General features: G+C 43.5%; 3 protein-coding genes across 6 annotated transcripts; 1 reads left to right on the top strand and 2 right to left on the bottom strand.

Annotated features, from left to right (window-relative positions):
* Positions 1-33629: 33629 nt before the first annotated feature.
* Positions 33630-38695, bottom strand: SOWAHC (sosondowah ankyrin repeat domain family member C). The gene has a single exon (XM_090021499.1). It carries the CDS (start codon positions 38564-38566, stop codon positions 37451-37453), a length of 1116 nt encoding a protein of 371 aa, XP_089877625.1. The 5' UTR covers positions 38567-38695; the 3' UTR covers positions 33630-37450.
* Positions 38696-39238: 543 nt separating this feature from the next.
* Positions 39239-95356, top strand: SEPTIN10 (septin 10). Of its 2 annotated transcripts, XM_090021478.1 has the most exons (10): positions 39240-39429; positions 60998-61115; positions 63139-63334; positions 65232-65418; positions 72501-72662; positions 73696-73792; positions 74367-74535; positions 83799-83931; positions 91636-91826; positions 94044-95356. In XM_090021478.1, the coding sequence occupies exons 1-10, from the start codon at positions 39400-39402 to the stop codon at positions 94057-94059; spliced, it is 1299 nt and encodes a 432-aa protein (XP_089877604.1). In that variant the 5' UTR covers positions 39240-39399; the 3' UTR covers positions 94060-95356. The 2 variants fall into 2 exon arrangements, with proteins under 2 accessions (XP_089877611.1, XP_089877604.1); XM_090021485.1 differs by lacking the exon at positions 94044-95356 and having other exon boundaries at positions 39239-39429; positions 91636-91830.
* A 37788-nt stretch (positions 95357-133144) lies between these two features.
* SH3RF3 (SH3 domain containing ring finger 3) lies at positions 133145-515072 on the bottom strand. 3 transcript variants are annotated; one of them, XM_090021443.1, is made up of 11 exons: positions 514504-515072; positions 436935-437030; positions 264921-265196; positions 249512-249607; positions 222992-223345; positions 204801-204901; positions 197698-197868; positions 193848-194098; positions 183961-184292; positions 152404-152741; positions 133145-136377 (listed from the first exon to the last, which is right to left on the bottom strand). In XM_090021443.1, the coding sequence occupies exons 1-11, from the start codon at positions 514930-514932 to the stop codon at positions 136209-136211; spliced, it is 2613 nt and encodes an 870-aa protein (XP_089877569.1). In that variant the 5' UTR covers positions 514933-515072; the 3' UTR covers positions 133145-136208. The 3 variants fall into 3 exon arrangements, with proteins under 3 accessions (XP_089877569.1, XP_089877579.1, XP_089877590.1); XM_090021453.1 differs by lacking the exon at positions 436935-437030; XM_090021464.1 differs by lacking the exons at positions 133145-136377; positions 152404-152741 and adding an exon at positions 152769-153669.
* Positions 515073-576716: the final 61644 nt, after the last annotated feature.

The raw sequence follows: 576716 nt of genomic DNA, 5'->3' as shown, positions 1-576716 counted from the left end.
CAGGTTGGTCAGGCATGACCTGCCATTGGTGAATCCATGCTGGCTGTTCTTAATCACCTTCTTCTTCTCCAAGTGCTTAGAAATGGATTCCTTTGGTAGGACCTGATCCATGATTTTTTCAGGGACAGAGGTGAGACTGATTGATTTGTAGTTTCCTGGATCCTCTTTTTTTCCTTTCTTAAATATGGGCACTATGTTGCCCTTTTCCTATTATCTGGGACCTCTCCTGATCATCTTGAGTGTTCAGAGATGATGGAAAATGGCTCTGCAATCTCATCAGCCAACTCCCTCAGCAACCTCAGGTGCATCCTGTTCAGCCCCATTTTTGCCACAGTTGGCTGCTCACCTCCTCCCCAAGCTGTGCTGCCTGGTGCAGCAGTCTGGGAGCTGACCTTGTCTGTGAAGACTGAGGTGAAAAAGGCATTGAGTACTTTAGCCTTTTCTGCATCCTCTGTCACAAGGTTGCCTCCCCATTTAGCAAGGGACCCTCACTTTCCCTAATCCTCCTCTTGCTACTGACATACTTGAAGAACCAGTCCTGGGAATTAACTAGTTAATTAACTAGTTAAAAAGTTACAGAAATGGCTAACTTTTAACTTTAACTAGTTACGTTTTTCATAAATTTTTTCTCATGACTGGTAGAAACTCTTCTTTTTACCCTTTACATCCCTTGCTAGCTGCAACTCCAGTTGTGCTTTGGCCTTCTTGAATGCATACCTGCATGCCTGAGCAATGCTCTTATACTCCTCCCTATTTATTTGTCTAAGTTTCCACTTCTTATAAGCTTCCTTTTTGTGATTTAGTTTACTGAAGAGTTCCCTGCTAAGCCAAGCTGGTCTTCTGCCATACTTGCTAGTCTTCCTGAACATTGGCATGGTTTATTTCTGCACTCTCAGTAAGACTTCTTTAAAGTACAACCAGGTCTCCTGGACTCCTCTCCCCCTCAGACTGGCTTCCCTGGGAATCCTGCCTGTTAGTTCCTGGAGTGAGTCAAAGTCTGTTTTTCTGAAGTTCAGGGTCCTTACTCTGCTGCTCTCCATCCTTCCTTTCCTCAGGATCCTGAACTCAATCATCTTGTGGTTGCTGCTACCCAAGTTGTCATCCACTATTACATTTCCCATCAATTCTTCCCTGTTTATCAGCAGCAGGTCAAGAAGAGCACGGCCCCTAGTTGGCTGCTCCAGCACTTGCACCAGGAAGCTGTCCCCAACGCTCTCCAGAAACTTCCTGGATTGCCTGTGCACTGCTGCATTGCCCTTCCAGCAGATGTCAGGATAATTGAAGTCTCCCATGAGAACCAGGGTTTGTGATCATGAAACTTTTGCTAGCTGTTTGAAGAAGGCCTCATCTACCACTTCCTCCAGTCTGGTGGTCTATAGCAGACACGCACCACAACATCAACCTCGTTGCTCTCCCCTCTAACCTTAACTCTGAGTCTTTCAACAGGCCTAGTTCCAGTTTCATGCTGGAGCTCTGAGCAATCATATGGATCTTTTACATAAAGTACAACTCCTCCTCCTCTTCTCCCCTGCCTGTCCTTCCTGAACAGGTTGTACCCATCCATGACAGTGTTCCAGTCATGTGAGCTATCCCACCAAGTCTCTGTTCTTCCAGTCATGACATAGTGCCAGGACTGTACAAGGATTTCCAGTTCTTCCTGATTGTTTCCCAGGCTCCATGTGTTTGTGTACAGGCACCTAAGCTGTACACAATTGCCCTGATTTCTCAGGAAGTATGAGAGCACCTTCTGTGTTGCCCCCTCCTGCTTGCTCTTCCTTCAGATCTGGCTTCCCAGCTTACCTCAGGGCTTTGGTCTCCATCCCCCAGTGAACATGTTTTAAAGCCCTCCTCACTGGATTAGTGAGCCAGTCTATGAAGATGCACTTCCCTCTCTTTGTCAGGTGGATCTCATCTCTTTTCAGCAATCCTTCTTCTTGGAACATTAACCCATGTTCAAAGAAGCCAAATTACTGCTGGCGACACCACCTGCGCAGCCAGGTATTGATCTGCCGGATGCACCTGCTCCTGCCCAGGCCCTTCCCTTGATCAGAAGGATTGAAGAGAACACAACATGAGCCCCAACCCTTCACCCTTGCACCTAGAGCCCTGTAGGCTCTTTTAATCTGCTAAGGGTCTCCCTAGCAGTATCACTGGTGATATCACATGGATGAGCAGCATGGTGTAGTCAAAGGGCCAAATGAGTCTTATTAATCCCTCCGTGACATCTCGGATCTGGGGTCCAATGAAGCAGCAGACTTCCCAAGACAACAGGTCAAGTTGGCAGATGGTGGTAGAAGGGAGTCTCCAACCACTAGCACCCATTGCTTCTTCGTGGTGGCAGCTGTCTCAATACTTCCCACCTTGGTGAGGCCTCGCCTGTCCTCCTCCACCAGTGGAACAAATATGTTAGGAAGAAAGAAGGATGAAATACCTCCCAGGAGATGGTTGATGCTCTGTAAGTGGGGCTTATTGGGCATTTTCACATGTACTCTGGGGTGTGGTGGGGGGCACCTTAGTTAGAGCAATGTTCAGGAGCCATTCTAATTAAAGCACCCACAGCATCATGTGTATTCAGCATCCTGTGCTTCAAAATGGTGCTCATCATTCAACAAGCTCTAGTTAAAGCGCTCCCACCGGCATTTTGAGGCATGGGGATGCTGAATACATATGATGCCAAGGCTGTTCAGCAGGTTCAGTTGAGTCTATTGTGATGTGTTCTAATTAAAACACATTGGAGTAAGCCTTGGGCACATTAAGAGCTACAAATTGCAATTTGTCCCATAGCATACAAAGAACTGGCCTCCCCACCTGTTTGAATCATTGGCAAGCAATTCAGAACTCATCGGAGGTCTGCTGAGAGGGTGTATGACAGACTATTTTTTCTTTGATTCTTATTGCATATAATTTGGTAGCTCTGACCATCTGTCTACTTTGTTTAGTTTCTTTTTAAGTTTGTAGCATATGTGTTTGGTTTTCAAAATTAAATCCAGATGTAAAATGCTTTCAAATAACAATCCCTTTTTTCTTCCTTTTTGTTCCACTTCAGATATTTAAAGGTGATGGGTACTGACAGCACTTGTGCTTTGTTTTTCTCTGGTTTTCCCACAACCTCTCTCTTTCTTACAGCCAAGAGCACTTCAGAATATCTAAGCCAGTGAAATTAGACTCACAAAGGGCCTGATTCCTTATTGCCTTGCCACTTGTATAGATGAGAACCTGTGCAAAGTGTGCATGAAACTCCTAAATTGGAATGTGACATTTTATATCCACTTGGCCCAGATGTCAATGACTGCGCAAGATGCAAAGAGCTGAAGAGCCATCTCCTGCAAAAGTCCTGAGATGCAGGACCCTACTATTTTCAGGAATATCAGAATTTGCAAATTTCAGCTTTTACCCTGGAAGGTTGCTAAGTATTTCAAAAGTATATATAAGTAGAAGTCACTTCATTTATCATTCATTGACTGCAGGTACCTTTGGCGTGGAACTAGGTGAGTGTTTAAATCAAAGACTACTAAGAGCTCAGTAAAGAGGAAGAGAAGACTATTGTCTTTGGTTGTGGTACCAGCTGGAGTTTATATTGTTTGTCTGAAGTAAATTTGATTCAGAAAATATTAACACAGAACTTGAAGTCAATACTGAGCCTATTAACACCAAGCAAGTATCTTTGTGAAGTACTGATTCAGAGAAGTGCAACCTACTGATTCAGTAACATCAACTATTTTCTTTCATTACTTAGTCTAGAGAAGAGAAGGCTGAGGGAGATTGGATAACAATTTTTAAATACCTGAAAGGTGATTGTAGAGAGGATGGAGATGGGCTTTTTTCTGTGGCTGTTGGGGACAGGAGTAGGAGCAAAGGCCTCAAGATGCAGCGAGGGAAATTTAGGCTGGAGATTAGGAGGAATTTTTGGACTATAAAAGTGGTCAGGCACTGGAACAGATTATCTAGAGAAGTTGTGGAAACTGTCTCCATGCTTGGAAACTTTCAAAAGCAGGTTAGACAGACACTTGGCTGGAATGATTTAGTTAGGGATGATCCTACCAGGGGCAGGAGGCTGGACCCCTGAGATCCCTTCCAGCCCTATTTTCCTGTGATCCTTGTTAATAATTGCCATAGGAGCACTCCACTACCACCATTATAAGCACTAACATTTTGGATAATTGCATTAGAACATGCCTGCAAAGCTCCCAGTGCTCCATTTATCTTCCCTCTTAAGTCATTTAAAGATGAAAGGAAACGTCAGCATTCATCTAAAAATGTTTCTATGCTGGGCCTGAAAATGTAACTGAAGCAAACTAACATTGAGAGGTGACAAGGGCTCATGAATATTTCCTGAAAAAAATCAAAGATGCTTGCTGTGTCCCTATACTCATCCTAGTTTAGCTTTTGGATGCAGGGAAACAAGCCAGTTCATATCTGCACTGGAGGCAGGCACTGTGGGTTACCTGCCAGCTACCTGCCTTATGTCACCTCTGCCTTGCCCTCCCCATTACTGGTTGGCTGACTTCCTGCAGACATCACAGGAGAAGTGGATCTTCAGGATGTGAAAAGGAGGTTGGGAACCTTCTCACTTTGTTCAAAGAGAGTGCTCCTCCAGCAACCATACAATGAAACAGACAGTGGCATGGAGGAAAGGGCAATGGTGGTTGCTGGGGAAAAAGACACCTGTAGGAAATTTGGCCGGGGAGGCTGTTGTCACTTACAAAGTGGGCATGATAAAAAAAATGAGAGTAAGGAAGAAGGGGTTTACGAAGAACCAACATGCGTGTTCCTTTTTAATAATGTTGTAATCAGGGTAATCATATTGCAAATTTTGGGGGGGAGAAACAGCTGGAAAAGTGCCGTTCAGTCACACTGGAATACAAACTGTTTTTGAAAGAAATTAAGCTTTTAGAAGGAGAGTGCCAGCTTAGAGATATTCGCTACCCATTCATATCCAGCATCACTAGGTAGGGGCCAAAGGGTTGTGGTATCTGCAGGGCTGTATAAAAGGATTTTTCTGGCAGTTCTCTTCCCAGGGGTCTAGAACCCCAAAACTGACACCATCATATTACAGATTACTTGAGATCACCAACTGTGTAGACTCTTAGCAAAGGCCTGTCAAGGCTGTTGGGTACAACAGAACTAAAAGGTTGCATTGCTGCCTGTGCTGTATTTGCTCTATAAACAAACCAAAGGTTATGTCCCAGAGCCATCAGACTTAGACATTTATAAGAACTATATTCACTAAATTTGTATTTGCAAAACTCCATCTTATCTAAATCCACAATGAATGTGAGTGATGGTTTTGAATACATAGAATTCTTCTCTCAAGTATTTTTTGGGTCACAAACATTCAGGGCATTCATGAATATTTTGCACTTCACAAACACTTCAGGGCAAAAGTGCAGAAACCAGAAGAGTTTATTCTTTTTACCATATACATACATACATACATATATATATATATATATATATATATATATAGAGAGAGAGAGAGAGAGAGAGAGAGAGAGAGAGAGAGTATATATATATAGTGGTGCTTCATTTTAATCACAGAAAAAAAGTAGATTTGGGGTTACTTTTTTAAATCTGAAAATTGGGGATTTTTTTTTTTAATTAGAGAAAACCAGGATCCCTGATTATAACAAAACTTTCCAAGTGTAGCATGCTTGGGACCATGTTGCCTTCTATACCTGCTGCATGCCTACCTATAAGCCATCTCTCCTTTTGAGATCTTCTTACCAATAGAAAATTCCACTCTGTGAGTTGGCTTCTGATCACATTCTTTCAAGCCCTGACTGAATTTAAATTTCGTTTTGGTGCATTAGCTCTGCAGCCTGGTCCTTCACAGAAGTGCAAGTGGAGGTTGTAGCTGTTTCATGACTAACTGTCCTTTCATTTAGGCTAGATGGCTGTGCAGATCACTTACAGAGGCCTATTTCCTTCTGACTGGCTGCACTGCTTCACTTGTTCTCAGTTTTCAACTTCTTTTTCAGTTTGGAACTCCATTTTTTTCAAGTTCTTTCTCATTGACTACTTCTGACACCATGTAGTGGTCACTGGGTTCAATGAAAACAGTCAGGCATGAATGAGAAGAACTAAACGAGTATTATTGTGGAGCAGTAGGCAACCTTCTTCAGTCTTTTATCTTCTCCAGCTGGTTACTACCTATTTTAGGGACCATCTTCCAATTCCCAAGTCTTCTAAGTTAGAGAGTTTTTTCTAAATTATAACTATCTATATAGTTATTATCACTATAACTATCTATATAACTATCTATAACTAATCTATAACAGTACCTGCATTCCATAAGAGGATCCATAGGCAGAAGCAGACAGCACTGGCAGAGAGGAGGAATAGGCTGGTCTCCAAGCCTCCTCTGGTGAGTCTCCAAGGAAACTCCAAGAGAACTTCAGAAGCGTTCTCCTTACAAGGCTCCTATGGAAGAATGATATTCCATGTACACTCCACAAGATACAGACTACATCATCCTGAGCCACTGGAAGGGAATGAACACACCTTTAGTTCATCTGAAAGCATCTGAAAAAATAGCTTGTTCCTTACAAAAGCTTATGTCTCTCTGGACCAGTTAGTTTTTAAGGTCTTACTCTACCCTGAATTCTTCATTAAATTATAACCCATTAATTTTCTCCATATACTGGCATGAGGAAACTAATGACCTAGGAAGGTCATTTCAATATTTTAATATTTTTTGATTTTCAGAGATGCCATCCAATTCTCATTCAGGTCAATGGAGGCTGTGGGTGCTCAGTACCTCTGAAAATCAGTGTATTAATGCCTTGATGAAAAGGCTGTTTTTTTCCTTGGAACTTGGGAATGCACAATTGAAACAACTAATCTCTGCTTTCTCTCCTTGTTCTTCTACAGTAAAATTGCTAAGGGCCTATTTTGCCATTTTCATATGTTGTCATATTTTGGAAGGTACTCATCTCTCCTTTTGCTTCCCAGATGTGACCTTTAGGAAATGTTTATAATTAGATTCATTTAGTTGCTTTTTTCTCTGGGCAGTCTCCAAAGTATACAGATAGCTGTAATATTGCTGCTCCCTCCCCCATCCTGCACTGTGGTTCCTTCCATTTATTGCCTCTTTATTTCTTTCCTTCATCCATGTCTGAATGCTGGAAACCACCAGGTTCAGCAGTTATTTAAGCTTGGAGTAGCTGGTCAGGGGTCATCAAAGTATATTGAAGCTATCCTTCTGGACATAGGATAATAAGTGATAATGCCTTATCATTATTATAATAGTGCCTCTCTGCGAAGATTCTTAATGTGCTTTGAAGAGTAAAAGAAGTCTAGCAGGACCCCTGTACAAAGCATTATAATCTTCGTTTTTCAGATGAGTAAACTGAGACTGAGAATATAGACACATAAAACAATTTAATGTGGGCTAAAATGGGTTAGGGCTTTACTGTGTTTTAGCTGCTATGTGGTCATTCCTAGTACACCTTGCCCTGCAGTAAGCAGAAGCCAAACTACAGTTGCCTTGTCATCAGTATAAAAGGGTAGCTTCTAAAGCAGTCAGATTATACTATTGCAAGTCCCTGTGTGGATGCCTAACCTCGTACACAACGGGCTGTCTTCAAGTTTGTTCAAGTCATTTTGGGGGGTGGAGGTAAGTTAAATGGAAAAAAGGCACACCTGTTCTAGAGCAGAGACTCCTATGGAGATTTATATTAGTTTAACTAGAATGGTATGATAACTAGCAACTTTCCCATGTAGGCAAGCCCTAATTCTTGTTCTCAGAATGTGTTGTCTCCACCATGGGGTATTGCCTTCTTTGCTACCCACCTCCAAACATGGCCTCTAGAGGTGGAAAGAAAGAAAGGGAAGGTTTGAGGGTCTGGGTCTACATACCTGCCCTTTTAGGAATAGAGGGCCTGAAGTACTTTGAGTGCCAAGCATGACCTTTGAGTGCCAAGCATGGCTTGGAAAGGCTGTGTAGCCAGGCATGTGATTTACAGTGCGGCTTTTTAAAGGCAATTCATTTGGAATAAGTGTTACTCTTAGTAAGCTCCTCTTTTTTCCTCCTTCATCTGAATGTATAGCACTACTACTGTTTCCATGTCAACCGCCTGGTGTCAAGCACATGATCTTTGCTTCATTGAAAGGGCAAGATGATAGAGAAGCAGGCCTGAGAGGGCTGAAAGCCTTACTAAAATACAAACGTTTTCTAATGCAGGCAGAGGAGTACAGGATACAAAGGGTACACAGCATCTTTTTTTGCATAAATGTTGCTGTAATTTTGAGTCAGGACAAAAGCTGCTATTTAAACAGAACAGAAAATGCATTAGTTATCAAATCTAACAGGCTTATGCTCCTTCTGAATGCTCATTCATGCTAGGCTACAAACCAACTAAAGCCATAGACCATTATAATTGGTCTGAGGGAGGAGGACTTTTCTATGCCCACACAGGCTTGTTAAGTGGGAGGGGTGTCAAAAACTGCAGTCTTACCTTGAAATGGGGAAGTTCTAGATACCTTAGGAAGGCTGGTCCTTCAAAGTAGTGGAGAGGATTTAGCCACATAAAGGGGACTTTACCACATACCTTCTGTTAAAATTAATAGTTAAATCCATATGTACAACTTTGAAAACTGCAACCCAAGCTAACACAAAGTCATTTCTAGGGCAGTGCTGGCTCAAATGCCCTGACTGCATTTAAATTCAGATTTAATTAACAATGAATGAGAGAAATAAAAAAAAAATCCCTTACACACAGATTTGCTTATAAATAAACTTTCCAACATTATTTCTCTTTGAAAATATTTTGTTACTCTTTAATCCTGTCTTCCCAATCTAGCAGAGGTAGAACAGAAAAACCTTGATAAATTAATGAATGGAGCTCTGATCTGAACATAGGTATGGAGAAAGTGGTGAGCTGGACGCCCATTGTACTAGCAGGAGCTGTACATTGGATGGTTTCCAGTGATCTGAAGCACGGCTTTTCCAAATCCATCACCTACTTCTTTTTTTCTTTGAAAAGAGGAAGTTGGCAATGTGGCAGGCCAGTAGCGTTGAGCCGCCCACCTCCCTGCGCCCGCCCACCTTCCAGGCTCCGAATGCCTCCCTAGGGGCGCCTTACGTCCGGCCGACCCCCTTCCTGCAGCACACTTGCTAGCCAGGGGGTAACATTGCCGCCACCACCCTGAGAAGGGACTGCCTCGGCCCTGTGTCCTCAGGGAAACGCAGGCCTAATAGTCCGATGGGTACTTGACCCAGTACAGGCACTTGGGGCACTTCCCCAAGTCAGGGGGCAAAAAGTAAAGTCTCCCTTAGTCTGCAGACCTAAGGGGTCTCTTAGGCATAATTTAGACCCACCCCTCAATAAGTCTCCCACACTAGTCAAAAAGGAGAACTTTATTGATTACAAGGGGTAGGGTAAACTAGGGTACAGGATTGAGCAATATCTTAGAAATCCTAAAGAGCAAACAGTCTGGCTGAGGTAGCCTTTTGATCATGCATCTGTGTTACTGCCAGCTAAATATCTAATCAGATTGAGTAGCTTACTCACAAGCATCTTCCAGAGGCTGGTTGAGTTTCCCCTCTGGAGTCTTGGGGTGAGAGAGAGAGCTAGGTCCAGATGGTAAGGCTTCTCTGTCTCCCCTGCTTTGCTGCTGCTTCACCTCATGGCAGAAGAGAGATAACCTCCTTCCCCACCCTAACCTATATAGCCCCTGTGACCCCATTCACCTGGTCCAGTGGAGGTCAGCCCCAGTTGGCTGTCAGCCAACTAATTTGAAATACATCACCTGTTACCAGGCAGATTCCAGCTCCCCAGGTAGATGCCCCTCACCCAGGTGGCTGATGCCAGTCATGTAGGCAGAGGGAGCATGTTTCCCCGCTCCCTCAGGACTGCAGCCAGCTCAGGTTACCTAAAGAGACAGGCTGAGGTGTGAATCCTCTGTGCTGGGCCCATCTTGATCACATTGTCGCAGGGCACAGATTTTGAGGAGAAACCAAGGTGGCTTTCTGCCACAGGCAATATTTGCATTATTTCTTTTTCATAACCCACAACCCAGTAAGTTAACCACTTCCTCAAAATGAGTACTTCCTCCTCCCTAACCACTATTTAGCTCCTATCTTGTGCTTAAATGATTGACAGATATAAGAAGAGAGATTCTTGGAGGAGAGTCAGAGAGTTTCTGTTTCCCTTTTTGACAATTTGGGAATGGGCACAACATTTGGGATTGAAAAACACACGGGTATAGTTTCATCCTCAGTTACCTGTGTCTGTACTTATGTTCCTTTTTAAAATTTTTTGCCTTGGTGAAAGGCTGTACAGTTTTCAAGGGAAACTAAAATAGAGTTACCATATTTCCAGATTCAAAAAAAGAGGATACCTGTGGGGGGAGGAGGAGAAGAGGGGGAGGGGGTATATGATTGCTGGGGAGGGGTGATGATATGCCTGTGGCCTGCCTCTGCCCTTCACTTCTAAGCCACAGGCTCCCCCTCCCCCGCCCCGCCCTGCTGCTGCATCTCACTCCTAGCCCTCATTCTTGACCGGCAGCTCCCTGTTGCCCAGTTCTGCCAATACCCTTCACTCCCAACCCGCAGCCCCCTACCTCCCCCAGCCCTGCTGCCCACACAGCTCCCACAAACACTGTCTCTGTGTCTCTGTCTCTTTTACTTGCAAGCAGCTGCCAGGGCCTGTGTGCAGAGCATGTGATTCCCCCAATAGCCAATCACATCCCCCACTGCCTTCAGCCCCAAGTAGCCAAGCTGCAAGGGCCTGGGAAAAGCAGTGGCAAAGGAAAAACCCGGAGATGTGCTTGTATTTTAAAAACCTGTCTAGACAGGAGGACAGGGGGCTGAAAAAGAGGATGTCCAGGAAAACCCGGATGTATGGTAACCCGAGCTAATATGCAACTGAAATGTACCGAATATATTAGCGGACAAAGATGATATGATGGACTTTCCATGAGTTGTTACCACACAGGAAAGATCTGGGAGTTATTATCAACAGTTTGCTAAAAACATCAGCTCAGTACTCAGTAACCATAGAAAAGACAAACAAAATGTTAGGGATGATTCAGAAGGGAATTGTAAACACAATGGAAAGTAGTGTTATGCCCCTTTATAAATCCATAGTATGTCCACACATTGAATAATGCACCCAGTTCTGGTTCCTTCACCTCAAAGGCTGCGTTCCTGTGAGTGGGAATGTGCATTTCCCCAGGGACAAGTAGCAGTAGCACATCTTGTACCACTGCTACTTGTCCCTGGGCCTATACTCCAGTGCCCCTTGGTGGGGTAGGGAAGGTTGGGGCCAACAACTGTGCTGACCTCAGCAGTCTCACCTGGGGTCCTGGGGGCCTTGGGGAGCTGCAGCTGCAGCACTCCTGCTGCAGGGAGCCTGGCTCTGGCTGGTTGGGCTCCAGTTTTGGGTAGCATGCATTGCTGCCATGTGTGCTGCCCCACTTCTTTTGGCATAGGTTTTTTTTACCCTGGGATCTCCCAGGGCCAAGAACATCCCCCCTGCAGCATGGGGAATGCCTGTATGTGTGGTCTGTGGCACCGCAGACATGTCTACAGCACCACATACCGCACTCTGTGCTCATCTGGACTGGCCAAAAAGGAAATAGAAGAACTAGAGAAGATACAGAGAAGAGCAACAAGGATGATTAGCGGTATGGAGGGGCTTCCATACAACGAGAGATGAAACAGGCTAGGCCTATTTAGTTTAGAAAGGAGGCACTTGAAGGGGGACATGCGAATCAACAGAGTCAAGTTCTTCTTATATAATAGAAGACTGCTTTTGTGGAGTCATTCAAATGGAGTCATATCAAATCTTAATCTGTAAATTAGAAAGCAATACATCCAGGTAGGTAAGTGGTAACGAGCTTAGGTATTTGGGAGAAGAGCTGAGGGCTAAGTCTCTTTATGGATGCCTACTTAGGTACCTCTATCCAACATTTTTAGGCACTATTGACATTCCCGAAACCTAAGCTACTGCCTGACCTTTAAGAGACCTAACATCACTGTGGCTGCTTGCAGACACTAATAAAATGAAAAATGTGCTTTACCAGAAGAAGAAGCATGTTACTTAGACCGGACTCCATAGTGTCTGTATAGATTGGGCGCTTCAGCAGGGCTTTTTGGCACTTTTATCTAAACTGATTCAATCAGCTATTTGATAAAAGTGCCATAAAAACCCCATGGAAGTGCCTGATCTATAGAGACATTGGGCAAGTCAGGTCCAAATAACACACTGCTTCTTCTGGGCATGTGCTGGGCTCAGCACAGGAGCACAGAGAATTTAAAGTGCTGTTTTTGGCGGGGGATTTTTGAACATCTGCAAGTAGCCTATGTGCCTAAGTTTTCAGCAATGTGTATGTGCAAAACTGTATTAAGTTTTGAGGTTGTCAGAATACTTGGAGTCATAGCTGACACGAAGCCCTTTCTGGCCCCTGCCCCAGCACTCTTATAGAATAACTAGCCAATTGCTCATCAAGAATGGCACCCCCGTTCCATATTCGCCATCTGCAGGGAGCAGCAGGGAGGACAAGGCCATGGCGCCCCAACCCCGTTCCCCCCTGCACTGCCGCCACCACCTCCAAGGAGCAAGGGGGGCCCGGTCCATCTGCTTTGTTCCACTGCCTCCAGGGAGCAGGGCAGGGGGGCAAGGCCAGAACACCTGGCCTCACCCCCCCACCCGTTCCGTCTCCTGTGTCCCCACCATTATGGTGGTGCTCTGCCACGCTGTCACCTCCTGTCCAAACACTGTATTTGAATTCTGATCAGTTGTTTCAATCAGCCAATCAGAGTGTGAATAAACCATTATGGACAGACAGACAGACAGACTACGGCTTTTAGAATATTAGAATAGGTAGCATTACCAAATTTGGCTAAGATACATTTTGTCCTAGCAAAACAGTTCTTTGATTTATGACAGACCTTGGGTCCTAGGTTCACACAGAGCTGACTGGTCATGTGGTTTTAGCACACCTTAGTTGCCACAGCTACACTGAAGTCACATCTAGCCCAGTCTAATTTATCAGATCGCAGTATAAGAACTTACAAATGATGAAATACTTTCCAAATGTTATTTTTCTTATGGGTAAGTGCTACAGATCTGTTGTGATACTATGGATAAAGGGGATGTGGTCCTTCCATGCTGTGAAAAAGATTGAAAACTTGTCTTAACAGGAGCAGTTTGTTGAATGGAAGATTGAGCTCATGGTAAATTCACCAGGTTGGAATGTAAAAGATCGTCCTGTCCTTGCCATGTATTTTTTTAATGAAATTAGGCCAGTTGTTTAAGCTACCTATGCCTTAGTTTCCATTTCCCTATCCATAAAATGAGGGTATCAAGACTTCCTGATTTCTCTAAGGCTAGGGAAAGAAGTTACACATAAACCAGTTTAAGTGATCAGAAACTGGTTTAAACCTGTAACGGAACAGAAGTTCAGTGCACATAGACCAGGTTCAACATGTCTAAAACTGGTTTAAAAAAAACCTGGTTGAATGTATCAGACTTAACTCCCTGAGGTCAAACTGGTTTAAGGAACTTCGGTCCCAGACCCATTCCTGGTTTAAGTTAAACCAGAGTCCCCCAGAACCCCAGCATGCTCTGTAGCCCTGGTCTAGGCTGTACTCTCTGCTCCAGCCCCTAGCCAGGGCAGAGGTATGTTCAGATGCTTGCCCAGCATGGCCCCTTAAGGCAAACGGTGCAGAGAAGGGGCTTATTCCCCCCTCCCTCTCCCCTGCCACCAGCGGACTTCAGCTAGAGTCTGCCAGCTCTGCAGCTTTCCCCCATGCAGGCTGGACACTCCCTGACAGCAGCTGCTGTGCCCTGGCCAGGCAGACCCTGACTGTGGTCCCCTGGGGGGAGAGGAGAGGGAGTGGGGAATATAGTCCCTCCCTGTCTCCTTCACCTCAGGGGTCCATGCCGGGGCTGTGTCTGTCCATGCCTGACAAGGATCCTGACAGGGGCAGCAGCCCACAGGTGTCCTGGGGATGACAAGCCTCTTCCCAGTGTGGAGGCTTAGAGGGGGCTGTGCTGCGGGCAAGAGTCGGGGGGGGCAGAGCTGCTACAGTCTGCGTGTGGCAGGCAGTGGTGGTGGGGCTGGAAGGTGTGGCTATGGGGGTTAAAGTGAATTTTGGGGTGTCCATAGCCCCCCAAGCTCCTCCCAGCACCACTGCCGCTTAGCCCCCATAGCCACCCCTCCTAGCCCTGCTGCTGCTGCTATTTGCTTCAACTCAGTCCTGCAGCCCCAGCCCCAGCCCCAGGTGGATGGTGGGACTGGGCTGGGCTGCTGCGGCAGAGCCCTTCCCAACTGATTGCAACTCAGGCTTGGACCATGGGAGCTGTGTGCCTGCTTTGCTCCCAGCTGCCCACACCCAGGCAGGGTCAGGCTGTCAGGGAGCCCTTGCAGTGCAGGGCTCTCCCTCTTGTTTTCCTCCCCCACTGTGAGGTGGGGGAGGGCCTCTGCAGTGCTGCCTCAATGGCTTCATGACAGCCTAACCAAGCCAGGCCTGGTTGCAGGGAGCTGGGAGCAATCCGGGTGCACAGCTCCTGTGGCTTCAGCCTGAGCCGTGCCCAGGTGGGAAGGGCCCTGCTCCTTTGGTTCGGCCCCACCATCCATCCACTTTGCCCAGGGCTGGGGCTGGCACTGGGGAAGAGCCGGATCGTTCTATGGGCACTGCTGAGGGCAGGTGCAGAGGGGTTGGCCACTTCCCAGCTGGCTTCAGCTCTGGCCAGGGCTGTGGGAACTGTGCACCCGGATTGCTCCTGGATCCCTGTGCCCAGGCCAGGCTGAGCTATCAGGGAGCTGCTGTCGCAGCACCGCACAGCCTCCCCCCAGCTTCACAGCCAGGGAGCTGGTGGAAGGGGAGAGCCCTGCCTGCTGCAGTGGCTCCCTGACAGCCTGGCCAAGCCTGGGTGTGGGGTGTTGGAAGCAAACCAGAATGGGCTGCAGGGGCAGGGCCCTTCCCAGATGGAGGTGGGGCTTGGGCTGGGGCTGTGGGACCTGTATGCCTGGTTTATACCTGGCTTCCTGGGCCTAGGCTGGACCAGCCTGTCAGGAAGCCACTGCAGCAGGCAAGCGCCCTCCCCCTCCCCCTCCACCACTGCAGGGTGGGAGGGGGTGTCTGTGTTATGCTGCCTCAGTGTCCCAGCCAGGCTGTCACAGAGGGCTCTCCCCTTCTTCCTCCCCTGCTGCAGGGCCGGGGTGGGGAGGGACTCTGTGCAGGGCTGCCTCAGGGCTAGAGGGGTATAATGCTGGGTCTCACTGTGGAGTGGGTGGGAAGGAAAAAACTGTGCTCCCAGCTTCCCACACCGAGACTCTCCTCCCCCTCCCCCTGCCCCCACCATGAGCCATGGTCTGCTTTGGCTGCTCAGTGCTAGCCGGGGTCTGGGGTCTGGCCACACTCCCTTTCCCCCTGTCCAAAAAGCCTGGCAAGGGCTGCATCCATCCAGGCACACCCTGGCTGGGGTCTTTGCAGGCCAGGGTTGAGGTTTAAACCCCTCAGCAATCATACTCAGACCTGCTGGGGCCTGGGCACACACCCCCAGCTCAGCTTCCCTGGGCCACTGTCGAAGGGAAGGGAGGGCTCACTCTAGCACCCTCTAGCTCAGGGGTGGGCAGTTATTTCAGGCATAGGGCCACTTACTGAGTTTTGGCAAGCCATCGAGGACTGCTTGACAGGCAGCCAGGGGCAGACAAATATTCATTTTCTAAATTTTTTAGGGGTCTCGCGAGCTGGATAGAATGGCCTGGTGGGCTGCATCTGGCCCGCAGGCCACATTTTGCCCACCCCTGCCCTAGTTTCTAGCCTGAGCCACTGCAGGCATGTGCCTGCATTTCCAGAATCAAAAGTGAATGTCTATTCACTTGCAAATTGGTTCAGTCTATGCAGGCTAGACTAACTTGGAAAGATCGAATCAGTTCAGGCTTGGGCTTTTTGAACAGCTATACTTAGCAAGACAAATAAACAAAACCCATTTGCAGAAACACATGGAGCACTTTACAGATATTTTAGACTCTAAAAACAGGTATTGTCTTTGTCATTCTGCCAAAATTGCCTTTACATGTTTTTCAAGATCCAAATCTTACTGTAGATAAAAGGTGGAGATGTAGATGTATATCAGGAGAAAAGTTCACTGGTTGTGGTCCTGAAGCTGACACAAGAAAGCTAGAAAGAGAGGAGGCTAGGGAAGCAGCGTGACCACGTAGGCAAGTTCCCCCCGGCTGGGGGGGTACCATGAGCTGTGAGGTGGTGTGACTGCTGACTTGCTGGAGCGATGGAGGTAGTGGAGCAGGACGAAGAGGCTCAGTTGCTGGAGGAGGCGGCGCGGAAGCAAGCCTTGATTCTTGAAGAGTATGGATCGGCAAGTGTTTCGTCTAAGATGCTGTTGGCTTCGACAATGAAGAGCGTTTCTGGTGAGCATCCTGGCGGCATGGCATCAGAGGTGGCTGGGGACTGGTCCACGGTGGGCCGAAGAGGCAAGGTGGTGTCTTCGGAGAGGAAGAGTGGTAATGTTGCTGGGCAAGAAGGTTCTAGAGAGGAGGCAGTCCCGCTGCCGGAAGGGAGGTGGAGCTCTGCAGAGAGCAGTAAATCTGCCCGGAAGGGCCCGGAACCTTCCTATTGTTTGTGGGAAGAAGGAGACCCCCGAAGAACGCTGAAGCTGCGGGTGAAGGCCACTTTGACCCCAGAAGGGGTCAAAGGAGAAACAACTATGCTGAGAGCAGACTTTATGACCAGGGTGCTTTTTGAAGAGTTGCATGTGAACCCAAAAGATTTAAGTTGCGTGGTGGCTTTTGATAATTTCCGCCACTGGAATATCACCTTTTGGAGGCGAGAGGCGTACACGGCCTTCTGGGCCCAGTACGCGGAAGTAGCAGACAAGGAGGACTTACGGGGTCTGCATTTTGAAGCAGGCCAGAAGGCATGGGAGAGAGTTTTATATTTTAAAATGTATACAGATGACCTAGAGTATGCAGATGTCAGAAGGTGGCTGGAGGGGTGGGTCGAAAAGATCCTTGATATTCAGCGGGTCCTGGATCAGTGGCAAATCTGGACCGGGGCATGGAGAGCCAGAGTCATCCTGGACGAAGACCCCAGACACCCCGGCACGGTGAGACACCTGCCCTCTGTCGTGTCCATAGGGCCCTACCATGGATATGTGACTTATCATGGCCAGCCGAAACTGTGTAGCAGGTGCGGCTTGGCGGGACACCTGGCGGCCTTCTGTAGCCTGACAGTTTGCTATAGGTGTGGCGGCAGGGGGCACCGGGCACAAGCCTGTAAAGAGGAACTGAAATGTACTGTTTGTGGAGGTGAGGGGCACTTGCAGCGCCAGTGCCCCCTGTCCTACGCGAACAAAGCCCGAGAGTCACATGCAGCAGAGGAGAGGGATAAAGAAAAACCAGAGGAGGCGGAGTCCACCAACCTGGATGTAGACACCTTCCTAGTGGAGGAAACACCGGAAGCGGAGCAGAGACACGACGTGATCGAGGTGGCTGACCAGCTTTTGGAGTCGGGAGGAGAGGAACACATGGAGGAGGAGCAGAGTGAGGCAGCGGGAGAAGGGGCACACGAATCGGACTCGGCAACCATGGACTTGGACCTGTCTGGGGAGAAGGGGAAAGAACCCTCCCCTGTAAAAAGAAAGAAGAAGCGGAGGGTTAAACCTATGAAAAAGAGAATAGAGGAGGAAAGGGGAACGGTCCAGGAGACAGAAGGGACTGCACAGGAAAGAGACAAGGGGAAGAGCGGGGAGCTGCTGGTGGAGGGACGAGAGGTTGAGGAGTCTGGGAGAGCGGACGTTTGTGGCTATCTCAGCCCGACTGCGATCAAACATCTGGCTAGGGCCACAGGGATGCGGAAAGTGGGGGAAGACAGCTCAGATCCCAGTAGCGGAACGGATTTTTAACGAAGTAGGCTTTTGTCTGGAAAATAGCCATGATGGCGTTGACTATAGCATCCTTAAATGTAAGAAGTGTATATGGGAGACAGAGATGGGAGTCAATGTATACCACCTTACAAGGTCTGGACGCGCAGGTGTTGGGTCTACAGGAGTGCGGGATCCCCTGGGGGAGAAATTATGGCTATCTGGAGAAGTGCTGGGAGGTAGGACCGTCGTGGGGGGGGGCTCAAACGAGAATCGAGCGGCAATGTGTTTAATAGTGCCTGTTTTCTTTTTTTTTTCCCCTCTGATAAAATGGATAAGGGGCTCCAAGAGTGGGTGAGGGAACTTGGAATTATATAAGAAGCAAGTTAAATGATTTCTAAATGGGGTTTTCAGTAAGTCACAAGTGGTATTGTTTCTTCTGTGAATGTTAGGAAATTTTGTGAAAGTGAGTTTGTATTAACTTTGTGAAACCTCAGGTGGGTTTCGTTTCTTTGTTGTTTTTCTTAATGTGTTTGATAGTGTCAGTTTTTGTAATAAAAGGTTTTTAAAATTAAAAAAAAAAAAAAAAGGCTACAGCTAATCAGGAAACAAGTGGGTGTTGCATGCATAAATACAACTACTTGTGAGAGAATCTGCAACCAGAAAATACTAGGTGTATCATCACCATCTTCCTAGAGGACAGAAAATAGCCTTGTGTAAAAAAAAAAAAAAAAAAAAAAAAGCTATGGAGTTGCTGGGTGATTAAAGAAGGAATTATTCAGACAAAAGAAGGGATAGCTGCCTTGTGCTAGGTACAGAATTTAGCCAGTCTATGAAAACAGACCTTTTACCACAAACTCTAGTTAGGGTTAACCAGGACATTAATAGTATTCATTGTTTCATGAATAGCCATATTCATAGTCACAGTATGGGGAAAAAACAAGGATGCTTATAGCCAATACAGAGAATTATTATTCATGGGAGCCAAGGGGCTGTGATCATTTGAAATACGTTATACAAAAAAACTAAAATGATCAAATATTATAATCCCACACAAATGCTATATTTAAGGTTGTATCTTTGAATAAATTCCTGATTAGCTGTAGCTTGCCCTCTTTCTGATAATTTGGCAGGACAAATTGTTTTTTATTAGTTAAAGTACATGATCGGGAATCAGGAAATATGAGTTTTATTTCCTGATCAGCCTAAGCCTTTTTGTGTTAATGTGGACACATTTAGCTCCCTGGTGCCTTAGTTTCCTCTGAGCATGCACTGGATATAATCATTTTCAGTGCTGTTATGATGTAGATTGGAGGCAAAGTTTTACTAATTTCCAATAATATACCAACGTGTCAATATAGCAATATAGCGATGGTAATAATTAATATTTGTAAAATATTTTGAGGTCTTAAATCATGGGCGACTGGTGCCACCTTAGTCAGGGGGAGCACGTGCCCCCTCAGTGACCAGTCAGTGACAAGGGGATGGGGTGGGGAAACCCACAGCCAATCTTGCTGACTGTGGAGGGGGTCCCCCACGGCCGATCACACTGACTGGGAAGCGGCTGCAGCACTCCCAGAAGCCTGTCACTGGGCGCGCCAGTGCTGTCAAGGGTGCACATGCACCTCCATGCACCCACTACGCATCACCACTGTGTCAGATGGAGGGTTCTGTGGAAGGACAAGGCATTCAACTGTTACAATGGAACAGTAACTAAGCTGCACATTTTATTATTCACCCAGCCAAAATGGCTTTTATTCTCATGTCTCTAAAATCCACACACACTGCTCTGTTGGGCATCACATCCTTCCTAGTATAGAAAGAAACGTTACTTCATGCAACTGAAACTGAACTTCAGTTGTCAAAATATTAATTTTAAAAGAGCCACAGCCACCCCATTATTAAAACAAAAAATTATCTGGCACCTTCCCTACATGTTAAAGGTGAGAGAGGATTAAACCTATGACCAGCATTAGTCACATTGCTTAATGCAGTATGGAGGAGCCCAGGTATGCTCCTTGTCTAAAAACTTACAGAGAAGAAATAAATGAAATTATACATTATTTTCATTCTGGGGCAGCTTTCTCAGACTGTTACTCAGCCATCCAGTGGCAGAGGCCATATTAAAATCAATAGTAAAACATCTCCCCCTTCATAATTTAGAAATACCGTACTGGGATTTTCATATGATTTTTTTTGTTTCCTTGCTTTTTTTTTTTTAACTGAAGGTTGCAACTAATAGATGTGGCATTTATACACATACTTTTTTTGTCCCATGACATGCCGGCGATCCGCCACTTTGGAGCAGGCTTGATTAATCGAGTCCGCTCTGCATGCGAGCTGAGGCAAACTGTGCTGCACCATGTGCAGTTATATAAGTGGTGTAATATGCATCAGCATGCAGAAAATGGTTTTGAAAAAATTCTTTTGAAAATGGTTTTGAAAATTCTTTTGAACTAAAGCACCTCCAATGTGTTTTAGTTCAAAAGTGTACTGCCACCATTTTCTCAGCACTGACCCTCATTTTGCCACTTATATAACTGTAAGCATTGCAGCGCTGGACGCTTTTGAAAGCGCCCGGCACTGTGGCACTTGCATGTGTAAAAATGTAGAGATGTGGGCTGGGATCTTTCTGATTTTTTAATGGAAAAAATAAGGTGCCAAATATTTAACCCAGATTTTTTTTCTTGCAAATGTTTTATAAGGATCAGCATGCTAGGCACAAAGTTTTAGGGTTTGCTATAGCATCCACCGGTTTTGGGGATGTAACTGCCTGGACTAGGACTAGAAGGAATGCTTTTATCTAAAACTAGCCAATTGCCCATTGCCTCACCGTCCCTTCTGTCCACCTTGGCCACCACCCCGTGCTGCTGCTGCCTGCAGGGAGCAGGCCTGGGGGGGTGCGGTGAAGCCAGTGGTGCTTGCCTCGCCCCCCGCTCTGGCCACTCGCTCACCGCTGTCATCACAGCACTCCACCGCCTCCTGTCCAGAATGTGCTTGGAACACTCTGATTGGTGGTTTCAGACAACCAACCGGAGTGTGAATAAAGCATTATGGAGAGACAGACAAAGGCTTTTATAATATTACAATATGTTTTAGCTCTCACGTTCCAAAGCCTGTTGTAGACAAGTGAGTGTAGATGTTAATACATACTGACTGGTCAAATAAAGTCAATGATCTTCTAAACTTTAAGTCAGCCAGTTCAGCATGTACTTAAGTACATACTGCTTTGTTGATACGAGACTTGTTGAATATAATAGTTAAAAGGTTTTTACCTTGTAATTAAAACTACACTATCTGTCTTTGTAAGGCCTGCACTTTTAACACAGACACTTTTGGCCTGTCTATAATTAAAACTTGTTCTTCACAGCTGGGCCTCAAGCTATTTCTGTGGCAGGACTAACAGAGAAGGAGTGTAATATACATGAACAAACTGCCTGAAGCAACAGAAAAGAGTGAGGTAGCAAATAAAGAATGGGGAAAACCTAACTAAAATATTCTGTGCTTGCAAATAAGGTATCACAACTCAGATTGCAAGGACTCTGGGGATGGTGATTATGTCTCCTCCTGTCATCATACAGTACCTGGCAGTACAGGGTTCCAATTCTGATTTGAACAGATAAGTGCAACCAGAATTTTAGTAGTAGGACTAACAACCACAGCAAAAACAGGCTTAAACAGTAGTACCAAGTAACTTCCGCTCCTAGTTTATCTGGTTGTGCTTTATTAGTGTATGTGAGGACAAAGTTCTTTGTATTCTAACAAGTCCTCCAGGGGAAAGCAGAAAAAGCTTTCATAAAAATTGAAGAAGCCAAAAGGGCACAAATCCATTTTTTCCCTTTCTGTGGCTCACAGGTAAAACTCCTATACAAAAGTTCATTTGAGGAAATCCAATTTCTGTCTCTAAAGCCCAATCACTTTCCTGTCACGTAGTGTAATCAGTAGGTTAATATATTCATTATTAAAAACTTCTCTGAATAGACATGTTATAAAAATATCTGAGAGTAAAACTGGAGGGTGTAGTTAGGTCACTGTGGCAATCCAACAGTGTGGGTTAAGAAGGGTTTGCATTTGAACAATGGGAAACGATTGAGTAATTAACAAGATAATGATGCATATCTTCCTTCTGCTTTGTCATTGCACACACCTGCATTTTTAGAAATGTTTTACATTTTTTCCTATCCCTCATCAATTCAGTTTGAAAGGTGTGCCAGGACACACAATTTTGAAATGTTTAATTGTGTGTAGTCAGAGCCTCTTATTTTTGCATGATTTGAGGCCAGCATTTTCTGATGTTACGGCTAAAGTTATACTATTTATTTAGGGACCAAAATAGCCTGATTTTCAGAGGGGCTTAAGATGTGCCTGTAACTCAATTTGAATTCTAGTTTAACTCCAACTAAGGTACCTTGATTTGAAAATGTTCGCTTAAGTATGTCTAGTAGCAGAAGGAATTAACAAATTATTAAACATCAATCACCACTGTATATCACTTCCACAGGTAAATATTGTTCTTAAATAAAGTACAATTGACCCTAATGTAGATTATGTTGTGGATTATAATAATTCTCTAGATTACCATTTGTTTTCTAAAAGAAAAGAGTAAGTAGCTGCACTTTCTGTTAAAACCTTGGGACAGATCTAGCCCTATTGATGTAACTTGGATTTATACTAGGGTTGAATGGACTTTCTGGCTGTAAAGATTAACATTGTTGTTACTGCGGTGAGAAGAAAAATGATTAGGCCTATGTTTTTCTACAATCTATATACTTTTTCTTTTAAGCCCTCTGTTATTAAATTGGGAAGCCCAAGTATAGCATAACCACCTTTTTTGCATTCTCTATATAAATAGTTCAGATCTAATGTATGAGCAGTGAGAATTTGGGGTGGGGTGAACAGGCAGAAATGGTGCCCAGGTCTCAGAATTTTCTAAATGTTTTGAGGAAGGATTTACAGGAAGAGGGGGAGATTGGTTGTCATATCAGAAAAATGAAAATTAGTCCAAATACTAAGATGTGGTAAAAATTAGATAGTATATTCTTGATAACTATGAAATTTGTGGTGGAAAGTAGGGGTGTATTTGATTTAGATTCAGCCTGAATTGGGGACAGTGGTTTGATTTGTTGATTCAGATCAGTGTCCCCCCACGCAAATTGGCTGAATCCAAATCTGAAGATTTGATACTGATTTAGAGAATCAGTGATTTGGCTGTAGATACAACTTAAAATGTTTTTTCTGCATACCTTGAGGTACCAGGCATGGCTTGTGAATGCTGTGATGGTGGGGCAGATGGAGCATCCCACAGGAGTGCAGGGGACCCCCACGCACGCTCAGCGATGAACCCGAAAGTGGACCAGAAGTACTTCCAATCCACTTCTGGGTGTGCTGCTGAGCATGCTGGGAGGGGGTCCCCTGGCTCGGTGATTAGCTGTGGGGGGGACCCCAGGTGCAACACCAGTCACCAAGTGGGGGGGAGGGGTGCCCCCAGCACACTCCCTGGTGGACCTGGGAGTGGACTGGAAGTTCTTCTAGTCCACTTCTGGGTCTGCTGTTGAGAGCGCTGGGGAGCCCCCTGCACTACTGTGGGACACTCCATTTGCCCCACCATCGCAGCATTCATGAGCTGGCTCCTTGAGGTATGTAGAAAAAGCATTTAAAGCTGTGTCTATGTCTGAATCTCCGAATCTTTCCAAATCGATTTGGAGAGTTCTGATTCGATTCAGAGAGATTAAAGGGTTTCCTGATTCGATTCAGATTTGGAGATTTGGCCACTGAATCAGGACAAATCTGCTGAATTGAATCAGGGCCCGAAGTTTTGCATAGCCCTAGTGGAAAGCTAAGTCTTCTTTTCTTTATCACTATTTTGGTAGAACAATACGGATCGATGACAGGTAGGACTGCAACTTGGAAAAGCTCAGAGAAACTAATCTTGTGAACAAGCTTCTTTCTTGAACAAAAATAACTTTCAAAGCTCAGGTGCCTTGGGAAATCACAAAGAAAAAAAGCAGCTGACAAAAACAGCTGTGTATTGATTGACATTTTCTACCGTTTTGCATCGAAGTAAATGCTTTACGTGTAGGAAAACATACAAGGTTGCAATCATGTTGTTGAGTGTGGTTAATTGGTTCTGCTAGTATAATACCCATGTTTGGAGGAACAGGATGATTATATCATGTCAAACTCAGAAAATAACGCAACCCACCCAACAGGACAGATAATGAATTTGATTAATTCCCTCAAAATAAAAAAGTCTTCTCTGAATAGGGATGTCACAGCAAATTACCTTTATTTCACAGAAATCTTCAAGACATTGGCCCAAGATATGATTTGGAAGTTTAGCTTTTCTATATGAACCTTGTCTAAGGGGTTCATTGTATATGATGTAACCAGTACCCTACTGTGGAAATCTGTATAGGCCGGCAGTATTCTCGTTCTTCCTGTTCTCAAGGTTTAGAAACAGAACACCTAGTACATGGTCAGATTTTCATTAACTTTTTTATGAAGGTGTCTTAATATGAGGAATACTTTCCCTTGAGCTGCATGGCCCTGTTCATATTTGTATGAGTTGGAATCTTGCATTTCTTGAAAAAAACTGCCCCCCAAAAGAAACTATAGCACATCCGTGGAGAAATCCATTTGATGGCCAAAGCAGTGTACATCCTTCTGTGTGCATCTATACATATTATTAGTGTGAAGAAATAAACTCTGGAGCAGTTTGCACCAGAGTCAGCTGCTCCTGGGTGCAGTGCCTGCATGTATGCCCAGGACTGCAGTACCTTGAGCGCGGGCCAGGGTGGACCAGCCCTGGCTGGCAGGGGATCTGGGGGTCAGCCCCAGGCTCCAGGTGGCAGCGTCGAGCAGCAGAGGGGCTGGCTGATGTATGAGGGTACTAGGCAGTAGCTAGGTGGTAGGCTGTCTTTGCACTTTAGCACCTTTGTGCTCCAGCCAGCCTCTGTCACTGTGTACATGTGCATTTCAGCAGAGTAAGTTACTCCACCGTAAGATGGTACAGTCCCACCCTATGGCAAAGCTAATTAATTTACTGCACCCTATGACTGGGCTCCAGGATCCTCTACAAGAGGCTGCAGCCAGCAGGAGAGGCTCCCCAGCTCCAGCAAGGATCTGAGCAGCAACCTGAGAGGTTCCCAGCTCTGCTTCCAGCTCCTGCAATCAGAGGCCAGACAGCTGACCTGAGGCTGGTGCTCTGGAAAGGTCAAGACCCCTAGCAGGCTGGAGCAGTACTGGTAGCTGTGTAGTAGGGTTTCTACCTACCATGTGGGAGATCTGAGTTCAAGTTAAGTTCCAGCTGGGGTGATTGGGGGTGAGTGAGCTAAGAAGAAGCAAATTTTGTTGCAGTAGAAAGGGGCCATTGTGTTTTCCCCCCTTTCTCCCTCTCCAGGTACCTAGGTCTTATATTTCCTTTGCCATTTGCCATTTTGTATTTTGTGCCTTTTTATAGTTCACCAACCAGTATTGTTTGCTCTGCTGTTTGTGTTTTATATTTTGTTAACCCTGTCTTTTATCAGTGATTGTAAGCATTTAACCTTTGTTGAATCCTGTCCCCTTGGGGCATTGTAGTGTCCACTATACCGTCTGATTTATGCCTGTTATGCTCCCAGTATTGTTCCCTCATTAAAAGGTATATGATTAAGTCCCCATTGGTGGTCTGGCTTACTCTATAGGGGGAGGAGAGTCCCTACACCTCCCACAGCACTTGTGCACCTGCTTTGATCCCTTCATTTGGAGTACTGTCCAGGTTACAGCCCTAAGACTGGTGTGCATGTAGACTGTGATGCTTTACTGTAGAGCTAATTAATCAACTACAGTAAAGTGCACATGTAGATGCACCTTATGGGTGCCTCCCGATGAGTGTGCATGTGCAGGGGTGCATGTTTCCCATGGGACAAATAGCACTGGCACTTATTCGTCCCCTACCCAATACGGGTCACTTAGCTGCGTTCAGTGCAAGTTTGCACCGCTGCTATTTGTCACCAGGCATGCCCCTGCACGCGTGTTCCGGTGCACAACAAAATGATCTGGTTGGAAGAGGGGAGGTTTCTGGGGGCCTCCCAGGACAGCAAAGGTGCCAAGCTGGCCACTTGAAGTTTAGCCAGCAGCCAGATCCTGGCTCTGGCTGGCCAGGGTCTGATTTCTGGCAGTGCATGCTATATATGCTATACTGCTTCTTTTTTTTTTTACACTGGGATCTCCCAGTGTCCAAAAAACCCCACTGTGCTGCAAACTAGCAGCACAGCAAACAGATGCACATGTGCCACGTGCAGTTAGCAGTGCCTCAAATAGGTTTGAGACACTGCAAACTGCACACGAGTGGTCTTTGGGATGGGTCCTTTGCATATTATCCAAAGTGTGCTACCTCTTGAAAAAAAATAGTTGCCTGGTTTTGTCATAAAGGGAGTTCAAGTTCTGCAGGCATTGGATTTTAATTAGGAATTCTGTTAGTCTTTTTCTGGATCGACAGGTTAAATTATTAATTCTTTTTCTAAAAATAGGCACTAATATTTCCTCTATCAGACAAGTGTATGAAGGAAAGCTTGGTTTCATGAATGGCAGTGACCTTGGTTGACCTTTATTGGCACAATGGAAAAAGGCTGCTGCATCAGAGATGCATTCACTACTGTTAAGAGGGAAAGTCTGGAGTTTTATATTTTTTAATATAAAAAATTATATTAAATTTAAATTCCGCTTCACCTACCCATATACATAGAAAGATAAACTGCTATATTGTCCCTCTTACATCTGAAAGGCTGATGAAAGCTGATAAACTGTTTCCTGAGAACAGTCTTGAGGTAATGAATGGTGTTGCAAGAGTTAAATGTCTTCCAGAGCCCAATATTAAACTTTTTTGCTGGTTATTTGACATTTATAGTCCCATATTTTCCTAGTGAACATAAGGAGCATGGGTTTGTTTTCAAAATATGACTAAACCTTAGATTTTGTGGCCTTAAACACCTGTGTTTGTAGTTCTACTCCCTGTTTGTTCAATGCAGGTGGATCTTGCCTTCTGATAACAGGGCTCTGGTTATCTCAGAGACAAAAAACTTTGTTGAAGAGCGGTTAAATTGCTTCTGGAACATGCTGGACTTTAAAAACACCGCCCCCCCCAATGAAATGCCATATTAAAACAGAAAGGTACCCTGCATGGCACCCAGGTAGCTATAAGGGATTTATTAAACATGCTTGCCTATACATGTGCTCAGAGGTGAGGGGAGGGGCATTTTGTTTCTGGGCAGCTGCTCTAATTAAAATGCTTAGCCATCATGTACATTAAGCCTTTGCATCTTTAAAAATGGCCATGGGATGGTTTATCTAAACTGTATTCAACGAAATTTAGAGAAAATGCCCCAAGATGATTTTATAACACGTGGGGGCTTAATATATATGACACTGCAGTGATGCTGGAGAGTTCTAATTAGAACGCCGAGGACCACATGTATGGGCAATGGCAACGTGTAGAGGGTGTACAGGGGTGCATGTGCACCCCCTGAGAGCATTGGTGCACCCCCTGACAGGCCGTGCTCCCCACTTAGGTGATGGGGGGGGGGCAGGCAGGAGCACTGGTGCCCCCCCGACAGTGCTGGATAAGGCACCGCGGCCACTTCCAGGAACACCGGAGCCGCTTCTGGGAGTGCTGCGGCCACTTCCTGGTCAGCACTATAAGCCGCGGGGGGACCACCCTGGTCAGCAAGATTGGCCACAGGGGACCCCCCCGCCTCCAATTGTCGAGTCACTGGGGGGTATGTGACCCCCCTTAAGGTGGCACCAGTTGCCCACATACATAGGCAGCCATTATGTCTACTTTCAGGTATATCCTAGCCAAGAACATACCCTTCTTACATGTAACTTTGACTGTGGAAGTTTGGTGGTCATAAAATATAGAAGTGACCATACTGATATTGATTTAGTTTAAGAAAAGACAGAACTTTTATAATACTTCACTGTGGCAGCCATTCACTCCAACAGTTTCTAATCCTGACCAAGGCTAAAATTAATTCAGCTCAAATTTATTTACTAGCAAGACATCTGGTATCACACATAGGGATAAGAATAATCTAAAAATTCCAATTTGGTCTAGATCATCTCTTTTACAAGTACAGGAAGCCTTAATAAACTCATACAAATTAAGGTGAAATGTGGAACTGTTTCTGCTTCCATTGACTTTTTCACCATCTTCCAAGGGAAACACTTTGAGATGCTGCCACTTCTAAAGCTTACAATACACAATTTTCAAATTTGCTTAGTCACAGCTAAGGCACTTGAACTATAATGCAGTTGGTCAATTCATGACAGATAGGGGCATTTCAGTGGAAAGAAAAAATGCATTGGGGTGGTAGTGAAGTCATGTGTTCCATGGCAACATATCAGGACCTAGATTTGTGGTGTTTTAAGTACTGTATTTACTCAAATATAAAACAAGGGTCTGTCACATATGATTAGTGTGGTGCCCCTCTTCATGAGGTGGAGCTGGACCAGGTTGTCCTGTGCATCATCTGCATATACATTTTTCGAGGGTCCCAAGACTTGCGACAAGACCACCCAGTTCCCATCAGGAGTTGGGGCTGATTAGCACATGGATCCTTTGTTGGGAGGAGGTGGGGTGGGGAACTGGTATCTGGAGTACACACACATACTTAGCAGTACTGAGCTGTGGGGTCACCTAGGTTTGAAATGCTGTTGATTCTGCTGGGGCCCAGCCCAATGAGCTATATGGTAAGTTATGATCCTTTGAGCTTAGGACTAATATCATGCACAGTCTGCACTATATATAAGTGGGCACATCTCCATGAGACACTTAATAATACACACTAGCCTAATAACACTGTGCAGTAGCGTGCTGGGCAGCAAGCATCACTAAAAAATCATGTGCCAGTGCTACTGTGCAGTAACTGTAGTTACTGTGCATTTAGTTAGTACTTCATTAAGCAAGTACTAAACTAAATGCTCAGTAATTACTGCACATTAATGAACATGTAAATGTGCCCAGCAGGTACAAATGTACTACTTAAGTGTTTTATAGAATCATAGAAAATTAGAGTTGGAAGGGACCTCAGGGGGTCATCTAGTCTAACCTCCTGCTCAAAGCAGGACCAGCCCCAACTAGATCACCCACCCAAGGCTTTGTCTAGCTGGGTCTTAAAAACCTCCAAGGCTGGAGATTCCACCACCTCTCTGGATAACCTGTTTCAGTGTTTTACTGTCCTCCTAGTGAGAAAAAAAATCCTAATATCTAACCTAAACTTCCTTTGCTGCAACTTGAGACCATTGCACCTTGTTCGGTCATCTGCCACCACTGAGAACAGTCTAGCGCCATTATCTTTTTGAACCCCCCTTCAAGTAGTTGGAGGCTGCTATTAAACACGCCCCCCCCTCAGTCTTTTCTTCTTTAGACTAAATAATAAGCCCACTTCCCTCGCCCTATTCTCAGAAGTCACATGTCCCAGCCCCCTAACCATTTTCATTGCCCTCTGCTAGGCTCTTTTCAATTTGTCCATATCCTTTGTGTAGTGGGGGCCCCAAAACTGGACACAGTCCTCTACATGTGGCCTCACCAGTGCTGAATAGAGGGGAATAATCACTTCCTTCCATCTGCTAGCAATTCTCCTACTAATGCAGCCCAGTATGCTATTAGCCTTCTCAACAAGGGCACACTGTTGGCTCATATTCAGCTTATTGTCCACTGTAACCCCCAGGGCCTTTTCTACAGGTTCTGCTGCCCAGCCAGCCAGTCCCCGGCCTGTACTGGTGCATGGGATTGTTCCAACCTAAGTGCAGGACTTTGCACTTGTCCTTATTGTATCTCATGAAATTTCTTTTGTCCTTATCCTCCAATTGGTCTAGATCACTCTGAATCCTAGCCCTACCCTCCATCATATCTACTACTCCCTCCAGCTTGGTGTCACCTGCAAATTTGCTGAGGATGCATTCTATGTCATTTTTCAGGTCATTGATGAAGATATTGAACAAAACCGGCCCCAGGACTGACCCCTGGGACACTCCACTTGATACCAGCTGCCAACTAGACATCAAGCCACTAACTATTACTCTCAGAGCCTGATGATCCAGTGTTTATGGAGTACCTGTGCCAAAGCTTGCAGCAGTTTAAAAAAAAGATAAGATGCATTCACTTAATCAATTCTGGATGAACTAAGTCTATGAGTTTCCATAGTAATTTGCCTATATGCATATTACTAGAGGCATGTTTCATTCAAAGTCAGTGTTTTCAAATTTGCCTTTGCTTCCATGTGCTTGGAGAGAGCAAGGTCTGACAGTAAGGAAAGAGGGAAGAAGGCACAGGGGGAATAAGTTGTGGGGACAAAGTTTAAGGAGGCCACCTGACAGCCCCCAGATTTATTTTCCCTGCTATAGGAGTGGAAGGGGGACAAATTCAAGGACAACCTTTAATAATTAGATTCTATACCTGGAACATTATAACAAATATATAAAATTTCTGTACATAGAATCTAATTATTGGTGGGGCAGGACTTTATATCTAAAGTCATCTTATATTTGAGTAAATCTGGTATTCATGAAAAGCTGATATAATAGATTGGATGACAAATATGAATTGGGGCATATCTTCAAGTTATATGCACGAATGTTTCATAGGTAAGTAGGGTAGTGAGAACAGGTTTTGTATCATGTGACCCATTTGCCTTCCTTATGCAAGACAGTGATGTGAAGAGGAAGGTGGTGACTTGCTGACATCAACCCCAACCTCCAGAGACCTCCTCATGGCAATAGGGAAGGAAGCAGGAGAATGGGGGAGAGTGGGAAGGTAGCACTCACATATTTCTTCCTCCTCTTCCCCAAGCCAGTCTTGTGGGGACTTTTGTGTGCCCCCACTCACTATCTTACAGCCATACTTGTGACCCTGTGAGACAAGTCCTGGTTCAGAAACTATTGGAATCAATTGTTGTTGTGCTCCTAAGCATGTGGAAGGAAGAGAGGGTATTGGCTATGCTAACAGCAGTGAGTCTTAACTTCAGCTGGGAAACGGAGGACAGAATCTTGCTGGAGTAAATCTAGCAGTGAGGTCCTTAAGAGAAAAATGCCTCTCTTCCTTTCTAATGCTAATATTGCATAGGGGTTCAACCGAATGTGCATATGCACAAGATTACAGTTTTCAGACATTAACTGCTTTACAAATAGGGTTTGGTAGGCATGCTACAGTTTGGTTTTCGTACATTAAGTAGAATAGCCATAGGCATTAACTGTTGGTTTTTGTTGGCAGATTGGCTGGCTTACTGTTGTTGCACAGTGATATATACACCCTCAGGAAGGTAAAGGTAAACATATTGAAATTATTAAATACATTAAACTATTTAATTTAAAATAATGACATTGCTGAAGGCAGGTGAGTATCATGCATCCCAGAAATCTAGGGGAAAAATAAGGGAAAGTCACCCCTAAACCTTCTCTACAAATATGTCTATATTACAGTGCGCTAGCTCAGGTATCCATGATCTAGCTAGCTCAGGTATCCACAGTCTAAATAGCAGCACAGAGCTCAGGGGAACTGGCTACAAGAATATTTTATGCAGTTTTTCAGGCAGGTTTTACTGCCTGAGTTAGTAATTTAAAGCTAGCTAAGACATGTCAACACTGCATTACCTATTAGGTAAAATTTCCCTGCCACTGTTGACAGGTGCTGGCAATGAATTCAGCTCTACTAGTGCCAAAAAGTGGCTTACTGCAAGCACTGGCAAGTACCAAAGTGTTTGGCACCCATTTTAGAAGCTGTGATCAACAAGGTATATTACTTGGGGCAGCAAATGCTCTAAGGGTAGAGCAAAACCTCTCAAGAGTGAGGAAAAATAAACTAGGACAGACTGCCACAGGCACTTGAAAATTTTCTAAACTTTGTTGCCAGTTATCCTGCAGATGCCCTCCCCACCACTTCAATTTTTTTTTTTTCAGGAAAACTGTTTACTATTACAAGAGTGCTTAATAGCATATTTCAAGAAACTTGTTTTTAGCTGATGTTGGGGATGGTTTTGTTTCTTCCAACTAGTACTAACATAGGTAGGTTTCCTGCCCAACTGCATTTTTCAAACTACCTGGGGTGGGAAAGGGGAAGTCACCCAGATCTAGTTTGTATAAATCGAGTTAGGAAATGTTTTTAAGTCTTCAGCAAAGAGAAATATTGCATGGGCTCCAGTTCAGAGCTCCCTGTTTCTCTAAGCCTTATTTTAAACACATTAAAATGTGCAAGGAGATTATCCTGCCACACACCAATGTAGAAGAGTAAATTAGTTGTTTATTACTTACTCAAGACAGTACAGACTGTACTGAAGAGATGCTGGAAAGTCAAATGACTAATAAAGTTCAGTTCAAAATTACTTGCATCCATTTGCCCTGTATTTGATTATTTCGCTTGCCTTGAAGTGGCAAGAACAAAAGATGAACAACTTAAAAGGTCATCCATCTAAAATATTCTGTCATCTGTAACGTTTACAAAATTAAACCACTGGCTTGCAACAGTACTCAGTTCTGAGCATATCAAAAATTGGTTCTCTTCTACAAGAGGAGGTTGTTAAGCTATGTTAGCATGAAGTTAGTTTCCACTGGACATATAGGATTTAAGTCAGAGAAAAAGTTTAGTAGACCAAATACTGTGCAACAAAGATACCTCCTGAGGTTTATCCTTGCCTTCTCAAACTGATCTGGTGGGAGTATCCTGACTGATAAATCTACTCAATATTTTTTACAAAAGCAAAAATAAAAACCAAGATGCTGTCAAGGCATCCTACAGATTTTTTTTCTTGAACCCAACTCTGACTATCATCATTATATCTATAATAAAGTATAATGACATTAATTATTTCAAGATATAAACACAATAAAAACCCACAGTTAATATACACACACTTTCAGACCGTCACCTATTATAGGGAAATAGAATCCTCAGTTCATCTGATGGGGAAATTGTTTAACCCATTTAATCGGCAGGTAAGTGGAAAACATCTGCATGCATTTAACTTATGTGTGGTCACAAACTCTCAGTTGTCCTGCACTTACAGGCAGGAATACCACTTGAGATGTCTACTATTGAAATAGCTGAAATATCTATTCTGAAGGGGAGGCTGATTGGCAGGGCCAGATTTGTACATAACAATAACTGCAGAGGGGTAAAAAGTTACACCATCCAGCAAAAGCTTCCCATCAAGACGCAAGAACACCTGTGCTGTGGCCCCAGATCTACCATACCTTTTTTTCAGTATTGCAACACAGTCCTTGGCATCTCAAGCTACCCAACAAATGTTAAGAGTCTATTAACAAGGTCCAGCCAGAGAGAACCACTTTACCTCTCAGCTGCTCAAGTAGTCTTCATCCTTTATGAGCATCTGGGAAAAAACAGGAAGACGGACAGGACTGTTGGCTAATCAGTGGTCTCACCTCCAACAGAACCATTTTGAAAAACAGAAGAACAAGAAAAGATAAATAGTGGGGCACTTCAGCATTGATCCTATCACTGGAGTGAATGGGACATGGGGCAGTTCTCAGCAGTGCAATAGATGTACACACTAATTCTGCTATGGGGAGAGTGCATTCCCCTACCAAAAGAAAGGTCAGTATTTTGACACACTAAAATCCTGCAGCCTCATATTAACAAAACATACTTCCCTTTCAAGGAAGGTGCTATATAGGGTTGAAAAACAAGTACTGGTTGTTACTTAGGTTAATCACAAATTAAAAGAGGCCTGTAGGATTTTCTTTTTTAATGTTAATCCTTCCAAATACAGAAGTTTTAGCTGCCTAAATACAGGAGGTTCAGGGCAAGACATGTTTCATTTAGGTCTAATCTCTAAGATTACAAGAACAGTTCTCTCTGGCACAGATAACTTCAAAGCTATTTTGAATAACTTTAAAGCACACTGTTCAAGGGTACTTAAGTGCCAGAGAAAAATGTTACTGTCTTATAAAGAAAAAAACAGATTGTCCTTTTCCCAAACATTACACCCCATCAGTCATCTCAGCTCTTAGAAAAACAAAGTAGCGCTATTTGGTAGGCAAATAGGAAAACACCAACCTAACACACAGGACATAAGTTAAAGGAATAAAATGACCATGAATTGTTTTATTTCATTAAAACTAAACTTCGCACAGTTTTGCTCATTAATTCCTCCATTGAGATAAGACATCCATAAAAAAGTTGTAATAATAAAAACTGACAGGCATCCAGGCCTATTTCAGGCATCAGATACAATAAAAGTTATCAAATGTTGAAGTTACAGTCTTGTTGCATCACACACTATCATAGAAAGTGGGGGAAAAAACCCAATAAACATTTAATAATGTTAACTGTATTATTTTAGACACTTCTAAGTGTTCCAGTTTTTGTACCACACAATTTGTTTTGGTTCAAATTCACATCTTTCTAGGAAACGTGTCAGATATAACATGAGTTAGAAGTATGAGTACAGTATAAATCTCCCAAACAGTTTTAAGAGATTACCCATCCCCATAGCAAAGCTTATGTTTTTGCTTATAAAAAAAAGTGAGTGGAATGTGAAAGGTCAATGGGTGAAATAAAAATGCTTTAGTCCCATAGAACAAGCAAAACAATTGTGACTGGCTAGCCACTGCAAATGCTTCAAAGAACTACAGTAGAACTTTGCTCGTTCTGCACTTTGTGCCACTTCAGCCCACATCTGAAAAAAAACAAAGACACAAAAAACAAAACCCAACCCAAAACCCCCAAACTTTCCAGTGCTAATATGAGGTCCCATTGTTATACTTCGGTGCTTTTTCTGGATAGAGATCCTTACCAATATACTATAGTTTCAATCTGAGATTTCAAACCATGAATTATATGTATGCAAAGATTTAATAATTCTCAAATTTAGTTCCCTCAGTTACTAGATAGTTTCTACTAGATTAGAAGTTCTTGCAAAATACATTTTGTAGTACAACTTGTGCTACAGTCCAACAGATCAAAATATTCTCTTGGAACTCCTGCATCTGTTTTATTAGTTTTGTGCAATTTTCAGATTAATACTTCCCTCAACAGTATATAAAGATCCTTTAATCATAATAATGAACTCTGTGTATTCAACAATAGCTAGTACCATGGAAAGAATTGCACTCGAGAGCTCCTGTTGGAAGCTTCCATCATAATAAGCCGCACGCCTTTTACAGAAATGTAAAGATATTTATTTTCTACACTGCAGAATGTTTACAGAGCATCTAGCTTGAAGTGCATTCTTACGAAATATATTTAGGCATCTGGTGCAACAAGTGATCTTTTATCCATTTGAGGAATCCAATTGTTGTTGCACTAAATTAAAGGTTGGCAGAAAGGGGGCTGAAGGGAGATTGCTGGATCTACCCCATATATACATAAAAAAGAAGGTGCTTTTTAGGGCTGAATATAACCACACGTGTAGTGTACAACCAAAAAAGTGAAGGCACATGTAATTTGTATTATACCTTACAAATTATAAAATGTAGCTGAACATCTGCATAATTTCTAGTCTTTCTGCACAAAAATAATGACTAGCACCTGATTGTGTGTCTTATACACTACTGAACTTCTTACCTAGTTTTGTTTTCAGAATTTACTAAAGATATAGGTCTGCACTCAATACTGTGAATAAGAATATGATTTATAGGCTCAAGCACAGGGTGCAGAAATTGCAAACTGATCTGGGGAAAAAGTCAAACTGAGGAGTCCCCACCTTGTCACAGCTTCTGTTTGTTGATTGTAAAGACTGAACCCTCACCACCAAAACACTTAAAGCTGTCAACACAAACCAATATGCAGAACACTCAGAAGCAATTTGCTTGATTATGTTTTGAGTGCTTATGGCATGTACGTAACTACTGTCTCAGACTGGGATTTGCATCTCTAAAGCCACATACATTTCATAAGACGTCTGACAAACATGCTCATATAATTCTGTGGAAGTGTTGAGACATGCTTTGATGAGTGCTACATATTAACTGGTAACATTTTAACATCCAGACACAGATAAGATTCTATGACCAGAAACACCCACCATCCAAGACCAGCCTAATAGCCATTTCTTTAACATTAAATGTATTTCAACATGTTCGTTTCCTAGCTTTTTCAGGAATTAATTGTTTAAGCAGCAGAGAGGCCAATATTCAAGTTTCCAGAAAATGTCAAGGATAGATTTGGAATACACTAGTCTTTGGGGTTAAGAACATTGTTTTGAAGAGCAATTCCAAAATTATATACATAAAAAAGGGATTTTAAATCTCAAACTAGAGATTTGATTTTAAAGCACATTTTTTTAGTCACATCCTTAGAAATAAAAGGGTTAGGAATGTGAATACCATCCCCACCTACATAAAATTAGAAATGCTTTTTCATTAAGCAGCTTTTACTGAGTACACCAAAACAAAACAGAGACACATACGATCTAATTCCAGTCGATCACTCTGCCATAGTTTTAAAAGCATTTCTGCACACATTGAACTGGAGTAATTGAAATACGTCACAACACAATTACTAATGAAAACGTAAGTGTGCTACTGCATTTCAGAAATGTAGCATTTTTATGCAGATTTCATATGACAGCACATATCTAATACAAGGTGACTTTACTGTACGAGTTGTGCATAAGACTATTTTAGATGAGTTCAAATGGTGTTACACAGGAATGGTATTAACAGGAATCAACCAAACATCAATAAACTTATATGGTGCTAGATCTACTATTTGAGGGTTCACAGTGAATAAAATAAAATGACCTTATTTGATGTATAAAATTTAAAAAGAGTCCTGTCACTCCTATTATTCTCTATTAGCAGTCCAGCTGAGAACAAGTTCAGCAGTACCTCAGACAGCCGTGACTTCTCTACATTCTTAACTTCAGCAGCTGTTAGGAATCCCATGGGCTTCTGCATTTTAAATGACTTGATTTCAAGTGGGACTACTCTGAGTGCATAAAATTAAGATAGACTTGAGCAGTTTCGCTACATTTCTCCTCTCTGGTACCTTACTCTACACTTTCCAGGTGGTATTATTCTTCAGGGGGCTGGGAGTGGGCAAGGACTCTGAAAATACATGAACATATTTAAGGAGCCCATAAATAGTCAGCTGTGCATGAAGACGGCACATCTTCACAGTGCCATGTCTAGTACCATTGATGTGTAGCCATTAGGTGTGGAAGCTGAATGTTTAAATCTTTTCCTCCCCTCTCTCTCTCTCTCTCACACACACACACACACACACACATGTAAACAGCAGAAGTCCCATCACCTTGGTTTCTAGACCTAGAAGCCTGGCTTCTGAAGGAGTGGTCTGCAGATCCCAAACTCACTTCCAGACCCGCTGCCCTTGGATTAGGGCTGCTGGAACGTGACTCTTAGGCAGGGAATGCGACTCTTAAGCATGGTTGACCAAGGCAGCCGCTTTCCTGGCAGTTGCCACACTTTGAGGGCTCTGCGCAATGTTTACACTTCTTCAGACACTGAAGCGTACCAAGTGATTTGGCAACCCCATCCCGAGGGAAGCTCAAGATGCCTAGGTGCCCATCCCCTTGTCCTCAGTGCTATGGTCCCAGCAGGGCTCAAGAGCAGGGATTTGGGCTGTTCCTGGCCTTGACTTTGATGCCACCCGCCTCCTTGCCTTATCCAAAAACGTTGGATTTGGGTCTGAGTTTGAAGGATGTTTTCAGGGGCTTCTCATCCTGTTCCTCCTCATCGGGCTCCCCCCGGAAGGAGGGGGTGGTGTGGATGATCTGTGTCCGGAACCGGATTTTGTTTAGCCGGGGTTTCATCCGGCTGCTGTTGGAGCTTTTCCTGCTGATGCCCTTGCCCAGGGCAGCTGTAACCTCACCTGCCTCAGTCTCCTCTACTGAGCCCTGATGGTGGTGGTGGTGGTGATGGTGGTGGGAGAGCTTGTAGGCCATGAGGTTGGTGGGCAGCACCTTGGAGAGCCTCCAGCGCCCGCTCCCGTTGGGAGCCGTGCCCTCGTCCTCCTCCTCCTGCAGCGCCCCCACCAGGCTTCTCATCTCCTCAGGGGTGCCACGGTCCAGGTACTGCGCGGCCTTGCGCCCACCGTAGTCCCGCACGTCTACATCGGCGTCGCAGGCGCCCACCAGCAGCTTGACCACCTCGAGGTGGCCGTGCATGGCAGCCAGGTGCAGCGCTGTGTAGCCGCCGCCCCCGCTGCGAGCATTCACGTCCACGGCCAGCCCCTGCTTGCGGGCGAAGGCCACTAGGTGGGCCAGCAGCTCCTGGCGCCCGTGTTTGGCTGCCCAGTGCAGGCACGTGAATCCGGTCACGAAGTCCCGCTTGGCCAGCAGCCCCGGCTCGCAGCTCAGCAGCCCCTCCAGGCTCTCCCAGCGGCCCTCGGCCGCTGCCAGCATCCACGCGTGCTCCAGCGGGTCCAGCGCCACGGCGCCCCCCGCGCCACCGCCCTCCTCGGCCGCCGAGCTGCCTGACGCCAGCGACGCGCTGTCCGAGTCCCCGCCGCCCCGCCGCAGCTGCGGGGAGCTGCCCAGGCGCGCCTTGCGGCCGCAGCGCGGGGTGCTCGCGGGCCGGGGCGAGCCCCCCTCAGCCGCCCGCGGCGGAGCGCCCTCCGGCTCCGGCGGCCGGGCGCGGGGCGGGCTGAGGTGCTGCAGCAGCTCGGCCTGCCGCGCCCGACCGCCCCGCACCGCCGCCGCCGCCGCTGCTGCTGCTGCCAGCCTCCCTGCTGCCGCCGCGCTCAGCTCCGCCGCCGCCGGCGCGGCCGGCCCCGCCATCACTTCAGCCGCGCCGCAGACCCATCGCCGCTTCCCAGCGCCACGGCCCCGCCTCGCTTCGCCCCGCCCCCCGGGCTGGGGGGGGGGCAGGGGACAAGAGCATCCCGCCCCCCACCGTGTGACGCGGCCGTTTAACGGGCAAAAGACAGGGGGAACAGAGGGGTCGAGCCCCGCCCCGCCCCGCCCCGCCCATTTGGGCAAGAGCCTCCCGTTGGACTGGCCCCGCCCACTCGCGCTAGGCCCCGCCCCTCCAACCGGCCCCGCCCCTTTCCCCTTCAATCCCAGCTGTGGCCCCGCCTCTTTCCTTTTAATCCCAACCGTGGCCCAGCCCTCCGCACCCGTCCCGCCCTTTCTCCCACCAAACCGTGCAGTGGCCACGTCCCTTCCCAGTTTCCCTGTCAGTGTGATAAGTTTTTACTGATTTTTTACGTGTGATATTTGTGAAGTTTCTATGTTGAGATGTAAATTTTTGGTACTTTAATAAAAAAAAAATTAAAAAATCCCTTCCAGCCGGGCCCGTCCCTGCACCCTCAAATCCCCTGTCCCCCGCCCCTCCTATCCGGCCCCGCCCCTTTCCCTTCAATTCTTGCCGTGGCACCGCCCCTCCCACTAGGCTCCGCCCCCTTCCCCGTCAGTCTCCGACGTGGCCCCGCCCCTTCTCTCTATTATCTGCGCCGTGGTCCGGTGCCTTCCAGACGGCCCCGCCCCTTCCCCCTCACTCCTTGCCGTGGCTCCGCCTCATCTCTTGCGGCTGTCGCGCCCGCGCTGCCGGTTACATTCCAACAGTCGGTGCTGGCCGCACTACCGGCCCCGCCCGCCCCCGCCGCCACCTCATGGCTTCCCATGACGGGGCGCGGCAGCCGGTGAGTCCGCGGCCCTGGCTCTGCCTCCGCCGGGCCGGGCCGTGTGAGCGGGGCTGAGCAGGGGCGATTGGGGACGGGACAGGACGGGACGGGCCCTGCGCCGGGAGCCTCGGGGGGCGCACGGGGGAGTTTTCATGCGGCGCCGGATCGGGGCGGGGAGCGGAAAACAGAGCAGCAGGTCGGGCGGGGGGTGGGGATTGGAGTGGCCCTCTGTGGGGGTGGGCTGGGTGTCTGTCCAAAAGGTTGATCTCTGCTGGACTAGAGAATCCTCGGGGTGGGTGTGGGGGGAGCAGAAAGCAGAGCAGCAGGTAGGGGAGGAGAAGAGGGTCTGAGCAGCATTCCAGGAGGGTGGGGAACAGTAACCAGAGCAGTAGAGCAGGTGGGAGGGAGTTGGAGTTATGCTCTAGGAGGGCCTAGGGTTGCGGGAAGCGGAGCAGCAGGTTGGGAAGGGGGTGGGGCTGGCACTCTGGCAGAGCAGAAAACAGAGCAGCAGGTTGGGAAGGGTGCCCAGAGTGCCCCTTGGGGAGGGTATGGGGGAAGCAGAAAGCAGGGTAGCAGGTCAGGCAGGCAAAGGGGCTTGAAGTGGCACTCCCAGTGAGTGTGGAGGAACAGAAAGCAGAGCAGCAAATGGCACCGGCTGGACAGGCCCTTGGGGAGTCACGGAGGGAGCAGAGCAGCAGGCTGGGCAAGGGAAGGAGATCTGAGTGGTGCTCGGGGAGGCTGAGGGGGTGCAGCATGTTGGGAAGGGGACTGGAGTGGCGGTTTGGGAGGAGCACAAAGCAGAGCAGCAGATTGGGTGGTGCTTGGGGAGGGCACAGGGTGAATGTGTGCCATGCCTGCCGGAAACGGTCAGCCCCTGCTGGACTCCGCCCTTGAGGGTCTTCCCACCCCCGAGATCCTCTGCTTGTTCTTCCTGGACTCTTCACTTATGGCTGCTGACTCATTTGTCCAAGCAGTCGTTACGCCGTCCTGTTCAGGGCGAGATGGTTATGAAAGTTGGTTACAGTTGGCGATTAAACCAGAGACGTTTCAGTCGTTTTCTGAGAACTGTTGCTTGGAGAGGCATCTCATTATGGAAAACAGCCCTCACATAGCTCAGGAGACGAGTCGTGCAGCATGGCTTTCAAATTGCGTGTAGCAGTGCTCTAATGGATCTAGACAGGGATTGGCATATGTTTGAATTTAAAAAAACACTGAAAATGAGCAAACTTGTCAAGTTAGATCATTTATAGATACTCTGTGAATAGAAAAGAGGTCTCAGGCTGTAATGCCATGCAAGAAAATGACCCACAGAACAGCATGGCCCCTGTTCGTTTCAGTAGCTATCAGTGGATGACTGCCTCTTTGCAACTGGAGGAAAACCTTGCTGTACATAAATGCAAACCGTGTCAACTTTCCTCCTCTTGCTGGTCAAAAACTCAGATTCAAGCCAAAAAATTGGCCCACATTCACTTTTTCTAATGTTTTAATTTGATTAGCTCATTGCATTGCAGCAAGTGTGCTGCCTCATCCCATCCCCATTCATTGTTTTAGTAGCAAAGAAGGGACAGAAGAGTGGTCCACTGAGCCAGAAATTAGGAATTGTCTTGTCTTATGTGGGAGTTTTTCCCTGTGTAGATGGATGCAGCCCGCTTAGCCATTTTATCTGGCCCACAGATCTGGTGGGGGGTTCACCGTTGTGGTGGCAAGGAGAAATCCTGGCAGTGACACTGTGGGAAGGACTGGTGCCTGCAGCTGTGGTAGCGGTGGTGCAGGCTGTGTTAGAAGCAGGTCCATGCTTGGAGCTATGCTCTGCTAAAGCATCCCCACCTGCTCATAAATGTTAGACCTAGTTGCTCTTTCTTTTTTTCTGTCAAAGGGGCATTCTGATGAAGGATGTTTGGCTCTGGGTGATTTGTCCCTAGATGCCTTTATGGTTGAGGAGATGGGACCCACCTTTTTGACAGGTGTACCACAAATTAGCCTTGCACCTTTCTGAGTGCCACTCTTGTCCCTTTTCCCTGTCTAGTGTGTTGTCTGCTTTCAGCTTTCTGCCCTATCTGCTGCTGTGCTGCCTGCCCACTCCCTCATGTACCTTGTACCACATACAAGGGCTGCTTGTGCCACTTGTACATGTGCCCAGGCTCCCCTTGTGTTAGAACAGACTGAGGTGTTACTGGAGCCCTGGAGTTTTGCATCATCTTCTCAAACCAGAGTGCTGAGCACAACTTGGGTATCTTCAGGCTTTAATTAATCTTGGGATATCATGTATTGTACATTATTGTACAGTTTTAGCTTGTGATCCATGTAGAATTGCAGAGAAGTAATGTAAATGAGAGAAGAAATGCCAGGATTTGGGGCTTTTCTGTAAATAAAGAACAAGTTGTGAGAGTAAGTTTGAGATACATGTGCCACAAAATATTTTTGCAGATAATCTGTAGTGAGAGGAAATGGAAAAGATTCAGTACCAGCAAAAGTGAAATGTGAGTGGGATTTAATAATCCTTAATAAGCCAATAGAGATTTGGAGAGGGGAGAGAATCCTAGGCAGAGCAGCACAAGTCGAAGAGGAACATAAATAACAATGGAGAGTTGTAGGGAGGGGATCAATGTATAAATAGGATAAGTGGATGTAAGATCAGAAGGGGTCAGGAGGAATATACATGGATAATGTTAAAAAACAGGAAAGCAGTTTCAGAGTGGATTTGTAGGTGCTGGGGAGTGGAACCAAAATGTAATTTCCCAGATTAATAAATATTATTGAAACACTTCTTACCTTATTTGTTGTAAGGGGCTTTCTGTCAATCATTACACAAAATACATATAAAATCTCTAGTGGAATATGGTGCAGACCTGAAGGTATTGTATATGTTACTTGATGCAAGGTAAGAATAGAATTGTAAGGCTTTGTGATGCAGGTGTGCAGCATGCTGTACTTATGCTTGAAGAAAAAGGAACAGGATGATGATTTCAGCAAGATTTGTTGGATTTGTTTAGAATGGAAACTTGTCTTCTGTGCTGTCCAGTTTTAGTGGGAGAGGCTGTTTAGAAATTCCTGTCCTAGGATTAGTATGGTCTATTATAGTTACCATATTATTTTTAATTCTAGATTTTGGCTTAAGTGTAAGTATAACAGTTTAGGTACATTTACTTCCATCCTTTTTTGCACATACTTTCATAATACAGCAGTTAGATAATCTTAAGAAAGGCATTGATGTTTAATATGGAAGCTACCAAAGAAGAATTTCAGAGAAGTCATGTGCCTGACACTTTTTGGAAAGAGTTGAGCCAGTAATGCTGCTTTTCTAGATTTTGTCAGGCTGAACCTAAGTGCATTGTCTCATGCTTTTGGAGTGCCACCTTTTTTGTCCTGTGGTAAACCCCAGGTATTAATAATCTTAAGACTCAAGAAACACATGCTGGTACCTCCACAACTGCTACTGAGTTGGTCAGATCCTTCAGAGTCCTTATTTGAATGTGTTTTTATGTGGGGCCTAATTGAGATGAACATGGGAGTGTGTGTGTGGTGTGTGTGTTTAGAATCTTTCAGCTAGTAATGTTGATTGGAATGTATTTATGTAATATATGCCAGATGAGGGCATTAAAGTGTGGAGAAGTCTAATCCAACCCTCAGTTTCCTTTAACCCACTCATGGTAGTGAGACAGTTAGAGGTTCTGCTTCTTATCCTTAGCAGAGTTTACTTTAATTCAGTGCTTTTCAACATTTTTCATTTGAAAATTTTTGAGTGAAGGTACAGAGTCTTTTGAATTGTAATTATGGGTATTCACGTACTTTTGATTGATCATAGCCATCTTTTGTGGATCCCTTTAGACTAGGGGCTGGCAAAGTCCAGGCTGCAGGTTAGATCTGTTCGGCAGCGGATTCCATTTTCCAGCAGCCCCTGCCCACATGGCTGGGGCCAGTCTTTATGGAGACCCCAGCTGTTGCCATGGAGATCAGCCCTGGCCTGTTGGCAGGGCATGTGGCAAGGTAGGGCAGGGGGCTGCTCTGGAGCTGCTTGGACCTTGTGGTGGGGGCAGCTTGGTCCAGTGCCAGGGAGGAGCTGCAGTCTGCAGCCTGCGCACTCTAGGAAGGGGTGTGCAGGCAGTGCTTTGCGGGTCTGCCCTGGCTCAGGACTGTGCTGTCCCCGATGCAAGGAGCCGGGGAGGAGCCATGATCTCTAGCCTGCATACTCTGGGAAGGGGCGTGCAGTCAGCGGATTGTGGCTCTGCCATGGCCCTGGACCAAGCTGCCCCTGCCACAAGATCCCAGCGGCTCTGGAACAGCCATCTGCCCTGCCTTGCCCTGCCTCTGTGGGAACCCCAGCCAAGCACAAATGTGGCTGGGGTCACCGTGGAGACCAGCCCTAGCCATGCAGGCTGTTGCTGCTGGGAAATGGGGTCTGGCTACCAGCCGGGTGTGCCATTTTGTCCACCCTCCCTTAAACATAGCCTGTAGACCCCCAGGGATCCATGGACCACAAGCTGAAAACCACTGCTCTAATTACAAATTAGGACACACTTATACTTCAGTGTAGACAAGAGATACTGAAGATGACCAGGGTACTAGAGCCAGTCTAGCTGCAGCAGTCTGGAGCTCCAGACAGGCTAATGTATTCTGCTTTTGCAAATTTATTCTGCTTTTGCTAAACTGGATCAGGAACTTGAGCTAATTCACTTGAGCTCTGATATCTTTCCAGTGTAAACATACCTTTAGAAAGGGTAAATTTCTGGTACACAAATGTACCCTTCCCTTCACAGCTGGGACTATATGGCAAAGCTGCCACCACTGCTTCCCTTGTTCACCTCAAGGACTTCACCATAGGCTCTTGCACCAATTACCAGATCCTGGGGAGCTCCTGTGAGTCCCCACCAGGTCTTACCTAGCAGTTCCCATCCCTTCTGGGGAACTCTCACATGTATCCAGATACATGGAAAGAGGGGAAATAGGAAGGGTATTAGTCTTAGTTGCATGCTCAGTCTCCTGTCAGCTCCATTTGGGGCACACCAGTCAAAGGGAAGCTTGACCTAATATGTTTAAAGGTCCACAAGACTCTGTGACACTCCTTTTTAAAAATTTCTCCTTTTTAATTTTATTATACAGTATAACCTTATAAATCTGGTGTGCTTGGGACCAAGCACTTGCTTGAAATTTGAAAATGCCAGATTTTTTAAACCAGCACGGTGGCCAGTCCCAGAGGTGGGGGAGGGGATAGCAGCAGCCAGTTCCAGAGCAGCCGCACATGGAGTGGTGGCACAGAATGGTGAATGGTGGTGGCAGCTGCCGTGTGCAAGCTTCTGCCTCCATGTCTGGGAGGGCGTGGGAGAGTGGCGGCTGGTCCCAGTGTGGCGGGAGGAAGTGGCAGATTTTTGATAATTCCAGATTTTTGGTATCTGGATTTATGAGGTTATACTGTATAATATCACCTACCACCTTAATAAAAAACTTATCTGAATGTGTCCCTCTGTACTTCTGTGTTTTTACCAGTACCAAAATAGTGGATTCAAAGTCTTCAGCTTTCAAATTACGCCCATTCTTTGCTAGTTTAATTTCTTCCATTGGAAATTCCATTTCTGCTTTGTCTTGGGGAAAAAGCATTGCTAGACCATTCAACAGGAAAAGGAAGTCCAGGGATGCTGATCTGGAGGTACACCCTCTCAAGTTATTTATAAGAGGAATTTCAGAACCCCTGGAAAAAAGATCAACTTCCAATATAGGTCTGACTTCTAATAAGTCTCTGGTAACCATTGGCTCTACCAAACTGAACACAGCACCCAAAGGTTTTCTGATTTAAAAAAGTAATTCTTGGCACTATCAAATAAAGGCCTGGTACAAACTGGCAATGAAGACTGATATGTGCTGCCTTCTTGATGAGCCAAGGAAGGTCCTCTGGGAAAGTCTTGGTTCATGGCACTGTTCCCTTTCTTCCTGTTCCTCAGTGAACAGGGCACTCAACTTGCAACAGGGTCAAGTGATGCTGACTTAGAAAAGGAAGCATAAGACATATTTGGCAGTCATGCCTTTTAAAATATCTGCAGTTAGCAAGCACTAGTGTAAACTTCACTACTGGTATTGATATTCACACCAATATTGACAATGGCACCGTGGAAAAAAAGCAAGCTGGGTTGGTGCCAGCTAATTCTATGAGGAGGAGATGACTGTATTCCCAGTACTGCCATCACATACCAATGCCATGTACAGAGATACTCATGGTATTTGAGATCTTTTGGTACCAAAGTCATTTCAAAGAGCAGCACCAACTTTCAATGTTGATTATTCTGCATTTGCGTCACTAGAATTTACATATTTTCTCAGTTCTTTATGTGACCTTTCCCATTTCAGATTATTCAGTACAGCTGAAAGACTTTCTTTGTAAATAAGATGCTCTCATTTTAGAGCCTTATTTTATCAACTTCAAGCATGGCAATGGCCTGATCAACCATCTAAATCAACCAATATCATATCCCCCCTTGGTCCCACGGGGTGCCCAAGAAACTTCTATCCAGAACCCCTTCTTAGCATTCAAGGAAGTATCAAGTGTCAAGCATATTTTGCTACCTTCATTTCTGTAGATAAGAAGGAATATTCGCTGCTGACAGAAGAGGTAATAGGAGCCAGCTTTTTAAAGGGATTTCAGCATCTAACAATGCATGTACTGTTGTTTACAGGTGAGCACCTACCATTGAAATGAATGGGGAATAGGTATATTGGCAAAATTGAAAATCCTACTCTGTCCTTTTTAACATCTTTTTGGTGTCTAAATATCTTTAAAAATCTGGCCCTACAACTTGTTCAGTAACATTCTTCATCTCCAAGGGGTTCTCGTTCCTGGCTTCACAAGGATGTTATCATTTCCTCTACCAGCCCCCAGTGACTTCTGAGCATTTTGAGAGCTGCTAGTCCACATTGTTGAGACTTCTGAAGTAGTCTTCAGTGACGTTACTGTCTGATATATTGATTTCCTCCGTTTCTCCTTAAATACTTTTCCATATCAAGCAAGGACATCTTAGATCTAGCCAAGACATGTGTTAGATGGCAACTGCAGTGCTATCCAAGGTTAACAGAACAGAAATGTATATATCGGGTACCTCAAAGGATTTGTAGAGTGCTTATCAGGATCTGGGGGAACGTCTGTTTGCCAGAGCGCCCCAAGGGATGACGAGGTCAAATGGTCACAAACTCTTCCATGACCGTTTCAGGCTGGATATAAGAACTGGACTTCTTTACTGTCCAAGCCACCATGGCTTGGAATAGACTGCCCCTGGAGGTGGTTCAAGCACCTACTTTGAATGCCTTCAAGAGACATTTAGATGTTTATCTCGCTGGGATCCTATGATCCCTGCTGACTTGCTGCCCCTGGGGCATGTGGCTGGACTCGGTGATCTTCCGGGGTCCCTTCCAGCCCTAGTGTCTATGAAATCTATGTATGTCCACAATAAGACCAAGTGAGAAAGACCAGACCAGACCAGACCAGACCAGATTAGAAAGACGAGACTAAGTGTGTGGACACATGAACGCTTGGACCACTTTTAAAAGGGGAACATTTCAAAATTGCAGTAACTAGTATGTTCTAATCGTTGTGTGAATGAACTAAGAATGATTTAAATGCAGCAAGCCCCCTCCAACTTTAACCTTGGCTGAAGGAGTGCTAAAGTCACAGCATGAAGTTTCTGTGAATGATTTTTTGTAAACAGATGACCTGGCTGCAAGGTCAGTTGCAAAATTAGATAGGCCAGTGTTAGTCATTGTATGGTTAGTCCAAATGCTTCACTCCCTACTTACTAGACGTGTTCCTGTTTTTCACTTGTCTAGACCAGCACATGGGTGAAGAAGGAGGAATAGTTACTAACCTTTTATAGCTGTGATTCTGTAATATATTATCATTCATGTGGGTCCACTATTCATCCTCACTTGTTGGCAGTCTTTGATGTCTGAGAATTTTGAACTGGGAGCTACCTTCTTTAGTTCTTCCAAAAATAATTTCTCTTTGTAGTCTTGAGCAGGTGAGGACATGTATAGTGCAGTTATAGTCCACAAATGCTGCTGTTCTAAAGGTTCCAATTTTTCTTGTAAGGAGAGAATGCACATTGAGGGGGGCATCACCAAGACTAATAACAACTTAAAGAAACATGCTTGCTATTAGTTAAGGAGTAATTGGTCCTGCATTGTGGTAATTATTGACTTGTACTACCTTACTGCCTAGGGGTTCCACTTTGATTAAGGTCTTATTACATTGGGCACTATAAAGATGTTTTTAGAAATTTCCCTCACACTGAAAAGTTTCCTGTCTGATTAGATAAAATAGACAAAGGGTGGCAGTGGAAATGGGCATTAAGAGATGAAGTTACCTGGCAGGTCATCTGTGGCACTGTGAGGGGGGAAGGAAGACATGCAAAGAAGGTAGGTTGACACAGTTGCACCTCTCTTTGTTTGTGTTGCATGTTAGCATTTGGTGCAGAAATCTGTCTGGAACCCCAGTTTCCCTGTGGCTTCTAAATGCTCTGCTGCTGCTGCCTGTCCCCTCCTTTCTTCAGCCTCTGAATTCAGTAGGGTGTAAGACAGTGGAACGGTGAACAGTAGCAGCTTTTACTGCCTGGGCTCTGGAGCTGCGTGACAGCGGAAACTCTGGGGAGACTCTGCCCTGATGAGCTGGTGATTATGGAGCTCACTGCTCACACAGAGCTCCAGCACCGACCAGGCAGTGAGCACAAAGCTCGCTGCACATTTGTGGCACAGCCAAAGTGGGGATGCTGCACCTCCATTGCCTTGTTCCTGAATCCTGTACCATGATGCTTGGTCTATAATACAGGTTTTATGATCTTTAGGCTAGTGCCGTATTGGCTGGACAGTGGTCTCTGTCTTGCTGATAAACTGTTTTAACAAAATTTGTCAATTTAATTACTGAATTTTCTTTGAGCAGTCTCATTATCACTTTTCTTGTTTTGTTATGCTGTTTCCCTTCCATGGCTTCATTCTGCTTCCCTTCCACTTTTTCTGTAATGTATAATATCTTTTGCTTCAGTTGTTTTGAAGCGTTTCTCTTACTTTTTTCCCTCAATTTATTCTTTAACTCCTTTTCTGTATTTTTGGTTTCTTCGTTCTTTGCTCCAAAATCTCTCTCTCTCAACCTTTAAAGAGCTATTTGTTTGGGACTTCTTTCCTATTTAACTCTCAATGGCAACATGACCATCTAGTGGAGTTGAATGCAGCTTTGAATATTAAAAATACCATGTCTTTATATTCAACCTCCATCTGACAAATGGATCTGTAGCCACTGTGGGAAGGCTTGCCACTTGCACATCAGGCTCTTCACCCACACTACTGCCAAGCACCACTGACTGACTGGCTTTATCGCACCTTCTTTCTGTCAAGATGTTGGGTGGCTAATGTCCTGGCATTGACGTCAACTGCTGAAGGAGAAGTGGATAATTCCTAAGTCCTATGCTTGGAGATTAAAAGTTTATCTTTAAAAAATGTCTGCATGCATGCGTTAGGGTTGCAAAGTCATCAAGTCTTGCTATAGAATGCTCCAGATTTGTCCAGTTTTAGTCTAAAATGTGTAAAATTTAACAGTTAAACTCCTAATACAATTTTTTAAATTTTAATTTTAAAATGTCATTATTCGTTTAAGTAAAGGTTTTTCCTTACTTAACATAAAATAATAAGGCTTCTATTAGTAAGCCAATAATGAGTTGATTAACTAAACTTTCCAGAAATCCAAAGATGGTTCAGTGAAACTTAGTACTCATCCTGTCTTTGAAAATGCACTTTCAAAACATTCAGCACTGGACACTGTTTTGATGAGACCATTAATTCTGGGAAGGATATGACAAACAAAGGAAGTATTTAAAGATTTAGAATTCAGCTAACGTTCAGATTACAAAGCCTTGAGTTATTCATTGGTAAATTTGGATATGATATAGTCAGCTGGCACAATTTTGCTGCTCCACCCATGAGAGGAATAACGGGTGCCCATTTGAAAAGAACAAGCTAAAGTAACAAATAACTTAATTGCTTTTAACATAATTTACACTTAACTCAAAATTGCCAAGTTCTATTTTAACAATAACTTTGTGATTTGGTCATAGCTGTTATTTGGGAGTATATTATGAATTTAAGAATAATATTGTAGATTAATGCGGGGGTGTTAAATATGAGGTCCATGGAACTGTATCCTCTAGCTCCCGGTGCTGCCAGAGTGACCCAGGGGCAGCTTGTAGTTTGTTGCATGCAGCACCTGTTCCAGCTTGTGTCCCAAAGGTGATGCCACATGCAGTATGTGGCAATCCAGGGTCAGGCTGCATGTGGTGGCAGCTCTAGCTCCGGCTCCAGCTCTGGGGCTGTATAACGCAACCCAGTGACAGCTCTGGCTCTGGGGCTGTTATGTTATGTTGATGTTGAAGTAGATGTTATTTACTTAAAGTTTAAGAAGGCCTTTGACACAGTGTTGCACAAAATTCTTATAAGCAAACTAAACAGTTACAATATAGATCATTACACAGTCTGGTGGGTGGAACATTGGCTTATGGGATGTACCCAGAGAGTGGTGGTAGATGCATCGGTTTCTACCTGGAGAAATGTGGGCAGTGGAGTCCCCAAGGTTCTGTCCTGGGGCTGATACTGTTTAATACCTTCATTAGTGACTTGGACGAGGGAGTAGAAAGCACCCTGTCCAAGTTTGCTGATGACACCAAATTATGGGGAGAGGTAAACAAACTAGAGGGCAGGGACCTAATCCAGGCAGATTTGGACAGGCTGGGGAAGTGGGCGGAACAGAATAGGATGCAGTTTAACAAAGATAAGTGTTATGTGTTGCAACTGGGGAGGAAGAATCATCAACACTCCTATATAAGTAGCACAACTGCGGAAAGGGATCTCAAAGTCATAGTTGACTCTGAAATGAACATGAGTCACCAGCGTGATGCGGTAATAAGTAAAGCTAACCACACTCTTTCTTGCATAAGTAGGTGCATCACAAACAGATCTAGGGAGGTGATAATTCCCCTCTGTGTGGCATTGGTCAGGCCGCAGCTAGAGTACTGCATCCAGTTTTGGGTGCTGCACTTCAGGAGGGATGTAGATAACCTGGAAAGGGTTCAGAGGAGGGCTACCCATCTGGTAAATGGCCTATAGAAAAAATCCTATGAAGATCGATTGAGGGACCTGAACCTCTTCAGCCTCTGCAAGAGAAGAAGGCTGAGAGGTGATTTTATAGCTGTCTCCAAACTCACTGGAGGGACAGCAGGAAATAGGGGATATGATATTTACCAGGGCGCCCATTGGGGTAACTAGAAACAATGACCATAAACTGAAGGACATAAATTCAGACTGGATAGCAGGAAAAAAATTCTTGGGTCCTGGGATCGGTTCTATTCAATATCTTCATTAGTGACTTGGATGAGGGAGTAGAAAGGACCCTGTCCAAGTTTGCTGACAACACCAAACTATGCGGGGAGGTAAACACACTAGATAGCAGGGAGAAAATCCAGAGGCCTACAGAAAAAAATGTCGGCCGGTTGGGAGACCTGAACCTCTTCAGCCTCCATAAGAGGAGGCCGAGAGGTGATCTCATGGCCACCTACAAACTCATTGAGGGGGCCAGCAAGAAATAGGGGATACAGTGTTCACCAGGGCACCTGTCGGGATAACTAGAAATAATGGCCACAAACTGGAAGAGAGCAAATTCAGATTGGACATCAGGAAAAAATTCTTTACAGTGAGAGTTGCCAAAATGTGGAATAAGCTTCCAAGGGAGGTGGTGCTGTCCCCTTCCTTAGAGGTATGTAAAAGGAGATTGGACAGACACCTGGCTGGCGTCATCTGATCTCAGCACCCTTTCTTGCCCAGGATCGGGGGTTGAACTCAATGATCTAATACAAGGGTGGGCAATTATTTTGGGCAGAGGGCTGCTTACTGGGCAAGCCATTGAGGGCTGTGTGACAGGCAGCCCAGGGCAGATAAATATTAATTTTCTAAATTTTGTAGGGGCCCTGCGGGCCGGATAGAATGGCCTGATGGGCCACATCCAGCCCCTGGGCCTCATTTTGCCCACCCCTGATCTAATAGGTCCCTTCCGACCCTAAAATCTATGAAATCTATGGGGTTGTACAGAGCATCCCTGGAGTGGCTGGAACAGGACTGAGCTGCACATGGCACCTAGTCTGGCCGCTCCAGGAAACAAACTGAAATGCAGGGCTGGTCTGTGGGTCTGGTTTGTCTCGCAAACTGATCCTGCACAATTCCTTTGGACCCTGCTGGCTGCTCCTGCACTGAAGCTGCCTCATGCCCCAGCCAGCCCCTCTGCAACACGTTAAGCCAGGTTGGAGCAGCTCCAGGCTGGCCCTCGGCCCCCCTGCCAGCTGGGGCTGCTCCAATCCTGTTCAACGTGCTGTGGTCCCTGGGAGCAGTAAGCTCTGGCATGATGTGTCCCAGAGTTTATTGCTGCACATTAATTGCACGTGTAGGCACTTCTGCTTTCTCATAAAAATTGAGTACTTGGCTGCCAGAGTGCTGAGGGAATTAGCAGAGGTCATTGTGGGACCCCTGGCACAGCTTTATAAGCACTCCTGGTGCTCTGGTGAGGTGCTGGAGGGTTAGAAAAGGACCAGTGTGGTCCCCATTTTCAAAAAAGGGAGGAATGAGGACCCAGGAAACTACAGGCCCATTAGTCTTACCTGGGTCCTGGGGAAGCTCTTTTGAGAAAATTATCCAGAAGTACATCTGTGAGGGACCAGCAGGGGAGATCACGCTTAGGGGCAGCCAACATGGGTTCATTTGAGGCAGGTCCTGTCAGACCAAGCTGGTGGCCTTCTGTGACCAAGTCACAAAATTCTTGGACGCGGGTATCAATGGTAGGAATAGCCTTTCTGGACTTTAGGAAGGCCTTCAACACTGTCTCTCACCCCATTCTCATTAAAAAACTGTGGGACTGTGGTGCCAACACCTCCACAGTCAAATGGGTCGCCAACTGGCTGGAGGGCCGCACCCAGAGAGCGGTGGTGGATGGGTTTTTTTCGACCTGGAGGGATGTGAGCAGTGGGGTCCACCAGGGCTTGGTCCTCGGGCCCGCACTGTTCAACATCTTCATCAGCAACTTGGACGAGAGGGTGAAAAGCACCTTGTTCAAATTGGCGGATGATACTAAAATGTGGGAAGAAGTGGGCCACTGGAGGAGAGGGACAGGCTGCAACTAGATCTAGACAGATTGCAGGGGTGGGTGGATAAGAACAGGATGGGATTCAATACTGATGAGTGCAAGGTACTTGGGGAGGAAGAACCAGCAGCATACCTACAGGCTGGGGATCTCCCTTCTAGTCAGCACAGAGGCAGAAAAGGATCTTGGTGTCATTGATTCCAAAATGAACATGGGCCGCCAATGTGGGGACGTGGTCAGGAAGGCTAACCGCATCTAGTCATGCATTCACAGATGCGTCGTAAACAGGTCCAAGGAGATGATCCTTCCCCCTCTATATGACACTGGTCAGGCTGCAGTTGGAGTACTGTGTCCAGTTCTGGGTGCCGCACTCCAGGCGGGATGTGGTCCAGAGGATGGCCACTCGCATGATCGGGGGCAGCAAGGCAGGCCCTACGAGTGGAGGCTACAGGACCTTAACCTGTTCAGCCTCCACAAGAGAAGGCTGAGAGGGGATCTGGTGGCCGTCTACAAACTGGCCAAGGGGGACCAGCAGGCTATGGGAGAGTCCCTGTTTCCCCAAGCACTACCGGGAGTAACGAGCAATAACGGCCATAGGTTGACAGAGGGTAGATTCAGGCTAGGTGTCAGGAGGCGCTACTTCACTGTCAGGGCGGCTAGGATCTGGAACCAATTTCCAAGTGTAGTAGTGCTCACTCCTACCCCGGGGGTCTTCAAAAGGAGGCTAGATAATCACCTACCCAGGGTTGTTTGACCCCAGCATTCTTTCCTGCCAAGGCAGGGGGTCAGACTTGATGATCTGCTCAGGTCCCTTCCGACCCTACCTACCTACCTGCCACAGTATAGAAATATCCTAGTCTTGATTCAAGTGACAGGAATAAACTACATATCTTGGGAAGTTGCTCAAACTGCTTAAAATTTGTATCTCAGTTCTCATCTTAATTTATGAGGTTTCATCTTCTAGATATTGGTGCTTGGTATGCCTTTTTCTGCTAAATGAAAGGTTACTACTACCAGAAAACTTCTGATGAAGGTTAAGTAGATTGAGTTGCTTTAGTCTCTTGCTATAAGGCATATTTCCAGAGTTTGAATCATGCTTGTAACTTTTCACTGAATGGTTTCCAAGTCCTTAGGATTCTTTTACACATGTGGACACTAGAACTGGACACAGTATTTGCTGTGGATTTTCTCATGATATACACCAGTGGGGGCCAATCTTTTTTGGAAGGAGTGCCACAAATTAGCTTTGCTACCTCCCTGAGTTGCACTCAAAACTCCTTCCCCTGGCCGATCTGCTACTTTGCTTTCTGCTTCCTGCTTTATCTGTCAGTGTACTGCCTGTCCCCTCTGCATGTCATGCTGTCTGCCGTGTGCCATGTCACTTGTGATATGTGTGCCACAGGTTAACCACCAGTGATGTACACAATGGCAATACCAGTCTTCTCTGTTTTATTTCCATTTTCATACCTCCAAGGATTGCATTTTTGCTTTCTTAGGGATCTAGTCCACATTACATTTATGGCAAAATTTATGGTGTAAATCCTGTTGTAAGACAGTGGTGCCACATGGACGCCCAATTTAAGGTGCTATAAAATGACAAACCAGACATAAAGAAGTTCCATATATAATGAGGGGATATTGAAAGTTCCTGGCAGAGGGGTGCAGGGTTTAAACCCCTTGATGGGGGTAGGGGCTTCCGCTTCAGGAGCCTTTGATCCCCTGTGTCAGGCAGCCTTGGAGGGGCTGCCAGCAGTTGCATTATTAGGATAGGCCCCCAGTCTCAACCATCATGTATCTTGCTATGCACTTCTGGTTTGGCAGGATGTGTGATTGTTGAGATTTGGGATCAGATCCAGTAAGTGATAATTTTAACAGGTGCCAGGGGCCTTAGTACCTCATTATGTGAGACCACATTTAGTTGGTTTTCCATTGTGGTGCTTAATTCTTTGTCTGTTAGCCCCTTGGCAGGCATTAAAACAATGGTGTGACTGGGATCGGTGTATTTTTATGCCCCATACCAAACATGATCCCTCCTGCCAGGCCAGATTTTCTGGGCTGAGGCGTAAAATTCCTTTGATTCAAATAATGCCACTGTAGTGCTGTCCCCAGACCAATCCTGTAGATGGGCAGTGGTAGGTTCCAGACCTGGGACTATCTGGGTGTATCTACACATGCAATTAATGCATAGCAAGAAACTCTGGAGCTTATTGCTACAGAGTTTGTTGCTCCCAGGTGCATTGTTTAAATGTGCACCCAGGACATGCACATTGAGCCGGTTTGGAGCAGCCTTGGCTGGCAGGGGGCTCTGGGGGCCAGCCTGCCAGCCCAAGGCTACTCTGATGTGGCTCAACCTGATGTGGAGGGGCTGGCTGAGGCATGAGGGTACTTCAGTCTGGAGCTAGCTGACAGGCAGCCCCCACACTGAAGCACCTTTGTGCCCCATCCAGCCCCATCAGTGTCTACATATGCACTGCTGCAGAGTAAAATACTTCACAGCAGGATAGTACCTGTCCTGCTGTGGAGTTAATTAGTTTACTCCAGCCTAATAAGGGTGGATTACTTTGCAATAAACATCTCATGTAGACACACCCTCTGAGTACTTACACAGGAGCAAGGCTGGAGGAGACCTAAAGAGATCATCTAGTTTAGTTGAGGATCAAATGTGTGACCGTGATGTTATCAGCACACACACTAACCAACTGAGCTAGACTGGTCTCATAATCAGCTTATTAATGTGTTAATTGTGGCATAGTTATAACATGCAGAGAGGGTCCCAGGGGCCTCAGAAAGTAGAAGAAAGGATAACATTGCATCTGAAATGCCAGAGTAGAACTTGGAGGACCCAATTTCATTTCCTGGCTCTTCCAGTTCTTCCCTTCAAGTTTATAGATATCAAGTGATCCCTCTGTGCTATAATGCATATTTTGTAAAATGAAGATGCTGATGAAAAGCTTACCCATGAGTACAACTACTTTAATGAAATCTATCCATGTGTTAGTTGGATAACCTATCATGTAAGTTGCTCAAACTTTCATATTTTGATTCAGACATGAATTTCAAGGTACACCAATAGAGAATTTTTGGGCTGATACAGATGGCTGAATTTTAATGAGCCATATAGGCTAATACTGATTTGATTCTGATATGCAGCCAGGCAGCATGGAGAGTGGCGTCCATCTGGTAAGTCTGTTGTGAAGGCGGGGGGGGGGCAGATCAAGGCCCCCATGGTGAGGGAGGAGGCAGCAGGGCTGGAGCAGGCACTGCACAGCTGAGGCAGAGTGGGGGACAGAGCCACAAGCAGCTCATCTAGGCAGGGGGGTGGCTCCTGCCGCTGCATGTACCCTGGGAGGACATGGCGGAGCGAGGGCAATCTGCCACTGTGGGCTGGGGTCAGGGTGGTGCCAGGCTTTTCCTGGTGGGGGGGGGCTGGGCTGGGGCTGCACATGGTGAGTGGCAGTGGTGCTGGGAAGGGGTGATGGGGGGGTGTGGTAGTCCCCCCCAAAATTCACCATAGACCCCCAAACTTCTCTCCCAGCATCCCTGCTTCCCTCCGCAAGCACAGCCCTGTCGCAGCCCCCCACTGGGAAGAGCCTGGCACTGCCCTGGCCCCAACCCACAGTGGCAGGCTGCCCTTGCCCCATGCAGATATGGGGGCACCCCCCCCATGCCCTCCCAGGGTGTGTCCAGCAGCAGGAGCCGCCCCCCTCCCTATACCCCCTGGATGAGCCGCTTGCAGCTTCGTTCCATGCCCTGCTCTAGTTATGCAGTGCCTGCCCCTTCCCCTCCCCCACTCCCTTCCTCACTGCAGGGGCCTTGATCTGCCCCACTCTTTCCTTCCCTGCTCCCTTCCCTCACAACAAACTTACCGCGCTGCTGGGCTGTGCTCCTGGCTGCTTGAGTTCTGTGCTGCAGCTGCATGCATGCATGGGGCATTTATTGGCAACATTATCGGTCACATAGGCCAAAAAAAGCCCATTGCTGGTGCAGTCAATTTTCCTTTATGTCCATGCTAATCCAGTATGGGACCAATGTATCGGTGCACCTCTAGTTGTACTTTTTGTGGATTTATAAATATTATAGAAACTCTCATCTTACTTTTATTCACGAGTTTTATGAGCTGAAAGATTAGAAAATGTATTAAGTTGCTTTTACCTATTAGTGACATCCTTCGGTTTGCTTCTTGTTTTAAGAACTCACATAAATCTTGGAAATCTTGAAAATTGTTATAAATATCTCTGGCAGAGGTTGAGTGATGCAGTTTCCTGATCAAAACAGTCACAAGTAGCCTCTTTGGCAGAGCGTCAAGAACACAAAGAAATGAACCAAGTTGGCCTTTTGATATGGACTTCAGCCATAATCAGGATTTTGTGTGTAGAAAAATATGTTTATATTTAGGAACTTAAGCATAATGAGGCTTCCTGTTACTGCATATATTTACTATTTCTCATTGACACTATCTGTTTCACAGTGATTTTGTTTTTGTCTAATTTTCAGTGTTACAGAAACAATATAACACTGGAAGAAAAAGTTATATTGTATTTACTAACAAACTTGGAAGCTAAATTTATAGTTTGGATTTTTTAAGTGGTAGGTTCCAGTCAACAGCTATGAACATTAACCCTCTCTTTTTACATGGGGCATGCACTGTAAATAGAGCTGTATCGGCAATATATATCACATTGCTTTGCTAATGGGTTTTAATCCTGACATGGATAGATTGTCTCTCTAACAGTTACTTGATCGTTTACTGACTGTTTAACCTGCTGTTACAGTTCAGTGATAGAATCTTTGTCTTTTACATGGGAAACTTGGGTTCGATTCCTGGATGCATGCATAAAACTACAGCCATCAGGGCACTGAATGTCTGGACTCAGTCTGGCCTTTGGATGCTGTCTCAATGGTCTAAAGGAGGATAGAAACTCTGGGCAGCCTCCATGCCTTCCTACTCCTGCCTGGGTGTATGTGTGCGTGGTTACCTCATGAATACCCCATGATCTGTAAGGACTGATGGTTACCTACTACTGCTTGTCTGTCAGTTATTGGCCTCTGCAGAGACTGCCGGAAGGATGTCAGTTGATGTAATTTGTCATAACATGTTTTCACAGACAATTATACATTGAAGTGTACCAATATATTGGTCCATATTACATCAACACTGATAAAAGGAAATTTTTAAAATCATTTTGGCAATTGGCTTTTTTTGGCTGGTAATGTTACTGATAAATGACGCGTACGTGCACACAGCTGCAGCATACACGTGGCCAGGAATGCAGCCCAGCAGCTTGGAGAGCAATGTCCAGCCAGTAAGTCTATGGGGGGAAAGGGATGTGGGGGGGAGCAGATAGAGGCCCCCATGTTAAGGGAGTGATTGGGGCCAGGCAGGCACTGGCACTGCCCAGCTGGGGCAGTGAATGTGACCCCACCGGGAGCAGGGGGTGCCATGAGAAGCTTGTCCAGGAGGCTTGGGGGGTGGGGAGGGTATGCGGCTCCCTGCCACTATGCGCAGCCCCAGGTGAGGCATGGGGGGCATGTGCCTCCCTGGATTTGTGCGCGGGGCAAAGGTGGGCTACCTGCTGTGGGCTGAGGGCTAGGGGCTGTGCCAGCCTCTTCCCAGCAGTGGGGGCTGGGTGCATTTGGGGCAGGCGGGGACAGGGTGGGTGGCAGCAGCGGTGCTGGGAGAGGTGGCTACCCCAAAATTCCCCGTAGCTCCCTGTAGCCTCTCTGTAGCTACCCCTCCCAGTGCCACCACCACCCACCCCAAGGGCAGCCCTGGCCCAGCCCCTTGCCAGGAAGAGGCCAGCATAGCTCCTGGCCCTGAGCCTGCCCTTGTCCTGTGCACAAATTTGGGAGGGGCACATGCCCCCCACATCTCCCCTGGGGGCTGCCCTGCCTGGGCAGTGTCTGTTCTCTCCCTCACTGTGGGGGCCTCAATTTGCATCCCCCATGCCCCTTCCTTTCCCCATGCCCTTTCCCCCCACAGACTTACTGGCAGGGAGCTGCTCTACAAGCTGCTGGGCTGCATATCGGGTATCGGATCGGTATCAGCTGATATGTTTGGTTAATAATTGGCCATCGCTATTGGCCAAAATTTTTTTTTATCGGTGCACCCCTAGTTATATACTGAGATTCCTACCATCTTTCACATGGGACAACAGACAGCCTTGTAGGGCTAAGGCAGATGTTACCATCTGTTGTGCCATGTCTGATATTTTTCACAAATTCATGCCCTTTTGTCACATTAAAAAATGGCTGATCTGCCCCCAAAATGGCAAAAAAGTTACTGTTTCAAATAGCAGCAGCTGTGTTGCAGGAAGCTTTGCTTTTACTACTGTGACATGTTTAATGACTGGAAAGGTCTCTCCACTCCCCACTACCCTATAGGCAATGGAAGGCTGGGGCTTGTGGGAGCTTAGGCCCCCCAAACTAATTACAGCAGCAGCACCAGGGTGCTACTTTTGTGTTCATCATGGCCAGCGCCCCATGTGTAGTCAGTTCCATGAACCTAAGGAAGAAGAGGCTAACCGTGCATGTGTCACACTGCACAGAACATGATGAGAATTGTAGTTCTCATGCTGAAACATGCACTCAGCCCCCACAAATAATATTTTCTCCATCTGTGTATGCCTGCAGTGTTCTGGTCTCCCTTCTGCTCTGTTCAAGTAAGAGGGTGGGATGGAAGGAGAGCAGCTGGCTTGTCCTGTCATGGAGCCTTGCAGGGACTGGTTTGCAGGCAGCCCCCTCTGCTGTTGCTGCCAGTCACCGATAGTGGCAGGGGCCGATCAAGTGGTCTCTACCACCTTATCAGTTCACTGGGAATTTTAAAGGGCTTTGGTGCTTGACTGCCAGCTTTATTTTGTATCTTGCTGTTCCTTCTGCTTTGTTGTGGCCTTCCCCTTTAAAGGTTAAATCAGTTGCGGCCATCCTTTATTCACAGGCTTCCATTTCGATTAGCCTGGTATTGGGAGTGCAAAACTTGCAGCCTTCTGGCTGGATCCGGTTGTGGAAGGGCTAGGAATTTGGGGGTAGGGAGGGCTATGGCTGCATTAACCCCTGCAGTTCCCTGAGCCAACAGAGCACCACTGCTGCCACTTGTCCTGCCTCTGGAGATGGGACTGAGCCCAACTGGGCAAGGAGCCATGCAGTCAGAATCTGGCCTGAGGGCGAGTGGGGTGCAAATTAGTGGTAAACCAATGGAGATTTTTGGGGCCAATAGCCGATTTTTAAGGAAGCATATTGGTCAATACTGATCTGATTTCCAGTGCAGCTACATGCAGCTGGTATATCTGTTGTGGTGGAAAGGGACGGGGCAGGGAAGCGGTGTGGGGGGGGCAGATCAAGGCCTCTGGTGAGGGATGGAGTGGGGCTGTGGCAGGGCGCAGAACAGAGCTACAGCTCATTGCAGGGCTATGGGAGGGAGTTCCTGTTGCTGGGCACACCCCAGGAGGACATGGTGGGGTGCATGTGCCCCCCCAGATCTGCATGGGGCAGGGAGGCTGCTGTGGGGTGGTGCTGGACTCTTTCCGGTGGGGGCTGGGCTGGGCTGGGTATGGGGTGGGTGGCGGTGGTGCTAGGAGGGGTGCTATGGGGGAGGCTACAGCCATCCCAAAGTTTGCCATAATCCCCCCTCCCAGCGCTACCCCGACCTAAACCCCCATTCCTCCCCCATGTGCTTGGAAGAGCCTGGCGCAGCCCCAGCCCACAGCTGCAGCCCACTCTCCTCCCCCCATGCAGATCTGGGGGTATCCTCCTCCCCATGCCCTCCCGAGGTGTGCACAGCAGCAGGAGCCCTGCCCTGTGCCCCCTGGATGACCTGCGGCTCTGTACTGCACCCTGCCGCAATACCTGCCCCAGCCCCTGCCCTACTTCCTCACTGCGGGGAATGTTGATTTGCGCCCCCTCCCTTCTACCACAACAGACTTACCAGCTGCACCCAGCTCTCCAAGCTGCCGGGCCGTGCTCCTTGCCGCCTGTGTGCTGTGCTGCTGCTGCGCACATGCACGGGCATTTATTGGCCAAACTATTGGCCCCATGAGGCTGATTTCTGATGCAACCAATTTTCTTTATATCAGTGCTGATCTGATATTCGACAGATATATCAGTGCACATCTAGTGCAAATAAGCTGATACTCCTGCCACAGTGTGTTTGCTGCTTATGTCCCGATTGTGCAAAGAATGTGCTTGGCTTTAAGCATGTGAGTGGTTCTGTTCACTTAAGAGATTTTGTTGGTAGGTTATCTGGCTACACTAACATTTAATAAATGGATTGACACTTTTTATTCTTGTTCAACTCTAGATTTTGCCAACTGTTAATGCTTCCTTGAACTGTTTTCCACTTCTAAAGGACAAGTTGTAGTTTGCTAACAGTTCTATTTGATTACCACAGCCAATTATTTTGCAACATATTTTCTTAAATTTATCAAAATTGTTTTTCTGTAGCTAAAGGAGAGCTGTCGATCTTTATCTTTGACTGGCCATGTTGGTTTTGATAGTTCACCAGATCAACTGGTTAACAAATCCATCAACCAAGGCTTCTGCTTCAACATTCTTTGTATTGGTAAGTAATATACATTTATTTTTACTATTCATAGAAGTAATCATTAAGGTTTTAACCATATGCTATCTCCTGGTACTGAGGGAGTATTTTATTTTAATTTTAATTAGCCTCTATTAGAAAGTGACTGCAATATTAATCCAAATAAAGTCCTAAGGCTTTTTCTACTTTAGGATTAATAATTAATTAATCATAATTCCTCCTTCTCTTTACACAATCATGCTTGAGTTGTTTTTGCATAATGTGTTGTGCTGTCAAAGGTAGCATGAGAAATTATGGTGAGAAGGTCTTAAGCATTGATTCAGAGGTGGCTTTGAAAATTCTTTAAAATTTGAGCCCTTTGTCTGTGGCAGTTATTCTCAACCAAGGTATCACAGCACCCTGAGGTGCTTTGAGATCCTTTCAAGGGTACTGCAGAAAACCAGATAATGTTAGTACTGTTAAAGGTGCAAACATAATTGACAAGGGCAACCCAGAGATGTCAAACAGGAATCCATAGAGTCAAAAACATTCTGACCTGTTGTGGTCTTTCTGGGTTCTTTGCAACAGAAGAATAGCTGTATTATTTTTCGGTAGTCAAAACAGGTGAAAACTAGGTGTTGGTGTTTTCTGAGGGGTGTCTTGAGCCTAAAAAAGGTTAAGAGTTTTACCTCTGTAGGCCACAAGATACTGTCACCTTTGACAACAGGAGATCTTGAAACAATCTTACACATATTTGTTTGCTGTTTTAATGCATTATCTTTGCAGAACAGCACTTTGAATTCTGTGTCTGCACAGCCAGACATGCAGCTTTTTAAGGTAATGATGTCCTGTAAACAGGGCTTGTATCTTCCTTAAGGCTAATATTGCACTGACCAAGATTATTAGATAATCTATCCCATCCCTTAATTGTCCCTTATTTTCTGCCTGTTTTAGCTGGTATAGTGGTAGATTATACTTTCTCCCTCCCTGCATGGAACAGTTGACTTAAAAATGTGTGTAAAAATAATGAAATAGGATAGTTGTGGTTTAACAATGACTTAAGTTTTTTTTTTATGGTTAAGTACTCACCCATTTTTTTTTTTTTATCCTGTACTTTGCTGACTTTGTGTAGTTATGTCCTAAACTGCCCTATCAGACCTACATAGAAATTTTACTTTGCCAAACAACCTTTTTCTTTGTCTGTAAGACTGAAATCTGTTTTTGGGAACTCAAGATGCTGATGTGAGACAGGAAAGGAACTTCTGTATCACTCTAGTTTTTTTTGTCCTTGGAAGTATTAATTAGCATAAGTCATACAGATTCTTTATTGTCTTTGAGTGGTCGTTTCATTTGAGCTCTACTTGTCCAGAAATTGAAGGGAATGTTTTAGAGCAGGCCTGTCTAGCTTATTTGGGGGGGTGGGATGGATGACCCACCTGTGGCATTGAGGCAAGAGACAGCTGTGTTAACCCCCTGTGCTGATCACAGTACCACTGCTTGTCCTATCTCTGAAAGTTAGAGATCTCAACCTGGAAATTTAGCAGTGGAATGACCAGCACCGATGGGGTTAATGCTGGTGCTGCTCATTCTGCCCCAATGCACCCCCAATGGGGATCTCTACCTGGAAATTCTATGGCGGGCGAGTGGTTTTAAGCCCTGGGTTCTAGCCCTATCGAGACAAAGCCTCTAGCAGGTGCAGAGGTTAACATCACTACTGCTTGCCCCGTCACGGAAGTTCTGGCTTTGCATGATCTGATTTAAACATTTGCAGGCTGTATGTGGCTCATGAGCTGCCATTTGGACAGCCCTGCTCTAGATGGTGGTAGATGGTACTGCCTAGAATGGTACTAAGAGGCACTGGTAGTTGTTCTTTGTACAAAATACATTTGTTGGTGCTTCAAAGAATCAAAAATAGGAATTCAGACATGGATGTTCAGAGAACCGGACTTACTTATAACTTTTCTTTAACTTCCTTTAGGGGAGTAATAGCTAGAAAAATATTTATGCTTTGTACCAATATACGCAAATGAACACTTTTCCTTTTATTTCTCTCTCTCAATTTTAGGGGAGACCGGAATTGGAAAATCAACCTTGATAGATACTTTGTTTAACACTCATTTTGATGACCGTGTAGCCAATCATTTTCAACCGAATGTAAGACTTAAAGCTCAAACCTATGATCTCCATGAAAGCAATGTTCGGTTGAAATTAACCATTGTGAATACAGTGGGATTTGGTGATCAGATTAACAAAGAAGATAGGTGAGTTTGTCTTTTTTGATAAGAGTTTGATGATTAAAAAATGGTTTTGGTATAAACTGCAAGGTAACTTTCCAGCTTAGACATGTGTGCCATATTTTTTATTAAACTATGTATATATTTCAGGTATTTGTTTAATACACTTTTTTTTCTACACAACTGGTGGCATATGTTTCCTTTTTGCTAAGGAAGTCATTTGAGAAATCAACTTTAACTCTGCCCCTTGGGTGCATCCGAACAAGTGTGCATATGCAGTTTGTGCATCACAGACCATATGTGCTAGACATACAGGCATTTGCCATGCCGCTAATTTGCAGCATTACAGGTTTTTTTTGACACTGGGAGAGCCCAGTGTCAAAAAAACCCATGGCAGAAAAAAGCTGGGTGGCGCATGTGGTGGCAACATGTGCTGCCCAAAGCCAGAGTCTGGCTGGCTAGAGCCATACTGCAGCTGCCAGCTAGGCTCCTCATGCCTGGATCACCACCTTTGGAGCCCAAAAACCCCAGGAAAGGCTGCTGGGACAAGGGCAGGTGGCTGACCCCAGCCTCCCCTATTCCACTTGGGGCAACTTGCCATGCACCAGAGCGCACATGCAGTGGTGTTTCCTGGGGACAAGTAGCAGCAGCACAACGATATGCTGCTGCTGTTTGTCCCAGGGGAAACACACGTGTACACATGTCTGAATGTGCTCATGTTCATGACTTTTATAATATAGTCTTTCACAAACTATATCAATAAAATATAGTAATTAATTTCTGTTTTTTGGGGGGAATTTTTTAAATACTCATACAGATACCAAATTATACCACCACATACGGGGCCTAATTTTATGCCAAACCTAATCAGTGTGGTCATTATTTCACTCTGCTTGAGTTTAAAGGCTAAGGTGGTGGCATGTTACAAAACATAGTGGGTATTTTAACAGTTTTCAGGGAGCAGGGTGCAGTAGGAACCTGTTTAGGCACCTAATACTTGGAGTAGGATCTGGCCCCTAGTGTACAAACTTAATTTTTCTTACAATTTAATTTGCATTGTAGATTCCAACAAAAACAACCTTATCTGGATTTTTAAATTGCTGAATACTTAGTTTGAGATCCTAGTTAGAAGATACAGTATTAAAAAGATAGCACTTTGGTTTTGATCTTTTCCATCAGTTTGGTTTGTTTAACTTTCATAACTATTGAACTGATTTTCATCAAATTTTGTCTTTCACCTTCAATCTAAATAATAATTTATTTAAGAACTAAGTTGCATTAGCCATGTGGAGCGCAGCAGCCACCCTCCACGCCTCCAGCTGAGAGGCCCCAGAAGTTCCATCCTTCCCCAGAGATTGACAGAGATGGCCATCTGTCAATATCTGGGGAGGGGTGGGACTTCTGGGGCCCCTTGGCCAATCAGAGGTTGACACCAATCTCAGAGGATCTCCTCCCTGTGCTTTAGGACACCAGGGCTTCCTGCTGTTTTTCTGTTTGCAGATCTCTCTTTTCCTGCCTTGCTGGCTTTTTTTTGCATGTTTTCATGTGTCTTTCACAGGGGACATGCCAATTTCACGGTTTCCATTGAAATCATGCCATTTCAATTTTGGTAGATTGCTACTGATGTACCCTACCTTTTATCACCAGTGGCAGTTAGAAAAACTGTTACCTTTACTGTGCTATGAGTAGTTTTTCATAAACTGTGATTTGGTAACTTTTATCCCTACATTTAATGTTTTGTTCTAATACATGACTACTTTAGCCTTCCATGTGTCATTCATATTTAAATATATATACAGAACGATTTCATGTGAATTCACAATAGCATGTAAAACCAATATAATGTGAATTCCTTTTCAGTTCAACTGTGCCTAAGAAAAACTAATCTTTAGTTGCTATGATTTCATTTTTATTTTTTTTTCAGCTACCAGCCCATAGTGGATTACATAGATGCACAATTTGAGGCCTACCTCCAGGAAGAACTGAAAATTAAACGCTCCTTGTACAGCTATCATGATACTCGTATCCATGTCTGCCTCTATTTTATTTCACCAACAGGCCATTCCCTTAAGACTCTTGATTTGTTAACTATGAAGAATCTTGACAGCAAGGTAACATTTTTTTAAAATAGATTTTTATAGCCTCTTGCTTTGTGCTTGCTTTGTCTGGTGTTTCTATAATACCAAGGGCTTTTAAAACAAAGTCCAGTAAAGAGAGGATCTTAGGTTCCTATTTTTGCTGCCCAAACTTTTTATATATTTTGTATTAGACTGTCATTGATTAAAAAATAAATAAATAAGATCTTGGCAGCAGGGATTAGAACCCACGATTTTCCCACTCCCAAGGGTGTGCCTTTGTTACTGTGCCATGGGATTATACATGTGTTTGCTTCTAGGATACGAATCCTTCCCTTTTGCTACCTGGTAGCCTTTAGTCTGCTGGCCTTTATAGGAGAAGTCAGTCCCTGAGGAACTCCTCAGCCAATGCTCCAAAGAAAGTTCAGTCTTAAAATAAACAAATAAGCAAAACAGCATCCCTTTGTCCTGTTCTGGACACTGGAGGGGAGCCCCCTTTCCTCTGGTCCCAGCACAGCAGCCTGGCTCCTCACAACAGTTTTCTGTAGAGTTTGCTTCCTCCTCCTCTTACTTTGTCTTCTGGGAGCATTTAAAATTCCCAGTAGAACATTCCCTCTTTGTGCAAATGACTCACAGCTGAGCTGTCTTAACAGACCTGACTGTTCTTCCTTAAAGAGATGCCCAGGTTCAATAGGAGGGGGTGGTGTCATAGAATCATAGAAATTTAGGGTTGGAAGGGACCTCAGGAGGTCATCTAGTCCAACCCCATTCTCAAGGCAGGACCATCCCCAACTAGATCATCCCACCAAAAGTTTTGTCTAGCCAGGTCTTAAAAACTTCCAAGGATGGAGATTCTACAACCTCTCTGGATAACCTGTTCCAGTGTTTTAATACCCTCCTAGTAGGAAAATTCTTCCTAATATCTAACCTAAACTACTGTTGCTGCTTCTTCTGTTGTCTGCCACCACTGAGAACAGTCTAGCTTCATCCTCTTTTGAACCCCACTTCAGGGAGTTGAAGGTTGCTATTAAATTCTGTCTCAGTCTCTTCTTCTCTAGACTAAATAAGCCCATCCAAGTGTCTGTTCAAGTTATTTTAGAGTTGGGTGTTCAGGATACTCTTGTGAGAAGTGGGGAGATACAGGTCTTAAGATACTCTTGTGAGAAGAAGGAAATATGGATCCAAATCCCTTCAAGACAAGGAGAGTTTAGTACCAGGTTTCTTGCTTCTTGGGCAAGTGTTCTAACTACCAACCTGGTGGCCTTTTATGATCAGATCACCAGATCATTAGATGCAGGGGTAGCAGTGGATATAATCTTCCTGGACTTCCGGAAGGCTTTTGACACTGTCTCTCACCCTGTTCTCATTAAGAAACTGGGGGGCTGTGGTGTAGACACCCACACAGTCAAATGGGTCGCCAACTGGCTGGTGGGCCGCACCCAGAGGGTGGTAGTAGATGGGTCCTTCTCAACCTGGAAGGACGTGGGCAGTGGGGTCCCCCAGGGCTCGGTCCTCGGGCCAGTGCTGTTCAACATCTTCATCAGCGATTTGGATGAGGGGGTAAAAAGCACCCTGTTCAAATTTGCTGATAACACTAAGATGTGGGGGGACGTGGGTACACTGGAAGGATGCAACAGGCTACAATCAGACCTAGACAGGTTACAAGGGTGGGCGGATGAGAATAGGATGGGTTTCAACACAGACAAGTGCAAGGTGATGCACCTCGGGAGGAACAACTGGCACCATACCTACAGGTGAGGAAACTCCCCTCTTGTCAGCACGGAGGCGGAAAGGGATCTGGGGGTCATCATTGACTGAACATGGGCCGGCAGTGTGGAGAGGCAGTAAGGAAGGCCAACCGCACCTTGGCATGCATCCACAGGTGCATCTCGAGCAGGTCCAAGGAGGTGATCATCCCCCTCTATGCGGCACTGGTCAGGCCACAGCTGGAGTACTGCGCCCAGTTCTGGGCGCCACACTTCAAGAGGGATGTCGACAGCATGGAGAGGGTCCAGAGGAGGGCCACTCATATGATCAGGGGACAGCAGGGCAGGCCCTATGAGGAGAGGCTGTGGGACCTGAACCTGTTCAGCCTCCAAAAGAGAAGGCTGAGGGGGGATCTTGTGGCCTGTTAGAAACTAGTCAGGGGGGATCAGCAGGCATTGGGCGAGTCACTGTTTCCCCAAGCACCGCCAGGAGTGACCAGGAATAACGATCACAAGCTGGCAGAGGGTAGGTTTAGGTTAGATATCAGGAGGCGCTACTTCACAGTCAGGGCGGCTAGGGTCTGGAACCAGCGTCCAAGAGAAGTGGTGCAGGCTCCTACCCTGGGGGTGTTTAAGAGGAGGTTAGATGAACATCTTGCTGGGGTCATTTGACCCCAGTATTCTTTCCTGCCATGGCAGGGGGTCAGACTAGATGATCTGCTCAGGTCCCTTCTGACCCTAGAAACTATGAAACTATGAAACTACTTGACTAGTGTTGTTCCACCTGTCTGGCCCTGTGGGCTCTTCTATGTGTGTATGACATTTATGTTGAAACAGAATGTTACCTGAAGTTCATTCTTGTACTTCCGTGGCAAGTGGAAGGCAGCCGGCTCCATCATATGGGGCTTCCCATGGTGGCACTACGGGGAGCCCCATGCAGTAGGGGTGGGCTGTGCTGCTTGCTGCCATGTGCAGCTGTGGCCAGAGCCATGTGCTGCTGAGTGGCAACGCCTTCATGGGCCACAAGTGCCCCAAGGGTTCCTGCCTGCCGCTGTTGCTGCCGCGAGTCATGGGGGAAATGTGTGGAGGGGGCCATACCTCACAAACCTCACACAGGCACACCCTGCCCCCACAACCCCCCCCCTACACACACACCCCTTCGTAACTCCCCCCACACACCCTCATCTCCAACCCCCCCCCCACATAATATACAAGAGTAAGACTTTTTTTATTTTCGACCTATTATGCAATCACCCCTTTATATACTGTGGGAACTTTTTGTTGTAATAAAATTAAAATGTGTTATAGTAGGTATTTGACTTTTAGTGTATTTTTTTTTTTTTTAGTAGATAGTAAGCCCCTCCCCCCCCCCCAAAGGAGTTCTTCTGGTGGGGGTGGGAGGACGACACTTCTAGTGGCAAAGGCCAGGGGTTAGAGGCAGGATTTCTGACCTCAAGATGGTGTCCAGGGGCGTGGGGCATCTGTCAAGGGGCAGGGCTACCCTTGTGACCCTCTAGCTCACCAAAACTCATTATAACTTGAAATAATTGCCCACTCCTGCTTTATAGCATTAATAGCATGTGTGGATTTGCCCAGTGTGCAATTAAAATGTGGAACTCAGTGCCACCAGATGTTGTGGAAGCTGACAGTTTAGCTAGATTCATAAAGGGATTTGGATACATTTTTAGAGGAGAGGGGCATCAGTAGCTATTGAGCATGAGAGTTAGGAATATAGCCTCTGAATTAGGGGTTCCTAGACCTAAGGGGCACTTTTACATATGCTCCGAGAGTGGGGCAGGAGCAGCACTTTAATCAGAGCAGGGACCACTGAGTTAAGGTTGTACTCTGAAGGTTTTCCTTTGTTAGAAATTCTCATTTTTGAACATGCAGTGAGGTCTACAGAAGCCCACCAGAAGCATACAGCCACTTCTGTTTTTAAAAAATCATGACTTCTCTCCCTTTTTAAAAAAAAATGTATTTTGTTTTTCAACTTTAAGGAGCTTGTCAGTCTTTATAGGCTCCTTTTTAAAATAATAGTTATCAGTTAAAGGTCACAATAATATAGTTAAAATGTGGGTTGGTTTGTAAGCAAATAACGTTCTGTAGATCTAACCCTGTGTGAGCCTTTAAATGTTCTTGTGTAACCCCTGCACTGCCACATTTCTAGATGCCCAGAATAATACTTTTAAAGTGTCCTTTTGTCAATTCTTATTTGTATCTACAATTCAGTTATTTTTGGTTAACTATACAAAGGTTCATAATTTCAAATAAGAGATTTCATAAATCCCTCATATAGTTCTTATAATATTTGCCTTAATAAATTAAGGCAAATATAATCACATGCTTTTAAATGCATAATGTTGGGAGTATTTTATCATTAGACTTATGCAAAGCATATTTTAACTGGATGGATTTGTTTAACTATTATTACTATTTGTGCTGCTTGCTTTTGTGTCGACCTCATCTCCTTCCTTTGAGCTTTTTTCTTCTATTTATTGTACAAGCAGTTCCTTGCTAATTAAAATGAATACTTGGAAAACTTTCAGATCTCAGGCTTATTAACCGAGACAAGCTGTCCAAAGTGGGAGTGAAAATTAATTTACTATAAATTTAATAATACTGCCTACATGTATGCTTAAGACTGTATAATGGAAACACTGAATCACTGTACTTTAGCCAAATTGATTTAAGCTGTGAATTTCTAGCAGCTGCGTTACATTGGCCTGATTTCTAGATCTAAAAAACCTATTATCAAAAGCTCTAGTGTTGTATCTAAATTAGCAGATTAACTCCTCAATAACTTAGCTGCAGAGAACATACCTAGCAGCCTCTAAGCCTTTGTTTTCTGTTCTATGTTTGGGTAGCAATTAGATTTTTTTGGGGGGAGGGGGTGTATTTGCTTGATATGAATGGAAAGTTTTGGTTTTTTTTTAAAACATTGTGGTGCTTCTAAAGTGGCATTTTGCTTTACAATATGATATTTGCACTAGAGACTGGAGCAGAGGTAGAACATAAAAAAGGAAGGGGAAAAAGAAATAGATTATTTCTGAAATGAACAAATGTTGATTGAATGCAGCAAGTCTGACAAGATAGTTGCTTCTTTCTCCTGCCCATAGTTCCAGGGAAAAGGAATTAATTTATCTAAAACATGTCTCCTCTAATACTCTAGAGTCCGAGGTATCAGCATAGGCAATATTATAAGGTGAAGTGGTTACTATTTGGTTTTAAATGCTTTCTTTTCTGTCTCTTGTTTTTGTTTAGTGTTTGGGGTTTTTTGTGTATAACAGGGATTTACTTTCTACTGCTGTTTCAAAAGAATTAATGGAGTGTCTGTTTGCTTTCCGTGTTCATGATGGATAAAATTCGTAAAATTCTCAATCATGTGTAGAATGATAGAAAATTTTGTATCGTTTGTGCATCTGAAAATAATTTGGATAGTGAAATAAATATTTTCTTATTCTCACATACAAAGCATGTCACAATAGTTATTGGAAGGCTATTTTTAAAGCACACTGAGAATGCTAATCAGGTTATGATAGAAAATAGTTCCAATCTTTTTTTGGTAAGCAGTGTAGTACAGTGCACATATCTTGCAATAGGTATAACCTTGACTTTTATGTTTGTTTGTATGTAGAGGTGGTTTTATGCAATGCTTTGAAGAGTCAGATTTTTTTACTTTGCTTTTCCATGCCAGCAGAACGTTTCTGACAGGGTGCTTCCTGTAGTTTTCCTGTCGACTGAAAACCAAAAGAGATTTGAGTTTTAACTGTTCCTCTGCTGTCAGTAAATGTCTGGGAAAGTTTTCCTTTATATGCTAATGCAGATCCACTAGGACAAATAAAAACGAAGCTTGAAAACTTACCACAAGTTAAAAATTAACTAGCAGAAAAGAAATGTACCATTCACAATTTTCTAACACAATTCCCCATAAACAGCAGTATTATGGCACAAGATTTATTTATTTTTTTGCTTTTTATTAACCTAGGAAAAGGCACAGTCATGCATGCACACATGTTAAAAAGAACATTTGTCACTAAGGTTACAGAATCAAGCACTACAAAGTTTTTGATAATGCCAGAATTTACTCACTCCACCTTGTGCTTATTTATCACGATAGTCTTTAATTGTATGATCATCTACTTGCAAGGCCCTGCTTCATTCAGTGCCAAGGCCAGACCAATTCTTGGGCTGAAAAAGGGCTTATTATTGTTTGCAAACTGCTGAGGCACTGTGGTAAGAAGTTTCAAAGAGAAATACATGAGGAAAATAATAATTTCTGAATAGTGTGACATAAATAGGGCCTGAGATGATACACTGCGGGGACAGGGCCTGAGACAATACACTGAACAATGTGGAGAAAACTAGTACAGGTGAGTGTCTGCTCATTGGCCTAGCTTTTCTTATTCTGTTCACTAGACACTTTTACATGTGCTCCAAGGTTGGGGAGGGAGGTGGCACTTTCATTAAAACCACTGCAGCATCTTGTGATCCCCGCACTTCAAAATGGTGGCAGGGGCATTTGAGCTAAAGCTCATTGAATGGGTCAAGTGCTTGACAAATGTAATTTCTGCCTGTGCCCTATGCAATGGCCTCCTTGCCCTATTAGTACCTTAGGACACTGGTTGCCTTATGGGCCATCTGTGGTATCCTTCTACCCCTGTAGCCATGCCTGTTTCTCACAGATGTTGCTTTAAGTTTCGCTGGGTCCTCTTGCCCCTCTGTCTCGCACATGCACACGCACACACGCATACGTGTGTACGTGTCACTGCTGTTCATCTTATGGACCCTTGGTGACTGGCTTGTTTGTTACCCACCAGGAAAGAAAGTTGCACCTTTCTTCTGCATACTGTTGTGTTATGAGATTCTAAGTATTGTTATTATTTAAGAATAAAAATATTTGCATTGGTTTTTTGGCTTTTGTATGCAATTTGATACAAAAGCTGGAAGCTAACTAATTAAGGCTACACGCAGAATGTTAAAGTAGGTCAGGGCTGTACAAGTTCTGAATAGCTGGGACACACACACACGTTGCACTGCTGCATCATGCAGCCAAGCGGCCCCTTTCCCATTGTTGTGCATTTCTTGCACCTCCTCCCCCTCACATGGCATCATATGGCACACACCTCCTGAATGTCCCATGGGCCATACTGCCCCTCCCTACACCCAGGGCTGGGGATGGGAAGCAGAAGCTAGAGAAGGGCGGAGGAGTCCAGAGACCCCAGTGGCAGCTGTAGAAAAGTGATGAGAGAAGTGGTACCCAGACTGGGTGCTCAGGGACTGTGAGGTAACCCATGGAGACCACATGCAGGCTGTGGGCCATCAGTTTGACACCTGGAAGGTCATGAGTGAACATTTTGTTGTCTGAGGTTGACATAAGCTTTACATATGTCATGTTATTTCTGTTGTTAATAGGTGAACATTATACCGGTCATAGGCAAAGCGGACACTATTTCTAAAACTGAGCTGCAGAAGTTTAAGATCAAACTCATGAGTGAATTGGTTAGTAATGGAGTCCAGATATACCAGTTTCCAACAGATGATGAAACCATTTCTAAAATTAATGCCACCATGAATGTAAGTATCCAGCATGCATTTGGGGCAAAAAAGCTGGTAAATCATTATTCTAGTATTAGTGTCACTCCACTACTTCTCCTCTTCTCCTGCATGCCCATGTCAAGACAATGTGGTTTTGTATTTATAACAAGTTCAGTATTTACATCTCTTCTTTTGTTAGCAGCTCAAAGAAATGCATAGAGAGACACTTATCTATTGGCTCTTTTTCTCATTTCTGTTCTCCCTGTCTATCCATTGTTAGTAGCATTCATCACTTTAAGCTAAGTTTGAACAATAGCTAGGATTTATTATTTTGAGGGGCATCTCTATGACATGTTCTGAATGCCTGAGCCATACATTCCTAAGCACTTTGATGGGAATGCAGCCCCTGCTAATCACTTTGCTTGCTCTTCTCACTTGTGCCAGGAAGTCAGAGTGCAGTAGTGTCTGCCCCACTGTTCTGTAGTGGATCTGACAACATTAATATTTCTGTAAGTTTGCTAGTTTTGTGTTCTAATCATCATTTTAGCAGTTAGCAGCTTCAGTTTTAGATGAACCAGTCAATGTACAGGCAGCGTTTCCTACCTTGTGGCTGAGATCATGGCATGAGCCAAGACCTTTGGCTTCAAACCCCAGTCTTCCTCTGACTGCCTCACGAGTGTCACTAGTGAATGCTTGCTCTGCTCTGAGGAAGACTGTTTCCCACATAGTTGCTACCTGTGTTGGCTGTATTCGATATAATTTAATATATGAGGGCTAGCCACCTCATACTCTGCTTGTATTGGTTCAAGCAATTGACCTTTGACCAGCGGGACTTTTGACACGTGTCTAACCCTTCACTGAAGCTTCAGAATCCATTAATGCACAACAGCCTGGGGCTGGACTAGCTATTGATCTTTTAAAATGGATTCTTAATATGACACTTATTTGTCACTTATAATTTGTCTGCTTTTCCCCAAATCTTGTTTTTTTTCCATTTATTTCTCAGGCGCTTCTTACCCACATTTGTGTAAGAGTAATAGGAGATAGGACTGAATTGCTGTAATTCTTACAGGGGCACTTACCATTTGCTGTTGTGGGGAGTCTGGAGGAGGTAAAAGTTGGAAACAAAATGGTGAAAGCTCGCCAGTACCCATGGGGCATCGTGCAAGGTAAATCTGAATTTTAGAGTGTTTTTAAGAGACTATTTAATGTTTTCAATATAAACCCCACAGAAATGGCAGCAACATTGTTCTGTTACTGAATGGGCAGATACTAGCCGGTGTTGTCGTACTGGGATTAAGTTAGCTATTAATTTAAAAAAAAAAGTCATTGTTTGATTCTGGGAGGGTCATGGCATCACCTGCTTAAGTCCATATCTGTGAGACCCGAAGGATGATGAGCATGTATTAAATCAGATCCTGTTCGAGTTAAGTACATTTAATATTGTAGGAATGCTTCTTGTGTCTCAAATGTTAAGAGCAGAGAAAAGTAATTTAATTTTCTTGGACTTGAGTAGGGAGTTGTGGAAAATAATTTTGGAACCTACTTGCTAGCATTAATGTTTGGATTATGTGTTGCAAATCACGAGGCAGCATATTAAACAATAATAGAAACATGGTTGCTTTCTTTCTGTCCTCCCCATCCAAAATGATCAGCCAATTAAATAAAAGAAACCCAAAGAAATACTTTTCAACACTGCAGCTATTTGTGTGTGGTGAATGTGACTATTGTTTATCTAATTAGTGGAAAATGAGCACCACTGTGATTTTGTCAAGCTTCGTGAGATGCTTATTTGTACAAATATGGAAGATCTTCGAGAACAAACTCACACACGGCATTATGAGCTGTACAGGCGCTGCAAACTGGAAGAGATGGGTTTCAGGGACACTGGTCCTGAGAACAAACCAGTCAGGTAAGAGAGTGAATCCAGTTGTTTGACATAATGGAAACGGTCTTTTGTTCTTTTCTGTTCTGGTTTGGGGGCATGCTCTGCAACACACCAAATGTGGAAAAGCTGCATCTTTCCTTGGTTGGAATAGGATCTTGTTCCTGAGAGAAATGCATACTTATTGTTCTTCTAGTGGTGGCAAAGTCTCAGATAACTTTGAGGTAGGATAGGATCTGGGCGTGTGTGTGTGTGTGTGTGTGTGTGTATGTATGTATGTGTGTGTATATATATATATATATATATATATATATATATAATTTTACCTTTACATTTAGGAGAGCACAGGTTAATTATACTTCTAAAAATCACTGAGGCTTTGTTCCTAATGTAAGGATCTTGACTTTTTTCTTGAAAAATATTTGCAATCTTTATTTTTCTTATGCCCATGTTATTCGCTTAACTTTTCTTGTGTGTCTAATTTCTATTTGGACATCACTTTTCACATGTTTATTGTTCTGCTGTTTTCTGTCTCCTGTTACCACTGTCTAATAGAGACTAATAGTATGGTTGGATTCCAGAGTCTGAAAGCACTGAAATGCTTGCTTCAGTCCTATAAAATCACTAGTACCACTTTCATCTGACCTACCATCCTTAACCTCAAACACTAGAAATTTGTTTGTCACAGAATATATTCCAATAGACTTGAAAATTCTGAGGCCTGACTATGGGTGGGAAAAATTTACAAGAAAAAGCCAGTTTACTAAAGGGTCCTCCTTTTAGTTTGTTTAAAAATATTTGGAATCCTTCTGGTTCCTATTTTTATTATCTTGTTTTCCTGACAGTCTAGCCTTTATTTCCTTTTTCAGCCTCCCTGTTGCCCTTTACCTATTTAAAAAAAAAAAAAAAAAAAAAAAAAAAGATCATTACACACGTAATGATTTTTGCATTAGAACTCTTTCAGAAATAAGCTGGTGCTTCGTGACTTCCCCCGCCCCTGGCTGTAATTAGTCAAAGTCTGTTAAGGGAAATTTATGAAATGCCAAGTTACTGTTGCGTAGAAGTGGTGGGTGATGCTGGCCTCAGCTATATATTGATACAGTAAATAGCCTTGATTTTTTAAAATAACTATTAATGCTCTGACTTTATCTTTTTTTAAAGACAAAAATCATATCGTCTTTACGTAGTCACTATAGAAATTGAAAATATGTGACTTTTAGTAACTTTTTAAAGAATATATTTGTAGTTGTTTACATTCTCAACTTTTATCTACAAGCAGGGAAGTTACAAAGTTTCAGCAGCTGATGAGTTCGAGAGTGGTAATGTTTTAGAATAATAACTTTTTATTGAATGAGTAGCTGTTTTTAATATTATATTGATGAATGAGGGCTGATGAGTAGAGCCACATAGAATAGCAATCCTCAAATGGCCTATAGACCTTCAGAAAACTTATCTAGGTACCGGTAGTGATGTATTTAACGTGAAAAGACTTGACTTCTGAACTGCCTTGAGAGAGACCTGAGTGTAAATGGGCACACAGATTAATATATATGGGTAATCGTAAATCACCCCTGAAATGGCCTCGTGCAAATAGCAGAGAGCAGGATTGCAGAGCAAGTTTTGGGCCCTTTCAGAGTCACATGGTTACTGTGGAGGAGGTTTTCAGATCACAGGTTTGGAATTAGGTGCCTGAAGTCTACCTAAGTCTAGTTTTGAAAATGTAAGCCCTTTTCTAGGAGTGGAAGAGGTTTTTTTTTAAAATGTATGTAGACTTTACTGAGTATCCTACAGTGGGCCCTAGCATGACATCTGATCAATAAAAGCAGATTCTGTGACACAATGGATACCCTCAAACTGCCAGCCAATTTCTAGTTAAAGTCAGGCTGGTTAGTTATTCAATCAAAAGGTACCCAATGTTGCCCACATTGATGGCACTTGTAGCAGGAGAGAAAAAACAGGAAATAATACTGCTCATCTGTATCAAGGCACAGTAGAACCTTGTTCCAGGCATGCATGTCCTACAAATTGAAGAAGACGCTGGTAGTAAAAATCTATTTTGGAGGAAAATAGATTTTGTGATGGCAATATTTTATTAAAAGCACCAATTGAGCAGGTTGCTGTAATTCATTCTTTAAAGGCTATGTTGCAGTGTGCTCACTACCCATAACTTACTACTCCTGGGTAGTTGTTGGATGCGCTGCACTTGATTGATTACAGTTAGAAGCAAGCAGAAAAATAGAGGCTTTCTAAATATGAAAATATGTTTCAAGTACTTGATACAGACACGTTGGTAGTTTTCTAAACTTTTAAACTGCAGTTTGCGGCGCTTTTTTGATTATTTGTCGTTTCAAGTAGCTAACATCTTTGTCTATTTTGTCTTTTTTTCTCTCTCCTGTCCCCTTTCCACTCCAGACTGATAGCTGATTGGTTGGTCCTGTAGCTACAGAATCAAATTCTGATCACAATTACTTTTTACCACAGGTGGCATTTCCTATGTCCTCTGAAAGGTTAGATCAGGCATGGTCAGCATTCAACCCAAGTGACATGGTCAATCAGTGTGTTTGGCATGCAGCAGTTTGGGAAGGGGCAGAGGATTGGAGTGACAGTCAGGGAGGAGGTCAGAGTCAGGTTGATGCTGGTTTCAGGGTTTGGTCCTGCAGGAGCTGGGGGTAGGTACCACTGAATTTGGTGTTGCTTCATCTCAGTGGCAACAGGCTTTGGTGGCACTGGGCAGTGGCATTGGCTGATTTATTAATGTAGCACTATCTCTCATTTCTGACTTGTGGCACACTTGTCAGAAAGGTTGGCCACCACTAAGTTTCTTATTTCTGTGTGCTGCACATTTCTTTTCAAACTGGTGTGATATTTAGTATTCATCATTACCATCTATAATGCAATTTAGAGATAAGGCCCTGTATGTTAAGTTTATCTTATTGTATGCCTAATGTAAGTCATTTGATTCCTCCTTCCATATAGACTTTCCTTCGTAAGGTCTATGTATGAGATTTACTGGATGGATTTCCTAATTTATCAGGGATTTAAATGTAGTTGGTTAAACTTTAGGTAGGATTATTTAAAGGTCTAGTCACTTCTTAAAATGCAATTATAGAAAGTGTCTGGAATGTAGTTCCAAATCAAAGTGAGTTATATTTCATCAAGCAGTTTTGCAGAGGACCTTGGATTAGAGGATTGCTATAGTTACTGAAAAGAAAAAGGCTATTTAATTATGACTACAACAACACTCCAACCATGTTTAGTTATGGGACATTGGTACCTTTTTAGCATCCTCTCCTATTTTCTGTTGGTCTTTTGTTGTTAGAGCCTTTGCTTTCTATCAGCATTCTCTCCTATTATCTGCTAGAATCATGTGTTGCATCGTAATTTAAGTAGGAACATCTTGGAGTAAATAATCTCTTTTCATGTTGTCTATGAGCACCTTGCACACTTTTGGACATAAGAATAAGGGAAGTCAGGTATGTCATAAACAGTGGACACTTACTAATATAGTTATTCACTGTAGAAAGCTTATGACCATATATGCACTTGTTGAATAGATTTGTAATTATTAATTAGAATAAGAAGAGGTACAAGGTAGTGTAGTTAATACATTTCTTAGTGCACTGATAAAGCTTTGTGCTTCAGAGTATAAACCAATTTCTAAGGGGTTAAAGCGGGGGTGGGGGAGGCAGGCTTTCTCACAGATGTCTATGCTGGACTTCTTATACATCTTACCTGTGAGCACCTGATGGTGCTCACTGCTTTTGTTAGCAGCTCAAGGAAACACAGAGACGCTTATTTACTAGAATCGTGTTGCATCTTAATTTAAGTGGGAACCTAGATTTGCACATACTGAAGTAGCTTGAGATGAGTTTTGATTTAGTACTGAAATTCCTGTTTCCTGTCTTTGCTATAAAGATCCCATGCATATAGATATAAAGAACACCCCCCCCCCCCAAATTCACAACCATCATAGTTGACAGGATATTAAACCCCTCCTTAAGAAGACATTTACACCAAGGATGTCTCCTGCTTATGCCTTTATTTGGTGAAATGCCTTGGTGAGTAGACAGGCCTTCTATGTCTTGAAAGTCAGTAAATAGCAGTTTAGGGGAACAAGTGCAGAGTAGGGAGTGTGAATTGGAGAACTCCACTGAAAATGCTGCTGCCAGTCTCAAGAATATATTGTATTTATTTGAATACCACATGCACCTTTCCCCACAAAATTAGCATTTCCAAATTAGAGTGCATGCCCTAGCAGGGAAGTTGATTTTCTGCTCAGAATAGTAGCATGGAGATGCTGTAAGATGGTTGGTGCTTTTCATTCTCTTTCCTCCAGTGGCCCCATAGAGGGAGGGGCAGATGTGGTAGGAGAGAGCACAGGGGTGGAGGCATATAGTGGTATGGTCTCATTTCACTTTGACTCCTGCTGTACCTGAAATGTGAAGCCAACTGCCCAGCAGCAGCAGTGGCATTTTTGTTCAGCCAGTGCTGGAGGAGTCAATTAACATCATGGGTTATTATAACCTTCCTGATTTACTTCTAATTCCTCCTTACCCTACAGGTGGTAAAGATCCTCTCTCTTTTTATGGTCTTGGTGTTCCACTAAACTGGCTATCATTTCTTCAGCAATTTTGCTGTCTGTTAGCTGTTAGATACTCCCAGTCTCTCTCCTTTTATTTCACAGCCCTGCAGAATGTTTTTAGTTCTTTTCAAAATCCTAGATCTGCCCATGGAGTGCACTTTTTAGCATCAGCTATAGTTTGAGCTTTTAGCTGAGCAGCCAAGGCTTTTGACAGTTCAGCTATGAAAGGGTTAAAAATGTAGCTTCTGCCTAAGCAGGAAAGAGACTGAGTGAATGGAAGAGTAGGTTCTGTCTCTACCGGTGACCATAACTTTGGAAACATCCTTTTTTCCCTTCCTTCTGCCTTCCCAAAAACAAGTTGCAAGTCTTAAATGGGGTTGTGTGATACACTAGAAAATATGGTAAATCTTGACTATTGTGCTTTAGTTGATATTGGCTTGTGATGTTAAAAAGGCATTAAAGTTTGACTGCCCAATGCAGGATTTTTGCAGTGGACTATACCTGTAGGCATAAGTTCTTTGTACCCCTTTCTTGTAGACTTTCATTTATAAGTGGAGTAACCCAAACCATGAAACATCTAGTGTTCTACTGACAGTTAGAATTCAGTTCATTTAAGATCTTTGAATGTGAGCAGAACAAGATTAATTTGCACCTTTGGTTTTTAGGGTCGCACTACTAAAGTATTACACAGATAGGAAAAAGTCTGTATCTCACAGCCAGGCTACTGTAGAAAGGTAGGTGGTAGTGCTACCCTGAGGTATGTAGTAGATCAGTAATGTATTAAGTTATTTACCTTAGTGGTAGGTAAATACGGTGGTCACAAAGAAGGGAAAGTCTTACAGAAAGATAACAAAGATGTTAGAAGGCAGCCAGGCCCTGAGGACAGCAGGCCTTAGGGGAGGAGTGGTGACTTCCAGCTGCCAGCATGATAGGATCGTGCAGTTGCAGTGGTAGCTGATACAGGCAGTCCTCGAACTTACAACACAATTGGTTCCTGAAAGCTGCATCTGAAGACAAAACATTGCAACTTGGAACCGATTTTCCCATAGGAACCAATGTTATAAATGGGGGATTGGTTCCTGAACCAAAACCCAATACGCTATTTTCACCAAAAATAACTCAGAATTTCGTACTCAATCAATTATAAATGAGTAATATAGCTACCATAATGTATTTCTATTGTAAATAGCAATCATATTGATTTGGAAGGGCTTCTTTGAGGTGACTTTGCTGGACTTTTTGAAGGGCTCTTGGCTGCACTTTTTTTGAAGGGCTCTTGGCTGAAATCTTCTCAGGAGTCTTGGCTCCAGGTTTTTCTGGAGTCTTGTCTGCTTTCTTAAAGAAAGTGTCCGAGGAAGTTTGGACAGATGTTCTCCAGGGAGATGTGCAATGCAGCAAACTTGTTCACTGGTGGCATCAGATCAGATCAAGCATTGTAAAGTTGAAACTGACATCAGAAAGTTGAAAAAGGGCATCAATTTACAAACGTTGTAAGTGCGAAACGTTGTAACTCGAAACGTTGTAAGTTGAGGACTGCCTGTATTTTTCTCACCTCCCCCCAAATTAGCGTCTGTGGTAGCTGCCTCAATCGCCCCACCCTGTTTATGCTACTGAGTTATAACGTCCGTGCACTTTTTTTCCATTTAAAACCTGGAATGTATTATGTAAAGCATAGCACAGCCAGTCTTATGTAAACTTTGAGAATCCTTTTACTATGTACAGTTTTATGAGGGTAAAGATGGATGTAACAGTTGTATCCGTATCAAAGATTACTGATAAAAATTGTTATGATGCAGCTGTTACATTTGCATGATTCTGTAGTGATGCAAGCCCTAGTAAACCGTTCCAACTTTAATCTTGCTTCAGTCAGGGTCGAAACTAGGGCAGTTTAGCTCATATAACCGCAAGCTCATGCAGAAAGAGCAATTCCTGGTGTAAGAGCTGATACATACTCCTAAGCAACACCAGCTCCTCCTTTTTTAAAGTATGTATGTTCATACTCTGAGGAGTGAGTTAGCTTAAACTTAAACTCTAAGGAAATACAGTTCACTTGTACTCATTAATTGTGCTGTGGATGTTCAAACACAGGAGGGAAAAAGATTGAAGTCAGTATATTTATATTTATTTTTATTTTTGTCATTCTGAAAGATGATTGTCACACATGCTAATACAACTATTTGGGTTCAATGTGGTGAGCATGGATTACAGTAGTAAGAAAGATGCATCGGCCTAGGCTTTAGCACGTGTTACCACCCATAGCATGTACCAACAGTTCCTGGAGAGCTTTGTATTCTGGTTGCTAGCTCGTGATACAGCCTGAGTTACTGTTAGGGTGGCCATCATAGAGGACATTTCTGCTACTCTGTCCTCTAGTCGTATGAAATCTGATGCCTTTATGTCCTCTATTTTCTCTTAAAGAGAAAAATAGAGGACATAAAGGTGTCTAGTTTCATATCAATAGAGGACAGGACAACCAGACTGTCTTCTATGGTGGCCACCCTAGTTACTGTACTTGTTTTTTAACAGTACAGCTACTGCAAGCTGGATTAAAGTAGCTGCAGGTATGCTGGCATATATGCTCTGATTCCATTTTCATTTTGCTATAAAGACTACTTTTTAGGCTTGAACTAAACTAGTTCCCCAGCTAAAGAGCTAGGGGGTTGTTTCCAAGACCTTTTAAAATGTTACATAAAATGTTGCAGTGCAATAGTCGTGAGGCAGGAAAAGTGACATTGCTATATGTACTATTGTGTATAGCATATATGCAATTCCTATATGCATATTTGACATTGCATATAATGTACTATTGAAATTTTAGGCCTAAACGCACATTTTCAAAAGGGAATGGTGCTCTCCGTATTGAGTTGTAGGGTAAGCCAAGATGAATCAGCCTTTTGGAATTTGGAAACTTCCTGTCATTGTCATCAAACTAGCAGGAGGCATTTTGGCTTACTGTAGCATCTAAATCAGCAATTTAGATTCTTAGTTCCCTTGTTTTAGAGTGTTTTTCTGTTTTTTTTTTTTTTGGTTTTTTGGGGGTTTTTTTTTTCCCCACTGAAAGTTAATATATGAGTGGTAACAGCTGAAATGGAATTTAAATCCATTAATATATAAAGGGAGGCCACAAGAATTTAATAAATACGAATCTGATGTAGCATTTGAGCTGTCTTGGAGCAAGCCATATACTTCATTGTTGAGAGCAAAGGCAAGAGGTCAGGGGAAGAGGATAAGAATATAAAAATAGACTGATGGAGCACATATGGAACATCCAAACAAAAGTCATAATCTTCAAGATTTTGGCAATCCTGTTATTAAACTATTTGCCATTATTATGTTCTGTAGGAAATGAAACAGATTCTCAGTTTGTGTAAACCACTGTAGCTTTACTGAACCTACCTCATCTGAGGATCTGACCATAAACTAATTTTTTATGGAATTTTATCTTAAAAAAGAGTGTACCAGTAATTTTTTGAGGAAGATCATATTAACCTAGACTTTACAATGCACTTTTCAAAAAAGTTATACTTTTCTAAAAATGGGAACGGTCATATGTATTTAAGAATAAATCAATACTTGTTTTAATAGTCTCATCTTTATTCTGTGTCCATAGATTTATACAGCCAAAACTATTTTTCTCTTTAAGTTTCAGATATTAGTGCTTGACTTTGTTAGCTGCAGTAAAAAAGCTAAAAAATTTAAAAAGTACATTACCTATATTTTTGTCAGGTATATTCATACATATCAAGAAATGAGCGTATGCAGATATCAGAGTATTTGTAAAACCAGATTTCTCATATATCCACCTGATTGTGGCAAACTTTATTACTTTTTAAATCACATTAGAAATCTTGTGTTGTTTGCTTTCCAGACAGACTTTCTTACTTTGTAACTTTCTTAGAAAGATACCTCTTTCATGAAAGTTTACTAAGTCTAAAACAGAGGTTCTCAACCTTTTTTTGGCATCCAGGTACCCCACCACTGCAGTTTTGAATGCGGTGGCACCCCTGGGTGAGAATCCTTGTTGGTGCTGCCTAAGCTTACCTGAGTGCTTCTCAGCCAGGTTCTAGGAGGACTGTAGGTGAGGACAGACCAGAAAGAGCTGCACAGCATGAGGCAGTTTTGCTTAAAGCCTTAATGCCGGGGCAGCATGCTGGGCACCTAGCCACTGCCACTGTGGCACCTTATTTGGGAACTACTAGTCCAGAACCTTTTTGTACAAGGTAAAATCTGAATTTAGCATTTCAGAGACACTGATTTTGGGGGGGTGTTTTTTGTGGGTTTTTTTAAGATCAGGCTCTCCAAGTATGAGAACTTTTTTGTTTCTCCAAAGGTTGGATAGCTTGCTACCTCTGTTTCTGTAAACTATAAATCATGCAAATTGGAGTCGAAATATACCAACTTCATCGTTTCTAAAGCATTGATGACCTAAATTGTTGCATTTTGAGATCAAATCATACTGGCTAAGAAGTATTCTATGTGTGTATTAAACTGACTCGTACATTTATTTTAATTAAAATCAAGAAGGGTGTACTGGCTATGCCTCTTGTCCAGCGACAATTATTCATTTTATATGAGAAGTTTTTGAGAATTAAAGATTTGAGCCCAGTACAACTTATTGAAGTAATGTGCCAGATGAGATTTGAGTGTTTCACTTATTTCCGTATTATATAAACCATATGGTAGACTGTTTATATTCTCTGGACTTCAGTGTACAGGAGACCTATGAAGCAAAGAGGCATGAGTTCTTTGGTGAATTACAGCGGAAGGAGGAAGAGATGCGACAGACATTTGTGCAGAGAGTCAAGGAGAAAGAAGCAATACTGAAAGAAGCTGAACGTGATGTATGTATGCCTCTGTTTTTCTGTTTAATTTGATGGTGCTTGAAATTTTTTGCAAAATTGCAACAGTGTTGGTATTCTGTAATAAATTTTAATTTAACATTTAAATTGCATTTACATTGAGGGGCCATGACTAGAATGGCTCCTTTGTACTAGATGTTGTACCAACAATGTATAAATGTATAACAGTTCCTGCCCCAGAGCATTTGCAGTCTGAAGGGCTGTCTGTCTGGGTGAAACAAATAAATGGGCTGGGATAAAGGGCGATGAAGATGGGGTAATGGGTGTAATAGTCTGTGCAGTTTTCAGCTCTTGTGTAACATGATCCCTGCTCACCATGCCCTACTGGATATCAAGTTGTAGTTTTCTATATGAATTGTAGCAGGGGTAATTTTTGAGCAGAGAGCAGAAAGAAAGATAAGATGGTAACTGTAGGTATTGACCCACAGAAACGTTTGAAATCAGCAGTATTTTAAGACAGTACTTTAAAGATAGGTAACAGGCACGACCACCCTATTGAACCTCAGAAAAAGTAGGTGACAAAATCATATTTTGCCAATCCTGCTTGATGGTAGCCAAAATTCAGTGACAGTGCGACTGAAGAATACTTTATTCCCCAAAGAAACCAGCTCCTTGGTATCTTTGTTCATAATGGGTACATCTACACGAGATGCTTACTGCACAGTTCACTAATTAACTATGCAGTAAACAGCTCTGTGTCTACATGTGCCGTACCTATTAGGGCGTACAAAACTATTAAACTCCAAAGCAACTTGTAAGTAAAAGTACTACCCTGCTCCAGAGGGGGGTTTTTTGTGTACAGCAGCACATGTGTAGATGCTGAGCCAGCTGACTGGACCACCAGGGTGCTTCTGTGAATGGGCTGTCTGCAGGCTAGTGTGCCAGAGGGCTAGTGTAGGGAAAAAATGCAAAAGTACTTGTTGTAGAAGTGCATTATTTGATGTTGGCATCACTGGCAGAGTGAAGGTAGGAGTCAAACTTGAAGTAGAATAATGAGGATACAGCAAAACTGTAGAAGACTTGGAAAGTCGAGATAAATAATTTTTATTGGTAGTCGAGGGCGATGCATAGGGGTTGCATGCAGGTGCATGTGCACCCCCTGCAAAAAGGCGCTGCCGACAGTGCCGGCGCTGCCTTTTTTGCATGAGTGGGCAGTCACTGCTTGCCACCCCACTGCTGACACCACCAGTAATATTTGCAGGTGGTTCCCCTGCTGCCAACGGTGTCGGTGGTGTTTGTGGGTGCTCCATGCTTATCGCCACCGGGCTCCTACTGCCACACTCCCACCACTGCCGGTGCAACTGTGCCCTGCCCAGCCACTGGGGGCACACGCCATTCATGTTGGTAGTGGAAGAGGAAAGACAATAGAAGGAAAATTAAACTATTTTTTGCTGTATTATTTATAAAGCCCTCATTTCGGTAGGATGTAGATATCACTTAAACAATTAAAGATAATTACAACGTGGTGGAAGAAATCCATAGACTGTTTGTTCTTTAGCCCAAATTGATGCTATATACAATGATAAGAACTTGTTAGTACTTGTGACAGCCAATAAGAAATTGTACTGTCTTGGAGTGTCTAGCTCCACATTGGGTGTGTCTACACATGCAGAGGTTATTGCTTTGCAGGTTAATGCTCCCAGGAAGCTCCCAGGCACGCTGTTTACATATGCGGCCAGACAGCAGCACATTGAGCCAGGTCAAAGCAGCTCTGGTTGGCAGGGGACCCCGGGTGTCAGCCTGCTAGCCCAGGGTGGCTCCAACCCAAGTCAGTGTGCTGTGGAGGGGCTGGCTGAGGCACACGGGTGCTTCTGTGCAGGGCTAGCCTGCAGGCAGCCCCCGCACTGAAGTATCCTTCTGCCCCAGCCAGCTGGCTCAGCATCTACACTTGTGCTGCTGTGCATAAAAAACTCCAGAGCAGAATAGTATTTGTATTTACAACTATTTACTTGTGTTTACAAGTACCACCCTGCCCCAGAGTTTAATCGTTTTGTATGCCCTAATAAGTTATAGGGGCACACATGGAGACAGATGCTTACTGCACAGTTAATTAGTCAACTGTGCAGTAAACATCTCATGTAGACGTGCCCATTATAAATAAAGATATCAAGGAGCTGGTTTCTTTGGGGGATAGAGTATTCTTTGATCTCATTATTACTGAGTTTTGTCTGCCATCAATCAGGATTGGCAAAATATGATTTTTGTCATCTACTTTTTTGAGGTTTACTATAGTGGTCCTGCCAGTTAACTGTCTTTAAAGTACTGTCTTAAAATTGCTTCTCATTTCAAACTCGGTTAATGCTGTTAACTTTCTACAATTTTTTTTTTTTCCATGTGCCTCAGTCATATTTGGGAGGGGATGCATGCGTTGTTTGTTACAGTTTTATAGTTTCAGTATCAAGAGGATGTTTAACTAGGGTCAGAATTTCTAAACAGGATAGAACCTTTAATTTTTATAGCTATGAAGATAATATGTATAGTTAGTTCATTTCCTGAGTAGGAATAAACTATGCCAATATGAACACTCTCGTATTGAAGAAACAGTTTTGTGTCCAAAGGCAGCACTCGCAGATTGTATCCAGTGTCAAATATAGTTGTCTGTGTTTACTTTTTGGAAAAGATGGCTACCTAGTCAGAGGAAATGCTCAACCTTCTTTAAGGGTTGCCTTCTAATTGTAGAGGAGCAGCTGGTTGGTTTGGCCTGGATTGCTAAAGGATTTTGGCTTTTATGCAGTTGTCAGTGAGACCAAGCATTTCATACTCTTCACAGAAGCGATCAAGTGTGCCCTGGAGCTCTGTAGTTGAGTGAGCACACATGACAGTCATCAGCATATTGAAGATCAGAAATGGAGGTGTTGGTTATATTGGACCACAGTACAGATGGCAAAGAGTTGGTGCATCTTTGCCTGACTAGTGCTAATATTGAAGGGGTTCTTTTCCCAGCTGTTGCTTAGGATGATTGCTGCCATGCCAACATGAAGAACTCCAATAATGGTAACAAATTTTGGCATGCATCCAAGTCCTATCAGGCCCTTCCATAAGGCCTCAGTAGATTGAAGCAAAGGCCTTAGTCAGGACAACAAAGGCCAAATAAAGATCTTGGTGTTGCTTGAGGCACTTTTCTCCTGTAGCTGTCTGGCAACAAAGATCGTGTCTATTGTAAATCTGAGTGGTCATAAACCCCATTAGACACAATCTCTTCAGTGAGGAAAATGAGTCTATCAGGGAGAATATGGGAGAGGATCTTCCTAGCTATGGGCAGGAGTGCAATACCATGGTATCTGCTGCAATCAGTCTCCTTTTTTGAATATGGTATTCATTCTGGCATCTCTTGAACAACTGGGAATTTGTTCGTGTTCTCAGATATTCGTAGTAACAACATGCAGTTGGTAAGAGAGTTTTTTTCCACCTTGCTTATCAATTTTAGCTGGTATTCCATCAGAACCACTTGCTTTATTGTTTCTTATCTGCTTAATGGCTTTCAGGACCTCTTGATAAGTTGGTGGATCTTCAAGGTAGTCCTTATGGGGTATTGTGGAATGGCATTGATGGTATTGTCTTCAACATTCAAATCTTGATTCAGGAGCTCTTGAAAGTGTTCTTTCTACTGGGTGTTTATGGTGAAACTGTCTCTGAAGAGTGTTGTTCCATTGTTGGAGCTCAGAAGGATGGCTGTAGGATTTCCTAGAGGGAGGTGCAGGAGCTGCATCCTGCATTTCAAGGATGACTACTGCCCCTGCTCCCAGGCTCCTCCACCTCCACTGGTGAGGTCAGACTGCACTGTGGAGCCTTTGGAGACTTTAAGTCTCTAAAGCAGCTAGATATCCTTCCTCCCTTTTTTTTTGTGCTCAGAGGCATGCCTTCTCCCCACTTCACCCCCTTTCCCTGCCTGCTGCAGCAGCAGGTTGAGAGAGGGGGAAGGGCAAGGGGAGTGCGGGGGACGTGTCTCTGAGCACAGAAGGGAAGGGAGTGGGATTTTCACCTGCTTCAGAAACGTAAAGTCCTTAGAAGCTCCCATACCATGGTCCAGCCCAAAAGCGGGGTGAACCTGCATGATGGCCCCCCCTCTGGATCTTCCCCTGGATGGCTCCTTTTGTGCTTGGCCTATAAATGGCTTTGGTTGCACTGAAGGAACGATGCATGTCACAGCTATTGGCAGACTTTTGAATCTCTGTTGCTTTATCCTCCCACCACTTGTTCTTTCACTTTTCAACTTCTGGGTATCAGCTTTAACGTGTCTTGCTCCTTTTTGGATTTGATGTCATTCTGTTAAGCTTTGAAGGCTCTCCTTTTCCTGTCAGTGAGAGCTTGAATTTCTCTATTGTTCTCATTGATCCAGTCCTGATGATTCTTTATGGACAAGCCTAGAGATTCTTCTTATACCTCATGGGTGCTTGCTTGAGGCATCATCTCTCAGTGATGTCAAGATCACCAGGGAGGTTGCCAAGTTTCTCACTGAGGCACTGCTGGAGACCATCGCTTTTTTTTAGCAGGGTCTTTCAAGCACTTCTCTTTGGTTGCTTCTTTAGTTTGTCATTTTGGGGCAATATGAGTGGACATGATGGAATGTATCAAATGATGATCCAACCAGCAGTTATCTACACTGGACATAGCTTTGGTTATACAGACATTATGACAGTCGTGGGCACGCACTGATATGGTAAGTCAGGAGTCGTAAGGAGTTCATATTGATGAGATCATGTTCCAGCCATTTGCTCAGGAGAAAAACTCCACTTGAATTGACTTTACCCACCCCTGCCTTTCCAAGTGTTCTTTTGCATAGCTCTGAGTCCGTGCCCACTCTGGTATTGAAATCACTAAGAAGAATTATCTTTCCTTGTTTTGGGACAGATGACAGGACTTGGTCAAGTTTAGAATAGGAAAACCCCATTAAGGTAATGATTTTCACTTCTGTGCCATTCCGTTCAGATTGACACGATTGGTATAATTCCTTCTTCATTTTTAACACAGATTAAGTTCTGTAGAAAAATGTTTTGTCATAAAGCTGTTTACAAAAAGAAAATAAAAACTGGGTGAGTTAAGCCATTCCTCAAATGCATCCTCCAACATGCATCTCTGATCAAATGCATATAGAGCATATCAGGGCCTGGACAGACAACAAGTTCATAGAGGTATAGCTTACATTGACAATGCATCAGGAGGGCATGGTGAGGCATGTTACCCCACAGATTTCTGCACCAACAACAGGGCGCAGGGCATGGGGCTGCAATGGATCCAATGCCTGGCAGCAATGGGGGCAGTGGCGGTGCGGACCTGTGCGCTTCCTATTGGCAGCACTCATATGTTGCCTGTGATATCTTTTATATCAGTTTTGTGCACTGGCATAAGTTACACTATACTGTATATAAATGTAGACAAGAAGTCATATGGGGGTATTAGCACATAGTGGGCACTATTAGAATGTCTCACTGCTAGGTAGAAGAAGAGCAGGTAACAGTCAATCTGCCTTAAGCCTAAATCTCTTCCAGCATAAACATAAAACAAAATGCTAACATAATTATAAATTTTCCTGGTGTAATTTAATCCCTGACTTTTCTTGGATAATTCTGCCCTGGATTCAAGCAAGCTACCCTGGTCTTTGTCTCTACATTATTTGTCCGTTTATTGTTTATATTGTTTATAAAGTTGTAAATGTCTTGTGTTTAAGCTCTTATGTTCTTAACTATCTAGAAGGCTTATGTTCTTAAATATAAAGGCATTCTTTTTATATAAACACTATTTAAGAAGATTTTGATGCATTTGTTCTTATGATTTCATGAAGCAATATATTTCTTTAAACAGTTAAACAATATCAGAATCTGTAATGATAACATAATGCAATTTTTTTGACTAGCTGAATGAGTTGTAGCAGTGTTGGAGTGATGTTATATCTGTGATGGTCCAGGAATATGTGGGTGGTAAGGAATTTGGAGGCTGTATCTTGTATTGGACCAACTCATGGTGCTCTGGTGTGGTGCCAGAGGACTGGAAGAGGGCCAACGTGGTTCCCATCTTCAAAAAAGGGAGGAAGGAGGACCTGGGAAACTATAGGCCAGTTAGTCTTACCTCGATCCTGGGTAAGTTTTTTTTGAGAGAATTATCCTGGCACATGTTCACAAGGTGCCAGCAGGGGAAATTTATGCTTAGGGGCAACCAACACAGGTTCATTAGAGGCAGGTCCTGTCAGACCAACCTGGTGGCCTTCTATGACCAGGTCACCAAATCCTTAGATGCAGGGGTAGCAGTGGACATAGCCTTTCTGGACTTTAGGAAGGCCTTCAACACTGTCTCTCACCCCGTTCTCATTAAAAAACTGGGGGACTGTGGTGTCAACACCTACACAGTCAGATGGGTTGCTAATTGGCTGGAGGGCTGCACCCAGAGAGTGGTAGTGGATGGGTCATTTTCGACCTGGAGGGATGTGGGCAGTGGGGTTCCCCAGGGCTCGGTCCTCGGGCCCGCACTGTTCAACATCTTCATCAGTGATTTGGATGAGGGGGTAAAAAGCACCCTGTTCAAATTTGCTGGTGACACCAAGATGTGGGGGGGATGTAGGCACACTAGACGGGAAGACTAGGCTGCAATTGGACCTAGACAGGCTACAGGGGTGGGCAGATGAGAACAGGATGGGTTTCAACACTGACAAGTGCAAGGTGATGCACCTGGGGAGGAAGAACCAGTACCATACCTACAGGCTGGGGAACTCCCTTCTCGTCAGTGCAGGGGCAGAAAAGGATCTTGGAGTCATCATAGATGCCAAGGTAAACATGGGCCAGCAGTGTGGGGATGCGGTCAGGAAGGCCAACTGCACCTTGTCAGGCATCCATAGATGCATCTCAAGCAGGTCCAGCGAGGTGATCCTCCCCCTCTATGCGACACTGGTCAGGCCGCAGCTGGAGTATTGCTTCCAGTTCTGGGCACCACACTGCAAGCAGGATGTGGACAACATGGAGAGGGTCCAGAGGAGGGCCACTCACATGATCAGGGGGCAGCAGGGCAGGCCCTACAAGGAGAGGCTAAGGGACCTGAACCTATTCAGCCTCCACAAGAGAAGGCTGAGGAGGGATCTAGTGGCCTGTTACAAACTAGTCAGAGGGGACCAGCAGGCACTGGGGGAGTCCCTGTTCCCCCGAGCTCTCCCAGGAGTGACTAGAAATAATGGTCACAAGCTGGCAGAGGGTAGATTCAGATTAGATATCAGGAGGCGCTACTTCACTGTCAGGGCGGCTAGGATCTGGAGCCAACTTCCAAGAGAAGTGGTGCAGGCTCCTACCCTGGGGGTCTTTAAGAGGAGGCTGGATGAACACCTTGTTGGGGTCGTTTGACCCCAGTACTTTTTCCTGCCATGGCAGGGGGTCAGACTCGATGATCTGCTCAGGTCCCTTCCAACCCTACTAACTATGAAACTATGAAACTGCATGGTTGGGATAGACTTAGACAACATTTCAAATGCAATGCATTCTTCATCAGGTCTGAGGAAAAAGAATGCCCTCCAAGACCTGAAGAAGAATGTACTGCAGTTAAAAACTTGTCTGTTGTAACCATGAAGTCCAGTAAGAAATACCACCCACAAAAATCCTTGCCTCTGAGTGAGTTATACTTAGATTGTTAGGAATGTTTCCTTATGGCAAGGCTACCACCTTGTGTCACTAGTCAGAAGTGCAATTTTTGTTCCCTGTTTAACAGCTGCAGGCTAAATTTGAACATCTTAAACGGCTTCATCAAGAAGAGAGGATGAAACTAGAGGAAAAAAGAAAGCTTCTGGAAGATGAAATGATTGTGTTCAGTAAAAGGAAAGCTGCCACTGAATTACTCCAAGCACAGGCTTTTGCATCCACACCTACAGTTAGTTTGAAAAAAGACAAGGACCGGAAAAAGTAAGTACTCCTTTTAGCAGTCTAGAGTACCAATAGAAAAAATTCTTCACATTTTAAAACAGTTACTTAGAAATAGATATCAGTCATATTTAAAAAAAAAACTGTATAAATGTGATCTCTTATATGATAAGAAGATAAAAGTGTGAAAATACCATTATTTTTAGTTATTGGCTTAAGTAACTTAGTATTGGCTGATTTAGAAGCTGCTGTATGTTCTGAGAATTCTTTTTTTCAATAAGGGATCCAGGTTTTCGGCTTGAAATCCTGTGCTTTGATGTCAAAAATCAAGAAACTGATCAGGAGCAGAGAGAGAGAGAGAAGTTAGAAAGGGAGAGATTCACACACAGGGAATTCCAGAAATAGCATTTGGATGCAGTTCTCAGGTTTTATGAGTTTAGGGTATGTGTTCGTTCTTAAAAGTTGTAGAAAATACAGAATTGATCTGCAGAGCTATTGTTTTCTTGCATTTCTTTTTTTATTCATTGTCTTATCGCTGAGTTTTGTGCTATTTTCTAACGAACGAATCCAATGTGGATCTTTGCCAGTACCCAATAGTCTAACCACCTCTGGGTTGATGGTTCTAATTCATTTATAGTTCTGTGATATCTTCTCTTTGCTGAGGAGCCAGATGCTGCATCATAACCAGGGATCCTGGTTGTCTCTGATTAACCCAAAAATTGCAGATTTTTATTTTTTTTTTTAAAGGTAACCCAAAATCCACATTTTTTCCTTGATCAAAATGAAACACCACTTTGTGTGTGTGTGTGTGTGTGTTTGTGTGTATACACAGTGCTTATCAGGGATGCGCGCGCACACACACACACACACACACACACACACACACACACACACACACAGAGAGTGGTGTTTCATTTTGATTACGGAAAAATGTGGATTTTGGGTTATTTTTTTTTAACCTGAAAATTGGGGATATCTTTTATCAGAGAAAAAACAGGATCCCTGATCATAACTGTTGTCAAGTCTGCTTACAAATCCCAAACTTTAGGACTTTGTAACTTGTCTATGCAATTGTACTATAAACTGAACATTCCCTAGAACAGTGGTCACCAACCAGTGGATCTCAATCCACTGGTAGATCTTGGAGCTTCTTGGAATTGATCTGAGGCTGGGGTGGACAGCTGAGTTCCTGCGTGCAGGCACACATGCCCCCCAGACCAGCAGGTCAGTCCGTTGGGGAGGGAAGGGGCGGGGGCTCAATTGAGGCCCCCGTGGTGAGGGACAGTGCCATAGAGGCAGGAGCAGGCGTAAGTTGAGTGGGGTCCTGGGTGGGTGGGACTTACCTGCTGGGGAAGGGTGCCCCCAAATAATTTTTTCTGTCTGCCTTCATCTGCCCCCTCTGCCCCACCTTCCCTCCCTGCAGACTTACCTGCTGTGCTGGGGAGGGGGGGAGCAGGGAGGCATGGCACATGGTAGATCTTGGGTTGCTTTTAAATGCCAAAGGTGATCTTCTACTTGAAAAGGTTGAAGACCACTGCCTAGAATATGCCTTTTTGGAACTTGCAGCACTCTCCGTGATCCTCCACAAAGCTAGAAAAAAATGGAATTCTAGAGGTACTTTGAAAAAGCAGAACTCCAAAGTACTGTTGCAAAACTAATGTGTTTACAGAAATAAAACTGATCCACAGAAAATACACTTTAATTGTGGAGGTGACAAAAACAGCCAATGCTGTCATATAATTAATATTGTTTATAAAATATAATTTTGATGTAGTGGATTATAACTTAACTGTAATTAAGTATGCTTTATTGGTTTGTGTCAGCTTCACTGAAATGGAAAACATTTTTGATCTGATGCACAGATACTAGCCAAGAAAAGGTAGAGGTTATTCAGGCACACATGTCAAACAGGAGTGGATGGAGTTGTTGGTTGTAACCGTGTTCGTCTAAGGACATAAGCAGACAAGGTTCTTTGGGTAGATGTGATATCTTTTATTAGACCAACTAAACAGGATTGGGCTTGACTTCTATGTGTACAGTGATATTCTGCTTCTATTTTGCTGACATGTATTGCTTCTGGTAAACTACATGGCTATTGTATTTTTTCCTTTATTTTTTCTGTAAGAACCACAGAAGATGCAAAAAACAGGGGTGCCTGAATTGTACTGCTTTGAACAATTCTAGTGTTTATACTGTCTGTATATTTACTTTATTCATCTGAAGAGATTTAATAACATGCTTTTTGTTTCTCTTTTTCAGTTCCAGTTTTATGTAATACCGATGATTGCGACAAGCAGATTTAAAAAATGATATATAAGGAAGCTCTGATTTCCTGTACTTTTATTTCTTTGCTATTTTTCTTACAAAATTTTTTGGAAAGTGAACCTTGATTCTGTAAGTTACAAGGGAAAAGTATTTTAAATATATGGTCAGTATGTATACAGTACTGCAGTTACTGTTACATTAATATATCTCAATGGGCATTTCTATTAAGCAGTTGCCTTGATATGCACTTAAATTACATACCTGTATGACCAAATTACTTTCATTTAAGTGCATTGTACCAAAAATATATCCATGCTATGAACAGTTTTCATTCATAATATGAATGCTGTAGTACAGAAGTATATTCACCGAATGTATCTTTTATGACCTTACCAAAGAATTAGTTATTTTGATATGGTATGTTAATTTACTGAATACCATTTAATGTAACTTCTAAAGTGTTTTAACTAACCACTTGTCTTAATAGTTTGCTGACAAAGATTTATTTGTTTTTTAGAAACACTGTCCTAATTTTATGATATGTCCTGTATCATGGTTTTCTTCAGAGCTGAATTGTCCATGATAATATTTTTATCTGATATTACTCATTCACTGCCAAATCGTTTTAAAAGATATGGCCTACACTTCCACTTGAATTAACTTTTATAGTCTTCTGCCTTTTTTATATATCCTCTGTGGTGTAGGAATTGGATATTTTTTAAATGGGTGGGACTGTTAATAACACACACGAGCAATTTTATGAGCATGAATCGTCCTGTTTACTTCAATGAGACTTACTGGCATAAAACTGAACTCATTTATACTTCCTTCTAGGACTGGGGCCTACTACTTACTTTTCTACTTTATTACATAAGCTATTTAGTTCCTTCAGAATAGGTTAAAGAATAATTTTTAAAACAAACTTCAGAAAGTAACTGTTATGCCATACAACTACAGTTCATAACTAAACTTCCCTTCAACAAGGAAAGCCTCTTTCAGTTAAACTGGTTTTAAATGGTTCCTGTGGTTTTTATAGTCTGGGATAAGCACTTAACAGTATTTTATAGTTCTCCAAAGATGTTTTTACATGGTTATTTTTAAACAAAATATTAATACTTAACTTGACATATAAAACACATTGTATTTTCAGAAATGTATCTATACTGATTTAGATTGCATTTTTTCTTGTATATGTCCAAGGGAGAGCACTTCACAATACTCTTAAACAAATGTAATGCAGTTGTTTACTTTTCTAAACATTTGGCAAAGAAACCACTTTGTTAAGAAAAATAAAATATTAAATCTTCTGTATTGGCTGGCTGGTTGGTATTCTGATGCTGTACTTGTACTCGGGGCATTCCTACTATATTCACATTGAATCAGTGATGCATGTAAAGATAAGGAAGGGAAGGGAAGAAAATAATAGAAAGGAGCATAAGATTGACTTGCAATGCCCATGCTGGCCAGGAAAGAGTTAACAAGCTACCATGGGCACCAATGATACTGCCACAGGAGACCCTGAGTGAATCAAAAGTGACTACAGGGCTCTGGGTGCAAGTGTGAAGGGTCTGGGGCTCAGGTCATGTTTTCTTGGATCCTTCCAGTCAAGGGAAACGGCCAAGGCAGGAGCAAGTACGTCCTGCAGATCAATACCTGGCTGCGCAGGTGGTGTCGCCAGCAGAGATTTGGCTTTTTTGAACGTGGGTTAAGGTTCCAAGAAGAAGGATTGTTGGGAAGAGATGGGATCCAGCTGATGGAGGGAGAGGAGTATCTTCGCAGACAAGCTTGCTAACCTAGTGAGGAGGGCTTTAGTTCATCAGGGGATGGAGACCAAAGCCCTGGGGTAAACGGGAAGTGGGAGACCTAAAGGAAAAGCAAGCTGGAGGGGGCAACAGGGGAGGTGTTCTCATACTTCTTGCAAAATCAGGTCAATCGACTCGTTACCCCACGTACCTGTACATAGATGCACAGAGCCTGGGAAACAAGCAGGAAGAATTGGAAGTCCTTGCACTGTCATGAAATGTGATGCGATTGGATAAACAGACGTGGTGGGAGAGCTGACATGACTGGAGTACTGTCATGGATGGGTACAACCTGTTCAGGAAGGACAGGCAAGAAAGAAGAGGAGGAGCTGCCCTTTATGTAAAAGAGCCATATGATTGCTTAGAGCTCCAGGATGAAACTGGAGATAGGCCTGTTGAAAGTTTCAGGGTTAAGGTTAGAGGGGAGAGCAACAAAGGTGATGTTGTGGTGGGTGTGTGATATAGACCACTAGACAAGGAGGAAGTGATGGATGAGGCTTTATTTAAGCAGCTAGTGGAAGTTTCCCTGATCACACTTCCTGGTTCTCATGGGAAACTTCAGTCACCCTGACATCTCGTGGAAATAGTGCACAGACCATCTGAGAACTTCTTGGAGTGTGTTGGGACCAACTTCCTGGTGCAAGCGCTGGAGCGGCCAACTAGGGGCTGTGCTATTCTTGACCTGCTGCTCACAAACAGGGAAGAATTGGTGGGGAATACAGTAGTGGATGGCAACTTGGGCAGTAGTGACCACGGGATGACTGAGTTCAGGATCCTGAGGAAAGGAAGGATGGAGAGCAGCAGAATAAGGACCCCGGACTTTAGAAAAACAGTCCTTGACTCACTTGGGGAACTGATTGGCAGGATCCCCTGGGAAGCCAGTTTTGAGGAGGAGAGGAGTCCAGGAGAGCTGGTTGTACTTTAAAGAAGTCTTACTTAGAGTGCAGAAATAAACCATGCCAATGTTCAGGAAGACTAGCAAGTATGGCAGAAGACCAGCTTGGCTTAGCAGGGAACTCTTCAGTAAACTAAATCACAAAAAGGAAACTTATAAGAAGTGGAAACTTGTCCTTTTGGTCCTTTTTCTTTTCTTTTCTCTTCTTTTAAAATCATCTAAAATCCTATCATGTTGATCCAGCTAGTCTGCCCTCAGTCCCATTATGATAGAGTGTAGGCAAACATTGAACTAGGAGCCAAGAAGGTAGGCATTTTTAATCCGTCATCTGTGATAGATTCCTTTTGAAATCTGATATAGCTCACTTGTGGCAGAGAAATTATTTTTTCCCCATATATAAAAGCACGTAATCCTTATGTCACAGGGAAGCTGTGAAGATCTGTGGCAGTTAAGTGCTTCAGAAATGTAAATCATTAATTTTCACAATCTATCTTTAGTATAAGTGAGGCTTAAACACAGAATAGAGACATAAAGTGAACAAGTACAGTGAGAGAGTCCAAATTTCTGCGTTGATTAGTGATATTCAGCAGTGACAGAACACTGAAATCATCCTTCTATTTTGAAAGACCTCCAAATAAATGTTTTGCTCACTTAAACCCAGAATATCTTCTGCCTGTTCAATAGAAGGCTTTCCAGAAAGGTACAAATTTAGCATAATGTTTCATAGTAAGACAAAGTTCTTTGGATAAATCCGATATCTTTTATTAGATCAACTCAAATAGTTGGGAAAATTCTTTTTTGCAAGCTTTTGGGTACAAATACCCTTCGTCCTATCCTTTGTACCCGAAAGCTTGCAAAAAAAGAGTTTTTCCAACTATTTGAGTTGGTCTAATAAAAGATATCAGATTTATCCAAAAAACCTTGTCTGCCTGTGTTGTTAGACCAACAAAGCTACAACCTTATACCCTTGAAACATAGTGTTTCATGGCACTTAGAAAAAGAAATGTATTGTCCTTTGCGTAGGGTGCTTCTGTGTGTCAAGTGGGAGTTTCAGGACCCTTCTGGAAATGTATTTATCAGGGCTGTACAAATGCCTCTTTTTTGCATCAAGCTATTACACTTCAAACTGTTTAAATATTTACAGTGACACCTTTTTCATCCTTTCTTCGTGCGTAAGGGGCACTTTACAACATTTGAATCTTAAACACTTTCACTGTACCCATAGAGAACCTAAGTGTTGCATCCATGGCATGCACTAGATTCATATTGCACCTTGTTAAATATAGACTTTCAGATGCAAGAGGCTCACCAGACCAGCAGCCTCAGCATATATAGGTTGGGGTACAATGGTAGAATTCTAAGGAATAATGGAAGGGATCCTATAGGAAGTGCGAGTTTGAAGCTCGACTGGTCTCGTGCCAGAGGTTTCCCCCAGCTGACCCAGCTATTAATAGATACCTGGTCATTCAAGCTGAGGAGTCCAAAGTAATCAGATGTGATTCTAGACACATTACTCCCTTGTAGGCATTTGGCAGTAGAATCTGGTATAGCCTGATGAGCTGTTAGGCTTGGGAGGACATTTAACTTTTATTTGACTTCCTGAAGAATTCAGATAATATAAACAAATATTCAAAATCAGGATGGAGGGTGGATAAAGAGAAGCCCCAACCCAAGTACTTGTGTATTGCCTGCCAAAGAATTACACTGTCTAATGGACTGTTCTGTCACTGAGCATGTCCACATGGCTTTGAACTGTTTCAGAACTACATTGCAGTTCACTTGTGAATGCTGAAAATGCACCAGTAACCTCAAATATATGTATTCTTTGTGGGTATGAAAAACAGTTTAAGGGCTTTAGAATGTCTCTTGAAGCAGAGGTGTTTCTGTATGTGGTCTGACTGAATACTACTCATAGAAAGGTAACATTTTTGTAGGGAGCTGCTCTGTATCAGGAATGGAATCAGACAGTCCCCTGAGGATGGGTAGTGGCTTGGAAGAAGGATTTCTGAAGGGCCCATGGAGTGGGCTAAAAAGAAATCTGTCTTTTGGCCAACTCCTATGCTGGCCTTTCATGGGGCTGTTATCTGGGCCCACCAGTTGGTATTTTTCTCTCAGACTACAGTGGTTATCTTCCTACCTAAGCTCTGTCCCTGAAGGCATTGGCCTGATGGGGAAGGGACTGAGCTAACAGAAAAATAATTTGCCTCTTGGCCAACAAGGAGCACATTAGAAAGAATGAGAGGTGGTGAAAAATCCTCAAATGAGTAGTGCCCTCTTAATAGGGCGGCAGTTACAGAATGGTTAAGAAACTTTTAAAATGAGCTAATTTTTCTGTATTGTTTTTCAGCTATAGTTATCTAAATGCTTTACAAAGGAGTTCAGTTCAGGGATCCTGGTTTTCTCCGATTTAAAAGAAATAAATCCCCAATTTTTGGTTTAAAAAAAAAAAAAAAAAAGTAACCCCAAATCCACATTTTTCCATGATTGAAATGAAACATTGCTCTGTCTGTTAGCAGTGGCGATTCATAGGGGGTGCACTGGGGTGCACATGCACCCCCTGAGAGTGCCGGTGCACCCCCTGGCTGATCATGCTGACCGATCAATGCAGCCACTCCTGGAAGTGGCTGCAGCAATCGGCTGTGGGGGTCCCCCTGGGCAGTGAGATCGACCGCGGGGGACCCCTGCCCCGGTCAGTGGGACCAGTCACAGCAGAGCAAGTTCCACTCCCCGACCCCCTCCCCCTTGACTAAGGTGGCACCAGTCACCCATGTCTATTAGTGTTTCATTTAAATTGCAGAAAAATGTGGATTTGGGATTACATTTTTTAACTGAAAATTGGGGATTTTTTAAAATCGGGGAAAACCAGGATTCCTGATTATTATCTTCAGTTTACATATGGGGGAATTGAGGTTCAGAGATGGGAAGTAACTTTGGCCAGTCACCCAAAAGGCCAGTGGCATAACTTGCAATAGAGCCCACTTCTGAGAAGCACCAGTGTTCTTTCCATCAGGCTGTACATCTTATAGTCATGCCTCAGGTAGAGAGAGCTTCTTAACGCTTAAAATGAGGCGTGATTCTTGTAATAACCAAATTGCTTAATACAGGTTTCCCTCAATTTATGTGATACATGCGTTCCTGGAAAACTGTGAATAATTCACATAAAGGGAACCCAGTTTATAATGTAAGAAATTCCCAGGGCCCCAACTCACCCCAACTCCTGCTGCAGCAGACCCAGGAGCAACCGACCCCACCTGCCTGCACCACGGTACAGCACAGCCCAGGAGCTGGGGTGATTGGGAGGTTTGGGGTACAGTGCAGCCCAGCAGCTGTAGGCAGCTGGCATCGCCTGCTCCCAGTGCACCTGCAGCAGGGGCTGGGGTGAGTGGGGGCCCTGGCAGCCCTTTCCCTTCCCCCCACAGACTTACCTGCTTGACAGGATGGGGAGGGGGGGTGCCTATGCCAATTGTGTAAGAGTGAATTTACCTCACATATAACAAATTTTGGGCATAAAAAGGGTCATTGCATAAGAGCAAATTTGCATATACAGAACCCACATCAATCGAGGGAAACCTGTACTACATTTCATAAGCACTGCCATCAGTGAACACTGAATTATAGCATTGCTCTTGGTAACTTTTTTTTGTTTTCCACCATTGTTCTTTCTTGTTGGTTGGGGTGGAGGCAAGTACAAACAACAGTTTTGCTTGGGTGTGGATATGTGTTTGCTTGCATCTATAATGGTGTCTGTGTTGCCAGTTACTGGAGTTTATTACAGGTTTCGCAATATTTGGTTTTTTTCAAGTCTCGGCTATTGGAGATGTGTGTTTTATGTGAAAACCTCATCACTAATATTTGTGAGGTGGTTAGTCCTCTTGGTTATGGAGAGAAGCCTGAAAGTATGCCTTAAATGCATCCAAAATACTCCAAAATTACAAGGAAAGTAAAAAGAATCCCAAATTCATTATTTTATGGAGATATCATGATTTTAAGTGAACCTTCTGATTTTGGGGCCCTGCCAATTTAGGACTGACAAGCTAATGGTAGAGAAAAAATCCATTTGAATATTATAGGAATAAAGCACCCATCAAACCATGATAAAATACTGTAATATCTCACATACTAACCTCCTTGCCTCCCCAAAAATAAAACATTCCTAGTTTTTGGAAGACAGAATATATTTAAATGGTTTTTTTCTAGAATTGTAGCTAACTGTTACAAGAGTAATTCCTTGGGGAAACAATGTCCAGGAAGCGTGGCATCCCAAGAGACAATCTGGGTGAGGCAGCAGGAACTTTGGTGTCACAAGACAGCAACAAGGCTAGGCCACAGACCTTTGCAAGGGCAGTAGTAAGATAATTGCTTAGGGTGCATACAGACATTCAAGAAGTTAGACTGAGTTAAAAATGGCCTCCTAATCTCACTTAGTTTGCCCATGTGCGGACCATACACTTAGGTCCCTAGTTAGGTCGATCTATATGCTGAACTGTAAGGATGTTCTCTGAAGGTTAGATTAGTTTAAAAAATGGCTGGCCCATTATAACTTTTATTTCACCCGAGAGGTGCAATAAGTTAGATTGGGCACGGGTAGACGGATCTAACCAAATATCTATACGTGTTCGGAGTGCAGCTCCGGGGCTCAGAAAGCGCAGCTGTGCTGCAGTCCTGGGGCTGCACTTTCCCTACCCTTCCTCCACCAGGCTATTTTGAGCCCCTCTGAGACCTCCTCCTACCTCCAAATGAATAAGCTCCCCTGTGAACCAGATACCCACTCCCCCCGAGCCTGCTAAATTGCCCCCAGTCATGTAAACCATCCCGCTACTGGTTTTATCAGCATTTGCCAGTGCTGATCAAAGTTGGGCTGGGGGCGAGGCAGGCAGGATCAGGAGGGAGGGTTGCTCTGCAGGGGCAGGTTGTTCATCTGTGGGTTGGGGGAGGGTGGGGGCTGAAAATAGCCCCCGCTTAGGGGGTAGTGACCCCCCTCTGATCCTGTCAAACCCCACCCCACAGCCACCACCCTCACCCCCACTTGTTTGCAGGCCCAGAAAGAAATGGTAGCCATCTTGGGAGCCATGAGTCAAAACATCTGCTTGCTCTGTTTTCCCTTGCTTCTATACCAGCAAAGAATGTAACAACTTCCCTGCTTAAGATTATACACCTCCATTTTGGAAGGCTCATTTTTTTGTGGGGAAAGCCACGTGTATATGAGTAAATACAATAATTTAGTATTGTAACCCAAAAATCCCCGTTAAGTACACATTCTTTGAGATGAATATTGCTGTGACTTAAAGGATACAAGATTTGTGATGTAGATCATTTTCTATTTGGGGATGGGATCCAGTGTTAACATCTAACATAGCTCTGAATATCATTTTTACACTGATAAATATTTTTTCAGTAGAGCCTTGCAGTAGCTCCTTGATAGTGCAGGCTTTACCCACTTCCATCCAGAAGTAGTATCGCCTATTGCTGGTTTTGGCTTTTCAAAGTTACTTTTGAAAAGCCAAAGTTACTGCTTGTCCGGCAGTTCTAAGTCCCTTCATTTCTGAGGCTCAGCAAGCAGGGCATCCTCTTTTTGTGAAGGGGATTTCTGCATGCCTGGCTGAAGTTCACCTCTCTGTGATTCTTCATGTTTTTCTTGTACCTGGCATGACGCCATCTCTCTTCCTCTTACAAAAGCTATTGTTCCAGTTTCCTGTTTTCTGTGGATAAAGCTTCTCATGGACTCTATATAGAGAGGACTGAGAGAGGTCTAGTGAGCTATCATGTCTCTTGAGTTGACTCCGCACCCTCCTGGTTCTTTCCTAGTTTCCCCCACTGTATATGAATTTCATTACGGAAGGGAGCAGCCGTCATGAATCTTTGGCTATCCTTTTGTAGCTTTTCATCCCAGAACTATAATTAAAAATCAAAAGGCCTTTGGGATAAAACCTGTCCAGCTACCATCTTATTGGTAGGCTTTTCTTTGTCAAAGTCTGGGTAAAATTGAAATGTGCGTGCATGTGCACACGTGTGTGTGTATATGTGGATGTGTGTGTGTATGCATATACATATACATAGATAATGAAACCCAGGGACTGTAGAAGTAATTGTTTACCAGTGTAATTAGCAGATCAGATGTAACTCTTACTGAGAAGTGCTGGAGTAAACAGCATATTTTTTCAAGGTGCTAGAATTAAATCATTTAAAACATGCGAGTGAGGAGGAAACCATGCTTTAAGCAAGAGGTTGTTTAACAAATGACACATTATGCAGGGGTGGGCAATCTACATGGTCCATGATGCCACTGGTGTTCTGGCAGTCCTTCCTACTGCTGACCTGTTTTGCACCTGTGCTGAGTCGTTCCAGCCTGCAGCTAAAAAACATTGCCAACTGTCTGCATTGTTGTTCCTCTAGCTATGCCAGCAGAGTCCCCTAGCGGAGATGCAGAGCATGCTGGGAGAATTGGTTTTCTGCAGGTATTGTTACACCACCTTGCAAAGCATCACAACACAAGCAAGCAGAAGCTGCCTTCTGTCAGCAGAGTTGTCCTCTCACCTGCGGCTTTCCTGGCAGATGTTAGCTAGAGGTGTTTGGTTTTTTTTCTTAGGTGGGTGGCATAGCCAGCATATTTGTCACCCAAGCTAAGTTGATCTTAACTTCTCCTGGTGGTAGCACTGAGCTATCTCCACTGTCATCTGGAATGGAAACATGATACCATTGCCAGTTGTTGACCTTGTTGAGGCACCTCATCAATCACCACTTGAATCATTCTTCTTCTGGTTTGACTTTCAATCACTTCATTACTCTGATTGCAGCATAGTTTGATGCCACTGTTGCCCAGCTTTTAGGTGCAGATTCCTATGAATCTTTCACAGGACCTAGATTCTCTGGTTGGAAAAGGTTTGAGATAATGTTGAGAGGTTTCAAGCTTGTGTTCCACAAATGAGTTGACATTGAGCTAAAGAATACAAAGAATGTTGATGACACTTAAGTTTTCAGTACTTTCCAAAGAAAAAAAAAAAACGGGAGATCTTAAAAAAAAGTACTAAGTAGTACACATTATCTTTTCAGAAAAGGACTTCAATGTCATTACATAGGTCAAGCTGAAATTATAGCTGTCGGTGGAATAGTTGACTGCAACTTTAGGTATAAGTTTCCCTTGCCAACCACTGTTGTTAGGTTTCTGAAAGTTCCTGTGGTTGGCAAAACCACGGTTGGCAAGACAAAAGGCTTATGGGAAAAATGGCAGGTGGCGAGCTGATGCACGGCCACGGGGATTACTCAAAACTGTATACCGTGGTAACTAAAATGGTGTATAGAATATTAAGCATGGATTCTCAAAACTGCTTGGCGAGGGAAAGCTGTAACTGCTTTTCAGGAAGAACATGATCCCAGTATTTCAATGTAACTGAAAGAGAGACAGGACCCAATCACAAGTACAGTAGTTCAAAATGAGTTAATGGATACTGTAGCTCTTAACATTGTGAAGGATATTTCTTGAGAATTTCTGGAAAATGGTATGCAGTTACAGCAACAATAAGAGCAAGTGGTTTGATGTCTACAGTATATGATTAATGTCATGAATGTACATAATGAGTTTGATGGGTTCTGCAAAATGTATGTGGCAGCAGATCAGTAACATATTTAGCAGTAAATAACGATATTACCTCTTAACCTGAGAGGAGATATCTGTCAAAGACAGTGCTACAATGATGTTACTAATATGGGTATAGCAGCAAGACTGCAAATGAAACAAATACAAACTACTTCTCCACGTTCCTTGCAATGCTTAGACTTTTCCATGCCAAGGTGTTGTTAAAATATTATTCTAAGAGATACTCTTGAAACTGTTTACAAAAAAGTCACCCCAAATGAGATGCTGTATTTCAGGACATAAAATCAGAAGTGTTGTGTATATTACTAAATGTCCTGGTTGTCCATCCAACAAGACAGACTTACCATGCAGAAGCAGTGGCTTCCATTTCTGACAACTACTTTGAACGTGTGCAATTTGGGAGGTGCAGAGGATGCAAAAGAAGATCCTAAGCTGAGAGTTTAAGTTGACATGGTAACTAAATTTAACCTTTTCTTTGGTCCTGAATGGGATTGAAAATTTTAAAAATGTGGAAAACAGCAAGGGTTGGATGCTTTGGCAACAAAAAGCCAACCATTTTATGTAAATGAGACATAAGCAGGGATCCTGGTTTTCCATGACACAAAAAAATCCCCAATTTTCAATTAAAAGTAACCCCAAATCCACATTTTTCTTTGATTGAAATGAAACACACACACACACAAGGAACAGTATTTCATTTCAATCACAGAAAAATGTGGATTTAGGGTTACTTTTTTTAAGCAAAAATTAGGATTTTAAATCAGAGAAAACCAGGATCCCTGCACATAAGTCATCTGAGTTCATCTAACAGATGAAAGCTAAATCTTATATACTGGGAACAAATCCATGTGAACTGTTTAAAGCTGGCAATAGAAGTGTCTGAGCTTCTGGAAAAGGGACAAGTTTTCACAAAAATGTGAGGAAGGACAAGTGAAACCATCTACCCAAACTGAGCAAAGACATTTTTATAAGAGCATTATTTCGGTTTTATTCATGTTATAATGTCAGTGTTCAACCACAGTTTGAACAGAGAGGCTACAAAATTACTCAAAGTAATAGTGAATAATGCACAAATTCAGAACGGACTTTATGCATATAGATACCAACCTTTATCAACTAATTACTCAACTTCAACACTTGCAAGCCAATTGATTATTTAAAACAGTTATTTAAAAAAAATGTTCGCAACTTGTTGTGTGGAGGATTACAAAAATGTAAAATAAACAGTGACACTTGCCTTCATGATGTCCAAAAATTGAGTGACTGGTTTAACTAAAAGGAGTAAGATTGTATTGGTAATTTATAGGGGCCTTTGCAAGTGGCCCTTTACAGTGGAGAAGTGTATATTGTCATGGATAAATTCCAGATGTTTACTTCTTGTTTGACATGCTTTTGCTTTGACGTTCCTTCCCTTTACATCTCGAAAAAAAATTTTTTAAGTTTAAAATCAGTGCATTGCCAGCAGAGGATGCTCAATAACCATCCTAGAAAGTCTAGTGCTTGCGTATCACAGTATATACCAGCTATTATGTAATTGTAAGAAAGAAAAGAAAAACAACTTGCATTCAATTTAGACAGTAAAAGCTCTTACAAACAAAAAGCAAAGGGCTGCTACAATTTTAGTTTAATTAGAAGTAATTGGAAGAGCAAAACCTTCAGGCAATGTTAACTTCCAGGAAGACATAGACTGCATGAATGATTCAGTGGCATGTGATATAAAAGGATGGATCCTTATCAGGAGGTTGTAATTCTGAACAGTTAAGTACTATCCAGAGGATGGCGAGTAGCTAAAAATAGAAAAATCACAGTTTGTGTAGTTTTATTCATAGCTGACTTATGTTCCATTGTGGAGCGGCATGTAGCTGCTCCACAGGAAAAGCTTGAGTTTTGATCTTCAAAAATTGAGATTTATATGGATAAACTTTTTTATGAAAGATATATAAGTGTTGATCAATTCTAAATATCTAATATTTTTCTGTCAAGCCCTACTGATAAAATGGTGTATCGGAGGGATTTCAAGAAAGTTCATGTTTTGGACCATCTTAACTGTGCCTATTCATATTTTGAAAGTTTGTTTCTTTTAAGCCTTTTTGTGAATGCCCTCTGTTCTTCTAAGTAAATGTTCTTGTGATAAATTTTAAACTTGACAGTATGTATTCTTGAAATCCAAAAGAATGATTTTGGTAATAAATTTAGTGGCTCACAATAAAAATATATTTTTAACAAAAACACAGACCTAATGTAGCTGCTCTCCTCCATTTATCATAGAAGATGGAGAAGGAAAAGACATGTTGGCCCTATCTAGCATCTTGCAAGGAATATTCCTTGCATAGTATTCTCTAATGAGTTTTTTTCAAGTAGAGATTGTTCTTTCCTGCCTATTCATTCACTGTAAAGATAGGAGTAGATGTACAACTCCTTAACACCCCCTGACATTTTTCACAGGTTCTCTTGGTGGGAGGGAGTATGTGACCCTTTACAGAATGAAGGAAACATAGGATGTCCCACTACAACAAATCCTAGAAACAAACAAGGGAGGGGGTTGGAAATCCACCCAAGTCATTAGGATGAAAGATTGCTGTTATCCCCTATTTCCCAACTGCCATGGGTGGCAGCCAGCCATCATGGATGGGTCTAGAATTTTTCAAAGTGGTGTGTGGGAAAGACCGCACCGCACCATCATATTAGCAGCTGGGGACCCGTCCCCAAAAAGGTCTGACCCCCCCCCTTCTCTCCCCTTGGTGCTCAGCAGCACCCCTATCCTCCCCTCCCCAATCCTCCCATTCCCAGGTTGCCAACCCAAGAATTTTTTAATGTGTTTTTTTGGGGGGGGGGTTGTTTTGTTCTTACTAGCAGTCTGCAAACATATGTTTTATGTAATACCTAACCCTTCTACCAGGCCCTGGGTGGCAGTAACAAGGGCCAGGGGCAAATTTAGGGGTCTAACACCAACCAGAGTGAAAAAAAAATGTAGATTGTCAGTAAGAGAACATTTCTTGAGTTGGCAACTGCTTGACTGCAGCAGTGGTTTTACACTATGCTGCCCCTACCCCAGGGTTCACACCCTGCTATCACCCCTGACTGCAACCTGCCCTCCCCAGCTTTACCCCTGCTTGGCCCATGCTCTTTATCCTCATGCAGATCTGCCTTGACACCCTTCTCTTCCCCCTCCTCCCCCTTCCCAGCCCCACAGCTGTCCTGGCCATACCCTGTCTGTTCTGCCCAGGGCCATGTGGCCTTGCCTACCTGTGAGGTGAGCAGTGCTCCAGGCAGGTGTTAGGATGCAACAGCAGATGGCTGGGCAGGTGGAAGAGGCTATGGAGGCTACTTGGGCCACAAAGCCTTGACAGAGAGTGGTGCACTCCCATTCAGACATCAGGTGGCACTGCTCTGGTTGCATCAAGCCTCTTTCCAATAATGGAGCTTTAGTCAAGCTTACAGTCGCTTAGTGTTTCCTTATAGATTGGTCCTTTTTTTTTTTTACACACTTTATGTACAGGTGTTTTTAGTCTTATGAATTTGCTGTAAATTTATGGACTGTTGGCAACCTTCCCTATTCCCTCCTCCCCTTCTCCGGCTTGGTTTGCCCTGAGTTTTACTTCTGGGTGTAGGAATGGGGGACTAGCCCGCTGCCACCACTGTCCCTGGCCAAGCCTGGTACCCAGTGCAGCTGTTCTTGCAGCCACAGCCCCTGGTCCAGAGGGGAAACCCAGGTAAGGAGGGTTGGAGCAGGAACCTGCCTGCTGCTGCTGAATTCGGCACCCTACACACCCACTCCCAGCAGCCTTGGCTGGAGCTTCCCTTGCCACCAAGTACAGTGGTGGCAGGTAGGTCCCCCATTCCTCACCTGCTTCCTACCTGGTCCCACTCAGATGTTCTCTGGGAGCTTGGGGCTCCAGCTGTGCCTTGCAGTCCACAGGGGACCGGGGTATCTGGTTCTGGGAAACAGAAGCACCCATCACGTAAGCTACACTGTGGGGGTTGGGGGGAGTGGGTATGACTGCACAATGCACTCCCTGCATGTACCCCTGGCTCCTGTTGTCTGGTCCTATCGCAATACCTCAACATTATCCACAGAGGGGAGTAGTTGATTGAGCTCTTTTCCCTAACTCTGGCAGATATCTGTTGAGAAATCTGGGAGCTAAGCAAGAGACAGCTCCATGGACAATATCCCTTCTCTTCCCTATCTTTGCGCTCTTCCTTGTGAGCTTACAGAGTCGCATTGGAGGGGCAGTCTGGATTGGCATCTGCCTGGGGTCATCTGACCCCAGCACTGTTTCCTGCCTAGGCAGGGGTCGGATTCGATGATCTGTTGAGGTCTCTTCTGACCCTAGCATCTATGAATCTATGAATGAGTCTCCAGGACAAATGGGTAACTACTCACATGAATAGGGATGAATATACAATATAGTATTCCCACTCATTGTTAAATGCAGGGGATTGTTACATGCTCTATGACTTAGAATTGGGTCCCAATTCTAAGTTATGGAGCACCCTAAGTTTTCCTCAATAAAGCATTTCCCAGAGCACTGTGTGAATAACTGACATGGGTTTTAGCAGTGAAACGCCTTTTAAAAAATCATTTTCAGCTAGAACTGATTTCCCCCCCCCCAATTTTTCTTGCCCAAATTAAAAAAAGAAAAAAGAACCAAGTATTTCATACTCAGGCACTGGTAAGAAAAGCAAAGGAAACAAAGACCGAGAACTGAAGGTGTGGTGCTGTTGGACACCTTTCCTCAAAACTTCAGTAATTAGAGCACTCACTCTGGATGTGCGAGACCTAAGTTCAGGTCCCCTTTGCCTGAAAGGATTTGATCACAGCACGCTTGTCCTGACCACTAGAGTAGAGAGTTTACTCTTTCTTAATGAGTATTTTTGTATTTTTCACAACAATGTCAACAGGAAAGGTCTGATAGCAAACTATGCTCCCTCCTAGAAGGCCCTAAAGCCTGGTGTTTTAGGACACTGTCCTGAGAAATAGGAAATGTGAATTCAAACCTTGTCAGGTAGAGAATGGAATTGTACTTAATTTTCCAGGATGCTGGATAAATCTCCTAGCTTCTGAACTGCTTGGTAAAAAGGCTTGGCACAACAGTTTGGGGATCTAATTTGTGAAGTTTTAAGATAAAACAGCAAATGTTAACAAATAGGGAGAGTGGTGGGGGAAAAAAATCTTTCCAGGTCTGATTCCACCACCTAATAGTTTAACTTGTTTAGCTTAAATTGTCCCTTTATGTTTGTTGTCCCAGCGTCTCTACTTGTACCATATGGAGCCATAACACTTCTTCCTTGGTGTTTCCATCCTTCAAAAATGTGTACAGAAAGTAAAGTTTCCTGAGCCAGATGTCACTAGGCTGTGGGTTGCCAATGGTTTTCTATACATGCAAAGCTGATCAACTGAAGTCTTCCATTGCCAACAAGCAGTATTTATTAGTTTTTCAAGTAGATGAAGTGAGAATTACCTGCTATACTGTGAATGCCTTTTTAAACAATTTAAAGCATTTACATTAAATACAAATCTCAGATCTTTGTCCTATGAACTCCCCCACAGCACTGTTGAAAACATACATTTCCCTTCACATATAGAGAGAATCTCTCTCCCTCCCTCATACACACAATCTCTTCCCTCCCTTCCCCTCCAACATCTTGTCCATAAGGCCACTGTAAGCTAGAACTTAAAAAAAAAAAAACACCCTTTTTTCAGGACTTTCTCTTATTGCATTGTTTGTCTTTCTGTTTCTCAAAACAGGAGATTTTTAAGTGCATGTCCCTCAGCGCACTACAGAGAGGACTACGGAACTGTGTTTGACTTTTGCTCCATGTTGTGATGACTCTAGACAGCTAAGAATTTCACTAGCTTATTTTTTTTATTTGGTCATCTCATTGCCAGCTTCTCTTTAGTTTGTTGCCTGATGGCTCATTTTGTTTATTACTTCTTGAATAGCTCCCTCATTTTAGATTATTTTTCACAGATGTGCTGGTTTACTTCTTTCCCAGGTTGAATCTCCTTGTAATTGCATGCCCCTTATGTATATGTAAGCTTTCCAGATCTCTTTGTATTCTTTCTCTGTCCTCACTTATTCTTGTAATGCATCCCAGTTCCATATTGTCTCCAAGCGTAATGTGCTATAGGCCCCCTTTTCTAAAGGAACAATAAACAGCTTGGCCTAACACCAAACAGGACATCTGCCAGGCCACACTTGCTTAATTCAGCTATATTATTCCTTACTGCTCTTGCATATGTTTAGAGCTTATGTGTGTGGGGAGCTGATTCTAATAGAGCTGTTAGTACAGAGAAGAGCTTTTAACAATGGATTTATATTTAAAGGCTATGTACTAGCAGTGTGTTTCTGGGGAGGTCTGGTTGTGCAACCTCAGAGATGACTCACAGTCAATAGGATTCTACACAGAATTCCTATTTCGACTAGACTCTTAGTTAAATGGGTGAAAAATTAGCTCTAATTTTCCTAATTTTAAGAGAGGTGGTTTTTATTGCCTAGATAATTAATAAAAATCTCACATGGACTAGGTCCAATCTCTATATAATCCTCTGGGAGCACAGGTATAAAATATATATATATTTTTATCTGCACCTTCATGAAGTCAGCAAAGCTATGTGGAGTTTGGTTGGCAGAATATTTGGCTGACTACTGCAGCACCACAGAAATGGAACAGTTCAACTTTACAACCCTGTACCCAAGATATAATCTCAGTATTTATGTTGAGAAAGATGGGTACATTTTTGCCAGAGATGATCTCTGTACAGTGTGTTTGTGCAGCACCTGGTACAGTGAGGCTTTGGCCTGTGATTCAGGGTTCCTAGGCACTCCCATAGTATACAGTATATCAGTTATGGTCTCTTTGGTTTAATATGCAAATTCACAGTTAAGCTCTTACAGATGACTTTAACCTGTGTGCCTGTATCACTGCCTACAGAACAAACATTTACCAAGAGTCAATTATACACTCAAATGTTAGAGAGTCAATAGACTCTGAAGTCACTTGGCATTTTTGGCATCTCTTATCCTGCATATAAGATCCTGGTCTCCAGAGAGGTCTGCTTGTAATTACATCTCGGGACTCCTCATAGTGCATAGCATTAAACATCCTTATATGTTTGCAAGATTGTGGCCTCAGTTAGTCTGACTCTATGTCAATACAATAAATGCTGCCTGTCTGCTTTAAGATGGTATGCATCTGCCAGAGGATGAACCACATGGGTCAGTGGTTTAGGACAGTTATCTGAAAGTGTATGAGTTTCTGATACGCTTCCAGGAAGAGGAAGGGAGAAGTGGATGAGATGCTAGGATGATGGGACCTTTGGACAAGTTGCTTAGTGTCTCTGTACCTTGGTGTCTATCTGTAAAGTAGGGTTAAGAATAGTTCCCAACTTCAAAGGGGTATCAAAATTGATACAAATTAACAATTTTGAAGTGCTCAGATACATTTTCAATGGGGGGGTTTAAAGACATCTCAGATATAGAGGTAAGTACAATAGATGTTTTGCTGCTTTGTACATTTTAGGATTGACATATAACATTGACTACCTTATTTGGGCCATGAATCTCATAAGGTTGGCACAAAAATAGCATAGAGGCCAGTAGTATAGGCGTGTGGGCAATTGCCTATATACTTCCATCCCCTAACAACTATGAAACTATGAGGACGCATCTATACCTGAGTAACTTGACTCCAGGGACAAACTTAGTAAATAAAGCCCTTTCCCAATACTCCTGCATTCAGAGTGTTTTTTCACAGTATCTTCTTCAAATGTGTAAAGTGTGATGAGTCCCAATAGTGAAGGAAAAGAATTAGTTCAGTGTAACCTTGACTGCGTATTTACATAAGGATTGTATATTTTAAACAGCCCAGCTGCTCTGGTGTTGTTTGAGAGTTAATGGTTCAGGGATTCGGCAAAACTGTAAAAGTCTGTCAGGCAGGGAATGAGTCTCAAGCTGTGGTGTCTGCTCATCTTGGGCAGGAGGAGGGAGGAAATGATGGGGGATCTTTTGAAGCAGGGACCAGCTGGAGAGTGGAGACTGCAGTGGTTTTAGGCTCCCCCTTAGTCCTACTGTCCTCTGGAGCTTATGTGGATCAGCACTGGAACAGCCTGGGGAGAGGGAGTGGACAACCCATCCTCACATTAGCAGGGTTACAGAGTTTCAGTTCACCTGTCTGAGATTTCCTCTTGTGCCCTCCAAGCTACAAAGCTTGATTTTCCCCCCCACCTCACCTTTCAGTATTTGCAGGAGAGTGAAAAACACCCTAGAACTTGGGATAGGTTGCTGGATCCAGTGTCGGTTTGCAAGGGGCAGATGTTCTATATTTGTACATGGATAGTGCTGGGATGACACTATTTAACCCTCTAAGTTGGAAGGTAGGTGGATCACGACCTGCACACATAATGAAATACATATGCTCTCAATATACTTATTAAATACTGTATGCAGAAATGACTCCCACATCCACCAAAGTAGTGAAAGGTACCACATGGTCTTTTTCGGCCAAGTGGTTTTAGAGCTATGTATATTCTAGACAAATGTTAGAAAAGTGTCCCAAAGGGAGAGCCATCATAACATTTCTAGAAGAGTCAAAACTGGGATAATTTTAATTAGGGTTTATAGCTAGCTTCCCATTATAGACTGTAGAGGGATTAGTGTCTTTAGTGATAGAGCATCACAAAATATGTTTCCACTAGCTAACACACATCACCAAGATTTTGTTATTAATTCAGTATGTCCTTTAAAAAAACAGCCTTCTGGTAGAGACAATTCCTGAGCTGTTTGCAAGTCCCAGCCTATTTTTCAGAATAGTTCACCAAACACTATTACTATATTTCAGCTGGCTTGTTTCTCTCTCCTTTTGTGTGTAACTTACATTTTCCCCCTCGATTATCTGTCCTGTCTTCTGCTCCCTTGGTAATTGGTGTCTTGGCTCTAATAGCTGTGGCACTATCCAGCTGGAGTGACAAGCTGTGCTGTTAGCAGAAGTCTCCCTAGCAGAACCCCGCTGATGCAGACTATTACTTAAACAGTAGGTGCCAGCTCTGTAGTTGATCTAATTCCCTCTTCATGTTTTACCTCCCACTACCATCACTACTGAGGCCTTAATGAAACTGTACTGAAATACAGCAGAGAGCAAGCATGCAGGTACAGATACAAAGAAATAGGATGTAACTTCAAAAATATCCTGTTTGGTCTTGTAGGAGCTGAGCAAAGCAGAAAAATGATGTGCTGAGTCTTTTGGAGAAGGTCAGTTATAGGAGATATGACTTCCAGTTATACTACAATCTTGAAGCTGATTACAAAAGCACCTATTCTCTCAGCCACGAAAGTGCTGAACTTAGTGGTCCCATCAGTGGTCTACAAGTGACTGAAGTCACTGTTCCACAAAACCCATTTTGATTACTGCAAGAGGATTTTTACAGTGAATCATTCAGAATGTATCATCTGTAGTGTATTGTATCATTGTATCAACTCAATACAAAAATGAAGTATTTATTGCAAGTAACACTTGTAAAGTAGTGAAAAAGTTACAGGAAAAACATCTTGATTTTCCCCAGTTTGTGCTGTGTTTGACAACATTTTACTTGGTCATTTTCACTTTTGTCTTCCATAATCCTTTAGGCTCTGATTCATGGGCAAAGATTATAGTGGGGCTATTTCTGTACTTAAAGTTTAGCATGTGTGAAAGTCTTTGTAGTTTATGGGCTCTCATCAGGTTCTCCCTTACAAATGACAACAAGGGAGCAGTTGTTTTTTAAAATATTTTTTAAGAAAAGGTGCATTATATTATTTAATGGATAAATAATAAGTCTGAAACTAGTCTTTTCTGAGATTATTCCATTTTCTTTTTTGGAAGGTATGTGATGCTACCAATATCATTTTGATGAAGACAAATCAATAATATGCCAGGTTAATATCTGAAAATCACTGGAAAAATAAGTTACATTTATTAGGATATAATGGATATTTAAGTGAGACATTTAAGATGCGAGTTCAGGATAACATATTGGATTTGCCATAATTGCTTCTCCGCCTCTTGTAGGCTCAGATCAAGTTATGGAGCTGGCAAGGTGCCCACTTTCACTTTAGTGTACCATTGTTTGGTGTCCTCAGAGCAAAAAAACAGTAACCACAGAGGGGAGAGATGTATTTATATTTTTAATCCATGCCTATACCTCTTAGAGCCAAATGAAAACCTGTTAAAAGGGCTGACGTCATCCACAAAACCTGTCTAAAGGGAAAAAGGGATATTTTTACCTCCAATGAAGGATTATTGGCATTACTGCTTTGAACATCAGAAAGTGACAGCACTTGCGTTCAAGTTACAGAGTGGTGACCACTGAGCCCGGTGAGATCGAGCTAGTTACAAAGATCTTTCCCTTAGAACAGTGGTTTAAAATTTTATTTTAGGGTGCGCTCTGTTCAGTTCAAGGTAGACTCCAACTGTAACAAAAGGCTTTACTGCAAAGTTTCTTCCTGCATGATGACAGAATGACTCATGGTGCGAAAACAGAAAGAAAAATCTAATCTGTATCAAGCCATAATGAAGCTAAATTTTGCCCTAAGTGCATTCAGTTTTTCTGCTGCCTTCATCTTATGCCAGAGGCTTTATTGTTAATTGAAAATGATAGCTCCCTGGGTAGCTGGAAGTCACATAGCAACCTTTTATTGCTAAATGTGTGATGTGCCTACTATATCTCTCATGTTGCCTGGAGAAATGCAGCAGATTTTATTGATATGAGGGACAGACCATCATTGGATTTCCATCTCCCCCATGCTTGCATTCTTACTTTGGTTTGTTTTTACTTTTATTAACATCTGGGATCTTGGCTAAAGGAGTTCAACAGAAATTAGTGAAGAATTCAGGAAAGAAAATGCCCTCAGTATCTGATTTACAGGAAACAAATGTTTTAGTAAATGAGAGAGTGAAAGAGAGAATTTTCTGAATAAATAGGAGTGTAAAAATGTTGAAGAACAGAAATTCTTCTGCCCTCGGAAAGGTTAATTTAGTCTATCAAATGGGAGAGATTAATGAACATGCAAAGCCTAATATATTTTCGAAACCAAGTCAGCTTTAGAAAGTGAGATTAGACTAATGACAAAATAAATCATTGTATAAGTGTTTAGCTATGGTGTTTTATGACTAATGAACTGTAAGGTGGGTGTCCTTTGTTGAGGCTTGGACATGACACAGAAATGCTTGGCCAACTTCCTTGTCTCTTGAATTATCTGACAGCATCACGTCTCTCTAGCACAACACTGTCAGCAATGGGAGAAAGCACAAGTTCGGAGAGTCTTAAACTCCAGACTCTTCAAGTGTGGGAGCCATGGGTCTTGCGTATGTTCAAATCATTAATATGTTCTACCATGTTGTGCTGAAAACAGTGAAATGGAAGGGATAAAATAATGGCTATACAGCTGTATGCTTTCATTTTATTTTCTGTTTGGGGAACTTACGTGAACTGTCTCCAATCCCAGTGCAGAATGGCTGCTCTTAGTGCAAAGAGAGAATTGTAAGCCATGAGGGGAGTGTTTTTAAAAACTACTAGGGCTCCTATACATGTGTGCAGAGCCGGCTCTGACACGCTGGAAATCCAGTGCATTGGAGCAGACTCGACTAATCAAGTCTGCTGGAGCTGGACCGTTAATGTGCTCTGGCAGCCTTCAGTCATGCTGCGTGTCTCCGTGCTGAAAAAATGGCAGCAGGGTGTTTTGAAAGAAAACATATTTAATGAGCTTCAGTTCAAAGCACCCCACCACCATCTTTTCAGTGCAGGGATGTCTGGCGACGCTGATGCATAACACGAGGGCACTTTTAATTAGTGTGGCTTGCTAATTAAAGTGCCCGGTGCTGTCTCTCACAACCCGTAAAAATGCTTGTACGTGTTTAATTTAGTCACCTTCTCCAAAACAAATTTTTATAAGGTTTCTCTTAAGCAGATTCTTGCACACTTCCTTTAGTATCTGTCCAATATACTATGTGTAGATACAAGGTTCTTGGGAGACCCAATGAGAGGTGTAATAATCACTGGACTCGTTCACCTGGACACTGCAAATCCCTTCTTCTTTCTACATGGTTGCCATGTTCTTGCAGAATGTAAGCTTTTATTTGAAAAATAAATAAGGTTTTTACACTTTGCATATGAAAGACACAACCTCTGCCTTGTAAACCAGTAGAGGCTGCCTTGTTAACGCAGTGTGGTGGAAACTCCAAACAGCAGCAGCAAAGATATGAGTTAGGCACCTCCCCATCTTAATGCAATGTTACCTTCAAAACCTTCATGGCCTTGTGGGGCTCAGAAGCACTCTTGCCAGTCAATAATTTCTATGGGAACTGAAGACAATTTAAACTTAATTCACAAGGGAGCTAAGGCTATGTCTATACAATTATTTAGGGTTGACCCTGAGAGTCATCCTCAACTAGTTCAAGCCACATGAATTGCTTCTCCCTGTCTATATCTTACTGTCTTTTCTCATGTAGCACATAGCCTCTCCATGAAATAACCATTTCTACTGGGAAAGGAGGTTGGGGGGAGGGTGCCTTGCAAAATGGCTGTGAGCTTCTCTCTGAACCAGCAAGCTGAAAAGGTTAACACTGGACTCTGCTCCTTCTGCTTTCAAGCTGAGAGAAAAGATGGGATCCATTTTCCAACACAGTATCTTCATGGTTCTATTCTGGCAAAGCAGTTTCCTGATTTAAGACCCTGATTTTGAAGGGTTCATTTTTGGGAAAAGATGTGTGTGGTATGTAAGTAAATATAGCAGCTACACACCATGTGCAGAAGGAAAGAGAGGTGGAAAGTGAACTGATTTCTGGAAGAGCTCCATCCAAGGAATAGGAAGGGCTTCCCGAAAAGGAGTCTTCCTAAGGACTTCTCTGCCCATGACCTCTCTTGTACTGCTTTGCTCTACTTATAGGCAGTAGAGTCTGGAGGTATGGGATAGGAGGATTGGAAGTCAGGTATAAGACGTTGTGGAATTGCTGTTCTTTTTCCTATGTTTGTGGCCCAGGCGTAGGTATGTTCTGAGTGGGGAGAAGACACCTAGGAGGGAGACTCATCTTTAGTCTCTGAAGATCAACAGAGCTTCTGGGTTTGGGATGAATTGTCACAAGGGCTAACCTAAGAGAGCCACTGAGATCCTCCTAACCCAGGGGTGGGCAATTTATTTTGGGTGGAGGACTGCTTACCCAGTTTTGGAAGGCTGTTGAAGGCCCCATGGATAGCACCGCCCCTTGACAGGTGCCCTGCCCCCTGGTTGCCATCTTGGGACCAATGTCTCAATGTTTTGGGACCAACGTCCCAGGACCAGCACCGGTGGGGCCCAAAGCGGGACACAGACTGGCTGGGGTCTGTGGAGCTGGGCTGAGCTGCTCCAGCAGGGAGAGGGGGGAGCTGGCCCAGCTCCATTGAGCCCCTGCTGGCTGGGACCCCACAGTCTTGCCACCCCGGTCTGGGTCCTGCCGGCAGTGGCCCCAGGACACCAGTGTGGGCCCTGTGTTCCCGCTGGCTTCCGCACCTGCTCATTTCCAGTGCTCCCCAGCTCTGTGGTACAGGCAGGGGGCAGCGCACAGCCCCAACCCCCTGCTCGCTGCCAGGGAAGAAGCTTGTACTGAGCGCAGGGAAATGCAGCCCCTCACCTGCCCCATGGCTGGCACTCCCTCCTGCAGGCACTTGCAGCCTACACCAGGCTGTCTGGAGCAGGCACAGGCAGCCCCACATGGGCTGTGAGTGGCTGCATCACGGGGCACTGGCCACAGGACGAGCAAGGGGCTGCTTTTCCCTGCACTCTGCACCAGCTTGTAACTTGGCCCTGCTGCCAGTCTGGGCCCTGCGCTGGCTCTGGGCTTGCGACAGTAGCTGTGGTCTCCCCTCTTGCCATGCCAGGCAGTGTTGGCTGCTGCTGCCCGCCTGCAGCTTGCACGCTGGGCAGCCCAGAAGCGGTGGTGGCAGACACTGCCCTGTGAGGCAAGCGGGGGGGCTGCAGCTGCTGTTGCCATGTGCAGTCCCGATGGGCAAGCGCAGAGCTGGCACGGGGCCCAGGCTGGCAGTGGAGCCAGGTTACAAGGTGGTGCTGAGCGCGGGGGGAGAAAGTGGCCCCTCGCCTGCCCCAAGCCCAGTGCCCCATGCGGCAGCTGCTCGCAGCCTGCTTGGGGCTGCCTGTGCCTGCTCCGGACAGCCCTGTGTGGGCTACGAGTGCCTGCAGCAGGAAGTGCTGGTCACGGGGCAGGGAGGGGCTGCTTTTTCCCCATTGGTGCTCAGCTTTTCCCTGGCCTCCTTTCCGGCACAGAGAAAAGCGGCCTCCCACCCACCCCGTGGCCAGCGCTCCCTCCTGCAGGCACTCGCAGCCCACGTGGAGCTCTCTGGAGCAGACACAGGTGGCCCCATGTGGGCTGTGAGTGACTGTAGCACAGGGCACTGGCCACGGAGTGGGTGGGGGGCCGCTTTCCCTCCCCCATGTTCAGCTTTTCCCCGGCTCCTTCCCTGCCTGGGGCCCCCTCCTGCCCTTCCCCCCCCACACTTACCTGAGGTTCCAGCAGGTGGCAGCCACGTGCTCCCAAGCCAGAATCCCTGCTAGGGCTTCTGGCTGGGGGGGGCAGGGCTGCGCAGGCCCTGCTGTTGTGGGAGCCCACTAGGCTTCCCCTGGTTCCTACTGCCCTTGATTCCTGTCATTTTTGACAGGAACCAAGGACAGAGAAATATTAATTTATAAATTAGAGGCCAGATAGAATGGCCTCATGGGCCACATTCGGCCCGCAGGCTGTATTTTGCCCACCCCTGTCCTAACCCTTACTGTTAATGACACTTTAGTGCTAAGCACCTACTTTTCCACTAGTGAGCATACACAAAACTGCCAAAATCTCAACATCACCATGCTGCTTGAAGCCATAGCTTGGAGAGCAGTCTGTCAGCAGGCCATGAGGAATTCCAAATCTCTGCTTTGAAGCTGTACCACTTTGTATAAATAATAAAATATTAATTGGAACAAGGGCTTGAAACTTGATTCTTCCTTCTCACAGGTAGAGTTCCCTAATCAGTGGACTATAGATTAAATCGTTCTCCATCTGGCTTAATGAATATTTATTTATACAAAATGGGATCATGTTTTTTTACAATTTGTCATGGGTATAAAATCTTAATCTTAATTGGCAGTGTGATTTCAGAGTACGATCTTACACGGTGTTCATGGTAAAAAAGAAAGGGATATAATGTTCTAGCCGTTCATTTTAAACAACAGAGCCTGTTACTGTAGACCTATAGCTAATTATCCTGCTAAACCCGAGTATCTTACATAATTAAGAACTGTTTCATGGTGACTGGATAATGGGAGAATTGAGGACTCTGGTTTGTTTTCCTCCCCTCCCTCTGAAGCCCCTTGATGTAAAAGGGTATTTTTGGCATTGGTTTATTCCTTTCATAAATCGTATATTTTTTTTATATATATGTGTGTGTGTGTGTGTGTGTGTGTGTAAAAATAATGTGCATACACACACACACATACATGCATGTTTGTGTAAAGTTCACATCTACTTTTATATGGCTTCATACTAAATCCAGAGCTTCATACTCTTGAGATGAGATCATCATTCACAGTTCAGACTCTGTGAAGAAATTATTCAGCTTAGTGGTTTTACAGCCTGGTATCTGAATTTCTTACAATGTGACACCCTCTAATTCAAACAGAGGTAACCTTGGAACAGTTTATAAAACATTAATCAAAATGGCACAGTGTAATCTGCAGTACTGCAAAAGCTAGGAGAGAATGCCTGAAGTTTTCTCAGAAGTCAGTACTTAAGTGATAATAGATTTGTTTTTCATAGTGATTACCATTTAAGGAAAAGTTCACTTAGCTTCTGTCTATGACTTGTATGTTCAACTCTATTGTAGGGCACAGTTTTTTAGATGATCTCCCAGGTTGCTTTCATCCCTTCCAGGTCTTTCCCAGGTCCATTTTGCTGGTCACCAGCAAAGGTGATTTTAGGGTCTGAAAATTAAAAGTACTTTCAGCTAAGCACTTTATAATTTCCTGTTATAGATCATAACAAGAAGATATTAAGCAGTTGTTAGTTAAGTGGTGAAATCTGCTTTATTATCATTTTTCATATCTTTTTCATAGCCCAGTTAATCTCCTTTAAACCACTGACCTCAATAGTAAAACTCCAATTTACTTGGCTAGAATTTCACTCACATATTTAAACTTCATGTAAAGTATGGTCTGTAGGATCAGAGCCTAATGTTTACTTGCTTTAAAATATCTTTTTAATCTCTTGAATATCTGTGAGTGAGTTAGCTGTTTTGGATTAAATGCCTGGATGCTCAACAATTTATATATGCATGATTAGTACCATTTCTGCAAATGCATTCTTTTTTTTGTTCAATAAAAATGCTTATCCATTCTTTTGCATAACACACATTTAAAACTTACATACAAAATGCTGTTTCTTTTCCCTCTCTCTGAAAGAAGCACTTCAAAATGTAACAAAGCTGTTTATCCCAAATAGTTTTTTTTTAATTTACTGTGAAATACGGATGCCTGAATCATGTCTGGTGTCAGAGAACATTAAATTATACATCTGATATGGAATTATTCATCTGATACAGAATCAGCATACTGTGCCTTGTATTCTCACTGTGTCTGAATTTGTCAGGTGCTGAAACCTTTAAATTGTTGAGACCCCAGAATGAATGAACGCCCCCCCCAAACAAAAACAAAACTAGCCGATTACCTGTTAAGAATGATGGGGGTGGGGGTGGGGCTGGGATGGAGTGCCACCACCTAACGGCCCATGCTGCAGCTGTTCTGCCTCTTGCAGGGACCAGGGTGGGGCTCCCCCACACCCTATCCAATCCTTGGCATGGCTTTGGAATCATGGCGGCACTCCCCCATGCTTGGAGCACTCTGATTGGCTGTTTCCATCAGTCAATCAGAGCGCAAATAAAGCGGTACAGACAGAAAGATGGACAGACAGATGGACTTAGGCTTTTATAATATTAGAATAGATCACCAGAAATGATCACCAGAAAACTCAATCTTCCACTGAGTTTTCTGGTGACCATTTTTATTGCTCTTAAGCCATGTGCAATTCAAGATGTCCCAATGATTTTTTTTCCTTCCTGTAATCTAATAAGGGAAATTTCAGTGAAAAATACTTTTCAGATGCTGAAATGTATTTGTGCCTGTAATAAATCTCTGTTGAATTGCTAGTGAGTTAGGGAAAGAATGAACAAGGGAAGAAGAAGAAAAAAAATCTGGATGTAATGAATGTAGACAGTACTAAAACCCAATACAGACATGATACTTCAGCAGTGAAGAGTCTAACACTGTGTTGATAGTTATAGGTCTAAGGTTATATATGGATGTTATACTTAGGTCAATCTAAGTGTTAGGTCAGTCAGCTAGGGTTAGATTGACCTAATAGTGAACTTTACACAAATCTGAGAGATTAGATTAGCAATCTAATTTAAATTTATTTCACTCATATATGGATCTTATACTTGGATCAATCTAAGTAGCATTAGGTTAATCTAAGTGCTGATGTGTACAGACATTTGAAAAGTTTAGCTTGGGCAAAAAATGGCTGGCCTGATCTAACTTTAGTTTATCTAGGACATGAACTACGTAGGTCGGGCTAACCTGTTCCAGTCTAACTCAAACATGTGTGACCCAGGAGAGACAGTCCTCCCCTTGCAGACCCACTAGCCTCTCCAATCCTACCAACCCTCCCTGGATCCCACTAATCCACATGGACCTACTATTCTCTCCAGTCCTGCCAACTCCCATCCTGCACCTCAACCCCCTCGATTCCCACCAGTCCCCTTCCCCATGAACCTGTTAGCCCCCTGATCTCACCTGCCCCTCCTCCCACTCCAACTTACTTGGATTGGGCTCCCAGCATTGATGAATGATTGTACAGCAGGCACCTGATCTAGTCACACCACTTAAAGTAAAATATGTGATTGTAGATCAGATCCCAAGAACAGATGTGGCCTAAGTATATTCTGTAGGCATCAGTGTAAACACTGCGTATGTTATAATTTTACTTGGAATTCATATTGTGTTTTAAGCCAAGATTATTAATACACCATATGAGCAACTCTCATGGAACAAAAGGTGATATGGCTTTACTGTGCATCAGCTGTTCTGATGTGTGCACTTTTCCCCCCACAGTAAAGGCCTTAGAATCATAGAAAATAAGCATTGGATGGGACCGCAGGAGGTCATCTAGTCTAATTCCCTGCTCAAAGCAGTACCAGCCCAAACTAGATCATCCCAGCCAGGGCTCTGTTGAGCTGGGCCTTAAGAACCTCCAAGGATGGAGATTCTACCACCTCTGTAGGTAACATCTTCCAGTGCTTCACCACCCTCCTGGTGAGGGGTTTTCCTAATATGCAACCTAAACCTGCCTTACTGCAACTTGAGACCATTGCTCCTTGTTCTGTCATCTGTCACCACTGACAGCAGTCTACCTCTATCCTCTTTGAAATTACTCTTCAGGTAGTTAAAGGCTGCTATCAAATCCCTTCTGTTTTCTCTTCTTCAGACTAATAAACCCAATTTTCTCAGTCTGTCCTCATAAGTCATGTGCCCCAGCTCCCAAACCATTTCTATTGCCCTCTGCTGGACCTTCTCCAGGTTGTCCACATCCTTTCTGTAGTGGGGGGGCCCCCAAAACTGGACACAGTACTCTAGATGTGGCCACACCAGTTCAGATGCAGAATAATCACTTCCCTCGATCTGTTGGCAATGCTTCTACTAATGCAGCCCAGTATGTTATTAGCCTTCTTGGCAACAAGGGCACACTGTTGGCTCATATCCATTTTACTGTCCACTGTAACCCCCAGGTCCTTTTCTGCAGAGCTGCTGCTTAGCCAATCAGTCCCCAGCCTGTAGCAGTGCATGGGATTGATCTGTCCTAAGTGCAGGACTTTGCATTTGTCCTTGTTGAACCTCATGAGATTTCTTTTGGCCCAATCCTCCAATTTGTCTAAGTCAATCTGAATCCTAGCCCTACCCTCCTGTGCATCTACTGCATCCTGTAGCTTGGTGCCATCCACAAACTCGCTGAGGGTGCAATCTGTCCCATCTTCCTGATCATTGATGAAGATATTAAACAAAACTGACCCCAGGACTAACCCCTGGGGCACTCCACTTGAGTCCATTCATCCAACCCATAGTTTCTCAGTTTGCTTGCAAGAATGCAGTGGGAGACGGTATGAAAAGCCTTGTCACAGTCTCCAGCATTTCTTACTGGCTAGTTTAGGTGGCTTTTTGTAATGGCTTGCTTAGCATGTTAATTTTTGTAGATTCTATGCCTTAATTCAGGATCCTAGGTGCTGAACTGGAATGGTGGCTAGGTGTGCCAAAGCATTGCAGTACCTGAGCCCCTGTTGTTGGTCTAGCCCTTAAATGTTGGAATTTCATATTTGCACAAGCAACCCAAGCTGCCGCAAATCTGGCAGGGACTATGTAGGTAAGCAGATAATACTGAGAGCAGCATTATGAGCTTTGGGCTTTGAGTTTTCAGTTGTGCACCATATTGTTCATAATTGCTTCTGTATTCTGAGGCATATGGGAGGAAAGTGTAAATATCTCACTGAATTAGAGCTCCTGGAGCTGAATATAATTAGCTGTATAATAAGAGCAACATTTACTCCTTGGCAATACATATGTTACTGTTGAGGACTGCATGGTTTCTGAAGTAGGCAGGTTTATATTGTGAGCTATCAGCACACACTCCAGCAAGACCTTCACAAATAGCACCTGCTAATCTAACAAGTGGAATGTGCAGGGAGAGCAGAAATATATTTCAACAGAAGGAAATAGGCTGGGAAGAAGAGAAATAACAGGATTAAAATGGTGGCTGCCCTGTCATTTTCCAAGCTAACACATATGCATGGGAATTGCTGAAATACGGCTGGAATTCTGCTGTGCTAGGTCTTGTTTTAAAAATGATTTGTTAAAAGAAAAAGCCAGGCTGAATAACTTAGTCAGTTCCATTAAAATAATATGTAAACACTGGCCCTGTAGTTAAACTGTCACACATTTTGATAGTCTTTATGAACTGAAAGCCAGTTCTGTCTCCTCTCTGTATTATCATATAACCTCATCAGAAGATAAACATCCTCCCAACCCAAAAACAGTCCATAATTTGCATTTAGATTGTTCAGTGCCAGCGCTCTGAATAAGATACTTTCCAACTCTGTCAAACAAAACCTGATTGTCATTTAGCACAGTGGCAGTCAATTTATGTTTCCATTAATACAGATCCCAGACAATTAGATGAGGGGAGGGGGGAATCTTAATAAAGCAACCCCCGGTCTACTGTGCTTTTACTGAAGTGGGCAGCTGCAGGGCTATTTCAAAATCCCCTCTAAGATGAGAAACTGAAGTCCCTTTTACTTAGTGGTAGGATGAAATGAAGTTGGGCTGAGTTCACTGCCAAGAGACCACAAAGCAGACAGAAATCTTTTTGGGGGTTTCCTTGCTCGGCACAAATCTTGTTCTGATGGCTCTGTGCCATACCCTGCCACCGAAGCTCCAACCTGATGGGTGTCACGCATGTGCCCCAGCTATTCGTCAAGGCCCACAGGATTTGTGACAATTTGGATGCAAGCCATGGCACCCCCAGGAGCTTCATGGTAGCTCCACCTAGTTACTTCTCCAAGGTCTTCACCAGCATGAGCACAAGCCAAAGCTAACAGGAGGCTAGACCTGCAGGACAACAGGGGCTACTTATGAAAGGCAGGGATGAGCAGGGGCTACTTATGAAAGAGAATACATCTTGCTTGTGTAGATGGAGTCACTGCTTGTCTGAACAACTTGGGTCTGAGCATGTGTATATTGTGAATGAAAGCAGAGCAGGTCACCCAGTCATGGGAGAGGAAATTACTCCTCTATCCAGCAGAGGCAATTATCTAGAGCAGGCACTAAAATAAAAACACGAAGCGGGCTAATATTCCACACCCATATTGTCCTCTCTGGGATGGGATGTGGAATATAGGGCAAAGCCAAAACACCATGGGCCAACTGGGCTCTGCAGGCTTAATCAGGGGATGTTAGGTTAAAAATGCACAGGAAGGAGCCTTTTTATATTTGCTATTTAAAGCAAATCTAATGCTCGTGTCTGATTTAGAGATCCCTTAAACATTGTCTTTTTCCATGCTGGTAAAAATAGAAAATTCAATGCTAATTTTAGTTTAAGAACAACTTTTCATTTAGTTATGAAAAGCTGAGAAATTCCAGTGGCAAGGATTTGCTTATTGATTAAAAAAAAAAAAAAAAAAAAAAAGACTGCTGTATCCTGAACCAATAATACGGTGGCTTTGCTATTATGCTCGGAGCAAGAAAGTGACCATCCCTAGGGGAGTTACCCTACACAGGGAGCTGTAGGATCAGTCTTTTTCCTCCTGCTGTCCCAGTGAATATTTATTTGTCTATATAAAATGGAACAGTTATAATAGGAGCCATTAAGGGCCAGAATCACAACTAGTAATTGAAGGTGTGATATAGACATGATTTTTAGCTGCTTATGTCCAGGTAGGCATCACAAAAACTCCACTTACCTGCCCTGGAGCCTGAGAGGTTGTTTTTTTCTAGCAAGCTGAACTTGGGTATTTTTTGGCTTTCTCTCGCTAGGGTTTTTAATGAAAGGGCTGTGGCTGCTCTGCTCTGCACTGAACTCAGTGCTGTCAATGCTTACTATGCTCAGAGCATGTCTTTTTAATCAGGCTTATAATGAGCCAAGGACCTAGTATGTGAAGGCCTAATGCTCTTAGACATGAGACAAGCATGGAGATATTCAGCTGAGACGGCAGTGAGTCTGGGCATGCCCAGTAGCAGAATTTTATTGAACCATATTCCCCTCAGTTTTTGTTTTGCTACACTCAAGCTAAGCTCTTCTGGTCTCCTTTTGTAGGCACCCTAACTTCTAGTTCCTGCTCTTAGTTTTATTTATGCATGTTACTCATTAACAAGAGCTGTGGGGAAGAGCAGTGACTGAAACCTAAGGGCTCCTACAGACATGCGAGTAAAATTCCTTCCTGATCCTCAATAGGGCGATCACTGTGGATGTGTCTACACGTGTGCATTTAATGCATGTTAGCCCAATTTCAGGTGCATTAAGGGCATGTGTCTACATGTGCATACCCTCAGTGCACCATAAAAATGGCAATTTAAGGCTATTCAAGTCTAAATTTGATACCTGCATAAAGCAGGTATCAAATTTATGTGCAGATAATTAAATTGCATTAGCAAATGTGTAGACATGCTAATGCGCATTAATGCAGTGTGTGTCCATTGAGGTGGGACTACCTTGAGTCTCAAGTCAGTCCACACACCTGCGTTAATGAGCATTAGTGCATGCATGTGTGGATGCGCGCTTAAATCACCTTAATGCGCATCAGGGTAATGCGCATTAAGTTTAGGCATGTATAAAAACACAGGTAGACACACCCTGTGAGACATAGGAGGTGCAGGGTCAGGGCCCTAAAACCCAGGTTTCCCATGTTCTGGGCAGGAGTGGTAACTACTAGGCTATTTGAGGAGGAAAAGGTGCTTTGTTTTCCTCACCTGTCTGTCTGCTAAAGGTAAAAGATGCCTATCCCTCATATGGTGTGGGGGGATTCCGAGTAGATGGAGGCAGTTCAGCATAGGTTAAAAATACCCATTGGCATAAATGGAGGCCCATGAGTTTCTAGGGTAACAGGAATCTATCTCTGAAGATGTCTAAGTGCTGCCCATTGCAAAGCAGAGGAGAGCTGCATACTAGCTCTCTACTGGAAGTATAGGAGAACTATGCATCTACCTCAATTAAGCATAATGTTTCTCTGTCCTTTGTCATGTAAGCCAGGACTTTTCTGGCGGAGCTAGATGTCTAGTGGTTGAAATAGAATTTAGCCTTAATTTTCATGACTGCCTGGTACACTGGCCCAGGTTTGATGTGTAAGGAGCTATTGTCAATTTGTTAAATGTTGTGCTATCCTGTGAATTGCATACATTTCAAAACAGCAACTTCAAAGGCCTGTATAATGCATATAAGTTTCAAGAAAACAAGCACTAGGGCAGATAGCTTCTTGTGCATGTGGAAATGAAAATTTTATACATGTCTTTCCCTTTAACAGTGAAGGTGAGAGCCTTATTGTGTTAATATGTCTTTTTCTCTTCCTCTTAATTTCTCTCTTCCATACTGCCCCCAAACATCCTCTCCCCCTTCTCCGCAGCACAAAGCCATGCATTTTCCTCAAATTTGTTGTCCTGCCTGGATGGATCACTCCCACCCTGGTTCCATTCAGCCATCATTCCCAAGCACTTACTGCAGCCCATATCCATGATTTCCCTTCCCCCTGACTTAGCCACACACATACACGATTCTTTCTCTCTAAACTCTTCTAACTAGCTAGTTTTCTTGGACTGGAAAGGTGCTAGTGGCCAACTGTTGGCAGTGGGACAGTGGGCTGATTGGAGACTTTTTCCAGATCATGCCACTGCTATGGCCCAGCACAGTCCTCATATAGTGTTGGGCAGTTCCTCTTTTCTCCATGCATGGGGAAATCTCTCTTGAATCTTCTCACTTTCAACATGAGCCAGGATGGTGTTGATAGGGTGACTAGCTGGGGAACTGCAAGCAAGGTGGGTGCTGCCACCAAACTGGTGCTTTCTCCCTGGGTCATATGACCAGGCAAGGTGGAGATAGTTTTAGTGGCTTTCAGTGGTTGGGATCCCCTAAAGGTATTGGACCCATATACCTAACTGTTGCCTGCTGGTGGCCTTTGAGGTCAGCAACAATTACAGTATCACCCCGTGGTGTTGTAAGGGCTGGTCAGTCACTGTGGAAGATTTGTCAGGGGGTGTGACTTAGAAGTGCCCAGGGTAGCAGGACAGTTTACTCTGGGTAAACAGCCACTGATTTATATAATGTTATCCTCCAAGAGCTTTATGGATATTAATGGTATTACCATTAATTCTGAGAGGGACAGCTATCCCTCTGCTTCCTTTGAAAACTTTCACCTGGCATTAGGAGGAAGGACCTGTTTAATGCAGCCCTGAACAACTGTGAAATGCACATCTGGAAGACTGAAAGGTAGATGAAGGATCTTGACGTTGAGGCTGTGGGCTGACAGGCAGGGGGTTTTGTTAGAGTGCCGCTAGCTTTGCTTTGTCCGGCTGTTGTAAGAACACAGGACCTGCGTAGAAGCAGATGTGAATGTTCTGAACGGCAAAAGCAAAGGTCCCTGTAGGATAATGCAGGGCCCAGTGTGAGGACTGCATAGTGCCAATACTTTAAATCCTGGGGCACCTTGTGTGGAATGTACGTGGTTTCCTGTAATGCATTGATTGAGATCACTGCAAGTCATCCTGAGCATCTTTACTATTGCAACAATTTAATCGCACTTGACATGCATAAATTACCAGTCATGATTTATGTCTCTGTGTCTGGACATACAAATGGGACAAAAGGGGTGGGTTTTACTACACATCATCTCCTCTGCAGCAGCTGTCTATATGTGCCTTTACCCTGTGATACATGGAAGCTGAACTAGGGCTTCCTATCTGTCTTTCATTAAGAATTAAGTTGCCCTAGCTTGGTTTTCACTTGCTACAGGGTAAAATAATCTGAAGTGCTCAAAAGTAATGAGCAACTGACCTGTAGCAAAGGTTTGTAACCTGTGGTAAACTGTTTGTATACCCATGATCTTTGTTTTTAATGCACCATGTTTGTGTTTTTTGATGCCATGCTTTTCATACATGTTGTGATGTTGGTATTATCCCTGTGTAGACATGACAACAGTGATGCTCCACAACAGAAAGGTGTGGAGAAGTCCCAGAGCCGTGAATGTAAAGGAATTTTTAATTTCATTGTAAACACTGCACAATCATAGACAAAGGTCAATGTTGTTAGCATTTAATGGTTTATAGAATGATCTTAATGCAATGCAAACATACATGACCAGGTGCTCTGGGATAGCAATTTGTCTGTTCAGACTGAGCCTGTCCTCTCTCATCTTCCTTATGCTGTTTGTCACAGGACCAAAGGGCCTTGGGCAGGTTGCACCTGGGAAGTGCTACAGACATGAGGGCTGGAGCATTCCTGACTGATCCATCCCAGCTCCTTTACCACAGCATCATCCTTGTCATCCACAATCCCTCCATTCAAGGATAGTCTCTCTACCACAGGGTGAGGTGCCCTTGAAAAGGTTGCAAATGGAAAATTACCAGCAGGGCGGGAAGGCATGTTTAGCTGCTGATGGTTGGGAGTACTTGTTCTACGTGGGTAAAACATTTTTGGGTAAATGGACTTGGCCGGCCTGGCTTTGCTTGACGCCCGCAGTTCTTGTGGAACGCATTGTGTACTGTAACTGTACAAGATTGCTATATTGTGCAGTCTCAATGGAAGTGTTTGTCACAGCTGCTCAAAGTCCCCTCCCTCTGGGAAGGCAGACTCATGGATATAGTTGAGGGAAAAAATCAGGAAAAAGAACAAAAAAGGTATATGCAACAAACAAGCCTGATTCCAGTCCCTGCTCCTGCCTCAGTGGAGCAAGAAACCCCCAGTGTTGTCCATCTATTTTATCCAATGACTATTAAATGCAAAATGTAGGAACACCGCACAGCCCTTCCCTTCTCAGGCAGCATCTCTCACAGAGCCATATTTCCTCTGATTTGCTCACCTCCTGTGCCCAAATGTCTTCATCTCTTGGGTGCCCTGTCGGCCAGCTTCAAGCAGAGTGCAGGGGTGCTCTTGGCAATGCCTAGCCTATAGACTGGTCTTTAATGCCCTTTGCTGGGATGTAGAAAGTATAAGTTGAAAAACCCTTTAGATGAAGGGAGCCTAGAATACATGGAAGACCGGCTTTAAAGAGAGGGCCTTCTCCAAACTGTATCATCGCTTGGCTTTTCTGCTAATACAGACCATTCACTGCTACCTAGTCAAGCATTAAAATTGCTCATTTTCACAGGATCATAGGAAAGTAAGGCTGGAAGGGGCCACATATGAGGGCAGGAGAATTCCTGACTAATCCATCCCAGCTCTTTTACCACAGCATCACCCTTATCAGCCACAATACCTTCATCCAAGGATAGTCTCTATCACAGCTCATGGATGGGTCTCACGGGCACTGAGTCTGGGGGGCCACCAGATCGCTAATGGCGGGGGGAGGGGAGGGGGGTCTGATTGCCAAGCCCAGAACCACCAGTGGTGAAACTGGAAGTGCACTTCCACCAGCACTTCCGGTTTTAAAACCACATCACAGGTGAATGCTTAATTACTAGGAAGTTACCCTCTAACCAAGAGAATATGATCAGCAGGTGGGAGGGGGATGGATGTTGCAACCATACAGGGGTGTGTTTGGAGGGGGGGGGTTGCAACCATGTAGCCCATATTCATGGGGCCAGAAAGGGAATCAGAGTGACTATGCCGCTGTGGGCAAATGTTTAGTAAACTCATCTGAGACGGGGGGTGTCCCAAGTGCCAGCCCCTGCTCCAAGGAATATTTATGAATGTTAAACCGTCAGTGGTTATAATGCCTAGACACACTGCACACCAGATTCCTCTTCACCCCTCCCAGCTGAGCTGCAGTGGCTGTAGCCTAATCACAGACTACAGCCATGTGCAAGCACTCATTTTCATGCTCCCTCTCGCTCTGGTCTCGTGACTTGTCTGTGCTGCACCGTGGTGTAGTCTCAGCAAGTGTGGACAACCCTTTCCTGCACACCAACTGGAATGGCTTAAGGCCCTCTCCTAGGAGGATCCAGCTATTGTGTGAAGCCTTGTCCCTAGAGGAGAATATTGAACTCAGATTGCCCAGATCCTAGATGCCCTACATGCTTTAATACTAAGATACTGTAGGGGTCGGGGAGCAGCTTTTCTAGGGCCATTTTTTAAGGGGATTAAAGTCATCTTTGCTCCATTCTTAAAAGAAAGATTGCAACATCTTTCTACTGAAGAAACTTCTGGGCTGTGGATCTCAAGGAGGTTGGGTTTGCCTCCTTGCAACCATAAGAAAAGGACATTATTTCAAGTACACCCACATCAACATTTCCCACCTGGTTAGCTGGAAACAGCTTCCCTATTCAGTGCACTATTTTTGGATCCCACTTGGAGGCACCTAGTTTTTCCCCCCCATGCACTGGGTTATTTACCTAACACAAGGGTGTGGAGTTGGCTCCGGAGACCAGGCACCTAAAAGTTGTGCATTGCACCACCACACTTTTAGGTACCTCAGCTTTTTCTTTGATTCTGGTCTCCCCTGAGCATGCTTCTGTGATTATTGCTGGCTTCAATAGGAACTCAAGTGTGGGGAACTGCTTCTGATCCACCTTCTCCCTTCTCCCCCCCACAAGAGTAAGGTAAGTATTTTATAAAACAGGAAAACTTCCCTTGACTTTCCAACCTGGCTACAGGCTTCTCAAAAAAACTCTGGAAACTGTTCAGCACAGGCCAGTAATCATAGCTGCTCCCTCAAGATTAGTTTCTGGGACCTTCCACTTTGGGCCATACACCATCTCCTGGCTTCTGAGACCCTGCATGAATCCCATTGTTCACCAGTATCAGATCTCATAGCCCTCCCCAGTGTAGTCCAAATGCTCGCTAGTGCCCCAGCATCCTACCCAAGGAAGCCTCTGAGAATTCATGGTCAGTTACATACAATGCTTCTTACCCTCTTGGGCCTGGACCAGCAGTACAAATACCTTAAAGGCTTTGAAAAAAAATCACATTTCTGTTATGAAAGATTGACAGGGAAGTTCTTCTATTCAATTTGGCAACTTCTGCATTAGGCAGTACGTACCCATGTGTATAGTTCTGCTGACTAGATAAGACTTAGGGCCTTTGTTGCATGGTCATTTTGGGCAGCTCCTGGAGTGCTTAACTCCTGGATTGTCTGCACATTAACAGCTGAAACTGGTTTAAAGCACTTGTTATGCAGTTCAATTATATCACTCTAAGGCAAGATTATCTCTGATCTGTGCTACCCAACTCCTGTTGTACTCTGCCCCCCACACTAGTGGGAGCAGGAGGGGACCCTGAAGGACATGGGAAAGCCCTGGAGGTAAGGGGGAAGCTTGGCACGGGGTTGGGGGGAGGGAAGGAGAGGGGGATTCTTACCTGTCAGTCCTCCAGGTCCTTGCTGGCCCGAAGTGTGACTGCTCCAAATGTGAGCTAGTGCTACCATCCATCGACATTTGTGTGGCTCACAGCCAGTTGTGTAACAAGGCCCTTAGTGGGTCTGTTTGGCAGAGCTGCTCAATGTGAGTAGGGTTTGTAGAAAGGTGACCCTTTATGGGCACATCATATTTCATTTGGAGAAAGTCCTGACATTTACAAGCAGAGAACTCTATGATTTTAAATGTCAGACACATTTCTTCCTTCACCCTATTTTCAAAGTCACCTCCTCTGCTCATGGTCAGACTGATCACCACATTTGGGATAAAGAAGGAATTTTACTTTACAGCCCTCTGTCTTGGATCTCTTGAGTGTTTTTAAAAACCCTTACAGCAACAGGACATTGACGGTGCCCTTGTCCCCTTGCTTCACCTTGGGCAGGTTCTTAAGTGTTTTAGGGCAATATGTCTTGTAGTTGTGTAACAGGGTTACTGGTACAGTTTTAGAGACAGGTTAGACAAGCACTTGTGTACGATGGTCTGGCTAGAGATCTTGGGGAGAGGGTTGGACTAGGTGATCTCCTGATGTCTCTTCCAACTCTACTTTTCTATGATTCTGTGATTCTTTTTTGTTGCAACCTGCAGATCAGGTATTTTATTTAATCACTTAACCATCTAAATAACAGAAACCTCAGTTAAGTTACCTTGATATTTATTTTATTTAAAGGATCAGAAACACAGTCATTGTAATTCATTTGTACTCATAAGCGCCAACATTTCCTAAATCACGTTAACATTCATGTATCACAAAACCACTTTCTGAGCTGTGCAAAGTACGAAGGAACTGTTCAATTAGCTGAACCCATTTCTAGAATAGCGACCCTGGCATTATACAAAATGGGGCTGCCAGAGGGATTCTTTTGCTTTTTTTTTCTATTGTAGGAAATGTACTCGCACTCCCCTACTTCCCTCTCTCTTTCCTTTGTATGTAGTTAGAAAATGGACCACAGTAGGAGTCAATCCTTTTCCACAGTCATGGCACTGGGTCACTTTCTTTAATGCTGATCAGTCTGATGTTCTGCACTCGTACTCCTGGCATGGAACGGATTTGACCACGAAGATTACTCAATAACCCAAACTGTTATAATAAGCAATAAACAGGAGTAAGAAACAGCTGGTTTCCAAACTTTTAAACACCAAAAAAATATTTCTTGGAGGAGGTATGACCAAAAGGAATATTTTAACTCTCATTATCTATTTTTATCATCATTATTGTCCTCACTCCAAAATACATTTAGAAACACTGATTTCATGACACAGACATGAGTCCTTTATTTCCCTGCATACTAGCTTTTGTGTCATACAATTTAAGCATTAGAAGGTGGAAATCTGGAAGTATTTTAGAGCTGGCTGAATACAATATGCAGTAACCAAGGCATCTTCCTGTTTCATTTTTCTGAGCATAGTAAATGCAGTCTTGGAACCAGATTTGAACATGGATTTAATCATTATAGTTTCAGCAAAAATCTCTCTCCTTCTGACAGTATTCATCCAGAGACTTTACAGAACACATTTTTGACGTGGCTAGCTTGCTAACTCTCTAGTGACTTGTGCAACACTGATTTGGACCAAATAACTGGTCAGATAGTTCTTTGTTCTTAAGTCAGTCTTTGGCAGAACAAAAATTGTTAATCTTCTATTGGTTACAAAAAGGCAACCTTCTCCCAACAATAGTCAAACATTTTAGCAGCTGATTTTCTATAACTGGGACTATTAACAAATGATATAATATTAAAAATGGGGGGAAAAATTATGCCTCCCTTCCCCCCAACCCGCCCTCTCCAAAAAAAAAAATTGAAAATGTCTCCATGTTCTGAAGGTGCTACACTTAGCCACAGTCTGTGTTTCTGGAATCTGTTCATTACATATGACAGCAAAAGGAACTTAATTTTACTGGAGAACAGTGTCACAGAATGGAACTTAAACATGAACATTCATTTAGACATATTGTGATATGTGCTAGTATACACATCTTGAAAAACAACAAAAGACATCTTCCTCATGTGAAATACTGGTAAGAAAAGAATGTCAATTATCTATTTCAATAAGATCATGTCCAGAGAACTGCCCCCTAACTTGTGCTTGTTGGCCTTGGCAATCAGCTTGCCACTTGTGAAAGGCAAGATACTGCCACAGTTAAGAATATTCCTTTATCAGAACTTGGTTTATGCATAATTGCATTTTAAAAAATACTCTCATAATTACATTTCTGGATTTTTTTTCTCTTCTTGCTTAATATGAATAACAGGATAAACTTGCTTTATAGTTATTGCACTTTGAAGTCCCTGGTAGGATGGAAGCTTATATTGCCCGATTCATTTTGTATTGTAGCTTCACCACGTTTGCAAACTGAACAGCATCAAGAACTGTACATTTCTACAGTAAGAAATCACACTTTGATCATGATCATTACAGCCTTTTCAGCTCAGCTCTCATCTCTGTGATGCAATGACAGAGGAAAATTCCACTATTCCTGTGCTTGCTGGAATCTGCAGTGTTCTTTTTATTGCCTTAAAAGTCAATTAAAATTACTCCTCCTGGAAATGCTCCCAATTCTTGAATACTTAGCACTGTCTAGACAGAGTATTGTGCTTTAGAAACTACATCTGTGAGAGGAAGCTTGTTACACACAGTCAAGTATATGCCCATTGCTGCTGAACCTGATTTTCTCTCTTGCTTTATGTAACGCTAGCAAACACTTTGAACTTGCTGAAACGTGCTTTAGATACATTTCAGATTCCTATGTCAAATGTGAAACCTGCTGCAGCCTCGCCGTTGAGCCAAACCAAACTTTTCCTAATAAAAAAAGTAGCACCAGATGTTATGAAAAAGAGAAAATGTCTGCTCTATTAGGAATATACACAGATATAAAGGATAACAATTCTTACAGTAAAAAGTATGTCGTACAAAAAAAAGCAATTGGAAGTGATACTGAAGGACAAATAACCATGCTGTATATAATAAAGGCAGAAGACAGGTAAAAGGGATTCTGCTCAGAGAACCACAATTGAATGGTGGAGCCATACTTCCTCAGGCGTGTTCCCAGTACATGTCACTGGTGCTTCAGATGCTATGAAACTCTAGTCACTAACACACTTTCTTGACTGACGCTTTTATGCAACACATTTTTGAGGTATATCAACAGCATGACACTAATGTTTTGGACTCCTCATTCTTCCTTGCAGGATACTGCCCAATTCTTTAGCTGGGTTTTCTGTACTTTCCCTTATCTCTCCTGGAAAAATAAAATCCCAGTTCCATGAGCTTCCTACCACCCCTCCTTAAACTTTCAAATCCATCTTGCATAGGCCAGTAATAAGAACACTGCAGCTCTGACAAATAAGTTACAGCAATAAAACAACTTTCACTTTTTTCTCTTTTTTTAAAGATATTTTCTCTATAATTTACACAAAGGGGAACAGGTAGAGTTCAGGTTAGATACAGTCCAAATGTGCATCCTCTCAGTCTGTAATTCCAGGTGGAAGGCACTACTTCAACATACCACTGTATGCACCAGATATGGTTTTGGAAGCACAGCAGAGTACTGTGCCTCCAGAGCTGTAGACGGGACGGCTGGGGAGTCTTTGGAAATAGAAATGGCAGTGGATATCAGTCAGGTCTTCCTTGGCTGTCTCTTTTTGTGCTATGGAATTTCCCCTGAAAAAGCCTTCAGTTCAGAGAGTGGCAATGAGTAAAAGCGTGTCCTCAGAAGCTCTCTACAAAGCTTCCGGGGAAGAGGCCCGTCCTGCCATTTCGCTGTAATGTCCCTTTATACCAGCCGTCCTCTCTTTTCTTGTGCACAAACACAATGTCACCTTCTTTCAGTTCAATTTCTGCTTCGCTTTGAGGTGGGTATGGTACCACAACACGATACCTGTAAAAACAGAAAGGAAGACTGTTTCACACACAAATCCAATGGTCTGATCTAGTATTCCCTCACGTGGGCAGGATGCTACTGGGATCTGCGTGAAGTCGGTCCTACTCTCATGACAGCACAGCACGTTTCAGAGGACTGCAAACTGAGTTTGCCTCAAATGCCTTGCAAAACTCCATCTCCATCTCCATCTCCATCTCCATTTCCATCTCTGAGACCTAAACTTTCCCAGCAGTTTAAAAAGGATGCTTGTCTCTTCCTAATCACTGTATGGAGTGGCCTTGTACGTCTCAGAGCTGTGCAAATAATCAATTTGTTGGTTTAGTGGCCAAACCGGGGTCACCAGAAAACACCCCCCTTCCCCCCAGCCCTGTGCCAAACAAAAACCCTTAAACATTATTTGGGCTTGACAGAGACCGGCCTCCTTCAGTCCCGGCAGATAAGCCCATTCATACTCATATCAAGCTCCATCTTAATTCAGTTTCTTGTCCACTACTATTGCACCTGGAAGGCTGATCCACCTTATTTCTCTGAGAGTGAGAAACCATCGTCTCATTCTAGCCATGCACAGGCAGGTTATACCCATTTGTTCTTGTGTCAATATTTTAGCTTAGGCAGCACTTCCCCACCCTCTGGTATTTATCCCCCTGGGGTACTTACTGAAAGCAATCAGGCAGCAATGTAACTGGGAGAAGGCAAGTAGGTGGCGAGTCAGAGGAGGTGCCACGAATAGGACTGGGAGCCTGCACTGTGGCAGCAGCAGCCGACTCCTCGAGAGTCCATCCTGAGCTAATGGTCAGGAAAACTCTCTGGGGCTTGGCAACTCCCCTGACCTGCTCTTTGGCATCTCTGCCCAGGGAGCTGAAATCCCTAGTTCTGCTGCTGCAATTCAGGTTCTTTGTTGGCCTTCACTTTGCTACATAAAACAAACCAAATTGAAGTCTCCTCTCCTCTAAGATTGGCTCTCCATTCCCCTGGGTAGTTCTAGTAGCCCTTCTCTGCGTCCAGTTTGAGCCTGGGTGCGCAGAACTGCACACAGCAGTGCAGATGAGATCTCACCATGGCCTTGTTCAATGGCACTAAGCCTTCTTTCTCTCTACTGCAGATACTTTGCTAGATGCATCCTAGGGTTGCATTTGCTGTTTTCATGGCTGTACCACATCTGTAGCTCAGATTCATTGTTTAATCTGCCATACACCCCATTCTTTCCCCCCTCTAGCCACTCCACTTGACTTGCCCCCGGTTTATAATAGAAAAATCAATATAGACAAAACACGTAGAGGTCAGATCCAGATTTCCTTTGTAAGTGCCACCATTTTAGGTTTTGGCACTGCTAAAAAGTATACACTCTGCCCCTAGAAGGTGATCCGGATGGACAGGGAGTTTGGTGCTGAGGATCTCAACACAATGAATGTGGAGCAGTGAAAACATTCAAAGGGGAACTTGGCACTGAGCCAGGAGGCACACAGCAAAGAAGAAACAGTGAGCACAAGGGTGTCTCTGAACTTCCGCCCCTTCTCGGAGCTTCATGTCCGCACACGCATGGTCCTGAGTGCCTAGACCTCCTCTGATGACTAGATACTGGGGGTAGTGCAGCTGCCCACCTACTACACAACTGAGCACTCAGCCAGGAAAGGGGGCACCTGGGTTCTAGATGCTCTTCAGCCTAAGGGGATTCAAACCCATGTTAGTAATTTTTAAGGCAAGTGTCTGATTCCTGCTGATGCTCGATTTACAGGTAGAAAGGAATGAAGGTATCACAGGGCCAGAAAGAGATCAAATCAGAGGAAGCCAAGCTCTAGAAGTTCAGGTCTCAGAGGAACCAAGTCTGGAGGTCCTGAACTAAGGCCCCTCTAAGGGAAGGTGTCATAGTTTCCATTAAGTGGAAACTATGACACCTCCTTTGTGGTAACCCTCAGACTATGGCTGAGAAACAAGCCTCTCACTCGCTCCTATGCTACGCACACTGCAAGCAAAGCAGGGGTGGGGGATAGCCTATCTCACCTGTAAGACCAGTGCTCTCCAAGCTGCATATTCATCATGTAAGTTTTTGCTAAAATTAATTCACCCAGCTCCCATGGTATTGTACAGTCATTTTGTCTTACTGTACAAGTGGCTACTGCTGGGAGGGAAACTGTTTTTTAGCATACAACAAGTTTCAGTTTTCACCTACTGTATTTTCTTTGAAGTTTTTCAGCAACCCTAGTTTTAAACCTATTCCTGGTTCTTTTAGGGTGAAAGAACTGGTCTCAGAGCTGGCTGTATAGATAATGCACCTAGTGAAGAAAGAACACGTGGGTTCTTCACCAAGAGTTGTGAAATGAACATAACCCCTCATGATGTGGGACTTGCATGGGTAGGGTTGCTTGGCACTTACGGGAGACCTGAGAGTTTTAACCACCAGGAAAGGGGGGTCAGGCTGATTCTTAGTGTTGGATAGTTAGATCTAGGATGCTCCCAGCTAGAAACTGCTAGTTTTGGGCTGGATCCCTGAAATTTATTTTTCAAGATGTGATGGGCTAGCTAGAGGTGATGTGAGAGGGGCGATGTGGCCCTCCAAGATTAGTTTATCCTCTGCAGCTGTAACTGTGGTATATACCCAAGGCCATCTTTGGTGCATGGGAGGGAAATTGCTCATAGAGAGAAACCAAACTGATTTTCTGCTCTGATTTGGGGACTCTGAGCCCATGAGAAATGTACATGCTTCTAAAAGTTTGGTTTTGCGTAGAATCTGAGCAATTCTATTTCCCCCCCTCAATATCCCATGAACTGGAAATCTTGAAAAAAGTCCTTTCCACAAACACTGACACATTCTATTTTCATGGAACATTTTGGATCCGGGATAGCCACACTTTCCAGCATAGTTTGGTTTCACTGGAAAATTTTTGCTCAGCCCTGCTCAGGACTTCAAAATATTTTGCTCACAAAGCTAAGGCATGGGAGCACAAAGGAGCTGCTAATTGTTGCTATTAAATAATGGCAGTAGCTCCTTATCATGTGTCTGTTTTTTTCTAGCACTGCCCCTGCCCTTGTCACACTCGTCTTCTCCTTTGCTGCATCTTGCACGGGACTTTTTCTGAAAATGACATTGGGGTTGTCAGGAGCAACACAGACAAAAAGGCTGCGCTGTCCCAAATAGTTAACAAGTAACAGAACAGTCCAGGTAGTCAGCTTCTAAGCTTTTTTAAGTGTGGGGAGGGAAAGCCTGTGACTATTTTTGCTGCTTATAGGCCATACCTATACAGGCAACCCCCACTTAGCGCTCTTAATTGGATCTGGAAAAACTGAGTGCTAAGCGAAATCCATTTCCTCATAGGAATTAATGTAAATAGCAATAATTGGTTACCGCCACTTCTTGCAGCTGCTGCTGCCTCTCCCCACGCCTCTGCCCATCCACCAGCCACTCCAGCCCCATATGCCCTGCTGCCTTGCCCTGAGCGCGAGCCGCCGGTCCTGACTGCAGGCACTTGTGCTTCTGCTGCCCCAGCCTGGGTGTGGGCCCCTGCTGGCCCTGACCACTTCTCACTGCTTCTTCGCACCCCTCCACCTGCTCCAGCACCAGATGCCAGGCCAGGCCCCACACTCTTGCTGCCCCACGCTGGGCCCCTGCTAGCCTTGGCCCAGGCACTGGCACAGGCCCTGCATTCATGCCTGCCCCTCCCCGCTTCTCACTGCTACCACCACTTCTGCTTCTCCCCACCCACCTGCCAAAACTCACCGATTCCACTGAGCAATATAGAAAAACTAGCTGGGCGCTCAGTGGAATTGGGTATGATTTTTAAATGAGCACTGTAGTGAAATAGCACTAACCGAAACTGCGTTAAGTGGAGGTTGCTGGTACTGCCTCTCTGTTGAGCCTGGGACCGCAGCTGAGAAATAAGACCTACTCCATTTGCTCCCTCTCTGCACTTGCCCAAACTCAGTAGTTAAGGTAGAGTAGATGGCTCAAAGAAGCTTTGAGTCCATTCCCTGTCTCATGCATCTGAGAGCAGTACTAGAGCACCCATGCAGGACCCCATCTTGTCACAGAATCACAGGGTGGGAAGGGACCTCAAGGGTCACCTGGTCCATCCCCTGGAGGAATGCTACTGCTAATCCCTCCTTCCCACTATTTTGCTGGGCTTGAGCACATGCAAAGGGTGAAATGAACGGGTGAGCCTTATTTCTTGGTAGCTAGGTTGGGCGCAGCCAGGAGGTAATATAAACATGCCTTAAGGCATATTCCTAGATGCAGTCCTATGGAAATCATGGATCTTGCATATCTTTTGCTGACTGATGTGCAGAATTGAGAATAAAACATACGTAATACACAGCTGATCCTCCTCACCATGTGCAGTTTCACTAATCAGTTGGCATTTATTTAATAATCAATACCTGTCTCACTAATTGCAAAGAAATGAATACAGTAAGATAGTTAAAGAAACACCAATTGATCATTCAAAACATTGCTCTGAATGATTTAATACATTTACCATTGCTGTATGGTCATTAATACCCAATTAATGTTTTTCACAGTCAAGTATTTATTTAAAATAATTACGTGCCTTACAGCTAAATTAAATGTGCACTTGAAAATCTCATGGTGCAACATTACCATAAGTTCTCTCAATTGATTCCCAGTGGGTTGGTACCACATCAAGGACCTCTCTGAAACTGAATGACAGTAGCTAATTTTCATTGCAACCACTGCTTGGATCCCTGCTGGCTCCTGTTGTGAAGCTACAGACTCAAAATATGTGACAGCGAAACTGCCAGATTTGGCTACAGGAGCTTTGTGCTTTAGCACGGCCAAGGATCCTGTTAGCTGTAAACATGTTCGGCTCCATCCAGAAGTGGGTGCTCTGCTCTAAAATACCTGGTTAAAATCTTATTGTCTTGACTGGCAACATAGTCAGGTAGAATCTAAATCTGTGTTCAAGCAGCATCAAAAATTAGTTGGTCATCTCTTCCCCTTGGCCAGTAAATCTAGTTGTCACTTGTTTCCTATGTGGAAAAGCAAATGATATAGGTTGAAATGTGCACTGCCTGCTGGCTGCAGGGAAACAGTCTATCATACTGTCATTTGCAGAACTGCTAAATTTCTCTTGTGAGGCTTTGCCAATTACCACCATTATGCAAATGAGCACACACATTATTTCAAATGCTCTGCTTCAATGTTGATTAATTAAATTATCAGACTGGAACAATTTTTAGCAAAGATGATGCCAAATTTCAGATCTCACAGCTGTAATAACATCATTTTGCAGTTCTGTTTCCCGAGTTTCTGCATATACAGAAACAAGTCTCACTGTGGTCTTGAAAAATCAGAGAGGTATTATTTTCCCCATTTTACAGATGAGGAAACTGAGTTACAGAAATGTGCCATAATTTGTGTAGGTTAGCACGAACAGTCTGTGACAGAGTATTCCTGACTTCTAGTTCTGTACCTTAAGACCCTCCTTTTAAAAACCAAGTAGAATCTCACTAATGGCCAATTGCTAATTAATATATATTTCATATTAGCAAGCGAGGTTTTATTGTGTGTGATACGTCCCTCCAAGCCCAGCAATCATATATTGGTACAGCTAATTTCTTCGGGGTTTTCCTTAAAGATTTATAAAATAAAACCAGGTTCCTACATCACAGAATGCATCTTTTAATTAATATGTATTTTAATGTTAGTGTATCATAGTACAACAGCAAACATACATTGATAAAAGCAATGGGGAACTCAGAAATAAAAAACTTCAGGTCCATGTCAGCTATATAATCTTTCCTGAGGCTGCATTTCCCCCACCTCTGAGATTGCTGGATTTGCAGATGAGGGAAATGAGAATTACTGAGGTTCTAATATACAGAGTAAAAGACCACCTGGAACTGCTTCTAGACATGATAAATTAGACCAGTCAAACCTTGTGATGCCATTGGAAACCTCCAGATGGCATTTTAGTCTAGTTTTCCTCAGGGCGGTAATAAAAACATAGCATTTTTTAAATATAAAAGCTCTTCCTTCTCCTTCCCGATATTTTTCCTTTTCTCCCTATAGGGCAGTCTTTCCTACTTCTGTCTCAGTTTGCACTTCTCTCCTTTCCTCTCCTTCCTCTCTCATCTGAACAGTGTTATGAAAGCAGTAGGCTCTCTTCAAATCTGCTGGGCTTGTCAAAAATCTTGGAATTATCAGTGTCATATTGCACCTCTAATATTGAGTTTTCTAGCACTAAAGAGGGACTGGTGGTGCTATCCATTATTAAGTAAGACACTACTCTCACTTGCTTATAACCTTGCCAAGCTTTTACCATGTGGGCTGATTTTTTTCATGCCAGATGACTGCCTCAGGCTCAAATTGTTTGGAAAATTTTAGCCCAAGTGGCTCTGAGGTTTCCAGTACCTAGGATAGGGGAAAACATGTTCATTTGTTGCATTAGAAAAAATCTAGTGAACTTTTCTTTCAAAAGCTCCTATACCCCCCAGTTCTCTGGAGCCAAAACATAGCTTTTGTTTCAGGGATGTCTCTTTATCTGCTCTGTTGCAAAGTCAGCCACATTTAGGCATCATGCATGCCTTTCGAAAACTCTCAGACTGCACATGCTAGAGATTCAGATCTGAAAGCACTAATGATGCTATCTGCACTGAGCATGCTCCAGCATCTCATGGCTTCTACCTGGGACCACACTATATACATGGCATCTCCACACACCTGCCTCCAGCCCACTTGTACAGGGTAATGCTGGACTATTCCTGAACCTACTGTTCCTAACTGAGCACCAGCACTGAAAGCAAGAAATCTCAATGGCACCCTTGCAAAAGTGGAGGAGGAAAAAGCAGAAGGAAAAAAAGCCAGAATTGGAGGGGGGAGGGAAAGGAGTAGATTGGAGTAAGGAGGCTGGACACCAGCTGCTGTGAGGTCGGGGAACACTGATTAGGAAGCAGATAGGGGCCAGATTCAGACTGAATTGGTAACTAGGAAGGAAAGGAGAGAGAGATCTGCTGGATTAGAACAGTGGTTCCCAACCTTTTTTATACTGCTGACCAGCATGGGATAGGGCACATGGAGCTGGATGCCTCCTACCAGGACTGCCCCGCTGCCCACCTTTAACCCCACACGTGATTGCCAGTGGTGGAAGCTGCTCACCCAGGCAGACAGATGGGGGGGCTGAGCGGGGGGGTTGTGTTATGACCCGGCAGCCAACCCTTCGCAGCCCAGTGGTTGGGAACCTCTGGACTAGAAGACCAAGACTCTGAGCCAGGAAGGAGATGGTGATACCACCTGGGAAAGGACAGAGAGACCTTATCAGGCTAAAAAGAAAGGCCTACAAAGGATGGAGGATGGGATTCACCTCCAAGGAGGATTATTCTGCACTGGTCTGGTCCTGCAGGGAGCAAACCAGGAAACCCAAGGCTGCAACTGAACTCCAACTAGCTTTGAGCATCAAGGACAATAAAAAGTCCTTTTTCAGATATGTGAGGAGCTAGAGGAAAAGCAAGGGCAACATTGGACCTCTGCTGAACCAGATGGGACAACTGACACCCAGGAAAAAGCCAACCTATTAAATGAGTACTTTGCATCGGTCTTTCATCAGTCCCATGGGACGCCCATGACCACTACGGGACAGGGAGGTCTGGGTGAGGGAGATCCCCTGCCCTCCATTAATGCTGACCTCGTGAAGGAACACCTTGAGCAGCTGGATACCTTCAAGTCAGCTGGCCCTGACAATCTACACCCCAGGGTACTCAAGGAGCTGGCGAACATCATAGCTCAGCCCCTGGCATAAATCTTTAAGAAGTCCTGGCACTCTGGTGTAGTGCCTGAAGACTGGAAGAAGGCCAACATGGTGCCTATCTTCAAGAAAGGGAAGAAAGTGGATCCGGCTAACTACAGGCCCATTAGCCTGACTTCTATCCTGGGGAAGATCTTAGAAAAGGTTATTAAACAGGCCATCCTTAATGGACTGGCCAAGGCCAACATCCTAAGGGATAGCCAGCACAGGTTTGTTGCAGATAGGTCTTGCTTGATCAACCTCATTTCCTTCTACGACCAGATGACCTAACACCTGGACAAGGGAGAAGAGATTGATGTCATATATCTTGACTTCAGAAAAGCCTTTGATCTGGTATCCTATGATCACCTCTTGGCAAAACTGGCCAGTTGTCGCCTTGGCTCCACCACGATCCGCTGGCTGGGAAACTGGCTCCGTGGTCGGACCCAGAGGATGGAAGTGATTGATGGAAGTCACTCATCATGGTGTCCTTTGATCAGTGGGGTCCTCTCTGTTCTTGGACCAATATTCTTCAACATCTTCATTAATGATGTGGACATTGGAGTCAGGAGCAGACTGGCCAAGTTTGCCAATGACACCAAACTTTGGGGCAAAGCATCCACACCAGAAGACAGGCGGGCAATCCAGGCTGACCTGGACAGGCTCAGCAAATGGGTGGATGAGAACCTGATGGTGTTTAACACCGAAAAATGCAAGGTTCTCCACCTTGGGAGGAAAAACCTGAAGCATCCTTATAGGCTCGGCAGTGCTACGTTGGCTAGCACTACAGAAGAAAGAGACTTGGGGGTCATCATTGACCACAAGATGAACATGAGCCTGCAATGCGATGCTGCGGCTAGTAAAGCGACCAAAACGCTGGCTTGCATCCATAGATGCTTCTCGAGCAAATCCTGGGACGTCGTTCTCCCCTTGTACTCGGCCTTGGTGAGGCTGCAGCTGGAGTACTGCGTCTAGTTTTGGGCTCCACAATTCAAAAAGGATGTGGAGAAGCTTGAGAGAGTCCAGAGGAGAGCCACGCGCATGATCAGAGGTCAGGAAAACAGATCTTACGATGACAGGCTGAGAGCCACAGGACTCTTTAGCCTGGAAAAGCGCAGGCTCAGGGGTGATCTGATGGCCACCTATAAGTTTATCAGGGGTGACCACCAGGGTCTGGGGGAACGTTTGTTCACCAGAGCGCCCCAAGGGATGACGAGGTCGAACGGTCACAAACTCCTGCAAGACCGTTTCAGGCTGGACATAAGGAAGAATTTCTTTACTGTCCGAGCCCCCAAGGTCTGGAACAGTCTGCCAGTGGAGGTGGTTCAAGCACCTACATTGAACACCTTCGAGAGTAAATTGGATGCTTATCTTGCTGGGATCCTATGACCCCAGCTGACTTCCTGCCCTTTGGGCAGGGGGCTGGACTCGATGATCTTCCAAGGTCCCTTCTAGCCCTAATGTCTATGAAATCTATGAAATCATAGTTTGGGAGCCACATGACAAGGTGATGAGATCAGATTAAGGTCAGATGAAGATCTAGGGAGAGGGAGACTGGGACTGACTGGGCCAAAAGACTGGGATGAAGAGCCAGGAAGCCGGGAGACTTGGATAAGGAGCTGGAAAGGATGCAGGAAGGAGAGACATTAAGGTTGGATGAGATGAGTTCAGGGAAAGAGACTAGGAGTGGGAGTTAACATGGGGAAAATAGGATGCTGGAGATGAGAAAGGAGAGTCTCGTGATTAAAGCTGTAGAAGACTGCCTGAAGTCTAATCCTGCCCTGCCCCACAGTTGACATGTAATGCTGGGTAACTCATTTAAAGCACATTTTTCACAGATGGCCATTAATTGGGTATTCCTCATTTTGTGGATGCTCAGTTTGACTCACATAAATGCTGAGCACAAACAGCTCTAACTGAAGTTAATGAGAACTAGACCTTGAATATTTCCAGTGCTGTATAATACTATGCATTCTGAAAAATCATGTCAAAAGCATTTCAAACTGGGCAACAAAGTAAACTGACACTTCTTTCCAGCTAATCCTCATTTTAACAATGGAGAATTATTACCACCTTGTCAACTCATGGGGCCCAGGTGAAAATAAAGCAATTAATGGTTGTGACACTACAGTGTTGAGTGCCATAGAAAAAGCCCATGTGGTAATTAGTGATTCCATCTTCAGAAAAGGACTTTGAAAGTTGGCATGAAATAAGGCCTGAGACCATGTGCTGAACAAGGAGTAAATACGGCCTTAGGCCACATGCTGAATAAAATACTGACTAGCTACACCCTGGATGAACCAGGGGTCTTGTGGAAAAAAGAAAGTATACGCAACCGTGATTAAAGACGGTATAATAATGCACAAGGGGCTAATTATGCAACCTTAATTCTGATATTTGGTAACTTCTGAGTGCTTGATTTTGCACCCTTAATATTCTCTTAATGTAGTTTTTGCATGCAGTATAAACACATTATGGTCTAAGAAAGCAAGAGAGCTCACCTACCAAAATTTCATAGAAGGAATAAGCACAAGTAGATCATGTTTGTACTGGGTATACCAAGCCTTTCGTATATGACAACCCTTACCAAGTGGAAATAAACAATTTATTCCATTTAGGCCCATACTGTTGGTTAAAAGTTCAGTCTGACTGCTGCATAATTTAGATGGAAGACTTTAGAGACTTAAGACGTTTCTTCAAACATTAAAAGCCTGAAGCCACCTAGCTGCTTTCCTGTTACAATCACTGAATTAGTAAGTAACCTCAAACAAGTCAGCTGTGGGCCTCACCTGGATCCTGAACACTCCCTGCTGGAAATCACATTTTGCTGAGTAGCTCATTTTAAATTTTAGAGGTGGCATTTTAATCCAGGTAAGTATCTATGCAGGGAAATGTAACAGGGATTTGTTCATGTGCTTAGGTTAGAACATGTTCGAGTCATTGTTAAAATTGCTTTACCATTTACATGCCTTCTCTTTGAACAAAAAAATAAATGTAAATACAGGGAAATTAAACCAAGAAATCCATAAGCATGTGTGTAAGTGCTTTCCTGAATAAGGACCTCAGCTTTGAATGAAGCAGACATTTGTGGAGAACACCCCTAATGAACTCACATGATGGCTGAATGAAATGTATATTTTAGAAGTCATACACCGTACTTATCCTGTCTTGAACTACTGTCATGGTAATATTTTGTTTGAAGGCTCTATGGGCCCCTCTACACATGCAGGTAAAGGTGTGATGGGATCTAATGCCTGATTCACATTGTCACGGCGCAGGACCCTAAGAGTGGCTGTGATTTCTCCTGGTGCCCCTACTGTGCCAAGTTGCCTGTTTAGCACCCTCGTTCTTGCCCGCCACAACTTTGATGGTTCTATAATATCAATGGGAGGCTGCCTTTACTTGACCCCTTGGAACCAGTGCTCTTACCCTTCTGGTCCCTGCTCTATACCACATAGATTCTGGTGCCCCAACCCTATGGGCGTCGCGTGGCTCCTTCCACCCCTAATACCACACCCCAAGCCTCTCAGTTGTTCTGGACATTATCCCGTCTATGCTCTTGCTCTCTAATCTTGTACTTGCCCTCACCGGGCTCTAGTCGTACGCTTGCCCTCACTGGGCTCTCTAGTCTTGTACTTGCCCTCACCGGCCTCTAGTCATACGCTCGCCCTCACCGGGCTCTCTAATCTTGTACTTGCCCTCACAGGGCTCTATTCGTATGCTCGCCCTCATCGGGCTCCTTATTTCTATACTTGCCCTCACCGGGCATCTTACTGTGCTCACCTCAGAGCACTCGCCCTTACTGGGGCCGTCCCACACTCCCCACACGCTCACCCCCACAGGGGCCTGTTTTGTGTTCCCTGTGCTCACGTTGCCCACACTGGGCTTCGTCTCCCGCACCTCCCGCAACCGGGTTGCCCGCACTGGGGCTTCGTCTCCCGTGATCGCGATGCCCGCACTGGGTTTCGTCTCCCGTGCTTCCCGCGGTCGGGGCTCAGGTGGCCATAGCCATGCCTGGCCCTCAAGACCCCTTTCGTGGGACTGGGGTCAGTGCCCCCTGAATGTTGTGCCCTCACTGGGCTTCTGGCTTGCACGCCCCTCCCTAGGGCTCTACTCGTGCTCATGCCCACACTGGGGCCCGTCTCGCGTTGCACGACTCTGCCCCACTGGGGCCGGGGTCGGCACAAACCCCAAACGCGGCACCCCCTCTGGTGCCAGGAACCCCCACTCTACTGGGTAGCTCCTATGAGGCCTCCTCCAACCCCTACAGCCTCACCTGGTCCTCCAGTATTACACAAACAACCAAACAGAAAACATAAAGCCATAAGCCAACCGGCTGTAACACAAAATAAGCCTCCTGGCTATAACATAAATTCTGCGCCACCCTGGCTCTCCTTCATACCTCCCTGTCAGGGTTCTCTCCACCTCGTGCCATCATGCAGACGCTCAGGCGGTCAGGCTGCCCTGCCCTGCCCTGCAGCAGAGCTCCTGCTGCTGAGGCATGCCTGATTCACATGATCAATCCTGACTCTTGCCTGCAAAAAGCCACTCTAATTAAAGCCCCCCCATCTGCCCCTGCCCCAGAGCCCCAGTAAAGATGCCCTAAGGTGGTACCCTGCCCTGTCTTTTGCCTAACTTTAGATTAGCATGGCTAACTCCTCCTCTTTAGCAAATTGACTTAACATCCATTGAAAGACATGAGAGAACCAGGGCCCTTCCATTGCAACCAAACCACTGTTAGCCACACCCAAATACATAAGTGAAGCAATGTTAAAACTAACTCTCCTTTCTCCTTTACCTACATATGGCAAGAGAAGGAAATTAGGAACATGAAAATTAGAAAATCTTGTGATGAGCTTGACCTTGAATCACCTTCCTCTCTGACCTGATGCAATTTATGTGCACGAAAGGCTGCCTTGCCATTCAGAAGAACACATAATTCCTCTTTAGTGTGTGACCCTCAAAGCTGCAAGCAATTAGAGTCCTTTGATGCACCTCTAATATGGTGAGCAGTGTAAATGTCAAGAGCTTGGTTTTGATCAGTAGTGTGCAGACAGGGGACTCAAGGAGTTAGAAAGGCAGCCTACATGGAAGAAGTATCATGGCCCTGCTGCCTGCAAAAGCCCCATTTGGAAGGTTGTAAATATTAAGGAATGTGCTACTCTTTCCAATCTTTCTCGGCGTCTGTATGTGCACAGATGGGCGTTGTGAGATTAGAAGCCAAGTACAGCTAAGTGCACTGAAATGCTTTGCAGTTTTTTTTTTAAATAAATTTCATCAAGCATCTGAATCTGTTTATCTAATCTTTTTTTCTTCTTCTTTTTAAAAGAATTGGTCCTACTGTGGGGATGAAATGCAGAAAAATGCAAACAAGCAAAATACAGGGTTTTGAGATACTGAACGCAAGTCCTTCCATTGCCAGATGTGAAATGAACAAGCAGTTTCAAAACTGTAATTTGTTTTAAAAAAAATAATTTGGTGCTTTGGAGCAATTTGGTGATTTAATGAGCACAGATGGATGTGGGATGAATTTCTAAGAGACAAGCGCTTAATGTGTCTGCTCAGATTATTCCAGGACTAAGCGTTATCCTTCCTCATGCACAGAGGTAATTTATATTCCCCATTATATGCATAAAGAACTATTTGATCAGCTAAGGAATGCAGATACACCAATGATATGGAAGCTAATTCATAAATCAATTAGAGAATCTTGCCTGCTGTGTATAATTAAGGTTACTTCAATTATAGCTTATTTTCCAATTTAAGGCCCAGGAAATCAAAATGCTTAAAATCCAAAGGAATTCTTTACCACTGCGTATTGCAATTACCAATATTTTTAACTGTTTAAGTGTCTGGTCTCCAAGCCCATTCACTGATTCTAATAATTCTGATCAGACAGAATTTACCAAACCTCCCCATCACTTTCTCACTACTCCACTTCACTGCAATGGATTGGTGCTGTCAAAAGTGAGCAGTTTCCCTGGAAGGCCACTGGGAGGTGCATTAGGTACTAGACAAACATGTGGCATGTGCCAGCATCTGAAGCAATGCACTTCTGAAGTCTCTGCAGCTCTGCAGCAGCTGGCGCAAGATATGCGAAGGATGCCTTTCCTGTTTCATTCCTTATGCTTGTTTCTGAGGCCTTCTCTATACCATAGTTACATTTAGGTTAGGTACAAACAAAATACCTTTACTGGTACAAGTTATCGGAAGCCAGTCTATATCCGTAACAAAACAGAAGTTCGGCACGCATAGACTGGTTTAAAAATGGCAGAACCTGGTCTACGATTTGCCTCCCCTTCCACTTAAGGGCAAATGTGCTTTCTGTTCATTATCAATCTAAACTACACTGCTTACAGAAAACGTCATTAACTCAGATTGACTCCGCCTTGGTCTTTTTGAATGTCTGTACCTAGCCTTAAAGTAAGGTGTGATTTTAAACTGATTTAGTTCAAACTGGTGCTAAATCCAGTTGATGTTGATTTAAGTCTCTGTGTTATGTTAATCTAAATCGGTATATGGCAGGTATAAACCAAGCTAAATATGTCCACACAGGGTTTGGTTTTTCACTCTTAACTACTTTGCTTTCTTAAAGCCAAAAGGGACCACTGTGATAGTCTAGTTCACCTTCCTGGATAACATGGGCCATAGGATGTCCTGTATTCATTCATACTTCAAGTTCAACACTTGTGCTTGAATTAAAATGTATCTCTTAGGAAGCATCTAATCTTGCTTTATATATTTCCAGGCAATGGACAGCCACCACAGCCATCGGTGAGTTGTTTCAACAGTCAGTTTCCATTACTATCAACATATTGAGCTGTATTTCTTGTCCTAATTAATTTATCTTCAACTTCTACCCACTGGATCTTGTTATTCCTTTGCTTGCTAGATTGAAGAGACATTTATTATCACATTTCTGTTCCCTGTCTAGGTGTTTACAAGCAATGAACATGCCACCCTTAACCTGCTCTTCAATAAACTGACTAGATTGGGCCTTTTCTGTTGAAGTAAAAGACACCTTTTCCAATCCTTTAATAATCCTTGTGGCTCTTCTCTGAACACTGACATTTTTTACCTTTCTCCTACCTGAATAAGAGCTACAAGAACTAGAAAGAGTATTTCAGTAACAGTCACACCAGGCCTAGAGCTACCAGAGTAATTTTTCTTGCCCACTTTACATATTGGTACAATGTTGGTTTTTAGTTTTTTTGGAATATCTCCAATGTGTGGAGACCTATTGAAATTCAATGTTAATGGTGTAAAGAGTTCACTGGACAGCTCTTTTAAAACTCTTGGGTGTAAGTTATTTGGACCTGTTGATTTACAGGGGTTTAGCCATGTTAGTTAATTTTTAACATCATCTTCAGTTACTATTGGAGTTAAGAGTGTTTTATTGTCATATGATATGAATACATTATAGTCTTTCCCCTCAAATGTTCAAGCAACCACAGAATAGAATTATTAATGGAATATTTCTGTACCTTTCAAACAAGGTTTGCTTTAAACCCATTTATCTTTGAAAGTAGACAAGGTCTGAGTCCGCCTCTCTCTTTCCAGTCTGTTTTCTCCTTTCTTCTCTCTTGGTGGTGCTACCCTATTTTCTTTTCTTGTTCACAAGATTAGCAGCTTTCTGGATAGCAAGGTGCAGAGCTGACTACCAAAACAAACTCAAGAATTCTAGTCTCATTCCTTGTGCTGCGGGGAACAAGCTATTTCTGGTGGAAAAGTATATTGGAGGTGGCACTACTTGGTAATGACCTAAATAACCAGGTATTCTAACGACTTCCCTGTTTGATACTATTCAACAGGCCAGTAGACTGAGCAAAAACACTTCTGCTGTTACCTAGCATATGATGTACTACATAACATTCAACTGAGATTAATATACAGTGATTCCTATTTAAAAGGTGGCATTTGCCAACAGCATCCCCATATAGTGGTAAGAGATACTGCAGCTTACTCCTCTGTTAAACACAGGAAATAACTGTGAAGACCATATGATATACACTTATAAATGCTGTTTTTTTAACAATTTAAATCATAGTTGTCTTACTCAGGTGTGAGGTGGTTTTCAATAGGTAGAATGGCTGCAGTCTTCTAATTTAATAAATAGCTGAACAATCTCTAGGATCACTTGTCTTACACATTTTTAAACTAATGGACAGCACAATTATAACAGCCCTCATGTCTCTTCTCCATGAACACTACCTCATGGGCATGTGGTAGAGATGGCTCAAACCATTTGCAAACCCAGGCAGAAGTAAAGCTTTCAGTGGATGTGGCCTACCTTTCCCGGGGCAATGGCTTGGGCTCTGGACGGATGGCTGCCATTGAAGATGGCGGCTGTCTAGCAGGAGAAGGGATAGAAAAATTCAAATCCAAGGAGCCTGTTTTCCTGTGCAGGGGCTCCAACCCCATGGCTCCTTGCATTTCACTTTCTATTGGGCATGACCCTGCCCGGCCATGGCTGGAGAGGGAGGAGAGTTCAGGCCCCACTGCCCCTTGCAGAGCCCCCTCGACCACTCCCTGTGGGTCATGTGTTGGAGACACTGAAGGTGGGGAACGTGATTTCTTTTTTGTCGATGCTCCTGCTAGAAGCTTCAACAATCCACTCTTCTTCTCTCTCTGAAAAGGAATGAAAAGGAAACACTTTATGAGTAGGCGGTTTCTGTGCCTGGATTAGAGATGGTAAACAAAGGCCACAACCCTGTCGGTTTCCCATCTGAAAAAAAAAATCTTACTATTGTATGACACAGAATCTATCTAAAATGTATCTTTATATACAGGTGAACTGAGGTATAACATGCTCCTTCATTAACAAATATCCAAATGAAAACCTTCCTTTCTCTCTCCCTTCCCCAAATGCCTTGCTCAGTCAGCAAACTAAGCAGATAACTGATTCACTGAGGTGCTATTCACAAACCAATTTAAGAACAGGCAGCAGTGTCTGCATGGTGCCAGGAATGTAAAGGTACAAATGTCTCATCCAGAAAAGGAACACAATCCACCCCCCAACAAAGCTGGCATTCAAGGAGACAAGGAGAAAATCCTTTTACATATATCCTGTTTCAAACCAGCTACACAATCACAGTACTTCCACATCAGTGAGTTAGTGATCAAGGCTTAATTTCTGCTCACACAGATTGCCAGTTAATCAATAATTCTAATTCCTGTCACTCACTGTTGGTTCTTTTTGCCTGGCCATCTTCATTGCTCAGGCCCCAATACAGTTTAGAATATGATTCATGTGATGAATCCACCTGCAGGCTCCGGTCCTTAGTGTGGACTGTCCTTCCAATTTCCTCTTTCCTCTCTTTAAATGACCTACTACACCTTGGGGCTCAGGGTCTATGTGACATCTGACCACAATAACTACTCAGTACTAGCTCTTCAGTCCCCACAGTAGATTCTTCACAAAGACTGGACTTTTCATAGCAAACATCTTGTTCTACCACAGCGGAGCCTGCTCAAAGGCTGAAAGGTTTGGTTTTTTGTGGACAGTCAGCTTAATGGCCTCTCTCGGTGCTGCTGAAGTTGCCTTGTGCTGGATGGCCTAGGAGTAGGGGGAAGAGAAGGACAGGTGAGGCAGACATAGGGAACCTTTGCTGGATTAAATAGACAAGACAAGGTGGTGGCACTGGAGCAGCTATTAGTTTTGGTACAAGGAGATGCCTCTTAAACCAAAAATGCTTTTATAGCCTATTCCTGGTTGGAAGATGGCTTTTGTCTCTTGTACACGTCTCTGAATAAGGATGAACCCTTGGGCTGGATGGGCTTTTTGTAGTGGGTGATAGACAGGGTGAACTACCCCAACAGTGAATTTCTGTAGGCTGAAACTTGTTCTGTATTAAAGCAGAATGGAAAATCAAAATGGTGTGAATAGTTAATGAAATTCTTTAGCTAAAGCAAGATCTTTGCAAAGGATTCCTGCTGTTGTAAAGGATTCCTGCTGTTCTTCCACTAGAAAGAAAAATGATACAGATAAAAGAGTGGTTTCTTTTTTGAAAAAGCAAATTTTAGTGGGCCATATCTCACAGTCAATACCTGGACAACTCTCTCATTGACATCAGAGAGACTTTTCCATCAATAATGACTGACCAGAAACTCAGAATCTCATGCCCCCCTTGTGCTTCCATGAGCATAAGTGTGTTGAACCTGCTGGTTGTGACAAAGGAAACAAGGGAGGAAGGAGCAATGATATGCAGCAGACTCCCCACTTTCTCCTGATCTCATGGAAACTCTGTCTCAGTGTCTCCATAGTGGATCCAGGATTGTAAGAACAGAGAGGGTGGGATGATGGCTAAAAGCTCCTTCCCACATACAGGGACAAATTGCTGCATGGTGAGCCTCTAGGATAGGGACAGACATTACACACAAACCAATTTAAATGATCAGAAACTGGTTTAAACCTGTAACAGAACAGATGTTCAGTGCACATAACCTAGTTTGAAAATGGCTGAAACCAGTTTGAGATAAACCTGGTTGAATGTAGTATCAGACTTAACTGATTTGAGTCAAATGAGTTTATGCAATGCCTGTCCCAGACCTCTTCCTGGTTTAAGTTAGATCAGACTCCCCCAGAATCCCAGCATGTTCTCCGGGCTGGGCAGGACTCTCTGCTCCAGAGAGCTGGGCTGGCCCCTACCCTCTACTCCCTCAGTGGAGCTCCAGCAGAGACATGCAGGCACAGCAGCCTCTGCCTGGCTTCCCCTGCCCCTCCTTCCCCCCTCCCCTCAAGCAGGGATCCCCCCTTCCTCCCTCCTACAGCACAGACTGTAGCGAGAATATGGTATGATAGCTAATGCTGAGAGGGTCTGTGTAAGGCAGGCAGGACAAAGACAGATAGGACAGTGTCTGCTTAGGGCTTTTGGGAGATAATTAACAGGTCAGCTGGTAATGTCCCTCCATTTCTTCCTTGCTTGAACTAATGAGAGGCTTTCACTTTGCTGATGGTCTGATAAATGCTCTGGTATCAACTCTCTGCTGGGCTGGTCAAGAGCAGCAAGGGGGAGTGGGGGGAGCTTCCCTAAACAGAGCATCCTGCCAAGGCCTGGCCACACCCCCCTCAGCTCAGCCCTGTCGAAGGGAAGGGAGGGCTGCTCTAGCAGCCCCTGGCTTCTAGCCTGAGCCACTGCTGGCATCTGCCTGCATTTCTTTAGTCCAGAGAGGATGTCTGTGTAGTTACAAAATGGTTCAGCCTAGCCAGGTTAGACTAACCTGCAAAGATTGAATCAATTCAGGCCCAGGCTTTTTGAATGTCTGTCCCTAGCCCTACTGACTTGCTTTGCTTCTTTCACTGCACTATGGAACATGGCTCCATACACACCATGTGGAGTGGGTTCAAACATTTGTAGCCTGGTTCCTTTAGGGAGTGGGCAGTCAGCATCTTTCCAGAAGCACAGGGCTTTCACAGGACATGCTTGAGGGTGGGGGACTGGAAACTCCTGCGTCCTTTTGTGGCAAACCATGCTCCTAATGGAAGAGGTGAGTCAAAATTCATTTTTCCTTTCCCTAAATGGCCAGTAACCCCCACTGAGGAGTGAAAGAGGCCCTGGGTAAAGGTTTCAGATCTTGGCATGTTACATAAGCTTCTAATCATTACTGTCTTACTTTTTAAGTATAATAAATAAATCACCTCTGCTCCCAAGGATAAAACACAATGTTCAGAACAGTGAGTTAAAATGAGGATAAATATTACATTTCATACATCTACAATAAAAACATTTTTTCTGCTAAAGGTGACTGAGCAGTCACATTTTTTTTAACATAAACTTTAGTTTATGTAGAAAAGAGAGATTCCCTATGTCCTTCCTACAGACACTCCTCTGGCCTTACACTTCTGGAAATCATATAGAAATATTACATTCTACAGAACACACATTAAGCTCATGCAAACCCTGAACATCAGCTACTTCTATTAAAATATTTTGTGAGGGAAGAGATGTTTATCAAAATTAGCCATCCCCTGGAACTCTGGGTGCAATCTTTACTATAGCTGCAACCAGTATATCTTTAGCATAGTACAATATATTCACTTCCCATCTGTTATCCCCATAACAAGCTATTATAAAGAGTCTGCTTGTTTGTTATTGCATATAAAGTTCAAATTACTACCTAAGATTAAATTCAGTGTTTCAGAAACATGACGTTTAGCTGTATTTGGTAATTTGTTCTATAATAGTACCCCCAGCAGAGAAGAAAATGCTGATAGCAATGCAGTACGTGTGGAACAGAAAGCTTCTGTCTTCCAGCATGAACACTACTTGAAAACACTAAGCAGTGTGTTATTTATTCTCTGTATGCACAATGTCCTATGCAAGACTTAAAATTATGCTATTTTATGTGCTGATTACTGAACCCATTTGTCAAAGAATCTTTAAAAAATGAGAGGAGGAATAATACAATGAAATAAACATAAATATTTAGCAGTCAGAATTTAGAGCAGATACCTCTGTCCCCCAAATTCTCTTGTATGCTCTCTTCTGCCTTTGCATAAGAATAAGAAAACAAAGATAACCAATGTATCACAACATGGAAGAAAAGAGACAATGCAAAATATAGCTGTTATGACCGGGGTTTTGTTCACCGAATTTTGGAGAGAGGATTCTGAACTAACCCCCCAGATCCAACCACCCTCAAACTTTAAGGAGGTTCAGATCACAAGTGGTAGTTTGGTTTATAAATTAAAATTTAACCATATCAAGGGGCTACTGATCCCAAGAATATCTCTAGGAGCTGAAGAAGGAGCTCTGCATGCATAACACTTGGTCAAAGATATTTAATTACTTCACTTGGAAATTTCACAAGATAAAACCAATTTTCCCATGTACACTTTTCTATACCTAGGAAAACAATCATGGGATTGCATATACTGTAACTCAATTAAAACACAAAGAAATATTTGCAATGTTTATCTAGTCCTCTAATGAAGAGACTACTATTGTTGCCCTCTGTTGGGTTTTGAGACTCATCAAGAGGTCACAAACATCCCCTTCCTTGTAGGTCCATTACATGATACCTTTAATGACTCCAGCATACTACACTAAGCTGTATTTCAGGGCATTTTAAGGCCAGTGACATAGTATGTTATTCACCCCTTGGCTGGAAAGGGAATTCAGTGGGCACTTTGAGAATCTTTAAAGCTATGCAGGATGAGGAACAATTATTATTCCGTTGTCGTGGCAGCTTTTCTTATTTAAATAATCTATAAAGCATAACATACTGTTGAAAATAGTGCAGTATAGATGATTGCTTTCCCTCACCCCCAGTTTATTTTACAGTGGAAGCCACTTTTAAGTCAAAGTACAAAATGGCCATCTTCAAAGAAAAGAAAAGAAAAAACATATTTTATACCCTCCTGCAAATTTAAAAGATTGAAATAGATATTTTGCATTTTTTTAAAGTTTCACCATCTTAAAGCCTGATGCTTTCATGGTTGTTTACAGCTAAGCTATCAATCCCTTGATAATAGAGAGGTTGACTGGAAATATCAATGTTTCTTTAATGGTGGTAACACAATAGGAGAATCACATTAAATTGATTTTTTGAAACCTATTTTTCAGTTCAATAAGCTTTCTTATAAGCTTTATAGACTAGAGCAGGGGTGGGCAATCATTTGGGCTGGAATCAGCATGCACCCCCCTGGCCCTGCAACAGCTCACCAAAACTCCTTAAGTGGCTCTGCCCCAGCCCTGCGCTGTCACCACTTGGTGATCCTGGCCCCATGGAGACTGGTGCGGGATTCCCATGGACAGGATGTGCTCAGTGGGGTGGATGGGATGGGGTCATGGGCAGGTGGGGAGTTTCATCTGGGAGCAGGACAGGCGGGTGGGGCTGGGGCCGAAGCCAGGGAGGTGGTGACAGCATGGGTGTGGTCCTAGTCCCGGCCATCCCACTCCCAGAAGCCACTCCTCTCCCACCTGCAGCCCCATCCCAACTGCCCAGCTAAGCATGCCTTGCCCTCAGGGGTCCCAAACTGGTCTTCATGGAGACCCAGCCTGACCACTCTGTCCAGCACCCCCAGCTATGGTTGTAGGGTGGATGGGCCCCAGGCAGCAGCGGCAACAACTCCCTACCCAGCTCCATCATCACAAAGCTGGGCAGGAATCAGGATCTCCAGCCTTCACACTGCGATTGGAGCAGGGGCCAGGAACTGTCCCTGTCAGGGGCAGGTCTCAGCCCTGTGCCTCGATTGGGCAATTGAAGTGCAGGGCTTGGAAAGAGGTGCAGGGGTGGGGGAGGTTCCAGCTCCCTGCCTTGATATGCTGGTGGGGCAGCTAGCAACAAGCCCCTAGCTGCGTGGGGAATTTCCACCAAGCTGGTGGCTCACTGCTAGCTGCCCCACCGACAGATTGGAGCAGGGGAGTGGGACCTGCCCCTCTTTTCAAGACCCCTGTCCCTGATTGGGGAGATGGGGCCCGGAGATTCCTGCTGCCAGGGCAGGGAGACATTGTCCCTGCGCCAGCAGCAGGCAGCCCCCCAGGGGCAGGGAGCAATGTTCCAGCTGTCTCCTGGCCAGGTGCTCCCTGCCAGCCCCTCGTGTAGCCTAGTGCTCCCCCTGGTGGCAGCAGGGGCCAATTGCAGGACCCCAGGAACTGGGAGCAGTTTGCTGCCATTAGCAGCATATCCGCTCCCATTTCCCTTCACGTGTAAATGCCTGCCTGGGAGCATTTATTCATAAGTAGTTTACTTACAAATAAACTGCTCCTGGATCTAATGCACATGTAGACATACCCAGGGACTTGTTTTGCCCATCTCTGCCACTGAGCCACTGATATTCTAATATTATTTCTAATGTAAAAAGCAGACAGAACTGATTTGAATCATCCGTGTCTGGTAGTTTGGCAAGAATTCTTCTGGGTCTCTTCCCTATCTTTAAAACAGGAATAAGTAAAACGTATCTACCTTGCAGAGGTGGAGTGAGAGTTCATAAATGTAATTCCAATCTTACAAAGCTGTACATTTCTTTTGAAGTGGCTGCTTTCTTACTATGACTTGTGCAGAAGAGAAATGATGTACTCTTCAGGAGTCTTGCCTTCTAAACTAGAATCCCAGTAATGATTTATTTCAAATGTCCAATTATTATGAATTCATTTAAAATTCAGTGTAATAACAGCCATCATTCATAAGCAATTAATTTCTTATTTATTAATAAATAAACGTCTAAGGCCGTTCCTTCCACAGCAGTTTCACTGAAATTCAGCAAAGCATTAATTAATGGACATAAAGTGTCATAGAAAAATCTATACAGAATGGTTACAGAATCCAGTAAGTTCTGGGGGAAGAAAATAAGTTTTCAGAGGAGGTATCTGATGATTTTGTGACAAAGTTTATGAATTAGGAAAAATGTTTTTCTTTTATCTTCATAAAACAATCTTATATTTAACCCTTATATGACGAAAATGTTGAACCAAGGACATTATTGGCTTGTGAGAGGTCTATCTATAGTCCACTAAAAAAAGCTTTGAATGTAATTGGCTTTCTCAAGCTAGAATCTGATGTAGTTATGGATTACACGTGTCATTGGTGGGTTCCTGGATCTGCCACTGTAAAACTTGCAGCTATGTGAGCTATAGACTCAGTACTGACAGCACCTGCCTTCCCTCTTGGTTATGGCAAACGTGCATCAAATGAGTGTCTGTGTTTTTTTAATAACAGGAAAGGAGTCTAAATTGGCAAAGTATTCATTTGAGAAGGGTTAATTCTTAACAGAAAGATTAAAATTAGTGCTCATCTATAAAACATATGTGAGGGACATGGAGGCAGAGCAGTTACAGCTCACCATGATACTACTGCATTTCCTGAAGTGTGAATTTGAACCTTGCCTTGAATTTATGCTGAAGGCTGATGCTGTTGACTGGCAGTATGTGGTACTGCTAAATCACTGTGGGAAACATTTGGAAAGCAAATGCAACTTGGGGTTAAGAAATGTCCTAAAATAAGATATGAAAATATTTCAATATGTTAACACTTAGTTTCATTATAAAGTAATGGTGTTAATAATAATGTCGCTATGGTCTAAAGATATTGAAAATGGCTTTTTATAAGCTATAGAGATTTTTGGAGCCTGAGATATGGCTATTTAGATAATAATTGAAGATTTCTGTTTCTGCTTACAAGAATCATGGGTTAGTGTACACGAACTCTGAAACCAGGTGGTTACATATTAAGGGAATATATGAAGTTATTTTATTAGCTCAACAATTTTTACATCCATCCTAATAAATGTTTTAGCTTTCTCTGTCTAAAGCTTTCAATACCATGTTTATTACAAACCTAATCTTTTTAAATAAATGAGGAAACTTTATTGCAGATGATAGAAAAATTGACTCAAACTGGTCACTGGAGGTGATTTTTTCATATAACACCAACTACCTAAACAGATAAAAAAGCCAGAGGGGGAAAAGTCTGTATAAAAAAACAGAAAAGAAAAAATACAAGAAAAAAATGTCAAAGCTATACTTCTGGGAGCTCAGGAAGAAGTAGATTCTGTAGCTGCAAACCACCACCTCAATTGCTGTTCAGCCTTGCTTAGTCCTTGATGCATAAAGTTTATGTTACAGTCTGGGACACTATACATTCATTTCTCTTGTGTTCCAAAGCAGCTTATGAAAATGGATGTTTAGAACAGCGTGCTTCAAACCCTTGAATGATGCATTCTAGGAAAATGTTATCCAGAGAAAGAAAGTCTTGAAAGTCCAAAATTGGAACAATGAAGGTTTTAATTACTTGACTTGTGATTATGAGAACTGTTTAAAAACTTAAGAGAACAAACAGTACGGCAGAAAAGGGCCCAAACAAGGATCTGCACCAAAATGTTTTCAGAATTTCAAGATGAACTTTCCATTTTGAATTTGTCTCTAATTTTTACAGAGCATGGTTGCCACCATGCTGGTGCTGGTGACAACAGAAAAACCATGCTCTGTTGTGGAATGCTGACTTTAAGGGTGTTTATGTTTAAAAGTCAGTATTTATAAAAAAATATCACGCAGTTATTTTCAGTTTAAGGAAGAGACTGATTTTGTGGTATATACTATGCTGTGTGGTAATTCCTGTCAACTTTTTAATTGAGACTATCACTTCTGGTTAGTAGTTTATAATTGTCACCCTGAGTTAAATGCAGAAGAACATATAGAGCTTATATAATTAACATTCAATCTCAGGAAGGCCATATACTCAAAAATGTACACACATACACTGTCGTGATTTATGAATACTGATGTTTTAAAAATTGTGTAATTACATACTTGGTGAAAAGTAAAACAACAGAGGTGAATGTGGCATCAGCCCTAGGCACTGGCTCAGAGGGGGACTGGCGTGGTACCCACTTTCCAGGGGGCTTTGCCATGGCAGGAACAATCCTGCGCTGCCTAAATATAGGACACCCAACAGAGCCAGCCCCATGATAATATCTGCAGCTGACTTAGTTTAACCCTTCCTGCTAATCACTAGCGTTGAACGATATTATCTTGGCATATAGGATGCTATCACTGGTGATGTGTAGGGAGTGCACGCAGGTTTATGTGAACCCCTGGGGTCAGCCATGCACACCCTGGAAATGCCAGCCGTGAAACCGGAAATGCCAATGGAAGCGCACTTCTGGTTTCGCTGTTGGCTTGGCGATTGGCCACTGGGGGATCCCCCACCCTGTTCGGCAACTGGCTGCTGGGGGACCACCCCCCAAGCCCCAGTCAGCAATCAGCTGCTGGAAGACCCCCCAGTCTGGTGCTCCCCCAGACTCAGGAAGCACCAGGAAGCATGCTGTCTGTTGTACAAGTCTAGTCTCTCTGCATGAGATTGGGAAGTATGATGAGATATGACAAGCATCTCTCCATCAATTTCTTCCTCTGTCAAAAAAGAGAAGAAAAACAGTAGCAATGTATCATAACTGTCATCCCTCTAATCCTATAACTCTAGTTCATCATTATATTTTAGTAAACCCACTTCCTCTCACACATTCTTTCTCTTTGCAGATGCTGTATATTTGAAGAACCCAGTTAACAGCTAAAATGCTCTTTCTACTTCAAGGCTGGTTTCAGTTCCTAGCTAATTAACCTTATAATTTGCTTCTATTTGTTTTTAAAGATCTAGATTTCCACCTAACCTGATTATTTAAATCTATTTTAGGTACCCCTATTTATTGCTATTACTACTCTGTAGAGTCCAGGGGTTGATTTAGGGGTGACATGGCAGCATGTTCTCACCCCACTTTCTCTCTGTGTGCATTGCTACAGTTTTTCTTCTCTTTCTTGACAGAGGCAGAAATTGATAGAGAGATGCTTGTCATACCTCATCATACTTCCCAATCTCATGCAGAAGTATTACATTTGAGAGTGTATAGTGGCTATAGTGGTTATAAAAAGAATGGAAATTTGTATAATAGACAGCATTCTATATGCCAAGATAATCTCTCTCAGTGCTAGTGGTTAGCAGGAATGGTTAAACTTAGTCAAAGCCAACCTTATTTTTCATTGCAAACTTTTCAACATGAACCACCCCCAGCTCCCTAAAACAAAAACAAACCCCTGATCAACTGGATTGAGCCCAAAATGGCAGTGAAACCTGGTCCCATTTAAGTCAATGGTAATATTGCCAGATCTGTAGAGGCTTGTGCCCTCATCTAGGAGTTCCACTGCCACTTACCTATAGAGTGACCCACTTCGTTTCACAAAACACTGGCGATAGTGATGGCTGTGATGACGTCCCCCCTCCTACCCCATAGCTTAGTGGGTCTAACTCTTATCTGTCATGAGAGAGATTGGGGTTAAAGTCCTTCATCTGCCTGAAGATGGGATGAACCTACATGTCTCACCTTCTAGTTGAACGTGCTAACCACCAAGCTGTAGGGTAACCTGGGGTAGAGCTTTCCTCATTCCCCCTGTTGAAACTATTCTACCTTGTATACAATTATTAAATAGCTCCTTATTTAATACAATAATAAAGGAGGGATTGTCAGTAGCATAACTAAGGGTGGGTGACTGGGAAACCAACCTGGGGTGCCAATTTTGAGGGGCCACAACAATGGCGGCCACCAGTATCAGAGGCTCTTTCAGTGCCTGGGGGAGAGGTGTGGGGGGGATTAAGCTGACAATTGGAGAGCAAGGGAGGCGGGGGAGCAGAATCCTACTTGTCCCAGCTCTCCTCACTTGAGCAGCTGCTGCTATTGCTATGGCTATTGCTATGCTATTGCTATACTACTGTCCCTCAGCTTTACCTATTGTCATAGGGCTGGCCCTGCTGGGTCTCCAGTGCAGCCTCCTGGAGGGTGGGTGCCATATCAGTACCCCATCTGAGCCACTGCCCAGGGCTGATGCTTCATTCACTTCTGCTAATTTTGCTACTGGCTACTACTGCTGCCCTGGCTGCAGAAACTGCTTATTGGGGGCTGGAATCCAGATTCTCCCACTTGGGAGCACAGTCTAGCCCCAAGCCTGTAGATCCATTCTCATTGCCCAGTGCCTGTTCAATAGTATGTATTCAAAGTGGAAACAATTCAACAGGAGGGACTGAGAGCACTATCCCTACACCTCCAAATACCTTGCAGCCTAATGACTAGAGCATCCATATTGGAGATGTAAGTTTGAAATCCCTTAGGCAGAGAAGGGAGTCAAATCCAAATCTTCTACCTACAAGGTTATTGCTCTATTGCCTGAGTTTATGGATAAAAGGACAGCCTTGACACTGCTTCCCTCATCTCTGTTTGAAAAGACTGAGTCCTTTCTTGATTTTCCAAGGAAGGGCTTGGGCTGAGGTGGCCAAACTGCAGCACACATACCACAACTTCCCCTCTACGTAGCATTGGTCAGACCACAGTTGGAGTACTGTGTCCAGTTTTGGGCGCCGTACTTCAAGAAGGATATTGATAGACTCGAGAGGGTCCAGAGGAGGGCCATTCATATGGCTAGGGGCTTACAGGCCAAACCCTATGAGGAGAGACTGAGGGACCTGGACCTCTTCAGCCGCCACAAGAGAAGGCTGAGAGGTGATCCTGTGGCCGCCTACAAATTCGTTAAGGGGATGCAGCAAGGGATCGGAGATGCTCTGTTCACCAGAGCACCTTGTGGGCTAACAAGGAACAATGCTCACAAACTGGCAGAGAGCAGATTTAGGATAGACATCAGGAAAAACTTCTTCATGGTAAGGGTGGCCAAAATCTGGAATGGGCTTCCAAGGGAAGTGGTACTCCCCCTACTTTGGGGGTTTTTAAGAGAAGACTGGATAGGTATCTGGCTGGGGTCATCTGACCCCAGCGCTCTTTCCTGCCTAGGCAGGGGGTCAGACCCGATGATCTGTTGAGGTACCTTGATGCTTTGTGGTGTAGTGCCTAAGTTCTCCTTGTGAACCTTGCCCTAGGCAACATGTGAACCTTGCTCCCACAATTATTTCTGTATCAAATAAATACCCACTGACAGCAACCAAAAATGGCAAATGCAATAGCACTTACTGCATTACAAAGGTTGCTGTAAGCTTGCTACAAAGAGATCATAAAAATCTGAGTCGGGAGGTCTGATGCTGTAAAACAATTTAGCTTTATAAAGCTTCCAGTTTTCTAGATCAATTTCCCTTTAAAATAATTTCATCCTAAGTTTGATTTTCAAACAGGCGCAGGGCATGTTTTCTGTAGAGCACGCTCAGGGCCCTGTAATAAATTATTACATTCTTTGAGAAGTACTTGTGAAAGCTGGCACATTTCTAAAGGTCTGCTGGTATAGAACAAAGATTAAATAAATAATTTAGCCAGGTATGCCAGCTCAATTGTACTTTCCATAAAATTTAAATGAAACAGATGTACAAGATGAGGGTATTTTGTTGTGAAACCTGAGGAAATAAAGAACAATTTATCCGACCTACAGAACGATCTATCATTGGAGCTTCATTAACAACTTCTGATTCTAAAATGGGAAAAAGATTTATAAATACACCAAATATTAAACAAATATGTTATACTTAGTGTTTTAAAAACTAAGTTATTTAGATTGACTGGCTAACTGGCTCTTGGCTTCCTTACAGGGAAGAAAAAACTGCACACGCTGAGATTAACCCCTACATTTGTAGAAAACCAGAGCAAGTTAATTCCCTGTATATTTGACTATGCAGAATGTGGTGTGACATATCTTGATATTACACATGCAAAGTTACTGCTTACTGATTATCACAAAGGCTGGATTTCATTTTGGCAACAAACAGACAAAATTGCTTAGTCTTGCCTTGTAATCTTATTCCTTGACAGACAACTGAGACTTATAGCTTTACGGAAACCAGAACGTATGGAGAAAAGTTTGGATTTGTGGAGGTTGTCTCATCCCTTATCCCTGGCATATTGTGTACATCCCACTTGTCTAACACTGTTATAAACAGTCATACCACCATAAGCTGTAATTTCATCAGCTCCGACAAACTGAGCAATATTGCAATGGCCTGTACTCAGAGAGATTGCTAGGCAGAACTCTGGTGTCGCAAGAGGTATTTTCTTCTCGCAAAATCAATTCCCCGAGCCCAAGAAAAGGAGGCATTTCCTAAAGAATGAAAAATTAGGAAAAACTTTTTAAAAATCTGAATAGAGTAGACATGACTCATAAATACATAAAAGCACAATAACTTCTATGGACAATTCATAGATTTTTAGGGTTGGAAGGGATCTGGACCTCAGTAGATCAGCAAGTCCGAACTCTTGCCTTGCGCAGAAAAGAGCATTGAGGTCAGATGACCCCAGCTAGGTGCTTGTCCAGTCTCCTCTTGAAGCCCCCAAGGTAGGGGAGAGCACCACCTCCCTTGGAAGCCCAATCCAGATTCTGGCAACCCTTACCATAAAGAAGTTCTTCTTAATGTCCAGTCTAAATCTGTTTTCTGTCAGTTTGTGGCTGTTGCTCGTAGTTATTCCAAAGGGAGCCTTGGTAAACAGAGTATTCATAAGAAGTAGCATTCAATAACAGACTGAAAGGCAAGCTGAGACTGTTACAAATATCATTACAGTCCTCTGACTGGGACTTAGAAGCTGTCAGAACAATGGGGGTTTTTTAAAGCAAAAGATACTATCTCTAAAGAATGTATTTCAGAGAATTAGCAAGAAGATAGTCATGCAGGTGTTGTGATATCGCAGCACTAAGGGAAGGGGTGGAATGAGCTATATCTTAGTGTTTCTTCAAAGTACTAAAATGGCAGTGGGGAAAGTTTGGTGCATCCTGGGCCAACCCATAGCCCTGGGTATAAAATGTCTGTCCTCTTAGAGATATAAGCTCCGCTCCAAGTTAGGCAGGTTCTACAGCTTGAAACTTTGGGATCCTAAAAGCTGTACTAGTGTGCAACTTGCCCAAATGTCTAAATCAGGGGTGGGCAAAATATAGCCCATGGGCCAAATGCAACCCACTCTATTGACTGGATCCCGCCCGTGGGCAGGCAGCCACCAATTGATTGTATCCAGCATACGACTGCCCCCCTCCCCTGCACTCTGCATGGGGCCAAGCCCCGCCTGCTCCCACCCAGGGCAGCACATACTGTGCTCCCACACTTGGCTCCAACCAGTATGAACAGCTTCCCAGCAGGGTTGCTCCCAGTGTGGCTGCAGCCTCCTGGGTACTGCTCAGATCCCCTGGCCTCCAATGGCTCCTCCTCCTGCTGTCCCTGCTGTGCCACTCTGGACAGCAGGGAACACAGGGGAGGGCAACGCCCCTGGGGATGTGTGCGGGGCAGCAGATGGACAGCCAGGCAGGGGGGAAGCTGAAGCTAGGTGCAGAGGTGTCTTGGAAACTGCACCTCAAAGTCTTGAAAGCAAAATATGCTGGCATTGGCAGCCTCCTGCCATCTGGCATGCAGATCCGGGGGCTCGCACCCCTCGGAGGGTTGCAAGGCTGTGCCAGACTACTCCCGGGGTGCAGGTCCCTGGATCTGCGCTGGATGACAGGAGGCTGCTGCCTGGGACTGGTGCTGGGTGCAGCCCACGCCCAGCACCAGGCTCCATAGAGCTCAGCCTGGTGGTGGGAGATGGAGCGCGGCCCTGTCTCTGTCCGCCTCTTGCCGCTGGGCTGCACTCTGACTGGCTCTGCCAGCCCCAGGGAGGTCAGCCCGGCAGTGGGAGGCAGAGTGCAGCCCTGGCTCCGCCCACCTCCCTCCACTGGGCTGCACTTCATGGGGCTGGTGGAGCCAATTGTAGCGCAGCCCAGTGGCGGGAGGCGGGCAGAACTGGAACTGAGCGCCGATCGGCTCCGCCAGCCCCATGGAGCTCATCCCGGTGGCAAGATGGGGCAGAGCCAGGGCTGCGCTCTCCGCCAGGCTGAGCTACATGGGGCTGCAGAGCCACTCAGAGTGCAGCCCTGGCTCTCCCCTGCCTCCCACAACTGGGCTACTTTGAAATTTGAAACGTTTCAAAACATTTTGAATGCCCTCATTTCATTTCAAAGCTGCTTTGATGCTTTTTGTTTCCTTTCAATTTCGCTGTTTCGAACTTGAAAGGGTTGAAACAGCTTCGAAATGAAACACTCGGTGAAATTTTGCACAGCTCTAATCCCCATGGCTTCCCTGTGCTGCCTCCAGCCTGGAGCCGTGCAGCAGGGGCAGGAGGAGGAGCTGCTGGAGACAGGGGAGTTGAGCAGTACCTGGGTGGCTGTAGCTGTGCTGGGAGCAGCCCCACTGGGAAGCTGTGTATGTGGGCTCTCAACATACACCAAAACTCATTAAGTGGCCCTCTGACCAAAATAAATGCCCCTGCCCCAGTCTAAGTACATACATTTTGCACACCCATACTGTATTTCAAAATAAAACCAACAAAGTGACAGTTCATTAGCCTGAAGAAGAGACATACTAATTTGTTCAGCCCTTGGCTTCTGCTGTAGGAGTAAAGAGAAATTGGGTTTCACTCAGTATTTGAGGTTTTAAGTTATCAAAGGTGCTTTGCATCCCTGGAGGTCTTGCTGTTCTTGAAAGAACAGCAGCAGGACAGAGGTGTTGCCAATAGCACTGAGGTGAAGCCAGCCGTTGTTGTACATAAGCTTCTCATTCAGAGCAGCTATGCTGCACCTCTGCTGCAAGCACTGCTGCAGGCATTTAAGATGCCAAAACATTGCTGGGCAATGCCCTGTGACTTGCTCTTGAAATGCTGAGAGCGGTTAAATTCTTTAATAATTGTAGGAACCAATTTACTATGTAAATGCTTAAAATAAAGGGACTATTCCCCAGCATTCTGGTAAAAGGCTGCATAGAAAGTGGCTACCATGTTCGCATCCTGCAAGAGATGGCGGTGCCATATGGAAAGGTCTTTACTTTCTTGAAAAAGTGACCAACACATCTTTTCCTTCCAAATGACTCTTCTGGCACTTGTTTTATGATGGCCAATAAGGTGTTTGGGTTTTGCCAAGTTCAAAGGCTTACCAGAAGCTACTTAACCCCTTGAGCAATTTTTAAGGGTCTGTACTGCACCATGAAGGAGAGCTGAAAAATTGGATTTAATTTTATCCCCAATATTACCCCTGAATATAAAAATGTCAAAGCAACAGAGTCAATAAACACTATTTTCTGGATTGAAAATAATATTTTCATGCCCTGTTTAGGCTTCTTATGAAGAATAAGTTTCTTATGTTTCCTCATTCTCAACTCTTTAGTTTAGGTGCAACTTCTCAGGCCTCCTCCAGATGGTGAAGGGTGGATAGGATCTAGGGACTCACTATTTTTGGGACCTGAGGTAAAATTCCTCAGACTTCATCCTGCATCTGCTGCCACATAGGGAACCCAGGGTTGGGGGAAGGCTCAGCAGTCCTGGGCTCCCTGCAGAAGCAGACATTTAAAGGGCACTTGTGCAGCCCAAGACCAGAGGGCCACTCACAGGTCCTGGGATGCATGCATCCCTTCAAATTGGCAAAGGGAGCCCTGCATGGGAGATCAGCTCCTTAGCCTGGGCTCCCCATTTGCCATGACATTTAAAGGGTTCATAGACAGCTCTGCACCAGGGAGCTGGTCTCTGATGAGAGGCTCCCTCTGCACCATAAAGTTTTAAGGGTGCAGGGGCAGCCCAGTGCTAGGAAACAGCTCTCTTTACACTAGCACACCACATGTTGATACAAAATGCGATACAAACCAGCCCTGAAGATTTTTCACAGTTAATGACTAACACCTTTGTGGCTGGTTTAACATTTTTATTGCATGAAAAATTGCTTGAACATGTAGCCTGTTACACATTAACTTATTACACTGCAATAAGTGTAATGTCTGGAGGGCTCCTCTGAGTGCTTCTGGGCTAAAAGGGCATGTGGTGAGCTAATAAGTTTGTTTTTCTGAACCTTTTGTATTTAACTTTGTTCATATTATTGTGCAGCTTTTCCTCAAGCCCCACCTCCAGTCCTTCCCATGTTAGCCTACATTAGCTATTCCTGACATGCAGACTCCAAGCACTCTGGGCTGCAGAATATAATCCATCACTTTCTGCATAATGTATCCCTTGTAACACTTGGCTGGAGTGCTTAGATCAGGGGCAGACAATGTTTTTTGGCCGGAGTGCCGAAAAAACCACAATTTTTACCTTGGACACTGCCGAAGTGCCAACATGCCGGAGCCCAGAGCAGCTGTTTGCAGCCTCCCAGCTGCAGCTGGTCCACAGAGCCCGGTCTGCTTGCACCAGGGCTTGTAGCTGCCCAGCCACCTGCTGGGAGCAGCTTGGGCTCCGTGGCTAGCAGCAGCTGCTTAGAGCTCGGGCTGGCAGTGGTGTGCCGAGTAAAATGGCCCTGTGTGCCATGCTTGGAAGTCGTGCTGGGGTTTGCTGATCCCTGGCCTAGATGCTACCATGAAACCCATGATTAATAATGTGACCATCCGCTGCCCTCACAGCCTACCTTCTTCTCATCTGCAGATTAGGCTACTCTGTCAATGATCAAGGTGAAGTGAATGCAAGCTTTGTTCATTTCACCTAATAACAGAAACTGATTTTTAACATGATACAACTATAAATCTAAATGCTGCCATGAATGTTTGATTATATAATGCATATCATACAATAATACAAGAAAAAGAATCACTTCCACATTGGAACAGAAAAGACAGCTTTAGCATAATATTCTACCTAAAAATCTGCCCACTACAGAGGAAGTTAAAAACCGCTTTACTGTAGTCAGGTAGCAGGGGGAGATTTCCTGCTGATCACCTGATACTATATAATCCAGAAAGAATGACTGGCTTTATCCACTACATTTTAGTTCCCTAGCACAAGTACAAATGCTTGTTCTTAATCAGGAATATATTTTACCCTATTTAATGATTACCATATTTAAGTGCATACCATGTGTGCCTTTCCCCATGATATCAGCTCCCCAAAATTGGGGTACATCTTAAGTGGGGAAGATGACTTTTTACCTGGAACAGAAGTACTCTTCTTTGATTCCTGCTTCATAGTGCAGCAGTTGTAGCACAACTATTCAGGCAGGTGGGGGAGTCAGTTGACTGAATAGCCCATTGTTCTTCACTGCACAGGTGCTAACAACTGTGCCTACTTTTTAATGATTTTGATGTTCCACTAAGCTAATGTTTTGTAGGACAATTTTGCTGTCTGCTAGTTGCTTCTGGTCTCTTTTCTCCTGATTCACAGCCCTAGAGACTCTTTTTACACTCATAGATTTGTCCATGGAGACATGTCTTCAGGAGCAGCTAGGGTTTCAGCATCTAGTTAAGCAGGAAAGGGAAGGTAAGTCAGCTGAGGATTAGGCTCTGCCCCTGCTCTGTGCAGCCATTACTCCAGAAAAATCTTTTTTTCTTCATTCTGCCTTCTCCAAAACATACGTCTATTTTGTATTCAAGAAAATATGGTAATTTTAAATTTCTTTGTTGCTTTAACTGGATATAATAGTAAGGGTCAACATCCAGAAATAAAAGAGTTACGCATTCCATTCAAGACACCATACTATACTCATAACTATAACATCAAAGCACCTTCCAGCAGTGCATAAAGCATCCTGACTAGAATCTGTCACAAGCTTGTTTTTTCATCCTCCCCTCACAGGTAAGAAACAGTTGTTTTGGATTTTATTTTCATGGTGGAACATTAGAAAAAGTACAAGGACATGAACCACAGATGGGCAAATGATATTATTTACAGAAGTCACTTGGTGGCATATGAGCATGCATGTGTGTCTGTCAACTGTTCACTGTCAAACAAGGACTATTTTTCAAATGGGGTTCTATAAGGGTTTGTTCTGGGCCTGAATTCAAAATAATCTTGGTAAATTAGAGAAATGGTCTGAAATCAACAAGTACAAAGTGATGCATCTGGAAAGAAGAAATCAAATGAACAAATACAAAACAAAGAATAATGGACTTGGCAACAATATAGCAAAAAAAGAATCTGGGGATTATAGTGATCACAGCCTGGATATCAGCCAACAGCACGATGCTCTTGCAAAAAAGACAAATCTCATTCTGGGGTGTATTAACAGGAGTCTTGTCTCTAAGACTCTAAGACTATCTAAGGAGATAGTCATTCTGCACTGATGAGGCCTTAGCTGAAATACTGAAGTAAGAAATATATAGACAATTTGGAAAGAGTCCAGAAGAGAGTAATAAGAATGATAAGAGATTTAGAAAACACAACCTACAGGGAAAGGTTGAAAGAATTGGCTTTGTTTAGACTAGACAAGAGTAAAGAGAGACAAGATAACAGGATTTATGGAAGTTTGCTATGAAGAGTAATCATTTATTTCTCCATGCTTATTGGGGGTAAGACAAGAAAAATCAGTGTAACTTGTAGTAAAGACTGGATATTAGGAAAAATGTTCTCACTCTTAAGGTGATGAAATACTGGAACAGGCTACCTAGAGATGTCATGGAACCTAGGTTTTTAAGAACAATTTAAACTAAACAAGGACTGTTCTAATACATTTGATCTTACCTCAGTGTAGGGGAAAAGACAAGAGGATCTCGTGAGGTCATTTCCAGTCTGACATTTCTATGATAGCCCTGATCTGTGCCAGTTCTTCATACTACTTCTTCCTTCTGATCAGCAGTATGTTTCTTAGCCAGGTTGGTCCTAAACTTGCCTCTAAAAGTACTTGTGCTTAGACTTTAAATCTAACATACAAGTTTGAAAAATCAGTTCTTCTTTTCACATGCCAGTTATGTCCTAGGCCTTGGGTCTCTCTACCACAGCAAATGACATTACCAGTATGTGAAATGTTTGTGGGATTTGCTCCCTGCAAGCTTTAGACATGAATAAAAGCCATGAAACTCTGGCAAGGGAAAAACACGCAGTCCTGAAGTTACCAGTTTCACTTTATATTTATCATTATTTTAAAATGCGTTCATGGCATATTCCATTCACGACATTAACCTATATCAGGAAAATATATTGGAGCAATTGACTTTAGTTCAGTGCCAGTGAGTTTCGATGCTAGCCTGTTGTTAGCATGCTGAGTATAAAGCACTTTTACATGTGCTCCATGGGTGGGGAAGTGGCGCTTTAATTAGAGCGGCTCCTAGAACTGCTCCATTTAAAGCGTTGCAGTGTCGTGTGTATCAGTGCCCCTGCGCTTAATAATGCTGGTGGGAGTGCTTGAACTAAAGCTTGCTCAATGTACTTTAGTTAAAGGGCCCCTGCCACCATTTTTAAGTGCAGGGGTGCTTATACAAGAGATGTGGGAGCCTGCTGGAGCACGGAAATTGCCATGTTCTAGCAGACTCAGGGTGTTGGAGCAGCCTCTGTGCTTGTGTACCGGCACCCATAGTGACCACTGATTTATGGTCTATATTCCAATTTCTACAGTCTTAATGTTCCTCAGTAAAGCAGATCAGTGAATATTTAACTTATCGAAGTATATTTAAACATAGCATAATGCAACAATTAGGCAGCCTCTGGTTTTATATTTAACCAGTTTTTAAATAGTCAACCACTCAATGTCCTTATGAACTACAGGAAACCCTTGCTATTCGTGGGTTTGGCATTCACAGTTTCAAATATTCATGAATGCCGAACCCGCATCTTAAATACAGTACACTTTATACACTTACAGGAGCTCCTCTGGAGCTCCACACTTGCTGCTGCTGGGCTCCCACCACTGCCACCGGAGCTGTGCCCCCCCCCCAGCCACCAGAGGCACTGCGTTCATGAACACAGTGCCTTATTCACGGATTTCGCTGTTTGCAGGGGAGCTGAGAATGTATCCCCCGCAAATGGCGAGGGTTGCCTGTACTTTTTCCCCCCCCAGTATACTTTTTAAATTCCTTAAAATTATCTTCTCCCCAGAATATGCTCTCTACCCAAGCGCTCTCTATCAGTTGGACCTAACGACTCATGTGTATCAGTACCCTTGCGCTTAAAAATGGTGGCGGAGGTGCTTGAACTAAAACTTGTTCAATGAACTTTAATTAAAGTGCACTTTGGGCACAATTGGGCAAGGTACTGTCTAGACTGCTAGAGAGCCAGGGAGGGGGAAATATGTGCCAAGTGAATCTTACTTACTGCTCTCTGTTGGTTACTGCCAACAGAAAACCTCACTGCATGTCTGTTCCAGCAGCCCTGGGAGCATGGGCTCCCTGAGAGCTGCCATTCTGGTGCCCCCTCTAAATTGGCATCCAGGGCTTGCGCTACACTTGCTAATCTCTAGTTATGCTATTGCTCTGTATAAGTCTTAAATCCTTACGTGTACTGAGAAGCAGCTCACATAGGAGCCAACAGTTATAGGGATTTCTGTAGCACTGCTCAGGGTAAAAGACCTTAGCCTGGGTCAGAGTTGCAAGAAGTAACCCCAAGAACCTCATCCAAAGCCTACTGAAGTTAGTCACAATCTTTCCGCTGACTTCAGTGGGCTTTGGATAAGGCCAGAGATGTTGTTAACAACTTTACCCATGTGATGAGTGGCAAGGAGAGTAAAGAATACATAGGGAATGGTAAAATAAATCCCACTGTGGGAATAATAATGAATGAGGCTCACTGGTTATATTCAAATGTACCATATGACAGATTATGACTTGGTCCAGAAGGAATTACTAAACACAAAGACATCACATCAAACAAATACAAATATCAGTTTGCCCCCAGAGTGATGTTACCATTTGGAGGAATGATAGCTAAAGGATTTGTAATCTTATTGCTATTACAAAATAAAATTAGAAAAGCTCTATCACACACAAAAATGTATACTAACTCTCCCTCTACTGTAATTCAGTAATACTCTCAAATGACATGACATAACTAGAGAAATGTTGCTGATATTTGTGGTGTGTTGCGAAATGCTGCTCCCCCAAGACAGATATTTTTTTTCTGACACAAAGTGCATTTTCAGTCGATGTGTATAACTCTTCTAGCAGTGTTTATGTAACCTTTTTATGTCTGGAGTGATTGCTGACGTTTTAACCCATGTACAGGCAGTCCTCGACTTACAACATTTTGAGTTACGATTTGCACTTACAATGTTTATAAATTGACACTGTTTCAACTTTCTGACATCGGTTTCAACTTTACAACGCTTGATCTGATGCAACGCCATGCCAGTGAACAAGTTCACTGTGTCGCCCATCTCCCTGGAGAACATCTGTCCAAACTTCCTTGGACACTTTCTTTAAGAAAGCAGCCAAGGCTCCTGAGAAGACTCCAGGCAAAAACCCTTCATGAGCCCTTCAAAAAGTCCAGCAAAGCCACCTCAAAGAAGTCCTTCCAAATCAATATGATTGCTATTTACAATATAAATACATTAATGTAGCTATATTACTCATCTATAATTGAGTACAAAATTCTTGGTTATTTTTGGTAAAAATCGGGTATTGGGCCTTGGTTCAGGAACCGATCCCCCATTTATAATATTGTTTCCTATGGGAAAATTGGTTCCAACTTACAACATTTTGACTTAAGACACGGTTTTCAGGAACCAATTGTGTCGTAAGTCCGAGGACTGCCTATATTCTGAGGTACTGCAAAACACACTAGGAAAACATACCAATATCTCTAAGACCAGTGGATGAAATATGGCAATTGAGAAGCTGAATTGCAACCAATGTTGACAGCAAAGTAACCTTCAAACTTGATACCAGAAACTGTGTACATCCCAGTGCACTTGTTATACCATACAGAATACTTGCTGTACATCCCCTACTCTGTCTTGTCTCTTCTCCATTCAAGATATACTGGCTCATGTGTCCATAGCATGAAAACCAATAAACAAAGCTAATTTGTTTTGACATCCTGTGGATATATGAGGTGATCATGGAGCCAGCGGTGCTGCCATGGTTAAAAAAAAAATCATTTTCCAGAATCAGATTTGATGCTTTTTACACTGTGTGGTGTTATTACTGTTTTTTACTATTGGATGTTTTCATCTGGAAGGTTTTTGGCTATTACTCTTTGAGGATGGGGGATATTTCTATGTCATCTATAAGGATCTCTGATAAAAAAAATTCCCAATTTTTGGGTTAAAAAAGTAACCCAAAATCCACACTATTTGGTGATCAAAATGAAACATCACTATCTATCTGTCTAGCTACACATACACATATATGTCCATGTATTAGTGGTGTTTCATTTTAATCATGGAAATACGTGGCTTTTGGTTTACTTTTTTTAACCCAAAAATTAGGGATTTCTATAAATCAGAGAAAACCAAGATCACTGGTCAACTATCAGCTCTGAGCACTGCTAATACAAGGCAGAGAGCAATGCCAATACAGAGCTTCTTTTATTTATGGAACTGTGAGCTCAGTGGTCTTAGCAGCCAGGGGGAAGTCTGCTTACACCATCCTCTTCAGCTGGGCAAAGGGCAGTCCTGAATTTACGATGGGCTGGCAGATTAGGATGCTGAAATCTGGGACTGAGAATCTGTTTGGGAGGCAGTATAAACAGGAAGACGTGATGGCAATGGTACTGAGCCTGTTTTTATCTCATTCTAGTCAAGTATGTGGCAGAATTGTGCTGTTGGCTGCTATGATGTGAGCATCTTTTTGGGTGCACAGGAAGGGAGCACCATCCTAATTTATGCCTTTTGTCAGTCACACCAGCGACATGCCTCCTTGCACTGATATTCCTTTAATAAGGGTCATTTTGCAACACATCCCAAGCTGCACCGGTAGTACAGCTTTATGCACAGTTGGCCTTGGAGTGCCTAAGTTTCACTGATTAGGGTGCTTGCTTGCACCCCCCTGCACTCCTTGGCCCAGATTGCAACTTTTCTGATGCACCTCACATGAACGCTAATACTGTGTTTTTCACATAATGCTCTCAGTGCTTTCCCCTCTGTCTCTAGTGCTCCCTCATGTGTCCTCTCTTTTGTCAGTTTAATTTTCCACCCCAGCCAGGATTTAGTAGACATCCTGAGTCCTGTATTATAAAATCAGGCTTCCTAAGTGCCAACAGAATGCTGTGCCTTGGCATTTATGGTCTCATCTCAAGTTAGTGGATACACTGAATTTTATCTCAAAGCCAAGCGTTCTTCATTCACGATGTCTTTGGCCTCACCTTCCCTTATCATTGCAAAATACAGCACAGGGCTGCTAGCAATGAAATTAGGAAAACTTCATTGTAGGCACTTGAGGGCTCCTGTGATAGCAATGTAGGGGGAAAAAAGGGGCTTTCAGAGGCTGATTGGCAGCAAAGTCAAGCTTAATATAACTATGGAGAATATGAAAGCATTCCTAACATCAAAAATAGGAAGAAGAAAAAGAAATTTTGATCAATGGCACATTGCTCTTGATCTAAGTGAAATAATACTCAGCCAGTCAAAAAATGTATCTGTTTTATTGTAAGACTGAAGTTTGCTATGTTTTGACAGCTGGGGTTCATGCTTTTGGCTAGGTTATTTGCCAGCCCTAAAATATTCTTCAGTGCATTGCCAATTTTTTGTCACTTTGAATTGAGCATGAATGATGGAGAAGAAGGTGCTGGAGAGATTTTAAGCATGAAGTCTCTACCCCAAATCAACACTTTGTTGCCTGAACCCACACAACGAAAAAGAGAGGCTCCTAAGTGCTGGCCAGGTTTCTGGTGGATCACTTGAAGGTTGCAGAGCCAAGATCAGCCTTCTGGCATGTAGAAGGCAGTGTATCATTTGGTGGTGACTACAGCTCTCTGTTTTGCTGAAAGGAAATGGATCTTTAACAGTACTTATTCTTTACAGAATTGGCCTACATTTTTCAGATAAAACCTCCAGCAGCAGAATGCACTAAACCATCACACGTTACAAAAGAAATCAACTCCAACCTGGAACATGATTTAACATGTCGCTACTAATGCCTTCATAACCACTCCACATGTCCACAAAATGCCAGAACTAATCAGACTAACAGAACTTACTTTTTACCTTTCTTAATGCAAAGCTTGAACATGGTGTTTCTAGTATTTTCTGCATTTAAGGAACTTACATGAATGAGGGGAGAACTGAGAGGTTCTGCTTTTGTGTCATTTATTCTTGAATTTGTTCTGCTTTCTTCTTGTCCTTCCAATTTTAGAAGAAAATTCTAAACCCTCCACCCTCACGATTCAGGGCCAGGCGATGAGGCACCTGCACAATGGTGAGGCCTACTGCCACCTGGGGACGCCCACCAGCCACTGGGCCAGGCAGATGCCAGAGAAGACCATCACCAGGATTGTGCAGGATGCCCACAAGCTGGACTCATCCCTGCTGGCCCCCTGGCAGAAGACAGACGCGGTGAACACCTTCCCCATCCCCTGCGTCACGTTCGTCCTGAGAGGCTTGGCAGTCCCCAAGACCCCCCTCAAGAAGGCGGACACTGAGATATGGTGGCTGCTCAAGAAGTGGCTGCACCTGCCTCTGCGGGCCAGCAACGAGGTCCTGCACATCCCCTACCGGCAGGGAGGCACCAACGTCCCCCACATGGGAGACCTCTGCGACATCAGGGCGGTCACCCACGCCTTCCGCCTCCTGACCTGCCCGGACGCGATGGTAAGTACCATCGCCACCAGTGCCCTCGAGGAGACCGCCCACAAGAGGATTGTGAGGCAGCCAACCCGACAAGACTTGGCCACCTTTCTCAGCAGCTCACTGGAGGGTGAGTTCAGCCAAAACGGTGGGGATTTTGCCTCGCTGTGGAGCTGAGCCCACAACACCATGCACCGCCTCAGGAAACGCATCAGCTGTGCCTGGACCTGGACCGAGGAGCACCGGGAGCTGGGAGTCTCCCCGTGACCAGCCCCGCAAGACGACCACATCACCGGAACGCCCCACACGAGGACCTTCCTGGAGAGGTTCCTGAAGGACACCATCTGAAACAAGTACACTGGCGACCTGAGGGCCAAACCCGACCACGGCAAGTCACCTAGAAGTGGGACACTAGCAACCGCTTCATGCCCAGCGGGAGCTTCACGCGTTTTGCGGACCGGTGCTTCCTCCACCGTGCCTGCCTCAACTGCCTGTCTCTGAATGGGGCTGTGCACTTCGGCCACCAGTACAAGAGGTGCCGATGGTGCGGCTGCATGGCAGAGACCCTCCCCCATGTGCTGTCCAGCTGCAAGCTCTGCAGCTCTGCCACAACGCTGTCCAGGACCGCCTGGTAAGGGCCATCCCGGTCTCAGTGGGGGAGATCTCCGTGAAACACACCGTCCTGGGCTGTGAAAGCCAGATGCGACCTGACATAGTCATCACCAAGAGGTCAAGAAGGTTGTGATTGTGGATGTCACCATCCCCTTTGAGAACCGGCACCAAGACTTCACTGACGCCTGGGCTCACAAGCGGGAGAAGTACACCCCACTGGCTGACACCCTGATGGGCCGCGGCTACGATGCGATGGTCGATCCGCTCATCATGGGAATGCTTAGAGCCCGGGACCCCAGCAACGAGAGCGTCCTGCATGCCTGCCGCGTTTCCCGCTGCTACGCCAAGCTAATGCACTGCCTCATGGTGTCTGACATCATCCGTTGGTTCTGTGACATCTACGTGGAACACATCACGGGCCACCACCAGTACTCCGACCCCACCACACGAGCCGCCGCTGGACCTGACCCGGGGGGGACAGCCTGAACCGCCCCCCCACCCCCTCCACGCCAAATGGATCTTCACTTCACTCCAAGAGGATTCTTTGACCACGGACAACCCCGCTCCACCCGAAGAGGACCCCCATGATGAGACTCTATGTGGACTGAGGCACTTCCTCCGAACCACTTCCTCCACCATTGTGGACCATTGTAATGGGTTTGTGTGTATCTATCTCCTTTCTCTCTCAATGTCGCGAACCCCCTCCCACCCCTGCCCCCCTCCCCTCATCCCCCACTCCCAGGCTTAGTTGGCTAACATTGTATCTCCTGTAACCTAGTTGCATTCCCTTCCTCACCCCCATCCCTCTATTGCTAGTCCCTCACTTGGGCAATCTTTATTCCCCTATCAGGTTTGTCATCTTTTTTTCTAGATTCCCAATCCTAAACATTTACTAATAAAAGTCAATTTGTTCTGTAATTTCTTTTTAGGGGAGCTTGCTCCAACATAAACAATCCCTTCATATCTACTAGGAATAATACATTCCTCTTGCAAAAATTTAGGGTTAGCCATACTGAATATCTGATTCAATGAGCTACTGTAGTATCTTCTGCTCCCAGTGACTAAGTCCTTAGTTTCCTTTACTTTTACCTATCCCAAACTGATGACTACTTTTTTGTCATTTTACAACTAAGCCAGCAGGAGCTGACTATGCCCAGCACTTCTGCTTTAGAATGACCTTATAGTTTTTAAATACAGAATTCAAGTTTTTTTTTAGAAGATATGAAGTGATAAAAAACTTTTTCACTTTTGAACAAGTTTCATATAAGAAAAAGCAGTGATGTACATGTGAAAACTAAAGAAATGGGAGCTGAAGCTGTGCTGCACCTACTGGGATCTGGTCCTTTACACAGAATTTTAGTACTACACACTGAAGAAATCAGTCTTGGCAATTAGAGTCATTGTTTCAGCAGGCAATCTGGATAAAGGTTTTTACTGTGAAATATGGAAAAAAAACCAATGCGCCACAGTCACATCATTTATTAAGCCAAATTTCCAAGGGGACTTCTATATCCAATCTCCAAATTTGCAGTTGTTTTTGTGAAGAACCACCTGTATTTAGACAAGCAAATGATACTGGCAAGAACAAATCATGGACAAATATTTAAATACTTGATTTGCACACGCAGAACAACAGGTATCCAATCAAGGCCCGTTTTGAAAATCTGGCTCTTGTTATTTCCACATCAATAAACAGAAACATGATAAATTTTCCCCATTGCTATGATCTGTTTAATAGATTACTCAACTTCTGTAGAAATTCTAGGAACTCATTTGTTGGTTTTGCCATATTTTGAAGCTACAGATTTTTTTTCTGCACATTTAGAGCAACTGTATAATTCTGTGTTGCCAGTTTTCAAACATTTTTGCACATTCCAGCTGTTAAAAAAAAGAGCCAGTGAAATTCATGATGAATTAACAGGCTTCTCACAAGAGCAATCACTTATCCTCCACTTTAGCAGACACTGTGCCAGACATTTTGGAGTTTAATCAAAATTCTCATCGAAAGCCAAATCAGTGGATTTTTACAAAAAGTTTAATTAGAGTGGTCAAGCTACCCAGAGTGATTTGCTTGATTTGATTAATGTAACGAGGAGCACGTTTAATGCATTAATTCATTCAAGCACGTGGTTTTATCGGAGGTACCAAACTTTACGCGTAACAGAAGTTACAATGGGAATAATTGGGGTGAGATGGAACCAGAGGCCATGTTATAATTACGTGATCTCAGCCACGTTCTGCCACTAGAACCTAGATGACACCCATCCCGACTGATGAGCTAAGGGCCTTTGGCTTCACAACATGGGGATTTAATTCCATTCTATAGTCCCCTCAGCTCTCCAAATGGGGTATTCAGAAAGTTTAACACATTTTAATTTTTCAAATCTTTCATGGTTACATAGCCTGTTAAAAGGTCAAGATTCAATTAGTTCAGCAGCTGAAGGAGATTCAAACATTAACTCTACCCTAAAACAGCACAGTTTGATTCTACTTTTTGTTTTCCTCCCTGAAATATCTATTATGTTGATATTTCAGGGAGTTCAACATATTTATTAATCATTTGGATGCTGGAATTAAGAGCTTCCTGAGCAAATTTGCCAATGACACTAAACCAGGAAGCATCATGAATATGTTGGAGGACAGAAGCACAGAAGGATCCTGACAGATTGCAAAGCTGGGCTGGAGCCAACAGGATGAAGTTTAATGCTGACAAATACAAGGTGTTACAGGTTGGGAAGAATAATGAAAAATACAAAATGGGTGACACCTGGCTGGATGGCAGCACTACAGAGAAAGATGCAATCCCAGCTGGGCTTGCTCCCCCTGACCTTGTCAGTCAGCCCTCACTGCTCCAGCTAGGGAGCAGAGGGGCAGGACCTGCCCTGCTCTCTGGAGCAGACAGCACAGTCCAGCCCAGGGCTAGAAAGCATGCTGGGGTACTGGGAGACTGTGATTTACCCTGAACCAAGAAGGAGTCTGGGACAGAAGTTTCATAAACTGGGTTGACCCAAATCAGATAAGTCTGATACTACATTCCACCAGATTTTTCTTAAATTTCTTTCAGCCATTTTCAAGCTGGTTTATGCACACTGAGGTTCTGTTCTGTTACAGGTTTAAACCAGTTTCTGATCACTCAAACTGGTTTATGTGTAAATTCTGTCCCTAGCCCTAATGACTATGGCTCAAAATGAAAATCTTCAACTAAAGGCTGCTGAATTTGGAGGCAGTGTGAGTTGCTCTTGCATCTGAGCATTATGGCTGAATTCTCTCTTTAAAATAAAGAAATACCCAACTTTATGATGAAGAAAGCTGAGATGTGAATCCAGATCTGCATGTCAGCTTTGTGGCTCAAACCCTTTCTAGTATCATGCAGCCTTATGTCTGGCACCAGCCACAAATCCTAAACATATTTTAAAAATGGTATTTAGATATAATTCTGTGCAGATAACAGGTTTGAGCTACAGACACATCCAGGGTCACTTCTAAAAAAGGGAGAGCATCGCAACATCAGAGCTCTTCGTGAGATAAGAATGAAAGACGATATGAATAGATAGAGGGGCCTATTGCTCAAAGCACAGGCCAGTTATGTGCATGCAAATCCTCTGCCACAAACACATGGCGGGAGAAGAGCAGGCCCCACAGATTTCAGAATATTGTTTTAATTATTGTTTCCCCTCTCAGGCAGTTCAAAGAGAGCATATAATTTTTCAGCAACATTTTACATTACAGGAATATATAGTTACCCTACTACTCATAGTCCATGGAGATCCAAGTATCATGCCTTCTATTTTCCTTTACCCAAATTCAATATCTTTAAAATATATGTTTGGACAAATTTACACACATTTTAGAAAGCAACACAGTATAGCCTGTCCTGTGTAATTTTACCATGGAATCTTACAGAAACTTGGAATACTGCTTTGAGTTTTAAAAAAGTATGAAACTCCCATTACACAAAGGCCTGATGAGGAACACATTCCCAAATATATAGATATTCCAGTGAATTTGCCAATATACTACAGGCTGCTCTAAGCTTACAGAAGAAATACATTTCTTGCAAGTACAACCTATTGTCATGTATCACAGAGTGTTTGGTATTAGTCTGGAATTCATTCTTTGGAAACAGAGGATACATTCAGATCCAGAGCAGAAGTGCTGTACCCTTTTCCTCTTTATTGAAAGACATCAGGAGGAGTTTCAAGGAAGAGGATTAGGAGAGGATTTTAAAACACACATTCCTCATCTTTGTGAAACTAGTATTTATCTGTGAACCTGACCACTATTTACCAGGTTTACTTCAGCACACTGGAGATCTCCAAACACAGTATTATTGTGTACAGAGTAAATGTTTACCCCATACACATCGGTCACTATGGAAAGGCTTACTGAACTTATGAAAGAATTTCTTTAAGTCTCAGGAAAGCTAAGCTCTCCACCTCTCATGCTGTTCAAATACAAGCCATAGTTTACATCCAGCAGGGAGTAGGCTCTGTTCTGGTGTCCAGAGGATGGCCCTTAGAGTTGCTGTATGGGAACTGTTAGCAAACTATAAACTTTGGGCAGAAGCAAAATATTTATTAAGAGTTGAACAGGCTGAGAATATTTAAAGCAGCACTTGTGCTGGCTTTCATTACCAACATGTTTCAGGCACAGACACTGAGGTATTGGTTCCAACATTGATTCCTAAGAGCCTGAATCTACAATGTATCAATCACATACTGCAATGAGTCATATCTAATCCAGTTCTCTCTGTTTCACTGAGCCATGGCAATGCTATTTTATCAAAGAAATCGGGATGTTTACAGAACTGTTAAACAGCTCCTTTCATTTACAAGTCAGTGTTTTATTACGCTTCCCTTACCAGCCCTCAGACTTGTACCTCATATAACTTCTTTCATGTGATTAGGCAGATAGTTTCTGATTTGGCCATCTGGTTGTGAAACCCCAGACCCTGCTCTAATGTCTTTCTACATTGTTTTAAATTTGTAAGACTCAGACATCAATCACTGAAAGTGCCAGAAAATAGAAATGTAACGGATTAATAGCCATATTCTGGTCTCATCTACAAGGAGATAATGCCTGCCATATAACCAATGAACAGATGCAAAACAAGAATTTTGAAAATAGTGCTAGAGATGGATGTCCAGCTGGTGTATGAAGAAAAGCTGCTTCTGCTTCTACACCTGGCAGGCAGCAGTATCTCTGGTATATCTATCCCTCTTTGTTCACATTTTTTGAAACTCTGGAATGGGGGTCTTTTGACATGGAGAAAGGATTTCTGCTTCCACATTTTCCCCCACGACAGCTAGTTAGGAATGACAGTGGCAGACAAGCAAAAAAAAAAAAGCATGCTGCTTCTCTCCCAGCAGCTGCTAAGCTAAACGAGAGAAGGGGCTTACCTTTTCATTTTTCCTTTCTTCAGCTTTACAGGAACTGTTGGTTGGGCTAGAAGTTACCAGGCTGCTGATCGGCCCGGATCCTGCCTCCCCGTTCAGATTGGCTGCACTCACGTTTGGAGGAGTAATGGCAGCTGCTGCTGAAGTGAGGGGAATGATGGGCCGGGCACACTGTGCTCCAGGAATGACTTGGATAGAGGACTGGTGGATGTGCTGTGGAGAAACCATGGAGTGTGGCCGAACCACAGTGCCTGGGAGACGGGATGGAGAGCTCTGGGTTCTCAGTGGGGAAACTGTTGCTGTGGGCCTCTCCTGAGCCTGAACAGACGGATGTGCTAGTGGGGGAAACAAAGCAAAGGGAAAAAAAAAGGATAAGTATCGATACAGTTAAGTAACAGATATTATTTATGTGTAAATTGTACTGTTAATACACCGTTTTATTAGATGGTCCCAAAGGGGAATTACACTTTGTCATCACACCAGAACATATGGTGCTGAGAGTCTTTATAACCAACATGATAAAACACGAAGTGCCACAGCTCCTACCCCACCTTGTGAACGTCCTGCTTAGTGCTCGCTTGACTTCTCAGTAATCCATAGTTGCAGTTTCACAGATGTTAGGGTCGGAAGGGACCTATTAGATTGAGTCCGACCCCCTGCCCCCGGCAGGAAAGAGTATTGGGGTCAGATGACGCCAGCCAGGTGTCTGTCCAATCTCCTTTTAAACACCTCCAAGGAAGGGGACAGCACCACCTCCCCTGGAAGCTTATTCCATATTTTGGCAACCCTCACTGTAAAGAATTTTTTCCTGATGACCAATCTGAATTTGCTCTCTTCCAGTTTGTGGCCATTATTTCTAGTTACCCCGACAGGTGCCCTGGTAAACACAGTATCTCCTATTTCTTGCTGATCCCCCTTCCCCCCCCGATGAGTTTGTAGTCGGCCATGAGATCACCTCTCAGCCTTCTCTGGCAGAGGCTGAAGAGGTTCAGGTCTCCCAATCAGTCCACATAGGGTTTTTTCTGTAGGCCTTTAACCATATGAGTGGCCCTCCTCCAAACACTCTCCAGGCCATCCACATCCCTCCTGAAGTGCGGTGCCCAAAACTGGACGAAATACTCCAACTGCAGCCTAACCAAAGCCGCAAAGAGGGGCAGTATCACCTCCCTAGACCTGTTTGAGATGCACCTACTTAGGTCTAGGAAGGTGATACTTCCCCTCTATTGTATTTACTCTCCAAACAAAAAATAAGCTCTATTTTAAAATAAGCTCCTATTTCAAGCTGATAGAGTGCTGTGTCTTCCCAACCTCCTGGATCCCACTATAATGTTACTGTTAATTTCCTGATAATTTCTGGAGTGCCCTGCACTGTTACACCTAAATCAGGAGGAGATCATTTAGATAATCAAAACCAACACTGTATTTTGTTGATATGATTTTAAAAATCTTGTATATTACTTCATAACACAAAAAAAGGATTTAAAGATGATCAGAAGAGATCACTGTGCTGTTGAAAATGAATTAAGCAGAACAAACTCACCAAAGAGCCTTTCAAGTCAGTGTTGTATCTGCCAGCATGCTCCTAAAGGGGCTATGCAAGATCACCAAGTTTTCCCTTCCCCAGATGAGTGAACTCTGCTTTACCGCCCCCTAATCCCCACCAAGAACTAGGGAATTACTGCTCATTTCTCCAGCAATAACTACAACACACTGACTATCAGTGTCAGATCTCCAAGGATCCAGGAAACTATACAGCATGCTGGCTGTGCCACAAAGCTCAACAGAAAACTCCAGTTCTATTTCCATAATGACATCTCCTTTGACCTCCACACTCACTTGTGACTTTGCCATAACCTGCATACAGCGGTCCTAGAATGTGTGGGAGATCAGGCAATGCCCTTACTTAAAAGATTCAGAGGTAGGTCTGGCTGGAGAATCCTGTCAAAAAAGATGATGAGGGCTTAACATTTAAGTTATCCAGACAACATTGAAAACTGTTGAATATAAATATATATGTGTGTGTGCATGTGTATATATGTGTGTGTGTATGTGCATGTGTATACACACACACACATATATATGTATGTATATATATGTGTGTGTGCGTGTGTGTGTGTATACACACACACAGATATACACTCATATATTGGTGGTCATGTATATACATACTGAATACTCTTATACTTCTACTCGTATGCCCATCCACTCTAGAATAGGCAGCATCCAGGGCAATCACACAGGCTGGGGGAGAGACAGGATCAAATAACTGAATCAGAGACTTGAACCTGGGTCTTCCACATTGATTTACTGTTTTACTGGGCCATCAATTATTTTGGAATGGTGGTCTCTCTTTTTCTGTTTTGCTCTTTCTACTCCACTCTGAATATAAGACACCTACCTAAAAATGCTCAGCTGAAAAAGTTTTTGTTTAAAAAAAAATGGTGCTTTTGACAACAAAATTACATTTTATTGGAAGCCTCCCAACCAGCTCTGTTCAGTAGTTCTCTGAGGAACCCCTATTGGAGAAGTACTTTTTATGAATTTTTATAGTGTTCTGGACCAAGATAATATTGAATCAAATAATTCTAGAAAAATTTTAAATAGTATTTTATATTTATAAAAATAGCAGTCTCTGCTATTGCATTGTGAGGGACTAAAATTAAAAAAGGCATCGATTTTCATTCTCACCGTATAAACTGATCATCCCCTGGGGGTCCTCTCTCATGGATTAGTTTTATCCAACTGACCAGGAACACAGTAAGACTTTTTTTGTGTATCTACTTCCTCTCAAAGCATCAGATATTAACTGCCTTTGTAGACTGGCTTTGGCTATGGATAGGTATTATGTTTGTGTTGGGAGAAATACCCTTCTCTTAGCATGGAAAGCTAGCATACAGGCATTCAAGTGGTTTTTCACTTAAAAAAAACTGGTTCTTCTATGAAAAATTGAAAGCACTTCAAACCAGAAAGTTTTTTTGGCCCAAGTACTTTTCTTGTGCTAGCTTCAATAATTACATTTCTCTAAGGGCCATAAGGTTACCCAGTCCTCCACTCTCCCTCCCTCCTTCCTTCCCTCTCTTCCAATAGGGTTACCCAAGTCTGTGCAAGGGGCAGGGGACATTTCCCCATGACTTGAATACTTTCAGGGTCAGGGCATATTTTCCCATGGCGCAAACCATCCCACACAGTCCCAAGGAAGTGGGGGTAGCAAAAGCACAGCTCATTATCAGCCCCTGGCTAAAGAGCTTGCCTCTGAGGCAACTTTGTTGCTCTCCAGCAAGGGGGGCAAAATGCCTGTACACTCATTTTCTAGTATTGCAAATTTCCTGGAAATCTGGAGTACTACAACTACACACGTCCTAGGAGACACCTAGCCCCAGTTACTATTTGAACTTGCAGGTCCCTGTGTATTAATGTTGCACTTAGCAAATCCATCAAACTGTCATTTATCAGTCTAGAACTTGTTAGGACCTAACCCTCTCGCCAGAGGAAAAACCTATACATTCAGATAGTCTCCAGGCTGCTGCTCTTTTTTTTTCCTCCTTACTACTTTTCCCTGCCTGGATCACCTGACAGCTTATTGAAAGATGTAGTCCATTTCCACACAGTTATTAGAAATGGCTACTTTTGATTTACTCCAACCTAGGTTGTCCCCTCCTGATCTTTATATAATAAAATGTACTTGTGCATAGGCCAATCTGGTGACAGCCTTGTTTTGGCCTTGTGCATTTGGCAACACTTGCTATGAAAAATATATCATTCTAGTATGCAGGCTTCAACGTTTTGAGATAGGAAAGAAGGTGAGAGCACAAAAAAAACAGTAAAAGAAATGGTCTGACTAACCTGTGAGAGAGACTTCTTTATTTCACTTGATAATGTCATATGTTTACTGTTAACATCTAAGCTCAAGAGCTGCCTTTGCTTTTACATCTTTGGATCTGGAATGTGCTATGTTGAACATGCTATTAATTAGCAATGTTCATTGAAGGTAATTTTTGTTCTACACTGCTAATAATTCATTTTCATTCCCATATTAGTGGCTTTATACAAAATTGATTTGTTACTCATGCAGATTGCAAGCCAACAGGAATGTGACTTAAATACTGTATAATGCTGTTTCTCCATACTACAGGACTAGATGGAGGAGCTTTGTAAGGAGTGGAGCCACAGGACAAGTCTGTATTGGCCATTACATAGCAATGAGAGGAACACTGAGCTGGGATAGTCCTTAAGCTGATTTTGGCTATTCTGCTAACTTATTTTTATTTATCCAGGAACATTATATTTTAGTTTACATTTAAAAAAAATAAAACCTCATAAATGCCCACGGAAGGACATGTTGCCTATTTTGTTAATTCTTCTGTCTTTTCTGCAGGCTAAGATGTCAGAAGGAACTTGATGTGTGGTCTAGAGGAGACAAGGTGAATGTGGGGATACCTGTAGCAACCTTCTGAAAGCATGAGATGACCACATGGATTTGCACTGGGGTAAGAAAAGGATGGTCTGATGCTTCTACCTGGGGTAAAATTACCGGGCAACAATATCCTACCTCTGCTTCAAGGGAATCTGTCTTAATGGCAGCACAGACATCTGAGGCATGAGGAGACACTTACACAAATCCAGAAAACCAAATATATACCAGATTGCCAGATGTTAAACTGATGCTAACTTGGTTCCATTACCAGATTCTTAACATAATGACATGCTTAATGCTACTCAAGAACAGGCACTTCACTACTGCCTAATACGCTGTCTCAAATCATGCATATTCAGCCTTTGTGCTGTCTAAGTGGAGCAAAAGCGCTATCGGTGATGAGATAGGATGTGGTGAGGAAATACGGTGTGCTTGCTTCTGCGCTCAGTTGAAGGCAAGTTACCTCCATTTAAACTAAACAAAAAGGTGATATTCAGGAAGTTACACATAAACTGGTATAAGTGATTAGAAACCAGTTCAAATTCCATAGTTTCATATATGTTAGGGTTGGAAGGGACCTATTAGATCATTGAGTCCAACTCCCCGGCCTGGGCAGGAAAGAGTGCTGGGCTCAGATGACCCCAGCCAGATGTTTGTCCAATCTCCTTTTAAATACCTCCAAGGAAGGGGACAGCACCACCTCCCTTGGAAGCTTATTCCATATTTTGGCAACCCTCACTGTAAAGAATTTTTCCCTGATGTCCTATCTAAATTTGCTCTCTTCCAGTTTGTGGCCATTTTTCTAGTTACCTCAACAGGTGCCCTGGTAAACACTGTATCCCCTATTTCTTGCTCCCCCCCCAATGAGTTTGGACACAAGATCATCTCTCAGCCTTCTCTTGAGGAGGCTGAAGAGGTTCAAGTCTCCCAGTAGGTCCACATATGTTTTTTTCTGTAGGCCTCTGGATTTGCCCTCTGCTGTCTAGTTTGTGTACCTCCCCCCATAGTTTGGTGTTGTCAGCAAACTTGGACAGCGTGCTTTCTACTCTCTCGTCCAAGTCACTAATGAAGATATTGAATAGTACCGGTCCCAGGACAGAGCCCTGGGGGACTCCGCTGCCTACATTTCTCCAGGTAGAAACTGACCCATCCACCACCACTCTCTGGGTGGGTCCCATAAACCAATTTTCTACTCAGCAGACTGTGTAATAATCTACATTGCAACTGTTTAGTTTATTTATAGGAATTGGGTGTGATACTGTGTGAAAGGCCTTTTTAAAATCTAGGTAAATAACATCTACCTCTATTCCTTCATCCAAGCATTTTGTGACCCGGTCGTAAAACGAATCCAGGTTAGTCAGGCAGGATCTGCCTGCTATGAACCCATGCTGATTGCCCCTTAGCAACATTTTACCTGCTGGTCCCCCACAAATGTGATCCTTAACAATTTTCTCAAAGGTCTTGCCAAGGATAGAGGTGAGACTAACTGACCTATAGTTACCCGGTTCCTCCTTCCTCCCCTTCTTGAAAATAGGGACCACACTGGCCCTTTTCCAATCCTCAGGGACCTGTCCCGAGTACCATGAGTGCTCAAGCAGTTCATAGATTTCATAGATATTTGGGCTGAAAGGGACCCCGGAGGATCATCAAGTCCAGCCCCCTGCCCCAGGGGCAGGAAGTCAGCAGGGATCATAGGATCCCAGCAAGATAAGCTTCCAAATGTATCTTGAAGGCTTTCAAAATGGGTGCTTGAACCACCTCCAGTGGCAGTCTATTCCAAACCTTGGGGGCTCAGACAGTAAAGAAGTTCTTTCTTATGTCCAGCCTGAATCGGTCACTGTGGAGTTTGTGACCATTCAAACTTGTCATCCCTTGGGGCGCTCTGGTGAACAGATGTTCCCTCAGATCCCGATGAGCACCCCTGATAAGCTTATAGGTGGCCACCAAAGCACCCCTGAGCTTGCACTTTTCCAGGCTGAAGAGCCCCATCGCTCTCAGCCTTTCATCATAAGGTCTGTTTTCCTGACCTCTGATCATGTGCGTGGCTCTCCTCTGCACTCTCTCAAGCTTCTCCACATCCTTTTTGAATTGTGGAGCCCAAAACTGAACTCAGTACTTCAGCTGCGGCCTCACCAAGGCCAAGTACAATGGGAGAATGATGTCCTGGGATTTGCTTGAGAAGCATCTATAGGCACTTCACCAGAGAACCAAGAGTTCTAAAAGGTCCATGCCAGGGGTTGAGCTACGATGCTTACCAGCTCCTTGACTACCCTTGGGTGTAATCCATCAGGGCCAGCTGACTTGAAGCTATCCAGCTATCACTCGGGTCTCCCTGACCCACAGTGGGCAGGGGCATCCCATGGAACTTGTGAAAAACTGACACAAAGTACCCATTTAGCAAGTTTGTTTTTTCCTGGGCATCGATTGTCAGTTGTCCCATCTGGTTTAGCAGGAGTCCAATGTTGCCCTTGCTTTTCCTCCGGCTCCCCACATATCTAAAAAAGGACTTTTTATTGTCCTTGATATTTGTAGCTAGCTGGAGTTCCATCGCAGCCTTGGCTTTCCTGATTTGCTCTCTGCAGGTCTGGACCAGAGCAGAGTATTCCCTCTTGGTGGTGGTTCCAGTCCTCCATCCTTTGTTGGTCTTCCTTTTAAGGTGCAGGAGGTCTGCCAGTTCCCTGGAGAGCCAAGGGGGCTGCTGTGCCCTTTTGCTGCCTTTCCTTCGAGACGGGATGGACTTTGCTTGCACATCCAGGATTGCTCCCTTGAGGAGAAACCACACATCCTAAACACCTCTCTCCTTTGGGTTGTGGCCCTTTAGGGCCTCTCTGACAAGCCTCCTTAGCTTGCCAAAGTCAGCTTTCCTGAAGTCAAGGACTTCTGTATTACTGACTGACTTGCCACTTCTGTATTACTGACTGACTGCCAGCTTTATGGCAAATGGTGAAGGTGATCAGCTCATGGTCACTGTCACCCAGCTTCCCTTCAATCATTAGGTCACTGATTAGGTCATCCCCAGTTGCCAGTATGAGGTCGAGCAGCGCTCTACCTCTTGTTGGCCCATAGATTTCCTGTGTCAGATAGAGGTCATCCACGCATGAGAGAAAGCTTTGCAACTGCTTGGATTTGGCTGAGCGCTCCTCCCACAAGATGTCTGAGTAGTTAAAGTCTTCCATAACAACCATACACTGGAAGCATGAGGCCTCAGCCAATTTCCTGGTGAACTCCTGGTCAAGGTCTTAACCCTGGGTAGGGGGTCTGTAGCAGTTGAACTGCAGTTGTGCCAGCAGCTCTGCTATTACTCCAGCTAATTTCCTAAGTACCCTAGGATGAACATCATCAGGACCTGTTGACTTAAATACATTCAACTCTTCCAGGTGCCCCTTTACTAGTCAGCATGAACAGTTGGTGGATTGGTATCTATACTGGGCTTACCTAAGGTCCCAATGGGATGCATATTTGTATTCATGTCCAGGAACACAGATGCAAAGAAATCATTTAGAAGCTCCGCTTTGGCCATCCTATCTGTTACCAGTTGCCCTAGTTCATCCTGACAGGGCCCTAAGTTACCCTGCACCTTCTTTTTGCTTCCTATGTACTTAAAGAATGACTTTTTTTTATCCTTAACTTTTGCTGCCAGCCTAATCTCCATTTCTGCTTTTGGCTGTCTTCACTGTTTCCCTGCATGCTTGAGCCAAGCATGTACATTCCTCCTTGGTATATTTGTAACACAACAGAAGTACAATGGATATAAACTGCTTTCAAATGGCCCAAACTGGTTTAAGATAAAACTGGATGGATGTAGTATCAGACTTAACTGATTTAGGTTAAAACAGTTTTTTGAACTTCTGTCCTAGGTCCTTTCCAGATTCAAGTCTTCAAGCATCCCAGGTTGCTTTGCACCTCCCCTACAAAACCCCCCTTGCAGAGTGGGTAGGCTAGCCTTGGCCCAAGCTGTTTACTCCAGCCCAGCAGGGAGTCATGCTCTAGCGCCCCCCAATTTCTGGCCTGGGCTGATGTAGGCATGTGGCTGCATTTCCACAATCAAAAGTGAATATCTGTTCACTTGCTTATTGGTTCAGTCTACACAGCTTAGACTAACCTGCACAGATTGAATCAATTCAGCCTCTGGCTTTTAGACTTAGCCTTAAAGTTTCTATTTTAGAGTGACATCTATATATGTAAAGACATGCCATTATGCATTACAGTCAGAGAAAAGGGGAGGAAGACTGTACAAGAGTTTTTTCAAGAAAATAATTTAGTTCCAGGTACATTTCATTGTGTGTTTTTCATTTGGCCTGGGCTACTGCAGGAGGGCACACAAGATGATTATAATGATCCCTTCTGTCCTTAGAATCTATGATTTCTATTGTTGCACAACCTATGGCGCAAGTGTCGCAAGTGGTACAGGCAACCTGTGTGTGTGGCATGCAACAGATTGGGGAGGGGACAAGCAGCACAGTAGCATTTAGGGCAGGGAGCCAAAAACAGAGCAGGAGATCAGGCAGGGACCATGGGGAAGGGAGAAGAAAGTAGAGGAGGGGATTGGACAGGAAGCACAGAATAAGAAGCAGAGACAACAGCAGATCAGTCAGAAGGGGATCAAAGTGGCACTTGAAGAGGGTGCAAGGCCAACATGTGGTATGTCTGCCAAAAGGTCCTCACTGTTGTACAATATTTTATCTTACCGGCTTTTCTGTTTCTAGGACTGTCAGTTCTAAGCAGTCCTAATGCTTCCTTATCTCAGTCTTTGCAATGGCAACAGTTCAAGTCACGGTCAAACATTATATGCCAAGAGGTTTAAAATTTTTGCCATAAAGACTCACCATGTAATTTATTTTTAATTCAATCAGCCTTACGGCTGTCTGGTATCAAAAAGAAGCAGAATACATTCTGCTCCAGAAACCTGTGCTTTACATCAAAAAGAAAACCTGGAAACAATGGTGACCCCCTGGTGTGCTAAGCTCCTATTCACATTTCAAAAAAGATGGCTGTATTTTTCAGATCTTTTGCTTTATTGCCAGTGCTAAGTCCTGTTCTGACTAATAAATACCTTTCATCCCTGAAGCCCAACAAAATGCTTCTTAATTTTAAGTCATGAATTACTTGCTGTGTGATATGAGCAGTATTTTTGCCATCAATATGCTAAGTGGACTTCAAAATGTTGGTCTTAGTATGCAGGACATTTTATTCTAAAAAATAAATTGTATAAATATTTGTAAACACTACAATCCATTTCAGCTGTGGCAACAGAACAGTCTGATAAACACAACAGTATTCCCAGAGATCAATAGAAGTCCGTAAATATTACAAGCAAATAAAACATATCCTATTTCATGTTGCCTTAGCTTTGACTAAAGTAAAGGCTCGCACAAGGAAACCTACAGAGACAAGAAGATTCCAGTGGCCTATGCATGAAGGATCCAATGTCAAATTCTGAAACGATAAGGCAAGAAGCATTAGGGACCATACATACCCATCTGCATGGCATTGCGAGGCTGGCTGGCCGTTGGCTGAGCTGAATACCTCAAACAGTTATTTGTCTGAGGAGAGGCTGTCTGTAGCTGAGGATGAGTCTGAGGTGCAGTGATTGGAACAACTGGTCTGACAGCAGTGGCTGTGTTTGTAAGACTTGCACCTCCTGCATGAACAGCTCCTGGGTTTCCTTTTGGTGCCTGAGACCCTCCTGCTATACTGTTCCTGGGTTGGCTAGCTCCTGCAGGCACTCTGTGAACAAATGAAATACAACATGAAAACTCTGTTAAGCCACTTGGATAACTATGTCTTACATCTGTTGCAGTGATCAATGCCATAAACTACAGGAAAAGCTTGAAGCTAAATATGATACCAATTAATGTATTGACATAAAATGAAGGTTAAACTGATGTGTTATTTTATTTCTATTTTCTATAAAGATAATGCATTTTTTGAAACTTTGCATTTTGCTTTCTCAAGTTCGATTGTTCCGTTACAAGTGGCATTAAAACCAGAGAGATGGCCTTAACTAGAACTTCTGCTTTAATTTATTTCAATAGACATCTTAATTCAAATGAAACAGATGTCTCAAATGCTATTTTGTATCTCTAGGCCAGTGGTTTCAAACTCTGACAGATTGCACACCAGCAATTTAAAATGATACAACCTTAAGTACCACCAGCAAATTTTTGTCATATAAAGTAATTACAATAAATCTGTTAATGCATACCACTGACAGGTTGTCTCAGTACCAGTGGTGGTACCTGTACCACAGATTGGGAACCACTGCTTTAGGCTGTTTTGTGGGTGAGAATGGAACAGGAATTAAAATAAGCCTATGGTTTGTCTTCTACATAAATGCATGGGGGGGGGAGATGAAGAGCCCCACCTCCCTACATTATGCTGCAGTATTCAGGTTTCAACATCATGTTTCTAGTGAGGACCCTCTAAAACAGATATTGGGGCCTCTGGGTTTGGTTTTTCACATGAACTATTCAACTAACTTTAGTTCAGACATGTGACAAGGGAGCTCGGAGGATGAGTGTTCTCAACTGACATCACTTGATGGGAAATACTGTGAAACATGAATGAACAAACAAAACAGAACCAAATAAACAGCTCCCAGCCCTGGCAGCTCTCCCATGGTGTGTACATTTTCCTTCTTTCAATTTGCTTGCTCTGGGGAGATCTCTTACCCATGGGCAATCAGGGAGAAGGAACTGTAGGATCTAGGTTGTCTCCTTGCTCAACCAGCTCAGTAGAGATCTATTCTTTTGTCAGCCACGTCTCATTCCTTCCCTCCACCAAGCTTGCAGTTTTGCAGTCACCAGAGGAGTAGGAAATGCCACACAGAACCCACCCCCTGGGCTGTAAAGTTATGTGGACATTAATGCTGTATTCACCACTGAGATATGCAAATGTTCACCACTTCCATTTCACCATTTCAACTGTTGGGAAATGAAGTGGGCAGCGCCAAGTATTATTCTGCTGTCCTTTGTCTCCCCTGTCTCCTTCCCTATGCTTAGAGCTGTAATAGAAGGAGGGAAAAGAAAGCAGAGGAGGGAAAATGAGGGGGAAGAGATGCAGGAGGGGTAAGAGAGCGAATGGGACTGAAGGAAAGGGAGGGGAGAGCAGGAAATAAAGATGCCACCAGTCTAAGAGGTTGGGAGTTGGACAGGTGAATCTAGTCAAGAAGAAAAACAGTGATGTGATGCAGCAGAAAGGTGGGAAGGGTGTGGAAGCACTGAACATACAAATTAGATGGCGAGTAAAGGCCAAACCATAAAATAACATAAATCTTAAAGGAGGAGTTCACAGGGGAGAGACCCAAAGAATGAAAAAATACATTTAAGAAAAATGATATTGCATCTGACAGAAAGAATGAACACAAACACTCACTGAACAACTCAACAAGATCCAGGCAAGAGGACAGACTATTAGGAGAGAAATAAGAGAGAAGGAAGGAAATAATACAGAGACCTTGTAACTTCATCCCTGTGCCTCTTAAGTTTGCCTTATTTCTGTTGTTCGGGATTTATTTTAATGGTGATTTGACTTTTCTTTTTTTTTTCACTGGAAAAACTGGACTATTCCCTGCCCATCCCCCAGCCCCAACTCCGGACAGGAAGGGGTGATGCACTCTGGATGCTGCGTGTCACCCTCAATTACATTCTGAAGAGCTGACAGGTGAGAAATGAACGTCCATGAGAACTGGCAAAGTCACAGGCAGCAGATTGGATTTGCCACTACAGCAAGATGCAATATATACCCACAATATATGTACCGAGAAGCCCTATACCCCCAAGTAGGGCCTTACTCACACTGACACATACAGGTTTAAAAACACCCTTGGGACTTTCCCCAGGAGCCCTGCCAGCAGGGGGAGCCTGAGAGATGTTTGAAACTGCTACATTTTTTGTGTCCCCAGAATTCGCCTTCTTCCTAGCCAGCCTTGTCCCGGCTCCCCAAATTCTGTGTTTCAGCATTTCCCTTGGGATGGACTTTGATCTGCTGGAAACTCACACAGGTATTCTGCCAGTACATGAATCAGTCCCAACATGCTTAAATTCTGTGCTGCTGATATTTAATTGCTTTGGAGTTGTGGGGGGAGGTAGAAGGCAAGGCAAATGTCATCTTTTATTTTGCTGATGCTAGAAAGGGGAACAGAGTCATTTGAAGGCTGTGACAAAGGAGAAATTTTGCTACTGTCACGTTGTTCTTGTTTTCCCTTCAGGTGCTTTGTACGTGAGCAGAATATTTTAATTACACATTTGTTTCTAATGGATCATAAAATTAGTCATAAAACAATTCTCAAGCTCGTAGGAAGCAGCTTTGCCCTTTAGCGCTTCTCAGCATCTTGTTCAAGCTTCCATATGCTTCAGTTTGGAAAGCTTTGGATCACCAATACCGTTGTCATGAACCTTTTTTTTATTGGTTAAGAGGTAAAGAGTCAAGTGTTAGATGCAGCCAAATTACTATATAAAATTTAGGTGAATAAAATCTAAGTTTACGAACAAAACAATTAAAGCATTCATTAGCTATAGAGTTGATGCTTTTTGGGCTGCAATGCAACTTGAAAACTGTCAGCCAGACTGCAGGTGGGGCAAGGTGAAAACAAGGTTACATTTCCTATGTCTCTCTTTCCAGTATATGTTTGTCTTCAGTTTTGTCTATACCGCAAATGATATACTACACGTGAACTGGAGATGGACTAAATCAGAAACCATTTATCAGACCATTCTCAAAACTTTAGAGTTGTCAGTTAAATGGGATCTAGATGAGAAATATTCGACACTGGTTTTGCAAAACTAAAGTCCCCTTTTTTTTCCTTTTTCCTCATCTCCTTCTGTATCTGCAGCAGAGATAACTAATCAGGAATCATTTATCAAAGTCAGCTTCCACATCTGAAGTGTGAAGGTTTAAAAATTAAATCTCAATCCAAACAAGCTGGCATTTTTGATTTTACAAGACCAAAATATAAACAATGTGAAGTTGCAAAACAAACCACAACCAGTCCTTTTTTCACTCATCTCTATTTTAAATTGCTTTGGTTCCTTTTTTAGATATGAATTCCATAGCCAACTAGCTATTTAAAACAATGGGCTATGCACTGCTGATCAACCACAAGCATAGTCATTTAAAATTATCAGCAATGTCTCCTGAAACAATGATTAATTCTTAAACCAAAATCAATGAACCAAGATACCAGGGATACCTCAAAGAAAGATTTTTGTGGACGAGCATGTCATTTACAAACGAATCTGCCCCTTCTTCAATCTTCTTTACCTGCAACCTCCTGCCCCTTCCCCCATGAATTGCTAAACCAGAAATCTCTGGGCAGCAGTCCTCACCTGGAAACTGGAGTTACATAGTTGCCTGGAAAGACTCCAGACATCCCAGTCCTCAGAGATGTCCCCTTGAACCAGCCATCCTGACACTTCTCTATGACCCGATACATTTCGCCTTTACGGAGCTCCAGCTCGTCATTCTTCTGAGGCTTGTATGCATACAGAGCTAAATAGCTGCAGGGAAAAGTTCACATGCACAGAGAAAAGAGATGATGCTAGAAAAAGTGTCAATCAGATTCTGATTTCAGTCTTATAGTGTAGAAAGTGCTGTGACATGTATGCTGCCTAGGAATGACTGAGACACATAATTAAAATCCATACAGAATAATGAATGGTATTGGAGCAGGGCAACTGACCACTACTATTCATCCTCACTCCTAAAGTGATAAAAGGGGACTACCAAGGATTAAAAAGCAGTAATTCTGAACTTGATTGAACTAATATGTTCCTCCCAGTTAGTCAGTGAAACTCATTACCACAAGACAGCACTGAAGCCAAGGGCTTAGCATTAGGTATAGGACTGGACATGTGTATGGATAGAGAGACTATCTAGAATTACAATATTAAGAAATTTTTAAAAGCCTGGTATTTGAAGGGATTTATGTCCTCATGCTTCCGGGCAAGAGCCAACCCCTGACCATTTAGGTTAGGAAATTTCTCTTAAAGGAATTTTTACAAATCTCTCCTGAAGAATTTTCTATACCTTCCTCTAAGTATCTTGGAGTGATCAGCATCATTAAAAAAAAACCCCAAAACCCTCCCAGCCCAAACCACCACCAGGCTAAACAGACTATTGGTCTTATCCAGTATTATGTTTTAACTCCCCTATTCACATGAATAGGACAATCCTCATCTTAAAAACTAGCATGAGGCACAAGTCATGAAGTTCTTACTAAGGCAAAAGTCCCATTTAAAATTAATACGAGTTTTGTCTTTAGTAACAACTAGAATTTGACCCTAGTGTAAAGCTATTTAGTATGCTTATAACCACTTATTTGTGATACCAATATGCAAAACTTTCAATATATTTTATTACAGTTTTATTTATTCCTTTTATTTAGGACCTTCCTTTTCATCTTTCTTTTGTTCTTCCTCCATTACTTCAGGGCCTTGTCTCATGTTATAAAGTGACTGCAACTTCTTTCCTCTGAAGGTAGCTCAGACTCTTTGGAGAGATGCTTGTTAAAAATTAAGAATGATCGTTTGTACACTGGGGAATAGTTATGAAGCTGGTTAAATAATAATAATAATAATAATAATAATAATAAATAGCAAAAGCGCCCACACAAAACAACTGTTATCTTGTAGGTATCAGCATTTGACATTTTCCCCTTGCTGTAGATACTAAAAAGGAGATTTCTAATCATTACCAGTTCATGGTTGTTCATGCCTGAGTGTTGATTTACAGCTGTGAAGAAGGACTAGAGTACATGGGTAAACTCTATGAAAATGGTATTTATACCATAACATACAGCACGATACCTACATATTGAGGCAGGGCAAGAAGTTCAATGTGGACCTTGTATCAGAGAAAAATATATAATGAAAACTATAACCAGTGTGATTGTAAGCTTCCGACCCATTAAAACGATGCATGGTTTCTTCCTCTACTCTCTAGGAAATATAATTGAAGAATAAATCCTGTTAGTTTTCCCTATTCTACCCTTTTACGATACCAGTAGATTTTTTATTTTTTATTTTGCAGGCAGTAAATAAACAGCTGTAATGAGCAGAATACAAAATATTTAGTAACAGCTCCTGTGGGCATGCTTAGGTTGATGTGCTTGGCTCCATTTACCATGTGCACAGGGTACAAAGACCTAATCAAATAATTATATTTCATTAGCCAACAGATGGGAGAAACCATTCTGCATATTCTTCGTTCAGTTTTTATAATCAGGTAGCGTTGATAAGGTCTGTTGTTGTTTGCCTGACAGAAAACATGAGGCTGCATATGAACTGAAGAACATTAAAATGCATCTGCCTGACATGAAATAATGCTACATGCATCAATGCTCATCCCTCATCACTGTGCTGTTAGAATACAATGAAAAGTGCTGAGACTGCACAGACTGAGATCAAAAAGAATGGCTTGGATTAGTAATTTTCTAGGTATTAGTTTTACAGTGGGCCATACTCAGAAGTCAGGTGTAAAATGGCATAACAGCCTAATTCAGACTGTCTTAGAACGACTTAACCTTTTTATCAACATAAGGGCACCTATATATGTTCCTGACTCTGGATCTGATGCATTCTAGCAGCCTTGCTGTTACATGTATTCAGTGTCCTTGCATTTCAAAATGGCAGCGGAGTGGGCTTTAACTAAAGCTTGTCAAATGAGCTTTAGTTAAAACGCCCCCACTTCCATTTTGAAATGTGGGATGCTGAATACACAAGACACTGCAGGTGTTTTAATTAGAACAGCTCCCAAGAGCCATTCTAATTAACCCTGCCTTCCCCCTGAAGCAGGTGTAAAGCTGCCTTAAGAGAGTCTATACTGGTGTTACTTACCTGCTAAGGCACTGGAATTGGGTAAAGAAGTTTAAGCTAAACCAGGGTTTGGGGTACTTATCTTACACCGTTCTCCAAGGCTAAGTACAGACAGTCAAAAAGCCCAAGGCTGAATTGATTAAATCTTTGCAGGTTAGTCTAAGCTGCCAAGATTGAACCAATAAGCAAATGAACAGACATTCACTTTTGATTCCGGAAATGCAGCCACATATTTACAATGGCTCAGACCAGAAGCCAGGGGGATGCTACAGCGTAGCTCTCTGGCATGTGGCCAGCATGGGCTGTGTGTTCGCTTCCTCTTCCTGCTGCCCCTGAAGTCCCTGGGATTTGCAGTCCAGACTCACAGCAGCAAGACTCTGCAGGGTTGCTCATCACTTCCTCTTTTTGCTTGCAGGTGCCTCTGGAATTTGTAGTCCACAGTCGCAGCACTAAGCAAGCAGGGCAGGGTAGCTCCATATTCAGGGGAAGGGAAGCTTAACTCCCTTTCTGGCCCCAGACCTGAGTAGGGGTTTGCCTGGGAGAACGTGAGAGGGTAGTGAACCAGTCAGCAAGGCCAGTGAGCCAGACTTGCTCTGTGGAGCAGATAAGACAGCCCAGCCCAGCTCAGGGCTGCAAAGCATGCAGGGATGCTGGGGGACTCTGATTTAACTTGAACCAGGAAGAGGTCTGGAAAAGAAGTTTCATAAACCAGTTTGACCTAAACCAGCTAAGTCTGACACTACATTCAATCAAGTTTATCTTAAATCAGTTTCACCCATTTTGAAATTTGTTGACATGCACTGGACTTCTGGTCTTTTACAGGTTTAAACCAATTTCTGGTCACTTAAACCAGTTTATGTGTAACTTCTTTCCCTAGCCCAAGTCTCCTGCTAGTTACACCTCTCTTTTCTGACCCCTGGCCATTTATATTTCACCTGATACAACTCAGACTCAGAGCCAGAGTTGATAAGTGAGTCCAAAGAAGTCTAAGTTAGACATTTGCACTTGCTAAGAGGACTAAAAAGCATATACATTATACCAGATTAGATGTACTCGCTTCTGAATTTGACCCAATCTGCATATAACATACAGGTAAAAATAACATGCACATAAAAAAGGAGTTCTGGTTATTTTTTACTGGTAACAGCACATTTCAAGTGATTCCTTATGTGAACAGATGGTGGGCATTACTTCATCCATAGTCTTATCATATTATTTTTATATATATAGGATCAACTATGTGCAATTTTAAGCAGTGTCTTCTATTGCTTACCCCTGCATGACTCCTCCATACAGCTACTATACCAAAACCTCAAAAGACAAAGTAAGCCCCTGCAACTCCACCTCTTCCCTCCCTACCCCAAATTCTCAAAGATTAATCAATGAAGTGTGGATGTAACATTAAGAATGAAATTAAAATCTCCCATATGGTGCTGCTGCAGTCCTCCCATTCTCCTTTCTCTTTCTCTTTGCTCACTGTCATCTCTTGATATGCTATAATCATTTTAGAAAACTATGCTGCTCCCAATAAAGTTAATGGGAACTTTGCATTAGATTTTGCAACTTTTCTGCTAATTTCCCTCTTATTTGTTTGGCAGTGTTAACACAGACCTGTGGAGTTGTAAAATAAGATAAGCTTAAAACTAATCTGTATAAGAAGACAGGACTATTTCCAGATCCTCCAACTCCAGTAATCTTGGTTTTGCTAGTGACAGAAACTATGCAACTATTCATGTTGAATATCATTGTTTAAATGGTTTCACACTGAACCACGCAGATTTCTTTCATGCCCAGGTTACCTGATTACTTGATGTTTAAGTAATCCGCTGGTTTCCTCATCTTTATTTGCTATGGAATTGCCAGAAGGAGCACTAAGAAAAGTGTTGAGTTTGACACTATGTCCAACCTAAGCAAATACTGCAAACTGTTGTCAGCAGGGATAGACTCAAAGCATCAAAGAGTGTTAATCCCTCCTTCTATCCGGGTCTAACAATACTTCCTGAATGTGGCTGACAACATCCAGACTATTAGGGCAACTGCATTCAACATTTGTTGACTAGGAGAAAGCATAAGAGAGTCACACCTATTGTCAAACACAGCTGAATACAATTCTACTGCAGCCAGCTTAGCTCAGGAGCAGTAGATTCCATGTTCTTTTTTTTCTTTCTGGGAGTCACGACAGACAATCAAGACTAGATGCTTTGTTTCCTAAGACCAGTTGTATTTGAATCAGAAAACCTATGGATTGCCTGCTTCTCATCATTGTCTAGTTTTTAGATGTTAAAAAATTCACTAGCTAGCACTGCATGGCTAAGAGGAAAGTGTGAAAACCCTCAACCTCACTAAATGGAACAAAACGCTGTATCAGGCAGTGTCACAATAGTGATACAATGTGTTAGAGAGAAGGACCCTAGAGTAAATGACTGCAAACTGTTTTGCCTCAAACGGCCTCTACCAGAAATTCCAGCCTTAAAGGCAGGTTATGGCTGAAAAGAGTTGGCTGTGACTAATTATAACCTAGAATCTGTAGTGCTCTATTTAAGGGTCTCTCTGCAATCCCCTTTTGAGGATGTAACCTGGCTTGTAAGTATAAAATGAAAGTCAGGGTCATGAAGCACATGTATATACTTCTGTTTTTTTTAAATTATTTTTAATATAATTAAAAAATGGCCTGATTGCAGTACATAGGCACATGGCAATATTGAAGTTTATTAGTTCTTCATATGGAGGGAGTGGTTTGCTTGTTGCTTAATTAATCAGACTTTTAAAGTGAATGTAGTACTTATGGTAGATACCAATGCCACAGAAATGGTATATTCTGTAAGTCATCTGCCAGCACTATGGGTGCTTATACACGTGCTCCACCGCATTTTAATTAGAACATGTTGGAGCAGACTCAATTAGAACACTCCAGACTGGATTAGAATACTTAAATTAGAACACTTCAACGTACCTCACTGTCACATGTATTCAGCATCCTGCATTTCAAAACTGATCGAATGAGCTTTAGTTAAAGTGCCCCCATGGCCATTTTGAAACACGGGACGCTGAATACATGTGACACTGCAGGTGTTTTAATTAGAGCAGCTGTCCAGGAGCCACTCTAATTAAAAACACTTCTGCCACACTGGAGCATGTGTATAGATACCCTATGGGACAAATCCAGGAAGAGAGACATTGTTAGCAATGTTTGTCTGAAGTCCTAGGCCCCAGCATTCAACCTGATCAGCAGATCAGTGGTGTCCCTCCAAAGACAAAAGGAGAAAAATCCAGTCACCAAACCTGTAGAACAACAACAGAGAAGCTCTGCAGAGGGTCAGAGCCTTAGTCTGACCTCTCCAGAGGTGATAAGGATCAAAATACCTAGGAGACAATGGATCTGTTGGTCAGTACTTCGCCTAGTGCGGGGGGGGGGGGGCAATTATTTCGGGCGGAGGCCACTTACTGAGTTTTGGCAAGCCATCAAGGGCCGCATGACAGGCAGCCAGGGGCAGATAAATATTAATTTTCTGATTTTTGTAGGGGCCCTGGGGGCTGGATAGAATGGCTTGGCAGGCTGCATCCAGCCCACAGGCCACATTTTGCCCACCCCGGCCTAGTATCATGCAGAGATCCCCTTAAAGCTGGGCCCTAGGCACTGTGGAAGGCATTGTAGCTTTCTGCACAGTCCTGCCACCCCTGGCAGAGCAGAACCACAATCTGGTCGGTCCTAAGCAGTGGAAAAAGTAAGGGAAAGATTTGCCTCAGTGTATATGTAATCGCATCATTATCACAGGAACTTCATGGTATGACTGCAGGGAAGGTTGTGATCCTTTTACCAGAACCTCTGAACAGTGGGAGAGGGTGCTGTGCCCTCTGAGCTTTAGTGCCTGACTTTAGCTGAGCGGGATGATTAAGAGCTGATCTTTTATGATTGGCTCTCAATTCTCTATTCTGTTTATAGCATATCCGTCACCTTGCTTTAAGTTTTATGTGTGAATTTCAGATATTATTTTAGGATGTAATACATCTGTGCATAAAGTTCCATTGTTTTTTTAAATACCTATTTGATTGGAAGAAGGGGTTCAGTAGTTTAACTAGGCAGGAACCAAGTTTTAGCCACTGGGCTAAAAAAAATGTACTATAATGGATTCTATCACTCTCTGCCCTATCTCATGAACCTTCTGTTCTTGCAAATACTATTTAATAGGCATATATTCTTACTATGTCCTTGTATTTAAAACATTCATTTGATGCCTTTGTTTATGGTACTGAAAAAATGTAATTGGGTTGTTTGTATGGTTAATGATAATTGTCTCAGGTGTTCAATTGTAGGGGAGTTCACCTTCATAAAAGCTTTATTTAAGGGAGCAGATTTTCTGTAGCTGATAGGCACTCTCTTTGCTTTGAAATGATTCATATGGCTGTAATAAATATTCTAGAAGTCTAAAAGGGCTATGTATGGAAAGGCGACCTGGCCTTTCACTGTTCATTTTTCAGTTTCAGCAGAGGTTGGGTCATGTCGGAGACTGAGATAACTATTCTGAAATCAGCTGTTTCAAATTATACACACACACACACACACACACACGATTTACAAAATGCTCGCCTGTGATTAAGATTAGCTGGCTGCTTACATATTGAGGGGGAGCTGGACCTTTGGCGGTGTTCCCTGATCTCCAATTATTGCACTTGTTCTGGGTCCAGCCACTGTAGCTGTTCCAATTGAAGAGGAATCCTGAAATCATAAAAAAAAAAAATCAGAAGTAATAAATGAAAGACACTATTTATTTCCTAAAACAGAACAGGGTGTGGGGCAGGAATGGTCTCTGTGGGGAACATATCCTTTGTTATTTTCAAATCAAAGCATATTTCTCAAATTTGTTACCTTATTTATACTTTATAACAAACTGATTTTTTAGGCTCAGAAATTCCAAGAATGCAATTCTGGCACACGGGACAGTAGCTATATTAGCTCCATTTCCACATCACGTCAAAACAGTTCAGTTGTAACTTGCATATGAACCTTAAAATACTTAGAAAGCAAATCTACTTGGTTAGCTTATAGAATGGATTCAATGTGGATGCTCCTGCGGTATTGCATGCTTTGATAAAAGGAACTCAGTAGGAAAGTAATTTTATATTCATATTTTATCCTTAACATTTTCCTTAATAATTCACAGGCTTGGTGAAAAATAGATAAATATTCACCCTCATATGAACATTGTTATTTATGGTCAAGAACATTTAACTCCTTAACTAACAGGAGACGGTGTGTTGCCAGATGGCTAAACAGCACATATTGGGATTTAGGAGACTTGTGTTCCACACCATTTTCAGTAATTGGTCTGCCAGGTAAACATGGACAAATGAGTCAACTCTGTGAGTCTCAGTTTTCCTGGCTGTAAAATGGAAACAATGCTACTGACCTACCTGGTTAGTGCTTTGAGATTTATTCATAAAACAGGATAAGATTTCTTGTTAAGTTCTAATTATAATAATTCACACTTCTTAATTTATCTTGTGTTTAGTCATGGCTCCCGAAACATTATAATTTAAGAAAGTATATATAAAGGGCTTATTCTTCCTGTAACAGCAATGCATTCACTGCCTCTGAAATGATGCTGTTTAGTTTTACTAAAATGCTAAATAGTTCAAGAATAGGAAGTGAAGAATACTTACCCTGTTGAATTAGGAATGGAATTTAGGCAGAATGAAAATAATTACACAAGCCAGAATTTAGCCAGGATACTGGCGCTAACACCAGTGATCTTCTTAAAAGCAAATGACCTTCATTAATTACAACTGGTCAACAACTCTGGTCAAGAACACACCAAACTGTAGCACTGATTCAATAGTGCTCGCTATTGAACTACCAATAGGATCATGAGTTTTCCTTGAAGGCCTCCCACAGCAGGAAGTTGAAGTTTACACTCAAAGCAAAGGCCTAGTTTAGGGAAAAATGAAAAGAAAACAAAACCATTTCTCCCCCCAGTGAAACCCACTGAAAGTGATAGGGCTGTATGTTGATGAAAAAATAATCTGAAGTCATGAGCTGAACCCCATGACTCAAAGTAAGGTTTATTTGCAAGATCAGTAGGGGAAAAAGGGGAATAACCTCTTGAAGGAGGCTTTCCTCATTCTCCCTCTTTGCAGCAGCAGCAGCTTCAGCATTTTGGGGAAGGGTAAGTAGAGGATTACAGCAGGAGCCCTGAAGAAATCCATTGGTTCCTAAATAGAACCATTTCTCTCCACCATTTTGGGCCAGTCAACTCCTACATTTCCACCCTTGAGATTTGCAGCTTTTTTGGGATTGAGTTTTTGAAAGAAACAGTGCTGTGGTCCCATTGGCTGGGACCATTAGGGGTGGACAGCAGCTCTATAAGTAGAAAGAAAATTGAGAGCTACTCCCCTGGTTAGTTACATTACTAAAATCATTAGCTTATTAAATCAGACTTCATGTCTCATTGTTCTTCCTGTATGTCTGAAACAATGGGATTTTAGGTCTAAGCCAAAGTTATATTTGAGCTGAAGAAACTGTATTATAAGTGGTGCAATCTACAAATACAGAATCAAGCGTGACTTTTAGATCCCAGCTTCGGTCTCCAGGCCTGGCAATTAGGACCCCACTCTCACACAGCCCTTTTCACTTATAAACAAACAAGGTACCCCAAAATGCAATTTAAGAAAATTAGTATTCTGACTGGAACTGCGCATCAAATTTCTGGGATTTGGACAGATTACAACACTGAAGTTATCAAGATGCAAAATAGCTTTTTGTGTTACAGCACACTGAACACATCATATGATAACTTGGGTCTTAAAGAAGATACCCCTAAATATTTCCCAACAAATCCAGTAACACACCCATTACTCTGTACAAAACTAGAAATCACACCTTTAACTGCATTAAAGGCTCACTGAAGACAGCATAAGTTGGGGTTAAACAGCACATCTCAGGATCATGCTACAAGACCCTAGGAAAGTAAAAATGTATTGGGACCAAACTAAAATTGAAGCAACTCCAAGGTCTAAAGGGATCACATTTGGAGCACTGAAAACTAATATACCTACAGACCTACTGGTGGCTTCAGATTGAGCTCAGCAGAAACTACAGGTGTATATCTGGGGGCAATGTTTCGGTCTGTGCTTTTATGGTTGCCAAGAGAATGTATCCATTTGCAACTTATGAAGTTACTGCCTTTAGGCTTCAGGAAACTGCATGAAACAATAGCAACAAAAATCAATCTTTCTCCCCGCACTGCTCCCCACCACAAGTGCTGTGGGATGTTTCAAATTCACAGTTCTGACACATTATGGATGCTCTGACGTGACAAATTTACATATCTTCCTTCAAATTTGTACTCCCTAATATTAAAACCTTCCCACGATGTTTTTACTGCACTGCCAATATGGGAAACAGGGTAGGTGCATCAGAAAGCAACCAGAAGACAACAGAAGAGAAGAGCCTCAAACAAGTATTTATGCCGATCCATTTTTATCACGTGCATAGTAAATAAATGGCTTATCACATGCAGAGGTGGGTATGCTTGTTTCTGGTTGCAGTTGTAGAAGAGCATTTCTAGACATAATTCGTCTCTTTTCAAAGATTAGTGTTATCAATAGTCAGGATACCAAGGGAGCAGGCAGAGTTTGGACCAAGGGTGGCCAGTCTTCAGCAGGAGTGCCACAAGTGGCAACTAGCACAGTGACAGTTAGATCAAGAAGCAGAAAGCTAAGCAGTAAATTGGGCAGGAAGCACAAGGAAGGAAGCAGAAAGCAGAATAACAAATCAAACTGAGGAAGGAGATGAAAATGGCATTTGAGGAGGTTGTGGGGCTAATTTGTGGCATGCCTGCCAAGCCAAAAAGGTTGGACCCCACTGCTCTAAACTCCTGGGCCTTTTCATGTAAAATAGTGCTCTAGTTTTTAAAAAGTCTTGATATCGGGGTTCACTACTGAGGTCATAAAAGAATATGAGTTAGTTGACTCCAGCAGAGCACCCATATATCTGCATAAAAAGTTCAGATCACAGTTTGGTACAATGAATGATGATTGGCAACCTCTTCTCAAGAGATGCCAATGGCTATAAGAACAGATATTAGTACAGATACTGTGGCATAGTAAGGGTAATTGGACAGCATTTCCTTGAACTGAAGGCGATTTCTTTTCAGCCAGTGCAACCAGGCACAATCCTAATTTGAAAGTGGACACTTCTGTGTACTACATCATGTACTATTATTATTTAATATGTATATAAATATATTATTATTTATTTCTGTGGAATTCTTTGTGCTATCCTAGCTGTTGTTAATTCCATGCTGAGGCTCCTGACTTTCCCCATCCATTCCATAGGGAACAGGGGCACATAACTTGGGTTTGTGGATTCCATGAAAGGAGCTGGATGCGATCTGTTCCAAATTTCCTAGATGTGATCTTATAAACATACTATAAAGTTCCCTTTTGGGAAAACTACCTATCATATCACTTTTCACACAGTTATCAGAGACAGCAAACTTAAATATTAATACTATAGCCTGCTTACATCTTAACACCTTATCCATACTATTATCTTAAGACTTGATGTTAACTTTTCTTTTACTCTTTATTCCCTCCCATGGTAGTGTTGTTTTGCACGTCTCTTTTGGTCTCTATGAGTTGCCTGCTGGCCTACATTTTCGCCCATATACTGCTAATCAAATGTCAGTGGAGTCCATGTTTTGCTAACTTCCATATATGTGTTTTTTCTCTTATGTTCACAGGGATGGAATATACTGTGGTTTTGGTGAAATTTCTCTCCACCCATAGTTATTTACTACTTTTTATCTGTTCAGCAATTGCTTCCAGGTAAAAAATCTGATGAAACAATTTGTGACAGAATCTGCCATCTGCATTTTGGAAGGAGCTCTTTGCCTTGTTTATACTAGTAGGCTTAGTTCTTTGTGTATCTTTCTTCCTTTTTGTCTGTGACTCCTACAATTTCTGGCTGTACTGACATTGGCAATACAAGCAACAAGGTGTTCACTTGACATGAAACATTATATTCTAATTCTATGCAGGCATCATGCTCTGTCTCAGTAGCTGCGTTTTAATGTTGCAAGGTGGCAGTGGATAAAAAAATCAACCATGAGTTCTGGGCCTTCCACATAATGCTCATCTCAACTGTAGCAATGCTGTTTCAGTGGCATGTGGAAAGGTGTATCCTGTGACTAATAACCATGATGTCAAAATGCTTTCAAGTGCCACATGGTCATTTCCTACTTAGCTTCATCACCCTACTTAGCTTTGCCATCATTGAACATACTGATGAAACTTTTAACTATTGCAAAAAAATATTTTTCAACTGGGGCATGTGCTTAATCCCCTGGTGACAGGATAGCTACTGGCTGTCCCTTTTTGGGAAATGCTGCTCATAAAATCCTCCTGTCTCTTTGTCCTCCATGCAGTAGTTCAGAATGCAATAGTTGGTCACTAGCTTCTTGATAGACAAGATGGTTATATCACACCAGCTTAATCACGTTCATAATACATCCATGTTGTTGTGTTGTCCTTTCAGGACTTCACGCTCATCTGAGAACCTTGAAAGAGATTCTGTCAGGGAGTCTAAAAAAACAACCACCTCACTTCAACACTACTAAGAAACAAAATAGTTTTTGAACTAATCTTAATTTCTAGAAACTATGGGAGAAGTATATGGCAGTTACCTCTTTGGGGTCAGTTTGGAGTCTGTTGGAGGTCAGCAAGCATCAGTCCATCTCAATTTCATCTTTAATTCATTCCAAATAATTTGAACATTTGATCTTTAAAATTTTACCCCATTTTTTTCCTGCCACGGTTCCTATCTATACTGTGGCCACATACAGACATTCAGTTTCTCCTGAGAGAGACATTGCGTTCTCAGGCAAAACCGTAAGTGTAGTGTACAGATGTTTGGAATTTTTCTCCCAAAGCAAAAATGGCCGCTCCAGGAGAAAAATAAGCTGGTAACAACCAGGGTTAAATCACTACGATGTTCCTTTCTGACAGAAGCCACAGCACAGTCCTCCAGTACTCTTGGGTATTTTGCTTCCACCCCCTCCCACAGGGAGACAGTATGTTGCTTCCTGGACTCTACTACTGCAGCCAAGCAGGGAACAAAAAACACCCCTTTCCAACCCTCATACTGTGCTGCAGGAAGTCCAAGTCAGCAAATCAAGGCTGCCCTGTGCCCTGCTGTGTCTGTCTCTGGTCAGATGGACGGAACCTGTACAGCTTGATGAGATAGTGTCAGGGACCCCCTGACTACACAGCATCAGCACTGCAAGCTCTCTGATCTTTAAGGACTAAGCTTTTAAATGTCTGCTCAGATGTCTCTGGGTAGTTTTTCTACCAGGAGAACAAATCCAGGAGAATTAGCTCACATCATCTGAATATATGGGTACACAGACTGTGTCTTCTCTTTCCCAGCATGCTACCAGCTACAGTGCTGAAGACAGCAAGTCCCATTAGTATATCTTGCTAACATCCTTGATCTCCTCCTACTATCTTCCTACTGATATGCCAAATGGCACACCCAGTCATTAGTATCTATCTGTGCAAAATTGGGTGAGATGGCTGTTTATTTACCTCATCCAGCCAGAATCTGTTTTTGGTATCAAATATTGAAACTATGTTTCTTTTTGCCCCATCACATAATATTTTTCCCCAGCTTCAGGCATTTGCTATCGATACCCTCCTTAGTGATTTGTTTAAACTGCTCGGGTCTAGGCAAAAACACAGACTGTCTGGCTTCCTACTGGCTATTCAGTATGATTTTGCTATGACTTCAGCAAGGTCATCTTTTTTTCTCCATTTTCTGCATCACTCATTTTTTCCTTCAGTGTAATGGTTCCTCTGCAAAGCAGGTGCTGTACTGGTTAGGTCTATTATTTAGTTCCATTTGTAGTTGTTACTTCGGGGTAGAGGGACAGCAGACAATGCAGGATTTCCAGTGAAGCAGATGTAGTGCATTTGCTCTGCACAGTACAGTGCAATGTAAAGAATCCCTATAGCTAGGACCAGATTAAGGTTATAGGTCTGTGCTTGAGGTTCTGGCCCCAAGAATTCTGTGAAGATATTAGACTCCCAGGTTTCATATTTTTCTCTGAAATACTTTAGTAGCCTTTGGGGTTGTATAAAAAACTAGACAAACATAAAAGCAAGTATCACCAATGCCATGATATCTGCTTGCCCTAAAACAAGAAGTGTCAATTGCCCCATTTACCCATTCACATTAATAAATTCTTTAAATCTGAAACTTGTCTGACTGGCAGGATCTCTTCTGGCACCATCCTAGCAGAGGAATATATTCAGGCCTCACTGCCATTGTCCTCTCGTGGCTTTGCTAGGATAGTATGAGCAGGGCCTCCCCACACCACATCCCCTTTCTTCAGTGTGCATAAAGACAGGGAATGGGGTAGGGAGGGAACGGAGTATCATAAGGATAAGGAAGGGACACCATGTGCCAGTGTACTCTGGACCAGAACTGGTGGTAGTTAACGCCTGTGGGAAAATGGGAATAAAGGGTCCTACTGCATGGGCTCTCTGCTGTCCAGCTCTCCACTGAGGCAGAAACTGAGTATTCACAGTGTACTTCTTTAGCTGCTTAATGACACTATACACTTTCATGGCCTAATATGAAATTTGGGGTTTAAAAAATTATGAATCTGTATCTAGTTAACAAAATGAAGCTTTTAAGCTGATTGGGTCAAATCATGTTTGACACCTTAGGGTCAAAATCTTCCACGTAAATGTTTCCTTTTCATTCACTGAATGGCAAACAACACTTATAAAAGACATCAAAGAACATAGATTTTTAATGTGCAGAATTTATGGCATACATTCTTGTGTAAATAATATACTAGTGAGATATTGTTAGCCCTTGAGTCACTTCCAGAATATTATATAAAAACAGCTACAACAATTATTGAAAAGGCTGGGAATGTCAAGGTAATGGCCAAGAATTTGGGATAAAACTTCATCCCAAGCTCTTTCCTTAGGGCTTTTTATCTTCCTTTCCCTTTTCTTTGAAAAGTTGTGAGTTAACTGTCTGGATTTCTAGAATGAATTTGCTGTTCTCTCTCTTCTGTAGATTTAAGACATTTTCACTATTACCTTAATTCCACTTTTGGGGATTTAATTTTAAAAGACTTTATGCTTTTGGGGATTAGTGATGTCTCTCAGTGGGGCATGGGAGCCATGAAGATAGTGATAAAACTCAAAACAGGGCGTACCAGTGTTGCAAGTTGGAGCAACCTTCACAGAAAAATAATTGCTGCTGCTATCAAATGAATGTTCTTATCATCAATAAAATCACCAACCAGAAATCTCTATTCTGGCTTCAAAGCAAATTCAACAGTCTCACCGCAGGGCACTTGCCACATTCATTAATTCAAAGGAAAATGTCTTTTAACATCTTGAATGCATATTTACATCTTATTTTCAATGATTTTTTATTACTTTATAATAAGAGAGAAACATTCTAATATTCAGCACGCATAGGTTAATATACCGTCCTCTACAAATATCTCATCTAGAAAACAGGCTAATGGTCCTTGAGATTCATGCTACTCATTTCTCTAATTCACTGACTCCATAAAACAATGACTCTGGCAATCACTCTGGGCCTTAATGTTCCTAGAAATAATGTGTAAGCACTTAATGCACGGTGGTGCTACCAAGTATTGACAGAAAGTGTTACAGGCAAGATCAAGTGGCCTCATCAAATGTTAATTACCAAAGTGGGAGCTAAGACAATGTTACCAATTTCAGAGGAAGACTTTTTTTTTAACACTGTGTGTAAAAAAAACCGAGCAAATAGATATAGTTCTGGACAAATATCTAATGCAGAAACTGTAGTTTAAGTTATTCAACTCACAATTCATTCAGGGTCTTACCTAAACCCACAATTTACACATTTATATGAGGCATGAAAGTGCCCCTAGGCTGTGGGCAAAGGTCTGAACAGTAGGCCAGCCGATTCCAGCATGAAGCTGGCCTTTGATTATGATCGGCCAAAATACCCAAGAAATCCATTCCATGAATGTGCATAATGTAGCTAGTGAGAAAACCAGGGAATTTGTGTAGATGGTTTTCCTTATCCTCTGTATACCTTATTCCAGTTTCCCAACCTTTATAGACTTCAGGCACCCCTCCATAACTTTTCTGAATTTAGCAGTACCTCATTTAAAAAAACAGTAATTTATTACAACTCACTTACCAGCCTACTTCCTGTGGCACCCTTAAAAGGATCTTGCTGAAGACTGGAATTCACTGCCCTAATCTGATGGCTTCCAATTGGAAAATAACCTATTTTTGTCATCTCAATTTTATGAATACCCCTTGCATTAACATCAGTAGGAGCTCTGCACATGGACCAGTGCTGACTATTCTGGTTTCATATTTCCCAGGTCCCTAAGAAAGGACTTGTTAGAATCATTCAGTTTAGAGCTGTGCTGTTTCCATTGCTGTTCTAGTCTTTCCAGAATGCAATGTGAAATTTTAAAGGTGCTTCATTTTATAGTAAGTGTGCTCTTATACTTGCAGTCCTCACACAGATTTGTGACCAAACTGGATGTGAACATATCTTGCCCTTTTGAGATGTGAGAAAATGTAAAGTGAATGATGTTAATTTTCAAGATGCTAATTGAATCACAACCTAACACTTATCTATTTGGTAATTAAATAAACTCTTGATGGCCAGGGGCTGTCTTTTCATTGTATAGGTATGCCTGAGCAGTAGGTCTGTCACACTTCTGACTCTGGCCTCTCTGTGCTATTGCAGTGTTAAACAAACAGCAGCAAGAAGAAAAGCACATTGTAGTGGTTTTCCCTTCCATCAAAAAAATACCATGCACATGTACATAACCTTTTGGTGGAAGCAGAAAGTTTTGTAGAGTAGTGTATGTATCAAGTGAATCCAAAGCTCGCAGAATCATACACTGCTGCTTCTCCAGGATCAGTAGCAGATAGGCAGGTAACTGAAGTCATCAAGAACAGCTCTGTGCAAATGATTCCAGGGATAAAATGTTTTGGGGTTTCTACCTCCCTGAGGATCTGGAAAAATGAAACTTGCTTTGTTTTGTGGGCAATGAGATTGTACACAGTGGAATATAACTCCCCACTACACTGCAAAAAACCCCATAGTCTTCTCTAGGTAGATTTAGAGATAAGCAAACTTTTTGGTTGCTTAATAAATCTGTGAAAATATATTGATGCTGAAAGTATTGCAAGAAAAGAATATAATATCTACTCAGTTACTAGTTGTTCTTTCAGGTGACTCTGCTTTCTACTGAGTTCTGATACGCCTGTGTAATAAGTCTGAAGATTTCAATCAGATAACAGGTCTTTAGACTACAAAAGCCTTGAAGAATAATATAATACTCCAATGTGAATGGTACATATTAAAAAGCCTTTTAACTTCTGTTGGTATCTATGAAACAATTAGTTAATACTACACACATACACACACACATATGTACAACTAGGCAATTTAAAAAATAATGTAAAAGGTTACAAGAGTGGTTTATACTATATTTTAACTAGGGATTCATAGACAGGGTGTTTGGCTCCAGTCCCACATAGTTTTGGATTATAGTTAATGGGTATAATAAGGATGAGTTCAAATTAGACTATGCTAAAGCCTCTTATGCTATTTGTGTGAGAATTTGGATCTAAATGGCTGAAACCCTACGGGACTGCTCATTGTGTGAGTCTACACATTCATTAAAGCACTTTTGTTATTTAATGCACTTTTGTTAGTGTGCATTAAATTTAGTACCTCTAATGTGAGGTACTAAATAAATGTACATTAGGCTACCCTAATATGCAGTAGTGAAAGCACATGCTTTTTTAGTGATGTTTAATGTGCAGTAGCCTATTTTTACTGCGCATTAGTGTATTAGCGCATTTTTACGCAACACTAACATGCAGTAAAATAGAACACTGTGTGCTAAAGTGCAGCTGTAGACATGTCCACTGTTACCTACTTTTCTGCCATGGTGAATGGGGGAACTCTTTTCAGGTCAGCTTGTCTTTTGAGATTTCAGTCATCTTTGGCTACAGTGTAATGTGAATTGTCCTGGTCAGTCTTTGTTCCCAAGTAAACTGGATCCTATACCATTATAAATCCAACCCTGAACCACATCTGAAGAGAATTTTAATTTCCCTGCTGCTTGACGCACATAAATTCAAAGTTCAGATTCATGTTTTCCTTGTGATCTACTTCTGGATTTAAATGTAACCTGCATGTTTCCTACTACAAGCTGTCACAGATTGCCTGTCAAACTCAACCGTGCTTCACCATTACATTCTCAGCCAAAATTCAATACTTCCCAATGACTTCTATGAAGAGAGTTATTTCAAGAGGATTTTTCCCCCACATAGTATCACTATTACAGGTAGAGGACCCTGCACAGAGGCTCCTTCTTGACCTTTCAGAAGGTGTAGTGTGTAGCTGGAAGCCTGCACTTCTTAACCAAGAGTTATTAATGGATTCTCTGTGCATGGAGAATAATTGTTCAAAAGATACATACAATGCTCTTGTGCCCTTTCCTCCTCACTCAGACATAGCACTGGTGTGCACAAAGCCATACTTCATTATTCATGAGATGCATTTTCTGTCTAAAAACCAGGGGGATTTGGAGCAGTGTTGACCTCTGACCTTTCAAATAGCAGAGAAGAATAATTCATAAGGGGTGAAAATGGAAGCAAGATAAGCCATCTGAGGCCTAGGCATGATTAGTGTGCCAGTGGGACTTCCTCAGCTGTCTAAGGCAACTCAGTCATGGACAGCTCCTCCGAACCAGTAACCTAATTCAACTCCACTTTTATCACAGGCCTGCAGCGTTACTACATTTTCAATACAAATCCATTTCACAAGCATGTTAGAACACTCTACATGATGGACAGACACTATTACTTTGTAGATGGGAGTTTTTATGTTTAATGGGCTACCCGCAGCATGCAGGCACCAAGCCTACTACATGCAAATTCTCCTGCAAATGAAAAGAACATCAAGCCAATACTTCTTTCATAGCTTTGTTTTCAGAGTATCATGGCTTTCCATGTGCTTTGCTTGTACTATTTTTTCTAGCTCTTACACTTCGAAGCAAATAATTGTACTTCCAAGGTTTTTCAGTCAATGAAAAGGTGCTTTTAGGCTGCCATTCATTTCCAAACACATTTAAGGCTGTGCAAGAAATCTATAAACAAATAGCAGGTAGTGGAAAGATGCTGAGCTGCTACTCCTTGTATAACAATGAGCATGTCAGTAAAGCCTGAAGCCCACAATTGTTAGCTTAATGAAGTTTACAAATGCTTTATTATATGAAGTTCCATACTTTGATTTGTCTTGGTGCATCTAAATGTTGAACACATATAATAGGCACCTTTTAGGAGAAATTAATGGCTTGCAATAATGCAGTGACTCCCAAAAGCCATATCAACACAACATAAGAGGTCTACTGTAAATCAGCTACATACACAAACTTTTGGCATGCTTGGTAAACTGTTAAGTCTGTTTTCAGAACCATTTTAAACTACTTTTTTTTTAATATAGCAATGTTCTGTGTTTGTGGGAAAGGATGTCATACAAGCGTATGAAATTCTGTAAGAAAGAAAGAAAAGATTGCAATAGAGGATATATTAATCCTGGCAGAGGCAGAAGGGCAAAGTATCTTACATATATTAAACTGAACAAAATGGTTTTATTTTTTCTTTCTTATAGAAGCACAGAGAATGAACATTGACAAGGTTCCTGGCAATTTCAAAGAGATAAGCAAAACTCAGGGTGTAAATAAAACTCATGGTATAACAAAGGACAGAATTTAGCTGGACATTTGCAATACAATTATTATTTCCAGTGTAAAAATATAATTCATTTGAATCAGCTGAATTAGAACAAGCAGAGTCTGAAAATATGATAGAATAAGCAGTTCACAGACTATATAATGACTTGTACTGCACAGTTAAGTCTAATATTGGAGCAATTTCTAAAAGGGAAGGAAAGATGCAGTATTTTTCTGCTGAATAACACAGCAGAGATTATCTATAGGTTTGAGAAAAGATTCCTTTGGTTAGCAAATGCTTTCTTATCAACCAAATTATGACCAGTTCTACCTATATTATTCCTCAAAAATAGCAATTACAGATGTGTAAATGCCATCAGAATATGTTCATTAGTGTTTAATATGCCAAATCAAAAATAAAATATAGAGTACTAAAGTTAGCTTTAAAATGACAACTATATTTTCCCAGTAAAAAAAAATCATCAGCTCAGTTTCCTGTTCTCTGATATGCTCAGAGTTGAGGTCATGACACCAGTTTTTGCCTTAAACGGTACATCTACAAAAGATGTTTACTGCACAGTTGACTATTTAGCTGCACAGTAGATGTCTCAGCATCTACATATCTGTTCCTATTAGGCTGGAGTAAACTAATTTAATCTGCAGCAAGATAGTACTTGTAAATACAGCCAGCCAGAAGTAAATACAAGTACTATCATGCTGGGGAGTAAAAAAACTCCGCAGCAGTGCATGTATAGATGCTGGAGAGGCTGACGAGGGCATGGGGGGGGGGGGGATGCTTGCTGGCTAGTCCCACACTGACGCTCCCTGGTGACTCAGCCAACCCCTTTGCAGCACGCTGAGCCAGGGGGAGCAACCCTGGGCTGGCAGGTTGGCCCCCAGGGCCCGCTGTCAGCTGGGGCTGCTCCAACCTGGCTTCACATGTTGTACATGAATAAATTCCAGAGCTTATTGCTCCAGAGTTCATTGCTCCCAGGCACATGTTCAAACTCTGAACCAATAACTTCCAGAGTTTATTTGTGTAGATGTGCCCACAATTGCTGATCTTAATATAAGAGCAACTACTCCATACTCCTTTAATGCATGTGACTGCATCATTAATTACTGTAAAAGAAGGGAACCCAACCTAGGTTGGATGGGTGGAGGAAGCACCGAGTTTTAGATTTTGGTTTCAAATGAAAATTATTTTGGTAGTTATAAGGAAAATAGACACATGGGATGCCTATAAATGCACGTTGAGGCTACTCTGATGCACTGTAATTACAAGGCATTGGAGCAGACTCGATTTAATCAAGTCTTCCGGACCGTGGTAATTACTGTGCTCCAGCAGCCTGCACCATCACATGTATCAGCCTCCCCACGCTGAAAAATGGAAACAGTGGTGTTTTAACTAAAGCTTGTTCAATGAACTTTGGTTAAAGCACTCCTGTTGCCATTTTTCAGTGCCAGGACACTAATGCACTTGACACTTTAGACCCCTCCTGCTTCCTGGAGCATGTGTATAAACACCTATTAATATCCCAGGTGAATTTGGGACCCGCTTTGCATCTGAAGAAAGACAGGTGGAAATAAGGGAAGTTCTAGTGTTGCCAACTATTATGATCTTGAGATACTTGGTGGTTTGCTGAAAGGCCTAGATCTCACAGTCATGTGATTACATGAGGATGACAACTGAACTTATTTGTAAAAAGATTTAAGTTTCTAGAAAAATTTGAACATATGAATAAGTCCCCCAAATGAGAAAGCAAATGTAAAAACCTCAAAACAGTTTTTAATTTTGTTTTGTATTTTAAATTCATTGTTTGTAAGTAAATCTCAAGATTTTGGAGGACTTCCTTCAAGGTCTCTGAATGCTTGTGGACTTTTGGAGGCCTGGACTCCTTGATTACTAACTGTAGTCTTTCCGGTGCCTCCAGCAGGATTTCACCAATAGATTTTCAATCTCAGGAATACACTGTTTGCTGTCCAATCCCCACCCCTATTCCAACCTAAGTCAAAAGGTTCTCTCCCCAAACTGTCACATAGGGTCTGTAGAGACCATGTCCATGACTTTCCCACCTCTTTCCTGTCTCTCCCAGCAATCTGTACAGGCCATGGCGCTAGTTGTGCCCAAGCACATACTTAAGCATTGGTTACACTAGATCTACAGCCTGCCTTCTGCTGCTGCAGAATAACAAGAAGATTTACCTTCATGTACTACATCCATACATGGAGGGACATGTGGTTTATGGTGCCACAAACCTCTTTGTGGTGCCATAAACTGCATGCCTTACACATTAAACCATGTGCTGCACTGCTAATTTGCATTGTGGGAGCAAAATATGCTACTGGGATTTCCCGGTAGCCAACACCCCCCCGCCCGATAAATAAAGCAGGGCAAAGCACATGAAAGTAGTGTTTGCCCAGACAAATGCGGAGATGGGGGAGCAGGTAGCCCAGGACTTCCTGCTTCTCTGTCTCCACACACTGCAGAGTCCCTGCACTGAGACACATGGCAGAGTGTGCCTTCAGATGGAGGAGCAGACAGTGCCTGGGCTGGCTGTTCCTCTGTCTCCACATGCTGCTCCATGGCTGGTTGGGGTGCAGGGTGCCTCAGTGAAGGGATGCCTACTAGCTAGCCCCACATTGAGGCACCCTGTGCCCCAGCCAGCCATCCCTGCAACACATGGAACCAGACTGGGAGCTGGGAGGAGCTGAGCAGTTTGCCTGAAGCAAGACAAATTGCCCCTCAACAAAGCGCACGTGCAGGGGTAAGTACTGCAGCACAAAGTAGAGGCACAAATGCTGCTGCTATTTGTGCTGCTGCAAGCACATACCCCTGCTCATCAGGATGTGGTCATATGGGTAGAGTATGATATCCTTAATCATGAAGTTGGACCCCTTGCTCTCCATAGTCCCAGTAAAGTCACAAAGAAGACTGGCAGAGTGAGAGGATGGGAATCTGTCCCTCAGTGATTTGGGAGCTTTAATATTTAGTGTCATGTTAAAGGCTAAAAGTGTTTCTGTAGTGTCTAGGTCCTACTGTGACCACTAACCAGAATACAATTATATTGACCAATTTTACTAAAACAGGATATGACAGAGATGGACTCTGGCTTGTTAGCTTAGGATAAACCTCTGTATTATTTAACAAAATGAATGCGGGAGCTGCATTTTGATTTATTTACAGGAATATTACAGCTTTTTGTTTTTAAAAGTTCAAGCATGTCATTTAAATGATATAAGAACGTGCATGTGACTTATTTGAGAAGTCAGGGTCCCTGTGCCAGATTTAGAACTTATTGTTATTCTACTGGCACAGATGCCACTGCTTAACACGTTGCAGGGCCATAATCTCACCTCCATTTGGCAGCCTATAAGTGAACAGATCAGACATAAATTACAGTCAAAAGGTTCTAGAAAGGTCATGTGAAGGGCAAATGCAGCTTCCTGGCATGTCACTGCACTATGTAGCCACCTCTGTTCCTTCTCAGTGTAAGCAATGGGCCGGCTGGGCAGCTAGCTGAATTGGAAGACAGAAATCAGTGGATGCTCTGCCACCTGTCTGCTTCCCATAAAACAAGAGTTTAAACTCTTGCTGATACATGGATATAAGCACCACTCAGAGAAGTGCTGCCTTCTGCCCTTATGCACTTTCAGACTTGCACTTATACGGACAGGGTGACACAGCCAATGGCACTAAGGCATATGAATGAGACACCCTAGCAGCATAGATGGGGAAGGCAGGGGCAGGGACAAAGTGAGCATATATGCCAGGTTCATGTGACTTTCTACATCTGATGATCTGTGACCCAGGTGTACATCGTAGGACCTGGGTCAGACTTAGCGGTGATCCATATCTGACGGCCAGAATCAGAGGGATTAATAAGCAATAAATATGTGCTTCTTGGAGGAATATGGAATTTTTGCCTAATATAAAGCTTGTAAGTTTGTAACCCACAAATGCAACTTGTCTGTCGTTAAGTTTAACCAAAATAATAAAACTAACTGTTTGTAGAACTGACTGGGCCCCAAAGGCGAAGCTGTAGCTGCAAGATTAGCTGACCTAACGGCTTTTGCTCAGGGTTCAGCCTTGACAGTAAAACTGGATCCAACCACCTGGCACACCCAACACATTTCAGGAAAGCATGTCTCAAGAAAGCATATTCAGAAAAATCTAAAAGGGTTGAGTTTAGTAATGTTAATTTCAAACCTAAAAATGCTGCATTGTAATTTACTTATTGGATAAACCTGAGTCTGGGTAGTAACCTTTTACGATAATTTTTAACACCTTTCAATACCATAGGGTAACAGCTATGAGGCAAAATTGTGAGTGGCTCTAAAGGCAACAGATTAGCATAAAACTAGGTATAAAAGGCGTGTGTGTCATATGACCAGCAGGAAGGAGGGAACAGAATGTTCATTACTTTTCCAAGCCCAGACTCTGGACTCCCAGTGTGAGTGAGGATCGGATCCTAATCAAGGGACCTTCCCCAGTAATCCCTCCAACAGCGTCAATCGGGGACGCCTGACTTTGCTGGAATCACTTGGCATGCACCTGGCATCGAGGAACTATCAATAAGTTGCCAGCCCCTGTCTGTCTATCTGTTGTTTTAAACAGCCCAGTGGCTGATACCCTCGCAGTGCCCACTTGGCCTGCAACAGAGTGATCCATCTATCTGTTGTTATTATCTGTTATTATTTACTATTAATACTTTAATACTGCATTATCTGCTTGTCGCATTTATCTTTCTGTTAACTGTTATGTGTGTAAGCTATAATAAATTTGCATTTGCTTCACTCCCAACTCTGCCTCCTCGATCCGGAACCAAACAGCCCAGTGGCTGATACAGTTGCAGCACCCAGTCAGCTTGCAACTAAATTGATACACTCACAGTGCCCAGCTGGCCTGTGACACGCATATGAACATCTCCCCTGCATTCAGCCTCCTTCAGACCTCCTTAGGGTACATACATAACATATTAACTATGAAGTGAATCGGCTTCACTGCATAGTAAAAGTGAAGTAGACACACGATCCACAGTGTTATGTCACAGCAGCATAACTGAGGGAGTAACCAGTGCAGCAGCTCCAGATGTCTCCTTTGTGGTGGGCAGCGGGGAGGGGGGGGCAGGGGAAGAGTACCTGTTGTCTCAGCAGCATGCCACAACTGGCACGGCCAGTGCTGCCCTGGGTGCTAAGCTGCACGGCTACACCTTTGGTACATCAAGGAAAGTGAGGGTGAAGTTACCTCTCAAGCTAAGGAGAAACTATGTGCAAGGTACATTGGTGTACCAGTTGTATGCATCCCACTAGCCAAGTTCAACCCAGTGTAGTCATTTGCTCAAATGAAAATTGGGTGTCCACCACTGAGTGGCCAGGCACTTATATAGCACCAGTATGGGCAGCCAGCTAGGAAGAACTGGTTGTGCCTCCACTTCTTCCTACAGAACAAACATGCCACGGAGCAGAGTACCAGATGATCACTACAGAGTAATCTGTGCTTCTGCAGCCTCACTCTAGTGTCATTTAAGGGAAAGCTAAACTGAAATTACTGGCACCCCAAGGATGGTGTAAAAATGAGAGTAGGTTGGTAGCTATATGTTTACATTCATGTAATCTAAAAATGGACAGAGTGATCATTCAGAAACTTTCCTGAAGGTGGGTGGAAGAATTGTGCCTTGGCTAACAATCCTGTTTGCCAAGCTTTATCCTACAAATAATTTTTACAGCACAGTTTGAAATCTCCCAAAATGTGGGGTTGCCAGAGAAATCAGGACAGACCCTTACCCACACTTATCACCTACAAAAATTCTATAAAAAACCAGCAGTCAGAGTAGTTGTCACTGGGGAAAACACAGTAAACAACAAAATGCTGTGCATAATATGTAATTATGCATAAAACACATCCATTTGTTTTGCTAATGTGTAGGTCACTGTGATAGTACAGATATAATAAATAGCATTATGTATTGGGTCTCATCCCGGTCTCAGCTCAGCGTAATGGTTAATTTGTGCATTTTTACCTGGGCTGGAGCACTGGATGAAAGATGAGTCAAATCTCCAATTCTGGCAGCAGCGCGAGGATCACTAGAGCTGATCAAGACAGGAGCGCTGATTTCCATGGAGTGCCTGTTATTCAGGGCCTGGGAGGACTTGTGTGTCATGCTGAGAGCTGTGAAAGAGTGGCGCTTCTTGGCATTCTTCTTGCCATCAATATGCCGCTGGATGGCACTGACTGCTCCAGTATTGTTTAAAGTAGAGCACTGGGTCAAATTTACAGCTGTGCTGGTGTCAGATGGCAAGGGAACATCACAACCAGATGCTGCAGCTAAGCACGTCTTGTCCATCTCAATAAGCTGCTTAGCCGATTCATTGAGCTAAGTGCAGAGAGGAAGGAAGGGGAAAAAAAAGAAGGGAGGAACATTAAAAGCTGTCACATCTTGCCTATGAGTTGGCGAGTTCAAATTCTGCGCTCATGTGAGAGGCAGTGGGACTTAATTTACAAAAGCATTAAACTTTCCCAGCATTTAAAAAAAAAACCCAACAGCTGAAGTCTACCATTCTAATACCCTTGCACATACATTGGGCATATGCCTAGTGAAGTCAATGGGGCTGTACTGTGAACTTGAGAAATTTTTCTTTAAGTACTGGCAATTACCAATAACATTATTTTTGTATTGTACTGGCCTGTATTGGATAGGTTAGGGCAAGCTGGAAAAGACAGAATGCTTTACTCTTTGAGGCAGCAGCCGGCTTTCAGCTCTCCAGGGTTCTATAGCAGGAACAGCATAGTATTTGTCTGGTTGAAGGGGAATATCCAAAAATAAAATTAAAATTCAAGATGTAACTTATATCCACAGCAGAGAAGAGATGCCACAGGGTAAGAATTCAGATCAGCTGGTCTACAAGCAGACAGTCAAAAAGGAAAGCACTCAAACCTACAGTGCATTTTTCAGGGTGTGACGCCAAGTAACATGTTTTAGACCTCAGACGGAACCAGTGTCAGAGCCAGGATAAGAACTCTGGAGTTCTCTCATCTCCTAGTTCTAGACACAGTTCAGCATGCTAGATTTCCTTCTACTGGACAATGCCCCTTTCAGCTCAACTTCTTAGGGAACTAAGGTCTGGCTAAGTTTTACAACACCACTGGTATTTAATAAATACACTATTTTATTCTAGTGGCGGGGAATATGTACGATCAAGTAAAGGTTGTCAGAATTCATTAGCCACAGTGTGGCTACAGAGAGCACGCTAACATTTCCATTATACCGCCTCACTTTTCCCAGCATCATCATTAATAATATATATGCCTGAGGTTTGCCATGTAGAGTCCCAGTCCAGAAGAGATTTCTTCCAAAATCTCTCTAATGTTTTTTTCTTGCATTTCTAACATAACTAATGTTTTTATCTTGATATGAGAATAAAGCAAAGGCTATTTTTAAACACCGTCACTTCAACCAAACAGTAACAGGGAGGCATCTTTCTGGCTTGTACAGGAAAGGCTATTTGTTCTCAAAGCTTAAGGAAGCAATAAATAGAAAACATTAAAAATGACTCCAAGGACCCTCTCCAAGTGTTTGAGATTTAGCGTGCAGTTTATGGAGAAGGTAAGATACGGCAAAGTCAATTTTCAGCTAACTGCTCATGATCATTTTAACACCCTGGTCCTAAGAAATAAAGAAAATGTGACGTGTGGAGCACCCACTGCTCTGAAGTTTCTGATTTCCCAGATAGTATCATTTGGGTAAGAAAGAGTTTTTTGTACATATATGGACAGTCTCTGGACCTAGATAAATGACAAATTCACAGTTCTATGAGGCGCATTCTGAATCAATCGGCTTTTTCCTTGCAAAACTCACTGACAACAGATTTATTGTTCAAAGTGTACAGAGAGCTGGTGAGAAAGGGGTTGTACAGCCAACCAACCTTTATATTAAACCAGAATACCATGCAATAAGCTTTCATATTTAATGAACAGAAGCAATACAGGAAAATGATACCTAAAGCCAAAGGCTGAGATAATCAAATATACTAAATATTGTATAGGATAAAATGATTATGATGATTATTATATATATTATGATAGCATCCAGAAGGTCCAGACAAGCATGGGGTCTGCTTGGCTACATAAAAATATTGAAAGACAAAGGTCTGCAGGGCAAGGATTAAGGATCCAATTTAAAAACAAGATGCAACAAGTGAGAGGAACGTACAATGAGAGTAATGGCGATGAGATCATGCTGTTGAACAGCCTGATGGCTCCAAATCGCTGCGACAATGTTTTAAAATATAAATAAGTAAATAAATAAATAATGCCAGCACTTTCCCCACAAGTCCACATAAGTCTTCTGGACTTCCGTCTCCAGTTTACAGAACATAATTCCTAAATAGGAGGTGATGAATATGCTAGTATCTAGAAAATAAACATCAACATGCTGTAATCCTTCATTCACTGACAGGCTCTACCAGTCAACCAATAACCTCCAATTAGTGATGTTCTGCTACTGACAGTGCTGAGAATAGCTGCTGGGAGTCACTGATACTGTTCAATTAGAAGGCCATTTTCTCAGCTGTACTCTTCAATATGGGACCATTATGGGAGCCAGCACAGTGTACTGCACCTGCCAATTTTTGCCTATAACAGCTGATCCCATTGCAGATTCTTCAAGAATGTCCATTATTTCCCACTTCATCATGTTCTAAATTGGAACAACCTAATATTTATTTGCCAGCAGGCTCCAAGTTGCAAGGAAACCAGATGGCTCAACAAACCTTAAGGTGTTCCAGCTCTGCTTACCCAGTCAATGAAGATATCCTAAATGAATCATTTGAAAATGTAAAGGAGGACTAGAGAAACTCTACCATACTTTATTATGAGATGAAAAAGTCTCTTTTCTACAGAAGAACCTGATGAAATAAATTTGCTAGCATTAAACTGGATAAGCAAAGAGCTTTATAAAGCACTGGGACTTCATGATTTAGCAGACGTGTCCCATGTGGAGAAAAACCCTCCTGCTCTTTACATCACAACTTGAACTACGATTCCATTTGTAATATCCAGTTTATAAATCCCACTGGTTGTCATCTAATCTGACTGTGAAGAAGACCCTTGTCATACAAGTAAACTCTTTTTTTACAAAGCAAAACCACCACAAATATGATGACAAGATTGCTAACATAAAGGGCTATGTAAATTATAACTTCATATCAGTACAAGCCAAAAAAAATCACTCTCAATTTTAATGCACTGTGTAAGCCAAAAAAGAAAGCAAAAAACCCCCTCAAACCAACCAATAGATCTAGGTAGGTAATAAAGAAATACACTAATAGGCTAACATTCAAAGCACTGGGCTTGGCAAGATAAAATTGTTGGAAATATTTTATAAGGCAAAAAAATCAATAGTATTATAGCTGCAACACTTCGTTGCAACGATCAAGCTCAGTAATTCTGGCTGTGGGTCCATGCTTCATAAATGCAGTAGGGCTAGACAAAAATGTCTTCCTGCCTAAACAGAAAGAATGAATTTCTCTTTGTGTATGCCTTACACAGCTCTTTTTTTAAACCATGATTACAACACTGAAAACATAAATTCATTACCATCTTCTGCTCCTCTCTAGAAAAGAAATGTTATTTTGTAGAAGCAAATCTTAATGGAGAGTGCTTTGTTATCCAGGAGCTCTGATCCACACACACTCCCAGGATTTGAACATTTCTGGGACTGTGTGGTTTTTCCACAATTTACTGAACTGTTTATTTCAGGATTTCCACTTTCAAGCACCTTGCTGATGTAAGATAAAAAAGACCAAAGCCAAAGTCCTGGCCCTGTTAACTCAATGGCAAACCAATTATTTTTTTCAGTGGGGTCAGGATTCCCTTCCAAAGGGAAATAATGTGATGAGTAGGGCCATTGTACGGAACTCAGTACGGACTGAACCCTACAAGCTGCTAAGTAATTTTATCCATTAGCTTAGTTAATGATATGCTGAGCTTCAAGCCTGTGAACAGTCCAACTGTTCAGCGCCAGAGTACTCAGCCCCTTGGAGAGACCTCTGCAGCCAATACTAGACTTTGGACAGAATCAAAAGAATATTTTGGAGGGGATTCTGTCAGGGTCGCTGTGAATCATAAGGCCCACTTTTATGGAGAGACTGATGAGAGTAGATCTATTAGCTGATTTTGGGGTTGTGCATGGCTAAATTAATTACACATCAACTTAAGCTTGTAAAGCTACCATCTCTCTTCCCCGTGACAGAATTCCCACACTTGTAGGAAATGCCCAGCTAACCGGGCATTGCTTTGACTAGCTCTGTCTGTGAAGAGAGCATATCCTTAGATTAAGCTAGCTCTCTGTCCTCTTCAGTGTCTGCCTCATTTCTGAACACATTTTCCCCTCAAAAGAGACAGTAATCAAGATCCAATTCATTTCAAAAGCTGCTGATCTTAGTCTGAGCCACACTACTCATTTATCCACCATCCAAACTATCACGCCTTTGGCCCCTAGCCAAAAACAGTCCATAACCAAGCCATATAAAAAGAACCAGATGAAGATTCCCCACCCCCTTTCTGGCTTTTAACTATGATTACTTTAGATATTCTACTTGAGCCTTTACCACCTGGACCACAAACGTACATGCATTAAGTTGGATCACTCCAAACTTCTCTGCTGCCAAAATTATTGTTTTATTAGTCTCTGGATAAACTTGACTGTTCTGCAGAATACATTATGATGATTTTCCCCTCTTTCTCCCACCTTTTCTTCCACCCCAATACGTTTCAGTCTGATATGCATGTGTTAAGAAAGGAATGGACAGAAACAGCATGAGCAGGTTTCTCTATTAAAGATGAGGTGATACAAGACTTTGGGCTGGATTGTGATTTGCAAGAAGTGCAAGTACTTCTGCAGGAAAACAATGTTTCATTCTTACCGTGCATGCCTTCTCTTGTAAGAAAAACCCTACATATAGGACTAAGAACCCCCCATCTCCTTGTGTAATGGACCTGGGGTCTAGCTATGAAGGATCACACACCCAATTAAATCCTTCACCAAGTGGATGAGAACGAGAATGAGGGAAGAATTACTTCCTTGCCAGACTGCATCATAATATGCTGCTGGTATAGAACTATATCAAATTACTATGTCATGGACAATGGAGGAAATAGAGGCAGCACTGGAATAAAGGACAGGCTTGAACTAGAGACTTTTGCAGGCATGGTAGTGTTGTCCAGAGGTGTAGCTTTTTATGGCATTTCAAAACCAGCGAAAGCCACAGCATGGATGCAGTTATGCCACTAAAAAGATGCGATGTCAAGACAGCTTCTTTTAGTCAGTGAATCAGCATAAAATCCAATGTAAATCAAGAAGTGGAAGGAGTTCTGCAGAAAAGCAGTGTTTCATGCTTTCTCCACGTGTCTCCTGTTAAGAAAGAGTTACCAACTGAACACATAAGGGATGCTGGTGATCAGATGCAGATATAAACAAACAAATGTAGGTCGTGTTAATTGCATGGTTCATTAGAAACAGAAATGGGAAAAGAAATCAGGGTTTCCCAAAGAAAAAAAAAGATAATTTAGTATGGAAAGAAATATTGAACTCAACATTTTAAGTATTACTACAGCAGGGTAAAAAATAAAATTAAAACTATTAATAATATTTCTTTAAAATGTCCCTCTGAGCAAGTTAAAAATGTGTATACCCAGACACTGCTAATTTTTATATTTTACAGTTCATAAACACTAAGAAGATTAAACACACTAGTATTGCATGCCTTGCAGAGACTTTGGTAAATTGTAGTGCCATGGCTGATTTTCTGATTAAAATTAACAGTCTGAACTTATTACAGTGCTTTCAGTTCAGACAAGGTGCTTGTAGAAAATATTAGGTCCTATCCTCTCATTAAATTGGTTTCACTAATAGTATTATTTATGCTCTGAAGCATGGTGAGTTGATTCAATGATAAAGAGTGTAACTGCATGAACTACTTCTGCTTTTGGCATACTAAGATCAGCATTTTTTGAAGTTTTCTTAACATTCTCATTTTGGAAAACTAAACCTACACATCCTAAAGTGATAAAGGAAACTTCTTTTTAGGCCATCTAAACTTTCCACCAGAGGGTGCAGCTACGCGAAATGCTTTACTGATCATTAGATTAATCTAAAGTGCAGACTACTCTAATGCACAGTAAAGCATTGCCTTCTACACATGCATAGCAATTACTGCACAGTATATTAGTTTAATACACTGTTTTATAGTACCTGTAGATACAGATACTAGAAAAATGGCATATTAACTGATGTGCCATACTGCACCTGCAGATGCTGATTTGGAGCAAATTGCTCTGTCAGCCTAGGCAGAAGTGGAGTCACTGAGGGTGGGAACTGCTGTCTCCGCCCAGGCAGATGCTACCTGCCAGCCACATGGAAATTGGGAGGATGGGTCCTGATCTTCACTGGGCAGGCAGGCAGCTGCCCAGCAGCCGGGACAGCTGTCCCAGCCACATGGAAATTGGGACTAGTTCCAATCTCCACGTAGCTGGCATGCAGTGTCCTGCCAAGCTGGGACAGCTCTCCACGTCCCTTGTGGCCTCCTGCTTTTAGGCTGACTGGGAGCAATTTGCTCCTGGTCAGCGTCTAAACATGCAGTACTGGGCATTAGCTAATGAGCCATTTTTCTAGTACCTGTAATGGCACATTAGACCAATATATTGTGCAGTAACTGCTGCACACATGTAGACAGTGATGCTTTACTGCACGTCTGATTAGTCTAATGTGCAGTAAAGTGTTTCACGTAGATGCACCCAGTGAATCCATAATTACAGTCATAGTAAAGGACTGTAAAAGAAATTAACACAACTGCTACAGAGCAGATCTCAGGTTTTACAAATAGGTTGATACAGGACAAAATATACATTTAAAGTCATATTTAATGCATGCATTTTGGATCTCCTCCTTTTATTTGTCAATAGTGAATAAAAACATCTCTAGAAAGCTCCTCAATTTGCTTAAGAGTTGTTTGAATGTACTGGATACTAGTTATAAAATTGTTACAGCAAATGCCAATTTATATACTCTTTCTTCTTTTGCACATGGAGACAAAGGAGGATTATAATGAAAACAAAAGCGTATTCAATAGATCTCAGAGTTAATCTCTGTAACAATCAACTGTTGCATTTCTTAATTTACTGCAAAGGAAGGGCTTGCAAATAAAGAACAGATTTTCTTGTAAGTGGTTTATCCACCACAGAAGACAAGACTCCAACAACAACCCAGTCTGATTCAGAGCAGATTTACTTTCTGCAGACTGAAGATGAAAAGAGCACAGTACATGGACAGCACTGCCACATGGACAACATGTACATAACTGTGCATACCCAGTGTCAGCATAAAATACACTGCATTTACCAAAATCCTGCCCCTGAATTTAAGATGACACCCCAAAAATTAGATTCCAAAACTGGAAAATTTATAAATATGTTATATTTTTCAGTTACAGAATCTAATTATTGGAGGGTTGTCTTATAGCCAGAGCCACAACTGAGGGTAAGCAGCAACAGGAGGGTAGGGGGTCGGGGGGGAGACAGGAGGCCTGACCCTCATCAATTGCTCCCTGCTACTTGTCTCCCATTCCCTGCTCTGCTTGCTTCCTCTGACTGCCCCCACTACTTCATAACCCTCAATGGTGGCCCCAGCTCTGGCCCCACTCCAGCCCAGGGCAGGGAGCACACAGTTGTTCTCGTCCCTGCCTGGTCAGGCAGCAGCAGCTGTGGCAGTGGCAGCCCCAGCCAGAGCTGAAGCTGGAGCCATTGCCACCACTGCTGCCTGGCTAGGCAGGGGCCCAAGCCACCATGTGCTCCACGTCCTGGGCTGAAGTAGGGCCAGAGCCAGTCTTGTTGATCAGGGTAAGCATTGGCAGGGTGATAGGAAGGTGGCAAAGGCTGCAGGGAGCAGATGGGAGTGGGGTCAGCTACTGCAGGTACAGCTCTAACTTCAACCCAGAGCCCAGGCTGGGGACAGAGCTGCATCCACTACCTTGCCCCTAACCCCCCCCACACACACACTTTGTCCTTGAATCCAAGATGAGGGGCTTCCCCCTTATATGTTGAAAAAACCCTCCTCATCTTGGATTTGAGTAAATATGGTACTTCGCTAGGACATGCTGCAATCCCTATATATTGTATGCTTTCCTAGCTGAGATACAGGTTTCACACTCTTCTCTAAAAGAGATAACCAAGCTGTCAACGGAGGAAGATAAATCCCCTGGACTTACAGTTCTCCAATAGCTAGTCTATATATTTTTTTAAACAGACCTCCTGATCATGCCAGATGTATACAAACTTAAAAACATTTTTGGGGAAAAATATGTTTAATTCTGTTTCTTGAAAGACAGAATATATTTAATAAGGTATTTTCCTGTTTAACAAGATCTTCATCATTAGCTGCAGTATCATTTCTAAGTCACTGTGAGAACAAAAGAATGGAAAATTTGGGAGACCAAATATTAGGACATGCTTGGAAAAGCTGTCAGCACGATTTTGCAAAATTCAAAATGCAGCAGCAGAAGTAAACTGGGAAAGCATTCACGCATTTTACTCTGCACAGCTACTTCAGGTATAAGGCATGCCAATGAGGACATGTTCTGTACACAGAAAGCTAATCCTGTTCCTGCTGTGTAGAGCAGTCGCATTTGTCCAGTACAGGATTCAGCTCCCTCTTTCCTCCAGGAGGGATCCCCAGATGACCCAGAAAGAAGTGGTGCTCAAAGAGTCATTGAACCAAATAGTGTGACTGCTTCGAAGTAGCTTCCTCAGCAGATCTGGGGCAGGAATCACAGCACTAAGTATTGGGAGACCAGCAGGGCGTGCAGGATCAACCAGGTCTGTACCCCCCTTGAAATCCAGGCCTTCTCAGTTAGTAGGTGACTTCATTTCCCCTTTGTGAGAGAGAACAGTGCTGAGAGGAAAAGTAACCCCCTTCCCAAATCCCAGACAACCTGTAGGATTAAACAGAATAGAGTCCAAGAAGCACCACCTCTATCTTCTGACTGAATTAGGGAGCAAGGAGGAAGAAATAAAGGACAAATAACTGCCCCAAATGCTTATTTTACTGCTTTCACTTCAGAGACTGGTGACAGGAGCGTCCCAGGTAAAAACAGGCCTCTTCATCTTAGATTTCACTTGCTTCCCCTGTTGAGAGCTTAAGCAGTTGGCACTTTTCTTGCCCTTGGGAGAAATCTTCCTGAAGCTGTTAGCATTACTAAAGCTGTTACCAGGGTTTGAATTACACTTTGACTCTTACGAGGTCTGCAAAAAAAAAAAAAGGTTGCCTATCATGATGCCATAATAAAATTGGAGACTCCCCCAGGATATGATTTTCAAATCTTACAGGGGAGCTCTCGTCTCTTATGTGGGGATCCAAGCACCTCTGTAATTCAAACCCTGGCTGATACTAAAGAGAAACAGAAGCCAAGCACTTGCTCAGTATACTTTCTCCCAGGTTGTAAGGCATGATGAGGACTGTGTGCCCAAAGTGAAATTTACTCCAATGGCTGACTTGCAATACCCTGCCTGTGCCTTTCCTGATTTATCCCAAACTTTCCAAAATAAATTGTATTCTAAAGTAAAATAATTCTGTTTAACATTTCCTACTGAACCATTTCAGTTTTGTCTAAATGGGCTGGAGAACTTCCAAGTCACATCTGTAATAAGATGCTTGCTTGACCCTTATTTACATGGCATCTTACACTGAGGTAGTTTTAGACACGGTAGGCACAAAATGAATGATACTGCACCAGATTCCATGTAAATAAGGGTCAAGAAAGCATCCTATTATTAAATAGCAGAACTAACAGTAAATCAAGGGAAGACTGTGAGGGACAGAGGGGTTGCCACATTACCCTCACCTCCTTGTTTAGAGGTAATGCAGTGCATAGAACATGGACCACTGTCAGTACCTTTAACAGAATTTCACTAGAGAACATAGAATTGCATAGGCCATGGAAGCAAATATACAAACAATCTGTCAGGGGATGAAGGAAACACAAAACAAAACCATGCATATTATCTGTTTTATTGGATAGAGCAAAAAATACAATGGGCAAACTTTTAAGAACCTGATAGGAGTCTACACACTGCCATATGGCAATGTTGCTATGGCTCCGTGCTTTAGTACTTCCTTTTGGAAGTGTTGGCGAAGTACAGGATAGGGCGTTGGGGCCTGGTGGCCCTGTGCCCAACCCAAGAGTCTATTGGATTTAGCTGCATAAAGGAGTTACCCAATTCTTTCCTGCCACAACTTGATGTTGGATGGTACTTTAATCAGGAGGTGTTCAAATCCACTGCAGCTAGACTTCAACGCGCCAGACTTAGTCCATCTTCCCAGGCTCCAACCTCCCCTGCATGCCGTCCACGCGCCATCCAGATGTTAAAGTGTCTGCCATGCCCTGGATCTCAACAAGTGACCTCTTTCTCAGCTTTGTACTTACAGGCTCGTGGCTGACTCACGCCTGTCTCCCTGTTTTGATAGTCCCCAGGGCCCTAACAGTCCTCCTGTCAGACCATCATGAAGAAAAAAAAGAACTAAGGAAGAACACAGGATACGTAACTTGAATTCAGGTAAGTTCGCCAGTGACGTGGAACCTGGCAGCTTACATGCAAATTCTTCTCACTGCGGTATGCTGGGCCTTGAGGATAGTGGAGTCTCTCCCTTTCTTGCAGGGCCCATACTCCCCCAGCTTAAATGAAGAATAGAAAGAAAAATCCTGGTCCTTTTCTGCAGAGCTGCTGCCCAACCAGTCAGCCCCCAGCCTATACTGATGCATACGATTATTCCACTCTGCCCTCCAGAATATCTACTACTCCCCCTGGCTTGGTGTCATCTGCAAACTTGCTGAAGGTGCACTCTATGCCATCTTCCAGGTCGCTGATGAAGACACTGAACAAAAATGGCTCCAGAACCAACCCCTGGGGCACTCCACTTGATACCAGCTGGCAACTGGACATTGAGCCATTGATTACTACTCTCCGAGCCTGATGCTCCAGCCAGTTTTCTATCCACCTTACAGTCCATTCACCTAGCCTGTATTTCCTTAGCTTGCCTAAGAGAATGCTGTGGGAGACTGTATCAAAAGCCTTGCTAAAATCAAGGTACACCACATCCACCAGTCTCCCCACATTCACAGAGCCAGTCACATCATTGTAGCAGGTAATCAGGTTTGTCAGGCATGACTTGTCCTTGGTGAATCCAAACTGACTGTTCCTAATCACCTTCTTTTCCTCCAAATGCTTAGAAATGGATTCCTTGAGGATCTGCTCCATGATTTTTCCAGGGACTGTGGTGAGGCTGACTGATCTGTAGTTCCCTGGATCCTGTTTTTTCCTTTCTTAAATATGGGCACTATGTTTGCCCTTTTCCAATCATCTGGGACCTTTCCTGATCACCATAAATTTTCAAAGATGATGGCAAGTGGCTCTGCAATGTCATCAGCCAACTCCCTCAGCTTTCTTCCCCCTGTCCCTGCTCCAAACCTCTCCCTATATAAGAAAGCTATATAATATATATATAGCTAAAAAATGTTGGGTTCTCATTTTTTGACGGTCTCTGTCTCTATAGCAGCTTTTTTTTACAAGGTGAGGTTTGGGGGCAGGGAGTACGGGGCAGGAAAGGGGAAAGGAAGCTGTATATAAATATCTTCCTAGTTGTTGGGGGTGGGGTGGGTGAAGAGAAGCTATATATTTTTATGTAACTCCTCCCCACCAAGGCTGATTGCTTCTTTTGTCTTGTTAACTCAGTTTGCTCAGTATTTATCACCATTACCTAACAAAATGTACTTTAGGCCATATGAAGCCAATTATTTTATGTTTAGGGTAAAAATAACTTCACTTGTCATTTTTTTCATTTATATGAATCAAGCATTCAGTTTAAATCCACACTCATGGGCATTGTGGCCTGTACTGTATCAATCTGAATGTGGTCTAATATTCCAGAGATTTCTGTTTCTGGGGTTCATAAAATCATAGAAAATTATGGTTGGCAGGGACCTCTGGAGGACATGGACTCCAACCGCCTCTGCAAAGCAGGACCATCCCCAACTAGATCATCCCAGTCAAGGCTTTGTCCAGCTGAATCTTAAAAACCTCCAAGGATGGAGATTTCTACAACCTCCCTAAGTACCTGTTCCAGTGCTTTACTACCCTCCACGTGAGAAAGTTTTTTTTAATATCTAATCTAGATTTTCCTTGCTGCAACTTTAGACCATTGCTCCTTGTCCTGTTATCTGCCACCAGTGAGAACAGTTTAGCTCAGGGGTGGGCAATTATTTGGGACTGAGGGTCATATAGGGAGTTTTGATGAGCTGTAATAGGATGGTCAGCACCTCGCCTTGCTCCCCTGCAACAGCTCACCAAAACTCCCTATGTGGGATGGGGCTGTGGGAGGGCTGATTGAGTTCAGTGTTCTGGCCACCTGGGATCACAGGGTAGGGTTGTGGGGAGCCCCTGCCATTTGGGGAGATGTGTAGGGGTGTAGTCCATGCATGGCTGGCAGGGGCTGCCTGAGCACTAGGTCCCAGAAGCTGGCAGGAGGTGAGGGGAGTGAGGAAGAGACAGGGGGTACATACAGCAGAGCTCACCCCACAGTGTGGTCCTCAGCTGCTCCCGTGGTGCTCCTCATGGGGCTCAGCCTGCACCCAAGGCAGCCCAGGCCATGCTCCAGCCCATGCCCACCAGCCCTGCTGTGGGCAGTGTGCACAGCTTTCTGGCGGGGCTGCTCCTGGTGTGGCTGCAGCCACCTGGGTACTGTCTGGCTCTCCTCACTTCCAGTGGCTACTTCTCTTCTTACCCCTGCCTCACTGCTCTGGGCTGGGAGGAAGCTTCAGCTAGGCGGCTCCTGACGCAGTGTGTGAGGCTCCAGGACCCAGCTACCTTCCACCCACTCGGCCACTCAAGTGGGTGGAAGGCATTAATATCTATACCATCTATTCCATTAACATCTATACCAACTACTCCATTAACATCTATACTGACTATTTCTTGATACTTATTCTTTTTACACTAGCTCAAGATAGGCAATTGTGAGATTTTTTTTTGGTGGGGTTTTTTGGTTTTGTTTTAAACAGGGAAAAATAAAACCCAAAAATTTTACCCAGCTTGAGCTGCTGAAACAATCTACAGAACTTGGCTGTCAGAGGTGATCAATGGCTGAAAAAGACAAAAGCCTCTAGTATGTAACTCCTCTAGACAGGGACCAGAATACTGATTATGTGCTCTAGACCTGCTTCAAACCCCATGGGGCTAAACACATTGCTGAACAGAAAAATAGCACATAGGGCCTCAAAGCCTATGATGAAACTAAAACCTATTACCCCAAAACCTATGAAGCTGCTGAGCCTTGCTGGAAAAGCTGAAATGTTTCAAAGCCAATTCTAATGGCAAAAGCTAATAGTAAGTAAAGTACTGCTCATTTAGGGGTCCTATTTCCACAGGTAGAGACTAAGGGATTGATGTTTTGCCTGAGGCATTTTTTTCACTTCAAAACAGTGTAAGGGTATGAAAAACCTCAGAAGAGATTCCCTCAGCTATTATGGCAGGCCTCAGAGTCTACGCTGTAACTCCCTCTGGATCCCAGGGACAAGATATCTAGCTGCTTCTTTGAATATTGATTCTTGATGAGAAACCTATCACTGAACTACCTCACTGTTCTTAGCAAAACTCTAAGTTCCCTAGCAGTGAATTTAGTGATTACAGGAGGAATTTGATGGACAGCAGTGGATGGATCTAAGTTTATCTGCGCCACATCTGCAGTGATCCTAAGCTGCCACTGGGGAACAAGCCAAACCCATTCTCTCCTGTTCCACAAACACATGCTGAAAAAATGTGCCATTGCCATTACAGCAATGCCACACCCAAGGCTGAGAGCCTGAAAATGTCCTGAGCTCATGCCAAAAAGTGAGAACCCAACATTTTTCAGTAAACAGCATGTGCGGAGTGGGAGTGAATGAAGTAGGACTTGCTTTTTGGTACAGTAGTGACCTTGGGATTGCTGCAGGGCTAAGGAGCTTGTTACACTAATTCTGGGCAGCTCCTGGAGCTCATAACACTGGTATTGTCTGCACATTAACACCTGAAATGCAGCTCAACCTTATGCCACTTCAGGGCAGGATTATCTCTGGTCCATGTTACACAGCTTATGTCTCACTCTAGGCTACACCTTTGTGTAAACATGCCCACCCCGGCGGCCTTGCCCCATAGGCCTTGATTGGGCCTAGTGGCCCTACCCAGCCCCCCAAGATTCCCACTTACTGTCCCCCCAGCCCTCCCCATTTGCTTGTGACTGCCCACGCTGTCTGCTAGGGCTGTGCGAAGCTTCGGTAACCAATTCGATTCAGAGGAGATTTGGCCGATTCAGGGATCGAATCTACAAATCCAAATTGAATTGGCAGACATTAAAAGCTCCAAATCAATTTGAAGCATCTATATTGATTCAGAAAAGCTTTGGAAAGGATTCAGCTGCTTCGGAGATTCAGCCATAAACTAAACAGGCAGCTGACATAGCTGCCTCCAGCTGGTAAGTGTGGTTGGGGTAGGGGTGGGAAAAGTGTGAGGGAGGGAGGGATTGGGGCTGGGACAAGCTGGCCAGCCATGGCGGGGGAGGCATGTTACTCGGGGAGTAGGGAAAGGGGCACAGGACGTGGGTGTGGCAGGACTCGGACTGGGGGCTCTGCTCTGCTGCTGCTTGCCCAGCTGGGGTGGAAGGAGGTGGGATGTGGCTTCAGGTGGAAGGGGGCGAGCAGCAGCAGGGTATACCCCTACTCCCAGTGCTGCTGCCTCTGCATGCTGTGCCCTTTCTGTGCTGGCTGGCAAGCGGCGACAGGGCACAGTCCCCGCTCCCAGAGCTGATGTGGTTGCATAGTGCTCGCTAATGTGTTCATGATGGGTAGGGATCCTGGTTTTCTCTAATAAAAAAATTCCCCAATTTTCAAATGAAGAAAAGTAACCCAAAATCCACATTTTTCCATGCTCAAAATGACACAACACTACATATATATATATATTTAAAAAAGTAACCCAAAATCCATGTTTTTCTACATATCTATTTGTATTAATTAGTGCTGTTTCATTTTGATCACAGAAAAACATGGATTTTGGGTTACTTTTTTAAATCCAAAAATTGAGGATTTTTTTTTTTTATCAGAGAAAATCAGGATCCATTATGATAGGGTACTAATTCTTTCATTCTACAGTGGGTTTGGCCATTGTTCTGTTACAACTTCTGCATTTTGTTATGGCTTTGTGTTTACAGCAAATTGCCAGTGTACCAAGCATCTGGTATATATATTTTCTTATTGTACAAATAAAAAAAAAATCAATAAATAAAGGAAGGTAGACAGCTAGGAGAAAGAAAGTATTAATATCAACAAAGATAACAGGTAGGTGACACAGCTAGGAATGTACAAGCCCAGGACAAAGAGGATTCTCAGGGTCACCGATTCCAATCCCCTGCAATCACTGGCAACTCTGTCACATAAGTTAAGTCCAGGACGGTCCACAAGTGCATCCCCTCTCATCCCTTTCCCCACACAAGCTACAAAGCCTGTAAAACCATCTAATACAAATTGGGATCTCTAGTATAAAAAACAAAGCCTCATAAATTACAATATGCCCCACAAGAGCGTCAGAAAGATTAGAGGTGTTACCTATGCCCTGGATCTCAGGAAGGAAATTTTTCCCACATTACTCTAGGAACCAGACTGCACCCCATACTAGAGATGAAGCCACCTGCCTCAAAAATTCCTGCCCTAAATCCTGAGCCTAGATCTTGTAATCCATTTAACCAAGAGAGCATGAGCAAGATTTAGCAAAGGACGCTTTAGAATTTTCTTAGTACCATGAGAAAATAAGGACACCCTGGTTAGCTGTGACTGTGAGAGAGCCTGTGCCAAAACCAGAGGCAGCTACCCTAGACCCACAGCCCCAAAGGACCCAGCTGAAACCCTTCACACCCAGGTGTTTCTGGACGGGAGGAGCTGGGAACTTGAACTGCAGTATAAAGAGGAGCCCGGAGCAGGCAGGAGGAGAGAGTGGAGGACCGGAAGCAAAGGAGCTGGGCCGAACAACGCCGGAGGAATCTGTGAGAGCCACACGGAGGGCTGGCAGGAGGCTCCTGCAGAGAGAGGACTCTCCGGAGGAGCTCTAGAGGAAGGTAGGGTGAAGTGGCAGGATCGGGAACTGCCTGCAATCTCCTGGCAGCCAGTAGAGCCCGACGGAGAAAAGGTACCATAAAGATTCTAACAGGGGGGCACTATTGAAGCCTGGTACTGTAATGACCCTAAAAGGGGTACAAGCGAAATTATAAATGATGACCTCAATGAGATGAAGGTACTGTGATGACCCCAACAGAAGGCGCAAGAGGCATGATCATAAGGACATGAACAGGGGAAGAAGAGAATAGTCCCACAGACGTTTTGTTTGTTTGTTTATTGCCAAAAGACAGTCAACAATCCTCCAGGATAGGAGGCGTGGATTCCTTTTGGTTTTTTTGTTGAGGTGAAGGCCCCGGGGAGGAACCTGGCGGCTGAATACAAACCCGAGGACGCTTAGACTACCGGTGGACCGGGCAAGGGTGTAGGGGTGTTGGAGCCCTCAGCATCATCAACAGCAGATAACAACCAGGAAGAACTGCACATCCAGGTACTGAACATACTCCTATAAACACCAAAGGCGTGGCAGAAGAGAATGCGGGTACGTGGATCTCCGTCTAAAACTTGCCCCTCACTTCAGCCAGCGGGCTGAGGTCCAATGGAAATACACATCTAGAACATCTATCTATATGTGTGTATAGTTCCCTGGAGGAGGAGAAAACAAAAGGAAAAAGTTGCAAGGACTCTCGGGAGGGCGAGCTACCCAGCTGGCCACTTGACATTGACAAGATGCTGTTTAAACCTGAAGTGGACAGACATACAAGCCTATTAAGTTGGTTTAAAGCTGCTTCAAGAGTGTTCTTGGAAAATCAAGTACTCTTTTGAACCAGTTCACTGTGAACTAGGTCAATACCACATGTGACATGGGTCTGGTCAGTCCACCAGGCACCCCACGCTGCATCACTTTTCATTCTCTCCCACTGTCGTATCTGGCTCCTCTGGTAGGCAACCTGAATTCTACCCCTTTCCCCCTTTTTATTGACTATTTTCATCAATAAGTTCCCTTGCACTGCTTGTTCAATACAAGCTAATTTTCTAATAACCAGCCAATTCCTCACTCTCTGCTGAACCACAGCCTCTCATCATGTCCCTACCATCCCCTGGAAACCCAAAAACGTGAGTCTAAGCACCTTTCCCCATCTCGGACACTCCAAGTCCGGCAAGCACGTTGCAGAATTCAGTCAAGTGAACTCAACTGAACTCATGGTTATGCGAGAAGAGAAAGCAAGAACTTTAAAATACCTTAGCTATAGGGCACCCACCCTCTGGCACTCCTAAAGCATGGGTGCAAACACTCCCCCTCCACTTGCCTACTGTGCAGCATGCTAGGATGTGTGTTCACCCACTCCCCCTGCCACCCCTCATGTTGGAGCTACAGAACTTCAACACCTGAAAGGTGATCATTCTACATCATCCTATTGTGTATGTGGATACCTCTGGCTGTGACAACTGGAAAATAGTACCCAATCGGTGACATTTTGAAGTGATTCAGTTGCTACATGTATCTACAGCCTTTGGTGTTTAAAAGGAAGCTAGGGTGCCAAGAAAAAAGCCAAAACCAAATAATGAGTTTGAGGGAGAAAAAAATTGATCCTGGCCCTGCTGGTGACCAAAAGAAAGTTTGGGGCATGGGATAGCTTGATTAAATATATACTGTATTTTCTCAGAGGCACTGGGTGTACTCTGCAGCCAAAGCTGGGGATGTGGACTGGGGTGTTCCACTGCTCCTGATGGGACCAAAGCCAGAGGTTCCTGGCTAGAGGGCCTTGCTCCTCTGCTGAGGATCAGAGCTACTGACACATTTGGGATCGGAAAGGAATTTTACCCCATGGTCAGACTGGTATGGTGGGGTTTTGTCTTCCTTTGTAGTGCAGGTTGTGGCCCTCTACCTGAGATCTCTTGAGTGTATATTAACAACCCTTTATGGAATCAGGACATTGGCTGCTGTGGTTCCTCTGCTTTACCTGTGGCACGTTAAGAGTGTTATGGTTTGCATCAAGGTTGATGGCAGTTTACTAAGAGGTTAGATTATGGATTGTATAAAATAGTGTGGATAGGGATGGCCCTGCATCAGGTATGGGGTTGGACTAGATGACCTCTAGAAGTCCCTTCCAGCCCTATTTCTCTATGATTCTTATATATAATATGCAACAAATATTATAAATATATTGAAAGATCAAGAAGGAGGAGGAGGAACAGGGATGGGAAATGTAATCTACAGAGCTTTGTAGGGATAGTAGTAACCCCCATATATCAATAAAAAGAGAACAAGGAAAATAGTAGTGAAACTGCTATGCAAAGAAATGGGGCAGATAGGGTATGAGCACAAAAGAGCTCTTGTTCTATTCAGTGACAGTCTATATTTTTATCCACCCACAGGATTACAGAAGAATTGTAAATTAGGTAAGGAATTGGCAAAAAGGGAGATGACAAAGGTTTGGGCTGAAAGTTTAAATATCAGGCTTGAAAGAGAATAATAGTGGACTTCCTCCAGGGAATACTCTTGGGACTGATCTTGTTAATATTTTTATTAACATCCTTGGCACAAAATAAGGAAACATATTGTTGAAATTTGCTGACAACTCAAAGTTAGACAGTATTGTCAGTAAAGAGAAAGATTGGGATATTAAACAGAAAGAACTGGATGACCTTGAGGACCAGAGTAATAGAAATGGGATGAAATTCAATAGAAGGAAATGCAAGGCCAGGCACTTAGGGCCTAGCAACAAGAATTTCTGCTATCAGCTGGGAGCCCATCACTTAAAATGACTGACAGTGTGAAAATACCCCACGTTTACTCCAGAATATTCTTGGTTTCCTTGGGAGTAAAAGTAGAGTGGACACATGGCATACAGCATTTACTTTGTTCTTCAGTGTAAAGCTTTTTCTGAAAACATCAGAAGTAAGTATACTCTGAAGAAAGTTACTCCAGCATAGATGTTGTGTCCACTGGCATTGTCAATTTAATGACCAAGTGGCCTTCAAGTCAGTGCAAACCTGCTCCTTGCCACCTTGCAGCGAGGCACTGTAATAGCATCTAGTTTGGATAGCCAGCTTGGCAGCTGGTCATGCAACCATTCCTTACTGCAAAGAAGGTTTATAGTGGAGTAAAATCCAGGGGAAATCATTCCAGAGCAAATATGTATTATCACCTGAGAAAGAGAAGGACCTGGGTCTAATAGTGGATTATGGGATGATTAAGAGCTTCCAATGGGATGCAACTAAAATCAGACTTACAAAAGCTTGTCTTTTTTAGTCTAGAAATATGAAGGTTGAGAAGAGGATAAATATAAGAGAGGGAGAACAGGCATTTAAGCAAAGGAAATCTGTCAGCACACGAACAAATAACCAGGCCATGAATAGGTTTAGACTGTAAATTAAAAGAAGGTTCCTAACCATCAGAGCAATGATGTTCAGGAATAGCCTTCCAATAAGAAAGAAGGCACAAAAATTCTAACTACCTTATTTTCTGTTTAAAAAGCCCCTGGGAACTCTGTATAAACAAAAACATACACCATTTTTTTCCAAAATTCAGTCACTGGAAATTGTAGTGCATTATAAGTGAGGAAATATGACACCAGCAGTTTCTGCCTCTGCAGGGGAAAGAGAAAATAACACCTCCTGACTACTGGCTGTGGACACTTTCTCTTTCCTGCAGCAAAGGTCCCTGCTCAGTTAACTTACTGCTACTTACTAGTATTTTCAAGGAAAGATTTTTTATTTCTTCATTCTGGCTTATGCACCTTGTTTTTAAATTTTATTTAGAGGCATGTTGTATGCAAGAAAATACAGTATTTTTTAAAAAGAACCTTGATTAATTTATGAGAGCATTGTCTGAAATAGCGGTATATAGGGGTCAGTGACCCAGGAGGCCCCTGCCAGCTCTGTATAAACAAGCAAACCAATACAGAGCAGTGTACAGTTAAGGATGATAATCTGTACAAACAAATGTTCCTGTTATTCTTCAGTCTTAAATATGGGGGGCTTCTGTTTCACTTGAGTTGTGCCAGTCTCAGCTGAACTGACAACAAGTGGCTTTCTTTAGGAACACTTACATTTATGTCAGTCTTCTGTAGTTTTGTAAGAGAAAGAATTACAAAAATCTGACAAAAACCAGTGAAGAAGAAACAGTTAACAGAGAAATGCCCCATAACCCTGCAATAATCAGGCAAAACACTACTCTTGGATATTTAGTCCACTTCCCTACAAATTACAAGTAGGTTTTATTTTATTTTATGGTAGATTGATATCATACCTTTAAAATTACTTAAATGACTTTGTTTTGTATTCGAGTAACTATTTAAAGAACCTGTTACTTTAAATCCAAAGGTTTTTTTCCTTGGTTTGTTTCACAGACTGATGATGAGACAGTAGATGTACCATTTCCATAGTTGTTCTTGCTATCTACAACATAACTTCTGCATGTCTTAATCTGAATGAAAGGCTCAGGAACTATACCTCTGCAATGCATTCCCATGGTAACCTGTTTCACAGAGTATCCTGGTAGAATATTGCATACTATTAGAGGAACAAAGGAAATGTAGTCTACGTAAGAGGAAAATGAGCAGTAGGCATAGTATGCAAGCCTTGAAACCATCTAATTGTAGAATCTGAAAATACATGATTAACCTTTTGAGTGAAAAATAGCAGGTAACGCTTAACTCCTCTGAGGACTGATGGTATTTTAGCCAGACATAAGTAAAGTAAGAAGCAGACACAGAAGAAGAGAACTGACGGAATTCAGTTCCAGCATAAATGGATGTTACTCATAAGTTAACAGAGAGACACCTACTTACAGCAAATTGATTGCTCATATAAGCCTGGTTCTATGGGTTTCAGTAAGTATGCTTTTTCTAAAAGGGCACAACTTCATTACCTGAACATTTATTCACAAGATTCTTTTGCAGCTTTTTTCTCTGGGTTTTCTCTGTCCATCAGAGTCTTCAGGATCTGTACTGAAGAGCCCTGAGAATATAACCCCACCTCAGTTGTTAAATCCCTTTTCTTCTTTTGACTACAGACAACTGGACAAGTTCCCCATTAATCTCAAGTCTAACATTCCTAGATAGTATAAAAAAATTAAAATGGCATATTATTTCTTTGGTGAGTTTAGTACTCCTAATGCAATAAAGCACACTGTATCAATGGCATGACACTTCATCAGGTGCAATTTGCTGATATGCAAGACAAGATAGCTGTATTACAGCTATTGCAGTGCAGAACATCATTATACAACAGTCTCTCTCACTCTAGGGTTATTTTGACAGAGCCACTACATCTTTGGAGTTTGAATTCTAACATTACTGCTGAAGTCAGAATTTTGGTTTAACAACTCTAGCTTTGAGTCCTTCTTGAGTGTGCTGGTGTGATCTGCTTCTCCAATTACTGGCTGTCCTATTGTCCCCATTTTGCATTTCTACATGCCTAAATCTACCAGGACATGTTGTGTTCTTCACCACCCTCAATCTTCTACATGCCAGCACAGCATTTACAATGTAGCTGCCAGCAGTACAGTACTGCAAAAGTGAAATTCATAAGCGAGAAGGAGTTGATACACAGATGGGATAGCAAATCTGAGACCCTCTCTACACATTATAGGCATCATGCAATTACCTGGATAATGGCACAATTGCCTTCAGAGTAGCTACATGTGCAAAGTACCAATCATTAGGCCTGCATGATTTGGGAAGTATACGATTCAGATTTGGCTGACTCGGGGGCCAGTGATTCGATTTGGAGATTCGGGTCACTGTCCTGAATCAATTTGGCTGAATTGGCTTCGGAAGATTTGGCGCTAATTGAGTGATTAAGTGATTCAGATCAGCTGGGGAGAGGTAGGCACAGCCAGGCAGCTGCAGCTCCTCTGGCTGTGCCTGCCTCTCCCTGGGCAGGGGGAGCTGCAGGAGAAGCACCCATGGCTGCCCTGCCTGGTCCCATCCTCCACCCAGCCCCAGCTTAGTTCTGGCACTTTAAAAAAAAAAGCCCCATACTCACTGGCTGCAGGAGAGGCAACTGGGGCCTCTTGGCGCTTGTGGCAGAGCCCTCCCACACAGCGCAGGGCAATGGGGATCGCCCCCAATAGACTTAATAGCTGGAAGCAGCTGTCAGCTGCCTGTTTAGTCTATGGCTGAATCTCTGAATTGGCAGAATCTTTTCCAAAGCTTTTCTGAATTGATTCAAATGCTTCAAACCAATTCAGAGCTTTTACTTGGTCTCCTGATTCAATTTGGATCTGGAGATTCAGTCCCCGAATCAGGCCGAATCTCCTCCAAATCAAATCAGCTACCAAAGCTTTGCACAGCCTTACCAATCATGCCATACAAAGCTTCAACCATCTATAAAGTTAGACCTTGAAAATGTATGCTAATTTTATAGATTGTTGGTATTGAGCTTTAATATGGATGGTCTCCATGGGCGAGAGCTCCGTAAGCTGATGGGCCTCTCAGCCACAGGGCTGCACCATGTCTAGCTGTGACTGGGAGGATTCCTCAGCTCCAAGAGCTGCTAATTCTGGGTCCTGGCAACACCCTGTAGCTGCCAGGACCCAGTGTCCTTTAGCTGTGGATGCTGGGTCCCTGCTGTTTGCGTCCCCATGCTGGGATCCAGGTGGGTCCTGGCAGTTGGTGGCTTCAGTCTCCAGAGGTGTGTGGAACCCCTGGTCCTGCAAGACACAGCAGTTGTGGTCTCCCAGCCCCAGGTATTTCATATACTCCTAAGGCTGGGAGATAACAGCAGCTTCGATCTTCTTGCTGGTACAGGGGGAGCCCAGAATCAGGCTCCACCTGCACCAGTGATAAGGCACAATGGGCTCTAATGCCACAATCACACTTCCTGCCATGTCAGATTGGATGGTTCAACAATAGCCCTTAGAAATGTAAAGGAGTACAAAGAACCATACTGTACGGTAAATGTCATGGCTTCATATATAACTGCAAATGATACTGCAGAGATCCAGGAGTCCTAAAGGACTGCAAAAGGAAGATACATGTTGATTTATTTATTTTTAATGCTCTTTGTTGCTCAGTTACAATATTGCTTTGATGCTGCTCTCTTCTTCCTCTCAGGTAGAGAATTTCTTGAATGAGGCAAAATTTCTCCCTTGCGGTATACGCAGCGGCAGAAAACTCCCCGTGCCCCTGGATGCACTGCCGGGCTTCGATTGTACCATGCCCTGTCCTGGCCGGGGCCCCTTTCACCCCTGCCCCACTCCCTCCTGCACTGTGGGGGTCTCTAACTGCTCCCTCAAAGCCCCTTCCCCTTCATAAAGAAAGTAGACTAAAACTTGCCTGCCATGCTGGGCAGTCACACACCCAGGCTACGATCCTGGCTGGCTGTAATCCCAGCTACATCTCTGAGTGTGTACTCCTTTCCCCAGTGTTGCAGCAGCTGGGAGCCTGCAGTTGAGATGCCCTGTGGCCATACCTGCTGCCTTGCATTTGGGGAGGCTGAGCCCCAGTAGCCCCTCTTCCGCCACCTATGCATCTGCAGTGCCACGTACCATACATTCAGTTGTTCTCTATGCTGTAATGGAGCAGCGCAGTGGATTTTTCTGACCCCTGATATCCAGAGGTCAAAAAAACCTGCAGAAAAAAAGTTGGAGTGGCACACACGGGGGGCACCATGTGTCGCTCAAAAGCAGAGCCAGGCTACCTGGAGCTCTGTTGCAGCTGCCAGCCAGGCTCTGTATGACAGAATTGCTGTGGTTGCAGCTCCGGGTGGCCCTCAGGACCCCAGGTGAGGTTGCTGGCCCCAGCCTCCTCTATCCCACCCAGGGCAACTTACTGAGTGCCAAAGCACATGTGGCAACTAGTGATGGCACAAGGTGTGGAGGCACTAGTTGTCCCTAGGGAACCAAAGGTCCACACCACATGTGGACTCGTCCTATTTGTCCAGCGATAGTAGGCTTGGACATTAGAAACCTTTACTTCAAGGTAGGGAATGTTGCCCATGCTTTATGCGTGTTCCAGACTCCTGGGCAGTCAGTGGAGATGGGTGGTAGAAATTTGAATTACTTAGTGCGAGCCTAGTGTTTTAAAATCCATCAGTACTTGTTCCCATCAGTAGTCCTTGAAGATTCCATTGTAAGCAGCATGATATAAATACCTAGACAGATCCATGGAAGCAATCCCATTCAGTCCAAATAGACTGCTCATATAAGCAAAGAATACTCACATGGGTAAATCATGGGTACCCATAATCTCACGGGTAGTCTTGAAGATCTTAGCCTAAGATATCTGGATGTTTTAGGGTTTAAGCATTTCTTTGGTAAAAATTAAGGCTAGATCTAGATATTCTATCCCCATTAATTTACCATACGAAGAAATATCAGAATGTGAAAACAGTCACCCTCAGTGGTTACAAGACTCAGCTCAGTGGTGATTATACTCAGACTCTCCAGGTGAATACAGCACTTTCCTCTACTACTTCACCTGAAATTTGCAGCTGCAGCCAGGGCAAAGTACATTAATTAATTTGCACAGTCACTTGAAGATCATTTTCTATAAGCACACCCAAGAAAGCTGATGCATATAAGGCAGGCAGCACGCTGCAGCAATGAAATTTCTGATTCTGAGAGCACTCCACAGCCCCGTTCAGGTCTATTTAAGCTGTAAGGTCTTCCACTGGTTCTGTAACCTGTTTGTCTGCTCTTGCCTAGCTATTTACAGACTCTCAGTACTCAATTCAGGGTATGTCTGGGTGTGCTTTGGAGCCTGAGTTCAGGCACACAAGGAATTTTGTAGTCCAAAATGCAGATGCTGAACCAATTGAGTTGCCTAAGGGATTTTGTGGCCTTTCCAGTGGGGGGAATTTCAGGTTTGTGTTGCTGATGTGCTTAGGTCCTGCTCAGTTGCCTTGTTTACCAAGAAAGAAAAATCTCCAGTCATTAGTTTCTACAAAACAAATGTTTTTTCCAGCAGAGACTACCCATTCACATTTAATAAGTTCTTGCCAGTTGTTGAATCCAATTTATATTAACAATGGCTTTCTTATAATTGGTCATTGTCAAAGTTAATAATCAGGCAGTTACAGTGCTAATTATCTTTGTTTTGTCTCAAGTCATTAACTAAGAAATTTAGAGAAGCACTGATTTCTAAGGGACATCACATTAATGCTGCATACAGTGGGCTGGATTCTGCAGTCAGTCTCAGATGTTATGTAAGAAATGACTCTGCAGGAGCCAGCAGACTTATACCAGCATGCATCGGAGATCAGGCCCATTCCAAGACGGTTCTGTGTACTGGACATACAGCAGCAGGGCACACTACAGATTAATTACCCAAGCATGAAATGCATAGAAGTTTCCTGCACTGAAGGATGCATTGAACTGGCCTGTGAGGATGAAAACAGATGCAGACTGATATTCTGAAATGAAAACTGAGTAAAGAAAGTGCTCAAAATACAGTTCTAATCTTTCAAGAGAAATATCAAGTATACATGCAATATGAAGATATTTAACAAAAATTAATAATGAAAGTCTTACAGAAGAGGTGCAGAGGCACAGCAATAACCTGCTACAGGCTAGTGCAGAACACTTTCAAACCCTCCATTTGTACGATACATAAATCTTTTCTCCCTGTTTGGACCCCCACAATTAGGCTGGCCTCCTTTGCAGGATAGCTCTGTTAATCACCCCAAAGGTGAGCTGGCTGGGGTTTTGGCAGGAGCATACACTAGGCCAAATATTTTCACCTAGTGTAAACCAGTGTACTTCCATTCAAATGAATACAGCGGTCCTGATTTATATCAGCTGGGGATCTCAACAAATGTCATCTATGAGAGGGTGGCACAGTGGGTGTGCCACTAGAGCTCTTGCTAGGGCAGTGGGCCCTACACTGCTCCCAGTGAAGGGCTATGCTTTCAAAGCATAGCCAGCCCTTACTGCAGTTGCTCCTACCGTGCTTTCTGATAACAACCATAAATAGTTTGCAGAGAAGGCAAAGAACAGGAAACGCCATGGAAAATGGAATGCAGGGCGATGGAAAGCACAGTTATCAGCACATTCTTTTTCTAAGGTGACTGCAAAGCAAGCTGCAGAGTAAAATCCCCTATTGTGATTGTCCTCTCCTATTTTCCATCTGTATGGTTGAGATTAAACCAAAAGCTCCTGATTGGAAGGCATTGACAGTTCACAGGCGCACATCCTGTCAGCTGGTTTAAAATTAAACTGGCGAGGATAAAAGTGTATTCATTGGGTAGCTAACAGCAAAACACCTGAAAAAAAGTTTCTCTTTCCAGTTATTCTCAAACAGTTAGTCTGCCTCTTAAGAAGTTCCAAGGTTATTCTGACCTGGTGCCAGCTTAAACAAACAGCAAAAGTAAAAGAAAGCACACCCAAGTAACTACAAACTTACCTCAACATAGAGGATGGGGAAAATGCCAATTTTGTCTCCTAGCATTCCTTCTGCCCAGTTATCATCGACTCTCCTGATGACAGTCAAAATTTCATCCTGAAATCGGAGAGCAAAAACACACACGACACAAGGTTACGTTTTTTGTGAAATGATGAGGGCTTACAACAAGCCTAAATTCATTAGCTAATTCACCCATAAGAAATGTGCAACCTGTCATTACCTGCCAGGATAGTGTAAAATGGATTGGCATGAAAAAGTCAGCATTTACTAACAACCTTATTATTACTGATAATACGGTAGCATGTAAAAATCCTAGAGAGTCTGTGCTTCAAAGCCCTTGACAAGAGGAAGGGTATGAAAGGTAACAAAGGCCTGCCTAGTCACAAAAGAAGCCACTGAACAAAAGATGGTCTAGAACAGTGGTTCTCAACCTTTTTTTTTTTTAAAACCGGGACCCATTTATAAACACTGACGACCAGTCCCAACCCAGTAAATAGTTTAAGTAGAAAACAGCCCCCCGGCCTTGCCTGTACCCCACACTCCCAACCTGTTACCCACCACCGCCAGGCTCCAGCCCCCCAGGATGTGGGGCAAGGGGGTGCATAAGTAGGACACGGTGAGCCCCAAGCAGCTCCCTGCAGGCTGGAATTCTGGTTTCCCATATTTTTCTCCTTTAAATGAGAATCCATTTTCAAAGTTATTTGATGTATTTTTAAAGCTTGTTCGCAACCCTTTCATATATTCTTGTGACCTACTTTTGGGTTGTGATCCATGGATTGAGAAACACTGGTCTAGAACCCAGATCTCTAGCCTCTCAGTCCAGTACCCCCTGAACTTCAAGGCCGACCTGTTACATGCAAACACATAATATGTTATTCCCCCAACTCCACTCAAAATAAAATAAGTGTGGTAATCAGTGGCAACTCATTTTCCAATTGTGAGTGTTCTGTGTTGCTACATGTTATGTTGCTACATGTTATGTGTTGCTTGGCCCTGCAGGAGGAAGGGGCATGGCCCAGCCGCAATCCGGCCCCATATGACATGGCCCCAATCTGGCTCTGTGGGAAAAGGGGGTGTGGCTTGGCTCTGCAGAGGGAAAAGGGGGCATGGCTTGGCCCCAACCTGGCCACGCAGAGGGGAGAAGAGGGCAGAGATTCATGCTGCAGAGGCTAAGCCCCAGGTCCTGGGGCTGAATCATTTGGCTGGGCCTCCAGCTGACTCCTCAGGTGCTGCTAGCTAGGATTGGGCCCTGGGATGACCTGGCAGGTGCTGCTGGCTGCTCACCCAGACCAGCTTGAGAAGAAAATGGAGGTTGGGTAGTTTGGCTTAGTTAGCAGCACCTGTAAATCCTTCTGCTAGGGGGTTAACAGAGCAGCTGTAACGTGTTGCTTCCTTACAAGTGCAGCTGCTTGTTTTCTTCCCCTGGAGAAATCCCATACTTACCAGTATTTTCAAAGAAATATCTTTTTTCTGTATTCTGCTTTTCAAAAACTAGGTACTTCATTTGGCAGCATATGGTATGTGAGAAAATACGGTTTGTTTCAGTGCAAAATACTGACCCAGTTCCTCATATGTGGTCAAGAAGTGCATAGCATGTTTCAGGAGAAGGCAAATGCATAGAAGGCTCCAAGCAACATCTGCCATTCACTCATCCTCAAACTGGCTGTGGACTACACTGTACTCCTGCAGCATGTTCTAACATTCATGCTGGCTGCCAGTGTCCCTGAATGGATGGCACTGCAGGTGGGGATCAAGTGCCCCTTCTCTTTCTGAGGCAAGGAGCTGAAGAGAATGGAAGCCCTGAGGTCAGTTCTGTACCAGGGGAGAACACCCTGACGTTCAAAATAGGCACACTGCAGAGAAGAACCTAGGGCCGTGTTTAGATCTTTTCAAAACAGAACTCTCATGCTATTCCCACCGCAGCACAGGTGATGTGATTGATTAATAGACCAACAGTAAGCATTTCTCTAATGAATGAAGGTGTACAAAGTAGGAAAATGCAAAACAGAATGGATTGATTAGTTTGCACCACTGACTAGGAGAATGCCTGAGAATGTCCCATTTTTGCGTGAGTTGAATGAGCAAAAAATGGACAGCAAGAATAACATGGTACCAACGCAATCTTGGTCAACCGTTTGGTCAACTATTGTTTAGTTTCTATTACTTATTTATAGTAATGCATGCTCTGAAGTAAAATGAGTTTGTTTTTGGCCTCCACTATAGGAAGGATGTGGATAAATTGGAGAGAATCCAGCAAGGGCCAATAAAAATGGGGAGGGGGCTGGGGGACATAACTTAAGAGAACAGGATGATGGAACTGGGCTTATTTAGTTTGGAGAAGAGAAGACTGAGAGAGGATTTAATAGCAGACTTCAACTACCTGAAGGGTGCTTCCAGAGAGGATGGAGCTAGGCTGTTCTCAGTGGTGGCAGGTGACAGAACAAGGAGCAACGGTCTCAAGTTGCAGGAAGGGAAGTTGAGGTTGGATATTAAGAAAAACTCTCTCATGTGGAGAGTAGTAAAACACTGGGCAGGTTACCTAGAAAGGTTGTGGACTCTCCATTCTTAGAGGTTTTTAAGACCTGGCTAGACAAAGCCTTGACTGAGATGATTTAGTTGGGAATGGTCCTGCTTTGAACAGGGACCCCCTGAGGTCCCTGCCAACCCTCATTTTCTAAGATTCTACCTCCTGACAAATCTCAGTGAAAGCATGTGGAATGACCATGAACTTTTCTCTGCTTCTTATAAAATGTGTGGCTCAGAAAAGTACAGATTAGCAAGACTTGACTCTAGTCAACACTGCTTCCTGCAGACAAAATCAAAAACAAGATAATGATTAGAAAAAGCTCTTGCTATGTAAATCAAACTCTGAGCCCTTTCACCCTGAGCTGCTCAGTTCACTGATTGATTTGCATTACCATTTCTTCATGCTGGGTTCATTATAATAACCTGGGACTGGAGCCAGCACCTGTTGTCACTGAACAGTCTTGTAGAAAGGCACATAGAAGTGATTCTGGTACAATATGCTACAGTGCCTTAAAGTGTATCCTATGATGGTGGCAGAAAGAACTGGACAGAATGAATCGGAGACATTTTAAAGATGAAGTTCTCCATTAGATTTTTCCCTTATTACATCAAACCTTCCCTCATACATTCCTGTAGCTTCCAAAAAATACTACTTGTTCTTTTCTCAGAATGTCTGAAACAAAAGTTCTGGTCTTTCTTTTGTTGGAAATGCAATGGCGTATTTGCTTGTATAAAGGATAGAACTCTCTTGGTCAATAAAGTCAATAATGTTAGCTATTCAGACCAAGAATGTTCTTTTTTGCAGGTGGTTCTTACTTTAGAGAAAATACCTTTGAAGCTAGGATGCTTTGGCAATGGCTTTCGCTTGATAGAAGATGATTACGTTAGCATTGCACTTTGCAGCTTTGGGCTGTACGCATGTGCACACAACTCAATAAGTCCTTTGATTCATTCACCTCACTAATCCATAAACAAAAAGACAAGGGAACACAGCCAGCCACTGTGTTCATCAGCTATTTATTACAGCTGGAGGGATGCATGGAGAGTTCATATTTCCAAAGAAGGGTTCATACTTTCAATTTTCAGATGAAACAGATACTACTCAATTCCAAAAGCTTTTCTGAACAGACTATTTCTGAGGTGCACAGAGAATTGCCAATAATATGTCTCTGCAAAGAGAAAAGCTCAATTTCTGCATAACTCATACAAAAAACAGAGCACTGTAAATGTGGAATCTGTAACAAGTAAGGGTGAAGTAAGGAAATTAAAGTCATGTTTAGGCTACAAACATACAGTGGTGCCCAGCAGCTGAGACAGCCCCAAACATGCCAGGTTGCTATGGGTATGCAACTTCCTGGAATGGAAGCATGATAGCTGGGTCTACCTGATTCTGAGGGCAGGCTAATTTGCTGCCTTCATGCTGAGAATCAGTGCCCATTACCCTGCTTATGGTGCTGCGCAGATTTAGCTATGGCGTGAAGAAGAAAGAGACACATATACCATAATGTTGATTTTAATTTGATTTTAATTGGATTTTTATGGTTGTCTCCCTAGTACAGCTTTGTAGTCCTCTCAAGTGGGTGTGGAGGACCTAGACTCTATAGGTGTTTGTAGACAACACTTTAAAGCGGCTTTAAAGCAGGTTAAATGCCTTTAATGGCATTGCTGCTTGCACATTTGGTGGCGTATTGCATGTTAATTCCAGCCACTGTAGCACACTCAGCGGCGTAATGTGCCTTAAATGACTTTGCGACACAGAAAACTACTTTGGGGCGCTGCAAAGTAAAACACCTCCGAAGAGTTTTAGTTTCCTACCGTATAGCCACAGAAGGAAGCACCAGGTTCTGTGTGGCTCAGGGGCTGTGCAGGCAGACTGTGCAGGCAACTCAGGAAGGTGGTCTCCACAGCAGGAAAAAAAAAAAGTGACAAGCCTGATTTTAAAAAATGCTCTCCCCACCACGGAGCCTGCCTGAGCTGTGCAGGGGCTTGGTGCTTCCCTCTGTGGCTGTGGTGCCCTCTGAGACTGTCCAAGCCAGGTGCCTTTAGGAGGGGGCCGCCTGGGTAGGGGCCACCGCTGCTGTGGAGGGAAGCACGTTATTCCTGTTCCCCTGTGCGCTGCCAGGAGTGACCAGGAATAACGGTCACAAGCTGGCGGAGGGTAGGTTTAGATTAGATATTAGGAGGCGCTACTTCACAGTCAGGGCGGCTAGCGCCTGGAACCGGCTTCCAGGGGAAGTGGTGCAGGCTCCTAGCCTAGGGATTTTTAAAAGGAAGTTAGATGAGCACCTTGCCGGGGTCATCTGACCCCGGTGCTCTTTCCTGCCAAGGCAGGGGGTCGGACTAGATGATCTTCCTAGGTCCCTTCCGACTCTAGCTACTATGAAACTATGAAACCAGGCCCCCACTCTTCCCCCCTACAGCTCAGGGACCACTTGGCCTGCCAGCAGCTCGCTCTCCCCTCCCCGCCACTAGAGAGACAGGTAAGGATCGGGCTCCCACATGGGTATACACAACACAGGGGTTTACTTTGCCCTAAACTGAAGCAGTGTTTTTAAAACATAACCACTTCCATTTAGGGAGAATTAAACTCTGGTGTTGTGTACAAATGCCCTATGATCACTTTGTAGTAGATCAAAGGGCAGCTTTTGAAAATGAGGTCCACTTCCTTGAGAATGATATTGGAAAGTTCCATAGATCACAACAAATCCCAAAATGCCAAGTGAAAGTCTTTATTTACCGAAAACTACACAGAATTCCCTCGCCTGAGGTATTGTTCTCATATTCTGGATTGGCCCAGGTTTCAATGCCTAATATTTTACTACCTTAAATTAGTTGGACAGCAGTGCTACCTATAAATTCTTAGAAAGGTTCCCAAAAGGACCATGAATAGTAAAGAGCCAACAGATCTCTTGGAATGCCACTTTAACTTTCTGTGCTTTACTATTTCACATTCAGTAAATTGATTTCCAAGCAGCACAAATGAATATGAGCCTATTTCAAAAGCTGACTGCATCTACCATAGTTTCACAGTGACATCTTATGCCCTTTTATTGTTTATTGTCAGCCAAGTGCCTCTGCATTAGTCACTACCTGACAGTCTTTTTGACAGCATTGCAAGACCTGACATCCCATTTTATAACCATTGTCAGAATGGAAGTCAAAGATAAATCACTTAAAACCATTTTAATTTCCTGAAAATCAACCCTTTTGTTGAGAAAATAACACAAAATTGCATCCTATAACAATCACGATTCATGGCATGGTATTTAATTGAGTCATTAACTGCCATTAATGCACCGATACAAAGCAGACTCATTTGTTCTGCCATGGAGATAACAACTTTATCTAGAGTATTGGAAAGATTTCAGAGATGGCAGAATGGCACTGCATACTGTTCTGCTGTGCCTACTATCTATACAAGCCAGCTGGCAAGAGAGTCCTCATAGCAGCCTACAGCAGTGACAGCACTCCAGAAAGGGACATGCCACTTGAATTGGAATGCTAAGGAGAGGGGATGTCATTCTGCAGTGATGAACTGGTATTGAAAATGATAGCTCTTGTTACAGTTGGCACAAACACTGTTAAATGCTGCAGCGGCCAGAAGCGAGAAGCTAGAAAGCTGAAGGAAATAAGGAAAGAGACTGATATGATTAAATATATCACTGCAGCAGAGCACAGGAAGCAGTTTATGTTATTTTTCTAGTTTTAATACTCATTTGCCTTTGAGGCACTTCCTTAAAATGGCACAGGGAGATATACAGACAAAGGGTGATCCAGCACAAGAATGAAACTTTGGGCTAGTCTCAGACCTCAGGCTAAATTTGAAGTAACTGCATTACAGTCAGTGGAATTAATCTAGCTTTACACTGGCCTAACAGAGAATCTTGTTCCTTTCTGGATTTATTGCTTGCTGTTATGTATATGTGCACTCGTGCGTGTGTGTTATGGCAAGATACTGGGATGCTGAGTTTAAAAAAAAATCGTCCAAAAGATATGTTGACTGGCACATCCCAAAAGATATGTGGTAAGACTCTGATTGTATTTATACTGTATAAATTAGGAGAAACTCTTCTGAAGCAATTGGAAATAAACTAGTGTAAAACTAGTATGAGACTGAAACTGTCTTTGCAAGGCTTTGTCTAGCCAGATCTTAAAAACTTTCAAGGATGAAGACTCCACAGCCTCTCTGGATAACCTGTTCCAGTGTTCTCCTAGTGAGAAAATTCTTCCTAATATTTAACTTAAACTTCCTTTCCTGAAGCTTCAGAGCCATTGCTCCTTGTTCCATTATCAGCCACCACTGAGAACAGTCCAGCTCCACCCTCTTTCGAACCACCCTTCAGGTAGTTGAAGGCTTCTATTAAATCTCCTCTCAGTATCCTCTCCTCTAAACTAAATAAGCCCAGTTCATTCACCCTTTCCTCAGAAATCATGTGCCCCAGCCCCCTCACCATTTTCGGACTCTCTGCTGGACTCTCTCCAATTTGCCCACATCCTTTCTGTAGTGGGGGCCCCAAAACTGAACACGGTACTCCAGATGTGGCTTCATTGGTGCTGAATAGAGGAGAAGAATCACTTCCCTTGATTTACTTGCAATACTCCTACCAATGCAGCCCGGTATGCCATTGTCCATCTTTGCAACAAGGGTATACTGTTGGCTCATATTCAGCTTATTATCCACTGTAACCCCTGAGGTCCTTTTCTACAGAGCTGCTGCCCAGCCAGTCAGCCCCCAGCCTGTACTGGTGCATGGGATTGTTCCGTCGTAAGTGTAGGACTTTGCATTTGTCTTTGTTGAACCTCATGAGGTGCCTTTTGACCCAGTCCTCCAGTTTGTCTAGGTCACTTTGAATCCTAGCCCTACCCTCCAGCATATCTACTACTCCCCCTAGCTGGGTGTCATCTGCAAACTTGCTGTGGGTCCGCTCTATGCCATCGTCCAGGGTATTGATGAAGATATTGAACAAAACTGGCCCTAGGACTGACCCCTGGAGCACTCCACTTGATACCTGCTGCCAACTAGACTTCAAGCTATCGATTACTCCTCTCTGAGCCCAATGCTCCATCCAGTTTTCTATCCTCCTTACAATCCATTTATCCAGTCCATACTTCCTTAGCTTGCTTGAGACCATGTTGTAGGAGACGGCATCAAAAGCCTTGCTAAAATCAGGGTACACCACATCCATTGGTCCCTCCGCATCCACAGGGACAGTCATCTTATCATAGCAGGCAATCAGGTTGGTCTGGCATGACTTGCCCTTGGTGAATCCATGCTGACTGTTCCTAATCACCTTCTTCTTCTCCAAGTGCTTAGAAATGGATTCCTTGAGGCTCTGCTCCACCACCCATCGCTTCTTCTTGGTGTTGGCTGTCTCGATCCTTTCCACCTTGGTGAGGCCTCACCTGTCCTCCTCCACCAACGGAACGCAGTCCTCCTCTCTATATCTGTTCTCCAGACAAACTGCTGCAGGTAGAGATGAAGATTTCTGCTTGCTGCCAGAGGTCACAAGCTTCCAGCTTCCACCCTCCTGGGAGTCCATGTCCTCTCTCAACTCTAGCGCTGCCTCTGGTAGTTGTTCCTCCACAGGCCTGGAGGTCTCCAGCATCAAATCAATGAACTCCTCATGACAGAGGATGCTTTGGAGCCTCACCACCTCCTCCTGTAGCTCTCTTGCCTGTTCCCTAAGAGATACCACCAGAAGGCATCAGTCACACAGCAGGCACCCCCTTACCTGGCTGTCACCAGAAGGAACCTGCAAGCCACAGTCCCTACAGCACCAAACCTGGACCTGGGTGGAAGCCTCAATGGTGAGCGGTCCTGCCTGGACAGAAATGTCACAGGTGCGAGCAGAGTCAGAGGCAGTGGTTCTGGCATTGTGACGTCCTCCAGCCATTTCTCTGGTCTCTTAATCTCCTACTGCCCGTCTTTGAAGCACAGCTTCTCTAGTGAGCTCACCTGGAAGCTGGCCTGTTTACTACTCATTGGGCCGCAAAGAGTTTTTTTGTTGCTACTTCCTCACATCAGCTGAAAGGCTCTCCCCTCAAAGACCAGGGGAGGGGGGTAAACTGATCTGTGAATTGACCAGCAAACTGCCTGCAAACTGCTTGCCCTGTTTGCTGCCCCTGTTCACTGGCTTCCTAGTTGCTTGGGGAGTCTTCTTTTATACCCTACTGAGTCTGGACTAGCTCCACCCCCTTAGGACTTCTGTCAGGCACAGGCAGCAATCACTCAGCCAGCAACACTCTTGGCTTTGAAGAGCACATGCCCCAAACTATCACAGCCCACCACAGAAACACTCAGCAAGCCAAAGGCACTGGCAGCTCTGGATCACTTACCTTCCCTGGGCAGGATCTGATGCCTGGTGCCTGGCTTCTTTTCCTCTTACCCTTCCTCCTCTTGCTCCCAGCAAACTGCCTGAAAACTGCTTGCTCTGTTTGCTGCCCCTGTTTGCAGGCTCTGCGGCTCTATTTTTCTATAAAAGAGCTAATGGCTAAAGGAACAAATTGCTCATTGAGTCCCTTAAAAGCTCTTTGACAGTAAGGGAGATCCATCAATTGCATTAGCTGTTAGACTGGTTCAGAATGTTGGCCTCTTTGTGCCCAGTTAATTCTGGAGAAAAAGGAGTGGAACCAGCATCCTGTTGCCTTTTTAGGTGTCTAATACAGTTAAGGTAATTGGGAAGGAGAATACTATGTGCACAAAGGTGGGAAAGCACTGATTTTTTTGGTTGTTGCATTGGATCCCCAAGTTGGGGGGAAGGGGGTGGAGAGAGACTTTATACCCATCCCACAGCCAGACATTAAAAATGATTAAAAGTGATCCTTGCTTACTTACCGTAGAATTCTTTGGAAAGCTGAATGCGGCCTATAAGACAACTACAGGGCTCCTGATAGAGCCCTTCCAACAGTAACTATGGTATCTTAGTGTTATTCACAGAGGAAGTCAGATTTCATCATCTTGTACTCCTTATTTTGGGGGAGGGGGAAATGGGCATCATAAATTTGGGAAAGGAAGAATCAGAGGGAAATCTAAATAGTTTTACTTTGTTCTCCATGGCTATATACACAAATATTCAACAACACCATGGCAAACAGGAGGGGGAGAAAAATGGCATCTGGTTTCTGTGGCTTCATGTTAACATCATGAAGCACAACAAAAGAAAATAGAATACAATGATCTGGAAAAGACCTGCATTCAGTTTCCTTAGTCTACCTTCCTTCCAGTCCAGTATTGCTCCCTATTAGACATAAAGGCTAGGGACAGACATTCAAAAAGCTTGAGCTTGAATTGATTCAATCTTTGCAGGTTAGTCTAACCTGGCTAGGCTAAACCAGTTTGGAACTGCAACTGAAAAAAAATGTGGGCACATGCCTGCGGTGGCTCAGGCTAGAAGTTGAGGGGCACTAGAGCAGCCCTCCCTACCCTTCCACAGGACTGAGCTGAGAGTGGGTGGTGAGGCCCTGGCAGGACATTCTGATTAGGGAGGGATTTTCCCCATCCCCACCTAAGCAGCCCAGCAGGGAGCGTTTATCATCCCTAACTCAGTGTTTGTTAACCAATTAAGAAAACAAAGCCTCTCTCCATTAGTTCAAGCTTTTCTTAAACAGCTGTTCCAGCTACCTGTTGATTAGCTCCAAAAAGCCTGCCTGCCTTTGTCATCTCCCACAGCATAGACTATAGGCAGCAGCATGTGGTATGCTAGCTAATGCTGAGAGGTTTCTGTGCAAGGCAGAGGGAAGTGGGGAATCCCTGCTTGAAGGGTGGTGGTGGTGGTGGGAAGCAGGAGGAAGCCAGGCAGACCCTGCTATGTCTGCAGTCTCTGACAGACCTGCAGCCAGGGAGCAGAGGGGAGGAGCCTGCTCTGCTGTGGAGCAGAGAGCAGAGCCCCACCCAGGGCTACAAAGCACCTGGGATTCTGGGAGATTCTGATTTAACTTAAACCAGGAAGGGGTCTGGGACAGACATTGCATAAACCAGTTTGACTCAGATGAGTTAAGCCTCATACAACATTCAAGCAGGTTTATCTCAAACTGGTTCCAGCCATTTTCAAACTGGTTTATGTGCACTGAACATCTATTCGGTTACAAATTTAAACCAGTTTCTGATCACTTAAACCAGCTTATGTCTAACGACTCTCCCTAGCCTTAGTAAAGTCTAATTTATATATTCCCTGGCACTTCCAAGGACAACTCTTTTATATAATAATAGGCCAGTTCTGTTCTTGTTTATAATAATAATACACTGATGCAATTCTATTTCCTTAAAAAGAAGGAAAATTCTGTAAATAAGCTCCGGATCAGGTCCAGGATCTCCAGAATGCAAGCAGAGACTCTCAAACAATAAAAGGAAGAGCAAGACAACTATTTATCTCTGACTGATAAATCATATCTGTGGCAACACTGTGTGTGTGCTGCTGAACAGATCAACTGTCTGCTGCAGCATAGGATAAATGCTGGTTAAACAGGAACCTTCATCAGCAAGGCAACTGCTAAAATTAGCATAGAAAAACCCAATGAAATGAAGACAAAAGTGAAGTCCTGAGATGAAAAATAGATTATTCATTGTCAGGGAGTACAATCTATGGGACATAAAAGTAGTTACAAGGTGACAGTTTATACAGTGGAAGAAGCTGAAGGATAAAACAGCAGTAGAGCAAAAATCCAAGTCCCCTAGGCAGAATAAAGCAGGTATGGACAAAAGGATGAGGGAAGATGATAACATGATAAAAAATTATTGTGAAAGCAGTTAAATACTCAGGAGAAAAAATCTGCCATTGAAAACCCTGGATGCTCATGAGTATGAGGACAATACATACACAAATAGGGTAAATATCAAGAGGAAAACTGTATATCGGGTAACAAGTACACCGAATGAAAAAAGGAGCTAAAAAGGTCTTTCAAGTACTAGTACAGGAGGGAACAATCATTTCTTACACTAATAATGTTACTCTGGCCATGGCAGAAAGTAATCTCTACAGCTGCTTGCAGACATTAAAAAAAACAACTAAAAAAACATGCTTTAATGGAAAAAGTAGTACAATACTTCAACCCAGCTCTGCAGCATCTGTAAAGATAAGGTGCTTCAGCAGGGCTTTTTGGGGCTTTTAGCTAAAGATGATTCAATCAGATATTAGATATAAGCGCTAAAAGAGCTCAACTATACAGCCTGATCTTTACAGATGTTGAGCAAGAAGAAACATGCTGCCTCTTCTGGGTATGTATGGGGCTCGGTGTGGGAATTTACTGAATTTAAAGTAAAGCACCATTTTACTTTAAAATGGTGGGGAGGGTTATGTCTGCAAGCACCCTAAGGTCCTACCCTGGCCTAACTAGTTAAGACAGGCATGAGCTTTTGCAGGTAAGGACCTATTTCATCATTTGGCTGAGTGTGGTGCTGTCTATGAGCAGAAAAGTGGTTAGTCATGTTAGTCTGAAGTCAAGGTATGGACCAATGTATATTTTAGTTGCTTTAAAAAGGGAAGGCGAGCCGATGTTGCTCAGGAGAGCACATCAGCTGGTAGACTGTAACTGATCCTGCTGTGATAGAAGTAAGGTAAATCACTCTAATTTTGACCCTGATTGGAACAGAATTAAAGTTGGAGTGGTTTTGCTACATAATCATATAGACATATCCCGTGCATCATAACAATTTATATTAGTATCTTTTGATTTTGCTACAATTGAGAAATCTCATATTAAGAAAGCAAGGAATAACTTCAGAAGTAGAAGGAAGAGTACTTAGGAAATACATCATCACTACTAGGCCTGGGTGAATAAGGAAAGCACAAGACAGGTTTACAATAGTCCAAAAAAACTGGTTTAGGGGCAATTTTTTTTTCTTAATATTTTATTTTATAATAGTTTTAAATAAGAGCTTAATAATTACTTATGAGATATAATACAAAATAGCATACTACCAAGTGACTTGGTGTCCTAACTGATGAAAACAGGGTGCTATTTGCTGTCATGCTATGCTGTGGTAACATACAAGTTCTTAATCAAAAAGGCATACTAAAAAAAGAGAGGAAATTTCTGTTCCTTCAGGACCTCATTAATATAGTTCAGCTTAATTTTCTCACAATAAAAATAGTTACAATAAACACATTTCTGCACCACATTTTGATTTAGATAAACACACATTTCCTGATTTAAAAAACAACATTCATCCAGAAATTTTTCAACCCTTCCTCACTCTAGATTTTGATTACTTTTAAGAAAAAAACTGCCTTTCATTACTGAAGTAGTGGCAGTGCATTGTCTGGTGGACAGCAGTGGATAACGTTCATGAGAAGATGACATAAATGCTGTGTCAGCACCCCTGGGATTTTTGAATATAGATCTTGTGTGTCCACAGGCTGAAGCATAGGTTTCAGCACCATGTGGCGGCAGACTAGACACCAGCCCCAGGCCAGCTTAGGCCCTATCATAAGGTTTCCAATGGGAGATCATGTGACCTGGGGGAACAAATGGAAGCCACCACGCCTCAATGGGAGGACTATAAAACCCTCCCATTGCCTCTAGGGAAGTGATTCTCAACCTTTCTGGACTCAAGGCATCCTTCATTAGACTCAAGGCATACTTCCATATCTTTTGTGAATTGAGTGGTACCCAATTTCAAAACCTAAGCTATATATTTATACAGCTTACCTCCTTGCAGAGAGGCCATGTAATGGGGGTGGGGAAATGGCCAGGCAGAGGTAAGCCTGAGCCCGCACTTACCTGCTTATCTCTTTACACCTTGGGGCACCCTTCAAACCATCTGGTGGCACCAGTGATTCTCAACTAGGGTGCTGTAGCACTCTGGAGTGCCCTGAAATTTCAAGGGTGTCACATAGTGCTGGCACTGTTAGGTGTGCAAACATGATTCATAAGATAAGGCTAGAGTATTTTAATAGAAACCCATATTGTTAAAAACATTTTGACCTATGGTAGTCTGAATTATTTGCAATAAAAGAGTTGCTTTGTTATTTTTTTCTAGTCAAAAAGAGTGAAAACTAAAATCTGGCATTTTCTGAAGGGTGGCTTGAATCTACGAAGGGGTGTCTCAAATCTGAAAAGGTTGAGAACCACTGCTCTAGGGCCTTGTCCTAAAAGCAGTGTTGTCATGTATTACTGTCTTGGACCATCCAGTCTTGTTCTCTGACCTCTCCCTCATTTATGCACATCTCCAGACAGAGTTTCACAAGGCATCCACAAGCTCCTTGGACTCAGTCAAGGAACAATAAGCATTGGCCATGTGCTCTGCTCAGTGTCATCCACTTGGAGCTTTCACTGACCCATGGTCCCATCCTTGTTTTCTTTTTTGAGTTAGGGACAGAAGTTACACATAAACTGGTTTAAGTAATCAGAAACTGGTTTAAACCTGTAACAGAACACAAGATCAGTGCACATAAACCAGTTTCAAAATGGCTGAAACTGGTTTAAGATAAACCTGGTTGAATGTAGCATCAGACTTAACTGATTTGGGTCAAACCAGTTTATGAAACTTATGTCCCAGACCCCTTCCTGGTTCAAATTAAATCACAGTCACCCAGCATCCCAGCATGCTTTGCAGCCCTGAGCTGGACTGTGCTGTGTGCTCCAGAGAGCAGGGCTGCCCCACCCCTTGCTCTCTAGCTGCAGCAGTAAGAGCTGGTTGAAAAGGTGCAGGGGTGGGAAGCCCAGCTGGGGATGCAGCCCAGTCTATGATGGGGGGAGGAGAGAGGGCTGCCCCTCCCTCTAGGCAAACCCTGACTGGGGGCTGGGGCCAGGGAGGGGGATTAAACACCCCTTTCCTGGCTAAACTTACTGCTGGCTGCAACTGTGGACTACAAAGTCCAGAGGCACCTAGAAGCAGGAAGAGGAAGTGATGAGCAACCCTGCAGAGTCCTGCTGCTGTTATTCTGGACTGCAAATCCCAGAGAACTCAGGGCAGCAGGAAAAGGAAGTGAACACACAGCCAGACAGCAAAGCTCTAGGGCCCCCTGGCTTTGGGCCTGAGCCAGTATAGGCGTGTGACTGCATTTCCTGAATGAAAGGTAAGTGCCTGTTCACTTCTGTTTCAGTTTAATCTGTGCAGTTGAGATTAACCTACACAGACTGAACAGATTCAGCCTTGGACTTTTTGACTGTCTGTACCTAGCCTTGCTGTCCCTAGCACACAGTTGCTATGCATCCAGTGGCCTTCCTAACTGAGGGATACTTCTGGTTTTCTTTGTGTGCTGAGGCCCACTGTCCTTCACTTGCATAACAAATAGATCTGTCTTTGACCTCCTGGCTTTGATTCACTGCATCCCTGACCATGATCTTGTCTTGGCCCTTGTCTTGGCAACCCAGCAACTGGAGGAATACATTGGTTTGACTTCAGCTACCTGACATCTGGTGCACTCTGCTCCTGAAAACCTCAGTAACATCAGTAGTTAAAGACTGGTCAGTATCTTGCAGACTTAGCTTTACCTCAGCAGGAAGAAAAATTTAGAAAGCAAGGAAAGCTAATGAGAACACAGTGTACTGTGCACAATGGGGCTTTCAAATACAGAGGAAATTCATCCTCCTCCTCCTCAGCATCACCACCATATCTTTTCCTCCAACTTCTGTGGGTTTCAAATATATGCCTGAGAATGTCACTTGTCTGGAAAACATATTAAGGCACACAATGCTGTATGTTGATTAGGAAACTCTGTTATGGTCACATAACTTCAGTAAAACAACCCTGCCCATTAAATCTCTTTACAAAATTCCATTCACAAGGAAGGGAGGTTCTCAACTGCCAACTATGAGTACATGACATTGGCATTTAACCTTTATGCCGGCAGGTTTCCAGGCACAACAAACCAAACATATTTTTAATTATGTGGGTGGGTAATTACTGAAATAAATGAAAACTTATATATATTTTTTTTACCTTGGTAAAGGTCAAACAGTCTTTGTCTTGATCTTTATCCTTTATTTCAAAATCGTAAAGTGCTTTGCCCTGAGGTGGAGCTTGTGGAAGGGGCTTGATACACTGAATGTAGCTGGCTGGAAAGAAGCCATGGTTTCCGTTGAGCTCCCCATGATACCAATTTTCATCCACCTTTCGTCGCAGAATGATAATGTCCCCTTTGTTAAACTTGAGGTCACCGGCTTCTTTCCCCTCATAGGTGTAGAGGGCTTTACCATAAGGAAGTTGAGAAGCACTCTAAAAAACACAACATACATTCATTTTAAGTAAACTCATGACCCAATAGGCAATAAGCACTAGCTACTTCCAGGTTACTATAAAATAACACTCCAGTTTAAATTTAATGAAAAACTAGCATGAATACAATTAGGAAAAAGTAGAGAGTAAGTGAAAGTGGCTGCATCTACATGAGATGTATAAACAAGTAATAAATAAATGCACAGTAACCTGAGTTACTGTGCAGTAGTACCAGCGAATGCCTTTTTTGTGATGCTACTGAGCAGTAGCCTAATACTACTACACAGTAGGTCGTATCACAGTTTTTGCCATGTGATGCTACTGAGCAGTAGTTCCTTTCATATTTTGTTTTGTATTTTGCCTTATTTTTTTTAGAAAGAAAATGTATATGCATAGATTTTCTGTTTTTGTTTTATTCAAATAATGTGTTAAATACTTATATTGGGAAGTTATTTAGACCCCAATACAATAAAATAATTAATCAAGTGCTCAGTCTTAGTTATGAATGGCTGACTCCCTTAATGAGGATGTCAAGAGAAGGAGAACTAAAAATAAGGACAAAGTCTGGTTTTGCTGTAAGTAGGTACATCCTAAAGCATGAAGGAGATGATCAAGTGAAAGGCTATGGAATTTTAAATGTTAGAACAATTTAAATCAGAGTGGAACCTAAGGATTTTAACTATGGAAAGGGGGGTCTGTTTATAAGTATTTAGTACTAGAAAGATATGCTGCTGACAAAAGATAATGCCAAAACAGGAATGAAAGAAAAAACAAATAAGCAAACAAGATGAAATAGAGGTAAAGTAAGTCTTAGACCAGTGATCTTAGAACAAAGCCCAGACCACAAGAAATGGACACCCTGAATAGAAAACACAAAATAGAAAGAGAAAAAGGGCAAGGATTGAATATTGAAATGCTCTACAAGGGAGATCAGAGGAGATTTTGTAAAAGCCTCCATCTGTATATGGAAAGAGAACCATTCAAATCAGGACAGAAAATGTTGGAGATTTCTTGAGGCAAGCAATGAGCATCTCTTGTTCAATAGGGCTGAATGCTGCACTGAGGTCAAGCAAGCTGAATAATTTTTGGATTTGCTACAATAACTGAGGACTTTACTACTTAAGAAAAGGGTGTCTCATTATTGCAAGAGGATGACTGAAAAGGCAACTTGTTTTTGTCTGGGCAAGCTGATCAGGGAGGTGGGTAATTGAAAGCTTGGACTTATAACATGAACTCTGCAAAAGAACATTAATTCATGAAACATGCACTAGTTGTCATGTGTCATTCCCTCTATATAATTGAATTTATATATAAAGTAAGAACAATTAGAACATGGCATTTTCTGGCTATTACTGGCCTGATATGACACAAATGACATTGAAAGAGTCTATTAAATCTAGATCCAGAAACATAAAGACTTCCAATTATTCTGTTCTTTAAAAAATGTATTTCATCTGGAAATTATCAGCTTAGGTTTGTATTACATTATTAAGGTTTTCAAATAATTTTGACCATATACTGTATCTTAAATGTGTACTATGCCTCCTAGTGACTACAGAGTGTTTGTGATCAAGGGAAAAAAGGGCCTTGTCACATATTAATTTTAGGTGGCTCGTGGAGCTCTTAACCCCTGGATTGGCCATACATTAACATCTGAAACTAATTTTAGGCATAGTTGAGGCATTTTAAAGTAACACCACTCCAAGGCAGGCTTCTCTCTGATCCATCTTACCAGCTCATTTTCTATTATTGCATAACAACTCCCCAGAGATGAGCTGCCCAATTTGCAGTCCTTTACCATCCAGGATGCAGTGTCCCCTTCCCCATCCTCCTGTCTATGTAGAAAAACTATTAATTCCTATACTACTGCATAGAGGGCAGTGCTGGCACCAATCCAACTCCCCTTCTGACCCCTGAGGGTGTGATTTTCCCATCTCCTGGGGTACAACACCATGAAAACAGCCTGCAGAGAACATGCCAGCTAGCAAGGTCACAGATTGAGGTAGAGGGTAGGGAAACAAGGTAGGGGACCAGATCAAGGACCCATGAGCTGGGGCTTCCTTCCTGGGGAAGGGGCAATAGCTTCCCCAAAAGTCCCTTCCCTCACCACTCTGAACTTTTAGTTACCCAGAGAAGTAAAACCAGCACCCCACACACAACGATCCCAATCCCAATTTATTAAAATATGAGACCTTATTTAATTTACTTCCTCTCTGTTTTTAAGTTCATTTTTTTTACTTCTTTTTATTTTATCCCTCAGTGACTGACTTCATTTTACCATCCATCCCATATCCTCATCTCCTTTCCACCTTCCATTAATTACTCATCCCCATCCTATTAACTCTTCCCCTTTCAGCATCATGTTCTTTTTTCATGTTTACAACCCAACTCTCACACCATCCCATCTAGAACAGGGATAGAAGTCTGTCCTGGCTCATCACCAGTAATAATAACTCACTGTTGTAGCTCCTAGTTGGTCCCCTGTTCACCAGCCCTCTACTGGCAAGTCATTTCTGTGCGAGGTGAGGACACCCAGAGAAGGTATTTAGCCTTAAGGTGAGACTGTTCCAAACCTGAACTAGCACCAACATCAATAAACATTTGAGCAGCTTGAAGTTCAATATGTAACAAGGCCCTGAGTGTAGCCTACAATTACAGAGCCATATGAGGCTCTCACCCCGTTCCCATTAAAAAGCTGGGGGACTGTGGCATCAACTCCTACACAGTCAGATGGGTCGCTAACTGGCTGAAGGGCCGCACCCAGACAGTGGTGGTGGATGGGTCATTTTTGACCTGGAGGGATGTGGGCAGTGGGGTCCCCCAGGGCTTGGTCCTTGGGCCCACACTGTCAACTTCATAGGTGACTTGGACGAGTGGGTAAAAAGCACCCTGTTCAAATTTGCTGATGACACTAAGATGTGGGGGGAAGTGGGCATGCTAGAAGGGAGGAATAGGCTGCAATCAGACCTAGACAGGTTACGGGGATGGGCCGATGGGAACAGGATGGGATTCAACACTGACAAGTGCAAGGTGATGCACCTGGGGAAGAAGAACCAGCACCATACCTACAGGCTGGGGAACTCCCTTCTTGTCAGTGCAGAGCCAGAAAAGGATCTTGGAGTCACTACTGATGCCAAGATGAACATGGGCCAGCAGTGTGGGGATGCAGTCAGGAAGGCCAACCACACCTTGTCATACATCCACAGATGCATCTCAAGCAGGTCCAAGGAGGTGATCCCCCTCCCTATGCAGCGCTGGTCAGGCTGGAGCTGGAGTACTGCATCCAGTTCTGGGCGCCGCACTTCAAGAGGGATGTGGACAGCATTGAGAGGGTCCAGAGGAGGGCCACTCGCATGATCAGGGGACAGCAGGGCAGCCCTACAAGAAGAGGCTATGGGACTTGAACCTGTTCAGCCTCCACAAGAGAAGGCTGAGGAGGGATCTAGTGGCTTGTTAGAAACTAGTCAGGGGGGATCAGCAGGCATTGGGGGAGTCCCTGTTCCCCCAAGCACTGCCAGGAGTGACCAGGAATAACGGTCACAAGCTGGCAGAGGGTAGATTCAGACTGGACATTAGGAGGCGCTACTTCACAGTCAGGGCGGCTAGGATCTGGACCAACTTCCAAGCGAAGTGGTGCTGGCTCCTACCCTGGGGGTCTTTAAGAGGAGGCTAAACACACACTTTGCTGGGGTCGTTTGACCCCAGTACTTTTTCCTGCCATGGCAGGGGGTCGGACTAGATGATCTGTTCAGGTCCTTTCCGACCCTAGAAACTATGAAACTATGGGCTACTGTGCAGTCAGCATCTCCTGCAGATGCACTTTAACTTTTACTTATTGTGTTTGGGATGCAAAGTAGAATATTAGCCATATTAGTAACTAATATTGTAAATTCATACTGTATAAACTGGAACTCTACATTCCATGAGAAAAACACTACAAAACTTCTTTAAGCTTGCCTTAATTTTAAAGTCACTATTAGGTATACAGAACAAAATCAAGTTTGAAGAAAATGGGTCAGAAGCTTTCATTTAATGAAGAGGAAAAGTTGAAAAACTTTTAGATTTAATTTGTTCACACAGGTCCAAAGATATTTTTTTGTACTTGAAATCTTATCCTCTCCATCTTTTCAAATCTCGCCCAAATCTCATGCAGTTTATTAAGAGCTATTTCATATAAACAATTTTATGTTTAAAGATTCTGTTGTTGTGGATTATAGCTCCTAAGGGGAAAAAAAACCAGAATAAGTAGGATGTATCAAATAATTCCCTCAGAATTAAAAATGGCTGAGGAAATTTTGCAATTCACAAAGCATGAATAAGTAACTCTAGAAAGTGGCAGCTTTAGAAAGTTAATGAGAGTGTGAGGTTATAATAGAAAATTATGTGCAAAATTAAGTATAATTTATAGTTCTATATCAGACTATTTCCCAAAACATTTTAGTGATCTTATCTTAAATTTGCTCCCTCCCCCTCTCACTTACACATACACACACACACTGAAAAGGGCAAATCTGATTATCTATACACGAGCCAACAGGGAGTTATATGCCTGCTTCATCTGCAGCGCTCAGCAAAATTCTTACCAACTTAAAGGAGATCATAACAGAGCCTGTAATGTAAGTAGGTAATAGCTATCTGTTAAGCTTTGACCTGTCAAGAGTCATAACTGAAAGGACAATAAGCGAATTGAGGGAGATCCCACAAATAAAACAGGAGATTTTCCAGAATGCTTCCATTTGGGCCATACATATTATGTAATTTATTAAGGACTATTGCATAGAACCAGTTTGATGTTGTTGTGCATTAAGGCTGTTAGGGAAAAAATGGCATAGGCAGAATGCATTGAACTTTCAGAATTAAAAATAGCAGAGGAAATTTGTCAATTTGCAAAGCATGAATAAGTAAGCCTAGAAAGCAGTTGATCCTTACCTAAGCTTGTGACACCAAGGCCACATCTACACAAGATGCTACTGTGTAGTGGTTACTGCGCATTTATTCAGTACTTGTATAAACTTGTTTTGTTTATACAAATACTGAATAAATGCACAGTAACCCCAGTTACTGCACAGTAACACCAGCAAACACCTTTTTTGTGACACTACTGTGCAGTAGCCTAATACTAGCGTGCAGTAATGTCTCATCACAGTTTTTGCCCCAAGGGACCTGTAGAAACGTTTATTCAGGGTCCTTTGGGGGCAGTTGACACTCTACAAGAGTACACAGTGCAGTAGGGCTGGAAGGCTTCTCTTCCAAGTTTCTCTTGGAATGGCGCAGAATCGTCTTCACTTACTGGCAACCCCACTGGCTAGCAACAGATTGGCCCTTACTCCACAACAGAATCAAAGAAAATGAGATTTGGAAGGGACCTCAGAAGGTCATCTAGTCTAACCTCCTGCTCAAAGCAGCACCATCCCCAACTAGATCATCCCAGACAGGGCTTTGTCAAACCAGGACGGGCCTTAAAAACTTCCTAAGATGGAGATTCCATCACCCATTCCACTGCTTCACCACCATGCAAGTGAGAAAGTTGTTCATAATATCCAACATAAAATTCCTTTACTGTAACTTGAGACTATGGCTCCTTATTCTCTCATCTGACACCACTAAGAATATTATCATCCTATGATATTATAGTTTCATAGTTTCTAGGGGCAGAAGGGACCTGAGTAGATCATCTAGTCCGACCCCCTGCCATGGCAGGAAAGAGTACTGGGGTCAAACAACCCCAGCAAGTTGTTCATCTAACCTCTTCTTAAAAACCCCCAGGGTAGGAGCCTGCACCACTTCTCTTGGAAGTTGGTTCCAGATCCTAGCCGCCCTGACCGTGAAGTAGCGCCTCCTGATATCTAGCCTAAATTTACCCTCTGCCATCTTGTGACCGTTATTCCTGGTCACTCCTGGCAGTGCTCGGGGGAACAGGGACTCCCCTAGTGCCTGCTGGTCCCCCCTGACTAGTTTGTAACAGGCCACTACATCCCCCCTCAGCCTTCTCTTTTGGAGGCTGAACAGGTTCAGGTCCCTTAGCCTCTCCTCATAGGGCCTGCCCTGCTCTCCCCTGATCATGCGAGTGGCCCTCCTCTGGACACTCTCCATGCTGACCACATCCCTCTTGAAGTGCGGCGCCCAGAACTGGACGCAGTACTCCAGCTGCGGCCTAACCAGTGCTGCATAGAGGGGGAGGATCACCTCTTTGGACCTGCTTGAGATGCATCTGTGGATGCATGACAAGGTATGGTTGACCTTCCTGACTGCATCCCCACACTGCCGGCCCATGTTCATCTTGGAGTCAATGATGACTCCAAGATCCTTTTCCACCTCTGTGCTGACAACAGGGGAGTTCCAACTTATTTAGTCCTGACTGACAGTCGTGCAACAATTTTTTGCCCATAATAGTCATGTAACTTGAAGGGCTGTCAGGAGTACCAGTCCAGACACCTATTCAGGGGAGACACCATAATGGCACCCCCCATTCTGCCAGAGCCCATGCTTAGGGAACTTGTACAGAGACAGGAGTAGCCTGCAATGCCACAGCTATTGAGCAGGTAGGTAAACACTCAAGTGCTCCCCTTCTTCCCCCCTCCTCTGCCCCCACCTCCAAGTATGTCACCCCAGGTGCCAAAAGTTAAAGATACACTTCTGGTCCATGGCACTGGGAAAGGAAAGCTCAACATATTCAAAATAATGTTATAAAAGTGAGAATGAAGATTTCTAGGAATTGACTTTACAGTATTTTAGGTTGCTTTGTGTACATCTAGGAGTTGTCTCTTCCCATGTCTGTACAGGGCCTGTCAGTTCTGTGTTTGATAGGGATAAGATATAAAGCAAGGGTATTTTTAAAACCTTGATTTTTACAGTATTGACTACTCCTTGATTTCTGGGTATTGTTCTTTCTGGACAAGGATTAAACATTTATATCCATAACAGAAGCATCAGCAACCCTAACTAGGGTAAGCTTTCAGGAGCTATTCTTTTAGGATGGCATGTGGCAGGAGATCAGGAAGAAAACTTCTCCCTATGGCACACTATAGGAAAAGTAGAAACTTGATGAAGCTTTTATGCTTTCCTCTGAAGCATTTGGCACTGGCCACTTTTAGACACAACATACTGGTTTAGATGGACCATGGGCCTACTCTGGTTTGGCAGTCGCTATGCTCTTATGACCGAATCTCCCTGTGAGCTGAGCAACAACACCTGGAGGCAATTTATGCCGGACCATAGCACCATCTGTAATGTCTAGGTTCTGGACACAGTTGGAAAGGATTTTTCATGATCACTACATTATTTATATATTGCACCGCTATAAAAAACCAGATCTAATGGTCATCTCTGCACACAGACATTAACTTAATTATTTTATCAGAAAAAGGGATTAGATGCCTAAGTGTTGTCTCCACTTTGAAAAGTGTACGGAATGGATTTTCCTGTCTGCATTACATTGTAACAGAGCTTGTCACACATAGTGTAGCGTAGTATTATTTAGGTTGTCTAGATAGGGATTTAATTTCACTGAGCACCATCATAACTATCAACTTGATCATTGCAAATTCGTCACACTTTTCTGGATCTGCGTGACAGAATGTGCATCACACTCATGCCCTGGCAGAGCCCAACAGCAAGGAAGAAAGCTCTCAAATGCAAGACTCCCTTCCCCCACAAAAAAACAAACAAACAAAATATCAAAACGCCATAAGAAAGAAAGTTAATGTGCATATAAGCCAGCTGCCCAGTCCCGGTCTCCCAAGCCCTGTCAGACTATTGCCAGTGATTTAATGGCTCTGTCCAGTAACACAGAGGTATTTTCCACCTGCACATTTTAAAGATTAAATAATTTCTTAGTTTTCTATACAAAGGCCTGTATAGTATCAGCTATTTCATTCTAGAAAAAAATTATCCTGTACTTAGTTGAAGGGATACTACAGAATCTAGTTGCCCAGATGAACGATAAAGTGTCCGTGATATACCCTGACCCTGGATGCAGTCAGATGTGCCTTTGAGACATGCTCCTGGATTGTTCTCATACCTTCAGGGGAGCTCCTCAGCCCCAAATCCCTTTATGCCATCTACCCCTTGCATGGGTGACTGGTGCTGCCAGTCCAGGACACATGCCCCCCCAGAGATTACCCAGTGACTGTGGGGGGAGGTCCTCCCATGGGCAATCTCACTGATGGGGGGGTATCCCCCCACAGTCAATCTTGAGACAACTGATCGCTGCAGCCACTTCCAGACATGGCTGCGGGTGCAGTGATCAGCCACAGTGCTCTACTCCCCGGCTGACACTTTCAGGGGGGGCACCGGTGCTCCCACCTGCCCCCCCGCCCGTCGCCTAAGCGGCAAGCATGACCAATCGGGGTGCATCGGTGCTGTCAGGGGGTGCACGTTGCCTTGACCACAGAACAGAACAAGATGCTCCAAGAGTCACTTCCCTGAGCCCTAGTGCCTCAGCTTTACCCACTTCACCTAGGTCTTGCCAGCTTTTAGCAGAACAGATTTTGCCAACTAGAAGAATCATCCTGTTGCAGGACACTAATGTGATCCTGCTCCTTTAAGAACAGAAAGAGCCTGGGGAGCTGAGGCAGAGCTGCACAGCTGCAGGTTGCCCGGGCAGCAGGCTAATGAGGGTATTAGCTGGCAACTGCACCCAGTCAGCTGACCAGAAGGAGGCAGGACCCTGGGCACATATAAGCCCCAGGGCTGGGACTGGCAGGGGTTAGCTCTCTGGCAGCTGCCTGGGGAAGGAGCTCTTGTAGGAAAGGACTACTTAGGGATGCTTGATGGACTGGGCTGCTTCCTGCAAGATTAATAGAGCTCATAAGGTACCTGGGACTTGGAGGCACACAATAAGAGAGAAGTTTACCTCTTTAAAGGGGCAGAGTGCAGCTTCCATTAGTATTGTTATGTTGTAACCCAGGGAGCTTGTTTTTCTGTTGTCTTTTATAACAGTGGACAAGGAAGAGGCTAATAGGGGTGGAGGAGGCCTCAATGAGGCACACAGTTGTGTACAGCCCCAGCACCAGAGTTGTGCAGTCACAGAGGCCAGGGATCCAGTGACAACAGGTGCCAAAGTTAGGACCTGACCTTATCAGTGAGATAATACAGGTACTCCTCACTTAACATCATCCTGGTTAATGTTTTTTGTTATTACATTGCTGATCTATTAGAGAACATACTCTTTTAAAGTCACGCAATGTTTGGTTATAATGTTGTTTGGCCACTGCCTGCTAGTAGATAACTACTGTGACATAACTGGATTTGCTTAACACTGTTTTGCTTAGTCACACTTTTTCAAGACTATAATTATGACATTAAGTGAGGAGTAGCTGTATTTATTTACCACCTGTGAGGCACAGGGCATGGTAAAGGGGAAGTTTTGGAGCCATGCATCTAGCCCATAAGGCTCGAGGTGTTCCGTGAATCATGTACCGTGGAGCGGTACCCAGCAAGGGGTCCAAAAACCCACAGGGTTTAGCAAGGTCCAACAGGACTGTGACGGCGCAAAAGCTCATGGGCAGCTTCCCTATTATTTATTTATACCAACAAAATGTGACAGGCAAGAAAAGAAGGTACCTGCAGGGCAGAACTGACACAGTCATGAAGCCCTAAGGGCATCACTACCATTCCTGGGGACCCTGCACCATGATGCACCCCCTTATCAGGTCATGTGTTCAGCAATTTTAGACCCCTCCCCCCCTTCTGAAAAGAGGTCTGCACGTATGGTTAAATGCTCTGAAAAATCACACTTGGCAATAAATAAGTTATAAAAGATAGGAAAAAAATTTTTTTTTGCTTTTTAAAAAAGCAGACATTAAAAACTCCAATAACCATATGCTGAGTCACAGATGGAGATAAAAGAATCAATGAACCAAAGAAAATACCAGAATGATTATTTTACCTCATCCCTGCACCCTTAGCTCTAAACTCTAAGAATTCCACTTTTCAGCTTAACAGATTAGAAAGCAACTGTTGCCTCTGGCCTTCCTGCACCTTGTCTGTCAGCCAGAACACACAGCCTGCTGAAGTCACTGCCTATGCCCAGGAAAACTCATGACATACACTTGGTCCCATGGCAAGACGTAAGTACAGTTTCTTATCTGTTGATTTACATAAATTATCCATTGGAGCCTTGAGGAGCCCATACTATGCACATAACTTCCTGCCCCCATGGGCATATCTGTTTATCAGACCAGAAAGAAGTCTTTCCTGTTTCAATCATGACCTGATTAACCACTTCCCTACTAAAGAGTATTGGCCAAATACAAAGCATAAAAATTACTTTCATATCAAATACCACATTTCATACAGATGTAATGAGTATAATGCTAAATACAGCTTGTTATTACCTATCTGCAGAGACTACCACATGCCATATTGGTAAAATAAATTCAAGAAAACATGCATGATATCCTATGAACACCTCAAAATACTGTGGGTTCATGACAGTGCCACTGTGCCTACAGAAGACAATTTCTTAAATGTAAAGCAAGATCCCTCTCAGGTATGCACTACATATAAACCATTGCAGAGCCAGGAAAAGTGTGGCATGTATGCTCCATACAAGTTACTTTACTAACAGTGTAAATATAGGGCCTTCTTATTCAAAAGATCTGCTTCCTGTATCTATCCAAGATCAGACCAAAATCCAGCTCTCAGAGGTGGTATTTTTAAATTAACTAGATTCCAACCCGCTAGACTTGGAAAGGTCTGAGGGCCCATGGTGGAAGAAGAAAGGGTTACTTTGAAACACACAGAGATGAACTAGAAACAAACTAGCAGAAAATAATCTGCTGATGATCATAAGACCCCACTTGGATCCAAGAGTGAGCTTCCGGTTTGGCCAGCTTGTTTTTAATAGTTTTTGTACAACCTTATGAAGCTTTCACTTTCCATTCTCACACTTGACTTCCCTCACTCAACTATCTCTGTAGAATAGTGTTTCCAAACCAAATATCCAGCCAAATGCATGAAAGCAATCTTTTAAAGCTCTGCCTAAAATTATACCATTCCCATTCTTCCCTGGTTTATGGCTTCACACTTACCCCTTTTTCTCTTCAATTTTGTGTTCCACACAATGCCTTTCACATAATACCTATTTTATCATCTTCAGTAGGCACAGATGGTCTTTTCCTACACATTCTCTAATTTAAAACAGACTCTGAGGCTAAGTACAGACAGTTAAAAAGCCCAAGGCTGAATCAATTCAGTCTTTGCAGGTTAGTTTAAACTGCAGAGATTAAACTGAAAAACAACTGGATACACATTTACTTTTGATTCAGGAAATGCAGTCACATGCCTGCAATGGCTCAGGCCAGAAGCTGGGGGGTGGGCATTAAAGCACAACTGTCTGGCACACATGGGCTGTGTGTTTGCTTTCTCTTCCTGCTGCCCCCGAGGTCTCTGGGATTTGCAGTCCACAACCACAGCAGCAGGACTCTGCAGGGTTGCTCATCATTTCCTTTTCCTGCTTCCAGGTGCCTCTGGGATTTGTAGTCCACAGTCACAGCCGGCAGTAAGTTTAGCAGGGTAGCTCTGTACTTTGTGGAAGGGAGGCTTAACTCCCTTCTCTCTGGCCCCAGACCCTGGTGGGGGTTTGGCTGAGGGACAGTCCCTTCCTTCCAAACCCTTCTCTGCTGGAGCAGACAGCACAGCATAGCCCAGGGCTGGAAATCATGCTGGAGGCTGTAATTTAACTTGAACCAGGAAGGGATCTGGGACAGAAGTTTCATAAACCAATTTGACCCAAATCAGTTATATCTGATACTACACACAACGATGTTGATCTTAAACCAATTTCAGCCAGTTTGAAACTGATTTATGTGCACTGAACTTCTGTTTTGTTGCAGGTTTAAACCAGTTTCTGATGACTTAAATCAGTTTATGTGTAACTTCTGTCCCTATCCTGAAGTGAGAACCCAGGGCTCCTGCAATTGGGGGGAAAGTGGTTTTGGTGGGAGTCAGTAAGATGTGAATAGGAGTGTTTTAGCAGCTGAAAGTGTAGGGAGAAGTTAAAACACTCCTTTCCCACCCCTTTCCTCCAGCCAGCAACAAGCTCTTTCCCCTCCACAGCTCTTTCTCTCCTACCAGCTTCCTCTCCCTGAATAAAGATCAGGCCTCTGTACAACACTAGTAGGATAAGGAAGAAAAAGTGTTTACCCTTCATTTTCTCTATATTCTTTTCTCTTAGACTGAGCCCTTTTCTAAATTGTACCTTCAGACCTAGTATCTTCACCAAAAAAACAAGCAAACCTTCTTTCCTGCTCTAGGGAACATCTACACTGCAAACCCTCAAGGATCCTGGTAGACACTCAGAGCAATGAAGCCCATATTTCTGGGTCCTCACTACACTTGTTACCTATGCTAGAACAAGCATTGTGGGTATGCCTAGGTATGCATACCCAAGCTAAATACTACTTGTTCCCCTGAAGTGTTGACTTACTTATCTTGCTTGCTTTTCGCCTCCCCTCCCCTGTTGAACTGAGTGGAACCTTTCATATTTTCACCAAGTGAAGCAGTCTTTTTTTTGTGGTGGTTTGATTTTTTTTAATTGCAGTTAAAAATTTTCTTCCCTGGTGTTGGCCTCACATAGAGCCAGGACAAGTCTGCAATGATAAAGCTAATGGTTGTGATGGTCAGTCAAATTAAATCCCCACCTGGACAGTCCAAATAATTGCTGTTTCCCAGAGGCTAAAGTAGAGTCCTACAGAAGAAGGAATTCTCATCACACCAGCTAAAAGATCAGTGTTTCAAAGGACCCCTGCTTACCTAAACCAGGGAGAGGAGAACAGCTCCCCTCTACTTTTAACAGATCAAAGGGATGGATGCTGTCCATCTCCCTGGCAATTTTGTCTTCTGGACATCAAACACCTACTCTCTCTCCAGATGGAAAAGAACTCCTATTCATTTTCCTTCCACTCGCTACACTGGTATTCACTCATAGCTTAAGAGGCACTCACAACTTAATCAAAGAGCTTTGGTATCTGACAGAATACTAAGAAATTGATAAACCATCCTGAATTCTCTCGACATTTTAGGTAACTAGATTTCATGTAAGAATATGTCTATAATAATAATAATTATTATTATAATTGTTATTGTTATTAACAACAACAGTTATAATATGATGGGTAGAGAAAGAAAATCATAGCCAACATTTTTTTTTCTGCCAGAAAATACATTTTGGCAGAATTCATCATTGCACCAAAGGTTTCTTTTCTATTTTAATCAATCAATACTGACATGAAAGCCTGAAGCATTAAAACACTGAAACACTCTTTACAGAAGACTTAATGACATGTTGGCAACTCAATCATTCTGCATTTATGTTTCTGCAAAATTGAATGGCAGCAGTTAAGCAGGAACCTGCTGGCAAACTGACAAACAACCACCATGAAGCAATTAAATAGTATCACTGGAGGATTTTTCATTATAGATCCCAACGAACGGAAGGAAAAAAAGAGTTTGTGTCCTATAATTCTCCTGGTGAAATGCTTTGTTCTGTAAAAACTGCACATTTCTAATGAGACCTTCGGTCTGAAAAGCCACAGTAAAGCAATGCTTTGTCAATATGTTTCAAAGAAATGCAAGATTGGAAGACATGTCAAAGATTATCAGCTCCAGCAAGCAACAAAGGAGGTCACTACAAGAGACAATCATTCAACACCTGCCCATCTAATACAATGCAAGCACTTATGAAAGATGATCTTGGCTTATGTTTTACAATGCAGCCAGCTTTAATGGAGATGGCAAACATAAATTTAACATCCTACAAGTGTATTCCTGGTGAGAGAACTGCACACCCTTTCATGCATTTTTACTAATAAGAATTTGTTGTATATAAATATTTTCTAGCCTACTCTAAGTACCAGGGCAAATTCTCAGAATGGGAGGTGCATAAGTAATAGTTTCATAGTTTCTAGGGTCGGAAAGGACCTGAACAGATCATCTAGTCCGACCCCCTGCCATGGCAGGAAAAAGTACTGGGGTCAAACGACCCCAGCAAAGTGTTTGTTTAGCCTCCTCTTAAAGACCCCCAGGGTAGGAGCCAGCACCACTTCGCTTGGAAGTTGGTCCAGATCCTAGCCGCCCTGACTGTGAAGTAGCGCCTCCTAATGTCCAGTCTGAATCTACCCTCTGCCAGCTTGTGACCGTTATTCCTGGTCACTCCTGGCAGTGCTCGGGGGAACAGGGACTCCCCCAATGCCTGCTGATCCCCCCTGACTAGTTTCTAACAGGCTACAAGATCCCCCCTCAGCCTTCTCTTCTGGAGGCTGAACAGGTTCAGGTCCAGTAGCCTCTCCTCATAGGGCCTGCCCTGCTGCCCCCTGATCATGTGAGTGGCCCACCTCTAGACCCTCTCCATGCTGTCGACATCCCTCTTGAAGTGTGGCACCCAGAACTGGATGCAGTACTCCAGCTGCGGCTTGACCAGTGCCTCATAGAGGGGGAGGATCACCTCCTTGAACCTGCTCGAGATGCATCTGTGGATGCATGACAAGGTGTGGTTGGCCTTCCTGACTGCCTCCCCACACTGCCGGCCCATGTTCATCTTGGCATCAGTAGTGACTCCAAGATCCTTTTCTGGCTCTGCACTGACAAGAAGGGAGTTCCCCAGCCTGTAGGTATGGTGCTGGTTGTTCCTCCCCAGGTGCATCACTTTACACTTGTCAGTGCTGAATCCCATCCTGTTCTCATCTGCCCACCCTTGTAACCTGTCAGTAATCCAGCTGACTTGTTCAGTGGATTTGAACTGGAGCCACTGGTTCATCAGTATTTGATGCTATAAATCTATTTAGGTCTGTTTTTCACTGCTATATGAATTTCCCATGTCTATCAACAACAGCTGTTTGGAGGGAAAGAAGTTCCTAACAGATAGGCTTTACTGGAGTTTTTCACTGCTGTATCTCTATACAAAATTAGGATTTTACTCACATTTACTGGGGAGACCCTGGTCACTGACATGCCCTAAGAAAACATGTTATTTTGATGATGGGAACCTTTTGTTTTCCTGTAAGGCAGGGTGAGCTGAGATGAACTCCACATTTGGGCGAGGGAGAGAAGTTACACACTAACCGGTTTAAGTGATCAGAAATTGGTTTATACCTGTATCAGAACATAAGTTCAGTGCACATAAACCAGTTTCAAATTGGCCAAAACTGGTTTGAGATAGACCTGGCTGAATGTAGAATCAGACTTAACTGATGGAGTTCAAACCAGTTTAATGAATTTCTGTCCAGACCCCTTCCTGGTTTAAATTAAATCAAGGTCCCCCAGCATGCTCTGCAGCCCTGGATTGGGCTGTGCTGTGCTCGCTGGTGCAGTGAAGCACAGCCCCTCTGCTCCCTAGCTGGAGCAGGGGTGAGTGGGGGTGTGGCCAGATGCTGGTACCCGGTAAGGTAAAGGGGGCAGGGAAGAGGTTTATTCCTCCCTCCATCCCCTGTTCCACCATTATGAACCCAGACAGGGTCGGACAGACAGAGGCGCAGCATCACCTGCCAGGCATTTTTCCGCTTGCTGCTTCAGCAGCAGGGGCATGGCCAGTCCCGGCAGGAGCCTCAAGTGAACTGGCCACGGAGGGAAGTTAATTCCCACCTCCCTGTCCTACTGGCACAGACCCAAGCCAGGGCACCACCTGGTGCTCCCCACTTGCTGCTGCAGTGGCAGGGGCAGGGTCATGGCCAGATGCCAGCTGGCATGGCCTCCTGAGGTGGTGGGGGTTTATTCACCCCTGCACTCCTGAGGGACCACAGATGGGGTCTGCCAGCCCTGACTGCTGCCTCTACCAGTCACTCCCTGTGTGGGATGAGTAGGAGAATAAGCTCCTTCCTTGCCCCCTCCACCAGATGCCTCTTTCTTCAGCTAAGAAGGCCATGCTGGCCGGCCTCTGGCTGTGCCCTCATCTCCACCACTGAAGTGGCAAGGGGGGAGCGACCCTTGTGGGTCAGAAGCCCCTGTCATGGTTTCCTGGGAACGCAAGCCTCTTCCTGGCAGGGGGCTGCACTGCGCGTGGGAGCGGGACAGGCAGAGCTGCTGCAGGCTGCATAGGGTGAGTGGCAGCGGTGCTAGGGTGAACTTGGGGGACTATGGCCACCCCTCTGTGCCCCAATGCCACCACTCCCCCTGCAGCACAGCCTCCTCGCTGGGAACAGGCTTGTGCTCCTGGGAAACCATAACGGGCTGCTGCCCCATGAGGGTCAGCTCCTTCCTTGCTGCTCCAGCAGCAGGGGTGGGGGCATGGCCAGAGGTCCCCTTAGGTGAAGGAGGTAGGGAGGGGGGTTATTTCCCCCTTCCTCCGGCATCTCATAGAGGGGGCAGGGAAGGAGCTTGCCCTGCGCAAGGGGCAATCGGCAGAGGCAGCAGCTGGGGCCGACAGATCCCAAGCTGCAGTCCCCTTGGGGCGGAGAGGGGAAAAAACCCTCTCCCTGACCCCTTTGCCTCAGGGGGCCATACCAGCTGGTGTCTGGCCATGCCCCTACTCTGCCACTGCAGCAGCAAGGGGGGAGCACCAGGCAGACCCAGGCTTGGGTCCATGCTGGTGGGATAGGGAGGGGGGAATTAAACCCCCTTCCTGGCCAGTTCACTTGAGGGTACTGCCGGGCCTGGCCATGCACCAGCACAGCTTCCCTGCAGCCGAGGGCTGCTCTAACACCCCTGGCTTCTGGCCTGAGGCACTGCAGTGCTTGCATTACCCGAGTCAAAAGTGAATGTCTATTCACTTGCAGCTCAACTAGGATTACAATCCAAGACTGAACCAGGGTTTCAGTTAGGTTCAACATTGATGAAATGTTAATAAGCTGTTCTCATACATTTGTAACCCAAACTAGTAGAAAATACCTGAGGGAGTCAACCAACACGTGCTGATATCACACTGGGTTTGGAAAATACGTCAGTTTCTGTATATGGCCACTTTCTGTGTATCGACACCAATTAGGAGCACAACAGACTGGAGGGAACATCAACATTGCAAGCAGAACTAACTTCAGACACTCTCCAGATTCCTCAATACACAACAGAAACAGAACTGAAGGTCTCATCTAGCAGACAGGAGAGTACAAATGAAAAATGAAATGAAAACCAGGGACAAGGTCCCTTAACAGTGGGGTAAGGGAGGAAAAAGAACCCCAGGTTGAAAGAGAAGAGGGACTGCAACTCTCCCTCAATTTGTTCAAGTCTCACTCTTACTCAGTTTCCTCAAGAATGATAATTGCTCTTCTCATTAGCAGAACTGCAGATGCCCTACCTCCTGCCTGGACATGGATCTGACATAAGCAGTTCCTATGCATCCCCTTTCTAACCTCTGCCCATCCCTGATAAGACAGCACCACTGGAGGAAGAGAGGGAGGGAGGAATGGGGACTGTGCTGCACTTTGGCTGTGATGAGGACAACTCATTTGGGGGCCAATTGAAGGGTGGACCTGCCTAGAGTATCATGAAGCCACAAAGGGCTTTCAAATTTGTCTGTCCTTCATCTTCCTGCACTGAAAGTTTCTTGCCACAATGATACTATACAAAGACAATCTTAGCAGGGTGCGGAGCCCAGGGCAAATCAGCCTGTGTAGGGTCTGGATGCGAAGAAGCTGGCGGTGGCCGTGGGGGGGGCTGGATGTGAAGCCGCCAGTGTTGCGGAGTCACCACCACTAGGCAGGCCCTGCGGGAGGGGTTGTGGCCACTCTGTGGGGCCCCCCAAAGAGCAGGGCTCAAGGCAGTCACCTCAATTCGCCCCCCCACCCTGATACTATAGTCTGTGTGTATTGCCAAGGTGAGTGGAACCAGAGGCCCAGGTCTCTGTCGTCCCCTGCAATGAGAGCACAGCTAACTAGAGTAAAAATGTTTTAGAGCACCCTTGAAGAAATTTCAGTGATACACACTAGCACATTACCCATTGCAATTTTTGAATGATTGCTGCACCTTTCCCCTGAAAACAAATCTAGAAGATGTGTTTGTTTACCCCAGCGAATAGTCATTTATCTCATTTTCCCTCTATGAGGTATCTCCAAGTTGAAGCATCACAGGCAACACAGCAGCCTATCGATACCGCCAGGCAAAACAATGACAAATTTGCACTTGAGGGATACACTGTAATTAAACACAAACCTCCAGTACAAGACATTAATAATAATTAAAACATATAATGCCAATTTTATGCCTTGCTGCTCAGAAGCATCATACAAGTCTCTCGATGTGAGAGAGAATTCTGTGGCAATGTGGGGAATTACACCTCCGTCTTTTGATTGGTCCAATGCTCTAACAGCCAGCTGGGACAACACTTCAGAATATGGTTTCCAGTCATGCATAACAGCTTCTCACAAATCACATCAGTGGTATCAGAGAGGATGCAGGTTTGTGTGGTGAAATATACATTCAAAATAACTTATGAGATTGTGGGGACTGATTGAATCAAACTATTAGCACTCAGATAAAGAAACTTTCAAGCCAGAAACACCAGTTTCATCACCAGTTTCAGTTCCCTGTATGAAAAAAGTGATTGTAGATTCTTTATGTGACCATGGGCACATCATACCACTTACCTTGCACTGTAAACTTGGAACGCCAAAGCAGCAAAAAGGTTTATTACTTTTTCAAGGATGTTGAAAATGTAGGGGGAGGCAGAGTGGGACTAGAAATAATTGTCTCGCTAGGTCATGTAAGACATCTACAACAGAATCAGAAACAGAATACAGACCTTTTGTTCCTGATCTGGTGCCTTAAGCATAATTCTAAGCAATTTAGAATATGCAGAATGTAATGGTTAATTTTTAAATTTAATCAGGATACGAGGGGTGGACTAATCAATGCAGCTCAGTTCCTTGGGGTGGACTAATCAATGCAGCTCTAACAATTTTCTTCAGCATAGGATCTGTGCCCTGTTTAATTTTAAATAGGTATTTGGGTTGTTTTTAGCTTTTAGTCCTAGGAAGAAAAGTGCTTGAAATGTTTTCTGGATGAGAGACCCCATCTACATCAAAGGAGTTGTTGTATCTTAGAGCAGAAGCACCTAAAATGATTTGCAGTCTGTGTTCACATCTGAGTACAGGTATTCTCTTCAGGGATCGCCTGTTTTCTCATTATACAACATCTTAATGACAACTATAGCAGTTGTTTAAATGGAAAATTAATATCAGAAAAGCTAAATATTTGTAGATTCTTTTAAGGTGATTTTGTACCTAGTAACAGAGAGGAGATCTGTGATAAGCCAGCTTTCAGGATCAGCAAGTTTGCCAAGAATCATAGTTTGAGGGTGTCATACAGGGCTTTTTAAAATTGACTATTAAAGTAGAGTAGTTAATTTGACAATAAAAACAGCACTATGAAAGAATGAATACCAAATATAATGCTTCATCTTAACTATAAAGCACCATGCACATTTAGAGTGCTATATAAGCAATAATAAATCATTATAAAAATAAAGCTCAATTAAAGTAAAGCTTCTCAACTTAACTAAAGGCTCAGTAATAACCATTAGGCACTGATCTGGACTGAACTGGAGGGAAAACAGTACTGCTTTGGGAAGACCTTGCTGCTCTAACTTGCTGGAACTTTGCAGAGCTCTTCTGGCTGGAGTGGGAAGTTTCCAGGGCTCTCCATTCTCTAAACCCGTTCCGGGTAGCCAACACCTGCAGGGAGCACTATAAAGAAGCTGTCTTTATACAGGGCCATGTACCAGGAGCAAAATTAACCCAGTCACCCAACAGGTTTATGAGGGTAAATCCTGTTTTTAAAAAACAACCTCTAAAGTTGCCTCTGCCTTAGCACAGGGAATGAGGTGAACTCTGTGACCCAGTGATATTTCTCTGGAAAAGGGGAACCCTAGGTTCTGACCCCTACTGCCAGGACTAATTACACATTTTATATTGGACAGTCACTGGTTAAATACCTAAAATAACCCTGACAGCAAGAACCAGAACCCAATATTTCCCCTTCCCCCAGGAGACTGCCATAATGGCTAGCCTACAAAGTCACAGACCCTCTTTGCTTGTTCTGGTGGCATGACTTTGGGTACATTGTGCCCCATTGCTCAGGTATGTTCTCAGTGTCAAAGTCACTGGACATACTCTGATTGTCTATGGAAATTGGGACTTTGGCAGAGCTTGCCTGCTTTGCAACAAAGTGGAGGAGACCACCACCAAGGTGGCCAGTTTGGATTGGTTCTGATCATGCACAGCCACTCGGCATAGGAGCCAAGAAATATTTTTAGAGGCCAAAGTGGAGGCACCTGCTGAATCTAAGTGCCTAAATGGTTTATGGCCACTGACTGGGGTTAATTTGGATTGTGAATTACTGGTAGGTGCCTAAATTCTACCTCGGTCCTACAGGGGCACCTTAGAAGTCAGTTCAGATCTGACCCTCTTGTGCTGAGGAGGAAGATGCAATCTGAGTAGCGTGACACAAGATGACAGTGAATAGGAGGGCTATGCGAAGCTTCGGTCCCTGATTTGATTCAGCAGAGATTTGGCCTGATTCTGTAGCCAAATCTCCAAATCCGAATTGGATCAGGAGACCCTTTAATCTTTCCAAATCAAATCAGAACCCTCTGAAATGATTCAAAGAGAGTTGGCAATTTGGATATAGACACAGCTTTAAATGGTTTTTCTACATACCTCAAGGTACCAGGCAGCTCATGAATGCTGCGACACTGGGGTGGATGGAGCACCCGATAGGAGTGTGGGGGGCTCCCCAGCATGCTCGACAGTAGCCCTGGAAGTGGACTGGAAGCACTTCTGGTCCACTTCCACTGAGCCCCCCATACCCGGCTCGGCAACCGGTGCCTCCTGGGTCTGGGGGGGCACCCAGGGTCACCGGGAGTGGGGGAGGGGCCAGCGTGGACCCAGAAGTGGTTCACCACTGAGTGTGGGTCCCCTGCGCTCTTGTGGGATGCTCCATCTACCCCACCATCTCAGGATTCATGAGCCATGCCTGTTACCTCAAGGTATGTAGAAAAGGCATTTTATGGCCAAATCACTCATTCTCTGCATCAGCATCGAATCTTCAGATTTGGGTCTGGCTGAATCAAATCAGGGACAATGATCTGAATCAACAAATAAAATCGCTGTCCCTGATTTGGGCCAAATCCAAATCGAATATGGCCTGTTTTGCACACCCCTAGGGAATAGGTACTCCACAGCTCTGTGGCACTGCCTGTGCACTGAATGGGAGACAACAATTTGTTCATAAAACAGAGAAGGAAAGAGTGTTTTTAATTTTCCCCAACAATGGACTATAGGAATGTAAACTATTCTTCCAAGAAAACAGCATCATCAAGTTTATTTGTAGTTTATATTCAGACTTGACTTGTATGGTTCTTTATAAGGCCTGTGTTTATGCAGACCACAATTCAAAGCATGACAAACTATTCTGTACTTGGCACTGCAGTTCATGGCTCTAGCATGCCTAGAATAGAAACTGTAAACCTTATGTTTCATCACCTGAAACACACATGCATATGGGTTCTGTTTACCAAAATAAGATTTTCTACATACACTTACTCCAGCTGTATAATCAGACCCTGAATGGCTTCACCCTTCACATATCTGAGTCCCACCCAGCCTATCAGCTAGGCCTAAAGTACTGAGTCCATCCCTCTTTCCTAGTAAAGCATTTGTTTAAAACAAAGTATTCTCAAACTACATGTACTTCTACTTTACAACATGCAGTTGTTCAGGTCAGGCTAGATTTCTAACTGTAAATTCACCACTATCACTGCTTAAAGAATTCATGGGTAACATGAACCAGCTGTTTACTCATGTCAGCATAAAGTCTACAGTGTTGTCCAAAACCCAAAAGTTTCCAGTTTCTGTATTTCTTAATAAGATATGCTATAAGCACAATGTAGGCACTGTGGGTCAAATTCTGTTTAATTATCTTTGTGTCATCTTATTAATTTAGATGGGGTGTCATGGAGTAACTGGCCATACAATTTGGCCTTTCATCTGAAAACTGACCTTCTCCTCTGAGACCAAGCTCAACAGTTAACAATCTCCAACAAGCATACATCTAGTCATTTTCTATTAGATGGTGATGGTCTCTGGAAGAAGTACAGCACATCCTGTATACGGCATATTGAATGTCTGTCTCTTCCATCCATTTGCCATTTCTCCCCAACTCAGATCAGAATATCTCTTGGGATCCTGAGGAAAATTATTCATCTGAGAACTAAATTTTAAGCCCAAGTTTACATTTAATGGTAGCTACATGTACAAACCCTAGAACAGAATTTAGTCTAAAGAGGAGGTTCCAATAATGCGCTACAAATATTTTTGAAGTGTACAACGTAGTTTTGAAAGAATCCTAGATTAAATATGATGCTCCAGTTTCCTTAGCAAGGCAAACTCCCACTGAAGTACATATCGAACAGGGACATCAGGATTTGATACTTATTAAAAGAGAAAAGCCTAAATTTAAAAAATCTTTCAATGTAAATTAAACACAGTATTACTGCAAGGTGCTACGTGAGCAGTTTCGAGAGAGAAGACAGCAAAGTTGACTAGGTATCTCCTGCCAAAACCACACATTCAGACCCGTTTTATAAAACAAATAGAAGCTCCCTGTAGGCTCCATAAAAAGTCTACACCAAAGTATAAAATGAAACCTTATTACACAGACACTCCGGCAGCTTATATTTAGGGTTGCCTTGTGTTTTGTACTCCTGGCTTGGTTTGAATTTTTTAAATAAACATAACATCAAACACTGATCAGTCCCAAAATGAGAGTATTTGAGTTGACAACACAACTTGATTTTTTATAACTCACTGCTAAAATCCAACCTTTTTTAAAAAAAATTCACATGAATTAAATAAGTCTTTTCCTGAAATTTTAACAATGCCCTGTTTTTTCAAACTTCTCCTCCCCTTCACAATGGCAGCATTTAGGGACTTGGAATTTTATATAACATTTTATGCATCAGGTCACAACAAGAGAAAACACTTGGGAAAAAATACTAAAAATATTAAAAAGCAACCTACAATGTACTACCCGCAGGACAATTCCCCTTTTTTCTACGTTATCCCTATACCTCTCCTGCCCACTTTGACACCCCAGGTTTTTCAGATCCTGTCTCCCTCTGATTGTTGTCCAAAATGGCTTGATTGTTCCCATGGCAACAGCCCTTGTACATCACCCTAGAGAGGTCTGGATGCTCCATATCCAAAAGGCTTGCTATGGTTCATTGGAGGAGAGTTTCCTCAGACAGCCGACAAGCAATTTACTAGTCAGAGGTGGTGTTTCCTTCACCATACACAAACTCCACTCTAACAACTTTCACTGCAAGCCATCCCTCTCTTATCATATTTGAGAATTTAACAGAGAGTAAGAACGGGGAAGTCCACAGACAAAGCTGTCTAAAAAACAGACCTGGCATTTGCCACATACAGGAAGCACAATTGCTGTGTGATGACCAGGGATCCTGGTTTTCTCTGATTTAAAAAAAAATCCCAATTTTTGGTTAAAAAAAAGTAACCCCAAATCCACATTTTTCCGTGATAATATCTATACATTAGTGGTGTTTCATTTAAATCATGGAAAAACATGGATTTGGGGTTACTTTTTTTAACCAAAAATTGGGATTCTTTTTTCTTTTAAATCAAGGAAAACCAGGATCCCTGGTCATCACAGACTATTTCTAATATAATAAAGGGCTTCGTCTGTCTGTCTGTCTGTCCGTAACACTTTTAGCCAACTGTGCATGTGCCACTGAGGGAGCGGGCAATGATTGGCTGCGTGGGCCTTGGCTGTGCAGGCCCAAGTTTGAGCGGCTGCCACGGGAGTTTGTGGTGGCGGTGGACATGCCCCAGCTGCCCGAGCAGTGTGGCTTTCCCACACCTCCCTGCCTGAGGGTGAAAGTGGGGGGTCATGCTCCCCCCCCACTGCCCGTCCCTGATGCCTCCCAGAACAGCTGACAGAGAGGGAGGGAGGGAAGTGAGGTGGAGGGTCATGGTGGCAGCTGTTGTTGGAGCTGGGTAGTAGGGAGGAAGGGGAATGGGAAGGGGGCCCTGACAACAGCTGGCGGGGAGGAAGAGGCAATGGGGAGGGAGGAAGGCTGCGCAGGCCTGGGCAGGCACGGGGTGGGGGGAGGCAAGCGGGGGTCATGGTGGCAGCTGTTGCCAGGCAGCACGGAAGGAAGGAAGGAAGAAAGGGAGGGAAATGGGGAGGGGGTCACGGTGGCGGTGCCCCCCTGCCGCCTGGCCCTGACAACAGCCAGCAAGGAGAAGGAGGTGGTGGTGGGGAGGAAGGGAGGGATGGAGAGGAGGGGAGGTGTGGGGAAGCCCCTCTGCAAGGTGGAGGTGGGTTGGGGGAAGGAGCCGCTGCACTGGAGGAGGAGGTGGCGGTGGTGGGAGTCTTTACATGGCCAGACCCGAAGGGTGAGCAGGAGGGCCATGTAAACACTCCCTGAAATCTGTCATTCTTGACAGGCAATTAGCTAGTATCTATATATTAGTGGTATTTAATTTAAATGGAAACGGTTTTTATTTCACAGAAAAATGTGGATTTGGGGTTACTTTTTTTAACAAAAAATTGGGATTTTTTAAATCAGAGAAAACCAGGATCCCTGGTGATGACTCTCCATGAAAACTCTCTTGTGGCTTAATAAAGGGAGTCTCTCTGACATATTATCAGGTCTTTTAGGCTATGACCTTGCTGACAAGGGTTGAGAGATTCCTCTGTACATTAGCTGTGCTACTCATCTTCCTCTGCTTGCTTCCATTTTGAAACGTTGAAATAACAACAAAACCCTGAGATGATCAAGGGAGTGGAAGACAGGAGCTGAGGGAGAAGGAAAGGGTGAGAGGACACCTGAAGGCAACAGGGCTTCTGGGAATGGTATAATGAAAGTGATGATGACAGGAACAAAAATATATACTGGTGAATGCAGGAATTTGGGGAGTACAGAGAGAGATTGCAGAGGACAAGGAAGCTGAATGGGACTGTGAGGGGCACGTTACCAGGTGGAGAAGAGACCTAATTTTTTTTAATAATTAAATAAAGAGCAGGCAAATCTTCACATTCCAAAACTTAATTTTCTGTCATTTCTGTCACTTAAAATCTAAGGAATTCACTGCTTGGGCAGCATGGGCCACGTCATCAGCCTGAGTCTATATATTGTACTTAAAGTATGTCTGTTAGCAAAAAAAAAAAAAGCATATTCATCTTACTGAGGTCAATTAAGGTTATGCCAGTGTAATGGTAAGGATCATATTTATATACTGGCAGGGAAAAAACATTGACTGGGCAGCTGAAGGTTCAGAGTGTGTGGGGGATTTATGATGCTTCTAGAAGAGGTTTGTGAAGTGAGGCAGGTGAAAATGTAGTAGGATGATAGGATCTGGCTTTGGGAAGTCTTAACTCTACCTTAAAGTTTTTGGGGAAAAATTTATATATCATCCTGGTTCCCCCTTTTCAGAACAAATGGTAATAATTTCTTACCCAGTAACCAGAGCTCCACATCATTAAATGTCCTGTAAACAAGCTATATGTGAACCCTGTAACGCTTAGCCAGCCACACTCTAATTAACTCAATACTCAAATCCTGTAATTTTGCACAGAAGGTACCCTGTGCTTTCATTATGTTGCTTTTATCATGTGTCTTATACTAAGTTATAGAGCCCAGAAGGTACCTCTTTTTGTATCATCTTGTTCACATTGCATGATCTTGCACAGTAAAACTGAAGATCCATTCCATTTTGCCCAAAGTTGTCATCAGGCAATAAGCACGGTCCCCGGGTGCTTTAAAAAGTGCTATTAACAGTTCCTTAGAGATCAGATTAGCAGCTAATCAATGCTTCAGCTGAAGTTGCAGGAGTGTCTAAATACAGCATAGGCGGCATGCCATATGGAACAAACTAACTTATTTACTCCGTGGTTTGGTTGTAAAATTTCAATAGGTGAATCAATTCCCATGACACTGCATAATATTTACAACTGGATCTTATTCATCAACATTGTACTCACATAAACAGCTCACATTAATCTGGTTGCATAAAAATAGCAAGTGATTTTTCTTGCACTGGGACAGGCTTTAGCATCTCCTAACATTTTTTTTCTCACTAGCCATAGAGCTGAAATATTCTTGGCTCAAAATGCCAGTGTGAAAGCAGTTAGCTCATCCACACACAAATCATGTGAACAGCCCTGCAGCATCTTCACTGTTTCAGGGCTATAGAACATCACATCTGATCTGTGCCAATGTTTGAAAAGATGAACCAGGTAACAGTCTTACCAGGAATTAAACACAGATTATTTTTTCCATTTGCCATTCTTTCTCTAGTAATAGTAAAATTATGGATAGAAAATTATCCACTAAAATGCAGATTTTAATTAAAAAACCCCAAAACACTGGCTTTCAATTCAATTTGGTTTGTGGGAATTTTTTTAACCAAAAACTGCCCAAGATTTTTACACTTCAGACTTCCCCCACTCCTCCAACCACAGAGGCATTTGCAACACCTGACTGTTTTATCTTTTCATCCAGATTCAACACGTAATGACTCATTAGCTACAATTTACAGACATACACTCACTTCACAAAGACAATTAAGAAACCACTTTAAAGTCTAAATCCTGCTGACAGGACAGACTGGCACCTTCTTGTACACACACATTAGCCTGCCTACTGCCAGAAGGTCTTTAATCAACTCAGCCTTTGATAAGTGTTCAGCAGGTCGAGGAGACAGCATGCTACAACATTGACCTGCACCTCTGACAATCTTTGAATACTGAAGAGGTCAAAGAGCAACTCACATTCTTACATTTCAAACTGTCTTTTCCTAAAAGCAGGACAGGCTCCCTACAGATGACGGCTCCTATTAAAACAGATCAGTTTTCCCTTTAGCTGGCATGGACTCTACCATCGTTTTGATCTTACAAAGCAACAGTAGTTAGAACAGGCAAAGAAAACCTCAAGAAAGATACCAGCATTCAGAATGCAAATGAGGCTTTTATGTCATTCCACTGAATCCCTTTAGGGGAGAGAAAAGTTGATCATCAACAGTATGTGGGTCAAAGTTATGCCTAGAGCATCTTTTCTCAGTTTTTCTCCTGCTGATAAATTACAGGGATCTCTGGTGCTTTTGCAGGTCTTTGAACACACAATCCCATAACAGCACCAACAACAATAAAATTAATCTTCTTCACCCAAATCCAAGAGTTTCCTGAATGCCACTTTCTCCAAGTATAGTCTGAATAATAAAAACAAATGCCACAAGTTTGAAGATGACTCATGCTTTAATGTCTGTGCCACTCCTAATTAACGGTACAAGATAAGCACAGGCTAATGTTCCCCTCTTGGATTTTTTTGTGCGTTATCACCACCATCACTATTTCCACTGCAGTAGCAATCAAAAGCCCTGCTTGGGGGCTGGCATAATGGACCCCTGATCTAGACCGGGTGCTACACATTACAAATTATACAAAAAAGACAAGAGCTATAAGCTAGGGCTGTCCAAAATTTCAGCAACCGTTTCATTTCAGAGGTGTTTTGGCCTGTTTTGCCACTCGAAACACCAAATCCAAAATGAAACGTAAGGCTCTGAAACATTTCCGAAACTAAACATTTCAGAAATGTTTCAGATGTTTTGGAGCCATGCTTGCAGGGAAACAGAAACTAAAAAGGAGGAGAGGGAAGAGAGGTGGGGAAGGACTGCTCTGATATGGACATCTGTAGCTGGCCAGCATCTGCAATCTGTCCCTGAGGTGCCTTTCAATCCCAGTGCTCTGGAGGAGGGATGGCAGCCTGCTATCATCCTGCATGCAAATCCAGGGGCCTGCACGCTCTGGGAGGAGTCTGGCACAGCCCTGCAAACCTCCGGGGGGCCACAGGCCCCCAGATCTGTCTGCAGGACAGCAACATGCTGCTACTGGCGGCTGGGGCCAGCACCATCACCTGAGTCTGCTTGGTGTAGCCTGTGCCGAGCACAGCCGGGGGAGCCATGGGAGAAGCCCACATGGCTGCCCTGCCCAGCCCAGCCTCCTGGCACTTAAAAAAAGAAAAGAAAAGAAAGCTCTGCTTTCACTAGCTGCAGGAGTGGTGATTTGGGCCTCTGGGCACTTATGACAGAGCCCACCCCACACAGCATGGGGCAGTGGGGGGGCCGCAGGGATTGCCCCCCCCACCACTTGGCACCTGCACAGCAGCTGCCCCATGGCGCAGGTGGAGTGCAGCTCAGCAGTACACTGAGCGCTGTCTGGGAGCTGGGGAGGCTCCAGCAGTCACCTAGAGCCTGGCAGTACACTGCCCCACTGGCTCCAGCTCCCAGACAGCGCAGAGCCCCCTGGAGTCAGGTGGATTCTAATGATGAGCTATGAAGTCAAGTGATTCCCTCCCTGCTGCCTGACTAGCAATGCTGCTAGTTTTAAACTTTGGCTGGAACAGGAACCAAAGCAGAGGGTGCAACTGCACCATTGCACATCTGCCTCTCCCTTGCCCCCTGTATCTGCTCCTCAGTTAAATGAAACTGCTACTGATTTCCACTGGTGTGGTGTGAGAAGTGAGGGGCCCCCATTACAGATCTTTTGCTGGTTATGCCATGCTGCATTGCAAATATTTTCATTGAATACTATCATAACAATTTCTCTCTCATATATTTATATAAAAATTAGCTCATGTAAAATATTTACTTGTCAAATTGTCTGTTAACTGATGTATACTGTAAAAAATAAGGGATCTATCATAATTAGATGCCTGTGCTTATTTTTGTTTTGAAGGTTTAATGAGATCACTCCTAAGCAGATGCTTTTACTGCAGTGTTTTGCTACTGAACAACAAACACTTGCTTTTATAATCAGAAATAAATGGGCATCTTAGCACTAGAAAACGTTGAACAATAGAGTGATATCAGTACATATCTTCTGTTCTGTTTCTCCATATTTTTTTATAGTAGTCATGATTTTATCATTCATTCACTGAGTAGACTTTCTAAGTGCACAGCTTAATGGCTGCTATTCATCCCACACTTATTAACCCAATGACTAAGCCTGGTGGGGGAAAAAAACCAAACACCAGCTATCAGGTGTCATCTCCTCCCCTTCTCTTCACATCTCATTTTCCTCTATTCCAGATTCTGTAATAAAGCACAGCACAACTTTTACTTTGTTCTTAGGGGCTGTTTTTTCTTCCCCTGCACTTCTTCTCACATTATTGCTGTCTCTCCTTTGACTGGGTTCTCTCCCTCCTCCCCTGTATTTCTCCTCCATCAAACTCTCTTTGCAGTATTTTGTTTTACTTTTCTAACTCATGCTATCAGTCTACCTCCTACCATATTCTTGCACTTGAGGCATTTAGAAATATTACCAGATACTTACCATATTAGATAGGTGCAGACATTCACTACAAACAGTCTGGCCCTGATTTAAAATAATTCAGTTAAATCAATGCACTCCCTTGGTGTTGGCACACATGCTTCAGAATAAAAGTGTCCTGTTTCTATTTGTCTTGAATCTTTAACAAATCAATTTAAACAAAAGAAAATTAGGGCACTCTTTAGAAAGAGCCTCCACACATTAGTCAGTGTTGCACTGACTAATTTAACTTGGTGCTCAAATTGTTAGTAGATCAGCACAAATATTAGTGTGCAGAACAGAGGTCAGATCATAGAAATCAAAGAGAAGTAGGGCTGGGATGGACCTCCAGAGGTCCTCTAGTTCAGTGGTCACCAACCAGTGGATCTAGACCTTGGAGCCTCTTGTGGTAGATCTCGGAGCCCCTCGGAGTTGATCCAAGGCTGGGGTAGGGGGCTGAGTGCCTGCATGCATGCACGCACATGCCCCAACCCCAGCCCAGCAGGTCAGTCTATGAGGCAGGGAAGGGATGGGGGCTAGATCAAGGCCACTGCAGTGAGGGACAGTGCTGTAGAGGCAGGAGCAGGGGTAAGCTGAGTGGGGCCCCAACCGGGTGGGACTTACCTGCTGGGGAGGCGTGCCCCCAAATATTTTTCCCCCTCTTCCTTGATCTGTCCCCCCCTTCCCACTCCCCACAGACTTACCTGCTGGGTGGGGAGGTGGGGGTGTGTGTGGAGGCAGCACACGGTAGATCTTGGGTTCCTTTTAAATGTCAAAGGTGATCTCCTACTTAAAAAGCTTGGAGACTACTGATCTAATCCAACCCCCTGCCTGAGGCAGGACTGTCCCCATCCAAACCATCCTATACAAATCCATAATCTGACCTCTTAGTAAAACTACCATCAACCCTGACACAACACAAGAGATAACACCTTAACCTGCCACAGATAAATCAAAGGGACCATGGCAGCCAATGTCCTGCTTCTGTAAAAGTCCGTTAATATGCACTCAAGAAATCCCTGGTAGAGGGCCATGCCCCCTGCTACAGAGGAAGGCAACCCCCCCCGCCCTCTCCTCCCCAGTCCATACCAGTCTGATCCTAGGGCAAAAATCTTTCCTGGCCCTGAACATGGCAATTGGTCTGATCCTGAGTGGAGGGGCAATATTCTCTATCTAGGAACTTCTGGCTTTGGTCCCAACAGGAGCATTGGCACTCCCCAGTCAAAATCCCCAGGCTTGGCTGCAGCCATATCCAATGCCTCTGAAGGAAACTTAAAAAAACAAAGAGGTTACAAGTGTCTTGATGAATGCACTTCATCACTCTTCACTTCAGCCCTTGTCTACGTGACAGTTCTGCTGGCAGAGCAGTGTCACTGAGTGGAAATCACACCCAGCTGCTGAAGACAGCAAGAGGCAGCTTCATCAGTCAAGGATCAGTGGTTTGGGGGAGCTGGTATAGCTCTGGTGGCAAACAAGCTCAGAGCTGTATCCACATCAAGGAGCTGTAGTGCTGCTGCCATAGTGAAAGCAGCTGCAGCTGCTGCAGTGCAGACTCAGCCAGTCTGTCTATCACACCAATATTCAGGGAAGGGAAACTATAAACTTACATGGGCCTTGTAGAAGCTGGTGGATGAGCCGCTGCAGCTTGTCCCCACCCAGGGACCCCACCCACAGTGGTCTTTACATGAGCATATCCACTAAGGATCAAGCCATTCTACTCTCTTCTATGCCTGAGCAGATTCAAACTGATATCTCCCAACTTCTTGGAGAACAGTCTTGTCAGCAGGTCATAGGGTATCAAACAGTCATTGGATGAAATACACAATACAGTCATTGTAGCAAGGACTAGAACCTACGAGTGTCCTGATTCCCAGTTAGAGACTGAGGCTCCTCCTCATACTCTTCTTTTTGGGCCAAAGAACCTTTTATTTTTTCTGTTCAACTGGGGAAGCCCAACCCAGGCTAACCTTTAACCTGGTAATAAAGGCATGAGAGTTACAGCTGAGGATGGTGTTGAATCCAGGTCTTGCGTATCCTGGGCGAGTGCTCTAAACAGTGAGGTTTTGCATAAGAGAAGGATGTGAGCACCTCCTGTGATCATGGAACAAAGTAAGGGTGTGGCTCTTGCTCCTTTTTGAAAGCAAGGTTTTGAGTGTCTTCGGGAGGGCACGTATCCTAGGGAGAAGGAGCCAGACAAAAGATACTCTCCTGCTCTGAAATTTTCCATATGGGGAAGCAAATTTCCTGTAAGGTGGTTTGCCCTTCTGTGAGCTGACAATTTTGAGTCTTCTCCTGTGACACCTAACTCTCTGCAAGCATTGCATAAGGGCCTTGTTACATGGTCATTTTGAATGGCTCCTGGAGCTCTTAATTCCTAGATTGTCCACACGCTAACACTTTAAAGTGTTTTTAAGTACTTGTTATGCAGCTCAAAGTTACATCATTCCACGGCAGGATTCTTTCTGATCCACACTACCCAGCTCCTGTTCCATTAGGACACAGTCAGACCTGCAGCTCCCTGCTGTAACTCATAGCATTTTACAGGAAGTGCCATGAGTTACAGCATTGCCCCCGACCCAACAGATATTCTCTGTTGGGTCTGGGGGGGCTGGTGAAATTGAGCTCCAGTTTGGAGCCTGCTGCATGTCTGGAGCCTCAGGGGGGGCCCAATCCATCTGCCCCCCGCTCCAGTGCAGTCTGGACAAACACTAGACAAACCCCACCCCCTTCCTCCTCCCTGCCCCCCATTCCTGAAGACAGCATTGAGGGTAGGGCTAGGCTGCATCAGCTTAGCCCTGCTCCCAGCACACACTGGCAGAAGTTAATGTAAGCATGCTGCTTTGCAGCACCTTCATCTGAACCCCCATGTAATGAATGTTCATTTCGTGCATGATCAGGCACTTTTAAAGTGCTCTGCAGCTATGCACTTCTGTCAGGGTATGACTGTAGAGCACTTCAGTGGGCTGATCACATGACAAAATGTCACTTCTGTCAATGCCCTTAAGTTGTGGTCACTCCCCACAGATGTGCTACCCAAGCTGAAGTCCTCTAGGATCCCAAGATCTCTCATACTCCTGCCTGTACAGCATGAATAGACGTCTGTCCTGGTTCACTAACTCTCTAGTGGCAACTCACAGCAACAGCTCCTAGTCCTGACTGTGTTCAGCAGGCCTCTAGTGGCAAGTCACAGCAGTGAAGGTGGGGGACACCCATAGAAGGTTTCTAGACAAAGAATCAACATTTGTGCAGCTTGCAGCGTAAGGTGTAACAAGGCCCTAAGTGAGTTTATGTGCCCAAATCAGGACTGAGGATTCTGCTATGGGAGCTTGGCACCTCAAATGTAGGTGCTTTAACACTGCACTTCACTGGTTAAATATAGGAGAGCTAAATTTCATTGTCCATAAAACTATCAGCCTACCCTGAATAAGATTATGAACACATCTTATATTTTAGTCACATCAAAGTCATTCAAGCTTTCTTTTCATATTCTTTATTTTTTTATTATCCAACTAAAACCCATCAAAGCAGTTATATAGCTTTGTGTACATCTTCTGACTTCAGTGCCTATCTTGGAAATAAAGGGGTGTGTGTGTGTGTGTAGGGATGTATATATGTATGTATATCTTGTGAAACTGTAGTAAATCTTCAGCATAATGTGGATTTTGCTCAAGGGACTTTTATCAGTGCTATCTTCCTCAGCAGAGCTGCTACAGTTTGCTGCAAAATACCTGATTCTTTGAGCAGATAATGCTTCAGGAATGGAAACTGTGAAAAAGCTTTAGGCTTGTGAAAGACCTAACTCTATGTGATGGTACCTGGCAGGCTGGGTTCCTTGCTTGTGGTGATGGGAGCTAGTTTACTGACTCTTGAGAAAGGGAGAAGAGAAAGCAAGGCAAGATAATATCCATGTCATAATACTCTTTTCCTTCTACCATCTTCCTCTTTCCTTTCCTTTGCCTGCTAATATCACATGCTTACATGAAACAGGTGATCTATTTCAGATCCACAGAAGTATTATCAGAGGATGAGTTTGTTGGGAAAACGGTGCCCACTCTGAAATGATGGATGAATCCTACTGGTAATGTTCACTGTGTCAGCTATTATTCTATGACAGTAACTCAAATGCAAGTGCCTAACAGTAAAGATATGGCCAAAAATATAAGCCAAAAATATAAGACACTCTAGGGCAACTATGAGTCCAATATATATTGGAAAGAAATCAAACCCTACGACAAAAAATGTTCTAAGTTTTTTTTTCCCATTCTATTTTCACTATGAATCAGTTGCCATTAAATTAATATATCTGAGAATACAAAGTGATAGAATATTTGAAAAATAATCTTTTCAGACAAGTTAATTTCAACAGAACTTGAAATGTGCTGATTACAATGGAAAGTTCCTGTAGATTAAACTCTAGAAAGCAATTAATCAGTTTTAATGATGTCCAGTCAGGACAATGCTGCTTAAAAGAGATCAAGCACATTTATCCTTGAGCAGATTCAACATAAAAGGGCAAATGCACAGTTTAAGATGTTCCTCTCCGTGTTTGCCAGTATTAACATTGGTGGGGCATATTATCAATGTTCTTTAAACTACCATCATTATGCACAGACAAAAACTGCTTTATGCACATACATTATCTGCATAAATTAAAATAACTTGTATTTGTAAGTGGAACAGCTGGTTTGGAGTTTAATAGTGAATTAAAGGGGTCCAGAAAGTCTCTGTGCATCTGGGATTAGTTAAGAGTGAAAAATCTGGTATCTTTAAAGCCAACAGCACATGTATTCAGCATAAGGATCCACAAATGCTGGATCTGTTGCCAAAAACATTGTAAAGGAAACTGACTGCATGCATTTTTCAGAGAAAACTAAGAAATATGCTCAGAAGCACAACACAGACTAGTGGTCCCGGGTGAACACTTCATACAAACCTAGGTCCCATTATCTAGAGACTCAAGTCTTATTGGAGGTCAATGGGACAGCAAAATAGCAGCCTCCTCAACTGTAAAAATCAACTGCATTGTAAGCAAAATAGCTACACAGAACCATGTAAAGTTGTAAAAGGAAAAACAAGGGAAATGTCCCTCTTTATTCATTCAAAACATTTAAAAAGTTCAGTCTCACTCCCTGAGGTAATGAATTTGCATAATAGAGATTATATATGATCTATATAATACGGATAATGGCATCTATATAACCAGGAGCACTGTGACACCTTCCCTGTATTATTACTTTAGGCATTTTTGCCTACTGTGTTGCGGAATTTCTGATATTAGCAGCAAAAATTGGGTTAATCCACCAGTCATTCACAACTGGAGATCTAGATTCAGTTCCTGGTCTACATGACAAGTGATAATGAGTTTGGTTATTGACTCTCCAGGGGACATTTGTTCACATTACTAAGCAACCACATAATTTGGAAAGAAGTGCTAAGTATGTACTAAGAAGAACAGGGGCCAATTTCTTAAATGACTTAAACTCTACACAATCTCATTTAAATCAGTGGAACAAATTCACCCCTAATGTAGGTATGTTTAAGTATATCAGACTTGTATGTGGTTTGGAACATTACTGAATTTGATTCCTGGACTAAGAAAGCAAACAGGGATGTTGCAGTTCTGGTCTGAAACCACTGGCAGAGGGAGGTGGAGAAAAATCTCATATGACCTGCATTCCTGCACTATGTCAAAGCATAGCTATGATTGTTTAAATTTAATTAATGAATCTTCCCTGAAGCATCTATAGGGTTGAAACCCCCAGGCAATACAAATTATGAGTCAAGCTTCAAAAAAATCACAAGACAGGCTGAAAAAAAAGTGGAATTTAAAAGAAAATAAATATGGAGGGTGTTTTTTTGTTTGCCTTCTAGTGTTGGAGTTTTTAGGGTTTCTGCCACTAAGCTTTTGAATGCTATAAACTGATTTTATAAATATGTGAAAGTGAGGCCCCATCTTCATGTTAAACTTAAGGCATGATTAATCAGTCAATCACGCCTTAAGTCAGGAGCAGACAATTATTTTGTGTGGAGGGCCGCTTACTGAGTTTTGGCAAGCCATCGAGGGCCGCATGACAGGCAGCCAGAGGCAGATAAATATTCATTTTCTAAAATTTTTATGGGCCCCATGGGCCGGATAGAATGGCCTGGTGGGCCGCATCTGTCCCTCAGACTGTATTTTGCCCACCCCTGCCTTAAGTGGTCACCCAGCTACATGTTCATTTAATAAATGGTGCAATAAAAAGAGGAATAAGCTACACAAGTTATTCTGCAAAATATGTGTAATAACTTTGTAGCTGTTCATGCCATTAATTGAATCTGTGTCCAGGGGCCCCTTTGGCTGGGAGCCCCATCAGCTGATTGGAGCTCCCAGCTGGGAGAGTGACCATGTGCACCCCTGAGCCTGGGAGCTCCCAGCTGACACTTTAATTGTGGTGTCCCAGTTACTGGGGTGCATGAAACACCTCCACAGCTAGGAGAAAGCGTCAGCTGCAGTGTCCCAGTCATGGGGGTTGACGGTACACTCCTGCAGCTGTGAACCCTGTCAGCTGAGGGGGCTCCCAGCCACAGGAGCTTGCTTTTTGCTGGTGCAAGGAAAGCCCAGGATTGGGTTCCCTTTGCACTAGCAATAAGATGTGATGGGATCTGATTTGCGACCTCACAATCATGCCTCCTGTCATGCATGTGTGGCATGGCAGAAAGAGCAATTGTGTGGATTGTGCATTAGATCCCATTGTGCCTTTACTTGCATATGTAGAGGGGCCCTGAGAACCTTATACAGTTACATGACTCCATGAATGGAGCACTGTATTTGCTATACATTTTGGTTTGTTTTCATGAGAACATATTGTTTATGGGGGTGGGGAACATTGAGAGGTTAGTCTAAGCTACATAGATTGAACCGATAAACAAGTGAGCAGACATTTACTTTTTATTATGGACATGCAGCCACATTCTTGCAGTGGCTTAGACAAGAAGCTGAGGGGGCACCACAGCATGCTTCCCTGCTTGGCTGGAGCAGAGAGCCTGGGGGAGGGTGGGTTTGTGGGGGAGGTACAAAGCATCCTGGGATGCTGGCAGACTGTGAGTTAACTTAAATCTGGAGGGGATCTGGGACAGATATTTAATAAACCAATTTAAATTAAATCACTTAAGTCTCATACTACATTCAATTAATTTAAACACATTTCAGGCATTTTGAAAGTGGTTTATGTGCACTTATGTTGTCTTACACATTTGAACAGGTTTCTGATTACTTATATTGGTTTATGTGTAATTTCTGTCTCTGCCCCTTTTGAAAAAAGGTCAGATTCTAATGTAGGGGTGGGCAAAATACAGCCTGCAGGCTGGATCAGGCTGGATCCGGCCTACCAGGCACTTTCAGCTGGCCCGCAGGCACCCACCACCAAACTGTGCCCCGCCCAGCCCTTCCACCCATGAGGGTGGGAGTGTGGCCCTCACATATACCCCTCCCCCCCTGCAAACATACCCTGCTGCACTTCACTCCCACCCTTTTGGGCAGAAGGGCCCAGCCCAGCCCAGCCAGCAGCAGCTTCCAAGCGGGGCTGCTACTGCCACTGGTGCAGCCACCACAGGGCTTCCCCGGCATCCAGCTCATGTCAAACAGCATGTAGGGAAGTGACAGGGGCAAAGCTGTACCAGGGTGGTGGCAGGAAGCAGGGGGCTGGGGTTGTGCCCGGCAGCAACACAGAGCCAGTGCCCACAGGGGCAGCAGGAGCGCAGAGCTTGGCTGGGCAGGGTGTGGGTGTGAGGGAGGGTGGGAAGGTGTGGAAACCCACACACACTCCCCCCCATGGCATGCAGCTCCCACTGAAGGCAGCATAAGCAGGCACGGGTGCTTGTGTCCGGCAGAGGTGTTGGCATCCCGTGGTGCACAGCTCCAGTCACCACTGTGCTAGCTTGGCCCACTTCTATTACAGGGGCTCTACACCACATGCCCACAGCTCCCACACTCATGTGTTACCAGGGAAAGCCTCATGTGCTGAAATGGCTGCCTTTCCCACCCCCTGCTGTGCAGGTCCTGGCACTTCGTGGGGAAGTAGAAGCTGGGGATCCCCTCCACTTCCAGCAGAGTCCTGGGACCTGTGCAGCAGGCAGCAGGGAAGGCAGCTGGCTCCAGCGTGGGGCTTCTCCTGGTGCCACATGAAAGTGGGAGCTGCAGGCACATGGCACAGAGCCCCTGTGATAGAGGTGAGTTGGGCAGGCTGCGCTTTTCGCCCCCACACACAGCTCTGGCCAGGGCTGTTTGCCACTGGGCACCAGCACCTGTGTGTGGCACAAGCACCCCAAGCACCCCCAACTGCTGCTGCTGCCCACAGAGGGGGCTGTGTGCCATGTAAGGGAGTATGTGGGGACCTCACCCCCCCCACCCTCCCTCACATGCCCACACCCTGCCCCTACAACCCCCCCACATACAGAAACACGCCAGTATATATGCCCCCCACAGCCACACCCTTCCTCACAACCTCCACCACAGCCCCCTATAGCCCACTACACCCCACACACACCCCATTGTACACACACCCACCCCCAAACTCCACCATCCACATACCCCCACACCTCATCATACACAGCCACATCCCCAACCACACCCCCCACACAATGTGCAAGATTAAGGCTTTATTTTTGAGTTATTATGCAACACCTTTTATATACAGTATGCAATCACAAATCATGACAAATATGTTTTGTAATAAAATTAAAATATGTTATAGTAGGTGTTTGACTTTTACTGTATAGTTTGTTTGTTTTTCTGGTTCAAAGATGGCAACCCTTCCCTCCCAAAAGAGTATTTCTGGGGGGGGCAAAGGGAGCGACTTTCAGCAGCAAACTGCCCACCCCTGCTCTAATGACTCGTTTTTATAGACTTCAGGCTCTGCACCTTATAGCATCAGTCTCATCCTGATGAAAAAAATACTGGAAAGTATGTTCCAATTCCAATGCAAACAATGTGCACATCAGCAGATCATTTTCTTTGTGGGGGCGGTTGGTGGTTGAATAAATTTGGAATGACTGTAAATCAGGAAACAATTTGTCAGCCAATTCCTATTCTTTTTTTTGGCATTTGAGTCTCCTGGGGAGAGTAGTGGCAGCAGTGAGGAATTTATGTCTGATCATTCAGGAATTTTATGAATAAAAAAAGATAAAGTTCACTTATGGAGAGTTAGAGAGGTAGGAAAACTTGCCCTGCCGGAACCAAAAATGTGTTTGTTTTTAGGGAAAAGAATGTGGTAAGGGGCAATGCTATTCATAAATAAGAGCCAGTAAAGTTATGTTGAACATCAAAAGAGAGATACAATTTACAGTTAAAGGCTCCCTAGTAGAGTGAAAATCCCTATACTGCTGCTCCAGTTTTTCAGAGAATGAAAAAGTTCTGAGGTCTGAGACATCAAGGAAAATTAGGTGAATTTGAAATTCCATTTCACAGACTGCAACATTCAGCAAATTCACTGTGCACTTTCAAGTAAGACAGAAATTGGATAGGACACTGAGTCCCATTCTTTCTAGTACAGCCCTTGCGTTTCAGTTGTACAGTATTTTTGAAGCTACTGGATATGGGCAGTAACAAATACACAATTAAGGTAGAAATTCAGGCAAAAAATGATATAGCTTTTCTGATTTGTATCCAACTCTATCAAAATATCAAATAGTACAACCAAAGAGTGACAGAAAAAAAAATCTGCTTTGATCTAGGATGTTTTTAGGGTGATACCAAACATTCCAAGAGCATGAAAAAGTAACAAAGAGAGGAAGACCTCTACTGCGCAGTCTGGTTCTTGAATTTATTTAATCCTTCTCCCCCAGTACCCCTCTTCGCTAAACTATCTCTAAATCAAAGTTTGTTCCAGTCTGATGTAGTGGAAATGTGCAAAACTGTCTGCTTAAATACTCCACCAGCAGAAAAGCCATGCCAGCCCTAACTTCATCAAAACCCATCATAAATCTTCAACATGCCAGGAAATGAAGCTGAAACGCCAAGGAAAGCGGAGTCTCTCCAGGTCTCCTGCAGATAGAGAGAATAAACCCTGAATCCTGACTGAATACTTTTAAAACCAACTAAGACTAGAATAATAAATTATTACTTGCAAAAATATGAATAGATGACATGTTCCTCACAGATGAAGCAGCCCATCTTTGTGCTTCGGTTTCAGTTTTTGTATTATATACCATATACCTGGCTTCCTTAGATCACCAATTGATATTTACAGCCCTAAAAACAGACATAATGACACTAGAAGTATGAATCTGGTTGTGTGGATGAAAAGTAATGGATAAGCAGAATTAAAAATTAAGTTTAAATGCAAACAGAAATATCATTTTTCATGCACAGGAATAATGAAAGTATCTGAAGTTCCTTTGAAATCTGACCAGCTCCATGTGGGGTAGATTGCCTGAGCAATCAAAAATAACTGGACAAACCTCAGTCAATATGTTGCTATACTTGTCTTAGGTGTGACATTAGGTGTATAATTCAAGTGTAATTCAATGGAAGCCACTGATGAAAAGACAAAAGTGAAAGGACAGCTCAGCCTCATAAAATCATACATACCAGAAAAAATATTTAGAAACAGTTAACAAAAGGACTATTGATTGAAAACTTTCTGTACCATGAGAAACATTATCCTTGGGAAATGAAAAATTAGGGACTAGATCTTTAGCTGGTACCAATAGATGTGATGCTACTGAAGTTAATAGATCTGCAGTGATTTATGCTGACTTGAGAATCTGGCCCTATATACTAGAGCTGGCCATTCCTGAAGATTTTGACTCTAAGTACAGACATTCAAAAAGCCTGAGGCAGAACTGATCTAAGTTTCACATAGTTTAGATCAGTAGTGAACAGAACACATATTCACCCTTTGGTGACAGCAAATCTTAGTCCAGGTTATGCCATTTTTAAACCAGTCTAGGTGTGCCGAAATTCCGTTCTGTTATGGGTATAGACCAGTTTCTGATCACTTATACCAGTAAAAGTTTAATGTCTGTCCCATGCCTAAGGGATTACTGATACTAAATCTGTTACAGGTCAGCTTTTAGCTCAATGTATTAAATAGCAAGAAGCTTGATAATGAGATATGAACTCTCAAGTTTGGTTTCTTGGTTTGAATTCAGCCCAAGCTTTTATTGATCTTCACAGGTATAATCACGTGGCCAAGTTCCCTGGGGCAGTTGCCACACAGAGGTAACGGTGACTTCTGGCTGCTGCCGTTGCCAGAGCAATTGTTCAGCTGCAGTCATTTTTTTCCATGCTCCACCCCCCGCAAAGTCAGCACCTTGGGTGGCTGCTCTGGTCATCCCATCCAAGTTATGCTACTGATGATTTCAGAGAGATCATAACTGGTGCTCTCACTAGTTTCTAAGTGTGCTTGGAAACATGTTTCTGCACCTTAACATCAGTAGATGTGTTTCTGCACCTTAACATCAACAATTCAATAGGGCTGCTTCTCAAGGGACAGCTCAGAGTCTAAACAGGAATGGAATCTTAACTGAACTGGAAAAGCTGCCTTGAGAATGGGGTCAAAGCAAACTGGTGGGACAGACACGGACGCCAGTGATGCTTCTGAGCTTGGGCTACATAGTATAAGTCAGTCTTCAGGGCTATTAATTCATCTTGTTAAACCAAAATTAAAGCTGGCATTTTAAAACATGTTTAGGGTGAGAGAGATCCGAATCCCTATGAATTTCAAGGAGAATTGGATGTTTAATTCCCTTATGCACTTTTGAAAAGCCTGAATTATTCCACACAAATAAACACCCTTCACAAGATTTCATCACAGGCACCCGGGAGAAAACAGCAATAGAATGAGGGGGGCGGGGGGAAAATCTCCTCCGGAAGGAAACTGCTTAATGGACTGTACGAGTTTTCCCTCCACTAAATAGAACAGCTACATTCCCTAAGAAACTTTTTATTCAAGCATGAATGTAAAGTTTATTTTGTTCCAACAGCTAATAGCGCCAGAACATAAAATTTGTAATTAAAGGCAAAGATCAATTTATACTGCTTTGAAATATATATAAAACATGTATGAGTCTGCTGAGTGAATGTGAACTAGCAAGACTGGATCCAGCTGTTGTAGCATTGCTACATGATGACATTCAAACTGCATCATCATTGTCATCATCAGATTGTGATACCAGTTTAAAGGCACTGTGCTGTGTTTGGAAAGCGCACATAAGAGAAGGTTCCTGCTTCCCCACGTAGTACCTTTCTCTCTAGGGATGCGTTCTTTCACCATGAGCTTTTTCGAGATGCAGTCTTAGGGTTTACCTACATTGCTGCAGCCTACATCCTATACCATACCAAAACTATTGCCAGAGACCTGCTACAGCTGAAAAGACAGGACTTGCCCCAATATGGCAATGTAACAACCCAGATCAGGTCCATGAAGCTTTGTAGCTAGAACAAGAATTTCTTTGGAAGGACTTGTCTGTCATCAAAGTTGTATGCTTGTTCAATGCCAAGTCTGATGACTTGAGCAGTGGGACAGATAATATAATACTCCTCCTGCGGCGCAGTCATTAAACAGAAACTCTGCACACAAGCCAACGGACCAGCACTGCAAGAGCTCTCTCCTTGGCAAAATCTTCTCCACTTGCATTTTTCTGCATTACTCATTACCACCATGAGAATGATTTATTTAGGAATTGGAGGGGAGAGGAGACGCTTGGCAAAGCTGCTTCCAACAGTTCCAGTTCTCTGCTCTGTGAAAAGAATTCTGGCTAAAATACCACTGAAAAGAACTGGTTGCATATTAGAAAGGAAAAGAATAAGAGATTTCTGTGCTTAGTGAATTCCAAGCTGATTCACATCCTGTCTCCTTACCCCCAACACAACCATCCAGGGGAATAAAATCCCCTGTAAGGAGTCTCCTTTTGATGAAACTCACTGCAGAAGACCAGAACCAGACAGCTGAAGAATTTAAGTCCCACTTAAGCTTGAATAGACCTAATGGGATGGATTGGTTAAGAAGAAGCTACAAAATAATGGCCTGACTGCCCCATGTCAGTGTTTTCACCGATATAGGGCAGTCAGTGAAAACAGACTAATGGTACAAATGCTACATAAATAGTATATTAACTCATTTGTGGAAGATGGGGAAGGCCAAAATAAGAGAAATGCATAGTTGGTGGTTTGAAAAATGAGGATTCCTGGATAACCGAATGGTGTTAACCACTTCAGAAGGATGAGAAGAATTTGCCCATCTCCGGTATTTTTATCCAGTTTCTGAGGTGATGTCAAACCCAAGGCTGATACACTGCCAAATTCTCTCTCATACAAGGACCCAAGCAGTGAATAAGGCTTGTGTTGTCCCAGTGCCTGGTGTGAATTTAATCCTTGGGCTAAGTACAGACATTTAAAAAGCCAAAGCCTGAACTGAATCAATCTTTGCAGGTTAGCTTAACTTGCATAGATTGAACTGAGAAGCAAGTGAATAGATTCTGAAAATGCAGCCACATGCCTGCAGTGGCTCAGGCTAGAAGCTGGCAGATGCTAGTGCAAGCCCTCCTTTCCATACAGCACTGGCTGGAAGGAAGCTGAGCTGGGGGGTGGGGGGAGGGGGAACGTGGCCAGCCTGAAGTGCTCAGGCTCCTGCCTGGTGCCAGCTCTAGCAGCAGATGGGTGCGTGGGGGGAGAAGACAGGGAGACCCCCACTGGGGTCCTGTGCTGGTGGGAGAAAGGGGGAGGTGTTAATCCCCCTCCCTACCACACTTCATCCCAGGCTGCTGCCAGGGGCTTGCTCTGGCCATGCCCCCTGCCGCTTGAATGGCGAGTGGGTGGGGGGAAGCCAGGAAGATCCTGGCTGGGGTCCTGTGCCAGTAGGAGAGGAGAAAGAGCGGGGTTAATCCCCCTTCCTACCCGCTTCGCCTCAGGCTGCTGCCTTGGGTCAGTTCTGGCAAGGCCCCCTGCTGCTTGAGCAGTATGGGGTGGGGCAGCCACCTGAACCTCCTGACCCATCCCCCCTTCACTCTGCAGGGAAAAAGTCTGGCAGGAGTTGCTCTACCCTTGGCAGGCAGACCTGGCTGAATCACTAGCTGGGTTTCCTATCCCTACCCCCTTGTCAGCTAGCCCTCACTGATCCAGCTAGAGAGCAGAGGGGCAGGGCCAATCCTGCTCTGCTTGAGCAGACAGCCCAGCCCAGCCCAGCCCAGTGCTGAAGAGCATGCAGGGATGCTGGGGGACTATGATTTAACTTGAACCAGGAAGGGGTCTGGGACAGAAGTTCCATAAACTGGTTCAACCTAAATCAGTTAAGTCTGATACTACATTCAACCGGTATGGTGGGTATGGGGGAAGGGAGGGCAGCTCCTGCTGCTGCACACACTCCCAGGGGAGGCATGGGGGGGCATGCACCCCCCCCGATCTGTGGATAGGGCACTGCATGCTTGGAGCCAGGGGCACCTCCAGCCTCTTCCCAGTGGCTGTGCTTGGACCAGGTGGGGTGGGGTGGGTAGCAGTGGCACTGGGATGGGGGGCTATGGTGAATTTTGGGGTGGCTCTAACCCCCCATAACCTCCTCCTCCCAGCACCATTGCCACCTGTCCCACCCAGGCTGGCCCAAGCACAGAGGCCAGGAAGAGGCTGGAGCAGCCCTGGCCCTGAGCATGCAGTGGCAGCCCATTCTCGATCCTCACATAGATTCAGAGGGCAGATGCCCCTGTGCCTCCCCTAGGGTTGCACACAATGCAGGAACTGTTCCCGCCCTCCCTTCCTACAACCCCCAGAAAAACCGCCAGCTCTGTCCTGTGCCCCGCCCTGCCATGGCTGGGCACGCCTGCCCCGCCCCACTCCCTCCCTCACCACAGAGTCCTCAATCTGTGTCCCCCCACCCCTCCCCCCCAACAAATTTACCAGCCAGATGTTGCTCTCCAAGCTGCTGGGCTGCACTCCTGGCCACATACATGCTGTCACCGCACATATGGAAGCAGCATTTATCAGCAATATTATTGGCCACATCAGCCTAAAAAAGCCAGGAGCCAATGCCAATTTTCCTTTTATCAGTGCTGATACAATATGAACCAATGTTATCGGTGCACCTCTACCAGTTTTGGCCATTTTGAAACTGGTTTTATGTGCACTGAATTCTGTTACAGGTTTAAACCAGTTTCTGATCACTTAAACCAGTCTGTGCGTAACTTGTGTCCCTAGCCTTGAAGAACAAATATGTGTACCTTGAAGATCAGCTCCAAAAATCATAAATATTTTTTTTATAGGAATGCTGATAGGGAGTTCTAGTCACATTTTCTAGAGGCCCTTGCCAACTTAAAAATACATCCCAAGTGCAGTAGTTTAAGACAATCTGACAAAATCCCTGGGGTCCCCTGAAAGAATTCCACATCCCACCAACTAAGATTTCCCTTGCTCACTTTCAAATGCCTGAAAAATTGAGCCTTGCGCAAGTCTTGAAGATTACCTGAAAATTACATGATGAGATTCTGCAGATGAGCTGATTTTTCAGCTGATGATGTGGCCAGAATTGCTCAATTATCCAGGAGATCTTTGCCATTTCTCAAGCTACTGACTGACTCTTTTTCTTGCTGCAGGCTCCTGCTCTTTCTACACTATATATATGTTGTGTATCCAGCATTTCTGTCATCATTAGCCACCCCATTTTTCATCGAATTTCTCACATCATTATCTGCTTGATGGACAGTTGTCAGTTTGCTTCTAACCAGTTTAGCTAACCAACCCCAGGAGACAATTGCACTCCTGTAATTATTCACAATGGTGAATGGTGAGCTGGGCTGTGATGATTATTCTGTCAGGGATCAATCATAGATCGCACTTCATCTCAATTTTAAAGCCACTGTTCCTTGCTATTGCCATTTATTAAAGGGAAGCATTAATTTGCTCATGTACACTAAATGCAAAAAGGCCTGATAAATCAGAATGACAAGCATTCGTGAGTTTACTAAAAGGGGAAGAAGCAGTGATGACAGTATGACAACTTTCTACTGAATCACCTATGGGAACTCAATGATATGGAAGTGAAGGGACTACTACAGTATGCTACTTTATGGTTGCAGAAAGTCCCCGCGCAGAACAGTTTAACTACTACAAACATGTTATGTACTTGTCTTCCTTTATTAGGTCTTGTCCAGTCCCATTGTACTAATAGTTTAATCAAAAGAAATAAACCACTCACTGAACAAACACCATGTAACCCTAATTGGCCTTAATGAGAGTTATGCACCAGGTCTCATATGTATTAAAAAATGGGTGGAAAGCCCTTTAAATCTTAAGGCCTTGGCTGAATCTTAGCTGAAATTTCAGCTTCTCGCCTAATATAAATAAATGCTCTTCCACTGTCTACGAGGGAGTTATATCAGTTTACACAGGTGGAGAATGTGATGCTCACTTCTGAGGGTGGGCAGCTGTCGACCTTAGAATTCTCCTCAGTATCTGTAAGGTGATTTCTCAAGTACCTGTAATATGGTATGCATTGGCAGTGGGAGAAAATATTATTTGGGAGGGGCTGTGCGTGACAGCAGAGGAGAACAACGCAGGGCCACTGGGCTTGGTGCTAGAGCAGTGGAGCTGAGTGTGCTTGGGGCACTGGCCTGGCTGTATGTCGAGTGGCACCGGGTGCTGTGGGACAACAGTGCCTTTGTGCTCCTGCTGTTGCCAGCCACTTCGAAATTACTTTGGGGTGCTTAGCCCTGGCCTTCCGCTACCTATGATGGTATGTGATAAAATTAATCAAGCATCTGATAATCTCATTCAGTGAATTACAAATTATTTGTTCTCTCCTACCCTGAATGCAAACTATGTTCCACTGCTAAAACATAGCTGTAAGTTTGGAAGAGGTCCTAAGACCCAGGAAGCTTTTAACTGCACAGTATATCTTTGCTTCTACAAAACTCCTACAAGTCCTCCACTGACACAGGACCATGACTGGTGTTTCTTTTTGTCCAGGTGTTCCTCCTCTTTCAGCTGCTAGTAGTTGGCACAAATAAGAGTAGTCTGAAGCCTGATCTGTCTTGAAGCAGGAAACTGGCATGGTGCAAAGTTGTGTATATTTCATATCTGGCAGTAAATGGGTGTTTATAATCTTCATGAAACCTGGCAGTAAATCTTCACAGCTGTTTTCATATACAAATCATACATGTCCTAGCAAGTACCTTTTTTTGCATATGCAAGAGAAAACACTTTTTAAGAACACACAGCAGTGCTCCGAAATATCTTCATGTATGGCAAGTACTATTCTGCTTTGCTTTTATTATAAGCAGGGACAGACTTAACATTTAACATGTTTCAAAGTGCAGCTGCACTTTAAAGCACTTCAAAATAGAGTGATTCAGCCACACACAAATGTACAGCCAATTGCCTTACCCCCTGGCTGGAGCTTTCCAAAATCACCGTAGCTATAGGCCATGCGCTTGAGCCAAGGGAACATGACAGAGAGCTGTGGTGACCTGCAGCTCTGCCCATTCCACCAACTACAGAAAAGCAGGAAGAGTAGTGCCAATGTCAGTGAGTGCTCTTTTGTCTGTTCCTGTCCCTCTCCTGCTCCTGATGAAACCCGGAAACCTGCCACCCCATGCCATCAGGGAGACCAGACACAGAGAGATAGAGAAAGATTAAAGGCTGGAGAGCAGGTTTCCTACTTCTGGTAGGAGGGTACTGGGCCTCCAGTCTCTGGTTTTGGAGCATAGCATAAGTGGAGCAAACAGGAAAGCGCACACTGACACAATGCCCTGATCTCCACCTTACCCCATAGTGGGGAACAAAGAGAGAGGCATTCTGGGATGCTGAAGGACTGAGCCTTCCCCTGTTGTGCTGATAGAGTATGCATATGCAACAGGCAGTGTTTCATTTTCAAGTACTTCTAAATAGTACTTACTTTCTTTAGGGTTACTTCTGAAGTACTCCTGCTGTTCTTGAAATGCTTCAAAGGGTGTGTATGTCTGGCTGGCTCAGGCTTTGAAGTGCTTCAAAGGCATTCAAAGTGTTTTCAGTGTTACACCTGTCCATACTCTGGCTCAGTCCCCTGAGTGACTGTTTAAAATAGCCTCCAGTTTACTGTGCTTCATTTATCAGATTCTTGACAGATTTAACAATCAGGAAGCATATTTTCAAAACTTTCAATTTATTTGGAAACACCCCCAAAATAAACAAATAAAGGGCCTGAAGCCTCAAACATAATTATGAGCCTGATTCTGCGAGGGATATCCCATCACTCTCTTGCAAACGGCTGAATGTTTTCTGGAAGCCTACTTCTGGAGGCAAGCAAACATTTCAGAACCCCAGTTGTCACTGCAAAGAAGTCAGTGAAGGGAGCATGCACTACTTAAAAGTCCACAACAACCTTATTTTAAAGATATAAATAGCAGCCTAATGGCTCACAGGCCTTGTATCCTGGTAAATTTCACCTGTAAGGAGTAATCATATGAATGGGGGTATTTAAAGGTTTCAGGCCGTCAATGAAAAAAAAGGGGAACTTTGCTTTGTAAGCGCTGGAAGATCACACTTCTGGTTTGATAACTCTAAAATAAAAAGGGCTAATTTTCACAGACTGACCTGGCAGTTTGACACAAGATTTATGAATTAAAACTTTTATATTGTATCCCAAATGTATGGTGCAGTGTCACAATGTGTAAATTCACCTGGAATTTGTTAAAATACAGTAGGACCCAGGGGCATTTATACATATGCTCAAGGAGTGCAGGGAGGGGCACTTTAATTAGAGCAGCTCCGAGAGCTGCTCTAATTAAAGTGCCTGGAGTGTCACATATATCAGAGTCTCCCTGCTGAAAAAGCTTGAACAAGCTTTAGTTAAAGTGTCCCCACCCCCATTTTTCAGCACAAGGGCACTGATGCACGTGATGCTGGAATCTGCTGGAGCGCTGTAATTACCACACACTGTGATTACAGCACATCGGAGCAGTCTTGCTGCATGTGTATAGGTGCCCCAGGTTATGTAAATCTGGTCCTTGATTCTGACAAGTGCTTTAAGTTAAATCCTATGTAATTTTGTGATTTTCTAACTCAGAGGTGAAACATTTAACCTATACCCAAGGAATGCAAATTATGTATCCAACTTGTGGAACAGTGACAGATCTAGGATCCCATCTGAAAAGCCAGACACTGTGTTATTCTACTAAAAATGCTTGTTCAATGTATATTTATTCATTTTATAGATTTATTCAAAAAAGTGGTCATTTAACAGGGATGCTAAAAAACATAGAAGCCTGCTGTTTGCCAAAAACTACAGAAGTCTGGAAGATAATTATCCCTGTCTCATATAACTGTTTATAATGAGTCTCACTTCATAAAGGGCCCATTTTTGTTTCCAATCCCAGAAGTTCTCCTTCTGTGAAAGACAAAGCATAATCTAATTTCCAAAATGCAAAAACAGATCATCAGGAATTAGAGAAGTATGCATTCACTCAGCTAATTTCCTCTTCAGATGTCTCTAATCTCTGTCAGTTCTTGGTATATATGATGCTCTTCCCTGAGTAAAATGTGCAATTGCATGGCACATTTACGCTACCAATTTACAAAATTAAGTAGCAGGAGAGGGAGGGGGAGCGAATCCAAGTAGAGAAAAGTAAGTGCTTTGCATCACAAGCTGATTATTTGAATGGACTGCTGAGAAACAAATGGCTAGCCTTTACAGAAGTTTTCCATAATCTGTTTTTTAGAAACATGCATCTAAATTACGAATATCTACTTTATACATAACTTTTCTTCATCTTGTAAGAGAGAAACATAAGACCAAGATTTGCTCGTGAACAGGGCCCAACCATACTCTGAAGCACAAATAAAGATACATTTGTAAACAGAAAGTCACTCCATCTTGCGTGTCCTTGAATTAGATAATCCTGGAGGAAGTGCTGATTCATTTTCTAGGACATGAGTAACATCATACTGACCAGAGGGAGACCTCAGGCGGTTTCAACAGTGGTCAAAATAATGCTATGCTAATTATACCTGAGACTGGCACCTTTGTCTACATTTCAGCTTAGGAGAGGAAATAGAGATATGTTGCATTGTTTAAAACAAATAAGCTCATTGGTACAGCAGACAGGATGAGTAAAGAACAACACTTCTATAACAAAAATAGCCATATTATAAAGCTTCCAAAAATATACTGATATTTTAAAGATGTCCACAAAACCCCTATTTTTAATGTTAACATAACACTGAATCCATAACTGCTGGTACAGTCTATTGGTTATGTCACCTTTGTCCTTTCAAGTACTATTCTTGCCAATTATGCAGTGAAATTACTGCATATTTAAGCAATCAGTGTGTTCTGGGGATAACTGATCATGGGTTTTGGCTGCCTGATATTATAAAGAAACCAAAATTTTCTTTCATGCCTACTTTTTTAGTTGTTGCTGTGGTTTTGAAAAATACTAACGATCTCCAAGCCTTTTTACTTGAGTAATTGTTTCCACATTGTTTGGCAATTCTTGTCATGGAGGCATTTATTGGGTTTTTCATGGTGGTCATTTGTCCCAAAATGAAAAAGGGCAAACTTCCTACACGTGGTTTTTAGAAGCTGGGAGGTATGCAGCGAGTAATGGAGTAAAATTACTCCAAACCTATCCTTGGCTCAGCTTCAGATTTCAAAGTAATCCCATACTTATAGACAACTTTAACAGTGGAATTTTATTGAACACTTATATTTTTCCTAATTTGAACTCTGACAAGGATTTTAAACTTGTTGGAATGGTTTCTCCTGCTTTAAGGAAACTTTTACATAAGGTTTTCAACTGCCCGATGTTTAATCTGATAAAAATCTCCTTGAGGTTAGCAGTTTCATAGCAATCCTTCTCCATCATTACATATTTTAAAATACCCCAGGATACTGTCAATTTTCATTTTCTTTACTGCTTTCACTGAGTGAAATTTGCCACAAAAGTCTTAGTTTATGATCCTCTTCTGTAAGGGTGAGCTTTAAAAATAGGGCTTGAACTTGGACTATTGGAGTCAAAGAGATTTAAACAGATCAAGACAATAGGTCCTCAGAGTTCTAAACACCTGTTGCAAAACAGACTTGATTCTGTTATTCATATTCATATAAGTAGACCAAAAAGAGATTGATGCATGGGGGAAGGTGCAGTCCTCAACATAAAGATGTCTCCCATTAGGTTACAAGGCAGGACAGAGCAGAATCTTAGAGAGCCATAAGCTTTTGTATGCAACAGCCTACTTGGTCATATCATCTAGCAGACTAACATGGCCTCTCACTACTAGGGCTGTGCAACATGGCACCGTTCCGTTTCAACTTGCGTTTCAACGGAACAGCGTTTCGTTTCGAATTTTGTTTCAATTTGAAACTGCTGTTCGTTTATATTTTGTCAAAACAGTTTTGCTCTGTGTGTGTTAAGGTGCGCCCTCACTCAGCTGACACCAAGGCAGAAAGCAGGACAGTTCAAACAATGCTGCCTTTTATGCAGTTTTTCCATCCCTCCCCCAAAGCACTGGAATTGGAAGGGACCTCAAGAAAGGATGACCTCACTGGCCAGCTACACAGTCAATAATGACAGCACTCCTTCCCCGCTTTTCCCCTTCCTCTCCTTACTTTAGTTTCTGTTTCCCTGCAGGCAAACCCAGCTTGAGCTTCAAAACTTGAAACATTTTGAAAATTCTGAAACATTTCAACTTCCCTCGTTTCGTTATGAGGCTGTTTCAGAGCTCTCTGTTTCAATTTGGCTGTTTCGAGCTTGAAATGAGTTGAAACAGCCTCAAAATGAAACTGCCAGCAAAATTTTGCACAGCCCTACTCTCTACTCATGAAGGTTTCTCATTAGTAAACCAGCCATAAAGGTTATCTGGATTTTTCAATCCAATATTGAAAGCTCTGCTTTAATTGAGAACGCAATCACATTATATTCTGCTGTCAATTTGGAAGCCATAAAAACCTCCCTCTCGAGTTCTAAAGCAATGTCAACAAGACAGGGCATCAGAGTATTTTAATTGGCTCACTTGGGAACCACCCAGATTTGAATTCCTGATTTATGCTAATTGCTATTCTACCCTCATGTTATAGCAGGGAAATAAAAATGAGTGTGTTTAACATTTATGTACTTGACTTTTCTAAAATAAAAACATAAAATATTCTCTATCACTAAGAACTCAGGTGCTCAACCCCTGGCCTGTGGGCCACATTGGACCCATGGCCCAGGGGACTCCCCCCATAGGTCTGGAAATTTGGTGGTGGGGGAGCAATAGCCCTGCTACTCTGCTGCCAGATCTCTGGACACATCAACCCCTGTGTGCTGGATTTAGTGTTCAATCCCAGTGTGCAGCACCAGGCAGGGGTGGTACAGGACCCCAGGGCGTGATTTGGCCAGCAGATGGCCCTGCCCCACTCATTTGCCTTGCAGGACCAAAAAGTCAAGCAGTAGATTTAGAATAAGAATTTACCATGTTTTACTTTTAAAGAGTCAAGTATTTGAGGGTAACTTCCTCCCTCACTTAAATTTTGTAAAATCTAATACTAGATAAAATATTTTAGGATAAAAAAGTTAAAATATATACATATCAACTAGCTTTCCCATTCTTGGGCCCACTCCTTATATTCTCACAAAGCAGGGGTTTTCAGCCTTTTTTAAGGAGTGAACCCTTTCTGGGTAAAACCTGTTAAAAAGTAGTGAGCCTCTACCTGTTGAGATGTTCCCTCTTATACAGAAGTGTCATTCAGCCACTTCCACAGCATTATTTCTGCTTTTTCCATATTACAGAGACACTCTAGGGGCTCAAGATTTGTAAGGGATAGTGAACAGAAAGATATATATTTTCCGTTGTCCTTCCCCAAGGAGTTTATCAGATGAAGATAATACAGACTTCCAAGATGCTATTTCTGCCGGTGACCCCTTTTCAAAGAGGTTGCAAGGCAGACATGGCCAAGAGTAGTCCCTGATACTGTGACTCCAACTCTATAGTCCTAGCCAGAAAACAGTAAGAAAGTCCTAATTTCTCTTTTGAATCAAGTATCTCCCTTTAGCCTGCAACCTCCCCCCAGTTCATGTGTAACTTGATGCAGATAGCCCAGGGACACACTCAAACAAATTTCATAGTTTCATAGTTTCTAGGGTCGGAAGGGACCTGAGTAGATCATCTAGTCTGACCCCCTGCTATGGCAGGAAATAATACTAGGGTCAAACGACCCCAGCAAGATGTTCATCCAACCTCCTTTTAAAAACCCCCAGGGTAGGAGCCAGCACCACTTCTCTTGGAAGTTGGCTCCAGACCCTAGCTGCCCTGACCGTGAAGTAGTGCTTCCTGATATCTAGCCTAAACCTGCCCTCTGCCAGCTTATGACCATTATTACTGGTCACTCCTAGCAGTGCATGGGGGAATAGTGACTCCCCCAATGCCTGCTGATCCCCCCTGACTAGTTTATAACAGGCCACAAGATCCCCCCTCAGCCTTCTCTTTTGGAGGCTGAACAGGTTCAGGTCCCGTAGCCTCTCCTCATAGGGCCTGCCCTGTTGTCCCCTGATCATGCAAGTGGCCCTCCTCTGGACACTCTCCATGCTGACCACATCCCTCTTGAAGTGCGGCGCCCAGAACTGGACGCAGTACTCCAACTGTGGCCTGACCAGTGCCGCATAGAGGGGGAGGATCACCTCTTTGGACCTGCTCGAGATGCATCTGTGGATGCATGACAAGGTACGGTTGGCCTTCCTGACTGCATCCCCACACTGCCGGCCCATGTTCATCTTGGAGTCAATTATGACTCCAACATCCTTTTCCACCTCTGTGCTGACAAGAGGGGAGTTCCCCAACCTGTAGGTATGGAGCTGGTTGTTCCTCCCCAGGTGCATCACCTTGCACTTGTCTGTGTTGAAACCCATCCTATTCTCATCTGCCCACCCTTGTAACCTGTCTACGTCTGATTGTAGCCTGATGCTTCCTTCTAGTGTGCCCACTTCCCCCCACACCTTAGTGTCATCAGCAAATTTGAACAGGGTGCTTTTTACCCCCTCATCCAAATCACTGATGAAGATGTTGAACAGTGCGGGCCCGAGGACCGAGCCCTGTGGAACCCCAGTGCCCACGTCCTTCCAGGTTGAGAAGGACCCATCCACTACCACCCTCTGGGTGCGGCCCTCCAGCCAGCTGGCGACCCAATTGACTGTGTGGGCGTCGACACCACAGTCCCCCAGTTTCTTAATGAGAACGGGGTGAGAGACAGTGTTGAAAGCCTACCGGAAGTCCAGGAAGACTATGTCCACTGCTACCCCTGCATCTAATGATCTGGTAATCTGATTGTAGAAGGCCACCAGGTTGGTCTGAGAGGATCTGCCACTGATGAACCTTTGTTGGTTGCCCCTAAGCATGCAGTCCCCTGCTGGCCTCTCATGGATGTGTGCCAGCATAATTTTCTCGAACAGCTTGCCTAGGATCGAGGTAAGACTAACTGGCCTATAGTTTCCTCGGTCCTCCTTCCTCCCCTTTTTGAAGATGGGAACCACGTTGGCCCTTTTCCAGTCCTCCAGCACCACATCAGAGCACCACGAGTGCTCATAAAGCCGTGCCAGTTGTAGAATGTCAATTGTAGTAAATTGTTTTTTGCACTACTGCAGAATGCCAAACTCCTTTTTGGATGAGTATGTACCACTTACAGTGACTTGCTGGCAAACTTACACCATTGTAGCAGCCACCATAGCATTTAGCTCACATTTTTTATATAAAAAAAGGTCTTCCTTGAAACCTTGAACATATCCAGACATGTCTTCTTTCTGTCAAATATATGCAACTGATAAAACAGGGGAAGTTGGGACAGATACAAATAAAAATGATATTTTGGTTTAATATTTATCACTATATTCACAGAATTATTTTATTATATCCCAGTACATGACCAACAGAAGTCTGGATGGGTTCCCTGTTGTAAAGTGCTACTGAAGTTGGGTGAAATGGAGCCTGGCACTCTCCCTCACACCAAAGTAAATCCGAAGTAATTCCGTCAAAGGCAATGGAATTAGACAAGTGTCAAACTAGCATAAATGGAACTCAAATCCATGTAGGAACAAAGTTACATTAAGTACAGCATCTCCATTCAGCTGGACTCAGCTACTTTAATCTAGTCATATGGTAATGTCATTGATGCCATTGTCTCTTCCACACAAAAACTTCTGTATAACAAATGAACTACACAATAATCCAGCATGGTTTCATCACGGTGTAGAACAGCAGGGGGGCAACCTTTTTGGCAAGCATGCCACAAATTAAGCTGTACACCCTGACTAAGTGCCATTCCAATCCTCTGCCCGATCCACCATTCTGGTTCTGCTCCTTGACCTGTGCTCCCTCCCTATATTGCTTTCCTTTCCACTCATTGTCCTGTGCTCCCTGTCTGATCTGCTTTCTGCTTCTTGTTCCTGTACTATATACCCTCTTCCCAATCTGCCACATGCACACACATAAATTGCCCGTACCACTTGTGGCACACATGACTTGTGCAGAACTTCAGGGTAGAAAAAGACAAACTAAATTAATGGCAAATTGAGAGGATATGATCTCTCAATTTGCCATTAATTTAGTTACACATGTAATGCTTTGTAGAGATCATATCCTCTCAATTTGCCATTAATTTAGTTTGTCTTTTCTGAAATTCAAAAAAGTTCAGATAATTGTTTTTGAAGGGGGGGGAAGGCATCATTTTAGCACATCCTGGGTTATGCTTATATGAGAGACAAAACTACTGAAACATCATGAGAGACGGTATTCCTGAGATAGTTCTGACTTGGCAGGACTGAAAACTTCACAGTCTGCTCTGTCAATTTGCTTATACCCTTCTTCCCATGCTACTCTGCATCATGCCCTCTTGTTAGTGGACTTCATGCCTGAACTCCCCTTTTGACCTTAGGGACATGATTTGACTTTGCTTGTTCTTCAGCTTTACACCTTAGACTACACTTTCTCTGTGTGCCCCAGCAACCTCAGCCCTATCACCGCAGTGTTATTTTTATTACTCCATCCCACACCCTAATAAAGCTGTTCTAATTTGCTTTTGAATATTTGTTTTATCCTATGTACTATGTATAGTACAACGTTTTAACTATTGTTTCACAATTTGACTCTCTATCCTTGGAGGTTTTTAAGACCTAGGTAGATAAAGACTTAGCTGGGATGCTTTAGTTGTTGATAGTCCTGCTTTGAGCAGGGGGCTGGACTACATAACCTCCTGAGGTCCCTTCCAACCCTCATGTGCTATGACTCTATATACCAGTTAACATAGCCAGACTCCACAGCCCTTGGGAAAGAAAAAAAAGGCTGAGAAATTATATGTTAAATTAGTATTACTTAAAAATGCGACCCTTTTTCTATGCAGTCACTTCCTACTTGCTAAAGAGCCACTTTCCTTCAACAGTCTCTTAATAACCCAGACTGAACAGTTTAAGTGGAATTGCTTCATTTCTAATAACACGGCCATATTCTAAACTGCTCAGCAAGTCCTTCGTTCAGCGCCTATTTATTGTTCTTAATTCTCCTCCTGTGATACAGAACGGCATGATGGAGCTAATTTCACATTTATTTGGTCAGATTCGATTCATATTTGAATGAAATATCAGTAAATAAAACTGAAGCACCACTTTTTAGGCTGCTGGAATTGTCATAGGTTATCAACCACACTGTGTGCCCACAGCAGGAAAATTAATTCACAATCCTGTTCACCAGATAGTCGTTAAAGCATCATTCAATCCAGGTTAATCGCTGTACTTTTGAGAAGCATTTTGCCCTCTAAAAATATGACTTGATTAAACACTATGGCTGAGAGAAATGAGAAGCAAGTGATTGTAACAACTGAAATAGAACTTTTGAACAGATTTAGTGAAATTTCCTGGTTGAAACTTCCCTCCTACAAAAGCACATATACAATTTCACTAAAACGTTTAATGGATATGTGTCAAATAGTTTTAGCTGACAGCCACTGGAAAAAGAAGTAAAAAAAGGTTGCATTTCAACTTGTTTATTGTGTTACACTATCACCCTTCTGATGAGAAGGAGCAGATACTGGGATCGATAAAAATCATTTTCATATTCAAGAAACAGTGGCTTGTGATGGAGCTGTTGGAGCCTTTATACTCCTACTGCAAAAGCAGGTGTGTAGGAATCCCTGAGAGTCTGCTAGAGGCTTATGGAGAACACAGAAGGTAGAAGCCCTAGGAGCTGTGTTGGAGCTGGGAGGTCCCCAGCTCAATTTTTTTTCCAAAAAAACGTTAAGACAAATTACTTAGTTAGTTTGAAAAGCTTCTTTTCTCCAAATTTTGTCTGCTGTGGGATATTTAGGAATTCCTACTATTTGAGCCCAAATGGAATTAATATTTCTCCCAGCACTTTGGAACTTTCTGTGAATTGGGAGTTCTGACTTTTAAGCAGCTCCAGTGATGGTATCACCTGATTACTGGCTACAGGCAAAGTTGTATATGTGTATATTGTGTAAGCACAGTACCCTACAATGCAGCCATCCATTCCTACTGAAACTGAAGACCAGGATTAGGATTCCTGTGCTTGTATTATAAGATTTGAGACTACCTAGGGTAAGGCTGTTATTCACGTATATGAGAACTGAACACTAGCTCCTGAAGACGTTTATGTAGATAGGATTCAAAATGGAATACTACTTGTGTATCTCAGAAGTTTTTAGAAACAGGATGATATGACACAGATGAGCATTGTGTGCTGAAAAGCAAGATGAGAGAGGGTGGAGCAGAAAAACTACTATGTGGAAAAAAATCAGAATTAAGAAGGCTGAGAAAGGGGGACAAGAGATAGGGTTATAAGGGAATGTCTCTACACTCACTGAACCCAACAGCAAGAGGATTAATAGACACAATGGGTATGTACCCACAAGCGCCCATGTGCATTTCCCCAGGGACAACTAGCAGCAGCACAAATATCTGCTGCTGCTAGTTGTCCCTGGGGAAACGCATATGTCCCCACATGTTCCTGGGGAAATGCACATGTCTCTGAGGAACACCCCTGCATATGTGCTCTGGTGTGCAGCAAATTGCCTTGGGTGGGGTAGGGAAGGCTGAGGCCAGCACCTGGGCTGGCCCCAGCAGCTTTACCTGAGGTCCTGGGAGCCTCCTGGGGCAGCAGTGGTGGTGATCCGGCTGGTCAGGCTCTGGTTTTGGGTGGCGCATGGTGCAGCCACGAGCACTGCCACACTTCTTTTTGCCCCAGTTTTTGTTTTGATAGTGGGAGTTCCTGGTATCTAAGTTTGCCTCCGTGCTACAAATATGCACCTCAAAAGCCTCTGAGGTGCCACAAAGTGCACATTACCACCCATGGGGACGCAGCCAATAAATGTAGATTAAAGGCCTAAATTCTGTCTTATTTAGGAAAGAAGAAGTTAGGAAAATATAGAGCCTCCTCAAACCTTCAACAATTTCTAAAACCAAGCTAACTCTGAATCAACACTGAAATACTCTGAAATATTTCAGAAAGATGTATTTCTTTGCTCACCTAACCACACACACATCTAGCTTCTTGCCAAGAAACAAAAAAAATCTGGAAATCACATGAGAAGCCCTGGAATATCCAGTGCTCACAATATCAAAATTCTGCATAAAAAAACTGAACTACTGCATAAAAAACTTCCTTTCAAGGGCATCCATGGTAAGTTTGAAGTGAGATATAATTTAATTTAAAAATTATTTAAAGTGCCTGTATTTTAAAGTTGTAGCAGCCAAGTACCACATTTAATTTAAATATCTCCAATGAATGGTGTTAAACTGTGTCAAGTTTAAGACACCTGAAATTTGTCAAGACTGAGGGCAAGGACTTTATATAACCAAAGAACTGCTACAATGACATTCCATAATATAGGATCCCATACAAAAATGGAGGATCTTACAGGGAAAATAATAAAAGGAAGACAAATTGAAGTAGGATAGAAAATATAAGATCTGACGTCCTATAAGTTTTAGCTGAGGTCATGATTCTGGGCTGTGATTTATTCTATTGCATGTGCCATTCACTGGACTGTCATAACCGTTCTGAAATTAGCACTATTTGCCAAATCGAGTGATACAAAGTACAGGTGGCAGGATCAGTCACTGTAGTACAGTATATCAATCAAAAGGGTTATTTCCATGGATGTGATCTTTAATCAAGCAGCAAATCATTCTCCAGTTTTCCTATCAAGGACCATTACTTTGACGAAGTGCTTAATCAAAAATAAATGCATCTATTAAAACCACTGAACAATCTATTGTGATATACTGAAAAACAGAAGGAATGAGAGGTGCCACACAATTTACCCTTAAAACTGTATAAGTAGCTTATTTGTTGTTAGAGGGGTATGTTGTTCAATTGGGAAGATAAAGATATTAGAATAGTAAATACTTTCATCTAAACTATGTCTCTTTTCCCTCTGCTCTGCCTTTTATCACCTGCTTCTTCCAAATATGAGATGAAGCTGAAGTTAAAAGACACTTTGAACAAGTGGTAAGACGTTATTTAAATACAAGAATATAGTTTCATAGTTAGTAGGGTTGGAAGGGACCTGAGCAGATCATCAAGTCCGACCCCCTGCCGTGGCAGAAAAGAGTACTGAAGTCAAACGACCCCAGCAAGGTGATTGTCTAGCTTTGTCTTAAAGACCCCCAGGGTAGGAGCCAGCACCACCTCACTTGGAAGTTGGTTCCAGATCCTAGCTGCCCTGACAGTGAAGTAGCACCTCCTGATACCTAGCCTGAATCTAGCCTCTGCCAGCTTGTGACCGTTATTCCTGGTCACTCCTGGTAGTGCTCGGGGGAACAGGGACTCCCCCAATGCCTGCTGGTCCCCTCTGACTAGTTTGTAACAGGCCACGGATCCCCCCTCAGCCTTTTCTTGTGGAGGCTGAACAGATTGAGGTCCCTTAGCCTGTCCTCGTCGGGCCTGCCCTGCTGCCCCCTGATCATGCGAGTGGCCCTCCTCTGGACACTCTCTATGTTGTGCACATCCCTCTTGAAGTGCGGTGCCCAGAACTGGACGCAGTACTCCAGCTGCGGCCTGACCAGTGTCGCATAGAGGGGAAGGATCACCTCTTTGGACCTGCTTGAGATGCATCTGTGGATGCATGACAAGGTGCGGTTGGCCTTCCTGACTGCATCCCCACACTGCCGGCCCATGTTCATCTTGGCATCAATGATGACTCCAAGATCCTTTTCTGCCCCTGCACTGATGAGAAGGGAGTTCCCCAGTCTGTAGGTATGCTGCCGGTTTTTCCACCCCAGGTGCATCATCTTGCACTTGTCAGTGTTGAAACCCATCCTGTTCTCATCCACCCACCCCTGTAACCTGTCTAGGTCCGATTGTAGCCTATTCCTCCCTTCTAGCGTGCCCACATCCCCCCACATCTTAGTGTCATCAGCAAATTTGAACAGGGTGCTTTTTACCCCCTCGTTCAAGTCACTGATGAAGATGCTGAACAGTGCGGGCCCGGGGACCGAGCCCTGGGGGACTCCACTGCCCACATCCCTCGGGGTTGAAAATGACCCATCCACCACCACTCTCTGGGTGCAGCCCTCCAGCCAGTAGGTGACCCATTTGACTGTGTAGGTGTAGACACCAAAGTCCCCCCGTTTTTTAATGAAAACGGGGTGAGAAACAGTGTCGAAGGCCTCCCGAAAGTTCAGAAAGACTATGTCTACTGCTACCCCTGCATCTAAGGATTTGGTGACCTGGTCGTAGAAGGCCACGAGGTTGGTCTGATAGGACCTGCCTCTAATGAACCCGTGTTGGTTGCCCCTTAGCCTAATCTCCCCTGCTGGCCCCTCATGGACATGTGCCAGAATAATTCCCTCAAAAAGCTTACCCAGTATCGAGGTAAGACTAACTGACCTATAGATTCCCGGGTCCTCTTTCTTTCCTTTTTTGAAGATGGGAACCACGTTGGCCCTCTTCCAGTCCTCTGGCACCATACCAGAGCACCACAAGTGCTCATAAAGCCGTGCCAGAGGTCCCACAATGACCTCAGCTAATTCCCTCAGCACTCTGGGGTGGAGATATAATATTTTGGTGAATAAGACTCTTCACCAAACTTACTTTCAGTTTTCATACCTACATAAGTGCATTTGTCCTACTATGCTTAGAGAAATCTCTACTAAGATACTGAATTCCCCAGTAAGGTAGAGGATGCAGTAACACTTTTATCATTTTTTTCCCCATAACAAGATTAGCATATTATGGTTCTAATCATGCAGTCAGCCTGTCTGTAGAAAGCCCATGCAACATTTTAGTCCCACATAAGTCTTCAGGAGTGACTAACTTGATGCATAGATGTTCTTATTTATAGTCTCTGCCAAGGGATGCCAAAGGCCAAATTCTGGTTCTTTCAGCCCTGGTTTATGTAGTGATAAAAGTTATAAATTATAATTTAGGGAGACCTCCTAATTTAGAAGAGTTGGGAATTGGGAGATGGTCCCTCAGTTGTGATGTGCCAGTTTGGGGAGAGAGACTATGGCTATGTCAGTGCATTCAGAACGCTTGTTCACTGTGGTAGCTCAGGAGGTAAAGCCATTTTAAGGTCTGGCAGCTTGTGAAAAACTCAGTCTAGTTAAGCATGTACTTATCTTACAAGAAACCTCCTGAAAGACTCAGAGATTTGCTAAAGAGCTGCAGAAAAGGGAGAATAGGAAAGTGAGTGGTAAAGACTCACTCCAGAATGAAGGGCTAGTAACCTCTCCTCTGCTGATGTGTATGAATTCATTTTTTGTTAACTGATTTTTGTGATTATTGTTAAGAGGGAAGAAGCACTGACAAGAGCTATAATTTAGAGACGCTCCTTAATTTAGAAAAGTTGGGAATTGGGAGATGGTCTCTCACTCATGGAGAGCCAGTTAGGAGAGAGACAGACAAAGGGTCTGCAGACATTGCATACTGCTCCACAAATTAAAGTGTGGAGTTCAGTCGACCTTAGAAAGTTTTGTTGACAGAAAGGTGCAGGGGACTTCTTATACTATGTGTATGCTGATGTCACAAACTGAGGCATGGGTGGTTTACCCAGTGGTCAGTACAAGATGGAGATTGGACATCAGAGAAATACTTGGGTTGAAGCCTGAGAGAGCAGAGTCAACAAGGAGAGGCTGAGGGTGGGAGGTAAACTGGGTCAATACCTGAAGTCTGAGTCTGAGACAGAGCAAGTTGTGAGCAGAGGTGGTGGTCAGAGTCCAGGCTGGATTAGTAACAGTATGTCAAGTCAGGGGTCAGGAGACAAGAACATAGGGGGCAGCAGAGCAGGTTGGGGGCAGCAAGAACCTTGTTGCTCAGACAAGGCTGAGGGACAAAAGTGAGCTCACCACACCACGCAAGAAAACTCATCTTCCACATGATGACAGTTTTGAAGCCACTGCTGCAAATAAGGCAAAGCTATTCCAGGCTGGTCTCCCAAGCCCAGATCCAACACTCAGTGATATTCAGGTGGACTACAAATGCCTCTCTCAGCCTGTAGTTCCTACTCATTTGCGGCAGCATTCATTGATTCTCTTAACCATTCTTTTATGATTCTCCAGCATGTTTGCTTCTGATTCCCTTCAGTCAGGCCCTGCATATACTCTAGAAGGGCACAATTCATAATGAAGAAGAACAAGCTACATGCCTTTCAAAACACAAACTGATGGCAGGGAAAGAAAATGCAGGGAACTGTAGGCATTAAACTAGCAGGCAAACAGGCAGAAAACACAAAGGGGCAGACAGTAGGATGCTTTCCAATTGCATTCAGCCATCTTAGCTGCCAAGTGAGGATGTGCAGTGCTTACACAAACGCAGTGAGATTCTCTAGCAGCTTAAACTGAGTCAGGTGCTGAAACTTAAGAGAACTGAAGACCAAGCTCCTTGGTGCGAATAAGGTCTTAACGGCACTGAACAGTACCATAATTCTGGAAGTAGTTCCACTGAAATTAATGAGACCATTTATGGAGCAAGGTGCTATCTGGTAGGAAGGACCTAAGTGAGCAAACAAAAGCTGAGGGATGAAAGCATACAATGGACACAGACAACCTACTGCTGTCTAATTCTGGATTTTTGAGGTATCTCCATCGCCTTCCTTTATAATCTTTCAGGGAAATGTTTTTAGTAAAGTGTTTGCTAGAAAAAAAAATCTAGTCTGTTGTTTAATAAATTCCATTAGTATTATTCTTTATACATAATGCCTAGATTATAAGAAATTACCTTGTAATGGCCATTTAAAATTGTAAGCTAGATAATGAAACATGCTAAATTAATGTATGTTAATGTGTCCTTTTTGCCACCAAACACTGCTTCTATCTGCTTGTATTTTCTAATTAATAACAGAATGTGGCAATTGGTTTCCTAAGTCACCATCAGCTGTATACATACTTAAAGCAAAACTCAAAGGAAACCAGATTCAGGATATCGCTCTGTGTTTAGTTAATCAACAACGTGTATTTTTCTTTTCACATCTTTGTTTCAATTAGAGCTTATTGAGTCATCTTAGCAGCCCCAGAGAGAACTGTAAGCAGTCATCACTGTTGCTCAGAAGGTAATTTAGAATGCCGTCTGGAGTATTTGTCCTTTCTAATCATCTGCTACACACTGCTCTTTTAGGATATTGTCACTCAGAGACACAAGAACAAAAAAGAACATTAAAGTGAATGGGTGCTTGCTTGAATTTGGCAATTCCCTGCATATAACTGGGTTCCATTAACAGTCTAACTATCTTCAGCACATATTTCAAGTCCTTGTCTGTCTTTAATCTCGTAGAACTTAAATTTTTCTGTATTACTGAAATTGTATGCTAGAGGGAGAGAAATTAGGATAAATCGATAATTTATTCATTAAAAAAAATAATTAAATGAGCCAGTAATCTTTCCAAAAGCACTTCCATCATGGAAGTTCTAAAAGGAATTTACTGGTACAATAGTACTGTCTCCAAAAGAGTCTAGTGAGCAAACCAGAGGACTAAATAATTATAGCAGCTCTCTCATTCTCAAAGTTACGTACATATATAAACAGACACAATGAAATGATGTGCAGACTAAGCAGGAAAACATGTCTTAAGTGAGGATAAAGAGTGCTCTTTAGCTCTTTATCTCAAAAATCTTCACTGAAGTCAATAGTAGTCATTCACTTTTTAAAGTGGCTAAGCACAGTGCATGCTGGTTGACTGGATTGGAAGTGCTACTGCTGAGAGCCCTTGGGTCACGTTCTTATCTCACTTACATGATTGTAACTCCAGAGTAGCTCCAGGATTTCAAAAGAACTATTCCAGATATACACTAGTACAATTTAGATCAGATGTTCTTCCACTGAAGCAATATGCCTCTTCAAAATAAATCATTTTCTGCAATACAAAACAGTTTCACATATGAACACTTATTCTATATATGGTATTCTATATATTGAGCATATAAATAGATGTGCAATTAAAAATGCACATCTGGAAATTAAACTCTTGATGCAAAGATATTTCTAAAGATTTTTGCAACAGACAATTGCTTATCTCTCTTTCTCTGCATTTCTGCAAAAGATACCATATCTCAAACCTTAGGTGGGCGTATGTTTTCTCTCTATATCCTTCGAAGAGGCAGATCGCAAAGTTTAAAGAACTGTTCCATGTTGCTTAGTAAATCAGTTTAATAAAAACACTGCACACTGGAATGATATAAAAGAACAGAGCTCATTGTTTTGGCCCCTCAAGCTAGAGAAATTGTGTAGGGTGGGTCCATGGGCCAGATCAAGCCCCATGCAGGCCCCACTGGCTCATGCCCGGCTCCCAGACACTGGGAACAGGCCCCATACCACCCTGCATGCCTGATCTGATGTGGGCCATGGCCTGCAGAGCTCCTCACACAGGGCTATCCCTGGGGGAAAGAGAGGGGTGAATTGGGAAAACTGTCCCGGGCCCCACGGACTCCGCACTGCTGCTGGCTTCATGTCTGGCCACTCAGCACCCCCCACCCGCCGCTGATACTGGCACCTCTGGCTGCTCGGCACCCTCCCTGCCGCCGAATCTCTCACCAGCTTCCCTGCATCTGGGGATGGGGCCCATCACCCTGCTCGGGTCACCTCTGTCTCCACAGATTTATGGGGAGACCTTCACGCCAGCTCTGACCTGCAACCCTGAAGTTGAATACCCCTAATATTATGCACCCGGACAACAGCAAATGCTGTAACAATTTAAAAAACTAAACAGTAAGTTATTCATTTGCCCGTCCATGTATATGAGTAAGAAAAAGAGAAACCCCATTAGTCTTCATATCTAGGGCTGTACAAAATCTTCAGTGAACCAAAAAACCCCCACAAACATGCTGTGTCAAACAAATATTTTTGTTTCTGGACATTTCTAGTAAAAGTTGAATCCCTCAGATTTACTAGGGAATGTAGGTTCCACTTACAAAATGGTTTTGAGCCCATAGTTAAGATATTCACCCTGACAGTAGGAGGCTTGAGATCAAATCTCCACATGGTCACTGAGCAGGGATTTGCACCCATGTCTCCTATCCGAGGTGGGTGCCCGACCTACTGGATTCTACACCATTCTGGGGGGAGTCACACTCAGTTTTTCCTGACAGAGATTTTCCACTTCGCATAAAATTCACTGACGCAGAGGCTGAAAACCCTGCTATCTCACCTCCCGTTTGCCACCACTAACAAATTAAGAGTCATTCTCTCTGCTTGGTGGAAGGAATATTTAACTATCTCATATAATGTAGAATAGCATCAGCATAAGTGATTGAGGATACCTTCAGCCCTGTGTTGAAAGCACTCTCCTGAAAAGTTCAAATCCTTTTTTGAATCAAACAGGGATAGGATTTGAATCTTACTTATTCTCTGGGTAAGAATATTAACCGCTGGCAAGGAAGACACTGGCACCATTATCTCCTCCTCCTCACTGGTTGCTCTCAGGTCCCCTGGGAACCAATCCATTCAAAAAAGATTAATTGAACTTCCTTGATATGTTCAAAATGTAATCTTCATTTTTTTGTTTGGCTGAAACTGCATTTTCTGCACATATCGGTGAATTACCCAGCAAAAAAGAGTTCAGCTAGTCTTACTCAGACCATCTGTGACAATTCATCTTGCTTTTACTTGGCTAAACAGTCCCACTGCCTTCCGTGAGGCAACCTGCGTATGTAAAGCAAGCAAGTTTGCCACTGGTCCATAGTCCTGCTGTGCAGTCACTTACTAGCCATTTCCTGTTTAACCATTTCTCAGATGCATTTGTAAATCCCAAGAATTCACAATGTGCTGCTGAAAAAACAAGGCACAAAGAGTGGCAGCATACAGATTTATTTCTAAAACTTAACTGCAGAGATTTGGCCACTTGTCCCCACAGCTGACACCAAAAATCGATATCATAAAGGAATTAATTGCTTGGAGCACATAGCAACAACAACTTCACTTGCAATAAGCAACACTTCCTCCAGACCATGGGCACAGCTATGGGTACCAAAAAGGCCCCACAATATACCAACCTTTTTATGGCCCACATAGGGCCTGTGCACACACCACAAAATTGGCCTTTAAAGTGGCTTACATGCCCTTTTGCACCACTTAATGGTGCGACTGTTTACGTGGTTGGCAGCATAATGTGCTTTAATGGTGCAGCTAGTTACACTGTTGGTGACATATTGCATGTTAAATGACTTCAGGACACAGCAAAATAAAACATGCCCAAGGAGGGAAGTACCGGGTCCCATACAGCTCAGGGGCTGTGCAGGCAATCTGTGCAGGCAGCCTGGTGGCAGACTGTGCAAGCAGGCTTCACTGAAGGAAAAAAAAAAAGTGGTGAGCCTGATCTCTTTTTCCCCCTCCCTGGAGCCTGCCTGCCTGAGCTGTGTGGGGGTCTGGTGCTTCCCTCTGCGGCTTTGTGGGGGGCAGTACTTCCCTCCACAGCTGCGGTGAACCCCGGGACCACCCAAGCAGGGTGCCTGTGGGTGGATGCCGCCTGGGGGGTGCTACCACCAGCCATGAAGGGAAGCACCATCCCTCTCTTGCAGCTCAGGAACTGCTTGGCCCGCTGGCAGCTCCCTCTCCCATCCCCCCCCCAGCCACCAGAGAGGCAGGTAAGGATCGGGCCCGACCCTTGTATACATGCCGGGAGGTGGGGTTTACTTTGCCCACTGAAGTGCTGTTTTTTAAAAACCCACTGCTTCAATTTAGGGAGAATTAAACTGAAGTAAACTCCCATGGCATGTACAAGCAGCTATTGATGACATCTTCATTAGGACCAAAATTCGTCAAAAATTCAAGAACCATCACCTCTCCATCTCTCCATCAGACTGTCTCTTGAATACTCCAGCACCAACATTTCCTTTTTAGACACTGTGATCAATATCCAGAATGGTAAAATACAAACCACTATATACAAGAAACCCATGGACCAGCATACATATCTGCACAGAACTAGCAATCATCTTAAACATACCAAGAAATGTGTAATATACAGCCAAGCCCTCTGATATCACTGAATTTGCACTGAGAATACCCGCGATCATCACCTCACAAATTTCAAAAGGGCTTTCACCTAACAAGGACACTCCTCCACAGAGAAACTGTACTTCTGAAAGAGCTACCCGGATACCATGTGACGAACTGCTGCAGCACAAAAAGAAAATTCCCCAAATCGCACACAATTAGTTATCATAGACCACCCTTCCCTGGAACCTCAAACAAGGTTGAGGATACAGAAAATCCTCAAACAATTGCAACCCGTACTAGAAGATGACCCATTTCTTAAAGAGATCTTCCTAGAAACAACCAACCTAGCCTTTAAAAAAGCACCGAACCTCTCCAACCTCATCACCAGAAGCAAAATTCCTATGGCCCAAAGCGCACTGAATGGATCCAGACCATGCCAAGACAAAAAATGTAAAACCAGCCAACATATCTCCACCACTCCCATGGTAATTACACCCCACAACAGAACCATCACCATTCCTAGATTGACACCTGCACCTCCAGAAATGTAATGCATCTCATCCGGTGCACTAAATGCCTTGATGGAAAATATGTAGGAGAAACCAAACGACAAATGGGTGGGTACCAGAATGAACACATACCAAAAATCTATCAAAGACAAAATACCCAATTATCTGTGGGTGCCCACTTCTCATAAGACAATCACTCCCTTTCCAATCTCTTAGTTCAAATCCTCAAAGGGAATTTACAAAAAACCTCTCAAAGACAAGCCTACAAACTTCATGTTATAAATCTACTAGATACAAAAATTCATGACTATAGACACTGGATTTATGGCACATTATAACCAGCCTACCATCTGATAACCTCAGGTAACCTGTCTGCATTTTACCAGCTACATTCTTTTATCACCAGTTCAACTTTTCCCATTCCTCCCCCTCTCCACCTACCTGTCTCATACCCATTGTCTTCCATTCCCTCTGATCCTCACTGCCATGCATTTGTATTTCCACAGACCTGCATTTTGGCTTCTATTTTACCCAGGAGAACACACAAAACACCACCACACTCTCCCTATGCCTGAAGAAGGGTTTTTGTTATGCCTGTGCGAAGTGGCAAGTATTTAATTCGGATTTGCATTTGGCCGATTCAGAGGGACAGTAATTCCATTCACTGATTCAAATCACTGTCCCAATTCAAATCAGCTGACTCAGACCCAAAGATCTGGTGCCAATTCAGAGATTTGGGCATAGACTAAACAGGCAGCAGTCCTCAACTATGCTGGAGACAGCTGCCTCCATCTGGGAAGTCTGTTGGGGTGGATGGAGGGAGGAGGGAAAGGGCATGGTGAGGGCAGATCAATGTTGCCACCATGGAGGAAGGATTGGGGCTAGGGCTGGGACAAGCTGCCCAGCTACGGGGGGGGGAGCGTGGGACTCAGGGAGGGGGGGCTCCTGCCACCGCGTGCTGCCACATGCCGCCAGTCTGGGAGGGCATGGGAGTGGGCATGTGCCTCCAGATCTGCGTGGGGTGGGCTGGGCTGCACCCCAGACAGGTGGCAGAAGGCACTGGAGCAGGGGCTCTGCCTTGCTGCAGCTTGTCCAGCTGGGGCGGGGGGTGCAATGCGGTATGGCTCACTTGGGGTGAGAGGTGCTGGGAGCAGGGGCTATGCTTTCCTGCTGCTTGCCCAGCCGGGGTGGGCAGGCACTGAATGGTGCTGCTGCATTGTCTCAGACAAGCGGTGCACAGTGGCAGAAGCTCCTCCAGTCTCCCCACACCTCCTGGACAAGCCAGAGCTTTGCCCGACTGTGCCCCAGGCAAGCAGCAGCAGGGTGTGGCAGCAGGCATGTGCACCCAGATCAGGGAAGGTCCATTAGCAGGGACTATGGGGAATTTTAGGGTGGCTGCAGCCCCCAATAGCTCCTGTTCCACTGTGCTCTGCAGGGCAGGTGGAGCCAGGGCTGTGGCTGGGGCTAGCCACCCGGAGCACAGCCCTAGCTCCACCTGCTCCACGGAGTGCAGCCCAGTGGCAGGTGGCTGGGGCTAGCCTCCCGGAGTACAGCCCAGCCTGCCCTATGCATATCCAGGGGCACGTGCCTGCTCCCATGCCATCCCAGAGTGGTGGCCCATGGCAGTGTGAAGTAGCAGGAGCTTCCCTCCCCAAGTCTGGCACCCTCCCTCCTGTCTGGGCAACTTGCTCCAGGAGGCTAGCCCCAGACACCTGCCATTGGGCTGCACTCTGTAGAGCAGGTAGAGCTAATTTACCAATTATTTATTCCCACTCATAAGTAAAAAAGGCCTCTTTAAATCTTATTTCAGGAAATAACCTATTTTCTTCATTTCTTTATGTACCCCAAAATATAGTTTCCTTTCTGAAAGGAAAATTTTTTAGACTTCAACTCCATTTTAAAATTACGTAAATTGATTTTTCTCCTGTATCCTGCAATGTTGAGAAATATAACTCTGAAAGGTTTGTATAAAAATCACAATATAAACTTTTCTACTTCCTTTCTCTTCAGTTTCTAAATACTGATAGCCTGAGGATTTGTATACCACAGGAATCACATGCATTGCATTGAATTTCACTTTCTCACCTTTAAAAAGTTAGTATAATATGTTATGTATAGTGCTCAGGCTATAAAAATCTCATGAGTTGGAAATAAATTATTTGAAGAGAAATAAACAGAAGGCGGTCCTCCCATCCAGCTCCTGGATCTCTCATTGGTGCGTATAATATGTCCTGAAGTAAACAGAGGGAATTCTTTGAAATGCATGGAAGACATTAGGTTGAGAATAGTACAAAAACCTGAGAGACATGGGGAATTTCTATTTATAAGATGAACTTGTTTTAAAAAACCCTACAAACATCAAAATAGCATATTACCAGAGAACCCAAGTATCTATGGCAATATTTCTTGTTATGTAATACAACCTTCTTTGAGAATTCTTTTATCCCATACAATCATAAAAATCCTTTCATTGACTTTGTTTTAGAACTACACAGCAACAGCTCACATTCAGCAATGATGCTTTGCCTGCAGTGCAACGTTTACTCCAGTTTTCTGAGAGTTTGAAATGATGAATTATAGAAGTATGGCTATTCTGGGGAAAATCTCTCAGGCCCTTAAGCAATATACATGTTGTAGACATGTGTACACACACACATTCACACCTATGTAACTAAAGCTAAACATTTCATGCTTCAGGAATTTGGAACCTGCATAATGAAGCTTCATTCCAAGATATGACACAGGTGTCCGTGTATTAAGTAACAACGAGGATTGATAGCAGGACAAAGGAAAGTTTTCCTTTCCAAGAGTTTAGTAAGAATTTTGCTTATAAAATCCTGACAAAAATTAAGAGGGTAGTAGAGCCATTTCTTAAAAACATCAAAATAATGCTGCAACAGATGTCATTTAATTATTATTGTCTAGCAGTTATCAGATTTTATCATTTTAAGCAACATTGAGTCTCCCATCTCAGAAAATTAGTGGTAGTAAAGCTAATCAAACCTGAGTGAACATAAGGATAATTCTAGCATTCTTCTCGTAATGGATGACATGTAAGACTCAAGCAGTGTGTGAGGATGTTTGGATAAAGCACCAAGAAGCACCTCTTTACCATGGAAAGGACTCTTATGAGACTCAGGCTAGCTTATGATACTCTGGTATTTCATTTTCACATTAAAAAAGATTTAGTGTTAACACAACATAACTACATATTTTGGTTAGAAAGGCAGACTTATGGCTCAGCTTAAGTTTGGACATAAGTTTAGATCATTTCTTAGTTTATTCATCCTACTTCATCCAACCCTCAGTGGTCAGTAAGACCCCTACATGGTCACAATAAAAGTATGGACTGCAGCTGTTATAGCTGTTGTAAAGTCAGTGTTTTGTTTTTTAACAGAAATGTTGCTTACATGGTTGTTGTGCTGCTGTTGAGTGATAGTTTAAGAGGCTCTTAAGAAAACTTTACCTGTTAAGTGGTGCTTCCAGAATTGCAGAATAAAGTCAGAGGAAAGAAGCAGGCAGACAGAATGGAAGAAAGGGAATATAAAGATACAGACTCAAGGTGGAAAAAGTGCACATAAAAGGGAAGTAAGAGAGAAATGGTACAAAGCCCAAGACTAGCCAAATAGTTTAAAGTTTAAAGGAAAGTTTAAAGCCCTAGCTCTCCCTTCTGCTTGAGGTCCACTAACCATAGGAATAGAATAAGGGGCTTTGGGAGTAGAAGCAAAGGGTGAGATTGCATCTTCTGAGTTATATGCATAGACTGGGCTCTCCAAGTAGCAGGCACCTTTTCCTTATACACCAGAGATAAGCAAGAGAGGTCCCCCCACACCTCTCTTTGCTACAAGCAGAGTTAGATATCTGCAAATATAGGGCTTTTGTACATGCCACATTTTTTGCCCTTTCTTGAGCTGCAACTGCATGACTATTTGCACAAGCGGGTTTTCTGGGTGCTTACAAATCTTTCTGGCGCATTAAACTAAAACTCCTCAGATGTTGTTTAGTTTGGCTGGCCAGGAATTAAAAAGTGTTGCATCTATGGATTCAGTGCATGCAAACACAAAGGCACTCAAAGATGTGTAATGAACCTGTTTGTTGACCAGATGGTGCTGCAACTTTTTTGTAGTTCAACCCTTTGAATAGCTTTCACGTTTGAATTGCTTCCACTTTTTTTTATTTCTTGTGAAGTTTGCCAGCTCCTTGCTTCCACAGCTGTGTTGCAGGGCATGGGCATAGGCACGGGGCAGGTGGGGGACTCTGGGCCAAGGGGGCATCCTGCTCTCCTGCAGTGCTGGCCAGGGACCCAGCTTACTTTGTTTAAAAACCTAGTATATGTAAACACAGATGCGATGCTCCAAGGCTTAATTAGTTTGAAAACCTAGTGCGTGTAAACACAGACACGATGCTCCAAAATAAATTAGTTTAAATTTTATAAACCTATTTAATTTAATGAGGATTAAAACCTGTGCTGTGTACATGGACATATGTCCATCATCCACCCCAAGCTCAGAGCCAGTCTTTCACTTCCCTCCACACATGAATTCTCCTTCCATTAAAGAAATCCCATAGCTCCTCTGCACCCCTCTTCATGTGCAGTTATACATGTGATAGGATCTAATGCACAATCTACACAATTGTGTCTCCTGCCTCACCACACATGTATGGAAAGAGATGTGATTGTTTGGTTCATGTATTAGATCCCATCATGCCTTATCATTACTGCAGAGAGCATCCAACCCTGGGCTCACCCTGCACCATCAAGAAGCAAGCTCCTGTGCCTGGAAGTCCCATCAGCTGACGTGGACTCCCAGCCATGGGGGCTCCACAGAGGTCCCTGCAGCAGGGAGGCTGCAGCTGATGTGATCTCCAAGCCATGGGGCTATATGAAGCACACCCATGGCTGGAAGCCCACATCAGCTGCAGTCTCCCAGCCACAAGGGTGTGTGGGGTGCCCCCACATGTGGAAGCCATGTCAGTTAATGGAGCTCCGAGCCACAAAGGCTAGGAGTCAGCAGTCGGCATCAGCTGGGAGCTCCCAGGCTCAGGAATGTACATGGACACTGCCCCTCCACCAGCTAGCAAATGGGGCCCCTGGACACATGTTGAATTAATGGCATAATAGGAAGTGGCTACAAAGTTATTCCATGTATTTTGTGGAGTAACTTTATAGTTTATTCTTTCTTTTAGCACACCATTAATTGATTGAACATGTAGCTGGGTAACCTCCTAAGGCATGATTAACTGATTAATCATTCATACTTTAAGTATAATGTACAGATGGGACCTCACTTTCACAAGATAGATTCCTTCCGTGAACCTCTTGACAGACACATGGATCTTTAAAGAACTACAAAGATTAGGGACTGGATCCCTCTGTACTTTCCTCATCTGTTATTTTTTTGGCCACTCATTTAGCGTGGTGAGATCTTTCTGCAGCTCCTCTGCATCAGCTTGGGACTTGACTGCCCAGAACAATTTAGTATTATCTGCAAACTTGGAGATTTCACTGTGCCCCCCCCCCATTTCCACTGATGGAAATGTTGAACAAAATAGGTCCTGGCACAGATCCCTGAAGGACCCCACTTTTGACTTCTCTCCATCCTGAAACATTTAGCCATACCCTTTTCTTCCTATCTTTTAATAAGGTCTCAATCCACAAAAGAATTTTCCATCCAATCCTGTGGCGATGCCATTTTTAATTTTTTTAAAAAATAATTTTACCAGTACACATGCATCTGTAATATATTATATGCACTGGTATATGTATACAGAGAAAATATGAAATCAGTCTGAAGGTTCTGGGTTAGTTTGACCAATTGTTAAGATCCCACATAACTCCTTTTCTGATTTGCTTACTGCAAACTTTTTCCTCTGACCAGCCTCAGGCTCTGACAGATTTCACCATTGCAGCTGCTCTCGGCTGTAAAAACATGGGTGGGAAGAGAAAAATGTTGTTGATTAAAAGGTATGCTGTTTTGCCTGTCAGGTAATAGTTCAGGAAGGCATATTATTTTAGCAAGACATTGGTTGGGGTCAATCCAAAAAGTGTACAGATTATAACTTTACACAAAAAAAGCTTGGTAAATTAATCCAGAAACTAAATCTGCATCACAAACATAGGCACAATACCACTTTAGTTTACCACTCAGAATAATTTTTTTTACGACACTGGTGAGCTCACAGTCAGTTTATTCATGGCCGTGATTTGGAGACAAACTGTAATATCCAAGTCTTTGTATGCACTAGTGCCATTTACTTTTATTGTAACTCCATCTGTTTTTCCACACATAAGCATTACATTTTCCAGTAAGCTATTAAACTCCCCTGTAGGTTTAGACCATCTGCGGCCTAGTCCCAAGGGTCTCCCATCAGACACCCCATATTTTACTTTTTCCATAGACAACAAGCAGAATCAGAAATTTCCCCAGCATGTTAAATGCATCTTTCAAACCCATCCCAACTCTAGGCTACAGCTACAGTAGTCTAAAAATGTTTTTTATCTTATTCACAATATTTTGGTAAAGATAAGTATTAAGTGACACTCCAAACTCCTGAAGGCATACGCAAGGGCTAATCTATCTGGTACAATGGATTCTCAGTAATTCATGTACAAGGTGGGTTTTTTATTTTCTTTGTTCCTTTAGCAGCAATGTATGTTTTGCAGTAGCTCAAAAATATGTTGAAGCCATGGCATCAGGATAAAAATACGATTTTTGTTAATATTTACACGAATAATTTAGGTCCCCAGTGATAAATATCCTAAGGATTATCCCTTTTTATGCAGAAATGTACAACAATCACTGTGAGAGAAAATATTCTGCCAATCAACATAGTTTCTGTTTCTTCTTCACATCATATTCTGGTATTTTTTTCCTCACAGCAGCTTACCAAATAACAATGCACACAATATACAGATATAAACTTGTCCTGACCTACAGGGATGATATGAACTAGTTTTAAAAGTCAAGAAAATGGTTTAAAATATGCATAAGGAGGATTCATTGATGTCCTCTGTATAGGAGATGAGACAAGGTATTTACAACAATCCATTCGGACTTCAATAGGGTAGAATCGTAGACACCTGGAGTTAACTTTTTAAGTAGTTCCCAAATGCTGTTATGAGAAAGACACTGGAAAAACTGGCTCTGGTTACTGTTAGGTTCCCTCTTCTTATTCTTTATAAGGAAGCCTCAGTGCTAACCAGGCAATAGCGCTACTGTCACCATCCACTCACTTTTTTTTTTTTCAGAACAGACTACAGCGGAGGCAGGCATGCTCCGAATCCTTGTTCAAGCTAACAAATGAACACCATTACTAGTTAGAGTGATCATAGATGTTAAGGAAGCAGTGGTTGGTTATTCATAGAGCCAAAGTCTTGATTACATAAATGGACAGAGGGACCCATTAGTTGTGAACCACGTTGACATCTGACAGTTCATGGAATATAGTTTATACAGTGGTTACCACACACTAGGATCAGAAATAGTTTACACAACACTGGCTCTACACATCTAGTTTCACAGCACAAATATAGTACACGCTGTATTGGTACTAAACACAGGGGTTTTTTATTATTTTCAGCACTTGGTCTCAAACACCCGTGCAACTTCCTAAAACTCCAGCAGAGTTCTGACTTCCCCAGATCCAAATGGTGTAAATCACAGATAATGCAGCAGACATGAAAATACGTGTCACCTGCTCCCTGTGCACAAACAAAACATTTGAAAGGGCTAAAAAGAGGTGGCTCTCATCAGGTAAAGTGCACTACTGAACAAAAAAGCAACAACATTAGAAAGAAAAAGCTGGGAAGCTCAGTAAGATTTAAAGGCTTCTCAAAATGCCTTATATTAATTCCCACCCATGTGGCACAATAGTGATTGAATCTGCTGAGTGTTCCTTTTCATGCTCTTCACCTTCAGTTATTTGTAAGATTTAAGATGGGGGCCCAAGAACAATTGATTGCAAGATAAAAGGGGAGCGGCTTTATCACACATTAGATGCTTTGTGGCGATTGCTTGTGTGTATGTGCTGTTATCCCATGATTAAGGACCTATGCAATTTGATTTCACAATTTTTGTGGAAACCACAAAAAGGGGAGATTTCTGCAATCACCACAAAAACTGGCATCCCCTGTGATTTTGCATGGAATTGCTGCCAATCAGAGGTGAGTGGTGGGGCTGCCAGAGACCCTTGACCAATCAGCAGTGGAGGGGGGGGGGGAGCTTGCTACAAAAATGGTGCTGAGTGTCACGAGTGGCCCACAATTTTTACTTCACTTCTGTGTGCTTTAAGAGGATCCCTACTCATGATACATATAAAGTTTCTTTAGTAGCTTACCTCAGTTAAAGAGGCACACCCTCTATTTCCTACCCAAATATTTTAGAAAGATGTTTCTCTTTCACTGAGGGCCAAACCGCTATGTGTTACCTTTCATGTATCATAAAAAAAGGGTGGACACAGGCAGTTGCTGTGCAGAAGCTGAGATACAATAAAGCGCCACCCCCTTTGTCCAAATATAACTTATTTGCATACTCTTTTTTAAATTAAAATTATACTGCTCAGTCTGCTGCTGTCTATGCTACCAAGGGACAGTAACCAGGGCAAGGAGAACAGTGCTTATATCCTGACTGGTTAAGTAATGGTAAAGAGACTAGATATTCTTCAAAACAGAAGATAAGGAATGAACAACTGGGAAAATCTATTACAAATTACTGTCCTTATTGCAAGGAGTGAAAAAGTTAATTTCTACTGATCTACTGCAGGTTGCACTGCAGTACCCATAAAAAAGTCCCTGCACGAGATGCTTAAGGAATCACAGATCTTAAAGAGAACGCATGAAGGACTGGCTGAAGCACTTCAGTTTCCCAGATGAACATTCCTGTTCAGAAGGTAGCAAAAACTATAAACCTTGACAAAAGATTTCAAGCATGAAAAGCACAAACTGTGACTGAAAGTAATAAAGGAAAAACCTCACCTGCTCCACTCATGTTGAGAAGTTAGACATTTTAAACTGCAATTTTTCATCAAAAGTTGTTCAGAACACTTGTAACACTGCTGGCTCAGAAGATAGCCAAAAAGGCTGACATCCAGACTTACTACCCTTCTTTACTGCAGTGTATTATTTTTATTTCAGTTTGCTGTAAAAAGAAGTTTGTATTTTCTTGGGAAGCGTTTCATCGTGAGATACACATATAAACTACCGATCTAACGCTTACAATTGTTGCCTAAAGGCAACAAGCAGGAAGGACAGTCAGTACAAAAGAATGTCCTGGAATTTGCTATATGATCAACAATTACAGGTAGCTCTATTATGTATCCTAATATCATACATAGTTATTTCAGCTGCTAAGTGCCCCTGTTCTGTCCTCTAAAAAAAGATGCCCTAATAACACTTATTCATCAAAATAAACAAAGGAATGTTCCTTCATTTATGAGTAGATCTAAGAACCATGGGGAGTAGGAAAAATGGCTATGTTTACAATGTTTTAGTTAACTTTTTTTATTAACATGACTTGGAACCTGATGTGTACATAGGGCAAACACTTGTAGATGTTTCAGTAGACTGATTACAAAGAGTCTACATTTTTGTTGTTGTTATTTCTCTCACACACCTTGCCCTCAGCTGGACCTTAGATTCCTAAATGTATATCAGGCATGCAAATTTAGAAGTTGCATTAAGAGGAAATGAGGAAAAAGAATTTCCCAGTCTTCAGAAATTCTCAGACCCTACTTCTCTGCAAGACTTAAGGTAACTACAGATGTTTATGGACTTTGCTGTAACTCGTGGCACTTTACATAAAGTGCTACAAGTTAGAGACCCCCTAACCAACCAGACATTTGCCTGTTGGGTTGGGGTGGATTGAGCCTGGCTGCACTGGCCCTGACCAGCAGGTAGGGGTGCTCCAGCAGCCTCCAAGGAGGTTGCTGAACTGCCCCTCTCCCCAGCCCTGTGCCATGCCCTAGCTCCGAGTTCAGCTGAACCAACACTTGTGTGCTGCCCCTGTCAAGAGGCTCAGATGGAGGGCAGTGTTAATTGTTGCAGCTCCCAGAAGGGCTGCAACTGTTCTCCATCCAACACCAAATTCCTGGCCCCAGGGACCAGAAGATATAGCTTTATGTTCCAGATCCAGCTTGCATAGCTCCTCACAGGTCTGGAAATTTAGTGGCAGGGTGAAAGGCAATAACCTTAATTAACTTGTCCTGGAACAGTGGCAGCATTAATTAACTAGTCAAGTAATGTTCCACTGCTTACTATGCCACCCAATTTCCAGACACATGAAGAGCCCCACAGACTGGATTACACAGGTCCACTGGCTATATCTTGGTCACTCCTGCTCTAACGCAATGGTTCCTTGAGGCTCTACTCTGCTTCCTAGCCCTTTTGGGCATATCTACACTGCTATTTAGTCTCATTGCCAAACTTCCTAACCTCTGTATTAAAACTCCCTAGTTTGCCTTCCAGTAACAGTATAGCCCAGCCCTAAAAGTATCAGAGCCCAAGAACTCTCCTCATTCTCTAGTCTGTCCCACCAGGTTCAGGATCAACCCGGTATGTAAATATGGGACAATGGGGGCAAACAATTGCAACTGTAACTTATATGGCAAATTTTTGCTCTCTCTCAACAACTTCCAGTGGCCAACAATGGTCTCCACTACAACTTTAGGAATAGCAAACATGATCCTTGTTCTACTAATTTTAGCATGAGTTTCACCTTTGATCTGAGTGTAAGATTGGTTCTCCAGTATTAGATACCAGATAGAAATATTTGATGTTCAGGAGTGAGAAAACATGTGTCTAATTTCCAGACTGACATGGATGGACAACTGAATGCCAATGGGGTTGTCTTCTCTGCAAGAGACAGCTGTTGCCTGACATCTCCAGTAATGAAACTTTCATAAGTCCTAACATGTTCTTTTGTAATGCACAGCTCTCAAAGTCTACTGAGGGAGAGGCTAAATGGGCTCTAGCCCCTATTCCGAATGCATAAAAACATTTTCAGTTCTTGAATAAAACATTCCTTTATCACAGCTCCAGTATTAAAGTTAAAATCTACAATCCTGCTATGGTGGTAGGTTTACATATATGGAGGAGAAAAAAAATGCAATGTAAAAAAAATTAAACTCAAAGACTACCAGCTGCATGTGATTTAATTCCCATTAGGACAAGAATATTTGTAGTCTTTCCTGGTGGAGACAAAATATTGATTCTAAATGCTGTTTAATTTAGCTATTAACACTTTATTTTAGCTGCCCTCACATGAAACTCAATTTGCACTCACTAGCAAGGTGTGAAAAAGGAAAGACTGTCATTTGCTTCCACATTCAGTAGCACTCCTCAGTCCATATCAGGAATGACAAGCTCCTCGTGACCAGAATACCTAGTACTATTGATTTGGTAGGTTTCAATGGACACCAGCCCCTCCCCCGCGCTCAGATTCTTTCACAGTGCAATGATGAATTACTTCTGTGTCTTGCTTTTATCTAGCTGCAATTACGAGATGAGTGAAATCTGACTGCATTTTGATGCCACCTGTTGCAAAGAGCCGAACAATATGTATTGAGAGTAGCAGCTGTTTCCTACATTGTGTGCTCATTTTAGTGAAACCAGAATTTCTTTCTCCCAGAGTATTTAAACAGCCTGAAATTAAAACCAAAACAAAACCAATCAGATTAACAGAAACAGTAGCACATGCTTCATGTTACTGACATTTACTTCCCTCCACCCAGAAACGGTCTCATGGATCCTGACACAAGGACTAACCCTGCAGCTCTAACCCACTTAAGTGAACGGAATTACTGGTATGGTTAGCCGATAGGATATGGCCCAAACTTTAATCACCTTAGTTTTTTTGTCACGGATAGATAGCTATCATGTTTGCTATCTTGGGGAGAAATTCTGCCCTCAACTCCTCCTCACATAAAACAATTCCCACTTAAGTCAGTACTCCAGACACTAATCTTTTCTGGGTCACTGTCTGCATGTCACTGCTTCCCCTTAAAAGCCTTATTTTTTGTGGTACCACACATTTATGGATGAGGAACTGTAAGCATTAAAATCTTTCACAGTATTTTAAACACTGTTGTAAGTTACAGTATAGTGCACTTCCCTAATCGCCTACTGAAAACCGCTATGGAAGAAAAGCTGAACTATGTGCAAACAGCAAATCTGAAAAGATACCCTCAATTAAACAACTGTATCAGCAACAGGGGTTCTCCATAGATTGCTGCTATCACTCAGAACTCCTTAACATTCACTGTGACATTGAATAAAGCCTTGTCAGCCTGAATTGAAACGCCAGGACCAGTTCAAAGGGTGGGTCATTCCATTTAACTCTCACACAAAAGCGTTATCGTGGGACCCTACTCTGATTATCTACAGCATAAATCAAGACACTGTCCAGAGAGACCTAAACATCTAAGGCCTGCTTCAGCCAGTTCTATCAATAGCTGCTTGTTTTGCCTTGCTCCAGTCCTTTCTTCACTGTAGAAATCATGAAAATTAGCATCAAGTCATGCATACACATTTATAATTAATGTGCTCAGGGTTAACCCATCACCTTTGGTGAAACCGTGTAAAAGGAACCTCAGAAAACAAAACTACCTCTAAAGAGGTTCACAGGAAAATACAGCAACTATTCCTGTAAAGAAATACCATAGATGAGAAGTGGTCAGTTAGCAGCACAGGGATTAGGTCTCATGCTATTTCATCTTGTCATTAAAGATGTGTCACTCCTTTTTTAATGCAAGCACTTTTCTGGGGAGTTAAAATTTTTGTTCAACATTTTAACAGTAACTAACAGAATTATGGTGAAAGATACACATCTGTCATTTTTTTTTTAAATCAGTGTGCACTAGAAATTCTGTTAGGACCTGAGAATATTTGGAAGGGAAAAATCCTGTAGTGTCAATGAGCTGGATAAACTGACTCAAGAGTATGGTTGGACATAATATACTTTTTTAGCCCAAGCATTCTAGGGGTTTTCTTGATTTGTTGTTCTTAAATGAGAATTAAGCATCACCAAAAGACTTCATAAATTGGGGTCAGTTTAACTGAATTGTTCATTTTGCAAAGAGAACCAAAAAAATTTCAAAACACTGTCATGTTCTGACTCAAAATGTGGGCTGCTTACAATTATAATTTTATTTTTATTTAATTTTTAAAATTACTTGAAACTAAAAACATTTGGTTTCAAGCCAAACAAACAATTTATTCAACCTAAAAAAATTTCATTTTTAGATTTTTAATTCATAACAAATTTAAAAATATATATATTTTCACTTCAGCATGAAATATTCATGTTTTGATTTTCCAAAATTGCCACTAAACTGGACATTCCATTTTTCATTTGTTTTTGTGCAAGAAGACTCTCTCATCTCTAAAAATACTGTAGCAAGGAGGGGAGGGAATGGTGAGTGGGACGACAGCTCCAAGTGCCGAAGTGAAGGTGCGCCAAGAGGCGCTGCCCAGCCAGAGATGGGGGAAGGATGGCTCCCACTGCTGCGTGCACTCCTGGACAAACATGGGGGAAGGAGGGTGCCCTGGATCTGTGCACAGGGTGAGGATGGGCTGCCACTGCGGGCTTTGCCCCAGGTGCCAAACTTTCTTGCTATGGTACTGACCTCTAATGTCTGTTACTGTGAGCTTGAATTCTACCCCTTGGTGAGGAGGTACTCAGAATATAGAGAAGGCAGGATAACTATAGAAAAAAGTATACATATATATTTATGCTAGTTGTTATGTTATATACATGTAATATGTATATATTTTTTCCATTTATAATGGATATGTTTTTTAAATCCCTATCCTAAATGATAGTAGAGTAGCCAAATTAACCGTGATGTTTTAGATACATAGTGGGATTTCAAAAAGCACCTAAAGTATTTCATTTCCTATCAATGCAGGAATACATAGGGAGACAGTTAAATGCTACCCAGATATGCAAAAACAAAAGCTAAGTATAGGCATTCAAGAAGTCCACCGTGGAAGCGCTTTAATTTTCGAGGTCTACTGTAAGCCAAGTCTATATCAGGGGACTCGGAGCCTGCCTGCATGGCCTGACACTGAATATCACAGTGACCAACCACATCCTTCCCTTTAAGCATGCCCCAAGCTACCAAGGAGTCGCATTAAAAGATCCCCTCCGTGGCTACCCCCACTACCCCCTCTGGTACCTCTGAGGCCTCCACCCAGATGGAACCCATGGTCCTGGCCCTTGCTCAGACTGGACCTCTGGCTCTCAGCTGCGGGGGCTGCACATCTGCAGGCACATGGGATAGGGAGCAATGACACCTCCAACTGTGAGGTTTGCTCCACATTCGAGTACCGGAGAGGGGAGCTCCAGACTGCAGTACAGAAGCTGCATGCCATCAGGGATGGTGAAGAGGAGATCAACTTCTATTGCCAGGCTCTTCACCAGAAGAAAGAACAGGGAAAAACAAGGTTGGCTGGCAGGACGAGGGTGGACAAGAGGAGCTCCCATAATGCCCAGCCAGGGGTTCTTGGACAAAGGCTGTCTCCAGCCCCAAGGCACACTGCACCAGGGTCACCTCCCCCCTACATCTTTACAACAGCTACCAACTCCTTGCAGCACCAGTAGAGTCAGCAAAGCCACCAGCTCCTGCACCTGAGGAAGAAAGGAAACCAGCAGCCACTCCTAAGAAAAGTGGTCATTGTGGGAGACTCCCTCTTGACGGACACAGAAGGAGTGATCTGCCTCCCTGATCCCTTAGCCCATGAGGTCTGCTTCCTCCCAGGGGCTTGTATCCAGGATGTAGCTGAGAGGATCCCAAAACTTATCCAGCCCTCAGACCCTATGTTCCTTATCTATGTTGGCACAAATGACATGGCTCAGAGCAATCCCAGCCAGGTCATGAATGACTATGGGGCTCTGGGAGTAGGTCTCAGAGAGTTGGGGGCGCAGGTGGTTTTCGCCTCGATTTTTCCAGTTATGGGTCACAGACATAAGAAGGAGAGAAGAATTGAAGAAGTAAATAGAAGACTGCGGTGCTGGTGCCATCATGAAGGCTTTAGCTTCTAGGACCACAGTCTGTACTTCAGAGAGAGGTAGCGATTTGTTGGGCAGGGACAGCCTCCACGTCACTTGAATGGGGAAGAAGCTCTTCTCATCCAGAATGGCTGATTTGCTTGACTGGGCTTAAACTAAGCTCGCCAGAGGATGGGTAGATAACCACTGGTGCAAGCCTACCAAGTATCAACTACAAAATTAGCAGGTCAGGCTACATAAAGGAACTCACTCCTACCTAAGCCTACAGATGGGGCTCTTCTAGGAGTGCAGGGAAGCTTAGGGCAGGCTCACTTGCTTATACACAAATGCCAGGAGCCTGGGCAACAAACAGGAGGAACTGGCCCTTCTACTAAACAGAAATGACTATGATCTCATAGGGATAATGGAGACATAGTGGGACTCCACCTATGATTGGACCACAGGTATAGATGACTATACTTTGTACAGGAAAGCTTGTGTTGCAAGAAAGAGCAGAGGTGTAGCTCTCTATGTGAAGGAGCAGTACACTTCCCTGCAAGCAGAGATTGGCAACCACAGAGAGCAACTGGAGACCCTTTGGGTAAGAACACAGGGAGAACATGGTGAAGGGGATATAACAGTAGGAGTCTACTACAGACCTCCAAATCAGAAGCAAGAACTTAACCATTAATTCACTAGGGAACTGGCTGAGGCTTCATGCTTTCAGTGCATGGCTGTCATGGGTGACTTCAACTATCCTGACATCGGCAACCTAGTGATTGATGGGAAGCTGGGTGACAGCGACCACGAGCTGATCACCTTCACCATCCACCGTAAAGCTGGCAAGTCAGTCAGGAACACAAAAGTCCTTGACTTCAGAAAAGCCGACTTTGACTAGCCTCTTGAGCTTGTCAGTCAGGCCCTCAGGGACCATGACCCCAGGGAGATGGGAGTTCAAGAAGAGTGGTTCCTTCTCAAGGAGGCGATCCTCAATGCACAAGCTAAATCTATTCCAACACGGAGGAAAGGCAGCAAGAAGGCACAACAGCTTTCCTGGCTCTCCAGGGACCTAGTGGACCTCCTGTGGCTAAAAAGGAAAGCCTACAAAGGATGGAGGACGGGATTCACCTCCAAGGAGGATTATTCTGCGCTGGTCCGGTCCTGCAGGGAGCAAACCAGGAAAGCCAAGGCTGCAACTGAACTCCAACTAGCTTCAAGCATCAAGGACAACAAAAAGTCCTTTTTCAGATAAGTGGGGACCCGAAGGAAAAGCAAGGGCAATGTTGGACCCCTGCTAAACCAGATGGGGCAACTGACAATTGATGCCCAGAAAAAAGCCAACCTATTAAATAGGTACTTTGCGTCGGTCTTTCATCAGTCCCATGGGACGCCCATGCCTGCTATGGGACAGGGAGATCCGGGTGATGGGGATCTCCTACCCTCCATAAATGCTGACCTTGTGAAGGAACACCTTGAGAAGCTGGATACCTTCAAGTCAGCCGGCCCTGACAATCTGCACCCCAGGATACTCAAGGAGCTGGCGAGCATCATAGCCCAGCCCCTGGCACGGATCTTTGAAAACTTCTGGCGCTCTGGTGTAGTGCCTGAAGACTGGAAGAAGGCCAATGTGGTGCTAATCTTCAAGAAAGGGAGGAGAGTGGATCCGGCTAACTACAGGCCCATTAACCTGACTTCTATCCTGGGGAAGATCTTAGAAAAGTTTATTAAGGAGGCCATCCTTGATGGACTGGCCCAGGCTAACATCCTAAGGGATAGCCAGCACAGGTTTGTTGCAGGTAGGTCTTGTTTGACCAATCTCATTTCCTTCTATGACCGGATGACCTATAACCTGGACGAAGGAGAAGAGATTGATGTCAAATATCTTGACTTCAAAAAAGCTTTTGATCTGGTATCCCATGATCACCTCTTGGCCAAACTGGCCAGCTGTGGCCTTGGCTCCACCACGATCCGCTGGCTGGGAAACTGGCTCCATGGTCGGACCCAGAGAGTTGTGATTGATGGCAGTCACTCATCATGGTGCCCTGTGACCAGTGGGGTCCCTCAAGGCTCTGTCTTTGGACCCATACTGTTCAACATCTTCGTTAATGATGTGGACATTGGAGTCAGGAGTGGACTGGCCAAGTTCGCCGATGACACCAAACTTTGGGGCAAAGCATCCACGCCAGAAGATAGGCGGGTGATCCAGGCTGACCTGGACAAGCTCAGCAAATGGGCAGACGAGAACCTCATGGTGTTTAACACCGAAAAATGCAAGGTTCTCCACCTTGGGAGGAAAAACCTGCAGCTTCCTTATAGGCTTGGCAGTGCTACGTTGGATAGCACTACAGAAGAAAGAGACTTGGGGGTCATCATTGACCACAAGATGAACATGAGCCTCCAATGCGATGCTGTGGCTAGTAAAGCAACCAAAATGCTGGCTTGCATCCATAGATGCTTCTCGAGCAAATCCCGGGACGTCGTTCTCCCCTTGTGCTCGGTCTTGGTGAGGCCGCAGCTGGAGTACTGCATCCAGTTTTGGGCTCCACCATTCAAAAAGGATGTGGAGAATCTTGAGAGAGTCCAGAGGAGAGCCACGTGCATGATCAGACGTCAGGAAAACAGATCTTACGATGACAGGCGGAGAGCCATGGGACTCTTTAGCCTGGAAAAGTGTAGGCTCAGGGGTGATCTGATGGCCACCTATAAGTTTATCAAGGGTGACCACCAGGATCTGGGGGAACATTTGTTCACCAGAGCGCCCCAAGGGATGATGAGGTCGAACGGTCACAAACTCCTGCAAGACCGTTTCAGGCTGGACATAAGGAAGAATTTCTTTACTGTCCGAGCCCCCAAGGTCTGCAACAGTCTGCCAGCAGAGGTGGTTCAAGCACCTACATTGAACACCTTCAAGAGTAAATTGGATGCTTATCTTGCTGGGATCCTATGACCCCAGCTGACTTCCTGCCCTTTGGGCAGGGGGCTGGACTCGATGATCTCCCAAGGTCCCTTCCAGCCCTGATGTCTATGAAATCTATGAAATCTTATGGGAAGAGCACTCAGCCAAATCCAATCAGTTGCAATGCTTCCTCACATGCATTGATGAGCTCTATTTGTCTCAAGAAGTCTACAGGCCAACAAGAGGCAAGGCACTGCTGGACCTGGTACTGGCCAAAGGAGCCAATCTAGTGAGTGACCTGAGAATCAAAGGGAAGTTAGGAGACAGTGACCACAAATTGATCACTTTGTCTATCCACTGCAAAGCTGGCAAGTCAGTCAGCAACATGGATGTCCTCAACTTTAGGAAAGCCAAATTTCACAAGCTCAGGAGGCTAGGTGTTGAGGCCCTGAGAGGCCATAATCTGACAGGGAGTCAACGAGAGGTGCTTGCTCCTCAAGGATATGATCCTTGAAACACAAGAGAAGTCCATTCCAGCCCATAGAAAAAGTAGCAAAAGGGCTGGGCGACCCCTTTCGCTCAAGAAGGAACTCATGGAACTCCTGCATCTAAAAAGAGATGCTTATAAAGGATGGAAGATGGGAGGCACCACTAAGGAGGAGTAGTCAGCACTGGCCCACACCTGTAGGGAGCGAACTAGGAAAACCAAGGTTGAAATTGAGCTTAAACTGGCTATATGTATCAAGGACAATAAAAAGTTCTTCTTCAAATATGTGGAAAGTCAGAAAAAAAATAAGGCAACACTGTACCCTTGTTAAACCAAATGGGGCAGATGATAACTGACTGCCAGGACAAAGTCAGTCTTTGCTTACAATTACGTCGCATAACCCACGTCACACTTATAAGCTTGGCAGTGCTACACTCGCTAGCACCACGACTGAAAGAGGCTGGGGGGGGAGGGGGTCATAATTGACCACAAGATGAACATGAGCCACCAGTGCGATGCCGCAGCTGGCAAAGCAAACAAAACTCTGGCTTGCATCTACTGATGCATCTCAAGCAATACATAGTCATCCTCCCACTTTACTCAGCCTTGGTGAGGCCACAGCTGGAGTACTGTATCCAATTCTGGGCTCTGCAATTCAGAAAGGAAGTGGAGAAGCTTGAGAGGGTCCAGAGGACAGCCATGCACATGATTAGAGGACAAGAGAGCGGACCTTACAAGGAGAAGCTAAGAGTCATGGGACTCTTCAACCTGGAAAAGCAGCAGCTCAGGGGTGACTTGGTGGCAGCCTATAAGTGTATAAGAGGTGTGCATCAGGAACTGGGAAAATGTCTGTTCACCAGGGCACCCCAAGGGAAGACAAGGTCCAATGGTCACAAACTCCTGGAACACTGTTTTAGGCTGGACATAAGGAAAAACTCTTTACTGTTCAAGTCCCTAGAGCCTGGAATAGACTTCCCCCAGAGGTGGTGCAAGCACCTACTCTGGACACTTTGGATGCCTATCTTGCTGGGATCATTTGACCCCAGCTAATTTCCTGCCCCTTGAGCAGGGGGCTGAACCCGATGACCTTGCAAGGCCCCTTCTAGCCCTAATGTCTATGAAATCTATGAATTAGATTATTCCCTCACCTATAAACATTACTTTCTGAAGGTCAGCAGTAAAGTCTCTGCATGGTTAGCTGCCTTTAAACATTAAGCCAGCATAACATAGGGTGCTAGAGTCAAAGTGCTCAGAACCACCACACTTGCAATGGTATATGCCTCAGCAGATTACTGTACTCCTGTATGGTCCTGAAGTTGTTGCACTGAAGAGCTTGACACTGTATTTAACAATACAGAGACTTATAACAGGTCGCACAACTTGCACACAGCAGATGTATTCCCTCCACTCTCGGGCAGTAGAACAAGTGACATAAGACAGACGCTAATTGCTCCCCTGCTGCCAGGTTTCTGGACTTGTTGGAGAGCCCAGCAGGCCAGGTACTGTGGCTTCATGTGTTGTGCTAAATCTAAATAAGGGGTGGGATGAATTGGAAAACATAGTGAGATTAAACTAGTGATGGACAAAAGATGGTTTCAGAAGGTACAGAGGATTATGTCTATACAGGAGTTCAGCTGCCTTGTTGAGCTTGTTGGGTGTGAAAATTATTTCAGTTGGGATTCTCCTACCAATAGTATTTTTTACTCTAGTTGTAAACATTATTTTATTTGAAAAAAATGGATGGTGTATTGTTTACAAATAAATAAATAAAACTTAGCAGAAGCAAGAGGTACTTTCGTTCAGAGTGGTCTGAAATCTATTCTGCAGCATTTTATACCAACACCAAATGGGTCCCCTATTGGGCATGACCTTGACAGAGAAGCATGGGCCAAGTTGAATGTACCAAGATCTGGATATGGACGCTTCAAAACAGCACTGTACAGGATGAACATCTTGGACAGCCTCCTGCGTGAATGCGGTATCCAAAATCAGCACAGTGCTTAGTCAAAATCTGCAGTCTTTACAGATGCCCAGATTTGGTAGATGGAAATCACATGCTGAGCAATGCCAGACAGTTGCTCATAGCTGGCTGGAAGAAACAAAGTGGAGAGGTGGGGGATAGAAACACGGACTTCACTGACTCGTCAGTAATAGCCTGGGGGCAGGGCTGGCCCAGTAGAAGAGATGAGCCTGGGCTAGATTGCTGCCCCACGGGGTGTGGGGAGAGGGGATGAGAGGGGTGCTGCAGCACTCCATGGGCTGTCAGCACAATGCATCCTATCATAGTCATGATGGGATGTGGTACGGATATTCATTACAGTACTCTAACCTACAGCACTGAAATTTGATACCATACCCATCTCAGGTTATCCTACAGTGGCATCCAATATTTTTACTGCACTCTATGGGCCCCAACTGTCTGTTAAGTAACAGCTGCCGGGTATTTTCTGCGTGCCTACCATGCAATAAGTAAAACTTGTATACTTGGCCAAAAACCTCATGATCATTTTATTTCCTCAAGATGTGAAGAATTATTCACGTGTATGGTATTTGCCTGCTTTGTGCTTGATGCTGAAATATGTGGAGTGCTTCCTAATAGGCAGTTTCAGCTTGATTCTAATGCTGATCACCTTGCAGGATCAAACCTATGGTTGTCATGTTCCTGGAAGGTAGGAACTCTTTTTCTCATTATTGACTGCCTTGCCAGAACTTTAATATTTATCTGATGATGTTGTTCAGGATCATATCTGATTCTGAGACAATGGAATTCAGTAGGAGTTTTATCAGAGTTCAACTGAAGTGTCACAGTTACAAGCTGTGCTTCAGACTTCCCCATTTCTATTTTAATCCCTTGAAGGTACTCATTAGGGCTAGGGACAGAAGTCACACATAAACCAGCTTTAGTGATCAAAAACTGGTTTAAACCTATAACAGAACACAAGCTCAGTGCACATAAATCAGTTTCAAGATGGCTAAAACTAGTTTAAGATAAACTCGGTTGAATGCAGTATCAGACTTAACTGGGTCAAACCGGTTTATGAAATTTCTGTCCCAGACCTGACGAGCACAACTCATATACCCTTTCTGTTCAGTGACCTGTGACCAGTAAAATGATTAAACTATCTCAGAAACAGCTTTTAAACAAAAAGCATTATTTGATTATTTGCCCAAAAGTACAGAGTAAAAAAGCAACAGATCTGTACTCCCCCGTATACTTTCTTTGATTAAACCATATGCAGCCAGAGAGGATTACACACAAAACAACTGAGATATTGGTTATGTATGTATTACCCTCCATTAAAAATAAGAGTGGATTAATTTCCATATATAAAGAGAAAATAGCTGGTCTAAAAGCCAAGACAAATGAGAAATCATATATTTCAATAACATGTCACTTAAGGAGAACTTGAGTTATGGCAAAACCTGAGTAAGAACATTATCACAAAATATATTTCTGGTTATTAGTTTTCTATGTTCCCACTGGTATTATTGCATGTATCTTAATAATTTATCTTTCTCCTTTATTCTCCTATTACTACTTTAACCCCTAATAAACTCAGAAATCTATATTTGTACTGTATCATAGTATGTTTTCATGCAAATAATTGTTCTGTCACACTTCTGGCATTATGACCTGAGCACATAACCAAAGCAGGTGAGGAAGTGAGTTGTGGTTAATGGGAAAGCCCTTATCAAGCACAAATACGGCTTGCTATTCATAAAAGAGCAAAACATAAAATATAAAATTGGGTAACTTAAATAGCTATTATACTCTTTAGACTAATAGCTAAGTACATATAAATAAATAGATAGACAATTTGGATAGGAAACTCAAATTATTTCATGTACAACATGGGGCAATAAGGCATAGACACAAGTGTCTAAAAGGATGTGCATCACAAATTATAATAGCCTTTTTTAGGGCAAGTCTGAAAATATCAAAGCTCCACTGATATTATCAAAGCTATTATTTTTACTTCGGGATCTAAGTCTGGACCAAGTCAAAACATATATGTTCCTATATTTAGATTGAATCCATGCCCTGCCTCTTTATGTGTTAGGGATGATTTACAAGTTATAAAATACACTTCCAGATGATTAATGTACTTGCATAGCTTTAGTGTTTCAAATTTGGTTACCATTCCACTTGTTCATAGTCTAATAATAAAATCATTTTTATATAGGACTCACAATACCACATTAAAGAATAAAAAACATACCCAAAGATTCATCATTCACAGCTAAATGCAGAGGCATGAAACTAACAGTAGCATAAGGGGAGTCAATCTGACTTGTCAATTGTCAAAAACTGTCTGGCTTAATTTAAATCACAGATACTAGCTGTACCCCGATTTTTCTCGCTATGCACAATACATTTGAACTGATACCTAATGAGGAGGAATGACACATCAATCTTTTTCTTATAAAAATCACCTGATTGCTGACATTCTCCAACTGTCCTTACTGTCACTGCATGAAGCATAAATAAGTGTACTCCATATGTACATCCAACACAGGCAGAGTGTAAGAATATAAAAGAATACACCTTTTTTGATAATTCCTTAGTAATGTAAGTGATGTTACAGTTGAACTTTGTATGGGAAATTGACCTGTGCATTGGTAGCACTCTGATTTATCTGAGAACTGTTTATTATTCCAAGAGAATCTCTTGCAAAGAAGATAGAAAAATACGAGCCTGGAGAGAGGAAAAAAATATCAATCACATTATTTTAGCTACAGTTATAAAGCTTTTTATTTTGGGAGGTTTTTTAGGTTAAGAATTGCTTTTTGAAGGATAAGTCACTCACTTCAACTGATTTTAAATGCAATTACAACTGATTATGGATGGATAAAACTTGATACAAAAACACGTTGACAGAGTTAGCTGCTAAACTACAAACAGAAATGGTAGCCCCAGGAGCCAAAAAGTACACTAAATATCTGGAAATTGGGGACATCAAGTAAGTTTTCAAAAACTATTACAAATGCAACACTTTTCCTATATCACTATACTTGGATATGCCAATAATGCTACTGTTTTTGTCAAAAACATGTCAGAAATTGGCCATGGTAGTAAGAATCTGTTTAGAATCCTAGAATGCTTTGCATCAATACATACAAATGCGGTAGTGGTTTACAAATCTCCGAAAAGGGAACTAAAGTAGGCTTTCAGGCCTGTTTGGCTAGGGACCGAAGTTACACATAAGCCAGTTTAAATGATCAGAAATTGGTTTAAACCTGTAATAGAACAGAAGCTCAGGACTGGCTGACAATGGGGAGGTGTGGGGGACAAGCCCAGCTGGGAATGGCGCTCAGTCTGCAGTGGGGAGACTGTCCCCATGCAGGCAAACCCTGGCTGGGGTCTGGGGCCAGGTGTGGGGGGGGTTAAACATTCGTCCCCCACTCTAACGTACTGCTGGCTGCAATTGTGAACTACAAATCCCAGAGGGACCTGGAGACAGGAGAAGGAAATGATGAGCAACCCTGCAGAGTCCTACTGTTGTAATTCTGGACTGCAAATCCCAAAGACCCAGAGCAGCAGAAAGAGGAAGTGAACACACAGCCAGAGAGCCGTGATCTAGCACTCCCCGGCTTCTGGCTTGAGCCACTACGGGCATGTGACTGCATTTCTTGAATCAAAGGTAAGTGTCTGTTCACTTCTTTTTCAATTTACTCTGTGCAGTTTAGACTAACCTGCAAAGACTGAATTGCTTCAGCCGCAGGCTTTTTGACTGTCTGTACCTAGGCCTGAGGTGTTGGCAAAGATGTAGGTAAGCTGAAAAGTTTAACTAGCATGCCCACTACTATTCTGTAGTGCACAATGGAGCACTTTTAAAATGCATTGCTTCTGTGAGGCGTGCTCAGAACTTAAAGATAAGTAATTAAAGAATATTGCAAATCAAGCAGTCTAATCTTTGGCACAGATTAGAGGCAAACTTGCAGTGGGTTTTAAGATTATTCAGCATAGCCAAAGTTGATGCATAGAACCAGATGAATATAACCAGTCCAGCTAAGAATGGATTGATTCTATAGTATAGAACAGCATTATACCCCTGTTTGGGTGCTAAAATTTTGTATTGAGTGGCAGAATAATTATATGCTGCAGGTGAGACCAGTTAGCTGTGATCACAAAGTAGTTTTGGCAGCTCTTGACGTTTTCGCAAGCATCTTGTGATGCTCTGTGTTTTTCTTAAATGTCCTATTTCATGGAGACATACAGTTAGGGGACAATTTAATATTTCTTTCAAATACAAAATACTCAAGAGTTTGGGAATACAGCTGGAAAACACCACATACTTCAAAAACTAGATGGCAACATTTTTTGTCACATTATTTTGAGGCCTGACCAAGAATTTTGAATGTTTTGAATTGGCAATACTGAAAGCATAAAGCTGGTGGAAATGTGTCTCTGGATCAGAGAGAACTGAGAGGGGAAAGGGAGGTCTATTGAGAAATGCTAGAAACAGGCAAGCTTAAGGAAAGAGGCTTTGTGGAAAATATAGGTTGTGCTGTTGCTTTTATCTTACCACTTTAGCCAAGACATGGAATAGGCTGAGTTTGAACACTGACCGAAGGTCTTCATGTTTTGTTGAAAACTGGGTAAGAAATCTTCATGGTACTTCAAATTAGCAGTGTGAGAAAATTCATGGTACTTCAAATTAGCAGTGTGAGAAAAGGCAAGCTCAAGAAAAACACAGACCACAAATATTTTTCTGGCTCCCAAAATATCTAAGCAGATGACAGCAATTTTTATGATAAAACATACACAGTTTTTATGCAAAAAAATCAAAAATGTTGTAGGCATGTTATAGGTGTTTCATGAGTCACATGAGTTAATTTCTTTCTAAGGGCCAGAAGTTCAGTGGCTGCGTACAGATGATGGACAGTTTGAGGTATCTGCTACTGAAAAGAATAAGAGGTTATTGTCAAACATCCCCTCTTGTTGTTATCACTGTTTTAGTGGTCATTATTAATGATAGCATTAGTATACAAAGGGCTACAGGAGGCTACAAGTGTTTTAGGGCATGTGGAAATGAAATGGGGGCCCTAAATTGACGTGGTGGGCTTTAAAAAACCCTGCTTCAATGCAGGGATGATTAAACCCCCATGTTGTGCACACACCTTACCTGCTTCTCCGGTGGGGAGGACAAGCTGCCGACAGGTAGAGCAGTCCCTGGGCTGCGGGGGGGGATGGGACTGGTGCTTCCCTCCATGGCAGCGGTGTCCCCCCCCCCCAAGTGGCACCCGCCCTCAGGCACCCTCCTCGGGTGGTCCTGGGGGCCACTGCAGCTACAGAGGAAAGCACTGGGCCCCCACGCAGCTCAGGCAGACAGGCAGGCTCTAGGGGAGGGAGGGAAGGGGGGGGGGGCACAGATCAGACTCTCCACTTCTCTTGGGCATAGCCTACTTTCCCAGGCGGTCTGCAGGACTTCCTGCAGAGCCGTGGAGCTGCACAAAGTCCGGTGCTTCACCCCGCGGCTGTAGGGGCAACAAACTAAAACTCCTCAAAGAAGTTTTAGTTTGCTGAGCCCCAAGTCATTTAAGGTGCATTATGCCTTCAAATTTCCTACAGCAGCTGGAATTAATGTGCAATATGCCACTGAAGCATGCAAACACTGATGATCGTTAAAGCGGCACAAAAGCATTTAGCCCGCTTTAAAGTGTTGTGCACACACGCCTCTTGTTTCATCTACACACCGCCTTAGTCAAAGATTTTCAAGGCTAAGTACAGACAGTCAAAAAGCCTGAGGCTAAATCAATTTAGTCTTCGCAAATTAATCTAAGATGCACAAATTAAATTGAAACAGAAGTGAACAGACATTTACCTTTGATTCAGGAAATGGAGCCACATGCCTGCAGTGGTTCAGGCTACAAGTCAGGGGACACTAGAAAATGGCTCTCTGGCTGTGTGATCACTTGTTCTTCCTGCTGCCCCCAAAGTCTCTGGGATTTGCAGTTCAGAGTTACAGCAACAGGACTCTTCAGGGTTGCTCATTATTTCTTCTTCCTGCCTCTGGGATCTGTAGTCTACAACTGCAGCCAGCAGTGAGTTTGAGCAGGAAAAGGGGTGTTTAACCCCCACTCCCTGACCTGAGACTGAAGCTGGGGTTTGCCTGGAGGGGGCAATCCCTGCCCTGCCCCACCCTCGCAGACTGCATCCCCAGCTGGGCTTGCCCTTGTCAGCCAGCCCTAACTGCTCCAGCTAGGGAGCAGAGGGGTGAAACCAGCCCTGTGCTCTGGAGCAGACAGCACAGCACAGCACAGCACAGCACAGCACAGGGCTGTAAAGTATGCTGGGGTGCAAGGGGACTGTGATTTTACGTGAACCAGGAAGGGGTCTGGGACAGAAGTTTCATAAACCAGTTTAACCAAAATCAGTTAAATCTAATACTACATTCAACCAGGTTTATCTTAAATCAGTTTTAGTCATTTTGAAACTGGTTTATGTGCACAGAGCTTCTGTTCTGTTACAGGTTTAAACCAGTTTCTGATCACTTAAACCAGTTTATGTGTAACTTCTGTCCCTAGCCCAAGAATTTAACACTGACCTAACCGTTCCCACATAAGTCAGTGGTAAGCAGTGATGAGAGCAGGATTAGATCAGTGCTAAGAACCTCTGACAATATCACCTTTAAGTATGGTGTCATGTAGTTCTCTATGGAGCAGCTGCATTTAATGCGGTGCCTTATCTATGCTGATGCTTCTCTAGTAGAAGTTTTACGGTAAAAATGCAGCTGAGAGTCTACAAAGTCAGTGACATGATGCATTGGTGATCATTCAAAGAAATCAAGCACATTAGCCACACTTTTGGCATCCAATTCTCACTTACCCTAAAGACCCATTCTACTACTATGACAACATAAAGGAAGAATGGTAGCATAAGGATTAAAATTGGGCTTCATCCTGTGAGTTATTCTCTGCTGGGAAACCCAAGCATCCAGGTACAATATAGTCTGCAGACATGGGGCCTGTTGCTCTAATACGAAGTATAGAAAGAGATAGATTCAAACTATTTAGAGCAAGAATGGAATATTAGATCCAGCTAGCTTGAACTCTAGGGGAAGACATTACACATAAACCAGTTTAAGTGATCAGAAACTGGTTTAAACATGTAACAGAACAGACAATAAGTGCACATAAACCAGTTTGAAAATGGCCAAAACCGGTATGAGATAAACCTGGTTGAATGTTGTATCACATTTAACTGATTTCACTCAAACCAGTTTATGTAATGTCTGTCCCAGACCCTTCCTGGTTTAACTTAAACCAAAGTCCCCCAGCATCCAGGCATGCTCCCTGGGCTGGGCTCTCTGCTCTAGCCTAGCAGGACTGGCCCTGACCCTCTGCTTCCCAGCCAAAGCAGGGACAGGCAGGAGCAGGAATCTGGCCAGAGAGGGGTTTAATTACCTGCCCCATCCCACCAGCAAGGACCTGAGTGGGGTCTTCCAGGTGCTCCCCCCCCTTGCTGCTGCAGCAGCAGGCTGCCATGGCCCCTGAGGCAGAGAGGGCAGGGAGGGGGCTTATTTTCCCTTCTCCCTCCACTGCACCTAAGAGATCGCAGCTGGGTCTGCCCACACCAACCTCCACTGCTCGCTCCCGGCATCCGACATAGAGGGTTTATTCTGCCACTTGCCCGGGCACAAAGCAAGTGGCCAGGGTAGGCAGACCCTGCTGTGGTGTGCCAGGGGCAGAGAGGGGAATAAATCTGCCCCTTGCCTAAGGGGCCCTGCCAGTGGCATCTGGCCCTGCCCTTGTCCTCATCCAGCTGCTAGAGCGGTAAGGGCGGAGCGATCGTGATGGGGGCAGCAGCCCCATCCTGGTTTTCCCAAGTGTGAGCCTCTTCCCAGAGGGGAAAGCTGCTGCGGGGCAAGGAAAGCTGCTACAGACCACAGAGGCAGGCTGGAGGGTTCTGGACCCATCTGGGTCCTGGTGCTGCCACACAAAGTCCACCACAGCTCTGCCTGCACCACAGCAGAGACCCCCCGCCAGGAAAGGGCTTACACTCCTTGACACTATGACAGGAGCTGTTGCCCCCATCATGAGCCCTGCCCGTTGCTGCTGCATCTGCGGGGCAGGGGCATGGCCAGATGCCAGCTGGCATGGCCCCAGGGGAGGGATGGGGGGGATGGACCAGGGGTTATTCCCCCTCCCTCCAGCATCCAGTGAAGGGGGCAGAGGGGAGAATAACTCTCCTCCCTGCCCCCTCTGCCTCAGGGGCCATGCCAGTCTACCACTGCAGCAGTAAGGCGGTAGTGCCCAACAGACTCAAATCAGAACCTGCCAGTGGGACAGGGAGGGCAGAATTAAACCCCTCTCTGGCCAGTTCAGCCCAGACTGGCTACACACACCCCCAGCACAGCTTCCTTGCAGCCAAGGGCCAAAGCCCCCCAGCTTCTTGCTTGAGCAACTGCAGGCCTGTGCCCACATTTCCTCAGTCCAGAGGGAATGTCTGTGCTGTTACAAACCGGTTCAACCTAGGCAGTTTAGAATAACCTGAAAAGGTTGAATCAATTCAGGCTCTGGAATGTCTGTCCCTAGCCCTAGTCCCTGCTAGTTGTTACAGGCCATTAAAATTTACTGGTCATCTTGGCATTGAGCCCCCAAATTTGTGTTTGACCACTGCATAACTTCTGCATAAATATAGCACAGATTCAAGAAAGGCATCCAGTCCTGATCTTAAGTCATTATAGATTTCATAGATTTCATAGACATGAGGGCTGGAAGGGACCTCGGAAGATCATTGAGTCCAGCCCCTCACCCAAAGGGCAGGAAGTCAGCTGGGGTCATAGAATCCAATTTGCTCTTGAAGGTGTTGAATGTCGGTGCTTGAACCACCTCCAATGGCAGGCTGTTCCAGACAATAAAGAAATTCTTCCTTATGTCCAGCCTGAAATGGTCTCACAGTAGTTTATGACCGTTCGACCTCATCATCCTTTGGGGCACTCTGGTGAACAAACGTTCCCCCAGATCCTGGTGGTCACCCCTGACAAAACTTATAGATGGCCATCAGATCACCCCTGAGCCTGTGCTTTTCCAAGCAAAAGAGCCCCATGGCTCAGCCTGTCGTTGTAAAGTCTGTTTTCCTGATGTCTGATCATGTGCGTGGCTCTTCTCTGGACTCTCAAGCTTCTCCACATCCTTTATGAATTGTGGGGCCCAAAACCGGATGCAGTACTCCAGCTGCAGCCTCACCAAGGCCGAGTACAAGGGGAGAATGACGTCCTGGGATTTGCCTGAGAAGCATCTATGGATGCAAGCCAGCGTTTCGGTCGCTTTAGTAGCCACAGCATCGCATTGCAGGCTCATGTTCATCTTGTGGTCAATGATGACCGCCAAGTCTCTTTCTTCTGTAGTGCTAGCCAGCGTAGCACTGCCGAGCCTATAAGGACGCTGCAGGTTTTTCTTCCCAAGGTGGAGAACCTTGCATTTTTCGGTGTTAAACACCATCAGGTTCTCATCCGCCCATTTGCTGAGCTTGTCCAGGTCAGCCTGGATTATTTGCCTGTCTTCTGGTGTGGATGCTTTGCCCCAAAGTTTGGTGTCATCAGGGAACTTGGCCAGTCCGCTCCTGACTCCAATGTCCACATCATTAATGAAGATGTTGAACAATATGCGTCCAAGGACAGAGCCTTGGGGGACCCCACTGGTCACAAGGCACCATGATGAGTGACTGCCATCAATTACAACTCTCTGGGTCCAACCACGGAGCCAATTCCCCAGCCAGTGGATCATGATGGACCCAAGGCCACAGCTGGCCAGTTTCGCCAAGAGGTGATTATGGGATACCAGATCGAAGGCTTTTTTTAAGTCAAGATATATGACAGCAATCTCTTAGAAGATGGAGAATTTTTTACTTCTCTGGGTAGTTTGTTCCAGAGTTTATCCACACCCCCCTCAACCAAAAAAAAAATTGCACATAATTTCTATTGTGTATTTGTCTGGTTTCAGCTTCCAGCCCTTCTAGTTCTTCTTATGCCTTTCTCTGTTAGATTATAACTCTTTAGTACAGTGGCATTTTCTCCCATTGAAGGTACTTATACATGGCAAAAAAGTAATCTATCTTCTTTTTAAAAACTAAACAGATTAAACTCTGCAAGTACTTTACTTTAGGCATTTTAATTAATGCTTAGATCATTTATGGCTTTTTTCAGAGAATCATAGAAAAGTAGGGATGAAAGGGACCTCAGGAGGTCACCTAGTTCAGCACCCTGCTCAAAGCAGGGTCATCCCTCACTAAACCATCCCAGTCAAGGGTCTGTCCAAACTGCTTCAGAGGTGGAGATTGCACAACTAGCTGAGTAGCCTGTTCCAGTCTTTAGTCACTGTCATAGTGAGAAAGTTCTTCCTAATTTCTAACTACATTTCCTCTGCTGCAATTTGAGACTACTCCTTGTCCTGTCCCGTGTGGCCACAGAAAATCACCCTTTTACCACCCTTCAGTTATTTGGAAACTAAATCTCCTCTCAGTTCTGTCCTCTCCAAAATAAATGATCCCTGTTCTCTCAACCATTTCCCCTAAGTCATGTTTCCCAGATCTGTAATCATTTTTGCCATTCTCCACTGGACTTTCTAAATTTGTCTGCATCTTTCTTGAAGTGAGGGGCCCAAACTTGGACACAGCAATTTAGGTGAGGTCTCATCAGTGTGGAATCACTTTTTTTTGCAACAAGAGTACACTATTGGCTTACGTTGAGTTTATGGTTCATTATAACCCCCAGGTCCCTTTCTGAAGTACCAACTAGCCAGTTCTTCCCAGTCTGTATTTGTGTACGGAATTGTTCAATCCAAAGTACAGGATTTTGTATCTGTCCTTACTGAATTTCAATCAATTTTGTACCATTTCTCCACTTTATCAAGTTCATTCTAAATCCTAGCCTTATCCTCCAGAGTGTCTGCAGCTCCACCTAACTTTGTGTCATGTACAGATTTGCTCAATTTTCTGCATCTTCTCTCATTTTTCAATTTAATTTTTTTAAATATTGGGTACCATAACTAGATGCAGTATCTACTCCACCAGTGCCACACAGAATCACCTCCCTACTGCTACTTTTCTCATGGGTATAACCGAAACTTGAGGGGTTAAGGCTCAGAAACTGAGGGTCCAAAATACCACAGGTCCAAAAAAAGGCTAAGAGTCAAAGTACCAGGTGTCAGTCTGAGTCCAATGGTGCATGACAGGGGATCATAGTTAAGGCCAGTGACAGATTAGGAGCCAAGGAATCCAGCACACAGGATGAGGTTGGCAGGAATGAGATGTGAGGGTCCAAGCCTGAACACAGGGCTGCAGCAGAGCTGGAGGCAGAATATAGGGGTCCAAGGCAGGAATACTGTAGTCAGGCACAGAGGTTCAAAGCAGCAACATTGTAAGTGTTGTTGCAGGAGCCCCACAGAATTGAGAGGGATTTATAGACTCCCATAAAGGCCCCATGGCTCCCATCAGTTCCCCTAGACCACATGATCTCCCACTGGAAACCTCATGGGAGGGCCCAAGCCAAGGGCCCAAGCCAAGACAGGCCCAACATCCCACCAGACATCCAGTGGTGTTGCAGCCCAGGCCTCCACCCATGAGTGCAGAAGACACGGGTTCACATCCTAGGCATTTTGAAAACTGCCATATTTAGACATCCAAAATTGCCTTAGTACATTTTTTAAGCAACATTGTGCTTGAAGCTTAAATTCAGTTTCTTATCCATTATAGCCCCCAAATCCTTTTCAGACTCACTGCTTTTCAGAGAACAGTCTCTCATTTGTAGGTATAGCCTGCATTCCTTGGTCCTAAATGTATTTAATTTAATTTACTTTAATTTAACTCTGTAATTATAGAACAGTGCATTTTGTTCATATGGACCCAGCTTACCAAACAATCCAAACTGCTCTGTAAGTCTCACCTGCCCCCATCATTACTTATCACTATTGGTCCTTCCAATACCTGCTAACTATATCAACAGTGATTTTATATTTCTTTCTAGATAACTGATGAAAATGTTGAAGAGCATTAGGCCCAGTACCACCCGGCCCCCAGAATTCTACTAAAAACACCCCCATCCCATGATGATTCCCTATTGACAACTACTTATTAAGTTCTGTCACCTAGCCAATCCTGAAACCATTTAACACACGCTCTATTAATACTAAATTGTACTATTTTTTGAATCAAAATGTCATACAATACTACGTCAAATGCCTTACAAAGGTCTACACATAGTTATCATTATCAACCAAACTTGCAATCTTCTCTAAAAATGAGAAGAATGAAATGAGGAGAATGAAACCAGATGTATTTTTTCACAAAACCACACTGAATGGCTTTATCTTATTCTCCCCCTCAACCCTTCCCCTTTTATAGTTCTTTATTAATCAAATCTTATGTCAATTTTTACATTATTTTGCCAGGGAATGCTGTCACACTAAAGAGCCTATATTTACCTGCAGAGGCATAACTAGGTCAGGATGACTAGGGCAGTTGCCCTGGGCACCAACTTGGAGAGTGGGGTGGGGGTAACCCTGAAAAAGAATGGTGGCAGCAACTAGAAGTTGCCACTACCCATGTGTTGCAGCTGCCCCAGGCTCAATGGCCACGAGGTTACACTTCTGGTTACCTGTGTCATTGCACTTGCCTTTTTTGAACTGGAAGGCTTCTAAAATATCCCTGGTAATCCAAGATTTAATAAAACTTGTTATCAGTAGACTAAAAATTCCCCCAAAGGGTTCTTTTATCATTTCTGAGCAGTTCCCCTATTTGTCCCCCACACACACTTTAAACTAAAAAATACAGTGGTGAGGCAGCTGCTTCATTGCAGCCACACTCAAGACCATGCCACTAGGGATGTCCACAAAGCTGTCTCACAAGTGCTTCCCGGGTTTGGAGAATACAAGCAGGCAAGAGAGCAGCATATACTCAGGAAGGCTGTGCGTGCTATGACTGCAGTATGCACATAGCTACTAGACTTTTCTTCAGCTTATCTCCTGGGATTTCAGACCATGTGAGACAGTGAGATCCATTTCAAGTACCCACTGTTTTATCTTGCAATTAATTATGATTCAGCTATGGCTTTATGTGCTAATAATACTGTGGTACTAAATTAACCTAAGTATATAAGGAAGAGGGTTTATAACATTCCAGTCTTCAAAAATTGTTCCTTAGCACTTTTGCAGGCAGGCCAGTTGCTGTGTTGTTAAGTCACAGCCCTAGGCTTTCCCTTGACATTTTTTCCGTATCATTTGGGGTTGTGTAATGTGTGATAAGGTCAATTCAATATACTGAGGAGCTGTCAAAAAGCTCAAAGCAAAGAGGCCTTGACAAATATTACTCTGAAATTCCTACCCAGACACAAAGATAGACAGGTCCTCTGCCCTTCAAAGCTTACAGTATAAATCTTGGTCTACACAAGCAAGTTACACTGGTTACATTAAAGTTGTTTTTAAGCATTATTTCATTTAAACTTGTGTAGACACCTGTGCAGAAATGTTTATTTTGGTGCAAGAACAAAATACTTCAGTTTAAGTGAAACAGATTCCTAATCAATTTTACTTAACCAAAATAAGCCCAATGCAAATATAAGCATCCCTTTACATTTAACTAAATTGGCTTAGAAGTCACCCCTTTTAATAAGAAAGTGCAGATTTCTTGCACAACCAAACCCTAACCCTCCACACCTGAGGATAGGCTGGTGATCCAGGCTGACCTGGACAGGCTTAGTAAGTGGGCAAATATATACCTGATGTCATTCAATATGGAAAAGGTAAGTACTCCACCTCGGGGCAGGGGATGGGGGAGGAGGAAATCTGCAGCAGGCTTAGAGGCTTGGCAGTGCTACCCCTGCTAGCACCATGGCCAAAACGGGGTTGGAGGTCATGATTAACGGCAAAATGAACATGAGCCACCAATGCGATATCACAGCTGGTAAAGTGAATAAAACTCTGGCTTGCATCCATAGATGCTTCTCAAGTAAATCTCAGGATGTAATCCTCTTACTGTACTCAGCCTTGGTGAGGCCACAGCTGGAGTACTGCATCCAATTCTGGGCTCCACAATTCAAGAAGGATGTCGAGAAGCTTGAGAGAGTCCAGAGGAGAGCCACGCGCATGATCAGAGGGCAAGAGAACAGGCCTTATGAGGAGAAGCTGAGGGACATGGGACTCTTCAGCCTGGAAAAGCACAAGCTCGGGGTGACCAGGTAGCAGCCTATAATAAGGGGTGTGCATCAAGGTTTAGGGGAACACCTGTTCACCTACCGCACCCCCAGGGATGACAAGGTCCAACGGTCACAAACTCCTCCAAGACCGTTTTAGGCTGGACATACGGAACAACTTGTTTACAGTCCAAGCCCACAAGGCCTGGAATAGACTCCCTCCAGAAGTGGTGCAGGCACCTACTCTGGACTCTTTCAAGAAATATTTGGACACTTATCTTGCTGGAAACCTTTGACCCCAGCTGACTTCCTGCCCCTGGGGCAGGGGGCTGGAGTTGATGATCTTCTGAGGTCCCTTGCAATCCTAATGTCTATGAAATCTATAAAATACCACCCCCCATACCAAGAAAAAGACCTCCTTCAGTTGCAAAGATGTTAAAAGCAATGTTTAAAATACTGGATGTGTTGGTGGATTCCAGTGGGGAAGGGCATCAGCTGAAGGGACAGCTTGAAGGAACATCAGCACCTTCCCCAAACCTTGCTCCTTGAGATCAGCACCAGTTCACAGAATTCATGAGCAATTCCCAGCTGGGGTGCTACAGCACCCTGGGGTGCCACCAGATCCTTTGAAGGGTGCAGCAAGGTATAAGGAAATAAAGAGATAAAAGTGCTGGCTCAAGCTTGTCCTGCTTGGCAGATCTCCCAGCCCCCCTGCAAGGAAGTAAGCACTGTAACATATCATAGTTTTTGAAATTGTGTACCACTCAATTTACAAAAGTTATGGAGGAATGACTTAAGTCCAGTGTGTGGTGCCTCAAGTCTAAAAAGGCTGAGAACCAGTGCTTGATTTCACAGAGCTGAAGCAGTCCATGGAGTTCCCTTCAGGCAGACTGCTAAAGGCTCATTCTTCTTGGGGCAAGACAGACTACAGTGGTGGGGAAGAGATGGGGGAGTATCAGAAGCTGTTGAACTAGGAGAGCATAGGAAGTCCCAGAAGTGAACTGCTATGGCTTAGAGAGACATTTCTTGTTTTCTCTTGATTTAGAGTGCTGAAGTTAACGTCTTCTTTATATGAACATAGAATTGATTATATATGGGCTGGAAGGGGGAAGATGAAGGGAGTTTTCTTTTTGTGATTCCTTATGGATGTGGATGAAATGTTACCACTCAGTATAAATACCCAACCTAGATGAATGAAACGAAGGAGGAAGGACCAGCCACTTAATAAATTAAATGTTACTGCTTTACATACACCTAAAGACAGAGCATATCCATACTCAAAAGGGAGGCTTAAGCATAAAAATAGATCAATGCTAAACATAAAAACAAAGAAATGGACAAGGCTTAAATATACATCAAATAAGACTAAGATAATATTAGAAATAAATAGGGAAAAGCCTACAATTAAATACTTAAAATGTATAAGATTAGGCAATAATTAAAGTAGGCCAGGGTTAAACTATAAATGTGAGAAGAGGAAAATAATAGGACAGGACTGGCCATACTGCTTCTGTTCATAACCAGGACCACTTCTCTTTGTGTATCCCTTTTTATGTTGAAAGCTCTTTTGTATTTTATTTTATGCTCTATCTTCTCATCTTCTTTCATGGTTTGTTCAGGGCCTAGTACAGTAAAGCCCTGATTCCAGGCAGAGTGTGTGGGCACCATGGCACTTATTAATTAAATGAAACCATGATCCTGCAAAGATTTAGACATATGCTTAACCTTGCTACCAGGAGAGGTTCTGTTCATTTCCATGGGACCTCACAGTACAACACTAGGACACCATTAATTAATAAAACACTAGTCACTGATACTATATACATTAAACGCATGTTTCACTTTAGAGGAGGAAACATTACTGCTTTTTCTGCCTCAAGCCATACTACTGTGGAATGTGAATTTACTAGATCCACAATTTAGGTACAGTGGGCCTGTTCAGTGCTTGAATCAGAAACCATCAAGAAAAACTTAGGATGCTTTAGGAAGTGTTGCTGGGAATACAATAACTGACACTTACTTTGGAATCAGCAGCAAATCAGTATTGCAACATTTTGCTAGGGGTTACTGTACTGCTTCTGAATCAGAATTAAACCAGATGTGTACCACCATCTATGTTCATTAAAGGCACCACTGAACTTCTGAAAGAAGTAGTGTTTGGCTGGATAGAGTTCAATTTCATCAATCGCATTGGCTAGGGACAGAAATTACACATAAACCAGTAGAAGTGATCAGAAAACTATTCAAATTTGTAACACAGCGTATGTTTAGTGCACATAAACCACTTTCAAAATGGCCCAACTGGTTTACGATAAACCTGGCTGGATATAGTATCAGACTTACCTGATCTAGGTTAAATCGGTTTATTGAACTTCTGTTCCAGATCCTGTCCAAATTCAAGTTACTCACAGCCCCCAGCATCCCAGGATGCTTTGCACCTCCCCCCTGTAGGGTGAACGGGCTAACCTTGGCCCAAGCTGTCTGCTCCAGCTAAGCAGGGAGACGTGCTTTAGCCCCCGCCAACTTCTGGCCTGGGTCACCGCAGGCATGTGACTGCATTCCTAGAATCAAAAGCAAATGCCTGGTTCCCTTGCTCATTGGTTCAATCTATACGGTTTAGACTAACCTGTGAAGATTCAACCTTGGGGTTTTTGACTGTTTGTACTTAGCCTTACATATATTGGTGATGGATTTTTGCTTTTATTGGCATAAATCAATGGAAACTTCACTCATATCAGCATAATTACATCAGCATAGATAATCCCACTTTCCATAGAATCTTTCATACTTTGAGAAAAAAATACCTAAAAGCCAGTACTTCATTTTTTAAGAAAAAACAAAAATATTTTATTAAACATTCCATGAAAATAACCTTGTTTTCCAACCAGTCCTAATAACCAGAGAACGATGATGAAAACTTTTGAAGATATTGTCCCAGCAGCTGATTCCAAAGTCTTATATACTTTGGAGTAAATTTATACTGGCAGAAAAGACACTGGATTTTTTCCAGAGGCCTTTATAACCCACAGCTTCTTTATGCACACATTGTTCACTACAGCATCTGATTTCATTCATTTTTTATTTATAAACTAAAACTTGTAAAATTTTCAATTCATGACAGATTGTTTCTTCCCATCTACTTTTCTGCCCTGTCTGTAATTATCTATATAATCAACTTCAGCACACCCATAATAGTTGTCTTTGTTTTTTTGGCTTCCTATAGCAGGAACCATTTCTGAAGAAGTTTATAAATATTTGCTCGGAATGCTTGAACAAATGAGTTATTTCCTGAGATTTTCCTCTTGATACCTCAAATCTGTTAGCATAATGGCATCAGCTCTTCTGTTCCCTCAGTGTCTCAGTGCACAGTGCAAACATACTTTTGAGAGAAAAGAACAGGAAATCTTTGGTAATGCTGTTTCAGGATGATATTAAAACAGTGTGCACACTGCAGAAATATTAGTGATTTTGGTAGCTCTATTATTTCTATGATTTTACTGCTGCCCTTCCTACAACTTCAAAGGTCAAGTTTATAAAGACTTCAGGTCAGCTAACTGTCTCTCTAGACTTGCATTCTGCTGTTCTATGTATGTGAGAGTCATTCTGCATAGAGGTCAAAATACTCAGTCACCAAGTGTTCTCTGCATTTAACACTGATTCTCCATTCGAATCTTTTGATTTTACTTCAGTGTTAGTCCATTCACTTTCACTGAAAAAAATCAAAGCCAATGCATTTGTAAAGCATGTTACTGTTTAGCATTCCCAGTTACGTTTGGGAAAGGTATTAGCCATTTTTGTAAAAAGATTAAGGAGCTGTGGGGGCAAAAGAGCAAGACAAATACATAAAATAATCTTAGGCCCAATTTTGCAATCAGAAACGCATCTGCAGTGCCTTATGAATTCATTGACAGCAGTAAACCCAAATCCTGGGGGCAGCATTTGGCCTTTGGCAGAGTTTATAGATTTCTACAAACAACAGGAGCATGTTTAATCAACAACTGCAACAACCAACCAACCAGAAGAAAATCGTTTTTGGGGGAAAAGATCTCAATCAGCTAGGTTCAGTCTTGCTTAAGCTAACTGTAGTACAAAAGGACTAACAGAGAAACATATTCAAGATTTTCTGTAACTCATCTCCAAGGCAATCATAGGCAATATGTTGGAGGTGGGGGGCATGGGGAAGGACTGTGCCTCCCCAGCTTTTTGTGCTGGCAGCAGGACACAGGGGTGCAGCCTGGCTGAAACCAGAGCTTGGCAGCAGTGAGAGTAGTGGCAGTGGCGAGATTTGTGCCACTGGAGGAGCATCAGGCTGTAGTCCAGCCAGACCCAATGGTAGCAGCAGGGGTGGCAGTAGTGGTGTGGAGTTGTGCCCCACCTCGTCACCTATGACAGCAATTCTTTACAAATTTCCTTGATTCAATACGAGTCAAATCTAAATTCATCCTCTAGATCAGGGGTTGGTAATCCCCGGCATGCATGCCAGAGCATGGCAAGTGGAGCCATATTGCTCAGCATACCACAGTTGGTCCTAGCTCTGGCCAGGCCCCTGCTGTTGGCCACAAAGCCTAGGCTGCTCACAGCAGGTCTTGCAGCCTCCCCGCCACCTACTGCAAGCAGCCTGGGCTCTGTAGCAGTCGGCAGTAGCTGCAAGCCCTGCTGCACACAGCCTGGCTCCACAGCAGGCAGCAGCCCAGAGCCTGGGCTGTTGTAACAGGCAGCCGCAAGGCTGCAAGCAGCTACACAGGAGTCCAGAGCCCTGGCCTGGCTTGTTGCTGCCAGTAGCTGCACACATACCTTGGGGCACATGGCAGGGAAGAGGCCAGGACTGCACTGCCCCAACTAGGACTGGGCCCCTCACGGCTCCCATGCCATCTGCCCCAGCACGTCAACATCTTCCAAGTCAAGGTTGCTGGGTTTTCTGGCACTCAGCCCAAACATGTTGCCGACCCCTGCTCTAGATTAACAATTAAAATGTATCTGTGACATGTGAATCCTTTGTATATTTCTACCAAATGTCTAGCAATAGATATTTGGTTTCCAGACTTCTTTGAAACAAACAAACAACAGGATTTTTCCCCCTCCCACCCATATATTTTAACATTTCCTCTACAAAATTATTTCAATATGAAAAAGTTAGGCCAAACACAGTTCCCTCTACAAACAGCTACTGCCGGGGTTTTCAACCTTTTTTGGCTGGTGTACCCTGGCGGGGTCCAGGGCGGGGGGTCCCCCAGCGTTTTCTTACCCAACCGAAAGAATCAAGTCCACACTTCTCTCCCCAACTTATGTTATTTGTATTTCCCAACTATTCACAACCAGGTGTTCTCACACACGAGAGAGTAAGGAAGAGGCAGCTAGCAGTCCACTGTAATTGTTTGTGCATCTGTAACCTGTTACTGCAATCACAAAACTTAACAACGGGACAGCACTGCTGTTTAGTGCTGTGTTCACCACTTTTAATTTCTGAAGGAGTTGGAAAATTCAAAGGCAGAGGCTGGCTACTGCTCTTCCAGCACCTGTTTATTATGTGGTTAGTGTGCAACATAAATGTGGCAGGAGAATTAGGGCCAGGGTTAATTAGCAGCAAAGTTTAATGTGGGACTGGTATAACGGATGAACAGTTAATTATAAACGTATTCTTAGTTGCCAATGTTAAAACAAAAGTTTTACAGCTTTATTTAATAGGCATTAAAAAACAACGGCTACAGCAACAGCCACTGTTCTCTGTTGATATAGTGTCTGGCAGAAATACAGTTTTGTGGAATAGTCACTAAGGGCAAGAAAATTAAACTCAAAAGATGAGTTGTCAAATAACTGTCTTCACTCCCACACACTGCTGAGCTCGCGGTTTCTGGAAGTTTGGACAAATATGAAATGAGGTGATACTAAGCTGTGGAAGCCTCTCTTGGATACCAGTCTAGAAAATCATATTAGCATCTACACTGCTGTTATTATGTTCATTATCAAATCGACTGTGCCATCAGTGGCTCTGCCCTACATCATTAAAATCCAAGTTTAGAACAACTAATGAAGATGAGCATGGAACTTAAAATAAAATGAAGCAGCCTAGAAATAGCCTTTTGCTTCCTCTATTTTTAAATTAATATTAGTAATGAGCAGGGATCTGGGTTCTGTTTGTTGTGGAAAAACATGGATTTTCTCCTTTAAAGGAGAAAAATGCAGATTTTCTCCTTGAAATAAGAAAAATGTGATGAACCACAGGATTCCTCTTTGCAAACTGGCAGAGTTCCAGCCTGCAGAGGCTGCTTGGGGCTGGAAGGAGCAGAAGGAGGCTGATCAGACACAGTGGGTACCATGTATATATTTCCCCCAGTTGCCAGCAGGTAAGTCTAGTGGGCAGTATAGGTGATGTATGGAGGGGAGGGGAGGGCATCTCTCTGGCCTGGTGTGGCTCAACTGGGGCAGCAGTGGCTGAGCCCACATGGTGTAGGAGGGAGTGGGGTAGGGTTGGCAGTTGGGGCTGGAGCTGGGGGCACTGCCCAGCGGGGGTGGTGTGCAGTGCCTGGGACTGGAGTAATTCATAGCACCAGGTCCTGGCTGGGGAGTGGGATGAAGCCATAGGCAGCCCATCTGGGCACTAGTGCACTATCTCCATGCACTATGCATTAAGGGGAAATGGGGGGCACATGCCTGCCCCCAATTTCTACACCCACAGCAGGGCACAGGGGTGCAGCCTGGCTACACCTGCACTGGGTAGGAGTTGCCCCTACGGCCCAGTGGGCAGGACCTGGTGCAGGAGGGTAGAGTGGGGCAGTGAGACTTGTTGCTGCTGCCGCCTCCACTATTGCTGCCAGGACTCCCATGCCAGCTGCACCATCATGGAGTAATATCATGCTGCCAGCAGCATGAGGAGTAACAGACCTGGGGGGCGGGGGGCCTATACTGCCCACACCTCCACCAGCTGCTCATGCAAAGGGCCACAGGTCTACCCCACTGCCACTGCCTGACTGCTGCCACAGCTGCTTCCCTCAGGCTGCCTGCTCTGCCCCGCCACACTACCTCCCCTCCAGAGTAGAGCCATGGCCCAGTGCATGAGTGGCTGGCAGCAGGAGGAGGTGAGGGCAGTGCAACCGTCCATTACTCCATGCGCTGTTGGAAGTGCTGCTGGTGTGGGAATCCCAGTGGCAGCAGCAATGAGTCTTACCATCCTGCTCTGCCTTCCCACACTGGGTCCTGCCTGCTGGGACACAGAGGCAGTTCCTGCCCAATGCCAGTTTAGCTAGGCTGCAGCCCTGTGCCCTCCTGTGAGTGCAGAAATCTGGGGAGGCATGGGTCCCTGCGATGTGTCACCTATTTTTGGGTCCCCCCCACCCCACACACACCACCCTGTTAGAAATATTATTAGAAATACATAATGAATAGAGTATTGTTAGAACTGCACAGTTTGCATCTCATACCTGATAAGAAGAAACACTGTCAAGGACATTCCTCCCCCCGCTTGGCCAATTTGCTAGTTTTTCTTATACTAAATCACACACTCCCCCAGCCTCCCCCTAGCCTTTTCTCATGCAGATTACAGAAGCTGGAATTCAACTGACTGTGTCCTTGAAAAGGGGGGGGATTTCAACTCTTGGTGACCTAGAGAGCTTTCTGAGCGTGCGTAATTAGCTGATGCATATATGCCTATCCGCCCCGCATACTTAAGTAGTTAATTATAATGCACATGCGACGGATGATGTGACGTAATCACATGTATGTTTGTATGAACCGGAAATGAGTTGTAAGAGTTCCTGTTTCTGCACACGTGCCCAGGAGGAAAGAGATAAAAGCCAGCTAAGAGTTTTCCTCGGTGGCAGAGTAATCTGAGATTTTCTGTCTCTGCTCTGACCCTATTTGCAAACACACCTTTTGTTCTGCTAATAGTGTGTGTCTGAGAGTTCTTCGCCTCCCGAGAAACGAACCGCAACATTTTTGCAACAACCCCTTCCCCAAGCTGGGAGCGTGGGGCCTGGGGGTGGGGGGTAGCAAGTCGGGAGTGAAGGGCACCAGAAGGACTGTGAACCAGGGGTGAGGAGCACTGGCAGGGATGGGGGGGGCTGAGGGTTGGGTGTAAGGGACACTGACATACCAGGGTTGCTCAGTTCTAGAATGCAGTGTGGCAGGGGGCAGGACAGCTGCAGCTGGACCCACGTCCTGTTGAGCAGAGGGGGTGGGGGAGCACGTATTTTCTATGATAAATAACCTAAAATCAAATTCCAAATTATATACTTAGAACTTGCTTTATTATAATGATTGAGGCACTAGTAGGCTTCCAAATTGCTTTAAAATTGTAAACGTATCAATAAAACATTGTGTTAAACCAGAACCCCTAGCGATGAAAATCAATAATGAACCCTTTCCCCCACCCCTCTGTGCATGGTCTGTACCTTGTGCAGCATGCATCACCAGTGCAACAGGGCATCTCTGGCCTGGTGTGGAAGGTTAGTGGGGAAGAACCAAAGTTCTGCCCATTCTCATCTAGCAACTATAAATCAGAGGGGAAGGATCAGAACAGACCTGTCTCAGGGCCTGCTTCCCTTTCTACTTTCATATCATGTTCCAACATGGCCCCATGGCAACTGTGACCCTAAATGCATAAGGTCTCTCAGGAGTGAGGGTTTTTTTTTTAAATGTTTACATGCCTTTGGCATTCTTCTGTTGCTGCAGTCTTTCATCACTGTGTACTCTTTTTCTAACATTATGCATACTTATAAAGTACACTTTTTTTGCTGGCCCCTTTTTATGATTTCAACAGGAAGTAGTGTCTGGTTTTATTGTTTGCCTCAATATTCATTTCCTATATGGCGTGGGAGGAAGATTTCTATAAAGATATACATACATCTCATAGGAGGGAAAATAACTGGGATTAAATTGAGATGCATGGCACCTACTGATTGAATTGTTACATTTGTTATATTTGACATGTATAACCTTCTATACCGAGAATCTGAACAAAGTTTAATTTAAAAATACATACTGGGAAGGTGATATTTGTGTGTCAGATGGCATTAGACTTCAGTCACTGAATTTTGCTTAGATATTCAGCCTGACTTATTCAGTTAATTTGTTGAATAGCTGAGTCCCACCTTCTTTCCAGCTATAGTCTTCTGGGGATCTTTATTTACCATCCACAACTTTGTATTAATTCTGGCTGTCCGAACATTTTCATTATGACAGGGGGAAGGAGAAAACCAAAGATAACCTATCAAGCGTTATTCCAGTTTAGGTGCTCCTTTGAGATTTCCCTTGGACAGGAATGTATTTCATTAAGTCAGAGGGACATTCTGGCATGGCTGTCTAATTAGATGTGCTTAATGGGTTTCTTGTCACACGTGCATGCAAATCTTTTTATGGTCCTCTGCATTACAGTTCATTCCTCCCTCACCACCCCAAATAACCACTTCTTTTTCAATTTCCTACAGAATGTTAAAGTTCTCAGAAAATCATCTTGTTCTTCTCAAACAGCATATGGTATCATCCCTTAAGATTCTGACAATAAAATATATTTGTGTGAAGATGTGTAGGCTTGCAATGGCAGGTTTCTTCCAGTGTTCTCTTATGTGTATCACAAACTCCAGGAGATTACAGGATACTTTACACTGTATTGCAGTCACCTCTGTTTCTGCTTACTGCCTGCTTTGATCTAACTGCATATTTGGCAATTACATCTAGCTGTCATTTTCAATCAACACGACTTTGTTCAAATGTTTCCTCTCCCTTTCTGCAATATTCAAAAAACTGTTTACTAGCAAGATACTCAGGAAATTTACTAAATTTGGCTTAGTGTCTTTGCTAAGAATAGCAGACCCACAGACCAATTCTGACTTTCAGATTAAACCTTAACTTTTATAACTGTGGCATCCAGACTAATTGACAAAGTAGATTTCACTTAACATGTTAGATTCAATTAAAATTCATAACTAATTTAAATTTTTTAAGGCAGGCTGGTAAATCCTGTAACAAATGCATATAGTTTACACTGCCATTAGAAAAACAGTTTTCCTTGCAATTTGGTCAATATATTACATGATGCTTTAACATATTTATAGTTCAACTCATCAAAGCTCTCCTGTGAGGAATTAATATGCTTTGTCATATATCACACAAACTCTGAGCTTCTGATGAAAATATCCTTATCAATTCCCAATCTGTCTTAGAATCTCGTTAATTACCATATTTCCTTGGATTCAACATGAGTCCCTTTCCCATCTTGGATTCGAGTATGAGGCAGGTGAGGATAGGTGGATGTTGTGGCTCTGGCTCCAGCTCTGGTCCAAACCCTTTTTTCCCTTGCCAACTCTGCTCCTAGCTCTAATTACCCCTCTGCCACCTCTGCTTCCCTGCCCCATCTGCCCCACTGTTACCTCTGTCCCCTTGCCCAGAAAATTACACAAAATTATATTTAAAAATTATTTTAATTAATGGGGGCGGGGGAGGGGCGGTTTGTCTTGAATTCCAGATAATCTTGGATTCAGGTAAATAATATATTTGGCCTCAGTTACATCCTGCAACAATATATTCTATGGTCTAACTGTAAGCTGTGTGAAAAAGTATTTCATATAATCAGCTTTGGATTTGCTGCCTCTCATTTTAAATGAATTACACTACTTTTCCTCTGTGCCTGTCAGTATTTTGCATACTTGTCTGTTGCAATATTGTGTATGCTTACATTACTTGAATCATGTCTTTTTTTAGTGTAAACAATCCTATGAGTGTTTTCCCATGCCCCTGATCATTCTCATCACCCTTCTCTGAACCCCATTCTGACTCTACAATAATATCTTAGAGATGGGAGAAATCTGCAAGCAGTATGCCAGATCTAGGCAAATCAAATATAGAGAATATAAAATTGAGCTCGTAAATCATGTGCAATTATTATATAAGAATATATTTTGCATATTCTTGTCCATTTCATGCTGTGTTCAGTTTAGTATGGTGTCTGATATTTTGATAACAGCAGCTAACTAAGCACAGATCTCTACTGAGCTATCTACAGCAATACCTAATTCCTTTTTGTGTCATGACATAGAACAGTTAATTTAGCACCATGGGGAGATTTACATGTAGTTCAACTTTTTCTCTACCAATATGCATCAGTTTTACATGTAACAACTCTGAATTTCCTCTGATGTTCATTCTATTCTTACATCTATCTGACTTATATCCTTCTAATGCTCTATACAACCTTCTCCAGTTTTGACTAAGCTAAATAATTTGGCAGTTTCTCACTGTTTGTCCCTTTTTCCAGACTGTTAATGAATATATTAATAACTCAGATCTTGGTACAGAACACCAGAAAGACAACTGGCTGTTAACCTTTTGCCATTATGAAAACTAACCATTCATTATTTTAATCCACTAAAATACTTTTTGCTGTGACCTAAGAGATCCGAATCTAGGTCAGTACAGATGAAAGGGTAATTGAAACATTTATCTTGTTCCGTTTAGAGAGAGAGAGAGAGATTGTGTCCACTGAGGCTCCTACAACTTCTTTCTTGGTAGTAATCTGAGGGAATAGTTCAGATTTCTTGCTCTAGCTTCCAAGGCCCTAAATTATTCAGCTAATTCTTTCTTCTCACACCTTACCCCTTTTCACATTTCTTCCTCCATCATTTTCCCCTCCCACCACCTCTGCCAGCTTTGGCAATCCTTTCATCTCCTCTTCTCCCAGTCATGACTTGTGTTCTTCCTTCCCACAAAGTAGTCTAAAACACAGTCCCAAAATTGAGCCACCAGGTCACTACTTTGTCCAACTCTTGCAAACTATCTTCCGTCAGGAGCCTCCAAGAGGCAAACTTAAATTGAGACATCAAACAAGATCCAAGGCCTTATCCAGGTGTGCAGGGGCATGCACTTCCAGTGGCACAAATAGCAGTAGCACAAATTTGTACCTCTTACTTTTGCCTCCAGTGCACGCCCCTGCATGTGCACCTTGTTGAGGGACAAATTGTCCTGCTACAGGCAAACTGCTTTCGCCCAGCTCCTCCTGGCTCCCAATGTGCTGGAGGAGCCAGGGCACAACTGAAGGAGTAGAGACACTGTCGCTGACAGACAGAGCAACTCACTGGAGGATCAAGCCTCCATTTCTTCCTGTGCGTACTATTTTTTTGTACTTTGCTCCATGTTTTTTCCTAGAGCTTTTTCTTCCTACTGGGAAATCCTGGTAGCAAATTTCACCACTGTGCTGCAAATTTGTAGCATGGGGCATGTTTTAACATTTGCAGTGTGTGGTTGGTGGCACCACAAAGCGGTCTGTGACACCCCAAGTGCACAGCCCTGCTCGGCTGGATGCCCAAATGTCCAAACATTGTACTCGCTAGGAACTGTACTTTTACTTCATTTCATCACCCTATCTTAATTTCATGAACCAGTCCAAAGTTGTTTCATTTGTTTTTGCCTCATTCATGTGGTGTTTTAAACTTTACACTAGGGCCGTCTAACAGGCAGCCTGCAAACTGCATTCAGCCTCCAAAGTATTAACCTGAGCCATCCCCCTACCAACCCAGGGTCCTGGTCCAGGTGCCACTTCCTCATCACTCTGGCTGCCATTCCTGGCAAGCTCCAGGTTTCTCCTCTTTCCTCCTGCTTCCATTTCCTCCCCTAACCCCTAGGAGTAGTACAGTATGGGGTGGGCCCCTTGGTCTGACAAAGCCCATGACTGGGGGCCCTGGAGAGAACTGGGGATCCTGCTGCAGGATAGCGTGGTTCATTAAATAACTACTATCATAAGCATGTTTAGTCCAAATCCTAGATGAGTTACTGAATATTGAAAAGTTAAGGTGGTCTGTACTACTGCAGGGAAAAAATGACCTTTCATTTTCAGAGAGAGAGAGACAAAAATGTGGCATGTTTTTGAAAGAAAGTATTTTATTATTTTCTTAATGCTGAAAATAGAAATATATCTTTCTAGATCCAATTCACCATCTTAAAGGAGAATAAAATACTCTCTGCCGTTTGAACAGAAGACTCCTGCCTCTAAAGAAATTCATAGATACCATATTATTTCACATACGCCAATCACCTTTTCCCCTGAAAATCAGCTGCTGGAAATTGAGATGCATGAGTTAAGCACTAGGGCTGTGTGAAACTACGACAGCTATTTCATTTCAGAGGCGTTTCGGGCCATTTCGGCACCCGAAACACAGAATGCGAAACAAAATGGAGGGCTCCAAAACATCTCCAAAATTAAATGAAACCATCCAAAATGTTTTGGAGATATTTTGGAAAATATTGGCGTTTTGGGGCCAGGCTTACAGGGAAACATTAACTAAGGAGAGGGAGAGGAAGAGGGGACAAGGACTGCCTTGATATTGACATCTGTAGCTGGCTAGAGTCTGCAATCTGTCCCTCAGGTCCCTTCCAATCCCAGGGCTCTAGGGGAGGGATGGCAGCCTGCTATCATCCCATGTGCAGATCTTGGTGCCCGCACGCCTCAGAAGGAGTCCAGCACAGCCCCTGCAGCCCTTCCGGGGGGTGGGGGGCACAGGCCCCTGGATCTGCACATGGGATGACAGCATGCTGCTGCTGCTAGCTGGGGCCAGCGGGAGCACCAGTCTTTCCGGTGCTCGGTGCGGGCTGTGCCGAGCGCCAGCGCCAGCTGGCAGCGGCAGCCTGTTGTCATCCCGCGTGCAGATCCAGGGGCCCACGCCCCCTCTGGGAGCAGTCCAGGTCAGCCTCACAGACCTCCCTGGGGGTGCAGACCCTCAGATCTGCATGCGGGATGACAGCATGCTGCCACTGCTGGCTGGGGCCAGCAGCAGCACCAGTCTTCTCAGCGCTTGGCGCAGGCTGCGCCAAACACTGGAGCCAGCCAGCAGCGGCAACTTGCTGTTATCCTGTATGAAGATCCGGGAGCCTGCGCCCCCTGGAAGGAGTCTGGCACAGCCCTGCAGCCCCCCTTGGGAGGCATGGGTCCCCAGATCTGTGCACAGGATGACAGCATGCTACCACTGCCGGCAAGTGATATGGGTTTTGCTTTGAACAGTTTGAAGTGCAGTTTCACAGAAACCTCTACACCTATCTCCTTGAAATTTGGCTAGCAGGCTTCATGTTCTCAAAAAAGGCTATCATCCCTGCAATGTTCATCTGACTCAGGTAAGAAATGACAAAGTTATAGGCATTTAGTGATTCCCCATTATAGTCTATGGCCAAATCACCAAAACAGCATCAAAACTCCTCAACAGATTCAGGCAAATCGAAACAGAACAGTGACCCGAAACACCAAACTGAATCACTGTCCCTCTGAAACGGCCGAATCTGAAACCAAATCAAAACAGCCATTTCACACAGCCCTATTAAGCACTCTCTCACCTGGCTTGTCAGGCAGACCCTCCTCCTGAATCAGTAGCAGTGTCTGCAGTAGGAGCATCTGCTGGGGAAGAGGGATAAATATCCTTGTGCGAACTGTGCAGGACAGCAGCATGGGAGACCGGTGTGCTCACTGCACTGCCCCTTGTCCAGTTGGCACAGGGTTCCTTTCCCTCCCTTGGGCAAATACTTCTGCTGCAAATGCTGGCACTTGCTCAGCAGCAGGGTCGGCCCTCAGAAAGCAGCCCTGCACGTGCCCCACTGCTGCTGGGGCAGACCCTCCTGGTAAGGGAAGAATTATCTGCAGCCAGCTGGCAGCAAGGGGCTTAAAGGAGTAGCTACAGGTTGTTGTTCTCCTACAAGGCAACTGCTGATGTTTTCACTGCCTGGAGGAAAACTATTCTTTGTTTCAGCTTCTAAAAACAAGAGGCATGTGCTACTTGCAGGGCATGTGGTATGAGAGTAAATAAGGTATGTTGAGATTTCAAAACTGACCAGCAGTTTTTAGTGCCTCAGCCTTGCAGGCACCAATATTTAAAGGGCAGGTGCTGAGCAATTTCTGGAAATTCAGTTCTTTATGATGTCTGAAATTTGAAATCCCCAAACTGAGGCCATTATGCCTATTTTGGTGGCTAATCTATTTAACACAGGGGAGAAAAGATAATTTACATTCCTGATTAAATATTTTTCTTTTTCAAATGAAACCACCACATATGTTTAATTCCTGACACTGTCTTACACAAAAACAGTACCTTTTCTGAATTTTACTTCATTTTCCAAGAATGACATCTGCCTGAGTCCAACACAGGAAACAAACATTTTCCATGTACAACACTTAGTGTCCATTGCAATTTTTTAATCGTTCAAAATAATCATTTTTGATTTTTTCACTACCATTTAAATGAAAGTAGGCCCTTTAACCAGCACAGTTCAACCAACCATCACAAACATTTAATAGCTGGATAGAGTTGGTCACGCTAATTCATTATCCTTAGACAACAGGGGCTCTAAAGAGTTCAACTTCAGTCCACATCAGTAATGACTAAGAGCCATTCACATCCCTAATAGCTGTTCATTAGTCGGTATGAAATGGATTGATGGTATCAGTTCAGTTCACACTGGGCAGGTGTCCACATCACAAAAACTATCAAGCATTAAATAAGGCTGGAGACTGAATTGTTATCCCTGCTTTGGGAGCTGCTTTTCTAAAGCAGGGCTGATCCATGTTGGACGGGCTCTGCAGGAAAGTGAGCATTGCCTGTGGTGAATGAACAGAGAACTTCAATCTCTACTACTATCAATTAGCTACTTTTCACAAACACTAAACTTCATTTTTTTAAGAGGGGAGCTAAAGAAAAAGATTGTGGAATAGTGTGATAAAGGAGAAGGATTAGTAAAGCCAGGTGGTTACAAAGATAAAAGTAGAGCTTCTTCACTTGCAATCTAATCCATTAAATATACATGGAAGTGAACTAGTGATTGCCACACAAGGTGAGAAAAAATGCTAGAAGGGGTATATTTATAAAAACATTCTTAAAATATAAAGTACAGCAAAAGGATATAGGAGACAAGAGGTTATGTGAGGCTTTTGTCTACAGAGAAAGGTTTTACACATTGTGTTATATATGTCATAACAGGGTATAGGAATATGTCAGGGATTTTTTTTAAAGGAAGGGCTCAGGAAGACATGTGAGGAACACTGGGGGGAGAACACATAAGCATTTAAAAGTCCTGCTGCTTTGGACTCTAATTTTTCTGAGGCTTAAAACTTTTCCTGATCCTCTGGTCCTTTTTTTTCTCTGCGGGGTATAGTTTATCACAATCATATTTTATTAGGGAGTGCATTAAGTGCATCAAGGCAAGGAGTGATGAGTCCTCATCAAAATCTCTGGTGTTTTACAGTAGAGTGCTTGTGTGGAGGAAAGGAGAGAGGGACCTATAGTTTTATCACTACTACACTGGGTTCTGAGAATGAGCCTTCAAGGAAAGGGTATCAGATTTTGTGGTAAAGAAACATTTCCAACTCTAAACTAGGTCACTTGGCAATTCTCTCAGCAGCAGCAGTAGACAACAAGAAATTTCTAAGAGCAAAGATATGCAAGGCTAATATTCTGCTGTAAGGGAAAGACAAAGTTATAAAATATTAAAGAGATTAGCGAATTCTGAAGTAGGATCATAGGCAGAATGGGGGGAAGCTTCCAGGGCACTGGGGAACCTGAAGGCTAATGGGTGAAAATTAAACCTTTACATTTTTTTTGTATTTCCTTCTCCTTTAGCAAGTCCCCTCTCACTGAATGCATTATGAACATACACCTGAAGGAGTGCTAACCCAGAGTGCAAACAAATATTCATCATACCTACTTTTAGTTTAGGCAGTTGATACACCAATACAATTAACATTAGGGCTAATGTACTGTTTAGTAGCCAGTTTCTCCAAGTGCTGTTATTTATTCTTTAGAAAATAATCAGCTCTTAAGTAGGGCCAGCGGTCCAAATCTGAGGTTATCTGAGTACGAAAGAGGTTGCAAAAACATAGTGTCACCTGTGTCCTTACACCCCAAATCGTGAATGCAAAATAAAACACAGCAATTATCCTCCCAGGAAAGCCCTAAATGGAGATGAAACAGTTTTTCTTACCCTCAAATTGAGGTTCCTTGTAAAAACGGAGTGGAGACAACAGCCATAGCTAATGTACGTTAGTTATCCTGCAGCAAAGACACTTTTCCATCAGGACAGACATACTGTATCCTCACAGTATTTTCAGCTGGTTTAGCCAGTTCTGGCAGGGGGAGAATGAAAGTTGCTGCATTGGTGACATGCACCTGCTGGAAGCAGTAGCTATGAAACCACTCACTCGGTGATTGGCTGCTGCCCCACCCCCAGCAATCAGCTGCTGGGGGACCTCCCCCCAGGCTGGTGATCGGCTGCTGGGGGACCCCCTCCCCATTGGCAACCTGGTTCCCCCCCGGACTCAGGAGGCACCAGTAGCCCATGAGTTGCAGGGTGCTGCTGGCTTGTACTTTATTTCATTGTTTTCAGAGGTTTATGTACAGGCAGACTTGATGTTGTAAAAAAGTATGGTTCACTTGCCATACAGTTTTCACTCTGAATTATCAAGGTTTATGGAAAGTGAATTGATAGGATATTTTTGGGAAATGCAGTGCTTGCAATAACTAAAATACTGAATCACCTAATCAATAAAATAGAAATGTTCTCTATAGACAGCTGAAAAATTAATGATTCATTCTCCAGATCAGGCTCCAAATAAGTATGACAAAGAGAGAAATCCTGTCCCAGATAACAAAGAGGAGATCCTGCTTCTGGATACAGTTGCCTTAGTGGGGCCACACTCTCTGCAATCTCAGAGAAGACTCAAATGCTACCATGACATCAGTGCTAAGGATTAGTATCCTGCCTGTTTTTCTTTTTGTATCCTTGTGACACAGTGTTTAGCAGAATTTATAGATTCACTGGAACCTGACAAGGCTGTGCCACAAGCGCTTCTGCTGTAACCTCAAACTTGCAACCTCTGGGCTGTCAACCATGAGCCTTAGTGCCTGTGCCACACCAGCCCCCATAGATTAATGTAATAACACGTTTTTCCTTTAAGCTCATTTCTTTTGTATGTTATGTTAACCTAAATTATATGTTTAAGAACAGTGAAAAACCTATCAGAAACACAAAAATAACTGAAAAATCTCTTTCAGCCAGTGGAGGGGTTCAGTCAGAGTGCTTACAAGCTCTTAATGCTAAGCTCTGGCATTACAGCAGACTTGTTACACTTGACCTCTGAAGCCTTTAATAGGTAGGCGCTGAAAGTACTCAGCACATCAGTTCCAGAGAAGTGGTCCTTAAACATTTGGGAATTCTACCACAAATAAGTAGATAACTGCTGCATCAGTATCTATAGGAATTCCTTGCACTTCCCTATTAAGGGAAATGACTTGAACATGGTGAACGCTGAAGTTATTTAACTTTAAAAGAACAGTTATCCAGGTGAGTTGTCAAGTTGCTGAGGTCTATCACAGTATTTGTATTGCAGGGATCCTACAGAGGAAAAAAATGGCTCGTGTCAATGAAACTCTTGTTGAACAATTTAGTTAAAAAATCATCAGAATTCCTATGTGGAATTTCTCAAAAAGAAGTAAAAGTTTATTTCACAGTCAGGAATGCCATCTCTAAGGCCAGGTACAGACATTATGTGTTTACTAGTACAAGTGATCAGAAATCAGTCTATATCCATAACAGAACAGAAATTCGGCACACAGACTGGTTTAAAATGGTGGAGCCCAGTGTAGGATTTGTCCCCCTGCACCAAAAGGCAAATTCATGTTCCATTCACTATCCAACCTAAACAGAAAATCATGCAACTTAGATCAATTCCACCTCTGGCTTTTTGAACCTTGATTAAGTCCACTTACAAACACAGAAGATATTTTTTTACCCTTTTGATCAACCAGTTCAAAACAGTAGTATGTTTTTTTCTTAACAGTCTGTGCCTTTGGGGTGTTTCCTTACATGGGTTTTTCACTGACATAAGCAAAACATGAGTTTGGCATTGCTAACTGCTGACAAACTGAATTCTCCCTGCGGGTTATGGTCAACAGGTACTCAAGCATAGCCTAGTCTGTTAAATATTTTTAAACATAAATATTCTTAAATGTATAGCTAAAGTGACCAACTTTCCCTCGTAGCCCTATTTTCATATGTAGGGCTTGACATTTTTAAATTAACAAAAAGTGAAAAAAAATGGAAGAATAGTGATTTATGGCAATTAAATCTACAATAAAGTAAGTGCTTCAGTTCTGATTTTCCACATGAATCTAAAGAAATTTTGTGTCTTATTTCACTTAACCTACTCTGAAATGCCTCACTGAACAGGCAGTATGCTATCATTATTATTTCTTATGCCCATGTAGAAAATTACAAAAGATCCAATAAATACATTTTGTAGGCCCACGGTTTCCCTTTTTCCTTTTAACATAACCATTTATATTTTGTTGTTTTCAATTGTACATTATAGCCAACAGGCTTAAGAAGGACGTATACTCTATAGCAAGAATAATTTTTTTTGACTGTCTACATTTCAAACCCACACATTTATTATGTCTAGTCTTTCAGAGATATTAAGTAACCTTTGTGCTATGTTTGTCTTAATAATCTCCACTTATACTTTATTTGTACTGTTCTACCTTAGCTCCATACAGACAAGTGTATTTCTTGCTATACTATTATTACAATAAAATAAACAAAGTCTCTTTATTAATCAGCATTACTGCTGCACAGAGCAGATCAGTTTGAAACATCAGCAGAGGTACGTACTATTGCTATCCTATACCCTGTGCATTGATTCTTATTTTTCTCTCGCCCCCTTTTCTTCCCCCCTAATATTGCATAAAAAATAATCAACCCATCATTGCTTCTCCTTTACTTACACAACTATTATATGAGCTCTGGTTGTTATCTAGATTTAATTAACCAAACCTGTATAATGCAGCAATACAATTTCTCTCTCTGCCATGAAAGAGACATCAGAGTAATGTAATGGTCTACTGAAGCATAGCCTACTCTGTTAAATTGAAGGTGCAACAATTCTAACACACAGCAAGCAAGGCAACCCAAATATTTCATGTACTGTTAAAACATTCTTATTCCATTTCACTCTCAAATAGTTTTGAAAACAGAAGGTATCTTATGAGACCATATAATGGTTTAAAACTAAATACATATTGATTTGTGATGAAAAATGTTTTCTTTTACCAACTGGAAGCATTATCAATTCTCTACAAATTATTTTAAAAGAAAAGACTGCAGTTTAGAAATTCATGCCATTGAATTCCCATGAGAAATTTTTCTGTTTACATGCGTCTTCCCTCACTATATTCTCCCTATATCATTTTTTTATTAATTTTACTTTCGGGGTCTTTGATATACTGAATACATCATACAAAGCATATGTACATGTACATGCATGCGTGTGCATGCACATACACACACACGCACAGCCACAAAGGATAAAATTCACCATATTAAGTACTTAAGGGGCACGTCTATACATGTCGCTATGGTGACATTGTTACTGTGCTGTGATTTAGTACTTTTGCGGGGCATGATTATTTTTAGCAACTACTTTGCTGTAGTGGCACGCTATACTGGGGGGGTGCATCGCTATGACAAACTAACTGCTGGTCACATATAGATATCTGCAGGCACTACATCGCCATAACACCATGTGTAGATGTGCCCAGTGTTTGGTTAACTCCTCTGCTGAAACCCAATTCAACCATTACTGTAAAATCCCAAATTCTGCAAAATGCCCATTTTACTACTTCCCACACACAAAAGCTTGTGGGTAAAGGGTGCTGAAAATGTGTCATGTAACCTGTGTTAATTAATCTTTTAAAACATGACTTGATCCAAGTCTACAGGCAAGACTGTTACTGGTATTGTAAAATAAATAAATAAAATCACACTCTTAACTGATACTTTTATACTAGCACAAGCCCTAGTGTAGGTTGGTTATGCGTCAAAGAGTAATTTTGTTTGGTTTGATCTATGCTAAAAAAAGTTTTGCCAGTATAACTTATACCAGTTTATTCTGGCAAACCTTTTCTAGTGCAGATGAGGCCCATCATGTAAACCTAAAGACTGATGTTTAAAAACTCAGGGGGGGCAAGGTTTGAATAAACCTAACAAATGTTTAATCATCGGAGTGCGAGTCTACGTGTGCAATTAATGCGACTGAACATACTCCAATTCCGCCCCTCCCCCACAACCATCCCCTCTCCTTCCTGGCTTCCTGTTGGTGCTGCGCAGTCCTGGCATCACTGCCACTGGCAGCCGGGCCTATGCACAAAGGGACACTGCAGCATGCCAAGCAGCTGTCCTGCCTGCCCAGCGTGGTAAGCCACTGTTGCCATGCTGCATCAGGAAAGTCAGGGGTGACTGCCCCAGGCCAAACCCCACCTGCAGCTGGCACAGGCTGGTGGTGCCACAGTGGCAGCAGCTCATCACGGTGGGCAAGCAGCATGGCTACTTGGAGTGCTGCATTGCATCCCATCGCATGGAGGTCCAGCTGCTGGTGGTCACAGTGCCTGGACTGCACCGCCGCAGCACCAACAGGAAGCCAGGTGGGGGAGGAGTCAACAAACTGCACAGCCAGGCCCGGTGGTGCTGGGCACAGCAGAGTGGAGCAGCACTTGGCACAGCCCTCCCTCCTCACACTTTTGGCGAGGCTGGACAGGACAAAAAACAACTGGCAGGCTGGATATAGCCCATGGGCTGTATTTTGCCCACCCTTGGTTTATAAGGTGCAGCTTTACTTTGTCTTCTGTGTGGCTTCAAACCAACATATCAAACTACCTCTCTCTGCAGATTAGACATAATCAGGGTAAAGCATCTTCCCTACCATCCACCTTTCCTGCTTTCAATAATAACCTCTTCTGTACTTTAATCAGAGTTGGCCACATGCCTAGTAGAAAATCATTATCACAGTAAATTTATTTGGAAAAGGAAGAAAATGTCATGCCTTCCATTCACTGCTTTACATAACAGGTCCCAGTGCTACAAATGACACAATACTCCCTTTTTTATGCAGAAAATTATTAGCCTATCACATCTAGTTAAGCACACCCATAGCAGGCTGTCTCAGTACTAGTCAATGCAGCACAGAACATGATTTCTTTGCAGTAGTTACCAACAAATATTGTAGTGTTCCTGGACTGTCATTCATATTTAAAATATCACGTGATCAGTAAGTCTTCTTTGGTCTAGTCATCAAAATACTTAAATTTGGAGAGAATTAGGCTTGTTATTGTTATCCTTTATAACTTATCAGCAGGTGTACACTAAACATTCTGATGAGACTGCCTGGACACCAGAACAAAAGTTGCTTAAGGGTAACATAATTCTTTTGCAAAATACGGACTTCATCCAATGTTGCATATGTAAGAACATCCAGTAACTACATGATGACTAAGTATATGCAACTGAAAAGGCAGTTCTTTACAAAGGCTAAAAGTGGTCTCAAACATGATGTGCTGGAGTTGAAGTCAGTGTTCAAAATGGAATCTCAGATACAGTATGCCAAATTTAGATAAACTATCAATTAGTTTTAGTGGGGAAGCCAAGAAGTGGCATACATATCTAAAAGGGCCATACCTGGTAATTCAGTATGATCTGTTTCCAGAATCACTCAGGCTGGCTTTTAGTAGTTAACTGAATGTAATAGAAAAACAAAGCACACTTTCAGAAAGTGCCTCTGAACCTGCACCTACAAAATTATGCAAGCAAATTCAAATACTTCATGCTACACTTATACAACAAAGACATCTTAGAACAATGTAACCACCAACTCCAATGTTAGTTTTTGCCTGTTAAACAAAAAAATCCTGCTGTTTGGGATACAGCTTCTGTTCATGACTGTTCTTTAAAATCCACCTCCCTGCAGACTACTAAATAGCATCTTTCTTACAAGAAAAAAGCCAGACTCTCTCTCATCTGAGTTGGATCAAGCTAAATGTAGAACCTGGGAATTCCATGGTAGCCACGGAAATTGACTTGGACTTATAATGGCTTTGTAGCTAGAAAACTGGTCCAAATGTCTTCTTCTGCTGTGTGTGTTATCCTGCTATATGTGAGAGCAGTTAGAAGAAAAATATTGTTCAGACCTAAATGAGAATTGGATCGTCACCATCAAGTGCTTCATTGCAGAAATGTACACATGTACATCTGGAAGTGCTTTAAAATGGGATAATTTCAAAAGGGCAGCAGCTTTTACATTCTAATTGATAGGTGTGGACAAGCCAGGAGCAATACAATGTACCAAAACTGACCCAACTTTAACCTGAATGAAACAGAATTAAAATTGGTGGGGTTTTGCTTCATTTCTGTCATTCCCAGCTAGTGCACAGGTAACAATCAAAACAGGACAGCTGCTCCCCTTCTAAAATGTTTCCCTTTTGAAATGGCTTAAAAACGTATGGGTATTCAATAAGAAAAATCATGGGAATCAGATGCTCCTGTTGGTATCTCATTGACAGTAATAACCAACTTTGTCTTTATGGACCTGTATTAAGTGGCAAAGGCCACAGGTGGCCAATCTGAGGCAAGGGTAACACAAGTGGTATGGGCAGTTTGTGTGTGTGTGGCATGTGGGTAGGGGAGAGGTAGCACAGTGGCAGATAGGACAGGGAGCAGAAAGCACAGCATCCAATCAGAAAGGGAGCACAGGGCCAAAAGCAGACTAGCAACTTAGTCATGCAGAAAATTGGATGGCAAATTGGATACAGGCAAGGGATTGGAAAGGCATTCTGGGAGTATGCAAGTTTAATTTGTAGCACACATGCCAGAAAGGTTGGCCCTCCCTGGCATAGGCTACGGTCAGAATGGGTGTAATGGCCCAGTTAAACTTGGTTTGTGACACTCTAGCAACACAAGTTGCCCCACATGATGCAGACTAGTGGTCTCCAAACTTTTCTGATAGCGCACCCCTATCAGTAAAAAATTTTTGAGCACGCACCCCCAATATATACGTTGCAATATGCTGAAAGCGAACAAATGAGTGAGGGCACCACTGTCAACCCCACCACATTGTGGCACTCCCACTCTTCCCTCAGGATACCTTGCATACTGTACGTGACACGTGACCGTCTGACATACAGGCGCCAGTATCAATCCATATATTAAATATTAGTAAAGCTTAATTTCTTTCTTTTTTTTTTTAGATAAAAAATAAATATAAATAGAAGTTCTAATATTTTCTTCCCACACCCCAATGGATCATCTTGCGTGCACCCCACTTGGAGACCACTGATGTAGACAACTGATTCCTTTTACTGTGGGGGATTCTCACTTTGCATTGTGAGACTGTACAGATAAAGGAAGACAGGAATGGGCAGGTTGCAAATCAGCACAACTCTAATATCTCTAATACCTTTCAAATTTCCCTGCCAGACTCTACTTGGTTCTGTGCTGCAGAAACTGAAATAAAAAAAAATTAAAGAAAATAACAATTTAAATAAAACTTTTTTTGTAAATGATAAATAAAAAAATACATATCTTGGGCCTTATACCTATGAAATCATATAACTGAGAGCATTTTAGGCTCATTTTATACACAGATAACTGATCACACAAGTTGAAAGGTAATGGATGCATATATGCCTCCATATTTGCCACTAAGACTACTCTTCACCAGAGAAGGCTAGTAGTGAATTCCCCAAGGCTAGTCGTGAATTCTCCAAATGTAAGTGAAGTCTCCAATGATAGAAGTCTGTTGGAGAAACTATGCTGCTCCTGCCCTACCACCCTCTTCCCAGCCCAATGCCTACTGTGAAAAAGAACAAAACAGGGGATGAGGACATACCGGAGAAGGAGATATGACAAAGTGCAGTTCTGCTATTCTCGATCTTCCATTGGCTAATGGACCTTATCGAGTAGAATGATGGCAAGGCTTCCCATGTATTATGTTAAGTCAGCATTTCCCAATCTGTGGGGTGTGCCCCTGTGGCAGGGAGAGGGCAGCCATGACAGTTTCTTGTGGGGGCCTAAGCATCACAGCAGCAATTTGTGGCACCACCTATTTCAGCCACTCTGATGCCTCCCACACCCATCACCTGCCATTGCCAATTCTTGGGGGGTGGATACACGTGAAGAATGGAACTGGTTAAAGGATGGATGATGCAAGAGCACCCAGCTTTCCTATGTTGGGGTGTAAACCTACAAGGTTAGGGGAATGCTGCCTTTAAGTTTTGCCACGGCTACCTGGCTCTGAATCAGGATGCTTTCACCCGCTCTTTGTACTCCTCTTGCACCTCACCTCAACTACACCAGAGTTCAAACAGGGAGGAGAATCACCCTTGCAGCACGTATTCCCAATCATGTTAAAATACCGTTGCAAGTTGGTGAACATCCACCTTCCAGTGAGAAGGTAGGCAAGGCTAGGTCTATACGTGGAAAGTTTTGCTATTAAAGTTGCACCAGCATATTAGTCCAGCAAAGAACTACTGCAGGATCTACACAGTTTACACTGACAGAAATGAACAAGTTGTTCCAAGTCTACCAAGCAAAATAAAAATAGACTGGTAAATGCAAGTTTTGCCAGCGTAACTGTGCCTACAGTAAGGATTTTTTCTGTCAGAGCTATGTGGGTCACAAATCAAACCTTATCGCACCGCTGTGTGACAAAATATGCCAGCACAGGTTTATAGTGCAGGTCTGGCTTAAGTCTTATTAGAAACCAGTAGAGAGCATCTCATATGATTAAGAACACATAAACCTATCATCGGACCAGATTGTAAGATTACGTGGATCTAGAGCAACGAAAAAGAAACAATATTTCAGTCTGTCATCCACTACTGACATCTAAGTTATCCTTACAGATAAATAAATTGGCCTTGCATTGAAGAGTGATGATCAGTGAGGCCCAGTTCCACAGTGGAACTCTAAATATAAAGAACGAGAAAGAAAGAAAGAACAAAAGAAAGATGAAGTGTAACCCCAGCAGTAGATGACAAAAATGCTATAGTTTGAGCATCTTCATTCGAGCTTTTTTCCCCAGTTTTTTTCCCCTTATGCACTTCTTAATGTTCTTCTCACCACCATGACTGATGTGTCTGAACGGGCATCAGGCCCGTTCAGAAAATAAAATGAGAAGGTGGAAGAGTTTTACTTTTTCCACTGAAAAGAGCATTCTGAATTCAAAATGCTGCCATGGCACCTCCTGGGAGTTGCAGTGCGAGTGCCTCACCCCACTTCTCATCCACAGCCCAGGTTTCACAGTGACTGGGCTGTATCTCTCCCCAGTGTAACCTGGTACTACGCTTGCTGAGCCAGTGGCCTTGTCCACCACAGCTACTGTCCACCATGCATCAAAAGAAGTGTAGTCCAGCAAGAAAATCTGGACTCACAGAGGAGACGGGAAGCAGCAGGCATCCAAAGTGCAGCTTTCTTGAGGCACCAAGCAGCATTTCTGAGTAAAATCTCTAATTTGCCATTGTTTGTGTTTTGACAAAAAGTGAGTGTTGTGTGTGGAAGGGGACCACTTTTCACAAAAAAGGTTTATCTAGTTGAAACACCAATACTGCCTCCAAAACAGTTTCAACAGAAAATTTCCAGCCAGCCCTATTAATCACGCATCTAACCTATTTAATTTGTATACAACACTGTTCATCTTCATCAGCAGGGATCCTGGTTTTCTCTGATAAAAATTCTTTAATTAGTGGTGTTTCATTTTAATCATGGAAAAATGTGGATTTTGGATTACTTTACAAAAAAAACTCTCCAATTTTCAGATTAATCAGAGAAAAGCAGAATCCCTGCCTCAGTGGGCACATCTACACATGCAATTAGCATGTAGCAACAAACTCTGGTGCAGTTCATGCCAGTGTTTAATGCTCCTAGGTGCAGCATTTACATGTGCACCCAAGACCAAAGCATGATAAGCTGGGTGGAGCAGCTCCGGCTGGCAAGGGACCCTAGGGGCCAGCCTGCCAGCCCAGGGCTGCTTCACCCCCGCTCAATGTGCTGCAGAAGGGCTGGCTGGGGCACAAGGAAACTACAGAGTGCGGCTAATCAGCAGGCAACCCCACACAGTAGCACCCTCATGCCCTAGCCAGCCCTAGTCATCATCGATATGTGGCGTTTTGGTGCATGTAACTACTCTGTCTGTCCCAGACAGTACTATCCTACACTGGAGTTAATTAATTTACTGTACCCAAATATGGGCACATGTGTCAATAGTGACATTTTACTGCAGAACTAGTTAACTCTGCGGTAAAGTACATATGCAGGTGCACCCAGTTAGAGCTAAAAGATTAGACTAAGATATCAATTTAACCACTATGGTATCCTTGCCATCCAGACACCTGAACAAACCAACTGCAAATTAACTAGACCTGTTTATACTTATTTCAATTACATCCTTTCTATTGTCTATTAGGTGTAAACACTGAATTACACTAAAAGCTCTGAGTAAAGAAACACTCACGGTTTCTTTTACTTTCTCAGAGGGCAGTGTTTCACCGTAACCCAATACTGCAAATAAGACTGTGGCATGCTAGGCAAGAGGGATTATGGTGTTTAATTGAGAACTCCTGATTTGCAGTCTTTGTTCCATCATGGACTTGCTGGTAAGGCTGTGTGAAGCTTCGGTCCCTGATTCAATTTGCTGGAGTTTTGGCCCAATTCAGCAGCCAAATCTACAAATCCAAATTGAATCAGAAGACTCTTCAGTCTCTCCGAATTGATTCGAAGAGATTTGGAAAGATTCAGATTCATACATAGACACAAGTTCCAGTGTTTTTTCTACATACCTCTAGGTAGCAGGGGCACATGAGTGTTGTGATGCTGGGGCACATGGAGCGTCTCAGAGAAGCACAAGGGGCTCCCCAACATGCTCTGTAGCAGACCCAAAAGTGGACCAGAAGCATTTCTGGTCCACTTCCGGGTTCACCAGGGAGTGCACAGGCCCTCCCCTCCCGCACCCCTCCAGCTCAGTGACTGGTGTCTCCCGGGTCTGAGGGGGGCACCCGGGGTCCCCCTGCAGCTGACTGCCGAGCCAGGGAGGCAAGGGTGGGGGGGTGTCTCCCAGCGCACTCCCTGGCAGACCCAGAAGTGGACCGGAAGTACTTCTGGTCCACCTCTGGGTTTCTCACCGAGCACATGGAGGGCCCTCCCACACTCCTGAAGGACACACCATGTGCCCCAGCATCACAGCGATCATGAGCTGCACCTGCTACCTCAAAGTATGTAGAAAAAACTTTTTTCTGCGTCTATGTCCGAATTGTTGATTCTCCAGATGAGCATCAAATCTTCAGATTCGGCCGAATCAAATCAGGAACAGTGATCCGAATCAATGAATTGAATCGCTGTCCCCAACTTGTGTTGAATCTGAATCGAATAGGGCCTGCTTCACACACCCCTACTGCCTGATAGCCTCGGGCAGATGGACAGGTCTTCAAAAGATATACGTTTTAAGAAACAACGTGACTGGTATAAAAAACAGGTCTCTCTCTTTTTCCACCTGTAAAAAGGGTGTGATGACAGCTGGCTTCGAAAGGTCTTGTGAGGATCTACTAAATCTATGTACACCTTTTTTGAAATGTTTTAAGAATGAAAGGCAGCATACAGAGTTAAGAACAAGCAAAGAACTGCTGTAACTAAATTGAATTTTTACCGCTGTTAATCATTTTTGGTTGATAAGAGTCATAAAAGAGGTCATATGCAAAAAGATGCTTTGAACAACAAAACTGCTTATATTTAAAAATATGAAGAATAACTTCTTCAGTAAAAGAAAGAAGTAGAGCCTGCCACCTGCTAATCTTATCAAAACAACTTTAATAAATCTTAATTTCATATTTTTGTTACTGATAAAATTGCTTACTCTACTAACACTGATATGAAACAATTTTAACCAGTGCCTTTATATGAAGCAGCGAACAAACAACTAAGTAACTACCTACTTTTTGTTCCATTTTAAGAATGCCATTTTAGTCTGAGCTATCCTACAGGATATGTCAAATGGATTGATATGCTAAAGAAGAGTCTATAAAACTAATTTATTCACCATCACTGATTTACTGCTTCACGGAAGTACGGTAACTTATGGAGCTCTTTGATATTTTTATTTATGCTCCTTTGCTTTGTTTGTGCATGACCAAAGAGTATATAAAGCCTTAGACAAAGAACCAAGATCATTTTAATGAGCAAAACTTAAAATAATTTGCATTGGATAATTTCCATATTTTGTCAAGTTTTCTTAAAGAGTCAACAATTGTAAGACAACTGAAAAGCTGTCAAAATACAGTCTGTTGATACAGAAATTTTCAACCCAATTTATTACATTTTCTTAAGGCATCTGAAAGCAGACTGTTCTTAAAACTTTAGTACTTTGCTTTCATACTCAGTGTGATGCGTAGCTGAATAATCCAACAACCATAATAAATTTTACTATAACCACTGGAACAAATATGAATCTTTTATTAAATATTGTAACATAAGTCACTGCATTTATAGTACACTGCTTTGATCAAAACTGAGGTCACACACTAATATAATACAGATTGTGTGAAAATGGAACATGAATGTTTTTGGCATTTCCTCTGATTCTGGCAAATTAAACATTTGTGTTTAAAGTTAGAATGCTACACACTAAAAAGGGCAAATTGTTTTTCTGCTTTTCACTCTTCACTTCATAACAATCAGTACACAGTCTTTAGAAGCTTTAGTTGTATTACTAATGACATATTGCATTTTTTAAAATCAAACATAAATAGCATGTCATACATTTGTCTTGCTGTACAAATGCAGATCAAAATCATCTGCTGCAGTTATAACTCAAGATCACTTCCTGGCTAAGGTTTCACGCATAATCCAGACCCAGATGAGCCCTGTCCTATTTGTAAGAGGAGGTGAGGTTTGTTCCCTGCATACCCTTTTTCTTGAGTAAGACTTAGCCCCATGTGAAAATAATTAAATGAAATGGCAAGGACCTAGCAGCAAACATAGAAAAGAGAGCAGAAGTCAGTAGCAATCTGAAGGGGATTAGGGACAAGGAAATGGGGGCTGGTAACCTGACTTGAGGTTTGTGGAAGTGAAGTCAGGTGGATATATAAAGGGAGGATGTAAAGTTTAGAGGCCTGATCCAGAGCTAACTAAAGCAAATGGAAAGACTTTCACTGACTTCAGATTTCTGTGGACTAGGTCCCTGATCCAAAGAGTACTGGTAAGAGACAGGTGGTTAGTGATTTTGTTGCTCAGAGAAGGCACAAGCCTAGGTTAACCTATGTTCACTGATGGTGATGGAAGCAGGGATTCCAGCAGATGATGTTCATTCCTCCCTGGGGAAGAAAGCATTCATTAAAAGCACGTCTTAAATGGAGAGCCTTCCTCCAAAAAATAGGCTTAATTTTACATCTGAGTAGCCAATAATACAATAAAGTAGGGACTGTCCTAGTTCTTAACATCTGGGCACCACACACTAGTGGGCCATAGCAGTAAGGGCTGTGGGCCACAACAGTGTGAGCCATGGGTCCCCCAGGCCTTCCTTACCTCACTGCTACACTATGTGTGTAGGCAACCCTCCCACACCTCAACTACACCATGCATTCAGGCAATCTCCCACGCTATACCATGCACACAGGAAGACCGTTTCCCCTCTTGCCTCCACTCCCCACGCTGCTACCTGGTTAGGTGCCTAGGGCCAAAAATTAACCCCTCATGGGCCACACCTAGCAGTGTGTGTGTGTGTGGGGGGGTCACCCATGTGTGGTAAAGTGGGGAAGGGCTAAGCAGTGACAGTCTGGGGGATGTTGGCCCAAGGCATGTGGAGTAAAGAGCCTTGCAGTACAGAAGTATCATGTTGATCAGTATTACCAAAAACTTTAAATCAGACAGCATTTCTGTTAAATTTATTCTATTAGAAAAACAAAACAAAACACACGAATGGCTATGTTTTTTTAGTTTTGACAATGCAAGCCTGTGAAATATATTTATGTTCCTGTTTCCACAATAAAGACACATTGCATGAAGTGCATATGTGCATGTACGTGTATGTAACACTGGAGTATAATTTCCATATAAATGTGTGACATCACATCAGTTCCAAAGGGCTGGCAAGCCTACAAAGGGAACGGGAGAGTTTTATTACAAAATGCAAATTTAGCTAAAGAGAATTTTTAAATAGTAGTAATAACAGAAAAAAATCTTGCCTGTTAGTTAATTAGATTTTTGCAATCCAGATCCCCTAATTTATGCTGAAATGGTTTTCTGCCTTTGCTCCTCTCAGTCTGCCAGATGGACAAAGGGAAAATGTGAATTCCAAGCAATTGTTGCTACTCTTACCCCATTCAATTCACAGCCCTCTTGTCAAAGCTTCTTTAGTCAAGATTTAAAGAGGGGCTACAATATCCACCATAACCATCTGGACTGAGATCTCCCAATCTGGACTGATTGGATTAAAGCCTAAACTATATTAGATGCAAACCCTTATTTGGATTTAGTTGAGGAAATTTTAATAAAATAGACTCAAAGCATTCTTTAAATTTGGTACAATGGATCTAATTCTATACTACAGGATAATTGCTGTATTTACTTATCCCTGAAAAAAGTGACTACAAAATGGTACCAAATCTGAATGCTTGCATTTGCATAATACTCATTGTTTCTATAAGTTAAAATCTGCCACTTAAAAATGAACTTTCACTATCAAGACATCATCAGGCTTTCAACTAGTTTAAAAGAACTTTTCTAGAGAGTGTTTTAATTCTGAAAGATAAGAATAATTTACTTCTGATGTGGCTTTCTGATCATCTCTCTGCCTGCTGCTATGCTCCAACAGCCACTGGGCCAATACACTCAATATCAAGTATGTACTTCTTGTAGCCTTAGGATAGTGCAGATGAAATCACATTGAAAGAAATGATGAAAAATAGATCAACACCTTCAGCCTGTGAGATCTGCTTGCAATTTGCTTCTCCAGTTGGCAGGCATGGCTCTTACTAGGTTCTCAAACATATTTGAATATTTAAGCAGCTGCAGTTGCAAAGAATACTTATGGGCCTATGAATTTGCAAAGTAAGAGGTACCCTTTTCAGTTATACATGCATCTCTATAGTTACCCAAGTCTTTGACACCTGGAGACTGGATTACTGCCACACCTTCAGTATGGGCTACTTTTGCAAGAATGAGACAGTCCAATAATTGAGATGATAGGGAAAATATTCACACAAGGAGAATATTAAATCTCCATGCCACTAGCTACCAAATGATTTCCAGGAGAAATCAAGGTGTTTCTTTTTTATCTATAAAGCCTTAATGATTTAGACTGCTTACTTAAGCTCTTGCACCTTTTCTTGCATAACAATGAACATCTGAGGCAAACAGACTGGTCCCAAACATGTAGTAACTGTTGACATGGCATTCTTGGTTTGCAGTCCTGAAGTTCTGGAATTTACTTATCAGCTTGGATCACTAGAACAAGAAATGGTGTCTTTTAGGACATGCTTCAAGACTTACTTATTCATACAGGATTTACCTGAAAGAGTAGATTTAGTACGGGTTGGAAGAAGGGTATACTGGAGAAGGTAGCTAAGGACCTACGGGATGCACCTACACAAGATGCTTTACTGCACAGCAGACTAAATTGTTGCACAGTAAAATGTTACTGCACAGTAAAATTGTCATGAATGACAGTTAGGGAGCAATAGACTAATTTACTGCGCTGCCAAACAGTCCTGTCAGATGCAAGTAGTATTCAGCAGCACAGTAAATTACTGTACTTAAATGCGCATGTAGACAGTGATGTCAGGTTTAGTTTACTCCTGCTCAATTTGAGCTGGAGTATATTCAGTCACATTAACTGCATGTGTAGATGTGCCCAAATAGTGTCAGGAAAATATTGTCCAGGATGTTGGTTTTAAACTTAGTTGTATTTTTCTCTCAAAACTTGAATTTTACGTTATATGGAATATACCTAGTTTATCTAAACAGGCACAATTCTAAGTTATTTAGATAAAGAGAGGAACCTGTTGGCAGAAGTAGCTAAGAAAAATTGCCTCTACAAATATCTGTTGGGAATAAAAATTAGACTGATGTGGAGTGTTATTTAATAGGAAATTATTTGACTTAGAGGAACAGCAAGAGATATACATATCTTTCCCAGATGCTGCATTCTCATTTGACTGGTGCAGTACAACTGGCTCTATTTAAAAAAAACTAACTTGCCTATGAAGATCACTTCAAAGAAAATGACAGGGGCTAGTAGTACTGTCCATTCAGCAGTATTGTCTACCAGGAGAATCAGAATGAAATGATTGTACACAGCCACATTGTAAATTTGGTGTTTGTGTCTCCTGCCTTTTCCCTCTCCTCTCTAAGTCACTTTTCAGTCTTAATTATAGAAGATAAGAGAGACTGGGAAATCTGAAAAGAAGGAACTGTGTGTTGGGCATAAGGATGCATTTCTTATACAGGTGCGTTCCCCAAACTGGGATATGTAAATGCAGGAAAGACTATCTTTCCAGACTGATTAATGTGAAGAAGACAAATCATACAGCAAGAGAATTTCAGTTTCAGTGTTGATATTCTTTCTTTGCTGAATAGTAAGGCACTAAAATGCATAACAGTATTTTGAAGGTTTGGCATGAGAAAGCTTAAGGAATACTTGAGTTTTCTGCAGCTGCTACAAAATTCCCTTAAAAGATATTTTTGTTTGCTAACTATGAACATTCCAGTACTGACTGGCAGTACCAGAACTCTGACACTCCAGTATAGACACAGACTATAAATCCAACACACAAGTTTTGGAACCCATGCAGAAATCTGCACAATTATGTCTTGACATCAAGTCCTCTTCACTAGATATGACACAAACAACTATACTTTCCTGTTGTGAACTGGTGCTGAAGTGTTCTTTAGCATTCTCTCACATAACAGAAGGTTTTTCTGTACAAGTGCATTTAGAACACAGTTCATTACAAAAATTTAAACTGCTTTCAAGTTTTGGGTTTGAATTGTGCCCTGTATAACACCAAACGTAAAAAGAACAACACATTCTAACACCATTTTAAGATTTTTCTTCCACTAAAATCCTTTAAAAAGCAACTCAATTTCATCAGTTTATCAAAAACAAGCAATCCATGTATGAAACTGTTTGTTAATTAGCATCTAAAGTATAGAGAAGATTCCTCCCAATACTACAATAAGAGCAACATCTGAAAAATGCATTTATACACCACTTAGTTACTTTTTGCCCATTTCTTTACAACTAATCAGTAGGGATGTGCAAAGTGGGCCATATTCAATTTGGGTTTGGCCCATTTCAGGGGACATTGATTTGATTCATTGATTCGGATGTCTGTCCCGATTCGATTTGGTGTGCTCAGCAATGGAGCAAAGGGGTGAGGGTGCCCCGCACACTCTGTGGTAGATCCGGAAGTGGACCAGAAGTGCTTCTGGTCCACTTCTGGGTGCACTGCCGAGCACACTGGGGACCCCCCTGTGCTTCCATGGGACACCCCGTCATCTCACCATCTCACCATTCACAAGCCACCTGGTACCTTGAGGCATGCAGAAAAAACATTTAAAGCTGTGTCTACGTCCAAATTGTCAAATCTTTCCAAATCTCTCCAAATCAATTCAGAGGGTTCCAGTTCAATTCAGAGAGATTAAAGGGTCTCCTGAGTCAACTCAGATTCGGAGATTTAGCCACCAAATCAGGCCGAATCTCCGCCAAATCAAATCAGCAACCGAAGCTTCACACAGACCTACTGTACACAAATGCACAGAGCCTGGGAAATAAGCAGGAAGAATTGGAAGTCCTTGCATAGTCACAAAACTATGACATTACTGGAATAACAGAGACTTGGTGGGATAGCTCACATGACTGGATCACTGTCATGGATGGGTACAAACTGTTCAGGAAGGACAGGCAAGGGAGAAGAGGAGGAGGAATTGCACTTTACATAAAAGAGCTGTATGATTACTTAGAGCTCCAGTATGAAACTAGAGATAGGCCTGTTGAAAGTCTCTGGGCTAGGTTAGCGGGGAGAACAACAAGGGTGATGTTGTAGTGGGGTCTGCTATAGAACACCAGGCCTGGAAGAAGTGGTGGATGAGTCTTTCTTCAAACAGCTAGTGGAAGTTTCCTGATAACAGACGGTTCTCATGGGGGAGTTCAATCACCCTGACTTCTGCTGGGAGGATAATACAGCAGTGTGCAAGCAATCCAGGAAGTTTCTGAAGAGTGTTGGAGACAACTTTCTGATGCAAGTGATAGAGCTGTCAACTAGGGGCCATGCTCTTCTTGACCTGCTGCTCACAAACAGGGAAGAATTGGTGGGAAATATAGTAGTGGATGCAGAGCTGACCCAAGCAGGGTACGGAGCCCGAGGCAAATCAACCCATGCAGGGCCCTGCCCCTGCTCCGATTCCCCTGGATGTGAAAAAGCTGCCGACACCATTGGCGGCGACATTGGCAGCAGAGTGGGGGATAGCAAGTGGGTGGATGCGGAGCCACCAGTCTGCCCACCTGTGTGCTGCCACTGCTCCACCCCACTCTGCGGGGCCCCACAAAGCGTGGGGCCTGGGGCAGTCGACCCAATTTGCGCCCCCACCAGGGACGGTCCTGAGGGGATGGCAACTTGGGCAGCAGTGACAATGAGATGATTTGAGTTCAGGATCCTGAGGAAAAAAAGGAAGAAGAGTATGGACTCTGAACTTCAAAAAAGCAGACTTTGACTCACTCAGGGAACTCATGGGCAAGCCAGTCTGAGGGGGAGAGGAGTCCACGAAAGTTATCTATGCTTCAAAGAAACCTTACTGAGAGTGCAGGAACAAAGCATCCTGATGTGCAGGAAGACTAGCAAGTATGGCAAATCTTGACTTAGCAGAGAACTCTTCAGTAAGCCAAATCACAAAAACTAAGCTTGTAAGAAGTGCAGACTTGGACAAACAACTAGGGAGAAGTATGAGAGTGTTGCTCAGCCATGCAAGAATGAAGAAGGGAAGGCCTTTTCATCATCTTTGAAAACTCATGGTGATCAGGATGAAAAGGACAAACAGTGCTATATTTAAGAAAGGGAAAAAGGAGGATCCAGGGAACTACAGACCAGTCAGTCTCACCTCAGTCACTGGAAAAATCATAGAGCAGGTCCTCAAGGAATCAATTTCTAAACATTTGGAGGAGTAGAAGGTGATTAGGAACAGTCAGCATGCATTGACCAAGGGCAAGTCATGCCTGACCATCCTGATTGCCTTCTATGATGAGATGACTGGCTCTGTGGATGTGAGGAGAGCACTGGATGTGGTATATCTTGACTTTAGCAAGGCCTTTGATATTGTCTCCTACAACAGTCTCACAGGCAAGCTAAGGAAGTACAGGTTGAATGAATGGACTGTAAGGTAGACAGAAAACTGGATGCATCATCCGGCTCAGAGGATAGTAATCAATGGCTCAATGTCTAAGTGGCAGCCAGCATCAAGTGGAGTACCCCAGGGGTCAGTCCTGGGACCAGTTTTGTTTAATATCTTCATCAACTACCTGGAAGATAGCAAAGAGTGCACCGTCAGCAAGGTGGTACCAAGCTGTGGGGAGTAGAAGATGTGCTGGAGGGTATGGTTCAGATTCAGAAAAACCTAGATAAATTGGAGGGTTGGACCAAAAGAAGTCTCATGAGGTTCAACAAGGACAAATGCAAAGTCCTACATTTAGGGTAGAACAATCCCATGCACCAGTACAGGCTGGGGGCTGACTGGCTGGGCAGCAGCTCTGCAGAAAAGGACCTGGGGGTTACAGTGAACAATAAGCTGAATATGAGCCAACAGTGTGCCCTTGTTGCCAAAAAGTCTAACAGCATCCTGGGCTGCACTGGTGGGAGTGTGGCCAGCAGATCAAAGCAAGTAATTATTCCACTCTATTCAGCACTGGTGATGCCACATTTGAAGTACTGTGTCCAGTTTTGGACCCACCCCCACTGCAGAAAGGACGTGGACACAGATTCACAGAAGTTTGGGGCTGGAAGGGACCTTGTGAGATCATCGGGTCCAGCCCCCCCCACCCCCCCCACAGGAAAGACTGCAGAGGTAAAATTATCCTAGCAACACACCGGCAGAGGGCAATGAAAATGGTTAGGGGGTGGGGAAAATGACTTCTGAGGAGCGGCTGAGGGAACTGGGCTTATTTAGCCTAGAGAAGAGGAGACTGAGAGGGGGACTCAATAGCAGCCTTCAACTACCTGAAGGGAGGATTGAAAGAGGATGGAGCTAGACTCTTCAGTGGTGGCAGATGACAGAACAAGGAGCAATGGTTTCAAGTTGCAGCAAGGGAAGTTTAGGTTAGATATTAAGAAAACCTCTCTCACTAGAAGGGTAGTAAAACACTGGAACAGGTTACCCAGAGAAGTTGTGGACTCCCCATCCTTGGAGGTTTTAAAGACCTAGTTAGACAAAACCTTGGCTGGGATGATCTAGTTGGGAATAGTCCTGCTTTGAACAGGGGATTGGACTAGATTACTTTCTGCGGTCCCTTCCAACCCTACTTTTCTATAACTCTATGAAACTACAAAGAGAAATATAGCATAAACAGAAAATTTATTTTCTGTCTGTGCATCTCTCTCATTTTCAAGTGAGTTGTTGGGAAACACTGTTTAAAACAGCTGATATGGTCTCAGCTCTCACCTTGAGACCAGGCAAATTTTATTGAAAGAGGGACGAAATTAAAACTGTTAGTTTATCATCTTTTTATTATAGTGGTGTTGCAAAAAGTTGGTTTGCTCTGGCCAGCTAAGCCTGGCTCTTAAAGCAAAGCAAAGCAAAGCTAGAAAAGCAAAGCTAGGAAAGAAGAGAAATGAGGGAGAGCAGTGGGGAGGGGTATAATGTCAAATGAGATGAAGACAAAGAATGGACAACTGTCTGCTAGGTTGATCAGACAAGCTATGAGAAAAGTTAGGTGAAAATAATAAAAACATCAGTAGCTTTCACAGCTTTCTCTAAGTTAATATTTTTTACCATTGCTATCACAGGGGACATTGAAATGCTGGTGCACTGAGGGGGAAATACTTGTGTAGACACAACCTTGGATACTTTGAAGGTCCTGCATCTCATTCATAAATCGAGTCTGTGCTTTAATTGGTCAGAATTCATTTGGAAGTAAAAAAAAAATCCAGTTCTCACTAAATCTATAATGTTAGCTATGGAAACGAGGTATCATCACTAAGGCACAAAACAGTTCAGCAGTGGAATACTTACCTACAAAACCTACAGGTTTGGGGGATTGAAACAATAATGTTGAAAAATTGCTTAAAATATCAGCTGGTGAAGATTTTTGCTTTGATTACTAAAAAACAGAGATACAAATTCTTATCAGTTCTCTCTGGTAGAAAATATATAAGCAACTAAAGCTTCATATCCAATCAATTACCTTTATTTTGCCAGAAGGGAATGAGAAATCTACTTTGCACTTAAAACAGCTTTTACTCTAACTAACCATTTAGCAGCTGTCCTTACCTGCCTGAGGTAATACAAGGATAGGCATGATCTGGTAAAGATAGTTTTGCTTTACGTACATTTGGCCGTTATTTCCACACTCAAAATATGATAACTGTGGCATCTCTCATGTTGCTGCATAATAGTTGTTGGCACATTCTGAAAGGCTAAGTACTGTACACTGAGCCTGTCATGTGAGGACCTCTAGATATCTGGCCAGTAAAATAATTCAGAAAATATTTGCATAAAGAAAGCTTCATGCTCATCTTGCCAATTGGCAAACGGCCTCATAATTGCTAATTGATATACCCCGTTTCATACAGCAAAGCATTGGAAACGCCCAGAAAATAATCGGAGAGTCCTTACTCAGAGCCCCATGTGCTAATCAGTCAGAACAGCCTTAACATTTAAACAAACCTGTTTTAACTGATCTTATCATTTCCTCCCATCCCTTCCAATACACATTTTGCTTTGTATCTTAAAACTACATTTTAAATGCTAGAGAAAGTCAGGGGACTTGGTAACAATTGTAGGAACAGGCTGTTTTGTTATCATACACTGCTAATACTGAACTATGCGTTGTCATGGAAATCCTTTCTGCCCCCAAGATGTTTAAGGTAAACAGGCATCTCTCTGCTCTTCCTCAGTTCCCATGAATGACAGCTTAACTACTACCACTACCTCTTATCCACAGGTGGTTTTGGCAGTTTGGGAGTATTTTTCATACTTTTTCACTTAAGTCTAGAATAGAGGTCAAGCCATTCCTTTCTAATCACTGACCTTTCTTCCCCTCAATTTCTTTTCTATTCCAGCAGCCAGCAAAAAAATAGTGCTACTGATTCATCTAAATCCACAGATGAAAATGTATCCCTCTGAAGTCATCCTCCTTTTAAACCTGTAAAAATGTTTGTATTTAAAAGTCCTATAAGTAATGGCATTCTTTTATTTGGCAGGTGGGAGTGAGAGAGAGAATCCTTCCTGAACATATAACGTCAACTGTATTTTTCAAGGTAGCTGATAATAGATTTCTGTATATATAGGCAATACATATTAAGAACTCATATTAAGAAAATAACAGATAGAATCATAACATTCTTAGTACATTTAATTCTTCTCAGTAATTTTTTAACAATACTAAAAATAATGATTCTTAACAGCAGAGAGAACAAGAACATTCCCCTTGATTGTATCCCATAGACAGGCAAGCATTTGGGGAGTGATACCTTTTATTGCATAGTTTTACTGCATAGCTGGATAAAAGTAGACAATCTTTTGAATGCAAGGTCAGAGGGAAGAAGCAGGCACAGCTATGATCAGTGTCATAGCAATGAAGTCTGGCACCTGGGGCAGAGCCCATAGCAGTAGCCTGCCCTTGCCCCGTGCACACATCCAGGGGGCATATGCCCCATCTCTCACCCCCCCATGCTTGCCTGGGAGTGCGTGCAGCAGTGGAAACCACCTTTCCCCCATCCTCATGCCTTGCCAAACGAGCTGCTCATGGCTCCATCCCATGGCCCACCTTGGCTGGGCAGTGCCTGTTGGCACCCCTTTGCTTTGGCACCTGTTGGCACCCCTTTGCTTTGCAGTCACCCCACTCACTCCCCCTCCCCCCTTGCTACACCACTGGCTATGATTAAGAACAGTGGGTACAGCTGTGAAATTGGAATAGGGAGAAATTCCCAGAGTTGGCCAGACAAACAATTAGCAGAAGAAAAGAGGCTGATTACTGAGAGATCAAGACACATCAAAAGAGAGGAGGGTCATTATCACTTGTAGTGTGTAGGAAGAATTTTCAGGCATCAGGTAGATTACAGCATGTCATACCATCAATGACAGTGTTCAGTCCTTGGTTCCTAGTGTCCAGCCAGCTTATGATTTCATGTTGCCAAGCTTGCCTTTTAAAGGGTTGAGTACATTTCCCTTGAGCACAAGAATAGCGAGCTCAGAAAGGGAGTGGTTGTTCTGTGAAAAATGTGTTCCTACTGGCATGTGCGTGTCTCTGTCCTTTACATTTTTTTCTGTGAAAGTTCATTCTGGCATATAGTTGCTATTTAATTTCACCCACGTAGTTATTGTAAGGACATTTGGTGCATTGGATTAAATATATCGCATTTTGGGAATGTGATATAATGGATATATAGAGAATATATTACTCCTTGGACCCAAAGAAGAATGCTTTGCCTTTGAAAGCTTGTCTGATTTTAGCCCTACTATGCAGTTAGTCTAATACAAGATACTCAAGAAAAGCCTTGCCTCTTTCATAATTTCCGGACCATCATGGCTACAAAATCACTTTAATGCTCCCATACAATAAGCAATTCCACTGGTAGCATTTTGAGGAATCTGTGCTTCACAAACGTTTTCAACACATGGCAAAACTCTTTTAGAATATCATAGATAAGTACAAAAACTTGATTTTTAAAGGGCTAGTATATCTCTTCAGTAGTGCACACTACTATAAAGGAGATCAGCACTAGAGGCTTTTCTTAAAGATGCACATTTACCTTCCATTCCTTAAACATATTTGAAAGTGAATGAAAATGAACCATGTAGCTAAGCCACAGAACTTGACACATTTCCTCATTCAAAGTAGGAAGAAATAAAAGTGAAGAGCCTAGAATTGCACACTCATGTAAAATCCTTTCCAGTTTCCTGTGGTAACCATTTGTTATCGCAGTGCTAAGTTCGATCAATAGTTTGTGTTAGGTACAATAAGTCATTTGAGGCAAGAGATCCACAGAGGAAGTGCATATTTTCAAAGATGGTACAATACCATATTAGTGAAAGAACAGAACTACTATCTTCCTTTGTTAGGCTAAATTCAAACCTGAACTATGTAGGTGCAACTGAAACTAATAGAACATTTTATGTTCATACAAAATGTACATTTTTCAGGTAGCATCCCTCACCGTTGTTTTAGTGAGAATGAAAGACACAGGGCTAAACAGTCACCAGCTTTAGTGTTGTGGTTCCATGCACCTGGCAATAGGGAAACATGAGTCATTATATGCCATTTTTCACACCTTACTCAACTCTAGAGCCAACCTTGGATTTGAGCAGATGTCAAAGCAATTGAGAACAGCCTTGGGTCTGCTCTTAGTAGCACCCAGCTGAAATGGTCCCCAGTGAGATGTTCTAGCAGTAAGGATTATAGGGGTGCAACAGTAGCGCTCTAGCCAAACCCATCTCTCCTCAGTTCCATCCTGACAAGTATTTACAGTAGAGGAGGTGGGGGCAAGTTGCACAGGGCTCTCCATGCCAACTGGAAATCCCCAGTACTAGAAGAATCCTAGGTGCTTTGTATCGCATAGCAACCTTTCCAACAGCCAGGATCTGGCTGTGATGGAGACTGAAAGAACAACTCTGATTACAGAAATCATAGAGAAGCAGAACTAAAAGGGACCTCCAGAGGTCATCTAGTCTAACTCTCTGCCTGAGGCAAGATCACCCCTATCCAAACCATCCCATACAAATCCATAATTTAACCTGTTCATAAATCTACCATTAACTGTGACACAACACAAAACATAACACCCTATCCTTGCCACAGGTAAGACAGAGGAACCACAGCAGTCAACATCTTGCTTCTTTAAAAGGGTGTTAATATACACTCAAGAAATCCCAGATAGAGGGCCATGCCCCCGCTACAAAAGAAGGCAACTCCCCCCCCCCCACAGTGGCCAGGTCTACACAAGACGCTACTGCACAGTTGCACTGGGGGGCGCTAACTGTGAAAAAAAAGAAACATTTAAGGATGCTACTGCACAGTAACACTAGTTACTGCACAGTCATTTAGTACTTGACTATGCAAGTACTAAATGACTGCGCAGTAACAACTGTGCAGTCCGCCATTTGTGTAGACGCGGCCAGTCTGTAGCAACTAACCAGGCAGTAAAATTACTTTCTGACCCCAAGTACAGGAGTTGGTCTGACCCTGAGTGAAGATGTAAGACCCTTTAGCCAGAAACCTCCAGCTTTAAGTCCCAGCAAGAGCACTGGCACACACCAGTCTTGGCTGCTGCCAATATCCAATGCCTCTGCAGAAGGTTTAAAAAAATGAATCAGCATACAGCAGAAAGGGGACTGGGAGAAGATGAAGGGAGGCCAGGATTCCCTTCCAGGCCAGCAACCAGCAAAGCCTAGAACTAAGAACAGTAGAACTTAGGCATAGCTGCACCTATATCATCTGAAACCAATGGCTCTCCAACTTCTTCTTGAATACCTCCAATGACAGAGTCCACAATTTCCTTAGGCAGTCTATTCTACTGCCTCAGTGGTCTAACTGAAGACGTTTTCCCTGATATCCCATCTAAACCTACTCTGCAGCAACTTCAAACCATTGGTCTGTGTCCTACTCTCTGCGACAAGAGAGAAAAGGTGTTTGTTCTCCTCCTTTATGGCAGCTTTTCAAGTATTTGAAGACTGCTGTCATGTCTGCTCTTAAGTGGCTTTTCCTCAAGCTGAACATGCTTACCTCTCCCCATATGACTTGCTTTTAAAGCCCTCTGTCATCTTTGTTGTCTGCCTCTTGGACCCTAAAACTTCTCCATGTTCTTTTTTAAATAATCAGTGTCACAGTTGTAGTAAGAGGCTCTATTTTACTGTTTAGTTCTGTTCGAATGACAACCAAGCTAGTATGCTAAGTCTCTGGGCTCTGGTACTATTGATGAAGTCTGGTGAAAGGAGTGAAGAACACATCCCCATGGCCAAATCGCAGACCTAGGACTTTGGGATCTATATAGGAAATGGTAAGTCATGTAGCCTTTTCTGTGGCTAATTTTCCCCATCTGTAAAATAAGAACAATAATACCTCTCCATTCTTCTTAAGGGAAGTTTACTCAATTAAATGTTTGGAAAGCACCTTGCTATCCTTAGGGGGAAAGTGCTACAGAACGGCAAAGCACTGTCACTTGGAAGGGAGGCTCTGTTTATAGCTATGTAAAGCTTTTCTAGTTACCTCAGGTGTGTGCATTACACCTAATGCACACAAACGATAAACACTGCAGTCAATAACATAAATTTGTATGTAAAAAGTTGCACTATCAAGTCCAAACGTGTGGGACTGTCACTAAAGTAGTTTATTTCAAATCCTCAGCTAAGGTTTCTTGACCAAAAAATCCATAACAAAAGTATGCAAGTAATGACAACTCACCTAAGTGACTTAATTACAAATTGTAAAACTTCAACCAAAAAAATAAAACCAACTGAGATAGTGTGTTAGGGCATCAGGCCTGAAAAAAAAAGTTTTTCTCTGTGCTTTCAGACTGGGAAGACTTGCATCAAATCACTCTAAAATGTTATAGACTCCAGATACAATATGCCTTGTAAAGCTCTTTAAATGAGCACTATAACTGTTTCATGGATGTATTCTGCCTGCTGGCATTATAATGTCTCATTGTAATCGTTAATTCTAAAGTAGTCTTACAAACACTACACCCCCTAGGAGATACAGAAAAATAAAGGAAATAACAATTAAAAAATATCCCTGGTCTTACATGTTATTTTCCACCTGGACGTGAATTTAGAAAGTAAGAGACTGAGAATCCACACCAGCTGTCAGTAAATTGCAACTCATCATTCCACACATGCTTGAACTTATGGCTGGATTTGTGTGGGAGTCAAAATTGAATTTACTAAATGTTATAAACTCTAGTGTGCATTCATATAGGTGCCATGCCAAGTAAATGTAGTTACCCCTTAATTTGTAAATACAAATATGGTTGGACAAGTTCTGCTCTCAATTAGAAACATAACTATCTCCTATTGTGCCAAAAAAAGGTCTTTTAGAAAATAGCTCCTTTCAAGCAAACTTTTTTTTGGGGGGGGGGGAGGAGGTGGCAATCATAAATCTGGTTGATTGAAGATAACTGTATCCACATAATAAACTTGAGCATGAAATTTGACATAAGTGCCACTTGACATTCAGATAAAAAAAAAGTGTTATTCAAAATCAATGTAGCCCATATTGAGTGGATTAAGAACTTGTTAACAGATTATAAAAAGCCATTGTAAGTGAAGAAACATCACCCTGTGGTAGTACTTCAGTGGAGTCCTACAGGGCTCTGTTCTTGGCCAGAACTATTCTTTATTGTCATCCATGACAGAAAAAAATACAAAATGACTGCTAGCAAAATCTGCACATAATACAAAAATTGGAGTAAATAAAGATGGGAGTGTGTCAAGAATGCAGACTGACCAGTGAGATAAGGAGAAAGCAGGGTAGATTTGCACTTCATCAGATGCTGTAGTAATACTGATGAAGTGAGCTTGGGCTTGTGAGAGCTCATGCTATACTGGGGGTGGACAAAATCCAGCCGGCCAACTAATTCAATCTGGCCCAGAGGGGGTGCCTGCCAACTGATTCGATCCAGCCTGCAGCTGCCCCCATGTTGTTCCACATGAGACCAAGCCCAGCCCAAGGCAGCCTGTGTCTGCTGGCCTGGCCACAGCGGTGGCTAGCATGCCTAGCTTCTGGCACAGTGGAGTGGGTGGAAAGTAGTCAGGAGGTGGAGCCAGAGCACCATGTGTGGGACAAGCAGGGGCTAAAAACTGTTTGCTTTAACGCTTTATGCTTTCATAAGAATGTACCCAGGACCTGAAATTTGTCTTTTCGCCCTGTTGTGTGAGAATGCAAACCACAAAGCTTGCGGCTGAAAAGTCCCAAGTTTTGCAACTAATCTTGCAACTATGTCAGCCTGAAGTGCGCCTGCGCTAATGGAATTTTCCAATACCTTGTAATCGAGTATATAAGCAATGGAGAATAGGCACTCGGGGTCGGCTTTGATCTGAGTCTCATGACTCCAGGCCAACCTGCTTGCAAGCAACAAAGGCTTTGTCTCTGTGGCTTGTGGTGTGACTCACTTCTGGGGACCAAATTGGAACTTAGCCTCCAGGAGCTCGAACGGCCCCTTGTGCAACACATGCAGTGGGGCAGAAGCCACCTGGCTAAAGCTCCCTCCTGGCTAGGAGCGGCACAGTAGGAGCAGGAGGAGATGCTGGAGGGCACGGGATCCAAGCAGCACCTGCTTCTGGCGGCTGCAGCCACACCAGAAGCAGCCCCACTAGAAGCTGTGTAGGCTGATCAGGGCCAGGGCCAGCTGGAGCATGGCGTGGCTATCCCAGGCAGGAGCAGCCATGGGCTATCCCATGCAGAGGGCCGCCGGGGCAACCATAGACCACACCGCCTAGACAAGCTCTGCTACATGCAGCCCCTGCCCCCTCACCTATGGACAGTGAGCTACTGGCACCTAAAGCCCAGGCATCCCCCCACCCACAAGACAGGAGCTGCCCTGCAACCCTACCCTGTGATCCTGGGCTCTCCTACCCATCTCACTCCTGAATACTGCTCCCTGCCCATTTACAGACCCATCCCACACAGGGAGTTTGGGTGAGTTGTTGTGGTGGGCGGGGGGAGATGGAAAGGAGTGCTGACCTGGCCCGTGAGAACTCACCAAAACTCTCTGTGTGGCCCACATACCCAAATAATTGTCCATTCCTGCTGTATGTGATCTGACAGGTCAAGAAAGACACAGTATTTCGAAACAGAAACTTCTAACTAAGGGTTTATTCTCAAACAAAAATAAGTAGCAACCCAAAATCTGGGCAATAATTATTATCACTAGAGAAGATCTACTTTGAAAGAAACAATCTATTTTACATTTTATAGTTATGCAGTTTTTTCAAAATGGCATTGAAGAGGCTCCACTGCATTGTTAGATCAAAAGATGATGAATTTAGGAGGAAATAGCAAACAATGTATCATCATACCTTGAAGTTTTATACTAGATAAACATACAATGTGGCTGCAAGGAATTCAAGCAGAGCTTGCGTAGGTATGTGTAATTGGTTTCTTCTCCCCAGGTTTCTCCCACTCCACAACCTTAGGGAGGAAAAAAAAAACTGACTAGGGAAGCATGGAGTTTCTAGAGTGGCATAAGTGAATGCGGGAGAGAGACAGTTCTCCCAAAACTATTATATATTGTATTGTTCCTTTCCTCCCTGTACTACAATTTCTCTTTCCCTCTCTTCCTCCCAGATCAGACCTCTTCTACACCAGGGTCATGTGAACTTTTCAGGAATGCACTGAGGAAGTGAATATTTTGCAATGTCATTGCTCGATCGAAGTAAATTAACTAACTCTCCAATATTAGCAAAAATCCCAAATCCTGGCTAAGACAAATAAACTAAAAGCAATTTGGAGTGTCTAGACCAAGTCAACAAATTATAATAAGTCCAAACTATGATTTAATTACTTTACTTATTACTTAACAATTATTTAAAGTTTAAACATTTTTCCACTAATATATTTAATTCATCTTTTCTCCTAAATGTCTTCTATAACTTCCCTGTGACTTCCCATAAAAAGGAAAATTGGGTCTGGATAAGGTCACACATGAAATTACACAGAGACTGGTTCAGTTTGGGTGAAATTATTTAGAAGTAGGTAAAAAGAAACTAGATTCATAAGAAAGCACAAGAGTTTGCAGTTGTATCATTAGGCAAAACAAATGCAATCCTGTATTAATGATTTCATGGTTGCTTAATGCCTGAGTGATGGATAGATTTGAAGCTTTCTGTGTTGCCTTGCACTCATTCTGAATGAGTATGTTACCTGATGAAATTATGAGCTAGAGTTACTACAAAGTCAGACTGCCCCTAAGGCACATCACCAAAAAATGAAGCAGTCTATACAGTTTAGGGAATAGTTAACAGGAATAAATGATCTTAAAAAAAAAAAAAAAAAAAAAGAATTAAACCCCTCAAAAAAAAATCAAGGACAGGTGAAATTATAAATATATTCTGCTTTGCTGCACTCCTTGCTTAGGCAAATCTCTCAGTAAGCTTGATGGCCCCTGAACTATCATAACCCTTTTCCCTCTCTAACCTGTTAGGGTGTCTATGACACAGTTGTCTATTTTCCAGGAGAAATGTTCTTCAGTCCACCCTACCCTACTTCTGCTCCTGCTTACGTGCTCCATGCTCCAAAGTAGAAATATAGCAGTGAAGCTGGTTTGGTGACATGTCTACCCAGCTGCTCCTCAGGACATCAGACTCTGGCATGCTTGTGAACAGCTGCTCTGGGTGCCCCTGAGGTAAGTTGACTAGTGAAGTTCTGGGTTTGGAGCATTCAAGTGGGAAGAGGCCAGCAAGGCAAACTCAGAAACATCCTGATGGAGGCACACTGCTATGCCAATGGCAGATATGCCCTCTGAGGGCCTTGTTACACAGTAATTTTCAGTGGCTCCTGAAGCTCCTAACCCCTGGATTGGCTGCATATTAACACTTTTAAGTGGCTTAGAGCACTAGTAACTGGGTTCAAAGTTACGCCACTTCAGATCAGAATTCTCTCTAAACTGTATAACCTTGCTCTTGTTAACCATTAAAGGTGTGGCCACTCCCCAGAGTCATTCTGCTCAAGTTGAAGTCATCCAGTAGCCCAGGATGCTCCCACCCGCCTGTTCAGTGGGCTCTCACATCCCCAGCTGCTTCTGGGGGTACAAGGGCTGATGCCTGTGATTGCTTTGGATAAATTAAAATTGCGAGTCAGGGCCATGTGACACCTTATGCTGTGAGCTACACAAATGCTGGTGGGTGTTGGTACTAGCCTGGGGTTTGGAGCACTCTCACCTTTAGTGCAGAAACCCCAAGAGCCTCCTAAAATTACTGTATTACAAGTCCTTCAGAGGGCATATCTGCATTGGCATAGCAGTGTGCCTCCAGTTTGCCTTGCTCACCTCTTCCCACCTGAATGCTCCAAACCCAGAAATTCACTAGTAAACTTACTCCAGGGACACCCAGAGCAGCTGCTCACAAGTATGCCAGTCTCATGTCCTGAGGAACAACTGTATAGATATGTTGCCAAATCAGCTTCTACCAGTGGCATAACAACCAGGGTTTACACCCTGGGGAAGAGTAGGGCAGAGGCTGCACGAGTCTCACTCAGTTTTTGGCTGCTGCTGCAACTCTCACTACCGCATACTCTACCCATCCCCTCTTTTGCTCTTAAAGAAGCAGCAGCAGCAGCAGGTGTGGTGTGGTGTCCAGGCACTAGCTCCTGCTGCAAGAGCAGTGCTGTGGGGGCTGCTTGTGTGGCTAGGACACAGACACCATGGGCTGGGAACCAATTCTGGTGCCACTCCTAAATGAGAGCCCAGGGTTGATGTCCTTCTAGCCCATCCCTGGTTATGCTACTCCTTGCCAACCACTGACCATACCCAATCCCTCAGCAGTGCCTTTCACTGGGCTCTTACCCTCACATCAGAGTTCTGATACACCATTTTTTATATGGGACACATCCCCTAAACTTCAGGGCAAGTTGAAAATGATAAGCGGGTCTTAAGAGTATTCACCACCTGTCACTACTGAGTCTTAAGCATTCTGCATTTCCAACCATTTGTAAAATGTACTTGTATAGCACCGCTGACAAAACATTAACAGAAAAATTATTTACAAAGATTGTCAAAGATTATGAACAATGAAAATTTAACAATGATTAATTTCAGAACAGCGGGATTTTTTTTGTGTTTCTCAGGGTACAAGTGATATGCCAAGCTAACTTTGCTATTTATGTTAAAAATGCTATTTCTATTGTATATAAATATATACGTTACAATGGTTTTTTACAGATTCATAACATCATACCCATTTGCCTGAGTTTTGATACAATACCTGCCAGATTGAACATGGGTAGAAAATTAGACAATTTTTAAATTATACTGCAGAAGCCAATTCTTTATTCATATCATAGAAGTGGACACAAGGAAACACTGAACAGACATAAAGAAAGCGTCCAACTTCAGTAAAAAGGCTGCGTTAGTTCACAGAAACTTAAAAAGTAAATGTTCTAAGGAAAACTCACACACAAAAATGTATTTCAAACACTGTAAAAACAGGCACAAATAATATATTAGTACAATAGATAGATATTAATGAGCACTAGAATTAATAAGGGGTTTTATAGAATATTTCTTTAATAACTGGGAAGCTCATGAGACCTTTCACAGAGAAAATTCAACTCCCAGAAGAGTGTTTGTTCCTTTAAGCATCCTTGGGACCATCAATTTCCATGTCTACATTGTTCTAGAGAAACTTCACAAGGGCAAAATGAAGGAAACCCAAGTAAGGCATAGTGTATTCACACTATATGAGAACAGCTGTGGCTTATTAATGAAGAAAAGCTGGTGGCTACCACAGAAAAGTAGCAACCATAAGCAGTAGAAACACCTAAGTGCATGTCTGAATTCTGAACAGGTTCAATATTAATATATTTCTCTAAGTAAACAGGCAGGATTTGGGTTTTAAGAAAGTGTGGATCACACAAACATTCCAAACTACCACATTTAGTAGGAAATAAGCAGAAGATGCAATGTAACGCATAAGCGAGTGCAAGCTGGGTCATCGCAAGACTGTAGAGAGCATGACTGGATAGAAAGGTGAGCCTAGGCCAGAGGCAGCCACTCAGCAGGTGAGACAGAATGAACATGTGATACAGTCAGAGGCTCATGCCATGTACATACTGGCTAGGGACAGAAGGTACACATAAACTGCTTTAAGTCATCAGAAATTGGTTTAAATCTGTAACAGAACAGAAGTTCAGTCCACATAAACCTGTTTCAAAAATCACTGAAACTGGTTTACAATAAACCTGGTTGACTGTAGCAGTGTCTGAGTTAACTGATTTGGGTCAAACCAGTTTATGAAACTTCTGTCTCATACCCCTTCCTGATTCAAGTTAAATTACAGTCCCCCAGCATCCTTTCCAGACCTGGGCTGGGCTGTCTGCTCCAGCAGAGAAGGGGCCAGGGGAGAGGAAGGGACTGCCCCCACAAGCAAACCCCAGCTGGGGTTTGGAGCCAGGGAGGGGGATTAAACCCCACTTCCCCAGAAAACAGACCTGCCCTGCCCTGCCAAACTTACGGCTGGCTCTGTGTGTGTACCACAAATCCCAGAGGCACCTGGAAACAGAAAGAGGAAGTGACGAGCAACCCTGCAGAGTCCTGCTGCCGTGATTCTGAACTGCAAATCCCGGAGACCTCGGGGGCAGGAGGAAGAGGAAGTGAACACACAGCCCAGGCTGACTGTGTGCCAGAGAGCCGTGCTCTAGTGACCCCTTCCCCCCGCAAGCGGCTCGCCTGAGTCACTGCAGGCATATGGCTGCAAAAAGTTAAGTGTATGTTCACTTTTTAGGCAATTTAAGCTCTGCAGCTTAAACTAACCTGCAAAGACTGAATTGACTCAGCCTCAGGGTTTTTGACTGTCTGTACATAGCCACTGATAAGTCAGGAGAACAGGGATAAACAATCCCACAAGAGCAGACAGTAACTTCTGCAGAAACACAGAACGCTAGAATACGTCTAATCACCAGCTGCTCTCTGCAAGCATCTACAGGGTACTTCAGGAAGACACATTCCATGCAATAAATGAAAGAAGCAGTAATAAATTAATAAATTAAAAGAAGTGAAATGTCAGGGCTGTTCATTTAGAATGCAACTCTTCAGTACAATAACACTGACTTTCACCTGCTGCAGCCAAGAAAACTAAAGCCTGAGGAAGTGAGATGCTAGTATGGCTGCTAGAAGGTGTCACACAAAAGAAATCTTAATCTGAAGTTAATACTCTATTACTGATGTTTAAATCAGCAATAAAGGCCAACTCCAACAAAAGGGGAGCAATGGAACCTAACCAGAACATGTTTATTGGAGTAAGTTCAACATACAAATACAGGTTTGCCTTTGCTTAGTTCTGGATACAAGTGGGCAGTTACTGGAATGGATCCATGGGGCATGCAGCACTATTGTCACATCCCGCTTTGGCACCACTGCTGTCCCTGGATGACCCAGGCATGGGGGAAGCCCACAGCCACTCCTGCCCTGCTCTAGCTGAAAAGCCATGGGGAGTAGCTGCACAGGGAGCCAAACTCAGCTAGGGACAGTGGCGGCAGTATGCAGGTTCCTCCTTCCAGTGCCAGCTCCCACCCAGCAGAGGACACATGGGAGGTGTGCAGGGATCAGGTGCTGGAAGGAGGAACCTAAACACCACCACTGCAACTATTTCCAGCCAAGTCTGGCACTTTGCACAACCACTCCCCACAGCCCCAGCATGGGGAGAGTAGCTCTGGGGCTCCCCCAGTGCCAGGGATACTGGTGGCAGTGAGCAGGTCCCCCCTTCAGGCACCTGTTCCCTGCCCAGCTCTCCAGTGTCCCCTACCAGCCTGGGAGCTCCAGGCACAACCCGCCCCCCATTCACCAATGGTCTGAGGAATAATGTGCCATCACCCACTTTAAAAAATCTTGGACCCACTCATTGGCAGTTACCATAGAGTAACAGACATACTATAAATTCCTGCCTTTGTTTACCTTGCAGTAAGTTGTTCATCTGCCTTTTGGAAATCACTTGTTTAGCACTTCTGGAAATAGGACTTGGGCTTCCAATCCACATGGGTGCATATGAATTTTTTATCCACATTTCATATCCATCATTCCAGTTACTAGTATATCATGCATATGAGGTCATGTTGCTGGTCTTCCATCTTTTTCATACATACTTTCAACAGTGTTTAGCTGTAAGGGGTAATTGTTCCCGGTGAAAGTTGTTATTCATTGTCATACTCTATTCATATGTCACCCTAACAGCTACCCACATTACCCTCATCTCATAGCATTTCCTTGGGTGTACATGGTTTCATTACAGACTTTGTACTGACATGTTACTGGGTATGAGATTTTTTTATTTCCTTGTAAACATCATATACTGCCCATGGAAGAAAAAAAAAACAGGTTCCCAAATGTCTTACAGCTGCCATCAATGGAATAATTGAAAGATGCTAGCCATGTATTCTTCAGGGCAGTGTTCAGATTTCCCTGCATAATATCTGCATGCTGTGTTCACAATTTATTCCCAACCCTAAAACAGCAAAGATTATGTGGGAGACAGGAAGAAGCAGAGATCAAGACATGGGGTTTGTAATATTAGTACGCTAATACTAATTGCCACACACATACAGATTAATTACTGTTTATAGGTACAGTTCAGTGTTAGACCCAGCACAGAATTCCAACAATATAGGAGGAGCTCTAGGAAGAATTCTGTTTCACAAAGGCAAAAATGCCTCCTTCAACAGTAAAATATACCAGTGGACTCTTCCCCCACCACCAAGTTTCCAGACAGGAGGGGCTCAGGGCCCTGTGTGATGGATCAGGCACCCAATCCCACACAGGGGTCAAAAGCATCACTGGGCCCCAGTCCCAGTGTAGGGGCCCAGGATGGGACAATGCCAGCCCCCTGGGACCAATTTCAACATGAGCAGGTTGGAGGGGGGTGATGCCAGGCTCCTAGAGCCCAATCCCAGTATGCAAGGGTAGGAGGGGGTACTGCCAGGTTCCTAAAGCCAAGCCTGGTGTGCAGGAGTGGGAGAAGATGATACCAGGCCCCAGTTGTGGCCCACATGGCTCAACTTGACCTGTAAACTGGCTCTGCGCCACTCATCTAGTCCACAAGGCCAAATGGTTCAGTACGACTGCCTTAAAGGGAATTAAAAAAGAGTCCCTACACTCTCAAGAAGCACATGCCATGCTGGTACATATGAGAACATGGCAGGATAAACTTTGTTTGTCCACCCCTGCTCTTGTGAAGATCTCAAGCAGTCAGAGACAATTTGGCTCAAAGTGAATATCATTAAAAACTGAATGTTCACCACCTGCAATAATTAAACTTATCGGTCTAATTTTACTAGTGACCCCCCTAGAGATGAGGATATAGAAAACACTGTAATAGGGACAGAAATACATCATGCCATATATGTCAAGCTTTTTTTTTTTAATGGCACTTACTCTACCACACCCTTTACAAGCTATGCAATCTCTCTTGCATAACCTGTTATAACATTGATATTCTCCTTTTTAGCCATTTGGTTGGGCTAAGAAATACCACATTTTTCCACTAAGACATGCACAAAATTTATCCTGCTGACATTCCCCATACATAGGGTGACTGGTTTGACCAGGACAGCCCTGGATTTCAGAGGCTGGACCCGACCAGGAGGTGAAAATTAAAACGAGCATCCCTGGTGTGGGGTGGGGAGGAACAGTGACATGAGTGGTGAAATGGGAAAGCCCTAGTAGACAGCAAAATTGCCCTAAAATAGGTTAGCTTAATTAGTGAAATACTATTAAAAAGAGGAGATGACTATTAACACTTGTGAAGCAAAGAACAATGGGTTATTAACAAGCCATTGACTCCCTTAATTGCCTGGAATGGACACAGCGGTGCCCCAGATTTCACACTGTCCTGGATTTCACATTGTCCCATATGGTCACCCTACCCATACATCTCTTGCATCTGAAAATGCCCCTACCTATCAATAAATAAAATAGAATGTCCTATATTATGATTTTGGAAATGAATATTCCCATTGGTACGGCTATTTTATAACAATGGAGATGTTATACCAACAAAGAAAGTCTGACAGGAAGTGGCAATAACTCTGCATAAATATGGGGAAGGTTGGACTGATTCCTATAAAGTGTAGAGTCGATATTCTTCAACTTTTTACACTTGCCATTGGCACATGCAGACCATAATCAGATTCTTTAATCAATTTGAAGTATTGTTCCAGAACAAAAAAATATCGTAACCATTATGATTAAAATTATGAAGCTGGTAAACCAACTGCATCAGAAATTTAGAGACTAAGGTAAATTCTGTCAGTTTGAGGTCTGCTATTGGGGTTTTTCTAGTAAAGAACATTACCTATGATCCAGTCCTAAACTTCTGTGAAAAAAACACTGATCTAGAAAAAAAATTAAAACTTTTCACTGGATCACTGTTTGCCAGAAAGCCACAATAAAATCTACGTAATTACATTTCTAATCAACTTAGGCTACTAACTTGGGCCCTAATTCATAAAACAGTGCTGATTTATGTTGTAGGTTATCTTTCATATGAAAAGGGCACATTAACCAAAAAATGTGTTCCCCCATGTAACTGACTAATTTCTTTCCCCTTTCGAGCAATAAACTACACTAGGGGTGCTCAAATCCTAACCCATGGGTCAGATCCAGTCCACAGAGCCATGTCTTCCAGCCCAGAAGGCTCCCCACAGGTCCAAAAATGTGGTGGTGAGGAAGCAGTGGCAACATTAATTGCCACCCCCTGGCTGCCAAATTTCCAGACCCACGGAAAACCCTGTGAGTCAGATAGTATGGCTCTGTGTAATGGATGAAGTGCATGGGGCTAAGGAGATGTGAGCCCCAATTCAGGTACCAGGCTAAGGCAGGTGAGGTCTAATCCAGGCATGTGGATCCCAGCTCAGGCAGCATGGGGCCTGATCGTAGCACATCAGACCCCACTGAGACAGCACAGGGTCTGATCCAGGCACACAGGGTCCAACGCTGCACACTGACCCCGGAAGGGATCTGGCCTGCAAACAAGTCCTACATCATTCATTCAGCTAACAGAGCTAACACTATTGACCTACACAGCTAGACTGGGGGCTTCAAAAATATCAGAATTTTCTCTCACATACATACTTGCAGTTTACAACTGCAACCCCATACTGAAAACTAGAGTTTGAATTACAGGGAGGAGGGTGGGGGAGCTGATCCCTCCCCTCCCAATAAGAGATGAGAGCCCCCGGCAGCCAGGCGGGAAACTGCTGTTTAGTGTGAGGAAAATGTGGCCCCTCCCCCTAGCCACTGCTGGGTGCTTTTTGATGCAGCTGCCTGGAGCCTGCGTCTGGGCTGCCCTGCGGCTTCTCTCCACTGCTGCCTCCAACCCCCCTACAGGAGTCAAGGTGTAAATCAAACCCTGCTGAAAACTGCTTATCAACTAGAAAGTAGCTGCAAAACGCTAAGGATTTTTCTTTGGGAATCCATCAGTATCATGATTTTTTTTTTTACTCCAGGGAAAGAAAAAGGGTTAGGGTGCAGAAGTAAAATTTTGTATGTGATAATTTAGTCTCTTCCCTCTGTAAGATTCAATTTTTACACAATAATTTTTCTGAAAGCATTTGAGTTGTAAAAGAATGTCTGAAAAGAAATTTTACACTGGCAGCAGGACTCAAAGATTGAGAGCTAAACCTGATTGTAAAAGAAAGCCCTAAAGCCATAACGCAGCAAAATGAATGCAAGGAATGTAGTGCATATGCACGTTCCCCCCTCCCATCCTTGTACAGTGGGCCAGATTCTGTTTTGCATTCCAGTGAAATTCATAGTACCATCACTACTTCCAGCATTAAGTAGTCACTCTAGATTGATGCCAGCAACTCCGAGCATAATTTACCCCATATTTCTTGACTAAACTAGTGCACTTAAGACAATTTGTGTATTTTTAAACATCACAAATCACTTTGAGTGGAGTAATACTTTTCTAGATGAAAAACTAAGAACAACAAAAAAAACCCTTTCATGAATTGAAGGAAATTTAGGACTGACACAGTGTTAACCTACTTGATAACTGCATTAACCTTTCCCCACAGGAAAATTTTTTTTATTGTGAAACACTTGTCAAAGTGTCAGAATATTAGCATGCATTTCCCACGTGCATGCACCACTGCTATAAAAAGAAGAGCGGTAATTATAAGAAAACAACCATCTGAGGTAGTGACAATAACTACTACAATAGTGACAGTTTAATAAGGGAATTACTATATTGAGTTGCTCCAAGAAGGCCAGCAAAAAGGAGTGGCTGGGTCATAAACACAATGAAGCAAGTCACATTGTCCAGAGTCTTTTCAAAGTCAGTAATAACAAATATTAATTACCTTCCATGAACTACCGTTATCACTACCTCTGTAAGCTGACATTCAGGAACCTTGAAGATTAATTACAAGTAATGAAGCTGGCTTCTGTATTGCACAGTTAAACCTAACTCCCTGCTGCAAATGGGTTTGACCTTTTCTGCACTGTGTTGCAGAATTTCTTATCCAGAACTGGATTACCTATTGTAAACATGTTCACTGAGACCAGGTTCATGCATTATCCATGTTAAAACTTGAATTAAAAGTGCAAGCATAAAAAAAGTCACTTACAAACATGGTTTCAATATGTAACAATTGCCAAGTCATTGAACATTAAGGCTAGGAACAGAAATTACACAAAAACTCGTATACGTGATCCGAAACCAATTCAGATCTATAACACAACAGAAGATACATGCATATAAATTGCTTTTAAAATGGCCAAAACCCATTTAAGATAAACCTGGATGGATGTAGCATCTGTCCCAGATCCCCTCTAGATTGAAGTTAACTAGCAGTAACTGTGGTTAACTAGCAGTAACCTGGTACCCCGCCTCCCCCGAGCATCTGATTGTTACATGGGTGACTGGTGCCTCCCGAGTCTGGGAGGAGGCACCATCGGGCAACTGGCGGGGGAGAGGTGTCCCCCAGCAGTACTTCCACCACCATCGTGCTGCCCGTGGAGCCAATTTCAGGGGTGGGGCACAAGCACTCACCATGCCCCCCTACCAGTCGGAGTGCTCGCAGGGGGCACCAGCGCTCTCGGGGGGGCACACACCCTCCTTATGCATCGCCTATGGATTGGTGGAGAGGGCTGTCCATCACGCAGCCCTGCCTCTCATCACTGATTGGTGGAGGGGGCAGGGCTGCACAACAGGCAGCCCTTTCAGCCAAACAACAGTAAAAAGTAGGGGCAGCAGCCATCTTCCCTGATCACCTTTGTGCCTGCAGTCCCCTTCATGCCAGGCTGCATGGCCAGAAGGACTGTTGGCTCCCACTGGGGAGCCAGCATTTTATTTTTAGTAAGCATTTTTTGTTTGTTTGTTGCCGGGGGGGGGGGGGGGAGGGGGGGGTTCTGAGAAGATTGAAATCCACTGCATTATTATGAAGTCATTTTTATTTTTTTTAAGCATTTAAAACTTACATGAAAGAATTTTATGAAGAATTTTCACTGCTGGTCAATCTCCTCTATTTCAGATTAGACCGAGACTGGACTAGGTTCCAAGCTAAATTAGGTCTACATTTTTGGTTCATCATACCAAAATTTCAGATGCACAAATGGCAGAAGTCTCATAAGCATGGCTGAGTGGGTGAATGCTGGAATGCATTTTATCCAGATTAGTAGAAGCCTTATGAAAAGATAGAAGAAATACGGTAAAAAGTAACGTGACAGATAAGAAAAAATGTCACAGGTTTCCTTGCTGAGTGTACCTACAGGAAGTCTTTGGGTGGACGTTTAGACAATTTTCAAATTACCAAATGTTTTATTAAAGAATCAACGACCATCATGTAAACCTTCATCTGTAAGAAAGCAAAGCTGTAGGGGAAATTCTGTGATTCTGCTACACTGGGGTAGGAAAAAGTTTCAGAAAGGCTCTGAGCGCATTTTGGAGGATGCATCACTGGGAGTACAGAGGGGAATAAAAAAGGGCAGTGAGTGCAAGTGAGAGGCATGTCCACAATCTCTGTGGATACAGCAATCCACAAGCCCAGGTAAAGGAGAGCAGTAACCCCTGGCTCCTACTCTTGCTTAATTTCATAAGAGCTGCAATAGAACCGAGGGCCAGCTACTGTGGGGTGGAACTGAGTGGTTCCTTTGCCTGCATGTATGTGCGCTAGAAACAAAATCTACTCATTTAATCTGTGCACTTATTCCCAGAACTCTCCTTCAATTATTAGGTTTTTTTAATTATGGTTTTATTGAATCTGTTTTACTAATCACAGCCCAATTGTCCAATATATGAGGCCTTAGTGTATGGGATACTTGAACAGTTATGAAGTTTTGACCATTATGGTAATTACTGATCTTACAGAACAGTAATTTATTTTTTATGGCAATTTTATTTATGGTGATGTTCAGTGAAGAACGTGCTTCGGGGGAAGGAAGGACAAGAAAAAGATGAATAATTCAGTGTCAATGACAGAGAAGCTAAATCAACAGAAGCCTTCTCACTGGCTGCAGTTAACAAGACAATCATACTTCCTTCTGTGTGAAGAACCCTCTCCCAAAGCTATCATGAATGGAAATGGGTTAAAAAAGATGTTAACATATAACAACGGATAGAATATCATCCACTGTTTTATCCTGTACATCCAAATTCATCTGAATATCTCGACAACCTTCAAATTATTAAATGTGTTGTTTGAAAAATCATTGCCCATAAGATACATCTTCCGTGCCTTTCAGGGAACACAAATCTCTGGGTTGTGTAATGAATTTACCAAGCACTGAAAATGTCACTGTACTAGTATCAGAAAAGGGTTTGAGGCACAAAAAGAAAAGAAAAGCAAGGTAGTGATTTGCATCATAGGGAACTGCTCAGCCCTCTTCCCTTTTAATTATAGTCACCACTATACAGATACAAGTTGCTTAAACCTCTGGGAACAGCTAACTGTTGCCATGTTAACACTAGCACAGCAAATAAAAAAAGAACAGATGCTAGTCCTACCAAAAATTAGTTCATTTAAATAATCTTTTAAGCTAACAGCAGCATTTCCTCATTATTCTGAAAAGCTGCAGACTGAAGACAAACCCAGGGCAAATGAGAATGCTTCTACTATCATGTTGAGCAGGGGTGGGCAGAATGCGGCCTGCCAGGCCAATCTATCCGGCCCATGGAGCCCCTAAAAAATTTAGAAAAATTAATATTTATCTGCCCCTGGCTGCTTGTCATGCAGCTCTCAATGGCTTGTCAAAACTCAGTAAGCAGCCCTCAGCCCAAAATAATTGCCTGCCCCTGATATTGAGGGATACCACCATCCTTTACTACTAACTGTTGCTGCTAGAGTGAGCAAGGAGGAGAATGCTGCCACCAGCTACATATGGAGTTGGCATCTAATTCTTTAGAAGGTGCTTAATACAGTGACAGATGATACCCATGAATGGACTTGCCATATTTTACTACAGAGGTGGCCAACCTGCGGCATGGGTGCCAACAGTGGCATGGGCAGCCTTTCTGTGTGGCACACGGCAGATCCAGAAAAGGGCAGGGGCACAGCAGCAGACAGAAAAGGAAGCAGAAAGCAAAGCAGCAAACTGGGCAGGGAGCACAAGGAAGGAATCTGAAGAAAAGCAGCAGAACAGGCAGGCATCGGAAAGCAGATCAGTAAATTAAAGAACAAGGGTGTTTGAAGTGACACTAGGGATGGTGTAGGGCTAATCTGTGAAATCTGGAGGGAGTGCAGTGGCTGGGTTACACCCTCCCCCCTTTCTAATGATGCTGTTAGAACAGAAGTCAGGGACTGAAGGTAAGCTTTCTTCCTCCCTTCCCTTCCATGTTCAAGGCACATCCCCAACCCTCTAACTTTCTTTTCTGTTTGATTCTTTCCTCCCCTGCTCCAGCTGGGTTGTACTGGGACCAGGACTGTGACAGCAGCAACAGCAGGTGAATGTATCTGCCCCCTCCCTGCTTGCTCCCTCTAGGTGTTCCCTGCCAGCCCAGGAGCAGGTGTGTAGACGGAGGACACATCTCCTGGCCACAGCTGCAGCCCCAGTGCCTGGTGAGTGCAACCCCCACGCAGCTGAGCTGGAGTGGGGAGGAGCTTGTCTCATTCACAGAAGAGTACTTGGCAATGGCAGGCAGAAGAAGGCTGGGGGGTTGAAGGAGAAGGGATAGAGAGGGAAGGGAAGGAGAGAAGATGTACCTCTGGGCATGGCAGGAAAGGAAGTCTGGTAATGCTTACCTGCCTTGTAGTGCCAGGCATACAAGGGGAGCAGGGTGCAACCACCCCTGCATCACTAGTCCCTGTAACCATACCCCACCTTGTAAAATCCTGAATCTCTTTCTGGACACACGCCAAAAAGATTGGTCCCCACTGCTCTACCATTTGCTCTCCTCATTGTAAGCTGCATTTCTATTCTTTTTAGATCCAAACTGTTTTGTAGAAGCATCTCATCATCAACAATCACTCCATCTTACCATGGCTCACTGCTGGGTCTTAAGGTGACTTAGGAGTCCAATCCATGAGCCACATATCCATCTGCAGAAGTTGCAGATATTTCCACAGGGGAGAGTAGGCTGCAGGCTGAGATTCCTCTCCTCTTCCTTCCTCTGTGCTCTCTTCTCTGCTTTGAGGGCAAGACGCTTTATCTCAAAATGGGCTGCCACTTGGTTGAGGTTGTGGTGCCACTAGAGTCAGCTGGCAGATGGCTCCTCCCAACTCAATGTCAGCATCTGTTTTCTTGAGGTACACCTTCAATGTATCCTTGTAACATTTCCTCTAGCCACCTCAAGATCTCAGGCCATTACTAAGCTGGGAGTAGAGCACTTGTTTTGAGAATCAAGAGTCAGGCCTTCACACACAGTATCCAGTCCAGCGAAGTCGGTGCTTGAGGATCACTAACTCAATGCTGGCAACACTGGCTTCAGCAAGGATGCTGGCAGGTGTACAATGATCTTCCCATTTGATGTAGAGGATTTCCTGTAGGTATCATTGGTGATCTCTCCATGCTCTTGAGATGACAGTCTTGTAAAGGAAAGTGGAAATGATGGCTGCATTTTAAACCTGGATCCTGGTGTCTTTCCAGATATCAGAAAGAATAAAGACACACTGAAGCAATTCGCAAAGGAGACATTTGAGCACCAGATCCTGTGCTGTGTCTCCTCACCAAATGAGAGATGATGACTATTCCAACAGCAAGGGAGAGGAAGTGCCTGACTACTACTTCCAGGATCTCTTCCTCAATAGTAATTTGGGGAGGGAGGTCACATTCATGGCCTGGAGCAGGCTGATAAAGCACTTTAGCCTTCCCAATGTTGAGAGAGGCCCAAAGTTCAGTAGCCTTCTCTGAAGAGATACAGCATGGTCTGGAAGGTTTCCTCAGTGTGAGCAAGGATGGCATGGTCATCAGCATACTGAAGAACAAAGATGGTTGTCTTGAGTACTTTGGTCTTCAACCAAAAAATCCCAGACTGAACTGCCCTCCATCCATTCGGTATTCAATGTTAATTCTGGAAGGAAGGAGGTCTTTAATGAGAACTGGGATGACCATCAAACAAATGGAGAACAGAGTTGGGGCAACAACACATCCTTGTTTGACCACAGTTAGAATGACAAATGGGTCTGTTTCTAATCTACTACAAAGAATGGTGGCAGTCATCTAGTCATGTAGAAGCCTCAGGACATCTAAATCTGGCCAGTACTTTCTGTAAGACTTTGATTGATGGAATCAAAGGACTTAGTAAGGTCACTGACGAGGCCTTATGCAGGTCCTGATGTTGTTCCCAACACTGTCCTTGGACCTCACCTTCTTCTCGTGTCTCTATACCACATTTGACCATGTATGCTTGTGCTCATCTGTTGTACTTTAATCTTTCATTGTACCTGTGCCTTCAAACAGTGGACATTGCAGCAGCTGTAGCATACTCTGAGGCTCTGTGCTGCAGTCACAGGTAGTTGAACTTCTTCATTAGTTCCCTGGCGCATCCAGCTCTGGAGAGTAGGCAGTTGAGATATTGCCACATTTGCCATATTTTGTCAGTCCCTGTTGGTAAGGACTCAGCCACCAAGACGTCCGTTTTTTCAGCCTCTCATTCCACATCTGTAGTTGTGTACCAAGGACGCCAAAGAATTAGTCTCATCACAAAAGGTACGCATCCCTGCCACTGCCACCACTATGTCCATAAGCAAGTGAGTGTGGTGTGTTGGGCTGTATCAACCAGCAACAACCAGAAGTTAGGCTTGATCTGCAAATGCCTGACACTTTGGGGTCTTTGACAGTGAGTAGCATCTACCTGGTTCACAACAGAACTTAGGCAGGAGTTACATCTTGGTGTAGAGTTAGACCTTGCTCACAAGCCTAAGGGCAAGTTGCCAAGAAAACTTTTCAGCCAAAATGGAAGCACCTAATGTTTCTAGGCACCTAATTGGTTTTGTGGTTAGTGAAGCAAATTCAGTAACTTTCTGTGACTTAGACACTTAAGTCCAGTTTAGGCATCTCAGGGAACAATTTGGATTTGGCCCTTCCTTAGAATAGAGAAAAACGCAGGTAATATGGTTAAAATTAATAAACCTGTGCTTGGTTTTGCTGTTTTAAATAATTCATAAATTATAGATTTTTATTCATCTCATACTATTGCCTAAGGCAAGTAAAAAACTCAGATTCTAATGGTTTAGATTAATTCTATTTCCTAAGGGGAAAATATCTTTGCAGAAAAGATAGACAAAAGTTTACAGCAACAACTCAAAACCAAGACAGTGAAATTAATAAGAATAAGATTGGTTCAAACTGCTGAATCTAACCTTTGTGGCCTGGACATCAATGCAAGAAAGAAAGTTTATGTGAAAACATTTATATAACAAAACAACTAAATTCTTAATGCAGTTGGAAAATGCAACTCACTCTTTAGCAGGAAGCCATGACAAGCTTAAAAACAGATATGATTTGAACACAGTACTCCTATTCATGTCTTCCAAAATCCCAAATACTCTTATTCATGTCTTGAGAAAAAGAAATAGACTGCATCAAATTTAACCACAGCAAAATCATAGTCTCATTTTTCATGAGAGCCTGGAGAGTCCATGCAACCCATTTGGTGGCAGGAGGTCTGAGAAGCCTGTGCAGCCTGTGTGCAGCTTGTATTTTTTAGAGCCACAAGTGATAAAGATGGCTTTAAAATATTTTTAAAAAGTATTATATTTCTTAGCTCCAACGGCCTGCTGAAAAGAAACAGTTTTCCACTCATGAAAAAAGCTCCATGATTACTCATAGACTACTTCCAGGGGTTACCCACCTGCACCATTTGTGTCACAAGTGGCATTGGGCAACTGCTGTATGTGGCACGCAAGACCTGGGCACTCTTTAAAGGGAGGGTGGTGCAGAATTGGGGGGAAAAGGGAAGAGAGAAGGAGGGCCTCCAGTCTCCTGCTGAATGAAGCCAGTGAGGGCAGGATGCTGCTAATGCTGCAAGAGGAGGTATCAGGTGTTACCATTACAAACCTAACCCTTCCCTACCCTAGATTAACCTAGCTCTTGGCAGTGACACCTCTCTTGCAGCAGCATCCTATCCCTGCTCTACTCTGTATGGCCAGAGACTGAAGCTGCCCAGATGTCTCCATTCCAGGGCCTCAGGGTACAAACTCAATCAGGTATGCCTCTGAGTGCGTGTGGATTAGCCTGGCACTCAGGGAAGGGAAGGTCTTAGTTGGTAGCATACCTACTAAAAAAGGCTGGCTGTCACTGGACTCAGCTTGCTAAATGTCAAAGATTATTCTTTCTTACTTCCTCTATGAAGTCTAAACTTTACATACCTTGGTTATCCAAGAATTTTTGCCTGAGTAGCTCGTTCATGATTTAAAGCAGGGCTGTTCAAAGCAGCTGGGGGCTGCGGGCTGCATGGGTTGTATACTGAGCAGGTTGCACTCTTCTCCAACTGCATGGGTTGCGCAGGGTCCCGGGGCCCCCCACCACATGCACTCCTCTGGAGCAAAGCCCCCCTTGCCATATAGGCTACATGGTCTTCCCAGACCCTCTGCCATGTGGGCTCTGCCACCAAATTAACTGCATGGACTCCCCAAGTCCTTGGAATGCCAAAGAGGGCTCCGCTGCAGTGCAGGCTTCATGTGCACTGCCCCACTCCCACCTCCACCCCAAAACTGTGTGAGCTGCACATAGGAAGAAGAGAGAACCTGGAGACCCTGGCATCAGCAGGAATGATGGAGAAAGCAAAGGCCAAGCCACAAGTTAGACAACACTAGCTTAAGGTAACTGAATAATCCAGTATCTCTAGGATGCCACACACAGCTTAGTTTCTTTCTAATGTCTATATGATGGTGTTGCATCAATGAGCTGGAGCTAGCCAGAACATAAAGGAGCTTCACAAAGTGATGAAGACTACAATGCTTGTTTGTATCAATATTCTTCTGGAGCAAGTGGGATAGTATCAGTATGAGATACTGCATCTGCAATTTGAACTCCTGTTGCCTTTATTAAGTATCTTGTGCATCTTTTCCACACATTCCTCTTTAGAAACCCTTCATGCATTATTTCACATATAACCCACAGTAAGATGTGCTGATAAAAGATCAATTGAAACAAAAGTACGAGCAGCCTGCCAAGAACCACATAGACTTGGCCTGTGGACAAAATACGGAGCCAAAACTGAGGAGAACAAAAAAACGGAAAAAAAAAAGAAAGAACTGAAAACCTACATCTCTTTCATTTTACAACATGGAAAAAAAGAAGCATGTTTTTCAGCAGCTGACTACCTACATAAAATATTTAAAATTTGCCCCTTTACAGAACATCCAATTGTTTTCTCAAAATCAAAACTATGTCTGAGGTCATACAGCTCCTACTATGCACAAATATAAAACACAGTTTGGCAAATTAATTAATTTTACTAACCGTCAAAGTAGCACTGATATAACTACTAGCACTTGAGAAGAAAAAAAAAAACAACAATTTTTCAGGCATAAACCCTCAAGAAAATTGCCAGAGACTTTCATAGATTTCATAGACGTTAGGGCTGGAAGAGACCTTGAAGATCCTCAAGTCCAGCCCCCTGCCCCAGGGGTAGGAAGTCAGCTAGGGTCAAAGGATCCCAGCAAGATAAGCATCCAAACGTTTCTTGAATGAGTCCAGAGTAGGTGCCTGCACCACTACTGGAGGGTGTCTATTCCAGGTCTTGGGGGCTCAGACAGTAAAGAAATGTTTTCTTATGTCCAGCCTAAAATGGTCTTGTAGCACTCTGGTGAACAGACATTCTCCCAGATCCTGATGTACCCCCCGTATGTACTTATAAGCAGCCACCAAGTCCCCCCTGAGCCTGTGTTTTTCCAGGCTGAAGAGTCCCATGGCTCTCAGCCTCTCTCCATAAGGGCTATTCTCTTGTGCTCTGATCATGCACGTGGACTCTCTCAAGCTTCTCAACATCCTTCTTGAATTGTGGAGCCTAGAATTGGATGCAGTACTCAAGCTGTGGCCTCACCAAGGCTGAGTACAGCTGGAGGATTACATCCTGAGATTTACTTGAGAAGATGCAAGCCAGAGTTTTATTTGCTTTACCAGCTGTGACATCTCATTGGTGACTCATGTTCATCTTGTGGTCAATCATGACCCCCAAGTCTCTTTCAGCAGCGGTGCTAACAAGTGTAGCACTGCCGAGCCTATAAGCATGCTGTGGGGTCTCCCCCCTGCCGGGGTGGAGTACCTTACATTTATCAGTATTGAATGTCAGCAAGTTTGTATCTGCCTACTTACTAAGTTTATCCAAGTCAGCATGGATCACTAGCCTGTCCTTGGGTGTGGACACTATGCCCCAAAGTTTAGCATCATTGGCAAACTTAGCTAGTGCGCTTCTGACACCAATGTCCACATAGCTGATAAAGAAGTTAAACAGAACTGGTCCAAGGACAGAGCCTTGGGGGACACCACTGGTCACGGAGTGCCATAATGATTCGCTACCATTGACCGCTACACTCTGGGTCCAACCCAGCCCGGGTATACTGGGGGGGGGGCCTATCCCCCCCCGTAGACTGGGCTGCATCTCCAGCTGGGCTTGTCATCCAACCCTCACTGCTCCAGCTATGGGGGACAGCCCTGCTCGCTGGAGCAGACAGCACAGCCCAGCACAGAGCTGCAAAGCATGTGGGGATGCTGGGGGACTCTGATTTAACTTGAATCAGGAAGGGGTCTGGGACAGAAGTTCCATAAACTGGTTTAACACAAATCACTTAAGTCTGATACTACATTCAACCAGGTTTATTTTAAACCAGTTTCAGCCATTTTGAAACTGGTTTATATGTACTGAACTTGCATTCTATTACAGGTTTAAACCAGTTTCTGATCACTTAAACTGGTTTATGTGCACCGTCTGTTTCCAGTCCACCTGTTTGAGCTCCCATTACGGAAAATTAAGTTACTTTCACATTAAGCTAGGTTTTTCATTAAACCCAGATATAGTATTTCTGTGCAGGACAAGCTTCTGTATAACACTATAAGAAGGCTACTTAATTGCAATTTTTTTCATTTGGTAATATATGGTGCAAAGAGTTATATTCTTACAGTTTACGATTTTCTTTTGTGCAGTAATCAAGAATTGCTACTGAACTACATGTTAGACTATAGAAAATACCTACATTTATCTGAGCCTGCTCTACTTTTCAGCTGACAACATTATGCACAAGTTATGGACAAGGCTGCTTTTCTATACTAGTAATAACTAGAAAAAACAAACATTGTCTTGCCAGACTCTTACATGTTTAAACAAAAAAGGAGAGGTTAGGAACATTTATTTTAAAAAAAAGAATACAGAGTAGAATTAGTGTGGTTGTTGGCCTATGTATACTCCACTTTGTTCTTCATGGGATAGACTGTGTGGACACGTCCATATGTGCAGGCATGTGTACTTGCAGCAGCTCAAATAGAAGTGGTGCAAATTTGAGCTGGGGCTTTTTGCCTCAGTGCACGTGCCCAGACACACGCTTTGGTGTGGTGCAAGGTGTGCCACTTTGGGCAAAATCTGCAGCCAGGGGGAGCTAGAGCCTGGGGCAGTGTAAAAAGTTGCCCTGTCCTGGTCCCATCAGTAGAAAAAACTGACCTGGCAAGTAGCTCAGGGCTACTTGCTCTCAGGAGCTTCTGGAACTCAGCCAATTGGTACCTGGGGACACTACCCCTTGTACCAGCTGGACTGAAGCAGCCCTGAGAGTTCCCTGCACACTTTACCCACTGCAGAAGTCTGGCAGTGGGGGCTGCTGCCTGGCTATGACCTGCTGCACACCTGTCAGACCCAGATAGATGGCGATGGCATAGCCAGTAGAGGCATCTGCTCCTCTGGGCCAGCTGCAGAGTTGGCCTTTGTACTGCCATGTGCCCCTGCCCAACCATCTGGGCAGCTATCGCCAGGAAGATGTTCCCAGTGTGGCAGCCTACTTTGAACTGTCAAAGCATGTCCTCCTGGCCCCAGCTGGCCAGGAGGTCAGCCACCTCCAGCTGGGTCCAAGGTGCCAGCTCTGGGCAGGCTCCTCTGCCTGGGTCCTTCCACTTGCCATCCTAGCAGGAATTCTGGTGTTCCCCATTTGAAAACTGAAAAATCCGTGATAAAAAAGTCCCAAAGTCACTCTGTAAAATACCCCAAAATCTGTTTCTCCACAATTAAAACAAAAGACCACTATATATAGAGAGAGACAGAGAGACAGCAATCAGGCAATGTTTTATTGATATAGCTACAGTGTTAAAGCAATTTGGAAGCCTATCAGTGTCTCTATCATCATAACAAAATTAATTCTAAATACCTATGTTTTGCTGTTTGCCTTTGGTTTTCTTACCATATAGCAATTAGAGCTCCCCCTGACCCCTTCACTAACCAGTATGTGGGGACAGCTGCCCCTATAGCCACAGCTTCTGCCAGCAGGTGTCATCCTATCTGGCAGGTGGGTATGCAGGGTGTGTGCTGGGGGGATGTAAGGTTTGCAGAATCAGGGTGCAAAGAGGGGTGGGGGGATGTGGGTGGCTGTAGAGGGATGTGGGGGGCCATGGGGTGTGTGGGTAGGTATGGGTGGATTGTGGGAGGACTGGGGGGGCTGTTCAGGAGGGATGGGTCCCCCTCCTTCTGCAGGGTTCAGCCCCCCACACAGCTCACAACCTGCCCTCTACCCGGCTACAGCCCCCCCAACAGGGGCCACATGGCCCCTGCAGGGGTTACCACCCCTCCCCCTGCAAGGCCCACATACCCCACCCCCGCTTGCTCCCCTGGCCCCCACGACTGCTGCCCCACACGGCCCCATACTCTGCTGGCTCCTGCAGCCCCCCCATGGCTGCCCCACTGATCCCTCACTTGCACCCCTAAACCCCCAATGGCTGCTCTGCCCAACCCTAGCCTCCTGGCACTTAAAATAATAATAATAATAAAAAAAAAAGAGCCCCGCACTCACCAGCAGTAGCAGCGGTTCTGGGGGCTCTGGGGACACGTGGCAGAGCCCCAGTCACCCTGCCCCTAAAGGCCTCCCCACCCAGCTCCAGCACTAAGGGAAAAAAGAAAAAGCTCGCAACAGCAACAGCCATCGGGTTCACTGGGGCCTCCTGGCCAGTAAGTAGGGCGGGGAGCAGAAGCTGGAGGAGAGGACCATGAAGGGTCCCCCCACCCAGCCCCATCGCCCGCCTGCCCCCCAATCACTGTCCTGCCCAACCCCTATGCTCACCGGCAGTAGCAGCTGCCACTGGGGTTGTTGGGGCCTCCTGACAGAGGCGCCAACACAGCATGGGGCAGCAGGGACTGGCACTGGCCACCTGGCACCTGTACTGCTGCTCCCCTATTGTGCAGGTGCAACCTGGATCAGCAGGGTGCCATGTGGCTCCGCACACTGTTAGGCAGCTCAAGCTGTCACCCAGGGCCTGGCACTGCTCAGCCTCAGTGGCACCAGCTGCCTGACAGTGCGCAGAGCTGTGCTGCACCTTGCCAACCCAGACTGCACCCATGTGATGGGGCAGCACCAGTGCAGGAGCCAGGTGGCCGTGGCCAGGGCCGGTCCCCACTGCCCCCTGCTGCACAGGGTGGGAGCTCTGCCAAGAGGCCCCAGTGACCCTGACGGCAGCTGCTACTCCCGGTGAGTACAGGGCTTTTTTTTTTTTTAGTGCTAGGATGCTGGGGCCAAGCAGGGTAGCAACTGGAGGGTTCAGGGGGCAGGCGGGGGATGTGGCCAGTAGGGTTCGCTCCATGGTTCCCTGCCCCCCACCTCCAGCCCCTGATCCCGAACTTACCAGCACAGAGCCCAGGTCCAGCTCAGCACCGGGGTGAGGGCCAGCTATAGACACACTCTGGCTGGCTAGCAGAGCATCTCTGTGAAGAACTGAACCTCCAGCTGTCTCAGGACACGGTCCTAGACTATGCCCTGCCCCACTTTTTTTGCCGGGGTATTTTTTTGACCCCTGTATATTCAGGGGTCTAATTCTGCCCCTGTGCTGCAAATTTGCAGTGTGGGGAACTTTTTTATGTTCCCACACGTGCCTCTTGCAGCCTTTCAAAGGGCATGCCCTATGGGGTTAAATCTTCAAAATTATCTAAATAGAACTAATTTTTTGGCTGAGTGTAAAAAGGAGAAAAGTTTTATTTTGAAACTGTTAATCAATGTTTCATTTCATCTCAAAACATTCATTTTTTTACCTTTTTTTAATTCAAGTGAATATTTAGTTTTGATCAACTATCAAAATTATCATTTTCAAAATGTAGAAACAAATCAATAAATTTGATACAAATCTGAAAATCCGAATTGGACTGAAAATTGTCCAGTTCTGAGCTCTGGATAATTGATAGCAATTAATGACTTATGCATATTTGAAAAATCTTAGTCATTATATACAATCTGGCTGATTCCTTCCCCAGGGATTATCTTTATTGGTTACAGTAACAGCAAGTCAACCTAACCAACCTAAATGACTGTTTTTCCTAAAGGATCTTAGTTACATTTTCCTGCAGAGATAATCCAACTCCTGCTATATCCTAGCTGGAGGTAACAAGATCTATCTGATTATATGAGTCAGGAGTAATTGTATGCTACCTACATGCAGAGTTCAAGCACTTTACATCAATATGACTCAGCATCCAATAACGTACTTGTGTACTTCTACATAAGACAGTGGAGAAAATTGTACACCGTGTTTTCAACACATGTACCCATAAAACTAGGATTCCTACATCAGAATACATCAATTACAGGATAAGTACATGGAAAAATAGCAGTCTTCAGAAATCTGGGTAAGAAAATAACCTACCAAATCCTTATCCTTTTAACACTTAATTACAGTACATGGTAAATCGAAATCTGGTACCTTCCTGTTGCACCAAAATCTGATCTTCTACTGCTTATAATAAATACACAGAAAAAGCAGTATCTTTATGCTAGACATTAGCTAGTAGGACAGCTAGTTAGTACATTACCACTTGATCCAAGTTTGTTCCTGCAGGCACACGTTCAATTGTGCCAGGTATGCCGTTTGCCAAGTCTTTAAAATCCTTTCTAGGACAGCAGTATACCTGTAATGGAGACATTATTCATGCAATATATATAATAATTCTGCTCTTAACCTTTTAATATAATGATCAACATGAAGATACTACTGAGCCCAGAGCAAATACAAAAGCAAACATGAAACAAGTCCTGAAATTTAGCTATCAGGAGTCAAATCTATGAGACAGAGAAACTGGCAACGGCCCACTCGTAAAAACTGAAATACAGAAAAAGTGTAAAGCAAAAACCAAAAAAATAATGGTCCTATTGACTGGAAAAAGTGGTTTTAATGCACAGAAAAATTGTAAAAGCCTATTACCACAATTCAAGTTAAATGAGACATGGTTTAAAATATTACATCAATTTTCCTTACACCTCAACTTTGTGACCTGTAGAAGTTAAAGATAAACAGAAATATATTTTAGGCAAAACAGATTAATTATGCCTCATTGTACTTGGAGATAGCTCATTTCACTCTTTTTGCATAATTATATTGCACTGCTTCCCACACCCATTTTTCCCCCCATGGCAACAGAAGAAATTTAGGTTGGTGATTAAGAAGAGCTTCATTTAGAGAGGTTGTGGAATCTCCATCCAATTTTCAGGAGCAGGTCAAACAGACACTTGATTAGGATGGCTTAGTCAGGGATAATCCTGGTCTAGATGACCTCATGTGGTCCCTTCAAGCCCTATGATGATTCTACATTAAATTAAAATAGGTCTAACATGAATCCTCACAGAATTCCAAGACACCTCTTTCTTGTTCAATATATTGCCATTTTATTCCGTTTCTGGTTTTTAAGCCAGTCCTCTAGCTATGCAATATTCCTCACATCCACCAAATTTAATTAATTTTTGTGTGGTTTTATAAGGCAACATATCAAAATTTTTATCAAAATCTGGCCATTTAACCAACTGAAAATTGCATAAAGGATCATTTAACAACAATATAAAAAAAAAGTGAATTTTTAAAAATATCTTTAGTTCAGCAGCTGCTGGGGAAACACAGGATTACCTTGATTAAAAATAACTACAGTGATACTATCAGGCAGAAAATGCTCGTTCTTGAAAAGTTGATATTTTGTTGCATTTCTTTACATTATTCTCAAATTTGGTGATCATGAGGTTCAGGTTTAAAATAAATAAAATTATTTTAATTTTATATAAACTGTAAATGAGAAATGTCCCATTCTTACTTGGGAACCAGCCATTTCATTCTGCCTTCTCCTACCAAAATACTGAGAGACCAATGTTTAAAGAAAACAGATATTTTGCCCAATGAAATCATGCTCGCAAACCTTTCCACTCTCACTTCATGCCCTCCCTTTGGTTGCTGCTCAGAAAAACCTTAAAAGCCATTGAGGTCAAGCGGTTTAAACCATAATTCATACAAATTACCTGTACAAAAAACTTTACCTTCTGGACATGGTTATGAGAAGACAAAAGTTATCATGGTTAAAGCAGCCATAGATCTAGCACACCAAGCATTTTTTAAATTGCTGTCCACAGACCACTGAAGGTCTACAGGGGGCTGGCTTCATTTCTTGGTTGCAGTTACTAAACTGCACAAAAAGCAGATTAAAATGCATTAAGTATTTTCTTAATACTACTTTTCTTTGAAATCAATCACTGCAGCTGCTTCAAGAAAATAATGCAGTTGGGAATGAGAGGGAATGCTGTCCACAAGTCTGTTAATGTGATAAGTGGAATAAACATTTAGAATTACTGAAGCATTCTCCTGTCATTTCTAGTTCCTACTAAACTTCAGTTCTCACACTTGGTTTCCAAGTAAAAGCTCATCCATGCTCTTATTCCCAAGCTTACTTTTAAGAAACTAAGAATGTACAAAGATTTGTGCAAAGTCAGTCACTGGATGAACATAGGCAGAAGTTCCTTCTTGTATCAAACATACTAGGGCAGATTCTCTGGCCCTTTCAGGCCATGATAGATGTTACACTTTACAACCTGTAACATGATATATACAGCACCGGGGCCTAATCTTGTTTAGGGGCCTGATCATCCCATGACATCTAAAGCTTGATGGATGTAGTTTACCTGAACCATATGTAGTTGAACCAGGCTCTGTGACTGGTTTTGTAACATCTATCATGCAAATGTGATTTAGGGTCTGTCCATTGAGAGTCACGTAGTTTGTTCACCAGGTAGAGCTCCAGAGCCTATAATTTCTTATCTTCATGCTTCCTTGTTGCAGGTGGGTGAGAGTGAGGTTAAATATATAACACAGGTCTTGTTGTTATAAGTGCAAAGTACTCAATTACCTTGATATTTGCCAACTTGAAAATTCAACTAGCCACTTGAGCTAGGAGGTTTTAGAAGTGGGATCCTAGACTGTCCCGCAGCTATAATGGCTCATACATAGGTGTGAGAGGGCACTAAGACCGAGCATATACTTGGTGCAGGGCTCAGGCATGGGCGTAAGATGGAGCTGAGACCAGGCACGCTCGGTGCAGGGCTCAAAAAAGAGTGAGAGATGAAGCTGAGACCAGGCACGCTCAGTGTAGGGCACAGACACAGGTGTGAGATGGAGCTGGTATTTGCCAACACTAGAAGTGGCTGCTTGACATACACAATAGTTCTTGGAGGTTTTCCTCTCTTCCTCCAAACAATCACCCTTGGTGTGGGGGTGGGTTCTATGCTTAAAGGCCAAACAAGATGGAGCGTGACATGTACTGAAATTCCAGGTTCTTTCAAACTCAGATCCTCCAAATAAAGACAGTTCTGTTGCCACCAACACTGTGCCAACACTGAAAATTCAAGTATGAGTGCAGATACGATTCAAGACTGTCATGGTCTCAGCAATGGGAGGGGCAAAACTTCCATTTATTATACTAATACAAAAGTCAGACTCCATGTTAGGTGCAGTGAAGGAAGTGTTAACGTAAGAAGAAGCAAAAGTCTTTAGCTCTGTAAAGAAACACTCATAGTATGATTTCCCTTTATGTTGTAGGAAAAGAATTTTTTTTTTTGGAGGGGTAAAAATGATGTAGGTTGCTGGAAGCATTAGCACTCTTAATAAAGGAATGTTGTTTTAATATCTCTTGCGTAGTGTGTAGTGTGAGGAATTAATATTTTGAAAGGAAGAAAAATATACAGACTGTCTGCATAATTCATCTGTATTGTTTTCTAGTCTGATTCCATGAACAAAGGAGAGCAGTGACATACACTCCAGAAGACAGAAGTGCAAAATACAAGGGATTTCAAAGCATTTTGTAGACAGAACTAAGCCTCGAAAAGAGCTTCTGAGTAACACTGAGCTTTACTCAGTACAGTTGTATTTGAGGATGCGGTGGGTGAGATGTGTGACTAACAGCCAGGGTGGGAGCCAGGCACAAAGCTGCTGAGGACCTGTGGGGGCACCATGGGTATTGGGGCCTGAGAGGGCTGCTGAGGGCTGGGAGCTTGCACTGGAGCACTGGGAGCCCTCAGCTTTGCTTGGGCCCTCCCGTCCTCACTGGCAGGCCCACAAGCTTCAATGCAACCCTCTGAGACTGAAGCATTTTTTCATCTAAGCTACAGTAAAAAGGTGGCTGAGATTTTATGGTTCTATGCATTTTGCCCAGTTAAATTTACCCTTATGCTAATCTGCAATAATTTTACCCTTATGATATCTAGAAATGCAGGCTGCTATAGCCAAATAAAAATGGCCACACAGCCTTAAAGCTTCACAAGCAAATGGATAGAAACTGGAAGACTAGCATTAGTGAGCAATCAACTTGGTAATTGCTACCATTGTGAAGTCAAGTAGCCCTTTGACCACAAACAACGGTTTAATGGCCATCTCCTCCCCACCCCCACCCAAAAAAAGTAAAATAAGAAACCAGGCTCAGAATAGCAAGCAAATAAATGTTAGACTTTACAAAGAGGAAGGCTTTAATTTAATACACACACACACATATTAATTACAGGTAAATTAAATCTCAGCTATTAAAGCTATTAAAAGTTCACATATTTAAGATTTAAATAGCTTTAATAGCTGAGATTTAATTTACCTGTAATTAATATGTATATATGTATGTATATACATTTATTTAAGGTTAAATATTTAAACTTCTGGACTATTTAAATTAAAGCTGAGTAACTAAAGTTAAATTAAAATTAAATAGATATATTTTCCGTCTAGAACAGCACCACCCAGAGCATAAGAATTCAAAGTACAGTACATGAATCGACTCTTTAAAAAACATTATGGCATGTACGCGCCATCCAGTGGCACTATGAGGTACAGAACATAACACACGTGACCAAATGAACATACATCACCCTTGTCTACATAGGCATGCATCTAAATTGGGTCCAGTTGAATCCACATCTAGATAAAACACTTGCACGTGTATCAAGGCCTATAGAGCTGCACTGTACTGCTTAAGTAAAATAAAGTGCTGGTTAAGCTCATTTAACTGAGGTCTGGAGAAGGATTTTCCTGTGCGCTTCTCCCCCCCCGCAAAAAAAGAGGAATCTTCCAGAGGTGCATAACTGGCATAGCAAGCCTATACTAATCCATTACTGGCCTCCTATATAGGAAGCACAGCTGAAAGGAAGTGGCATGGCTGATGCATTTCCTGAATCCTACTACTCCTAATGTATAGCCTCTTGGGAATATAGGATGCTGAGTGTAAAGCTAAGCAGCACCAACAGCTTACAAGTCTGCCACTAAAACCATTCAAATCTGTGGCATGAAATGGGACAGAGGGAGGATGGACATTATCAATTTCCTGATCTTAACCTAAGAAAATTCATAGCACAAGAAATCACAGAAAAACTGAATGCTTGATATGAAATGAATAATGCATTCTGAGATGTAGAAATATCCAGCCTAGGTAAATCTTTGTTCATGGGCTTGTTCTGACCAACTATCACATTTCTATGGCATGCTAGAGGAAAAAAAAACACAACCGGAAGTTATTTTTAGATCTTATTTTCACAGCAACTCTTTCTACTGGCTTTCACAACTTGTTTCAAACTTTGCAAGCTCCAAATGGGGTGAAACCTCAAATTCAAGCAAATTTAATTTGAATATGCAATCTTATGGTTGCACAACTCAAATCATTTTACTGTCCAATGAATAATTCATACATAGCAACTAAAACTAAGATTTAATTATGGATTATTAAGTGTTAGAGCTTAATTTTTATTTTTTCAGTCTTCTAATTTAAAAAAAAAATTAGGGGGTAGGCAGCACAGTACCATACACAGCACGGAGCAAAAAGCAAGGCAACAGATCCAGCAGGAGGTACAGTGTAGAAAGCAAAAAGCAGAGCAGCAGATCAGGAGGGGAAGGGATCAAAGTTACCCCTCCCCCCCATAAGCGTGCACACACACTCTGCCCTAGGCTGTATCATTTTTTAACTGAGAGTTTGTCTGGATGCAAGTTAAATGCTGTATTATCCTGCACCTCACTACTCTTCCCTGGAGAATGGGTCCAAGAGAGAACAGCATGCTGGCATTGAAATAGATTTCATAGACATCAGGGCTGGAAGGGACCTCGAGAGATCATCGAGTCCAGCCCCCCGCCCAAAGGGCAGGAAGTCAGCTGGGGTCATAGGATCCCAGCAAGATAAGCATCCAATTTACTCTTGAAGGTGTTCAATGTAGGTGCTTGAATCACCTCCGCTGGCAGACTGTTCCAGACCTTGGGGGCTCGGATCTCCAGCCTGAAGCGGTCTTGCAGGAGTTTGTGACCGTTCGACCTCGTCATCCCTTGGGGCGCTCTGGTGAACAAACCTTCCCCCAGATCCTGGTGGTCACCCCTGATAAACTTATAGGTGGCCATCAGATCACCCCTGAGCCTACACTTTTCCAGGCTAAAGAGTCCCATGTCTCTCAGCCTATCATCGTAAGATCTGTTTTCCTGACCTCTGATCATGTGCGTGGCTCACCTCTGGCCTCTCTCAAGCTTCTCCACATCCTTTTTGAATTGTGGAGCCCAAAACTGGACACAGTACTCCACCTGCGGCCTCACCAAGGCCGAGTACAAGGGGAGAATGACGTCCCGGGATTTGCCTGAGAAGCATCTATGGATGCAAGCCAGTGATCTGGTCGCTTTATTAGCCACAGCATCGCATTGCAGGCTCATGTTCATCTTGTGGTCAATGATAACCCCCAAGTCTCTTTCTTCTGTAGTGCTATCCAACGTAGCACTGCCGAGCCTATAAGGAAGCTGCAGGTTTTTCCTCCCAAGGTGGAGAACCTTGCATTTTTCGGTGTTAAACACCATCAGGTTCTCGTCTGCCCATTTGCTGAGCTTGTCCAGGTCAGCCTGGATCACCCACCTATCTTCTGGCGTGGATGCTTTGCCCCAAAGTTTGGTGTCATCAGCGAACTTGGCCAGTTCACTCCTGACTGCAATGTCCACATCATTAATGAAGATGTTGAACAGGATGGGTCCCAGGACAGAACCTTGAGGGACCCCACTGGTCACAGGGCACCACAATGAGTGACTGGCATTGATTACAACCCTCTGGGTCCAACCATGGAGCCAATTTCCCAGCCAGCGGATCGTAGTGGAGCCAAGGCCACAGCTGGCCAGTTTGGCCAAGAGGTGATCATGGGATACCAGATCAAAAGCTTTTTTGAAGTCAAGATATATGACATCAATCTCTTCTCCCTCGTCCAGGTGATGGGTCACCCGGTCATAGAAGGAAATGAGATTGGTCAAACAAGACCTACCCGCAACAAACCTGTGCTGGCTATCCCTTAAGATGTTAGCCTGGGCCAGTCCATCAAGGATGGCCTCCTTAATAACCTTTTCTAAGATCTTCCCCAGGATAGAAGTCAGGCTAATGGGCCTGTAGTTAGCCGGATCCACCCTCCTCCCTTTCTCGAAGATCGGCACCACATTGGCCTTCTTCCAGTCTTCGGGCACTACACCAGAGCGCCAGTTTTCAAAGATCCATGCCAGGGGCTGGGCTATGATGCTCGCCAGCTCCTTGAGTATCCTGGGGTGCAGATTGTCAGGGCGGGCTGACTTGAAGGTATACAGCTTCTCAAGGTGTTCCTTCACGAGGTCAGCATTTATGGAGGGTAGGGGATCCCCAACACCCGGATCTCCCTGTTCCATAGCAGGCATGGGCGTCCCATGGGACTGATGAAAGACTGACGCAAAGTACCTATTTAATAGGTTGGCTTTTTCCTGGGCGTCAGTTGTCAGTTGCCCCATCTGGTTTAGCAGGGGTCCAACGTTGCCCTTGCTTTTCCTCCGGCTCCCCACATATCTGAAAAAGGACTTTTTGTTGTCCTTGATGCTTGAAGCTAGTTGGAGTTCAGTTGCAGCCTTGGCTTTCCTGGTTTGCTCCCTGCAGGACCGGACCAGCGCAGAATAATCCTCCTTGGAGGTGAATCCCGTCCTCCATCCTTTGTAGGCTTTCCTTTTTAGCCACAGGAGGTCCGCTAGGTCCCTGGAGAGCCAGGAGGGCTGCTGTGCCTTCTTGCTGCCTTTCCTCTGTGTTGGAATAGATTTAGCTTGTGCATTGAGGATCGCTTCCTTGAGAAGCAACCACTCTTCTTGAACTCCCATCTCCCTGGGGTCATGGTCCCTGAGGGCCTGACCGACAAGCCTCTTGAGCTGGTCAAAGTTGGCTTTTCTGAAGTCAAGGACTTCTGTGTTGCTGACTGACTTGCCAGCTTTACGGTGGATGGTGAAGGTGATCAGCTCATGGTCGCTGTCACCCAGCTTCCCATCGATCACTAGGTCGCCGATTTAGGTCATCCCCCATAGCCAGTACCAGGTCGAGCAGCACTTTGCCTCTCATTGGCCCATAGGCTTCTTGAGTCAGGTAGAGGTCATCCACGCATGAGAGAAAGCTTTGTGACCACTCGGATTTTGCTGAGTGATCTTCCCATGAGATGTCCGGGTAATTGAAGTCACCCATGACAACCAAGGTCCTGGAGCAAGTGGCCTCAGTCAGTTCCCGGGCAAACTCCTGGTCAAGCTCAGGACTTTGAGTGGGAGGTCTGTAGTAGACTCCCACCATTGTGTCCCCTGTGCCGTATTCCCCACGAATTTTTACCCAGAGGGTCTCTAGCTGTCCATGCCGGTTACCAACATCAGCTTGCAGGGACATGTAGCTTTCCTTCACATAGAGAGCTACACCCCCGCCCCTTTTGTCAACACGATCCCTCCTTTACAGCGTATAGCCCTCTATACCCGTGGTCCAGTTATGGGTGGAGTCCCACCAGGTCTCCGTTATCCCAATGACGTCATAATTCTTTGCACTGAGCAGGAGGACGAGCTCCTCCTGCTTGTTGCCCAGCTCCTGGCATTTGTGTACAAGCAGGCAAGTGTGCCCTTGGGGGCTCTTGCCTTGCCCACAGATTGTGCCAGGGCTGGGGCAGGGGTGGGCTCCCTTCAGTGCCTTGGTCTGCTGGCTTTGCAAGGGTTGCTCAGGGGCCAGCAGGGGCAGTAGTCCCCCCATCCCCCAGCGGGCTTAGTTTAAAGCCCAGTGGAGCAGGTCAGCCAGCCTGGCTGAGAAGAGCCTCCTCCCCAGGGGGGAGAGGTGGAGGCCATCTCTTCCCAGCAGCTCGCTGCCTCTCTCGCCAAAGAGCGGGCTGTGGTCATGGAAGACAAAGCCTTCCCGATAACACCAGCGCCGCAGTCTTTGGTTCACCGCATGGATCCTCCTCTCCCTCCTCAGCCCATAGCCCAAGACTGGGAGGATTGACGAAAATCCACTCCTCCAAGAGTGGAAAGAGCAATGGAGACTTTCTTGACATGACCATAACTGAGGTATAAATGGGCCCTGTATTCTTCTTTTAATAGCAAAATTCACTCTGGGTTTCATCCAGCCACTGAGAATGCAGTTTTCTTGACAATGTGCACTTAGGTCTTTGAGCCAAATCCCATGGGTTTATTAAAAACTTTATTCTGTGAGTAAACAACTTTGCCAGCACAATAAAGTCATAATTATATACTGTAGTGTTCACTGGAAACTTACCTAATTTCATCTGATTATATTTTCTTAAAGGAGGCAGATGCTGTAAGTGCTCCCTGTCACATACTTGCTGGTGTTATTTTTTCCAGTAATATTTTGCTTTCTTACAAAAATGTGAATTCTGTTTTGTCCCTGCCCCCCTAAAATATTAACATAATATCCCAGGACATACAATTTTCTTAACATAGACTGGTCTGCCACATGGGAAATCATTTCCTGGGTAAATACCTATATTTACTTTATACAGAGCTTCAACATTGAAAATATGATAAATCTCCTCCACTGTCACTCTTGTGCAGTTGCTGTAACAACCTGTCACTCCCATGCTCCTGCCTTCAGGGACAAAGAAAAACGTGGGACATTTTTAACTGACTGTAAATTTAGAACAAATAGTTTTACAAATGTTATTAGTAGAATTGCAGATGCATTATTGTCCTATTTGTATAACAATAATGACCTCCTATAAACATAGTTTTCTGCTTTCCCCTGCTGCAATACAGAGACAATATTATTACAGGGCAAACCATACCATTTTCCTTCATTAGAGGCTCACTTGACCTGCTCAGTGAGTCAAACCAGCGTTTATTCCAAATGAATCTGATCATTTTATTCTATTTAACAAATTCTCTCACCAGCTAAATATTTCACCTACTCACATAGATAAATCAAAAACAGATCGGCTAAATCACTGTAAACACATTGCTAATCTACTAAATTATTCTGATGAGTAACTAGTGGAAAACAAATAACAGCATACTAAAGACATTCCCTTCGTACAGTAAACACTAGGAAAAGAGAGAATCAGACCCTTCAGGAAAAGAGCGAATCAGACCCTAGTAGGAAAAGAAAGTTATCACAAACTTCATGATAAATACAAGGATCAGTGGAGGCTACCATTCAAAAAAAGTATTTCTTGGTTAAAATGCAAGGTTTGGAACAAGCCGCCTTAAAAATAAATTCTTAAAAGACGTGTTTTCTTACAGGTGACAGATAGCAATGCCTATCATTCAGGTTGCTAATGCTTTCCATTACAAAACCGTTTTTCAGTTGCTCATAAATGTAGGGCCACAACCTTGAACCTGGGGCCCTGGCCTAGCCAGTATGCAATGTATCTCAGTCTCCCACAAACAGCTGGTCCCCCAGACTGGTCATGGCTGAAGTCTTCAGCAGGGCTGAACCCTCTACCCACTCCCCATTTCCAAACTGACTGGCTGCGGTTGGCTGACCCTCCACTTCCCACATATAAACCTCTGAACAGGAACAGGAACTGTTAATAGGACTCTTCCTAACCCGTGACTGCTCTACTGCTCCCTCTGGCTTGTGCCTAGATTCTGTTCTCACCTTGATCTCCTGGTTTTCTAACTTGGCTTGTTGGTAACTTCGCTCACTCACTCTGCTCCTCCTGTACCTTTGACCTAGCATGCTTTTGGACTCCACTCAGATAGACCTCCTGGCTCCTTGACGTCCTCTGCCCCCCCAGATTCTGCTTGCTCATCCTGACCTGGACTAGCACGGACCCCCAAAGAAACCTACCTGCAACCTGCCATATTAAAAGACCAGATGCAGCAGCAGCAGCAGCAGCACGTGGCTGCGGGGAGGAGTCTGAGAGAAGGCTTCCTGCAGGGTGCTGCACTCCTGCTTGGACAGCAGATGGTCCCTCTGTGCTCTGTCTGTCATTCAATGAAGTTCCAGCTGTTCTCTTTCTTTCTGAGAGGGAGTTTCACAAAGCAGCCAGAGCTTAATTGTTTTTATGAACAGCTTTTTTTTTTTTTTTTTTTAACAGATTTTACAGACAGGCATTTTTAGCCTGATTTTTTTTTTTAATTTCCTGTCCATAAATGTACAGACAATTGGCAACCTTGCTAGAATGTGCCACAACTTGAGAGAAATGTTCCCTGCCCTTCCCCTCTCCTGACTTTCAAATAACCTCCAAAACCTTGCCCAACTCCTCATCAGAAGCTAATTCCTCACTGATCAACAGACACCAAAGCGTTTACAGCCCTGCCTTAAAAATCAGTGCCACCACAATCAATACCCACAACAAGAAAACCATCAGAATCCAGGGATACTACACACATCTATCACAAAATGTGGTGTATCTGATCCAATGCATGAAAAGCCCTCATGGAAATGATGTGGGTGAGACTAGACAAATTATAATGAGTTAAAATGGGGTGGGGCTAAATTGATTAATAGATTCATAGATGCTGGGGTCAGAAGGGACGTCAGTAGATCATAGAGTCTGACCCCCTGCCCGGGGCAGGAAGGAGCACTGGTGTCAGATGACCACAGCCAGGTGCCTGTCTAGCCTTCTCTTAAAGACCCCCAGGGTAGGGGAGAGCACCACCTCTCTTGGAAGCCCATTCCAGATTTAGGTAAAACCTTTACCATAAAGAAGTGCTTTTTGAAGTCTAACCTAAATCTACTCTCCATCAGTTTGTGGCCATTGTTCCTGGCGACTCCAAGGAGCAACCTGGTAAACAGAGCATCACCTATTCCTTGCTACCTGTCTTGATGAATTTCCAGGTGGCCACAAGATCACCTCTCAACCTGCTCTTGTGTAGGCTGAAGAGATCCAGGGTCCTCAATCTCTCCTCATAGGGCTTTGCCTGCAGGCCCCTAACCATACAAGTGGCCCTCCTCTGAACCCTCTCGAGGTTGTCCACATCCCTCTTGAAGTGCAGCTCCCAAAACTTGATGCAGTACTCCAACTGCAACTGACCAGTGCCACATGAAGGGGAAGTATTACCTCCCTGGACCTGTCTATCAAGCACCTGTTAATGCATGATAAAGTGCAGTTGGCTTTACTGATCACTTCATCACATTGACAACTCACGTTCATCTTGGAGTCAATACTGACTCCAAGATCCCTTTCTGCTGCTGTACTGCTGGGAGGGTCATCCCCCAGCCTGTAAGTGTGTTGGTGATTCCTTCTCCCAAGGTGCAGCACCTTGCATTTGTCCTTATTAAACTGCATCTTATTCTGTTCCACCCACTTTTCCAACTTGTCCAGATCCGCCTGGATTTGTTCCCTACCCTCTGGTGTCTTAACTTTACCCCATAATTTGGTATCATCAGCAAATTTGGACAGAGTGCTTTCTACACCCTCATCCAAGTCACTGAAGACACTGAACAGCACCCATCCAAGGACCCAGCCTTGTGTGCTCCAGCTGTTCTGTTGTAACTGTGTGCCTCCTTGTATTCTTTAGTATGTGAAAGCTCAACCCTGGTAACTCTTCCTTGTTTTACGAATAGTAAACTACAGTTGTTTAGCTTTCACTTAGCTCTAGGTAAGTGAACACTAGTTACTGATGACCTATGGGAAATCCCCACCCCGATTTCAATTTGGTGTTATTTGTTCATAAGCCCAGTAGAGCATAAGACTCACTGAAAATCTGCCAAAGCAAAGTCTACCCTTTGCAGCACCAGCGAAGATACCGTTTCCATTGCTGCATCAGACCTGTGTCCTACCTGAGGTCATGCTCAGATGCCTGTCGCGCATCCAAATTTTGAATCTGTAGTAACAAAGAAATCCATTTTGTTGCTTCTGTCTCATTCGTACTTGTACCTGCTAATGTTTAATAATGACAGTTGAACTTCACCATACACTTAACATACTATAAAAGCCTACTCAGAACATCACTCTAAAGAGTTCCAATTGCTTAACAAATCTTCTTGCAAATAGCTTTCTGGCACGTTTTATAAACACATACATTCTGAACCTTGAGTGTGATGTTGATAGTTCTCCAGAGCCCAGCTAAAGTAAAACTAATTAATAGGCACCATATTTAGGAAATAAAGAGCCAGTGTTTCTATTAGATACATTCCTATCTCGCTTTTAATGTCTAGAATAAGGATTAAAAAATAAGTAGGCGTATTATGCAGAATATATTCTTACACATCTAAGATTTCTTAGACAAAAGCTTAATTAAGCCGAATTTCTGGTTGATAAATTCTACCTTTTTTTTTTGGCGCCCGAGGGGGGGAACCTACATAAACATGATAAAAGCCAAAATAAAGGGTCAACTCAAAAAAAAAAAGTTTGCAAAGCCACTAAAGTCACCCCAAAACTTTAACACTCATTCTGTAATATTTTATTGTGATGAAAGCCTAAAATTATCTCAGGGATTCCAGTTATTTCTGGGCTATTATTTGAAGCAGGGTTGAGGCATTTTGAATCATAATGCAGTACGGGAACAGGAAACAGCACACGAAGGCTCCTTGTGTGGTTATAAGAATGGTAAATCTCTTATTAGAAATAACCTGGAACTGACAGAATCATCATGACTTCTGTGCATAGTAAAATACCCAGTATTGGCTCGATCGAGCTGCTTTCTAGCACAGTTTATTTAATGTTAACAGTACATTTACATATCCAAATACTTCAGATTTTTGAGAGGTGAAGCAGTAAAGTGAAATCCTACAGATAGCAGCAAAGCGTGCAGAAACTTCAGCAGACCTCCAGAAGCCAGGAGTGAGTAGTACTTGCCCTTAATAATCATGAGGCCATAAACACTTTACAAAACATGAATCAATTTAAAGTATGTACCCCCTTTTTATATACATTTCCAGAGCCCCAAAGTCTACTAGATTCATTAAACAAGTTAAAGTTAAGACCACTGTCCTAAATAACTTGTAGTCTAATGTTTAGCTTTCACAACCACTTAAAATAACAAGCACAGACAAAAATGCAGTAAGACAGGGGTTATAATCAAATGATCTTGGAGTTACTTAACTACATCCTTAAACTAATTTGTGTGTAAGACACATTTGAAAAGAAACACATGCATTATTGTGCAGATACGTGTATATATAATACAGCCTCAAGGCGGCTCCATATGATGGATACAAATATGTAGTTTGAAGTGAATGCAGTTTGCTTGTATGCAAATATAAAAATGTAGATGATATTATATTTACTTGAATCTGAGATGACCCCAAATTCAAAACAACCCTTCAACAGTTGGATTTTATAGTTGGAAAATTTATAAAATTTCCATGTATAGAATCTAATTATCTGAGATTGGTCTTTAAATCATCTTGCCCACTGTTGCAGCAGAACAGGCAATGGTGAGGCAGGTGGACTGGGAAGCAGCTTACCCTCTGCCCCATGCAACCTTGGGTCCCACCTTCCTCTCAGCCTCTGCTCCCCCACTTCCCCCTCCAGGCTCTGATCCACGTTGGCAGGCTTTAATCCTCTTTCTAGTCTGGGGCATTGAACATAGCCCCAGCTTGGCCCCGTAACAGCCATGCAGGCTGCACACCGCTGCTATGCTCTGGCTCCAATGTGCATGAAGCCTGCTGGTGCAGAGCAAAGGTAATATGGAGAGGAAGAGGGGCAGGAAGGGGGCAAAGGCTGAGCTGGGGGGGGAATAGGAGGAAGAGGCTGCGGGGGTAGATGAGGAATGCAGAGGTGGTTTGAAGGGGAGGAATAGGAGAAGGACAGGCAGCAGCTGCAGCAGCTATACACCCTGGATAGGGGCTGAAGCCCAAGTTACAACAGCCACCTGCTCCTCAGCCCCAAGAGCCCTCATACATGACTCTAAGACAAGGGGGTCCCCCCCTTGTTAAATGGTGAAAAAACACTTCGCCTTAGAATGGAGTAAATACCTTTAAACACCTCCCTACTTACCACCTGTACCTTCTTCAAGCTTATGAAAGGCATGCAGGTTCATCAGAAACTCTTGGACCACAGACGCTTGTATTTTCTACATGGAGGTGTATTTGAGATGCAATAGGGAAACCTCTGAAAGTAAAAACTTCCTAACTTTCATAAATCTCTCTGAAATGCCTTGCATAATTTGCCTATACCTTCCAGAGGAAAAAAAAATTCTCTCTTGGGGTGAGATATGGCATATATGATTACAAGTGGATTCATTTATGTCAGTGCATTTCAGTGGAGAGATGAGATAGAGGAAAACAGGCTCAAAATAGGAAGCCGGATTCAAACTTCATTTTCTGGAGGAATGCTTATAAGACTGTATTTCCAAAAATGAGCAAAACTAGAGTTCAAATCTGAGGTAAAAAAAGGACTAGAAAACCAAGAAATTTCATATTTTTAGTGTCTCAGTGATATGTGAAGATGTAGTCACCTGCTATCCATGAACATAGCCAGGCAAACAGGAGAATGAATGAGTCATAGCAAATGAAAGAAAACCTTGAAATGAGGCGCATTTCACTGAAGAATGATGTATCAAACCAGAGTAATAACATGCCCACCAATACTGAAGAGATCTTACTTCTGTAACAGTAAATTCTGCAACAAAATTTTCTTCTCTAAATCAGCGTAAAAGATAAAGAGCAAATACTGGATTTTAATTTATATCAATGTACCCAAAAATAAGCCTACAAACAGAGAGAGTATGTTACATTACAGAATTGTTCTTTGCACTCACTGAGCGAAAGATCTGTTAGATCTCCACCTCTAATTGTTATGATTATTTGATAACAACCTTTATATTTCTATTCACTTGCGTGGTTTCTAATTGGTAAGATTTTACAAGCGGTTTTTGTGAGACCCTGCTTTTGATGCTCTCATTCAAATGCAATTAATAAGTATGCATGGTACTTTTAAACTCAACAGGCATCAGACCCGCAAATGATAGAGCCTCTGATGTTGTAAAATTTCACTACAGATAGGTTATCTGTATCGCCCTTTGTCTGCTGCAAGCATATTTATAATAGCCATTTCAATTTTAAGGGTATCTCCAGAATAACTCCTGCTGCACAGTATCAGGGAAGATGACCCTCACTTTTAGTAGCTCTCTGTCATTTTTTTCCTTTGTGAAGACAAAAGTCAATTAACTCATCAAGACATCTGTTATTTTCTTATCTCCTGTCTTCAATAAGCACTATCATTCTGAGCGATGACAATAGTCTCTTATCTGCCCACTAGAAATCTGCTTTTAAGACCTTTATTGTCACTTTATGGAAATTAACATTTAATATTATTAGGTCTCAGGATGGGATTTTCCCCACTTTTTTGCTGATTCTCAAAGCATCACAGGACATCACAGAAGTAAACTTCACTGAAAACAATACATACTCAGTAAAAGAATAGAATTTGGCCAAGGATAAGTTTCAAACAAGTTCCTTTCAAGGGTTTATATACTTGGTTTCTGATGCACCCCCAAAACCACTCAACCACTGTTGAATCGATGCTGAGAGAGCGGGGAGAAGCGGTGGTGTAGGCACAGCTGGAAGCTGCCAGGCCTCAGCAACACAGCTCTTTGCTGTCCAGCCCCAGCATGGACACAGAGGGATGAGCACAAGCAAAGCCCTTCATCCCTGTGGGCCAGATTCAGTGGCTCTGTGGGCTGGATCCTGCCTGCGGGCTATATGTTGCCAACCCCTAGCCTAGAATAATATTGCCTAGCTCTCAAGTGGCTTTCATGTACAGTAGAAGATTTTCAGTGCTCCTTCTAGAGGTCATGGAGGATGAAGTATCCTCCACGTTCCTCCTTTGCATTCTTCAGTCTCAAAGCCCCTCTGCTGTAGCCACCATCCTCCTGGTAGGAAACTGGATAGGACTCTCTACCCACTAACAACGGTCATCAGTGGTCAGCATAGTCTTCCATCTCATCATGGGCTTGCTTGCAAGACACTCCCTCATCATGCTTTCAGTTTCTGTTAGTCCAGGGACAAAGAAAACAGAGTCCAGGAATTAAAACCAAATCTCCTGCCTGAAACACCGCACATTTCAAAGTAAATAGTCCAAAAAAACAAACTCTTAGAAACATCACCTTTGCCAATTTCTTGCTTACAATTTCTTGTAAGCATAGTTTTAAAATCAGAAATGTATTTTTATCTGATGTAATATAAAATATTCCCGACCAACTAATATCTAAATTTTAATTATATTGAGTCCACAAAGCTGCTTGAAAATGCTTTAACTCTGAAGTGGGGGCATGGTGGTTATACGCAGTGGACTGGCATTCATGAGATCTTGGAAAAGCATTTAGCTTTCTGTGAAAGTCTGTCTGTGCCTCAGTTTCACGTCTATAAGAAAAAAACTAGTGATGCTAATACAGTACTTGAGTATTGCCAGTCACCTTGCTGGGGTCACTTGACCCCAGTTGTCTTTTCCTGACTAGTGCAGGAGAACTGGACCTGATGATCTATAAGGTCCCTTCCATTCTATAAATCTATTAATCTACTTCCCCTAACGCACAATGGGTGTTGGGATAAAATTGGTATCTGTCGCATGCTCATATTCTGAGACAAGGCATAGCCCCTCGTGAGTATAAAGACAGAACATGGATTTGGGGGTCAGGTTTCCTTGGCTCCATTCCCACTCCTGGCACTGACTGTCTAAATGACCCTCGGGTCATTTCACCTTTTCATTCTTCAGTTTCGCCAGTTACAAAATGAGTATGAAGTAGGGATGTAAATAGCGTTGAAAAATATTCATTTAACCTGTTCTAATGATATTGGTTAAGCAGTTAATTGATAACACAGCAGCTCAGACAGCTGCTGCTGGGAGCTGCTCCCAGGGCCCTTTGAGGTGGGGGAAGGGAAGGGAAGAGGTGGTGGCAAGCCCAGCCAGACAACACAGACCAGGTGAAGCACCTCCCCCTTCCCTCCCACCCCCCAGGGAGGGAGCACCTGTGAACAAGCAGCTATTTGCTTAATTGATGAGCCATTAGGCTGCCTGCTGTTTTCCTCTTAGGTTATGGGTATTAGGCTCCCTTGCACCTACATCCTGCCTGCCCTGCCACCTTCCCATTCCTGCTGGGGCACCATACAGCTTCCCTTCCCCACCAGACTGCCCCTGTCCTGAGCTAAACAACAATCAGTAAGCTAACCGGTTATCACTGGGCTTATTGGTTAAACAATTAATTGTTTAAATGTAAATCTATTAATCTAATCTAATCTATTAATCTAATATAAATCTATTAACCTACTTCCCCTAACACACAATGGGTGTTGGGATAAAAGTGGTATCTATTTTGGTAATCTAATTGGTAATAGATTAGATTAATAGATGTACATTCACATCCCAAGTATAAACTCTTCCATCCACAAAGGTGTTGGATGACTTAACATATATAAAATTAAACAGCCTTAAATGAAAGTTGGTATGTATCAGAATGGCAAAGCTATATTACATTCAAGGATGAGGTCCCCAATACTCTCCATATTTTGAATTTAAAAAAACCTATGTAAACAACTAATCCTGCATTGCCTCTAGAAACATAAATCCATTTTTCATTTGTGCTTAGTTGTTATTCCAATCAATACTGGAATAATTAAAACCCCTCATGATCAATGCTCATGTTTTCTTTTTTTTTCTTTTTTTTTAAAGGCCTTCCTTATATGTGAAAAGATTTTATGAACTAGTTTCTCAAACTGCCTCTTAGATTTCTATACCAGCAGCCAAGACTCTCTTAGCCTTGTTACAGTTCTTAATTTTTCATATCAGCTTACGTTTAGTCTCCAACATTCTTGTATCTTTTTTTTGTCTGTGGAGAGAATACCACTCCTTACCACTTCTCTTTGCTTTAACTTCTCTGCCCCTTCCCGCGCTCTACTACTTTCCAATATCCTGGTATTTTTAATTTTCATTCCCTTTTTCTTGTAAAAGCACCTGAAAGGACACAATACCCTGAAGATAGATGCTTCTTAATATATTATACTTCTGAAAAGAATGTTCTCTAATTTAGCAATATTATTTCAGACTCAGCACTTGGACCAACCTTAGTTTAATCTTTTACAACAGTCTCCATCAAAATGGTACTTACTACTGGTAAGTAAAAATTGTTACCATGGCATTTCCATTATTCATAGCATAAGGAATATGGGAGGAAATTATTTCTGCTTACCCCACACTTCCTTTCTTCAAAGGAGAAGGTCCCTAGATCTGTTATACTGACTACTTCACCTTCTTGGTGCTTAGAGGCAGAACCATACCTGACAGTCAATAGGAGCTGCAGTCTCAATCTGATAACACTCTCAATCAAGACAATTTCATTGTACTTACCTAAATTAGCAGTCACACCAATGATACTTTGAAGAGAAACTCAATTCCTCTTATGGCAGGGCACAAGAAACTCCCACTCATGAAACAAGCCCAAATCATATCCATTCTATGCTATTCTAGGTGACCTTTTCACCAGAGGACACACTGATGGTAGCATTTACTACTTGAAGTAAAAGGAAATTCTCAGGTAAGCACAGTTACATTTTCCTATTTTTCATTTTTATTAGATGCATCAGAATAATCTCTCAAATATGGACTTCTTTAGTGAGACATATTACCTATCCCATCATTTTTTCCTGCACACTAGACAAGGAGGAAACCTCTGTCAGAATAATCACATTTATTGAAGACTAGATGACCAAGACAAAGGAGTTTGATGAATTTATGTTCAGACATAAATACCTAGACATTGTAATTCTTTATTTCCATTCTGAAATTGTTCATGTGTAGTTTATACCCATTTGATTTTGTATCAATATTGCCCTGCCCTGTAACATAAATACTTCCTATGCTTCTCTGAAAGACATTCTCATATGTATTTCTGAAAAGGACTTGTATCCTCTCCCAACCTTCATTTTGCTAAGCTAAACAAGCCAAGGTCTATAGGACATGCCTGTAACATGGAAGCATCCTGTTCTAGCCAGAACATCCCTGAGTACACCCTGCCCACTCACTTCCACTAACATGCTCCACGTGCAGAAATACACCCGTGAGGGCCATTCTTAGGGTATCCTACTGCAGGCACTCATGCTGCATGCAGCCTGAGGCCCCTAAAAGATGCTATACTTAAGATGTGACTAACTAGTTAATTGTATCTTAAGTAATGACCTGGTCACACAGTCTGTCAATGAATGGCATAATGAAAACAGGAATAAGCCATAAAGTTATTGCACAAACTATGTGCAATAACATTGTGGCTGGCTCCTATCACGTCTGTAATTGAATGTGTGGCCTGTGCCCAGCCTCTGGAGCATACTGGAACTTTTCAAGATGTATGTTCCAGAGACTGGGAGTGCCCTTTAACTGAGTGAAGTCTCCAGGTGGAAGAGTGCACCATACACTCCCGTGACTCCCAGCTGCAGGAGCATGGGGTACACTTCCCCACCTGGAAGCCAAGCTTGCTACTTGCTGGTGTGGGGGGGCAGGTGCAGGGCTGGGACTGGAAATGTCGTGTACCAGAAATATGGCACAATGGGATCTGTTGTAGGATCAGACAATCTTGCCTCCTCCCATGCACATGTAGCATGGCAGAAAGCGTGACTGTTAGGATCCCATATCAGAACCCATTGCACCTTTACTTAAAGGTCTGTCAGGTGCCTGAGTTTTCCAGAGCAGCCACTGAGGGACATCCCAGAGTGTGCTTGCTGGTGCATTTTCCAGCACATGCTGCTGCTAATGCTGCTGAGGCTGTTGCTGCTGCAGCATAGATATGTCTTTAACCTCCTCTCATAAGAAAAGTTCTGTTTACTAACCATCCAACTGTGTCCTTTCAGCACATACCACTTAACATTAATTTTTTGAACAAAAGGTGATCAGAATTGTGTAACTGATATTACCAATACAACATATAATAGTACCAATATTCTCCTGTCTCCAAGAAATACACCCAATAATTGTATTGGCCTTTTTCAGAGCTGCATCACATTTGCAGATTAATGGTCAACCGTAGGATAACACACCTGAAGTCCCTCTCCTCTTTCATCACTCCTAATCTATAAGCAGTTTATTTGTCCCTAAAGCACATGATTTTGCACTTTATACTATGAAATTTCTGTTTCCTCTATGCAAGGTCTGCATGATCACCCAATCCTACCTTGTATTAAAAATACCACCCAACTGTGGGTCAGTTCCAGTTTCATAAGCACACTTCCAGCTCTTGCACAAATATCACTAGTAAGAATTTCAAATAGAATGGATCCCAAGATTGATCCCTGAAGATCATCACTGGTAACTTCTCTTCAATCTGATAACTTCACTTTCTGTAAAACTTGTGTGGTCTCCCTTTTAGACAGTTCTTTATGCATCTTACAATTATGGTATTATTTTTCCCCTTCTTCATTTTCACTAATAATTCCGCATGAAACACAACATCAAATTGCTTTGCTTAAAATTGAATAGATTAGGTCTGCTGCATTGCTTTTTATCCCGGCCCCCACCCAGTCGTGCTTCAGCGGCAGCAGTGATGACCGCTCCGGCCCCAGCCCCAGAACACTGCTGCTGTAACCACTACTGTACTACAGGCAGGGGCAGCGGGGACAATGGGCGTCGTGCCCTGGGCCAAGGGGAAAGGCTGGAGGAGGAGGACAGAGGTGGCAGGGAGAAGGGGGGCAGATGTGGCAACAGGGAGGTAATAGAGGTGGCAGGAAGGACAGAGGCAGCAGGAGGAAAGAGGTGGTAAGGGGCAAGGGTCATACCACTTGAGTCCCTTGGTCACTGCCCCTCCACTGCCTGGCCTCCTTCTGCTGTTTGCCTCACTGCAGCAGGGGAAAGGGGAATAAATTTAACATAACCCTCCAATAGTTAGATTCTATTTATGGAAAATTATAACAAGTTTTCCAGGTATTGAATTGTTGTGGGAGGGGGGCCTTAAATTTAAAGTCACCTTGGATTCAGGTAAATTTTCTGTTTACCTCCATGTTCCTGATTAATCATTCCTTGGATATCTGCTCTAAAACCCTGAATAGTAATGAACTATTAATGGGCCTAGAGTTAACACTTTATCAAAAAAATGAAGAGGCACCACCTTGGCTGTTGTTGCTTTGCTATCCCCCCAAATTGACAGGCTCATTGAAGATCTGTATTACAGGCATTGCTAGTTCATAAGCCCATTCTTTCAGTATTCTCACCCGGACGTTATCAGTGCTTCCCAATCTCATCACAATAAACAATCCAATATTGCTTCTACCTCAGAATAGCAGCTTGCTTGAACCAACAATTCTAATCTTGGAATTTGTTTTTCCTAGACAGGGAAAGGGGCTGAAGTTACAGACTGAACTAAGGGTGGGAACTACACTCTTCCCATAGAACTGACATCGCTCTCTGGCAAAATATTCAGTAATGAGTGAAGCAGGAAATAGACACCATTACTTTTACTTCTGGCTTTTCACAGCCTAGCACACTCCCTTGAAGTCTTCAGGGACACCAGCAGCTGCAGAGACCCCAGTTTGTCTCCCAAAAATCAAATGCAACCTTAGGACATAGCTGGGAGTTAGAGAAATGTTTGAGCCAACTGTCAAAATCTTGAGGCCAAGTTTGGTTTTTCTTCTCAGAAAAGCTCTGCAGCATGGGGACCTAGCTGAGCTGCCAGGGACTGAGAGAAAACTGGAGGGATCCTGGCTTCCCTGAAGAGGATCCTTCTGCTGCTAATGACTGACAAACCAGCTGCTGGTGCAAATCTGTGGCGTTTAAGGCTAGGGAAAGAAGTTGCACATAAACCAGTTTAAGTGATCAGAAACTGGTTTAAATCTGTAACAGAACACAAGGTCAGTGCACATAAACCAGTTTCAAAATGACTGAAACTGGTTTAAGATAAACCTGGTTGAATGTAGTATCACACTTAGCTGATTTGGGTCAAAGCAGTTTATGAAACTTCTGACCAAAACCCCTTCCTAGTTCAAGTTAAATTGGAGTCCCCCAGCATCCCAGCATGCTTTGTAGCTCTGGGCCGAACTGTGCCGTCTGCTCCATAGAGCAAGACTGGTCCACCCCTCTGCTCCCTAGCTGGAGCAGTGAGGGCTGGCTGACAAGGGGGGTGGGGGGGCAAGTCCAGCTGGGGATGCAGCCCAACTGCCCCTCCCCAGGCAAACACCCTTTCCCCCACTCAAACTTATTGCTGGCTGCAACTGTGGCCTACAAATCCTAGAGGCACTCAGAAGTAAGTAATGAGCAACCCTGCAGAGTCTTTCTTCTGTAATTCTGGACTGCAAATTCCGAGACCTTGGAGGCAGCAAGAAGTGAACACACAGCCAGAAAGCTGTGCTCTAGCATCCCCTAGCTTGGGCCTGAGCCACTGCAGGCACGTGGCTGCATTTCCTGAGTCAAAGGTATCTGTTCACTTCTGTTTCAATTTAATCTGTGCAGCTTAAACTAACCTGCAAAGACTAAATCAACTCACCCTCAGGCTTTTTGACTGTCTGTACTTAGCCTAATGCAACAAAACTGCAAATTCCACTGTAACATTTATTTCATGCATGATGTCATATGTAACAAGAGACCACCATCAGGTTTTTTATTTTTTATTTTAGATGCTCAACATTTACTTCATGACATTCTTCAGAGGTAGATACTTTACTGATACCTTAGCTGGGCAGGCTGCTATTCAGTACTCTAATTTTTACATTCCAAAATCCTTATGCTTGGAATTTCAAATACACAAATTGTAGGGAAAGATATTAACACTATTTCTAAGCAGAGTAGATATGCATATGTATATATGTACACAAAGGGTGTTTCAGAAAGTAACAACAATTTTGAAATAAAACCATTTTGTGTGCAATGAGTGGGAAACTACACAACAGTAGGGAAACACTGTCAAACACACCAATTATTTCTGACCGTGCAGAGAAGTAACATGGTCCAGTAACGATCATTGCATACAAAGGGTTTTATTTCAAAATTTCCAATATAAAACTTTCTGAAACACCCTCTATACACATTCACACCACGCACCGAATATGTACTGCTCCATAAAAAGTTCATACTACAACCAATTCAAAGGTGTAATTTATATAACAGTGACATGATATGGTCCAGAAACTAAACTAAACAAATCTGGCTAAAACTTCTTACGTGTAGAAAAACCCAGACAAACAACATGAGGTACAGGCAGTCCTCAACTTACAATGTTTTGAGTTACAACATTTCACACTTAAAACGTTTATAAATTGACACCGTTTCAACTTTCTGATGTCAGTTTCGACTTTACAATGCTTGCTCTGATGCAACGCCACAACAGCAAACATCACCTATCTCCCTGGAGAACAACTGTCCAAACTTCCTTGGACACTTTTTTTAAGAAAGCAGACAAGACACCAGAAAAACCAGCAGCCAAGACTCCTGAGAAGACTCCAGCCAAAAACCCTTCAAAAACTCCAACCAAGAGCCCTTCAAAAATTCCAGCAAAATCACCTCAAAGAAGTCCTTCCAAATTAATATGATTGCTATTTACACTATAAATACATTAATGTAGCTATATTATTCATCTATAATTGATTGAGTACAAAATTCTGGGTTATTTTTGGTGAAAATAGGGTATCGGGTCTTGGTTCAAGAACCAATCCCCATTTATAACATTGTTTCCTATGGGAAAAATGGTTCCGACTGACAACGTTTTGACTTAAGAGACAGTTTTCAAGAACCAATTATGTTGCAAGTCTGAGGACTGCCTGTATAGGTTTCTCAGGCTTCTCTGCCCTTCCTCCCAAAATATACATTTTCAACTTCTCTTTAGTAATGTTGCTCAGGAAGAGTTTCTGAAATTGCATCCATGCCCTTTTCCTTGCTGCTGCTTCTGCTGTGAAAGATCTTACTCATTACTGCCCTTCTTCTTTGCTTGTTAGCACCACTGTGCAGAGGACTGGCTCATTTAGCTCTATGGACAGAAACATCCTCTAAAGATCTTATCAAGCACTCTTCACTCATTTTCTGTGGTTACCAATTCCATGAAGTCCCATGTGAACAAACTAACTCTCATGAACTAGGATGGATATTTCCTTTCTGACGCTCTAAATACTTTAATAAATAGAACCAAATGAACTCCTGATCATTAAATGGATTCTGAATTAGTTACTGGCAATTTGTAGCAAGACTTTTTTGTCTGAAGACCAGATTGCTGTTTACACCTCAATACAGAAAAAGCTTTTTAGTCAGATACACAGTCCTTCCTCTCTAGTTGCAAATGTTTCTTTCATTAAGATCTTACAGAACTTTTAGTCATGAAATAAGCAGAAAAATACTGATACAAATGGGAAACTCTTCTTATAAAACTGATGGCACAGTATAGCCCTCTGTCTTTGCTTTATTCAAAGGGACTCAGTTGCCTTTAAAAAAAGAAAAACAGATTAACCAGTTTTCCCTGTCCAGATTCCAGAAAGAGAAACTAAATCACAACCTCGAATATTATCAATTAATTAACTATAAATCTGCAATTCTAGTCTTGTTGACTCTGCAGTTTAGTGTAGGGTTGTCTATTCTGGAATATTTCATCACATGATGTAATGACATTAGTTATTAAACTAAAGAGACGCCAACATGCCCATGAGACGATGACAACATGCCTGCATGTTCAGGTATATCAGTTACAGATTACAGTAAGTAGATTTTACGTCAGGAAAGCAAATGCACATTACTATTACATTTTAAAAACCCACTGGACCAATACATAAATTGGATTCAACATTTAATATTTATTTTAATGAATGCCCTATCATTTATCTGCCAGGTGACACTCAGCAGTTTCCTGGAGGTTTATATCCAATTCCTGGGGACTCCAGGGCAATCCTGGAGGGTTGGCAACCCTAGTTTAGTGTATCATCCAGAGCAGATCAGGAAACTCCTGTAAGAGTCATATTAAGTACTATTGAAGCAGAAGGCCAACTGGAGAGAGGATTAGATTTATTATGATTCCTCAGCCCCCTGTCCTACTTTTGGGCCCTCCCAAGGATCGCAACCTGATTAACTACCTCATAGTGTGTGGTAGGACCATTGCTCTGTGCTCCCAGCCCTCAGGATATAGTGAAACCCTGAGTGCCCCAGAAGCTGGTAGCACAGATCAGCCTCCACTCCCAGTCCTGGGGCAGCAGTGGAGTCAAGGGTCTGCTGCTCCCCCTGTGGCTGGGAGCAGCACCTGGTTGGGGCTCCCACTCTCAGTAGTGCATGGGAGTCAAGCATTCCTGAGGCTGGGAGCCCCAATCAGCCTAACCACATGTATCATTTAAGGTCTGATAGGAACCAGCCACAAAGTTTTTACATATATTTTGTGTAATAACTTTGTGGCTTTTTCCTTGTTTTATAACACCATTAACTACATTAATGTGTGACCAGGTTATGTCATAAGTGTAACACCTGTGAGGGGTCACAAATACATTATCTAGCTATCAGATAACAAAAATGAACATTTACTGTTTTTTTGTTTAACGTTTACTTAGGCCCCTGCCACACGGTACACTTAGGACATGGTTAACTAGTTAATCATGTCTTAAATTATAACCCAGCCTCACAGAGCAGTTAATGACATCAAAAAACAAGGAATAAGTCACAAAGTTATTCCATAAAACGTGTTAATTTTGGGGCTAGTTCCTATCATACCATTAAGTGCATGCGTGACCAGGTTTGCCTCTGTGGGGGGAGTCCCATCAGCTGAGAGAGCTCCGAGATATGGGAGCTTGCTACTTGCTGGTGCAAGAGGAGCCCAGCATCATGATCCAGGGCTCACCCTGGACCAACAATATGGCGTGATGGGATCTGATGTTCAAGCCCACAGCCACGCCTCCAGCCATGCACGTGGCATGGCAGGAAGCATGACTGTGGATCACACATCAGACCCCATTGTGTCTTTACCTGCATGTCTGGCAGGGGCCTAAATGTAATAATAATAAGAAAAAATCCAATTAATCTGCAATGATTTTTTTCCAGCTTTGTTCATTGCACTGGAGAAACAAAATATTTTTAATTCAGGTTGATCTGAAATATTTGTTGATTCATTGATTCAGACAGCAAACCAAAAGGTCAGTTATTTATACAGCACTATTATGGACCTTCTGGAACGACTTCAAGTACAACACAGAACCTCCCATCATGATTCCACTTTATAATGTTATTAATATCAGCTTCAGATTACTTCAGTATAGCCTACTCTCTTACTGGAGACATGCTCTCACTGGACTCATGACTCCTTTTTATAATTTTGAGGTGATTATTCTAGAGTTTCATATCTCAGCAAGCTAGAAGCTTGTTTGCTCTTGTTGCTTTACTTGGCCATCTTGTCATTTGTTTTTGCAGATATTAATCACCACCTTTTTTAACCCTTTTATGGCCATATTGCATACTTCTAGGCCCTACTGCCCATGCAGTCTTCAATGAGAGTTTTTGTTTTAGACATTAGAAGATTTAAACAGCTGAGAAAATATTTTCCCTTATATTTGGAGGCACTCTAGTAAATACTTATTACAAGGTAATAAGGTAATATACAAGGTAAATACGTAAATGTCATATTGCAAACTATGCTAGATCAAGAAAACATTCCAAGAAATGCATGCAATAGAAACAGAACAATAACTGTTACTAACAAAGAGCGAGGAGATTTTTAAGTGCACAAGATATAGTGCTTCCTATTTGACAGTCTCTGTGAACACTGGGTGTTATGCATGTGCCTACAAGCAAAAAAAAAAAAAAAAAAAAAGAAGAATCTTTTACCAATTGTGTACTTTCCAACACTCCAGCTTTAGCTGGTGAAAGCAGGGTTTCATTTATAGCTGTACAGTCAAGTGAAATGGGAGATTTGAGTCATAGTTAAAAACTATTTTCTATAAAGGTTTAAAATAACTATTTTTGACAGTTACTCTATTGAGCTAGAAGGCATTAAACTTTTTTTTTTTTTTGGTTTTGCAGACTTCCTCAATAACAAGCTATTACCAGCTTCTTTAAGTAAACATTAGGTGTCTATTTCAGTAAAGGGCCATTTAAGCCTAACATAAAAGCATTCTGTACATTTATCATAAGGGGTGGGCATGATATCAATCTTCATGCCTACTCCTAAGAGAGTTTAGGCCTCCATAGGATGCTTTGGGAAGCATGATGTATAATAAAGAATGTGCTTATAGTCAGGGAAACAACTGCTAATTAAGGACAATTCATTAAACTATTACAAAAGAGCTAGAAACTCAAGAACAATAACATGGCAGGACAGAAATAAAAATCCCTTTATTAACTGTGTTACTTTATTAGTATTCTGACATACTATTATACAATGAAAAGACCAAGTGTTTATAACACAGGCAACCCTAATGAAGGAGCTGCCCTATCTCAGCAGGAGAAAAAAAAAGATGGGGGAAGGAACAGCATGAACTTTTCCACCTCCAATTAGTCTTGCTTTTTCCTTTGCCTTAGGGGTAGCTAGTACCCAAATGGCTTAGAAGCAGTCCCTGAACTCAAAGGAGCATATGTTACCGTGCCTAGCCAAGGTGTGGGTGCCTCAAGGTTCCTCTGCGTTCTGGTAGAGCAGCTGGGCAGTCTAGCACTAGGCTTATTTTCAACGATTTCCTTCATTAATAATAGGCAGATATTATCATCATGCATGGAATAAGGCAGTGGTGATAAAGATTTCTGGCATGTGAACTAGATGAGTGGGGCAAGGACAGACCTTAAGCACTGGGCCCAGGGCCAGGGCAATGGCCACAGCTAGGGTTGCACTCTGGGTCCAGCCACAGACTGATCCCATGCCCCGAGTCTGGGAGCACACCAGGTCCAGCCAGAGACCAGCTCCACAAACCATGTTCAGGATTGCACACCACACTCTGTATCCAAGACTGTGCACTGTGTCTGGCCACTGACCAGCCCCATGCACCTGTCCGATCTATTTCACAGGGCCATGTCACACAGCCCATGGGGCTCCCAACCGGTCGAAAAATGTAGCAGCAGGGGAGCAGTGACTCTCAGACCTGTGGCAATTAATACTGCCACTGCTTCCCCACCACCAAATTTTCTGGACTATGGGACTTGGCTCTGTTGACCAGATCCAGCCTGCAGACTGTACTTTAAGCACCACTGAAATAAGGGAAGGCCACTTAAGATAATGTATATTTCTCTCTATTCATTTTTGTCAAGGACTGTAAAAGCACCTTTCTTTTCCTTACTGTCTTCGGAAACCTAATCAATTAAGTTTTAAAAAAATTGTAACTGATTTGCACTGTCATTTAAATGTTCGCACAATGTAGTGTAATTCAAGAATCATTGCTTAAACATTACTTTACAAATCAGTCAGATCCACCAATTACAACTGATCTGTTTAATCTCAGTATCTGGACAGAAAATACTAAATCCACCTAATCTGGACTGCCAAGAAAATCCCAAACACATCTATCCAGTACAGTTTCCATGCTGGCAGCACCCTTAAACACACCATATTTCTATGCAGACTGCCTCATAAACCAGAAGCAGCAGTCAAATCCATGCAGGCTGGCAAATTTGCACTGCTGATTGACAATAACAATTAGTTTGCCCCCATACTAATTAGCTAGCCCACAGCATGGCAAAAACCTGGCTATACTTTTTCCAATTTAGGAGGCTGCCAGGCTGGAGCCTCATAGCTTTTGAGGAGTTTCCTGCCTGACACAGATCTACTGGGGAGCTGCAGAAAATAGTATACCAAGTAATTTACACTTACTCCCAAGCAAGCCAGACATCTTGCAGGCATGTCTACCCTATCAAAAAAGGGACACCCCTAACTGAAATACCTATACCTATGCTACTCAGAAAATTAATGTGGATGCAATTTATATTAAAAGAGGTATTTTGCCAGTCTAAATTTGTAACACTGGGGGAGGATATGGCTGGGATGATGTAGTTAGGGATGGTCCTGCTTTGGGGAAGAGGATTGAATCAGTGGTTCCCAAACTTTGAGAGATTGCTCATCATCAATTTAAAACAATACAATCTTAAGTACCACCAGCAATTTTTTATCATATAATGTAATTATAATAAATCTGTTAACACATACTATTGACAGGTTGTCTGTGTACCACTGGTAGTACCCATGCCACAGATTGGCAACTGCTGGACTAAATGACCTCCTGAGGTCCCTTCCAACCCAAATTTTCTATGTTTCTGTTATATTTAACTACAACAGCAGAAGGATTTGCTTATTCTGAGGGGCTTTGCTTGATGAAGCTAAATAATAGAGCCATGCCAGGAAAGCTTTTGTAGTATAGGCTAGCTCTCAAAGTAGCAGCCTATCTAATGCAGTATCTTGTATCTAACAATGGCTAACAGCCAATGTTTCAGAAGAAGCTGCAGAGCCTCACAGCAGAGATATGATAATTCATGAGGGCCTCATCCTCACCCCTAATTGCTGCCAAGTGGCTTGAACTCTGAAGTATGAAGTTTATATCTCTGCAAAATTGTAGCAATAACAGTTATGACTTCAGATATATTTTCTGTCCATAGAAAAGCCAATCTCTGTTTCTACATTGTTTAGGCAGATTGAAACTACAAGACCAGGCCCTAACTCAGCAATAAAACAATGCCCCAGGCTTTAAAGGCATAAATTATGCAGTCTTTCAAATGAGACATGAGTCCAAGGTTCTAAGCAACTGTGATTTCACCAGAGAGAAAGTGTTACACATGTTGTATTAGACAGTCTAGTTTAATATAGGTAATTACGTTCTGCCTACCTAAACTCTCCTGACATTTTAGTTGGATACACCATTCTTCATTTCCTTTTTGTGCTATGTGTAGTGCTGGTATTGAACAGGGTGCTGTTTCACGTTAAAAGCAGTTGCAGTGATTCCTGTATATATGTGCTCACTCTAACCATGCTGCAGTTTTTAGGGTTCATAAAGATTAAATCTATTCTAGGAATATCACAGCAACATTAAGTGATGATGAAAACTAAAAAAAGAATCAGACTTGTCTCATATACAGGATTTTTATTAATTTGGGGTTATTAATAAATTATTATAATTGTAATAGACTGCTTTGTTATTAAAAATGGAATGGTTATATTTTTATATTAAAATTTGTATTTGTATAGCATTTCACATCTTTAAACCACCGAAGAAACATCTACTTTTCATTAATCATCCACTGATAAATGAACTAAAATAAGATTCGACTTTGGCTCCAGACTTCCACTAAAGGAACCAGAACCTGTCCAGAAGAATTGTAAACAGGTTTAGTTTATTCTTTGGTTTACTTCAGGTATTTTGGTTTTGTTTTTTTAAAAGTGATCATATGCAACTCCAGACAATAACCTGTGGTTATAATCTAGTTAGGCTGGTTAAAAGAGTTGTGTGGGTCCGGGTGAAGGGAAGGGGCATTTAAATTCTCCATTAAACACACCAATTTTGCAGTTACTAATAATTCTCTGTTAAAGGAATTTGAATGCATATGGATCAATGTGTTTATTAGCAAAGCTCAGGAGGGTTGGTACAGGTTCAACTCTGTTATGAGCCAGGGAGCAGGATCCTTAGCCAGGTGTCTCTAAAGAGGGTGAAAAGGAAACTGGCATTAGTGTTAGGGAGATGCATTTGAGAAACATGTGCAAAAGATGTTATAGAGCCAGCAGTAAGTCAGCATTACACTTTCTGAAAACTATGAGCCAGTGGTGCTTAAACTATCCAGCCCTGTGGGACAGACAAGTAGCCTCTGGCCAACCATGAGCCAAACTAGAACCGCTTTCCCACTCCCACAGGTGGGAACTTGCCAGTGCTCCCCTACCACCAAATGGCCACACATGTGGGAGATCCACAGGCTGGATGGCATGGCTCCATAGGCCACATCTGGCATGCAGGCAGGAGGTTGAACACCACTGGCTATAAGCTAATTCTAAATGTACCCCACACACATCTAGTGCACTCCACACAAAACAACTCTGTACCGGACCTAATGACAGGAAAGCCAAATCATCTTGTTTCAGCTGTGAACTAAAGACAGTTACTAAAAATGAAAGAACAAATTGTGCATGGGTGGGGAGGAATGGAACTATAATGATCAATATAAATTAGACATTTTAAAATATAGAAAATTTATAAGGGAAGCTCAAGACATCACTGAAAAATAAATGACTTCCAGGACTAAAGGCAATAAAGAGTTTTACAACTCTGTTCTTCAAAGACAAAAGAAACCTCAGCAATGGTAAAGGCTTATTAGTAGATATAGTAAAATAGTTCATAACGATGTTTAAAACAGCAGAGATGTTAAACCAATATTTCTCTTTATTTAAGCAGAAGCAGGATAATGTATTTTTATTGTTTGCATATGATAAATTACTTTCCAATTTAGAAGTAAATAAGGAGGAAGTTAAACAAAATTTCCTAGAAATAAACATCTTCACATCAACATGTTTTGAAAACCTGAATAAAAATGTCCTAAAGAAGCTGGCTGAGAAGATTTCTGGTTTCTCAATGTTAATTTTTAATAAAACTTCAAATATCAAGGAAATTCTGTAAGGTTAGAATTGTTCAAAAGCTGTGCCTAAATTCAGAAAAGGCAAGTGGAATAACACAGGTAAATACAGGCACATTCCCCTGATACCATTCCTTGGCAAAATAATATAAAGTTGATAGAGGAATCAATTAATAAAGAATTAAAAGACAGGAATACAATTAATTCCATGCAAGGTGATTTTATGGAACAGTCCTGTCAAATAAATATTTAGATTCTTCAAGATTACAACTTTGTGATGTCTGCAGAAAAGGTCATGTATAATAATTACAATTTATACCAACTGTTGTAGTCTGTTTTACTTAACACATTCTGATTTTAAAAATGTAGTAGTAGTATTCAATATCAACAGAGTACACAGCATATGGGATGCTTATAGAAGTTACATTTTTCACACAATGAGGCACCTGAAAGCACTCTATAGCTGTAATACAACAAAATGTTCACAGCTGCAGAGCACTTTTAAAATGGCCTATCACATGGAAATTTAAACTTTGACTGATGACATTACAGACAGGTGCACTCTAGGTTCCCTGTGAGGGTTAATTTTGGGCAATTCTGCCCATATCCCAAGCAGCGGTGTGGGGCTTAGCTGGTGCTCAAGAGGAGACAGAGTCCCCACAAGGCCCCTGCTGCAATAGCCAGGCCAGGATCGCACAGTGGTGGGGGAGGCTTCATTCCTTCTGCCACCTGAGTCTCTTGAGAGGAACAGCCATGGCTGCCATACCTGGAGCTGGGGTGGGGCACTTGTATACTTGTAGACTAAGTACAGGCAGTCAAAAAGCCCGAGGCTGAATTCATTCAGTCTTTGCAGGTTAGTTTAAGCTGCAACGATTGAACTGATAAGCAAATGAACAGACATTCACTTGTGATTCAGGAAATGCACATGTCTGCAGTGGTTCAAGCCAGAAGCCGGGGGACATTAGAGCATGGCTATGGACTGTGTATTTGCTTCCATTTACTGCTGGCCCCAAGGGATTGGCAGTCCAGCATCACAGCAGAAGGACTCTTCAGGGTTGCTCATCACTTCCTCTCCTGCTTCCAGGTACCTCTGGGATCTGTAGTCCACAGTCGCAGCCAGCGCTAAGCCAGCAGGGCAAGGCAGCTCTGTACCTGGGGGAAGGTGAGTTTAACCCCTCTCCCTGCCCCCAGACCATAGCCGGAGTTTGCCTGGGGGTGGGCAGTAAGCCAGTCTTCACTGCTCCAGCTAGGGAGCAGAGGGGTGGGGCCAGCCCTGCTTTCTGGAGTAGACAGCACACCAGCCCAGGGCTGCAGAGCATGCTGGGATGCTGGAGGACTCTGATTTAATTTGAACTAGGAAGGGTTCTAGTTGGGAACAGATGCTAAACCTGACACTCACATTTTCATCACTGATACAAAAGGAAATTTTAAAAATATGTATCACTGATGATAAAGTTTTCAGATGACACAAAAATCAACAGAAGATAAAAACACCCACAGAGTGCAAACTGTACCACTGAACTAAGTAGGTTTTGAAGTAACTTTTGCAGAAATAACTTTTGAAACATTTCCAAGTGTACCAGGCCTGAAAACACTCCTCTCCTGCCATAGAAGATGAAACTCTTCTCTACCGCACCCTCCCCTCCGGCCCCAAATCCCCCAAACTTCTCTTCTCCTCCTGTCCAAATTCCCCTGAACCTCTCTTGTCCCCATTTCACAGCAGCAGAGGTAGAGAGGACTGGGGCTGGTAAATCCAGCATCATCAGTGGTACGGGACCCATGAGTGCTGGAGTAGCCGTAGGGCTGTGCGAAGCTTCGGTCTCTGAATTGATTTGGTGGAGATTCGGCCCAATTTGGTAGCCGAATCTCCAAACCTGAATAGAATCAGAAGACCCTTTAATCTCTCCGAATTGAATCAGAATGCTCTGAACTGATTCAGAAAGATTTGGCGATTCAGACATAGACACAGCTTTAAATGTTTTTTCTACATACCACTAGGTAGCAGGGGCTCATTAAGTGCTGTAATGCTGGGACACATGCAGTGTCCCACAGAAACACAGGGGGCTCCCCAGCGTGCTCAGCAGGAGACCCAGAAGTGGACCAGAAGCACTTCTGGTCCACTTCCAGGTCTGCTAGGGAGTGTGTTGAGGGGCCACCCCACACTCGACTGGTGCCTCCTGGGGCTGGGGGGGCACCCAGGGTCCCCCTATGGCCAACTGCCAAGCTGGGGAGGGTGCAGGGGGTCCCCCCCAGCATGCTCCTCAGTAGACCCAGAAGCAGGCCAGAAGTACATCAGTGTTCACAAGTTGCGCCTGCTACCTCAAGGTATGTAGAAAAAACTTTTGAAGCTGTGTCTATGGCCAAATTGCTGATTCTCCAAATCAGCATCAAATCTTCAGATTCGGCTGAATTGAATCGGGGACAATGATCAACGAATCGAATCACTGTCCCTGATTTGGGCCGAATCCGAATCCAAATTGAACAGGGCCCGTTTCACACAACCCTAGTAGCCAGGACCAGGGAGCGGAACCCAGTGTCTGGACAGTCTGGCAGGCTAAATTAGAGCATTTCCTCCCTCGCCCGTAGGCGAGTTAGAGCAGGGAGCAGAGCACTACGGAATGCCAAAGGAATGGGTTTGAAAAATTTCAATTATTACTTCTGACTGTGCCCTATACACACTCATCTGAGTCACTTACGTAAGCTGGTCCCATTCAAATAAAAAAAAATACTTTAAAATAGTGAAATGCAGATATCCAAGAAAAAGAAATGTGGGCCATCCCTACAGAACAGTGGACTATGAAAAGCTGATGTATAATAGGGGTCACAAAAAAGGATTAACAAACATACAAACAGAGGAGTAACTGGTAGGAAAAGGGAGGTGGCACTTGTGAAACCAATATTGGAATACAGCATCCAGGTTTGGTATTCATATTTTAAATGGTAGGTTGAAAAATTGGAAATGGTGCATTAAAGAGCTACAAGTTGAAGGCTGCAAAAATGCCTTAAAGCAAAATCTGTTCATATTATAAAAATAATGATTGAGAAGTGACTTGACTGCTTTCACTTGGAGAAGTACTGGGTGATTCAGGGTTCTTTAAACCAGCAGAGAAAAGAGCATAATAGGAAACAATGGCTGGAAGTTGAAGCCAGACAAATTCAAATTAACAAGGAGGATGATTAATCATTAAAATAAACTACCAAAGGAAGCACTGGATTCTACAGCTAAACCCAACTATCAGCACTTTGGCACACACATCCTTACCAAAATTTTCCCTCCCCTTTGGATGTCTGGTATAGTAGTCGGCTGTGTCAAATTAAAGATCTGATGGAGAAGCAGATAAAAGTAATAGGAATTCATGAGGAATTTTTCTTTCAGTACAGAACTGTCTTTTAATATACACCTTTACCATTTTGTAAGGGTGACTAGAGATTAGCAGCAACTCCTGCCACAACAACTGCTCAATTACTTAAAATAAGTTTATTTCAATAAATGTTACCCTAACTGGTAACTTCCTTACTCATTTTCTATCAGAATCAAAATAAGTGTCATGGATTACATCAACTGAATAAATGTAATTTCAATAATGAACCATTAATTTTACTCATAACACTTACAGGTCTCTCTTTGCAGAAAAATGCAAAAAAATCTTCAGAAGTTTCCATACATGTTAGCAAAGGAGTTTTTAAAAAAAAAGATGCATTTTGATTGTTGTTTCAGCTGTACCTTTTCCAAATACTATTTACTGATTATTCAGAGAATGGAATGACCATGCCCCAGAAAAAAACTGCATCTGCTGCTCTCTCCATAATTCCTTTCAACATATTTTAAATATTAACGTTACATTCAAATTAGCATTTCAAATGCTGATTAGATGAAATGTTGAAAATATTTGCATACACAGCAATACACAGGTTTATTCAAGCAAAGGTATTTTTATTATGGGGACAAAGTTGTTGGTATAGCATACAACTGCCAGAAAACATTGTGTATGTTACCAAAAACTTATTCAAGCTAAGACCTGGTCTTTCTACAATGGAACTTTGAAATTAAAAAGGCAGAGAAGTAGATCTATTCCAGTCAAATGAAGAGTTCTCCAAATTCCTACTAAAGGAAAGTGTACCAAGCTACTCACAACAACACTAGCCGAGTCTACTAATTATAGTGTATAGGAATGAGAAAATAGTTTTAAATAGTTTTATGAGCCGACTAGTGCCGTTCACTATTTTAGAAGGCATCAAAAACCAGTGAGAGAAAAAGCAAGCATTAAATTAGGCTTCTAGGTTTGTACACAGCTAATAAGCATGGTCCTCAGAGTCAAATGTACCTGTGTAAATTCTTCATATTGTTTTTTTGTGTAGTAATCAGGAACTTACTCATTATCACAAAGATTTTTATAACATAAGAAGTGTTAAGTATATCCATTTTCCTGTTCTTAATTTGCATAAAAACAAAGAAGAGTTCCTACACCCTTGTTAACTTGTAACTTTCCATATGATTTTTGAATAAATATTTTAACTGGATTTGCAACAGATTGGCTGAACATTGGTTTTGTTTTGTTTTTTACATGCTTATTGTATATTTACTACCAAAGAAAATGCCCAACAGAAATGAAGATGCAATATTGGGCAGTACTACCAGAACATGAAGCCCTGGCTGAGAGTGTATCTTCATTTCTTTTTAGCAATATATTGGTCACAAGGACATATCACCTGGAGTAAGCTGATACATCAATATTTGCATAATGGAAAGTGTATTTGAGAGTGGGGTGGGAATCAAAAAGCAGCCTAATCTTGAGGAATAAAGCTTCAGGTCAGGGAAACGCATGCTGCAACTACCTCAGAATATGCAATAGTCACAAGGATGTACTACTCTGGATAACATGAGAACTATTACAGCCTGTCAAGTCAGAGTTCCTTTTCAATCACCACTTGGAAAATGGAAGTGGAATGGGGTTGTGACATGTAATAATATGCTTCCAAAAAATGAAGCTTTGGTCAAGGAGTGACATATCCCCACTACTGCCAAATAATCTATTTGTTCCTGTTATAAAATGTAATCACATTACATTATTTCACAGGTACAATATCTATGCATACACAGCTAAATACATACTTACTACTCAAATGAAAATCTGAATAGCCATTTATTTGTTTATATCTTAGTTCAAACTTGTAAGAATGTCCATTCAATATGCATATTTTAAGAGTCAAATATAACAACCACAGACAACTCAGGGAAAGATTTTTCAAAGGCATACAGAGAAGTTGAGTGCCTATATTTCATCACTGTCAAGGAAAATGAAGTGCCTTTAACAATCTTAAACCTAAATTGTGAAAGAAGCTGGGTTTTTTTTGCGGAAAACAAAATAACCCAACTTCAGAGTTTTGACTTGTGTATGAGAATAAAACAGAACCTGTTGCTGTAAGGAAGAACAGCAAAGCAATAAACTGTACTCGGTGAAAAGGAAAAACACATTCCTGACCTGACAAATACCTTTGGCTAATGTAAACTGTCTTTTAAAAAGTTTCTATAATGAGAGCAAACATTACATCCTGCGGATGTGTTTTTTATTTGTCTATTGAGGTTAAGGATTTAAAGATGATAAATCAAGTTTACTTTAGACTCCCTGAGGAAAAACAAACCCATCTGTCCTCACTCCTTCCCTGCTGTTTTACAATATTCACTATTAGTTCTTTTCATAGTGCACCTACATTTATCTTTTTCTGCACTAAGAACACTATCTCACATATATTTCGGTCAGCTTTACAATGCTATAGAATATATATAGCAGTTTGTGTGTGCGTGCACACATACACACACACACGTGTGCATACATGTATACCGCACTGTAAAACATATATATCCTTACAGCATTGCAAAGCCATGCGACAGGAATGTTTGAGAGAGATGTACTTTATACAGAATTTATATATAAATTCAATCCCCATGGAAATGAAAAGCAACATAACTAAGGAGTCATGATGAGATCTAACTTGTCTACATATTAACAGGATTAAAGCTGATCACTTTGCACAATCTCATGTAGCATTAGTTAGCCTAAGGGAAGTGGATGGGGAGAAGAAATACTAGTACAAGGACAACAGATGAGCAGCCAGCACGATTTAATAAATAATGTAAAGGTGTAATGATGACATCTCCACAAGAGCTCATCCTTTACAGACATCAAAATTTTCACTGTCACAGGCAGAATTAATAAAATTGTAACATTTTCAATCCACACAGTTCCCCCATCTCTTTATATAAACACTAAAAGATACAGCTTCAGTACCAACAATACGGAAATGAATGAGTTGATTTTTTATAGTTTTAAGTTTCAGAGCTTTTTAACCACACTACCATTCACTTCAATTCCTTCCTCTAAAACTGACCACAGATAAAAACTACATCCTCTCAACAGTCTTACAAGCAGCTATCCAAAGATAATAAAAAAATAAAATGGCCAAAGGAGAGGGAAAATTAAATACTGCTCTGTTTTTACCCCTAAAATATGGATTTACAAATAGTGGAACAAATTCAGCACTATAATCTAAGCAGCCTCTTCATCACCTAATAGCCATGATGGTAGCATGGTTAAGATATTTCACTGTGGCTTCAAAGACACAGACCAAGCCTTACTCTGGATTTATGACAAAGGCCACCCTCAGTTGACCTAGCTGTAAACGGACATCTGCTTGTTCAGGCTGTGGAGTCAAAGGCAGCTGGATGTAATGTTCACACCACACTATGCCCTTGCATGCTTTTGGTGGCAAAAAATTCTCATGCCTTAACTAAACCAAGGCCAATGGGCTACTAGGCTCAATGGACCTTTTATCCAAACCTTTCTAACATTCAGATTTTATTAGATCTACTCCCATCCATTTTCCATTGCAACAGGAAGTCTGCTCAAAAGGTGGAACTTGCAAATTTATGGAGTTAGAAGGAAGGCACTAGTAAGCATGTTTTGAAACTTACTTTCACTTAACATGTTCTTCCAGCTACTTTGTTTCTAAACTGGATAACCACCTTTTCAAAATGGAAAGGTGGGACATATGCCTGCCTCCTCTCATCCTCACAGCAGCACAGCCAGAGCAGAACTGAGTGGAGCGGGAAGCGGAGGTGGATGCAAGCTGCCCAGAGGGCAATTAGGGATCCCTGCCCTGCTACCATCCCCCTAGGAACCCTGCACTAGCCATGTCACCATGGCAAGGCATCCGTTGCCCACCCAACAGCAATGGGAAGCACAACACTGTGCTGCCACCCCTGCTGCTGCCAGGTGTACAGGGGGCACTTCACCATGGCAGCACAGCCAGCATGCAGCTCCTGGGGGGAGGGCAGCAGGACAGAGCTCCCCAAACCTGCAGGGGGCATCCTGCATCTGCCCCCCACCCCCATACACAAATATGGGGAGCCATGACCCCTGATGTCCCCCTCCTCTGGATTGCACAGAGCAGCAGGGAGCACCCCCTGCTCCACTCCCTGGATGAGTCTCCCATGGCTCTGTCCTGCTCCCTGCCCCAGCCCCCATGCACCGCCCTCACTGGGCAGCACCCCCAGGCCCAGCCCCTGCCCCACTTCCTCCCTCACCATGGGGGCCTCAATTTGCATCCAACCCCTATAGATTTCTCTGCAGACATCTGGGGGCAGCTGCTCTTCGCTGCTGTCTAGAGCCGTATTCCTGGCAACATGCATTTGGTACCCCCTGCATCCTGTTCCCCGCAGCCCCTTGCAGGCTGGAACTCTGCCAGCCTGCAAAGGGAAACCTGCCATTTCCCATGGTGAATGGAAAACTTGGATCCCTGCATGACACTGGGAATCTGGGACAAATGCTGCCCTGGAATCATGCAGCCTGGGACCAGGACTTGATGTTTCCGTTTTGGGACTGTTCCACCCAATTAGGGATGGATGGTCACCCTATTTGTAAGTTATACTGAACTGGGTTCCCTCCTTCAAAATTGAGTAACTAAACTGAAGAGTTTGGTTGCGCATATAAAATGGTAACAAAGTCTGTTATGAATTCTGAACTTGGCCCCCACTGTCTGTATTCTCTCTCTTTTTTTCATTTTTTTCCCCAAGGTGGGGGGAAAGAGAAGAAAGAGGGAGAGGACAAACAGTTCCATTGAAGGAGCTCACAAAAACAGGCTAAGTAAGCCAATTCTGTATCATGCTAGGAAAACCTATCAACTAGCCATCTTGTAGTGGGCCTCACTGTACAATTTTACTGAACTGTAAATATTCAGGCTGCTGTCTTAGGGAGGTTAAATGTTCCTACAAGTAAACACAACTACAACTGAAATCTGGGGCAGTGAATGTAAGTTGTATATTAAACACTGAAGTCCCTTGCAGTCCAAGATGAACTCATTTATTAATATAAATATTAATTTATAAATTACCTTTGCATTCATAGAAATATATATGGAATATATTCACAGCTATATTAGTTATAATGCACTAAGGTAAAACGTGGCTATCAGCATTAGATATGGATAATGCTTAGGAGAACAGTAATTTACTTTTTTTTCTGAAGCAAGGATATCTTGCATAGTAAGTAGGGATTTCATCCACATTTCTGTAAGCTACAAGGAAAAGAGATAACATCTCCCCCAGCAGCAACAAACTTCCAGCTGCTGCCCCTCTTCCACACACCACTGCTTCTCTGCCTTTCCTACTGCTGGAGCTGCTGAGGAAAGGTGCAGGGTGCTGGGAGAGAAGGAGAAGGCACCTCCATCCAGCTCCATTCCATCAGGTCCACCTTGGGCAGCACCATACCCTGCTTACCCATCCATCCTTGTGCAACAAGTTCATGCTATATATCAATATTCTGGATAGTAATATAATACAGCAAAATACCAAAAAAATAAATTCTGGGCAGCACCTACAGATTTTGAGCATATATATGTATGTGGTACACTGCTACTGCCTACTTTCTCTTTGTGGCATGCAAGCACATGGAACAACTACCTCTTAACCCATAATTTTTGTGTCTTTAGCGCTGGTGAAAACCTCAGCAGTTTCATGGCACTTGCTTCACTGACCCCACTGATTGCATCTATTCCTCTAATCTAATTCTGGAAGCCTCTTCCCAAAGATGTTTCAGTATGAAGTGGGACTGGATTTTGCAAATGAAAATCTGACTCAGGAGGGCATGAGGGTTAGAAACAACAGATGATTTAAGTAAGAGGCAACAAAACTAGCAAAAAATAAAAATGACAAAAAGTAGAAACACAATTTTAAATAATCCACAATGAAATGAAGTTGAGTAAAGAATCTGTGCAAAAAGCAAAGTTTTTGTTCAAAGATTTAATACAAATGCCTGGGGAGTTGAGAAAATTGAAACTGTGGAGATGAGCCTATGTGAATAAATGTGCAGCACAAATAGCTGCACAACCAGCAATAAAAGAACCTTTTTTTGCTGATAAAATGCATTACATGTGTTTGCTAAAAAGAATAAATAAATAAGAGCTCTATGAGAGGTACATTTATATCTTTTCTCCTTCAACTTTTCCCCTTTCATTTTCTGAATGTCTGAAAGGGGAAAAAACATCTCAGGAGAAAAATAGGAATACATCATAATTTGTGTGACATATACTGCTATTTCTAAAACATTGCCCACTCTAGTTAGAAAAGATAGCTATGCTTTGCTAAGATGTGACAGGAGATAAGATTTTTTTCATTGTTTTTGTATTCACAGTAGGTACAACAAGTGCTGAATGAAGACTTTAAATAAATATATTGTTTAGAGTAGCAATGGCCAAACTGAGGCACATGAGCCACAAGTGGCAAGGGTAGACTCCTTGTATGCTATGTGACAGATTGGAACATGCATAGGCAGCATAGTGGTAGACAGAGCAGAAAGCAGAACAGCAGATCAGGCAGGAGAAGGAGACCAGAATTGCACTCAGGGAGCATGTCCAGATGAGCGCACACGTGCCTGCTGCCCCATCTCAAGCCCCTTTGAGGTGGGGCAAGAAGCACATGCAGGAACAAAAAAAAACGTTCAGCGCAGGGAGAAAATTAGACCCCTGCATATCCAGGGGTCTAAAAAAATCTGCTGCATGCCACACCCCTGCAGGCACAGCAGGGCAGAGGCAGGACCTGGCATGGCACATGGGGACCGCATGCCATGCCCAGATGGGTCCTGCCGGCCCTGGGCCTGCTCTTGCCGGGTGGCCAGCTGGGCCCAGCGCGCAGTCCCCACTTGTCACACTGGGTCCTGCCACCATGGGAATGACCTGGCCAGGTGACAGAGGGGCCCCAAGAGTGGCAGGACATGGCCAGGCCTGGCACGCAGTTCCCACATGCAGCGCTGGGTCCTGTCACCAAGGGCCTGACCCAGCTGGGCCCAGCACGTGGTCCTGGTGTCCTGCTCTGGGTCCTGTCACCATGGCTCGGGTGGACAGTGGAAAGGCCCCAGGGCTGGCAGGACCCAACTGGGCCTGGCACATGGTCCCCATGTGCCATGCCAGGTCCCACTGCCATGGCTCACAGCACCCCACTCCCACCGCTGCTGCTAAAGGAAAGTTATGGGCCCTGGGCTAGGGCCCCCCAGAGTGCTTGGGATCCTGGGGGGGGCTGTGGCCCTTCAGGGGGGAGCTAGGACCCTGGGTGGGAGGGGGTTGTGGCCCTCCAGAAGGAGCTGGGACCCTGGGCAGGGGGGCTGTGGCCCTGTGGTGGGGGGGCATTCCATGTGCTCTGTGGGGGGGGCTGCACCCTGTGGGGGCCAGGGGACCCACCCCTCCTGAACACCTCCCACAAGGTCCCCCACACTCACATTCCCTCCCCATCAGTCGCCCCACACACCAACCCATATCCCTCCACACACACCCCCACCTTCCCCTACATCCCTTCCTACCCCCTTCCTGCAAATACCATATCCCCCATCACATATCCATCATGTGCGAAGAAAACCAAAAGTACACATCAACACATTTAGAATTAGTATTTAGAATTTATTTTATCATGATGATAGAGACACTGATAGGCTTCAACAGTACTTTAACATTGTAAATATACCAATAAAGCATTGCCCAATTGATCGCTCTCTCTCTCTCGAGGTATGCGTGCGTGCATGCATAGAGTTGTCTTTTGTTTTAATCGTGGAAAAACAGGGATTTTGAGGTATTTTTAAAAATGGATTTGGGATGCTGCTGCAGCAGTCCAGCTGGCACAAGGGATAGTGTCCCCAGGTACCAAGTGGCCGGGGCCCAGAAGCTGTTGAGATCGAGTAGCCCTGAGCTGCTTGCCAGGGCAGCTTTTTGTACTGCTGGGGACAGCACAGGTGCTGGCCATGGGCTCTAGCTCTCCCTGCCTGCAGATCTGGAAGGAACCAGCCAGGGTTATTTTGCTCTAAGTGGCACAATTTGCTCCACAACAAAGTGCATGTCTGAGCATGTGCGCCAAGGCAAAAAGCCACAGCTCAAATTTGCACCACTTTTATTTGAGCTGCTGCAAGCGCACGTGCTTGCATGCATGGACGCACCCAGGGAGAGTACAGGAGTAATTTGTGGATGCCTGCCAAAAAGATTTATTCTCACTGGTTTGGGGAAAGCCTGCTTTTATTTATTTTATTTCAATGTATTTTAAAAATAAACAAGAAGTATACAAGCAAAATATTTACCACAAGCAAAACACACACAAACAGCTTCCTTCAACCTGGAATTAAACCCTCTATTTACCTATTTAAAGTATACCATAAGGCTAATGAATAGAGTCCACACCCCAGTGGCATTTGTAGCCATGGTTCTACAGAGAATGCATCATTGTGTTGGAGGAAAAGTTACAGTACTAGTTGCGCAAAGAGGCACACATTTGTGAGGGGGCATGAGTACACTATTCAATAGCCATAACCCTCAGCTAGTATCAACACATGGATCTTTGCATAAAATTTATACATCAAAATAAACTTTTTTTCTGTACGGAAAAAAAAGAAACTTTCCTACAGTTTTTTAGTTAGTCCCCTAGAAGATTCTTCAATGCCTCACTTTGCCACAGTAACTCTTTTTTACGTTATATAAAAACAATCATATCAGATTTTGTGTTCCTTCGTTACTTTATAATAATTTCTAATACTAGTTTGCTCAAGTGAGGTAAGATCTTATCCTTGTTTATTCTTGGTAATATAACAGCCCCTAAGGTGCCCAGCTCTTAAATGTATGACTGCCAAGTGGTTCAAGTTTGCCTTTCATGAAGGACTTACTAAGTTATTCTTTCAGGTTTCTGTGGTATAGCTGGAAATGGTGGGTGCTCCAATGCATGCTAAAAGACACCTTTAATCTTTGCAAAGGTCCACATCAACAACAGACCAGATGGCCAATGCAATAATATACAACCAGTTCACAGTAGCAAGAGTTATCATTCACAGATGGTGTCACAATAACTAAAATTTACATTGACACCAAAAGAAAAAAAAAAGATATCCCTTGCATGTTGGACCTTGAATTGAAGTTATGGGTTCATTAATTTGATTAGGATAACAAATGGCTACATATTTTTGCTAACCAAATTTGAAGTTTTAAGTCTACTAAAATCAGGAACACTGTGTACTCTTGTCTTCTTGGTAGAGCTATAAAGAATATTAATAAACCTGAGACCAACCACACCAGCCCACATTGGTTTCCTCTTCTATTTTCAGCTGAAAAAATACCACAAAAACTGCCAATTAAAGATCTCAGGAGCAAATCCTGTGCTGCTGCAATTCTCCACATTCACTCAGTGAAGCTAGAGTCCCAGTGAGCATAACCCATAATACAGAATGTACAACTCAGTACTTGAAAACCTCACAAAAGAGGACCGAATTTCTCCCTCCAATCATAAACTCTATGCTCAATTAAAGCAGTGGTACTAACGGACTCCAAAGTAAACCCTTCCTATTCCTCCTTGTCCATGGGCACAGGGGCTGTACCTCCAGTTGAAGAAGATGAGGGGTATAAAATGAAGGGAAAGTAGTGTCTGTGCTACAACAAGAATTCCTAAGAAAGCAAACCAAAACCAGATGTTTTGACAGTACTTCTCCACTGTTTTTATGCCATTCTTCCTCAAACAGAGATACAGCAAGAGCTTGTCTTCATTAGACTGTTAGCTGGAAATACAGCTTGAGTACTGTCCTCATCCCACTCTCTATCCACGCACAAAAATCTCTAGTATGAGTTAAGTGGCACTTTAAACAGTGAGCGAGCTGGTTGGTCTAGGGCAGTGGTTTTCAAACTTTTCTCATTTGCAGACCCCTAAAAAATTTCAAATAGAGGCGCAGACCTCTTTGAAAATTCTGAGTGGAGGTGTGGGTCCCACTGAATTGTAAGTGTGGGTGTACACATATGTCTAATCATAGTCGTCTTTCATGGACCCCTTAGACAGTCTGCGGACCCCCCAGGTTCCAGCTGGTCCAGAGCTGGTCTGCTGTGCTGAGCCAAATCCAGAGAAGGCATGTGGCAGGTTGTAGTTTGCCCACCCTGGGTCAAAGCAGATGTGTGCAATTAAAGCTCATTACAAAAATTAATGTATTAATTGCATATGTTAACTGCAATTAACTGACAGCTCTAATAGAAACACATCATGCTGCCTGATCAGGGTGAAGCTACACGTTACGCTTAAACCATGATATGTTTGTGACATGTTAAGTGGTACCGAAGTTAGAAAGTGCTATGAGCAATCACCACTACAGCTAGTTGCCAGGATACCTGGGCTTTATCCCTGGTCTGGTTCAGAGGTGGGAGAGGGGGGTTGCAGCAGTGAGAACACAGAGCTGGGAGGCAAAGAGGATTGTGGGCTGTGGCTTCCCTCTAGCCCCCCATGTTCCTATTCTGGGGTGGGGGAAGGGGATGGTGGGAGAGAGCTGTGCTATAGGTAGCCCTCCATCAAACCCTGCCAACCTGATCCAAGCCCCCCAACCTAATCTCAGCCTCCCCCAGAGATGACAGAGCTGGACAAAAGCTGAAGAAGAGTTCAATTAACCAACTGAAGTTAATTGAAATGTTCCCATGCCACTTGACCCATTTCTCAAAAGCATCGCTGGTTCTCCCATGGCCAAGTGGCTTACTGGGGCCTGCAGCTTCCCTCTGCACCCCCTCTCCCCCTCCACTCCCCATTTAGCAGCAGCACTAAATCCTGGGGGCTCTGTGCTAGTAGTACAGCCCTCTCCACCTCCACCCCAAACCCCAGAAGGGAACTTCATGCTGAGTGTTTTACAGCACAAGCCCTTTGACATGTACTAGGAAAGACTTAAAATTCAAGTATAAGTGTGAAGTTACACCATACACTTAGATTCGTAGTCCTCCAGCATCCTAGATGCACCTCTTCCAGCTCCATCCCACCCAAAGCAGGGATAGAACCTAGGTGTGCTGGTTCCTAGCCATGCCCCTACTTGCTAGCCCTCTAGCAGATCTGTTCAGGCAAAAAATGGTATCAACTCTTAGGTTAGGAACATAGTCAAAAAGCCCAAGGCTGAATTGATTCAATCTTTGCAGGTTTCTGTAAATTGCTTAGATTGACCCAATAAGAAAGTGAACTCATATTCACTTTTCAAAAGTGAAAGGGAGCCAGACCCCTGCAGTGCCAGAGGGCACTAGAACTCACCTCCCAGCCACCCAGGAGATGGCTGATTTCCCCAGCCACACCCCCTCTTTAGCCTCCAGTCAGCTGAGGAGCAGGCGTGAGGGGAACCCCCCACCAGTCCTCCAGCCGGGGTCTCCTTAGTCTGGACCAGCTGAGGAGTGGGCCTGGGAGGAAAACCGCTCCTTCCCCCAGACCTCAGCCAGGGTCCCCCCAGTGAAGTGGGAAGGGGGGGAATCCCCCAGCAGGGTACCTCTTCCACTTGCTCCCCATGCCCAGAGCTGGTCCCCCTAGTCATACCCCCTCCTCAGCCTGGCCTGGCTGAGGATAAGGTGTGGGGGAAACCCTCCCCTCTGCCTGGCACTGAACCCCCAGCTGGGGTCTCCCAGGTGTTGGGGAAGGGGGGCAGTTCTCCTCCCCCCAACACCCAGAGCCAGAAGCGGGGATAATCACCTGGCCATGCCCCCTCCTCAGCCAGCAGCCGGCTAAGGAGAGAGTAGGGAGGTGGGGAATGGCCTCCTGTTCAACTCTGGACTCCCCAGCTGGGATGTGCCAGGTCCAGGGGTGGAGGAGCCCTCCATGGCAGCTGTTTCCCCGCCACTCCCTCCTCAGCTGGGCTGCCAGCCAAGCAGGTGGTATGGCCATGTGACCAGCCTGGCTCCCAGCTGTGGGGAAGCCCACAATGGGAGCTTTACTCCCCTGCCCAAGCTGGGATCTGGCCCAATCTGCCACATCCTTTGCTTAGCTGACAGGCCATGCAAGGAGGGAGTTGGGGGGAAACAGCCTCTCCCCAGCTTTGGACCCTCAGCCAGTCTGTGCCCAGCACAGCAAGTGGGAAGCCCATAATAGGGGTCATCCCCCTGCACCCTCCTCAGCTGGCCCACTGCCCGGGGAGGCATGATCAGGCGATTGCCCTGGCTTCCAGCTCAGGTGGGACTGCGGGCTTCCCTGCAGCCGGGAGCCAGGCAGATCACCCAGTGATATTTGCTCCCCAGCCAGCAGGTCAGCTGAGAAGGAAGTGAGAAGGTAAAACAGCAGCCTCCTCTCTCCCCCTCTCCCCCCCCACTCCATTCTCAACCCCTGCTGCCGTTCCAGGAGCTGCTGAGTGAGCACGGCCCCTTGTGCTGTCACTTCACTGGAACCAGCTCAGGGGGGTCAGAGCATCTGCTGCCCAGTGCCTCCTGAGAGCTGCAGGCCAGGCCCTCATCCCAGCTGGAAGCTGGGTCAGCTCCCCAGCTGAGAAGGGGCTGAGGCAGGGAAGTCCACCCTGCTTCTGGCTGCTGGGGATGGAAAAGTCCCTGCTGGCAGCTGGGGGCCTGCTCCATTGAAGCACAGAGCACAACCCAAGGGTGCAGAGCATGCTGGGAGGCTGGGGGATTCTGATTTAACTTAAACCAGGAAGGGGTCTGGGACAGAAGTTCCATAAACCAATTTGACCAAATCAGTTAAGTCTGATGCTACATTCAACCAAATTTATCTTAAACCAGTGTCAGACATTTTGAAACTGGTTTATGTGCACTGAACTTCTGTTCCATTACAAGTTTAAACCAGTTTCTGATCATTTAAACCAGTTTGTATGTAACTTCTGTCCCTAGCCTTAGCGTGCAACTGCTCAGAGCATGTTCTGACTTTAACAGAGCTTAACATTCAGCCGATTTAACATAGCCTAAATGTAAACTGTAACTTCACCCTAAGTAACAGTTGACTAATGCTACAGCAGACACAAGTTTGACACGAGCAATTTCTGTCTCTAAATAGGAAAAAAAGGTTCTACAGAACCAGTACAGGGCAGTAAATGACTCTGACTTAATATGCTATTGCCACTAGACTTTCATGAGTTAGCAGCCACAGCAGAGAGCTGATTGTTTTAGGGAGTAAAAATAATTGAAAACGACCCATGTCTGCTTTTCAGTGATAACAAATTTCTCACTGTAATTAAAGACTTTTGCCATTCCTCTAATGCCTTGCTTCTTCCTCAAGCCCCAATTCAAGTCTTTCAATGGTCAAAGGAAGCTCATGACTAATTGCATCAATTAAAGATTTATACTAGGGCTGTCCAACTTCTGGTTATCCAGGGGCTAGACACTGTAAGAGCCACAGACTGGGGGGCCACATGTTACATAGGATGCTCACAGCACAAAGGGGCTCTCTAGGGATCTCCCTGTCATGTGGACCATCCCCTCCCTCCCAGCCACACAAAGTGTGGGCATCCCTGCTCCTCCCTTCTCCCTCCTCTATGCAGGCAGCCCAGATTCTTCCTAATCTGTCACCTTGCTACCAGGACCGGGGGCATGAAACAGAAGCAAGGTGGGAGGGGGAAGCCAGAGACTCCAGCCATCACAGCAACACAGCAGGAGAAATGGGGTGAGTGGCAGCTGGGTGGGGGCCAGTTGGACAGCCCTGATTTATAGTAACATCATGTTGCAAAGGTGACAGTTTGCAACTTGCAGTAAAGGACCCAACTGTTCCCCTTTCTAGGCCTAAGAGCTTTGATACCAGCAATCAGTAGCTGCATTAGACATCAGTGAAATGGAAAAGGGCTAGGGAAACAAGCTGCTAAACCAGTGAGAAATTTCAATAAAGCTCTGGTGCCTTGCAAGATTAGAAGGATCTTGCCATATATGGCGACTAAAAGTGTGAAAAATCCACCTCAGAAACCTAAGGACAAGGGTTACTTACAGCCTGAAAAATCTTATTTATATGTAATTAGCTCATCATTATTTTGTTGGTATGAGCTCACAAAAACATGCCTGTCTTAAACCACTCCAAACCAAGAATACAGGCTTTTTGCTCATAAAATAACAACCCTATTAACCTCACTCACTGTGCCATCACCTCGTTACAAATTCTAGGCTGGCAAAAGAGAAGTGAAAATTGAAAACATCTCAAGTTTATCTTTTCCTATAGGAATGCAGACACACATTTATGTTTTCAGCTACATATCTAACTTTGCAATTGAAATGCACACACATTCTCAAGGTACCAAGTAAATCCCTAAGATTGTACACTTCAATAAAAGAGGTGAAGCAGTGAACAGCCACCTCACTTCTTCAAAAATCTGTCAGAAAACAACCTGGCAAAGAGAAAGTAGTTCTTCCGGTTGTACTGTACTCCTTTTCCTCAAGGCTATTTCTGAAAAGCAAACCAACACAAAAAAGAAAACACACTGCAGATAAAGCCCATCTTGACAACTGTAGCACCTACTTTTTCAGCTTCTTTGCATTTCATTGCACTTTGGTCTAATCTCCGAGAAACACAACTATTTACATTATAATATGAACATTAGCTATTTAGACAAGTAAATGTCATCGCTAACCAAGAAAGAAGAATTTTTCACCTGTCTGCCTCTGATGTCAAGCACCTGCAGGGAAGCAGACAGCCTAATCTACACATCACAGAGGAACACTCTCACAAAAGGACTCTGAGATACCAGGGGGAATAAACTTCCACCCTCTACCTCCCCTGTGCATTTTCTACCTAGAACTACAATCTTTGAATTCTCCTAAGCCTGAAGAAGGGTGTATATGTCAGAAAGCTTGCAAAGAAAGGAATTTGTTTGTTATTTAGTTGGTCTAATAAAAGATATCACCTCTGACCCATGAGCTTTGTGTATCTAACATAAACATACTGCATTTTAGCCTCAGTAAGCCAGCCAACATATGCTTCCTGTTTAATATATTCTTGTTCAATACATAAAAGAGTGTTTTAAACTTTGCTTAGAAATAGAAACTATGGAACTGTAAAAAATGTTTCTTTGATGGATCGTCTTTGAAAGATGTCATGGAACAAAAAGGTTTAACTAATCATGAAGGATATAGTGACCAAGCAAATACAAAGAATTCTGCAGTCTTCATGGAATATGCATGTTCATGAATAGTAGAAGATGATGGCACGGAGATGGTAGAAATCATCTGGGACAGAAGCAGTTGACATAGACTGTTCATGAAACCCCCCCCCAGGGAAGATGGCAGTGATGATGATGACAAGAAAGAAGATGGAGACAGCAAAGAAGGGACAAGTGATGATGACAGAGGAGAAGACGACAGCAATAATGACAAGGCTAGACTAACACCTTGCTGGGGTCGTTTGACCCCAATACTTTTTCCTGCCAAGGCAGGGGGTCGGACTTGATGATCTGCTCAGGTCCCTTCTGACCCTACAAACTATGAAGAGTATGCAAAGCTACTAAGGAAGAGCAAGAGCTATTCTCTGTTACAGCCTCACCACTAATATGTTAGAGCTATTCAACTAGATGTTGTCTTTAATTTGAAGCAATATTCTATTGTTTTAGAACTCCTGTCCTGGTACATAATCTAGGCCTGATAACTCTGGAAGTGAATTGTGGTCATTGAAGTGGACAGGGCAACAGCTCTTGAATGCTGTGTTTGCTTCTTGTTTAAATAACTTGCTGTCTGAGGACCCCATTGCATCTGACTTTTTGCAGCCCTTTAAAGCTAGCAGCACTGGCCAGTACACTTTTATGATTTTGGAATAGGCTAAGAGGTTACAGTCTACCAAATCTGACAACAATCACCTAAGTATTTGTCATCTCCAAGCTTGTTACATATGACAAAACAGGGCTTGAAAACCTTACTTCAGACCTACAAAACTGAACACCCTTGAAGAGGGAAACTATAACTAGAGTTAAACACATTTGATCACTATAGAATAGCAAAAGCTGGTACATAATCTTACCTTTTCCTACCACCCAATTTGCACCATGCATCAAGCCCATAAGAAAGTACTGTTGTGCCTATATATTATGGATGATCTTCAGATTAACCAAATGTATCCTGTAAACATCATGATCAGTTTTTAGGATCAGCAAAACCAAACATTATTTAACTTTCATTTCTAGTTTACCTACAATATTTTAATATTGTACAAAATAAAACCAAGCAACACTTTCCTCTTAAAAACTGGCACCATCAACATGTGTTTTGTAAAATGAAATCAATCAATTGGTTACTGCTTCACTCTAACCTAGGGTGACCATCATGGAGGTCAGTCTGGTTGTCCTCTGTCCTCTACTGATATGAAGCTCAATGCCTTTATGTCCTCTATTTTTCTCTTCAAGAGAACACAGAGGACATAAAAGCATCGGCTTTCGTATCAATAGAGGACAGAGTAGCAGAAAACTGGAATGTCCTCTGTGATGGCCACCCTATTCTAGCCATCAAGCTAAGACCTAGCAGAGCATCATCTTAATATCAGACACTTCTCTAAAGAATTATCACCTTCACTTACTTCTCTGGATTAGAGGTTCTCAAATTCTACCATGATCCTGAAATCGCATATGCAGCGCTCATCCTTTAAAAAATAATAAATCACCCAAAATATTTACTAATACGTTAGAGTTTTAAATATTATATTTTATCATACTGGGCATTTCAAAGGGTCTAATAAAAACAACAAACACTTAAGGAGAACAGAAATGAATGAAGTGTTCATACACTGACAAACAGAACAGACTTTGGTGCAATTCTGTGGCTCCTTATAAAATAAATAATTATAGATTTATATTCTAAAAGTTAATACAACACATGCATCTACAGTGCAATAATACCTTTCCCTTTAACATATTCTGAACCTAAGACAAAGTTAAACCCTTGGCTTTACAAAAATAAATAACCAATCTGAAACCTAAGAACAAAAATATCTTCAGTTTTCCATTACTGTGCTTCTATTTAATATTAAAAAAAAAAAACTTTTGAAAAATGCCTTTAGGAACTTGTGAGAATTTACCTTCAGCACAGTAACCAGAATGTAGTTTACTCCAAACTAAGTAAAGTGCAAGCCCGTTAAGTGGTTACTTTTTTCATCAATAAGATCACAAGAGACAGGAGAAATGCCACACAAAGCAGAAAAATTAATCTTTTGTAAAATATTCCCTTTTATGTCATACCATGCTTACTGAATAATTAATTACAAACACATCAGTAGCTGTAAAAACAGGGGGAAATAGGAGGGGGTGGAAATCAATGAAAGTTTACAAATGAGGTTAATAAAGAAAGGTATACGGCAGACCACTATTCAAAAATGTGCAGGTTAAATGCTGAAGAAAGCACTGCCAGCAGCAATTGCCTAAAGGCACAGCACACGATTAGTAACTCAGTGCCACAAAAAGATGACATTGAGGAAAACACACATCCAAAGAACCCTGACACCTAGAAATGACTCCAACCTGTGTAATCACCCCATTCCAGAAGGCTCTGTAGCATAAAGCTATATCACTCTTGTCCCATTTCTCAGAGCACTGCACTGCACAGGTCAACCGGAGTTTACGTTAATTACTTCCTCTTCTCAGCATTGCATAAAATTGTTAGTACTTATTGGCTTTTATTTGTAAATAAAAATTTCAATTAAAATGTCTTGCTGAGAGAGAACACCCTCACCCTAACTAAAGATGTGAATTACAGATCTGCACACTGGACATTAATGTGGCTTTATGGGAACAGAAATTAGATTTCTGAAAACTAGCACACACAAACTATGAACTCTTTATTCTGGGAAGGAAAATCATTACTATGGAAGAGTCAGAGTCACTCACTTTTATTACCTTCCAGGTTATAGCAGAGACAGGAAATATATGTTTTGGAAATTTCACATTGCCAGAGATGGATCTCCTTCATGTTATGCAGAAGAGGACCGTGACCTTGTTACATGGAAGGGACTTGTATGGGTTGCAACCCATCTGAAAAAGGGAAATGGCTCACACAAGAGGGTTCACCTTCTGGAATACATTAGCTATACCAGCTCCCAATTGCCCAGACTAAACAACTCTACAAACCTTCTGATTTTACTCGGTAACAGGAAATGACTCAGATACAGCTCTGCAAAGATAGTCAACAATGAAAAGTAAATTACACACACTTATTTTACTGTACTTTTCTGTAAAACAACAAAGAAAAAAAAAATTCTAGAGCCCTGAAGTAATTTTGCTTCCCCACCCCTCTCCTCTCCTGTCCCACCCCCCCGCCCCCATAGTCTTTTATATAATTTTTTTTTCTCTGGTCCAGAGACATCACTTACATGTTTTTTTCCAAATGCATACATTCTATCAAAAGTCCGACATACAGTAATGAAATCCATGAAAGGAAGAAGCAGTCTGGGTTCTTTTACTGAGATGTTGCCTGAAAATAATATGGAATAAACAGTAAAAGGATGCAGAATATGGTACTAGTCAGAGAGAAATCTTCCACTGTGCAATTGCTTTTTGATAAAAGCTATTTATTTACTAAGCAGTCCACACACAAAATAAAGACAGTACCAAATAGACCAAAATCTGTTCGGACTCCACTACTTATTCCAATTGCTTTATTAAGTATAGTTGTAATCAGAAAATGGACATCTCTGTCTTTCCTGTTTATCTTCTGTCAAATTTCATAGTACCAGCACTATAAGAATACTCCTTTTATCTGAAAATGAAGCTGACTTCTTTGTGCAAATGATATAGGCCCTGGAAACAGACTTCATCTAGCAGGTTATATAATGATACATAAGGAGTATTGACTACAACCTGCAATTATGTAGGTATATTAGCTCTGCAACACTCCCAGCAGCATGAAGACTGTGAGAAGGATGATATCCAGAATAAAAAATCAATGTTTTCACTCCCATTTTCTGATCACAGAGGTGGACCTCAGTCACCACAGACATCCATGAGATTTTTGCCAGGGATTAAGGGCACTAGATAGACATAACGACTTGCATCTTCCACCAACTCTACATGCTGGGCTGATATATATTGATCATTATTTTCCATTATGCATTTTAAAAAATCCCAGTATTGCAAAGTAACTTTATTCAGTAAGCAGCTACGCTGAAATTTCTAAAAACAACGCTGGTGGAATTAAGCCTTAAAGAACATAGCTGCAGCTATTCAGTGTACATGTAACAACTATTTTAAAAAACTGCTCTAAACAGTATGGTTTTGACAGGACACTTTTCTTATGAACCCAGCTATGAATATGGCTTGCCCTAGAATTTGGGATAGCTTATAAGGAGTTACCTAAAAAAAAAAAAAAAGTCTATAGGAGGCAAATAAGGAAAAGGATTTCACAAGAAAGAATCACTAACAGAACTGTTAGAGTTACCAAGACACTTTAACCTGTGATAAACCTGCTAGTTTCTTCTCTGAGCTGGTTCCTATAAAGGTACACTGGGAATACTGATTGATCCACCATCTCCTATACCCAAGCCAGTTTAGTGAAGGTTTCAATACAGCCAAAATAAAGTTAAACACCTTTTCTTCATTTCATTTTGTTTTAAACATATGAACACATGCTGTTTTAAACAGATGAGCATGCTAATGGCTTGTGGCCCAGTGATACTGTTAGGAAAAGTGACAAAGTCAGCTTTTCCACTGCTATTTTTATACATAGCATTCTGGCATCTCACCTCACAAAATAAAATGCTTATTTTAGATGTATAAAGTTTGGGTCCCCTGCTAGTAAATTTTAGTCCCACTCGTTCACAACTGGGGCAGCAGAGACATAGCTGAGCAGTTGTGCTCCCTGGTCAGCTGTAGCACGAAGCAGTGGCAGCAGCTGCTTATATATGCACCCCATCCCTTACAGTTATAGGGGCAGTGAAACCCCCTATAATGTGGAAGTGGGACGGTGGGCACCCCATTCCCTAAGGTGGCAGTGGGACCATGAGCCAGCTACCAGATCACCTGAAGGCTCAAAGCTGGACCTGAAAAGGTGAGGTGATTCAAAGTTGGCAAGGAGGGGCAGCTAACACCACTCTGGAATTCATTGGCAGTCAGATACAATTATTGTCCATCAGGGCAAAGAGAAATTTAGAAGATTCAGAACTTCATCCCAGGGGATGATCAGAAAAAGTCTGAAACGCCACAATGGAAACAATGGTAGGAAACCAAAAACCCTTACACAGGCTGAGAAGGCCAAAAGACACATCCACCAGGAGTGGCTAAATTTGTATGTGAATAAGAAGAATAAGTAATTACCCATGAAAAAAATCCTATCGCTGGGAACATGGAGTGTGCTTCTCTAACTCAGGGGCAAATATATTTTTGGCTGACAACAGGAACTGTGAACTACCTGGGAAGCCAGCTGCAGAGAGGGGGCAGAGGGAGAACCAGCCAAGCTACCTGCTAGCAAGGCAAGAGTTTAGCGCTCTATGTCTAATACAAATTGTTAAGCTCTCTCACTCACAAATGTAAGACCTGTTTCACACATACATGCACACTGTATAATATACTATACCATGCACCAGTTTTTTCTACTTGCATATTTTCTTTACCCTGGAATTCATGATTTGCTAACTGCATGCTTCACAGGACAAACCAGTCATGCTGTGCTTCATCAAATACTAAAAAGCACTAAAAACATACTTTCTTGTGACATTTATCTATAGAACTTTTCTTGTAAGTCACCGTCTCCACTCCCCAACAGCTAAGTAACAGTCAGGATTCTTTAAAATTGTATGACTGTGTGTATCTCTTTAAGATGCAACTCCAGTGGTTGGTTTAGTGCAGTCTACTGAAAAAGAAAAGCATGAATGAGAGACAGCTGTGAACATTTTTTTTCCCATAAACTCTTCATTGCAATAGCTTTGTGGAATAAAGGACTTGGTTAACATATAATCTTGTTGGCATGAAAAAATAACCTTTATTCTTTCCAAGAAGAATTTTCATAATCTGTATTGATTTCTCATGAATATTTTAATAAATGGATGGTATATAATTAAACAAGGCAGTTGTGACATTTATTGCTATGCTCCTCTTCACTTCCATTTTTTCCTAATTGACAATGAGTCATTAACCCTGAAATTACATTTTTAGTTCTACTTCACCAAAACTTCTTATCTCTTAGGCTAGGGACAGAAATTACACATAAACTAGTTTAAATGGTTATGAGCTGGTTTAAACCTGTAACAAAACATAAGCTCAGTATACATAAACCAGTTTCAAAATGTCTGAAACTGGTTTAAGATAAACCTGGTTGAATATAGCATCAGACTGAACTGATTTGGGTCAAACCACTTTATGAAACTTCTGTCTCAGACCCCTTCCTTGTTCAAGTTAAATCAGAGTCTGTCAACATGCTCTGCAGCCCTGGGCCACGCTCTCTGCTCCAACAGAGCAGGGTTGCCCACATTCCCAGCAGGATTCTCCTGCCTCACTCCTCCTTTCCTGAGGAATCAAACTACCTCCCAGCTGGGGCAGGGGAATAAAGCCCCCACTGCCGGCTTCCCCCCTCCACCAGGCATGGGGTGGGCATTTTGTCCCCCTCCTCCCCACCAGCTATCCACAGAACCTGCCCAATTGCAAGCATACCCACCAGGGAGCCCAGCACTGCAGGACAGTCTGGGGCACAGAAGCTGCAGCCTGGGATGTGAGCCCCCTCCCTCCTCCAGTGTCACCCACACTGCAGCCCTGCCACAGCCTGGAGGGCAGAGTGGGCTGGGAGCCGCAGAGGCTGTGCCAGGCATGGCTGACAGGTAGCAGGGCCTAGCTCCGGCCATGCAGGTGGTGAGGACTTGCCTGACACCCACAGAGAGCCTGTGGCAGGCCTGGCTGCCCAGTAGGGGCAAGGACGAGGCACTGGGCAGCCACTCTGCCCAGGAGGCACTGGACAGTCCTAATGCTCTGACCCCCCCCGGCCAGCTTCAGTAAAATAGCAGTGCCAGAGGCTGTGCTCGCTCCACTACTCCTGGGATGCAGCAGGGGTCTGCAATGGGGATGGGAGACAGTGAGGCAAGTGCAGAAGGCTGCTGTTTGTCCTCCCCACTCCCTTCTCAGCCTGCCAAATGGGGAGAACATGTCACAGGGTGATCCTCCCAGCTGCACGAAAGCCCACAGTCACCATCTGAGCCGAGAGACGAGCTGATCACCTGGTCCTCCCTGGCTGGCAAGAGGGAGTGGGAAGGACAAACAGCCCCCGCTATGGGCTTCCCACCCTCTGTGCCAGGCACAGCTGGCTGGGGTCCAAAGCTGGGGGGGATTTCCCCCCCACTCCCTCATCAGCTGGCCTGCCAGCTGAGCAGGGGGCATGGCCAGGTGATTGGCCCAAGTCAGGCAGGGGAGTAAAGTTCCCACTGCAGGCTTCCTTGCAACAGGCAGCTGGGCTGATCACCCAGCCACACTCCCTGCTTGGCTGGCAGGCCAGCTGAGAAGGGAGTGGGAGGAAAAACAGCCACCATCTGCCTGGCTTTGGACCCCAGCCAGGCTGTGCCTGGCACAGAGGGTGGAAAGCCCACAGCGGGGGGCCATTTCCCCTCCCCACACTCTCTCCTCAGCTAGCTTACCAGCTGGGAGGTGAGCGGAAGTCAGGCACCTGTCACCCACTGCCTGCTTGCAACACCACTGGGCGCATGGGGTGGGCTGCTGCAGGCCATGGGTGTGGGCAGTGGTGAGGGAAGACAGTGGACCACCACAGCCTGGTCCAGGCCAGCCCCATGGACCAGGGGCATAGGCAGTGATTGGCCCACAGCAGACTACCCTGAGCGCCCAGCTCCGCTGAGCAGGCAGCGGATGGCAGGTGCCTTACCTCTGCCCACCATCATAGTTTGCTCTGCTGTTGCTGCTGGGAGAGGCAGGGGGCAGGAAGCTGTGCTCCAACCTTCCTGCCATGTGGGGATTAAACCCCATTTCCCCTCTGCCCCCCCCCCACGCTCCTACCACCAGCCAGTGAGTGAGCAGAGTTGGGGGCCTGGGGACTCCTGACAGGGGCTGCTTCCCCCTTCCCCCTCCAGGCACACCTGGGCTGGGGTCCCTGCAGGCCAGGGTGGGGGTTTAAACCCCTCACCAATCACACACAGGCTTTCCCAGGCCTGGCCATGCCCCTTCCCTCAACTTAGAGTCCCTCCAGTCCAGGGCTCGATCTAGCGTCCCCCAGCTTCTGGTCTGAGCCACCTCAGGCATGTGTCTGCATTTCTGGTGGCAAAAGTGGATGTCTGTCTACTTGAAAATAGTTCAATCTACACAAGTTAGAGTAACATGAAAAGATTGAATCAATTCAGGCTCCAGCTTTTTGAGACTCTGGTTTCTTATTTTACATGCTCTGTCTGTCTCTAGCCTTAGAATTAGTAAATGAAAGGCTTTCACCATGTGCTTAAACTACTCCTGAGGTGAAGAATCTTACTTCATCTTGTTCTAGCTAGGTACAACTCAGAGCCATTCAAGTGTACTCTCTGTGGCTGTAATCCAGCAAGCTGGTCCTATTTCAGGAAAAGTGTTAAACAAAAGTCCAATTCTGAAACATGCAGTCACATGCCCTGTTGAACCAGGGCCTTGACAATTGCTTTTGATGGAGGAAGAACACGTTTACAAGAAACTGCTACTTTTTTCTCCCTCTCCTGAATAATCCTTGAAACAGTCTGTTTCTAAATGCACCATAACTTTAAAAATATGTACATTGATTTTTTGCAATTAAATGACATGCAGCATTTAACTTAACAACCCATCTTCTTGCCTGGATTTAAGAAATCCATAGATATAAGAGAGCAATGTCATGAGATCTGTATACACTGAATACCTAGAGCAATTGTTTTGAGCCTACATAAACTGTTCAGAAAGCTCCTCTTATTTCTGTTTTCAGGGTAAGGTCAGCTTTCAGGCTTTCTGACCTCTTTGTTTATCGTATTCATCCAGACAACTCCACTGACTAAAGGATTGTCTTCTTTGATGGGTTGTGATGAGCTCTGCCAAGTTAAATAAAGGGCACCCTGCTATTAATCTACTCTACTGTGGTCTCTTCTTTGGCTGAACCTGTTTGTCAAACCACTACAATAGCTATAAATACTCCAGTTGTAAGTCACAGTAGCCACAAACCAAAGACATGCTATAAATTTTCAGGACAGGTGATAATTTCTGATATCTAAGGGTCAGGAGAAGCTCCTTCAACTAAGCTGTGTTAATGATGGTTGTTCTACAGCCATTGTCCACAACCTCCGATACAACAGAAGGAAGATTAAAACCAAACCAAAATTGAAAATTGGTCAGTGCCTTCTTAAGAAGCTTTCAAAAATGAAGCTACAGTTCATGCTGACAACGCAAAAGCTTAAGGTCATTGAGGTCGAGCTTTTTATTTTAAATAATAAGCCACAGCTTCAAATGCTGTATATTGGCATTCTTTCACTGTCACTGATTCATATAAACTGACTATCTGGGCCCAATATTTAATTGCATTATATTGTGGATTCAGTATTCATGCTCCGTCGTGGCTCTTCCTACACAGAAAGGAGGCAGAAAAACTTCATTTTTGGCCCTTCTCCATGCTCCTTCCCTGATCCCTGCAGAAAGCCCTTCATGAAGTACTGTATACACATGTGAAAGGGGGACCAAAAATGTGGAACTGAGGGAGAAAGATGTCTACAAAGCTCCTTCCCAAGTTCTGTGATATCTGCTCAAAAGATAGCACAGGTCAAATTATATATTACCTCTCATGTACACCACCTTCTGTGCCCACGAATCCCCTGTGACAAGTTCTGTGGCTGCCACCAGTACAGCATCTCCCAGCTGCAGAGCTTCATTGGAATATTTGACAGGATAAAGATGTTCCTAGGTTTCTGTGTTTAAAGGGCATAATGATACTTTCCAAAGAATTCCCTCCTCAGTAGCCCCTAGCATTGTGTTTGTCTTTGTTGACAGCTGAGCACTGAGTTGATGTTTTTAGCAAACTGTCTACAATGACTCCCAGATTGCTCCTGTGTGATAGCAGCTAATGTAGAGCCCAGAATAGGTATAGTTTGGATTATTTTTGCTTAGGTACATCATTTTACACTTATCTACTCTGAATTTCATCTGCCATTTACTTCCCCATTTGCTCAATTGCTGGGATTCTTCTATTCTCTCAGCCTCCCCAGGTATGAAAATGCTTTTTAAAGACCAGTTATATGCAACAAAAGAATAGTCACATAGCAAAAGAAGTAAATCAAGGCTGTGCCTCATCCTTTCCTTTCACCAAAAAAATAGAACTGACGAGTATGACATGCTAACACCACATTAATGGTATTTACCCTCTCAACCCCAAAATGTATGTGTTCTTATGATGAAAGTATAGATGCAAAAGTTTTGCATCAGTGAAAAACAGCAACTTTCATTAAAAGACATTCCTACACAACAAAACCCAGTACTTCAGTGCCAGTTACTGTGACTAACCATCCCTAACAAGAGGAGCATTTCTTAGGGTTGTGCAAAATAGTTGCGTTTCGATTCGGTTTTGGATTCGGCCATTTCAGAGGACAGTGATTCGTTTTGGTACATTGGATCACCGTCCTGTTTTGTTTTGGCCAAATCTGTTTGGGAGAATTCGCTTTGCCGAATCTCCTCCGAATCCGTATGGGACGGGCTGCAAGCTTCACACCACCCTACTACCCAACCAGGCAGGGCTGCAGGGCTGGGGGATGCAGGGCCCCGGTGGGGAGCAGGACGGGACCATGGGTGGCTTGTCGGGGGGTGGGGGAGGGCTGCTCCCTCCGTCTAGGCTCTGTCTCCGTGTAGACCCCCCACACAGATCTCTGCTCCCTGTTACACTGGGTTGCGGAGCAGGGAAGCAGCACAGAGAAGCGAGTAAGCCTGCTGGTCCCTGCCGCACAACCTGGCTCTGCAGGGAGCAGAGATCTGCACTGGGGTCTCCTCACTGCCGCTGCACACCTCATGCAGCCCCACATCGCTGAGGCGGCATGGGGCAGGCAGTAGGGTCAAGGAGACCTCTAGTGCAGATCTCTGCTCCCTGCGGAGCCAAGTTGCATAGCAGGGCAGCAGCATACAGCTGTTTCCCTGCAAGCCTGGCTCTGAAACGCTGACATTTTCCAAAATATTTCCAAAACATTTTGGATGCCTCATTTCATTTCGAAAATGTTTTGGAACCTTGTTTCAATCCAGATTCTGCATTTTTGGGCCCCAAAACACCTCTGAAATGAAATGGCTGTTGAAATTTCGCACAGCCCTACATTTCATCAATTCTCAGAAAAATCTTGAATGCCAGAATCTTAACCAAATAATGATCATGTTACCTATACTGCTCTTTATAGTCTGACATACAATAATTTTACCTAGTTCTGAATAGCATGATGCAGGCAATCAATGCCCAGTGTTTACTCTGGCTCAATACCACTATATACTGGGACTATACATCCATGAAAGCATCTCCTAAGACAAGCTGAATATGTTATGGCATTAAGTTTTGTGGCTGTGTGGACACCCATGGTCCAGGTGTCAACGGACATGTGGGTATCTACACATACAACCTTCATGTGTCCTGATCATGAAGTTAGAGTACATAAAAAAAGAAACAATTAAGATGGTGACCAAACAACACATGGGCATAGGCGACTGGTGCCACTTTAGTCAGGGGGGTACATGCCCCCTCAGCAACCAGTCAGAAACCAGGGGGTCCCCCCACAGCCAATCACATTGACCAGGAAGCAGCCCCGGAGCTCTTGGAAGTGGCCATGGCACTCCTAGAAGTAGCCACAGCACTTCATCCAGCGCTCCTACTCCCTGGCCGGCACTCCCAACTGCTCCCCCTGCCCATTGCCTAAGCGGGGAGCGCAGCCTGTCAGGGGGTACACCGGTGCTCTAAGGGGGTGCACATGCACCCCCTATGTGCCTCCACTGCACATGGGAATAGATATGTACTGACCTGAGACTGAAGCTGTAAAACCACCATATAGTGTTTGTGATTCTGTCCAGGCAAAGAGGTGGCTTTGGTAGTTTGTTGAGACATGCAGCCTTAACTATTTCCTGGGTTCCTGACAATTTTACTTCAAAGTAACAATTTTGTGTGGGGACAGAGAGGAAGGGGGGGGAACAGTAATTTTATATGGAATAACAGAAAATGTTAGGCACCATTCCTGTACCTTTTAGAGTCATTTTAAAATCAGATTCATATAGTGCAGAAGTCTCTCAAACAGTCTATCTACCTGAAAAGTAAACAGTGAGATTTAGGTTATCACTGGTGGGGGGGGGGGGGGGCGTTCCCTGTGCCTGTCAAAGGGATATAAATTCCACTTCAGCTGAAAAAGTGACCACAGCATTAATAATGGAGCTGCTACTCAATAAAGAAAAACAAAACAATGTTTATTATAAATACCAGGTACCTTGCAAGTACTGAGTATGTAACAGTCATATTTATAAGCAGTCACTACTGTTCAGAGAAAACAAATTAATAATTTAGAGATATTTATACTATTTACAGGGCAAATGAAGCCAAAGCTAGTTAACTGAATTCAGGATAATGCACTGAAGTCCATACCAGATCCCATGCTGTGAAATGCTAACTCTTTATCAAATAAGGACATTTAAGGAGGATGATAATCCCTGTGGCCGTAAATATGAATAAGGTGCACTGCAGATAAAAAAAAAAAAGGCAAAAAACCAATTTTCATGAAGTGAACTTTCAAATAGTCTGCTGTCTCCATTATTCCACATATCATAGTGGTACTGAGGGCACATCAGACTTGTAATACAATCACTGTTCTGCATTAAAGCTGGTGCTTCACATAGGACAGAATTATGGAATATTGTATTTAGTTGCTTTTCATGTCAGTGCCATCACAGATGAAGAATAAAACCTTAGTAGGTATATGATATGTAAATGCACCAACCACAAAAAAGCGAGAACAAGAAAAGGAAATGGGATAACAGTGGCATTCCAGTTAGGTTTCTGACCATTTAATATTAGGAAACCAAACAACAAACAAAAATTCATTTAAAAAAACCTGAATCCCGAGAGGCAGGAACAGATCTACATTAGACCTCCTTCAAACTCTAATGTAAGAGAGGTCCTGAAACATACAAGACGGAGCATGTTGCACTTTGCCTAGTCTCGGCTATACATGAGCAACATAGGGTTGCAGTAAAGGTGCTTTCCCTTCCACTAGGGGCTGGTCAAGCCCCAGACAATCCAAGTACATAGGTAGCCCAGAGATGGAGATTCAGGGTTTCTACATTACCTCTTAGTGTGATAGTTAACTCACAAGTGAAATGGTTCCTTTCAGTTCTGTAAGCATGAAGATGATAAACATGTAAAAGAAAACCAAATCCCTTTGCGGAAAGCAGAGCAAAAAGACCACCATCCAGCAGAGCTGAAGGGAAGAAACACAGCAATCCCATCAATACAAGCCATTATTCTGGGTAATATTTGTGCCAGGTCACTGAAGCAAAACTATTCAAATTCCTTTCCTGGAGTTTTATTTCTTACGAAGGGCATTCTTCTCTGCAGTAGGATTCCTAAAACTGGTTTGCTGAGTCCTGTTGTACTACTGCTCAATACAACCGCTAATGCCTACCTACCTTCCTCACAGCACCGGAAATGGAGCCATAATCTTAAAGAGTAATAGGTTCCTTAGGCTCTCTAACATGACCCCTATGACAGCATTGACAATATATCTGTTTCATTCTTATCTTTATAATTCCCCACTCCCCGAGGTGAAGGAGGAGGAGGGAAAAGAACAAAAAAATAACTTATTCATCCTTTCAACAGGGAGACTTCTACTCTTTTTAGCCCACATGTCTAGTCGGTACTACCAAGGACCAATGCCTCTTTTATCCTTTGCTAATCACAAAGAAAAGAATATCACAGCAGTTCAATATCACAGCAACTACAGAAAATAATTTTACTCTGCTCAGCAGATGTTCTTCAGAAAAGACAATACATATATATTTTTACTGTCCTAAGTCAGATGCTACCAACTTGTCTGAATTTAAACATTGACATGTCAATGCTGGTCAGTGTCATCACCTGCAGGTGTCATCAGCCTTCAATGTGTGCCAATGAGCATCTATTTTGCCTTAGACAGAAAGAATATGGATTCAGGTAGGTCAGGGGCAGGCAATTTTTTCAGGCAGAGGGCCGCTTATTGAGTTTTGGCAAGCCACCAGGAGCCACATGACAGGCAACCGGGGGCAGATAAATATTAATTTTCTAAATTTTTAGGGGCCTCGTGGGCCAGATACAATGGCCTGGCAGGCCACATGTGGCCCCCAGGCCACATTTTGCCCACCCCTCAGATAGGTGATAATGAAATGTGGGAGCTTTCATCTTTAAGTCATTAGTTTACATAGAGATAAAACCTATGGTTTTCTAAAACTTTTCAGTATTTTGAAAACTTAAATTGCATTCTCATTCTAGTGTGTCTCCTTTTTTTAATTTGATTTGGGCTCTTTAAAAATGTCACCCTTAGTCAATAATGAAGAGGGCTGGGGGGGGGGTGTTAAGGGGCACAGTTGACAGCACAAAGATAGTAAGTTCAAAGCACTCATGGCATGGCCCTGCCAGATGCCAACAAATCTGTGAATTCTGCTAAATACTTTGTCACAAGGACATGAAAAAGGAAAGGAATAATGATGAAAAACCTCTACCTGACTACACAAAAATGTATAGCTGCAAAAAGACAGGCCCACTTAATCTGGTCTCCCTGCTACAGACTTCCAAAATACCTAAAAATTGCACAGTTAGTATAAACTGATCTCTTGGAATTGTGCTTTGTGGAGCTGCCTTCTGCACCTCTGACTCTTATTATCAGTTGTTACCACCAAGAATCCCAATCTAGAAGGCAGTCCAGGAAGAGCTGATGAATACTCCTTTTCCACCACCTGGAGAAGCCCATGCAAAAGTCACTATAAACAGAGAACCTAAATCTCCAACTTCGCAATTCCCAGACTTCTCCACTGCTCCACACTCCCTTTCCCAGAGAACAAATGGGTTAGGGTTATTTTCTCACTAATCACTAAAAATCATACTCATCTCCTAAAGCCAGGGACAGAATCCAAGATAATCATCAGTAGTCTACTGCCCACTAGTAAACTGTGGGTGTGTTGTCTGTCCCTCTCCATAACCAATCCAAAGAAAAAACGGAAGTCTGCAATAGCTCCCAGTTAGAAAGCACAAGCTGTAAATCTCCATGCTTATTGGAGGTCATCAGTTCAATCCCTGGACTTGCCCTAGATGTTTTTCAGTACACTTGCAGGTTTTCCACATTGGAATCCTGGAAGGTGGATGGATGGAGGCACTGAAAGAAGAGGACCAGACATTGGCAAATCAGACGGCCTTACAGGTATGTGTACCCTACTTCTGCAGCTGTTTCTATCTGTATCCAATTTCTGGCAGTCCAGGTAAACTAAGGAACATTTTGGGAAGGGAGTGATGATACAGAGTCCTTCCCTTGGCTGGACTTATGTTGTTGCTGCTGAAGTTTGTTCTTGTTCTTGGGGTACTTGACTGGAGTAACTACTTAAAATGAGAAAAAGAACTAGAGATGGTATTTTCTTAAAACTATCACCAACTCTCACAGTTTTTGAGTAGAGGAGTTGGAATAGCACAGTAGCCATGTTAGTTGAAGACAGGCAAAGGCAGGAGCAGGACACAGTTAGTTTCTAAAGTGCTACCCTGCCCTGCCTTCTGCTAGTTTTCAAGGTGGTAACCTTGTTTAGAACAGATTCCTCAAAACAACTTCTTCCAAAAGATACAATTCTCATCCATTTAATATTATTATAGCTATCAAATCCTTTCAAGCCCACACCTATATGAAGCATGTTTGTTTCTCTTCACTTATTACTGACCATAATGACATCCTTTATGTTCAGTTAGACATTACTACATATAAAAGTAGTTCAGCACCTCTGGAAATTGAAGATTTTTCTTTACCATAAGAATGGGAAAAGTGCAAGTCAGGAGTGTTTAAACTTCCCTTTCTGCTTGCAAACTGTCACCACCGTACTTTTTATTTTAGAAGACATACTGATTTTTCAATAGTAAAAAGCTGTTAGCGAGTCAGTTTTTACAATTCTACCTGACTACTTTTACCTGGAAATAAGTCAGATGTTTTGCATTCTGGTCTTAGAAGACAACACTTTACCATATTTACTCATGTATAAGATGAGGGTTTTTCCTCCAAGCAGCATGAGGAAAAAAGCCTCTCATCTTATATTCACCGACAAAGTGAAGTGGGGAGTAGGAGACTGCTGCAAACTTGAGCCCAGGTCAGGGACAGAGTCACCCCCAGCAGCCTCTGCCCCTCCCATCCTGATCATTTTTGTCACTCTCTGAAGGAGTCTTTCTAATTTGTCCACATCTTTCTTGAAGTGAGGGATCCAAAACTGGACACAATACTCCAGGTAAGGTCTAGCCAGGGCACAACAGAACAGGAGAATCACTTCCCTTTATGTGAAGGTAACACTCCTATTAATACAGCGAGGTATTTTCTAGACCTTTTTTGCAACAAGAGTACAATACTAGCTCATATTCAGTTTATGGTCCGTTGTAAACCCCATATCCTTTTCTGCAGTACTGCAACCTAGTTAGTCCTTCCCCAAGTCTGTGTGCATGGGATCATTCTGTCAAGAGTGAAGGACTTGGCATTTGTTCTTGTTGAATTGCATCAGATTGATTTTGGACCATTTTTCTACTTTATCCAGGTCCGAATCCTACTTATATCCTCCCGAGTGTCTTCGATTCCACCCAACTTGGTGTCATCTGCAGACTTCCTAAGCATGCACTCAATCCCATCCTTCAACTCATTACTGAGGACATTAAACAATATTGGACCCAGGAGAGACCCCTGGAGAATACCTTCTCCCAACTAGACATTGAGCCATTGATGATTCTTTTTTGAGCACAAGGATCCAACCAGTTGTATATCCACTTCATAGTGCTTTCATCTAGTCTGTATTTCCTTAGTTTACTCATGAGACTGCCATGGGAGACGGTGTCAAAAGTCTTGCTAAATCAAAACATATTGCATCCACTGCTCTTCCCCATCCAAAGAGCCTGTCACCTTTGTCATAGTAAGAAACAAAGAAACTCCTGGAAACTTTGCATGGTTGTACATTGTACAAAGAACCAATACAAAACATGATATAGATAACAGAAGTGATCCACTATGTATGGTAAAGAAAATGAAAAAGAAAAATCACCTGAAATAAAGAATGAAAAGACTAAAATTCTATACGCATTATGTTCAAATAACCAATGTAAAAAGAAAATACATTGGTGTGGTTAAGCAGATAAAAATGTGGCAAACTGATAAGTTACAATAATAAGCCTTTCATAGTGTATAAGCAGTTAGGTAGCCTAAAATCACCTGATTACAAATAAAAAACATAAAACTGTCTTCACTACATTAACTCAAAAAATGGGGTTTTAGGCTAAATTAATTGAAACCGAATCTAAAATAAACACACATTAAATAATATTATCCCTCATACTTAACAGAAGTTTAATTATCTGTTTAGAAAAAAATTACAGAACACACACATTGGCTTCTTTATAAAAAGAACAAAATGAAGTATCCCAAGCTCACCCCATTTCTTGTTTTGGTAGGGTTACAATATTTTTGGCTACAAAAGGGATATAATATCTACCTCCTTCAACCTCCACTTCAAATAAAGTATCAAACTTCCACCCACCAGGCAAAAGATCCTTAAAGCTCATTGAAATATTAATCATATTAAAATCAATATTATTCATAGGCAGTGTTTATTCTAGTTCTCTCTCAGACAAGAGTTGAAGAGGTGGTGCTAGTCATTAGCATTTTGATAGCAATCTAGCTAGCACTCTGTTCAGTATGAACATTTTCTTAAACTGAAAACCAGGTTTATCCTCTCATGCAAGCAGGTCATTTTAAAATTCACAAAAGAAAATTATGCATGATTTTGTACCCAGTTTTGGAAAGGCTTGAAAAGAAATATTAATGCTAACTTGATCAAGTCAGTGTCTTTTGCATGTTGTTCTAATAATGGAGAGACATTCTAAGCACAAATCTCTTCCCATAATTACTAACTATACACATGGAAATACACTCCCGCTAAACCACAAACAGCATTTATTTCACTTGTACGGTAAATCAAACCCCAGCTGACAGCAGACAGAGGAGCAAGTGCTTCACTAACCTGATGCCATCAAGGCATCTCCAAAATGAGATGCTATTTGTGTGCATCAAAACAGGAAATAGTTTTACATCTAAAAGAACACTTCCATTCCTGATAATCATCTCACGCATATGTGAGAATTCCAATTTAAAGTCTCATTTCATCAAACAACACCAAGTTATTAACAGAATAAAAGAAAACAGTACTCCATTTATTTCTTTAAAAATTAATATGTACCATAATGTTCTCTCTTGATCCATCTTCATATACGCTTACTTAACTCTGTCATCTTCAGAGCAGGACAAGATAGTGATATACTGTGGACATTTTAGTATTATTTTCACAGGTGAACAGACTTTTCAAAGAATGTTGCCATTCCATAGCCAGAAACAAAAACAAAAAACAGGGCAATGAAAATCACATTAAAATCAAAACTATGCTGATAAAACAGGAAGATAAAAATCCAGACTGGAATCTAAAGATTTACAAGGAACAGAACAAAGGTATTAAAATCCAAATCTACTAAGTTTAACCTAAGTACTTAGATATTTATATGCAATTTTATTTTTAAACTAGTCTTTTAAAAAGAATTAAAACCATCAAGCCTGCGATAGACTACTCTATGATTTCATTCAACCAGTGAGTGACTGCACGTTAAGTGCGCAGTTACACACACAGTTAAAGTTTCTTAATGTATTTAAATATATTTAAAGAAAATATTCATTATTTTCTTGGAGCAATAAAAAAGGATACTTTCTGCACAGAGGACCAAACAGGAGTGCAAGTGTTACTACTGTATGACAGTGTCAATTGATTATAAGGATCAAGGGATCAGTAACACCAAGAAAAGACATGATTTGTAAAAGCCAAAAGAAAAAAATACTGAAAATAGACGAGCCAGGACAGCAGAAAAGCATCCTGCTCCTACATTGCACAGTAGTACCTCTGGTTTTCTTCCTGGAAGCAGCAAGAATTGAGGTAGATCCAAGGTCATGCAGCTTTCTCCATTTACCACTTGCTAGGCTATTTCGTTAAGACTCTTTTTCACTACTTAAATTAATCATAGACCCCTCCTGAGTCAGCCTGCCTCCCAAATGAGAAAAACCACCAATAATGTTATTGGAGGTAGCTTATAAGGGTATGCACACCCATTACATTTAGAACACCTATCTGTGCAGTAGGTACGCTAACTTAGATTGACCAAGCAGCTGTTTACTGAGCAACATTAACTAAATGCTGATACACCTAAACATGAAGTATTGAGAAGAATGTACTATAGTCCTAGTAGTACTGATACTATTCATCACACTTTAAAGATTTTATTTACCTGGCCAAACAAGTTGGCAACCGTTGTTTCCAGTACCATCGCTTACAGTTTCTGTTAGCGTGGTCACCAGTGATTCACAGACAAATATAGCAACTATATACACTGGTTAAGTATAGCCAGTGTTCCAAGTCCTTCCACGGCTCTCTTTATTCTATGTTCACTTTGACCCAGACTACTGTTAGTGATTGTAATCCAAAGTAAACTCCAAGGAAAGTATCAACAATATTCCATGTCTAATTCATCAAACGTATCAAAATTAATCTAATATCAAAGTCACCTGAAAAACGGCACTTGATGTCCAAAAACCTTGTCTAGCAACTCTCCCAACTGTACAGATGGTCCAGTAAAAGATAACACAAAAATCTTCACCTCATATATACTTCTAGGACAATCACCGCTACAAAAACACTTCAAACCTCAAACATTTCCCTATTACTCAAAAGTAATATCAATACCTGAAAACAATTTGGTTGGCTTTTTGTTTCATCTTGGGGTTGGTTTTTTGGGGGGAGGGCAGGGGAGGGAGCATTGCAAAAAAAAAAAAAAAATGGATTTAAAGTTGGCATCTGTAACAACAACATTCTTGAATATATAATGGTTTGGGTATTGTGAATTCATCTGATTCATCTCCTCAGCATTCCCCCTTGTGCTTCAACACACATGCTTATGCTGCCACAGCTTTCGCTCTTTAATGGGATTGGGACATAAAAATGCAAATGAAATCCCCAGAGTTTCTTGTTGTTTTTTTTTAAAACATGCTTTAAGATACAGGTTAGCTTTCGTGGTCTAAAGAATGCCCTTTAGGGAGAACTCAAAGCATCAGCAGAGTCACCCTTGCCTGAAGAAGTGTGTTTGTGCCCGAAAGCTTGTAAAGAATCTTTTTCCAATTATTTAGTTGGTCTAATAAAAGATATCACAGTTACCCAAAGAACCTTGCCTGCCTTAAGTATCTCAGGAAGACAGTAAGGTACAAGGTGTGAGATTTGGATACATAAAATGTTAAGCCAAGCTTTGAGAATCCTTTTAAAAAAACCCTTTGTCGTCCAAGAATAACTAGCCCTCCAAGATCCGGAAATGCAAATATTTGGTTCCTCAAGCCGAGCAACCCTCATAGAAAAATATCCATACAGACAGAAGAAAAGCAAAGTACTGCAGCATTACTTCAACTTTCACTCTACAGGAGGCTCAAGTTTGACCACACAAACAGAAAGTATTTGGATGTGCTCTTGACATCCAAATAAAATGTTGCTTCAGTAAATCGTCTGTGAAGTTTCTCCCGTGGAGCCATGGCCACAATTTAAAGCTACTCCTTTCACTAGCAGAAATTCAAAAAAATCCCAGGGTACTGAGCTTTCTTATAGGAGAAGAGGCTTGTCAACTGCAGATGTTTGCCCTACAAATCTGACATATTAAAAAACCATGCAATGAAAAACCAGGTAAATGTCAGTTATTCCACAACTCGGCAAGCATCAGTGTTCTGCCCCATTTGTGCATTCTCTTCTATATCTGTTCATATATCACACTCATCTCCTTAGTATCCGAGTGCCTTCCAGCACTGCACTAAATGATGTGTTAACTGCACTTGTTCTCTCTCACACTGTCTTAACAGGAAGAACTACCCAAAATGTTTTGTTGTTGTAGGTACTGTTCCAAATGCTGTCTATTGTTTATATCCGCAGCTCTACCACTGACCTTGAACAAGCAGCATCAATATTTGGAACACTGAATTCCCCTTCTGCAAACCTCAGTTAATAACACTTTTTCTTCTCAGAGGCTTTGCGCTCTTCAGACAAAAGGTGAGTTATAAAGGACAACGTTGTTATTCAACAGCCTTGGAATCATATGAGGTGAAAAAGTATTACATATGTTGAAGATGTTACTAATTTGATAAAATCTAGTAAATCTTTTTTGCTTGCTGGACATATTGGCAATGTATATGTTAGAAAAGACAAGTCAAAGATGTGTAGAACAAAAGGCATTGAGGTATGTGGTGGTACTCTGGTCTTGCGGAATTTGACACCGAGTCATGTGCACATAGCTGTTTGGTAGTTAGCTGTTACCTGACTGATGCCCCCATACAATTTCTTAAAATTTTAAGAAAAAAATCAAAATCTTAGGAATAAGGGAGTCACTTCTGAAAAATTCTGAATTTCCTACTCAGTTCTATATGCAACTGCAAGCAGAAGAGCCAATATAGTATAACCTTGTATGTAATAGAGCTGCCATTATAAACCACTCTCCCCTTGGGCATCCTTTCTACCCATCTCTGAGCTTCCTTCTCCTTTATTCTTCTTGTGCACTCTGTCCGCTCCAAGCCCTTTTATAATAAAGTACCTATGATACTTGGCATTTACGTAGCATCTTTAATCAGATTACTCCAGAACACTTTACAAAGGTGGGAAATACACTATCATCTTTTTTATAGACTAAAACTCAAGCAAAGAGAGGGTAAATGACTTGTCCAAGGTCACACAATTAAATGTGAACAGAATCCAATGCGTCTCATTAAGATATACTCTACAGGTAAAAGTCATTTCCAAAGCTCTAAAGCAACAAATTCCACCATATACCCTAGGATATCTTGAATATTTCTAGAGTTTGGCCAATCCTAGAAATAAATGTGCAATTCCAAGTCATAACAACTCCCTTTTGGGCTAGGCTTCAGCACTCTCAGTAGAATGTTATTAACTATTTATAAGGCTGTTGAAAAATAGCTGCTGAAGAGAAGATAAAGCAGTATAAAAAACCCGCAGTTCTGTCCCAGATTTATTCACTTTATAGTAACCATTGTGAGTTTGAAAAACACAATTTGAAATTGGGGGGGGTGCAGGGAAGAAAATATTTTTTAAAAAAAATTAAAAACCTTGCCCTAAGTGTATGAATACTATAGTAAAGCATGAGTTTCTCCACCAAGGCTTTAACTGATTTTTCTCTTTCTTTTAAGATTAATTAAAATTTTGACAGAACACACCTCTGCATCCAACTTTTCAGTCTGGGGATCTTCTTAGCCATAATAAATTTTGATAGAGCTTTGACTGTAGCCCTTGATAGAGCTTTGACTGTAGCCCTTCCAAGTTCAATCAACTATAGCTATTGATAGAGCTTTGACTGTAGCCCTTCCAAGTTCAATCAACTATACCTACAAACTGCGTTCATTCCTAAATAAAAGTAATCATGCCTCATTTTTGATACTGCACCTCCCAAAATAAAAGTGACTGAAATCTGTACAAGGACAGGAATATATGTACCACATAGAGCAAGGGAAACCTGTAGTGTAATTTGCACTTAATCTACACTTCAACTCTGAGAAAATTAAGTCTAGAGTAAGTGCTGAAGTAAGAAACCACTTGACAATGTTCAAGACAGGCAAGGTGTCAAAGACATATTTAACATAAAGAACAGACATAACTGTGTTTTACAGTCAGGCTGCTAAAAGCCTAATTTAAAGCACTTCTATACCATCCATTGTTTAACACAGATAGAGGTGCTGTATTTTGTTTTCAGGAAAGCTTGGCAGTCAGCTGTCTCAGCAGCTCTAAGGAGGATTACTCTCCCCTGCTGCTTTTTTAAAAGCAGATTAGTTCAGACTTTCTTTCACTGTAATAAACCTTGTAAGGATCAGGAACATTGCATTGATTTCCAAGATAAAACTGTGAGGTCATTCAAAAGGCTAAACAAACAGCTTCATGGAAGCACTCAGCTCAGGCACTCATTAGCTGAAGCAAGGGAAAAGACTGTAGTCGTTAATCATAAAAGCCAGAATGTGACTCTAAGGGTGAGCCATATTATTATCTTCTATCAAGTTGAGATAGATAAAGAGGGTTGAGGAAAAATACCAGCATGAAAGTGTTGGTCAGTCAAAGTAAGCACCCTTGTAAAAGCTGTATAATGTGTTTCTACATTAACATGTGCTTTATTGTGCAACACATTTTGTTTATAGCTACAATAGGGACTTGATAATCTTAAAAAAATAATCTTTGATAGTAATAGAACTAAAAATCCAAGCCTGCAAATAATGCATGCAGACTACATAATCATGTGTTCCTACCACAATTAGTTATTTTAGTCTCCCTGTCACAAACTTGTGTACCACACTCACCTACTGCATCTTGTTTCACTTAGGCAAGTTAGCCCAAGGCAGAATCAATCTAAAGTTACACAGTTTTCTGTAATCAATGTAGTTTAGATCGCAGCAAACAGAACACACGTTTGTCCTTGGGGAGGGGGGCAAATCCTAGACCAGTCTGTGTGTGCTGTCTATGTGTGCTTAGGCCAGCCATTTTTAAACCAGTCTACATGTACTGAACTTCTGTTCTGTTATGGGTGTAGACCAGTTTCCGACCACTTGTACCAGTAAAAGTGTAATGTCTGTACCTGGCCTTAGATTATGAATTCTTCATGGTAGAGATGCCAGTTTATTATATATTTGTAGAACCTTGTTCAGGGCCCACAGTGGTTCCCAGTTTCCATAAGAACAGAGTATTCCCAATCAAAATAGTCACATGATCAAAACAGTTTCATAATCAGTGTACACAGTATTTTTAGCTATATAATTCATAAAGTCTGTTCACAAGAGTTACTCTGAAATCATGAAGTAACGTGCCTATCCTTAAGTAACTGAATAGTTCCTAAAGATGGAGGGCTATTTTTTTAAGTGAATTAGTGGGGATCATTAAAATACTAGATCATCAAGGTAGCATATGTTACCTAATATATAAAGACCTATCCTCTCCCCATCCCTCCTAAAAAAAAATTAGAAAAAAACGCCCAAAAACATACTTCACAGTCAAATTTCAAAATGGCAATTATTACAAATAAAAATAAAAATAAAAAGTTAAGGATTTCTTAGGATAATATCTATCCCAACTACACAATTCGTCCAATTAAAGAGGTAGGACAAGCTTTCAAATGCAGGTCTTACACTCAAAAGCTTGTCTAATGCTATCCCAAGTACACATTTGGTTCCAATAGAAGATATCATCCTAAGAAATTCTTGTCTTTCTGGACCATCACAGCTACCACACCACTCTTACACTACCACTTATCAAAAAAGAACCAAGCAAAAACCACACATATTTACAAAATTCCCCATCATTTCCTGCATGCACAACTACAAAACCCTGGAATGAGTCCCAAGGAAATCCTCACTCACTTTTGTCAAAAAAAATAAAGTTAACTAACTGAAATGTCTATTAGGGCTACACAAGAAACCTCAGCCCTGACCTTCTGCCTGCCTCCATGCTAAAATATGGTAAAACAGAATCTATGTAGCTTTAAAAAGTAATTGCATGCATCTTTAAATATATGACATTAGAGGTAAGAAACAACTCTAATTCTTCAGCTGCTTCTTTTCCAAGACCTTCTAGTAAAGATTCAAATGAAATTTTTTATATCAAATTACATAATATTGAACAACAGGGAGGAATTAATCCCATTCTCATGTAAGTCACTAAAACCCCTGCCACTGATTTCAAAAGGAGTGAGATTGGACAGCTGATTGCAAGTTCCTTCTAACATGCACTGCAATATTGTACAAAAAGTGCAATTTTATTTTTATGTAGTAAATGAATCACACTCTACTGGGGATCATGGTTCTGAAGAGGAGGTTGATTTTGAATCTGTGTGCAATTGGATTTATCCCACCCCACAAACTGAAGAAACAACTAATAAGATTACCCTTAACTGCAGGATTAATGGACTAAGTAAATGTTTCCTAAGTATTTATCCTATATAACAGGGAGACACAGAGCTAGGTCCTCAACTGCAGCTGACACGCACATCATAGAGCTGGAGGAATTGGTGAGGATTGGTTTTAATTCACCTTTTGTATTCCTTCAGTCTGGGAGCCATGTCAAACTCCGTCACAATTGAGAGCTGTTTGATTTCCAATCTAAAGATATGTTTTAAAGCCTACAGCTCCACTGGGATAGTCAAGCAACTAAATATCAACAAGACACAGCAATGCCCTGCTATGCCTCCCTCTGTCACAGCCTGGTAGTGGAATAGCACAGAGTATTTATGCCACTTTAGTGCCGCTCAGGGATCCTGTTTACACAAGGAAATTCTTCCAGTAGTCAGGGAGCCAGGAGAGCAACTTAAAGCATTCAGAAGCCAAATCTCCATCCCTTCTGACTCATGCATTCAATTACACACACAGCAAAAGTAGGTGTAACACCAGCAAATCAGACACTTTCCCTCGCAGCAGCCAAGCATCAATCCTGAGTGATGCTCCTATTACATTATACTGCATGGAAGAACTCCCTACTTTTACTTCAAATGACAGCAAGACTGGTCTCATACATTTCATCTAGGAACAATTTAGAAAATAATATTTTCACACATCTTCCAAGCCACGGCCCAAAGCACAAAGAAACTTACTAAAGGTCCCCAAATTGACTCCCGATTGTGGCAAGACAGATTTGTATACAGGTAATCATGCTGGGAAATCAGTTTCTTTTAAAAATCATGTTTAAACAATGAAGTGATACAGCAATGGTAATAGTCTAGAACAGCTATTTTGGTACCAAATGACACTTCCATAGGCTAGGGTACAGAATGACACATCCATACAGCTACATGTACCTTCAAATCTAACAGCAGAGACAAGCCAACCCGACACGATTTGCAGTGAGATGACAAAGCACGTTCCTTGTTGGTTTTTCTTTTCCTAAGCAAGCTCATTATGCAGCACGGTATTATAACAGTTTGAGAGCATTTAGCCGCTATTGTCTATGCCTGCCTCAAGCACACTGCCCTCAGAGACCAGTCACTTTAGAAGCCCTGGCAAGCTGACACCAAAAAGGCTCTAGTTTTCCACAAAGCCTAAAGCCAAGGGGGTCCTTAGAGGCTGAGGAAGGCCAAGAGCAACAGCAAACAACCTCTGCAATCTCCATGAGGCAGCATCCGCAGGGAGAGAAATGAATTGTGCCACCCCATGCTGAAATGCGAGCGCTGCCCAGGCAAGGGACAGCCAGGCTCAGGCGGGCACTGCCCGAGTGTTGCCAGCAGCCCCCATCCCCATCCTGCAGGGTCCTCTTCCCCTTCTCAGACAACTTTGGAGGGAGTTGCTCACTCCTGTCCCATGTAGTGATTCTAAGGCCTCCCTTGGCTGTGGGCAACCAAAGGGGTTACAAAGCAAGGATGGGCAAGGGAAGGATGACAACAGGGCCCTGATGGGGAGAAGAATTCACCTCTGGGAGGGGAGGAGTATATGGTGTGTGTGCATGTGCATGCACATGTGTGTTTGCGTACGTGTGTGTGCGCACGCATGTGCATGCAGAGTACGTGTAACAGGGTGTAGGATGCACATATATGTGTGTAGGATGCATGTACATGTGCATATAGGATGCATGAATGTGTGCATGTAGGATGCATGTAGGGGTGTAGGTGGGTGTAGCACATGTGCATATAGGGTGCGTGTGTGCATCGGGTGCACATGCAGGGCGTGTGTGTGCAGAGTGCATCTGTATGTGTACAAGGCGCATGCACAACTTACACACGTACCTGACACGCATGTGTGCATGTGTGTGTGGCGGTGCGCATGAGCTAGGTGCACATGCATGTAAGTTGTGTGTGCAGGTGAGGTGCACATGTGTGTAGAGGAGGGGTGTGCAGCGAGTGCGTGTGTGTGTAGGGCGCACGTGTGTGCGTGGGGGGGACATGTGCAGGGTGCATGTGTCCCTGCGTGTGCCGGGACAGGGACAAGGGGCAGGGCAGGGGGTCCCGGCGGGCTGCACCCACCTTTCCGAGCAGCGCGCTGCGGCTGGCGGCCGCGAGCTCCCGCAGGCTGGCGGCGGCGGCGGCGACCGCGGCGGGGGAGGCGCTGGCCGCGGCGGGCTGGTAGGCGGGGGGCGCCGCCGAGCTGCTCCCTCCGCCGCGGCCGCCGCCGCCGGGGGTGATGGGGCCGGGGCCTGCCCCCGCGGCGGGCCGGGGCCGCTGGCGGATGCCGTCCAGCAGGCGGACCAGGAGGATGTTGGCGGGCAGCTCGTCCACGCCGCAGCCCACCAGGATGCGGCACTCGGGGCAGCGCAGCTCGTGGCGGGAGCTGACGATGCTCTCGAGGCAGCGGCGGCAGAAGGTGTGCTGGCAGGGCAGCGCCTTGGCCGTCGTGTCCAGCCGCTCCAGGCACACGGAGCACTCCAGCAGGTCCAGCAGCGACGCCTCGTCCATCGCCGCCCCGCGCCGCGAGCAGCCCCTAGCCCAGCCGCCCCGCCGCCCGCATGGGGCCGGCCCCGGGCGCGCACCTGTCCCGCGCCGGCCGCAGCGCCCCCGGGGGCCGCCTCAGCAGCGCCGCCGCCGCCGCGCCGCCGCCGCCGCCTCCGCCTCCGCCCGGCCCCGCCGCCGCTGCCACCGCCTCATGGCCCGCCCCGCCGCGCCGTTGCTGCCTCCGCCGGGGAGCCCCCGCCGCCGCCGCCGCCCGCACCGCGCTGCCTCCCTCCCTCACGAGCCCGCGGGGCAGCCGGAGGCAGGAGCGGGGCGGTGCTAGCGGCGGTCGCGGCCCGCGCTGCTCCCGCCCCGCTCGGCGCCACCCCTCCCCGCGCGGGGCGGCCGCGCCCGCACTGCACTGCCCCCGACCCCGCCGCAGGAGCGGGGGAAGTTTGCCGAAGTTTACGGAGGGGGGAGATTCCTTGCAGAAGGTCGCCCCCAAGCGGCCCTTTCCACCGGCGCTGCTGCCCCTGCATGAGACCGCTCCCTGCTTTACTTCAAGCCCTTTTTTTTTTTTTTTTTGTACCGGGCCCGAGCTGTAAATACCCATGGGCGACCTTGACCCACTGCCACCAGTGTGAACTGGCCACAGGCAGTGGCGGTAGTGAGGGGGATGACAAGCACTGACTCGCAGTTGGCGACCACCTCCAAACAGTGCCCGCAGCTCCGCTTCTCTCAGGGGGTGCACCACCACATGCACCCATGCACCTCTTCCATGTTGCCGATGGCCAGCCGCCCCCCGCTGTGTGGCACCGGCGGGTGCGTGGGGCCTGGCTGGCCCCAAATAGCCCCCTTGCAGGCCACGAGGGAAAAGCCACGGGTTTCCCACGTTTCTCTCCTTTAAAAGACAATCCATTTTTAAAGTTCGTTCATGACCCTTTTGGATGTTCTTGCCACCCCTCCCCATGAGTCCCAGGTTGAGAACCACTGCTTTAGTTGCCTGGTCACTGGGCATTTAGCACCAAGCGGAGCCTGAAAGGGAATGTCTGAGTCTGACGGAGGCTAAGGCGGCCCCATGAAGGGCTGCCCTTTAAAGCCTGCCTTGAAAGGACCCCACTGTTGAATGTGCTGAGTTGTTCCACATTCATACATTTCAGGAGACGTTTAACGCTGGAGTTTAACCTAAAATGCAACTTTAACGTTAAGAGAAGCTAGGGCAGTCACGCAGAAAGATGAAGGGCTGGCTTTTGAAACCCACCACCATCGAGTTGGGTCACTTGTTGCACATAAGAACTGCAAAGTCCTGCACTTAGGGCAGAACGATCCCATGCATCGGTATAGGCCAGGGGCTGATGAGCTAAGCAGCAGCTCTGCAGAAAAGGACATGGGAGTTACAGGGGACAAGAAGCTGAAAAGGAGCTACCGGTGTGCCTCTGTGAAGAACGCTAACAGCATACTGGGCTGCATTGGTAGGTGTGTTGCCAACAGATGAGGCCACATTTGGAGTACTGTGCCCAGTTTTGGGCCCCCACTACAGAAAGGATGTGAACAAGTTGGAAAGAGTCAGGCAGAGGGCAACAAAAATGGTGGAGGCTGGGGCACATGACTTCTGAGGAGAGGCTGAGGGAACTGGGCTTATTTAGTCTGCAAATAGAAGACTGAGGATGGATTTGATAGCAGCTTTCAACTACCTGAAGTGGGGTTCGAAAGAGGATGGAGGTAGGCCATTTTTAGTGGGGGCAGGAACATAAAGCAGTGGTCTCACGTTGCAGCAAGGGAAGTTTAGCTTAGATATTAGGAAAATCTTTATCTAACCTAACCTTTACTAAGGGGGTAGTAAAGCAGTAAAACGGGGTACCCGAGAGGTGGTGGAATCTCTACCCTTGGAGGATTTTAAGACCCAGCTAGACAAAAACTTGGCTGGGATGATCTAGTTGGGAATGGTCTTGATTTGAGCAGGGGGGTGGACTTGGTGACATTCTGAGATTCCCTCCAACCCTAATTTCCTACGATTCTATGATTATACATTTAACCGGACATTTAACTCTAACTTTACCCGGAAATATAACATCTAAATCTAACACTAAGGGAATCTAAGGCAGCCAAACAAGCTATTGAATGACTGGCCTTTGAAACTGGCTTTGAAAGGACACCACAGTTCAATTTGGCTCCTAAATATTTAACACAACCTAAGTTCATTTTTTTCATTAAAACAATAAAATAAAGACAAGCACTTAGTTTCTCTCCTCCACTGGTTTTCAACCTCTTTAGACTCAGGGCACCCCCTTGGAAAATGACAGCTCTTAGCTTTCAGTCATTTTTTGATAATGGAAAAATACTAGAGCAATTCTCCCATTGGAAGGAACTCAGAAAGATCACAACAGGTCAGAATGTTATTGACACTAGGAATTCCTATTTGAAATCTCTGGGCTTAGTGTTTGCACACCTAATATTGCATAATACACTTAAAAGGATCTCACAGCACCTGGCTGAGAATCACTGCTCTGCACACTCTGGGTTTGGGGTTTTTTTAGTTTAAAGCATACATTTTAATTTTTTTATTATGACAGAATCTAATTTAACCACATGCCAAAGCAAGCAGTGGTGGAAAACAGCTGGACCACAGACACGTTTATCTATGCATTGCTAAAAGAAGCCAGACCCTAAGTTTACTGCATTCTCAATGAGTTACTGTTCTGCTGCCCGTATTAGGTGCAGAAGGAAAGAGGAAACTGATGTGGCCAAAAGCTTCCCTGGAATAAAGCATTCAGAAATCTACTTAGCTAGCTTGAAACAGCAGGAGGATCCTCCTCTTTCCAGACAAGTGTTTCTTAAAAAAATACCTAGCTGGGCATCTGGGTGGTAAGAGGATTAAGGGCCTGATCCAAAGCCTATTACTGAAATCAAAGACCAACTTTCTTCAAAGCTTCTCATTTTTGTATTACTAAGAGAGGAAATGTATGAACCAAATCTTGCTCCCACTGATGTGAAAATGGGACTTCTCTCATGCGCTATATTATAATATGAATAGTACCAGACTCAGTCAGAATTTGGTTTTCCTTGCCCAGTATCAACTCTGTGTGTTCTTCTGCACCAATCTTCATGCTTGGAAGAACTGCCCAATTTTCAAAACCCTTCTCATTCCTCTCTCAAATCATTCTCAAAAACCGCCCCAAAAATAAAAAAACCCCACTTTTTCCATGAAATCTATGTCAGTGAATATCAAGTACAACTCTGCTGTCTGCTTGTATAACTGTACACTTGACTTTGAGTGCATGCAGAATAAGAGAGACTCTTTCTTCTCTGACAGTTCCATATTCGGCATTGCACATATTCAGCACCTTGAAAAAAATGAGTTGTTGAAATTGTCTACACACAAAAAACACCAGTATCACTGCTCTTTTGTAACTTGAAATAAAAGGGATAAGCATGGAACCTGAAGAAAACAAGTTCTTGCTGCAGTCAGGTGACCATTTGTTGCTGTAATAGTCAGTAATCCAACCCTTGTCCTTGGAGAAAGAGATTTAAACTATCCAATAAAAGATTTTAGACTATAAATAATACCGATGCCTAGAGAAACATGAAGTACTGTATCAAGGGCTCAGGTTTGCACGCAACTGAAACTGTCAGTCTCAGGAATATGATTATGGGAGAGTGTTTAAGGGTCTCCTGCATTGCTTTGAGAGGGAGAAGAAAATACTGGAAAGGTATGTAGGGAAATATGTAACTCCTTCCTGAATTTCAGAGTTCCTGTCCAAAGTGGAAACTCAAATACACCAAAGTTTCTGGGTCAGATTCTACTTTGTTACACTAGAACAGATCCAGAGTAACTCCTGTGACTCCTAAGGAGATCTTAATTTGCTTTTATATCCCCAGAAGGCAGGGAAGAGGTGCAATGTTCAGGAAAAATTAATCAGAGATGCGCAGCTTTAATATCCAAAGTTTTTTCTAGAGCTCATGGTTGAGCCACTCCTTGCTGAGATCCCATTAAGTGTCACAATTCAGACAGAACCTTGCTATGATGAGTGCCAGTGCCGGCCTCTCCAAGTTTCTCCATCTCTGCAACCAGAAAAAAAAAACCACTTTACAGGTATTTACCTCATAAAATTGTTCTAAAAATTCTACAATCCTTAGAAGATATGAATTTGATACTAGTCATTTGCCTATAGATAGAATTGCCAGCACAAAGTCTACGCATTGATAATACTTCTGTTAACCTTCCTGCATAACAAGACAGAAGGAGAGTCATATGATAAAAATAGAACCTCCCCTCCGAAAGATCATACATTGCTTCTACACTGCACTTTCTTCACACCAAATTAAAAAAAGAAAGCCAGTCATGCATTTCTTGCATGCTTACCAGCCTCTGGCTTCTTTACTATTCATTCCGTCTAAGAAGAGCACACACCAACTGCAGATGTTTCCTCAGCCTGATAAAGGGTATTTGTGCCTGAAAGCTTGTAAAGAAGAAAATTTTTTCCAACTATTTGAGTTGGTCTAATAAAATATATCAAATTTACCCAAAGAACTTTGTCTGCCTATGTCATTAGACCAACACGGCTACAACCTATACCCTTGTATGAGCTGACATTCATTGGATTCTTGGGCTCAGAGCAGCAGATATCCCTGCTGTACAGCCTCCTTGGTCTGGGGTGCCCTCAACAAGTACGAACAAGCCATGTACCAGTCCTTCTTCTGGGAAAGGAGGGACATAGACAAGGATCCTACTTGAATGATCACTCACACTGAGCCTACAGCAGTGACAAAAGAATGGGGCTATAACTGATGACTTCTATTCACCTGATCAGTCGGGGGTGCATCTACATGAGACATTTACTACAGTTGACTAATTAGCTGCTCAGTAAACATCATGCATCTACACTTGTGCCCCTATTAGGCTGGAGTACACTGATTTTCTAATTCGCTGACTGGGGCACGAGGATACTTTCGTGAAGGGGCTGCCTGCTGGCTAGCCCCACACTTTAACACCCCTCATGCCCCAGCCAGCCCCTCTGCAGCATGTTAAGTGGGAGGGAGCAGCCCCAGGCTGACAGGCTGATCCCCCAGTCTCCTTGCCAGCCAGGTCTGCTCCGACCCAACTCAATGTGCTGCACATGAATAAACTCTGGTGCTTATTGTGCCAGAGTTTATTGCTCTGGAGTGTATGTTCAAGCAGCACACAGGGAACAATAAACTCTGTAGGAATAAGCAATAAGGCCCAGAGTTTATTTAAGTCCATTAATTGCATGTGTAGATGTGCCCAGGCAGGACTGGTTTAAGTCCTCTGGATTCTGGCAAAGCTGGTTGCAGCTTTGTCGCCTTCACTACCTATGACTCTCTGAAAGTAGCCGAAGGGCACAATAAGGGAGAGCTAGAGAGAGAGAGAGAGAAAGAGAGAGACTGAGACTGTTTGAGGCAGGGCTGAGAGGCATGCAAGGGAGCAAGACCTCAAAGTGGGATGAGGGGGAACTAGAAGAGGGAGAGAGAAAAGTGAGGGAAGAAGGACAGAACTAAAGGAACTAAAGAAAAGAAAATGACTGATAGAGAAATTGGAGGTGGAGTTCAGGTACCTGATAAAAAGACAAGTTTTGAAGCAAAAGGGTTCAACTGCAGAAAAATAATTAAGGATGCTTGTGGCCTTTGATTTCAGTGGGAGTTCTTTCCTATTTAAAATTATCTGTTTGTATGTCCTGAATCTGGGTGTGAACGAGCTAAGGTAAGACCTAAAAAAAAGGACAAAAAGAAGCATTTAGGGACAAGGGAAAGTATGTGAAACAAATGACACAAATAATATCATGTTAGAAAGAGATTAAAATAGAGTACTTTTTATTTTAAATGGAAGGAAAAAAAGAAACCCAAATGGCTGAGGGAAAAACATCAAGAAAGAAATGGGAAGGGGAGCAGGAAACAAAACAGAAAGAAACAGCATTTTTATTTTTACTATAATGAACAAATGTGGGCTTATTTATGATTAATTCTTCTGTCTCAGCTGCCAAAACATCTGGCTGTAGACTGCAAGTGTCAAGTAATTATTTGTAAACTAATTAAGTAATGTGATTAACATAATTCTTGAAAATAGCTTTGATTTTACACACACTGACAAAGTAGTCACACATTTCCACAGTAGAACATTTTAGAAGTGATCTGTTAAACTATTATTGTGTATGAACTCTGGATGTGGATCTATTTTAGTATTGGATGAAGGTATTCTGTTTTATAGTGTAAGTCTGAAAAGAAATTTTGGACAAAAATAACTTTATAAAAGCAAAATATTATTGTGTGGAGAATAAGTCAAAATTTTAGGAAGTAAGCTTTGTTTGCAACAGTACACAGATGGGAGGGAATTGCAAGGGAATTATTCAGTTCCTCACTTTAAAAGAAAATACTAGGGTTTGCAGGGGGGGTTTAATTGGTCCCAGAGCAGGAAAAAGCAATGGCTTTTACTGTTTAGTAAGTTACTCTTTTTGGGTAAGAGTAGTTTTGGCATGGGAGACTTTATTGAGAGAGCACTGAAAGTGCTTAAGTTTTCAGCTTCACCCTTATACTCTTACATTATGTTAGTAAATCTAGCCAACTTATTTCCAGTCTTTTACCGTACCAACTACATTTGATTAAGCATAACTTTCTCTCACATCTTGCCTAATATGTTCTTACTCTGCTTGTAGAAGCCAGTGATACAATATTCATATCACACAGCTAATGAACAGTTTTACTACCAAGAAATGAATAATGAGCAACTAATATTTGTACAGCACTTCAAAAACGTGAAGTACAACAAGAATGCTAAGCATTATTGCTATTTTTGAAACTATCAATGTAATTAAACTTGCAGCATAGCAAACAACAGCCCATTAAAAACCTATTCTTATTCCAGCATTTCCTGTGTCTGTTTTAAATGATGCCTGCTCTACACTTATGCCACTGGTGTTATTTACATTTAGATCTAAATATGTTTAAAAGTACCATCTGACGTCTGAGTTACGTAAATATTAAACAGGGAAATTCAAAGGCATGTCTTCCACTCTGTCTGATATATGGTAATCAGTGGCAGTGACAATCCCTTGATTCAAGGATGATCTTTACCATGGCTTATTGATAGTAATATCATATGGCAATATGGTAGTCACCACTTTATGGGAGGGGCACAGAAGACCATTATGGAAGCACTGACATAGCCTTTCAGCATTTTAAGCTGTTTGTTGCAGTTATTGCATGGTGGAAAGATGGGGATATATTTTCACTCATAATAGACTGTCAGGTATGGGAGCATTTAGCTGGAATTATTAACTGGAACAACAGCTAACAATCCTTCTGCAGCAATGGAGGGGCAGTAGCACCCTTCAACTATCCTAACTGAGACATTGGTACTTGAGCCTGATTCCAGACCTAATGACTGTATGGACTTCCTGAATTTCACTTGAAGTAAAAAGTTAAAGCCATGATTCTCAGCCACAGTCTGAAGGGTACCAGGGGGTGTGGGGCGATAAGCAGGTATGAGGAGATAAGTGTAGGCTCAAGCTTTACTGTCCTATCCCTGCTGCCCAACCCCTCTGCAAGTAAGTGAGCATTGTGAGTGTGTCTATTACTGTGCATAAATAAACTTTGGAGCTTATTGCTTTGGACATAATTGCTCCTGAGCATGCTGTTTAAACATGCGCCCAGTCAGGGACAATGCGTAGTGCACCCCCTGTCAAGTTACAGAGGGGTGCCTTGAGTCAAACAACGGGTGCCTCAAGTCTAAAAGGGGATATAACCACGGGGTTAAAGGAAGGTGTGTCACCCTTTTGATTTGATTTTAAAATTGAAAAACTGTTTACTTACCTTGTGTTAGACAAAGTTTGAAAAAAGGAAAGGGGAGAAAGCTCAAAACACACTCTGCCTTCTTTCCATTGACCTCACATAAGCCCCAGTTCTGCCAATATCTCCCCATGTATCTAACTTTAAGCATATAACTGGTCCCTTAAACCTACCACCTATGCATAAAAGTAGGCAGAGGACAACTACCTCATTGAAATCAGAGCCACAAAACTTTAGATTCTTAAATAAATGGTGTTTACTTCAAGACTATACTGCTTCTATCTAAATATTTTGAAACTTACAATAACTACAAGTAAAAACTAAGATTCCAACAATTGAAAAATTAAAGGGGAAACATCTCTGGTTTTCAGTTTATTTTGTGCATCTGACAGCCCTGTGTATAAGCTTCACTGTTTCTCTAGTAGAGGCGGTTCTCCTTTTAATTCTGTGATTTTTTGGTACCTCAACCCAGGAAAGAAAAATGCTGGAAAAAAATCAATAAAAAATATAACATGCAAACCAATGACAATGCATAGGGAGTGCACAGGGGTGTATATGCACTTCCTGAGAACGTTGGTGCCCCCCCGACAGGCTGCGCTCTCTACTTAGGTGATGGGCAGAGGGAGCCAGCAGAAGCGCCGGTGCCACCCCTGGGAGCACCAGATGGAGTGCTGCAGTCACTTCCAGGAGCGCCATGGCCACTTCCTGGTTGGCACAATTGGCAACGGGGTAACCCCCTCCCTCCGCCCTTCCCGGTTGCTGACTGGTTGCTGGGAGGTGGGATGTGCCCCCCCTGACTAAGGTGGCACCAGTCAGCCATGATGCAAACCCAAAAGTTTTGGCAGAACAGCTCAGGGCCAGGTACAGAAACTATTCCCAAGATGATGTCAATAGGATTGTCACCGTTACACTTCTTCTAACAATATTTTGGATCTGTAGTGAACCTATTCAGCATCAACAGTGTCTCTGTAATTTTTAGCACAACTTGTGTAGTTCAGCTTGGTTTTTTGTTGTGTTTTGTTTTTTAAGAGCAAGGACCCAGTTAAAATTGAAGATGTCTGGATGCATCCATTTCTCCTGAGATAAAGCTGCATTTTCAATGTGGCAATTTCAATGTATTACTCTTAAATGGATTTTAGTATGGGTCCTGGCCTGTTTTAAATTTACAGATTTTAGCATTTACTATCAGGCTTTCCATTTTTGTTTGAAAAGACAGACAAATGGCTTCCAGACATTTATTAGGTTCTCTTCCCTTTTTTGTGATAAATTGTGCAACAATAATGAAAAGGTAGCTAGTGGCTTTTAATCTTGGACAGAAGTTATGTTGATGGCTTCAAAGGGGTCAAGTGAATGCTAGTCCAGTCTTAGGGATCTTACTTAGATCATATCTGCAGTGATGACTGTTAAATCTGTGCCCTCCCTAGAAATTATTTAAAGTCCTGTAAAATGACAAAAATACATTTTCTTCCTTACTTTCCTTCATAGAATTCCAAATTTGATTAAACTGTCTTCTCTTGCCTATACAGCTTTTTCTTGCAAATCGAAAGAACAGTTTTTGCTTAATGGTGCAATCCACTTACACATTTATTGAAACACTTTTGTCAGCATATTGATTTGTTCATGTTATTCCCCCACAATAATCCTTCTTACTGAAGCACTTGTGAAATCTAAAGCTCTATGAGGGAATCTAAGGCTATGTCTGCTCTTGGAGTGTGTAACTACTACAAGAATACTAAAGGAATACATGAGGGGTTTCTCTGCCATAGGTATAGCAACTGCAAATCATACCTCACCACACCTGCCACCACCATGGCAGCCTTCACAGAAGTCTGTACTACAAATCCAGCCTACAAAAGTCTTTCTATTTATTTAACTGATAGGTGAGACATGTTTCCTTGCTGAAGCAAATTCCCCTTTTACAGTGATATCTGAATTACGCTGATATTTGAATGGCCCTGTAAGTGGGTTGCTTAGCTCTGCAAGTGGTTTCACTCCCAGAGGAGCTACTCAGCCAATCTTCCCAAGTAAATCAGAGTCTTTTAAACAATCAGACAGAACCAAACCTTCTGCCATGTCCCAGGCCTGAGAAGGGGAGCCCCTTTGGCTATGGTCCCAGCATATCAGCCTAGCCCTTCCTTGCAGCATACTGTTTCACCAGCAGCTGACTTCCTCCTCTCTCCTGGTCACTCTTCTTGGAACTTTTAAAGCTCCAGTGGGTCCATTCCTATTTATCCATATGCCCCATAGCTAGATTTATTCAAGAAAGCTGACGGTCCTTCTTAAAGGGACAGCTCACCCTGTTACATGCCCTTTGAGGAACTATCTCCAAACTAATCACTTTTTACTCCCTTGTGGAATGGTTATGTTAAGAGGAGGAACTTTACAGGTCCACTTCGTTTTGCTAGGCAATCCAGATTACTATCACAGGAATTTTTTTGTGGGGCAGAAGTAGTTTTCCATATAAAGAATTCCATGCTAGTCTGTGTCTATAACAAACAAGCTTAGAACCACTGGACTTTACTAGGGTTAAAAACCGACATCCATGAAGAATGAAACTTTTCCAACTAGAGTTAAGACAACTTGCAAGAAAATGTTGACACTCTGCTGCTTTTCCTATCGTCCCTATAAAAGTCTTGATGTCACTGGTTCTGTCCAACAGAAGCAAGCATGGGAGGAAATATAGAGCCTACGATGCATAGCCTCTGTAAGAAAGGGTCTCACAGGTTGTGACACCTTCCTTTGTTTCAGATCTGACCTGGACTCCTGGACTCCATAGAGATCCGTCCATGATGAACTCCAGCAAAGAGTACATCAGCAAGTAAGGTAAAGCAGGACATCCAACTCTCCCTTCTGCATAGATATGTTCTCTGTGGAGATGATATAGAGCCACTTCAGTGTTTTTAGAGCATCGTAGTGCAGGGAATAAGAGATTCCTAGCCTTTACTGCTTCCAGAGTTAATTTATTATTTATTATGTATCTGTATAATTATCTGCTTGCATTTTAGCCATTCTCCAAGGCCCCAGCCTCTAATAGTTTAAGCTCAGCACATGGATTTCTCAGGAGCTTTACTAACGTTCATATACATAAGAAAAATTTCAATGGGAGATGCTTGGTACTTCTTTGTATCTTTCAGAATACAACTATAAGTGACCAGCCAGTTAGCTGCTTTCTTCAATTTTTTATTAGTGAAATCAGCCAGTGGAAACTGCTACTATATTAATAATATCACTCACCAAGTGACCAACCATCTGTAGCTGAAGACTGAATTAGAAAAATTGTATTCCTCACTGTTAATTCTACAGAGTGCAGTTCTTTTCCAGCAACTATTTTTTTCTTCAATATTTTATCACCAAAACAGAAAACAGAATGCTAATCTAAAACCATTGCTTAATATGATTTCCTGGGCATTCTAAACTTTTTTTCAGGATTGCAATTTCAATGTTGGGGTCCAAAAAGTTGTTTATCATTTTACAAATATCAGAAGAAATATCTTTTGTTCTCAAATGATACCCTCATATTGGTTCAGCATCAACTCTTAATTGACTTCTACTTCCTAAAGTCTTTGTATATGCATTAGTTAATATCTACAAAGAGAAAAATACTCTGCATTTCCAGTCTAAATGAACTTGTTTTAGACAAAGGAAAAGAGCAACCATCACCACTAAAAGACAAATCTGACAGACCACTGTGAAGCTGCCTTCTTTGTAAAAGGGTGCAGTAACTGTGAGAACAAAATGACCTCTGTCTCTTCAGACAGGCATAGAAAGCCAGATCCTAATCCATCTGTTAAGCACTCACCTAAAGTATCTGAGTGAAACATGCCTGAAAAAATATGAATATAAAAAGGTGGGTAGGTCTTCCTCCTCCTCACCACTTCTAGTGATTTTTATCTTGAGCCTAAAATGAAAAAACAAGCAGATGGATCATCAGCTTTTTGAGTATCAAGCAGGGTAGTAATGGATAGTTCTAAGAATACAACTGCACTGCAGTATTATATCCTTAAGTTGAGGTTTTGGGAAAAGTCCAAAACTTGATGAAACCTGACATCATCCCAGAACCTTTTATAGTTTTTAGCCACTTCTGAAAGAATTTGGCATTTGACATTTGGCAGTGTGTCCTGGCTAGGATGCCCTCACCCACTCCTTATCCATACACTACCAATGTTGCCCTTCTAACCTGGAAATGTGCCAGGGAGGATCCTCTGGGTCATGCTTCTGGGGTTTCTCTTGAGACCTTGTCCTCAGTATGCTTAAGAGCAGTCATGGGGGGATGCACATCATTTGGAGTGTGCATGTTGGAGTGGGGTGTGCTTTCAAAGCAGCCTAACTGAGCCATACTACTGCTGCATTATAAACATATAGCCTAAGTGTCACTACAATAATATGCATAATAAGTGGCATATGATCTAACCCATAATTCTTAGAAACTCAAAGATACAGAAATGGCTTAATAATGTCTGGCTACAAGGTATAATTTCAGTAATTTCATGACTATAGTCTAAAACTAAAATAGAACTCAGTAGATATTATTATTATTATTCAAACAAGCAGCTGTCAGTACTTCAGCTCAAAACTATCTAATATTGCTTAGATAGCTGTTACCACTACTGTAGCTTGGCTCAGGGATAGTGGACTGGAAAACACAGAATACAAATAAACCTCAGCTTCTCTTGGTCCATAGTTTAATTTTTCATTAAAAAGAGGTTTTACTACATACTGGGTGCATCTACATGAGATGATTTACTGCACAGTACATTAATCTACTGTGCAGTAAAGCATCACAGTCCACACATGCGCAGCATTTACTGTGCAGTAATTTAAGCTACTCCACAGTTAAGTAGTACCTGTAAATACAGTTACTGGATTAACTACACAGTAGCTACTGTACAGTAGTACATATGTAGGCACTGACCAGGAAAAAAATTGCTTCTGGTCAGCCTAGGTAGCAGGGAGCCACAGGGGATGGGGAAGTGTCTATCCCCAGTCCTGGTGCTACTCAGGTCCTAGCTTCCCCCAGGAGCCAGGAGCTCATCAGCACTGGGACTGGGGAGGTCTCTGTCCCCCGTCCGGGCTTGCGACTCCCAGCATGGGGCTGGGAACTCCAGAGAGCAAGCATAGCACAGAGCTGCTCTGGGGGCAAGCGGAGGCTGGGAACCCAAGCAGGTCAACTGCCAACAAGCCTCATGCCCCTGTGCTCAGCATTGGGCTGGCTGGGAACTGTCACGCAAGTACGGCAGGTGCCAGGGAGCCCCCTGCCAAGTGGGAGGGCACAGGGAGGGCACAGGGCTTGCCAGAAGCTGCCCTGCTTGCAGGACAGTTCCTGGGCAGCTCCCTGCTGAGCAGAGGGGCCTACCCAGCAGGAGGCTCACCAGCAGCTATCCCATGCCTAGAAAAGTTCTTAGTGAACCCCCTGCAGAGTAGGGAAGCCCCACCTAGCAGCAGTGTGTCCCAATGTGCACAGGGCCAGGAGGGCTATCTCCCAGCCCCATGCACATCAGGTCCTGTCTCAATATGCACGAGGCCAGGAGACAGTTGCCACTGCAGCCAACAGAGATCTCCTGGCCTTGTGCACATTGAGATTGGCCATGTGCCTCCTGCCGACCCGCAGGATAGCACCCGGGGTAGCCTGGACCTCTCCTTGGCTGCTGCAGGGGGGCAGAGCAGGGCACCAACAGGGTGCACATGCAGACATGCTCCAAGGGAAGTATTACTGTGCAGTATTTTATTGCATAGTAAGCCTAAAGCACATTAAAAGCACATGTAAATGTGCATACAGGGTGCAATCTACATATGCCATTAAGGTCACAAGATAAACCACAGGGAAGTTTCCACCAGAGTTTATCACAGTGCCTTAATGGCACCAAGTGCAGCTGGTGAACTCAGACTGGTGGGGAGGGTGGAGCATCACATGGGAGGGGGCGGTGGGGAGGGGTTTGCAGCCGGCTGGTAGTGCAGGTTGGGAGAGGGGAATGAGGGTTGCAGCTGGCCAGGAGCAGGGGGGTTTGTAGCCTCCCTGCTACCAGCTGGAGTGGCCAGCTGGCTGCAAAAAAAACTCCTACTCCTGGCCAGCTGCAAACCCCACCCTGCTTCCAGCTGGCTACAAACCCCCACCCCCCTGCCACTCCCGTGGGATGCTCCACCCGCCCCACTAGTCTGAATTCACCAGCCATGCCTGAATGGCACATGTAGATGCTCAGACTCCTGCAGTCCAAAGCACATGTGTAGATGTTGTGCCCAGGAATGCAGTAGTTTGAGCCAGGGTGGAGCAGACCAGGGCAGGCAGTGGACCCAAGGGGGTCAGCCTTGGGTTCCAGGAGGCAGCATCGGGAGGCAGAAGGGCTGACTGGGAAACAAGAGTGCCCCAGGGTGGAGTCCTGTGACTAGGTGGCAGGCAAGAGTCTGTCCCCTGCTGCCTAGGGTGACCAGGTGCAATGTACAGCTGGGTCAGGGTTTACACATGCATTTAGATGCAGTTATTTTCACTGCTGTAAGAAAGTACTGTCATTGACAGTGCTATCTTATGGCAGTGAAAATTAGTTTTCTGCTATCTAATAGTGTTGCACGTGTAGACTGTGATGCTTTACACCTCAGCAAATTAGTTTACTGGGGAGTTAAGCACATGTGCAAATGCACCCACACAGTACCATGCTTCCAAGAGATTTCAGGTTCAAAAGAGCTTTTTTCAGTTTTGTTTCTTAGCAACTACATCAAGCAGAAATGAAACAAATGATGAACTACTGTATATTTGTCTAATCTATAATGTAACACTTTGCCATAGATACATTGCTTGTCCTTTTTTCATTATTTGTATAATTAGACAAGTACATTTTGTTTCTACTATGTTACATTATATATTACAGATTGCGGGTATACTTTTTTAAAGGAACTATAATATAGTCATGAATAATACATGAAGATATAAGTTGGAGAGTTCCATTTCAATAAGGGCACACTAGCCATTATTACAGCATCATCTGATACATACATGGGTAGTTCTGGATGGTCCTTTCACTGACAGTGTTCAAGCATCATACAAGGACTTTATTTTTAAACAATATCTGGCAGTCTTGAACTCCAGATTATAATTAGAAGATTCAAATATTCCACATACCTATATTTTTGGGGATCTTAGATATGAATTGAAATTTTCTTCTTCTTTCTGAATGATCTTTGATCACAAATCATGTTATGGACTCTTGACTTTTGTCAAATTGTAGAATGGACCAAACCAAGTCTTTGAAGGTGTATGGATGATCAAAGGTGACATTCATATACAAGCTCCCTTAGTACAGTTGAACAGCTTTACAGTTCCATTACCCACATCTATACCTGCTCTCAGGCTTCCATTTGGTTTAAATGTTTCCACACTTTCTGTATGTAAAAACAGGAAACAATTGTTTCTTATCTGGAATTAGGTGTCTCCCTATGGTTTTTGCCCTCCCTATCACTTGCATTTATTTTCAAGGTAGTTTCACTAGAAAACAGTCACATTATTTGCATTCTGTAAGTCTATATGTAGACAATGTTGTTTCCAGGATAAAAATACTGACTTGTCAATAATTGAGTATTAAAATGTGGGAGGTGTAAACTTACCATATGAGAAAGTCTTGACATGTACATAAGGATATGGAAATCACCAGGAAGTCCTTTCCAGTGAGTCCCCTTTACCAGAGGCAACCATGTAATAATCCAGTTGTTCTCAACCTTTTAAGACCCAAGGTACCCTTTAGAAAATGCCCACTCTTAGCTTTCACTCTTTTTTTTTTGCTACAGAAAAATAATAAACCAATTCTTCTGTTGCAAAGAACTCAGAAAGACCACAACTAGTCAAAGTGTTTGTAACATTATAGGCTCCTATTTGAAATCTCTGGGTTTATCTTGTGAAACATGTATAAGTGTTTGCATGCTTAACAGTGCTAATATCATTCAAGACCCTTAAAGGTATCACATGTCAACCCAGGATGCTTTGACACCCTGGTTGAGAATTACTATAATAATCATTTGGTCAAAAGAATTCACAAGAAAATCCACTCTGATTCATAAGCTCTAGTTTGATGAGCAAGAAAGGCAAAAGGGAATAACATATATTTTATCCTGTCGTCCACCACCTTGGAAATATACTATACAAGTAGTGCTAAAGAGCGTCCAGTTCCTACTAAAGCCTGTGTGTGACTAGATACTCAGTGCTTGATCCCCTGTTTATTCATCCTAGTTTTACTCCAGTGTATCTTTATAGTCTGTAGTGGCGTTACCTCATTTTTACTAGGCAGATGGCCTGGAGAATAAACTCCACACCCCACCCCCCAAAAGAACCCCAAACAAACAAACAAACAAAAAACAGATTTGGAGATGGGTCAGTTCCAGCATCATAAACATCACATCATGCAACTTCCCATCTGGCCATCCATTTTTCATGAAAACAGTGAATTGATGAAAAGCTGAGTGTAGAACACTTTAGCTTTCCTGGACATCCCATCACTGACCACAGAAACAGTGGGAATTTAAAAGCTGATTTGAATGCAAAATTGCAGAACAAGAAATCATCACTGGATTGTGTTAAGTATGGTCTAAACAAGACTATAGGTTCTTATCCCATTATTTGGACCTACTTTTTTTTTACCCCTTTGTTCCAACAGGTTTATCATTGGTTTGCCTCTCTCAGCATTGCCCCTCCGTTCCCCGTCTTTTATACTCAAATCACTCTTCCTCTTTTATACATGTTCTTTCATAGCATCTGATGGACTGAGCTGTGGCTCATGAAGCTTATGCGTCTCTGATGCATTTATTCAACAAGGTGCATGTCTACCTGCCTTCTGCAGGATTTTCTTAGAACTTTGGAGGATTGATATGTTGTATTCCTAGACTACTAAAAAGAACATAAATAGGATATGACATACCAGTGAAAGTTGAAAATGATCATGTAATCAATATTTCTCACCAAATGATATCAGCAAAAAATATTTTATCTGTAGTCTACCGATAGGTAAACCCATTACCTGGGACAAGTTAAAGTATGTGTTTGATGTTTCAAACATTATGCATCATTATTTTTATATGAAAATTGTTCCCACTGTTGTTAATAACAGGTTAGACAAAAACATGCCTGGGATGCTCTAGACCAGGGGTGGCCAACCAGTGGCACATGTGCAACTAGTGACACAGGAAGCCTCAGTGTGTGGCATATGGCAGATGAGGGAGGAGACAGATAGCACCAAATCAGATAGGGCACGGAACAAAAAGCAGAGAAGATGGGCAGGGTAAAGGGCTTGGAGTGGCATTCAGAGACAGCATGGGATTAATCTGTGGCACACCCACCAAAAAAGGTATGCTCCCACTGGTTTAGACAGAGCTGATCCTGCCCTGAGCAGGAGGCTGGACTATATGACCTCTGAGGTCCTTGAGCCTTATTTTTCTATAATGCTATGCTTTTAACTAGTTCTTTTCAAGTCTTCAGTATTTAAGATTCTCAAGCTGCTTTTCTTGGACATGAAATTTACAGTCAGTCTTCCTTTTCTCTGGCTATAGGGGTGTGCCTCTTAGAATTAGATTTTCACAGGAAGTCCACCATATTTGCTTTCTCCATGAACTTTCCAGTCAGAATACTTATGAGAGATCATTTACAAAAAGGGAAGAAAAGGAGCAGCACTAACATTATCAAAGTCAATTTGTTTAAAAGTTTAAACACTTGCAAAAATAAATAAATAAATAAAAACAGTTGTACAGCTTTCTGTGTACAGGAAACAGATGTTTTTTTACTATTTTCCATTGCCTCCTCATTTTTATTCCTCACCTGAGGAATGCATTACAAGTATTGTCAACCAGAGGCCCATTCTCACTGCCTTACGTTTTCTGTACTAATTTGTACCTGTTCAAAAGCAAGGTGTAAGTGGTTCCTCTAGATTGGAATAGTGGCATTTTACACCCCTTTCTGTGGAGTCAGCTACCAGATGGAAATGTAAATCAGGTGTTTCACTGATATGAGGAAAGTGAAAATTGTATTCTGTGACCTGCTGTCTCTCTGTGGTCCAGAATAGTTGCTTTCATTTTACTGATTTTGGAAGCAGGATCAACGGGTGGGAAAGCCAACGCAGGAACTCAATGTACTGTACAATGTAGGTGACTCAAAATCAGGGGCAGGAGAATGGGAAGAGACAGCATTCCCACAGAGGCACAAAGAGAATGTGGGATGGAAGCAACACTCAGGGAGGAAGTGCAATCCTCAAAGCTGTCTGCTGTATACTAAGTCTATTTTTTCAGAAAGTTCTAGTTGAGCACTCCCCACTACTTAAATGTAGGAAAAGGTCAGGATACTACAGTGATGGAGGTGTGTATTAGCAATAATTCATAGCACATATAGAAATAAGATCATTTTATAAGGAATATGAGGTGGTCACTGATAGCTAGATTAATATTCTGGTACAGAATCATCACATGGAATTATTTTTGTTTACTGGAACATATAATATAAAACATAGGGTAAGTGTCTGATAATAAGGACTTCTGTACTAGTGGTGAGAGATTACAATTTCGTTGCTTCATAATGAGTCAAGCTGGATACTTATGCAAATGGCTTAGCCAGGTCCTGTAACAGTGACTGTGCATTCCAAACTCCTATAAATATGACTTGACAAAATGAGCTGGGAAAAGAAGAGAAAGATTTTCTGACTCTGTCTCTTGCTTAGAATTCAATATGCTAAATAATGCTAATCAAATGCAAAAATGCAGAACTTAAAATATAAAGATATCTGCACATGGAGAGGGCAAAAAACAATCCTTACTGTCAGTAACTTCAGTTCTTTACAATATGGTGACCACGTATGAAGCACATGCGCTCCACATAGATTTAGTGGCCCGCAGCATGGGCTGCACCTGCATCCTGTATGCCCTTGCCCTCCACCTACCATGCCCAAAGGCACAGATGGTAGAGCAGGCTGTCATTCATACTTCCCCAGTGTAGAATCTTCTTTCCGCAGAGATGGAGAAGTAGGACATAGAATCAAAGTGGACATGTCTTGAATAGCCACATCTGCTGAAGGTAAGTAACTATTTTTTACTTCTTTGGGGTAATTTTCAGGGATCCTGGTTTTCTGTTCCCCATGGAAAAATGCAGATTTTCCCCTTTAAAGGAGAAAAACATGGATTTTTCCCTTTGAAGTGGGAAATGGTGGGTTTCCTCTTCTGCAAACCTGCAAGAGCTGCTTGCAAAAAGTGCAGGAAACCCTAAGCCCTGTCCCGAGGGGAGGGCAAAGGGGAAGGGGAGGGAGAGGAGGAGGGGGAGGAGGACTCTGAAATCAGCAAAGGCTGGCTCAGATTCACTTTCCCTCCTGCAGGTTTTGGGGTTAGTAGGGTTTGGGGGTTGGGGCCTGGTGGTGGGGAAAGTGGAGGTCTGGGGGTCAACAATAAGGGGCACCAGCAGGGCTGGGTAGAGCCCTGTGGGTCAGATGCAGGTCATTCTGCCAGGGATGGACAGGGAGACTGCAGGGAGAGCTGGCAGGGTGGGAGGGGGCAGGGCAGTGGGGTGCGGGGAAGACTTCCAGGGCTGGGGTGGGCCTGCAGAGGGGGCCAGCAGGGTTGGTGGGGGGCAGGGCAGGGGTGTGTGGGTGGGGGCTGGAGGAGAGGGGAGGGGTCTGCAGGCCTGCAGGCACTCTCAGGCCAACATAGAGAACTCAGGCAGCATCCCTGCACTGGAACCCGGCCCCCTACATATCCCCATCAGGGGCCGCTTACCCCTCAGCAGTCCTTGCCTCCCCTACATACCCCTCTCAGGGGACCTTGCCTCCCACCCCTTTAGGGGCCTCTGCCACCCCTACCTACTTCAGCCCCCACCTCCAAATGACCCTCAGGTGTCCCTGACCTCCTCACCCCAGGGCCCCTTGCCTCCCCTACCTGCACACACCCCCCTTCACTGGTCTCTGTCCCCACACCCCTCTCAGAGCCTCCTACACACACCCCCTCAGGGGTCCCTGCCCCACCCCACACCCCCATCATGGCCCCCTGCCCTCCTCCCTACACACACTCTTGAAGGTGTGACATAGACCCCAAAATACACACCCAAGGAGTTTGTTTCCTCCCCAAACACATGTACAGCTCACATCTGATATTCTGATGAGATCTGGATGCCCACCAAAATTTCTACCCCAGTCCCAATGTGGTTTCAGACCACTCAGAGGTACAATAAATATGAACTTTGTTTGTAGAGAGCTGCAGGAAAAGTGCCATGAGCAATACTGAGATCTTTACATGGCCTTCATTGACCTGACTAAGGCCTTAGTTTCAATCAACAAAGATGACCCATGGAAGATCCCAATGAGATCTGGATGCCACCCCAAATTTGTTACCATTATCAGAGTTCTTCACAATAACCTCACAGCACTCACCCTAAGTAGTGGCTCAGAAACAGACCCCTTCACTATTAGAACTGTAGTCAAGCAAGGATGTATGATTGCACCCACACTCTTTTCCATCACAGCTATTCCACAACTCACTGCTGACAGACTTCCATCTGGAGTCAGCATCCAGTATCACATGGATGTTTTTAACATCAGCCAGTTACATTCCAAATCCAAGATAACCAACACAATTACCGATCCTAATATGCTGATGATTGTTTCATGTGTGCCCACTCAGCTGAAGTCTAGAACTCGTGACTGCTTCTGTGAAGCGTATAAAATACCTGACCTCATTGTCAACTGCACAAAAACCAAGATACTTTACCAACGTATCCCAAATGAATCAGCTTTTCCTCCACAAAGTACAATTAGAGGGCAGTTCTTGGGAAAGAGTGTGTATTTTCCCTACCTGGGTAGCTATCTTTCCCAAAAAAGTAAATATAGATGGCTATATTTAGCCCCAGATAAAATCTGTCAGTGCTGCCTTTGGACATCTCTGAAATCTTCAGTGATCCTGACATCAGTGCCCAAACCAAAAAGCTCATCTACTAGGCTGTTGTCACCCCTACCCTGTTGTATGGGTGTGAAACTTGGATGACATCAGAAACACCCGGAAGCCTTGAAATGCTGCTATCAGCCATGTCTTCAGAAAATCTTCCATATCATTTGGAAAGACAGAAAAACAAATACTACCAGTCTCAAAGCCATGGTTATACAGCAGCAGCTCCACTGGACATGCCATGTCATGAAACTGCCTGACAACAGGCTCCTGAAACAGGCCTTATATTCTCAACTCATGAATCGTTATCACTCTAGGGTTGGGCAAAAGAGGAGATTCGGGGACACAGTGAAGGCCAAATATGTTCTTAACATTAATACCTGGGAGACTCATGTCACCATGACATATGATAAGGCATCTATCCACCTCACCATAGAGGTGGAGAGATAAGACAAAAGGGAAAGAGCTGGGACTCATCAAGATCCACTCTTTCCTCCCAAACCTACTTGCCTTGTTTGCAGTCGAATATGCAGATCTCAGATTGGCCTCATTTATCATCTCTGGATTTACTGGTGACTACCCTATTTACTAGAAGACTGTCATTCTCTTATCAAAGGACTTCCAGTGTCATTTACAACTTTGGGGAGTATTGAGAGCCATGTTGTGAGGTAAGGATTTTAAGAAAATAAAGGACTGTTCTGTCACTCCTTCAGAAAATGTATTAGTATTCTTGTTTTAACTTCTGTTTATGGCAGAAGCATAACAGAAAATCTGGATGAGGACTGATGTTAGGAGAAATGAGCCTGTACAAAGATAAAATTATTACATTCAGTAATATGGAGAGTTTTCAAGTCAGGGAAAAACATTTTGCAACACAGAAATGAACACTAATTTTGCTCTAATGCTATAGAACATAAACAAAAGGCTGTTTTCCTAATATTGGTAGGGAAAGCCATATTTATAGCATTTTAAGGCTTGGGTTTCCATGAGAATGTAGTAAGATGGCACATAAAGAAGCAATAGAGCTTCTAAAAATTATTTGCCAGCCACAAATTTTGCACCAGGATCATGTAAGTTCCATCTTGGGAATCAGTGGGTGTATCTACATGTGCTATTAGCAGATCACACGAGAGCTTATTGCTCCTGCTTGCCATGTTTGAATGTGCACCCATAACAGCAGCACACTGAGTGAGAGGGTCAGCCTGCCAGCCTGGGGCTGCTCTGACCTGGCTCAATGTGCTGCAGAGGGACTGGTTAGGGCATGAGGGTGCTTCAGTGCATCAGGGGCACCCTCATCAGCATCTATACATGTGTTGCTGTGCACTAACGAACAGTGCAGCAGGACAGTACTTGTATTTACGAGTACTATCCTCTGGCAGAGTTCATTAGTTTCTTGCAGCCTAGCAGGGCTGCACATGCAGATGTTGAGACTTTACTGTGGAGCTAATTAGGTAGGTCTGCAGTAAGCATCTTGTGTAGATGTTCCCAGTTAAGCAGAAATATCTCTGAACTTCTGGTGAATATAAAAAACCCATAGTTTCCTGTTCCCTGTTGTTTGGGTATTTGAAATAAGCTGTCAGAGAGTATTTGTTTTTGAAGTAAACACCCCAGTCAAGGACATGAGCTACCTGCAGCATGGGTCCCAGACTTGCTGGTACAGATGCTGCCAGTGGCATGCATCCTGGATTAGCAGAGCCAGCACTGTGTGTAGCTCACATCCCAGACCAGATTTGTCACAGTACACTACAGTAGAATAAAGAATAGACTTAAAGCCATTGCTGACTATGAGTCACCAAACTACCTAAATGACTGATGGAGCTGGGCTTGGAAACTGAGTTCCCTGCAGGAAAACAGGAAGGAGTTTTGCCACTTCATGGAACTGCATGTGGTGAAAAATAAAGACATACCATGACCCATATTATGTTAATACAACGATAATTGATATGCTGCTAAAATTCAAAATAGATATAGGACCAGCACTGTCTGTGATTTCTGACAGGCGCATACAAAGGAGTATTTCCTCAGGTAAAATTATTGGAAATGAATGTGCTTTTACACAATTACAGCAAAGAGAAGATAGAGATATTATACACTCTCCCTGTTGGTATAATGCAGAAAAATCTCTCTTTGCTCTTGGAGTTAATTGTAACTGAAGGGTATGTCCTTTCTTCCTCCTCTTGGGCAAAATCTGGCTATATACACTTAACATTCTGCATTACACACCAGAATTGAAAAACTGAAAGAAAAATACAAAGCTGCATTTAGTTCACACAAGGGTTTTATAAAAGGCATAACAACAAGGCTATTCCTAAACTCCTTAAGGCTAAGACTTTGTCAGAGATTCTCAGCGAGCCTGTGAAAAAGCATCCAGATAAATTGTGAAAGCAGGGCAGGATTTCACTTGTGGAATTCAGTGATGAGATGTGTTCCAGAGACTGGTGGCAATGCACGGGTTCGTGGGAAGCTATATAGTTGGCAGAAAACCCCTGACTGCAAGTGAATCAATATCCAGACCTTAAACCACAAGGTTTATTTGCAAAACTGTCAGTGGGATTAGAGTTTACCAGACTACAGTTGTCCCAAGGCTGCCAGCAGGTGGCATTCAAGTCAGAGACAAAAGCGGGGGGGTGGGAAAAAGAGAGTAAACACACATAAGGAACTGTTTAAGTATGAAAGATTACTCTATGGGGTAGCCAGTGCCCCTGCTGTGTTACAAAGAATAATGGACCAGGTACTGCAGGGGGTAAATGGTGTTGTCTGTTATTTGGATGACATGCTAATAACTGTACGGGACTTTGAGGAACATTACAAGACCCAGAAGAGGTTTTAAAGAGATTGCAAAGATCTAATTTTAAAGTTAACAAAGATAAGTGTGCTTTTCTTAAAACTCGGGTTAGTCGAGGGCATTGTAATAAGGGATATACTTATCAAAGGAGAAAACAAATGTATGCTGAGAATATACCAGTATCACAGAATGTCTCAGAGCTGAGATTGTTTCTGTCCATCTTAAGCTAGTGTGGAAGATTTATTTATTAACTAATCAGCTTGATGTCTGCTATGTTGTGGAAAATATGAAGTTTATTTGGGCAGAAGAAGGAAGTAAAGCTTTGAAGAGAACAAAAAATACCTGAATATTTCCATCCTTTTGGTACATTTTAATTTGGAGATACCACAAGCCTTTGATGCCACTCTTGTAGGAATCAGTTATCTTTTCACGTATGTGTAATGATGGGAGTGAAAAACCCATACTATTGGCTTCCGAAATATCAGACACTGAGAGAACTTCTCCAAAATAGAGAAAAATGGTTTGACCTCATTGAGCTAATTACATTCTATAAATGCTTGTTTGGGAAAAATATGGGCCCCATCACAAATGCTAAATTGTTGATGGGAATACTAGGCCAAAGGTAGCCACTGCCCTTCTAGCAGCAATCCACCTGTAGAGAAGGACCTTCATCCTAACAGCTCACCAAAACAAAATCACACTAATAAAGATGGAAAGTTACCCCTGAACACAGGAAAACACAAGGGCTTGCCTACAGTATGGCTGCAGCATATCACAGGGAGTATGGAGCTGAGCATGCCCTGCACACCCAAGTCTACTGATGCAGTCTAGTGGTGGAAGTCCAACAGTGAGGCTGCTCAGGGCTCATCCAAAATGCCTGCTCTTGAACCCATGGTCTCCAGTGGGTCTACAAGTGATAATGTGAGTGAGGAAAGAATGGGAAGAGCTTAGGTCCATACTCCCTGGCTGCCTACAATGTATAGACAAACCTATAGTGAAGGAAATAACATTTATGGATTCATTGTAGAACAGACCTAACAAATGTAACAATTGTACAATATCAAAATGTAACAAACCACCAGGACTTTAAGTCTGCCTCATCCAGGGTCACAGTTGAGGCAATTTAGTCTCTACAGGATCATGCAGATACAACAGTATAAACCTAACAGCTGCTGTGCACTCCTAAGCGGTAACTTTCTCTCTACTTTTAAAATAAGTTAAAATGTACATTTGTCTACACATGCTCTTTCCTAGAGGAACTCAAGATAACAGGGGGGAAAAAAGAAATGCAACAACTTACTTGTGGTTCATGCAAGTTCTTGGTGGCCAGATGGTGCATGTGATGACAATCTCTGTTGTAAAAGCAATCATAATGTTTCAAAACATGTTTGCCTCTTTTAGGTTGCCTGAGGAGCTCATTTTAGCTAATGGTCCACAATTTATTGGGCATGCATCCTGGATTAGCAGAGCCAGCACTGTGTGTAGCTCACATCTCAGACCAGATTTGTCACAGTACCCTACAGTAGAACGAAGAATAGACTTAAAGCCATGCTGACAATGAGTCACCAAACTACCTATATGACTATGGAGCTGGGCTTGGAAACTGAGTTCCCTGGAGGAAAACAGGAAGTTTTAGGCATTTTATGGCAAAATTTAGTACAATGTATTGGATCACCCAGCATGAAATAGGATGGTGGAGTATTTTGTGCAAACGCTGAAACAGGCATTAGACAAATATGATGGATAAACCTTGGCACACTACCTTGCAGATCTTCCTGGGAGCACAGATCTCTGCAATCGGCACAGACAACTCAAGATGACTTGTTTTCACAATATCAGTTACAGGCAGGCCTCAGACTTATGACACAATTGGTTCCTGAAAATGGTACCTTAAGTCAAAACGCTGTAACTCAGAACTGATTTTCCCATAGGAACAATGTTATAAATGGGGGATTGGTTCATGAACCAAGGCCCTATACCATATTTTCACCAAAAATAACCCAGAATTTTGTACTCAATCAATTATAGATGAGTAATATAGTTACATTAATGTATTTATATTGTAAATAGCAATCATATTGATTTGGAAGGACTTCTTTGAGGTGACTTTGCTGGACTTTTTGAAGAGTTCTTGGCTGGAGTTTTCTCAGGAGTCTTGGCTCCAGGTTTTTCTGCAGCCTTGTCTGCTTTCTTAAAGAGAGTGTCCAAAGAAGTTTGGACAGATGTTCTCCAGGGATATGGGTGATACAGAGAACTTGTTCGCTGGTATGATGTCACATCGGATCAAGCATTGTAAAGTTGAAACTGACATCAGAAAGTCGAAATAGGGTGTCAATTTATAAACGTTGTAAGTGCTGTTTTTTGTAACTCAAAACGTCTTAAGTCGAGGACTGCCTGTATGTGATAGTTTTGATTTACTGAGACAAACCTCAACAAGTGACTTTATGGGAAATCAGCCAACATACAGCCTCCAGCTTCTTCAGCATAGAGTACACAGTGCTCATGGTTACAGAAGAGGGACAAAGTGGGACAATGATATCATAAAACGGGTATGGAAACTGGCAGGAGGTAAACAGGTAGATAATGAAGAGGCATGCTTGAAGAACAGTTTTCAAATAATAGTATAATATGGTTAGAAATTGTGATGTTATTATGAGGAAAAGGAGGTCACACCAGAAAAAAAATCACTGAGAAAAGTAGAACAAGAATACCCCCACTAGAAAGACAAAGGAAATATCCAGGTGTCAGTTTCTCTCCTTGATGAACAATGTCAATCACAGTTAATTTTGCATTTCTATTTTAAAGATAAACTTTTTTTTTTGGTTTTAAATATTTTAGTTGCTACTCAAAGCTTTTCCAGGAGTGGGAGTATTGAAAAAAACTGTGCTGCCACTTTTTATGGGATTTCCTATTCTAGTACATGCACAGAGAGTCTCAAGAGAAGCATGTGATCAGAATCTTGTTTTGTTTCACCTTTTGGCTAACCAGAGACAGTCAAAAAGCCCAAGGCTGAATCAATTCAATCTTTGCAGACTAGTCTAAGCTGCACAGATTGAACCAATAAGCAAGTAAACTTTTGATTCTGGATTATGCGTCCATATACCTGCAGTGGCTCAGACTAGAAGCTGGGGGGGGGGTTGCTAGAGCATGCCTCCCTGCTTGACTAGAGTAGGCAGCTTGGATCAAGGCTAGCCTGGCCACCCTGTAAGGGAGGGGTTTGTGGGGCAGGTGCAAAGCACCCTGGGATGCTGAGACAGAATTTCAATATAGTGCTTTAACCTAACTCAGTGAAGTCCGATACTACATCCATCCAGGTTTATCTTAAATAGGTTTCAATCATTTTGGAAATAGTTTATGTGCTCTGAACTTCTGTTGTGTTACAGATTTGAACTGGTTTCCAATCACTTATACAGGTTTATGTGTAATATTTGTCCCTAGCCATAAGGACCTTTTCTTGTCTGGACAGCATGAAAGAGCTCCAGCTCTCTGCTTTGAGAGGGATCTGTGAAAAGAAAATTAGAAACAATCTTGGACATAAATTGAATTGTTACCTAAGTATCACCATACCTTTCTGGAACACTTGTAAGTAGGGATCCTGGTTTTCTCTGATAAAAAAAGATCCCCAACTTTCGGGTTAAAAAAATTAACCCAAAATCCACATTTTCCCATAATTAAAATGAAATGACACTAAGACATACATACATACATACATACGTACATATATACATATATATAGAGGTGTTTCATTTTGATCACAGAAAAATGTCAAGATTCGGGTTACTTTTTTTAACCCAAAAATGTGGGATTTTTTTTTATCAAGAGAAAACCAGGATCCTTCCAACCATAAAAGCCCAAATTTTCCTTACCTTATAGTTGATGTTACAGTTACTAAAAAGGCTATCCGTATAGAGGTAAAAATAACAAGTACAGTATGTAGAAACTCAGGAAGGTTCCTAACAAGCCAAATAACACTATGCTACAAGCCTAGAAAAGGGGAGCTGAAGTTTAGAAAAAAAATTAAAAGAAACCTTTGAAGAAGTGTATTTTGGAAAAATATTGTGCAGCACTAGATTGGAGGATATCAAGCAGATATTACTTTAAATACATCTTGATAAATCTGAGAGACAATCCCAAATGTTTTACGGCTAGTAGATGGCAAAAGATAGAAACATAGGCTTCCATACCATATTGCCAAAATAAAACCCTGCTTCCATTTTGCTGCATAAGTCAACCCACTAGAAATTTTTCTGCTATGTACTTAAATGTTTTTCTTTCCATTAATTGAACTGCTTCTTTTCTTCAGTTACCTAGCCAGCCTCCAGGTTGTCACTTATAGGGTGCAGACAGAAGTGCAGCTCCCAGCTGTAACTCAGAACAATTTCTGCAAAGTGTTTTCCAGGGGGGAAGGGAATCTAGCTGTGGGCTGGGGTCCCACAGCCAGGTTCCCATAGCAATAGTCAGGCTCTCAGCCAGTGCTCGCTGTTTTCAGAATGGGAGGGGGGAAAGGCAGTAGAGGGAACTCATTCTTGGGGCTCCCCAGCTGGTCAGATTTTCACTGAATGGCTCATTCTTGAAGCCATCTGCAGCTATGCACTTGCGTTTGGTCACAGCTATAAACTGATTTCTGTGGCCAAATTGGGCTATAATTATCATTTCTGTCAGCACCTGCGATGGTACTGAATCCAATATTAGTTTTGACCATATTATCAAACATACTCGGGTTGTGTATTGTGGTGTGTGTGTTTGTGTGTGTTTTTATGTAGGCAAGATGACCCCTGTTGTTTTGGCCATGTACTGGGGCCTATATCTGGGTAAAACTCTCTGGCCTCATTGCCCAAAGGAAGCAGAGGATTCTTTATGCAGATTGGTTGGGAGAAAGACTGGGGTGTGGCACTCCCTGACTGGACACGGCCAGGGTGAGGTCATGCAAAGGGATATAAGGTGAGCTAAGCTGGTTTGGGGGGGAGGAGAAGCTGCTAGGGGCTGCTAAAGAGTGAATTCTCCTTCAAGGGATAAGGAATTTGCAGATAGCAAAAGGGGAAACTCAGGTAGAGGAAAGAGAGAGGAGAATTGCCCCACTGTCTGGGAACTCCTCTCTCCTCCTTTTCTTTCCCTCTTTTCTAAGGGTTTAAGAGCTTAATACCAGAGACGAGGGTATTGGTTCCTTGGGTTGGCTGGCTGGGAATTCAGCCTGGCAGTTTAAACAGGGTTGAAATCTAGGGGTGTGTCCACACATGCAGGCACGTGCACTTGCAGCAGCTCAAATAGAAGCAGTGCAAATTTGAGTCGGAGCTATTTGCCTCAGCACACATGCTCAGACATGCACTTTGTTGTGGAGCAAATTGTGCCACTTGGGGCAAAATAACCCTGCCTGGCTCGTCCTAGATCTGCAGCCAGGGGGAGCTAAAGCCCAGGGCCAGCACCTGTCCTGGCCCCAGCAGTATAAAAAGCTGCCCTGCCTGGCCCCAGCAGTACAAAAAGCAGCCCTGGCAAGTAGCTCAGGACTAGTTGCTCTCAGAAGTTTCTGAGGCCCAATCAGTTGGTACCTGGGGACACCACCCCTTGTGACAGCTGGACTGAAACAGCCCTGAGCATTCCCTGCACCCTTTACCAACTGCAGCAGTCTGGCAGGGGGGCTTCTGCCTGGATATGACCTGTTGTGCACCAGATGACCCTCTGGGACAGCTGCCAGTGGGCTGTGGCTGCAGAGTTGGCCTTTTTGCGGCACTACTGCCACGTGTGCCCCTGCCCAGCCATTTGGGCAGCTGTTGCCTGGAAGATGTTTCGGGTGTGGTGGCCTACTTTTAACTGTCAAAGCATGTTCTCCTGGCCCCATTTGGCCAGGAGGTCAGCCACAGCCAGTTGGGCCCATGGTGCCAGCTCTGAGTAGGCAGGGTCCTGCCACTGGCCTCCCTAGCAGGAATTCTGGTGTTCCCTATTGGAAAACTGAAAAATCCCTGATAAAAAAATCCCAAAGTCACTCTGTAAAATACCTCCAAATCCATGTTCCTTCACAATTAAAACAAAAGACCACTATAAAGAGAAAGAGAGATAGTGAGACAGAGAGACAGCGATCAGTTGGGCAGTTTTATTGTTATATCTACTGTTAAACCAATTTGAAAGACTACCAGTGTCTCTATCATAATAATAAAGTGAATTCTAAATACGTTTCATGAATTCATGAATACATGAATATATGTTTTGCTGCCCTCAACAGTGGCTACAGCTCCTCCACAGGGGCCACGGACCCCATGCAGGGTGCACATGCCCTGCCCCACCCTCCACTTGCTCCCCCAGCTCCCTGGATTACTGTCCTGCCTGGCCCCAACCCCCACCAGCTCCTGCAGCGCCCCCCCAGATGGCTGCATCTCCCCAGCCCCACCCCCACCCCCCACTTGTACCTCCAGGGCCTGATGGCTGCCTCCCCCAGCCTCTGGCACTTAAACCCCAAAACCTCTACTTACCATAGAAGCAGAGGCTGGGAGGGCTCCAGGGCCTCCTGGCAGAACTCCTCCCCCCCCGCCCCCGACAGCACAGTGCAGTGGGAGGGCAGCAGGGCCTGGGCTTGGGCTGCTGGGGCTCTCACCCAGCCCTGCACTGTGCAGGTGGGGCCCCAGTGACCCAGACAGCTGCTGGAACTGCCAGTAAGGGCTGGGGGGAGGGTTGTTTTTTCCCCCAGATGCTGGGGTGTGGGGGGAAGGAATTGGGAGGTTCAGGGGACAAACAGGGGATGGGCTGGGCAGGGAAGAAATTGGGGGGGCTTAAGTGTCAGGTGGGGGGGCTGGGCAGAGCAGGGCTTGGGGGGCTTGGGGGAGTAGGCGGGCCCAGCAGGGGTCCCCTCCCCCTCCTCCAGCCCCCTGACCACTTACATACTGGCAGTGGAGCCTGGGTCCAGCTCCCTGCTGGCATGCTGCCTGCACTCCATGGGCAGGCAGAGTGCTTCAGCACCAGGGCAAGGGCTAACCATAGAGACACTTCGGCAGCCAGAGTGTCTCTGTGGAGGACAGCCTCTGGTTGCTTTTATTTTCTGCAGGGGTTTTTGACCCCTGGATATCATTTTCTCATTTGAGATGCTGCAAGATGCACATGCAGGCTCATCTGGATGCACCCTAAGAGTTTCTAATCTTGCCAGTTTTGGGCCAGGGTTGAGGTTTGCAACTTTCTGCTCCCAGTGGAGCTGTGCTACCTGCAACTGAGGCCTAGAGGGTAAGTCTGGCTTTTTCCCCCTTTGTTTCTTTTGATGGTCCTTTTCTCCAGTTAAGCTGTGTGGTTGGGCCAGCTGTAGCCATTAATCAACCTGGCTCCTTTTGGAGTTTGTCCTGAAGTTTCATTTCAGCAGACCATATAATCCAGCCCAGAAGCTTCAGGGTGAGTGCATCCTGGCTGGAGCTGCAGTCATCCGCCACCACCACCACACAGAGCCTGTCTGTGGGATCCTCTCTGTCGGCACTCCACCACTTCTCCAAGAGCGACAGAGCCCCTTGCAAATCAGCAGGGCCCACATTCTTGATCAGTTCCCCATGGCACAGTGAACCCAAGAAACATTGGCGAAGAGCAGGTATAGGGGTGTAGGCCCCCAGAACTAGCCATTGGGGAGCCCCAAGTCCCAGGCTGCCTGGGTCTGGGTGAAGCCCCCCAAAGATGATGCCACCTATAGACTTTGTTTTGTGGTTAATAGTATTTAAAATTATATTTAATGTTTTCTTTTGTTTTGTTTTATTCTCTGTGATAAATTTAGGTGTTTGTGTTTATACTACTTGCAAGATGGGTTGGGTTTTTTTGGTTTGTTTATATGGGATGCCCCAGTAAATTTAGTGTTCCCAGATTTCTGGGTGGGGGCTGACACCACGGGTCTAATTTATGGAGTACCCTGATATTTGAACCCAGCCCTTTTTGCTGCCAACCAGTGCCCAGCAGAAGGGTTACACATGATAGTACCAGAGGGAACAACTGTGACAATCTACTTAGAATTCCTGCATACCACAAACAAGAGGGTGTCCTTGAATGCCATCCTGTTTCAAATAGATACTATCTCTAAAATGAAACAGCCACTTGATTTAAAAGTTTCCAGTTATGGGCATACACTACCATTTAGGCTTTGGAAAAATTGATATTTTTCTGTTCTCCAGACAAACCAAAACAATAATAAAGAAAGAAATCTTGGCTCAAACAAAATATTCAACTTTTCCCATTTTTTTAAAGCCAAAACAAGCCAGGACGTTGCTGATATACAAAAATATTTTGCCCTGCTTTAATTGCCACCTAACATAATGCATCTGAATCTAACATATTCCCATCTTTATATTTATTTCCAGGGGTCTTCTCTGACCCTCCTTCAGTTTTTCAACCCTCCTTCTGGCAGCTGGATGGAGGAGGCTTGAACTGCTCTACATGACTCAGGAGTGAATGAGTCTGAGTGCTCAGAAAAGAGCTGCATCTAGAAGAGGACTTGCCAAAAGGCTTAGCAAGATCTCCTCTTTCAGGCCTTGAGAAAGCTCTCATCAAGCGCTCCAGCATGAAGAGCTCACCACAGGCTTTTGTGTCTTTTTAGAAAATGAGCCACAGACTGAACAGCTCTCAGGAATGTGCCCATCACCAAGGCGAAAATTATATAGGGTAGGAACAGACATACCAACGTTATCTATATCAAAGGATATGGATGTAAGCTGTTGGAATGCAACTGTTTTCTGTGGCAATACAAGTATTTACAACTGGTCTAAGTTTAATTCAGGGACAATGTGATGTGGCTGATTTGTATGACTATAGACTCATACAAATGTAACATCAGCACCAATGTGAACTTCCAAGCAGAAGGTCCCCTTTCCCTTCTAAAATGGCTAAAAAGGATTTTGTCCATAACTACAGAGTACCCATCATGGGGTAGGGTGGAGTCACAATGGGGCAATCTCTAAACTCCAGCAACTCTCATTCAGCCACAGTAGCTGGGGCCTGGTACCAAAGATGATTACTTCTGATCTTTATCTCTGATGGGCATGATAAAAACTGAACAAAAATTACTACTGAGTTCTGCAAGATACCCTAGCAAGAGATCACACAGAATAAGGGGACACTGCAGAGATATGATTTCTCTGCCTGGAGTGGTAAGAAGGAACTGAGGAACAACTGGGCCATCTCTGATCCTTTTGCTGTGAGGATGAGGCTGGCCCAAAGACCTTTGGATCCCACAGCAGCCTCAGTGCCTACTGGTAGTCAAATAGGATTAGATCTCAAGTGCATGAGGCATTTGCACCTCAGAAGTGGAATCCTTGTGGACAAATACACAGAGAACAACCAATTTAAGGGGGAAGCAGTTTTACAAAAATGCAAAATTAAAGAACATTGATATTATTTAGAGCCTTATTTACATCCAGTAGTAGTAACCCTGCTATATCCTTTCATTAAATCAGGACCCACTTATTACCACTGCTGATTGAAATAATTCTAATGATAAATGGCTTATCACACAAAAATAATGGAAGTAGAATTAGTGATATGAAGAATATTTTACAATTTAAATTACAATGAGCCTTCTTTCTTGTTAAGTTATTTCTTTCAGTAATTCATTCTGACTTTAATATCTTGTGAGGCAGAATTAGAGATATTAATACTTTTTTTACTATTCAAATTACAGTCCGTCTTTTTTTTCAGAGATTGGCATTTCATTTAGTAAAGGAGACTAAATTATCAGCTGTATGAGCAGATTATTTTAATTTAACATTAAATCTTTCTATGGTTAGCTGAGTTTCTAAACATGTTCAACTCCTGAAAGATATTTTAATGTCAAAACTCTGATGTAGGATATAACTTTTATGTGAATCTAGAAATATCTGTACCTCTCTGTATTCAAAGCCTGCTTTGTCTCTCTTCCATACATAATATTTATTATGTGAAATTAACCTGCTGTAAATCTCAAACCTGGTCAAGGTCAGAGGAATCATGATCATGTTTTAGGGTAACTTAAAGTATGTACATTTAGTTTCCTTTCACATAACTCAGAAGCTCCTATATATCAAATTAATAAACACATTGATCCCTTTGTAAAAAAAAAACTAATGGCATCAAAGACTTAGATTCACTGGATTTATGGGAGACGCCAAAGATTTATTTAAGAGAGCTAATTACATCTCATTATGCATAATGACTGTCCTTTAAATTAATATCGTAAGAGCAGGAATTGCAGACTGCTATAGATAAAGATCCAATCACACAAAAAACTGCCTTCTGAAAGGGAGGATCCTTAGTATGCCTAGAGTCATGCAGACAAACTAGACCACTAGATAGAAGGCCTGGCTTAGGAAGTCCTTACTGTGGTTTGGTTTACTATTTATTATTATTATTATTTACACCCAGGGGATTATAGAAAAAAAAATTTTAAATTATACAAAATTAATTACTTTAAAAAAAAAATTAAACTAAGTATAACACTATTTGAAGCTTCCTTAGAAATATATGCAGGTACTTTGTATGATGGGGGTGTGTGGGGTGTGTGTATGGGCAGGATTTGTGAAGGTGTGGGCGTGTATGTAGAGTTTGTGGGTGGATGTGGGGTTTGTGGAGGAAGTTATGAAGGGATATGGTATGTGGGGTTTGTGGGTGGGTGTGAATATGGGAGTATGTGGGGTTTGAGGGTGGGTGCAGGGTTTGTGCTGCCATGCCATGGCCATGGCAGGCAGAGCACTTGGTGGTACACACTTCTTGCTGAGTCCCAGGGCCTGCACACACTGGTACAGAGCTGGCTCAGCCCACTGGCACATGACCAGACCAGGCTGGCACCATGCCAGCATGTGGGGCTTGCAGCACTGCAGGTGGGAGCTGTGCAACACCAGGGTGGGCAGGCTCTGTGCCTCCACGTGCAGCTTCCTGGTGGTGTGCTGGAAGCCCCATGTGGAGGGCTGGCCTGGCCCAATGGTGCATGGACTGGGAGCCACACATCATTGGGCTGGGTGGGAAGCCACATATGGAGGCACAGAGTTGCGCGCCATCAGGATGGACCAGCTCTATGTCTCTGTGTGGGACCTCCAGTACTCCATTGGGAAGCTGCATGCGGGGGCAAGCAGAAGCCTGCCTGGCCCAATGTCATGCAACTCTGTCCCTCCATGTGCGACTTTCAGCCCGGCCTGCTGGCCCGCACCTTCGCACCAAACCAAGCTGGCTCTGTGCCAGCATATGAGGGTTGCAGCCCTGCAGGCAGGAGCTGTGCCATCAGTTCAGGCAGGCTCCATGCCTCCATGTGCAGCTTTCCATTGCAGTGCTGGAAGCCCCACATGGAGGCACAGAGCCAGCTGGCTGAGCCTGATGGCACACGGACTGGGAGCCATGTCCCAGCAGGCTGGGTGGACTCTGTGCCTCTGCTTGCAGTTTCCAATACTCTAGCAGGAAGCTGCATGCGGGGGCAAGCAGGAGCCCACCCAGCTTGATAGCGTGTGACTCCATGCCTCCATGCGCATCTTTCCGCAGGGCCCAATGGTGTACAGCTTCTGGTCCACGCCCTGTATCAGGCCATGCTGGCCCTCCGTGTGGGGCTTCTAGCACTCCAGCAGGAAGCCTCACACAGAGGCATGGAGTTGGATACCATTGGGCCAAGTGGGCTCCTGCTTGCCTCCATGTGCAGCTTCCCACTGGAGTGCTGGAAGCCCCATGAGAGGCACAGAGTTACCTGGCCCTATGGCTCACAGCCCATATCTCCACACACACAGCTGTCCAGTCACATGGCTTTGTGCCTCCACATTATGGGGCTCCCAGTTAGAGTGCTCAGCCTTTCCCCCCTCCCTCCTCCCATTCTGAAAACAGCAAGCACGGGTAGAGAGCCTGGCCATTGCTATGGGAACCTGGCTTCAGGGTCCCAGCAGCAGCTAGATTCCCCTCCCCACTAGAACAAACAGTGAACTTCTGTTTGTTCTGGGGTCATTTTGTAACTCAGAATGCTTTGCAAAAATCATTCTGAGTTACAGCTGGGAGTTACAACTCTGGCTGTATCACCAGTGTCTCTGGGTGAATTTTTCTACTGGGAGAACAAACCTGGGAAAATTCTCCCAGATTATTTGAATGTGTGTATACAACCTGGGTCATGTTGCACAAAAGAGTATCCCTGCAAACAACCCATTCTGTATTTGTAGTTCTCAGACCCAGATTCATTTTTCAGTAGCAGTTGGGTTTTCCAAAGCTAGGTCAATGGAAAATGTTTAGATGTACCATAAAGGAGCTTTCCACAATGTTGGAGAGGGTCAGGCAATATTTATTTCTTTTTTCTGTGTTTGTTTATGGTCTGGTTGACAGCAAACATGAGCCCTAAATTGTGAAGTTCAATTGTAAAGTTCAGTCCAATTATGGATTGGATACACACATAGCTCAGAGTGTTTGGATTTGATATTCCATTCCACTCAAAATCCATCTGAATCAGAAGTAATATCAGTTAAGTCACTAAAGCTTAGTGACACATTGGGCCCAATTCCAGGTAACTCTTCCAAAGCCAAAAACAGTTTAATAATTATGCCTGAGTAAAGAATGAGGGATGAGTCTCAAAGGAAATATTTGTCTTTTAAAAAATGTTGTTACTAAAGTCATCTGGGATACCAGGGAAAGTATAACACAGCACACTGTAGCATCTCATTTCCTATGTCATCTAAATGTGGAAGGAATCTAAATAAAGAAAGTATCTGGGAATGATTACTTCTAATACCCTCCAGCCAGGGAAAATGCTCTAAGTGAATTATCTTAATAAGACCAGACAAGGCTTTTTGAGCAAATATGATATATTTTATTAGGCCAACTAAATAATTGGAAAAATTGTTCTTTGCAAGCTTTTGGGCACAAACACTCTTCAGGTATAGGAAGAGTCATTTTGATAAGAGAAGAAGACAAATATCCCCACATCTAAATAGCAGGCTTCAGTGGCAATGCATAGGGAGTGCACGGGGGGACACGTGCACCCCCTGAGAGTGCTGGTGCACCCCCTGACCAGCCGCACTCTGCACTTAGGCAATGGGCAAGGAGAGCAGGTGGGAGTGCCAGTGCCCCCCTGTGAGCGCCAGCTGGGGAGTGAGAGTGCTGGATGCAGGCCGTGGCCACTTCCAGAAGCACCACAGCCACTTCCGGGAGCACCACAGCCACTCACAGGTTGGTAAGTTTTGTGACGGGGGACCCTCCCCCCTACTGGTCAGCTAGATTGGCTTCAGGGGACCCCCTCCCAGTCACTGACTGGTCGCTGGGGGGGCACGTACCCCCCCCCCGACTAAGGTGGTACCAGTTGCCCATGCACAAAAAGGGGTTTTGAAATGAGGAGAAACAGGCAGCCCATTCAGAGTTCATGTGGGAGTCTGGTTAGTTCCTGGTCCTTATCTAATGGTTGCTGCTTCTCAAGGGGCCAAGTCCTGTGGGATGGAAACCTTAGTAACTTTCATCCATGATGTCTGACTCTGTGTGTCAGAGTGTCTGTGTCATTCAGCTCACAGCCTACCAAGATAGTGCTTCAATTATTGTTTAATTAAGCAGGATCCTCAACCTACTTCCCCAAGAAAGTGAGAGCGTGGCAATTTCCTGGAGTGGGGCTGTGTGGAGTCATTGTTAGGAAGACAAAAAATGGGTTATGAGCATATGAGCCACCAGAGAGCCATGCTTCCTTCTGTCTATCCACTTTGTATCTTAACACCGGTGAAAGAACTGACAGAACCATAACTACAAGATTGCTTGTAATGTGACATTAAAAACAACTAATTTCCTAATAATTATTCCAGTAGATTTCTAGCTTTAAGACTGATCATGAAACATTCATCAGTGACCCATTTTAAAGTCTTTACTAGTCAGTTTAAAGCTAGAGGCAAAAGCAACACTCTTGTGGGTCATTAGCTGAATGGTGAACATCAACAAAATGCTCATTCATATATTTATGTAATGAGCATGGATATGTTGACAGTCATTTGATTTATTTCTTGAGCATGCAAAAACTGGAGTCTTGCTTCTCCATAGGAAAGAAAAAGCCAAATAGATTCCATTTTTGTCTCTTGTGCATTTCATCAAAGATACTGAATATTTATTTAAAGTGCATGGGATAAGATACATTGTGTAAAATATTGGACACTAAATCATGAATAGCTATGAAGAAATTAACCAACTTTAATGCACTCGGTAGGAATGGTATATCCTTGTATGTATATTTTTATATGGTATTTTCATAAAGTAGGCTACAGATGTTGCATATATTTCACAGTTCCTATGTAACAAGCAAAGCTGAGGAGGGTGGGATTGGAGAAAGATTCCATGGATGCTATTGCATTATATCCATATGTACATTTCTCCTTGTATTTTAAATATTCAAACAGTCAGCAATCTAACACTGGCAGACCACTTCACACAGGGCGTGTCTACATGAGCTGTTTACTGCACATTAAACTAATCTAATATGCAGTAAATTTTTTCCATCTACATGTGCACAGAACTTACTGAGCAGTAAATTAGGCTAATGCACCATTTGCTAGTACCAGAAAATACAGACACTAGATTAACAGCACATTAGCTACTGTGCAATAGCACGCATGTAGATGCTGACTGTGTCCAATTTGGTTCTGTAGGCCCCCTCCTGCCTGGCTATGCCCCAATACTGGCTGAGTCCTGACCCAATCTCCACATGGCTGGGATGCAGCAGTCCTGGGTGCTGGGGCAGCTCTCCCAGCCATGTGGAGATCAGGTTCCAACCCCCTGCCCCCTAACAGTCCCGGGTTGGCACCCAGGGGAGACTGGAGCTCCCCAGGATGCTGCAGGGGAGCAGAGTAGGACAGGAGCAGATCTGGAGTGAACTTCTCCTGTTGGCCGTGTTCAGATGAGCACAGCCATGCAGTATGTGGCACTGCAGACGTGTCTGTGGTACTACATACTGCGCATTCAGCTGTTCTCTGTGCTCCAAGGGATCAGTATGGGAAGCAAAAACAAACAAACAAAAAAACTGCAAAAAAAAGCACAATGGCTTACATAGGGGCAGCATGTGCCACTCAATACAGGAGCCTAGCTGGCTAGAACCCCATTCTAGCTGCTGGCCAGGCTCTGTGTGGCAGGATTGCCACTGCTGCAGCTCCAGGAGACCCCCAGGATCCCAAGTAAGGTTGCTGAGCCCAGTTCTGACCCCAGCCTCCCCTACCCCACTCAGGCTAACTTGCCATATGCCACAGCACCTGTGGCACAGGCATTCCCTGAGGACAACTAGTGGCAGCACAAGGTGCACTGCTGGTAGTTGTTCCTGGGGAACCAAACGTTCATGCGTGTCTGGACACAGTTATCAGGAGCAAATTTGCTCCTGACAGGGGTATGTACACATGAGTGAGGGGGCACAGTTTAATGCATCTGAATTTTCTGTGAAGAAAATTCAGGCACATTAATTGTACATGTAGATGCATCCATAGTATTCTATCCGCTTGAAACTCCTTCCATATGGGCTGGAAGAGATCCTCAGTCTGTGGACAGTCAGTGAAATGTATGGACAGTCAGTGAAAATCAAGCTAAAATGTGTGTTTGTAAAGTCAGTAAAAAAAGTCAGCTATTAATAAATCTCTAAGCAGTTGGAGCTGACTGAAGATCCCTAGTTGAAAAGAAGCTGGCCTCAGTGTTGAAGGACAGACAGAGCAAATGTCTGATGTTTGAGCATGAGTGCAGCGCCCTACAGGGGGCATTCTCTCAGTGCTTTGTAGACCCTGCCCCCCAGCCATATGCAGCTACTGCTGCTGCTGTCTGAATCCTTTTAGCTGCTTATAATGCTGCTGGATCACAGGTAGACTTCTTTGGTGGCCTGTGCTAGAAAAGGAGGAATGGGATTAGTGGAGGGTAAGACTGGTAGCTGGGGGAGCAGCATGGTACAGGATATGGTTGGGGGCATCAGGGCATGTGGGTGAGTAGGGGACTCCTGCAGAGGGCCAGCATGATATAAAACTTTTGCTCAAGTCAAACAGGGTTGCCAACCCAAGAAATGTTTTTTTACTGCAAACTTCTTATTGATAACGAAATGTTTTTACTTTGAATGGTGTTAAACCAGGCGAAGGCAAAATACAGCCCACAGGCCCACCAGGCAATTTCATCCAGACCGCAAGCACCCACCAACTAATTGTACCCTGCCCAGTTCACATACATCGCTCCCACCCTTCTGCACAAAGGTGGCCCAGTGAGAAGGGCCTGGTGCAAGAAGGGCCCAGCTCAGCCAGCAGGCAGCTTCCAGGCAAGTCTGCTGCTGCCACTGCTGCAGCTGCTGGGGGATCTACTCAGTTTTCCCAGTGTCCAGAAGCTCCTCATCTCCCTGCTGCAGTCCTTGCTCCAGGCAGCAGTTAGGGAAGTGACAGGATGGGGAGAGCTGTACCTGGGTAGGAGCATGGGGCTGGGGCTGGGGCTGGCAGGAGCGTGAAACCTGTGTCCATGGAGGTAGAAGGAGAACAGAGCTTGACTAGGCAGGGTGTGGGTGTGAGGGAGGGTGGAGAGGTGTGGGGACCCCCACACACTCCCCCACATGGCATACAGCAGCAGCAGCAGGTGGCAAGTCCTCAGGGTGCTCATGGCCTGCACAAGTGTTGCCACCCAGTGGTGTGTGGTTCCAGGCAGTGCTGCCCACTTCTATTGTATAGGGCTCCCCGCAACACACATTCAGCTCCTGGCACTCACACACCAGCGGGGGTACCCCTGCACAATGGATCCGGCTGCCTTTCCCACCCCCTGCTGTGCAGATCCCAGGACTCTGCCAGATGTGGAGTGGAAACACATATCATGACAAAAATATAATAAAATTAAAATATAGTAAGTGTTTGACTTTAAGTATATGATTTGGTTTTTTTTTCTGGTTCTAAAATGGCAACCCTCCCCTCCCAAAAGGAGTACTTCCAAGAGTTAGAGGAAGGACTCCTGGTGGTAAAGGTCAGGGGTCATAGGTGAGACTTCTGGCCCCAAGATGGTGACCAGGGGGCCAGGGCGCCTGTCAAAGGATGGGGCTACCCTTGTGACCCTTGACAGTTCACCAAAACTCATTAAGCAGCCCTCCAGTTGAAATAATTGTCCACCCCTGTGTTAAAACCCTGAATTTGAACCTAGTCCTTCTAACTGGGGCTTGGCAGCAGGGTGAGGCCTGACAAGAGTTTTTTATATGTGTATATATATATAAAACACATATAAATGAAAATGTGTGCCAGTAAAAAAACACTGGTTGCCAGTAAAAAGTTTGCAGAATTTCAGGGGGAAAAATCTTGGATTGGCAATCTTGCAGCCTACTATCTGCTGCCAGTTCTGTATGTGCAGTTTTCCCAATGACTCTATGATGCAAAATGCACAAACAAGATAGAAAAAAAAAAGCTCACTTCCTACCCACGAGGGCAGTATATTTACCTCCCTGGGCCACAGACACAGTTGCTTTCTTGGTTGTTTTTCATGATGTTTTTCCATTTGGCTACCCAATGATTTAGCTTCAATGCAAAGAGATTTTTCAGGACTAACTGGCTGATACTCTGGTGGTTTGGTCACTTCCCTATGATGAAGGAAGCCTGGGCTCAAATCCCCTGAGAAGAACTCCTTTCTGCAACATAACCCAGAATGCATACACATATTCAAATAATCTGGGAGGATTTTCTTTGCAAAGGTGAGTAAACGGTGTGGGCTGCCTTTGGGGCAGCAGTGAATTGCTTCCAGCCATATGTGGGAGGCGCAGACCTAGCCATGTTCAGTGAAAAAATAACCATGAAAGTCATGTAAGTATAACTCAGTCCACATGTGAGACAAAGTAGTATGTTACTAAGTGACTTGGAAAGTGTTGGGGACAACATCCTGGTGCAAGTGCTGGAGCAGCCAACTGGAGCTATGCTTTTCTTGACCTGATGCTCATACACAGGGAAGAATTGGTGGGGAATGTAATCGTGGATGACAACTTGGGCAGCAGCAACCACAAGATGATTGAGTTCAGGATCCTGAGGAAAGGAAGGATGAAGAGCAGCAGAGTAAGGACCCTGGACTTCAGAAAAACAGACTTCAACTTGCTCAGGGAACTCATGGGCAGGATCCACCAGGAAGCCAGACTGAGCTGGAGAGGAGTTCAGGAGAGCTGGCTGTACTTTAAAGAAGCCTTACTGATAGTGCAGGAACAAACCAGCCCAATGCACAGGAAGACTAGCAAGTCAGAAGACCAGCTGAGCTTAGCAGGGGACAAAATCACAAAAAGGAAGTTTATAAGAAGTGGAAACTTGGACAAATAAATAGGGAGGAGCATAAGAGTATTGCTTGGGCATGCAGGAATGAAGTCAGGAAGGCCAAAGCACAACTGGAGTTGCAGCTAGCAAGGGACATGAAAGTGAACAAGAAGGGTTTCTACAAGTATGTCAGTAGCAAGAGAGGGATCAGGGAAAGTATGTGTCCTTTACTGAATGAGGAGGCAACCTTGTGACAGATGCAGCAAAGGCAACCTTGTGAGCAGGTGCAGGATGCAGCAAAGGCTGAAGTCCTCAATGCCTTTTTTGCCTCAGACCTCACAGTCAAGGTCAACTCTCAGACTACTGCACCAGGCAGCAGAGTTTGGGTAGAAGGTAATCAGCCAAGGGTGGTAAAAGAACAGGTTAGGGACAATTTTGAAAAGCTGGACATATACAAGTGCATGGGGCCAGATGAGATGCACCCATGGGTGCTGAGAGAGTTGGCTGATGAGATTGCAGAGTCACTGGTCATTATCTTTGAAAATTCATGATGATCAAGAGAGGTCCTGGATGACTGGAAAAGGGAAACCATAGTACCCATATTTAAGAAACAGAAAAAGGAGGATCCAGGGAATCACAGACTAGTCATTCTCACCTCAGGCATGAAGCAGATCCTCAAGGAATCCATTTCTAAGCACTTGGAGAAGAAGGTAATTCAGTCAGCATTGATTCACCAAGGGCAAGTCATGTCGGACCAACCTGATTGCCTTCTATGACAAGGTGACTGACTCTGTGGATGTGGGGAGATCAGCGGATGTGATATACCTTGATTTTAGCAAGGCTTTTGATACAGTCTCCCACAACATTTTCACAGGAAAGATAAGGAAGTATGGGCTTGATGAATGGACTGTAAGGTGGATAGAAAACAGGATGGAGCATCAGGCTTAGAGAGTAGTAATCAATGGCCCGATGTCTAGTTGACAGCCAGTATCAAGTGGAATGCCCCAGGGGTCATTCCTGGGACCAGTTTTGTTCAGTGTCTTCATCAGCAGCCTGGGAGATGGCATAGAGTGCATCATCAGCAAGTTTGCAGATGACAAACTGGGGGGGAGTAGTAGATATGCTGGGGGGTCGGGCTAGGATTTCGAGTGACCTAGACAAATTGGAGGATTGGGCTAAAAGGAATCTCATGAGGTGCAAAGTCCTGCGCTTAGGGTGCAACAATCCCATGCACCAGTACAGGCTGGGGGCTGATTGACTGGGCAGCAGCTCTGCAGAAAAGGACCTGAGGGTTACAGGGGACAATAAGCTGAATATGAGCCAATGGCGTGCTGTTGTTGCAACGAAGACTAGCAGCATACTGGGCTGCAACAGTAAGAGTGTTGGCAGCAGGCCAAGGAAAGTGATTATTTCCCTCAGCACTGTTGAAGTTACATCTGGAGTACTGTTTTCAGTTTTGGGCCCCCACTACAGAGGGATGTGAACAAATTGGAGAGAGTCCGGTGGAGGGCAACAAAAATGGTGAGGGGCCTGGCCAACATGACTTCTGAGGAGAGGATGAGAGAACTGGGCTTATTTAGTCTAGAGAAAAGGAGACTGAGGGCGATTTAACTACCTGAAGCAGGGTTTGAAAGAGGATGGAGCTAAACTGTTCTCAGTGGTGGCAGATGACAAAACGAGGAGCAATGTTCTCAAGTTGCAGCAAGGGAAGTTTAGGTTAGATATTAGGAAGAATTTTCTCACTAATAGGTAGTAAAACACTGGAACAAGTTACCCAGAGAGTGGTGGTAGCTCCATCTTTGGAAGTTCTTAAGACCCGGCTAGACAAATCTTTGGCTTGGATGATCTAGGTGGGGATGGTCCTGCTTTGAGGAGGGGTTGGACTAGATGACCTCCTGAAGTTCCTTCCAACCCTATTTTTCTATGATTCTATTATTCTATTACTTGGCTGCCTATAAGCTGCATGAATGTCCCTTGCGCATGTTAGCAGTGAAATATTCCTGACCATATAATCCTGACCATGAATTTTTAAAACTGGTCCCTGTATAACGATTTCATAAACTAGTTCTAAAATTCTCTAGGAAACAGAGCTGTGGGGAGCAAGTTCATGAACTTCCAGGAATGATACCAAGAAAGCAGCAGAATGTATTAGAGCAACAAACATTGATTTGACATGCAAGAGCAGAAAATAAACTCTGTAGAATGATTATGCTTGAATAAAATAGTGCGTATCAGGGCTTTGCACCACACTGTACAAAGAAAAATGAAATGCAGTCTTTGTAGTTTCCTGGCTACAAGTCTATGATATTAGATACCAAGAGTAAACTGATTCTAGGAGAGAGAACCTGAAAATAAGTCACATGCATTCTGCTGGAAAATTCTACATCACAGAGGGTGGCAATATCCTTGAAGTGGGATTTCACACAGAGTTAGGAGGGGAGGCCATTCCTTTGAAACATTTAACTGCATAGAAGCTCCATAATGAGTAACATGCATTTCCTCTGTACCCTACTGAGACAATTTGTTCCTATCAGGAATAGCTGTTTTATAAATTCTCTTAGACTTTTTCCTAAATACAGTTTTAAGGAGAAATCCAGCATAGCTAGAGACACAAAGAGAGATGGAATCCTTCTATACCTGCCATTAGAAAGCTATCTAAGGTTATGTTCCAGCAGGGGACAATGCTATGTACTAAATGTTAGTTCCCTTTCTTTTTGCAACTGGAAACCACTTTTACCTTTAAGAAAAAGCAGTTTCTCTGTAACTTTCCTACACTAACTCCAGTTGATTATATTCTTGAAGTAACCTGAACCTGAGGACTTTTTCTAGTATATCACTACTTCCTTTTTTATATATTTATTTGATATATTTTGATAAATTTGATATGTTTTGATATATTTCTGCATTCATTAGCAAAATATTGTACAAAATAATAAAAGACAGGGTGAGGAGGGGATGTAGAGCCCCACAAGGTTTAATTATCACAACCAAACATGTCAGAAATGGTATTGTGGCAGCAATTTTAGCTTTTTGCATAGATATATAATCTGAAGATGTATTTGGAGCTGTTCTGGGAAAATACGCCCTTGATTTGTTTAAAGTGAAACAAGTATCTCTAAAAAGAATGAAAATAGACCTTACCTGGTTGGGAAGCTCAGCTTTGCATGAAATGGTGTGATTAAGGATACACTGGGGGAGTGAGACCCATCCTGATGCCTTGGAGCCAGGAGGCTGTGCACCCTTCTTGAGTGTGCCTGTTCCACTCCATTGGCCATCACAAAGAGATGATCATGCACATGATCTCTCTGAGAACTTTTTCTCGTGAAGGGTGGTGAAGCACCAGAACAGATTACACAGAGAGGTTGTGGACTTTACATCCTTGGAGGTTTTTAAAGATCCGGCCAGACAAAGGCTTGGCTGGGACGATTTAGCTGGAGATGGCCCTGCTTTGAGCAGGGTCTTGGTCTAGATGACCTCCAGAGGTCTCTTCCAACCTTGATTTTCTAATATTCTATGGTCATTGTATCTGTCCCTTGTCTAGAGAACGTAAAAGTAGTGCAATGCTTTTTATGCCCTCCTTCACAGAAGCCAGTCAGTATCAGGCCTTTGATGAATGCTGGGAAAACTTTAATGTAAGCACAGGTTTCCAGGCCCCAAAAGACTGATAGCACTTTTTTCATCTTAATTAAAAGGAGGAATGAAATACAGATTTAGATTGTATTGAAAGAAAAGGCACCAGGGAACATATTCATTTTTGAGACATCACAGAAATTCTCTAAAATTCAATTACAATGATGTAGATCTGACACAAGATGTATTATTATGGTACCCCAGAGAGGTCAATAAAATGTATTATAAGGTCTCCACATTATTTCATCAGGGCTATAATACAAAGAAGTCTCATTATTCCACATGTTTTGCAGCTGCTCTAACTTAATTTTCAGAGGTTCTATCATACAATTATCAAAGCTGATTAAATTTTATGTCCCCAGATCTTATAGGTTATGTCTACAGGGAGAGAGTTCAAACCTATTATCTAATAGCAAAGATATAATTAGACCCTAGAGAGTGAATAAATACTAAGCAAAAAAAAAAAGCAAACTATCCACCCATGGACCAGCACATTCATGGCTGAAACTATTGTCCACGATGAGAAGACCAGTGTAGAGTACCTAGAATTTGACTCAGTTTGTCAACCAAATGTTTGTGTTATTTTAGGTCCTATTTTTTTCCACCATTACTTTTATTAAGTGATATTTCACTTGTCCAATAATCTCACTGAAAGAATATGGAGTGATTCTGGAGTATGTTGCTAATCACTATGGTCACCTACACACATGCCCGATGCCTGCTCCAATGTGTACTAGTTAACACGCATTGGAGCACACTCAATTAATGGAGTCTGCTGGAGTGTGCAGCCTTGGCATCATGTGTATTCAGGGTCCCTGCACTTCAAAATGGTGGTGGGGGCACTTTAACTAAAGCTCATTGAACGATCTTCAGTTAAAACACCCCTGCTGACATTTTGAAGTGCGGGACACTGGCTAAATGAAATTCTGTGGGCACTATAATTAGAGCAACTTACGAGACCCCTTCTAATTAAAGTATGCCCACCTCCCCACCAACCCCAGAGCATGTGTAAAAACACCCTATGAATATGGATGATGGACTCTGGCCCAGAGTGACCAAATAACAGGGATGTACAATGGAGACATACTGCATGCCACTTGTTATGCCATAATGCTCATTAGTGGAGTATTTCAAACCTACTCTGGAATATGTGGTGTTAGCTACTTCCTCTAAGAGCTAGATGGACAAGTGGTCAGCTCTGTTATATTAATTTCTTTTTAATACAATGTGAAAGTCAGCCCTCATGAAGGCAACTGTGCTTGTGTCTCAAATTCTTGGCATATTTTCAAAAAGTGGTTTTGCTAATGATTACTTTTCCTTGGAGCGGCAGTAAGCAGTTACGTTTGTAGTATCGCTTAAGTATTGTTAGAGCTTCTGGAAAGCTTTAAATGAGATGTCTTAAAATGCATGGGAACTGCTGAACTATAAAAGGTGCCGATTGTATATGGAGCATTTGGAGAATTTAGGACGAGATCCAAATCATTCTTATAAGCATCTCGGATGGAAAGAGGTGGAATCTAGGCCTACGTCATGAGAGCCAATTTGGACTGACCAAGCTCTAGTAGCCACAAAATTATAGATGTTCTTTAGATGCCTTTAGGCAAAAAAAGTTGCCTATAGACCTCTTGGTTTATGTTTGTGTACATGCCCAGAAACAATCCAGATCAAGCATATAAGCACCTAATTCTGTCATGATGACCTAGATCAAGGGAGGGCAAAATACAGTTTATGGGCCAGATCCAGCCCACCAAGGGATTTGATTCGGCCCATAGTGAGTCCCTTGGCCCTTCATTGGCCCAGGCTTGTAAGGCAGCCCAGGCCACAGGGCTGATCCAACCATTAGGTGAACTAGGAGGTTGCCTAGGGTGCCAAAATTTGGAGAGCACCAAAATTATTTGCAGAACAAAATAACAGGAACATCCTTCTAAATAAGAGCCTTGGCCAGCTATGGCTCCACCTTGGTTTAAGACCCTTGGTTCGGTAAGGGGAGAAAGATCTTTGAAAAGATATCATAAGAAAGATTACTAGAATTGCGACTCCTACCTTTTCAACTCTCAAGTGGACTTATGACAAGAGCATACTGCTGGCAACATTATCTTAATTTTCCTCAAAGTGGAAGTGGTGCAGGCGCCAAGGTACACAGTTCACCTAGGGCGCCAATTACTCTTGGACTGGCCCTGCTGGGACATGGTGCAGGTCACCAGTTCTGCTGCCCCCAGGTGCGTAGCATGGCTGGGGCGGTGTGGAATGATGACTAGACTCTGTTTCCCATCAGCACACACTGATGACCTGGCTCCTGCTTACCTCATCCCAACACAGGTGCAGGCAGCCCCAGTACAGTGCAGCTATGGAGCAGTGCAGCCCAGCAGTGCAGGGTGGCCTAATCCAGTCACAATCCATCAGGGCCACCCTGTCCTGAACTGTGCTGGGACAGAAGCAGTGGGGGATGGGTCATGGGCATGCTCTGCACCCTGCTCCTGGGCCAGGCCAGTCACAATCCATCATGCAGGGAGCAGATCGCGGCTCTGCCCTGGGCCCCAAACCCATACTGTTATCACTCCATCATCCCAGTGACAGGTCAGGCCCCACCTGTCCTGCTCTTGGGACGATCTAGTAATCTATCACTTAAGGAGTTTTGATGAGCTGCTGTGGCCGGGGGGAACCGAGGGCGGGGGGCAGACCTGGCCTGTAACAGCTCACCAAAACTCCCTAAGCAGCCCTCTAGCCTGAATAATTGTCCACTCCTGACTTAAATCATTTCTGGGAGATCCCTAAATTCTGCCTCTGTTCCTGATTTTTTTTTTAAGTGCTGGGTGATACTGAACTTAATACTCTTGGTTTCAAATTGCAGCACCACATGGTCACTCTTGAATAGTGGAAAGTATCCACCTTTTGCACACTAGCTCAGCACTTAGAGCACCCACCCAGGAAGTGAGAGACCTGGGTTTTTTACCCTTGTTGCCTTGAGAGGATTCAAATCCACATCTCCCATTTCCTAAAAGAATGTCCTGATCAGCAGGCTGGGATGAGAGTACACTAGTGAGCTAATGAGAAGCCAAGAGGGCAAAATTTATGGGACCAGAAGACTAAGAGACAGGGAGTACAACTTGGCATCCCTCTGGGCAGTGGGGCACCTTGGGTGCTACTCTTTGATTCCAGGAGTATTTATGCATTTTATATTGAACAGTTTATTAATTAATAACTATGGAATCAAGGAATAAAACTCAGGTACAAGCCTCCTCATCCAACCTCATGTGTAACAGGTTCTTCCTACTCTTTCACTGTTACCTGCTCTACCCTTATTTTGGCTCCCCATCCCAGTCTCTTCGTCCAGACTGTATCCTTGCTGTTTCATAGATTTCATAGACATTAGGGCTGGAAGGGACCTCGGGAGATCTTCGAATCCAGCCCCCTGCCCAAAGGGCAGGAAGTCAGCTGGGGTCAGCAAGATAAGCATCCAATTTACTCTTGAAGGTGTTCAATGTAGGTGCTTGAACCACCTCCGCTGGCAGACTGTTCCAGACCCTGGGGGCTCCTGGCTCTTTGTTCAGACAGTTTTAGCCTTCCCACTACCAGAACTTCACCCAGCCTTTGTTTCCCAGGTTCCCTTTGTTTTTCAACTCATACCCCCAGTTTCATTATCTGGCTCCTACCCTGAGTTTCTCTCTTCCATTACTGGCTTCAGTCTCAGTTTCTCCCTTTATGGCCCTTTTCCCCGATCTATCTAACAGGATCCCTGATCTTGTTACTGGGGGAAGGCTACAAGGCTAGCAGGAGCAGCAAGGGCCCTTTAAGTATATGGTCTTTGTGGCCTAAAGAAAAGGGAATTACAGGTAGGAAAAGGGCAACTGCAAAAGCCCCTGGGGAGATGCCCCAGGTGTCAAACAGCAGTGGGGCAGGGGATAAGGCCCTGCAATGGTCAGTAGCATTGCCTTGGGGGGAGTAGCTGAATCCTGGAGGAATTGCAGTTAAGTGGTGGGCAGCTGGCATGGCTGCAGAGACAGATGAGCAACCCCTGGGCTCAGACCAAACAGTAGGTCTGGTTGACCAGAAGGACAGGGGCGCAGAGAATAAGAAGACTTACCCCTCAGGTTAGAGGGGCATTCGAGCCCGGACTGGGGAGGAAGCAGGACTCTCAGTTGGATCATGGTAATATCAAGGAGTGGAGAAAGGGGAGCCCTGGTGGGTAAGGGGCAAAGGGCTTTTTCTGCTCTTCTTTTTTTTTTCCCTGGCACAGGACCCAGGGACCCAGAATGGGGTAAAGATTTAAGTGTATGTTGGTTTTGTGGGCAAGTGCCCAGAGAGGCTGTATTTTAGCTGAAAGTGTTTGCTAACTGAGGGCCAGAAGTGCCTGTGAGGGAAGGTGGAGGTGCCTTAAAGCACTTTAGGAGATTAATCCCTTTGGGGGGTGGTATCAAAGAGAGAGAGCAAGAGAAAGCAAGAAAGTGAGCATGTGAGAGTGAGAGTGAGAGTAAGCAAAGAGCGAGTGAGCGAGAAAGTGAAAGCAAATGAGAGCGCCCTGAGCAAAAGCAAGAAAAAGGGCAATCAAGGGAGAGCAAGAGTGAGTGGGGGATTTAACCCCTTCAAGTCTGGGGGACCAACAGAGTCTTAACCGTGGGGCTTAATTTTCAGCCCTGCCACTGCTACCAAGGAGCAAAGGCTAGACTAAGTGGGCCTTGGGCTGCAGGTAGCAGCTAGAGCAAGTAGGCCTGGGCAAAGAGGGTCAGAGCCTGGACAAGTATAAAAAGGCTAGAGCCAAGTAACCCAAAGGAAAAGCCCGCTTCTAAGGCTCAGGACACCTTCTGAATAATTGGTTGTTTCATCAGTGCATGGCAGGTGAGATACAGAGCAGCAGTTCAGAAGAGCTGGTGTGGGGTGTAGGGTGGTCATCATAGAGGACAGTCCAGTTGTCATCTGTGCTCTGCTGATATGAAACCCAATGCCTTTATGTCCTCTATTTTTTTCTTTCAAGAGAAAAATAGAGGACATAAAGGCATCGGGTTTTGTATCAATAGAGGACAGAGGACAGCGTAGCAGAAAACCAGAATGTCCTCTGTGATGGCCACCCTATGTGGCAGGGCAGGCTAGCCAGCCACTGGGTGTTACTGTTGTCCAGCAGGGCTAGTCCTGCTATAGCCCCCAGTATTATTCCCTCTATATCAGGCTGAATACCTTTTTCTTCTAAGCTACCTGGGCACAAGCAGGTGCAGGGGCAGGATAGCAATCACAGAGAAAATCCTAATTGGCATTGTAATCTTGGGCAGGAGCATGCTCTGTTTCTTTGTGATGCAGTAGATATGCAAGCTCCCATCACATGCAGGAGCAGTGAGAAGCTGGCACTTTCTGAGTGCCATCAGCATCTTCAGAGATTTTAGCAGACCTACTGGGGGGGGAATTTTGAATAGGAGCCAGAAAGTTCCTACCATATCTATATACAAATGCCCAAAGCAATACAAAAAAACCAGAAGAATTTGCAGTATATGCACACTGAGGGGATTTGAAAAGTGCTGATTTACTCTAACAGGAACGATGTGGGAGAGAACATGCAGGAGCAGATGAATGCAGAGGGAGAGACGTTCTAAGAGTTCAGATAACAAATGTCATGAAGATTAATTTATTTCTTATATTGTAAACATTACAATGTTGTTCTAGAAGTTCTTTCATTCAAGGATCTCAAAATACTTTGGACTTTAATTAAGCCTCACAGTGCTGCTGTAATATTGATAAAAGTAGCCTGTATTATAGCACTTTGCAGAATCAAGCCAATAGACCAGTGTGGTAGAGCTAGGCTTGTAACCTGGAACTACTGACTCCATCATGTAGCCTACAAGATATTTAGATATTTGATTTTTAGATACTTGCCCACATTTTTGGGGTGCAGTTTGCCAGACAACTTGAAAGATTTGTCTGTGTGCTTGCTTGCATTTAACCAATCTAGAAATTCATATTAAAGAGGTCAGTTTAGGCTGATAACATTCTTTCCCCCTCAACATTTGCAGCCAGTCATTGACTTTGCTGAGTATTTTCACTGACTTTCCATTTCAATTAAAGTAATTAAAGCTCTACCACATTGCAAATTAAAGTAATCTGACTGTATTCTAGAAAGATGGTATCTGAAGAGGATAAACAGACAATGTGGAGTCTATATTACCCATAGTTTTATTAATAGTCTTTAGTCTTGTGCAAGGCTATCTAGTAAGCATAGAACAGAAGTTTGGTTCATAGGTACTCCCTCCATCCAGTTTTCTCTGCAGCTCCTTGTCTCTGAACTCATAGGGATTGTGGAGATCAAGGAGAAAGATCTTGCAGAAGTATTCAATGTTTAAAGTAAGTGGATGCTAAGAAACAATTTTAGGCCTTCTATAAAAAATGTAAGATAGAAAAATTCTGCCTTTTGTAAAGAGTTCAGTCAGAATTACGACAGTGAGAAAAAGTATATGAATTGAAGCACCAAGTGCAAGTACGGATGTGACAGGCCCAAAGTAGATATGTAAATCTAATTAACGTATTTTTTTGCATAGAACGTGCACCTTTCCCCAAACTATCAGCTCTCCAAAACTGGGCTTTATGTCCTAAGCAGGGAAGCTGATTTTCTGTGGTAGAGTCGAAGGATAAAGACAGACAAGATGCTACAAGATGGCTGCCAGCTTCTGTCCCAGTCAGGACGCAAGGGGAGTGCAGTTCAATGTTAATCCTTTTACAGCCACTTTCAAATTGGCACCAGCTTTTGGCAACTTTTATCCCATAGCAAGGGTATGTGGGATGTGAGTAATGAGGTGGCAACCACCACAGTATCACATATTCCTCATACCCCTGTGAGAGAATAATACTTGCCAAAAACTGGTGCCGATTTGAGAATGGCTTTGAAAGGAATTCAGTTGCAACATGATAACAAAAGCACGGCAGTTACATGCATGCCACATACACCTTTTTCCCCAAAATGAGCTGTCTCAAATTTGGGTGCATGTTTTAAGCAAGGAAGCTGATTTCTGTGTAGGAACGGAGGCATGGGGGTGTTGGACTAGCTGCCAGAGGTTGGCTCCAAGCTGGGCTCCTGGCTGGATGCAACAGGGGTGAAGCTTTTTGCTCAGCGTAACTCACTCTTTCCTTGCAGGCCCCACAGCTTGAGCTTTAATAGCATCACAGATGATGCTATATTGGAGTTAAAATTTGAGCCATGGAGCTTGTAATGAGTGATGCTGAAGAGTAAACTCTGCAAGTGCTCCATGAAGCCTACATTTAGGCATCATTCTGAAATATTTTTTTTCTTCAGTTTGCCTTCCCAAAACAGGGCATGTGGTATGTGAAAAATATGGTATGTATAGAGATTGAGACGATACAATCTTCACTAACGTTAGCAAGTATTCACTGACATGTGAGTAGCTCCAGTGAGGTTAATGAAATCAGGTGAGTGAGTCTTAATGTTTTTGGACTCAAGGCACCTGTTGTTAGACACAAGGCTGCCCTTGGAAAATTAAGAAAAACTCTTAATTTTCCCTAATTTTTTGACTATGGAAAAATAATAGAGTGATTCTTCTGTTGTAAAGAACTCAGAAAGATCACAATAGGTCCAGGATGGATTCCTTTTGGAAATCTCTGGGTTTATTTTGTGAATCATATAAGTGTTTGCACACTAAACTACTAATATTGCATGGCGCCCTGTAGCAACCTTAAAAAAGAGATTACAGCATCTCAGGATCTTGCAGCACCCTGGTTGAAAATGACTGGGATAAATGCTCATCAATAGATTAAATTCATTTCTGTGCAGGGGTCCTGTGGTCCCCTTAAATCCTTTATCTGAAGAATTACAGGATGCATGAGAAACAATTCCTATAGGTAAGTTACCTCTTGGCAATGAAACAGCTTTTCTGTTCACCGCCAAAAGGGAACAAAAGGGTGTTTGAAAAATATATGGTTAGAAGGTATAATTGCTTACTCACAGATAGGTTTATATGGGTTTCCTGATTTTCTTCCAACCTTGAGTTATCTACATTCATAAAAAATACTATTACAGGACTGGCTTTATTCTTATGCTGGGTGACAGATTGAATTTATTATGTATCTTGAAGGTTAGGAATATACCAAACTCATACATCACAGGTCACATGATACTACATTAAAGTATTCATCCAATCTGAAAAACACCTTTATTCACTAAGTCAAATAATGCAACAACAAAGGAATCATAAACAAAATGGGAATCCATATCGGTATTTGTGATAAATATGCGATCTGCCAAAAATATACTGATCTTTGGAAAAACATTCCAGAAATTGCGTCTTAAGTTAATACAAGCTGGGTAAAGATGTATTAAATATATTAGGAATAACAGAGGTGTAATTGAATTTAAGGGATCTCAGTTTAAAATCTCCTGCCTTTGTAAAGAAAAACAGTCAGTGGGATAGTAAAGGGAATATAATATTCTACTATTCCGAGAAGTCTGGTCTGAGCTGATTATGCACTAAGCCTCTCTGATTTTTTCGCAATTTCAATGATAAATTGCCTCATCAACGTGGTCAAAAGTGGTTCTCATTTAGGCCTAGTTTTACCCATAATTTTATGTTCTATAATCAGAGTTTCTATTTGACTTAAAGCTTGGGCCAGTGCCCTGGGTCACCAGCAATTTAGAAATCCAGTTTAAAAGATTCATAGACTTGATACCATTCACATCCTATTTACATGGCTAAATTAAATAAAATTCAAGTGATAATCACTAATTGGATAACCACTAATGTGCAGCTGGCTACAGTGCCATCCATATGAAACCAAATGCTACGAGTACCCTTTTCAATTGCATCTCTTACACAGTTCCCCAAGAAACAGAATTTTCTAATATTTTATTCAATACTCACAAAGATAAGAGACAACTAACCCTCAGAACGTAAATCTCCTGCTATCTGAAGACATGTGACATTCTTTAAATATCAACCAAAAAATCCACAATATAATTTATTTTTAGATTGATTAAATGATCTTAAAATCCAACCACCACTTGAAGAGGATATAAATTTCACGTAGAGTCCTCCCCATACTCTGCTCTGCAAATTTAACACTGTAAGAATGTTCTTATAATGCTGCTGATTGCAGAGGAAAATATAATTCTTGTTACTTAATAATTAGCTTATTACATCCTCAGTGATTGGGGTATACTGACCTGAACCCTAAAATATTCTGTACAGGGTAGATGTGCCTGCTTATGTTCAAAAGAACATGAGGGATCTTGATGAGATCACTGGACCAAGTCGAGAATTTCTGTGTGAAAATAAAATCAAGATCATTATGTAGGTCCTTGACACCGAGTTTGATGACAGAAATGGAAAGCAAAATTGGGTGCACTATACTTAAAGTAGTAATAAGTCTTCTGCATTTTGCATGTCTTACATAGTGAACTTGTATTACAATATATTTAATTTCATCACTGTTGTGTCCACAGAGCCCTTGCCTTATTTAGTGCACAGAACAGAGTGCTCCAGGTATGTATCAGTGAATGAGGTTATTGTTTACAGCAGTATTTATCAACATGTGGGTTGTGACCCAAAAGTGGGTCACAAGAACATATCAAAGGGCACATCTACATGTTGCCCTACAGCAATGTTATTACTGCACTGTGCTTCCAAAAGGAAGTGCTAAAGCACAGTGCTGTAACAACATTGCTTTAGGGCTGTAAGGCAATGGAAGTACTAAAGCATGTACTAAAGCAATTCCAAAAGGAAGTACTAAAGCACAACACAGTAACCACCTGTACTGCGCCATGCACATGGCACACAGTTAGTTTTTACTGGTACTTCACTGTAGTGGCACAGTAAAATGGGGGAGCACAAAGTAGCTGCTGATTACATGTTGACTCACATGCTTGCTACGTTGTTGTAGGATGCCATACAGTGACATAGCATGTCACTACAGGAACATAGGGTGATGTGTGGATGTACCTAAAGGGTCACAAACGAACTTTAAAAATGCTTGGGTATGGGGGGAGTGGGAGGAGGCTGGCAGGGAGCACCACACGCATGTGTGCACATGCACACATGCACGTGCCAGCCAGGCAACGGTGGAAGGGCATAGGTGACGTATCAGGGGGCACATGTCCCCCACCATTTCTGCACCCACAGTGGGCATGGGATGCAGCCTGGCCATACCAGCATAGGCAGTAGCTATCTCCATGGCCCAGTAGGCAAGAATTGGCATGAGAGGGCAGAGCGGGGCAGCAAGACTTATTACTGCCACCGTTGCCAGGACCCTCATGCCAGCGCACCACTAGCAGTATGAGGGGTAACAGGTGGGGGGAGGTGAACTGCCCTCACCTCCTCCTGCTGCTAGCCCCTCACATGCCAGGCTGCAGTTCTACCCCAGCACCTTGTCCCAGCCACCACTGCCTACTCCCCTCAAGCTGTGACTACTGCAGAAGGGAGGTAGGGTGAGGGGAAGCATGGGCAGCCTCAGGGGAGGAGAAACTGCTCCTGCCCCGTCCGGCCAGGCTGAAGCCCCATGCCTGCTGTGGGTGCAGAAATCTTTGGCGGGGGGGAGCGGATCATGTGTATACCCACACCCTGTTCCACACACTGGGGCTGAGGCCTGGGGGTGGAGGGCAGCAGGTCAGGAATGAGGGGCACCTGCAGAGGTAGGGGGCTCAGGTTGGAAGTGAGGTGGGCCTCAAGTCCAAAAAGGTTAAAAACCACTGGTTTACAGGACACTTTGTTGCGGAAGCTGAGAGATGTAAGGGAGTGGGACAAGGGTTGAAGGAAGAGAAAGGATGGGTTTTCAGTTCAAGTAGCTGAATGCTGCCCTGAAAAATTAGGCCATTGTAGAGGTGCTCACCATTTTCTAAACCAAAGTAACTGATTTGTATCACACAGTTGGAATCAAATTTCAGTTTGAATTAAGGGTTAATAGACCCTCATTGACCATCATGGCAGGGTGTACTAGCTATACACAGTCTATACATTTGACTGCCTCTGAAAAGATCCAATTTACATCCTGTGTATTTGAGTTTATGCATAATTAGGAAGCAATAATAAGCCTAATTAAGCACCGCTACATTGTTGCAAACCTACTGAGAGTTATCTAAAGTGCTGTTACAGAAGTGGTAATGTGTGCAGTTGACTTGATACTTAGCCACAGTGAGGCGTTGTTGGCACATATTGTGTTACTTTGTGCCTGATAGCCTCTGTTGTGTTGCAAAAACCCAACTGAGTTTCTCTTGTGGAGATTGATATTTGCAGTGCTTATCTGCTTGTCAGAGTTCCAAAGGACTATTTTTCCTAAAAGCAATGCCATATATACATGTTAATTGATACAGTTTAAACTGCCTAATTCAGACTGCCCTAGTCTGTATTAACTTCAAACCTCATTCAATGAGGATTAGTTAATTCGGACTGGAGCCAATTTTAATTTGGACTACAGATATCCACATGTATATAGTGACAGCTGTATTCTGGATTAAACCTACAAAAGTGTAACATCTACAAATGGCCTTAGATTCTATGTCTCCTGCTGCCACAGATTCCCATCTACTGTAGAGTGGGTCATTTTTTCATAGGTGCTCAATAATTGCACAAGTGCTGAGCAGTAGGGCTGTGTGAAATTTCACCAGCAGTTCCATGTCCATGCTGTTTTGACTTGTTTTGAGCTTGAAACAGCAAAATCGAAATGAAACAGAGAGCTTAGAAACAGCCTCAAAGTGAAACGAGGCAAGTCAAAACCTTTTGAAATTTTCAAAAAGTTTTGAGTTTTGAAGCTCAAGCTGGGCTTGCCTACAGGGAAAAAGAAACTAAAGTAAGAAGAGGGAGGGGAAAGGGGGTGGGTGGGAAGGAGTGCTCTTATTATTGACTGTGTAGCTGGCCAGTGACTATCATCTTTTCCTGAGCTCTCTTCCAATTCCAGTGCTCTGGTAGTAGGGGGGTGGGGTTGGAAAAACTGCACAAAAGTTGAACTGCCATGTTTTCTGCCTTGGTGTCATTTTAGTGAGGGCACACCTTGACACACACACAGTGTCACCCACCGATGTCACAAGTTTTGCCTGTCAGCAGCTAGAGGTGCAGGGCCCCAGAACCCAGGCTCCCCCTGCACCTATCTCCTTGACAGCCGGCAGGCTTTGTGGCCTCAACAGGGGCTAGCAGGCCTGCAGCTTCCACCCTGCTGCACCTTAACACACACACTGTCACCCATGTCATGAGTTTTGCTTGTCCGCAGCTTGACGTGCAGTTTCCCCCAAACCCCTGCACCTATCTTCTTGAAACTTGGCACTCTTCGTGGCCTCAGCAGGGGCTGGTATGCCTGCAGTTTTGACCCCACTGTGGCTTAAAACAGTGTATATGTGTATATGTGATGTGGGTTTTGCTTTCAAGAATTTGAGGTGCAGTTTCCACAAAACCCCTGCACCTATCTCCCTGAAACTTGGCATACTCTGTGTTTTGAGCTTTCTGTTTTGAGGCCAGAAATAACAATGTTATAGGCTGTTGGGAGCGTGGGAGCTCAGGCTATGAGGCTGGGTGGGGCTGGCCCTGCACCCTGCTGCCAGGTGCAGCTGGGGACTCTGGCAGAAATGCTATGGGGTGGGATGGGGCTGGCCTTGCACATTGCCACCATGTGTGGCTGGGGACTTGGGTAGGGGCACTATGGGGCCAGGTAGAGCTGGATCTAGGGTTACCATATGTCTGGGTTTTCCTGGAGATGTCCTCTTTTTGAGTCCTCCAATCTCTGTCCAGGTGGGTTTTCAAATCTGGACAAATGTCCAGGTTTTTGCTTTGCTTTGCTTTGCTTTGCTGGTGGAGCAGGGGGAGGGGTGATTGTAGGCAGGGAGCACCATGTGTGTCTTTGTGCTCCCTGGGAGCTGCTGGCAGGTAATTCTGGGTTGGGGAGCTGGGGCTGGGGCTGGGGCTGTGGTAGGGTAGGGCGGATGGGGGTGGGGGGCATTGCCTGCTCCTCTAGTGGGGGAAGGGGGCAGGGGAGGGCCTTCTGAGGTCAGCAGGGAGTTCTGTGGCCACGTTGGCAGCACAGGGTCCAGTACCCATGCTTACAGGGATGGAGCAGCCAGGAGATGCTGCTTGGGGGAGAAAGCCCAAGGCCAAGTCAGATTTCTTGGCATGGTGTGGCTGTCCCAGCCCAGGGCAGGGGGTGCCACAAGCCTCCCTTCCTCTTCCTTCCAGCTCATGCCAGGGCCAGACTCACTGTTAGCCACTGCACTGTGGCCTGGTCAGGAAAGGGACAGCTTGGATCCCTCCTGCAAGGCTGTGGGTTGGGAGTGAGGCACATGAGCATGGCCCAGGGTGGCAGGGTTCTAGGGTTTGGGAGAAAGAGCACTGGCAGGGCTGGGGTCAGGAGTGAGGGGCAGAAGCAGGGCTGGGGGTGGGGCTGTGGCTTGGGAATGAGAGGCAACAGAATAGGCAGGGGCAGGGTGCTGGTACATGACTATCCCCCACAGTCATATATGCCCCCCTGCCCCCTCCCCATGCGACAGGTGTCCCCTTTTTCAGAACTGAAAATATGATAACCCTAGCTGGCCTTGCACGCTGCTACCATGTGCAACCAGGGACATAGGTAGGAGATGCGTGTTACGGGGCCAGGTGGGGCTGGCTTCTAAAGCTGTTGCCACCTGCAGCTGGGGACTGGGGTGGGAGTATGGGGACCTATGCACTATGGGGCAGGGCAGGGCTGGCCCTGCTTACGGCCAGCATGTGCAGTCCAGGGACTGGCACACTCCAGGGACTCTGTGACCCCATGCCCCCCACACACTTGCACCCATATCCTCCTACACATTGATGTGGAAATTTAGACAGGATTACTGTTTGGCTATCAGAAGCGCTTTATTTTGCATGGCCATGGGAGAAAAAGCAAGGGGCAGCTAATTCTCAACAAAAGCAAAGCACAGACTTCTTTATATACTGATAAGTCACATACAGATCAACCTGCCCCATAACATATTCTTGGCAGTCTGACAATGACTCATCCTGGTGTCTTGCTGAACCAGGTGAGTTTTCTTAAGCTGTCTCCTGATAAGCTTATCCTGAACGCCGCTGTGTTGTTCCCGCTAGGCCTTCACCAACATCTCCCACCCTGTCCCGACACATATATACTCCGTTTAGTACTTTGCCATTCCTCATCAACATCCCACCCCACCATACCTCAAAAGCTACCCACACCCTCCCACAGCCTCCACATGCAATCCCACCCCCACCATAAAACCACACACATCCACTCCCTCCTACACACACTCCCATCCACCTCCCACATCCACACCCCCCACCCTCCCACACACCCCTATTCCAACACCCTCCTACACACCGCTATTCCAACCACAGCCACACCCCTCCACACCTACACTCACCTTCCTCCATACTCCATCCACCATATCTATACCCAACACATACCCATCACAGAACACGCAGCTACTCCCCAACCACAGCCCCCACATACACCCCCTTGCCCCGCACACACAGTATACAAGAGTAAGACTGTATTTGAGCTATTATGTAATTGCCTCTAGATACACAATGCAAACACACATACCTCAGGACAAATATATTTTTAAAAATAAACTTAAAATAAGTTATAGTTGGTGGTTGATTTTTTTAGTATATGATTTGTTTTTTTCCAGTTTCAAGATGGCAACCCCCCCTCCCAAAAGAAGTACTTGTGGGGCAAGGGGAGGAACAAAGGTCAGGGGTTAGGGGTGGGACTTCTGGTCCCAAGATGGTGATCAGGGTAGACCATCTGGTCCCAAGATGGTCTACCCTTGTGGCCCTCAACAGCTTACCAAAACTCGTTAAGTGGCCCTCCAGTAGGAAGAATTGCCCACCCCTGCCTGGTCTAGCTCTAGCCTCTTTGTAAGCACCCTTCGGGTAGTTAAAGGCTGTTATCAAGTACCCCCTTAGTCAGTATTAGATGTATAGTATAGTTTATTTGCAAGAGAGTGCAATATGTGTATTTACAGAGATGCTGAAATTCTGCCTAGAGTTAACATGATGACTTGCTCTCTCTCATCAAAACACTCAGTGTTCATTCTGTGTTCATCATCTATCTTTGATGTAAACTTGCCAAAGAGAGACAAGACTGCTCTTAAGCTCCTTGGGATGAAGGCAATTCCATTATTCAGCAGTGAAAAAAATTAAATTTCCAGTGAGCTCAGGCAGAAAAGAGCTAAACAAACAGCTTGTCTGTTTCTCCAACTTAACATATTAAGTAAGCTTGGGACAGCCAGCTTTTAAAATATTTTTTGTAATAGCTTTGTGACCACACACACTGTTGTACTCTGCAGTTTTTTATAAAAGGACCTTGATAAGAAAAGCACCAAAAGTTAGAGCAATGTAATGCCTAAATGTATTAAAGATTAAAACAAAGCCCAAAAGACTGGACACCAGTTAAGCAAATCATTATACAAAAGTAACTATAGACACAAATGCACAAGATGAGATAAAGACTTTGCAAGGCTGAAAACTTTTATTCTATAAGTGTTTAACCCAATGACCACACACACAAAAAATACAATCCTTCCAAATTCAGAAATGCAATTACTAAGAGCAGTAGCATAACTATAGATGGGCAGGCAGGGTATAAGCCCTAGGCACTGCCTAAGTAAGAGGGGTGGGCGGGGTGCCAGGGTAGAGGTAGAGGTTCCCTCTCCTCCTCACCATCCCACCTGGCACTGTGAATCTTCTCTGCAGCTGGTCCAGCAGTCAGGCAGCCTGAGGGGCTGACACCAGCAGGAGCCTTACTTCCAAGAAAAAAGTGCTGGTGCGGTCAGGAGCCAGAAGCTTAACCCACTTGTCTCCTACCTCTGCTGCCCATTTTAGCTTTTAAATTACTGCTCCAACATATATTCCAGTAGCATTAATGCCTTCAGGAGAGGCTTGTCCTGCACACAAACTCCAGCAGTTATGCCTGTGAGAAAGAGCACAGTAATTAGCCAGTGAGGTCTTGGTTAAATCACTTTTACCTAAGTCCAGAATTAACTAGTTTTAACAACAGATCTTACCTAGTGTCTGGCTTTGTCCTCAGGAAAGTTAATGGCAAAACTCCAGTTTAATCATGCAGGAACAGACTTCTTAAAATCAGCTTAGTTCAAACATCCCATTTTCCATTTGTAACTGGTTCTTGAATATTCCCCCAAGGTTCTTAAATATTCCCTCCACAGTCATCTAAACCTACTTTTCTAAAATCTACTGTTACAGGAAGACAAATACCTATCTCAGGGGTAGGCAACATTTTTTGGCCGGAGTGCCAAAAAGACCACTATGACTACCTTGGAAGGTGCCTGAGTGCCAGAAAAATAAATAAAACTTCTGATAGTACCTTTGATCTTGTGTATTTGTTTTGTGTGGGTCCCCCCACAACAGCCCTCTAGTCCTGCTCATGCCTCTTACCCCCCACCCAAAGCCCCTGCCCCTGAGTGCTGCCAAGGGGACCCCCAGCTGCCAGGGCCATGGGGCCAGGGACCCAGGTCCACAGCTTCCTGGCCCCAACAGAAGGCAGTGGCTGTTGCAACAGGAGCAGGAGCCAGCTCCCCACCTGCTGCTGCCTGCTGTGGGCTTGGGCAGGGGGTGCAGGGCTCCCGGAGGTAGCGTGCACTC

This window comes from Crocodylus siamensis, chromosome 1, assembly GCF_052110815.1.
Source record: "Crocodylus siamensis isolate JL-2025a chromosome 1, ASM5211081v1, whole genome shotgun sequence".
NCBI lineage: Eukaryota > Metazoa > Chordata > Crocodylia > Crocodylidae > Crocodylus > Crocodylus siamensis.
This window is presented reverse-complemented; position numbering and strand designations above follow the sequence as displayed.

What these genes read in the sequence shown, in the direction of transcription:
- SOWAHC (XM_090021499.1), bottom strand. Translation starts at nt 38,566, where the DNA reads ATGGCGGGGCCGGCCGCGCCGGCGGCGGCGGAGCTGAGCGCGGCGGCA.
- SEPTIN10 (XM_090021478.1), top strand. Translation starts at nt 39,400, where the DNA reads ATGGCTTCCCATGACGGGGCGCGGCAGCCG. An exon ending in TGAAGAATCTTGACAGCAAG is followed by an intron (nt 65,419 to 72,500) that starts GTAACATTTTTT and finishes TGTTGTTAATAG; the next exon opens with GTGAACATTATACCGGTCAT. An exon ending in TGAAAGAAGCTGAACGTGAT is followed by an intron (nt 83,932 to 91,635) that starts GTATGTATGCCT and finishes CCTGTTTAACAG; the next exon opens with CTGCAGGCTAAATTTGAACA.
- SH3RF3 (XM_090021443.1), bottom strand. Translation starts at nt 514,932, where the DNA reads ATGGACGAGGCGTCGCTGCTGGACCTGCTGGAGTGCTCCGTGTGCCTG. An exon ending in ACTGTTTGACCTTTACCAAG is followed by an intron (nt 249,608 to 264,920) that starts GTAAAAAAAATA and finishes CTCCGATTTCAG; the next exon opens with GATGAAATTTTGACTGTCAT. An exon ending in GTCCAGCTCCCCCTCAATAT is followed by an intron (nt 197,869 to 204,800) that starts GTAAGCAGCCAG and finishes TTTTCCCTGCAG; the next exon opens with CTATTTAGCTCTGTATGCAT.